At 39.7% G+C, this 520041-nt stretch overlaps 3 protein-coding genes, 3 long non-coding RNA genes and 2 other non-coding genes across 11 annotated transcripts; 6 read left to right on the forward strand and 2 right to left on the reverse strand.

Annotated features, from left to right (window-relative positions):
* The first annotated feature begins 55997 nt into the window (after positions 1-55997).
* Positions 55998-161586, forward strand: lrp4 (low density lipoprotein receptor-related protein 4). 3 transcript variants are annotated; one of them, XM_018683329.2, is made up of 39 exons: positions 55998-56325; positions 102928-103074; positions 123325-123441; positions 128664-128777; positions 128877-128993; positions 129769-129897; positions 133696-133815; positions 134050-134175; positions 134970-135095; positions 135385-135519; positions 136301-136426; positions 136917-137147; positions 137666-137822; positions 138406-138623; positions 143836-144012; positions 145988-146113; positions 146882-147090; positions 147772-147853; positions 147965-148070; positions 148151-148352; positions 148479-148668; positions 149735-149866; positions 150427-150567; positions 150664-150750; positions 150846-151017; positions 151202-151364; positions 151647-151872; positions 151981-152284; positions 152417-152635; positions 152847-152981; positions 153402-153510; positions 153807-153999; positions 154764-154877; positions 155032-155143; positions 155627-155688; positions 156650-156737; positions 156874-157015; positions 157266-157327; positions 158524-158667. In XM_018683329.2, exons 1-38 carry the CDS (start codon positions 56265-56267, stop codon positions 157305-157307), a joined length of 5457 nt encoding a protein of 1818 aa, XP_018538845.1. In that variant the 5' UTR covers positions 55998-56264; the 3' UTR covers positions 157308-157327; positions 158524-158667. The 3 variants fall into 3 exon arrangements, with proteins under 3 accessions (XP_018538845.1, XP_018538843.1, XP_018538844.1); XM_018683327.2 differs by lacking the exon at positions 157266-157327 and having other exon boundaries at positions 158524-161586; XM_018683328.2 differs by lacking the exon at positions 157266-157327 and having other exon boundaries at positions 153855-153999; positions 158524-161586.
* A 685-nt stretch (positions 161587-162271) lies between these two features.
* Positions 162272-167240, forward strand: LOC108887786 (uncharacterized). 2 transcript variants are annotated; one of them, XR_001961694.2, is made up of 6 exons: positions 162272-162432; positions 162797-162878; positions 163916-164022; positions 164893-165002; positions 166037-166299; positions 166575-167240. It is a non-coding gene; the product is annotated as an uncharacterized LOC108887786 (long non-coding RNA). The 2 variants fall into 2 exon arrangements; XR_001961695.2 differs by lacking the exon at positions 164893-165002 and having other exon boundaries at positions 166575-167239.
* On the forward strand, positions 162943-163056 carry LOC127143653 (small nucleolar RNA SNORD67). The gene has a single exon (XR_007815224.1). It is a non-coding gene; the product is annotated as a small nucleolar RNA SNORD67 (small nucleolar RNA).
* On the forward strand, positions 164674-164786 carry LOC127143664 (small nucleolar RNA SNORD67). The gene has a single exon (XR_007815228.1). It is a non-coding gene; the product is annotated as a small nucleolar RNA SNORD67 (small nucleolar RNA).
* A 15391-nt stretch (positions 167241-182631) lies between the features above and the next one.
* Positions 182632-220602, forward strand: LOC127143220 (uncharacterized). Its single transcript, XR_007814483.1, has 5 exons — positions 182632-182741; positions 184631-184715; positions 202957-203063; positions 212414-212475; positions 220103-220602. It is a non-coding gene; the product is annotated as an uncharacterized LOC127143220 (long non-coding RNA).
* On the reverse strand, positions 219872-223617 carry LOC127143221 (uncharacterized). The gene is made up of 4 exons (XR_007814484.1): positions 223542-223617; positions 222066-222336; positions 221196-221255; positions 219872-220130 (listed from the first exon to the last, which is right to left on the reverse strand). It is a non-coding gene; the product is annotated as an uncharacterized LOC127143221 (long non-coding RNA).
* A 5134-nt stretch (positions 223618-228751) lies between these two features.
* Positions 228752-444709, reverse strand: LOC108887784 (protein kinase C-binding protein NELL1). Its single transcript, XM_018683324.2, has 20 exons — positions 444590-444709; positions 443924-444052; positions 414371-414521; positions 401711-401881; positions 378354-378450; positions 372158-372230; positions 371490-371572; positions 366254-366388; positions 364700-364802; positions 363792-363865; positions 360089-360188; positions 357206-357334; positions 297269-297394; positions 281742-281864; positions 259297-259392; positions 248417-248557; positions 239950-240143; positions 236204-236380; positions 235584-235808; positions 228752-233322 (listed from the first exon to the last, which is right to left on the reverse strand). Exons 1-20 carry the CDS (start codon positions 444636-444638, stop codon positions 233272-233274), a joined length of 2427 nt encoding a protein of 808 aa, XP_018538840.1. The 5' UTR covers positions 444639-444709; the 3' UTR covers positions 228752-233271.
* On the forward strand, positions 332408-338268 carry LOC108887785 (piggyBac transposable element-derived protein 4-like). The gene is made up of 2 exons (XM_018683326.2): positions 332408-332627; positions 334162-338268. The coding sequence occupies exons 1-2, from the start codon at positions 332506-332508 to the stop codon at positions 336155-336157; spliced, it is 2118 nt and encodes a 705-aa protein (XP_018538842.1). The 5' UTR covers positions 332408-332505; the 3' UTR covers positions 336158-338268.
* Positions 444710-520041: the final 75332 nt, after the last annotated feature.

The raw sequence follows: 520041 nt of genomic DNA on the forward strand, positions 1-520041 counted from the left end.
TAGATTCAACTAGTTTCAAAGCGCATATTATTAATAGGTCAAACATTTTTTTTGGAAGTGTGGACGTTCAACTTCAGATGGTAGCCTGCAATAGTCGTGGAGGAAATTGAATCAATATAGCAAATATGTAGCATATATATTTAAATATATAGTATCTGGCTTATTAAGGGTTTTATGGTGTGTACATGGTCTGTAGACTGGCTGTAGCTTCACATACAGACATGAGAGACCCTCTCAAGTTATGGTTAACAGCTTCTCACTGGGCAAACCTAAAAGCTGACAGGTTTAGATGTTTTAGTCAGTATTTAATTTGTGTATCATTTAAATGACATTATGTTTCACAGCCTTCTTGTACTGCAGCAGACATAGCTAGCTAGTCAGTCATCAACACCTGTTTGTTGCTGTTGTTTGTCTTTTTTCTAATCAATGAAACTTACCAACACACTGAATGCTCCTGTGAGCTTCTTGTGTTCAAAAAGTATATTCATGCTGGTGTGTGACGGTGATTTGACTGCCACATCGATCAGTTTCTGCGGCCAATCAAAAGCTGCAAGTTCACATGCGATCATGAATTATATACTGTTTACTGGAACTGTAAAACAGAGAAGCTGAGCTCAATTAATATCTTCATTGTTGTAAGCTTTCTGTACTTATTAATTTCATGTGTTATTCCAATATGGTGAAATGTTTTGACATACTGATGAGTTGGCAGATACTCTGATGTGACTATTACACACATAAACTCTCTCTCTCTCTCTCTCTCTCTCTCTCTCTCACACACACACACACACACACACAGAGTTAAACACAGCAAGGAGAAATACAGTACAAACTCCACTGCTGCTCCCATTGTTACTGTCTGTTACAGTTACCACAGCAACCAATACACAAACACACACGTCTAGGCCTGTGTTTGCTCTCTTGCACACATGTCCGTACCACCTGCCCCCACCCCACCCCTCCACTCCACCTCATCACGCGCACGTACACACTCACACACACACAGAGAGAGAGAGAGTGGTGTTGAATGACAGCGCTCTCCTGACCTTGGCAGCACTTGGAGCTCATCCAAGCGAGAGGCTGCTGGAGGTGTTGAAGCCTGAGCGGAGCAGCAAGGTGAAGGACGGGCAGCACTGTCAGCGCCGGAGCTTCTCCGCTCTTCATTCTTCACCTCACATTCCCCCTCCTCCTCCTCCTCCTCATCAAATTATTCTGACTCTACATTCACCCACACATGCGCACACACCCCCTCACGCACTTCACTGCTTGTTACCGCTGCGACTCGCCGCAACGCCACTGTTCTGTTGACGCTGCCATTCTGACTCCTCAAACAAGACGTTCACAGTTTGTGGGAGAAAGTGCCAACCGCAGCTTTTCCACTAAATAACACTCTTTACTTCCTGAGTACCAATTAAAATGCCTGTCATACACTGTGCCCTCTTCTGTGATAATAGTGTCAAGATAGGAGGAGGGTCTCATTATTTGCCCGATAATAAAGAGAGTAGTGACATTGCAGCAATAATTCATGAAGATGATGTTATCTTATCTGCCTGGTAATCAGGGACATTTTTGCTCTTACACATGAACAACTTTTTGACACATTCAACCCCCAAAGTGACAGCAAAACATCGCAGTACTTTTCACTAGTATTGCATATATACTGTCAACCACTTTTATAAGGTATTGCACAGTAATTAAGAGTAATTGATATAAATATCCTGGATATAAATTGATATAAATTTGAGGTTCACTGTGTTGCTCAAGGGCAAGAGGAGCTGGGATGGAACCATCATCCACCTAGATCTAATTGTCAACCCTCTCTACCAAGTGAGCTACAGCCACCTGCTACATTGCTGCAACAAAGTCTGATGGGGCAAACAGTCAGACACGTTGTAATGAAGCCAATATCCCAATCTCCCTCCTGTTCATGAGTAATGGTGTTGAATAATGGCCAGAGAAATGTTTTTGCAGATCATTATAATGTTGCAGTGATGTTGACCTTTGACCTTTTGAATATAAAATGTCATCACTTCATCATTTCCTCTTATCATGGACATATGTGTGAATTCTGTCATAATTAGCATATGAGCATATGAATTCTTGAACTATGGCCAAAAACATGATTTGTGAGGTCAAAGAAACCTTGACCTTTGACCTTTGCCCACCAAATTCTAATCAGTTGAGTCCAAGTGAATATTTGCAGCAAATTTGATGAAATTCCTTCAAAACATTACTTGGAGATCAGGCTCACGAGAACAGGATGGATGGACCTGAGAACATAAAAACTTGGAAGCTGACTCAGAGTCAGTCCCTGCCTGTAAGTGCACCACAGCACTATGATGACATTCTGTTACTCAAAAAGCAAATGAATAAGCACTGTGACGACCAACCTCCAAGATGAGAGGAACTGAAATCAATGACTGGCTGAGTGCTCAGCTAAAGATGGATTTATTTTGCTCCCTGAATCATAGTTGCTTTTTCTTTTTGTATATGATTTATAGCACATATTGCTACTGTAAATAATACTGCCACTGTTTTTCTTAAGTGGTCTCTCGTCCTCTTTATTTAGATTTTTGAACAAAGAGAGCCAGAAAGGAGGCCAGAAAAGCCATCTTAACTTTGGAAAACAGCAGGCAGTAATTTCAAATATTCACATTTGGTATATAATGAGCTGAAACATGAAAACCATAGTTAGTTCGGCAGCAATTACACCAGAACACAAAGACAGATTTCCAAGTAATCAAGTGAGATGCTTGTTGGTTATATCCCAACATCAGTTTGGGATTCGACATCAGCAAAACACTGACACCGCTGGCTTCAAGCACATTGTAAAAGAATTTTGTTTCTCCTTTCCTACTGTCATCAAGTTTAAAGTGAACTTTTTTACGAGAGACTGACTTTGCTCTCTCCTTCTTGTGTTTTTGCCTTGTTGCTCTTTGTCAGCGTGTCAGAATAATGAGGGCAAGAGAAACGCAGCGTTTGGGCCGGAGCAGGGACAGCCAGCTCAGCGCCCGCATGAATATTCAGTCCTGCATATGGCGCTGTGCATAAGGTTCTGCATTCACTTAAAGGCACTAATTAGGACGCTTGATTTGAAAAGAAGTGGCTGCGGTTGCTGTCAAAGAGCCTCTTGAGCTTAGTTAGTAGTTTTTCTTGGCTCAAGAAGAACAGGGAGGGTGAGCGAGGGAGAAGGTGGATCTCCCCTGGAAGTGGGTTATTCAAGTGTGGACTGACCTGAAACAAAACACTGAGGAGCTTTTATTTGGGAGGGAGAGAGAATGTCATGTCACATCATACCATGGATCACTGAGCTTAAAGCACTGATTCTTTTTAAAGGGTAATACTGGTGTTTCTTAAGTTAGTGTCAACGGTTCAGGTTCACCTCCCTGGAGTCGACACACTGCGGTTACTGATATCTGGACTGTTCTTCCCTCCCTCAGAAGAAGCTGTGTTTTACTCTCAATCAGGATGAAAAACAACCATAGAGAGAGAGATAAATCAATCACAGTGAACATGACGAGTCTCTCTGTTCCATGCTTCTTTCATTACTGCTTTCATTTCAGTCCAATTACACAGTGAGGACAAAATAATTTGGAACATCTTACGATATAATGTAACCCAAACACAGCAACACACCAAATTACAGGCTCAGACAAGACTTAAATCAACACCTCTTAGATAACAAAAATAGAAGTCTAAAATCCTGGTGTTTATTTCTGAGACTGTGTTCCAGCTGTTTTGTCCATTGTATGATGATCGCTCAGCTTCTGTCAGTCATATGGAGGAATAAATGGAAATCTATTCCAGGAAATAAATCAAAGAATGTGTTACTATGCAGTTTTCATTGTCATGTTTGTTAGGTGTCTTTGTTAGAAGATACTTGAAAATCACAGTTAACACAAACACAAATATGTAAAGTATATATTGTGAAATCTGTCTTTCAAAGGACTTACAACAATGTCCCCCATGTAAGATTTTTTTTTCCTTGATTAAATTAAGAAAATTACAAGCCTGATTTGACTCTGTCAGGTACATAGGAATCAGAATTTTGGAGTGTGTCACTGAAGGAAAAGCCTAGATCCATACTGTGCACCCATACAACCCTGACTAAAGACACTGCCAACAGTATAACAAAAATTAGTATTGTTCACATAATGTCAAATAAATAAACATATATAACAATGTCACTAAGAAGACAATGAAAAAAGGAAGAAAATCTGCAAACAGGATACATATAAATCTTAAAGGGTTCAGGCTAGGATACGCTGTGTTAGACGTACAAGGCTGTGTCAGTGCGGGTGTGTTGTTTCAGGCCCATTTCACAAAAGCAATTTGTGATCCTTGTTTGCACAAAGACTGATAGCTGTGTCACCTTTCACAAATGATTGTCGCTTGTAAATAGCCAACAAATCCTCCAAATTAAACAACACTGTTGGTCCGTGCCCTCCAGAATGACTTGTGTAAATGTTTTCTGATCCGCTGCCACTATCAACAGGACGACATTGATCTTACTCCACTGTGGTGGAGGTTTGGTTAGGTGTAGGCACAAGAGCAACTTGGTTAAGTTTAGGGAAACGTTGTGGTTTGGGTTTAAATTGCTACGTTAAGGTTAAGGGACCTTTATCGTCATGGTTTCAATAATTTCTATTTGGTTACAGTTCGGGAATGACCACAGCCATGGTTTAAAAAAAGACAACACTGACTGCTGGTAGAAGAAAGGAAACTGACAGCGGTTTTCAAAGTTTAAGTCCAAAGTTTTGTTCCATCCATCCCGACCTCATCTCTGCAGACTTCATGGCTCTATAACAGCATTTCCACTTGTTATAATTAGAGTTTGTCACTTGAACATAAACTAATATCTTTTTGGGGCTTTTGCTGGAATAACGGATCCTATTATCTCAAGGAAATTTCAATCAAATGCAACTGGACTTAGTTATTGTCTAGGAAGACGTTTCACCTCTCATCCAAGAGGAAGCAATTTGTTGTTCATCAGTTCATGAACTGATGAAGCCTCTTGGAGGACAGTCTTCACAGAACAGAACGTTGTAACAGTGACATTTATTTTATCCTCTGTGTCAGTGTTTGCATGAAACAGAGGAATCTACCAGAAATGCTGCCTTCGATAATTGGCCATTGTAGAGTACAGAGAATTGGATATACAAAAGAAATGTTTGAGGAAAATTGGGAAAAGGGAAACAAGATGCAGACAGAAACAAATGTTGTATAATTCCAAACATCACTGGTATGCTCCTTTAACAGAAACCTTTCCCTGTATTCAGTTGTTTTACACAGTTATTTGACCCTTTCGCCTGTGTAGAGTTCAGTCTGTCCCACAAGTGCAATAAGTGTTCAGATCACGGACTGTAAATTCTTGACCACATCCTGACTCTGAGGTCGCCTCTTCGGCAGGAGCCAACCTGTCATGTCCAGCACTCAGGATGAGTTAAGGTTTTGTCCCGCTGTAAATATCTGGCAGCCCACTAAGTACCTATTTGGTGGTTTGAGGCCATCTCTTCCCGTGCGGACATATCTCTTTCCTGCTGATATATGGGTAGTATCTCCACAACATCTTTCATCAGAGTCACTGCTGGTGAGGACAGCATAGACAACCAAGGAGTTTTTTGAGTTGTGTAAGAAGCAGTCTCTGGGCAAGGAAGAGCTGGGCCAGAGTTGTTGCCTCTCCAATTTTCTTTTCTCCAATTATAACATAGCTTGCCGTGGAAGTTATGACCTCTCTGTTTTCAATCTTTGTAATTAGCATATGATGTGACATTAATTCTTCAGTTATACCACTACACTGCGAACAGATTGTGTAAACCTCTGTCCTTTAGCAGTCATCTGCGTGTTGCCAGAGGAGGAGCCTCAAAACGCTGGTTTTTAGCTCTTACCCTCAATATGGGCAGATGGCAAATGAGACACAGCCACATATTGTAAAACAAAACAACTCTGGGGGTTTCATTAATTTTAACCAAAAAAAACTATTTATGTTCCAACAAAAACAAACTTCATGCTGTTACTGTATATTCCTCTGCAAGAAATGACACTGATCACCACATGATAAATAAGCCCCTTTTGAGAAAAGAACAGCTCAGAAAATGCAAATGGGTTTATGCACCACTACACTGCTACTCTGCTTTATGTAGCTTCCAGGGTCCTATACCAGTGAACCAGCATCATTAATGTCATTAGTAACACCTGTGCTTTTTCCACTATGACAGGTCAAAATGGACGACAATTGCTTGCAAGTTTCCTTGCTACCCCCACAAACATTAAACACATACATAAAAAACACATCAAATGTGTTGTCTGGGCTCTTTTATGACTTTTGGATGTCCTGTGCCTTCACAAGATTTATGTATTTTGTTGACCAAGTGTTGCTCTATGGCATAATAAAAAATGGCATTGACGTGACCTGTCTTTTTCTATTTAAATACATCTTTTCAGAGGAAATTTGGAGAAAGGAGCTATAAATGGAGCTAACAAACCTGTCCAACAGACCTGTGCTGTAATGAGTCAGAGTGTTTATTTTTGATGTTTTATGTTGTGGACGGCAGCACAGGGGTATTTGGGAATGTCTTTGACAGGGGCAAGAAAAAATCAGTGCCAAAAGAAATACTGGTAGTCATTTGTACAAGCCAGAGCGTGTCAGACACTGACCAGGAAATTGAGAAATTGCTCAGAGACGCCAAGCTATAGCATGGAACATAAGCTGGCACTCAAGACTTAACCAAAACGAGCTGACGGTGCTAACCGGTAGAAACAAGTCACTATATGCTCGGAAAAATTTAACTGTAGACTGTTTATTTTTGTTTAAGTCTGTTATAGACGGCAGCTTGGAGGAATTTCTCAATGTGTGTGACAACTGAGCAGTGGCGGCTTAAATGGTGCCCTCAAAGGCAAACAGAAACAAGCGAGAAGTACCTAAGTCTTTATGTTAGCATGTTTTTATTAATGGGAATGTAATGTAATACTATGTTATTCTATGTACTTAAATGGTTGCTAAAATAGCTAAAGTCGCTTCGTTGCCAACTGCGGCTACTGTTGTGTATTGTGACTATAAATTAAGTAGAGTCTCTCTGCTCTCAGGTTGTATTCTCAGTATGTTCCAAACAATATTTTTACCAATAAATATGGCTAAATACACAACACAACAAACTGTTTGGCTTTGCCACATTGCACAGGCAAACTTTAAAAGCTAAGTGTACTAGCAGTATGCAGATGCTGTGAAATTAGCTTGTGCATTTTGGTTAAATAGTTTCTGTGTTTCACAGTTACTTAGCCAGCGCTGTTAGCTGCTTTTTGTTGCAGCAGTTAAGAAGGCAACCTTTAAAAGCTAACAACAAGAGCAGAGGTTCTGTGCTTACATGCTAACATTTTTTTTTTAATGAAATACTTTTAGTGTTTGCAACATATTGATCACAGATGGAGAATCACAGAGGCTGATTAAGCTGCAGGAGACTACTTCTGCTCTCCTGGGAATCTGTGTTTGTTGTCCATTGTTCTGCTGTGAATCTAAGCTACTGTCCACAACAATGAGAAAACTACAAACTTTTCAGTGCCACCTTTCAAATGCACAGCAGTTGAGTGCTCCATATCCAAAACTTAGGTCTTTGGAGAAGGATTCCTGTCATTAAGCGAACACCTCCCTGGAGCTCTGGGAAAAGCTAATCCTGTCGTCAGTATTTTAAATTTGTTGACCAAGCTCTTGTACATCCTGTAAATCATTGTTTAAACATGTTGGCTGTGTTTACACAGTGGCTATCCTACTGCAAAAATAAATAAATAAATAATAAAATAATAATAAAATAATAAAAACACAGAGTTTAAACAATCCTGAGAATCCAAATACCTATACAAACTTCATAATCCAGATAAACAAAGGTATGACTGTCCTACTTACAGGAACGAGGGGCCTGCTGAGAAACGCTAAACCATTTAATTGAGGCATTTGATTTAGGCTGATGATCAACACGTCCATATGGGGGCTTAATGGATTCACTTATAATCAAGCAAGCTTACGATTCAAAACAAAGAGCCTCTCAGTTGGAAAGCCTTCACCGTGCTTATGTAACGTGAGCACTGTTGATACAAAAACCTTCTCTGTGACTGGATACTAATGATATCTGAGCCTTGGGCTTAATCCAGTATGACTAGTCCTGCATGTAGAGCCTGAAGCATGATGAAGTGACTTTGTGCTCTCTCGCTCTCTCTCTAACACACACACACACAGATACACATGTACACACAAGGAGAGGCCTGTCTTTGCACTGGAATAGTACAGAACTGCTTTTAGGCTTTTTACACTGATCTTGGACTTACTATATAAATCCACTTTACCTACTGCTTGTACAGTTCCAGTAAATGTCCATTGTTTTTCTTCTGTAACTTGACATTTTAAGTTTTTGGCTACTTTTTAGCCCCAAAAGAATTAGCAAAAGTTTCAACTGGGAAATACGGTTGCTGATTTGACACAATCACAGCCCTGCCCAAAATAATCCAAATCAGAACCAGTATTACAAGTTGAAAATCAGCTTCGTCTTCAACAGGGCAGCAACTAACAATTATTTCCATTATCAGTTAATCTTTGATTGAATCTGCTGATTTACTGATGCTCTATAAATCATCAGAAAACATTTCCCAGACTCAGTCAGACATCTTCACCAGCCCCAAATCTTAAACTTTTCAATTATAATAACATAAACCATAGAATAACAGGGACTTTTGTATATAAGGAGCTAGAAGGAGAGGATGTTTGCTTGAAAAATTACTTCAACTGATTAGACTATGTATCACCTCTAACATCCAATAAATTTACCAACTCAATAACCTCATGCAAAGCTTGACCACAATTTTAGAAGATTATATTAATCTTTCCTTGTCATATTCATTGCAATTTTATCATTAGTATTATCGTAAATGTATAATTTCTCCCCAGTGACCTCTTTCACTATAAAATGACTGATGGCACCCTCAGCCTTTTGTGGAGGGAGGGTCTTTCTCTGAACTGTGATACTGGTTTATACAAAACAAACTTAACAGCCATGATGAAAGATACTTGTAAATGCTTATTTTACCAAGTGGATTCATGTATTTTGTGACTTACTACAAGCCCTTTCCTCACTCAGAGCTGCGAAACCACCAGCTGCACTTGAGCTGTAATTCTCATTGACGCACAGACAAGACTTTATAAGGCAGTGTTATCCTAAAAGTTAAATGTTTGGACTTAAAAGATCCTCACAGAAATCTGTTTATCAGTGGAGTGCTGCACTGACATTGTTTACTGAAAACCACTGCAGCACTAAGCAACTTATGGAGAACAGCCCCCCGAAGGTTGATAAGACAGTATGTTGTGGAGAGAACCAGGATAGAAGATGATGTGAATATTTTCAGCCCCCCCTTTGGCTTTTCCTCTCTCTACACACACTCAATCTAATTTTATTTCCTTTATTCCTTTGCCAAATCTCTGTATCAGTTTATCATTCTCCTCCTCCTCTGTCTTTGGATACCCTTCTCTCCCGCTTCATCTCCTCGAAGGCGGGGTCGGACCTCTGGTAAAGCCGGTTCAAGTCTGCATTGTTGACAGAATCGGGATGTCTCCTCCCAGAGGGGTACAGGAGTGTCAGGCTGGGACAGAGACTAAGGAGGGCTGCAGGTCTCGCATTAATAACCCTATACATGCACGCGCGTGCACATGCACACACATACACATTTGTTCCATATGCTCATCACTATTCATCACTACTCATCTCCATTCCCTCATAAGCTGACAGGAGGTGGAGACACACAGGAAGAAAGAGAGGAAGAAAGATGAGGTTAACAGAGAGAACAAGGAGGGATAAATAGAGTCTATCCTTCAAGTTTTAAAGTCTCTGGGATTTCGATAGTTTCTCTCTTCTGTGATTAATGTCTTTCTGATTGAATCAGCATGTTAAGCCGGGACATACTACAGTTAAGAGACTTAGTTGCAAAAATGTCTCCTTTGTATTCCTCAGCTGTCACAAATCTGGATTCTTCTTAATGAACAGATTCTAGGAGGAAAAGGCAATGTGATTTTGAAATAGAAGAAAATCACATGCAAATTTTGTTTTTGGAATTTGTTCGCCACAATTCTGGCTTAGCACTAAAGATGGCAATCTCAGTCTGTTGGACAGTCTATCACTTGGTCCAGAGTTAAAATATCTCCACAGTTATTGGATAAATTGCCATGAAGGTTTATACAGACACTGATGGTATCCAGAAGTTGGATCTTAACAATTTTGGTGATCTTCTGACTTTTTCGCCTTTTGCTGCACGAACAGGTCACAGTTTTGATATATCCTGTTAAATGTCTCAAATTTCTAAAGATAAATTGTCAGAAAATCTAGAGCAGATGTTCATGCTCCTGACAGGATGAAAACCACTACCATTTATACATTTACCTCACCACTAGCCATTTGTCTGTACAATGACTATTCCAGGCTCACACACAGCTAGCTAGCATGTCTGCAAGCCGTTTATTTTCTATGCGACAGGAGCAGTTTTCTTCAAAGTATTGTGCTCTACGTTAAATCCTGCACACCTTGCCGAGCGTCAGTGTCCTCAGTCACATCACATACACTCCCTGGATTGACAAATACATATCCGATGCATCCAATGTGTGCTACAGGCGTAGTTAAATTATGCAGCGCTACAAAACATTGTCAGAGGGGTTTCACTGCCAGGTACTTTCAAGTGTAGCAGAGAGGAGGAGGGAGGTGGTCAAGGAGCCGTCACCTTTTTTCACTTGAGTTTGCAGGTCTGGAAGGTCTGCAGGTTTACAGCGCTGTTGATTCAACGATTGGTTATTTTATTTTGGCAGCTGTAGTTTTTGATACTGTTGAGCTTTCTCATTTTATGCTGGGAGGTGTTTCTAATATGTAGCCTGCACTAATTGACAAAATATTTGCCAGGTGTGCCTTATAAAGAATTAACAAACATGGACAAGAATATTCTTATAAAATCAATGCCATCTCTTTTAGAAATTCATAGCACTCATATACATAATGTATATACCGACTCTTCCAAATAAACCATTGGAATTGTTAATGGATTTTCTGAGACATGTTTGACAGCTACGACTTAAGGAAACCATATTATGGTAAGAAAGTGAAGGTTGGACTACTGGTTATGTATTGATCTATCACAGTGTTCCCACGTAAAACTAAAGTTTCTCCCATAAAGAAAACAGTCTAGCCTTTGATCCTCTGTTCTTTCATTGACAGAGATTTATAAACTGGACTTAGAGACACTGCACCATTATGTTTTCTGTCAATATGAGCACTCTTTTTGGCTCTACAAAGAGATCAGTTCAAACAAGCTTCCCACGCATCCTTGAAGCCGGTGTCTCATTGATTATCAATGCCCCAGAAAACTCTCCTTTAGTAGATGCCCAGTTGTTTGGCTCCTGGTTTTGTAAAACAATTGTCAAAAATATTAATCCAATTAGTCTAATTCACTTTAATGGAGAAGGGAGAGCCAAAACAAAGATTAAAACCCAGCCCCTGCAAACCCAGAGGAAATATAGCTCACATGTTTATCTCAGCTCCAATCACTGGCCAAGCTAACTCAAACTGAGCAGGGAAGGAAAAGACCTGCATGTTGTTCTCCTGCCTTCAGTACTTTTTAGCTAAAAAGTAAGCAAATTCCAAGAACCGCACGGTACAGGCAGAAAATGGAAACAGCCCTCCTTGTTGGTTCAGCAGCACGATTTTGTGTGTTTGAGTTGAAACAGGGACAACTGTTGATTCCTTTATGCCGAGATAAATGTATTTTCTTAGCGAAAATGAGCTGAGGAAGAAATTACCTCCACATAATAAGTGGGTTTGTGATATAGCGATTCACACAAAATAATGAAACATTGTCCTGAGATAACCCAGCCCTCCCTTCCTCTAATGCCCTTCTCTTTTCCTTCAGCATGCCTTCGATCCGTCCCACTCCTCCCTCTGCTCCACTCACTGCCACTTTCATCCCTCGCTCACATGATTTCCTTTAATGTTGTAGCCTGCAGCAGTTGGTGTGCACAAGTGTGCTTATGCATGTGTTGGTATATGTTCTGTACATATGAACATATGCGTACCAAACTGTGTGTAATGTCAGACTTCTAGAGCCAAACAGGAAACATCTGCAAGGACTGGAGATTAATAATCCAACCAAACTGCACAAAACAAGCGCAGCAAAGGAAATAAAGGCGTATATTACATCCTTTCTGCCTGTTTAGGTTTAGTTAAATATAGATTGGCACACCAGCGCTGTTACTTGGTGTAACTGGCCCCACACAGAGGGAGGTATCTTTCACACCTTGTCACTTTTTTTCCCCCAATTTGTAGGTCCATCACTGTCTGGGATGATGGAAGCTAATGAAGTGTCGCTGTGCTGCGCTACTGGAGACGCAGCTGAGAATCTGTGGGAGTTAGGGGGAGGGAAAAAAACAGGTGAACAAGAATAAAAAGTCTAACAGGAAATGTAGGAGGTGGAAAGTTTGACAGAGATCGAGGCACTTCTCTGCCCTGTTGCTGTCGATGAGCATGTCAAGTGTCAAGTCCACAGGAGCCTACTCCAAGTTCAGTCCAAGTTGCGTCTGAAAAATAAACCCAAATGTGCTTTATAGGCAACAACCATTTCACTTATTTAATGAATTTTGTTTGTTTCGACAGGTCTTGAGGCTGTCTTGTAGCTGCTAGCTTAACTCGCAAGTTGCTAACTTTGTCAGTGTGTTAGGCATGTAGCATGGGTACATGGTGGGAGGGTTTATCAGAGATTTATGAACTGAAGACAGTTGCCTGTTGCTGCTGGAAATGGGAGTGCCACTGAACTAGTAAATGTCCTGTAAAACCAAAAGTGGCTAAGAAAAAAAAAAGTTGAGTAGCAGAGTTGGTGATCATGAGTTGGTGATCATTCTCTGTAGATTCTTTGAGACAAACCCCTTTCATACTTAAAAAAATTGATATGGTGTCACTATAAAAGAATTACTGGAACTCTGGTGTCACAGCCCAGCTGTGACCCCAGTATTTTTGCTGTGTCTGTCTGTGTGTGTGTGTGCATGGGCGTGGCTTATTCACCTGGTACCTGGCTGAATCTCCACACCTGCTTCCAATCAATCATCTACTCTCCTGCTCAAAAACCCCAGCGCACCTTCCACTCATTGCTCACTCACTCAGTGGTAGCTATGCTCTCAGCCAATCTTGTGTTTGAAGATTACCATTTTTTTCCAGCCATTCCCCCCTCATCACCATCTGCCTGTCCCCTGCCATCTCCAGCACCCTTCTCATTCAACTGTGCAATAAATCCATCTTGAAATCCCACCCTGCGTCTGCATTTTGATTCAGTTAGAAAACCAAACTTTTATATTTAGTAGATTATTAACAGCTAAAAACATTCTCAGGATGCAGCATCTTTATGATAACTCTGTCAGTCACTTTAATGTGTCTCACAGCTCATACTGATCAAGACACAGGCTGCATCTTAGAATGATCTGAAAAAGTTACCCAAGAAATAATGAGATATTAGAAGCGCTGTGGAGGTGCAGCCTCAAGGCCAAACGAAAAGTTAGTGAGGAGGAAATTGGTAAACAAGCAAACAAAGTGCATAAGAAAATAGGAAACATTTAAAGGAGTCACGATGCAGAAAATAAATCCATAGGAGGAGTTCAGTGATGATTAAGGAAGGTGTGTCTGTGAGGGAGAGAGAGAGAAGTTTGTTGTTTCATCACAGAGAACAAAACCTGTATTTGAAATTAAAGTGACCCATAGAAGTCAATTTTATTGGATTTCAGACTGAAGTTTTTCAAATGTGTTGTTCTGGACTCGCCTGCTGTTCCTAGTATAGCCATCATTAAAACAGTGAGAAGCTGACTTAATGTAAAATGTGCACAGTTCATCCATCCATCCATTATCTATACCGCTTATCTGTTAAGGGTCACAAGGGGGCTGGAGCCTATCCCAGCTGTCATTGGGTGAGAGGCGGGGTATACCCTGTACAGATTGCCAGTCCATCACAGAGTCAACATATATAGACAAACAACCATTCACATTCATATTCACACCTACAGGCAATTTTAGAGTTATCAATTAACCTAAGCTGCATGTCTTTGGACTGTGAGAGGAAGCCAGAGTACCTGGAGAGAACCCACCCAGGCACAGGGAGAAACTCCAGGACTTGAAGCCAGAACCCTCTTGCTGTGAGGCAACAGTGCTAACCACTGCACCACCTGTGCACAGTTTATATGTAACTTAATTTAATTTCACTTCACCTGAAAGTAAGAATTTCAGAGGACGAGTCTGGTTTCAGTTAATGGTTGGAGTTAATCTCTGATTACACCAACCTGAATCACAGATGTGACTAGTCACAGTGAAATGACAAATTATATTTTCAACTCGATAAATGTTACCAAAATTATAACATACATGCAAAATGCACAGATATTAGTAAGTAGTATTTGTATATAAAAGCGTGACAGTAGCTTTAGTCCAAACTGAAAAATCTTGAAAACTGTTGGATGGGACAGAGATTCGTGAATGTCAGAGCATGAATCTGGACTTCTCATCCGGTAGGTCAAGATGCATGCATGGTAGACATGTAAAATGTGCAAAGCTATTGGCATAGACATTAAAGTTCACAGCCAGATACCAAATAATGACCAAGCAATGACAACACTAAACTACTTTCAAAAAAAGGAAAGAAAAGACTGGATTTCATTTTTGGATATTAGTAACATATTGATTCTTAACTGGCTGTTCAGCAGAGAAACATTTAAAATCTAAAACACACACACATCAAAAAAATAAAATGAAATAAAATAAAATAAAGAATTCAAAAGGGGTTTTTGTTCATCTAAATGAAAATCAGTGGTTGGTCCATGCTCTGGCTTCTGGATTTGGTTCCTTTTGATTACTACAAGAGTGATTAGAGTGAACACTTTAGTCCAGTCAATCACTGATCAATTCACTGCACATGTGGGAGGCTGTGGGCGGCTTTACTGAAGAGCAGCAGCGCTGGTATGTAACCGCTGAAAATATTAATCCAACCTCTTTCCCCATGAAGTTATTATGACAAATTGCTGCATTTATGGGATTGAAATACATCAACACATTTCACCAAACATCGCCTTTGTTCCTCTGCCACACTCCCTCATTCCCTCTGTCAGTCACACCGCTCTGTGTCTTTACTCCACCCACCGTCATCATCATCATCACCATTCACCATCAGCAGTGTCTTCCCTGTTTCTTTCCTCCATCCCTCGGTCTGCTCACAGCAGCCTTTCTAAGCTAAAATCAATATGATATGGAGTGCGGCCACTTGCCTCTCAGCTGCTGTCTATCAAAGTGATTGTCACACACGCAAAAATGAAGACAGCCTCTATTATGTTTGATTTAGCCTCACATTGCCAGCACAGGATTTCTCCTCTCCCTTTCAAGCAGGCAGTGTGTCACTTATCTTGAGTGAAAATAAGACATTTATGTTGTTTTTAATACCTAGAAACAAAAAAAACATAAACCCTGCAAAAACATATGCTATTATACGGGCTTTATTAGATGCTATATATATCCACTGGAATCAGTTTGAATAAATCTGAAAGAATCTGAAAAAAACAGGCCTCCCACTCTCATACCTTTTATCTATAAAATCTAGTTTGCTGTAAAGGCACAGGAATTAAAGGAGTAGCCACTCCTTTTCACAATCCATATAGTCATTTGGTCCATTGTTAACACAAAAATACTGGTAAATGTAGCTTTAATGTCGGCCATGTCCAAGCTCAGGTGTAATATAACTGCAGTTGATCTTTGAAGGGACATTTCTTCCGTTGGGTAGACTTGTGAGTTCAGTTTGGTGAAAATACTTTCAAAGAACTTCTTTTCACCCAGGTGTACAGTTTTTGAACAGGCAGCATCTCGACTACCTGACAAAAACAACCAGCATGATATTCACAACCTGCTGTGTGTCTTGTCATTGCTTCGATTTGGTTTTGACGGGAGCTGAGGCTCGTTTCTGAGACTCAAATGTAATTGTAGATGTTTAAGTGACACATAATGACAGTGATTACATGAGAGGCACAAACTGGGGCTTTACCTGCCCCATGTGCTACTCATCTAAAGAGATGTGTAGCTGTAATTTTGATGCGCCATGTTTGCTGTTCTGGAAACATCTTTCCAGTTTTCTTTCTGAAAGCAGTGATAGTTACCATTATGAATGCGCCTGCTATTTTTTGCCTCTGCACTCAAACTGAAGAGATGTTTAATACAGAATCCTGGATATATAATCAAGTTTTCGTGCCATCATTGCCAACAAGACAAGCTAACAAAAACACAGAGAACCTGTATGACGAACTGAAAGGGTCCTCACAAATGTGTTTCTGATTGCAGGAGACAAGTATGTGTCTTTTTGCATAATTATGATTGCCATGCTTGCACAGAACCTTTGCATGTGTTAGAATATCTTTCTTTTATTACTAGTGCTATTATCTTCCCACAAGAGAAACAATCGAGTGATCTACAATGATCATCAAATACCAGTGTCATGTCATTACAGCCCATTGTATTAACATTTGCCCATTATTTTACAATACATATGAACAGATGATACCATACATACTCTCCAGAGCATCAAATGTATATGGATAAGCTGCTGATAGTCGACAACAAATACACTGTTTACTCTTCTTTCAGTAACATTTGCTTAAAACTACAGAGCCCAGCACTTTTAGGAAATTATTGAGCCAATAATAAAATGAATTTAAGGCCTGTTTTTAAAGATCCTTCAGGGAAGTTGGAAAGTATTGTACAGACAAAACACATTATTGCTTTTGGTCTTTTAATGGGATTTGTTGACAACAAGAAAGCCTCATCCTTTAAAGTATTATTTCTTAAACAGACTTCTTTCTCCTAATGCGAATGTCAGATGATTGAGGCGGAGCAGAACACAATGCAGCACTGATATGAAACACTCAACTTGGCACAATGTGAGGAAATTTTTGAATGTTGTTCATGTACAAACACAAATCTTACTCTGAGAGGTCATAAAACTTCAGACTTTTTGGGAAACAAAGGACAAAAACTATATGATTGCTGTCTGTGCATTCAGGTAAATCATCAAAGTCATGCTGTAATCCCAGATGAATCTCGAATCAGCACATATTTATGTGATGATGATGAGCTTTCTTCTTTCTCTCTGCCTCTCTCAGGGTCTGATTCAGTAACTCACTGGTTCACTGCTTCTCACCAAAACCGGTGACAGCGAAATTTTGCTCTGAATGGAATGCAGATTTTCCGAATAAAATCCAAACGGCGCTTGTTTATGATGAAGGTGCTGAAAATGAAAGAAGCAGGCCCATGGAGAATTTACAACTAGCAAGTTCTTATTTGTCCCAGAGTTATTTAATCTTCGAATTTTTTTGCCTTTAGTTCAGTTTGTCTGGCCAGGTTGCAGCAACAGCTAAAAGAATGGAGTAGTAAGGTATGTGCACACTATCTAGCTCAGGTCTTTCACAGGCAAAAAACCTCATAGTGCCTTCCTATTGTACTCTCCTTATGTAAATAAGGAGAAATATTTTGTAGATACAGGCATTAAAGTCATTAATGTCCCACTGTCCACACATCTCAAAAGTTAAGTTGGTACAATATTCTTATAAGATAGATGTTGACCTGTGGAAAACTGAGCTGAACAAAATGGAGTCGTTACCCCTGTTGCTAGAATCCGTTCAAGGTAAAAGGTCATCAAAACTGTATCCAATAAACACGCTACCTGCTAGTCAACGTGACTGCTGTTTACAAGTCCTGGCTGACTTGTAATTGAAGTTTATGAAATTAAATGGAGCATGTACAGTACAAAATTCAATAAAGCTAAACTTTTCCACTCCAGTTGGACCAAAATAAAGCCAACTCTACTTGTTCTCAGCTCTGTCCTTTTCTTACTTTTTTTTCCCATCTCCCAGCTTGTCTGTAAAATCTCTTGAACTGCTCTGCAAGTAATCTTTGTCGCTCTCCTATTTCTCTGTCCTTCTGTGCCCGCAAACACCCTCCACCCGAGGAGCTGTGGCTATAATGATGGTTGATGGAATTACAGTAAAAATATTGATCTGCGGCTGGCTGAAACACTGAACAGGTTCCTACCTCAGCTGCCAGCTTTGCTCAGGTTTCATGTTCTGTTTTTGTTCCTGGAGAGTATCAGAGGAGGTAAAAGACCACCTGGAATGAATATTACAATAACATGATTACAAAACATGGAAATTGGAGTGATTGTCTGTTTGTTAGCAAGATATCACAAAAATGAAATCAATTAAATTTAGCAGAAAGTCAGGCCATGAGCCAGGGAGAAAGTGATTAGTTTCTTGGTTTCGAAAGCCCAGCTTCCCATTTCTATGAGGGCATTTATTTATTTATTCAGGTTGCATTTTATGCCTACAAGATATAGCTGACAGCGTGTTTGTTTGTGTGTGTGTGGTGATTCATTGAAACTGACTTGCCCAAGAAAAGAGGAGGATGATTGAGTCATGGCTGCAGAGTGTTTACAGCTTTTTAATATAGCACTTTACTCTTTACTGTACCTATAAAATCCTTTTTAAAAAAAAAATCATTTTATAACTTATTTAAAAAGAACACACACAGAGAAACACAATTTTTTCTGCTGTTTTTATGTTGAATATTATCTGCACCTCAACCCAAAAATGCACAAAAACCTTTTATAGCATAATGAATATTATCCCCTGTAACTGCTCCAACTGTTTGTTTTCGGCCCAAACTGAGAACCACGTCAGAGTTGTAGTCAGTCAGCTGGATGCCTACTCCCCACTTGATGCAGAAGGAACTTGTTCAATTGTTGTTCCACTGGACTTATCTAATCTTTCAGTCATCTCTGAGATGATGAGTCTGAGGACAACGAAGCCACTTTCCCTCCTCTGGCTGAACTAATCGAATTATCCTGCACTTCCTGACTCTTTGCCTCTGTTTACAGTCCAACTTTCTAAGATGGAGGACTGAAGGGACCAAGTTGCAACTACGATGCACTTGAAAAAATTACAAAAAATAGTTTTTTGTTTGTTGTTTTACAACCTGCATCTTATTTTTGATCAGTTATGATAGTGCCTCTTCCTCTTTTCTCCCATACACTGTATATATACAGAAATTATAAATTGATCAGGATCAGGATTTCTTGAACAGCACAGAAGTCATAGTGAAGAGGTCAGTATGGATGGTTGGTAAACCATGTGACGTTTTGGCATGAAAACACTTATTTAGGTTCAGAGAAAGATCATGGTTTTGGTTCAGTATTCAGAGGACAAATTGTCATGTCTCAAGCCTTTCCTTCTTTGAAGTTTACCAAGATGTTATCAGCCATTTGTCATGCTTTAGTTTCCAGGAGTGGTTATTGGAGGGAAACTAATTAAATTTACGGTGGATGTTTTGCTAGTGTGTTCAGTAAGAACATTTTATGTGGTGTTGATAAAACTTTGGTGAATGAATCTAGTTTTTAGGAAAAAAATGTTGCCTCAGAGAGCTTGTGACTGCTCTCCACCCACCCTGCAGATCCAGCCCCACTCCATCCAGGCATCCATGACAACCAGCAAAAGTCACTAGAGCAGCAACAAAGACATGATCCCTCACCAACCGCCTGCCAGAGAACACTACCACTTCTGTCTTAGTGCAGAGCCAAGCTTTAAGCACCATTGAACACTGTCTGAATACTGCTCTCTGAGGCGATGAGTTAAGTTTTTTCTGTGTCTGCAAACCACTTTGTTTCGCTGTTGTCGTTGCCGTCCGCCTTCTGGTACAGTTTCAAGAATACTTTTGGTTGGTTGAAAACAGGACAGTAGCAGGACCACTGAACACATTATGTCCAGGCCTGCTGATGAGACCAAACTGTTGAAAAAAATAAAAAAGACAGACACAGGTGTGATCATAAAAACTATCTTTTGAGAACCACAGCCATATGATACAGATCTTTTTTTTCCCTGTGTGAGTGTGTCATGTGCACATTTTGGGTGCTGATGTGTCACTGATCTGCAACAGACGTTTCTCCCTTCACATTAGCAGTAGCCTGTTGTGATCAGAGTAACGACAGCTGTCTCTCATTGGCCCTTGCCTCACCTCTCAGCTCCCACATGGTGATAATATGGTTATACCCCCCACCCGTCTCATCAGAACCACCCAGTACGCCTAAGAGAAAACTGATCTGCTGTTGCTGCACCAGGGAAGAAATACAGGAGGTCCAGACACAAGTCTGCCATCCGACGGAGAGAAACATTGAGGAAAAGAGTCAAACAGAGAAAGCTTTATTGAATCTATAAACACACTGAGTGTTATTACACCTCACAATGACTGAAGAAATCAGAGTAACACTCCCCGCGGCACAAACAGGGCAGTAACCAATGAGGTCATTCTACAGATCAACTGTGTAAACCAAACAGAGGCTGGTTAGACTCGTGTTAGCACATGTATGTCATAAATTCCTTTCCACAACTACACTGATTTGGCCCAGGGCTTTGTTATTATCATTTTTGCATCTATATCTCACTTCCTGGTCCGGCTTAGCTGCTTGCACTGGAGTTACTGGAGGACATTGCACTTTCACAACTTTCTGGACTATAAAGATGGAAAAATCTTGGCAGGATTTCATACGAGGAGCCTCTTCTCGCTACTCGCTACTGAGTCATCGGATTGGAGAAAGCCAGCTTTAAATCACCACTGACAGGGAGGTAATCATCTTTACTGGAGTCTGTTGTTCTTCAAAGGCCCTTGTCCATTTTTAGCTACATGTCGTTTTGGGAGTTCATGATGTCATCCCAGCGTTGGCTTTCAGGCTGCTCTTTTTCCGGGTTCCGTTTTTAAAACCCTGCCATTAGCCAACCAGGGGGCAGGCAAAGTAAACCAGTGATTCAAACCCCCAACCCCCACACCCCCCGCGCATTCATTTACGTTCTGCCACTTGGAGCAAAACGATACTTCCTGGAGTTTGTGTGTGTGTGTGAGAGAGAGAGAGAGAGAGAGCAGATACCAACCAAAGGCACACTGAGCATCAGCAGAGGGGACAGAGAAAAACAAACAGAGCCAAGATGGATTTTCAGCCGAATACAGCAGAGAAGTTTTGTTAAAAGACTGAAGACGTGGAAGTGGCTGTGCTCATTCCGATTATATGTATGCAAGAAGTAGAAATGGGGGTTTAAGATTTCTCTCCTGCTCTCCAGAACTACTTGCTTCGGCCATAAAATGTTCAAACAGTTTTTGAGAAGAAAAAAAAAACTTGATTTGATATGAAAAGCAGAACAATACACGATTATTACATTTTACTTTATCTATAGCAATTGTAGATATTGTCAGCGTGTCATTTGTTCTGCCTTTGTTCATTTTTTCCATTGCTGTAGATGTTTCAAGAAGTAACAACAGGCAGAATTTTCAAACACAATCAACATCAGCGTTGTTATGTTTTGTGGCATTCAGCATATTCACTGCATGCGTTCACATCCCCTGCAGAGGCTTTGTAGAAGGAGGCTTCCTCAGCTTCAGGCTACACAACAGCTACCTCATCAACATGAATGACAACACCAATACAGTTATACAGCAAGAATACACTTCCTGCTGCATATTGCATCTTAAAAACATCTGTTTTTAGCTTGGACCAACCTGAGCCAGCTCCATTTGCTGATGAAGACTATGAAGTATAGTGGAAAGCTCAGGAAAAACCCAATAAGTCAACCTCATCCCTTTAAGCTGAGTTTTTTTTCTCTATGACAAGTACTAATCCTGTTCACAACACACTGAAATTGAACATTTTTGAACATCATTTTTCAGTGGTTTGAATATACCACCTAGTTGCACCGAGCCAAAGTTAATGTAGTCTACTACAACAACCCTGCAATGAATGGTACCTTAAAGAAGCACCTTCACCTTTTTGATTTTTAATCAATTTGAAAAAAAAAAAAAAGTAAAAACAGTAAAAACATGGATATCTGTCAACAACACAGTAAAGTGTGCAAAAAGTGAAGTGGTCTGATTTACCAGATATCATTAGAGATAAGCGGGAACATATTTTTTATGAACTGAATCTTTAATGTGCCTTTATTTATGCACCTATAACTCTCTCTGTCTGTGCCCTCTTCAAAGCCTCAGAGCCTGCTGTTGCTGGATTTCCATCTGTGTCTGCTCACATCTCCAACAAGCACGACGTTTTGATTGGTTAATGATGACTGATGGTTGCTGTGTGGGAGTCTTGAGAAGATTTCGGGTCAGAGTTGCTCCTCTTGTACGATGTGGAAATCCAGTATACAGTGTAACCCATCACTTTACTCTGGTCAGGCTTCAAATGCTCAAATCGTGTTTGCCAAGCTCCGGCCACAAGTTATAGAAAGACAATAAATCTCATTGTGTTCTAAAAAACATTCTTTCCTCGGGGCTGAAAGGAGAAGTGGAAATTTCTCTGATGCAGACTGAATGCTCTGCCTCCCTCACATGATCAGGTGAATGAAAAAGAGGAACACTCGTTTTGTATTTTTTCCACATTAAATTTCCCATCCATCACTAAGCAGGAGAGAAATACTGGAGCCGAACATCTGTTTCAGGTTTGACACCACTTGGAATGAGAGGAGTTAGATACTGGAGCATTTTACTCTGCCTGAAGAACAGGTTTCTGGCTGCCTGGAAGAGAGGTTATTTGGCACATATAGATTAATTAAAAACATGCCAGCTAAAGCTGCTCATGTCTGGCTCAGCACTGTCTCCTTAAAATTACGTTCATAGAACAAATTCACAATATCCAATGCTACTTTTTCCATGGGTGAGAATGAACTTTCAGTTTAACTTTTAAGCCAACAAAGCTGCTTAATCAGTGATGAGCTATATTAACAGTAGATCAAATAAGTATGTTTATTTCACTGACTCCAAGTGAGTGGCCAAAAACTGAACAACATTTGCTGAGGAAGATCATGTGATGCAACTAAAAACTCCAGAACAGCATGTGCATAAAATATCAGTGTGACATTTATTACATTTGCACTGGTTGCAACATTAATTTTCATTTCATTCTGTTCAACACTTCCTGTTGTCATCTCACCACCGGAATTATTTTTTTAAGCTATTGAATGATAATGATGAATAATAATGATAATAATAATAACAAAGTTGGCCTTTGTTTTTCTTTTCTCCCGTCATGAATTCTAATGCAGTTTTCCCCAGGTGTACTAAAAGAAGACAATAGACGACAGACCACAACTTGTACTGAAAGCCTCTGACAAGGTGCTGACTAGGACAAAAGACAGTGACTACATCACACCTGTCTTGGCCACCTCACACTGCCTTCTTGTTTTTTAAGCATTGATATTAACATCCTGGAACTTGTTTTTTAAAGGCCTAACATGGCTTGCTACCAACCAGCATATCAGATTGCTTGGAGGATCATAGTCCTTTTCACAGTTAAGAGATCAACAAACAAGGGTCCTCTTTGTTTTCCACCAGTAAATTTGATAAAATTAGTAGGGAAGCTTCCTGATCTGATTAACCCCATCAATTCATATGCAGCTTCCCTGCTGCTTAAAAACACACATTGGCTGCATAGGTTTTGATTAACTGATGCTGTTTTCTTTCTTTGCTTTTAAATTGTCTGTGCGTTTATTTTATTTCCTCCTATTTCCTGAAAGCTCTTACAATTCCCGTCTTGTTTTCATTGTTCATAGCTTTCTGGTATGTGACTGATTTATTGTGAAGCCTGTTGTGTTGCATGAAATAAAAGACTGAAAGATGCTAAAAGTTAAATTGATTGAAAACATAGAATGGGAGTGCATGCGTGGCTAAACACAGAAAGTCATTTATTAGTTTCAGAAATCTGGGAAAATGATCAGTAACTTGGTCAGCCTCTTCAGATACAGTATTATGATTATTTTGTGCCAGAAGTGCAAGAATTTCAGCTAATGCCTCTATTTATTGAGGAATGCTAGATAAATCAAGGCACTTTTTTTAAAAAGTCAAGATCATCTTGGTTCTCACAATTGTTGGCTTCAACTGAAAAATCCCATGAGCCTCTTGTTGCATCATTGTGGCTTTTGTTTTATTGCATGTATCCCAAAATGCTGCAATTATCTTCTCTTCTCTTTTCTTTAGTAAAATCTCATAGGGTACAGACCAACTGAGATATGTCACTTAAAACACGATGTCTGCAAGACAGTTGTTTTCCTGTCGTCCAACACACATGGTACACGCTCACCTCTTGCAACATGTTTTAAGGTTTCCTGGAGTTGTCTTAGGTTTACTTTTTAAACTCTTTTGGCACAAGGTGCAGAGTTGCAATACTCATTGATGTTTTCGGACACAGCCTGAGGCACATGGAGCCGTCTGCATTTTGGCCTTTTTTAAGACTACATCATAGGAGAAATGTCAGTTCTCAACAGCAGCAGCGCTTACATGACAAAGAACCTTTGTGTCATGTACAAGTTTACTGCTGCCTGTAATGTTCTTTAACTCTCACAGTGCTGAGATCACAAATGCAGTAATTATCACCCAGATCTACAGAGATTTGACCCTCTTTAACCTCATAAAACTGGCAAAAGCAGAATGAAATTTGGAGTATTTGGAGTATCTATCAGGTGGCTATAAACACAGCTCCAAATGCAGCTCCATGTCCATGTTGAAAGGCCAAAGAAGCTATATTTGCTTACTTTGATGTGTTGCACCATCAGGTTTTATTCAACCCTGCTCCACTAAAGAGGCAGGGTTTGCAAAACAGTTATGAGTCCAGAGTTGATGAAAGTTGAATAAATTGCATCTTATTGTCCCATTGGCAACCAAGCAAACAAGTTGGTCATTGGTCAAAAAGTGATTCACATAGCTCTGAAATAGTTAGTAACATTTTTTAACATTTTTCACACTAATATGTAAACATAGTTTGACATTCACTGTTGTGGATAAAAGATGCCTTTGGGAAACATCCACCGGAGCAGGCAGAGTGAGATGATGATGAGGGGAAACAGGCGGGTCAAACCTCAGTGGAGACCTGCTGCCTCTTGAGATCACTGCTCTGGACTCTCCTGCTCACCCTGTCAGTCAAGACACTTAGCCTCAGGCTAAACAGACACACTCATACAGCACACAATACACATATTCACCCAGTTGAAACAGCTGAAATGAAACAGCCAGTGGTGTCAGGACATTGTTAGTTATGGCTCATGTAAAAAATTCCAAAAGACTAATTTCCAATGCAAGAGGCTGATATCCAGCTGGACATCAAAGACGCTGACAGCCAAACCACAGTGCAGAGGTGACTGTATGGAAATGAATACACTCGTTTAAAATTCATGATGCGTTTACTTCATGTGACAGCACTGAGCCTTTGTTTCCAACTACTGTGATGCAGCTTTTTGCTGTTTTTATAAAAACGCAATAAACTGTGGAAAAACATGATCACAGTGACCTACTGAATTCATGGAGTTTGACTAAATATAAAGTAAGAAAAACATTGACTTTGATAACGCAAATTACTAGATAGCCTTGCTCAGCAGTATGTCGTGCATTTCATTCCGTTCAAAACAAGAGAAGCTAAATTAGCTTACTCATATTATTATTCTGTAAGTCTGTGCACGCTGATACAGATTCAGTTTCATACAGAAACCTGTTTTACCAAAGTGCATAAACCCTCGGCTTTGTGACTTATTCTTAGTAACTGTGTCACTGTATTTGAAAAGAGTGAGAGTGCATACAAGAGTCAGAATTTTGTGTTAATTTTTTACAGTCTTTTAATAATTAAATTGCTTGCCATGTTCCCTACAATGATGGTAGCAGACACAGAAAGAGAGAAAGCACATAATTAGTAGTGTATTTTTCCTTGCGAGCTGCATAAAGCCCCAGAAACCTCCATCAAGAAGGTAGGGTAGCTTGTATGATGCCTGAGACACAAAATGTGGGGCAGAACAGTCAGCACAGTCAGCAGATTACTTGCTACAGCTTGTGTAGCTTAATTGCATTAACTGAGGGTAACTCAGGTGAAAGTGTCAGCAATTTTATCAGCTCACTTCCTCTTTTGTCTGACATACAATGGCTGGACAGAAAGAGAACAATGTTTAGAGATACTGGTAAGAAAATTAACCCGAAACAATAAAAGTGTGTGGGAGAGCGTCCTCAGTAGAAACTAGACCCATGCCTGATGGGTGATGGGTAGCTTGTGATCAAGGTACAATGTTTTTTATTCGACAGCAGTAAATTTGTCGTTATGGCACTAGTTATGAAATATATGTTATGTTTCATGAGGTCATATGCTGTATATGGTACTCTGTGAATGGCTCATGTACAGCCAACCACAGCTGGCTGCTGGGCAGTGTGAGGGCAATCAGAAGCAGAGGGGTGAGAAGTGACAGGCAGAAAAAGGTGACAAGGGTGACGAGGTTGTGTAACCACAAGAGGAAACCCAGTCTGTTTACTTAAGTGATATTTTAATTTGAGCTGCAGGCTTCAACCTGGCTTTTTCCCTGGATCCTTTCAACGTGGATAGGCTTTTTTTCACCTCCTGAAATTGGGTCCGGGACGTTAAGACAACATTGACTTTGGCAGGGAAGCAGCAACTGGGGAAGTGACGGGACTCTTAAAGAAGTTTTCTCCCTCCACCTCTCGCTGCCTGCACCCTGATCAATGTCACATCACACTCAACATTCGCAAGAACCAGACACACCAGCTCGTGTCCCCCTGAAGTCCCTCCATGCCACACTGGTGAGGTCACAGACTCCTGCAGAGGTCAGATCTAATGCAGGAGTCCACACCTATGGAAATCAAATACAGAACAGAAAGATTTATATTAACACTGTTAACCACATACCTTTATATAATGATAATTTTAAGATGAAGGTGTCGTATTGAGTTTAAATTTAATGAATTTAGCTACAGTGCTGGGTTTTGCCATGCAAACACAAATGTGGTTTTTGTTGTTTTTTACTTTGTACCCCTTTAGAACTAACTGCAGGAAATGTGTAATGCCTGAGCCTGTTCTTTGTTGGCTCGTTTCACTAAAGAAATACCCAAATCCATGCAGTCAGGTCAGTTTTGCAGCACTGGATCTGGAGAACTTCTACTAAACATCTGCATTACAGCAGCTACTGTCAACAAATCAGGACCTTGGATAGTTTATATCTATACTTGCTGCTATGATGTAGATATGTACTTCGGGGTATGCACATACACCGTGACATCACAAGTCAGGGGTTGAAACATACTTGAAACCTTCAACCAGGGAAGTCAGTGACACACTTGCTTTTCAGCCTGGTAAGTCGTCGACTGGGGTGACGTCAGTCAGCAAAGGGAGAAAGAGGCTGGCATGTCCCTTTAATGGAACAAAGGAGATCCAAAGAGTATTCTCACTTGTCTAGAAATTGATTTCCGTTATCTCAGGATGTCTGACAATCTGCTCCATCACATTTGTATGTACATCAATCACTGCAGCACTGACATCAGCCCAGTGTCGCCATCTTACATTTTTATTTGATTAGATGATATCTTGTTGACATTTTGTCCTGAGAGTGCAACTACAAGAAAACCCAAAGTGTCCAGAATCAATATGATTCATCATCTGGGGAGCATGAATGTGCCCAGGCAATATCATAGCAGTCGTCTCCCCTCAGATGTTGATATTTCCTCTGAATGAGTGTCAACTTTGTACTGAGGGTGGCACTGGAGGTGAGACAGGTCATCAGAATTGTTAGGATTCAGCTGGTGGATACCATGAATATTTATGGTACATGTAAAAGCAGTCTGACAAGTAGTTGTCATGGCAAATGTCTAGCAACAAAATGCCTATTTACACATCCGGCACACACAATGTAATGTGTGTGAGTAATGTGTATGTCCACCTGATGGCTGTAAATTCAATATTCACTGTGCTTTTACCTCTGGTTTGGTCTCCAACAGCTCCTGAGAGAAACGTTTGGCTGTTAAGCTGGTACATGTTCTATTTTCTTCTTCAAAGTTGTCTGGTGTACCCTAGACAGGTAGTGTGGGGACTTTATCTGAGCTTTTCTGGTGAAAGCATCATTCTGAACAAGACATTTCATTTGAAAACAAATTGATTGGGAGTAAAAGGAGACCTGTGGTCAGTGTGATACTGTCATCCAGGCCAAACTACAGAGGACAAACTGATGAGTATCCGTCTGTGGTGGCTCCTCCCCCACTGAGAGCAAAGATTGAAGCTAAACCATGCCTTGAACACAGACTAATTGTCCCCTCTCTGTTTACAGCACCCAAGGGTGAGCTTTAATGAGGCTAACGGTGATATGACTAAACATCCAGCAGCCTTCATCCGTCAGGAGAGCAGCAGGCCTGAGGCTTTTGATGTCTGTCTGAGCAGCAGAAGACACACAGTCCCTCCTCCTGTCCTTTCAGTCGACTTTACCGTGTCTTTGTCGAAGTGGAAATATGAAATGTCAGAAAGTGTGCTGTGCATGCTTGAAAATGTCAGAGATACAGCATCTTGTCGTACAAGGATCTGCAAGAGGCTGGAGGGAGATTAAAGGAGAATCAAGAGCAATTTTGTTGAAAATAACCACAACAAGTCTGCAGAGGGTTTTTTTGTGATGCTGACATTTCTGGCTCTCAAAAGGTGCTTTCTGGCTGGAAATCCATGTTGGAATAAAAACTCTTCAAGTGGTGCAACATATTTTGTTCTCAAGCCAAAAATGCAAATGCCAAAGCAGTTCTGTTATTTCAGCGCCCAGCATGGTAATGTTTTACCTCTTTATTCTGTTTCTATTGGATCTCTGCTCTGATTAGACCGTCAAGTCCTCTCTGTTGTGAAATTTATCATGTTGTATCATTAACAGGCAAGCATGGAGTGTGCTTGTCACTGGTGCTGCAATTGTCCCCAATAAAGTTGCCAAAAGTCATCAGTAATGCTAAAAAGCCAATATTATACTGTAGACTCATCACTGGTGGAAAAGGCATTCAAATTCTATATTTAAGGCAACATAACAACACACCAATGAGAAATATTTAGAAGAAACAGGCCTGTAATCAAAATCTAAATTTAATTTAATTGAATTTAATTAAGCATCTAAATGCACCTAATCAAACTGCAATCTAATATGAAAATAAAATGTTATCAAAGCTGAAAGTCCCATAGTGAGAGTGGCAAGAGGACAATGACAAAAATAAGTTAATGGCACAAGCAAGCTGTTTTAATTTAAGCTAACAAATTAAATACTTGAACAGTATGATTTTGTAAATGAACAAAAAAATAAGTATCCAACCAGTCGAGGCAGATGGCCGCCCACCCTGAGTCTGGTTCTGCTCAAGGTTTCTGCCTCTTAAAAGGAAATTTTTCTTGCCAGTGTTGCCTAGTGCTTGCTTACAGTGGGAATTGCTGGGTGTCTCTTTGGTCTACACTTACTCTATATGAAAAGTGCCTAGAGGTAACTTTTGTGGTGATTTGGCGCTATATAAATAAAACTGACTTTTCTTATTAAACAAACAAATCAGCCATTTAGCCATAAAGAATTTTAGGGGATTTATTAAAAAAAATATGTACCCCAAACAGAAACATCCCTCCTTTTTCATCTGTGGAAACTGTGATGCACTAAAAACATCCATCAAGGTTAAGCTATTGAACCAGGCTGGTACTGCATTCTGATTAATGTCTGAACCACAGTAAAATACCTGCTGTGAAATGTCATTGTGGCCTAAAAGAGCTGTTAATCCTAAAATATTTTCATCAGTCTGGGTGTTGGTGAGGGTTTTAACTGTGAATATCAAAGAGCAATTTAACAGTTTTTTTGTAATTACTCACCCAAAACTTGGTCATATTTAAAGAAAAAAGAAACAGGAAAATTGTGCTGATAGTATCAGCTTTCAAGGTCCCAATACTGAACACTTTAATACATACAGTGCTCAGACTAGACTTGTGCTAGTGTGTGTTTGCTTTGAAAGTCAGTTTTCTGTCCTTGCTGTCTTCTGCTGTTTTGCAGTCAGTGTCACCAACTCAAGGCTAATGCATGCGCTGTGTAAGGGGGCGTTGCATTAAGGTGTGATGGCCCCCCTCCAAGGTGAGTCCACCTGAGTGAGGAGGACAAAGAGCAGACTGTTGTGAGGGTGGACACATCGGAAGCCGATGATGAATATGGATGCTGCGTGGCTACAGAAGCTGCTGCCTTACTATCAAAATTCCTCTTACTAAAACTGAGAAACAAAACTGACAGAAATGATGCAGTTTGAAGGTCTGCTGGAGCCCTGTCATAACAGAATTAAGAAGATTCAGTTACAAATATATCAGGTTCAGTGCCGTCATGTTAGGACCTTAAAATACATATTGTATTAATCCTTATGTAGTTTTTAGTGATGCTGCTTCTCTGTGAATTTGCTGGCACAAACCTTCTTTCATTGTATTCACATAGATTGTTTTTGCTAGACTGAAGTACATGTCCCCATTTTCCTTTCTTACAAAATGTGTTTTCTACCTCACAATTTTGTTTTGTTTTGTTTATTTGTTAAGCTTTTTACAATGCTGTAAAAACCTGCAACATTTACATCAGCTGGCAGTCCTTTTCATGGTCTTTTGATGCATTTCCAGATTTTTCACTGACTTACCACCAACAATCGTCGATATGTGTAACTGGGTGATGAGACATACAAATACACCCATGACATTCCTTTGAATTGGACAGATAAACACCAGTTTTATATCTGTACATCGACCAAGTTGCCATGCAGGCCTGACCAGTGTGGGTAGAAATACCCTGCTGAGACAGAAGATGTTAGCTTTGACATGGGTGCCTGTCATCAGCTAAAGTTTATTGTTTAGTGCATCTAAATGAATTCTTAACTTCTTACACTCTACTAGACCCACCCATGGCTCCGTCTTTACAACCTCAATGTTCTTCAGAGATTTGGCTCATCCCTTGGTGAGTGGTAATATTCCATATTGACCACATACAAAAACACTATTAAATCACCTTTAATAAAGAATCATCCTTATTCTCTGTGTCCCTGGGTTATTTTTGGACTTAATTTTAAAAAAAAAAGAATTGTCTTCCATAAACCCACTGAACCCTACTTATCTGAGATGTAGCTATATCACCAGTGTCAGGTGCATCTTTGTCACCAGGGTCATGCGGTTAAAACTGAGGTGTAGATCTGTATTACTATCATTGGATAATGGGGGAAGTGGTATATTGCAGGATTTTTTTTCCCCCCATCCACTCAGGCAGAGCAGGTCATAATGGCTTCATGGCTAAGCCACTGAGGCTCAGCAAAGGTAGAAGAAGCCTGTTTGAGCTGAAGTCTTCATCAAATTGAAGTTTCCATTTTCCCTCTCTCTGAAATCCCTAAAGCAGTGCCACAGTGGATCCATTTCACACCTGGAAATAGTTTCCCCAGCATGTGGGTTCACAACAGGCTTACAGGCAGGCGGAGGAGGCACGGGACGTTTAAGCCTCCATCAAATAATGGCTTTGTAATTTCACAGCAAACGGCCGCGTCGAGCCAATCTCAGTCACTGCCTTTCTCTAATTTTATCGCCTCAGCTAGCTCTCTCTCTCCCCTTGTCTTCCTGTCTGTCCCCCCCCCCCCACCTCCAGGTGTCACCCCCTATCTCGCTGTGTTTCTCAAGCCGTCTCTATCTCTGACAGCTACAGACTCTATTAGCTGTGATTGGTTACAGTTTACAGCCATGAAATGATCCTTGGAAGAAAAAAAAAAAATACCCAAATGAGAACAACTTACATTAACTGCAGTGCAAAACCTGCTGTATCTGTAAATGTGGTTTGTGACAGGTAAGTAATCTGATAGTGTCACTTCAAAGGCTTAAAGAAACATCTGTGCATTCTCAAACCTGGCTGCTCAACTGTGTGCAGCCTCTTTGTTCAGTTAGACTGGGGAGAAAATGGAGGGAAATCACACCCATCACAAGAAGAGGTTCATAGTGGAATTTTCTTGAAGGTGTTGCTGATGAAAAAGTAAACTTCTCTTGTGTGGTTTGTTTGAATTACTGTCAGGTTGTTTAGGATTTGATTCTTTTTTTCAGAGGAAAGTTGACAGTGGAGATTATATTGTCAGGTGGCAATGACTTGGACATGAATGGATATGAAGCCAAATACATGAGCCAGAAAAATCCTACACAGAAACCAGCTCTATACCATAGTCGTATTGTAGGTTTAGACTGAAAACAAATCAAATCAGAGGGAAAGAAAATGGAAAACTTCTTTTGAGAGGTGGCGTTGAAGTGATGCAAAAAGACTTGGATTCACGATCAGTGATACAGCATGACCTGAGGTGAAGACCTGTGATCACGAAGATGTTTACTGCTCTTCTTGGGCAGTAGGGGACTGGTAATTTCCATCTCTACAACATGCGTAGAGGTGGAAATTACCAGTCCCTTTGCTGATTCAAATTGATTTGTTCACTTCAAAGATTTGCAGTCACTGACTCATTCATTCAGTCAGCCACTTCTTTCCTAAGTTTAGCACGAACGCCCTTCAGTATGTTTAATAGCAAGTGACTGCACCACAATAAAAATGCTGTTCAGTACATATGTCAGTAAGTGAAGGCGTCACTGACTTTGGACATCTTCAGTCATCCACTAACCTACAGGACAGCAGCCTTTTATTTACATCAGAGTTATCAGATTATGATTCTTTCTGTTTTTTACTGCCTTTTTCTGAAATTTTGGTTAGAAAGTAATGTACTTTGAATCACAGCTGAACTGATCCCATCCTTCTCAGTCACCAGTGAATTGGCATTTATTCAAATGAACCACAAGAAGATTTGTTTTGCCCTCTGTCTGAGCACATAGTAACAGCTACAGCTAACTTCTGTACTGTCTAAACATTGCTTGTTTGGGAATAAAATGGACTACAAAAGTAGTCACAGCAGTCACAAACTGAAAATTTGTTTTGTCTATTTCCTCTGGAATTTTGAAAGCACACTTCTTCCCACATCAGTTTGTGGTACTGCTTAGTCTACTGTTATCTTGTAGACAGGTATGTGTTACTTCTTGACACACAGTATGTTGCTTGCGTTCTCCTTCAAGTGATGAGCTTCACCCGCAGGAGATACACTTAATCCCCCCAGTTTGATAACATTCCAGGAGCAGCGACCAATCAATTGTTAGTCTGGTGATCAGGATATGATCCTTCACTGGCTTCCCACCAGCAAATATGGCTGAGCTTCAAGTATTGCCTCTGGGAATTGCATTCTGTGATTTGAAATGTACCTTCATTTTAGATTATATGGCATCGAAAATGAGTTGAGAGTTACATGATGCACAACCAGTGACAGCTTTGTGTGTGTAAGGGGTTTAGGGTCGATTTTCCAAGTAAGCCCACATTCTGCTTTGACAGAAGATGCCAGAGATGTGAAAAGATTATTACCATAATTAAACACTTCATAGAGAATAAGTGTTGCAGCAAAGACATATTCTAGTTTTTACAGACCGGTTTGTTTGTGTGTGTGTGTGTGTGTGTGTGTGTGTGTGTGTGAGCGAGTGACTGAGTGAGTGTGAGAGCATACACTGTAACTCATGGACTTCTGAGGGTGGAGCACGTGGGAGATTTAGTGATGATTTAGTGTGAGCAGTCATAGCTGTGGAGAAGTGGAAATGTTTTCCTAAGGCACACAGCACTTAACAGCCGCAGCTTACATTCACAAGCACACACACTGTCTCTCCCTCACACACACACACACACACACACACACACACACATAACTCAAATAAACACACCTAATTTCCCTCCCACTGGAGTGCAGCAATAATGAAGTGCAGACTGAAAAGCATTTGATGTAGGAACCTGCCAATTATATGCATTCATTCACAGACAAACCTTCTGTACATTTACAATCGCATGTACTGTAACCATACTGTAGGCATTTTTGTTTTAGCTGTGGGATATCATAAACGGATCACAGCATGCCTGGACTGTACGTGACAGCACCGACAGTGATGACAAATATACTGGGAAGAGGGAGATGCTTAATTTTTCCACTGTCAACATCTTTTAGTGCCGTCTTCAATTCGTCCACCTACCTCTGGAACTCGGCTCCTGGGCACTTCCACCTGTAATCATCTTTCATTCCTCCAGCACAGTGCTAAAGGCCTCACCAGCCTCTTGAAGGGAAAATCTTCTGGAACACACTAACGTTGGGAGCTACAGCTAAGTCTGATGACAACAGATGTTAAGTGTTTTTGAATGTTTGTGGTAAATGTTAGGGTAAAGTGTCAGCTCATCTGAATGAGAGCTGTGACCTGGAGATGTCATTTTGCAATGACAGAGCAGAACTGGGACTGTGTTGCATCAGTGAGTTTCCTTTTTGTATTTTTTAACACAAACAGCATGAAAACAGATGGTAGAGGTGAAACACTGTGACAAGAAAAGTTAAGAAACAGCTTACAAAAAAGAGATGGCCAAAACTATTGATACAAAGGGAAATATTGCATATAAATTAGCTTGTTAGTTGAACAGCTTGTGAACAAGCATCTGAGCTAACTAGCTATCTAGAGGACTTGACCACTCAATGCCAGTGTCACTTTCTAGTCTGTGAGTAGTCTATAGAACTGGCTGGCAGTTATGTTAAAATAAAATCTGGTATTGACTCTGTTAAGTTGGTTCAGCTAAGACTGGTTTCACTTGCTACAAAAAAATGACACAAATAAAAGCATTTAAACTATTTATCTGGTATGATTAGGTTAGCAATGGTAGTAATTATGGTAAGCCATCTTGGAATGGTGCATGAATACAACTTGGAATAACAGGAGACTTAATTACTGTTCTTCCCATTTTACCAACATTGTGTGAATGCAACATAAAATGCAGGTCACCATCGGGTCACAGAGAACTTTTGGGATGACGACAGCTGTGTCCTCTGTGAATGAATGTTAGTCATTTTACTCTCTTTTGAGGTCCACTAATTCAACACGGAAAGTCCCATTTCAAATTATCTTCAGAGTGGCTTAGAAATTCAGATTTCTTTTCCCTGAATTTACATTTGGTAGTATCATCATGTTTCCATTTCATCACATTTTCCAGGTATTTCCATTCAGTCATTTGTAAATATATCACATGTAGTAGACAAAAGAAAAGCCATTAGAGGATGTAAATAATGGAAGCTGGCTGTTTGTTCAGCTTGGAGATATTGTTGGTTATATAGACTTACATCTAAATGGAAATTATAGTGGATGGATGGAACTATGTTTACCAATAATATAACCTAGAATTTTCTACTACTTACCACTGGTGTACTGGTGTGGTGTACCACTTTGTCAGCCGTATAGTGGAAACTGAAAGTAGGTTCACCAAAATGCTAATTTTCACTCTTAATCAGAAAAAACACTCTTGGAATGCAATGAACATCTCAGACTGATCAGATACAACTGTATGTATAAAAAATGATCTGAGGGTGAAATTGGCTTCCTCGGTGTGGATACCTATTTCCTAAATCCATATAGGTTTATACACCACTGGTTTGCCTGCTGTTGTGTAAAATTAACCTGAAAATGTTTTCCCCGCGTGAAATTTGTCTCTGTGTGTTATTTCTCAATCAAAATGCGCATTGAGCACAACCTCTCAGTGGCCAGAGGCAATTCCTGAATAATTTAGACTTTAAACAGCCTGATGCTGCTCTATCACCTCATCACAGATTCAGTCACGGAAGCAGGTCACCAACCCTCATCTATAATCCACAAAGAGGGTTTCCCCATCCATTAACACCCCTCACTGCTAAACATATTCAGGGCTTGAAAACCCATTCAAATGACATGAGGAGGGGCTGTGTATATGTTTGTATGTGGAGAGGTAGTCGATTATGTTGGAATACATTCAAAGACTTTTCATGTGAACCTGATTGTAAGAACTTTCCCATCATCCCAATCAGTTTTGGCCAAATTCTCATCAGCTGCTTCAAGCTATTTCAGTCTTGCTGGACTGGGTACATTTCAACACAACAAACCACTTCATACTGAAAAATTAGCCACCAAAACACTCCAAACATGAGCCCTAGCCCAGAATTACATAGCATCCACCAAAGAGAAACATTTTCATAATGGCTTATGAACTTATAAATAATGAATTCCATATCTTGTAATTATGACCTGGCATCTGGTAATTAAACTAAATGAAAAGAGTGATCTTGTAGATACAAAATAAAGGTTTCATGATTAATGAAGTAAATCTCGGAATTATATTTTTCTCACAATATGAGATTGGTCTCATAATTATACTTTATACGTGAGATTTAAAGATCATGCAATTATCAGATCCTAAGTCATAATTAGGAGACAGAGAAATCATAAATACAAGAATAGTTTCCAAATGTTTGCTTTTTCCTTTGATGAACATAACATTTCTGTTCTGAGTCTAAGACTGGGAAAACAACTCTGAATATCCCTTGCTAGTGGAAGAAAGGCATGTTCACTCAGTTGATTGATTAATTAGTTGACTGATCAAATGACCAGTGATGTATGGCAAAATTATGTAATTTTCTGATACAAAATTTGTGGGATTTGGAATTTTCCCTCAACTGCAGCAAATTTGTATCAGGAGAAAATAGCTTCCAATGTGTTGGCTCAACTTTGGTCAGACAATAGAAATTGAAATGAAATAGAAATTACTTTACTGCTCCATCAAACAGTGTGTATATAGTGTATTAGCAGCAGAGACAATGGTATTGCCAAATAGCAGCTGAGGAAGATCATGCGATTACTTTAGAGCCATTGAGATAAAGCACATCACAGTCTGGTCCCACATCACAGATTTGTTCAGAAATGCTTATATCTACAACAGAATAACAGAAGTACAGCAACTTTTAAATCAACATGACTCATAACTGTACCTAGCAACTACTGCCATAACTTGCACGATGACCAAAAGTGACACCAGTAGAACAGGTATGTTACTCACTACTGATTGTTAGGGCACAAACTAAACAAACAACATCCCTTCCCATCAAGAAATTTCAGGCTGATCAACTTCAGGCAGACAGAATCAGATGAAAAGAAATGGTAATTCAGTCTGACCACCAGGCTCACCGCTCCCCATCCATGGCAAAATAATGTACTGTCTTAGTGACTTCATGAAGTTGTGCATGTAAATGGGGAGAACCCACTACGGCTGAATGGCGCAGCCAATGCAAAAGTGCCTCCAGATGCAGTTCCTCTGATGGCGTCCAGGTCCTAGCCGGAGCGAAGTGAATGTAAAACATCCCACAAAGTGTCTGTAGAAATACAAAGTCAATATACTGTATTTTTCCCATGAGATAGCATCTCAGTAATTTCACTCACATTATTCTTGTTGACGTTTTTGAAAATGATTGTTCCATTAAAAGGATGCCATAAATTCTCGTGTAAAAGTCTCAGATGATTCACAGAGATGTGGCCTGTTTGGATCATTTAATACAAGTCAAATGAAGACAAACAAAAACGACAACAACAAGGATACAGATGTAGAACACCACACCATGACGGGAGCCTTCGTGGTATGTATGTGGTGTAGATGTTGGTTTGGGTGGAATATTGGGCTGGTTGAAGTTGAACATTTCTAGTTGAAGTAATGAAAGGCTTTCCTTGTTCAAACATGGAAGCTGTTCTGTTTTTAGCAGCAGCGTTGTACTGGATGTGGCTGCTGCTACGTTGCACATCTATAATAAGAATAAAGAAATTTGTTGAATATTTCTGTTTACATAATCACTGCCTTTCTCCTACTTGTGATATCAAGTGCCAACACTTTGATCTCTCTCTCACACACTTTCCCTCTCTCTCTTTTTCTCTCTCTTGCACACACACACTTACATAAACACAGAGCCTAAAGAAGATGTTGCTGCCTTAAAGCCACTGCATGTAGGGTTGTGAGGGTTTCAGAATTTGATGTCTCCCAGTTGAAGTGCCAAAACAAGACTAGACCTGCCAATGGTTCTAGATGTAAAAGACACTATCTGTAAATTTCATAGCAAGCCATCCTGTTAGTTATCGAGAAAGGGGCAGATTAGCTGACCAACCAACCAACCAACCAACCGTCATTGCCATCGTTAGAGCTACTCCTCTTTTGCAGTTATAAAGACAACTCCAGACAAGGCAGCGACTCAACACCTCACAGCAAACATACCTTCATTTCACTGATGATGAAAGCTAAGATCAAACCTGACAGGTAACAGCTTTTCCTGCTAAACATGAACGAGGTGATTTTACAGTTCTGAAGTCAGTTGAGTTTCATGATGTGCTTTGCTTCTGAACATCATCTTAGAATTCATCAATTAGCGTCAAAGCTGTTCCAGCAAGTTGGTGAGACAGTCGACCAATCAGAGGTTTGCATGCACGATCCTCCTATATAGCGAGCTTGCTACTTCCATGTGAAACACAAAAGTGAAACAAAATGACAACTCAGTCTGATTAATAGCCTAAAAATACACAGACCAAAGTAGAAAGGTGGGAATGTACTTGCAGAAATTTAGGATCCAGGTTTGAACATCTGTAGTAGAACTGATCTCTTTTAACTTCTAAATATTTTAGCATTTGTAACATTCATTATCTGATCAAGAAGCACAAAGCAGCCTTCAGAGATGTTTAGTGAGACACATTTCCATTGTCATTATAATAACCAATGCCATGATGTACTGTATCATACAAAGTCACATACAGCAGGCTGACATCCAGTAAAATGTTCTGTCTAAGATAATAGATCAAAGTCCATTTGATGTAATATATTAACCTTTAAAGTGTATAAAAAGTGCATAATTGAACAGATCAAGGGATGATTTCTTCTTGTTTCTTTGATGTGCCTCGCAGCTCCGCTCACAATGTAGATTTATGAAACCTGAATACTGGGAGGGAGAGCTTAAAATCTCTTTTTCTCTTTCTGTCTATTCCTCTTTTATAACAAATCGCTCCGTTGAGGCAGGTTCAGACTCAGGTCTAGTGAAGCTTCTAGCTGAGTTGTCCCCTGTGTGTGGGACAATCACTGACTATTAAAGAACTGCTGGCAAGAGACAGTGCATGATCATTTGTTTCTCTATGTGTGTGTGTGTGTGTGGGTGGGTAGGTGTGTGCACTGTGATAAAAGTTGCAATGTGAAATCTATCAGCAGTGGGAGAAAACTCGCCTGCAGGGCTTTTGAGGCTTTTGTGAGTTTCCACCTTCAGAAAAAAAAAAAGAAAAAAAAAAAACTGGCAGAGAAAACTTAATCCTGCTCCTACAGGGCAAGAGGAGGCCCCACCAACAAGAAAGAGAGACAGAAAGAGAGAGAGAAGAACAGAGCGAGGGAGGAAAGTGAGAATTCCTAATGTCAGGGCTTCTGTTTTCAGGAATACAGAGCTTAACAAATCAAGTATCACACATGATAAAAGTGCTCTCAGTTGTTTGTTTTTTTTTTTTTTTTTACTTTCACTCTCACTTTGTGTTCAGAATAAAGCAAATGTGGGCTTTTTAAACATTTTGTGACGCAAAAGTGCAAACTCACTTTCTGGCATTGTTTGCTATACATTTTTAGTAATACTAGCAGCATGGCTATAAGTATACGATTTCAGTTGGCTACCACTAAAATATCTCAATAACCATTTTGTATAAACATTCAGTGCCCAGGGGATGAATCATAATGATTTTGACCTTTTTTTTCCTCTACAACATTGACATTTTTGGTTGTCAAGGTTTTTTTTTTAGTGATATGTCTCAAAAGCTATTACGGGGGTGTCCAGATGATGAATTCTTGTTACTTTGGTAATTCCCTGTAGCGCTGCCATCAGGAAAAAAGTTAAGTTGTTTAATTTCTGACCAAATACTCTCAAATTTAATGACATTGTAATTAATGTACTGTGTGTTTTGCCAATGGCTAAATCCTAGCATGCTAATGTGTTAAACTAAGATGGTGAATGTGCTTATCATTATACCTGCTAAACATCAGCATGTTAGCAGTGTCATTGTGGGCAGGTTAGTATGCTTATGTTAACATTTAGTTCAAAGCACCAATGTGTCTAAGTACAGCCTCATGGAGTGTGGTTCTCCACTCTGTCTTGTTATTCTACATGCCCTGCAGGGATGCTCTCAGTCTCAGATTTCCTGTATGACATTGATATGACACCGATACGTATGAAGTGCAAATGAAATAGCTGTAACTCACCAGGTCTGCCAAAAGAGATGAGTGTTTGAACACATGTTTACAGTGACAGTGATCTGTATTCTGTTTATCTTTGGACCGATTCTGAAAACCAGTGTGTATCCAACTGCCATCTCAGATGTTACAATTGTATTTTAGGTGAGGACTGACAAGCAGGCAGATGCTTTATTTCATGTCATCGACTCATCATTCCTTTAACATGAGGCAACTAACTGTTCAAGTATTTCCAGCATCTGGAAATACATCACTCTCTCCTGTTCAAATCATTTGCACAAAATAACAAAAAAAAAAAAAAAAAAAGGTGCTCAGGGAACTACAAGTCCCTTAGGAACATTACAGTGAGAAGCGGTTTTGCCAATACAGAATTTTGAGATGTTGAGCTCTGTAGAACTCTTTTATTAATTTAAACAAATGAAACTAGGTCATTTTCTCATTTTGGATCAATAATTCCACAGTGTTTTGTTCCTGAATGGAACAACAAACTGTTCTGAATACTGTATGCTAGAATTATGGTTTTCATTTTCATTCCAAGTCCTAGCCAAAATTGCGGCACAATTAACAGACAATAAAAAAAAGAAGAAGAAAAACACAGCACAATAGAAAATACAGTACAGAGAATGGCAAAGACACAGTGTCATTTACCTAGATGTTGTGGATTAACACCCACTATGTGGCTAAAAGTATTGTATTGTTTAACCACTCATTCCAAAACCACAGAATGTGGACAGGACTTACTCTTGGCCATAGAGTATATCTTCCCTACCGCAGCGTCAAATGAGTCTCATGCCATATTGAATGTCATTCAACATACCAAACTGAAGGGGGAAAAAGTCTGATATGACAGGAAATAAAGCTGAAACATTTACAATCAGTGGTCGTAACATAGCCCTACAGAATTGCTAGACTAATGAGACTCCTGGGTGTCTGTGATGACTGCAATTGATGTTAGTTTTTTTTTTTTTTTTTTATATAATTATGAAACTGCAGCTTCTCTCACTTCTCTAGTCTATTTTTCTTTAAATAGGGGCTTCTCTGGCTAACAAATTTCAAGCAATCTATATATCATATCTTGTTAGAAGATAGAGAGACAGCACTGAAATACATTACTGCATCGCAACATGCCAACATTGCAGGAGGAGATACGATGAAAAGGGCACTCATGTAGGGGCAAGACATGATGCAAATGTTCTCAGCACTCAGATGAAACCACTTTGTAATCTACTGAGTGGTGGGGAGTAATGTGATCATCAGAATGCCTGTTTATCATTTACAAAAGTGAACAAAAGCACCTCAGGGTTCATTAAAACACTTCTGCTTCCAACTTTGAGAAAATTAATGCACATAAGACAGTACAGTCTGACGCACACACACAATCTGAGGCTGCTTAAGACATAAAATAGTTCACATTGAAGCCTTTCACGTGGTACTCCATTATTATTAACCACTAATAGGCACTCTTACATGGTCCAATATAAACACAAAGCCCAAAGACCATAATCAACTATAGATCCAAACAGGCTGCTTTCTGATGCTAATTTAATACAGGGGACAGAGACAGAGGAGCTGGGTGAGAGACCACAAGTTAGGTGGTTGGAAAGCAGAGCCGACGTGGTCTCAGAGTCGCCCTTGCCTCGCCACTGAGGCCAATTTGCAGACGTTCATTTCCTCCAATCTGTCAGGGTGGGTGGTGAGAGCTGGGGCAGCATGAGTGGATGGGACGGGGGGGTAGCAAGGAGAAATAAGGCTAAATGAGACTCTGGGGGATTGGAGACCGCAGAGCAGCTAGCTGTGTCCGTCTCTCTTCCAACACTGGGATCTATGAGGTTCTCCTCCTCTTCCTCCTTTCTCATGGCTCCGGTCTCCAGAAACAAAATGACCTCTTCACACTCCCACTGTCACCACGCTGACAGAGCAGGGATTAGCATTTAAATGCTGCTAACAGCATCCTTAAGATCTGCAGGATGAAATTTTGCTCCTGGAAACAAAACTTAGCTTGTGCTCTTCTTTCTCCTCACCTCAGATGCCACACACTCACCCAGGAGACTTCGTTAGGAGTACTGACCTGCTGGTACAAACACAGAGGGTGTTACTGTACATTTCACCGGATTAATGTTGAACGAATGTCTGCCCTACTACTGGAAAAAAAGGAAACTGCTAAAATATTTTTTGAAGCCGAAATCCAAAACATGTTTTAGTCATTACGACACACCAAAGTCATGAAACACTGAGGATGATACATTTACCTTGGTTGTCCTCCTTCCTACTCTGCTTCTGAGAAATGTGGTTTGGTTGGTTGGCAGTGTCAATGCTGACTAACTTCATGACCTCAGTAAATCATTTTCTTGCATATTTGGCACCTTGTGCCCTAGATTGATGACATTTTTAGTGCAAACCAGCAGCCTTTGTTTTGTTTTTGTTTTTTTTACAGATCAACAAACAAGATGACACGTGTTCATTGGTGAGTTTAAGAGGTGTTGGTAGGTAGATTTTGACTCCATTTATACTTAGAATTAAAATGTCCTTTGTATCAAGATTATATATAATATATGATTAAGATGCATCTCCAGTGTCCACATTGAGATCCAGTTGAGATCCCATTGGTCTGTCCAGCTCATGTCACAGGAAGGAAAAGTATAGGAGAAGATGGTAGCTAGCTTCATGTTTAACTTTTGTAGACATTGCAGCCAAGACCAATTGTGGCCCTCCACCATTTGTTTAGCCATTTTCTCATAAATCACTCAGTATACAATAGTTTCATAGGACCGAACTGAAACTTTTGTCTTCCACATTTACACCTGTATTTTGATGTGGTCAAGCACCATCACCCAAAGTCCATTTTAATTCCAGGTGCAAATGAGGTTATTTCTTACTCTGAACATGAGGCAAGGCTGATTTCTCTCCCTTAAATTGCTTTAGTTTGACTTACACAGAAATGCCTCTGACTATTATTTTCATCATTGGTTTATTTGATCTGTTCCCCAGTTATGATGTGTGACATGTGTTCTCATTTGTGTGATGGCTGGTTTTCTCCAGAGGAATATTGATAGTAGTCATGACAAGTTCTCATTCCCAAACATCTTCCTAATATCTCATAACTTAATAAGGAAAAGTCTACAGACATGTTAAGTGTTGTGGTTTATTTGTGGCATGTTTCACAAAGCTTTTACTGACGAATTTTTCATGTTTTAAACAGTGGCAGGGCTGATTTGTAGTTCACGGGATGTGTGTGCGGGGTTGTCTTGTGCTGACCTTGTGGTTACAGTAATGACATGTTTAGGAGGACGATGGCGCCAGACAGCTCAGTAGACCCCTACCACACTTATAATTCGAGAACAGAATTGTTTTGGTCAGAAGTGTTCAACACACAGCGGCTCGAATAGTACCATGTGAAAGCAAACAGTCCACACAAATGCTGCGGGCCAGAGTGTGTGTTTATGAATCTTTCAGGAATTTCGAGCACCAGGTCGCAGTATTAGACAGAACACTGTGTAATTACTTTAAATATTCCTCTGAGGGATTTCACAGAGCTAAGAGTCCACAGAGAAGCTGTAGTAGCAACTCTGAAGCAGGCAGAGCTTTGTGTCTCATTGAGCTGCTGCTCTCTACAACCCAGGAAGTGAGCACATTAGGGTTTCAGTGTCCTGCTCAAGGACACGTGGCCAGGGTGACCTTATATGACCTCTCTAACCTCCCCTGCAGCCATCACCTCCCCAAGTTCAAAGACATTTCAACACAGAGGAGAAAGTTAAACAGATTTATGTATGTGCATGGGTCTGTTTGTGTTGCTGTAATCAGCTGTAATCCTTCATTCACTGACTTGTGCGATAATAGCAGTATGTGGATATTTTTAGCCAGTTTACTTACAGTTTTAGAAAGAAGGGAGGAGAGATGACAATTTCCCCTCCAGTATGTTCACCTGTAAGACAAAAGATATAGATAAACTATCCCACTTTCATTCTCATTTTTTTCATGTGCAAATATTCTGATTTTTTTCTTACGCATGCTCATATTTTGACACCTATGGGAGGAGTCATTTACCTTTGTCACCTTTTCTTTTGTTGTTCCAGTTTTATTGTAAGCAGTTTGCTGTACATGCAGCTATGCAGCAACGAGGCTGTCGTGACCTTAACTGCTTGATTTCTGTGCCACATATTTTGAACTTGACTCAGCTGAACTTGTCTTTGGCTCAGTCAACTTGGGGTCAACTTGTGAGGTAGTTTCTAAATGTTTGATGATCAGGATGAATTGCCTGCAGTTCTGTATTCAGCCCAAGATGCCAAAATCACAGCTCAGCAGACGGTTGCTCATTAGGGATTGTTTCTTCAACTGTTGCCTGGGGACTGATTCCTCTTGATTTATTATTTACATGAAACAGCAAGCTAGTTTAAAAGACTCAGTTCAAAGGGTGAGCTGACACTTAAATTGATGTATTAGATAGATGGTGAAGAAAGGATTCACAAGTTGATTAATCATTGCCATCCATGTAGTGTGTTCTGGGTGAAATTCTGTTGGCGAACCCAAGCTCGTAACTTAAGTAGTAGAGTGGGTTGTCAGCAAAACACATGGGTAGTGGCTCAGTACTCATGTAATTTCCAAGCATCTTTGCGCAAGACACAGACCTTCCAAATGCTCCGAATGTGTGTATTTGATGCCAAATGGATACAGTGTGAAGACCACTGTCATTACATTTCACCCCGACATACAGCATGTCAAATAGTCGATGCTGATTAAAAGTCTCTCAGATCTTGTGTATGTGTCTGAGAGTGTTTGTGTGTAACTATATGGTCAACATGCTCACTCACCTCCCCCCTCTGGCCCCCTCCTTGTAAAAAATATGTTTTGTTCACGCTAGATTCAGCAGCACAATTATCACTGTGGCCTTTTCCGTCTCGGCTCTTTAGGCCAAGAGATGAAGCATGAAATGAATTCTGTGGCCAGCGGCCGGGCCAACTGGATTCAGACTGTGCCAACACAATGGCTGGGGCCAGTGCCAGGACATTTATTTGCTTTTGCTATTAAGTTGTTTCTCTTGGTGTTTAATGAGTACTGTCAGCATAAACTTTAGGTTATTATGTTTTTGGGACTTAACCCTCGATATGTCTGCATTTCAAGTTTCAAACATTATAGGTAGGCTCTGTTATGGCTGAGTTAATTGCTGTAATATTAATGCTTCCACCACCTTTCTAAAATAATTTTGGAGATACTGAGTTCAATGGGCATTCAAATGTTCTATCCCATGTTAGATGATGTTGAACTTAAAAAAAAAAAAAGAGTTTTAATTTAATGTTTATCAGTGTCTAACTTGAAGAGCTCATTTTCTTAACTAAAGACAATCATTGTGTATGAACAGAACATATGTATCACATCTTTATAAGAAATGTTGTTTGTGCAGTTATAAATAGTTCAAACTTGTCAATAAACCAAAGTGCAATTCTCATTTCTGATTTAATATTGAATTGCTAATAAGTCCTCTAACATGCACTTATTTACACTGATATAAGAGCATTTTAAAGTTTCAGATCCACCTGTCTTGCTTTTCTGCTGACACGGAAACTCCTTATTTTATATCAATTCATCAGTTCATCCACTTTCCAAAATCAAAGTTTCTTATATTGCAGCAGCTGTTTGCTTCTTCTCTTCCTCCATCGTTACTCCAACCGTTTACTAATTGTGCCAGAGGATTTGTCTAAGTTCAAGGGGTCCATTTACACAACAGGTGCTGCTCATCATTCAACAGGTACAAGCACACACCTTTACACTAAGCTGTACACGCCCGCCCCCACTCCCCCAAACACAGGTGTAAGACTTTTTATAAAGAGCAAAGTGTAAACAGGCCGTTCTTTTAGCCAGGAGGCCAACATAAAAGGTAGTCTGCATGGTTTTGAGGCCGCTTTAGGATTGTTCGGTAGCCTATTGACACAGCTGCAGGCCCCACCCTCTACCCATATCACCTAAAGAAAAGAAGCTTGCATGGAAGCCTGCATGTACCGCAATCTGTTATTTTGAAGGTTAAAAGAAAATCTGAGCAGGTAGAAGACATTCTGAAGAAGCCAGACAAAAACCCAACAAGCCTTTATAAGCCCCAGAGGATTCAAAGCTTTTGTAAGCAGAAAATTAGGATTCTCTGTGTACACATGCATGCCTGTACACATATATGCATACATATTGGTGTACACTGCATGTGTGTTTTTTAGATTTTATGTGTGTGATCTTTGTGTGGACCGTCATTCTCCAGCTGTTGCGGGGGAAAAGTGCTGTTGCCTCAAAAAGAAGCGGCACACAATTACAAGTTCCATTCTGAGGAGCACAAAGAGAAGGCAGCGGTGGACGGGCCGATAGAAAAGACATCTATATATAGTGAACTCCTGGGCATTTTCACAGCGGAGAGCCAGCTTTGTGTTTGTGATGGAACATGTGTATGAGGGAAATTGTCACGTAATTACACCCTGTTGAGCATCTGACCTGTCATTTTGTTGCAATGTGAAAGGGGCGATTCTGCGAGAGCTTTGTTATCAGTGATGGCAGAGAATTTCAAACAGGACAAAAAACGGGTTTGATTCAAATGCACATCAATCAGTGTGTGATTTGAAGGACACGCACACTCACACATACCCCAAAGTACATCTCTGTGTATAAGGCATTGATTTTTAAATGCAAAGGAAATCACTGAGGGTTCAGTGACCTTGACTTATCAACAGAGAGCAGAGAGCAGGCTATATGTCCACACTGATGTGGATGTATTTGAAAACCTGCAACATTTTTTCTATGTTGGACATCTATCCACAGTAAGCAGAATGAAAATTGAGTTTCTGGAAAAGAGATTAAATATTAAACGTGTCAGTCTAACACTTTCATGTGTTCAAGTGACAATATGTTACATGACAATATATTATCACCACCACTCTGAGTCCTCTTTTTGGGTGCTAGAGCTGCCTTGAACACAACCAAAAAAAATCCACTTAATCATTTTGTATGTCATTATACACTGATCAACCACAACTGTAAAACCACTTTAATATTGTGTGGATTTCCCTCATGCCACCAAAAAACATCCTGACCCTTCAATGCATGGACATGGGACCTTTGGGGGTGTACTGTGGCATCTGGCACAAGGACCTTTGTGCCAGCCTTCATGGATCTGGCTAGTTCTGGTGCATCCCACAAATATCTGATGGGGCTCTTTGTCGTGTTCCTTGAGCTGTCTCAGACCAGGAGTGTCATTGCCATGGATGGGGGGGTTGCTTGGCCTGCAACAATGTTTAGGTACGTGGCACGTGCCAAAGTAGCATTCAAGTAAAAGCCAGGACCCAAGGTTTCCCAGCATGACATGACATTGTTAGAAATGATCAGTGATATTCACTTCACCTGTCAGTGGTTTGAATGTTATGGTTGATTGGTGTATGTCACATAATCCATGTTGTGTCACTGAAATATTTTTTCATTTCTGTTGTCAGACGCTCACATGAGTGTATAATGGTGCGTTGATGGGATGGGTCACAATGTAGCACCCACATATCTTATACACACAAGTGCTATGTGTCGTTTTTCTGGTAATTAAAGCAGAAAGATATGTCAGTATCAAAACCAGGACTGTGTCATCAGCTACCCTGAAACACAACATACTCTAAGTTATCACAGAGTTGGAAGAGACAGACAGAGTAACAAGTCATATTTCTCTTAATAGTCCATCCATTCAATAGAAATGCCAACTTGAAGATAAAACATAAAGATTTAAAGCTGCACTGTGGAGTTTTCTTGTAAACAATGTTCCTCACCAGCACACATCCTTTTGTATCCTTGAGGTCTGACAAACATGTTTCCAATTTGAACATTTTGAACCCTGGTTTGTGTATGTCTGTGTTGGGAGCGGTCTTCTCCTTCGCCGTGTTTGTTAGCGCATTACTGCCACATGTAGATCAGTGTAACAGTGTGAAACTATGAGTAGGAATGTGGATCATGTCACCTGTGTGCGAGCACATGTTAATCATACACCTCACCCCTATAGTGATAAAAGCAGCTAAATCTTCACTTCTGCTGAAAGAATATTGAGATATTTTTCATGTGCAGTACCTTCAGAATCCCCTGAAAGCTCCAAAATCCCCTAAGTGCAATCAAAACCTTTGGAAAAAAGAACATTTGATATGCTTCAGAACACATTCCCATGTCCTTTGTGCTGTTTGGTAGTTTTTGTTTGAACTTTTGCTATCACGATCCACACCTAATATAATACCTAGCATTGCTGAGGCAGGTTAGGGGAACGTGGGTAAATTACAATACTACAAAATAACGTTTGGAATGTATTAAACATCACAGATGAAGACAAATATATTTACAGAGTGACGGGGGATTCTCCACAGATATACACATACTGTAACACTAACACCGTGGGCTCTGTTTAGTCAACATCCTTGTTGTGAAGTGGATCATTGGCAGCTTCAGATAACGCTGCATTACTGAGGGGGTGATACAGGCTGAGATGTAGCTGAGGCTGACGGGTAGGCCAACGCTAGCGACTCCCCTGGGTGGAGCCCAGTGGATGCAGGAACACTAAATCACCAGCGGTCCTACGGTAAACATGTGAGCTTTATAGCAGCTCTGGCTTTCAGAGCTGGATGTCAATATTTGGTCCCATTCCTTGTGGTCGGGGCTGTGACGCATTCAGCCAGTTGGATTTGTACTGCAGCCCTCCACAGGCCGTCCAGCCAGCAACGAACAAACAAGCTGCTCTACATTAACCAAATACCTCTTCCAATAGCAACACACAATGCTTTATTATATTATTGCCCCAAACCACAAGCCGTTATGAAAAACATTGTTGTACCGGAGCTGACTCTTTGTGATCTGAACAGAATTAATGCAAATTAAAAATTGTTTCAACACAAGAACTGAGCGAAAAGTCCATCTTTGAATTCTCGTCCACTGTTAAATCTCATCATACAGAGACCCAGAAGTAAACAAACAACAAACAATTGAAACAGTAAATTAACAAAGTGAGTTAAAAATTGCTCTTTATGGTCTCATTGAGCTCCACATCTGTGATCTGTGGATCAGAAGACAACCATGAGTCTTGGTTAAAACTGGTTTAATTTAGCTAAACCCCCTCCCCCCCTTTTTTTTTTACATGACTAGGTTACATATTTTGTTGTCTCAACAGTAGTTTTTTAACAGTATTCCAATGTGTACTGTAGTTAGGACCTATTTTATACTGATGTACACTGATTAGACACAACATTAAAACCAGTTACTGGTTTTAATGTTGTATCTGATTGAACTGTTGTCACATATAGCTGCTGAAACAAATGTTAACATAGCCATTTATTTTGAAAATTTGAACCCAACAACCAGTCTAATGAAGTTTTATGTAGACATTTTTCGATGTTTACTGTGTAACTCATGCTGGCAACTGAGATCACATATCATACAAATTATAAACGCCCCTGCATTTTAACTTAATTTCTGTTTGGAATCCATTTTCCCCACAGGACCTCAGAGGATTCATCATTTCAGATATAGCATAGTGTGTGTGTGCATGAGATCCATGTATGCGTGCAGTATGACACTTTGTGAAGGCACCGGATGATTAGCAACAATTTATCCTGCTTTAAAATCTTAATCTCGCCCTCAGAGATAATTCTGCCCACAAAGCCATATCAAAGCTCTTGGCCTCTGTTTCCATTTCAGCGGCTTTAACAGAAAGCCCCATCCAGATCTTCCAGAGCTGCACCAGCTTCACCTCTCCTCAACCCAGGCCTCAGTGCACTCCCTCTGGGTATGGAGCCTCAGAGCTGGGGCCTCTTTGGTAGCAGCGGCGCCCCCGGCTCTGTGAGTCATAGAAGATTTGATGGCTTTCTAATGAGGTTTTAAGACCTGATGCCAACAGGCCAGGTGTGTGAGCCTGTATAGGTGGGTTTTGTAGTGTGTGTACTTTGTGCTGGAGAGGAATGTGCGTATGTTTACCTGCGTGTGAACGCACAGATTCATTCACATTATGTACACCTGCAGGAACAAGTGTGTGTTTACTTGTGTAGATTATGTACATTCATGTCTAAATCTCTCTTGCGCCTGCTGCTGATGTTAATCACTAACACTGAAAGATGTCAACAGAAATCTGATTCCTGGAAAATGTACTCAAGGTTGTGTTTGCATAAAACTCAATTAAAATCCCAGTAAGAAAGACTGGATATTTTAACAGGTGAAAGTGGTGTTGTGTCTAAGTTTGAGTGAGCAGTCCAGGATTAACTTGCTTGTATCTGCACACAGTGTTTGCCCGTAAACTGTAACTCAGTCATCCACCCACCAGCCCCCAACCTTTTCTCCAAGGACTCAGTCTCTGTCAGGATTTGTGGTGGCAAAAATTCCAAACAAAATAATTTCATGTCACTGTGATCGCCACAATATGCAAATTTAGTTGTAGACACAAAGGAAATTTGTGCAGAGTTCAACTTGACATGCATGTGTTCCACTGACATCTGACCTTTGAGGAATGCAGGACAAATATATGGACTGTGAGCTCTGATTAACACCAGTATTCTCCTTTAAAACACTAAAAGGACAAGTAATTATTGGATCCATTTGAGAATAAAAGCCCTTTTGATTGCGACCGAGGACAAACCTGCGGTCAAAACCCAGTCTCCATGCTTTGAAAGGCCAACAACGAAGCGAGGCGAAAGCCTGAATCCATGTCAGCGTGTGTTTGATTTTGGCCACATGTAAACGAGTCCATTGTATGAAGAGAACATGGAGAGAGCAGAGCGTCCACGAAAATAAACCTCACACAGAAAAGCCCTGTAGTTAGACGGGCCACAGAACAGGCTGCTGGGCTCCGAACCACACCACAGCAGGGCGCTCTGTATGTGTGTGTGTGTGTGTGTGTGCATGTGTTTGTGTGCGTGTATGGTGGGTATGACTGTGGCACAGCAGCCAGCTCTGGCCATGTGGACTGTGGTGTGGTCGGGTTCCCCAGCTAATTTTAATAAGGGTGTCTCTGGTTACATCATGGCCAGGAGAAACAGAAAGAGAGAGAAGAGAGGGAGACAGGAAGTGGAAAAAAAACTACCGTCAGCATTATAATGTTTCAAGAACCATTCTGGTGGTTTAGCATGTCTAATTTAGCCAATTAGGCAAAAAAAACAAAAAAAAACACACACATTAAAGCTGCACTCATATTTTTTGGTCCCATGGGGCCAGAAGAACTACAACACTAGTCATGGCTATCATGTTAGCAATGGGCTATTTACACATCCAGCAGACACAGAGTAACATTAGCATCCATTTGAAGTGATCTTGTTCAAGTTGATGAATCCAATAGCCTCTCTCATTTTAGCTGTAATTTGGTAAGAATAAATGTACCATATGACTAAAAGCAACAAGCTACAAGAGGCTAAAAGGCTAAAATACAACTGCTGAGTTGGTGATAATTCTTTGTGGGTTTGTTACTGTGAGTGACTCCTTTCACATTGCACATGATCATTTGACACTGAAAAAAATAATAATTAATAATCCTAAATTATCACTTGCTAATTAAAGGTTTAATCGTTAAAAGATTAATTAATATCTCAGTTCTTATTCTCTATAATTGCCGTCTGGCACATTATCTTTTTTTTTTTTCCCCCACACTGCACCGGGGATCACCAAAGTTGGACTTTAAAAGGGACTTTAAAATTGTTGGGTAAATAGATTTAAAAAAAAAAAAAAACTTAAAAAGGAGACTGGGCTCTGGTGGAAAATGAACTCATAGGTCATTTATTATAATTCATATCTATGTTTTATTGTTATGCAACACCTAGCAACTACATAAACTATGATGAGAGATAAAAAGGAAGTTAGGTGGCATAGTATTAAAGAGCAACAAATTCAATGTTAGGAGGAGGTTGAGGTGGATAGATGGATCAACAAAACACAGGACTTTCTCACAAGATCAAATCACTCATTTCTTGTGTAAAACCAGCAGTCATTGTTGTTTCTCTTATCCATGACTGATCCACAGTCTTAACCATGTGTTTATTGCTGTAACCATGATGTCAAATGTCCTCTAACCTTAAGGTACTTATTTTAATCCAAACCACAACCTTTTCCTAAACCTGACCAATTAGATTTATGCCTGAACCTAACCAAACTGTGACCGTTCCACAACTTTAAACATGTGTTTATCATTGTTACTATGATGATGAAGGTCCGGTATGCCTGCCAATGGTACACTTCTATGGGTGGTATCTTAGGGCAGGAAAAAATGACCTACACAGTTATTTAGGTTGGAGGACTTGTTGAAAGATTCAGATTTAGATTTGAAAAACTAATTTAATCGTGATTCAAAAAATGCCATCAAGTTCCAACTCTAACGGCAAATAACAAGTCAAGCATTTTCTTAAGACAACCATAGTAATTTGTTGATTAAACTGCTCATTTTATTCAGTGAATATATATATATATATATATATATATATATATAATTTGCGATACTATATGTGTGATACATATGTGTGTGTTTCAAGTTACTGCAGTGCTATAAACGTCCATTAACTATATGTATGTATATGTGAGAGAGTATGTGTGAGAAAGAAAGATGCTCAGGAAATTAATCAGATCTTGTGTTAATCTTACAGAGGAATGCTCATACAAGCAACTGTTGGAGAGGGAAGGTCATATCTGTGTGATATATATACACACACACTCACATATGCACATGCAAAGATAACTACACATAAAGAAACAAAAAAATAAAAATAAACTTCCAGCACCTGCCTGATCTTCTATCTGTAGCAGCTTCCTCATCTCCTAGCGTACTTCTTTATTTATCAGCGGAAGCTAAAAGTGATAAGCCCACAGCTGTTCTCCTAGCACCACACACGCACACACACACACACACACACACATACACACTTCTGACAGCCATATGCTGCACTGACCAAAAGGTGTGAGATACCAGTGGTGTCTTAGAAGGAGACAGAGAATATAAAAGTGAAGAGAAATGGTGTGACTTTTTGGCACTTAAAGTGATAAGGCTTTTCAATAAGATTGTTGAGACAGTGTGCGCTGGAACATACAAAGTCATCCCCAGTGTATGTGTGTGTTTAAGTGTTTGTGTCTGTGTGTGTGTTAGACAAGTCTGAAACCTGAACGAAAGCCCTCGGTGCTGCGCAGACAGACTCCTGGCCCACTGCGGACACATTAATCACAGGTTATAATTAAATGTCTCCATCTCTTCACCCAGAGACGGGATGGGAGCTGAAAGGGGCCACAGCTGCTATCCGCTCTCACTGCAGGCAGGCCGGCTGCCCAGACTGCAACGGGTCCAGGTCCTGATCTTGGATCAACCCACTGCTCAGTCACAACCAGCAGTGGGAGCACACAGAGGGAAAATATGTAAAACTCATCTTGTCTTTAATTCCATATACTCTCAAAACCACAAGTTTGGGCTCTGTCAGCTCTGATGTGCATTTATTTAAGTATGTCACATTCAGTATTCTCATAGGAGGTTATGGTTACTTCATAGTGCATCTTAACGGTCTCTGTAACTTATGGTGCCAGTATAATATTCCTAAAGAGAATTACATCTGTAGTGATGATTGTATTAACACCTCAGCATACTGAAGAGGGACTGGTTCACACAACGTGTCATCCCACCACATGTAAAGGCAAAAGTGTTTATACACACTGTCAATGGCCACAATCAAAGGTGAAAATCCTGCTGTGGCTACATCACAGCGCCTCCCCGATCTCTGATTAAGAACCTTGTGTTTGCCTGTCTTTGTAGTGCCAAACTGTAGTCTCTCCTCAGACACATTCTTGGTGTTTTACTGGGTTACAAGGCAAAAAGCAAGTAAGTATTTGAGTAAAGAATCAAAAGGAAAGTTGGAAATTGTTGGATGCAGCCATTGCTGTGTGAAAAGTGGCTTTAGAGATGAGATGATCAACAGTGCACTTCATTTTGGGCATACTGAGGTCTTTAGGATTTAAATAAAAATCCTCAAGAATTTCATCAATTCATTTTTATACTATTCAGGGCTGGATTTTTTTTTCAGTAATAGCTGTTAAACGTCATTACACCCTATAATAGCTTTTTAGATGACACTGTTTTTTCATTAATACAATGTGATTTGATCAATACTCTCAGGCCACAGTTTGTGCTGTTGCCATCAGTAAGTGCAGCTGTCAAATAAAACAAACTTACAGCTCTGTATTTTTCCCTGATAATGTCCTATTCATAAAGTGTTCATAAAGTAATTGTGACTTAGGTGACTTAGATGGTGCCTATGGAACTTAATAATGAATAAACCATATCCTTGTTGATACTATCCTTAGACTTAATGTGTCATTGTACTGTATGTAATAGTATTTGTGTCTCTCATTTAGTCTCTCTGTAATGGAATCTTACATTAAGGAATAGAGTTTGAGGGCATAATGAATACAAACACTGACAATTGTTCTTTGTCTTTATGATTTTTCATGGGCTAATACAGTTCTTTGTTCAAAGCATTGTTCATTAAAATGCTCTGTATCAAACCATGAATAAGTGATGGCGCAGACCACTTTTATTGGGATGAAATGTAATAGTCTGATGGATGCTCAATAGGAGAGTGGAGGGGAGGCGTGTGCTGAATGATGATGCCCTGTTTAGAGACGAGGGAGCTCACATCCCAGCTAAAGCTGCCTCATAATTAGGAAGGGAGGCCTAAAACCTCCTTTACAGGGATAAACATGAATATGTAGACTGTGGAGCAGTGCACATGCTTGTCATTCAGTCATTTAGAAGGACTGAAAATTAGATGGTATGCTTAAGATAAGGTAACCGCATCAATTCACTATAACAGTCCTGTACTAAATTTTTACCATTATTGTTTTATTTATTCTGCTGGTATATGGTATTATGTTGTTTTATTTGAGCTGTTTGTTCACTATTTGTGACTATTCTATTTTGTGTCTAGCTTACTTACTTGAGTGTCTATCTATCTACTGATCTTCCACTGTGTCAAATGAACTTATCAGTGAAATCATGGTACTATAATATGACATAATGCTAATGCATAATGCTTTTAAACTCCTGATATCAGTATAATGCTCTTCTGGGCACTAGTCTGTAAGTAACTATCTGTAAATACCAGTCTCAGTAGCTGTTTTATGTCTGTCAAAATCACTGTCATATTCCTATAGGATCTCGCACCTTCTGTGTGTCATAGTTAATAATGAGCTTGCACTGACTTTTGAGTTAAACTCCACATATGAACTAGTATAATCCCTTTAGGAACTTCTCATAATTCCAAGAAAGGACAGCATGAGTCCACAGTGACCTTTTAAGATTTAATTACATTTTAATATAACCATATTACCCCTCTGGTAATTTTTTTGTGAAATCTTTGGTTCTGAATAATGACTGTATAATAAAATCACCTCATGGTCATTACACCCCACTGTGGAGACCACTACTCCGTTACTTGCCTCCATTGACATGAGTGACAAAGAGAAGCTTTCCCCGTCCTATTCCTCTCTTTAACCCACGTTGTGTAAGAGTGGCAGAGTGAGGGGGGTAAAAAAAAAAAAAAAAGTTATAAGAACTTTTTCCTGCTTTGAGAGGAAAGGCACAAAGAGCTTAGAAGCTGTCGGAATTTCTCCCTTGATTTGTTGACCACCAGCCCCGTTTAAAAGACATTGTAACTTAAGAAATGACACAACCAGAGCAGAGATTTTGGACGAGACAATTTCTTGAAGGATGGGGACGTATAGGTAGGGGTGGAAATAAAACGTATTAAAACAAGAAAATAAAGGATATTTGGAGTTTGTTTTGTATTTTCTATTATGTAACATCATAATAATTTGTCACGGTTGAAAATTTGAGACCACCTTTAGATGAAAAACACCGCGGTAAACAGAACCTGCTCCCCCATAGCGTGTATTTGGTACAACCCACAGCTCCTTTTGGTAGCTACAGCGTCGGTAACTAGAGCACAACATGTTGGAGACCGTGGCCGAGCTGTTCCCCTCAGAGTTAACTTTTTAATCCCGGTTTTGTCGCGTTATCACACACAAGAGGAGGAGGCGGAGGAGGCCGGGGAGAGAAAGGGGGCTAAAGAGTCAGTCATGGTATGAAGTTAGCGTTAAACCAGGAGCGTCTTCTCTTAACAGAAGCCCGTTGATATTTAACTGTGAGGAGAAGAAGAGGGAAAAGGGAGAAGGGAAGCCCGGAGAAAGCGAGAGAAAAGCGGGGTACAAGATGCAGCTGGCCGCATTGCTGTGGGGAGCCCTGATAACTTTACTGCTCAACCAGACTCCAGGTGAGAAAATGTCCGTTTAATGTTGTTAAGTGGACTCGAAACTGCATGTGAGGTGAATGGAGGTATTTTTTGCACCGCCGGTGTTTGGTAGTAGTAGGTTTTTTTTTTAATTCCCTCCTTATCAGCTCTGTGGTGGTTTGACTCGCACATTCAGACATCTAAACTCAGCAGCCAAGTTTCCCCCTTATTAGAGAGCGCAATTTAGGTGGTTAAAATAGAAACTCTAGTGGAAAATGTGTGTGAGTGTGCGCGTTCATTCTTTTTTTGAATCTTGTTTGACAACATGCTTGTGCAAGTGTTGAAGCCGATGTTCCGAGCTCTCAGATCTGCAGCTATTCATCGCATTTTATTGATTTAACTTGTGAAAATGTTGCTTTTATTTTCATATTTTCACTTGTGGCGCTTATTATTATTATTATCTTGAAGCTTTATTTGCACTATGTACCCCACTTATCTTGTATGTCAGCTGTACGTGCAGTTGGAATCGTATGGGTTTATACAGTGCGTTGTAATGCATTGAATTGTAATTATATGAGTTTATGGAAGATTTTGTAAGTGGCTTTTGGTGTTATGAGAAGGTTGGTCTGCGTGCATTACAGTATGATGGGTATGCCTGAGTGTATGCCTGATGTCCTGTCACATCTCTACATTGATGCAGTTTGCCATTCAGTCCTAGCTGATATGGGATTTAAAACCCCACATCTTTTATCAGTTAGAATTCTTTTCTAAGCCATGGCTTGTCTTAGATGTCTAGAAGCTGAGAATAAAACATGAAATGTGTGAAAGAGAATATGTGATGGATTGTGCGCCTTTGCGTGGTTTATAAGCTGCTAGAAAGTTCTGTGCAGTTTGTTAAAACAAATCACATTGTTGTCTCTGTTATGCAGATTATCCGCTGACTTTAAATAAAATAAAATTCTCCAGATATGACAGCTGTGTTGGTGGATGCAGCCCTTATCTTTCTGTTCAGTTTAAAATAACCAGGCACACTGCCCTGTGCTCTGATTGCAGGTGAATGGAGTTGTTTATCTATGATAACCTACATCCTGTGCCCCCCCCTCTACCAGCAGCCCTTGTAATAGAATGATTTCCACCACCCCCTTCCTATGTTTTCTCTAACACCTTGTATTTACAACATGTTAGAACAGCCGCTGGAATGCAGGGACCCTATTGAAGCTATTTCTAAACAGACACACATACTGGGGCTTAGCGTCACACACACAGTCTTACACACAGTCTCACACACACATGGGTGCCGTGCCCTATGACATGACATGAAAAGATTTACCTGACAGGATTGGAAAAATTACATCTGTAATTGGCTGGTTGGACCTCAAAAGGAGGTTGCTGTAATTGTGACATCTCCTAAATGTCACCAGGAGACTGTCTCCAAAATGTCAGCCAGATAAGATTCAATATCCCAGTTGAAAACAAAAGCCCCCCCAACCACAGATGATCCACATCCTATTTATAGTTGGGTCTCTCATCCTTTCAGATGTAGTTATCAACGTCCCGCCCCGCCCCAGATAAAGTGTGTGTGGGGGGGGGGGGCTGTGCTCTTTTGATTATGGACTTGTTCTGTCATAAAGCAATTAAGTCTGCCAGGCCTGTATCATGTCTTAAACACGTCGTTGTCTGTTGTGCATGGATGTGAGGTGCTGCTTTTGGCATTTTCCATTGTGTCACACAACATACAGCTCAGCTGACACTGGCTTTGCGATGTCAGTGACTTTTTGAGGTGCTGAACCTGGTGATGTATAGTGTTTCATTCCAAATTTCAATTCAAGATCTTTAAATTTGATCGTTTTCATGCCAGGAATTCTAAATACAACATTTTCCCCCCTCAGAGGTTCATTTTTGTCAGGATGGAAAAGCCTCTGAAATAGCATTTAAACCCTCATGTGACACTGACAGTCAGACATGCACTAATGATATTATTTTAGGGCTAGTGGCTCTCAAAGACAGGATCTCATACCACAGCTATCCAGTGGTTGGGAAATTCCAGGATACATAAAAAACCCAACATAGATAAATATATATTTAAACAATTAATTGACTAAATAAAATGTTTAAAGGAAAGATGAAATTCTAGTGGGCCAAGACTTGAAATGGCAGTATTGGTGACAAATATTGGCAAAGTGACATATTACATTTTAAAATATACATTATGGGATTTGTGGAAAGATGAAAAAGTGGTTAAGGTTATCATTTATTAAGCTGTGTACAGTATGGTACTATAAAGGCCAGCCGCCAGTCCCAGCTGACAGTAGATGACCCAGGGCTATGATTTATGAGTCTGACTGTGTGTGTGTGTGTGTGTCTCCAACATGTGTGTCAGGTCAATATGCCTTCTCAGTTAAGTCTGGTGGCCTTGCGGTAATGGGCTGAGTTGGACTAATGGCGTGTTGGAGAGTGTGTTACACACTTTAATGATGTGCTCTGGGACAGCTCTGCCCCTCACCCACTCAACTGAACCCTCCTCATTTACTAATCAACTATTGATTGGATTCACAGGTTGACTCTGAACCTCTGGTGTTGCATCAAAAGCATCCCTCCATAGTAGATCTCAATTGTGCTTATAGTAGAGCGTCATTCAGATAAATCCATAATCCAGTGTGGTTGGGATGAAATTTTCACTGTAAGTGATGATCCCTCTCCTGCAGAACTGAGCTGGACTAGACAGTGCTGCTGTGTGAATCTGACAGCTGGGCAATTGTCCAAAAATGTCCTTCTTTGAATTGGGTTGGTTGGCTTTATCTGCTGCAGCCAAACAGAGAAGAAGAAAAGAAAAGGGATGATGAGAAGTAAAACACTATGAAAAGAGGTGGGCTGTAACATGCGATTACTTATATCATAAAAAAGTCCATTGTAGTTTTGCAGAACTCAAGGCTATACCTTCAGATTGCTTGCTTTGTCCCACTGGAGGGTATTCAGTTTAAAATGATATAAAAAAGAAAAAGCAACACATTTTTCCTGCACCTGAGATAAAGAGCGCCTTTGCTAACATAAAAAAATGTAGTGCACTTTTAATACAAAACATTAACCTTCAGGGAAAAATAGCAGAGCAAATGCCATATTTTTATGAGTATGGTTATTGTCTAGGTGGACATCTACTAATAATGGCCCATTGATCACAATACAAGTACGGATGGATGTCGAACTGCAGTACTTTTTTGTTACTGAATATTGAAAACTGTCAAGTACAAAAAGGTTGCATCAAATGTCAGCCTCAGAAAAGAGACTGAAAGAAGAAACTTCGAGATGTAAGACCAGTGTACAGTACAAACTGTGAGAGAGAGGGAGGCAAGGGGGAAGTGGGGAGTTTGGCCTTGTGTTCGCTATACTGCCCTGCACTGTGGTTCAGGTTGCTGCCGGTCTCTGTGCCCTTCCCTGCTGCTTGTATCCCTTTGTTGGATTGATTAGTCCCCTGACGTTGCCCTCCTCATCCTGGACTAACACACACTCTCACTAGTGGCCTTTTCAGAGAACCCGCAGGCGTGGTCTTGCGTACCCAGCGAGCATTAGAATGTAAATTTATGGTTTTGTCTTGCAAAATAGCTCCAACACCACATTTGATTAAGTGTCCTCAGAGTAATTGTGTTGGTATTAATGGTGTCGCAATGTTGATATTTCCGAATAACTCAGCCTACAGACAGATTTATTGCTCGCCATGAGTTGTTTTTGGTACAGATTCCACTCTGCAGGCGACGATACTTTTCTCTGATAGGGTACGTGGTTTTGGAGGATGTGGCCATGGCTCATGTCTGTGAAATGGGACCCCATTGTCTTTCCTCGTGGCAAGGTTTGATTATTTTGGCATATATGCAGATTCACCTTTCACTCTGGTGACTTTTGTGTCAAAGCTGAAGCTTTTTGGGGACTTCAGGAGGAGGAGGAGGAGGAGGAGGAGGAGGAGGGCAAAAGTTTCATTAATGGATCTGAGACTGGAGCTGTTCTGCTGGATGAGTAGTGTATGTGATTTTCGTGTACCCTCCTCTGGTCTAGCTGGTTAGGTTGGTGTTGGCCAGGCTCTTGCTTGCACCAGGGGAAGGCAGAGTGGGCCACCTGATACCCCCACTGTGCTTTGTGTGTCTCTGCTGAGGGGATGGAATTGCACCTCCAAGGTAGCACTGGAGGTAACCTATGATTACTTGATTCCTAGCCCCCCACCCCCAACATTCACATATGGATAAATGTCAGACCTCATATCCCCCCACCCCCCACCTCTACTCATGTTCCCCCACCTCCCTATAAATCACCTGACTCTCTCCCTGCAAGGCCGGCCTCCTCTGCGAGAGACCCCCGGGCTCTCGTCTTTGGGGCCGTTTCTGATTTCAGAACATGATGCCACGGCCCCAGGGCCCATTTCAATTATGTTCACAGCACTAATATATGTCACAGATGTCAGCTCTGAGAGCACAGGAGCAAGCAAACAAAGTCAACCATTGGCAGCCCTCAGTGCGTTAAGCAATGGATGGTGGTGTAACAACAGAAAAGATCAGTGTCAATGGCTTTAGTCCTGTTACACTGCTTTTGCTGCTGCTTTTACACAGTAGTAGGAGTATGAGAGAAAGCCATGTGTGTTTGTTTATGTTAATGACCTGACGATTGAGGGAATTTAAAGTGCTGTTTAGCTTCTTGATCTTTGACCAAACAAAAGTCAAAATAATTAAGATGCATTTGATGAAAATGAACCTTTGGGTCCAACTCTGGCTGATATATATAGTTTTCTTGTTGATCATTCAGCATTGGGTCAGCAGGCAGCTGTGGATCAATTTGTAGAGGGGGTGGCAATTACTTGTTGGCTTGGTGGTTTAATTCCCACCTCCTCCAGTATACGTGACAAAGTGTCCTTGAGCAAGACACTAAACCCCAAATTGCTCCCAGTGGTAGAGCAATTTACCATGAATGTGTAAGTATGAGTGGGTGGATGAAAGACAATGTGCTGCATAACTGCAGTTCATTCTCCTCTGGAGCTGGTAGCACCAGCGAGATTTTACCTTAAAATGTGTATTATAAAAATCTTACTTTCAACGTAATGAAAACTTCTTGTTTGTTTTTAACAAAAATAGTCCCAAAGAAATATTCCTGTCACTTTTTGACAGTAAAGTTTCTCTGAATCTGAATCTAAATCTGAAACCTCAGGTAACACAACAGATATGCCTACAGGGTGCAAGTTGGTCTAATGACATCACTGTTACAACAAATGTACTGTGATACTGTTACTGTCTGCTGTCTTTTAAAGTTTTTATGACATGAATTCAGGCTACATCACCACAGAGGTTTGGTATTGAAAGGGACGTTTGTCATTTTTTAGGCCATGTAGTATGAAGTTCCTTGGGGGTTGCAGATTATTGGAGACTGTAATAAACTGTGGTTCTCAGTGGGGGTCTGCTGTAGAGGACAGAAAGATAAGCAGGACTGGAGACTCGCTGTCTGAGCACAACCAGTGGAGGGGGGCAGGGACACAAAGACATTTTGAAGGACACGCACATACAGATCCATAGTAACTTAATTCTTCAGTGGCTTCACTCCTCCTCTCTCACTCTGACTTGGGGGGGGGGGGTTTGGAAGAAGACATAAGTGTCAAATGATCGAGGCTTCAGGAGATTGCTGTGATGAAAGGCCCCCTTCCGTCCCTGAATGTGGTTTCAGCCATGCATTAAAAATAAGCCACTTATTCTTGTGTATTGTCTCGCCTCTTTGCAGACAAAAAGAAGACATTTGTCTGATGCTAGTGTCTGTATGGGTTCAGTCTTTACTGAGGGGCGAAAGGGAATTTGTGCTGCCATATTTTCAGCGTGTCTAATGGGTTAAACTGTGCAGTGGGCCACACACACAAACATATGGTTTGGAGATTACTTTTATCTCTGGGCAATAGAAACATCTGAACAATTTTTCAGTGTGGGACAGTTGTCCCCTTGTCATTTTTTGGGGAGGGGGTGTCCAATGAATCTTGGAAATGAATGGCCAGCTGAAAGCTTTATGCTTGAATAGGCAGCAGTTAATCATTAATATCCCTCTGTTGGATGATCTTTGCTTAACAACTGATGAAATTCCTCAGATAAACGTTTTTAAAAAAAAAACAAAAAAAAAAACATCATGAATTTAATTATCAAATGTCCCCATGATGTTTTTGATTTATCAAGGCTGTGAGTAACCACATTGTTAAGGAATACTAATTTTTGGTCTTGGTTTCTGTATGGAATTTATTGACAATTAGAAAAATGTAGAAAAGCTCCAGGCTTACCCCTTAAAGGTATCTTCATCCAAAAACCTAAAAAAAAAAAAAGCTCAACATGTGCTGGGTCTTCTAGCAGGGTTAACATCAACATGTTTACATCCTCGTTCCTCTCCCGCTGTGTAGACCATAGACAGAAAACAGATTGGGTGAGAGTTCAGGATATAAATGAGACAGAGACAGGCTTCTTTCCTAACTGGACATGGCCCCATTCACTATGCTGAGGTCATGGACTATGTGTGTGTGTGTGTGTGTGTGAGGTTCCATGCAGTGTAGTAGAAAACATGTACACATACACACACAAATGGCCTGTCCTCTACACAACCTTATAGACAGAGAGAGATGAGGCTTTTTCTGTTAATTGATGTCAGAGCTGTAAAAAAAAAAAAGCACCAAAATACTCTCAGAAACTCATGCAGCACAATTATTGAACTCCTCCTCTCTTGCCTCATAAGTTCCAAACAATTGTTGCTTCACCAGAAATATTAGTTACTTCAGGTGGAGCTTCTGTGTTATGAGGAGGGGAGAGCAGAGCATGGCAGGCAAGTAACATATGTGTGTGATATTTATTTTGTTTTTTCTTTGACTCTGGGTCATCATTGGAATCCACTGCAACTGCTTTGAATCCAAGCTACCTACAGGTGCCAGATTAAGCTGCAAACTTAAACAGAGCCACCTTTCAAACCTACAGGAGGTCAACAGATTTTCACTGGAAAATCTCAGCTCAGAGCTGCATGACCATTTCTGTCCTTTTGTTTCCCAGGTATGTTTAAGTTTTTGCCAAACAGCTGCCTCAATTCTCATGTGGGATCGTTTTCCTTTTCTTTCTGTTTTCCTGATCATATCTCTGCTTTTCTGCTCAGCACTTTCAACTCTACCACGTTGCTTATGGTCACCATCTTTAACTATCCTGCCCACCCCGCCTGTTCAACAGTGGGGGTCCTGCAGATGGGGGCCTGCAGCTGTCTCATAGAGTACCTCCAAAAGGAGCCTGGATGAAGGCTCCTCACCTCCCTCAACGTGCCTGTGTGCACAAACAACCTGTTCAGGCATATGTTTCAGAACACACACACACACACTCACAGCTTCAATCTCAAGCTTCAGATAAGATTAGACTGTGGTATGATTTGTCTGAGACCCCCCACACTTTCTCCCCAACACACACTGATGAGTGTTAAATCCTGTAACACGTCAACAAATCCTGTCTGTGCATTTATACTATGAGCTAACTAATGGACTTAAGGTGGAGCTTACAGGCCTGCTATATTGATGTGGTGAAAAATAAGTGAACCCCATAGTTTTCTTGTCTCATCTAAAATAGCCACATAATGGACATGGGTTATTATTTTCAGTTTTTGTTGCTCAAAAGTAAAAATTAAGAATTTAGCTTTATGTCATTTGATAACCAGTTTTGCACAAAAATAAATGAGCATTTATATGCTTACATATAATGAATGTAGTATAGTGTGTTTGAGTAAAGCAAAGCTTGGATCACCTCAGATGTTATCATCAATTCCAACATCATTCTAATAAATTCACAGAGAAATGGGAAGCTTTGAATAGTGATAATCAGCATCTCTAACATTTTGCACCTCAGTGGCAAACTGTGTTTATGAATAGAATCACAATTACTGCTGCAATAGGTGGCTAAATAACTCTGGTCAGTTGTTAATGGCTGATGACACAACCTGGTTAATTAATCTCCGGCATTTTCATCCACATGTCAGACTTAGCTGTTGTCCGCGTACCAGCTGACGTCAGCGTGTTGCTCAGCTCTGAAGGAAAAACAGCTGAACAGGCTTGGGTGACTTTTTGATCACATTGTGTACAGTATGAGCACATGGTGTATCAGTGTTGGTTTTCCCTCCCACACCTCCCTGACCCTCTACAACTGCAGGGAACCACCTGCTACATATCTGATGTCACTCTAGTTGTTAAAACCAGCAGGAGGCACGCTGTAGCACCTATGGAATTAAAAACATGTCCAAAGAAATCTTAGACACACAAAATCCTCCTTTAATGTAACACCAACTTCCAAAGGCTGTCAGATGTTTGGCAGTGAAGATAAAAGTGTAAGAGAGGACAGCTCTCAGCTTTTGGTTTGGTTTTAATCTGTCAAAAACAATTTAATACAAATATGCACTTCCAAAAACTCTTATTTTGTTTAGTGATTAATCTTCTGATTATTCTATTTCAATCAAGCGATAAGTTGCTTTTTCCATAAAATGTTTAAAAATTATTTTGTTTTATTTGATCAAGAGTCAAACCACAAAGAAACTCTATTTACGAGTTACTAAAACAGAGAAAGTAGCAGATTCTCACATTTGAGAAGCTGGAACCAGATAATATTTGGCATTTCTGATTTAAGAAATTACTTACATCATTTAATTACCTGATTTAATTATCAAAATGGTTGATTCCTCTTCTTTCCATAGACTATTTGGTGGATCATTTCAAAAAACACAAATACCTACAACAAACAAGAGGAATTCAATAGAATATGTGTCCACAGAGATAAGAATATATAGAATGACAAGGTGATTGATGATCCTATCAATGATTGAACAGACAACTTCCAGTGGCACATGCCCATGCTGTTTTTAACGTGATTGTTTATTGAGTAGTAAGGCGCTGTATATGTTTAAATTGCAATAACATCCTAATTGCTCTGCCTTGGTAATCCATTATTTATTAGCGAAATATATAATTGATATTTATATTTAAAACTAAAACATGATACAAAACTACCTGAACCCTGCTCCCTGCAGAGAATTTTCTATATATACCTTCTGACAAAGGGTATTCTCAAAGTCACACTTTTGAAATAGCACGAAACAAAACTAAGATCTTATGTAACACAATCAAGATCCTGTGCACACAACTGAAACATGCATGGGCAGAGACTGCTCTGTCTCTGGTACATTAAAGACTTAAATGGAAATTGGGACATACCATACCATAGGGAACTAACTGCCAGCTAACAGAAAACTGAGGTGTACAATTACGCCACTTTTACTTTCTTGCAGTAATTACCGTTCAGGTACACAACTTCATACACACTGTGGCAGCTGAGACTTCCTCAGGGCTTGTATGAGCTCAGAGTGCCTTTGCCCTTCTAGAGTGACATCGCTCAATGTGGTCCCCTCGATACTGACGCACAGTGATGTCACCTGAAAGTGTGAGAGCTGAAACCTGACTCTGGACACACATACACAATGCTTGACCTGAGAAAGTGCACTTGCCTCACAGGGAGTCACTGATGCAGGTGGATCACTGTACCTGTGTAATACATATGTCACGAAGTGGAAAAATTTGTGTTCCGTGGCTTTCTTCTCTGCCTTATGTCTTCTTGCTTATGCTTCGTCTTTACATCCATCCCCCTCTCTCTTTCTTCCTCTCCATTTTCTTTCAACGGACCCTTACCCTGCTGGCACTAACTCAGCCAGGCCTGTGATGAGGGAAATGGAGGTGGTAGCTGTGGCGGTGGTGAGGGTCTTTATTAAACAAACAGTGAAGGGCTTTGGAGGCCCCATTGAGGCCTGGAGCTGGAATGGGGACGCGACTGAAAGCACTGCACTCCCTAATGAACTCGAGTGGCCCATAGAAGCGGGGCCTTTTCACAGAAGCCAAGGAGGACAAAGTGTCAAAACAAGCCCAGCCCCTCTTCGTTCACAGGGGCTAAACGCCGCCTTTTGACTCTGTGGAGTGTGGGCATCTGAAGGGGAGGCCATGAGGAGAAAGCAGGGGGAGGCAGAATGTACTTGTTAAAACAATGGCCTCTTAAATCAAGCACCCCTCCTTGCCTCTCTTCTTCTCCTTAGCTTCTCTGCTCCAGCCTCCCTAACCCCCCCTTGTATCGCCTCGACTTCTAATTAGACCTACTCTTGCACAAACAGTTGAAAGCCCCATATATTGCGGGGGCCTCAAAGGAGAGGCTTTGGAGTTGCGTCTCTGTAGCAGTGTTGCCTCTGTGGAAGGTCTTAGTATTCAGAGGAGAGCCCTGTTAGGGCTCCTCAAAGCACTCAATCTGCCACTTGGGACTTGTGTACCATCATGTCCTCTCCGTTTGCTGCCGCTACTCTCTGTTTTTCCCTCTTTCTGAGCCACTCCACCCCCTCCATTCCTCGTCTCTCCCTCTCTATCCCACCCTCAGCCAAAACTCTGTCTTCTGTTTGTGACCCCTCCGTTGCTCCTCCATGCTTGGCTGCTTGCGGGGCTGAGGCAGGAGCCGTGCACGGCCGGGACTGAGCGCTTGCTGCTTCCCTCCCCTCTGTTGTTTAGCCATGGATGAAAAGCAGAGACAAATATGTCTGTGGTTCAAAGTCCATCCCGGCAATTACAGTGACTGATTAAAGAGTTGGCCTACACAGGCAGCTATGTATAATACTACAACTCCCACTCAGTGTTTCATAACACCACCTTCAGAATAGAACTTCAGAATAGTGCCTGATAACGGCCCATGGCTGGCTGCATCCACTGTTTATGGTGCAGTGATCGAGAGCTGCTGCCATAAAAGGGGCATTGTTTTATTGTTTGTTTTATGTTTTATGGCCACAGTTTATAATAGGCAGAGTAGACAGTGTTGTATTTCTGTGCATTAAATTGACAAACAATACAGAGAACTAAAAACCAAAAAGTGTGAAAGAACAGTAGAGCAGTCAATGACTACACTAGTGCTGCAGCAATCGATCAGTCACTTCTCAAATATGCCTGCTGTTTTTTCCATTTCATAACATTAAAAATTGCATATATATTTTTCTTGGCAAAGTAAGCAATTTTAATACATTACTAGGATGGGAATCTAGCATTATTTGTTACATTTATATACTAATTGAAGGGACAAATTAATCAATAGGAAGTCAATAGGAAAAATCATCTCTCTTAGCACGGGACTGGACTTACCAGTGTCTTCTACATGCAGCATCCTCATGCTTGTGTTTATTGCCTAAAGTGTGAAATGTATATCTGTCTTCTCTTGCCAAACAACCACATCAGCCTTGCAATGCTGGAGCTCAGTTACAAACAAAAGCTGTATTGTTTGGTGTTGTTTATGTGCACATTTACACTCAGATGTCTGATTTACCTTGGACTTCCCTGTCATCATCACATACATAAATGGCCTTAAAAGCAGCACTGTGATTACTGTAAGGGTCAATTTCAAATTATAATGTAAACTTAAGGAATGTCTGCAAAATCTGGACTCTTTTTAACTTGTGATCTCTTCAAAGGCATGCTGTAATCACTGTATAGCTGCAACTTCAAAAAGAATGCAACTGATTTATCTGATTTTTTGTTGGAAAGATAAGCCATGGTAGCAGAACTGATTAGATTTTGTGCTGTAACTTTAATATCAGTTGCTAAACAGTATTGTAGAATTGCTAATCTTCTTATACCTTCTACTTTTGAATGTATCTGGAAAAGTCCAATACTTGAATGTCAGCATATAAATGAGAGCATTCTTTAAAAGCCTTTAAAAATGATTAAGAAGTAGTGGATGTGCTTGAGGGAAGAAAAGAGAAAGGAAAGGAACGGAGTACTACAGTGACTTTGCCTGAGGATTGCAGTAGCCACTCTGAGATTTAGTCTATATGCCTTAAAGCAAAATTAGGGGAAGATAATAACAACAACAAGACTCTCCATCAGAATCAGGGGAACCATCTGCATGGACTGAAGTGAACTGAAGCGGGCCGCAACAATATTCTGCTGAGAGTCGGCATTAATTGGGTCAGCATGATTTTCCACTTTTGTTGCTAGGTGGTTGATCTATGGGGCTTCTATTCTGAGAAGCGCCTACTTAAGTTATTGTATCGGCCATCAAGAGACGAATCCAGCTATGTTGGGCAAAGTCCATCATTGCACATTGTCCTCATTTTCATTTAGCCCACATTTATTTCAGAGAGCTCGCTCCAAATCACAGGCTCCAGTCATGGCCCAAAATGGTCTCTCTCAAAGGCTTGTTCCACTTTTTTGTGATTTTGTTTGTGTATAAATGGTGTTTAATTCAGAGGCCTTGACCTTAAGTGTCCGCTTTCTATCATTGTTACAGATGGCAGGGACACAACAAGCTCACATGAGGATAATTGTTGTTTTTTTGGAGAACCAAGTTTGGGCTCTCTGGATTGTGGGTCAGTGGTAGCAGGCAGGGGGCTCTGTGGTTTTCCTAATGCTAATCTGTACAGTATATTTGCAAGTTAAATTTCTAGAAGTCATATGGAACATGTCAAACACTTCACTTTGGCATCAATAACAATTTTGTCACAGAAAATTGATGCTGTTTTATTTTTTCTCTCGCTCAGATTGGACTAAGGGGGCATCAGACCGCCCGGGGCTTTCACATAGCTTTGCATTGGTGGCAGATGCTGAGAGTGCTCATTGCTCCTAAGTTATGAGGTGACTGGGAATAGAGCGGGCAGGGATGTTTTTGTCCAGACCTGGAAGACTGGTGTTGCTTACAGATCCTGTCCAGGTGTTAGCCTGGGAGGGAAGAGGAAAACTGGGGCACAGTTAAATCAGAGCCAGGCCTGGACATAGCTCTGTAGGCTGGAGCGGTATGCTGGGTTTGGACTGGACTGTTGAAAAACTCTGGTCAATGTCCAGACTGGCCTGTTCATTTCCACTCTTTTGCTGTCCTGGTAGTTTGATGGCTTCAGTTTCATTCATATACACTCCAAAAGAACAAAATAGTTTTCAGCAGTAGAAATGAACCACTCATTTTCTAGTTGCAGACCCATTTGCTTTGTTTTAAAATGTAAGTCAAAACCCACTGAACATCTGATAATCCAAATATAGAAGCCATATAAAGGATTACATAAATTGATTTGGAGTTTCATTTATGAATTCAATCTGGAAAAGCAAATTGGACAGGAATAAGCATGTTAGATAACACTGATGGAGAGCCTAGCAAAGCACCTGTAAATTTTGATGGACGTTGATAATAGGAAAGGGAGTGATGTGTTTGACAGTGTGTGTTTTGCTGAGAGAAAAGGTATTTGAATGTCTGCTGCACAATTTGTATGATATTTTCAGGTGTTAATTAGGTTGAAGCCTAATGAGATATGTTGCCGTTTTAGTTGACTGGTACTGTTGACTGGTACCTGCCTGTTAGGATTGGCTGGGGTCTGTGGGCTCCTGTAAGCTTCAACCTTTCAGTTCTAAGAACAACATATACTGACTATCCTGTGGGACTCCTGACAATGTCAGTCAGTGGCCTCTCTGACTACCTGTCCTCCTGCAGGCTACTTTAGATGCTCAGTTGGTTGCTGTAACCTTGGCAGTCAGCAGGGAGCCAGGGACAAGGTTTAGAGCAGTGTTCATAAAACACAGTAGCTTCTGAAATTGCTCATCTAATAGGGTTGTTGTGTGGGCTTTTGCTCACTAAAGAGAGCGATGTACGAGGCTCTAAAAGCATATATCAAGGTTTTTTTTAACTCTTCCACCTGCCCAGACTCTTAAGTGGTGAGGCATTAATTTTATGTCTGTGCTTAGGACAGCCTTTAGGGTCATGGTTAGGCTCAGAAGCTTTTTTCTGGCTTAGTGAATATGTGGTTTGAGAGAACTAGTCTGCTTGCTATAATCTGGTTGGAGCTCAGTTGTCTGAAGCTGTCCTTCACCACTGCTGTCCAAATGAGATGAATGTGAAGTTTTATAGCAGGGAAGGAAAGGTCACGACTTGTGGCTTCAGGATATCAGAGCTGTCTCCCTCCTATACTTTGACGCAGTCACTCATGGTAACTCTGTGACAGGTGCTGCAGCTTAAATGTGAATCTCCTCCATGCTACATTTATTTGCCTCTGTTGTGTGCGTTTTCATTTTGTGGGTGTGTGTAGGTTTGTGAGACAGGTGCCAGGGTGCAGTCAAGTTGCCGGGCAGTTGCAGCAGCGGGCTGAAATAAAAAGGTTCAGCTGGCGCCTGGCGCCCATAGTGCTCTACTCAGATATGTGCCTCTGGCAGTGTGCCACAAAAAAACACACACACACTAGGAGCCACTCAACTAACCCTGTTGATTGTAACAAATACACACATGAACCTCAGAACAATCAGACACACATATTCCTCTGCTGATTTTCTTCCCCTCTGCTGCCACAGCTGAAGCTGGCACCCCCAGCTCTGCTGTCACCCCTAGGGCTTCAGGTAGACACTGTCATCAGGCTGAGTGGTGCCAGCCCATTTTATAATTGGATTTAGTGTTGGCACTCTTCTGCCCCCCCCTCCCCTCCCCTCAGCCAGATAGCATTGATTTATGAGGGAGGCCTGGGAGACTGTATGTGATTGAGTCCAACAAGCATTGCACTGTAAAGCTTTGTTCCCGCTGTTAGCTTCTCCTGAGCTGAGTGGTGCCGAGGATATCAGGAAATACATTTACTACTAATTTAGATTATTGTGCGTGATACCATTTTATTACTTCTTCTTAACTGATAAGCGGATTAAAAGTCTGTTGCAGTTGGTCTGCTTATTTTTTTTGACCTGTTGTAGATCAGGGATGGGAATTGCAGGATGACTCTGTGTTCATAGCTTGCGTGCTGCACATCAGCATGGCTAATAGCAAATCTGTATCAAACCCTCTTATCAAACCAGAATCTTTTCCAATCCCATATCAAATCTCTTTATATTTAATTTTCAACAACTTTAAAGAAACAAAAGTTTAAGAACTGAAACTCCAACTGAAACATCCAGATTTCTAATAGTTGTGCATTACTTTTAAACCAGCTATCAGAACCCAACATTCTTCACCATTCCAGTGTCTAGTAGAAGACCGGATGTCAGAGATGCTCTCCAGTTACTGTAACACCCCCCCACACACACACACACTCAGTCTTTTTCAAGTGTAGGGTGTCAGTGCCCGACCCCCTCCTCCTCCTCCTGCCTCGGGGGTTTTGGGTGCCGGCTATTCTTGGTAGAGGAGTGTGCTCGTTCGCTGCCGCCCATCCTCACCCCTTCCCCATGATAACCCTTTCACCACATGAGATGACCTGTTGCCCTTCAGAGGAGGACGCAGAGGTTATGTGCCTCCAGGACTCACAAACACTAACCATCTGACCACTAAAGCAGCATAGAAGCAGCCCTGGAATGCAAACAAACGCTCCCATTACCCTTGAACTGCTGCTGACCTCGGCTTGTGTTCAGGAGGGGAGTGACGGTCAAGATAATGGGTGGGTGCTGTACCTGTCATCCACCTCCTTGAGCCATTTTCTTGTAGAATAGCTGGTGTGTGAAATGTGGTCCAGTGTAGATTAAAATCAATTATCTATTCAATTTGCGTCACAGCAGTTAGTTGTGCATAAAAATACGTAGTATAAAGTTGTGGTCAGATGGGACCAGTCTGGAATTAGGGAGGGTGTGTAGAGCATGAGCAGACTCTCACTCGATGTGAATGTGAAATATCACGCGCTGGCTGGTATATCACGGACAATAGCCTCCAATGCACCACCTTGCTTGAAGGACCTCACTGAAAAAAATGTCTGGCTGACTACTTACTTCACATAATTAGTTCTTACATCTATGGCCCAGGAGGATGCAAGTCCCTGGGGGGGGGGAAACCTGACAGATTGCCAGCAGTGGGTCACATGATGACATTTACATAACTGTAGTTTTCCCTTTGCATTATTAGTTTTTATACTGGTGGCAGCCCTGAAAGGGAATACTGAGCCACCGCCAGTGGTAAGTCACATGGTGAGAAGAAGCTTTGAGATAAAACTGAGACAATGTCCAGGGATCGTCAAGTGCTGACCTCGTGTTCCTGATCAGTCAGACGGCTCAGGGCTTGCTCTTCTGCAACAGAGCCACCATTCACTGCAGCGACAAACTGGCTACCCCAGTCACTCCCAGACACAAGCACTGCTGACACAGCTCGAAGACAAACACACGATGCACTTCTGAACCATCCTAATTCATTCCTATCCACTTGAAATGTGCACTATCACACAAAGGACATGAACTCAGTTAATCCAAAAAGTACTTGAAATTAAATGACAACCGAGTATGCACTTAGAACTGCATTCACTCAGCTAACTGCGGTGTTGGCAAGTAAATGAAGAGAATATGTTTGCTGTGACGAATTAACTTACTCTCACGTGTTTCAAGGCTCTGCAAGGTAATTTTTCATGCTGTAGTCAAATGTTTGTTAAGCAGCCTAGAAGGTTTGAAAACTAAAAAAAAAAAATCATCGCGGCAATGTAAAGATGGCGAAATTCATAGTGAAGGGGTTAAAACTTACATTTAAACATTTTTGTGTCTCTGTTTGCTCTTGGGAAGGGTTAGAGAAAAAAATATCCATCCTCTGATATACTGCCCCAATTTCACAACTTGTTCAACTGCTTATTCTTTGACAAAGTATTGTAATTTATGGCTTTCTGTGTAGCCATTTCATCCCTCAATCTGCTTTATCTACTACTTAAGTTTATGGTTTTCTCAATTTCCCCGAAGCGCTGTTGAAAACTCCCCAAGAAGGAGCCTGAACATGTTGCATTCAGCAGTGCTTGTTATGTCTTCTCAGAGAGAACAATACCAGTAGTGATTGTGATGATAGCATACTAAGAACAAGACACTTGTTCCAGTCAAGAAAAACTCATGATCACACCCTTTATTCAAAATGCAGCATGTCTTGTTGGTGGGTTGCTCTCCAGTGGAGAAGCTGGTGAACAGTATTAAAAAGTACTCTACAAAGAAAGAAAATACACTCAGAAGGTTCCATTGTCAGTCATTATTTTTCAGAAGTGTTCAAGTGTGTTAGACTGGATTTTTACTTGAAGGCTAGGAATAAGGCCAAATAGATGGAGAAAAAAGTTCTGTAGACTGTAGAGAAACTGCAGTTTTCAGGCCTATCACACACATCAACACTCCTTTACTTCTCTCAATGCCTTACTGTTTTGCATGCTTTTGTTTGACCTTTTAAGCTATTTATTTTTCAGGAGAGGGCCTGAAATCAAACCATGCTGCAGAGAGGTGCCATGGATCAGCAGGAACAACAAAGAACAGTGACAAGTGTTAAAACTGTTCACTGTAGCTAAGGTTGAGTGGGCTTATTTTCACATGAAAGCTACTACATCACTGAATACGCTTCATATTCTGTATTGAAGTGTGCTGCTCCTGTTTAAAGCAGCAGCTCAGATCTCTGTGCCAGCGCTGAGTCATGGACGACTTAATGGTGTTGTGCCCTGTTTACTGTGTTTACAACGTCCTTGCAGATATTTCCATTCCGCTGGGAGAGAGAGGCACGTCTTATCAACGAAGTGATGGCACTAGAAAGGAGAGAGAAAGAGAGATGCGGGGGGGGACATCAAAAGACAGATGCTAAATATACTCATACCATTTTCAGCTCTACATGTGCATCTGTATCTCACTGTGTGGGTTTCACAAGAGGAAGCTGCTGAACCATCAACGTGTAACTGATTCACTCTGCTGAGAAGTTCTCAACATATAGATGTCCCCACTGTAAGATGTCTTTGGCATAGGAATTGATTTATTATTTGGTATCAGATTCAACCCGCTGATAACACCACTCTGACACAAGCTGGAGATGTACATTATTGTTGTGCTTTAGTTATATACTTCAAAGTAATTAATTCTTTATTTCACTTTGTAGTATAAAGCAATGTAGACACAAGTATATTGTTTTTGTACCATTTGAAATGTGTCTTCTTTTATGACCTGACTATTTTAGACCTTTACCATTTGAGAAGTGTTTTCAAATAAAACTGAAAAGGTAAAAGATTACTGAGGCCTCACTCAAATTGTCTGTTGAGACTTGTTTTCCTCGCTATCAATGATCTTAGAAACAGAAGCGGAATGTGCAGGAGAAGCTCAAAAAGCCAAGCTGACCAATCACCAATCTTCCACTTTCCACATATTATCTGAGTTAGCCTAGCGTGCAGTTGTGTAGCTTCAAAGGCTCAGTGTTCATTGCTACACCACCATCCTCAAACTCACAAGTCTTTCAGTGATGGCCAAACTCTCAAGCAGAGTAGTATAGTGACTGCTGTACAGATATGATAGATATCAAACTCCAAAAGGGGTGAGTATAATGAAGGGTGAAGGAAGAGTAATCCTTTCTCACCCCCTCTGTTTCTCTCCCCTTTGCCTGTCTCCAATCCAGCCACTTCATTACTTCCTTATCCATCACACACACCCATCTCTGTATCACACTGTTGACTTTGCCAAAGGCTTATCTGAACTATTGCCAAACACCAGTCCTTTGTGTATAACCCTTGCAGGGACACTGGGACAGTGCCATTGATAGAATAGTGTGAATGTTATCTGCCATGCTGGACTTTGGATTGAATGTGGCTCAGATTTTAGGAGCAGTTGGCGTTGGAAGGAAGAAGACTGGAGGTTTGCCAGACGTTTCTTTCCTCATGAGTCTGGGCGTCTGGTCCTTGATGTAACCTTGACTGCACTGGAGATCATTGCACAGAAGGACTTCAAGTTTCAGATTTGCTCCAAGCCAGGACCGGCATGCCAGACTGTCATGCCTAGACAAGAGCCTCTGTCTCCAGTCTGGCCTTACCTCATGGCCCCTGAGGCTGGATGCTGAGCTGTAAGGAGCGATAGCTGGGGCGTAGTGAGTTGAGGGCAGGGGGCAGGGAAACATCCCGCTGATGGTAGCTGAGGATCGAGACCTTGATATACATCCAACATGTTCTGTTTTTTGTGTTTGTTCAGGTCTGGACATCTGATACACCAGAATTATGGTACACACTTCTCACAGCAGCGCCTCATCCAATTTGGCTCCATTTTTTTCTTGTTAGAAAACCAAAGGCAGCCCCTGGCAGTTTCCTCCTTTGTTGTTTGTGAGCACAGCCAGCTGTTTATAGACTTTCTTTGCCTCTGCCTGTAGTCCTGTCAGAGGCCTGTTTTTTTCCTCAGCTGTGAAGGCTCTGTGTGCTGCTGGCTGTGGGGCTCTCAGATCTTTAGAGGTTGACCTCTCCAAAACACTGGGCTGGACTCGGACACAGTTGTGGTCATTGTTCTGGTAGTTAATGATTCTGCCCCTCCATTTTCACCCTCAGTCTCCTTCAGTTCCGCTGCCTCCTTTATAGAGTCAGGAAATGGCTGCCCCGAATGAACGTAACTTCCAGGTCAGTGGACGTAGGGTGAGGGGTCACGGTTGGGTTGAGACAATCATAAATTGGATGATGGGGCAACTTTTTGTGCTTTCATGTTCTGCTCACAGAAAAACAAATGCACAGATGTGCATGGCACGTGCATAAGAATATATGAACGTGGGTTTGTTAGCATGCAGTGATGGGAGAACACGTGCATCCAGCTCTCCACCTCTGTTCTTTGCTGGTCTCTTTCATGGTTTTCTTTCCTCTACTATCCTGTCTTCTCTCTTCCCACTGTTCTATCTTTTCTCCTGCTCACTTCTTTCTTCACTCTCTCTCCCTCTGTTCGCCTCATTGCTAAGCAACAATGACAGCCGTGACAGATCTGCGCTTTGGCTCACACAGTGTCACATCTGACTTTAGCCAACCCCCTCCCACATAAACACACAAACACACAAATGCTATACTGGCTGGTTTGTGGTTTATGATACTGAACCCACCCCCCCTTCAAAACAGCTCCCTGGTCAGCACCCCCTCACTGAGGTGACAGAAGGGAAGCGTCCAGCTGGATGGAACTGTTGTGTTCCTCTCCTGAGGGCTTTGATCCTTTGCCCTTCATCCCCCAAATCAACGCCTGCCCTGCCAGTCTGGAGAGGGGGCCGGATCATTCCTTGATTTAGCACTGTTTCCCCTGCCTGTGGGGACGGAGGCCCGAGTGTTGGAGAGGTACGATGCATGCTTGTGTGGGGCAGCCTGACAGCTGCGACAAGGTGGAGGCCCTTTTTCTAGATCTGCCGCCCCCAGCGCCCCACCTGCCTGCCTCCCTGCCTTAACTTCCCCCTAGCCAGTGCACACTCTTGGCTCCCCTTAGCTCCACAGCGCAGACTCATTGTCTCTAAGCTCCTGCTTGTCTCTGGGGAGCAGAGGGAGAAGGCTGAGGCTCCCTCTCTCTCCCCTCCCTCGGTACCCCCTGATCCCGGCCCCATTTTTTAAGGCTTTAAGACTGACCTGTCAGCCGCTCTCTCTTCCCCAGAGTCAATGCAGCCCGGCCCCCTCAAAGACCCGTCCACATCGGCCTTCTGTTTGAACAGGCCCCACCAAAAGACCCCTTGTGCTGCCCTTTGTGTGCTCATAAATAAGATCAGAGTTAAAGTCCCTGTGCTCTTGTGTCCAGAGACGGGCCCTGTGGGCCAGGAGGACTAATGCTGCTTGGCAGGCCTATGGATCGCAAAGCTCCTCCCAGAATGTTGACCAGCTCTGCAAATACCCTGATGCCTAGCCAGCTATATAGACCTTATATATGCACACAGTTGTAGCAGGTTGCCCAAACAAATAATCACGAAGGTTGGGTGATATGACAGCGTATACTGTGAAACAACAGGAATTTGTTGATGTCTTTTCTTCTACACCATTAATACCAAGGTAGCTCTTGACACTGAGTAATCCATGATGATATTGATATTTTTTTTCAGGTGATTAATTCACAAGATTGGATTTCTCACTGAATATTTATATTTATAGACAGTTTATTTATAAATGGTTTTACATAAATATTACATAGATCCAGACAGAAGATTTAAACCACATAGCCCATCCTGTATACATACATACATTATACCTCACATCAGCAGAATGCATAGACTGCAGCAGTGATGGTCTCTGGACTCTCACTTTCTTTTCTTATCCAACACCACTTTCAGCTAAACCCCAGCCAGACCATCAAGCCCATCAAATCTCAGTGTATCCCTGCAGCCTTAGCCCTGTCCAGGAAGCTGTCTTTACAGCCTAAATCAGCCCAGATTTATTGCAGGGCTTGGCTGGAGCTGTGCTCTGCTTAAACAATTGTCTGTCTTGTAACTTAAGAGGCAAATGAAAAAAGAGATAGTCTCCTATCCCGGCGTCTGGATGAGATGTCCCAGACCTGGAGGCCACCACATGTCTGTAGGATGAAGAAAAACATGGCCAAGGCTGTAAAACTCTGGTCTCTCCACTTTGAGGACAGGCAGAGGAAGGAGGAATAAGTGAGCGAGGGTCAGAGAAGAGGAACTTCAAGACTGAAGAGAATAACAAATAGTCTGAGGTTAAAGGTCCAGTGGATGCAGAGAGGAGGCGAAGGCAGAACAAGCCAACCAGAAGGCAGTAAAGGCCAAGAGGCTGCAGAGAGGAAGGAAACAGGTTATCAAGGCAAGCCATTATGAGTGGATTAGGTGAGGGGAAGCTGAGCTTTAGCAACAAACCGGATTACACAATATCACTGGCAGCTTGGTTAACTGTGCTTAAAGATGCCTGAGCCCCCAGCTTGATGAAGAGAAGCTTATAGTTAACAGGTTGAAGAACATGATGAGCCTCTGGATATTTACCCTGGGGCCGGATGATAAAGTCGGGAAGCATGTCGTTAGATATATTTGGAGTTTTTCTTTATGGAGTCCTTTTTGTTCTGTGCTTTGTCCTTAACTTTGGGGCTCAGCAATCCTTGCTGTAGTATTTTTGCACTTCCGAGAAATCACCTGTGATATATACTTCCTGTTGATGAAGTTTAACTTTCTAAAAGTGATTAACACAGATTTTTTTTTTTTTGATAATTATGCTGCCATGGATAAAAACATGGCCAAGACACTCTCTGTTTTTTCCAGACAAACCAGAAACATAACACTCATTGTTTCCTGTAAAACATATTTCAAAAATACTGTATATTTAACCATGTTTACAGAAACTAAATTGTTCCTGATCAAAGGTAAAAGTAAAAGTTAAAGATAAGTGAGACAGAAAACCAGCCATTTATGTACATATTGTACACACAGGGAGACAGTTGTCCAGCATGATGTCAGGAGGTATCATATGTCCTGGGGTGAGAAGCTGTTTGCTCCGGATCCAAATCCCTCTGTCATGATGATTACATGCATGTCCATGCGTCTGGAGCCATTGGCCCACCTGTTCCCATTCCTTCATCATCAAAAACAGACAGGGAGCCTGGCCTGGGGTAGATGGGGACAAGAGGTCACCACTGTTTTCAGGTTTTGCAGTCTTTCAGTCTTATGAAATTACACAGTTGTACATTTGGGCAACCGTTCCAGCTGATGTTGAAAATTAGAAATGGTATCATAGAAAGGCTTTGAGGCGAGGGATTCTACAGCTAAGGAACCCTGACCACAAAACCCTACACTTGGAGCTGAGCTAACGAAGAAGGAACAACCTGTAGGCTTTTATAATCTATTCTAATTTTTGCTAGCAACTAGTGTTACTGTGGGAAAATTGCGCTTTTTTTTGTTTTTTTTACCAGCTTCTCCTCATTCATTATGTTGCACCCGGTTGTGCACATGCAGAACAGTAGATGTAGTTGTATGTCCAATGTAAAAAGCTTGAGAGAGGAGTTCACACCTCTGCTCATCTTGCACATTGCTGCATAAAGTTTGCATGCTTGTCAGATAAGTTGTAAGTATAGTTGGACACAAATTCTGAGATCAGAAAGATGTGTCAGAGTGGTGTTGAAGGTGCTGTTCTTTGATTTGACAGCACCTAATTTGAGTATAATGCATACAGATGCCTTGAATGACTCAAGGTTTCTCCTGATAGCACAGACCAAGTATGAGGGGCCAAGTAAAAAATTTTTTTCAGGACATACTGGGACATGTTGTGTCATTTGCAGTAGTTCTGTATTACACATTGACACAGATGCTAAACTTGGTATCAAAGTCATAATCTATATTTAGTGCGCCTGCAAGTGGAAAGTCAGCCAAATTCAGCCTGTTTTTTTGTGGGGCTCGGAGAGATGTTTGGGTCTGTGGGTCTTTATAGAGGAAAACTGCTTTCATCCTGATAGAGTGCCTTTAAGAGCAGAGAAGTCAGTCTTTCTGTATAAGTGTGTGTGGGGAGGAAGCCTTTGGAAAGTGCTCTTTAATGAGCGTGAATAGAGTCATCTCTAGCTGCTTCTGTTTTTCATGTGAGACTCCACCATTTTTCCTCTCTGCCTCTAATCAATCACAGACCCCCTCTCCTTCTCTGCCCTCACAGTTTTTCTTCCTCCTCTCTTTTCTACAGGATAAGAGTCTCTTTTTTCCCCCTCTCTCTCCCTCTTATGAAGTGAGAAGAGGTAGGTGGCGGCGATGGGAGGGGGGGGTGAGTCAGAGAAAGAAAGCAAGAAAGAGGGAGAGGGAGTGAAATACAGAGAGGAGTATATAAAGAAGAGAAAGAGTTCCTCCAGTTTTTCTTTAACATGTGCAACTGTGGTCCAGGCTGCCCGGGGGCTTTTGTTTGGGACCCACGGAACCCCGCTGGGCACTGTGGGAGCAGCTCGGAACCGCAGGGGATTGTGGGAAAATCTGTGGAACCACTTCCATGGACCAACAAATTAAATGGAATATGGAACTGAGCTCCACCACCACCATCATCCAGTGCTCTTATCCTATGAAAACTTTTTTTTAACTTCAACAGAGAAGTTTTTATGATTTCATGCCGCTCTCTTTGTGAACAAAAATGCTCTAAAACCAATTTCAGAAGACATTTAAGGAAAATGTTTACACTGTTAGTCAGCCTCACTGCATTAACCAGTGACAGTTGACACATTAAGTGGAAGGTAAAGGTGGTGCTCCCAGCTACATAAGCGCTGCTTGTCCCACTTTGTGCTGCATGTACAAATCAACACTGCACCACTAAATTACAAAACCATTGAACACAGCATATATCTAAATGGTGTCTACTGCAAAGCCAGAGTGGAGCGTTCACGGTGAGCTGTTTTCTTTTGTGTAAGATATTGTGTAGGCTCAGGCTATCAGTGGATAAAACCCTACACTTGAGCTATATTTGTTTGACACCATGAATGTTGGAGAAGCACAAATATAAAGGCACTCATTTTGTGTGTTTAAACTGGCCAGCTTACTGCAGAGAGATCACAGGAACCACAGGAATTCATCTTTTTGGCCAGGCCTTGCTTGTATGTATGGATGACATGCCAGTGAGGGCTGATGTTGCACTGTGTTGCAGCAAAAGTTTTGCAGATAACCTTGCTGGAGCTTGTATATTGTGATCCCTGCTTTGCCAGTGTAGCTGTCTCATGAAATGAATGGAAGGGCTGCACCTTTTGGATGCTGCACAAATCTCAGTCTGAATGCAGCAGAACTTCTTATTTCTCCAAACACAGGTGTGTGTGTGCAGGTGATGTTGTAGTGTTGGTGCGTTGAGCTTGGATGTTGTTGGTTTAGTCCCAGTTCATTGCTTGGTGTTGGTCTCCTGTGAGGTTGGAATGCCTCAACAGGAGGAGGAGGGTGGCAGTGTTATGGGGGATGGGAGTTTGGTTAGTGATCTCTTTCTTCCTTCCTTGCTGTCTATCTCTCTCTCTCTCTCACTCACACACACAGACACACACACACACTCCGTGAGAGTGGCCGCGTGGTTAACTCTAGCTCAAGTTCATTGTGGCTAAGTTCCGGGAGGAGGTGGTGTTGGAGGGTGTTGGTGGGGCGAGGAGGAGCAGTAATTAAAGAGCTTTGAGAGAGGGGCCCCTGCGCTCTGTTAGATGCATTTCACCCCCCTCCCCCCTCTTCCCCCTCCCCATAATCCCCACAGGAATAAACAAATTGGGCTTTTCAGCCTGCAGGCTGGGCCTGGGGGCTCCTGTAATGGGATCGACATGAGGTGTATGTGTGTTTGTTGGACAGAGAGAGAGATTGTGTGTGTGAATACAAGATATGAGAGAGAGAGGGAGAGAGAGAGAACATGTGTTTCTTGGTCCGTGTGTGTGTGTGTGTGTGTGTGTGTGTGTGTGTGTGTGTGTGTGTGTGTGTGTGTGTCCCACCACAAGTGCACTAAGTGTCTAATTGCTCCCAGCTCAGTGGTGAAGTGTGCAGATGGACAAAGAGGCCTCAGCTTCATTTACTTAATCCACGGGGGTTGTATCTGCACCATATTATACTGGGATACCTCTTAAACACCTGAGCATCCTGTATGTGTGTGTGTGTGTATTTGGTTAGCCTAATGCTAGGTCCTTTTTTTAGCATTTGTAGTGAAAATCCCTGGCTGTATTTGAACCAGAGATGTTGTATGCATGTTAGACCACTTCTCCAACTGGACACCTTCTGGCTTTGTATTTTACCACCATTTTTGTAATTAAGGCCATCAGTCTTATTAGATATGTTGAAGTTTTACTCACCAAGCAAGAATGCTGGAGAACTTCTGGCTTAAAAGGTTGTACACAGACCTTATCTTTTGATCCCTTTCAGATGCCATTGCAGAAATGTCACTGCATCCCCAAATTCATCTGAGTCTGGTTTGTTACCTGATGCGAGGTCACCTCACACACACCAGCTTCCTTGACAAAACTAAACCTCTGTTGCCTTTCCTTGTAACACCTTTATTTTATACTCACAGCCCGATGTATATTTCCCAACTGGAATCCTCAGCTGTTACTAATCCAAATCTCATTGCGGCAACGTGGTGCACCTCCAAACATCCTAATCGGATCAGAAGAGCAGGAGCATGATGTCAGGCAAGCAAACGAAACGAAGGAGGGAGAGTGCATCTAAATCCTCATCTTAAAGCTGAAATGTGCAGCACATCACACAGTTTTGTTAAGCTAATGAGAGCTGTGTGTGTGTGTTGCCATCAGGTCCTAGATGGCCACAGCTGATCAGTTCTGAAGTGTGTGTGTGTGTGTGTGTGTTTCTTAGTGGAGAGGGGGAGGTTAAATGAATTCAGCCCCTCTCCTCTTAATGAGTCTCAAGCACATCTCATTTCACTGGCTGTTGCACTTAAAAAAAGAAAAATAGCCCCCCTCCCCTTCTCCTCCACAGTTACTCCACCTCCACTTCCAGTCTGTCAGGCAACTTCAGAGGGTTCTGCCATGCAAAGCAGCCAATGATTTACTAAATGGTCCTTTAATCATTACAGGTTTTATTCCCCCAGCCTGTCTGGAGGTCAGTAATCGTCTCCTCTTTTTTTTTTTTTTTTTTTTTTTACACAAAAGGAGCTCTGTTTGTCGTCAGGCTGTTGACAGCAGAGAGAGGAGGAGAGCCGAGGAGTTTCAGCTTGTCAGCCTGCTGGCCTTATGAGGATCAGCAGGTTGTTCATTAAGCATCCCTTCAAATCTCAGCAGCTTTATTTTCCAACAGAATGTAGAGACGCAGATGTTTTTCTGTCACAGAGGAAAGCGAGGAAAAAAGAAAGTGTATGAGATGCCAAAAAATAAAAAAAATAAAAACTCTGTTACAAAAACGTGTTGAAATTGGCATCCTGCTGAAGCTTGTTTCTCTCTGCCTCAAAGCCGCCTTGACAAAAATATCTCTGAAAAACCTCGTCAGAGAGGAAATAGCATTGGCTTTGAAAGAAAGAAAGCAAGTTTGTTTACGTCCCCGTCCTCCTCTCCACCCCTTCATCACCATCCTCCTCCTCCTCTGTTCAGCTCCCCCAGATGCTGTTACAGTGAAAGCATGATGCCTGCTTTCACCACACATCTGATCTCCCAGCTCATCTTTGAGTCGTGAAACGCTTTCTCTTTTGTATCTCACACAGGCCTGTATGAGATACACAAGCCTCTGCTTCATTCACGTCTTTTTCTCTACAAAATTATTTTTTTTAAAAACTGGGCTGTGGGAAGTGGAGGTGGGGAGCTGGTAGAACAGATGTAGAAGAAGAAGAGTAAGATGGCGGTTCTGCTCTGATTTGTCTTTAAATCAAAGTGGAGAATATTCCATCAGTGGTGTTGTGCTTCTGTGTTGCTGCCAGCGTTCCTCCTCCACACTCCTCTCTTCCAAAGCACGGTGGTTTGTAACTCTTTTTACACTTATCCTCTCATTCCCCCCCCCTTTCACTTTATCTGTTAAGTGGGTTGTATCTGTTCTGTGTGAAGGTAAAGATCTTCAGATGCTACAGAATGAAGGGGAAACACCATGGAAATATCTGTGACATTCAGTCAGGAAGATGGGGGAAGTGTGGTGAGGGAAAGAAAAGTTTAGAGAAAACTGAGAATAGTAAATTATCTTAGTCTGTTCACGCTCTGATTTCTCAGCTTGTGTTCGTCTCATGCTGTCCTTGTTTTATGTTGAATCTACTCTGGTCTGTGCAATCATAGATAGCCTGTGCTTCCATCCTAATTTCTTACTTCAGAGATGCTGGATTGATTTTATATATAAAAGTTTTGCTGTGAGGACGAATGAATATTTCTCTCTTTTTTTTGGTGAAAATCAAATCAAAAAGACTAATCAAATCCATTTCTCATCAAATCCTCGCAAATTGAAAATAAACTGCAAAAAAGTAATATAAATGTTGGTGGTTGACAAAATAGTCTCACCATGAAGTTTATTTAGTTCCTGTTCTGGAGTACTCAGCCATATGCTATGCTCTTCTTACTGCAAGACATGTAAATGTTAACATTTCAGTTTTCAGTCCTATTGAAAGGGTGTTTTACTCCATGTTTGGATCTGATGAACTAATGAAGATCACATTATAATCTAAAGCTGTAGAACAGCTGCTTAATGGAAGTTGAAGTGACAAGATTATATACAGCCTCATAAGCTTATGCATGAACTTTGAATGTGTTGTCCACTTTTTACTAGAGTTGGATGCATGAAATTACTATGGTTTGTTTACTGAGATCAAAATGGGACAAAATAGACATTTGCAGTCATTATTGTAAAAATAGTGGACTAAGTGGACTTGAGTTACAGTCAAATGATTGGAAGTCATCAGATTTATCATCTGATTCCACGCGGAGAGAAGGTCAGTACATCCAAACCTTTCCTTCAATAAGTGTTTATTTCTTCAGGAATCAATGGTTCATGATATTGGAACTGTTTTTACATGAGAACTCTTTCCCAACATCCAACACTAAATGAGAGAAGTAAACAAAAAATATGTGAAGTTGCAAAGTGTATCTAAATAACTGTGATTACCCTAATCACAGACAATCATTATAGTTTTATTAATCAAATGAGTGTTATGCCATGTTCTCGACTGATGGCAACAAGGAAGCAGTGTGTGTTTGTGAATGTGTGTGTTCTTAGTTGTCAGCCAGCAGCCTGCAGGCATCTGAGCCGGCAGGCAGGCCCAAGCAGGCCCAGCGCTAAGATCAGACCTCAGGCAGCACCTCTTCCCTCTTCTCCCAGTCTGGGCTGTATCACTCTGCCCACATGGTGTGTGTGTATGTGTGTGTGTGTGTCTGTCTGTCTGTCAAAGTGGCCCAGACAGGTCCATTCTTTTAATCAAGACTGGCTGAAAACAGACAGGAGAGATCTTAACATCACACTCGCCAGGGGAAGAGCTGTCAGTCAGCTTCAGGAGGGGATGGCAGAGAAAGAAAAGAGAAAGAAGAAGGAGGGAGGAAGGAAAAAGAAGAAAGGAAGGAGGGATCGGAGGCATAAAGAAAGAAAGATCAAGATTTGGGACGGCAAGATGGAGGTGTGGAGAGGACAGAGCAGAACAGATAATTAAGGCGTGCGTGTGTCAGGAGAGCGATTTACTCTGTCCTAACAGTAAAATATTACGCTGTCATTCTATTTGTCCGAAGGCAGATGGTCTCTCAGGCACCGTTTGTTATGTCTGAGCCCGAAACAAATTTATCTGAATGAAAGATGCGCTCACTGCAAGACGGACATGTCGTGCTTGCACTTTTGATGAATTGTCAACAATAATATGCTGAAGAATGACCTTCATCTTCCTTCCTGGATGAAAACGGGACAGAATGTTATTTTGCAGCTGATCATACGTATTGATCAACACGTATTGATAAACAAATCAGTACTGGTCAGGCTCTATGTTCGATGACAAATTAATGGTAAAGTTATTGAAGTTAGGGCTACCAGGATATGATCTTAAACCTTGTAGCTGTTGTAGGATAGGAGAAATGTATCATGCCTTTATGAAATAACACTATGCATGTAACTGAACAATTAACCGATTTCCTCCATTTTCCTTGAGGAAAATTTTACCACCAACTTAAGGGCAACAGAGAAGTGGGCTTTCAAGTAACAGTAACTGTAATTTATCATAATCAGGGTCATATTTTCATTCATTTTCAGACAACTGGAGAGTATTGGTGTTCCTTTTATTGTTTCCCCCTTTTTTTTCTCTTCCCAGGTCTCAGCACCTTGATGAGAACAATGTTATAATTACTGATGGCCAAAACTATGAAAAAAAGACTCAAAAGTCTAATTATCCTTGCAATGTCTTCTTTTCTATCATGCTCTCCTCCTTTTGCTCTCTCCTCCTTCTCTTTCATTATACTGGTGCTGTTTTGGGTAATGACTTGATCTGCTGAAGCTGCTGTCACAGGCTGCCGGGGGGGGGGGGGGCGCATTAAGATTGATGTCTTCATATTTCGAAATGCCTTGGGCCAAATTAGCGTTTATTGAGTTACATCCCGATTTTCCTTTTATGAGGGTCTAAAACAGGATACCAGTCACATCATCCCAGACAGATATTAAACAACAGACAAAGGCTAGGGACTGACACATACACACACACTTGATTGTTTCAGGTTTTATTGTTGATCAAGGTGGGAGAGCTTAACTCAAAGAATATGATTATTTTGTGATGCCATGATTGCAGCATCTACAAATGAAACTTTGATGAGCGTTGTGCTTTCACCTCCTTATCGCTGTCGATGATCCATTAACAGTTGTCATAACACTGGAGCGCAATTATTCTGCAGCCGGAGGGGATACATAACTGCATCTTCAGTTCAACGTGATCTGAAGGCTGTGGTGCAGTAAGCACCACAGACTGACAGAGCAAATATTTGTACCGTCTATTTAAACAGGAGGTTTATTAGGCCAGCAGTGGGCTGCTGTCATTTCTACTTGCAGACGCGTGAAAACCTTTCTGTCATGTTAAACTTCTCTCCTGGAGTCAACCCAAGCTGTCGTGTTATAGAACGCTGGCAGCAAGAATTAGGACAGACACTCACACTCAAGTGACTGCCTTGTTTTAGAGCCACATCAACCAAAAGCAAAAAACCTGTGTATTTGAATTAACAGATTTGTATTTTTTGTTAGCATATAGTCCATACACAGCAAATGTACTCTCAGCCAGCTTTATAATTTGACATCCTTGGTACGCAGATAATGGATTATGTGCACCATAGCAACAAAACCAGTTAGAGACGGCCTATAATTAGCCTAAGTGAAGCTGTACCTCTCCATCCTACACACACACAGCAGAAAATTGAAAAAGTATGTTTAGTGGGAGTTATGCATCGCCTCTTAAAATGAGTTAGAGAGCTGGAAATTTACAGAACAGTTGTCTCTAATTCAAACAGGAGGGAGATAAAAGCCCGTCATTAAATAAGGTGCAGAGTTGCACCTTTTGTCACCTAGCTGTCAAACACCAGTTATCAGACGTACGATATCTTTCTTTTCTCAGGATTTAAGTACTAGGGATGTAGTATGTGTATGTTACTATATGCATTAACTAAACTGCAACAGTACATATGTTTTGTATGAAACATAATTGTGTCTGGATATTGACGCAATGAGGACATGGTGTTTATTTACGTATTTTGCAAGTTGCAAATACGTATGTTGATACTAAACATCTCAGTAAAACTCCATTGAAATATCAAATCTTGCAGAACAATATCTAGTAGTAATATCTTGTAGCTTCAGCATTATTACACATTTCAATAGTGGTGAAAATTAGGAAAAGATCGTGATCTGGTTTAATACAGAAGAGGTTTACAGTGACTCCAGACACAACCTGTTCATTTACATTTAACTAAAATCACAATCTTTCACTAACTTTAACCAAAGCACTTTTGTTGCCTTAACCCAACCACAGAGGGGAACTGTCTCGCTGGTGTGACAGTCATGCACTTTGCAATCCTGCCATCCACTGCAACCACTTCTAGGCGACTCCACTGCTATATAAAACAAAATAAATGTAATGCTTTGTTTAATTCATTCAGTCAGTCAAAAAGAAAAGTTACCTCTGAACATAATCCAGACAGAGATTACATTTAATACAAAACTTTACCGTTGCAGAGTGGTTGTATAGAAATGTCATTTCCACGAGACAGGGTTGTCTGACCAAGAGGGTGCAATTAAATATCATCCCACTAACACTGTGGAAAAATGTCCTACTGCTGAAATCTGAAATCAGTTTTTGTGAAAATTTTTAGGTTGGATATACTATTTTTTTCACAAATTTTACTCCATTATTTTTTATTTTTCAGTGTAGTGCAAATAAATCAAACTTCTGTGCTATTTGCATTCTGCAACAAAACGAGAAACTAGGAGAACAAAGACACAGTTCCTGCCCGTTTCATGCCCAAGGATGGAAGATAAATAAGGAATTTTGAATAGTTACTGCTAGTTTTCATCCCAACATTCATAAAAATAGCATGAGTCGAACTGTGAGCTGACTGTATCATTACACCCCTTGTCTGCAGAGCTACAGTATGTTCCTCTGAATTCAGAATGAAGACTTGAGTAAATGATTGACCTGAGGAGTTGCTCTAACTCTCTCCGTCAGACCTCTGTGTAGCTATTCGAGACCCTGACATCTTTCTAGTTTACTCAAATGATCAATCAGCCGGACAAGGTTCTGACTCCGCAGACGCCTCTAATTTCCTTCAGCACAACAGATCTCCGGCACTGCCCTTTCTTTGCCTTTTCTGTTGTCTCCTTCCTCAAACAGACAATTGGTTTCTATTGATTTTCTGAGCATCATTCCCAGATGACTCATCCGCTCACTCTGGGAGTCTGGCTCTGCGAGGAAAGCTTTCTTCACGTTTCCTGCTCTACTTTAGGTTGATGCTTGTCGAGGTGGAAGGTCCTGTCTGGGCCTTGAGGCTCAGAATAGTTGCTCATGATAGTAGGTGGGAAAGATTTATAGTGTATTCTTTCTTTAAGAGGAATAACAACATCTTTAGTGGGGCCGAGGCTGGCAAGAGGTGTGCTGTGGCGCCCCTGAGGAGCATTTGGCCTTCCTCGACTGTTTTGTAAGCGTTTGACAGGTGAAATAGTGTGGGAACTGCAGGGAGTGTTGCTTTAAAATGCTTTTTGTTGCGCTTGTCGGGGATGTGGAGGTGCCGGGTGAATGCTCAATAGCTCTGTAGGAGCCGCTGGTGAATGGTTGAGCGCTGGGGGGAAAATGGCTTCCTGCAAGAGCTGTGCAGATTGTTGCTGAGGCTCCTTCTGTGGGCAAACTGTCCACATTTCTTTCTCCCAACTGCTGAGTCCCACAGAGAAGTGCGAAAACAGTGTTTTTTGTTATTAATTGATCAGACTGACATGTACTTTGCCTGTTTCTCAGCCTGAACCAGTTGGACAGCCGCCATACGAACTGGTGAGCCACATGTTCCGCTGAAGCCCAGTTCACTCTCTAACATCCTCCGCCTGGGGAAAGAGACATGCTATGGAGTTTATTGTAATGGCACAAAGCTGTCTCGCTGTCCACACTCATTTTCATTGTTTTCATTGTTGTGTTCCATGTGTTGTGGAAATCTCACATGTGGCACGGTAAATCAAAGTCAGTTGTAATTTTGTTCCTGACAAATATGCTATTAATCAGACCAATAATTGCTTTGTTCACCCGCTCTCTGAGTTTGGTCCAAGCCTCTTAAGGCAGTAAAGATCCAGCAGGGCTTTTTCAAAGACGGAAAGATGGTTGGGGTGAGACATGGTGATGGAGGGTGAGTCACCCACGTTTTGATGATTGGGGCAATGGGAGGGTCAAATGGGGTCCTGAGAACCCTAAAAAATGTGGGGCGCTTCATGCTCCCCTTTGCCTTGATTCAGATTGTTTATCTTAGTGTTTCCAAAAAGGAAGATGAGAAGAGTTGATGCAAAGAGAAATGGATAAGAAACCAAGCGAAGATTTTGAGGTAAGAGAGAAGGGAGAAGCAAAGAGGAACGGATGCGAGAAACTAGTTTATGTTGAAGGAAATGGCTGCTGATGGACGATATTGGTTGGATAAAGGAATGTGGGTTTTGCGGGAATAGCTTGTGGTTGCTTTTAGAGACGGAGAAAGTAAGGCAGAGAGCAAAGCAGAGAGAGGGATTGTTCAGAGCCAGCGCCTGGCGAGGGCCATTGTTCATCCTTCCCTTTTGAGCTTAAGGAGACAGGAGAGTTTCACACGCCACTCGCAGGCATCCTGCTGGGCAGCCCCGGAAGGGGGCTATTGCAGCCGGTAAAGAAGGCCTGGCCATAGGGATAAATTACTCTGAATGGAGGGGTCTGTGTTTGCCGTTTTCTCCTCTTTTTCTAAAAGGAGCCAGAGAGGGAAAGAATTCAACCCCAACCACAGGTTGTCCGCTTCGCTTCTGGAAAGGCTCTGCCTTCCAAGTCACCAATTTAACATCCCTCCACCCCCACCGCCCTCCAAACTCTCCACTCCCACCTCCTCTGGAATGCTCCAGGGTTTTGTTGTCCTGCAGGGATGAGGGTGTGTGTGTCTTATGAGGTTTCATAACTTGATGTGAGATGTGAATATATTCTTAGTGAGGAAAGGCATACAAAATGTTACTTTCAAAGAAATTAATTCACAGAAATGGTAATCATTCTTTTTATTTTACATTCCTATATTTATTTTGCTAATTGTTTCATCAAACACAACTGTTAAGTATTTGATGTTTGACATGACGTTTAAAGGGATTTTTTTCTGGTGAAGATTTAGATTTGTTTAGATTTGTTAATGGGAATAAGAAGCCGACTGTGTACAGACACTGATGTATTTGTAAAGGCATGAGTGTGTTTTTACTTTTTGCATGTGTGTGTGCATGTGTACACGATTGTTTGAGCCCTCCACGTAGTTAGCAGCTCATTTTAATGGCTGACTGTTGGACTGATGTAGAAAACAGAGAGGTCAATATACTGGAACTGGCAAACTCTCACTCGGAGATTTGAAATTTACAAGCCCAGTTTTTGCCCCAAATCCCAAATGTTAACATCATAGAACGTCTGGTGCCAACATGGAGGAGTTTAGAGCTGCGGAGCGGAGCCCTTCATGCTGCGTCAGTTTATAACTGGATATTACTGAGCTGGACCTCAGTGCCTGCTCTCCTCATCCAGTCAAAGCCCATAAAGTGCGTTACAGCTCGCCCGCATGGAATAATCTCCTCTTATTACACTTATCCCTTCACTGTGAGTTCACATTCACAGACATGGACCAAATGGAGCTGCTAATACTGATCTGGCATCCAGCACTGCCATGAGGCCTGCCCAGGACCACTGTATTGCTCATGTTCAGAATTTGACCATTCTGGTTTTGGTGTCTCACCAAGCTCGTTGAATGTTTGAACTGGTGAAAAAAATGTTGGGCACTGGTTGAATTTGTGATTGATTTGATTTTGATGATAAATACATTTTTGGACAAGATGCAAAACTTAAGTTTTGCCTCTGAGTTTCATGGTTTGCTGTACTTCCTCCTGTAGGCCGTCATGGTCTGAGTTTTATTTGTACATCGTATGGATTTCAGTCTGTCAGTGTGCAGCAGGTGATCAATAAATCCCAGGGAGAGGTACGGATCTCAGGGGGCGGGGTCCTGTTGCAGGCTGGAAGTTTTGGTGCAGACAGGCGGCTCGTGTAGCAGTGACTCCAGTGGACTGGACCTGATCCAGACACTAGTTACACACACACACACACACACATACACACACACTACAAAAATCTAAAACTTCACCAGCAGGCCATGTGTGCTGCAGAGACATCCTGCTGGAAATGGTGAAACTGTTTCACACAGAGTTTTCAGACTCCAGTGGTCAGCTGGTTCACCTTCCCTGTAGCTCTCTCACTTTCAGTTATTCTGTGTTTTTATTCTACCTGGACAAGCTCAACGATTTTAGCATTCCTGTTGGTTCAGCCACTTTAATTTGGGCTGAGTGAGTTCCACCGCTTTTACAACCCAGAGACATGGTTTTGATTTGCCTCCACAGAACAATAGATGTTTGCAGTTGCGACAGGTCACTTAGTTTGGGTTTACTGGACATTTTTGAGGTTTGCTTCCCACAGCGCAGATTAGGATTCTGTTATTTTACCACTTTCTGAAGCTCAGTATAAAATAGTAATGTATGAACCATGAACACTGCACTCATGGGTGTCCCTCTTTCTGTTTTAAATTTAATTCACAATGTCCTGATATTATATGGTTTCACTCTTAAAAATGAATTTAGTGTTATCTCAGTTAAATAGACAACTGTTCATAAAATATGACTTTAATTTTATAGATGTCTGGTTTAGGACCAACATTACTTACAGACCTAGTATATCAGCACGCTAATTTTCTGTAGTAGTTTAGCAGCTTGATTCTAGTCAGATGCCTTCTTTAAAGCTCCTAGAATCCAAGGTGTTTAGGCTCGGCAAGGTTCAGACTGCCTGTTTTGTCAGACCAAAGCTAAAGCTACTTAAACGGTGAAAGGCAGAAAAGACTCACTTTTGACAAGTTTCAACCAAAGCCAGTGGTTCCCATTCCCTTTGCCAATCAAGAGCGGGAAGGCACCAACTCTTGATTGACAGAAAAACCTCTACTTATCTAATCAGGTATAGGCAGAGCAGGGGAGATGGAAAATTGAACCTCTGATTTAAATAATCAATTATCAACAGTGTAATCCAGTTGAAAATTACTGGAAACTAACTGGAAAATCAACTCTTCCCAGAAAGGAGCACTGAGCTCTGGGTTCAGTCGAGGCTCTGACCCATGTGTCCCTGGTAGAGGCCCCTGTTTAGGATGGTGGTGAGTGTGTATGTGTATATGAGGGGAGAGGTTGGGGGGGTCAGCTGGCCAAAGAGACAATCTGTGGATTAGAGTGAGCTTGGACACCAAGTGCTCACTCAGCACATTACCCAGCAAGTCTAGTGTTCACAGCCAGAGGCAGAGCTCAGGCCTCTGCTGTGTTTACACTGCCAGGTCTGACACACACACACACACACACACACACATACTAAAACAAATCCTATTCATACTAAAGCCAGTACATTGCACTGAAACGCATTGAACGTATCACATTCTACTATAAATCTGCAGTGAGATGAGAATCTGTGTTGTGGACACATTTTGTTTAGTATGAAAAATTGTGTCAAGGTTTGATACTAGTTTGGAATTTCTTTCTTTTTCAGCAGCATCCCTTTCTTTTCAGTGGTGTGGCATTCACACTGCTGCTTCAGCAGCCGTTGAACAAATAGACGGAACTTTCACTCCCTCTGTCTCTCTTTGCCTTCCTCACCCCTCCTCTCTGACTCCACGCATAACACTTGCTTTCTCACCCACACTTCGTAAAAACACCACAGGAGTTCTCCCACACACGCTTATAACAGTCAGACCTGCAGATCTTCATCTGGCTTGTGCTCGTTCAGCTGTCCGTCCCATATGCAGCCTCCATCCTGTACGACGGCTTCATCTTCAGCATCCACGTCTTGTGTGTCTGTTTGTCCTTTTGTAACATGTGTGATCTTTGTGGAAAAGCAGTCATCCAGTTTCCCATTAGGTCATTAAATCCTTACAACTCATGTCCAATACACAAAACAGAGCAAATGGAAGTCGTGATGGATCTTTTATGTGTTTTCTCTTTGATCATAGTGCAGAGTCCTTCCCTCATTCACTTACTGTATACAGGGCACACACTCATGTTCACACACATACACGCACACACACACACACACACACACACACACACACACACACACATACACATACACACATACATATTGAGTCCCAAAGCCACATAAGTACAGTGTGGAGAGGCCAGAGTCATCACAAAGGGCTGACAGTAGTGGAAAATGAAACCTAGTATGACACACTCGCCCCTCTCCCTTCTTAACCCCTTCATGGCCCTGTGACCAGACAGACCACACAGCATAACACACACAGCAAGATCACTCTATAGCAGACTTCATCTGCAGACTTCATCTGCTATAGAGGTTTAAATTCCTTTCTTTTTCAAACAAGTAGTCTGTCAAACTGGAGAGAAAATGTTACTTTTCCCAGTGTAAATCAGTTCTCTTGTCAGCAAAGCTTATCACACAAAGCTATAAACAGGTTTGATTTAATTCTGTTGGATCAAGTGATTAGGATGTTATTTCAATTCAGGATTTTCATCACTGGACAATAATAATTTTTAGCTTTATTATTTATTTTAAAAAAGAAAAAGGAAAAAAGGAATTATTCAACACACAACAAAATGATAAACGCATAAACATTTTTGGCGGCTGCAGCTCCTCAAGTTGGATGGTTGCTCAGTGTTGGAGCTTCTCGCTCCACTCAGCGCATACTAGTTCTGTTTTATTTTGAGATCTTGACTCTTTGCCCAGAGAAAATGAGATTTGTGGGATTATGTTGGATTATCTCAGAATGTTGGCAGATTTTATTTTTACAATAACATGACAAATAGACTTTAACACTTTAAGAGTTACATTTTTCACCATACTGCTTTGTCGTCTTTCTTTCTTTAGTTTTTTTTTTCCTTATTCTTCCTCCTCTAACATGTATCCCCCCACCTAGTGCCAGCCCACATGCCCATCCAGCAGCCAACCCCTCATCCCTGGCCAAGTCAGTGTTATCTTTGAACTGACTTCAGAGAGACTGCTGGCTGACCACGGATGATGACACTGTGTGTGTGTGTGTGTGTGTGTGTATGTACTGTATACAGCTCCATACCAGCACTATCCTTTCATTGCCCCCTACCCCCCCGTTTGATCCCAGAGGCCTTTATTTTTACCCTCAGCAGCAGGACGATGATACATCACCGAGCGTGTAATTATGTTGTTTTCGCTCATTTCAAGGGAATAAAGGACAGCATCCTCCCACATGCTTCTTGGTCGCACTTAGTTAATAGGCAGTGACTTGGTTGAGTGTGTGTGTGTATGTTTGTGTGCGCATGTATGTAGACATCTGGTGTTATTTGCTTGCATGAACTACTGCACACGATGAACATGCAGCGCTGAGGGTCTGAAACGAGACCCCTGTTTCAGGTTGGTGGACCGTCAGCATGGTTAAGGCCAACAACACACACAGACATAAACACACACACGCTTAAACACGCACACCGCTCCACTAAGTTATGTTATAAGAAAGTGATTGAGTGCTGCAGTGTGATAAGACTGGAGTATTAATGAAAGTCTGAGATGAGCAGGCGTGAAAAGAACCCCGCTGCTGACCAACCGCTGAACATTTCAGAAACTCCTGTGTGTTTAGTGTGTGACTGAGCAAACCAGGAGGATGAGCTTGTGATGACGGGCCTGTCCGGGAAGATTTTTTAGCAATGCTTTGAAGATTTGGTGTCAACTCTGAACTTGTTTGTCTGGTGCTTTGTTTACATTCTTGGGCGCACTAACCAGATATTTTTAAGCATTTTAAGAATTTCCCTCTGGTTGAAAAGTGGCACATGTGTGCATCTGGTCACACATGCTGTTCCTCCTCACTTGTGTCTCTTTCCCAGCAGGGCTCAACATGTGCTGCTGTGGTTACCAGCTCGCCGCATCAGAACGGCCTGACCTATGGCAGGCAAATTAGTAGGTGGAGATGAGCCGACGGAGAGGGGGAATGGGCAGGGAGGATGAGCTGTTTGGCAACTTGAAGCCAAGTCCGCTTAAACCAGAGCCATCATAACCACAGGGAATTCAGTCAACGGGTTCTTCCTGTGCTGCAGCAGCTTTAGAGCTTCAATTTGTTGTAATGAGGATAAAATGGATATAAAAAAGGAGCAAGAGCCTGGGAAATGGTGCGTAAAATCATTACAGCTCCACCAGTCAGTATCTTTATATTACAATGAATGTGTGATGTAAAAGGTGAAGAACCCATTTAGAAGCATCATCAACTCTTTATGGAGCATTTTAGCCTCTTTAAGCTCATTGTTTTGGTTTTGTGGAACATTTACTGTGTGGTTCAGTTTCACTGCTCTCATCAACCTCATTTCTAGCAGCAGGCTGCTCTTTAAAAAAAAACAAAACTTTACACTGCCTGCCCAGGACAAAGCATTAGACAGCTAGTGACTAGCTGGTGAAGAAACTGGAGAACTAACAACTTGCCATGTTGAGACCAAAACAGGAGAGTGGATGTTAGATGTACATAACATGCTTATCAGACAGACAGAAACGCTTTGTCTGCTTGACATATAAATAGGATATTGTTTTTCAATCCAGCCACAGATACTGGCTTTCACATCTGATGCATATCCACCAGTTTTCAAACGATAAAAACAATATGCAATATACAAGTGACAATGAGCAGTTTGAATAATCAGTGCCTGTAAAGTGAGTTAGTATTGGAGTCCAGAGTTGTTAGCAGTGTGATCACGCCTTCTCTTCTTTACTTTCCCTCACACATCACACATTGCAATGTCAACCCAATTTAGACTAGATCGAAAATGGAAGTGACATGTTTGTTTTTCCATTGAAAATAACACTGGAAATCCAAAGATTTCCTGCTTTGTGTGTATAAAAAACCTTTTTAGTATTCAGTCTCACACATCCCAGTTTGTGTTGATTTCTCATTAATATTATGTACTCTATATGGTGTCAATCCAATTCAAAACTGTGATGCTTTTTTGATTTGTCTATTAAGTTTTACAGAAAGCAGACTGGTTTTGAAGTCTGTGGTGACCAAGGCAGTGTCCATCTCAATACAACTACTTGCAAACTTCATTTGGTGAAAATGTAGGAGATAAGAAGACAAAAATAGAGATTAGACTATTCTGCATTACAGAATCAGTTGCTTCTAGTTTGAATGTAGGTTTTTTTGTCCCTCTACAGTGTATCTGTAAGTGTTCAATAAGCCCAGTTTAAACAGCACTGGTTTCTTTTGCTTTTTTTTTCCTCGAGACAAAATAAATGTATTCTAACATTATTACTGCATAAATGAACTAGACAGAGCGATCTGTGAGATGTCCAACATGTACAGCTGTAAGCCTAAAAGTCAGTTTGGAAAATGTCTTATCTAAAATATCTTGTATTTTTCTAACAGAAAAAGAGAGAGAGACCAGTAAGTGACAGTTACCATGTTTAATCTTGTTCATTTACATGTAATTGACTCAGTTTATCATATAATTCATCCTGAGAAAGAGTAGAATTTAAAATAAAAGCAATGCAGCAGCCTCACAAGTTTTCTCCCTCCTGTCATTTGAAGTCTACCTTGGTGCTAGCTCCTCACCAGAATTGGTGTGTTGTTATATTCAGATTTTAATTACCTAAAAACAGGTAATATTTTCCTATTTTTGAGACAGTATTTTCACTATTCAGTATTACCTTTCTATCAAGACACTGTTGCAGTTCTCTCTGTTCAGTATGAATGGCGAATGACCGTTATACGGGATAGCTGTTCACCTGCACTATGTGATCAGTCAGGCTTCTCATTCTGTCAACAGTCACACGGTGAGAAGTGATGAAGGATGACCATTGTTGTCTGACAGCGAGGCGGGACACAAGTTGAGTCCATTTTCATTGTGCAGCACTGCGCAACGCTGTGCCATACAGCCGGTTTAGGACTGTCGGGGCCGAACAGTTGCTGACATGCTGAGATGCAGCTGTCTCTCTGAAGTGACACTTTTACAGCTCGACACCAGCAGCGGAAGGGTGGCAGGAAGGCAGAGGGCGGACAAAAGGTTTGACTCACTCCCTCCATGCTCCTGTCTTACCCTTCGCATTGTGAGATGGTTCATTCCCCCCCATCCCAATTTCCCGCTTATCACTTTTTATAGCAGTACACTCATGCATTGAAAGAAAGACGCAGCTCCGACCCTCCAGGTAGTCTCCAGGGAGGTCCACGCCTAATTAACTGGCAGCCTTTTGACATCGTTCAAAGCGTGTGGCCACCCGCTCTCCAGGCTGGGTTACCATTGTATGTTTTGGCCCCACTGCTCTCTCCTCAACTCTTCACACTCGTCATTTAACTATTTAACAACAGCAAATAGTGAAATGGTGGAATAAGAGTTTGAATACCACCTGGTTAGATCTGAGACTCCTACGACACGACCGCTTCCGGCTCGGTTTGGTTGGTGAACGCAGGCTTTTGGCGGCTGGCTTCTGCTGTAGGTGGGACAGGTTTAGGCGTGGTGGTGTCAGGGTGGGTTTGCGGGATCATCTGTGTTTACCTTTGGGGTGGGGGGACCACCTGTCTTGTTCCACACCAGGCCTGTTTAGACAGTTTCCGGCTGTAGTAACCAGAAGTGGAGGATCTTTGGTGGTCTTTGTTTTCTTTTTCTCTGCTGGAGGTTCCTGACTGACTCACAGCTCATGTACCAGCCTCTAGCAGCAGCAGGTGAAGGGTTTAGTTGTCTGTCTTTGTTGGCCCGAAGAGCAGGTTCAACACGTTGGCCTACATCACCTGCTATTGGATAGAAATGGGAGCTTAACTTCCTTTCTCAAGTGGTTAGAACTCTCTTCATCATGCGGCTTGTTTTTGGGGTTTGATGTGGTAGCATTTGTTGATTTATGTACAAAAATTAAAAGATCAAGTTTCAGCCTATCAAATCTACAAACAAACTAGGAAGTACTGCTGTTCAATAGCAAATGAGATGATTTGCTGTCCTTGAACAGGTTTTATTCCTAGCTGGTGCTCTGGCACCTACTGAACAGGTGCATGGAAAAGGAAAGCAACCCTTGATAGGAAAACTCTATCAACATTTAATGTCTTGGAACAAATTTCACAGGCAGAAAAGGAATTGTTTACCTTAATTATGTCTATTACAGTAAGCACCTCCAACTTTTATATATATATCAAACTGATCTACTGATAAAAATGTTGTTTTGTATGTATGAAAACATGTAGATTAAGACCAACATCAATCCTCAATTAACATTAACCCGTGCTAATCCTCTGCCACTGGCTGTTCCTGTGGCATCTTAACAGTACAAACACAATTTCCAAATTCTCTTTGCCGGAATGCTTTTGTTGTGAAAGTCATTTAGAAGAAACCTGGTAACATCAGAAAAGTTTAGAAAAGTTTACTCTTCCGTGACTACTCTTTGTCCCTGTAAAGCTTGTGTTCAGTGTTTTTTTTTTTTTTTCCCAACTCAGCTTTGCAAGCAGTTAAGTGATGTTGAGCAGGATTTCCTTTAACAGCTCAGGTGATTTCTACCCTACCTGCCCTACTTAAACTTCCTTTAATAGGTTGAATCATGTATTGTTTCTAAACTTGCACTTACAGCTCAAAGAGATCCACTGTCTCTACAAAACAATCCAGCATGTGATGTGCTATCTGTGTGATGGATCAGAGGCTTGTCATGCTGGCGCTCTTGAGAGTGCTGGGCTGCCATGACTGCCTGTTGCTGCATGGTGTGTATGTGTGCATGTGTGTTTGTCTGTGGCCTTACATAACAATCTAGTGAGTGGCGATGACTCTTTACTTCTTCAGTAGGTCATGCTCTTAGTACAAAAGAGATATTGATGCATCTGCCGGTTCTGACACACATCCATACTTGTTTCTTAAACTAATAATCTGTGTGTTGATCTTTCACTTGTCATTATCAGCTTCATCAGTGAACATCAGCATCTTTTGGCTTCCTTGATCCGGGTTTTGAAGTTGTGATTATTTTTCGTGGCAGGGTTACAAGAGTATGAGCTAATGTTTGCATCGTTTTTGGCACTCAGTGTTAGCTCAGAAAAAAGACAGTATTTTCTCTCTCAGAGCAGACTGAAAGAGTTAGCAAGTCTGTGCCCACCCATGTGGGAAAGTATTTACACCAATTCACATAATGCATATTTGACAATTTTATTTTCTCTGATTTGACAACTTTGGAAGTTTTCTGTATTTTTCAGTGTATTCGTAGCCTGATTCACTGTTACTTTGCGGCTGATTAACTTGTGTCAATTCTGTGTGTACCTGCCAGTGGTGATACAAATAACTTTGTGTGACATGGTGTTGGCAGCATGTCACACAAAAAACTAGCTCTAGTTTAGTTATCCTGTTAGTCCCACCTCTAGCTGGGAATCACCATAAATATTAAAAGGATTAACAATACCAGAAACAATAACTCAAAATATCTACCTGTTGTTAACAGTATATTGTCATATCACCTAAATATCTTCCCAGTTCTGGTATATACATATACATGTGTTTCTTTGCCTCTGGTTGGAGCAAATAGCTCCAGTATGTTTGTCAAATGTACGATCTGTGACGTGGCTTCATGTTGACATGACTTCTGCTCCAGCTAACAGACTTGAATTTAGCTCAGTGCAAACCCACATACACACACACACACACACAGATAAATAAAACACACATAATATGCTTAAAGTTACAAATCCAGCACTGCTCACAACACTGCAGTATAAGCTATCGATGTTGTACTATCAGGAATTAGTCTTAGTTGGGGATTTTCAGGCCTTAGTCTGGACCTGTCTGTGTGTAATTGTCCTGTCTGTCTCTCCGAGTGTAAATGGCACGCCCCCGGGGTCTAAGGACCGCAGGAACTACACACTGTGCAAGAAAATTAGAAAGACAACTTTAAAGACAGGAAGACTTGGATGACGCCATCCCTGTTTCCCTCCTGTTAATGAAGAGTTCTGGAAACGAGGGGAGGGAAGGGGAAAAAAGTGGGGAAGAGGAGAATAGAAGGGCCCGGCAGCTGAAGGGGAAGTGTGAAGAGGGGATGGTGGAAAGAGAAGAATGAGGAGAAAGAGAGGGAGAGAGGGAAATGAAAAGAAAGAGGCCATTAATTTAGTGCTGTGGGAGGGATCTGAAGGTTACTGAGCTCTCTCTGCCAGGCCCTCCTGGGTTGACTGATGCCTTTGTGAGGAGGCCAGGAACCACACACACACATACACACATACACACACACACACATCCATGCACACATACACACACGCGTTCCAAGAAACTCAGGGTTTGTTGCGGCAGGCCAGTTTCAGCAAAATAGACACACACACACACACCCAGATGGTCATTAATAGGCTTCAAAGTGAGAGCAAAATGGGAAACCTTTATTTATTTCCTCTCCGAAACGTGATGTGCTGTGATGCGTCTGAAGGTGTGGTGACTCCATGTTTTTCTCTGCTGTGGTGGAAAATCCAAGCAGAGTGAACGTATGGATCCTGCATGTGTTTGTGTGTGTTTGACTATGTATTTTGGGATTGTGTGTGTACATATGCACACAGTCTAAGCCAAACAGGCCATGTGTGGGCCAGTACCTGATGTGTTGGGCTACAGAAAAGAATGAGTATATATTTCTTGTTGATGTGATGTTATTTCCTCTTAATTAAAACAAGGTTGAGTTGCGGTATAGAGAGACTGAAGATGTTTCATGATTCATAATGGGATCTTTGGCTTAAGCTTCTGCTGTTAATAGAAGTACTTGTGTTACCCGTGAGTCTAAGCTGAAAAATATCTGTTAATGTTAAATCTTGGAGATGAATACAAATATTGGATGTTATTTTACTTAAATCACACATCTGTATTTGGAATGACACTTGAATTGTTTCCTGACAGACAGAAAATTGACAAAATTATCACTTCTTAGCTCACAAACCTCATTAATGACTTCATGAATCATTATTCAGATGGGTGTCAGTGCAGTCTAATAACAGTGTCATATCAACTGTTTTTTGAGGATGACAAAAGGGCCTTCAGGGGGAAATTTCACTAAATAAATCACTTGGTGTTGCTTTTAAAAGACATTGTCCTACTTATCACAGAAGATCTCAGCTAGAAACTCCACAGTACATGCTCACACATGTAAACATACAGATTTATAAAGGCTCCTCACTGTGAGAAGCTAAAACTACCTGAGGCTACACAGCTTTATACTCATGATCATAACACTCTCTGTCTCTGTTACTCATACAACACACATATTTATGTTCTGACAGAAGATATTCATTTAATAAAAGCCATTCATACTAAGATCAAGCATGTGAATTGTTCTCTTTAAATGGGACATTCTGGAGGAATCCATATTAAACTCACACACATACAGTGCAGTATGGCCACAGGCCAGATGGTTTATGAAGTCTCATTTCTACATGGTGACATAGTGTGTGGCTGTATGGAGCATATTAGGCTGTAGTTTACAGTACACAGCACATTGGAGCAGTGACAGAGAAGCTGCATGGCAGAAGGCAGCTCAGAAAAATGCTGGTAATATATTGAGTCCCTTAAAAGAAAGAAAAAGCAGCACATGAACATGAGCTGAGTAAAGCAGCCTAATATGCAGGCTGAGCTGTCATTTTGTTACCACTGCAATGTTTTAGTATTGGCTAATTAGGCATTAAACATTTGGCAGAGAGTGTTAGTTTGTCACTGCTCTGCTGTAGAACTGAAGACTCGACACTTGGACTGAGGTCAGATTTAAGACATTTTCTAGTTTTGACCTTGTAAAATCCCACAATTATAATTTAAAAAGAACAACACCAGGCAGGCCCTGCACAGCCACAAAGCTTCAGTATTTTAGTTAGGCCTGCATGTTGAAATGACACGGTCTCACCAATGTAAAAACACTATCACAGAGTTTGGAAGAAAAGATTCAAATGCCCCATGGTATTCGATACAGGGAGACCTGACTTGTAGTGGACTTTAAATTGGATTTGGGACCTGCTTCGACATGATTTGAGGTTTGACTTAGACTTGCCCAAAAAGATGTTGGAACAAAGCCAATATTTGAAGGACATCAGAATCATGCCTCTGTTGAAGCGATGCCTTCAGTGCCCTGTGGTGTTCTTACTGAAGAGTTACTTAGTCCATTTACAGCAGCTTTGTGGTTGAGTTGATTCCATTTGAGCATGTTTACATATTTACCAGATGAAGTTCCTAACCTGTACCAAAGCCCTGAAATGCTCCTGATGTTTCTCCAGCTGGGGAACAACTATTCAACATGAGCAGCACCACCTTTTAAATCAGTTGAGAAAAAATTTAGAATTTGGGAGCAATTCATAGAACTGAAACCAGGTTAGTTTTAATTTTTGCATAGAGTCCCAGCCAGATGGAGTTTACAGCTGCAGCATAAATCAAATAGAAAATCACATTTAAGTACACTAAACAGATGGGCTGTGGTTTTCTGAAACCTTTGTCACACAGTTGAGTAAGTAGGGAATAGTTGAGCAGGGTGAATGTATCATAATAGAAAAACAAAGAAGTCACATGGGCAAAAATCAGCGTCAGCTGGCTTTATGCAAAAAGACAAAACCACAGTCCTGTCATGTGTGTTGCAGTAAATGTCCTCCCTGTCTGACTCTTGTGCAGTTCTTCTGCCGAATGTTGTGTTGTCTGAGTCAGGGTTCAGAGGCAGGTTGGGGTTTTTTTTTTTTTTCAGCCTGCACATTTAATACTTTCACCTTCAGTCAGTGATGAGTGCATGATGGGAAAATGAAATTATTAAAGTGCAGGAATCAGTATTTGCCTGTTTGAATTCCAGTAAAAATATGTAAATTAACCTGAACATGTCTGGCCCTCTCTTCCTTTCCATGTGCAGGTGTTCAGGCCAGCGCTGAGTGTTCGTGTGGGAGGAATCACTTCACGTGTGCGGTCAGTGCGTTCGGGGAGTGTACCTGCATCCCGGCCCAGTGGCAGTGTGATGGAGACAATGACTGCGGGGACCACAGCGATGAGGACGGATGCAGTGAGTACACAATCCTCTTACTATGTTTTCTACCATCCTCCCCCTCTGCCTTTCCTTTTCTCTCCCTTATTATTGATCTACCATGAACAAAACATGTTAAAATCAAATAAAGACACTTGGTATAGATTTTATTATTAAAATCCCCATTGAATGTCTCAGAAACTAAAAAGCTTCATTTTTGATTCACTCTACTGACCAACTGCAGCTGTAGGCATCAAGTTGGCACTGAGGCCAAAGTACTCATGCAAGCCTCTTTATTAGATTTGATGTGATTTCTTGATCAGCTTAAGATAATTTCCCAGTTGGTGACAGATAAAGGTGGACTAACAGTTCTGCATTTCATAAGGACAAACATTTGTCTCTGATGTCAAATCTGATGTCAAACCTTGCCCAGTTTGTTGCCCTGACATTTCATCATCATGATATAATCATATATTATTATATAGTAACAATTACTGTTTTTGTTTTATCAACCACTTCAGACACATTCAGGCCAGTACAAAAACAGCATTAAGGTTTTACTCCCAGCCTTAGATGTTTGTTATTGGCATTGTATTTAACATTTTAATACTAATACAATTTCAGTTTTAAAGATTTTCTGAAATTTAAAAACTCTGACTTGAAGCTTTGGGTTCTACCAGCTTGACACATGTAAATCAGCAGCTCTCATCAGAATATTCTCATGGTCCTCTTGAACAAGGCATTAAACTCCCACTACTCAACAAAGACTTTGTTTGTACTTGGCAGCTCTCTGGTGCAAATTTGTGTAACTGCATGACTTCTGACTTTTGCTAGAAAGGTACAACTGAGCTCAGGCAGAGTTTTCCTGCATAAATAGTCCAGAATAGTAAGAAAAAAAATATAATTGGGCCCATATGGATCCCATCATCACCCAGTGAAACAGTGAATGGGTCACTGGTCCAGGCGGGGTAGTATTTCTGATGCAGAAACAGAGCGAGGCGCTCTGCGTGGTGTATGCCCCGTGCAGAAAAATGCTTGAGTGACTTTTGGCATCAGACAGCGTTTGGCTGGAGGGAAATCTTGGCAGCAGAGTCAGACAGGAGTATTTTCCTGCAGAGCATGTCAGTTTGTCAAGTGGAGGAGATCTTCACCGCCCCTCTTTTACACTTCTGTGTATTGATGTGAAATGTCAATGTGAGGGTCTTCTTTTTTTCTTTTTTCTGCTTGCTCACAGAGCAGATGAGCAGATCCTGCCCTTTTGTTTGACACTTTGTAAGCCTCTCTGAGAGATGTGTGGTTGTGTGTGTGTATGTGTGTGTGTTGATATTCTTTTTACATCAGTCTTCCTCTGTCACATTAAGCTAGTTAGGGGCTGGGAGAGAGGATGCTAAGTGTTATTGATCTCTGGTCAGTTGAATGTTCAGTGAGTCTGATCGCCACATATTGATCTGTGGGACGTCACTTTTTTTTTTTTTAAGGAGACACATGGAAGCAGCTGACAGATATCAGAGCATCTAGCTGGACCTTCGTAATCCATTAGTACTGTCTGATCGATCCTTCGCTCCAGTCGGGTACTTGTCCTCTTGGACTCACTCCAGTCAATCTTGTAATCGCGGAGCTCATAGTACAGAGATTCATGTTGCTGTAGTGAACAGCTTTTGAATACCACACCTATAACCCTTCAGTATTTATTCCCACACAAATGTTTTGTGCAGCTACTGCTTCTGCTCATTCAAACATTTTCTATTAGAAAATTCCATCTCACATCCTGTCATTCCTTTAGTTAGTTGTACAATAGACAAATCTTTGAGCAATGCATCTCAAATCGAGGCTTTTTCGGGTTCAGGTTTGTTAGTTTGGAACAACTAAAGAAACTGATTATGTCTCTCTGGATACTTCCTGTGCTGGAATTTTTTAATCTAAACTGGTTGTCGCATTGGAGAATGAACAAACTGGTAGTGAAGTAATAAATTGCCATCTTTTCTGGTACTTACTTAATAGTGAGGACATTTATCAAGAAGAAATGCCAAATATTCTCGTTCCACCTTCTCAAATATGACAGTTTGATGCTTTTCTCTGTTTTATATCAGCATGAATTAAAAAGTTTGGACTAGTTTGGACAAAACAAGCAATTTGAAGATGTCTCCTTGTGCTCTAGGATGTCGTAATGGGCAGTTTTTGTGAAATTATGGATATGTTTACCTCCTCAGGCCTCTGAAAATTTTTCAAATCAAGCAGTTTATGAAAGAAACATTACTCAGAACTTAAGTCCACTCAACACACTATGTTTTAGCAACCTGCTAAAGAGTTTCAAATAGACGTTGTTTTTTAAATGGGACACAAGTCAAAAAAATGTTGGGAACTACTAATATAGTCAAAATTCAATCACCTATTCTCTACAGCTATGAGGATCGGGCCAAAATACATTTGTCAGAGAGGTGCTAATACTCTGTTCATCAAATACCAAAAATATATTTGTAGTCATTAGTTCTTATGAATTGAAAAGTGTCCTCCAGGTATTAGATTTTAGTAGTTTCCAGCTAACTGAAGGATTGATTTCCTCAGGTAAAGAACTCTGTTAGTAGTCTGTGTTTGCTTGTAGACATTAAATAGAATTCTCTGTGTGTAGGCATAAATCCCTTTAATACTGATCGCATAGTCAGAGACGTGTATTTACATGTGTGTTTGTGAGGAGAGTTGAGGTCCAGCTTCTATTACACTGATTGAATTAAGCGAGTCAGATCGTAAAACCAAGGAGTGAAATTTTATGGTTTTTAACAAGGTTTTCTAAACGCAGCGAAGAATTGAATTTATGGAGGCACAGCTTCAACGCACGGTGGAGAGAGAGCAGTTTCTACAATTCAGCAGGAACAGCAGATGTGTGTGTGTGTGTATGTGAGAATATAGAAACACAATGAACACACACACATAAACGCAGAAGAATGCCTCTTTTCAGCAGAATTGTAGCAGTGTAGTTTGTGGCATGCAGACTTTGTTTGAACTTTAACGCATTTATCATTTCTACCAATTTAGCAATTTCTAGAGAAAGCACAATTGAATCAATCCTGAATCACCCTGGAGGAATGTGTGTGTCTGTGAGTATTGGAGCTCAGCAGGAGAATGAGAGCAGAGGCAAAGTGTCCGACTGTGTCTATGAAGCTATCCTTGTAAACTTCTGATCTAATTACGATGTGGGAATCATGTGGAAATGTGTAGTGCAGATGTGGCTGTTTTGTCAGTGTGTTTGTGTGTGTGTGCGTGCGTAAGTGAGTGTGTTTGCTTGTGTTCCCCCAGATAAAGTTTCATAGCTGTGTAGAGACCAAAGAGGGAGTGGAGAAGAGTTGATGAGGGAGTGGGGAAGAGCATGCATGGATTCCCTGTGCAGGCGTTAGTGGATGTGTATGTGTGTGTGTGGGTGGGTTGTGAATGTCGGTGTAGGAACTCTATCTTACTCGAAAGGACCCGCTGGCGGGTGAAGGTGAGGAAATTAACTTTACAGCCGTGAGTTCTCCTCTTCACCTCACATGTAACATCTGTATGTTTATAGTGGACCACACTGGGTGGATAGGGGGTCTTTGCCTAGCGATCATAAATCTGCCCTTCTAAGTTAAGATGTCCATACCAGTGTGTTTGCAAGGCTTAGCTTCTAAACTATAAATCAAAAGGTTTAGATATATGGACTTATCACTGGCCTCCATTCATTTCTTTTAAGTATAAAAATCAGTTAGTCAACTCTTGAACCTAGTGTTGTGTAACATTAAGTCTGCATTATTTTTTACATCATTTTATCACTTTGATGGTTACACAGTTTAAGAACAGGTTGATTTCAAATGTGCATTGGTTGAGGATTCTTTGGAATAAGCATGGCTGAATGGGTAAAGAGGAGAGAGCTCCACCTAAACTCAAACTCCTTCTATCAACACAGTGTTCTTCGCCCTCTCCAGATGTGGGTTGTGGTGACATAAACTATCAAAGAAACCCAGATATGTTTCTCCCCAACCAAATCCCCCCACTGTTCTTGGGAGATTCTGAGGCATTCCCAGCCCTGATATAATATATGGTCCTTCCGGTGTGTTCTGGGTCTACCTTATAGTCTCCTCCAATTTAAACATGAATAGAGAGAATATGTCCACAGGGAGGCATCCAGGACACCGATCAGATAAGGCACCACTTTATCTGGCTCCTTTCAGAATGAAGGAACAATGTTTCTAATTGGCCCCTTCCATTCTTACAATGTTAAAAGCCAAGTGACTATGTTGGTGGTCGCGTGTTGCTTCAGGTACCATTGAGACATGAAATATGATCCAGGAAGTCCAACTCGAGCTACAGATCTGTGAGTTTGAAGGCTTGTCAGATGCCAAAACACTGCACTGCAGTTCTAAAGTTGGTCTGAATGCAGCCTTACAGAAAACCCAGACACCGTTTTGGCTGTAGGTGTATACAGTCTCATTCTGTTCCTCTATCCATAATTCATTAAAGGGGTTGGACAATCAACTGGTAAATCAAGAGTTTGCCTTCAGGCTCAGTTCCTCTTCAACACTGACGAAATGGTACAAATACCCACATCACTGGAGATTCTACCCCAAATCTGTCTGTCGATCTCGTACTTCATTTTGCTCTCACTTTTGTAATCTGTAATTTACCTCATGTGGCCTCAACTCAGAATTAATTTAGGTCAAAGGTGTATCACTGGATACACAGATGAGTTTGTGAGCCACATTGCAGAAAAAAAGCACAAAAAATAGTGTTTGGAACAAAAAAATTCACAAAAAATTCTGGCACCCACACTCTGCTTAATTACATATTTGAAGTGTCTGACTGACGATGACACGGGTATACATGTATATAACAGTATGGTGATCACGAAAGCGTTTCTGTTTTCATGCCTCACTAGCAGAGGAAAAGGAAAAGCACATTACAGGGTCACACATCTCAAGGACAAGACACTAATTAGCCCTGATGAAATTTAATGAAGGCATAACTCACAGACGTTTCATCAAATTAATAACACCCCTTTTTTCATTGATACAGCTGCCTGAACTCAGGGGGTGTACACAGCTCCGGATTGCACATGGTCTGAACACACTGCACCATGTTTGATCTTAGGCCAAACGAATGAGCTGTTAAGACACTCTGACATGAAGCATGGCTACATTAGAGGAATATATGTTTATGTTCTTGGCAGTCAGCTCCACATCCATAAACCCTCATAAGGAGAAGGGAGGGGAGGTTAGATGCTGCCTTTGCGATTCTGGTTCCTATGGAAATGGCAGCGAGTGCTCATTGAATTGAAGGCTGTGCAGACAGCTTCAAGGTGAGGTGGAAAGCGAATGAAGAGGGAGAAGGACAGAGAGAACTGACGAAAAGACTGATGCTTGCTTCATATTGCGCACTTTAATGGCATGAATGAGTGTGGGTGTTGAGGCTTTGTGAAACTGTAGTAACTTTGTGAAAACAACACATTAATGTTGATACTGAATTTCTGTGATAAAGCAACATTTTACAACTAAAATGTAACTCGTCATGATCCTATTTGACACAGGGCCTGATGCTTTTTCTCCTTCTATTGGTAATTTCCTGATTTATTTATTTATTTATTTATTTTTTGTCAAAAAACATCAGAAAGTTAAAAATTGCCCTTTATAAACTTTATAATTCTTGGAGTGCAAGGTCCACACATCTTGTTTTGTCTGACCAAACCCATAGTTATTTTAAATCACTAGCTCTAAATTGAAATTTCCTCATTTAGTGAAGGTAAAGCTTTACAGTACATCATGTGTCAACATGAATGTATTGCAGACACTTTAATACTGGACAACAATACGTTTCAGTGGTGATGTTGTTCTTATACTGTAATATTGTGTGTGTAATTGCCAGACCTGTAGACTTCAGGTTCGGACTTGAGTCAGACTTGAGTAAACAACTGACTGTTGTGAGACTTGCTTTGACAGGAAAATGCTGTGACATTTTAATAACAGTCAGCATTTTGAAGCCTGAAAGACCTGAATCCCAAATTGCAGTGTCCTTACCAACACAGCTAGACTCATCCCAAAAGACACCTCTGGCAGTTATAACATTGTGTCATACTTGAACATTTATTGTCCTGATTTATAGTCTTGTAACTTTAATTGTGCCTTATTAGTCTTTTACATGGTTTTGTGTTCATGTTTGTATTGAATTCAGTTCCAAGTGTCATTAAAAGGTCATAAGAAGTCTAAAAGGAAAAGGAAATGTTTTCTTTCTCTCTTTTTATATCCTGGATGTTATTTTTGTAGATTTGGCTTTCATTCCTATAGTTACACTAACATTTATCACACTAGCTTCTTTGCTGTGCTTTAAGCATGTGATAAATCAGTGTCATCATGTTTGAACAGTCAGGTAAATTGTACACAAACAGCTTTTCCTCTCCCATTCTCCCCCCTATGTGCTAAGTGATCTTAAATGGAAAAAGAAGTCTCTTATGTGTCTATCCACTCTGCAACCAGAACAGTATTTTGCTATGAATGTGGCCCTCTGAACTTTGTAGATACCTTGAAAGTAGATAGGGCCAACAGTCTAATTGAGTCTGACTTATGTTTCCATCTTCTGTCATATCTTATCTGTCTCTCGGTTTTCCTGATCGCTTCTCCCAGTTCAAGGCAATTAAATTTGTTAACACGTGCTGATATAGATTGTTCATAACAACAGTAACCACAGCAGATAAGACAGGATAACCTTATACGTCTTCTGTTGTTTCACCATGCTTCTCCACAAATCTCCTCCACCCTCGCTTTTAGATCATCCCTCAAGTGATTTCTTTCTCTGCATTTCACTTACATCGAAGTAAGCAGGATGTGAGCACACACACACACACACACACCCAAGCAGATGCATAGGCACAATGTCGGAGACCTGCTGAGTTGAAAGCAGCTGAGGTTGTGAAAGAGAGTGAGGAGACAGGGGTGCAGGAGAGATAGATGTGAAGTGTGTGTGTGTGCGTATGTGTGTGTGTATGTATGTACATTGCGGGTGGATATGAGATGAAATGGAGGAGGAAAAATCTCTGTTGTGCGTGATTGAAAGCACTGCATGAGGTTTGGCTTCCTCTGCTGTTGGCTCACACAAGTCTGTGAGGTTTGGGAAATGGGTGTGTACTATATACTCAAATACACTCACTCACAGGTATATACACACACACTAATGCATTTGTTACACTGACTTGTGAGGACCCTCCATTGGATGCATTTCAGGATATCGGTCAGGACTTACAGTTCTCCCAGGTGCTATTATATTTACAGTTTTCATGAGAAGAATCCATTGGAATAACCCACTGTAAATGTTCTTAGACCTCATAAATTGTCACTTCTTCCAAAAATGTTGAAGTCAGTTGAAGACTCTTTTTACAGAAATATATGTCTATATTTTTGTAATGCAAGAATATATGTCTATATTTTTGTTGTGTACTAATTTGTTGTTCCTTAACATGATGTTTAAGTGCAAGAAACACTGAATCAATCACCATTTCTCAAAAGGGAAGAAGGCAACGTCTGTTTTTGTTGTCAGTTGCCTAGCAACAGTGTTCTCACAATTTACACTGAACACCAAGTACAGTGATTGAACAGTGTGTAGGATATGTCCAATTTGGAGAACACAACTGCTTTAAGTCATTTGAATTTAACCCCTCAGTATTTAAGTGTTTTGAATAAAGTCCTGTTTTTTCCTGACATGAATGTCCACGTTCATGTGAATACAGAACAGCTTTAATTGTACAGTCTACATCCTATTTGCATAGTTGGATCTCATTTCCAGTAACGTACTAACTTTCTAACTAACTAACTGCTTTAAACTTTTGATAATTCCATATTAACCTCGAGGTTAAAAGTTTTAGTTGTTAAATTGTCTTCATTTTCTTTTTTTCACATCAGTAGACTGTGCTTTCATTCAGTGAAACCACTGTTGCACCAAACTAAGGTGAATTAAAACTTTCATTAAGTCAAAATGACAAAATTTCAAAACTATTAACAGGTCTTCGAAGGTGTGACATGTCCTGACGTTCAGGATTCTAAGACACATTCTGTCTTTCTGACAGGAATCTGGACAGATCAGATCGTCTTTTTGAGCCCATCAGCAAAGTAACTTGAAATAATGATGACTCTAATCTCCAGGCATGGATCTTTGAGACTTCTAAGAGTAATCTAGGCCTCTGAAAGGCTTCTGAAGTCTAATCTTGACCCTTAACTTGTCAACTGAACAAAACAAGTGAGGAATGACCACAGTGTCCTTGCTCGAAATATCTAGAACTCACGCAGGTTCTCACAAGGGCATTGATATAAACTCACACACACACACACATAAACCACCAAAAAATAAGATATACCCCCCTGCATCCCCTAATCCACCACTCTCTGCAGTCTTAGCCAATCAGAGAGCAGCTGTGACCGCAGGAGCTCGGCTGATCCAAAAGCAGGAGCGGAGAAGATTAGGACCCCATTCCCTCCTTCTCTATGTGTCAATTTCTCTCTCTATCCCCTCATCTTTTCCTCCCTCCGCACCTCCCTCCATCCCTGCATCCCTCTTTTCTCTAACCACAGGAAACCTGCAAATCCAACTCACTTGTCTTTTAACCCAAGACTTCCTCTTTTATTTTGCACTGTGTGGTTGAATTTCTTCCTACATTCAGTTAGTCTGTCTTCCTGTCTCTTTCTTCTTAGGTTGTCGTATTTTCTGTCTCACTTTCCTTCTCAGGATTTGACCGTAGTTGTTTGGACACATTAGCATAATCCTCCCCTTCTCTTTCTTTTTCAACCTCTGCTTGCCTCCTAAACCCCCCCACCCCACCCCATGTCCTCTCTTCCGCCTCCTTCCTAAATATTTACTCCCTGCTCAGTAAACGAGGCGAGTGCGCTTGTTCACACAGAGGAGGAGATGATTAGAGACTGATTGAGGGCAGACAAAGAGACAGAAATAAGAAGAGAAAAAAAGAGCTTGTTCTGGTGCCTGGTGTTACCTTATTTGTAAATACAAGCTTGTTTGGGTGGGTTTATATGTTGTGTTGTGTTAAAGGTGATGGATTCAAGTTTTTTAAGTGGTCTATGGGACATTTATAAACATATAATTATTATTTTATAGGGATCAACAGTAAGGTTGAATTAAAGTTTTTTTTAACTATTTTTATTTTGTGTTATCTGTGTGTTTTTGTTTTTTGTTGATTTGTTTTTATCTTTATTTAAGAATCAAATTGACTTATAGGAACAGTTTCTTTAAGGATAATATTCTCTGACAGATGCATTTTTCAGTTTTTTCAGTGAGTGAGGAATAGCAGTTACAACATGATAAAACGCCTGACTCATATGTGCAAGTGTATGTTCAGTGTTCTACTACGAGGCAATAAGTCTAATTGATAGGTTTTTGACACACGATAAACTTCTTCAGTTATGGATCAATGTAGAGCTAAAAGCACCAGGTGAAAAAAAAATAATCTGAAACAATTCTGACAACATTTTTTTAACAAAAAGGCCAAAAAAAAAGCACACGTTTTAGATTTTTCAAGTGCAAATATCTGCTGCCTTTCTTAGTCGCCTTTGATAGCAAAGCTGTTACTATGACTGTTGGTTTGACAAAACAAACTGTTCTAATTTTTCAACTTTGGCTTTAGAAAATTTTAATTAATTTCTCTATTTTTGGTACAATTTTCTGACATTTACAGACTAAACAATTAATCAGTCAAAAAAATAATTCACTGACTAATCAATAATGTCAATAATTCAGTCAGTTGCTTGCCTAGTTGAAACAGAATTAAGATTGTCTTAGAATGAACATTTATGAAGTGCAGCCTAAACCTGCTGGCTTACTTCTTAATCTGACACAGTTGCAACATTGAGACAGCTTTAATCAGAGACAAAGAAAGATTGCAAATGTGAACGACTTGGCTGCTAAAAAGAATACATTCACTGCAGGTTGGCGGCATTCTGGATTTGTGCCAAATAACAAGGGAAGGGAGCAAATGTGGATGTGTGATTTACGCGAAGAAAGTATGAGCCAGAGGTGAAAATACTTCAGATTTATTTTCTCTCAAAGAATTAATCACCCACTGACTGCTGTGGAGATGAGTGTGTCAAGTACTTTTGCTTTTTCTCATTTCATATATCTGCTATATATAATTATGCAGCTACAATAATTCTTTTGGATTTTCTGACAGCCAGACAAAATAAACAATTTGCCGACATCACCCCAGGCTCTGAAAACTTGTGGTGCACTTGTTGTTGGGTTGACATTTTATATGGTGAATAATTCATGTACTAATTGGAAATAATGATTACTAACTTGTTAGTTGCAGCTACAGACACGATAGCTCCTCTTAAAAGGGCAAAAAAAAAGTTTATAGAGACAGTTTACTTGTTGCCAGGTGGAACTATCGATAGAAAAACAAATTTACATTGGCAGGTTAACAAGTAAGTTACCTAGATTTGATTTTGTGTTGATGTTATTTTAGCCAACGTGCTCACACATACAGGCTGTATCCCTTATTTTTCAGCTATTCAGCTTTGTAATGAAGTCATGAACTTCTAGGACATTTGCTGACTTGTGGTTAGTGTTACTCACAATGAGAAGGCACGTGTTGACATTGCTGCCATATGAAGCAGACAAACGCATTCATCTAATATCACATAATCAGACAGACAACCACAGCTGTGTTTGCTTTGGTTGAAGTCGTTTTGTGTGCCAGAATTCACGTGTGTGTGCATGTTTATTACCTGCCTGAGATCTTGCTATTATCTATAATCAAAGCCGCACTGACAGGCAGAGTCAATTTCTTTTTGTCCTGCAGGTGGCTGAAGGATTGTCTCTGACCCAGAGCAAGATATCTGTACAACTGCTGGACAGATTATCAGATTATTTGACATAAATGTCTCTGATCACCCATGACTGCTGATTTTGGTGATTCTGATCTTTAATTTAGCAACTCAGTTGGGCCATAAAGTCCTTTTGTACACAAAAGATATTGAAATGTCAAGGGTAGACAGCCTGTGTGTGCTTTACTGAGCACATTCATGTTCCAAAAGTGATTTTGATTTTAACGATTGCATGACCTTTTTCTCACAGCTATGGCTGGAGACATTATGTTTTTAATGTTTTTGTTGTACGTTCGTCCATCATCCCGTTTTCGTGAATGCGATATCTCAGGCACACCCCCAGAGAATTTCAGTTCACATAAACTGGTTAGAATTTGGTGCTTAAGGTGCAAAGGTCACTATGGGTAATGACGACAATATTTCACTCAAATGTCTAATGGGACAGAATGATGACGACTGCATGTCTCTCACTAGAAATTATTCACTGGGATCATTCTGCCAAAAAACAAAACAAAAAAAACACTCAGTATCTTTTATAGAAGTCCTTCAAAGTTTTAACTTCTCATATTATGTGAGTCTCGACAGAGATGGATGTAAACTGCAACTTGACAGGTTGGCAGAGGCTTACAACTGCGAGGCGATAATTCTAGTTTTGAAGTGTCCTTTTTTAGGCTGTTATCCTCTTATCCTGGTTTATACCTGCAAAACTAATTATCCTTAGTAGTCCTTAGTCCAGTAAACGGTCAAGTAGCTGACGTATAATATGCAAAGAGATGAATTACCTGCTGTAGGTGGATGTCTAAAGGACAGGCAAGGTAACATTAGAGAAATTATAAATTCATTCAGCTGGTGACAGATAATCATAATAGTCTTATAATGTCATTATTAGACCGCATTAGAGTATTTCCTGTCATTCAGCTGCTTAAGGAGATAATGTGTGGGTTGTCAATGATGGCACTGGAGTGTTACTCACTGGTGTCAAGCACAGAGATTTGTCATGGCAACAAGCAAATGTCTCTGCATTAATCTTCCATGATGGACAGTAAAATGTCTTATGATGACGGTGTCATTGCAAACCTTACACACACTTATGCATGTCTGCAGTTCATTCAGTACAAGTGCTGTACTTAAGTACAGTTTTGATGCATTTTACTTAAGTTTTCATTTTTATGTATCTCTAACCCCTCTACATTTCAGGGGAAAGTTTTTTACTTTTTACTGCACTACATCCATCAGACAACTATGGTCGGAGGTTCAAGATGTTACTCACAAATTATATGATAAGATTATAAAATATGGTGATGATAGATAAAAGTACCCAACTGTAAAGTAGGTAAAAACCTGCTCCACTTTAACCACCTACAGCTAAATCCTCTCTGCATAACAAGCACTTTTGGTTTTGATCCTCAGGTATATTTTGCTGCTGATTTTTTTTTTTTTTTTTTTTAGTAAAAATTTGCAGGGCTTTTACTTGTAATGGAGTATTTTTACATTGTGGTGTTGCCGTTCTGCTTAAGTATAGAATCCAAATCTTGTGTTTGGCTCTCTGGTTTTTCCAGAATAGACAGAGATAAATAGATAAATAAAAGTAAGAGTCTTTGAGTTTTTTATTGCTATGATAAACTATGCTATGATAAACACTTTGTAATGAGGTGATAAAGATTGATGTCAGCCTCAGAAAGCTAGTAAACCTAATCCTGCAGTGAGTTTTCGACGGGTTTATGAATGCAGAGCGGCGTTGTGGCTGAGGCGAGGCAGGAGGTCTGTTTACTGTAGAGGTGGAGGAGGACGGAGAAAGCCCATCACACAGGCCGCCGCCGGACTCACTGCCAAGAAAAACTCTGTTGGCAGCGCCACTCTCCTCTGACGGACTGAAATATGCGCTGGCTACTGACCAGAGCTGCCTAGAATCAGATAAGCCGCCTCTGTTGGGATCAGCTATGAGAGGAAAATGAAGAGCAAGTAAGGAAGGAAAGACTGAGACGAATGAGAGCGACAGAGGGGATTAATTTAAGTTTGACAGGCAAGACAAGGAAGATACTTTTAAATTCTGAAAATAATACATTTTAAAGCCTTACAAACTATAAAAATATCCTTCCCAGAGTCATTTTACAGTGTTAAGATGGTTTCAATGAGCTGTATGCCCTCTCTACCACTAGTAGAGGTACAAAATACTTTGTATCTGCTTTCCTTGAACTGGACCCGTCATAGACAGAGAATACCGTACTACACATTAGATTAGAAAATTAGTTGTCATTGCTACCTGCTGTTTTTAAAAATCTAATTAATAATTTATAAATGGCATTTTTGCCGCCTGCAAAAAAATTGTAATTTAGGTGCAGCATGTGTGTGAGAGTGAGGGCAGTGTGCTGCCTTTTGGCTCAGCTTTGCCACACACTGCCTTTAGGTCTATTTAAACACTGAGACATTTGTTAATTAAGTCAAATTAAGAATTTGTACTGTAATGATTTAGGTTATTTTGTTGTGGGCAAGTAAACTTGTTGAATCCATCTGAATCGACCGCATCACCTGACGAAATCCCTTGGTGAATGATGTTCATACACCTCTACTGTTATACCTGCCACACCTGTCTGTGCAGTAGCGGAGGAAAATGTTAAAGGGCCATGTCATCAATTTTCAATCTTATCTCTGTATATTCTTAATGGTATGACATTTCAACACCCATACACTTTAAGACTCTATATATATATATGCCCCTGGTTATGCAGTTACGATCTGAAAGGCAGCAAGAAAAGCTCAATGTGACATTTGAAACAATTAGAAACTTAACTTTGAATTTGAAATCAAAGACACTTGCATTTGACTTGGAGTTTGAAAAACACATCATGTTGAAATATGTGAAGGATTACTTTCAGTAAGAGTATTTTTTGCACGTAGGCTGCTGCAGTTCATTTTTCACATTCCCTATTTATTTGTGAGATTTGTTTTTCCGTCTCTAGCAGTACCATCAAGGCGCCATTTGCTCTCAGCTGCTGCGGTGGAGCTCAGTCATATAGGTGTGTGTTAGTCTGTGTGTAATGGCTGGACAGAGATCTCCAGATCACCACCGTGAATAAATATTTCCAGTGGAGACGACAGCAATCTGGAGGTGAACTGACCTGTCTTGGACTGAAAGAGAAAACCTTTATTAAAGCTTCTCAGATGAAATATTCTTGTCAGACTTGCAGACTCCTCTATCGCTCTCCGGAGTCCACATCTGTTTTTCAGTCAGACAGAGTGTCCTCTCCCTCTCTGCCTCTCTCTCTCTCTCATCTGTCCATCCTCCCATCCGTTGAGCCAGTGTGATAAGCGGTGTTTAGGCAGATATATTGGTCCCATTAGAGCTACTTGATTCAGCTGCTCCACAGTAAAGGGGAGGCCATTAACTCTGCTGCTCAAGGCCACTTAAAGACGTACACATACATCTCCCTAAAGACGTGGAACACACACACAAACACACCAGCATGTGCAAGTCAGACATGTACATTCATTCTTCTTGATGAAGTCAGGAAGCATGCAAAATCAATAGAGCTCATTATTTTCATTTAAAACAGAATCAATATCTATTTTAAGATAGGTATTAAAATCATAGATAGATAGAAGTTTATCAAACACATTTCTATTTAGTTGTGATGTGCATCTGTTTCTGAGAATTTTGCCTTCATCTTGTTACAATCAGAATCAGAATCAGACTTTATTGTCAAGTAAGTTTGCACATACAAGGAATTTGTCTCGGTATACTGGTGCTAAAAGACAGTTATAGTAAAAGAAAAGAGCGAAAAGCGAGAAGCAAGAACTATATTTACAAGGAACGTAAATATACATAATTAAAAAGTAAAGTGTAAAGTATAAAGTGTAGAGTGTTAGAAGGTGGCAGTGATTGTCCAGATATGCGTTAATGTAACGTTAATGTAACGCTGCAGTCTGCCTCTGTCCCTGGCAGTAGCAGTAGTGTACCAGATGGTGATGGAGGAGGTGAGGATGGACTCAATGATGGAGGTGTAGAAGTGCACCATCATTGTCCTTGGCAGGTTGAACTTTTTCAGCTGCCGCAGGAAGTACATCCTCTGCTGGGCTTTCTTGATTAGGGAGCTGATGTTTAGTTCCCACTTTAGGTCCTGGGTGATGATGGAATGAGCGTTAGCTTTGTGGTGCCCACAGCATTGAAAATTGCAGTAAATAAAATTACAACAGGAGTTTTTCTTATCAGAAAGAATGTTCCTGTATCTCTTGCCACAAATATTCCATTATGTTGAGGTCAAGGCAGAAATCTGTAGTGGAAATTTATTAACCAACAGACTTATACAGCATAAATTGAATAGTTAGACTATGTATCACACTTATCAAACATCTGTATAACTGAGGGAATTCATTTAATCACAAATCATAAAATTTATGAACTTTTATGGGATCATCACATCAGTGTATTTTTTTTACCTTGTGTAGGGTGAATAGTGTGTCTCGCCAGTTATGTGCTTTATCCTGCGTGTCTCATCGGTTACGAAAGGGAACTTTTTTTTAGGGAAGGAAAGTACTTCTGATCACAATGACACCCAATTCTAAGAAATGAAGGGAAAGTATCAAAGATACAAGTTGCTGAAGTTTGTGTTGATGTACTGCTTCCTGTGCTGCGTGTAATCAAATCAGCCTTGGACTCAGAAGTTTGGATTGGGACTTTTATTAAACTGAATTTCCACTACAAATCTCACAGCAGGACAGATGAGTCTGCCCATTTAAAGAGAATATTTCATCCAGGGAAGTTTAATAAAGGTTTTCTCTTTCAGTCCAGAACAGGTCGGTTCACCAAAGGATTACTGCCATCTCTACTGGAAACATCTAGTCACAGCAGTGATCAGCAGATCTCTGTTTCTTTTTCATTCTTTTGGCCCCACCTTCTATCACAGTATTAAAGGAACTTAAATAAGCAGTAAGTAAAGGAAAATACAAAGACGGTAAATGAAATTATGATCTCTGACACTTCCCCTTCACTTCTTAGAATTGGCTGTCATTGTGACCATAAGTACTTTCCTTCTCTAAAAATAAGTTCCCTTTCATAACTGATGAGACACATGGGATAAAGCACATGACTGGCGAGACACACTATTCACCCTACACAAGGTAAAGAAAATACATTGATGTGATGATCCCATAAAAGGTCCATACTTTGGACTGTGGGAGGAAGCCAGAGTACCCATACAGGCACAGGGAGAACATGTAAACTCCACACAGAAAAGCCCCAGGCTCAAACCCGGCACCTTCTTGCTGTGAGGTCTGCCTTGACCCCAACATAGTGGAATATCTGTGGTAAGTCTGCACTGTAAAGAGATGATCCTGTTGAGTGTCATTTAATGCAATTTTCAAAGTGGAGTGTGTCACAAAGCTAAAGCTCATTCACCTTCTTTGTAATGAGTTGAAGGCTAAATTCACAGAAACAGATGCACATCCAAACAAAATAAAAATGTGCTTGCTAAACTTTTGATTTCTATCTAATTTTGCCTTTTTTTAAAAATTTAATTTTCAATTTTAAAATAAACACTGGCCCCAAAACAAATGTTGTGGTATGTTCAAAATTATTTTCTGTTGATCGATTTAATTGATCACTCAAACAATCTCCTACACTCGTGAGCTCCCGCGGTAACTGTCTGGTGTATCAGAGAATGAGAAATAGAGAAGGAGAGAGACTTACTATGATGATGGGAATGGCAGGTGTGTGTGTGCATATCTGTGTGTGTGTGTGGGAATGACCCCTGGAATGCAAGTGGGAATTCTGTAGCTCGGATGAGAAAAGCCCATCGGTGAAGGTCAGGGTGTGCGTCTGTTTGTGTGTTTTAACACATGTTCAACCCCAACAGCACTCAGGAGGATAAATGGCGAACATCCATCGCCTTTCCGAATATTTTGGAAAGGCGATGGAGCGTGACTGAGACAAACATTGTGTGTATTTGTATTATTGTATCACCTGGAAGTGTCTGTCTGGGTTGTAAATGAGGGGTTGTGTCAGACAAGTTTTAAGCAAATTTCCACAAAGTTGTCAAAATGAGGTGCATGTATATCAACTACTACTCTTGTGGTAATCACCTCAAGAGGTGGTGACAATGGAGCACCACAGGAGCAGGAAATAGACCATAATGTAATGTGTTGTGTGTCTGTGGTCAGTAGCTTGTGAAATATAACACCATCTTTGATGTGGTTTTGGCTGTGGCATGATTCTGTCAGCGTTCTTACTTTTTCTTGACTCTGAAAATATCTTACATCATCAGTATTGTTGTCAACTTAAGCATATTCAGCAAACAGACCACACTTTTGTTTTGTTTTGTTTTTCTTTTAAGGTGGAAATACATTCTGGGTAATGTAGGAATGGGGTAGGTGTTACTGAAAAGTCAGTTACATTATAACATGATTCCTGGAATGCAACAGACAAAACAGCAGACAAAGTTATTGATAGGAAGGCTCAATAGTTTCTTAATTAATGTGTGTGTGTGTGTGTGTGTGTGTGTGTGTGTGCATTTGTGAGTCAGCCTCAGAGGAATGCAGTGATAGTGAGAAACCAGCGCTGAGCTGAGCAGAATCTGTGTGATCAGAGAGATCAAAGCACCCAGAGACCTCATCAACCTTCCCAGCATGCTCCCTGCTGATCCACCTGATATCAGGAGCGGGCCTCACCTACTGTGCATTTTTGTGTGTCTGTGTATGAGCGAGAGAGTGAGTGAGGGGTGGGGGGTGGGGTTGAGAAGTATGTTTATTTGCATACATTTTGTGGAGCTCCCAGTTTGTGTGTCTAAACAATTCTGCGCTGTGGGTGAGCGTGTTTTATTTCGCCCGTGCAGCAACGGTTTGCTTATGTCTGCATGTGTGTGTTTGTATGTGTGAGTGTGTGCTTGTTATCGCCACACTCTTTTCCTTTTCAGATAAATTGAATTATTTATTGAAATGTTGAGAGGTAGCATTTTTCTCTTCCTGTTGGTTGAGACCATGAATCTGCTGACACCCAGTCAGAGATGCATCCAAAGTGCATCAGACTGCTTTAGTTTGTAAATGCTGTGCAGGAGCCAGGACTCTACTGACCAGTGGATGTATGCATATTTTACTTACTGTTCAGTTCCAGCTTATTGCAGCAGTTCTGGCATATGTTGAACACAAACCGTATTTCATGTAGGCTTAGCTTTGTCTTCAAGTGAGTCATGTCAGTTGAGAAACATACTTGTGGTTTCCCATGTTTTACGCGGCTCTTTAATAATGGTACAATTTGGTTTTGGTCCAAATTTAATTAAAAATATCCTAAACTGTGAGGCTGCAACTGACAATAATTTTCATTATTTATTAGTCTGCTAAATGTTTTTGTGATTAATAAATTACTTGTCTGGTCTATGATATAACAAAATAATAATAATAATAATAATGAAAAATGCCAACTGCAATTTCCCTCAGCCCACATATTTACATTTGGTGGTTTTGTTTAGCCACTGGTCTTAAATCTGAAAAAAAAAAAAAAAAAAAAAAAAACAGATATAAGTTGTACAAGCTAAAACCAGATTTTTGTTAGATTTTTTGTTTAAAAAAAATATTGAAACTATTACTAAACCATAACTATTACTAAATTCCTTTCCTTTCATCATTCTGATGTTGACTTGATCAAGACCAGCAATGTTATTTTTCAGTTAAGAGATTTGGGATTTGGGAGCAGGGGTCATTCTCATAAATCTGCTCTAACATCCAAGAAAGTGATTGTTAGCCTTGAGGGAACAATAGAGGGAATTTTTGGACTCTCAAACCTCAAATGTCTTGAGCATCTTTGAATGCACCGCATGGGAAAGTTTTTTTTTAAACACAGTCTGCGCTCATAACTGTATTAAAATGTAACAATGACAAAAATATAAAGGTGATAGAGATTGACCTTGAGTTGAGCTGTGAGTTGATTTTCTCACCATACTGGAATGAACTGAATCCAAAGGATTCCTGGAGTGAAAGAAATAAACTGATGGTATGATTTGGATAATTGTTTGCAGAAATGCATTATATATGCAAATTGAGCACAACCACCACTATGGTCATGCAGAGAGAGGATTCATCAAATGGTGAAGAGAATAAGGGGCTGACAAAGGGAGAGACTGGGCAAGCGAGAGAGTTCTGTTTGCTAATGTCTCTCTCTACCTCCCTGTCTTTGTGTTTCTCTGAATAATGTAATATCCACGCAGGGGTATGTGGGTCAGTGGGGCTTTACTTCCCTTGGAGACCAGAGCCACACCCCACACACACACGCTTAGTTAATTCACTCACCGAGCCCTGACTCGTCTGCCTGTCTGCCTCGCTGGTTAACTCACTGCGTGACGTCATACATTTTTCATAAAGTCTGTGTTGCTCGGTCAATATTTCATATCTGGTATTGACAGGCGGGTGAGAGTCCACTGTAGGGAGTTACTGCTCCCTCTCCTCCTCTCTCCTCCTCTCGTTTCCCTCCCTCCTCCCTCCATCCCTCTCTGGCCTGTAATTAAATTAGCTCTGTCTGCGGATGACAAAGGGCCAGTCATTCGGACTCTGCTTAGATAGCGAGTAGCTGCACTTAGAGCGGATATGAAGTTAAGGAGGAATGCGCTGAACTGAGCTGAGTTCAGTGCTGCTCTCTGGGTCTCAGAGTAAGAAGGTGGGAGAGAGGAGGACCTGTGGGTCCAGATCAGGCTCTGGTTCCTGCTGAGCTGAGACCTGCCAGAGAATAAATCCTCCTGCATTTAAACTGTGTTTACCAGACTCTGACCTTTACTGCAGCCAGGGGCCATACAGGAGTGATGACTGTGAAATCAGTAAAAGCTTCATCACTGTGTCGGACTGACATTACATTTGATAGAGGTTATGTATGTTTTAGTTGACTTTTTTTCAGGGCTGCAACTAAACAATGTTTTGACTATTGAATAATCTGCTGATCTGTGGAATTTTTTGATTGACAGGAATAGTGAAAAATGCATGTCAAAACTTCCCAGAGCACAAGTTGACATATTTAAATTGCTTGTTTTGTCCAAACAGCAGTTCAGAACTCAAAGATATTCCATTTGCTGTCACAGATAACAAGGAAAACAAGCTAATAATCACATTTCAGGCTTTTAGACTCTATTCTATAGTGTACTTTAAAAGACCCGACTAAATAAGCCATATAATTAAAACCTAGTTTTGCAGAGCGTTTAATATCACAATTTCTGTTTGGTATCATGTGCATATTGTTGACTTTATGTTATTATTTCATGATGTGAATTTAAATTTAATAAGTGATATACATAAAGAATGGATGGATGTAAAATTTCTAGAGATTCTTATCATCGCCTTTGATAAAATCCTGGATGCTGAACATTGCCACTTGCTAGTAAAAACCTGTTTCCTGCCTCCTCTTTTCTCCTCTCAGCCTCATATTTTGTTTGTTTGTTTGTTCCTGCTGACACATTTGTTGTCTACCCTTGTTTGTTTGCAGTGCTCCCCACCTGTTCGCCGCTAGACTTCCACTGCGACAACGGCAAATGTATCCGTCGCTCCTGGGTGTGTGATGGAGACAACGACTGTGAGGATGACTCCGACGAACAGGACTGTCGTAAGTCGCACTTCCCTCTCTCTCTCTTGTCAAAAACAACAACAACAACAACAAAAAAAAAAACACAAACACACACAAACAATCAGTGGCAGTTGCATTGATACACACAGTCACACAAACACACACTCGACCTGTTCTGTCAGGCTCAGGGGGAATGAGTTATTAAAGTGGACAGATGTTTGAGGCAGTCATGTGCAACGAGGTGTTTGTTTTGAAAGGAGTTACCTGGCTTGTTACACTCACACACACACACACACACACACACACACACACACACACACACACACACACACACACACACACACACACACATACATACTTGTGAGAGGTCAGCACTCCCACGGTCGCAACACAAGACATTCTCTGACCTTTGTCCTCAGTTTATTTTGTTCCTATTTTCATTTGTGAAGGTGTCTGTGTGTGTGTGTGTGTGTGTGTGTGTGTGTGTGTGTGTGTGTGTGTGTGTGTATGTATGTGTGTGTGTGTGTGTGTGCGTGTGTTCATTCCAAAATACCCCTCAGCTGCCTGCCAGGCAGAATGTGGCCTGCAGTGGGTGAGGTAAGGAGTGGGTCTATTTCTGCAGTCGTATTTTTGTATCTCTGCATTGCTGCCTGGTGGGTAGGGGTGTGTGTGTGTGTGTGTGTGTGTGTGTGTGTGTATGTTTGTATATGCTTCTGTATTTCTGTCTTTGTAAGGACCATTTTAAGTTTGACAGTGCAGACATTTTTGGAAAGGGAGAGTCCACTCCTCGTTTCTTCAAAGGGCTGTTTAAGGAGTTACTGCTGCATTCGTGGAACGTTGGCAGATCAGGAAGAACAGGGACACCTCATGTCATTCTGGCCTGGGAGTGTTGGTGCATTATTCCAAGGTGATGAGGCTACATTCAGACCAACTCTAACCTTTTGTGAAAAACCTGGCTCTCTCGTTCATTTTAATAGTGCCAGGTTGCTGGTGCCAGTATAGGGGGCCCCAGCAAACAACAGAGGGATGTTCAGCAGTAAAATAGAACTTGTCTCAACTTTTGCTGCAGCTCAACACAGCGAGAAGTACTGAAAGTTGGCATCTAATGGGAGAATATCCCTTTAAGGCTAGAATTAGATTTAGGTTAAGTTTAGGTTCAGGATTGGGGTTATGAAGCTAGCGAGTACATCATGTCAATGGGAAGGTATTCTCAAGCGTAGGTGTGTATGTGTGTGTGTGTGTATGTGTGTGTGGGGCGCTCCATTAGTCAGGGTGGAGTTAGTGGTCAGATTCTGTGAACACATCGTCCACTTTTAGTCTCTGTATTTGCCCGTAATGACTCAGAAGGCTCCATGTGTGCAGTCTGATCCCTGTGGATGTACACTGCAGGCCAGTCATTCCATCACACTGTCAGTGACAGCTTGGTGATTCAGTTTAATCACACTTAAAACTCTGGCTCGGGACAGAATTAGCCACAGGGGGTGATGTGCTTCTAATGGAGACAACATGTGGCTGAGTCAGGCGGTGTCTTTTTAGGGACAAATTTTAGCTAAAGATAAAGTCTCTTCTTTCCCATGACACCTTGCAGTCACAGAGAAACTTGAGTGTTTTCAACCACCAACATGTTGTTTAACTCATTTCAGTGTTCTAACATCAATAATAGCCTGTTTGTCATTTGATATTGGTTATTTAATAGTGGTAGACTATTAACGACCATTAATTCATTGCAATGTATTGAGGATTTATTGAAATATTTGGACTGACAGACTGACTGATGTACACTGTGCCTGAAAATTAGAAGATGGCTGCTTTAAATGATCTGCATTGTTAAGTATTAATAGTGGCATCTGTAGTATATGAGAAGAGGCACCATGATGAGAGGCAGCTTCTTGCCTTAGCAGCACTCAAATAAAATCTTTAATAGCTCCCGAACTTGACAGTGATTGTTTTCCATAAAACCTCTTGTATTATATCTCATGTAGCTTGTGTGCACAGCAGTTACAGACAGGTTAACTCTTTCTCTTCTGAATTATTCCTCTTCTCTGTCTGTCATTCAGTGAATTCTTCTCCTCCTTTGTTGACCCACATACTGTATCAGCAGCCAGACACCGAATCACTTCCTGATGGGGAGGCCGGCTATGAATTTTTCATCTTCATGCCCAGTAAATTTCCCTCCTTCCCCCGTTCCCCAAACTACTTATTATTTCATGCTTCTTTCTTTCTCTTCATTTTTTCCCCCTGGTCTGTCTTTCACCTCCCAATATATTTTGTTTCTTGCCTCCATGCAGTGGTATTATTTCATTATTTAGAGACGGGGAGACAATCCTCCACGCTCGGCTGGAACTGAAGTAGTTGTCAAGATTCCAGACAAACATGGAGACTTAGGTGTGCCTGTGTTTGAACATGAGATATTCTGAATTTTTGAATTTTATAAGACATTTCGCAGAAAAAAAAACAACAACAACAAAAAAAAATCATTTCACCACACACACACACACACACACAAATGCAGGCAGCCTGGTAATGACTCTCCGTGCCCTTTGCCCTTTGACGTTTGGCTGCTGTGTGAATGATGAGCGTCTTGAGGGCTTGTTGACCTCCGACCTCCCTCTGTTTACCTCACTGGTGGGAGGGGAGCGGGAGCATGGGAGAGGCAGAGAAAGGGAGCAAATCAATAATTTTCTAACAAGTTGAATAATAGATTAAATGAGTGTGTTTGTCGATAGTGCAGGTTAAAATTAAATTTTCATTTGGACCTGCCGTTGAGCTTTTATGGTTTAAATCTTTTTCTGTTTTTTGCAGGGGGAAGGGTGTTCAGGCTGAGGGGAGGTCGGTGTGGTTGAGGTCAGCTGAGGTTTAACAGTTTAAAGTAGCATCTGACTGCTCATTCGTCCTGGCTGATATATTGCACAATATTTACTTGTCACTCATTCGTTGTATCAAATTTATACTGTATCTTGGCTGATTAGTAACAAAAAAATCATTTCTAAACAGTAATGCCATTATTTAATTCCATTACCATTATTTACTCGTTCAGAGACCACTGTTCTGCTCAGTACATAGCCTGGTCACAAATCTTTAATAACCAAATTTAAGGGATCCTTGTCAAAAATGTTTGGTTAAGCTATGGGTTTATTTATTTTTAACTGAATATTAGCCTATATGGTATCAACCTCAAAGTCCAGTGTTGGTCAAGTGGTAGTACAGGGGAAACAAGGACAACATTTTGGATGTTAGCTTTAAGGGTCAGTACAGAAAAACATTTTCTCTCTTACTCTTAGTGGCATTTAGCCATGTTTCTGTGGACTGGTTGTGCTTAGGTTTTGAGATATCCATCTTTGATATTTCTGCCTTCGGTCTAACACAGTGGAGGTAATGGAATTGTCTTAAAAGGCCTGAAAAATAACATTTTCGCATTTTTAACAGCAACATTTCTTCTTCTAATGATGATTCACAGACCTCACTAACAACTATTTTTTGATATGAAGTACAACAGCTCTTTGGAGAACTGTGGGCAGCTGCAGTGTTGTCTCTGAAAAGGCACATTTCTTTTGACTCAAATGTATCACCACCAAGATTCCATTCACCTCCACTGTTTCATACATCAATCACGTTGCTGTGCCTACATGATTTTATTTTGAACGAAGCCCTGAAAATAAGCTGCCAATGTGCAACCATGTGAATTAAAAAAGAAGAAAAGTAAAAATCATTTGCATACTGAGTGTTTGTGGATTATAGGTTTAATTTTCAGATTTCTATGTTTTCATCAACATTATATAAAATGTACTGCAACAGCAACATTTTTCTCAGGCACGCAGAAATATTCACTATCCACAGACGTTTAAAAAAGTTGTACACAAACACACAACCATATAAACACACAGGCCCTAGAGACTCATGTCATGTCACTTATCTCAAAAGTGAAGTGTGTCTGTGGCAGCCTTGACTCGTCCTGCTGTGCTGCAACACACCTGAGAAAAGATGAAAAATCTCACTGAAATAAAGAAAAGCTTCATCTCCCCCCCCGTCCCTCGTCCCTCTATTCTGTGGGCATCCTTCTGTCTCTGTCTGTCCTTATCAGTCTCCGTTTGTCTCAGCTGTCTAACACTCACACACAGCAGTGATAAATTATAGATTACCTCCTGCCAGGGGCCATCCATCATTGGTTCTCCTTGACGAAGCTGTTTACTCGGCCCCAGGCGAGCATGGCTAGGCTTTACCATCGATTGCGGTGGTAACAGTATATAAGGCAGTGTTTTGAAAATCCATTCAGTCTTTTTATCAATGGAGGTGTGATTAAAGAAGAAGGGTGGAAGAGTCGTTTGAATAAATGAAAGGGTTTGAAACTGAAACACTGTTAATGTCACAGCGCTCAAAGTTCACTGGAGGGAGTGACTTGTTTCTGTCGACAAATGTGTCTTTTATCTCATTTCTCAAGGTTAACTGTCTAGTGAAACAACATTTTGTAACCTACAGCAGACAGTACATTTGTTTAAGATATAGAACAAGATGCTGGATCTCAGGTTTGATTCATTAAATCAGTCCTGAATTTAAACTGGGTTTGAAATGTAAAGGATTCATTAAGAAATATGACAAAATATAAGCCCTATTCTTGCTAAAGTATTTGGAACATGAGCATGCAGATGGACAGTAGAGATGAGGATTATGCTTAAATTGTGGTTTAGGATATTTCTGTGGATGTTTTAAGTGTTTTGTCCATGTTCCAACATTAATTCAAACTGACCACAGGCTCTGTGCTCGCTGAGGGATGAATCACCGAATTTTTTACAGCCACTCGTTAAGGTGGTTTGGTTTTATGGGTTTTTTGTAAGACATTTGTTACATGTCTTGGGAAAGTGCTGTATAAATATAGTCATTACTGCAGCAAATGTTTTCCCTCTGATCAGTCAGGGACTGTGAAGATAGCCGCACATACACACTCAGCACGACTTTATTCAGCCTTCACTGTGTTACAGTAGCTGTCGATTGGACGTCTTTTGTGCAGTGATCGAACCACAGGACTCTTTTAGCTCTGGACCTGCAGACTCAGGAGGGTTCAACATGTTTATGAAGAGAAAAATCTCTGTTGCTTCTCCTCAGTTCTTTGTTCTGAACTGGACATTCAAGGTCCCTGTTTCCCTGATGTCAGTGCAGCTCAGAGACGGCCGCCTCTTATCACGTTCTTGTACAGTGTCTGCTCTTAGCTTTTGTAGTATCCTCATTATTTGTCCTCTGAAACCTTTCTTTTTTTCTCTCTGCAGCCCCCAGGGAGTGTGAGGAGGACGAGTTTCACTGCCAGAATGGCTATTGCATTCGCAGCCTGTGGCACTGTGATGGTGACAATGATTGTGGGGACAACAGCGATGAACAGTGTGGTGGGTACACATGCTGAGACACACAGGAACGCCAGCATGCAAGCACATCATTAGTCCGCAACTGTCTCATAAATGTGACTTGTGTGTTGTCCATGCCAGACATGCGTAAATGTTCAGACAAGGAGTTCCGCTGCACAGATGGCAGCTGTATCGCTGAGCACTGGTACTGTGACGGAGACACGGATTGTAAGGATGGATCAGATGAGGAAAACTGCCGTAAGTTATTCTGAGTGTGTATGTGTGTGTGTGTGTGTGTGTGTATGCTTAAAAAAAGGGACAATAAGAGACAGCCTGAATACTTCTCATTTTAAAGCATCAAGCATTTTAACCATTATAACCACATAAAAGACAAATCTAAGAAAGAAAATCCAGGTTAGAGATGGTGATTTTTTTTTTTTTTCTGAGTCTTGAACACGGTTTGGTTTTTATAAGGCAAGTGACAAGACAAGTGTTCCATAAACACTTCAAACAGGGAACTTATCTTTGGCAGCAGCGTGACAGGATAAAAAGAGAAGCCATTATTCATAGTAGGGGTTTGCTGTCATATCAAAAATAATAAAATCCAAAGGTCAGACTAAAATTCACAAGCTGAAATAAATGATTCTAACCAAGTAAGTTTCCATATCTGAACACCATGTTATTTATAAAACAGGACAAATTGTCTGCTTGCACATGAGAGTCTTCTCCATAGGCCGAAGTCCAGACTTAAAGATCAAAAACTCTGGAGTGTCATGATTTAAAATTGTGGCCAAGAGAAGTGGATAAACTGACCAGCTGCATGTAAGCTAAGATCACACAGTAACTAGTTTACCACAGAGCATGTAAACATGTGCGCAGTCTTAATAGAGAGCTGCTCTTCTCCTTCTTTTCATGTATAGTTTCTGACAATCAGCGCAGAGCAGCTGAAGCTTCAAAGAGCCTCAGACAGCCAACTGCTGCACCATCTTTTCCAGCATCAGCATCTGTTTAACATGTTTGTGCCTCTGTGCAGCCTCAGATGTGATGACAGCCACCTGCAGCGTGGAGGAGTTCCAGTGCGCATATGGACGCTGTATCCTGGACATTTACCACTGTGATGGAGACGACGACTGCGGAGACTGGTCGGATGAGTCGGACTGTTGTAAGTTTTCTGTCACTCACTCACACACACACACACACACACACACACACACACACACACACACACTTCCAACATTAAAGGAAAAATATTTCCCCTCCTCGCTAATGAGCTGTTATGGCTAATATATCAGTCAAGCTCTTAATTTTTTCTTTAACTTTACATGACTAAACCTTAAAACTAGTCAAGATTAATCCTTAATGCATGCACTGTCTTCAGACTTCTTCCGGACAGGAATGAAGATTTCACAGAGAGATATCTCTTTTTAAAAAAATGTCCTCACTTTGAAAATGCAAACTTGGTGGAAGTCCAAGAACAAAACAAAACAACACATAAGTAGAGTGGTTGATCCAGCCTGTCCTGCTGGTATAAAGCTCACAGTGAGCTGTTGTTATCTGCTTACACACACGCACATATAAACACACGCGCACACACACACACACACACTCTTTAGGATCCGTGGCAGCGCTCCAGGCTCTCACTAAACAGTGTCTTGCACAGTTAAGTTTCTTGTTCCTCTTTGGCATACATCTTTCCTCTCTCCATCCCTTCTTTTTCTCTTCTCCCAGTGGCAATGCTGCACATGTCGAAAAACAGCAACCCATTCTCATGTCCTACAGCTTCTATGTAGTTGAACTGCACAAGTTCAACTGGAGTTTAGAAGTACATTGTAGGCTTATCTGAACAGGAAGTCTAGGTTTAGGCATTAATCATTAATTAATTGCACCAACTGAATAAGTACCACTGTGGACACTTGTCAGTGTAAAACCTGAACCTTTGAACAAGATGTGGTGTGTGATAGACAGGGTTGCAACTGAAGATTATTTTCACTGTCAAGTGACGTGTTAATTGTTTTGTTTTTTTTTTGGTCAACTGCCCAGAAGCCCAGAGTTAGTCACAGAGGAAACCAGAGGAAAGAGGTAAATCTTCATATTTGCAAAGATGGATTCACTTCAAATCTGGTCAAATGACACCAACACAGCCTTATTTTAATACTTAACATATGAAGTTTAGGTGCTTTAAGAGATGCATCTGGTGTCTCAGGTCCGGCAACTTTACTTCGCCTCAACGTTAAGTTTCGACTTCATGTCTTAATGCTCCACGGCAGGTTGAGCTCAGGAGCAGCTGCTGCTTGCAGACCCCCGCTTACCAGCGTCTGTCAGAACTGGAAAATGCTCAGTCTTTTACATCTTTTCAGTCACTATATCACACACACACACACACACACACACACACACACAGTGAAGCCATGGTCCCGATTAGCGCAGACTATCATGTTTCTCTCTCCTCACTCCAGAGACGCAGCCTGCTGCTGACAAATCTCTCAGCATCTTCCTCCTCGTCCTCTCATCTCTGAGTTCTCACATGTTCGTTCCATTCGCTCATTGTCTATAACAGCCCACCAAATCTCTCTCTCTCTCTCTCACACACAAAGACACAGACCCACACACACATAAGCACTCATACATGGTGGTTTCCCCCCTTTGATGCTTTTATCTGCAGTGCGATAAGCACAGCTTCAAGGTTTTGTAACATCGTTTGATCATCTGTAAGGTCATGTTAGTCGACTGAGCTGCTCTCTCTGTTTCTCTCTCGTCTCCTCCCACATCCAGGTTTTTTAATTGCTGCCTCGCTTCTGAAGTGCTTAGTGTTTTTTTTTTTGAAAGTAGAACTGGCATGAAAGCTTATAAAAAGTAAAAAAAAAATGAAAAAAATAGAGAGAGAGACAGTAGATGGGCCCGAAAAATACTTAAAATAACTGTGTGGTAAAAACACTACAGCACATATCAGATCCAAATTAACAAGGTATTGCTGTTTGGATCTTTAGAAGTTTGCATTCATGTGTCATGACGTGAGGAGAAGCTCAAACACAAAAAATGCCCTAAAACCTGTTAGCAGTCTCACATCTTCACTCAGCAATGACAGGATTCTTTGCACTGCATGGTCAGGGTTAGTAGATCAGTCTACATCCTGTCTGATGTACAGAAAACAGCCGGACCTCGTGTCCACTAACTGTTCATTTCCTGCTGTCCTTTACTCTTAATTACTACTTACTCAAACTGACCATTATTTTTTGTTGAGTTGTAGCAAATTGCATCTCATGAGGCTTTGAAAAAAAAGACTTTGCTTTCTCAAATGTATGAATAGTTTGCGGACACACACACACGCGCACGCGCACACACACAGGAGGCATTCCTCAGAGGCATAAGACAGCCCATCCTCAGACAGCATTCCTTGGCATCGACTCTCCAGACACATGAAGGGTGCTTTGTTAGAGACCTCTCTCTCTCTCTCTCTTTCTCTCCCTCTCCCTGTCTGTCTCTCTGTCTCTCACTCTCTCTCTCTCTTAGTCTCTCCCCCTTTCCCCCTCCCTCCTTCATGTGAATGCACACACACATAAACACACACATCCAAAAAACACTCACACTTGCATGCCTTGTTGCAAACACTGATACTGCTTTCGGCTGCATGGCTGAGCAGATGAAAGAGCATAGTTGGTATGTTTGTGTGTGTGCAAGTGTGTGTGTGTGTGTGTGTGAGAGAGAGAGAGAGAGAGAGAGAGACAAGGAGTGAGATAAAGGGTGGATGAATCATTTGAGTGTGTGTGTGGGCGTCCGTGTATTCGTCTGAGTCCCACACTGATCCTTGCGCCCTATAAGTCTCTCTCTCTCTCTCTCTCTCTCTTTCTCTCCCTCCCTCTCTCCCTCTCCCTCTCTCTTTCTTCCCCTCTCCGTGGGTGAGCCACCTGCTGTTTTGATCATCTCTCTCTTCTCTCGCCCAGCTGATAAGTCAGCACGGGGAAGCTTGAAGCTCTACAACATCTCTTTTTTTTTCTCTTGCCTTTCTTCCCCTGCTTGTCATTTCGTTCCTCACTTATCTCACGCCCACCGTAGCGTCGATGGGAGCCGACTCGTGCTGTCAGGAGGAAACGTGTCAAAGAAGTGCACACATATACACACACACACACACATATGCTCAGGATTTAACATGCTTATGTTTGATTGAGCTGTAATCTTCTCATCCACCTCCGTCCTCATCTACTAGCCAGTTTGAGCTTCACTTTGATCTGATGATCACATGTAGAGATGTGGAGGGAGATTTTAAGGTGGGACAGCTATGATCTGTAGTCACAGATGGTAACAAGGCAGCCAAAATAAACCTAACCAATTAATGTATATGGGATATATTTTTCCCATGGACAGCAATCAGAGCAGATGTAGATGTGGTGGATAGCAAGCTAAGAAGCTTCATTGTACAGTTGCTGTGGCTTGTTCTTCTGTACATGTGACAGTAAAGCTTTGAATCTTATCCAGTATTACAAGGCTTCTTGGGTCCAGACTCATTTTTCTACTTAATCAATCAGTCACTTAGTCTTATAAAATTCCTGAAAATATTGAAAAACGCCTGTCAGAACTTCCTAAATTCCTTGCTTTTGACAACCAACAGCCCAAACCCAAAGATACTCAACTTACAATTTAAGAAGCTGGAACCAGATATATGACTGAAATAATGAATCTATACAAAACTTGATCAGTTGATTAACCAAAAATATCATCAGAGGAGAATAGGAGGAAAAGAACCTGAAATAATTTAGCATTTCACAAAGAAAACTGGGTCAACTCATGAAAGTTTGAAATGGTGGTAAACACCATCATGTTTTACCACACTATAAAAAGGGTCTGCACCCCATGTTGAGAAGCACTAATGAATTATATACTAGATATTTAAGTTGTGAAGATTTTGTTTAACATAAAAGTGTGTAATTACAGCTGTGATGTTGTTGCCTGTGTGTGTGCGCAGCCTCCCACCAGCCCTGCAGATCAGTTGAATTCATGTGCAGCAGTGGGATGTGCATCAATGCTGGCTGGAGGTGCGACGGCGAGTATGACTGTGACGACCAATCAGATGAGAAGAACTGCAGTGAGTAGCTGCGCTTATCAGACTCACTGAACGAATCTTGTTACAGAGCTTTGTATCTATAAATGTGTATGTTCACTTTTTCATTTCCTATTCATATGATTGTTTATTTTAATTTCAGTCTTTTATCTGACTTCATGCTAGTGATGGAAAGCAGGCAGTCGCTCAGAATATCCCAAATCACCTGATCTAAGAATGAAATAATACATCTTGTGTTTCTGCGCGTGTCCCCTGCAGCCACGTCCATGTGCACGGCTGACCAGTTCCGATGTGGAACTGGACGCTGTGTGCGGTTGTCATGGAGATGTGATGGCGAGGACGACTGCTCGGATCGCAGTGATGAAGAGGGCTGTGAGAAAACTGGTAAGACTGTGGTTGTTATCTTGTTTTCAGAAGCTAAATATAACACAAGCTTCAATCGTAGCCATGACAACAGCTCAGAACAGCCCTCCTCTACTGACAAATACACTTTTTTTATTGGTTGAGAAACACAGTTGCTTTCAAACAGTAGACTGATCGGTTTGGCAGTTCCTTCATTGATGAGAAGACTCCATCAACCCAGCAATTGAAACTTACCTGTATATTGGAATAGAGATGAAAAATGAAGAGGGAGCAGAGAAATTATGAAGATCATCAGCCTTTTTAACCCACGTGTTCCTAAATTTTCCCCTTAAAGTTATTTAAAAATGTCTTTCTTTACTTGCTTGTTGCAGCCCTTCATTCATATGTGATGAAATATTCAAAGCCATTATGTCATTTTTATGGCCGCACAGTTGCATCAAATCAAAATGTCTTTTACCTCATTTGTACATTCCCCTGTAGTTCAGCCTGACATGTTAGGAGTCTCTGGATACACTGCAGTCTATGAGACTTTCAAACAACCTCATAATCAACATTCACATGTATTTTTGGCCTCACTGGTGGGAGAGGTTAATGGAAAATCCAAAATAAAACACGTAAGCTCTCTTAATAACCATTGGCGGTGTACTTAAAGCTGAAACTGTTTTTTGTAACAAGGCAGAGTGGGAGATATACAGTTGTTTCTATTCTGTCTGTGTGTGGGACAGAAGTAAGAGTAGAAGAAACAGTTGGAAAAATCTGTGCAGGTTGGCAGATGTATGATGTCTCACAGGGTATATCATCATATCTCCCCACAGAAAGTCCTCCATGCGCTCCTGATCAGTTCCAGTGTGGGAATGGACGCTGTATTGGTCAGAGGAAGGTGTGTAATGAGGTCAACGACTGTGGAGACGGGACTGACGAACACCCACACCATGACTGCCGTGAGTTAATCTGTACTGCAGTATAAAGACTGAACATTAAGTCTTTAAGTTCATCAGCATGAAAATGCACAGAAAATATAAAACCGTGATGACCCACCCAAATGTTGGTCAAGGTGAGGCCTTAGATTTCTTAGCCAGGACCAGACCGACCAACATCACCATCCTCCTGCCTCGCCGCTTGTGGGCCAGAAATATTTCAAGGCTCAATACCAGATGAGTCAGATACTTTTTACAGTGTGTGGTTGTATTTATACTGAATCAGCATGCTGTGTTTATGTTCCCCGTGCAGGTCCGCGCTCCAGCGAGGGCAACTGTAACCAGAATAACGGAGGCTGCTCCCAGAAGTGTCAGATGGTCAGAGGACTGGTCCAATGCACCTGTCACACCGGATACCGACTGATGGATGACGGCAAAGCCTGCCAGGGTAACACTCAGTGTGTGTGTGTCTGTGTGTGTGTGTGTGTGTGTCTGTGTCTGTGTGTGTGTACGTGTGTACATACACATTACAATCAGACATCAAGTGTTCGTATTGAAAGGGAGTGAGCAGGCTGAGGGTGTTAATATTCATGACCTCTGCAGAGTTTGACAATTGGTCAGTTGCTAAGCAACCTACACAAAACTAAAGTTAAAATACTAAACTAAACTCCCTCCTGTTCCTGATCCAAGAATCAGGAATTTAAAAAGAATAGTGAACAGGGAGTACTGATAGGTAGCAAAATACTGCAAAGGAACTGCTATGTTACAGATACTATCTTTGACCTCTGAAATGTGGCCTGTCATCGATGTCCATTGCTACACTCACAGAGTTTATGTGTTCACTCTTGTTATTAAGTCAGTTTGTCTATGTCAGCAGAATTTTTCACAAAAGTATGAACAAATTTCCATGGAACTGTGGAAAGTTTAGCTATGGACTAAGAAGTTATTGATTAGAAATTGGTGTGGATCTGAATCTGGGAGGTCTGCCACAAGTCGAAAGTTTTATGGCCAGAATTTTGAAATTCATGAAGACAGTCAAATCTTTAGGATATTTGTTTCCAGATTCTAGGAGTGTGCTTGCAAGGTCAAGAAATTAACTCAAAGTTTAAGGGGTGTGACAAGAATGTGTTACTGAAGTGAATGAGCTTTACTCTTGTCTTGAATTAATTGTTAACCTTGTTCGAATTTGATGCCCCCCCCTTGTCCTCTGCCTCTGTGGTCCGTTCCAGATGTGGACGAGTGTGCTGAAGAAGGCTACTGCAGCCAGGGCTGTACCAACACGGAGGGGGGGTTCCAGTGCTGGTGCGTTCAGGGCTACGAGCTCCGGCCTGACAAGCGCAGCTGCAAAGCTTTGGGTAAAAACCACTGTACTATGTTTCAACCTTGACATGTGACCACAGAGAGTCACTGGGGTTTGACCTCCAATAAAAACACGGTTGCATAGTGTTTATACTTGCCTCAACAGTAACCGTATCCATTCCTCTGCTCCGGGGTATTGGACTGAGAATGAGGTTGACTTATTCGGAGGGTCTGGACTAGATTTAGATATGCAGTCGAGGTAGAGTGCAGCCTTGGTACAGCAGCCCATAAATCTACTGCAGACCAGAGTTAAACCCAGGTCAGGACTGTCTGTCAGGCAGCTGCCAGCACCCAGACCTTCACCTCTATTGAGATTGATGCTCACTGTTATTAAAAGTGACTGACAGTCTTAACTCAAGCTTTTTTTTGTCTCTGTCTTCTTTTGTTACTTTACAACTTTCACCTCATGTTTGGCGTCTCTCTGTTTTCCTTTCCACTTTAATTCACATCGTCTCCATCCCTGTCTGTCTTTCTGTCCTCCATTAGGTCCAGAGCCGGTTCTGCTGTTTGCCAACCGTATCGACATCCGTCAGGTTTTGCCACATCGTTCCGAGTACACCCTGCTGCTTAACAACCTAGAGAACGCCATCGCCCTGGACTTCCACCACAGTCGCGAGCTGGTTTTCTGGTCGGATGTGACACTGGACCGCATCATGAAAGCCAACCTCAATGGCTCCAACGTAGAGGAGGTCGTCTCCACTGGTCTGGAGAGCCCAGGTGGGTGTGGAGGCCAGTAGGACGCAGGTTCAAATTCAGGACTACAGGCTCATTTATCATTTTTCCAATTTATTCAACTCTGCTGCCTTGCTCTGCTCTCCTTCACTTCATCTATCACCATGTTCATATATATGTTCAGCAGTATGACATCAGTGCTGTTCAAACAAGTCTTTTTTGCTTTCTCTGTCTCACTTATTTTCAGTCTACTTGTTTTTTGTTCTGTCTTTTGCTTTTTGTTCTCTCTTTGATGCTTTCTCTCAGCTACAGTGTCTCTTGCTCTTTTGAACTCACTCTGTCTCTCTTTTTTCTCCTCAGTATATTTCACACTGAGTCCTTGTTCATTTTTTTTTTCTTTTTTATATTTTATGTTATGTTCTTTTTACTTACTATTCTTGTCTTGTTCTCTCTCCCTCAATTCAACCCCTCTCTGCTGTGATGCTCTGATCACATGTTGTGAAAGCATACTATGAAATGGGTTGATATGCAGACAGGTTTTAAATGTTTCTTCTCCCCTTTAGGTGGACTGGCCATAGACTGGATCCATGACAAGTTATACTGGACAGACTCTGGGACGTCCCGGATTGAGGTGGCCAACTTGGATGGGACGCATCGCAAGGTGCTGCTGTGGCAGAACATGGAGAAGCCCAGGGCCATTGCGCTGCACCCCATAGAGGGGTATGAGTCTAAACACACTCACATACGCACACACACACACACACACACACACACACACAATCTATGTAATCCACTACAGATGGTTTCAGATGTACACATATATATATCCCCTCTGGATGTGTCCCAGTTGTAGTGTAGCAGCAGAGCAGGGATTAAAGTTTGGCAGCACAGCAGTGCCCACAGGCGAGCATCTGTGTGGAACAAGGATTTCATGAAATGGGCAGCAGCTAAGAGTGTTTTCCTCCTTGGTTTCGTATGCTGCAGTGGCAGGAGAGAGTTTTGGATGAAGCCCCAGAGAAATTTAAAGCTAGAAAACTCATTCAGCTTATTAGGTAGCTCATTTGCATGGGATAATTAAAAAATAACAAAAAAGTAGTAACAGATGAGTGATGATGAGGGGGACATGAGTATTGAGGACAGAGGAGACTTTTTGTCACATCAGACATCTGCTGTGTCTTGAATCCTGACAACAATCTGTTTACCTCTTGTCTTTAGTGGACGCCACAAGGATCAGCTCATTCTGCTCAAACAGGCTCACTCTCGCAGATGTAAATAACCATGACTGTCCCATTTTCCTCCTCAGTAAGATCTACTGGACAGACTGGGGCAACACACCTCGAATCGAGTACGCCAACATGGATGGCTCCAACCGGCGGGTCATTGCAGACACACATCTGTTCTGGCCCAACGGCCTCACCATCGATTATGCCGGCCGCCGCATGTACTGGGTGGACGCCAAGCACCATGTCATCGAGAGGGCTGACCTGGATGGACGCAACCGCAAGGCTGTCATCAGCCAAGGTAAACTCCCACTTTATCTTTTCTGGATAGGGCTGGGTATCAAGGACCAGTTCAGTAGTGGAGTTTTGTTACAGATACTTTTGGGTTATTGTACATACATTTTAGTTCCACCTATTGGTTCTTGAAGAGCAAAGTATGGTTGCATTACTCTACTTTTTTATGGTTACATACACATTTAGTCTTTTTAAATTAGACTGGAGGAAGAGCCTAAAAAGTAGGTGTATAACAGATTTTTTTTGTACCCTCTGTTTGATCAGCACCTGACTGAATTATACTGCAGGGGATTTTCAGTTTTATTAATGACTTAAATATTTAAGGAGATCTTTGACCTTAATCCCTCATATATTTCATTTAACACAAAAGACCTGAAAGGGTTCTCTTTAAAATAAAAGTACAACTACCTCATAAACCTGAAAAATGTTCATCCAAGAAGCTCAGAAGTTGCTGAAGTTTTTTCATTAGAGATGTGGTGCACAGAGTTCTGGCTGGAGTTCAGGTTCTCATTAATTACCACACACACATAAAGAAACACATACACATACGTAAGGGTTTAGATATAGGATGTATCACGCTGGCGCTACTTCATTATATTGTGGAGTTAATCAATGCCATATTTCCATTTAAGAGCCTATGCATCGTGCCTACCACTAACATGCACAGACACACAAACACAGATGCCATAAATGACAACATAAAGCTTTGCGTGCCTCTGTTTATGTTGTTGGTTCCTATGGTGAAGCCTGAGCGTGTGTGTGTGCACTAAAATTGTGGATCAGGCATTTACAGATGTAAGCAGGCGGGGTACTGATGTGTCACCCACACACTCAGACCTGCCTCTGAGATTTAATGTGGCAGTACGATTTGTTTCTCTGGTTTTTGCTGATAGTTTTTGTTGTTCACTCATCATGTTTATCAGTCAGGTAAACATGAAAAGTACAGGATGCAAGCTAATCAGGGACAGAAACACTTTATGGCAGATTGACAGAAGTCACTTAGTCCAACTTTTCAAATGAACACAGTTGGCTTTCCAACTTCAGATCAATATATTGTAAAGAATCAGCATTTTTTTAAACTCCTACTGCAGGTTGTAGGTAAACCATTCAGCCATTCATGCCCCTGCATGATTCCTTAGCACAGACTAAATTGTAAATAATAAATTAATGTTTTTAAGAAATCAGTTTACAATGGCTGCAAAAAGGCAGTATGAATCATGAATTTTGCAGTAATAACATTAGAAATTGTGCAGTGTGAGCACAAGTTTCAGCTGACGAGTGGCTTTCAATTTGGGTTTTTTTTTTGATAAAGTGAAAAAAAAGAGGGCATGGAAGCACATCAGTGACGATCAAGAGTGTTGAAGAGTGTGAAAAGAGAGATGGGGAAACTGGTGAGGGTGTGTGTGTGTGTGTCTGTGTGCACCCATCAGCCCAGGGAGCTCTCCTTAATGATGTGTGCTTTCAGGATAAAAGGCTGTAATTGGCCCTGTCCTTCCTCCACAGCCTCTGTTTGCTCAGACAACACACAGGACAAAACGGGAAGTGTGTGTGTGTGTGTGTGTGTACATGGTTACATTCTGAGCTGCTGTGCCCAGGAATGTTAACAATTGTGTATCTTCCTACACCTATAGTTCTCTGAGTGTGTGAGAGAGAGTGAGACAGAGAGTGAGACAGAGAGTGAGACAGAGAGAGAGAGAAAGCGAGAGAGTGTGAGTGAGAGTGTGTGTGTGAGTGAGAGTGTGTGTGTGTGTGTGTGTGTGTGTGTTTGTGTGTGTGTGTGTGTGTGTGTGTGTGTGTGTGGTAGCTGGATATGTGCCAGCTCCCCCTGTCATTAGAGCTGGAGGGCAGGCGGGTGTCACGGATAACGCCGCTATCCAGTCTACACACCTGTGCTCCTTGAGGTGGGGGACAGGAAGAGAAGGGGCGGTGTAATGTGTGTGGGTGTGTATGGACATGATCACAGACTACATCTGCCTGAGGACAAATGCTGTGTACTGCAGTGATGCCTCACTGACCATGAGTCGTCTGCTGCATGACAGTTCTCTGGATGTCCAATCACTTCAGTAGGAAGCAATGACAATAGACCAACAAACAATGCCCCCTTGTGGACAATAACTCAGTCCACATGTATATTATTGTAACGTTTTAAAGGAACAAAAGTATTGGCAAATACAATAATAAATGTATTAGGTAGTGGGGTCATAAAAATATAAAATGTTAATTCTCTAGGGAGCAGCAATGTGCTCTGTAAAACTCATGGAAATAGGTCAGATAGATTGAGATACCACACATGCAGAGTTAACTTTATTCCCCAGCAATGCTAATAGAGGTAAACTCATGTCCAAACTGGAAAGGGCTCTTCCACTGGAGAGTATGAATGTGGCAGAAATTTCATGTCAGTTTCCTTGTGTGTTTTGGTATTTCTTGTACACAGAGACTACCACTATGAGTTGCTTAGTCAGAGCACTGAATTTCTAGTCATAGTGGTTTGAAAATGTGACTCAACTTCTTTTATCTGTTACAGTCTGAACTTTGCCTAGAGATTAAGCGTCGCCAAGTAGAGACATTTTTACATAAACCTTGAGTATACATTTTGTGTTTTTTTTTCTAATTATTCCTTCAATACTTAAATCTCCAACTTTTTTATCTTTTTAACAAATCTTATGAACTCTATCCTATACCTAAAGCTGTACTTTTTGGATATGGCTGACTGATCCATTTACATCTGGTCAGAAGATCAGTCCCCTCATCTACTGAAATCATACACAGGGCTGACCAGGTTACCTTTGGGTCTGAAAGTTTAGTTTCATTTTGCTTATTTGTCTGTTTCATTGACATTTATGTCATGACGTCAACCTCTCTGCTTTAACGCTGTGTTAAGAGTATGAGTATTCTTTGGATAGTTTGGATAATGTAAGCTGTGACATTGTTTTGCTGCAAGGACAAAATCCATGACAAACCTGAAATTAGCTTTGTCATTTCATAAACAACATTGAACACTGCTTAGCTCAAAGAGGAACGCAATTAAGGGAGGAAAGTTTGCCTGTGTTGCAGTCTGAGTAGTGTGCGGTCCAGCTGGAAGTGACCTTGTGTTGCTGATGACATGCAGATAGAGAGTGCGACGGATCCAATTGAGGCATGAGAGGACCAGGAGGTGCCACATGTAGGTTAAAGGGGACATTACTGTGAAGGCTGGTTGGGATGTTTGATGCCTCGTCAGCCCTGCAGCTGCTCCTCCAGCTGTCCCGGAAAAGAAAAGAGCGGGAGGGTTTGATAGGGGTCCAGAGACGACAGGGAAGAAGGTGACCATATCAAAACCAGGTGCCTTTGTAGGTGTCAGTGACTCAGTGGAAGGGAAAGGGGTGTACTTTTGTATCCCTCATGTTAGGATAAGATCAGAAAACACACACAGTCAGCCAGTATCACCTCACACACACCTGGACTTGTGTGAAGAGGAGAGAGAATTCTTCATGTATCTTTTGTCTAGGCAGTTCCTGAGCTCAGTAATAATTTTGCCAATTGAAGACTATTTAATTAAGTTGATTAAGTTTTTATATGGCTGCTTGTATCCAGACAATATTTAAATTTGAGAACTTTGGCTTCCTTTGTTAAATAAAATCACAAGATTAAAATGATAAAACTTTAGTCTCATTGAGCTTACACTTGAGCACACACACAATTACTCTGATCCTCGTGGCTCATTATCATTCTGGTCTCTCTCCAGTTTTAGCCATTTACCACTTGACATTTACACTGTGCTGTAAAACACTGTCATTAAATGAGTAGCGCTGTTTTTAAAAGCCCTGTGCCAGCATGCTCGCCACACCACCACCACCACCAGGGCTCAATGTAGCAGCAGAAATCACTTTTTCCATCCATTCAGCACTCTGATCCAACTGGCTGTACAGCTACTTCACTGGAGGAGGATTAAGCTGGAGAGAGAACGAGAATTTCGATTTGGATGAGTGTAGAGGAGTCACCCTAAGCAGATGTTCCCACTGGAGACAAATCTGCAAGGAGTTCCCTGTTACACATGTTACTATTTCAGCCAGGGTTCCACTGACATGGGTTGTGAACACTGAGACTGACAATTTTCAGCACAAGTCAACAATTTATACAAAGATAAACGCAGTCAGAGACTCAAAGCCTCAGTGCAAATTTCTAATGTAGCCAACTTTTTTAAGTCCCTGAAACTTATTATTTACTATAAGTGATGGGGTTTTACATCAGCACATTATTATCTGCTAAAGTTAGAACAACACATGGTTATTTGACATGAATTGAATCTTGTAGTTCTGTTTTCTCTGTGTTCCTCTTGCTTGTTTGAGGTGGGTGGGGGCTCTGTCGCACAAAGTGACATCATTTTTGTATTTTTAACTTGCTTATTGCTCCTTTTGTCCATCCTGTAAAAAAAAGTTTCTCAAGACAAGTGGGGAAATATAAATAAAAAAATCCAAGCTTTTCTCCTATTAAGCTCAAAAAAGCTTTTAAAGGATGTTTAGACCATCAGACCTAAACTTATGAGATTGCTTTTAGATTAAAACACACATACTATATACACACCTTGTAAGTGGCAGGGAGAATCTGGGCTATATTACTGTCCTCCATATTTAAATCTCCCCATTAAAATGATCTCCAAAGGAAATCAAATTTCGTTGTAGACTAAGACAAGAACTGGATGTTATCTGTCCAGAATCAGCCTCTTGTGTCAATTTGACCTCGTTTAAGGACGACTCTCAATCTTGCGTTCAGATTCTGGAAGGAAAAGTCACATTACTTAAGGAAACTGATGGAGTGGCTCTGCTTTTGGACACTCTGGCCACAACTAAACCAGCTACAGGCCGATGAGAGGCAGGGTAATTGAAAGCAGCTCTAAATGGGGACGATATGACATCAGCCAAGCCCACAGCACTGAATGGGAGGATGTTTGGAGAGTGTTGGTGGAACAAGCCAAATGCGGCGTTTGTTCTTTCCATTTTTTATGTTTGGAAAGAGGCTTCAAATCTCCACATTAACTTTGCAAAATCAATATTTTTTGCTCATTATAAGGGCGTCAAACTTAAGACTCGCTTTAGTTCACTTTGATGATGGGCTTCCCTCAAAAAACAGCTTGTTCTTTCATTAAAAAATGTCTTTGGCCTGTTGCTGGTTTAATCCTATGCTTCAGTTAGCATCTCCTCTCTCGTCTTTCTGAACTCTGTTTCTCCTTCTCTCTTTAGGCCTGCCCCACCCGTTTGCCATCACAGTGTTTGAGGACAGCCTCTACTGGACCGACTGGCACACTAAGAGCATCAACAGCGCCAACAAATTCACTGGCAAGAACCAGGAGATTATTCGCAACAAGCTGCACTTCCCCATGGACATCCACACCCTACACCCTCAGAGGCAGCCTGCAGGTCGGTACACAGCCTGGTCAGAAGCTAAATGCTGTGTTTAAAGTTTGTTAAATATCATTGTAATGTCCCACACTTTTTATGCTATTACTATAAAAAGAATACTCTGTTATATGTCTTTTAATAGGATTTATTGTTGATATTAGAGTATTTTTTTGCTGTCATTGCAATTTCAAAAAGCAACAACTTCAATCACGGCAATCAATAGCATCACAATGGAGAAATTCAGTAGATTGTAAATAATGGCAAGAAATGGCTGAATTTCATACCGATAATTTAACATTTTGTTTTTGTGTCTAGGTTTTGCAATCGCAGGCAAAAACACAAAACTATTGGTAATTTGGCCAGTTATTTATGTGCAATAGTAAATGTCAGGCTAGGAAAAAGCTCATTGACGTCACAATAACTGACGTAGTTATGCTTCTCGTTCCAGTGGTTTTGGGTTCAGTGATTTTAATACATTAGTTTTTCAGTTACAGAGAAGCACTGACAATCACATGTCATACAGTCTGTGGACAAAGGGCAGTGCAGAGATATTAAACCATACATAATTTCAGCTTGAGTTGAAGGTGAAAGAAAACTGGTATTCTTCATTCATGAGGCTTGTTTATCCCAAATCCATTCAAATCAAATCTGTCTGTAATTGGATGTTTTTTTAAGTGAACTCTGGGTGAGAACAATGAACCTATTTTTGAAAAAACTCCCAAGTTAACCGCCTGAAGCAGAAGAAAATGTTGTCATGCAGCAAGCAGGAGACTAAAATGCTGAACAACAAAACATCAAACAAAAACTCAACATAAGAGGGTGGAAGATGAGCTGGTTGAGGACAGACAGGGAAAATATGAACCTTCTTTAAGGGTATCATTGCACACAGAAGTGAGAACTTTTCTCACACGGTTGGCGAATCCTGACACGATAGAATGATTTGTTGTGCTAGTGTCAGACCCTGTGGTGAAATGGCCAATTGAGGTGTTTTATCAGCATGATAGCAAGGACTTTGCTAACAAACCCTGTTGAACTTGAGCTCAGGCCAAGAGAAAGTTTTGGTTATCATGCTGATCAAATTCTGTAAACAATCTGACACGAATATGAACTGTGAGCTGCCTCTGTGTTGGCAGAGGGAGGTCAGCCACTTTTCTTTTTGTTTTGGTTGAGACTCAGTGAGTCATGTTAGTTCATATCATGAACGTATTTGAACTCTTCATCAAAGCAAAGAGGCTTCTGAACTCAAGTGAAATCCAGATGCATGCTGTGACATTTAGAAGAACCTAAGACTGAACTACTCTGCAGTTATATTTTATAATAGAAAAATAGAAACATCTTAATTATAGAAATGTGTTTTCTTCATGAAATACATGGAGTTTATACTGTATTGCTTCCTAGTTCTGACATTTTGGCAAATAGGCTCCTTTGCTTTTTTGCCAAGAATTAGATGAGAAGATCAATACCACTCTCAAGTCTGTTTCCTAAACATGAAGCTACCATCAGAAGAAGATTTGCTTAGTTTAGCATTAGGACTGGAAGGAGGAAACAGACTCACTCTGTCCAAAGGTAAAAAGAGCAACTCTGAATTGTGGAGAGTGAATAAGCATAGTCCCTAAAGTGCTAAACTATGCCATTTAATACATTTACCAGAAAAGAGACAAAATGCCTCTTTATTCAGTTTCAGTGAAAATAGAAAGCTTTTCATAACCCACATAATTTTTTGTTGTTTTGCTGATAACATCAGTTAAGCTCAATTTCACACAAATTTAACTGGCGACAGTGGCCATGTATGAAATGGGTATGTGAACAAGACTTATTTATGGCATTTTGCTTTAATTTGGCAGCAGACCGTAGAGAAGCAGACAGTAAATAAAGAGAGAGAAGACGTGCATTCGAGGTCCCTGGCTGGATGCAAAAAAAGTATAAAAGATAGCCTCTTTCTAACCACATAAATTATCATGTGCTTAGCTGTGTGTGCCTGTCTCTCCTCTAGGTGGCAGGAACCGCTGTGGCACCAACAATGGAGGCTGTAGCCACCTGTGTCTCCCTAGCAACAAGACATACACCTGTGCCTGCCCCACAGGCTTCAAGAAGGTGGACCACTACAACTGTGCCAACAGTGAGTCCTCACCACCTTGAATTTTGATATGTTTCACAGATAAATGAATTTTATATTTTTTCTTTATTTATGTAACAATAAATGCCATCCTCAATAATTTTAGTAAGCTACTTCTGTATACATAAAAATACAATTAAAAAATTTTATGTAGTGGATATTGCAAGAAAACGACAAATAAGTTAATGGCCTGGTGATTAAATTAATAAAATATAATCTGGAATAAGAGGATTGAGATTATGAAGAAAACATAAAAATGTAAAAATTTGTGGGCAGGTAATTTAAGAGATGACTGTGAGATTTTACCAATTTGAGAAAAGATCTCATAACATGCAGTTAATCTTCCTGATTAAATGGCAGGCAAGTTGATTGTCATAGGAAACAAAATTTTAGTGAAGAAAGACATTAAAAGTAAAACCTCAACTAATGGGAACATGAAATAAAAATGAATTATATGTTCTGGTCCAGTGCATTTATAGTGGTAAACTAAAATGGACTTTTTATTTATATTAAGTTTTTAATGAATACAATTTAAAAACATTTTGACAGTTGCACTGCTTAAAGTAGAATGTGTTTATTATGTAACATTTTGTTATCGTCATTGTAGATAATTATGTTAAGGGAAGAGTTATGATGGTATTAATCAGTTTGGTTGAATTTGCCTTTTAAGGACTGCTTGTTGTCTGTGTGGTAGTGCTGTTGTGCTGTGTTCACTGTTGACCCCACTGTTAAACCTAGAAGACTGACAGAAGACCTTTGGTCTTTAATCAGGTCTTGACAAGTTCCTGCTTTTTGCCCGAAGGACGGACATCCGACGAATCAGCTTTGATACAGAGGACATGTCCGATGATGTCATCCCTCTGGCCGATGTGCGCAATGCCGTGGCACTGGACTGGGACGCCAAAGACGGCTACATCTACTGGACAGATGTCACCACCGACTCTATCAACAGAGCACTGTGGAACGGCACTGAACAAGAGGTCAGTGAGATACATACTGTGACTGAACTCAACACTGATCCCATCATTTCTCATCTGTCCATGACTTAACAGAGGAGAGCAGCAGCTGCAGAGTACAAGATTTAGGTTTATGCAATACTGCCATCTACTGGGGTTGATGTGAAAATGCAACAGCAATCAGTGCTCAATAGAAAATATAGAGGGTGACGCGTTAGGTTGATCTGTTTGCAATTCAGTTCAGTCTGTTGACCACTGCACAGTTTCACACAGGAAAAAAAAACACAACATACACACAAATGTCCCATTAAGATTTAAAAGTATAAATGCTGACAGACAATATTGTTTACAAGAAAGGGATTCATTGAGTTACACAAATCACAAAATAGAAGGATAAACTTGAAGCCAACAACAATTTCAACAACATTAAACTCTAGAACTAATATAGTAAAGAGGATATGACTATCGGATCTAGGGAAGATTGGGGAATTGTAGCTGTGAAATGGTGGCTTTCATTATCAGTGGCAGATCTTTTTGTTGTTGTTGTTATTGTTGTCTATCTCTGCTACAAATGATCATCTACCTATCTTTATTTGTGACCATGTATCTCTCACATCTAAGGACTCAAAGGTTAAAGATGTACCTTGAGACTGCATGGAAACTAGAGTGGGAGAACTCAGATCGTTGTTGTCCCTGTTTTTCCAGGTGGTGGTGGACACCAGTCTGGAGAGCCCAGCTGGTTTGGCGATTGACTGGGTGACCAGCAAGCTCTACTGGACTGATGCTGGTAAACAGCCTTATTTCACATATTCTGAGATAAAATCATATTACTGATGCTTCATGTACAATCATGACATGTGCTCTCAGATTCCAACAAGTCACGTCTTCTAACTCTTAGGTACAGATCGTATTGAAGTTTCTAATGCCGATGGGACCATGCGGACTGTCTTGATATGGGAGAACCTGGACCGACCCAGGGACATTGTTGTTGACCCAATCGGAGGGTGAGATATGAAAAGATTTAAAGAGTGACATATGAACCTGACCTTAACATGTCACTCATTATTTCTCTTTTACTCTGTAGTTTCATGTACTGGACTGACTGGGGTGCTAATCCTAAAATCGAGCGTGCAGGAATGGATGCCTCCAATCGTATTGTCATTATCTCATCCAATCTGACTTGGCCCAATGGGCTTGCCATTGACTATGAGACCAAACGCCTTTACTGGGCTGATGCTGGCATGAAGACTATAGAATATGGCAACTTTGATGGTTCTGACCGACAGGTAAAAGTCATCCTTGGCTAAGATTTGCTTTTTAGTTTCTCTGTTCATTTGGAATCAGCACTGTAAACAGATGTTTAGGAAGGTGAACTGATCTCACCAGACCTCCACTACTGGTTTTGTGTCCAGGTTTTGATTGGCAGCCAGCTGCCTCACCCCTTTGGCCTCACTGTACACGAGGACAAGCTGTACTGGACAGACTGGCAGTCCAAGAGCATCCAGAGCGCTGACAAGCTCACAGGCTTGGGACGGCACACACTGGCCGAAAACCTGGAGAACCTCATGGACATTCACATGTTCCACAGACACCGCGAGACAGGTCTGTGTGAGTCCACATGCTAGATTGTGACTTAGCTGTACATGTACACTGCAGTCAGCAAGTAGAAGGACAGTGACACATTTTTTTCATTTTTATTGTTTTGTCTTGACACTTTGGATCTGAAATTAAGGAAACTGGACTTGAAATGGACTCACAGCTATAATTTGAGGATGTTTACATCACAGCCATTTTTAGTAGCTAATTATTTGCCCCAAGCATGGCAAATGGGCCTTCAGCTTTCTAAGTTATGGAGCAGCTTGTCCTGTCAGCATTAGCTTAAGCGCCCTGAGTGCAAAGCAGATTTCAAAACGTCATCAGATTTTTCACATGTAGAAATAACTTTATGATTATGCATAACACAGACATATCATGTTTGATATCACCAATGCAGACCTGGAGTTGAACCTGCAGAAAATAGTCACAATGTTTGATTGCACTGTTTTTAAGATATATATGTTTAGAATCATTGTCCTGCTGCATTGTGGGACTTTGCATAAAACAGACTTTGAATCATGCACTCTTCATCCATAATGGGTCTGAACACCTTCAAAAGCACTTCAGTTCACTTTACACACTCTTAAAACTCATAGTCATCATTAAATTTCAAACCCAATGTGCTGAAGCGCAGAGATATGACATATACAAACAAAAAATGTGTTATGTCCTTATACCTATGGACTTCTGTCCTGGGTTTATGTATTATGTAGTGTCTCTCGTTACAAAGATAAAAATCACTTTCTACTCTTCTTATTTTTGCTGCTTTTTCTCAGCTCAGATCCAGTGTCTTTGCTGACACTGGGAGGATTACAGGTAAACTGAACCCACATCATTGGCTGAGCAGGGTGCCTCGGGGGCTCATACCAAACTGAAACCTCACTGATCTCACTGATGTGTGGGGGCTTTCCTGTATTCTTTGGAGGGTTTCACTGCCTATATCTGCAATGTTGTGTGCTTCTTTTTTGTCTGCCCCAATTTCTCCCATTCCCATCCCATTCCATGCCTCTAAGCTGACCTAGAAAGTAGGATAGTGGATGAGCTAAGTCTGTTTGTATGTCTCCATCTGTAGTGCGTAACCCTTGTGCGGTGAATAATGGAGGCTGCAGCCACCTCTGTCTCCTGGCTCCTGCTCCCAAAGCCTCCAGCTGTGCTTGTCCCACTGGGATCAACCTGCAGACAGATGGGAAGACCTGCACGCCTGGTACGAAACAACCTTTGTATTTCAGAAAAATTTGACCCAAAAATTAAAATAGAGGCGTCATCACACAGCATTTTCCACAATGTCCATTAAGGATAAACTTTTGAAAATATGTCGAGAAACCCTGTTAAGAAGATGCTCCTTTTAACCTAAGATGTTTCTTCATAATCAAATTTAATCTCTTTCTTCAGGGTCAATAATAACCTAGTTAATTGTTGTTTTTAAGCCCATATTTACATATTTACTGAGTCTACTTTGTTGACTTTCAAAGCAACATTATACTCACTGTCTTCATCAACAAAGGTAGGATGGAAATAGTAGTACAATAGTAGTGACAGAATCCTTGAATATATCTTTTCAAGTCTGCAGAGAAAAGGAGAGAAAACTGCTCAAAAACAGCATAGAGTTCAAAGGGTTAATGTCAAAGGGATAAAAGATAAAAGCATGTCAGCTTACTTTGTATACTGACAGAAAGGTGCTGTGATGTGTGCTGATGTGTTGTGTTGCGTGTGTGTCTGTGTGTGTGTATGTATGTATGCGCGTGTGCATGCGCGTGTGCGCAGGAATGAGCAGTTTCCTGATCTTTGCACGGAGGACAGACATCAGGATGGTTTCTCTGGATATCCCCTACTTTGCTGATGTGGTTCTGGCTGTCAATAGCACCATGAAAAACACTATCGCCATCGGTGTCGACCCCAAAGAAGGTTGGCATGTGCTCTCAAAGTTTTAAACTGGCACTTCCAAAAAGACAGGTGATGTTCAAATTGTGTTCTTACATTTGTATGTGTCACCTCCTGCAGGAAAAGTTTATTGGTCTGACAGCACGCTTAAGAAAATCAGCAGAGCAAACATGAATGGAACAGCACATGAAGACATCATATCTACAGGTGAGGAAGGTGGCTTGTATGCATGAAAAAATTTAACTCCCCCAGTCATGGTGTCAAAAGTCAATCTTTGTCTCTCTCTGTCTTGTTCTCTTTAGGATTGGTGACAACTGATGGTCTAGCAGTGGACGCTCGTGGCAGGAAAATCTACTGGACCGACACAGGAACCAACCGCATTGAGGTTGCCAACCTGGATGGCTCCATGAGGAAAGTTCTCGTATGGCAAAACCTGGACAGCCCTCGAGCCATCGCTCTTTACCATGAGATGGGGTGAGGCTGTTCTCAGAGCGTTAAACAGATCTTACATTGTGAATTTTTCTTCAGCTTTCACTGAGAAATAGCAGACTACTTAATGTTGGTCTTGTGTTCCAACACGTCATATCTTTGTCCCAATTTCAGTCCTCTCTCACTGCTTGACCTTTGACATCTGTGTTTCTCTCTCTCCATTTTCCAGTTACATGTATTGGACGGACTGGGGAGAGCATGCTAAGCTGGAGCGTTCAGCGATGGATGGATCAGACCGGGTAGTCCTCATCAGTAACAACTTGGGTTGGCCCAATGGCCTCGCCATCGACATGGCTGGGTCACAGTTACTGTGGGCCGACGCTCACACTGAGGTCTGTAGCGACTCCTCATAATGCTCACATCAATTTTAACCTCAGAAATTATAAATTGTAACACAACAAAAGCCCTGGTGTTTTTGTTTTTAAGGACATTTATTGTTGATTGACCACAAATTTACGTTTATTCTGCTGATACACACATTCTAAGTCACTCCAGATCAGAGGAACTATTAAAAATAATAATAATAATAATAATAATAAAGGCATCAAGACAAACGGCATCAGACATTATGGAGTCACGGTGATAATCACTCTCATCTCCCTGGTCCTCTCCAGCGGATCGAGGCATCCGACCTGAATGGGCAGAATCGCCATACCCTTGTGACTCCAGTCCAGCACCCATATGGTTTAACACTGCTGGGGTCCCACATCTACTGGACTGACTGGCAGAGCCGCAGCATCCAGCGAGCTGACAAGAACACAGGAGCCAATACCATCACAGTGCGAGCCAACCTGCCAGGCCTGATGGACATCCAGGCTGTGGACAGGGAGAAGCCACTGGGTGAGTCTGAGGACAGGAAGTCGAACTCCAGTATTGTTGAAGCTTCTGTTTTATTTTAAGGGCACCTCTGTCACTTTGCATCAATCCCTCTGTCTCCGGTCTCTGCAGGTTTTAATAAGTGTGGCAGGAGAAACGGGGGGTGCACCCACCTGTGCCTGCCTCGTCCCAATGGCACATCGTGTGCCTGTCCCACCGGCATCCTGCTCAAGGGAGACGGCAGGTCGTGCGATGACTCCCCAGAGACGTACCTGCTCTTCTCCAACCGGGTCAGCGTGCGCAGAATCTCCCTGGACACCAACGACCACACTGACGTACACGTACATGTCCCAGAGCTGCACAATGTGATCTCACTAGACTATGATAGCGTGGACGGAAAACTTTACTACACAGATGTCACCCTAGATGTTATAAGGTGTGAACACAAACATCTGCATGTGAGATTGAAAATTCACTTGTCAATACTACTTTGAGAAGTCCTTTCCCCCAAAAAAGTGTTCAATTAAAAAAGTGTGTCATAGTTAAATAATCTCTACGCTTTACTTAGGCGTGCAAACCTAGATGGCAGTGACATGGAGACAGTGATCAGCCAGGGACTGAAGACCACAGATGGGCTGGCTGTAGACTGGGTGGCCAGGAACATGTACTGGACCGACACTGGGCGCAACACCATCGAGGTGGCCCGGCTGGATGGAACAAGCCGCAAAGTCCTGGTCAACAACAGTTTGGATGAACCCAGAGCCATTGCAGTGTTCCCGAGCAAAGGGTAAGACGGGAGAGTGAAGGCTTTACCCTCCAATGAAAAATTGGGTTTTGACTCACAAGTTAATAGAAATTTTGTGTTTTTATCTGAAATTGGTTGGTTAAAAGATGTCTTGGGGCCAGATAATGAACTAAAGAAAAAGCAGGAAGAGGGAACTTGGTTTCAGATATTTTTAGAAGGAAGTGTCCTCACCAGTTCAGCCTTGTCTCTGCAGGTTCCTGTTCTGGACTGACTGGGGTCACATTGCAAAGATTGAGCGATCTCACTTGGACGGCTCGGACCGAAAGGTCCTGATCAATACAGATCTGGGCTGGCCCAACGGTCTCACGCTGGACTACGACACACGAAGGTCAGAGAGAGAAGCTTATCTGTGGAGGGGATGCTATCTGTATTACTACTTAACATACTGAGATTGATGCACCTTATGAAAGGATTTTACATATTTGACAAACTGCCATGCTCTAAGAAAAGGTGTAACTGCACATTGTTACATGCCACTCAGTCATCATGTCAACAAGCTAAAATTAGCTTAGCTCAGCTGTACCTGGAGGTTAAAGCTAACATAGGACTACAATTCTAACATGCTAACTGTAAGTATGCTAACATGCCTTGAGAGCAAGTACATCATGTATCATGTGGTGTGTGTATTTAGCATTGCAGCCTCACAGGGCTTGTTTTTCACACTTGTGTTTTTACAGTGCAGTCAGAGGGCAAGTAAAGTGTAGTTACAGACAGGAGTGTGTTTATGAATCTGTGATGTTTTCTGCAGGATCTTCTGGGTGGACGCCCACTTGGACAGAATTGAGAGTTCAGACTTAAACGGGAAATTGCGTCAGGTCCTTGTCAGCCCGGTGTCCCACCCGTTCGCTCTCACACAGGTACCCCTCACCCCTTCTCACCCTGAGCTGTCACTTACTGGGCTGACCCTCCTTCTGCCACTCACCTGCTCTCTTTCACTCATCGGCTCACTGTGTGACTCCCACTGGTCGTCTCTCCATCCTCCAACTCATACTGAACCTATTCGACTTAACCATTTCTTCTACTTCCCTTCCACTCTGACCCTCATTTTTCTTCCTCCTCTCTCCCTCCCCTTTCCCTTCCCTTTCTTCCTCCCATCCCCCTGCTCCTTGTCTGTGTTTTTCCTCTCCTCTCTTCTTCTCCCTCGTTTCCCCAGTTGAAGCCGGTGTCCTCCCCTCTAACTCCTTTCTCCCGACTCTCGCAGCAAGACCGCTGGATCTACTGGACGGACTGGCAGACTAAGTCCATCCAGCGGGTGGACAAACACACCGGCCGTAACAAGGAAACCGTACTGGCCAATGTGGAAGGCCTCATGGACATTATAGTGGTATCGCCTCACAGACAGACAGGTAAGGAAACTTTTCTTCTGACACCTGCACACAACAAAGAACTCACCAACTTTTTTCATTTTAGTTGTTTTGTTTTGTCTTTTTCTTTCTAAAATATTCAAATATCAGCCTCTCTGTGCTATGCAGGTATCTGATTGGTCTGTCAAATGACCAGACTGACTGGTTAAAAAGATGCTCTCCTTTCTCCATGATAACATTGTAAGGCTGCATATTAATGTGATCATGCACAAGCTTTGAAATCCATTGGATTCATGAATATCTGTGACTCCTGTGTACATTAGATTGAATGATTTTTGTCAGTTCCTGTGATTAAAAAAAAAAAAAAAAAAAAAAAAAAAAGTTGTGTGATGGTTAACAGGATATTTTTATAACCACACCACAATCTACATAATCAGAAAATAATTTGCCTAATCAAATTTGTTTCTTTGTCTCCCCAACACTTAATTAAAGGTGACATGGATTTACAAGAAGCTTGTTAATTGGACAGAGGCTTTATTTAATTAATGAAAAAAAGTATTTAACTTGAGGTAGCCTTTGGTAATTCATTTGAATTGCATTTCAAACTGCATCACAGTACTCTCTAAGATGATCGGGACCTTATTTTCCGGTGTCACAGTGCTGTTATTTGATGCAAGCAGAATTCACATCTCATCATTCCCAGCTGATGAAATTCACCAAAGTAAAGGAGGAAACATGTCTTGATTTCAGATGCACCACTCAGAGGTCTGGTTCCACTTGTTAATGTTCCCTTTCCTGTCATTTAGGTACCAATCTCTGTGGGGTAAACAATGGTGGCTGCACCCACCTCTGCTTCGCAAAGACCAACAGTTTTGTGTGTGCCTGCCCTGATGAGCCAGATGGGCGTCCCTGCTCCACTAGTGAGTGACTGCTGTGATTGTGCAGTGTGACTGAGCTTTTTGATGTTTGAAAATCTGTACATAGCATGAATGTTAAAAACAAACGGACAAACAAAAAATGAAACCACCAGTTTGTTCAAGCACACTGAAGTTCTGGTCTGCTTGTGTTAATCAGTTTCAGGTTACATCCCTACCTCTCCTGCCAGAGGAACCAGCAGCACTCCTGTCCCCAATAAGATCCCCAAAGCCCCAACAGACACTCCAGACAGAGGACCCACACTGGTCAAGTACGTATGTTTGGCCATTCGAAAAGTTTTTAACAGGAAAGCTCCTTTTTGAAGTGATTTGGTAATTTACTTGATCCAAAATGTAATAGAACTAACCATAAGTAATAATTGAATGTATCTCTGTAGACTTTCATATTATCCCATTGAGAAACACATTGTTCTTCTGCCAGGCTGCTAGATTTTCTTGTTGTCATCATTAAGTAATTTGAAGAATTACATAAGAAATAGCAATACTTTTTAAAAAGTGAAGTTGCGTCTTGCTCAGAAAATATTTCCTTTTTCAAGCCTAAGAGTTTGGAGAATTTTCTCATTCCATTTAAGACTATTGTGTATTTGTTCATCAAGAGTTATCTTCAGGAAGAAATATACAGGCCTAATGGTTTTGCGTTAATAAGGTCTTTCCAACTAATATTAAGATTAGACTTACGTTATATTGTATTTATTACATTATATTCAACCTGGGTTCCTGTCTTATTTTTACAGCTGCACAGACAAGAACGTAAGTGTAGAAGGCTGCTCGAGCAACGTGGTGACAGCTCCTCATGGTCAGTATACAAACCACTCCTCTCATGAGTTTCACAGGCAAAGTTAGTTAGGCAAAGTTAGGCAAAGTTGGTTGTAGCTGTTTGTTACCAGATTGCTAGCTAATATAATAACAGCTTTGAAGTTGTTAGAGTTAGAGGGTGGTGTATTTTCTACTTACAGTGGAACTAGTTTCCACTGCATCCAGTTTAGCTTTGCTAATGCTACAGTTATGTTGTGTAGGAGGTACAGTAATAACTAGTTTCCAACTTGTAAACATCATTCACATCAACCACGAGGCAATTGTGACTGAGAAACAAGTTGTTTTTTAACCTCTGAATGTCTGATACATCTGACTTGGCAATACTAATACAGAAATACCTCAAAAAGCAAACAAATATGGATGCTAAAGTCAGCCAAAGTCCATCATCAGTGTGTATAATTTAATTTATATATAGCTAAAGTTGAAACAACATAAAAACTCAACAGAAAACAAATCAAGAAGAAAATATATTATGAAATGATGAGTTTTTTATAGTGCTACATATCCAAAGTATTTTTAATCCTGACAAAACCATTTGGCATTTTTAACTTTGTTGTACATGTGACAATGACAATAAAGATATTCTAAAGATTCTGCAGTCATACAAATGTTTCTCAAATGTTTGTCTGAGGATATTGTTCATTCAGTGTTAAGTTGTTAGGAGAAACACAATGAGGCCTGCAGCCCCCATCTTTAGTTTCTGATGATGTGAACACTGATTGGTTGCTTAAATGGGTGAGTTTCCCAGTGCTACCTTCCATCCCACAGCACATTAATGTAATAAAGTTTAGACCAAAGGCTTTCAGTACTGAGATGAAACTGGGTAAAAGCGGGTAAGACAGCAAACGTCTGTACTTTCCAAAATTGTCTGTAACGGTCTTTTAGGCAAAGCAAAGCTCTGTAGACACAGCAATTTTTAATATCTCTGCCATCTGTTGTAGGAGAAGGCCTTCATATCAGCTATGTGATCGGTGGAGTTCTGACCATCCTGGCTATTCTGATCCTCATCGCTGCTTTGATCATTTACAGGTCAGTCCCCTGCTTGACACTTCTTCACTTTCTTACTCCTTGGTCTTAAACAGAGGGTACAATTACCTTCATTCAACCTACAAGCAAATAGATCAATATGTAAACCATGTGCTGTCCCCACTCGTTTTTTGAACAGACATAAAAAGTCAAAGTTTGCCGACCCGGGAGTGAGCAACCTGACCTACAGTAACCCCTCGTACCGGACGTCCACGCAAGAGGTCAAGATTGAGGCATCGCAGAAGCCTCCAATATACAACCAGCTTCGATATAAGAAAGAGGTAACAAACTGTTTAGACACTGAAGTGAAAGCGACAGACTTTTCTTTGTTTAATAGATGAATGGATTTAAGGTGAATCCATGATATTTTATTAGGATGATCACAAACTGTAAAGGTGTATGGTGGATAACCACAGAGACAAATGACTCCACTGTTTGTCTCTGGTCACATTGATTGTGTTGAAATATTATAGCGTGTGATGTCGACACCAGTGCTCATCTTTTCCTCCCCCTCTATCTCCCTCACTGCAGCTCTCTCATCCCTACAACTCCCTCTCTCCCTTTATCTTTTGACCCACTTGTACCGTGGAGAGGTAGTTACACAGCATGGAGGAGTCGTGGCCTTTCCAGTTGTGTTTTCTCTGACTTGTTTTCCCTTGTTTCTTCTGTCTTCCTCTGCATGCAAGCTGCTTTCCAGAATGAATAATTTCTCTCTTTGGTGCAGTCTCTGAGATCTGTGATCAGCAGCATGTCAGTGTTTATACTACTATATTTAATTTTTTTTTGTGTGAAACTGGTATTTCAACAGGCAAGAAATAGAAATGTATGGATAGATTTTGTTAAAGGTGCTACATTTATCATCAACATTGTTGTATAATTATCAAATCAATAGTGAAGCCTTAAAATAACCTTGAGCAACTAAGACCACATTGCAGACAATGGCAGGCTCAATTTCAGAACAGTGATGTAAGGATATCTGTCCAATCCATTTCCTCTAGTTACTGTAACCCATTGCACCAGCTGTCAATATAACTCTTGGTCTCCTTGTTTAAAAAAAAAAAAAAAAGGCAGCAGTTTCAGGTCAGCACACTGACATTGAGTGATGTGAGCTGAACTGCCTTTTTCAGATGAAGAGACACTGTCCAAATAATTCCTGCAACAGCAGACTGAATCATTTTTATGTGTATTATATGCAGCACTGAAGCCTAGCTCCATTTGCTCTGGAAAAATAACCCCATCTCCCCGTTTTTGTGCCATAAAACAATCCTGGCTGACAGCCTGGTGTTTTTTTTGTTTATGGTTATTATACACCTGTAGCACCCTAATCTGAAAATGAAAAACTAACTCCAGAAGAAAGCACAGCATTACTAAAATCAACCAACTTGCTGTGCATGGGTTGTGTTTGAAGGTGATATTTTGTTCTGGAGTGTTGTGAAGTTTGTTGCTGATAAATCCTTAAAGGCAAATCCACCTTAACAGGTTGAACTTTATAATTATGGTGATGTTTTTCTCACTGATGTTAACATCAATAAACTGTAAGGGTTAAGAAAGAAAGAATGAAATGGGCATGTAACAAAGAAATCAAAGGGAGGCCGGCAATGTGTCACACCTTGGCAGCTCATCCAAAATGAGTACACTGAAAACAAAATAACACTTAATTACAAATTGACTCCTAAGAATTGTTTAGTTCAACAGATTGAACCTGAGGGTGGATTTTCTCTTTAAACTGCTGACATACAGTACATAGAGGCCATCACTCTGACTGAACTAATCACGTCTCATTGTCCAGGGGGGAGTGGACGGAGGCTACACCAAGGAAAAGATCCGCATTGTGGAGGGCGTGTGTCTCCTGTCCAATGAGGAGCTTTACTGGGATGACCTAAAACAGATCAAGCCGTCCCGAGGCGGCCTGCATACCTGCATGCGCACAGACACCGTGTCCCTGCAGGCCAGCAGTGCCTCACTAGACGACGGTGAGACGGAGCAGCTCCTCCAGGAGGAGGCGTCCGAGTGCTCCTCCATAACCACCCTGACTCCCTCAGCCATCACCCCACAGCGTCATGCCCAGCACAGCCTGCCCGACACCGGCTGGACCTCCACGCGCAAACCTTCCACTGAGAGTGAAGTGTGAGGGAGGCCCCCCCCCGCCCTCTGTGCTTTATCTCAGCCTCCATTACCTAATACACACATACACACACACACACCTGTATTTATAGCTGGCACAAACACACACAGGTTAATAGGTACAAACACAGTTGCATATGTAGAGTAACGGTACATATGAACCTGGTTAGACACGACTAAGCTCCCATAAACATAACTCCTGTCCCTGAAAATGGGGCTCCGTCCTACTTGTGCACACACACACACACATACACGCAGTACAGTCCTCCAACAGTACCCTCAGTGCTACTGCCTTTAGGCAACGAACTAATGAGCATGCTGGAATAAGAAAGCAAATAACTCTGGGGAGGAAGTGAACAGAGAGACACAAGCGTTATGTGGAGCCTTTTTAAAGGATGCAGACTCTGAATGCGACGAACGCTTCTCTGTGTACAACTTCACCTTTATTTTTTGTGAACTTTTTTTTTGGGACAAAGCTAAACATACTCCCTGGAAGATGTAACCATGATGCTCTCTCTAATACCACTCATGTCTTTATGAACTCTATTTATGAACATTTTTGTACTTGTAGAGTGGGTTTGCTGACTTTCAGAGAACAGTGGGAGTGTTGTGTTAGAACTTTGTGCTGCAGGACCTGGGTTTTCAAGAGTATTTATGACAGTGCCAAAGGGTGGGGCTTCACAGAGTCTCCATGCTTCTTTCTGCATTTACACTTCAGTAGAAATGTATCTTAATTACAGATTGTTTGTTTCCTTTGACTTTACTGACTTGCCCTCACTGGTGCAAGACCTCAGTGATGACATCTGCTTCTGATTTCTTACTTTACAGCCTACAGCCTCCAACGGGTCAAGCCAGAACTTACTGTAGCTGGTACTCTAAGCTGGCTGCAGAAGTCTACTCATCCTCTGCAAAAGTAAACTGAAAGGAGCCTTTTGTGTGTATGTATTTTTTTTTTTTTAAGTTGTGATTCAACCATTGTTGATCCTCGGGCATAGCAGAGGAAGCCGCGATGAAGTAACAGCCTAAGTGCCAAACATTTCGTTCTTTTTCCTCCTTCAACTGTATATTTATTTTTCTCAGAGGTTTTAAAATGTACATGACATTCTTTTTACTGGGATTTGGTCACCCAAATCACAGAAAAAAACATTTCTTCTCACTTGCCACTACTCCTATTCAGCCATGCAGATAGTTGTGGTTTTATTTACCCAGATGTTAGATATATGTCTCTGGAATTTCCTCTGCCCAAAAACACTGGGGTTTACTATGGAACGTCCTTCTAAGTGTAATCTCCCATTGAATTTTTCTTGATCTTTCCAAAAATGGATGGAACAGGTTCCTGGGTTTTGCTATCCAGATAAATGATTATCTATGAGCACTTACTATTACAATTTGAAGCTCTTTGATTTAGATTTTAAGAATTTCAACAAGAATTCATTCTTTTAATAACTTTTTTTTATACAAACATTAGATATTATCCCTGTTTTAACATCTCAACTAAACTTAAGGTAATGTTGAGAAAGGTTATGTTGTGGGACTATATTTTTTAAAATATTTATGTAACTACAAAATGTCAGTGTTGTTGCTGATTTTGAATCAAGTTTCCTTTCCTCTGGAACAATAATCACAAAAGTTCTTGTTTCACTTTAGCTCTGTTGTATTGGGTTAGCAGAAAGTTTCAGAGGCGAATATATCAAAAACTTGGCACGTACAACCAAAAGTATCTGCGTGACCAAACACTATGAGAGGTAAATGAGAACATTTGTTCTTTTTATTATTTGAGTTTTGATCCATCAACTAAATCTGTAATGCAAAGGTGCACTCGCAGTATCTACCACAATACAGAATAACAAATGGGTAACTTAGGAACACTGTGCATGTCTGACCCCATTCAGACAGTGAGGGTTATAGTTTAGAAATATATCACTGACAACTTACTGAAAAATGAATTTAATACAAGTATATTATGCATTGCTTTAACTTTAGAGTACAGTTCTGTCTGTTGTTGAAATATGGTACAAGGAAATACTATATTGTTATATTGACAAATATATCAGTTAGACTTATAGAACCATGTATTTTGAAGTATCTGCTACAAGCTCAGCAACTTGCTGATTTGCTGCTAGATGAAGCACTGAGGCCAATGAAAGAGGGTCTTGGCAGCTACATAACTACGGTCTCTGACGGTTGGTTGACAGTAGGCCTACAGAGCATCACAGCGACCCAGTAACCAATCATCCCGGCTCACAGTCCCTCCAACTCTGCTGCAGGAATGCTAAAACTGTACAGATTTTATCATGCCGATATAAGCAAACATTTCTGTTGAAGATATTGCGTTGATTAAGTTGTATAGTCTTTTGTACAAAGGGATTTCATGACCGTTTTTAGACTTGTATTAATTTTACTCACTGGAGAAGAATTTTTTTTTTGTTTTGTTTTGTTTTTGATGGATTATTTTAACCACTGTGTTTTCCAAGCCTTGTAAATGATAGGGAAGATGCCAGTTATTTAATAGTGCTCTTTTATCTTATGAAATACTGGTCGCGTATAGCTGTTGTAAAGTTAACAAAAAGAGGTATTTATGATTTCTGTTTGGTTGTCACTTGATGTGTAAATATGAAAAGACTGTATATGTATTTCCATGGCAGTACTAACAAGCTGTGTTGTGTGATATAGTGAATTATCCCTTTGCTATCTTTTAATATAAAATTGCATTTGCATTTGAATGAAACTTTTGACTCACTCATCTATGCACTTACGGCTCTTAGACAGACGTCCTCCCCCTGCTCCTCTTTCCTCACAAAATAGCACCATAATTACATTATAAAATGGCAAAATAAGTTTTTGTAATAATAAGTAAATGTTAAGTGTAGAAAGTTTTTAGCAGTGTTACAATGTCTTGAGATAACATCAGTAACTTAAAATCTATTGGTATCTTGGGTTCACACCTTGTAATGAAAGATATACAAATACAGCAAAGCCCCTGTTGAGATGCTATATTGTGAAATCATTAGAATTTGACATTTAAGTGCTTAAATGGCGTAGTGAAGAAATATAAACCGACCATATTAAACCTATAGCACTGTGACAGTGCCCACTATGATGTGGTACTTGTGATGAGTAGAGAGCACCAGTAAGGCCTGGTAACCAGCCAGACTTCTACATCCATACAATGACAGTGAGTGAGAAAAAAAAAAAAATTATATATATATATATTTAAAATTGGTTACGAAAAACTTTTTAAATCAACTTAATTAGAATTTCCCTCGGCTAAAGAACGTGTAAAGAAATGTAAGGCTTGTGTCACTTTCTCTGCTCTTTTAAAATGGGTGTGTTTGTGACAGGTATACAACTTGTCATTGGTGGAAAAAGTGTCCAATAAGCGTCCATCATCCGGGCGTTACAGCCAATCAGCGATCATCTTTACCGGACACGCTTGTTCAAAACCAGAAAAGAGTACTTGTAGGGGTCTTTGCATACAAACTGTGATTGGGACCGCCGAGAGGTTTGATACGACGAGGGAGAAACACAAGTGAAAATCGTTATTTAAGATAACCTAGATGCCTAATCGTCTTTTGTAAGTTTGTGTTTTTGGTTAACTGTTTTGTTTGAGGAAAAACAGTCTGATACTTATGAGAAACTGAAGCGAACGTAACATGCTAGCGTGGCTAACCAGCTAACAGTTAGTTGATATTAGCATTTGGCTTTAGCCAGTGTTACAGTTGGTATGACTATCTAACTATTACTAGTAGCCAGTCACGCCGATCTCTTTCAGTGTCACGTAGGGCCAGTGTAGTATTTTAAGGTTAACTTCTTTACGATAAGTTGGAAAACCGAGATTGGCCACGTTTTGTGCACGTGGCCGTGGCTAACCTGCTTGCTTCGAATGGTTGGTGGTGTACGTAGGTGTTGCTAACTGTCACCAACGTCTCACATTGCAGTAAGATAAGATACCCGGTTTGGCGATCGTGGCAGATGATACAGACTGGATGAAGCTATACGTGGACCGCATGTGAACTCAAGGTAAATACAAATCGAGCTCTGACACACCTGGAGAGCCTGCATGTTATAGTCGGAGGGGGGAGGGGATGAGAGTGATGAGTTGCACTAATCAGTTGGGGTGTCTGCTGCAGTGGCATCAGCACCCCAATCCGACCCAACCTGAGGACACACAGTGTGCACAGGGGCCATCTGACTCAACCCATCCCCCACTTTTATAAGTTGGTGTTTAAATGTACACTCATTTAGTAGTTAACTAAGTACACTTGGCTTAAACTAATGCATTTTAATACAACAGCTCTACAACAAATCCCCCCCCCCTTCATGACTTTGATGTTCAGTTTGTGCTGAAGATGTTTTTCTGTTTTGTCCTCCCCACTTATAGTAGTAATGCATTAAAGTTTAACAGCTGCACAAATTGCATCTCCCAAAAGGATCATGAAGTCAAATCATCTCTTACGCAATTGAAATAAAAAGGAAACACTTAACCCTGCATGAAGGGAGCATTTTTTGCAAGTGTGTTTTATTGAAATGCATCAGTTTTACCTAGGTGTACCTAATAAACTGACAACTTGGTGTATGTGCACACCACAGCATGAGAGGAGTTTGTTCAGGTAACATGAGATTAAATTGCTCAATTTGTCAAAATTGTAGTGTTTACTTTATATGCACGGTTAATAGACAGGATACAGTTATAAGTTTGTACTAAGCTGCTATGTGCACATGGCTATATGCTGATGCTGATATTTCTTCTAGGGCTGGGTGATGTTGATTAAATCAATAGTATAAATTAGAATATTGGTCATCCACTGCATTTCAAATAAAAAAAAACCTGTACATACAAATAATTCTTCTATAATAAACTCGTTTTGTGTTCAGTCCTGTTATTTTGAATGAATTACGTAAAATGAAGTGAACATCACAGCATGATTCCATTGAAAAAAATAATACAGAATTATCAGTCAGTTCTCATTTATGTTCAAAAACATGTTTTATTTTTCAAAATCTGTATTAATACTGCCTATTTTATTTCTCTCCCTGTTTTTGATACCATGGTCAAGCATCTACAGGTGGAAGGATGCTGTGCTGTGAAGTCTCTCAAGCTCCTGTCCACCCTCACTCAAGCAGAGCTTCAGTTTACTGGAGGCCAGCCCTTTCATTTCTCAAGGTCTGTTTCTTAGATGTGCCACCGTCTCCCTAACTGTAGAAGAATTATTTCCTTTTACCAAGTGTGTGTTTTGTTTTTTTTTTTTTGTTTTTTTTAAGCTTTGTTTTCGATCAGTCACCCACAGTGCTTTTGATGACTGTCCCTGAAACAGTCTTGTTTTCCATGTAAGATAACATCTGCTACAGGGAGTTCAAAAAAATCCATCATGTGTCCTAATCACTGTGTTATTAGTTTCAGCCCACCCATTTATTTCGGATCCATTTGGTTTGACAAACAGCATGTGTATAACCACACTTGTCATCAGTTAACATATTGTTTCATTCAATATTGTGACTTGTTATGGAAATTGGACAGATGAGTATATTCGTTACGGCAGTCAGTACTGTTGCTTGTCTTTTTAAGATGAATCAGTTAAACCTAATCACCTTTTTTTTGTTCCTGGATGTTTTATTATGACACTCCTCTACATTGGAAGTAATGACAGATAATCCTCTTCTTCCACAGAGTGAACCTTTTTAGGAAATCAGGGATTAGACCTGTATTTCAGCTGGGGTAAACTCAGGTTACGCAGGGCTGCACAAATTGAAACACCTTGACTTTCTAAAACCTAGTACCACCATACCTTTATAGTGTTTAAGAGAGCCACTGGGGTGTGACAATGATGAGTTGCACTATTAGTCGGGCTGCTGATTGCAGTGGCACAGCAGACCTGTCCTGACAACCTATGGTGACACCCATTGTGCACAGGGGCCATCTGAGTCACCCCCCAACCATCTGACAGAAAAAAGTGGGCCACTGCTTAAAGGTTTCCTTTTGTCGTTTCCTGACCCTACAATTATGTGTTTTTGTTCCGCTCTCTTCTCTTACCAGCCCGACGATGTCAGGAGTTCAAGGACGTAGCTGGGCAGGATGTTCGAGGCATTTTGAACACGGTGTACAAAAATGTTTCCTGCCAGCAAAACTTGTCCCTTCCATAATGGGTAGAACAAACTCAAACCTGTTGAAAAATTGTCTAATTCAATTAAGTGCAAATCTTTTCTCTTCCCAATTTGTCCTCTTTTGTGGATTGTCATATATAAAAAAAAAAGTCACAGCTCAAAGCAGCTTATCATTGCCAGAACTCAGCACGATATGTACAGTGTAATATTATCCTCAAATAGGGTTAGGAGCATGCTAGAGTATTCAACCAAGAGTATGACTACAGACCTTCTAAATGGAGGGGAAAATGGCCTTCACAATGTGATCCTGGACAAACCATGATATGCAGTCTATCAAGAGCATTGAGAGTTAGAGTTCTAAGGTTGTGTTTCATTTATTCCAAAAAAAAAAAAAAAAAGTGGATGACTGAGGGTATACACCAAAAAAAGTTGAGGCCTATGCATTGTGCACACAGATATAAGCACTCAGATACCTCAGATACAAACATGAATTTGAGAAACGAGCAGTGGTTTAAACCAGTTATTTTAGATGAAGTAACAATCCATGTGGAGTTTGAAATGGTGAATTTATTAGTGCATATAACAGATTGTTGCAGTCACTGGCTGTGTAATCTGGCCAAATAACATCAGAATGAATCATAGGTTTTATTCAAAACAATCATGTTTAGTGTGCTTGATGGCAGAGATGCTCTGTGACCTCATGGCAATGGTAATATACAGTGAGCAAGCGTTTTCACTGAGGCAGCACAGGCTATGCTGTTTGTCCAGCACATTCATTTGTGTCTTACTGTGTTAATAACAGTGCATTTCTATTTATCATTAAACAGCTTCCATGAGCAGGCAGTTGCTCTGTTGGTCATTAATGACCCACTTAAAACTTTGGCCAGCTGTGATCAGTGGCCCACTTGATAGTTGGACTCTTGGGTTTTTTTTTGGAAAACAAAAACTGCCCACGATAGCATTTTTCATGCTATGTTTCCCTTTTTCTTTTGTCCTGATTACTTCCTTAAGTTAATCATTGACTGCTTTTAAATTTCCTCTGTCCTCTTTCTGTCTTCCCCCCTTTGTCCCTGCAGGCAGCATCATGCCCAGAAAACCCTGCCAACCCTGCAGCAGCAGCCGCTGGTACAGTCGCAGGTCACAACCAAAGTTCAGCCTGGTCCTCCACCTGCTGCACATATCCCATTCTTGATACCTGAGCTGCTGCAGTACGACCTGAACTAACGATGATGAGCTTCCCACTGCTCATCATCATGACCCAAATCCTGCCTCTGGTATGCCGGTCATATCCCAGCTTCTGTCAGGGGACCTGAAAACCTGCATGCAGGTTCTTTTGCAGGTGAGGGCATAGTTTTTTTTTAATCAACTTGATACTTTTTTTTTATTTAGGGTGAAAAATGGAGAGTACTTCCTTAATAATATAGAATGAAGTTGAAACAAACTAAGAAGAAAAAATACAAACTGAATGTTGAGCTGTGCTTGTTTTGTTTGCAGAAATATTTTTTGACTAAACAACAGTAGAAACAATTTTCAGTACTGAGAAATTTTTCCGTTTGGGCTCAATCTCAACAGTATGGTAAGGCCTGTTTTTCTTTTCTCTCTTTCATTGTACAGATGTATGATGGTTAACAGTACTGCAGCTGCACGTCATCCACAGCATGAACACTGATGACCATTGTGGACTTTGGGAAGACATCTTGAAGCTCTACAGCTGTATTTAGGGCAAATTGCTGGTGAGCAACACAGGGGGAAGGCCTGTTGTGCTACATTTATCTTCAAATAAATTTTGGCTTTACTGTCATTACTACAAAAAAGGGGGGGGGCATGATCCAAACACATCCTGTAGTAAATATGAACAAGCTCTGTTGTATGTGTCTACCATCCTTTTCATAGCATTTAGCTGCTCAGTAATCCTTTGAGTCAAGCAGCTTGCAGTGGCAGAATGGGTTGACAGTGTCTGTGGATTCCTCTGAAGGGATTGCAGTTTTTGTGATTTCCTTGCATCATCAGAGGCCATAGCTCATCATAAATATCTGCATGCTCTCTGTGGTTGTAGCCAGCAGTGGGTCTCAGACCTGATAATGTGTGTATTTGGTTAAAGCTTAGGCCGGGCAATAATAAGTAATATTAAAAGCAAGAATATCTTGGGGGGGGGGGTGTTGGTGTTGGTGTGAACTGCGGTATTGACGCCGATTCTGACCTTATGACCTTTACAGAATCGGTATTAACAGGACATGAGTGGATCATAATGAATCGATAAACTTTTTTTTTTTTTTTTTTTTTAAACCACTGTTTTGTTCTCTTGTCCTTTCAGTGAATAAAATGTTCATTCTTTTAAAAGTTTCATTTCATTTATTTTAAATTTTCTGTAATAGAAGTGGCCACATCTGTCAAATACTGCTAACTTTTTATGTTTTTTCCAACCTCCCCACTTTGTGAGTTCTAGAGGCAAAGAGTTGCTGATTATAAGCATTTATGCACATGTTGTTACTATGATGCTGTGGGGGTGGCTCTGGCTCAGGAGCTAGAGCGGGCTGTCCACCAGTGGCAAGGTCTGTGGTTCAGTCCCCAGGTCACCTGTACGAAGTATCCCCTGAACCCCAGATCATGTGTGTATTTATGTGTTAGAGAAGTGTATGAATGTGTGAGTGGGTGAACGAGGTTTGTAGTGTAAAGCGATTTGAGTGGTCTTTAAGACCAGAAAAGCAAATCCATTTATAATGCCTCACTCAAAACCACATCCCGTTGCACCATTGTGTTGGCATCATAGCTGAATTTTCAAAGACTCATAGTCTTAATATTTTGACTTTATGGAACTATAAATATGACTAGCTGTTTGTGATAGAGCTGCTTTGTAATATAATGACAGAGACTTATTAGAAAGTGTCACAAAAACAATTGTGCAGCTCTTAGAATAGCCTGAAGTTTACTTAAGAGCAATAGCAAACATGTTTAGTTTGCAAAGTGTTTGAAAAGTAGTAACATCTTTTAGGAGTTTATTACAGATCTCTTCAGCAGACTTCTGAAAGCAGCTTCAAAATTTGGTTTGGGCTTAATTTGGGTCGCAATTGGCAGATCCAGTTGGCAGTCTGGTTATTCTGGATCAACTTCTGCCTCCAGTAGAGGACAGCTCTCAAACCACTGTAAAGAACATCTGTGTCAAATGACACCTATAGTTGCCCACCTCTGCTGTACAACATATTTTGAGCCACCAGATGGCAGTTGAACATTGGTGTTCCTCCAGTCTGTGAACAGATACATGTGGTCTAATGGTGTCTCGGTCTCTTGTGTAATATGGCAACATATTTCACTAGATTTGCTCCACACAAACATTTATAGCTCCTGCAGGGATAAAACTTGGTGGATAAAGCTACAACTTCGACGAAAACCTATGTTGGAGGCAGGTTAATACAGAAATCTGGATTCTGAAGTCCCTTACCCAACTCAAAAATCCCCACTTTGAATATTCATATCTTGTCACACAATAGCAAATTAAAGAGGTTCTCCGACCCAAGTCTGTTTGCCAAGAAAAGTCTTTCAAATTAACTAATTTCTACTTGAATATCTTTTGTTACTCGGGATATTTTGGATTCTAGATGGAAACAAAGGTCCATTCCGTTCAGGGACGTTTTACACACATGCAGTCATACAAACGAGCTATGACACATTGTTTTGCTCTTGCAGTTTGAGAATATACTGCAGCTATGTTAGAACACATTGTCAGATCAGACTTCAGTATAACCGTATAAACAACTTTAAGCTATCAAACAACGAGCTGATATAAAGAATATTGTGTACAATTCACTTGTCATCCTTTATAAATGTTCATGTTGTGAACTTTTCAAAGAACTTTAAATGTACTTGAGGCTTTCTCTATACCTATCGGTAATTTAGATAATTAGAGTCAGTCTCAAATTATATGTAAATGTTTTGAGTATGAGAACATAATAGTACATGTCATCCATTCTTTATGCCAGTGCCACACATTCACAGCTATTCAGGTGGTGTACAACTCTATCGTCTTAGTTTATTTTAAACGTGATGATGGGTCAAAAATGCAGTTTTGGTATTCTGCTGTCAAATATTAAAATGCCTGCACTAGTGTAAATGATTTCATTATTCACAGTAATTTTAATCTTTTTAACTGCTGGGAACACTGATTAATACTTTTCCATGTGCAGTTTTACCACATCCTGCAAAGATTATTTTGTATTCAAGTGAAAGTCTGCAGTGAAGGGCACTCAGTGACTTCATTTGATGTAGAACAAGAGACAAATCAATTATTCATCTCGTTAATTGTGAACTGACACCAGATTTCTCTTCAGAGCGGCGCCTCAAAGGTTGCACAGTCTTGTTTATGGCAGACCACTGTCATTAACTTTAAAGATCTTGCGGCACCATGGGAGTCATTTTTAGTACCAGCTAACACGTCAATCCAGCCGTCGTCTTTTTTTTTTTTTTTTCCTTTCACCCGAACCTGTCAACATCAGCCAAGCTGTCTGTCAGGCTGTGTCACAGAGCTGAACAATGCTCTCTGTCTGGACACTTTTCCTGTCAGACTGAACCCGACTGTACTAGACTGTGGGCTGACACCACTGCTATAGCAACCAGAGAGTAGCAGGCTGCACAGGTGTGTACACTGACAGGAGGAGGTGGTTATGTCGGCCATGGTGAAATGTTTTGTTCAAAGATGTTTTCAGTCTCTTGTACTGAGTGAAATTTGGGCTGTGATGTATAGTCTGTTCACTGAGGTGTTCTCTTTCAGTCCTGTTTTCCCCCTGGCTCTCTGAGCATTGCCATCCTACTCTCTTCCCTCCCTCTGCTCTTTACCTTTTCTTCTTCTTTCTTTCTGCTGCAGTTGAGACAGATGTTCCCATTCACTTTGCTGTGTTTCATTCTCTGGGAGCAACAAACTAATTATATTCAGTTTTCATCATTTTGTTTTCAGATCTGCCATGTTCCAGGATGAGACAATATGATCCTATGCTAACTAAAGGGACTGTAGTGTGTGTAAGTTCTGAAAGTATTTAGAATTATGGTAAAAATATTCAATTTGTGTTCCCACAATTTGTGTTAAAGTCCCACATTCAAAATGTCTAAGATGTTCTTTAGAAACAAATCAAAGATGACTGAAACTACTGATAATTTTACTTGTTGACTAATGGCATGAAAAATCTCAGCGCTGTAGGCGAGATATTCATGTTACTTATGTTGTTTAAAACACAAATGTATTCAATTTACAATGTATGTTGGATGTATATACAACAGAAAAAGCAGCAATGCAGATTTTCAAAGCTGAAACCAGAGATTTTTCAGACCTTTTGTCTGAAAAATGGTAAATTATCAAACTTTGACCATTTTCTGCCAATCACCTAACTGATCTACTAACTACTTGATTCAGTGCTAGTAGTGTTTGGTTTCTGCTTCAGGTGGACATATTGTGTGTTCAGAGGTGTGGAAGGACTGCAGTGTTGGCATTCATGAATGGAGTACAGTGAAGAAAGTTTTAAGCAGTCAGGTGGTTAAATCATCAATAAAGCATTACTAATCTTTCTTAGTAATCAGTAGTTCTTTCAAATACCTTTTTGCCACTAAAATGAGATGATGTCATTGAAAATATTTTTTTTTGTCCTTAGACCCAGCGAATCTGACGTTTTAGCAACTGAAAAGGCTCTGCAGGTCTTCAAAACACTGAGACTTGTTTTATATGTGGCTTTGTATTATTTATATTGGTTGTACGTGGCATTGCTCATCTCACTGTATATGTCCATTTCGTGTCATTTAATAAGTAGAAAAACATTCATGGTTTCACACACGCCCACGAGGGATTTAATATAGGGATTTTTTCTGATGTCTCATGTCTCATTTCACTCAGAAAACTGCGACTCTGGGCTGTGATTGACAGGAGCGCAGAGAGCGATCATAAGAGAACTGATGGGCTAGACTTTGTGACCAGAGGCAGCTCTTGTTTTGCTTTTAACTGAACTCACTGGGGAGTCGAGGAACATCCAGCTGTGTGCAGATGTTTCCTGAGTATTGGGGAGGGAAGATATGTCCTACAGTGTAAATCTGAGATGGGGCATCTCTTAAAAGAGATAAATATGTTTGTGCAGCCTGAGGAGGCCGTCTTGTGAGTGTCGAGGTCCAGGGGGAGTTTCACCTTTCACGGTGCTCTGAACACACACGTTCAGGTTGCTGTGCAGATGGCGATCAAAGGAAGGTTTCATATCAACAGCTAAAAAAGCTTTTCTGCTAACCAGGTCATGTTGATTTGTTCGGCTCCCGAAAATGACTGATCAGGGAAGTAACCCCGGCCCCCAGTGTGTTGTGCACATGAATAAGTAGACATAGTGGCCACGTGTTTCACCAACACGTTAATGGTAGGAGGCAACTCGGTGTCAGTTAATAAAGAGCAATGCATAAAAATAATTAGTCCCAGCTGGTCCTAGACCAGACACTTTGTTTGTGTAGTATTTTGCCTTAAAGGGCCTTATTAATCCGTGATGAACTTGGCATGTTAGTAGCTCCATTTCAGATCTGCTGGATGGTAAGACTGGAACCTTGTTTCAGTTTGCCTCAGGCAGATCAAATTCATGTCAACTTGTGTCTCTGCATTAATCTTGAAGGTGATCACACCTCTACAATTGGTTGTCTGGTACATAACCTTTTTTCCGAAATTCCAAATTTTCCACAGACAATTTAACAATACTCTAAGTTAACATTATGGGCACCACTAGTTCTAATAAATTTAAAAAAACGTGTGTTTTCCCCATCACACTGAAATGGCTGATGGCTCTTAATATCATAAATCCCATGAGCCTAAGCTGGTACTGCTATGGAGAAAAAGCCAATGAGAGACATGAATCAGAGCAGCAGCAAATTTGGTTGGTTTTTTTGGTTGTTGTTCATTTAACGCTTCTAAATGTTTTATCAGCCTTCTACAAAGCCTAAACGTTAGTGTCAGCAGTTATTCGTGCATGAGATATTGAGCGGCATTTGAGCTGAGTGACTGGACGTTTATATTTTTAGGCACATAGACTTTTACCCTTTGAATTTTATCAAAGAACCAAATATTTTCTAACACAGTTGCTTGTCTTTTGCTTCAATGATACAACCAAAAGTTTTAAGTGTCAGTCACCTAACATTGTTTGTGCAGACAGTGCATGCGACTTTTTCTCCTGGAACTCTAGACACCCGAAAATAGCTTCTTCCACTTCACACCATTTGCGAATATGTTCAGAATTCAATTTGTAGCTGACTCTTATTTTAAAGCCACTGCATCTTGGTGTGTAACACTGCGGATTTCGATAAGGTGCAGTTTCAAACTTTTCATTGTCACTGAAAGTGTCTCTCCCCACATCTCCTTCCCAGTTTCACTTTGTATCTGATTTAATACCTCTGTGGTTGTGCAAATACCTGGGAGGCTCCTACAAGAGTACATACCCACCAACATTTCTCCATATACATGTAAATGTCTAAAAAAGATAGACAAGAACAGATTGAAATGCTAATGCACCTAACAGTTCCTCACTGTTGCACTCGTGTGGCATAAACTTTCCTGTGTGCTTTATTTGTATTTGCTCAGGAGTGATGCCTGAGAGTCATAAATGCAGCTACATAAAAAGTCACTGACAAATTTAATTGAAAACCTGTTTTGTAGCTTTGGAAGAGTGTGACTGATGCAAATGAATCATTCCTGTACTTTTTTTTTTTTCCTCACTGAAGTCGATAGTTTCTTCTCTTAAAAAAAAAGGGAGGATTCTTATGTTGAGACACATTAACACAGGGCCAGACCAGAGGCCTCTCTGACTGCTGTTTATCTTAATATGAGTCATCATAAGGTTAAGTGGAAAACAGTTAAAACTGGAAACAGTTTATAATAATTAGGAACAGCTAATGCCTTTGGCTTAAGTTCTGCTTGCCTAATAAAAGCAGTGTGCAGTCCTATATAGCTCCATGCTGGTGTAGGTGTTCAGAAAACCACAAGGGAACACACAAATGAATAGCGTGCATTTGTTTATTTCACCCGAGGAAAATGCAACTAAAATAGGCTGCCGTTCAATAGACTTCGTTCTGCTGTGATTTCTGTTCAAAGACACGCCGTTTATTTTCATAAAGCTTATGTCTTTGGGCAAATCAAAGCAATGAGTGCATATTCTGATATCACAGAGGAGGCTTTCAGAAATATTGCAACACCTCTCTGCTCTGAAATCATGTCATGCTGGTTGCATTTTTTGTGGTGAGATCTGTCAAAGAATGTTTTCTCAGATTTTCATATTCATGTGGAGCTCATGAATACATCATGACTTCTCTGTGTCCTGTGCACCAGTGGAGGCAGACAGGTGATGGAAGCATTGGGAGGTGTGAAGTTACATATTTGCTGTCGGAATAGTATAGCATTTTAAAACATAGATGATTATTCTCTCTGCAGTACTCATAACTCTCATTTTTACTCTTTTACTCTTAGCAGTCAGTCGCACTTATCCAAGCCAGAATGGGGAGGTGAACTTCTTCTCATAAGCCATTAGGAAGAGAGCAGGAACTTGTCAGATTAAATATGCAACAGGCTGCACATGTACAAGACATGCAGCTTCCAAAATATTTCAAAGGAAATTCCAATCACTTCAAAATTTTTCCTTCAATAAGAAATTTCTGCATGTGTGCGAGTGAGCCTCAAATGTTTCCCATGGGTGTAAGTGGGGCTTATAGGCCAACTTGGAGCTTGAGATTCAGGAGTTTAGAGGAGGGTAGAGGGTTGTTGAGATGGTCTTGGAAATGAAACTACGTTATGGGTAGTTCAGTGGGCTTGGGAAATCAGAGCATTCCTTAAAATACACTGAAAGTGGGTAGTTGAGGTAGCCTACGTGATTTGAGCATGCCCAGAAAATACACAGAATCTGAGGGCATTTTAGGGGATCTGAAAGAATCAAACCTTCCCAGAAAATACACAGAGCCAGTGGGTAGGTCAGAGGCTTGTGAGTTTGTAGCAGTTGCACTGAATCAGTGGATAGCTGAGTGGGCCAGGTATATTGGAGCACTCCCAGTAATTACACAGAGCCAGGTCAGCTCTGTCTGTTTAGAACCCCTGGAAAATCAGTAATGATTGACAAAACAAAAGCAACATTGATCAGCAACACTATAATAATGATAATGATATGATTACTTTGTGCAAATGGACAATAAAATATTATAGATTTCACCATTTAAATGATTCCTGTAGCAGATGAAGTTGATTTGGACGGTGGAACTGTCTCATCCAAATGTTAGAATGGTAGGATCTTTTTGGTTTTAGTTGGGACTAGATGATTTTTAGCCTGACTGTGGTGTGTGGCTGTGTGACTCAAAGGTGATGATATTGTTGTGCTGTGCATCGGGTGTTTGACCCGTGCTTATCTGGCATATGTATCACAGATGTAGACAAGAGCAGAAGAAGAAAGCAGCTAAATTGCTCAGCGTTGTCACTGGAGATTTGGACGCTGAATAGATGGGAGCTTCAGTCAGATCCAGGCTGACATTAACCTTCCCTGCTGTCCCCTCGCCTCCTCAGAGGTCCGTCCATGATGGATGACCTCTCCTTTGCACGCACAATACACACAGCTCTCACTGCTCATGCCCATTAAGAACATATCCTTATAAACGGATTAGGAGGCTGATAATGGAAACTTGGGGAACTTGGTCCCATAATCTCCTGCCTGATACCTTTTTCTCTGATCAATCTTTGTTTGGGTGCCTTGGAGGTAGTTGTTGAAATGTCATTGGCCGCAGTTTGAGAGGTGAGGGCTTGTGCATGTGTGTGGTTGAGGATATTCAATGTCAGATGTTAGATTCATTTGTCTAACTTGTTGGGTGCAGATTCATATTGTGGCACTGGCTTGGGGTGTCGAGAGGACCCATTAGTTATTATCTGTGAAGGGTGTTGCATTTATGATTTATTCGGTGCTGCAGCAGAGATTGTGCTGGTACATTATACCATCATTATGGCTTCAAGCGTGACCCAAATTTCCTCTGCCCCTCTAAACTCACCCCCCTCTCCTCCTTGTCGTCCTCCTCCTTCCACTGCGGCGTCTGAATCCAGATGGAGAGTAGACTGCACGGTGTGACCGTGGCTTATTATCAGCCTCAGCTGCACTGTGAGAAGAGGCCAGAGGGAGATGGAGAAAAAGCAGAGACAAAAAAGGGGGAAGTTGCGAGAAAGGAAAGATGATTTGCACCACACAGCAAATACACAGTGTGTCAGCAGACATCACATTTAAATGTAACACAGCTAAAGAGAGAATACAAAATTCTGACTGATCATGCTGGAAGGTTTCAACACACCTAATATATCCCGATATTATGAGGACTTTTCTAAATGGCTGCTGCCAATCAATAAAAACTGTGGCTATCGTGCTTATACCTGTAGTATATGCATACATGTTGAGGACCATTATGTTCACCCTCAGCTATAATATGTTTGAAAGTCATAAATAGTCACTCATAGACAACTTTAAGACACATAAAGATGGGTGACAAATTAAAAACCAACAAAAAGTGATCCACTGCAAGTCTCCAGAATACCTTCAGTGCTTCTTCTCATAGATTCTCTTAGTCTGTGGATGAAATGAGTTCCTCTAAAAGATATTCTCTCATTTGGTGTTTTGATCATGAGGATGAGGATGGGGGTGGCAGTGGAGCTCGCTGTCTGACATGACACTTCAAAATCTCCTGTGAGTGTTCAACTGGGTTGAGATGTGGTGACTATGAAGGTCACAGCAAATGATTCACATGATTTTCATATAGATCAGACCGTTCAGTGACCCCTGTAAGGACATGTCTTTGTTTTGCTGTGTTTGTCCACTCATTTATTCAGGTTTTTCATTTAATTTGTCTCCCATTTGTATCTCTGACTATCACCCATGATGAGGAACTGCATACTGACATGGGCTTCGAAGAATGGTGTCCTTGGATTTTAGTCAGTCAGTAGCTCTATTGGATTCAATGGAAGCATATGTGGGAAGCCATTTGAGAATTGAAGGGCATGAAAGGATATTCAAGGGAAAGTATTGGTATTGTCTAGTCTTCTCTGACTATTACAGACTTCTTCAACCCTCCTGCCCTTCCTTCTCCTCATCCCACTATCACTGCTCTGGTCACACCTCTATTTTGTACTCTACTGTAACCTATTCTGTTCTATTTTGACACACACCAGGATGCCATGCAGGGACACGCTGTGTCATACTGTCAAATCCCCTCACAGTCCTGTTGTGATGCTTATCTGACATTCCAACATGGTGTCTCGGTTTATTTCGTGCCGTTTTCCATTCTCAACCAATTTTTTTTGTCCTTGTTGTCTCAAGGTGATTTCTGACACAAACAGCAGCAGTGGGAGTCTTCATCTCAGTTTGCTCACCGTCTCACAGTCCTCTCATGCCAGAATGGTGACCTGGGAAACATCCAAGCTGATAAGTCAAATTCAGCAAAGAAGGATGTGGTCAGGATCAAAGCTCAGCTTGCTGTAAAAGTTTATTGTACAGATTGGCAATTCATGCGAATTTCATTTTTAAATTCTGTCACTTATTTTTGGTGGGAAGCATTTGTCTCCCTCATGTCACCTGAATAATGAAATTAGCATTGTCTGTCAATTAAGGATAACTGACAGAAGTAACTGTTGCTGAATAGCAGCCACACTGGGTAATTGTGAGACAGTGGCAGGTTGGATTTCCCAGTATCACCTTGAGACATTTTACCACAAATGTATTAAGACAACCTGATACAGTGTTTTCAGAGTGCCATCTGTTTCAATAAATGCGGCTCATCCTGAACATATGCCATTACATCATCTATCTCTTTGTAACTGTTTCTGGTAATATGCACAGGCCAAGTGATGTCCCATTCCACAGCTGAGTTGTTTTAATATGATGCATATCTTTTATTTTGAGGAATCACTGAAGACTGATGGTGGCTTGTACTGTAAGGGAGGGCTTAAGGGGAAGAGTTGGGACAAAGAACAACAGTTTAGAACAGCAGTGTAATATTGACTTTCAATCATGGATTCATTACATCAGCTGACAGTATGATGACTGCACTCCTCTAACTAGGTTAATCTGTTCTCTGTAGGAATTAATATTAAAAATGTTTTCCTTTGAGCTAAACATAAAAATGTGTCTCATTTGTTGTATATATATATCTCTACATCTTATGTTTGGGGATTTCCTGTATCCTCTAGCTTGGGAATTCACACGATGTGGGTGGATTACTTTGATGTAGCCATCAATTAGTGGAAGACTCTATTATTATATCAGCATAAAGTATGGATTAAAATGAACAGATGCGCCAGTCTGCTCTCATATCTTCCCATATCTTGAGCTATGATTAAAACTGCAGCCATAGGGTCTGTCTGTCTGTAACAACAGATGACCGTCAAGCCAACTAAATGACACGAAAATGACAGATTCAGCAATACATTTTTAATCTTTGCCAGGGAATACTTATCAGAATTATATAAAAATGTAATAGGATAACACAATATGGTAAGGGATAAATCAGATTTAGATCTCCATACTTTACTGCACTTGATCAAAGATTTATTTAGCCTGATGAGAGCTTTTCTCCTATAATCATCTCTATAAACTTTTGCATATTGAAAATTGCATTAACAGAACTCCATTTTGCATGTAGCAAAAGAAGTTGTAAAACAGCACTGACATATTATTTGTCACCTACGTTGATACACTAGATTAGGTATTAGTGAATTTGTTAAAGAAAAGCCATGGACCAGTGTAATTGAAATAGATTTGCCTTCATGAGACATATCAAAAAGGTCACTGCATAAACGTGGAATGCTGTCAGAGCAAGAGTGTCTCTCTATCTTCAAGAATCTCCTCTCTTCTGATTGTACTTTATCTTCTAACACCCTATCATACCTAACTTGTGCATTTCTTTACTTAATCTCCTTGCACTTTGTGTTTCTGAACAGATTTAGTACTTAGTCATTGCTCCCAGGTCTCTTGTTGTACTGAAGCTTGTAAATGTAAGTTTATCAGGCAGGTTGAAACTGTTTGGCCAAAGTACACAATCAACTACAAAGCATAATCTATACTTTTCCCCTTTTATGTTGACACAGAACGACTGGTTGGAGGTAAGGACACCTTTTAGCCGAGGACATAGGTGGAAGTACTGTTAGATGAGATAGGGTAACAGGAACGTATGAGACTCGGTGTGAATTTCCGCCAAGATGGGATATTAATATTCCCCATATGTGTGAGCGTGAAACAGATATTATTCAAAGGATTTCATTTTAGATTCAGTCTCTTGGTTCAACTGTTGAAGTTTGTGGGTGCACACAGTGAGTGATTAGAGAGAAACAAAGTTAAATTGCTGGTGTGATTGGTTTCTCTTCTTACATCTTGTTTAAAATCCTTCAGGGACCCTGCAGCCCTCTCTCTCTTCTTTAAGCTGCCACATCGAGATGAATCATCACTTCATAGTGAGGATTATCTTTGTGAGTCACCCATGTTGTTAATACCACACCTTCATAGGGCACCTATACCTCACACAAAGCATTGTAAGAAAGTGTGTACCATACTTTTCCTAGACAAAAAGAGTGGACATTCAAGGACAAAAGTCAAGATTGAGATAATTTATCCATTTTTCTGAAGTGGTGACGATGTGATAGTTTTTTCATGCGAGCAGAAATCTCCCAAGACTGCATAATAAGAGATGGAATAAGCACTGTGTTTGGACAAAAGAAAAAGTCTGGAGGATTTTTCTCTGAAAATAGCCATTGTGAGACTCTAAAAAGGGGCATGACAGCTCTTGGTGAGTACATTGTTATTTCTGCTGACCATATAGTGTGCTGATAACTTACTGAATTGCCTAGTATAAAGTCTACTGTCCTTTGTTCAATTTGGAGGTGAGAAGGGAGCATTCCTGTCCTTCACCCCAGGTCGAGAATACAGAGCAGGTTGTTGTGAGTCAGCAGGGGGACACAGGTAACTTTTTAGTGTCCAGAAAAAGGCCGAAAGAGGGAGAGCTGCAGCATTCCCTCGGCCAGGCAGCTGCAACATTAAAGTGAATGATGACTTTAAGCAGTATATTTGATGCCATCTGTGCTGCATTGCTGATTCTGGCGGTGAGATGTGCTCACACACAGCTGCCCTGACTGTCAATGAGAAGCTCGTTGGGCTCTCCAGCTCAAGTTGCCAGGCCTCCGAAGAAGATATGAAGTGCACTAAGACAGATAAGGAAAGCAAAGACAGATATTTGCAATTTACTCAGCTGTAGTACAGAGAATTATATACTCAACAATAAGACATGGTATAGGACAATACTGTAGAATTCAGACATGAGGGAAGTTTAATAACTGACCATAAACTGTTCTATCATTAGAGGGACACCCATACATTGTACCCATATGTGACTGCTGAACGTTTCATTTTAAAGCCTTGGGCATCTCCCCTCCTCTTTGAAGGCTTTCCACAATATTTTTTAAACCTTGCTCCCTTTCAGCAATAGGAGCATTAATGAGGTCCAGCACTGATGACCATAGGCTTAGCTTAACGTCTGCATGTATCCATCCCAAAGGTGTTGGATGGGGTTGAAGTCTTTGTGTAGGTTGCTCAAATTTGTCTACACCAAACTGATTGCACAATTTCTTTATGACTTTGTCATAGAAAAGAGCCTTCCTCAGGTTGTTGTCACAAAATTGGAAGAAAACTATTGACCCAGAAATGCATACATTTATTACAAAACAGTTATGTGCTGCCATATAGTGTGTATTGAAGAAAGTAAATTGTGAGCAAACACAATTCTGTGTGTTTCTCACCAAAATACATTGTGTATATTCTTGAGGCCTATTGAGTATGTTGATTGCATTTTAGTTCCCCATGAAACACCTGCAAAGCCAGTTTTTTATGTTTTGAAACATACATCCATGTTTTTTATTGTATTTATATCCCAGTAATGACAAATTAGAGTACTATGTCATATGGAAAATTATTTTACGATAAAAAAAACTCTTTGACACTTTCGAACACCTCTTTTAGAGTGACTTGTTAAACAGTTTGACTCCACAGGATGTCACAAGTGAACATCTGGCTTTATTCTGATTGGTTAGAAAAATCAACGACAAAATCGAGCAGTGGAAAAAAAAAGCATCAGGACAATACCAGAGTTATCACTGTGGAGGGATGGTGAGACAAACATGTTAAACTTGTTAATGAATTGTAAAATGGGTAAAAACAGTTAAAGCTGCTTTGCACAAACTAAAAATCGCGGATTTAACATTTCCCACACATTTTACCTGAGGTGTCGTGAATAAGTGAACTCATTTTCATGAAGCGAGTGAGTGTTCAAAGAAAAATTAACCCTGGCTTCTGCTTTGTCGCTCTGTGAAAAGAGACAGGGGAATGTCATTTCTCCTCTGTGCGTCTCCAGTCCAATTTCTCAATTCAGCTTCACAGGGGAATAAATTATGAGAGAGAGAGAGTGAACTGAAAGTGAACCCTCTGTGTTAACCTGTGAAAGCAATCTGAAAAGAAAAGTAACATTTGAAGTAAATTTTGAATGCTTTATTTAAATAATAGAAGTTGTCCTTTTTTGAGTCTCCATGTGAAATGCTAAATGCACCAAATAAAATATATCCTCTCCTTTTGCAGTTGTTGCTTGTTAGTTTTGTTAATAATTACAATCAGATTTGTGCAGGTTCCTTAGCCAGGCCCTTTCAAATGTTCCCTCCAGTAGCTTCAAAACTGCCATATTTCCACTTTGTACAATAGGCATGGGTGTTTGACTCATGGTGTATGCTGCTGCTGCATGGTGCCCTTTAAAGTTTCAAGAGGCAATACAGTTCACAAGCAATGTAATTATAACAGAAACAGGTGTCACTATAATCATCATCAACACAAACATAAGTGCATGAAGGAGCAGTGTGCTTGTGCTTGCACAGTTGACTGTACAGAAGAAATTAACGGTTGGAGATTAGCAATGTGCCTATTGCACTTTTTCTTTTTTTTTTTCTTTCTTGCCTGGTACATTCAGATAAATACATTGTGGATAGGCTCTACTGTAGATTAGCAAATTGTCTTGCTTGCTGTTGGAATAATCCACTGATGTCTGAACAAACAGCAGGTTCATTAACAGTAATATAATGATTGCTCTGGTGACATTTTGGGTGTTCAAGTTTGAGTGCAAAACTGCAAATGCAAAAAGTTTATACTCTAATACATAACTTTGTAGACAGGTGTCTAGATGAATGAAATTGTATAAAAAGGTGGTAGACTTGGACCATTTTCAGTATGGACTTTATCTTCAGAGGGAGCAATGTGTCTGGCATAAACAACTCATTATAACACCACCTGATTTTTGGGCAACCATGGCTATGGTGTGAAGGTAATATTTATTGTACTGTGTGCTTTATGTTGTATGGTCTATGACCAAAACTTCCTTAACTAAACTTAATGCTGACAGTGTGTGAGTGTCCACTACCTTCTTTGCATAATTCAAATTAAAACGTATAAATTCTCCCTCTCTGTTATTTCTCCATGTTTTGAGAAAATTGGCTCTGTGGTATCTGAAATATTAATGAATGTCACATTTATTTAGTGCAACTTTTAGCACCTCCTTAAGCATATTCACTGTAAGATAATCATTGCTAATTCCCAGATGGATCTAATGCACTCTGGCTATATTTTCCACAGAATAGTAAAGTAAATGCTGGACTTTGGCTCCCTGTGGTGACCTCCTGCAGTGATACACAGCTAGGTACACTCACGTGTCAGGCTAATGCATTTAAATGGACTCTTAACTACAGCCCCTGTAACATGATTTAGTGAAGTCTGCTGTCTATGAGATAAAATCAGGCACTGTAACATACAATGTTGTGCATGCATTGAAAGCAATAAAAAACATGTAAAAGAATTATGCATATAGTAAGACACACACAAGAAAACTGCACATCGCACATAATTTGAAGTGAACTTTTCCATTTTTATGTGGTGATGAGGAATTGCAGGTTTTCTGGTGAAAAGTATTATCATCTACAGGCTGCCCCCTGTCTTGTAGATCCGTAATGACTGTTCTAGCAAATGTCCAGCCACATGAGACTGTGAAACGTGACATGTTGACACTCGTTTCCATCTTTTTCTCTGTCTGGTAGTAGTTGCCTTCACCCTAATGTCATGTCTCTGGGTTCTGTCCAGTCATATGTTTTATTCATCCCATCCTGTCTGTCTCAGTGCTGAATACAGCAGTGGGTATGGGAGCCATTGTTGGTTTCAGTTAAACTGTCTAAGGACTTTGCCAGAATTGTTAGATTTAATTTCAGTCAGCAAATAATGTAAGATCATGAAGTAGAGGTCCACAGTCTCCAGAAATGTTATGCTCTAATAGAAACATTTTGATCTGTTTGTGGCTGCATCTTCCCCTTAGTTTTTCCTGCAAATCTGCATCTGTTTGTGTCCATTTCCACTTGTTGGCTTTGTAAGTAGTTGGCCGGAAAAATGTTTTTGTACTACTTTATCGCCCAACGCGATAAAAAACATCGGGGTGATCGTGAAGGCTGATAATCGACCAATCGATAATCTTGAGGACTGACTTACAGAAAAGTTGTCTAGCTTGCCCACATACAGTCCTGTATTGATTTGTGCTGAACTGCCACAAGGGGGAGCTGCAACATTCCTGTTATTCTAAAATACTAAGTCTGTCAACATGGCTGAAGGCTCGGTTTGCCCATTGTATCCCCCGCTAAACAAAGTTAAATCGGATGTGTGAAAATACTATGGATTCCAAAGCAAAGGACTCAAGGTGAAATTAACTAACGTTACTGTCAGTTACTTAACGTAGCAAGTGTTGGTTCAGTTTTACCAACGTCCACGGTCATCTAAATGTTTGTTAACGTTATGCTGCTGTTTTGGTCACCGGTGAATTAAGCTACCGATAGGCAGGTAACGTTAGCATAACAGAACACAACTAACGTTAGCCAGGTAACGTTAGCTATGTAATTAAACAGCAAATAGCCTCGATGTCTCAGACTGCAGCTGCTGCTCCGGAGCTTTTTGCTGTTTAACTACATAGCTAACGTCACATGGCTAATGGTACATGGCTAACGTTAGCCATGTACTTGAACCGCACATAGCTCTGGTGTCCGACAAATTGACTGCAGTTTATCACAGTTTTTCCTTTCAACGTTAACCGTAAGATTAATTTGACTGCAGTCCATTAGGAGCATTTCAAATCAATTAGAATTAATTTATTTAATAATCATCATATTATTTAACGTAGCCTGTTGTATTTATTTTCCCCTACTTTCGAAGGGAGACCTTATGATTTATAATTACCTAAAGATTGTTTGATTGTTTTTCACTAAAAATGATGTTCACTAAAATGACGTGTCCTATCTGTGATGCAGTAAAAATGTTTGTTTCTTACCGAGATATGATGCGAAGTGATTTCAGTGTGTTTTGGAGCCATTTTAAGAGTTTAAAGCATATTTTCATGAATATCGTGATAATATTGTTAATCGCAATTATTTTGGCCAGAATAATCGTGACATAAAATTTTCATATTGTCCCATGTTACATTTAACATTTATGGATTGACTACATATATTTGATCATATAAATACTGAAAGCTTTTTTTGTTGTTTTGTTTTTTTGGTTATCGTTTGTCATTCCTTCAGGCTCTTCATTATCAGAAGCCACAAAACTGATGTGCTCATTTCAGTTTATCCTCCAGCAGAGTGATTCATGAACATTGCTCTGAACATTGAGTGTACATTTAGTCACCGGTGCAAATGAAAATGTGCTTATTGTAAGAGAGAACTGGAAGTTCTGAGCTCATTTGAACCTTAGCAGTTGTGGTGAAGTAAATATAAAACTGGGAGCACATGGAGCAGGTGGAAATGATCTTAGTTTTGAGTAATGGCATCTTAACCTTCAAGTATGTTTGAGTTTATATAGAAGGAGTTTTAATAAGGTTTGAGAAGTGTGGATGAATTTAGACTAGAATTACAGAAGGACTTGACTTCTGATTGATGTAATAACTACTTTAATGGCCTTTTACACTGATGGTGACAAATAGCTGTAGCATTGGTATTCATAGATTATGGCAGTTTGAATAGTAATACTTGAGCATTACAATACATGTGGGTCTTGAGAAAAAAGAACTTGCTTTTAACAGTTAACAGCAGCATTGAGCTGCCAGCTGGGCTCACCAGATTCTGTGATCACACAGAAACACTTTCACACTTGTATGTTAAATTAATGTGTAGGTTTGAGCAAAACTGTGGGACACTGTGAACTGTCTCATGTTGCTACGAAAACACATATCGAAGTGCTGATTGTCATACCTATTATCACTGAAAAATGCTGCAAAAGAACATTCTGTATAATATAACCTACCTTTGTCTCAAGGCTACACTGTTGAAAAAGAAACAAGAATACAACTTTATTATCTTAATAATATGTCTTTTTATCAAAATTGCCACTTTATATTCTGTGAAACAATTTGAAATTGTTTCACAGAATATTGTACCTTCATTTCAAAGTTCAAGTCCTTACAGATGTAATCTGTAGAATGTAATATAGTACTGTTTTTAACAAAAACATGACCAACAGTGACAGTGAAGAAGTAGATTTTGCTGTAGTAGTGGTTTAAGAATTTTCAGTTAACATTTTGATACTTTTATTTTGCAGTAAATTGGGTCATTGAATCCACACTAAAGGCAATTGCTGTCCCCTGCAAAGATGCAAGCTACAAATATTCACAGAACTACAAAAGGTGAGTGTTTGATACTCAAACATCTATTCTTTTAGTGAGGTATTGCTTTAAGACTCTTTTAAATTTAGACTTGCTGAGACACCAAGGGAGTAAGGGTGGTTGGGGATTGAGGAATGGGGGAAACCAGGTCACCCCCAAAACAGTTGGGCTGGTCCCAGCTTGTCTCTTGATACTGAGTACGGTTGTCACAAAGATAATCTTGTATCATCTTATGGCAATCAGTTCAAGGCCTCTGTGATAATCATGACAGCTGACATCTGTGAGAGCTTTGACAGTTAACTTGAAGATAGCACTTTTCCCTCTTGAGCTCTCTGAGCGACTGAACCCTTCTTTCATCTGGATCTCAGACAGGAGAGCCTCACCTTCATCTATGAAAACAGTCAGGTTTTGGCTGCGGGCCATGGCTCCGTTTCTCCCTACATCATCCTCCTCTCTCACCAAACTTAAGTCCTGAGATTTCTCTTGTCTTTGAATGTAGTTGGACAATTCATTGGTCTGGAATTTCACCACAGTCTGAGCTCACCCAATCAACCCATGCAATATGAACCTGTACTGTAATACCAAAACAGTGAGCTTAAAGATGTGGAAACACACTGAAGATAACTTTGCAGTCTCTGTGGATTCATTACGAGTGACACCTCTCACATTATGTGTAATTCTTTCACATTTTCTATTAAAATATTGATTGTTAGCACTTTAAGAGAGCCAATTAAAAAAGTTTTAGTATTTGTATTCCATTATCATATTATTTATTATTGTTATATTTGTTATTCTATAACAAACTTTTCATCTCAAATTGCGTTTTTCCAGTGTAGCTCATCTTTGATTGAGGTCATCATGATCCTTTTATAACAATCCAATTATAAGATTTTGTATCAGTTCATCAACGTGGCAGAATGTTTTATTTGTCTTCAGAGAAACGGGACCTTTTGAGACAGGTGACTTTTGAGACTTTATTTTTACATTAAAGCTTTTATAAAGCCCTGTCCAGTGGTGAGAATGGCATTTTCTAAATAAATTGAGGAATGAATACTCCAAATAATTTGAACACTGCAGACACCTTGCAGCCCCAGCTTAATTAAAATCTACATTTTACTTGCCCCTCTGAGGCCCCAGAAGCTTAATTAATCAGCGTGGAATTACAGTAAAGCATGAAAAGTATTGTTTATCTTGGACGCCTCCGAGAGAATAAGCATACTGTAACAAAGCAGCAGTGAGTAGCCCACAGTGTCTCATCCATCATCCCTTCCATGTCTGCCAGAGACAAAACCTGTGAATTATTTTCACCTGCTGTCAGATATGCACTGTCTCTTCCACTGCCACACTGATGTGTAGTTCACTTCTCATACTCCCCTTCATCTCATCTAACTTCCACTCCCTAGGGACTGAGAGATAGAATCTGTGCATATGTGTTGAACATGATTACCTGTACGTCTTGCTTCCTCGCCATACGCCTCACTAAGGTTGAATTAATGTCGAACTGACATTAATCCTTCTCGCAGCTGGAACAGAGAAGAGAGCTAGCTGTACTGTAAATTATCAAATAATGGCAGTTTTTTTTTTTAGAAAAAAAACTTTTAATATATTGAAATATAATCAAAGTTGTTGTAACGTTTGTTCAGTGTGACTTTTGACTCAAAATAAAATATGCATTTTAAGCAAGATGGACCTACTGAGCTGTAGCTTTATCTGAAATTATTTTGCGCTCTTGTTTTGAGAGACGTCATATTTTGAGTATACACACACAGCGAGGTGCAGACTAGTACAAGTTTCAAAATAAGTCCTTAAAAATTAAAAGAGATAGTTTCTCTTTAATATGCATCTTGAATCTATACATCTTGACTTCATCGTGGTATTGTCTGAGGTTGTTTCCAGTTTCCTTATGCAAAACAATTTTCCCTTATGGAAAATGTGTTCTGAGTCAAAAAAAAACAAAAAACACAACAAATGTAATGGCTTGCATGGTAAATTTATCATAATGTACATTTTTGCAACATAAATTTCTGCCTTTTTTTTATCTGAAGGTGTTTTCAAGCTGAATCTGAAGCAAATTGTAGAGAAGGTATGAATACATTCAAGCAGAGGGACACGTCAGCAGGATTTAAATAAACTGAAAATTTTACAGCTGAGGATACTGGTCCAGACTTTGGTCATTTCAAGAAAATTCAAAAGCCTTCAAACTTCATTTTGACTTTAATTGAACCTGAAACATATGACTTACAAGCAAGGCTTTCCAAAACTCAAAGAGGAAGAATATTGTCAGGACCAGCAGTTAGGTCAGAGATGGAACTCACCAGTGTCCAAACTGAAGACCCACTGGAGGCTCAGCAGCTCTTGTTCTGGTGTGCTTTTGAATAAATTACTCTCACAAAACAATTGGTACACTGTCTGCAGTGATGGATGTGTTGTACCAGATTGTGTTCGTCAATTGAGAGCTCTATCTCAATTTACCAGTCTACAGTCCTGTCCTCATCTGGGGCCACGAGCTCTGGGTAACAACAAAGAGAGTGAAATTGAAAACGCAAGAGGCCAAAATTAGTTTCCTTCGCAAGCTGTGTGGGCTCACCCTTAGGGATAAGATATGGAGCCTGGAGTGAACCTGCTGCTCTTTTGCACTGAATGGAACTGATGCAGGTGGCTTGGGCATCTGATCATGTCTCCTGGACATCTCCCTGAGGTATACCAGGCACTAGTCGGAAACCCTGGGGCAGAACCAAAACACACTGGGATTTTGTATAACCATCTGGCCTGGGAAAGCCTCCAGATCCCCCAGGAGAATTGTGAAGGTTGTGACTTAAATAAAGAACATCTGGGCTACTTTGCTGAACCTGCTGCCACTTCTTTCTGGAAGTGGATATGCAGAGAAAAGTCAACAGATGGGTAGACTGTAACTCAATTGCAAGGATCTCTTTTCTGCATCCATGGTCTGTCATTAGAGAGAGGGTGGGATTTAGATGAAAGAAAGGGATGTGCTTCAGTGACATTTAAAGACACTTAAAGAAAAATACATTTTTGATTATAGTTGTACTACTTAATTTTTTTAAGTGGGACTTATTTTGCTTTTTAATTTTTCGTGATTTAATCTGGATAGTAGACTTCAAAGAGCAATCTGAAAATGCAGGGATCAGAAGCTAAAATACAGGGTTTTCACATGTATCCACACAGCCTTAGTGAGCTGTGCTGGAGAGATTTTCAGAGAATAAAAGTTTCTAATTCAAATGATTTGAACTCAGACAGGACCGCTGTTTGAAAGCACCTAACAGGATCTTGTATTATCTCACCTCACCCATTATAGTGCCTGATCTGTTGGCTGTGCCCATGGTTTTGCCTAAGAGTGTAGCAGATTGAAGCAGATGAATTCAGACCCTCAGGGGCCACAGAGCTTACAGAGTTGTCTTCTACCTCCAGATTCATTTAGCAGAAAATAGTGACAAGCGTCAGTGCTGTGACCTTCTGTGACCAGCAAGATAATATACCAGCGTATTATTGGTAAGGGACTTATGTAGATATTTGACATCAGCACAGTCTGAGACACGGTAGATCACGATTTCCTCTGAGAGTCTGCAAACTCCTAGAAAGGCTTTATTAAAAGGAGTGATTTATCTAATCTGGAGCGAGGAGCGATGATGTGTGAAACCATGAGAGATGATTAAACCTTTCTAGTGTCAGGGAGATGGTCCCTGTCACATCCTGCGCCTCGTCAGAATTTAAGACCCTACTGCTGTGACATGTTGTCCTCTAAACTCTGCACCGTTCACTCGTTTCCTTTTATTCCTCCCTTTGTTCTTTAATCTCCAGTTGATGTGGCAGAAACACAGATTCATGAATTTAATTGCTGTAACTATTCACCTCGCCGTGGGTTGAAGTGTCAGTTTAGTAACTTTTCACAAAACTTTATTATAACCGGTGGCACTGTATACAGATTTTTTTTATTATTATTATAAAAGAAAACAAGTTAATTGATCAGGTATTAACAAACTGAACTGATTTCCCTTAAAGGGTCAGTTCACTTAAATAACAAATACTTGTAGTTGTATCTGTTTAAATACAGATAGTTTGGGCTTTATTTGAGTTTTTTCCTTCCTCTTGAGATATCTGCCTTCGTCCAAACACAATAGATTTGAGTGGAATTTCATCTGAGGTATTCACATGATGAAAGTGTATGCTTTAAAAAATTCAATAAAGCAACATGTCTGCAGAGACAGTGTCCTAGTTACTCTGGATAATCTGCAGACCTCACTATCAGTTTTCATTGAAACTACTCTCTATTGAAAAGCCTCTATGGGAACTGTTAACCGTGACATCTTTCATCATTCATCCAGAGTACCTTCATTGTATTTGAATCCAGAAATCTTGGGCAGACATCTCAAAACCCGTACAAATAAAACTTAAGCTATCCTATCTGCTTTGTAGATTGTACTAAAGATGAAGTAAGAAAATGTATTATTTACTATGTTGAGATTGTTACAGGTTACTGCATCATACCAGAGAAATTCATATACAGTAATTTTCTCAGTTTTTAGTTTTTAGCTTTCAGTTGGATACTATTGTCATTAAATACAGAGGGAATTAAATGTAGTGGGACTTCATTAGCGCACTCAGGGTATACTCTCTTAGCTGCCATGCTCTCTCTGTAAATCTTGGCAAAACAAAAACCTGCTCATTAAAATACCACCTTGACATTTTACCTAATCCAAACAAACAAGATTCATTTGAACAATCCCCTCCCTCCAAATAATAGACTCCATAAACCATTTAAAAGCCCACTGGATTATCTAAAAAATGTATTGTCACAAAGCTCAAAACAGGGCTGTAGCTCATGACAAGGTGATATGTCAGAGATGGTTTTCACATGATAGCGACACACATAACATGGATATACTATAATAGAGGTATGGTAGAATATCCTGTCTGCTATATATCTAATAGCATGTGAATATGAAATAGTATGACTTTGTCTTAGTGTGCTTGTGTGTGTTTTTGTGTGTGCATAATGAGGGCAGAGTGCTGATCGCAGCGTGAAGAAAGCAGGGTCTGTGTATAAATAATACAGCCCAGTGAGATTTTCATTTTCTCCCTGATTAACTCTGAATTGGAAAAGCATCCTTTGGACACTGATGGTGAGGATGACATCACACTGAAAGGCACGGAGTACAGTGAGACGATATATCAAAGACATCAATCCATACAGTTTTTTAAACAGCTTAAACTGTAATGTACAGTGTTGTGGGAGGCTGGAGTCTCTCTGTCCCAGAATGCATTGGATGAAAGGCAGGATTCTGTCTGGGCAAGTCAACAGTAGTAGAAGTAGACATATTTACACTCACCTTCACACCTATGGACATGGAGAGGATATGGAAATTCTGCCTATGTGGGTCAGAGTTTTGTCACAGTGAGAAAAACTAGTGGAAGAAACAGGGTGATCTCCTCAACAGTGTTAGTATCAAGCAGTCAGGCCCCTGATCAATCAGCTCAAAGCCTGCAGTCAATAGGTGACCTTTCAGATGGCTTACAAGATCACTGCCACTATATCCAATCATTTTCAATCAAGTGTTTTTTTTTTCCTTTTGACTTTTTCTTCAGTTGTTGGAAATGTTGCCATTCTGCAGTGAAGTACAAACCAGACAGTCTATCCGGTCACCTTGTCTATGGTATCCTTACTACTCTCATGCAGCTGTAGTTGATGTTCTTCTGTTTCAGTTCTTGCCCAGACAGGTGCAGTCAACACCATGTGGCTAAACAGGCCCTTAAACAAATAATTCACAAACTTACAAATACAGACAGCTGACAACTTATTTTCTTTTTAAATAGTTAGTATACGTGCATGATTATGGTCTGCCCTTTGGCTGTTGTACAAGTTTTACTCTCAGAATTTTGACACAGATTAAACACAGATTAAATAGCACACATTTTGTATCAGGTCACAAATATTGACTGTTTACTGCAGCAATAATAATAATAATAATGATAATAAACAATAGCCATTTTTGAAATGTTTCATGCCAGATACAGTATATCTAAAAGATATGAGATATCTCACATTTAAAAAATCACTCTTGTGAATTAGATTTTTTAGTAACACTTTGGTATAATTATTACCAAAACCAATTACAGTTGTCTGCTGAAAGGCTGTGAATATCTTAGTCCTCCCATGAGATGCCACACAACCTAAAAACAAATCTCCCTCTACCTCAGATTTTATCACTGTGAATTTAATTATAGAACAAGACACTGTAATTGACAAGGATACTCTGTGCTTTTGCATAATGGCATATGAGGTAAATCTGAGGTTGTGCAGGCCCTTGACCTCACGGGAAAATGCAGTGCCTCCCATCCATCCTAGAATCTTATTCATCACGCTGTGGGCTGTTTGTGGCAGAGCTCTTTGCGTGTTATTAAAAGCTGTGCAGCCTCTCTTTGTCAGAACATAGTGGGCTGGGGAGAGAGTAAGTGGAGTGAAACCAGCAAGAACACAGCCTCTGGTTTTTACGAACAACAAACTACACTTATTGACTGTGTTTTCTTAGTAGGAGAACTTACATTTTGAGCTCATTTAATTCAACAGCAGCAGCTTTATTGCAGTACACTACCAGAGTCTGACATTTTGGCTGTAAGTCTGGTTTCATTTGAGTCCCCTGCAATTTGACACTGTTGGAGCTCCAAGGTTTTGCACACAAAGACACACACACACAAAATGTATTTCTTACATAACACACAACACTGTTCTGATGAACTTCTACCTAAAGACAAGGCAGTGGGGCTTGTCTATGACAGTTCTCTTATTTTCTCTATAGAATATATTTATAACTTGAAGTGAAAAATAACAAAACGCTACAATCCTCAGTGTTGTGTGAAAATTATCTACCTGTGAAAAAACACCAAAAAATATGAGACTAATACTTAAAATAATACATAGGATGGATTATATTAAAAACTTAATAAACGAAAAGTGAAATAATTGAATATCTACACCCATGAGAAATGAGACAAATTGAACAGTAAATGAATAAGTAGATAATCAAAATAATAAAATGAAAAGATCATTATCGACTAAAATATATTAATTAATGAATCACATTTAAAACTCTATTCCAGCTTTGGTTACATATCTAATTTAACTATTTCATTAATTCATAGGGGTTGCTTCTAATTTTTTCAAATATATTTTTATATATAAGTATTTCTGTGTAGCAATCTGTAGACTAGCTTTTCTTAATGTTGTGTGTAGGCAGTAGTCACTTGTAAGTGGTTCAGTTGGAGGGGCGGCCCGGTAGTGCAGTGGTTCTGGTTTGTGCCTGAGACTTTTCTGTGTGGAGTTTGCATGTTCCTCTCTGGGTACTCCGGCTTCCTCCCACAGTCCAAAGACATGCAAGTTAGGATAATTGGTGACTCTTAATTGTCCTGCAACGGACTGGCGATCTGTCCAGGGTGTACTCTGCCTCTCACCCAATGTCAGCTGAGATAAGCTCCAGCCCCCACCATGACCATGACAGGATAAGCGGTATAGATAATGGATGAATGAATGGATGGTTCAGGAGTGAATGATGTGTAAAATGTCAACTGGAGTTGACAAAAGACACATTTTAAGCTAAAAACTAACATAGATGATAACTGGCTATGTTAACCACCTTGAGTCACAGCAATCCCATGATCTGTTACTTAAACTATTAGTCTATGTGGATCTGCTACACTTTATGGAACTGTTATGACTTTGTATGGTTAGCTGACTCTGGCTATCTTGTAGCAGATCTAGAGATCGCATATAAGAGGAACAGAGGAATGAAAAAGGAAAATGAAAAAGGAATGAAAAGAGGAGAGGAACAGAATGAAAAAGACTCTGCAGACTGATCTGAGCTCTCGGTTTGTGATTGTTGAGGAGATATTGTCTCTAGCTATGAGATGTGAAGCAGTGGTAGTTGAGTGAACAGTGTGTAGATTCAATTTTATTCAGTCTGTCCCTGCCAGGGAGCTTAGTTGAAACATCTGCTACGGTCCATGTGTAACTGTTTGGTGTAGCATGTATTTTTTAAAATATGCATATATGCAAAACATGCCCCTCTAAGCTGTGCAGGTTTGTTGTTATTCTTGCCCAAGTATATTGCGCATGCAGGCCTGAAAAATACAAACGTGTCATGTTTTAGTTGTTTTACATTTGCCCAAGAAAACAAATCCTTGATCCAGAGTTTTATAACCAAGAAATATTTATGATTTAACCTGTAATATGTAAAAATGCAAGGCACAGTGTAACTCACTTGTTTATTGTAGAATAAATCTAAGTTTCAAGGGTAAATTCTGAAAATCCTTTCACAAAACATTGGTATTTATCAAATGTAATAACTGAACTGTCAAGTATTGAACCTAATTTCATTGATTCTGAACTGAATTTCTACCCACTTGCAGGCTTTTAACTGCTATTTTCTCAGTTTTCGTAGAGATGTGATATGCAGAGATTTTATAGTGTTGAATGATTTGTGTTAAGTGCACAGACTCTTCAAAGAATTGCACTTTAAAAGCCAGATGTTCCAGTAGTCCACCCATGTATTCCCACTGGGGTGCCTCTGGATGTTCCAGAGGAGTCAGAAGTGTCCATCCTGGTCCAACACAACACGCTACGTTGTGGCAATGCAACACAATAGTGGCATATTATCACTGTACAAAGCTGCAAATGTGCTAGCACATAGTTGCCTATTTACACATCCAGCAGGCACAGAACAACATAGGCATTCATTTGGAGGCATGTTTCAGATGGCCTGAGGACTGTGAATCCAATTTTCACTTTCCTCTCAGCACTGTTTTGGTTTTCATCAACTCTTGGGGGAAATTTGTGTTCTTTATCTGCTAAATGCTCCACCAACTTCACCCACTAGTTGCTAGTTTTGTGCCATTTGGTGGTGGGCAGGTAGTGGAAAGCCTTTTCTTTGAAATCAGCTGCCTGTTGTGTGTGTAAATGTCCCTAATGAGAGCAGTATGAATGAACCAAAACAGTAAATTTTCAGATTATAAAACCAATGCAATGAGTTCAGAAATTAAAAACACTCCACTGAGCTGAGGTGAGCTGCAGAATTCCCTGTGGGTTCAGAACTAAGGGCAACCCCTTTCACTTTACTTTGTCATTTGATTTTTTGTTAATGTACATACATTACATGCTGCACCACCCTCTTTCTATTATCCTCTTCATTAACAGGCATTCTGTTCTGTGTAGGAGGGTCCTTAGTACTGATGTTTTGTGTTGTAAATGTTGAGTGAAACCTGAGATATTGTTCTGTGTGAATGGGTTTCCTGGTCACAGTGGTCTTTATGCTTGTGTCAGCTTTCATGCAAACATGGGTGTTTAAGAACAATAGTTTGCAATCATTTTCCTCTTTGCTTGTCAACTGGAGCTTGATGTTATTGAAATATTATGTATGAAACTGTCTAGACTGGAGCAGCACAGTTTGATTAAAGTGTTTTCTACATTCTGGTACCAGATGTTAGGTGGGCACATTTTTGTTTTTGACAGTGTACAAAACATATCTGCTCTCAGCTAACTTAATCAATGAAGTCATTTCTGTCTCCGGTGGAGCTCTGCCATGACAAAATGTTGTGGAACAAAAATTTTAATTTGCTCACAGGTTACATCAGGCTTCTACCTGATTTCCTGAATAGAATATTCCTGCACGACTTTCTCCAAATACTCACTGTTTTTGCTTTACTGGTTTCATATTTCATTTTATATACAACACGCTGCTGCCCATTCCTAGTTACAAATATCAGCTGCAGCAAATGGGCTCCCATAAATATAAAACAGCCTGTACACCAAGCTTGGCCATATTTTTCATTGGTGAATTGGCAGTCTCATTGTTTTTAGTCGCCGGTAACGTATGCACCTCTCACTTTCTGGTTGGTAATGCTCTTGAACTTTGCAGCAAAATTGCATCATTAAATGGTGAGATATTTATCAAGAGGAGAGTGCCTCCGTGGAGAGGAGAGAACCTTACAGTGGGAGGCAGTTATTAAAATGTTGGTTGCCAACTCGCATTTGTCCATTTCAGGATTTGGGGGTCTCAGATGTTCATCAAACAGTGTTGAGGAAACGAGTAGGTCAGAGATTAAGAGTAGGGGGGGCTGAAGAAAAGGTGTGAGAGGTTGGGAGATCATTAATGCGTGCATGTGTCCTGGATTAGAAAGCATTGATCTCAGATGAAGATGTTGGCTTTTGCTGTCTCTATTACTCTTCTCTTCCTGCGAAAGACATTTCACCTTCAATTTCCTATTAGACACCCAGCAGATGAATTACTCTTTCTCCTGCTTTTATAGCTTCTTATCTTTTGATCGACATCAACAATTAGATCTATTTTGTGTTTGGCTGCGTCTCTTTGCTTCTTTTCTCTTTCTCTCAGCAGCACAGCAGGGCAGTCTGTTATTCCAGTCCAGTTATTTGTCATCTCTTTCAGTCTGCTGTGCATGCAAAATCTGTATTCTTGTCTTTGAACAGGCAGGGCATATTGCAGCGGCATACAGAAGCCGCTGTTGACCTGGGTGAGCTTCATTTCTTGCAGGCTAAGCAGGCTAAACTTTTAACTTCTAAACCAAATCCATTTCTGACTGTGAGAATTGTACTGTCAGCACTCTTTTAGTACTGAAATCTGGGCTGAAATCTGTCTGTAGCATCAAGCATAAAAATGGGTCAAGTATCCAATAATGGGATCAAACATCATCATATTTCTGATCTCGTTCACTTATTCTTTGATCAGATATTTCCTGATCTAAAAGAGAATTTTGCTAACACACAGTGTCGTTTTTAGAGAAAGTTCTTGTGCACCTGCTCGCAGTAACACAGCATTCAACACTGATGTATTCAGAAGTTTGGCATTTTTAGTGGGGGTTTGGCCAGTGTAAAAATTTTCAAACTGGTTTGATATCAAGCCAAACACTAGAGACTAGGCCAGTATACTGAATTTTACCATTAGGTGCTGCACCTTGCTCAGCAGATGCTTTCTAGTGGAACATAATGACATTGAGAGTCCATTAATGAGGGTGCAGCAACTCCAGTCCACCTGGTGGCAGTAATGCATCTCTAAGCTGGTTTGCCAACCACCAATAAACACTAAATCATAGACTGTCTATAAAGAGCCCTAAATATAAGAGGAAGCAGAGATTGAAGCAGCACCACAGTCGATGGTTGTGTTGAAGTAGAAAGCCCCGAGGACTGTCACCTTTCCCCTTTGTGTAGTAATAGAGGTGTGATATTTTCACAGGTGGGCATCCAAATTAGATGTATAATTACCTTTTGCCATGACATTTTTCCTGCAGTGTTTACATTGCCTGCCTTGTCTACGTTTTTCAGCTTCCTTCTCAAATCTGGAATGTTGCCAAATTGGTACAGTTTTAGTTTTCTTTGGGATCAAGTCTGCCATGTCTCTTCTCTTTATCACCCAAAAAATACACACAAACAGACACAATGTTTCCCCTTCCACGGCTGGAATTTGATCTCCTTCATGTTGTCTCCTCAGCTGTGCAGTAAAGTGCACACAGCAATGAAGGCAGCAGGACTTAAATTTGATTAAGAAGAACATTTTGTGGAAAAATGCTTATGTTTAAATTAATGTACCATAAAAACAAAAAACAAACAAAAAAAAAAACGAACAAAAAGAATCACTCCATTATGTGTGCAGACATAGTACAGCACAAGTTGTATTGTGGGCGTTTTCAACTTGTTTTTCAACTTGTACGCTCTGCCATTTCTGCCTTGTCTTTCTTCTTGTGTTCCTTTGGGACGATAGCAGCAGTGTGGGAAAAGAGAGAACAAAAAAGTTTCACAGCAACCCACAAATGAGTATCCACGTATTCACCCACACACAAACACGCAGTGGCAAAAACACAAAAGTACACCAAACTGTAGGTCCACACTCTGCCAGTGAGGGCCACACAAGTACACTTGCCATTTAAACATATGAAGTCAGCTCTTCCTCCCTCAGAGCAGAGAGTGTTCTCAGCCAGCAAACATTAAGAAATGTGATAATACCTCCCCTACAGGAAAGTACATGCTCTTTCCCTCGAGTCATGCAGCCTCCCTCCAACGCTTTCAGACAGAGAGATGCACACTTGTTGTTCTGTAATTATGCAAAGCTCTGCACTCAAGCAGAAAGCTGTGATACCGTTCGGGGCATTGCTGCCTTCTCTCCACCAGTATCCTCCCTCCTGGTGATGACCGAAATGTCACCATTGTATTAGGAGGTGAGTCATATTGCATGTCCTGAGCACATAGTCACACGCAGTCAAGCGTCGTTTTTTTCTACACCATCATGAATATGGATATTCTCCAGCTTTCCCACAAATGGGGTGGATTTGCTTTCTGCTCTCACCCTCAGGCAGGTTTAGCAATGACTTGTCGGTGTACGGGCCGAACTCAGTTTTTCATAAGATTGTTTCTTTCCCGCTTCATTTCCCACTCTCTCTGTTCTTGTTTTTACCATCTGCAGTCATGACGGTCACCAATCACAGAGATGCAACTTTTCTCTTTAAGTGCTTTCTTTCTCCACTTCTGCTCCTCCTGTTATACATCATTAGTGATTTACATCTTTATTTATGTTTGGCTTTTGGCTTTTCTGGCTTTTTAAACTCCTGATACAGCCATTTCTCTTGGTATGTAAACATCCCTACAATTTAATTTTAGATTTTAGTTATTTTTTCTCTTATTGCACATTAGAAAAGATTCCAAGTTGCTATTCATTAGGAAAAAAGGCTGAGGTAGATGTAGACATGATGAGGTTTGGGATTTGAGTCTTCTGGGACTTTTCTTTTGTCCATGTTTACCCATGGTGCCTGGGTCCTTTCTAAGGACAGCAGGCAGAGATTAGAGAAATATATCAAAAGTTTTTTAAAGAAGCTTTATCCTCACACCAGGAAGCTCCTTTGAGCAGTTTACTATAAAATCAAATATAGTGTTCTGAGTCATGGTCTTTTAGAGACAGATTTTCTACTGATGTGGTTTCTTCTTGTGTAAACTGGAAAGCTGTTGGACCTTGTGTAGAAATGACTGTAAAGACAGTTTGTAAAGATTACATTTTGAAAATTGTAAAGATCAGTCTGAACAGTAGGGTGTCCTGACATACGTATGTGCTTCAGCTGTGTGTGTTGTTCTTTAAAAGGCCCAATCTTCTATTGAAGTATGAGCAAAACTGTTTGCCCACCATCATTATTCAAAACAAGTCTGGAGACTGACATCTCCACAAGAGTGATTGACAGGTTCTTAAACATAGGAATTATCACTAAACAACTCAACAGATCTGAGATATTCATATATTCTGATGTGCTGATGCTTTGTTTGCATTGCTATTTTTCGTAAATACTGCATCTAAATAGAGGCCAAATGTCCAGTTATCGTCAGTGGAGAAAACCTAAAAAAAAAGCAAATTTTTCAACCCTGTGAAGAGTGTTAAATTATACAGAGTCGTTAAGTGATTCAAAACTGTGTCATCTCACAATGTAGATAGATAAAGCCCTTATTGTCACTGTACATGATGTACAACAAAATTTGTTGAGCCAGACTGTTCAGTGCAACACTTCCATAAACATTCCCTCATGCATTACACTCCCACATCTTAACACTCAGTCACACCAAATTTTAATTGAATGAATATGGTACATGGATAGAAGAACAATACTAGTTATTAGAGGTTATTGCACTGCAGCAGTTCTTTCATATCTGCCAGGGAGCAGATGTAGCATACCAGCACACAGGACACTGGGCCTTTTTTTTTTTTTACCACCGCTGTTGTGTTGGCACTCCAGGAGAGATCCCCCGTAACGTGGGTGCCCAGGAATTTAAAGTGTGACACCCTCTCTACGTGGTCCCCATTGATGTAAAGTGGCGCCTGGTTCCTCCCTTGCCTCTTGTAATCGAGGACCATCTCCTTGGTTTTGCTTGTGTTCAGTGCTAAGTTGTTATCTGAGCACCACACAGACAGCCTCTGGACCTCGTCTCTGTACACTGACTCGTCTCCACCCGTTATCAGTCCAGCCACAGTGGTGTCATCTGCAAATCCGATGAAGGTTTTGGTGCAGTGGGTCAGTTCACAGTCATATGTGTGCAGAGTGTGCAGGAGAGGACTCAGCACACAGCCCTGAGGTGAACACCACAGCTTTCTTCTGGGTTGTGTCTATGCTCCACATGATAAGAAGTCACCTAAACAAATAAGAAACCAGATTATGAGACTTCATAAAGATGGAAACACAGTTGCAACAACAAGTGAGGAGGTACAGGAACAGCTGTACGGATGTCCTTGTGCGACACCACGGACATTTTACTATTTCTGCAACTTTGCATTGAAAAACAGACAAGTAAATGCGTCTGACTTTATCCAAGAACAGTGGCGTTTTTGAGTGACTGATCAGACAGTGTGAAGGACTTTGTATGAAGTCAGCCTCCATGGCCTGCCTCTCAGAAGTAAAAAATAGCTTGCAAAATGGCACAGAACTGCAAGATAAAACTTGCCAAAGAACACTAAAAGAGGCCTGATGAATATTGGCAGCACATTCTTTGGTCAGATGAAAAAAAAAAAGTTTGGATAAGATGTGGTTCAGCATGTTTAGCACCGACTTTGCCAGGACGAGTGAGTGAGTGGAGGTGGAGGGGAGATGACATTTATAGATGGTATTTGTATACCCAAATACAGAATGAAACGATAAACCCCCAGTCCCAGGAAGCTTGGAAGGAGAGGAATTTTCAAACATGACAATGATCCACACTGCAAAAATCACACAGTTTATAAAGGAGAAAAAAAAGTGACACGATGACCTGGCCAAGTTTGTCCGCTCACTTGAATCCAACAGAGCACCTTTTGAGTATTTTAAAATGGGAGGTAGAGCAACGAGAACCCTCCTACAAGGAGCAGCAGAAAGTCACACACAGTTTTTAATTAGTCACACATTTATATTATTCAAATTAATTGGCTTAATTTTTCTTGGGTTGTAGCTAAAAACATATAAATGGACAGGACTTGTAATAACTTTTTAGTGATATTGGCCCATGGTGTACTCAATGTGAATATAGATGTAATGTGTGTTGTGTGGGTGGCACAGTGGTGCAGTGGTTAGTATTGTCGCCTCACAGCAAGAAGGTTCTAGGTTTTCCTGTAAGAAGTATGTTCTCTCAGTGTCTGTGTGGGTTCTCTCTAGGTACTCCGGCTTCCTCCCACAGTCCAAAGACATGCAGGTTAGATTAATTGGTTACTCTAAATTACCCATAGGTGTGAATGTGAGTGTGACTGGTTGTTTGTCTATATGCATTGGCTGTATTGTTGGTTTGATTTATTTGGAACTCTTTTTCTCTACAACCTGTTTCTCTACAACCTTTTTAAACAAAAAGTAGAAGCAGAAGCAGTCTCTTGTTTGGTCGGTTACTGTTGACTCGGGATAAACAGATCTTATATTAATCCCAGAATAGTTTCCATTCAACAGCCTCCTCTGTTTCATCTTGTTTGGCTTTTATCTTGATTTAGTGTGAGAAAAAGTATCCTAATTGCTATTGATTTTTGTAACTTTCCATCTTACAACCTTCCACTTTTGGCTTTACTCTGACTTCCTTTTAAATCATGGTGTGGAATTCTTAAAATGTCATTTATTTAGTTAAAAGATATGACAGTGAGAATGGATTACAGAACAAACACCAGAAGTGTAATGGGAAAATGTGTGTGCGTTTTTTAGAGCATGTTGAATATGTGTGGTGATTGATGATGTGTTCACTAACACCACAGAGAGGTGTTTGTGTTGAAGCTGACCAGAAAAGTCTGGCTGTCCAAGATAAAGACTGCTCACTACAAATGCTGTTGGAAATATTGAACGTATAAGTTGAACTGCACAGGAAAGAAAAGTGGAAGTTTTGGTTAAACCTCAGAACCAAGACATGACCTTGTGCAGCTGTATTACATGTTCATGTTAGGAAAGAATCATATCCAATCAGTTGTTTATTTTATTGTTTTGTGGATGTAAAAACATTTGCTTTAAGTGTTGATTTTAGCGATGAAGAATTTTCCTGTCATAATGTGTTTTTCTACGAGCAAGGCAAATGTCTATCACATTGTGTTTTTGTCCGTTCTTGCTAGTGCTCAGCTGTGGCACAGTGCAGCTACATGATACATTTAACCTCTTCATATCAGAAAAGACCTTACTGTAACTGTGAACCATGGTTCTGAGCAGCAGGTACTGACATTTCCTGGGGGGAAAAGGTCATTTATGTTATATCAATGTAGCTTAAACTAGAAACAAAACATATAGATAGATGTTTTTCATTACTTGGTTTTATTACTATTTTGGTTTTACCAAAAGTAATTTCCACAACTTCACAGCAGTCTATAATAAAACAGGCTGCTGATTAATATTATTGACATAATTACAGAATTTTTTGTGACCCATCACTCCTATTGGCTGACAGCAGTGCTAAATATAAGTTTCAGTCATTGTATTGTAATTCATTCATTAATGTATATGTTACCTCTATCCACAAATACTGTGTGGTGTTACTGTTACTGCAGCCATTTTTGTTGGAGCAGAACCCTTTCAGAGAACACAGATGCTGCATCTACAGTGCCAGAAATTAAATGAGAACATTGTGAACTGGCAGCAACGTTTAAAGTATTTGTTTTCTGTTGTTTCTGTTGTATCATCCCATTATCCATGCACCAAGATTCTTCCACCTCTGACACCTCTTTCATTTTAACTAAAAATAAACATTAAAAGCCGAGAATTTAAAAGGTATTATTAGGCTTGTTTGTTTCATTAATTTTGTAGTATAATGCTTTGTGCAGAGGTTTTGTAACAGGCACTCTACTGCACTGACAAGGTTTGTTTTGCCTTGATAATATTGGCTCATAGACCGCATGTCCACGTCTTTAAGTGAAACTGTTAGTACATCAAAGCCTATCATTTAAATGAGTAATGCTGGTGAGCCTTGTTGATTTATCCAGCACAACTTTCATCATTGTCCCAGATGTTAATTTCAGACCTCGTGTGTTGTGTGGATTACTTCTACTGGGAAAAAAAATAAAAGACAAGATAAATACGGAGTCCTTTGTCTACTCTCTGTAGTTAAAAGACAAGGATGTAACACTCATCTTGTAGTGGCCAGGCCTCACTCTGTCTCCAAATTCTTTGTAAATATGACCAACATAATCTGTGGCTGCTCTGGCACGCCATGAAGCATCATCCCTTCAAAATAGAGGGTCAATCTTCTGTTCATGCCTCTCTGTCCAGTGCTGTTAAGGATTGCAGGGTATTAAGAGGGATTCTTCCCGCTGAAGGGGTCATGGTATTTACTGAGTGAGTGCTGAGGGCAGAGATGGAAATGGCTCAAATCTGAACCACATGCTGACAGAGAAGCAAAACCAGAGAACAAGAAGCCCCCCGACTCTGTGGGGTGACATGTAGCAGCGCTGTAGGGAGGGAAAGATTGTGTGGCTTTGTGTGATACAGAAAAAAATAAGATAATTTATTGTTTTAAGTCATAATTCGACTTATAGGAAGTAGCTGAACACTGAAGCACACTGGAGGCTTCAGCATCAGAGTACATGCAAATAACATTAAAACAAGGCAAAACCAGCTGACACATGTATGGACATTATTACTGTCATGCCAGCTGATATTGAGTATTGACTTCTTGAGTTGAAAGTAGACGGAGGGCAGTAAAAGCATTTCACCCTTTAGCCGTTGCACAGGAGTCATCCACCACAAACCCTGTTTGCTTAACTACGCCGTACATTGCCTTACACTCACATGGATATGCATCAACTGTCATTTTAAACGTAATGTGAGTGGTTGGAAATTGCCAAAAACATCTGTGATTTTATATCATTGCAGCTATTTAAGAGGGCTTGATGCAATTGTTGCATGTATCTTTTTATGATATTTATATCATTGATCTTTCTATGTAAATTATCTCTCTTTACAAAGAGTAACTGTTACTTATACTGTTATGTGCTTTACTTGATTGTTTGATTAACTGATACTCAGTTGTTGATATTTAATCTCTCAAGACAAACAGATGAAAATACAATACAATCACTTCCCATTTGATTCTTTATGGTGGAAAATATAACGTGGAAAAATGTTCTTTGTCCACCACATGTTGAGCTTCACCTCAAGTGTGGACTTCCTGCATGTTCTGTCTTCAGTTGACTCTCCTGCAGAGTCTCTGATAATACAGCCAAAGGCCAGTAAATGTCAAATGCTGTGGTCTGACTCCCTCTCCTCCTCCTTCACTCAGATCCTCCTCCCCTGCAGCAACCTCTGAAGGTTTCACACTGACTGAAGTCATGCAACGTTCACACCATGTCCAACCAGCACCCGTACGGTGGGAGTGTAAGACATACTGTGAGTAAACATACTTATTCACACACACACACTTACTCAGTGGGATGAAACAGTAAGCAGCAACAGTGCCTCTGTCTGCTGTACTTTGTTGTAGTGATTAATGCTTATACATACAGTACCTGTTTAAACCCCCACCCACCCAAGTTCATCTTTATCTCTCAGATTACACTTGTCTGCCTGTGGTTACTAAATCAAGCTTCAACATGCCTCATTCATTTGATGACACAGATGCTACATCTTGTTTTTAGCTACATTACAGGTGTACGGCTCAAACTGCGGTCACTGTTGTGTTGGTTTAGGGCTCGATGAAGTATCTGAACAACTATCCGATAGATGACCATTAAATTTGGTACAGACTCTTATCACCCAACTTAAAAGTTTGTATGTGTGCAGTAAGTTGCACAAGAGGAAAGGTCAGAAGCTCATCAAAACCATGATAATTCATCCTCTGGGGACCATGACTATTGGAAATCTGGCCATTAGATGTTGGATCGTCTTGATCTAGTTGAGAGTGTTAAGGGTTAGCCAGACTACCTGACTTGATAATAGTTTTTCATATAACTGACAAACTGCTTGTCAACCTTCTTTTCACTGATGCAAAATAGCTTAGAAAATTAGGATGTCCTGGCCCACTTTTTGTAACTATGAGAGCAGAATTCAGCCTGAAATCTACAGAGAGTTTGTTCCCTTTAGGTCAACCTCCTAGGGACTCTGCAGCGCTCTTCACACCGCCTCCCGCTCTTCTCCCGCTGGGTAGCAGATTGTCTGTAAACCAGGCCACAGCATTTGGCACCGGGATGGAGGGGAAGCAGCCCCAGATTGTTGAGGGTGTGTGCGGGTAGATGCCAGGAATACCCGTACAGATGGGTTGTTTAACAGTATGGGACAGCTTGAAGAGTTACAGTGTCGACCTACATGTCTCATTAAGAAGAGAGGAGAGCTGAGAAACAGGATGAATAACATGACACAACTATGCTTCCTCTGCAGTTTGTGACTGACTGTACTCGGGCATGAAACAGCATGTCTGGGTTATGGTAGAAGAATCTCTTTAAAATTGAGCAGGTTGTTTGTCAGGTTACAGCATACACAGTGCCACAGCGAGCACAAATAAGCTCAAATGTATCATCTACTTTCTCTACTTTCCCCCCGCTACAATTTTTATTCTTAACTCCACCGTATCCAAGACACATTTTAAATTGGAAAATTCCTTGCTTATTTCATATAATTGAAATTATCTCAGGGAAATGGATGCCAGCCTTTTCATAAAGACGACAGAGAGCCGACATTCTTCCTCAGGCTTTCTTTGCACAAGATCCAAAATTCAAGACCGGCGTCTGGAAGCAAGTGCATTGCAACCTCCATCTATCCAGGGTTAATTGACTCTTAGAATCCATTTCCAGTACTCATATTTCTCTGTTGCCTGAGCCGTATCAATATCACTTCATTATTCCAGCAAACAAAACAGCCGTTCCACACATAACAAACCACATATTAATTTCTGAACCTTCACTGCTGGTGAGAACTCTGTCTAGACTACACTGTACACCGAGGTGCCATCAGTTTCCAGGGGGTGTTCTCCATCTGCTCACCCAGATAAAACATTCAATTTCATTTGTGTTGCAAGTCGAGCTGCACTAGCATTCTGCTCTGCCTGTGTGAGAGCTACAAGAAGCAAAGACGCGAGCAGGACATTGGAAACAAAAGCCTACAGGGAGTTTTACCAGTCTGCCTTGGCTAACCCACTCATCAAATAATTAACTACCTGCATCAAATAGACTTCCAGAGCACCAGTAAAGTACAGGAACTGCAGTGAATATTGTGAAGACACTGTGCTAATCTTTTGGCAAACAAAAACTGAGAGAAATCATTCAGCCATCTAAGCAGTGCTGCAACAAGAAAATTTCTACGCTTCCATAACATTTTTTCTGGAAGGCTTCCAAATTTAACAGTTTCCACTGAGGTCCCCCGGCTCTCCTCTTATGAAAATGTGTCTTTTAATTAAAGTAGTTGGTGGGATACATTGGGCTCAGGGGTCAACACCAGTGATGATCAGTGTTGGCCGAGAAGCAGAGCTGGCACAATGAGGACGATGCATTGTTTCCAGACCTCTTTTCCTCTTCAGCTCCACTTTAAGGAAGATCCATCCATCTCTGTGTGTATGTGAGTGTGTGGGGAACGATGATGGTAGAGTTTGGTGCGCAGACAGTGTGGTTCTATTTCTACGGCCCATTGTCCTCCATCAGGCACAACAGGATGTTATCAGCCTCAGCCAGGCTCAACCTCCTACAATGCTTCATTACCTGTATGTGCGTGCATGCGTGCGTGTGTGTATGTGTGTGTGTGTGTGTGTGTGTGTGTGTGTGTGTGTGTGTGTGTGTGTGTGTGTGTGTGTGTGTGTGTGTGTGTTGTCTCATCCTGCAAACAATGCTTCATTACATGTCTCTCCCAGGGCTCCCTTAACATTTCTTCCTGTCTCATTACCCAGTGAGAGCCGTGTTATCTGTTGCAGTCATATTTACCGAGCAGACCTTTGCCTTCTCAGAGACACGCACTTACGCACACAGCTGTCATGTTTGTTAGCGGCATAATCCTGATATCAATGCTTGTAATGAATAATCACTCAGTGTTTAATCAGTATGTGTATGCTCACATGAGACCACACAGCACGCACTATATGTAAATACCATAATATCAGCAAAGTGCTGTATCAATGTCAATCAATCTCTGGACCAATGGTTGAGATTTTTTCTCATATCTATAATTTTAATGATAAATATGCTAATAATGTCTAATTACTGTAACTTCATTCACACTGCATAATCACAGGTGTCTTAAACACTTTAATAAATTAGAGTATAACACATGTGAGACAAAACACTTCAAAATCAAGTTTATTTTTTTACATTTTTGGCATCTTAAATGTTGCAATATTAGATGATGCAAATTTCAAAACATAGTCAAAGAGAGAAAGAAAAAAAACAGGCCTAGTCTGTTTGTGCTTTTCTGTAAGATAAATTAAAGAAACCCTCTATACAGAAATGCAATGTGGAGGAGAGGCTTGTGGGAAAACAAGCTGGTGCTAAAGAAGGGTTAGACCGTTTTATGTGGATTTCATGACAGATGGTGACAAAAGCTGCAAGTTCAGGGTGGGTTAATGTTGAGTCATCTAGTTGCATGGAGGCGTTATATTTGTGACTGTTTTCTGGCAGTGTTGATTAAGCAAACAAGATGCTGTATGATGTATTAATTATGGAACTTTTGAGATGCTGGTAGGTGGATTTTGTCACCGTTGGACAGAGCCATGCTTTTTCACTGTGTTTCTAGTCGTAATTTTAAGCAGAGCTTATCAGCTGTGGGTGCATAAACATATTTCCCAAAATATCAAACTGTTTCTTTAAGGGCTAAAGTGCTGAGTTATCTGTCTCTGAAAGTTCTACTGTCATCCCAGTACAATGGAGGTGAATGAAATTTCATGGACGATTTTCATGTGGTATTTCTAGTGCCATTGATAGTGAGGTCTGGGCATAATACTGATTAACCAGAACATTGTACTGAGGTAGAGGCTAAAGTCTCAGTGAAGATGTTGTTGTGATTCAAGTGATCCTCTAAATCTTTGTCTGTAAAGTTGTCCTCTGCCCTTAACATGTTTCTTTTTTCACCTGTAGATCTTAAGCCTCTTTGCATTTAATAGAAATTACTCTATATCTCCTCTTTCTATTGCCGACACATGCTAGAGAACTTCAGCAGTCAGGTGGTTCAGGCTGGATGCTGTCACAGTCTGCTTTGCTCACATCCAAATATTCAAAGTCAGTCAGTGTGAGCACAGATGAATATGATGGCAGGGCTGGAGGCTACAGCCCGTCACGTCAAATAACAAGCTGTCAGGTTATCATAGAAAGCCTATTGATCATCCACATCTGGCCCAGTTTCTCTCCTTGGCCCAGATTAAGAATTTCACAGCACCTTCAATGGAAAATGAATCACAAAAACACAGAGACATAGTGGGACACAGGGAGTTGGGGGAATGTATAATTAGATGTAATTATTCAGTGTTATGCAATCTTTTTTTAAAAGTTATTTCAAGGAGCTGTGTGTCATACTGGTGTAACATAAGCTTAATGTTTAAATGAGAAGCAGCATCCATTTAAGTCTGAATTTACATAATACTGCATATTTTAATTTAAGCTTTCTATCTAATCTAAACTTCAACTCAGCAACTAGAAATGTAAAGACCTCTATACTTTATATTTCTGGTAGAAGATGTTCAATGTGTTGTTTTCAAAAGAAACTACTTCTGTTTTGCATGTGATGAATTGGGAAATGAAAAACATATTCAGAGGGATTTCTCTGTTAGAACCTGTGTTTTTTCATAACCAGCCTCTGAGGGGATAATGGAGCCTCAAGCTGTTGAACAGCTGATTGTGAATGCATGTTTTTTTAATAAAGGCCAGCTGCCTGCTCAACTTATTATCCACAGTCTCTATACGCAGTGATAAACAAGCACATTAGAGACCAGCGCATCTGCTGACACCTCCTGATATACAAGGTCTTTTCAAGAATTCATTTATGTCTAGTATTTTTTCTAAATGGGCCTGGCACTTGTGGATGGCTGTGCCTCTGGGCTGCGTGCCCTCTCCAATTAAAATCTGTTTGCCTAATTGATAAATGTTATCACTTAATAAGTTGTGACAGAAAATTAATGGCGCTGGTCAGAGCAAGTGTGTGAAGGTCGTGGTGGAGGCTGACGGCTGATGGTTTAATTGGTTTTTACTCTGCTCTCAAGTTGTTTCTAGCCAGGCACAGCATCCTAAAACCACCCTGATGGCCAATTCCGGCACGCTTACTGCCACTTTAATCAGGATCCAGTCCACCCAATAACCCAAGACTGGCCTGCTGCCTTTTGATTTACTATATTCAAGAGAAAAGTCTTCCCTGGATGCTCTTATAGTATTATGTGGTATCAATTCAAGGATTCCAAGGGTTACATTGTGATGAAGTGCTGCAATTCAGTCAATTTTATCGATTTCCCACATTAACCTGAACGCCTTTTAGCCAAGTCTGGAGAAGGGCAGCAAACTTGTGTTTAGGTGTGTGTTTTTCAGACAAAGTTAGCAAAGAGTGTAAGAGGAGTTACTGAGCAGTTACTGTGTTTTAGCGAAGATAATTAGGGAGACTTTTTAGTGTTTAAGTGTTTTTTTTGGTAACACTGTCATTTCTGTCAGTTAATCATGTAGCTACAGCCAGGAGACAGTTAGCTTAGCTTACCACAAAGAACTGGGGCAAACAGCTTGCCTGGATCTGTCCAAGCAAAATCCACCTTCAAATACCTCTAAAGTAGAGGTCTTCACAGGTCCAAAGAGTCCTAAAAAGCCCCATAAATGTACATTTATTACATTTAAATGTTACCGAACCAGACCAGTCTGTTACTTGAAAACTGGGATCTGGACCCCTGCAGAACTGGGAAATGCCAGACCTGCACCCAAACTGGACTAGAATGATGGATCTGAACTGGGCCAGGAGACACAGACCTAATTGGCACTGATTTCACAGCTAATTGCTATTACCAATTTAACTATAATTTCTCAGTTGTCAAAACACAACTTTGTGTTGTACCTAACAAAATTAGTAGCCTTCTCCCATTTGCCTGGCCGTGATGCATAATGATGGCTAATCCACACATTATTTAGCTTAATAGTCCACTTTCTGTTATGGTGACCGATGTCAAATGCAGCTCATTTAAAATCAGCTTGGTTGCATCCAGCATATTTAACATAACTTTGACTGTTTGCCCTTTTGAACTTAAATAACGATTGCTCATTCTTAGCTACAGCTGCTAACGTTAGCATTGCTGATCTGCTATCATTCCGGGGTCTCTGTGACCTCTGCTCTCTGACTCTTCACCTCCTGAGCAGGGGCACTCGCTCAAGGTGCCACTATGCGTCTGATGTCACTTAACTCGTTGTGGTTCTTGGTTGGATTTCTCCCATGGGTCCTGGGGTTCAGGTGGACCCGATAAGACCTCTTAAGGTTCACTTATTAACATGTTATACCAGCCAAGGTGTTAAGATGACTAGTTGTGGTTTTACAGGGAGTTACGTACTTTTATTAATGCTCTTTTTTTTTTTTTACAGTTTTAAGATGGCCTCTAAAGCATTTTGTCAGCAGTTTTAGAAAAGTACTACATATAGCACAGTGTGGTTATTATTACAATCAGCCATCGAGCAGGAAATATCTCGACATGACACCATGACATAGTTTGTCACCACATAGTTTGTCAGTTTAACCACCAGAGAAATTAAGGAACATAGCAAACAATAGTGATTCTAGGCAGACTCTCAGACATTCTCACTGTTAATTCACACACTGCTTTACATTTCTCTATGTATCTTTATTAGATCTCCCGCAGCTCTGTCTCATCTCTCTCCACCTTATTCATCCTTTCAGGGAGCTCTATGAAAAATTCATACTAGGGGATGGTGAACTGCCCACTCTTATTTAAAAGAAATCATTTTCACATCTATTGGTATATTCAGACTACCTCTTAAGAACTGAATCTGCACTTTACAGAGAGGAGAGGAAAGTTCTATAAGTGGTGGACTTAAAGGTTCAAGTAGGTAATTCATTTGCATGCTGGTGCAGGCTTCTGCAACAGCAGACTGGGGACATCAATGAATTAAACACCTTTAGCTATGCTAAATAGCCTTTTCTGTTAGCAGAAAACAATATTCCTGTTTCTGTTATTCTCTCCACATAGTTTCCAGATTTCACAGTTACTTGGACGTGAAATAAGTCATTTGTATATGTAATTATTATCACTGACTCTTCTTGTGTTAGATATGGTGAAAAAATAGTGAATGAATTTTATTCAGATCTAACCTAAAATCTGCTAAATCGACAAGCAGGAAGGATCCCCAGGTCATACAAATACATTATATATACATACACATATGCTTACACACAACCACAACCACACACACACACACACTGTGACGCTGGGTTAAATAAACACTTAGCTGCTCCATCTGACCACAGGTCAATAGTGGCGTTGTAGCTCGCCTTGTCACTGGTTCAGCTGCACTCTTTAATTATGCACCCATTGATTGGTCAGGATGTCGATAAAGCATTTAAGCAGCTTAATCCTTGCTGTATTAACATGAGCAACACGCGCATAGTTTATGTATTAATTCTCAGCCTGTGGTGGAGCACTTGTATTTTTGTTGCCTCTTGCATTTCAATCTGGCTGCCCTGGGTTTTCATGAATTGTCAATAGAAAGAGGAGGAGAGAGAGGAGGAGGAGGGGGCTGCTGAAGTTACTTTCTGTTTTGCTGAACTGATGCCAAACTGCTGTCTCTGTTCTAAACCAACAAATCTATCGAAGAGCAAGATATCTCTTAAAGTTAAATTAGAGCTGATTGAAAAAGCAATTTCCAATTGTGTGCTGTTAAGTCAGTCCATTCATGCATAGACGCTAGCTGTATCCACCCTCTCCTCCTCCCTCTTCTCCCTGTCTGCATCTATACAGTAGATGTGAGTTGTTGCTGAGGGAGTCACTCCATCACCTCTGTGGCAACCTGTATGGTTTCAGCCCATGAATGGTAAGCACCTTTGGGTGGAGCTGCCCCTGACTGAGAGGAATGGAGGCCAAGTCGGACAGGGAGCACAGGGCCTCGACTCACTATGACCGCGACAGACAGAGTGAAGAGAAAAAAAAAATTTGCTTTACAGCTAACTGACAGCAGGTTAATTGACTGAACTTTCCACTGTGATGTTCACTAGGACTGCCCCCCTCCCCAGATGCAACTAAATTCACCATTTAAGATAAAGATGTTCATACTGATTTGTGGTGCGCAGATGCTCATGGACTGATTACATAACACTATACTATACTAATACTATACTATACTAATATTAAAACTCACCCCCTCTTGCCCCTGCATAGAGGACAACATTCATTTACTTATACATTTATTTGTAATTTTGTGTTTCATTTCAGCAGTTAAGCAACTCATTGAGATTGTTTTGCATCTTTTAAGTTTTTGTCGTTTTTGTCTTTGTAGATTTGTGGCAGTAATCTGTCCATAGCTATCTATTGACCCACAGTTGTATATATTAGTGATGAGAAATTTGTTTGTGGCGTCTTAATACTTGATTGAGCTCAGTTATATGCTTAATTCAAGCTTGAAAACAAAATTTTAACTCTGTGTTCCTCCACAAGTTTGAGCCTAAACATTTAAGTTACTTTGTTGTGGGTTCTCAAGGATGTGATGCAGATGTGACAGTAAACAGCTGATTTTCTGAAACACTTCTCTAACGTTTGGAAAATGTTCTGGTCCAGCTATAATTATTAATATCTATTAAGGGTGTGATGATACACTCAGCTCACGAGACAATACACGATATTGAGTTCAAAAGAACGAGACTAAACAAGATTTTAACACTATTTTTAAAAAAAACTTCAAGATCTAGATCGAAAGATAGTCTTTTATTTGACTGAAAGTCACAAAATACAAAACAATGCAGGTGCATTTGGAATGTCTCTGTATGAGTTTCTGACTTCTAACTGAAGCTGTGTGTGACCTTCTAACTGAACTCCTTTCCACAAATAGAACATGAAAAATAAAAACAGTATAAATAACAAAAATAAATAGATCTACATTTGTCTTAGTCATTTATCTCAGTTCAGTAATCAATCAAGTACCACTCAATACTCTGCAAACCGAGACTGATCAAAGTTTTCTTCAGTCGGATACAGAGCTAAGAGATGGTTACAGTTACACGGCCCGGCCAAAGATATGATCTTGGAACTGAGAGTGATGTCACCTACGAGTTGACAGCCTTTTTGATTCTTTTATCAGGGTTGGTGGGTTGTCTCCGACTTTACTGGTTGGAAAACTGACTTCATTGGGCATTCCAGTTGACTAGTAACTCAGAAATTCCGACTTCTAAATACAACTGGAATGCACCATAATTTTGATGGTTATGCCAGTTGCATACTGTCTCACGAAAAACATCTTTTCACCAGATCAGAAAAATCATCATATTTAAATATCGCTTGAAAACTACATTTTGACTCTGTGCTCCTCTACAATGTATGAGCTGAGATTACAATTAGAAATCATTGCACCAAAATTTAAACATTTAAAGTCAAAATTATGCTTTCAGATTTTTTTTTTTTACATTGGTCTTCTCTTTTAGGTCAGTCAAGTTGTATTTGTAATTTTCAAGGCTTTAGTGTTTAGTTTTCACTGTCGTGTTCTCCTACACTGTGTGTGTTTTAGTGGTAAAAAGTTTCCATTACTATTTTGTATTAGATTAATTAGTGTTTCAAGTGTTGTCCTTGTGTTTTCCAGGTGTACTTGTTCAGCTGCTGCAGCCTGGACAGAGACACCAACATCACCTTGCAGACCAACAGGTATGTGTCTGAAAAATTTACCTAGCCTGAATTATTAATGTCAGCAGTTGCTTTTGTTTTTTTCCTTTAGTGTCACTGGGTCAATCCCAGCTCAGACCTTGGTATTTAATGAGTTTAGTACTAAATACAAGAATTGATTAATCGTGTATATTAAATCAGAAAAAAGTACTAACTAGAATTGCTCAGAGTTTTAAGGTGAGATTTTTAGATGTCTTGTTTTGCTTAATCAACAGGATTTACTTTTTATCCAATGACAGAGAAAAATATTCTTAAATACTCACCTCTCAAGCCTCTGCCATGAAGCAAATATTTGGCATTCTTAGTTAAAAAAAAATATGTTTGAGAATAGTTGCCAATGTTTTGTCTGTGGACAAATTGACTGTAGATTGTAAATTGACTGTCCTCACCTTCTCACCAAACAATATCAGATACGTCAGAACAACTGCTAAATTTTCTGTCTTACATTGTTATTGTTAAGGATCAGTCAAAATGGGATTGAAAACTACACTTATTTACTTAAAATTATTCACAAAAGCTGCTGTTAAAACCTTTGTAAATTTGGTTGTTATTCATTAACTGAAAACAACACAAAACAAAGACATTTTAAATATGTTAATAAGGAGGAGGTTGAAATTTGAAATGCCATAGAATAGTAATGCATAGAAAAATGTCAAAAATAATGTATTTGTGGAACAAACAAATACTTACAACTTTTTACTGAAGAAATAGACAACACAAGTTAAAATCCTGCATTCAAAAATGATGTACTTAACTGATAGTGTTTATTATTGTTGTGCAATTCACAGTAACATAGATTGCTTCAGTGATTAGTTGATAGACACACAATTAACAATCATTTTACTTTCCTCCAAATACTAAGAAAAGTAACATGTAGTGGTTAAAGGAATTTAATATAACAGTGAAAATAACATAATAATATATAATAGTAATGTAAAAGCAATGCAGAAGTAATAGTAATCCAAAATAGAAGTAAAATATGTCACAATACAGTAAGGCATCAAAAATGTCATAGTATAGTATGAGGTCAAAAATATCAAAAAACTGCCACAGTATAGCAAAACATCAAACAGTGTTTAAAAAAAAAAGTGTCAAAAAATGTCATGGTAATGTAAGGCATCGATAGAAAGGGGTCAAAAACCATCAAACAATGTAAAAAAAAAAAAAAAAAAAAAAGAAAAGAAAAAGAAAAGCCATAGCATAGTCAAGTGTCGAAAGTCAATAGTAAGGTGTCAAAAACCGTCAAAAAATGCAAGGAAAAAAAGCCATAGTATAGTCAAGCATCAAAAAATGTCATAGTAATGTAAGGCATCGATAGAAAGGGGTCAAAAACCATCAAACAATGTAAAAAAAAAAAAAAAAAAAAAAAGAAAAAGAAAAGCCATAGCATAGTCAAGTGTCGAAAGTCAATAGTAAGGTGTCAAAAACCGTCAAAAAATGCAAGGAAAAAAAGCCATAGTATAGGCAAGCATCAAAAAATGTCATACTAATGTAAGGCATCAATAGAAAGGGGTCAAAAACCATCAAACAATGTAAAAAAAAAAAAAAAGAAGAAAAGCCATAGTATAGTCAAGCATCAAAAAATGTCATAGTAACGTAAGGCATCGATAGAAAGGGGTCAAAAACCATCAAACAATGTTAAAAAAAAAAAAAAAAGAAAAAGAAAAGCCATAGCATAGTCAAGTGTCGAAAGTCAATAGTAAGGTGTCAAAAACCGTCAAAAAATGCAAGGAAAAAAAGCCATAGTATAGTCAAGCATCAAAAAATGTCATAGTAACGTAAGGCATCGATAGAAAGGGGTCAAAAACCATCAAACAATGTAAAAAAAAAAAAAAAAAAAAAAAAAAGAAAAAGAAAAGCCATAGCATAGTCAAGTGTCGAAAGTCAATAGTAAGGTGTCAAAAACCGTCAAAAAATGCAAGGAAAAAAAGCCATAGTATAGTCAAGCATCAAAAAATGTCATAGTAATGTAAGGCATCGATAGAAAGGGGTCAAGAACCATCAAACAATGTAAAAAAAAAAAAAAGAAGAAAAGCCATAGTATAGTCAAGCATCAAAAAATGTTACAGTAATGTAAGGCATCGATAGAAAGGGGTCAAAAACCATCAAACAATGTAAAAAAAAAAAAAAAAAAAAGAAAAGAAAAAGAAAAGCCATAGCATAGTCAAGTGTCGAAAGTCAATAGTAAGGTGTCAAAAACCGTCAAAAAATGCAAGGGAAAAAAGCCATAGTATAGTCAAGCATCAAAAAATGTCATAGTAACGTAAGGCATCGATAGAAAGGGGTCAAAAACCATCAAACAATGTAAAAAAAAAAAAAAGAAAGAAAAAGAAAAGCCATAGCATAGTCAAGTGTCGAAAGTCAATAGTAAGGTGTCAAAAACCGTCAAAAAATGCAAGGAAAAAAAGCCATAGTATAGTCAAGCATCAAAAAATGTCATAGTAATGTAAGGCATCGATAGAAAGGGGTCAAAAACCATCAAACAATGTAAAAAAAAAAGAAAAGAAGAAAAGCCATAGTATAGTCAAGCATCAAAAAATGTCATAGTAATGTAAGGCATCGATAGAAAGGGGTCAAAAACCATCAAACAATGTAAAAAAAAAAAAGAAGAAGAAAAGCCATAGTATAGTCAAGCATCAAAAAATGTCATAGTAATGTAAGGCATCGATAGAAAGGGGTCAAAAACCATCAAACAATGTAAAAAAAAAAAAAAAAAAGAAAAGAAAAAGAAAAGCCATAGCATAGTCAAGTGTCGAAAGTCAATAGTAAGGTGTCAAAAACCGTCAAAAAATGCAAGGAAAAAAAGCCATAGTATAGTCAAGCATCAAAAAATGTCATAGTAACGTAAGGCATCGATAGAAAGGGGTCAAAAACCATCAAACAATGTAAAAAAAAAAAAAAAGAAAGAAAAAGAAAAGCCATAGCATAGTCAAGTGTCGAAAGTCAATAGTAAGGTGTCAAAAACCGTCAAAAAATGCAAGGAAAAAAAGCCATAGTATAGTCAAGCATCAAAAAATGTCATAGTAATGTAAGGCATCGATAGAAAGGGGTCAAAAACCATCAAACAATGTAAAAAAAAAAAAAAAAAAAGAAAAGAAAAAGAAAAGCCATAGCATAGTCAAGTGTCGAAAGTCAATAGTAAGGTGTCAAAAACCGTCAAAAAATGCAAGGAAAAAAAGCCATAGTATAGTCAAGCATCAAAAAATGTCATAGTAATGTAAGGCATCGATAGAAAGGGGTCAAAAACCATCAAACAATGTAAAAAAAAAAAAAAGAAAAAAAGAAAAGCCATAGCATAGTCAAGTGTCGAAAGTCAATAGTAAGGTGTCAAAAACCGTCAAAAAATGCAAGGAAAAAAAGCCATAGTATAGTCAAGCATCAAAAAATGTCATAGTAATGTAAGGCATCGATAGAAAGGGGTCAAAAACCATCAAACAATGTAAAAAAAAAAAAAAGAAAAAAAGAAAAGCCATAGCATAGTCAAGCATCAAAAAATGTCATAGTAATGTAAGGCATCGATAGAAAGGGGTCAAAAACCATCAAACAATGTAAAAAAAAAAAAGAAGAAGAAAAGCCATAGTATAGTCAAGCATCAAAAAATGTCATAGTAATGTAAGGCATCGATAGAAAGGGGTCAAAAACCATCAAACAATGTAAAAAAAAAAAAAAAAAAGAAAAGAAAAAGAAAAGCCATAGCATAGTCAAGTGTCGAAAGTCAATAGTAAGGTGTCAAAAACCGTCAAAAAATGCAAGGAAAAAAAGCCATAGTATAGTCAAGCATCAAAAAATGTCATAGTAACGTAAGGCATCGATAGAAAGGGGTCAAAAACCATCAAACAATGTAAAAAAAAAAAAAAGAAAAAAAGAAAAGCCATAGCATAGTCAAGTGTCGAAAGTCAATAGTAAGGTGTCAAAAACCGTCAAAAAATGCAAGGAAAAAAAGCCATAGTATAGTCAAGCATCAAAAAATGTCATAGTAATGTAAGGCATCGATAGAAAGGGGTCAAAAACCATCAAACAATGTAAAAAAAAAAAAAAGAAGAAAAGCCATAGTATAGTCAAGCATCAAAAAATGTCATAGTAATGTAAGGCATCGATAGAAAGGGGTCAAAAACCATCAAACAATGTAAAAAAAAAAAAGAAGAAGAAAAGCCATAGTATAGTCAAGCATCAAAAAATGTCATAGTAATGTAAGGCATCGATAGAAAGGGGTCAAAAACCATCAAACAATGTAAAAAAAAAAAAAAAAAAAGAAAAGAAAAAGAAAAGCCATAGCATAGTCAAGTGTCGAAAGTCAATAGTAAGGTGTCAAAAACCATCAAAAAATGCAAGGAAAAAAAGCCATAGTATAGTCAAGCATCAAAAAATGTCATAGTAACGTAAGGCATCGATAGAAAGGGGTCAAAAACCATCAAACAATGTAAAAAAAAAAAAAAAAGAAAGAAAAAGAAAAGCCATAGCATAGTCAAGTGTCGAAAGTCAATAGTAAGGTGTCAAAAACCGTCAAAAAATGCAAGGAAAAAAAGCCATAGTATAGTCAAGCATCAAAAAATGTCATAGTAATGTAAGGCATCGATAGAAAGGGGTCAAAAACCATCAAACAATGTAAAAAAAAAGAAAAGAAAAAGAAAAGCCATAGCATAGTCAAGTGTCGAAAGTCAATAGTAAGGTGTCAAAAACCGTCAAAAAATGCAAGGAAAAAAAGCCATAGTATAGTCAAGCATCAAAAAATGTCATAGTAACGTAAGGCATCGATAGAAAGGGGTCAAAAACCATCAAACAATGTAAAAAAAAAAAAAGAAGAAAAGTCATAGTATAGTCAAGCATCAAAAAATGTCATAGTAATGTAAGGCATCGATAGAAAGGGGTCAAAAACCATCAAACAATGTAAAAAAAAAAAAAAAAAAAGAAAAGAAAAAGAAAAGCCATAGCATAGTCAAGTGTCGAAAGTCAATAGTAAGGTGTCAAAAACCGTCAAAAAATGCAAGGAAAAAAAGCCATAGTATAGTCAAGCATCAAAAAATGTCATAGTAATGTAAGGCATCGATAGAAAGGGGTCAAAAACCATCAAACAATGTAAAAAAAAAAAAAAAGAAGAAAAGCCATAGTATAGTCAAGCATCAAAAAATGTCATAGTAATGTAAGGCATCGATAGAAAGGGGTCAAAAACCATCAAACAATGTAAAAAAAAAAAAAAAAAGAAAAGAAAAAGAAAAGCCATAGCATAGTCAAGTGTCGAAAGTCAATAGTAAGGTGTCAAAAACCGTCAAAAAATGCAAGGAAAAAAAGCCATAGTATAGTCAAGCATCAAAAAATGTCATAGTAACGTAAGGCATCGATAGAAAGGGGTCAAAAACCATCAAACAATGTAAAAAAAAAAAAAAAGAAAGAAAAGAAAAGCCATAGCATAGTCAAGTGTCGAAAGTCAATAGTAAGGTGTCAAAAACCGTCAAAAAATGCAAGGAAAAAAAGCCATAGTATAGTCAAGCATCAAAAAATGTCATAGTAATGTAAGGCATCGATAGAAAGGGGTCAAAAACCATCAAACAATGTAAAAAAAAAAGAAAAGAAAAAGAAAAGCCATAGCATAGTCAAGTGTCGAAAGTCAATAGTAAGGTGTCAAAAACCGTCAAAAAATGCAAGGAAAAAAAGCCATAGTATAGTCAAGCATCAAAAAATGTCATAGTAACGTAAGGCATCGATAGAAAGGGGTCAAAAACCATCAAACAATGTAAAAAAAAAAAAAAGAAGAAAAGCCATAGTATAGTCAAGCATCAAAAAATGTCATAGTAATGTAAGGCATCGATAGAAAGGGGTCAAAAAACATCAAACAATGTAAAAAAAAAAAAAAGAAAAAAAAGAAAAGAAAAGCCATAGCATAGTCAAGTGTCGAAAGTCAATAGTAAGGTGTCAAAAACCGTCAAAAAATGCAAGGAAAAAAAGCCATAGTATAGTCAAGCATCAAAAAATGTCATAGTAACGTAAGGCATCGATAGAAAGGGGTCAAAAACCATCAAACAATGTAAAAAAAAAAAAAAAAAAAAAAAAAGAAAAAGAAAAGCCATAGCATAGTCAAGTGTCGAAAGTCAATAGTAAGGTGTCAAAAACCGTCAAAAAATGCAAGGAAAAAAAGCCATAGTATAGTCAAGCATCAAAAAATGTCATAGTAATGTAAGGCATCGATAGAAAGGGGTCAAAAACCATCAAACAATGTAAAAAAAAAAAAAAAGAAGAAAAGCCATAGTATAGTCAAGCATCAAAAAATGTTACAGTAATGTAAGGCATCGATAGAAAGGGGTCAAAAACCATCAAACAATGTAAAAAAAAAAAAAAAAAAAGAAAAGAAAAAGAAAAGCCATAGCATAGTCAAGTGTCGAAAGTCAATAGTAAGGTGTCAAAAACCGTCAAAAAATGCAAGGAAAAAAAGCCATAGTATAGTCAAGCATCAAAAAATGTCATAGTAACGTAAGGCATCGATAGAAAGGGGTCAAAAACCATCAAACAATGTAAAAAAAAAAAAAAGAAAGAAAAAGAAAAGCCATAGCATAGTCAAGTGTCGAAAGTCAATAGTAAGGTGTCAAAAACCGTCAAAAAATGCAAGGAAAAAAAGCCATAGTATAGTCAAGCATCAAAAAATGTCATAGTAATGTAAGGCATCGATAGAAAGGGGTCAAAAACCATCAAACAATGTAAAAAAAAAAAAAAGAAGAAAAGCCATAGTATAGTCAAGCATCAAAAAATGTCATAGTAATGTAAGGCATCGATAGAAAGGGGTCAAAAACCATCAAACAATGTAAAAAAAAAAAAAAGAAGAAAAGCCATAGTATAGTCAAGCATCAAAAAATGTCATAGTAATGTAAGGCATCGATAGAAAGGGGTCAAAAACCATCAAACAATGTAAAAAAGAAAAGAAAAAGAAAAGCCATAGCATAGTCAAGTGTCGAAAGTCAATAGTAAGGTGTCAAAAACCGTCAAAAAATGCAAGGAAAAAAAGCCATAGTATAGTCAAGCATCAAAAAATGTCATAGTAACGTAAGGCATCGATAGAAAGGGGTCAAAAACCATCAAACAATGTTAAAAAAAAAAAAAAAAGAAAAGCCATAGCATAGTCAAGTGTCGAAAGTCAATAGTAAGGTGTCAAAAACCGTCAAAAAATGCAAGGAAAAAAAGCCATAGTATAGTCAAGCATCAAAAAATGTCATAGTAACGTAAGGCATCGATAGAAAGGGGTCAAAAACCATCAAACAATGTTAAAAAAAAAAAAAAAAAAAAAAAAAAAGAAAAAGAAAAGCCATAGCATAGTCAAGTGTCGAAAGTCGATAGTAAGGTGTCAAAAACCATCAAAAAATGCAAGGAAAAAAAGCCATAGCATAGTTTGGTGTCAAAAACTGTCAAAAAATGCCATAGCATAGTAAGGAGTTTCAGAACAATTTCTAGTCATCACTGTGACTCTAATTAGAAAATACAGTAAAATATGTGATACTGACTGAATTGTAAAAAGTTTAGTTTTAGTCATTGTAATTAGGTATCAAAAATGAATAAGGACAGTAAGGAAAAGAAAAATAGATTGACCAGTGTCTGTGATTAACAGGTGTTCTTGTCTCTGCAGGAGGAGAAGAAGGCAGCAGCTGAAGACCCTGAAGTGGATGACAGAAAACAAGTGTTACTAAGCTGTTAATTAGATAAAAGACCACCACCATCTAACTGCTGTAAACAGTGTTGGTTTCCTGTTGTTTAAGTGAAAATACTTTGTGTTTCTCTACTATCTGTAATGTAGTCATGGACACATTTTCCAAGGACTAACATGTCTCACCTGTGAGAACATTCAACTGCTTATGATTCAACTATTTAATAAATAATTGTATCACAGGCAGTTACATGATCACAAAGATGCTTAGTAGACATGTTCATCTTTGGAAAATGTGCTCATAGCTACATTAACCCTAACACTAACAAGCTCTAACAAGTGTTTCCTTATGGTCAAATGTCTGTCATTATCTTTGCTGTGATTTGTTGTCTAGAATAAAATCATTAAAAGTGTATTTTGAAACTGATGCTACAGAAATCATTTTATTTCAAGAAATATGCTTTATACTTATCTTTTAAAATGGTTTACACTCATTGTTTAGACATTATTTTTAAGTGATTTTAATTAACTTTTAAATTTTTATACTTGCATTTTAGTTTATACTATTTCTTAAAGGTTTTTAATCATTTTTTCTTTATACTTGTTTTTTTTTTTTTAGACATACTGTTTAAGGTTTTGTACTTTTTATGGTTTTGGTACGTATTATATAGACATTTTTTAAAGTTCTAAATGTATTTTATCATTATTATATTAGTGCATAATTTTTAGACATTTTTAAAGGTTTTAAATATATATATTTTAAAGGTTGAAAATTTAAAGGTTTTACCCTTATTTTTTAGATCTATTCCTTTAAGGTTTTAAAATGTATTTTTAAATGATTTTATGCTTACTTTTTAAACCTATTTATTTAAGGTTTTAAATGTATTTTTATTGTTTTAAATGTATTTATTAAATATAAACACATATTTTTTAAACCTATTTATTAAAAGGGTTTCTTACTCTATTCTAAACTAAGGTTTTATATCTTTTGTAGCAAAAATATTAATTAATAGCAATTAAAACTGATCCATTTGATTGATTTTAAAGAGTCAGGCTGAACAGAATAAACACTGACCTTCTGGAAATGTCTTCACGTCTGTCTCTCCTCTGTGATTTAATGGTTGGAGTTTGAATCCTGTGTAGAAAAACACAACAAATACTTGTATAAAAATGTGATTTTTAACACATCAAAATAAGCACAGAAAGTTTCTGGGTACTGAAGTTCAAGAAGTTCCAAGTTCAAAACTGTCAAAAGGTAGAGAAGTAAAAGATACTGAACCTACAAAGAAACCAGAATGTGGACTAACTGGTTCTGGACTAATCAGCACTAGTCCAAGAGTAAAATTTTTCTTATACACAAAGACAGAGGAAGCTGACTCCACCAGCTCCTGATACTCACACAACAGCAGTGGATAGAAATGTTTTTTCTCCAAAGTCAGTTAAAATTTTTAACTAAATTTGGTTGATAGAAGCCAAAATGATAGTGTTTATAGTGTGACACTGAACTGAATAAGTTCATTTTTATGATTTACTGTACTAATGAGAAAGACAGAGCAGGAGAGACAGGAAGAAAGAGAGGGGAAAGAGAGAGATAAAGAAAGAGGGAGGGAGGGACGGAGAGAAAGGGAGAGGAAGTGTGTGTGGAGGGGGTGAGGGGGACAGAGATATAGAGAAAGCATGACATTAAGTGAGAGAGCAAAGAAGAGAGAGAGATGGGGAAGGAGGCAGACAGAATTGGAGAAAAAGAGTAAAGTGGGGTACACACCAAAAGATTATTGATTATTATTGGCTGGTTCTAACAATTATCTTGCCGGATTTTCCTGTTGTGTGAGGTATGTTTTTAGTGTTTTTAGTTTGAGTGATTTTACCCTCCCTGATCTGCTCAAAAGACGATCAGATTGATAAATATTAAACAATATTTAATATTTAATTGTTCAATACTTACATACAATTGTCACGTGGAACGGGGCATTGGCCAATCAGGAAGCCAGCTGACTGAAGACAGAGGCACAAGAGACAAGAGACATCGTCTTCCGCCATGTTTGTTTACTCTAAAGTTGCGTTTGACCATAGAAGATTTTGTGAGTCCAGACTGGTTGTTGGTGGTGAATCTGTTGGTGTGTGGTCTTCTCATCTCCTGGAGGCCTCAGTCCTGCTTTCAAAGAACTTCTTCATTGTACAAAGACTCTCTGTGATCATGGAGAAAGTGGTGACACCTGGAGGATATAAAAAGAAAAATACACAAAATGATCAATACATTATGACCTATTCCTCATCAACAGTTTAACGCCAAAACATACATAAATATTATAACATTATAATATTCAACATTACAACAGAACCAGAACATTTTCCAAACGTTTCAGGAGTGTCTCAGAAAATGGGCTGTTTACTGTCACATATAACACAGTGTAGAAGAATACAACACTGACAACACTAGAACCTTGACAATCACACTTTCAGCTTTGGGGTGAGTAAATTATGTTACTAGGATATGACCTTAATGATTTTTAAAATAGCATTTTGTAATATATTGATACAGTAATCTCAGTTCATACATTGTGACCTACTCTTGAGGCTTAAAATTTGTGGAGGAGCACAGAGTTACAATTTTCAAGCCTGTATTTAACTCAAAACTGACTTCACTAAAGTCTCTAGTCACCACAAACAAATTTCTAATGAATAACACAACAGGGGAACAATGGATGGAATGCTATGGACAGATTACTACCACAAAGCTACAAAAACACACAGACAACAAAGAAGCAAGAAACTGAGTGGCAAAATGATCACAATGAGATGCTTAACTTCCATACTGAGACACAAAATGGCCAAGAATAGACACAAAATTTCAGAGACACAATATGATGCAAAACAACCACAAAGAAGCTGACCATAAATAGAGATAAAACAGCCAACTAGAGACGCAAAACGATCAAATACCACCACAGACAGACACAAAATGATCACATCGACATGATAATCCGCCATAAACTGACTTAAAATGACCAAGCTGGGGCACAAAATTTCAAAGAAGTAGTAAAATGTCTGCAAAGTAATTGTAAAGAGATGCAAACGGAGTTATAAACAAACTGATTACTTAACAGCTACCACCCCCCGCAACTCATGTCAGGGACGGTTTGGTCACAGAAACACAAACACACTTTAACCCACGCAAATAAAAACGACAACAAAAAGAAGAAAAAAAGTCCCAAAGCCTAAATTTAAAGATAAGGCTAATGCTAACGCTCAATGCTTATGCTAACCCTCGCCACTAATGCTAATGCTAGCACCCAGGTGTAATTCAGCGTCCTCTCACTCGTGCTTGACAAAAAAGCAGCCCCAGAGTTTGTTTTAGCATCCAGACCTCTTCGGTAGGGGTAAGGTTTGGCTTTGAGTCAAGCCATTTATTAAGTTTTACCTTTAATTTTACACATCACACAGCGTCTGCTGTCCGCTAGCAAGGATCGTCGTTCCCCAGACACGTGACCGCGCAGAGTGCCCGCACACAGCCGTAACGTCACTCAGAGAAACATGACATGAGTCATGAGTTTTACAGAGATTAAAAGTCAATGGTTTAAAATATATATATATATATATATATATATATATATATATATATATATATATATAAACAAAGAATAATAATTGACTTTGTTTATAGCTGTAGGCGTTAACACCGTTTCTAATTCTTATGATACGTCTCTGCCGTCACTATGCAAATGAGCCAATGACGTAGCTTGACACTGGAGTCAGATTTCAGTGAGCAGGAGGCACAGTTAACAGTAAAGTTAAACGATAAGACCTGGGGGAAGCGGCGAAGCACTGTCAAATTCATCGTGGCGAGATAATTAACAATGACTAACAGCAAAAAATCAAAAGTAAATATAACATATATCTATGTTATGGTTTGCCTGCCTCAGTAACCCTAGGAGCTATTTCAGCAGAAGCTTGGTCTTCAGGTGGGACACCCAAGCTGGACAGGTCGTAGGGTACAGGCCTGACAAAGTGCAATCCACGTCTCCGGGTTGGGGTTGGATACATAGTTAATCACTCAATTCCATGGAGAAAACACTGTCATAGGCAAAAATGCCCTCCACAAAAAGTGCGTAAAATACTACCCCAGAAAATTGCTGCTGTGGCATGTGTACCAACAATGCTCCCTTCACATTTCTGACTGCCCCCTAATATATGTTTGTCTAGAACCAGCCTTGTGTACAAGTGTTTTTTCTCCAAGATTAATTCTAGATAATCAGTCGTTTATCTCACTGACAACAAACCTCTATTAGATATCAGACTCCTCCACCTTTAGAGGTTAATGAAACCTAACAAAAGACACATTTATACTGTATCTTGCATACGATTTATATATAGTATGAACATATTTTGGAGACATTTAGGAAATTAATTTGCTGGAGACCAGGGTTTGCATCTTGCATCCCATGCAAAACACTAAAAACTGAATAAAATAGATGCACATTTTAGCCTCACTTGTTCATGGTTCTAGAGATGGCAGTGTCAGTCTTTCTGTCCACAACTTTGGTCCACATTGAAATATCTCAACAAATATTCCTAAGATTTCGTAGTGACACTCATGATGCACAGAGGATGAAGCTGGCTGACTTTGGTGATTACTTTTTATCTGGCATCAACAGCAGATTGATTTTTTTGTTATTATTTAAGTGACACGTTCTTTAACTAGTGGTCAGACTGATATCCATGGTCCCCAGAAAATGAATCCTACTGACTTTTCATCAAGTGTTACAGAGAGGATGAAATTTGTGGTTTTGAGTGAAATGTCTCACCAACTATTTGCTGTTTTTGCTGCTGCAATCATGAGATCAAACATTTGTCAAATACTCATGACATGCTCATCAGCCTCAGCTGTACTTGTTTTTAGTGCTAATTAACTCTAACTTTAGTATCTTAGCATGCTTAATAAGGCTACACTGAGGAAGGTGATGTATATTTAAGTCTGTTGCACAGTATGCATAGGCAGCAAAGTACCTACTTAAAGAAAAGGAATTAATATTTAGTTTGGACATAAAGGCCAGTGGTGTGGCTCATATGACTTTGCAAAATAGAGTAGAACAAGTAGAGAAGGTCACCGGCCAGAAAATCAGTGATCTGACATAACATAAACATAAACATAAACATAAACATAAAGTATTGACCATGAACTATTGACCTATTGACTGAGTTGGCAAGTGTAGGTTTAACTACTTAAGAATTCAGCTTTTTGTAAGAGGAAGACAGAGCTTTTTTCTTTTTTAAAGTTACATAAGTAGGATGTGAGTGACTTGAAAAAACAAAGTGCTTACTACCTGATAAAAATAAACCTCTGGCTGAGTTATCGCTGTGGGAAAATCATAGTTGTATGAAGATAAGAGTAAGTTCCTAGAATTTTGCATTTCAGTAAATTCATGTATTTTGTTTAATTTCAAGCGCTCTGTGTATGTGTGTGTGTGTGTGTTACTGATTGTGGTGCTGCAGGAAAATCTAAAACATTAGGTTCCACATTTCACTTCTTTCCACACAATGTAGCCTCAAAAGCATTGCTGTACCTGCTCCTGTTAGCGGCACAGCAGCACTCCATTAAAGCATCAAAAGGATGTACTTATCTTTACTGCAATGCAGCCTTTCATACATTTCCTGAGGGAAATGGAAAACAGCAGTATTGATAAAAAAGAAGAAACATGAAAGACTTGTGATGGGATTGGCTTTTCATTTCTCAGGCTCCTTCCATCACACCACCACTTTGGGTGGTGTGCGAGCAGCTTTGGCATGTTTCATGATTGTGTCATATGCACTGGAAAGATAAATGATGTTAACCCTGTTGAATTACCTGGTTTTCTGCATTTATCTGTCATAAAATATTAATATAAGTCACAATAAGATAATAATGGACAAATAAATATACTCTTTCATGTCTTGAGCTGAATTGACAGAGAGCTCATGTGCTAATATTAGCTAGATATCTTAGCTAAACTACTAATTTTGGTTCAATGGTCCCTGTGCTTGCAAAATTGAATTGTGTCAGTTGATTCAGAAAGTATTTTTCAGAGAAAAACGACGATCCAGAGTGCTCAGAAGTTCACTCAAAGTATGGTGAAGGTGCTCATTGGTAGGGAACACAAAAGTTCAAAAAAGAAAAAATCCAAGGTACTCCTCTGGCAAAGAAGTTAAAAGGCTTTTCATAATGAAATTCATAAAATCGGGGCCACATACATGTTAAAAAGGTGAGTAACAACCCATGTGTAGTGGCACAGCCTTCTTCGTGGTGGCCTTTTATTTTTTCACATGTATGTGTCCATGTTTTTACGAATTTCATCATGAAATAGCCATTTGAAGAAAGGCATTTAAACTTTTTGCCAGAAGAGTGCCTTGGATTTTTTTTTTTCTTTTTTTGAAATTCAAAAAGTATTGTTAATATGACAATGTTATTGTTCTGCTGTAGCTGCCCTGTGCTCTAATGTTATTTTGCCCAGCACAGAATGTTCATAATAGTTTTAGCTGGAGGGAGCATCTAAAGCCTGCCCTGGTAGTACCACTTCTGATTTTCTTTCATGCCTTAGGACTATTCACTTTGAAATTGTAAGCATGTTTCCATGTCACATCTGTGGACATTAGTCTAGTATTACAGTGGCCTATGTGAAACACATGAGAATTCACAGTAATTCTCCTTAGTCCTTACATGATGCATCCCCAACTACAACAGGGGAAATTTCACATCATTACAGACATCACAATGAGCGCCTGATGGAGCCTAGATTATCCATGCTCTGTAGTAAACCTAACATGCCACACTGACTTTGTTCTATTTCCCAACATGAAGTGAACAAAGTGTTGTGTGAACTTTACCTGGTTATGGAGCCCATCATGGAGTTGAGTTCCCACTGATGCAGTCCTCTCTCCAGGTCCTAACCCTGAGCAGTCAGTCTGCATCATCCAACATCTGATGGCTCGCTTGCTTTGACTCTGGAAGGGTTGATGCTTTCTGCAAAAGTAAGTTATTTTTTCAGTTTTTTCTGTATTAAATCATTTTATAATTTACAGTATATAACAAATTCTCATCCATTCAAACCAGTCCACGATCAATATAATATCAAAAATATATTTCTTATGCTAAAAGATTGGGCTCATCTGTGAATGGGTGAAAGATTTCAGTTTCCCCAGCACTGCATCATTTGCAGTGTGGCAATGGCATTGTCAATCCTGAAATGGGTTTTTCTTTGTCAAGTTTAAGGTGAAACATCCGGAAGCTGTGTTTGGTATTGGATGATAAGCATTAAGGGTCACATCATTTGGGAGGGCACCCAGTCAGCTTTTCTGCCTGGGATTGCTGCTGTCTTTCCTACCTACTACACCTTCAATCCACAGTAACAAGTTGATGCTGCATGCACACTGGGATTCATGAAAAGGTTAGATGCTTAGGTCCTTCAGCTGGTGCTGTGTTCACAGCAGCTTTGAGTATTTTGAGGACTTTGTGTTTCTTGAGTTTCATTTCACAGATCACATACAATCACAAATGATCACAAACATCTTACTACAGGAGCATGTTCAGGAAGCTTTTCTGACAACAATAAAGGCGAAATATACTGTTACTTTCCCTGCTCCATGTTGTTGAGGAAATGATCATTGAATTTATATACTGTATAGATTTACAGGTGGCAATGTGTGACGTCACCTACAGTTAAGGTAGTAAAGGACAGGACTGTACAAGAAAATATATGCTACATAAAATATTTATATTATTATTATCTCAATAAGAAAACTTTTCTTCCACACCAACTCTGAACACGCGTTCTTGTTTTTTAGGTGATTCATCAAAATAAATAAAAAACTGGATGGGGTGAAGTTGGAAAGAAAAAGATTGCATCAATCAACCCTGGTGGTTCCAGTTAAGTCAGCCTGTTTATTTGTCCTAAAGGTTCTTCAAGTATATTTGAAGCTGTGTTATTTGTCTAAAATTTTGAAGTTTCAATTTCAAAGACTGTTGTTATTCAGTGTTTTAAATAATGGTGTTTTATAGCAGAGCTGTCAAAGAGTAATTTATAAGAAGGTTTAGCAAAGAAATATTTGTCTAGTCCTTTTTGTATGCAGTTAAATACCTTAGTAGCTTGTAATATATATGTACTGCAGTTCACAGTAAACAAATAACTTTTTGCTGTTTTTACAAAATCAATAGCAAACAGAATTTCAGCAACAGCAAGATACCATTAATTTTACAGTGACATGATGGCAATTCTACTGCCAGATGCCACTGTTTGACAGGTAAATATTTAATAGTGTGAGATTTATTTTTTGCAAGGCATGGCATTCACACACTGTTTCCAATCTAAATTGTGAATGATGTATCCAGTTTGGACAGGAACAATGCAATGATTTGCGTGTTATTAGTTTGAATAGATTGTGTTTATTCATAAATGTAACTAAGATGATGATCTGACCATATTTTAAGATAGATTTACACTTACATGGAACTAATTCCAAGGGTTTCACTTACTTTTTCTTGCCACTGTGGCTGTCCTCTGTTTGTGCCATCATCCTGAAAAAAATCACCTGTCTACCAGCAAACCTAAAACTTCAAATGACAGTCGTTGCATTTTGAAGTCAAATACACACAGCAAATAAAGTAAACAACTAAAATATTTATTAACTGAAGTTTTTTTTTTTTTACAGCAAACTCTTATCACGACACAGTCTTCAAGTCAAATGACACTTAACCCTTTGAGTACAATTAAGTCGGCCACTCTGATCTGGAGAAGTAACAATGAACAGACCTGGGGGATTCCTCCGTCGCGGTCTTCTATCAAAAACATGAACAAGCACATCAGGATCTAGAAGGTCCAAAACTGCTGCTTTTTGAAAAGTCAGACATTAAAGGAGAAACACAATGGCTTGCTATTTTTAGTAGGAACTGAATCAAGAACAACATTGTCATTTTCAACATTAGATTTTTTTTCTTTTTTTTCTTCTTTTTTTTTTTTTACATGTGTACATAGTTCTATTTTGTCTGGTTCTTGTGAAGAGATTTTTCAGTTCATACAGACGTGTGTTGGAGAAAAAAAATGGCTTGTCAGTGTGGTGAACAGTCTGTCCAAGCTCCTCGTCTGTTTACAAAGATGCTTAGACTACGCTTGTTCCGATTTCCAAAATCCGCTTCTGTTTGACGTTTTTAGTGAGAGACACTGATCAGAGATCTGTACATACACACAGGCTAGTCAAATCCATAATGTTGTCCTAAAACAGTGAAAAGACATTAAACTATGACAGATACTAAAAGGGTTAAGGCAAGAATAGAAAAATAAAGAAATAGTAGAAACAATAGAAATGTTGCTTCTCTCTCATACTTGACTTACAACGCTCATATACTAAGAAGCTGTGGTAGTGAGAATTATTCACATAGTCTTACTCTCTTTACAGAACCTCTCACTTTACACAGTATTTACAGCAAAACAGAACCTATCCCACTAAAAGAAAAGTAGTCCACTAAAATTAACACATTATTCATGAACACAATGATAATTAAAAAACTGTATAATTTTATCATATCGTCAGTATGTAAAAACATTTACACACAGACTTGCAAATAGTGTTTTACAGTAATCATTATATTTCATATCAAATCAATCAACAGAGCAATCTGAAAACCTTGTTTTCAGTGATCTTCTGTACAAATGTCTGCTTTCGATTGCTGTGTTTAAACTTCGATGGGTACAGATACCATTTTTTTCCCCTTTTTTGTGTGTGTGTTTTGTGCACAGTTGACAGTGTTAGTTTTACAAGGGGCGTGGTGACAATGGAGGAGCGTACACAGACAAGACACAAACAGTGTGGTGGCCAAAAACCAAAAACGAAACAAGGACATTGTGGCTGAGAGGTCAGAGCGGCAGCACACATTGCTGCTTGCCACTGTCTTCTCTGGGGCCCAAACAACCAGCATCACCTTTCCCAAAAGTTTCTGAAATGACCACCTTGCTTTGGAATCTAAATGATGTGCTCTGTGCACAAAAGGCTAGAAAAATATCTTCCTGTACTGTTCTGTGACAGAGCGGAAACATGACCAGAAACGAGCTAGGTCGAGATTAGACAAAGGAAGGTCAGCAGAAGGGAATGACAGAGATATTTACTTTCAATTCAAAAGGCCGATGAGATATGCCCAAGGTTTTCCAGTATACCTCATGCAGGCTACAACACTTTCAAAATCTCAGGACTGCTGTATTGCTCTCAATACAAGAATTTTTATAGACTGCTGTCATATTGTAACACACATAACATTAAGACACATGAGAAGTGACTCTGTAGACATCCTGCTTTCCTAATTTCCTGCCTTCAGATACCTGTTGTGTTGTCACTGGATACTGTTAACCTCCTGCATCAGACTTTTATCCAAGGTGCTCTACAAGCACATCTTGCTTTGGGCTATGATAGATCTACAGTGTTGTAGCGAGTGGAATTAAATTGCATGTATGTTGGACTAGTGTCAGCCCTGATCTTGTTGGGGAATACCAGTATCTTTTAGAGATCTGACTGATTTACTGATTAACTTTGACAAAACCATATGATGGTTTTATTTCCACTGTGAAGGATTATCTCAATATCTGGAAGGTGTTTATCAGTCTGAAGCAGAAAATGGATTCTTATGAAGGAAAAGGACGAGTCCTAATATCTGCTATCTATGCTAATGGTGAAGAAAAACATGCAGAGGAACGTGTAGAGAGGACCTTAACTGTTGGAATCATCATAAAAAAAAACCTGCCAAAAAAACAAATTCTTCCACCGAAATTATTTTACTTACTTCAAATTAACGGACTGTTGAGTGGTTTTACAACAAAAGTTTACTGAATATCTTTTTGACCTGACCAGAAGGTGAACACCCACTTCACTTTTCAAAATCTGTGCTCATTCCAGAAAATTTTGAGGCCTTGTTAGAGATTTCCTCTGGTTTCGTGTGAAGAAAAACAATGGTGATGGACACACAGGGTGTTAACAACAACATTTGAGGGAAACGTTAGCGCTCTCGAGACGAGCTAAAGGATAATGGAGAGAGGTGTGGAGGATAGGACAGGGCAGGAGGGCAGACCAGCGTCAGAGCTGTGAACGAGTGAACTGTCACAGGAAAAGCACCAGACTCTCCTGCCTTAATAAGCCTGGCCGTCTGTAAACAGATTCGACACTTGGTGACCTCCTGGCATACTCAAATCCAGGCCCGTGTGACATGGCTTTAATTATCCACACACTCTCGCTTTCTCTTTTTTCATGCATCTCTGCCCACACTCTGTGTGCGCCATATAGTTCAGAGCTGAGGAGCCCTGGGAGACGCCACAGGACTCCAAGCCACCACAAGCTCTGCCGATTTAATCACCAGCTACGACTGGTGCTTGTTCTGGCCTGCAGGATTCTGCTGTCACATGTTTTTCATATCATGGCTGTTGTTGTCATACATAACTATCTGGCAGTCAACCGCATCAGAGAGTAGATGCTGAGGTTAATGGAAAGTGTTGGAGACAGAAGTGTTAATGGCTCAGCAGGGCAGAGAACAGCTATGTCCCAAATCAGAGCCTGAATCCCTGAGGGATGTGGCAAATGAATGTGGGTAATTTAAAAGCACCTGAAAACTGCAGTGTGTTTGAAATGAACTATTCCACAGAAAGTGTCATCCAGCTGTATCTAAAGGCAGTAATTGTTCCGAATCACACTCACAAGTGGGAATAAGCACACACTTTGGACAATCAAGCTTGAGAGAGAAGTTCAAGTCCTACATGCTTTCTCATCTCTGCACACCAATCACTGCTTGAAGTGGGTGTGTTAGTCCAATTGTTTGACTTGGAAGATTTTCTGAAATGGTTTGATGCAGCCCCCCCCAATCCCCAAACCATTTTCAAGCGATTTTAGTTGCTGTTGCTGTTCGATGGTCTGACAAGTTATTCGTTCAGAATAGTCTGATATGTCAAGGTTACACCACCTTTTCGAAATGATACAGTCTAGCCTCGCAGAGACCAAAACTACTGGTGCATTCAGGTGTTACTGATCAATAAAGTTTCAGCAACACTTGTAGTATTGAGAACAACTTAATTATTAAACATTAATACATTTCAGCCTATGGCCTTGACTTTGGTAAGGACCGCAGGCAAAAATGCATCAGTCAGAAACCTTATTTCTATGTCATTAGTTTCTGAGTTCACCACCAAGATGCTGCCCAAGTTAAAACACTACTAAAACTTGACCTAAACTGACCAGCTCACAAGGAACAATAGTATACGGTGGGCTGCAGTGGAATAATTTGGCTTTCTTTTAGTAGAAAGGAGGCTGCATTTCATGGCCATGTTGTAAGATACTCTAAGATAGGAGAAGCCTTGTTATTATGACAGACATATTTAGAAACATGTACTTTAAAGGATGCAGTCTCTGAATGGGGATCAATGATATGTTGTCATAAGACATTTAAACAGTATATAAAGAGAAGCTATGCACTGTGGATTTGTTTTAACCCTTTGAATGTTTGGCTAGAAAACCATACATTTGTAGATACACAATAATAGATTTAGATTTTTCACCTGTTTCCCACAGACTTGATTGAACGTTAAACTACCTCCTGTTTCAGTAACAGAAAATCACACTAAAAGAGGATGCATTACTTTCAATAACCACAACAGTAAAAGTTTTGTGACAACTTCTTGTAGGTGACCAAGCCATGAATCCCTTTCCTTCTTTCTTTCGGTTTGACTCGTAACGCTGAACTGGTTTCCCCAAGACATGTAATGAAATAGAAACAATGCAAAGACACATACACAACACAGTGTCTGTTGTGACAGCAACTATGGCCTCAGTCTCATCCTGAGCCCCACACGCGCACACACCACACACACACACACACACACACACACACACACACACACACACACACACACACACATACACACACACACACAGTTTGTTGACAGAATTACAGCATAGAAGCACAGCCTCGGCACCCCAGTCTGTCCAGTGTGTGTTTGTATTTTCTGTGCACACACTGGCATGCACGTGTGTGTGCGTGAGTCTGTCTTATGAATCCAAGGGGAGTGTTGTCAGATGGAGGAGAGGGGAGTGGCAGTCCCGAAGTGAGAGGGGAGGATGGTAGGAGGAGGAGAAGGAGAAGGAGAGCCTTAGTTGTTCTGAAGGCAGTCAAGATCCACCGAGCAGCAAACATTCCCGTTCTGAGCAGCGTAGCATGAAAAGACAGGAAAGAAGAGATAGTAGTATATATAATATGCTGGATGTGTTGAATGTAACAACATGATTCAGAGGTTGGCCATAATCAATCAAAATCTAGAGCCTCAATGCAGAGGGAACTTGCTATGTCACCATGACCTCTGCAATTACAAAAAAGCATTATTTTTACCACTAGTGGTGGCCAGTCATTCATTTTCAGGATTATCTACTTTGCTTTTGAGATAGCCATCTCTGAGATTTATGCTGCCACTCCAGTACATTAGGAGTGGAAAGAATTTAGGATGTGTGTCTCCGAGTAGTGACAAATTTTAGAAAATGAACAGCAATATGTCTTTCTACAGACAAGGTCCCAGTTACTCTGGACAGTTACTAGACCTCGCTGTCACTTTGGCACACTTTCCACTGAAACTACTGTCTCCTGAAAAACAGTCCCTATGAAGAGGGTTTCAGAGGCAAATACTTCAAAAGCTTAGCATATTTACACATTATTGATGAAGGTAATGGGGTCTGTACCCTCTGGCACTGGACAGGCCCCACTGTGACTGTTGATATTCTGTAGTTTTCTTGTTTGTTTGTAAGTTTTCCTTATTTGTTATTCCCCTGTGTTGAAATGATTGTCCAAAAACTATGAAAAACACTGAATGAAAGTCTGTTGAACACATACATTGTTAATTTCTGCTTGAGCAATATTTGCAAAAACCACAGGGCCCTACAGAAAATAGTGAGCTTTTTTATAAATAAATGAAACTATATATCTGTGACCTGTTTTTAAAGCTTTATATCTTCAGTAGGAATGAATTAATGAATGACCTTCAGGCTGAGTTCCACACACATGCTGTGGAAGTCAGAAAGTACTGAGAGACACACTGCTGATTTTGGTCCTTTCATGGGATTTGTTGTTTAGAATAAAAGTTTAGAATATAAGTCAAAGTTTTTGAAATGTGAGAAAGCATGTGAGTATACCTTGTTGTTTTGTTGAGCTAAAAAATGCTGCAAATGCATACGAGGTCTACTGATGAAGTTTACGTAAATGCTATACAAAATAATCAAATGCAACGTAGATTATGTTATGTCATGATTTATGTTTTGCTTCTTCTGGCAGATTTAAATTTTGATTGCTAAGAGAAAAGGAACAGAAGTGTGAGGACAACAACAACAGATTATTTACTAAGCGTGTGGAGATGATCTGAGTTATAGTGACATGTTCCTGACACAGTGATCTGCATATTTTGTTCTTTTAAGATTAAATGTCTTTTACATCATCTGTGACAGTCAGATTTTCCAATTTTTTTGGTTCATCTTGGAAGACAGACAAGCAGACGTTACATATCCTCCGGCACACATTAGCTAAACTCACTATACCCCAGTTTCCACCTCCAAGAATTTTCTGCCGTAACAATAGCATGTAATGCCTACAATTACCAGTGGCACTGTGAAGGTATGGAGGAAGATAAAAACTGACGTAAATATGAACTGAATCAAGCCTCTGTAAACACGTTTTCACTCCCGACTTGTCACATGTGGACACCTGATCAGGATTACTTTAGCTTCTTTTTTCATTGTGCAGGTCACACTACAGCAAGAATGAGAAACCAGACTATGATCTTCCTCTTACCTTAAGAAAATGTGGCCAGAAACCATTAGAAACTTTAATAATTCTGTAATAAATATTACACTGCATGATCTGGTATTCTGGTTGAAAAGAAATGCATAAACATTTTATGAACTGAACTGTGTTCAGAATCAACATATTTGCCAAATACATAAATATTATATTCTTATTATATGAATAAAAAACAGAATTACATTTCATGCAAAGCTGTTGCAGTTTATTTGCAATGAAACATATTTTTAGGAGACACCTCTCCTATTAGAGCAACCCTGCACATTGAAAAATGATGCTTTAAAAAGTGATGCTAAGATGACTTTGGTGTGAGTGTGTGTGTGTGTGTGTGTGTGTGTGTGTGTGTTTGTGTTCTCTGTAACTGCATGATTTTCCTATCCCAAAACTACATGTACAATGGTGTAGTTGCAGGAATGAACAAACAATAGATGAGATAAAAGCACTACTGCACCTCAGAAACAGCTTAGCGTGACTCATTTCTCATAACATCGAGCACAAAAACAAATTCTTAATTTTGTGAAGTTGTGGTTTAGTGCTTAATTAGCCACATTAGTGTTAAATAAACATAGATGCCGTACAGAAAAGCAAACCTTCATTATGGCTGTTGTTGCTCTGGCCTACCTTACACTTGCAGGTGGTGCAGGGTGAGCTGGGCATATGCCATGTGTCTCCACTGAAGCGGGCGACGCCTGCAGGGTCCTGGCATGTCTGCCGGATGTCATACGACAGGTTGTCAGCCAGGCAGGGGTCTGTGACGCAGCGTGGGCAACACTCACCCTCCGCCACTGCTGTGTACTCGCACATCAGCACAGGGCAAACCAGAGGCCAGCAATCTACCTCCCCCTCCTGTGGAAGCACAGAGAGAGGTAAAAAAAAAAAAAAAGAAAGAAAGGTGGCAGAAATGTTACTAGGTGTGTTGGTTTTGTGTGAATCAGCGGATCTGCCAACTGCAGCTACAGTTCACACGCAGATGTGTTGCCACATCTCTAATTAGAGAGGTGGTAATTATCTGAGCCCTCCACACACGCAGCAGAGAAGTACATCAGGGACCGGTATTAAAAAAAGCCCAGCTCTGAGCTTCATGTTGATGAGGAGATTTTGCTTGTTTTCCTTTATGTCATCCATTTTTCCTAACAAACCTGTTTCACAATACTCAGGGATTTAAAATGATGGTCAGCTTTCATTTCTACTAGCTGAACACATGTAGCTTTGTGTGAATGTAAATGTTTCTGTGTACAGACCATGCAGCGACACTGCTGGCAGCCATACAGCCAGGACGCTCCGCTGCGGTAGAGCGTGCGTCCACTCTGGTCCAGACACTGGCTGCTGGGCCTGTTGTCACAACCGGGACAGCAGAAGAGATCCTCGTCTGCATCTGCGCAATCACAGGGTCTCCTCCTGCAGTATGTCTGCCCGTCCTGCACAGCAGAGGTCAGGGAGCAAACAGACTTAGGTCAAGATAGTGGCCCTGACATTCATAGCTGACTCAAAAAAAGACTTCAACTTCACATTGTTACATGCATTCCCATAGCTCCTGTGAAGATGCAGGACCCCATGCTGTCAACTAAAGGCCTCTGACCCACCACGATTTATATAAAAATGAAATAACAAGCTTTCATATGAGCAAATATCTTTCCTGAGTGAAATCTTCCTTGTGTTGCCTACATTTTGTCTCATTGTCGTGAACAAACCGGCAGAAATTCAAATCAGTGCCATTTGGCAACTAAAACACAGCCAACATTAAGGATAGAGAACCAAGATGATGCTAGAGGGGTGCTAAACTTTTTAAAATAACAGTACTGGTTGTAATGAAAATTCCTGTCAGATGTGAATCAGTCCAGTGTAAATGACACGTCTTATGTTAGAAGTTGCACTTGAGCATGCAGCAGACTTCAGCCAATGGCCAGCTGGCCACTGATGTACATGTGCATTCTACACCTGCAAAAGAGGAAATACTCAACACTATTTCTCACTTGTTTCACTGTATGCTCAGAATATGAATGGGATGTATGTATTTACACTGGTGTTGTTAGCCTGTGGTTTTTGCCTGTGAAAAAGGGAAAACAAAAGTAAAAAATAAATTTAAAAAAAATTCTGTGTTTCAGATTTTCCTCATCATTGCAAAGGGGGAACCCTGTGCTCAACAGCTGCAAAAACCGAACATTTTCATCAGTTTGGTTACAGTGAGGAGTTTCAAGGATTTCCTGAATATTGTTTCTGAGCCTTTTCATTTTTGAAAACTATACAAACCCTTGAGAAAACACTGAATGCTTGATATTTTTTTGCTAGGAATGTGGTGCAATTGCAAAATTATTGAAACCCAATTTTAAAAATCAGTTTCAAGATTTAAAGTTCCCTAGCAAGTGTGTATCTACAATCTCTCTCAGACACTGTTAGGGAGACACACACTGGATCATTCATGCATATTATTTGAGGCCCGTACACTTACAGAGGATTTTAATGTGTTGCAGCAACTCTAAAATCTCCATTTTCTGACAGCAGTTTATGAGAGCCATGAATGAAGCAAGAATGTGTTAAAAGTTTTTTGTCTATGCTAGAATTCAAAGTCAAATGCAGAGGAATCTGCCGAATCTGTGAGACTCTCCAGCCACTGTGTCCCTGGCTCTCCGTCTCTTCCCTGGAGAAAACTTTATGGCCCATTTTACTCAGCACAGCCAGCACTGTCTGGCCTGGGGACGACAGTGTAATGGAGATGTAAAAATGTTACATAAAATGGCTGTTAGAAAATGTATGGGGGCCATAAAATCATTCCGCATACCATTAAAGGGGCAATACGAGCCAATGTTTTATCGATGCATATTGTCCTGCTACAGTAACCACTGAGTCCCAAGGTGCCAGTATCGATGGCCTTGGTCTTTACAGTTACGGCTCTGGACTTGCTGGCAAATTACTGCCAATTGTACCGTGCTGGCAGGATATATGAAGACAGACTGTTCATTTTAATGCCAGAAATAAGACCGGAGATGCATGCCAATGCTGCACTGTTGTGCTATCCAAAACGACATAATTACTGCTTTTTTATGGCAACAACTTTATGATGAATTTGATGACTGTGAATTATTTATTTATTTATCTATCATTAGGTGTGACTTGTTTTCAGCTTAGTCCAAGGAAGAGGTATTCCTTTTCACAGTATTTTTATTTTTATTTTTTTCAGAAAGTGATTTGATTCAGGAGCCCTTTGGTCCTTGTGAGGTCACTTTTATAGAATTCTAAAATCTAATTCTCCTATTTAACTCAATTTTCTGTTTTCTGTTTCCTTTATATACTGTAAATCTTTGGTGAAAGTTGAATAAGATGTTTACTCTCTAGCTTCCAGCTTTTATTTCATCTGCTACAGTTTCTACAATCTGTTTACTTCACTGCCCACCTCTGTCTTTCTCACTCGCCTCTTACAAATTTCAGACATATCAAACCAATTAACCTCCCTGTCATATTCAACAAACTAATTGACAACCTGAGTATAGTTTGTGAATGATGAGAGATATTTTTATCTTCAGTCTGTAATTTTTGATCTGGATTTAATTTCTCTCTCCCTCTTCACAAACTACAGTAATTTTTAGGCTGCCTCACAGCTACCAGGCCAGTGGTTTTCAGTGTTGGTTCCCAGAACCCACGTTACTGCCTATTTACATTCAGCGAGCATCTCATGTCTGAGTCAACTCATGTTTTGACAGCTAGAATGAAAACCAGCGAGGTCGTGGATTCTATATCCTGAGCACTGAGCCCCAATGTAAGCAGAGTATCTCACTTGCTTCCCAAGCTCAGCTATCTTTACATGCCGAGTCTATTTTTGCTGGAACAGCTTTCGTCTCTGAATTATGAAATTCCCTTGTGAACATATGTAAATGCCTATATTTACTGGCAATTGACATGAAATGCTGCATTTTATTTATTTACGTGTAGCAAAGCTAGTTTTTTCTTGTTTGTTTATGTCACTTCTCCGACAAAGTCTGTGAAGCATGAGAAGGAATACTACAGATATGAAATGACTATTCAGAAGATAAGATAGCACTCTACATAAACTGATTGAAACGAGTTCAGTCACAAAGAATCTGTTAAGACATCATAAAGGAGCTGCAGACATGTCACACAAAATGGACCAAAGTTCAGTTTGTGTGACATATGAACTTCTTGCAGTGGAAGCCTGTGCAGGATGTAAATAATAGAGGTCACTGAACCAGCAACGCCTTAGTTGGTACCCTTGGTATTTACTAGTGTAGTGCATGTGAAACGTCCTGGTGGTAAACTCTGTCATTTTATTCCAAATAACCCTCTGTGTCTATTTCGTATTTATCTCACTCACCAAGGCTCACCTTCACAAAGACAAATCTGATCAATATCTCACTTTCCTGCAGCAATAATACTCCACTTCATTCTGACTCCTGGGCACAGATATGAGTTGTTTAACTGCCACAAATATTTAATGTTTAATATTAATAAGAGTATTAATATTAATACTTAATGCAAGACACAGATGGGAGCTGGTATTTTTTTGTCAACCCTGTATAATACTTTGCTCTCCTGAGGTCAGGGTGATCAGTAAAGTCACATTTCTGTTTCATATCTATTCAGGTAGTGTTGTAACAGTGACTTATACAGCGGCAGTGACTATTCTATACAGGTGAAATGAACACCCTTCATACATATTCTTTACAATATACTTGATAGTCTATTCCATTGGTCTGCAACAATGTTTAGGTGGGTCGTATGTGTCAAGAAAAATTCAGATGAATGCCAAGGTCTCCCAGCAGAACATTACATTATAACAAGGTGTTTTTCACTGTCTGTCAGAGGTTTTAATATTGTCACTGATCAGTGTATATAAGCAGGTTAGTTACAGGAAGTAATGGAAGAGAGACAGAGTTTTAGAAGAAGTTAGGAGAAGTTAAAATCCACCACCCGGTTGTGAACACCAGTGCGACTAAGTGTACTGATAGAATATGTGGATGTTCCTCCTCTGTACCTTGCAGGAGCATATAGCACAGCGGTCAAAACTGGGTTTCCAGTCTTCGCCATTGCGTCTGATTCCCTCCTCCTGTGGGCAGTCGCCACTGCAGCCCGGACCAGATGTGCATACGCAGTCGTAGCCTCCCGGGAGGTTCACACACACACTGTCATTCCAGCAGGTGTGTGTCTGCAAAGTGCACTCATCGATGTCTGGAAGACAAAGAGTTAAACCATAGTAAATGACTACTTTAGTGACATTGTTGTTCAAACTAGAAATGTAATTTTGTGTTGCATGCAAGCGTCTTGTTGTGGATACAACATACAAAACGGGGCCAGATTCATTTTTCTGAGGAAAATTAAGATGTGAAAAATGTGAGGTTCAACATAACAGCATCAGAAAATCAGCAAATAGAGACTTTTTTGACATACAACCCTGGCTCCTATAATATACTATTTATTTGCTTGTCAAATACACTTTGAATGAATCATAATTAATTTCTTAATTAATGTCTCTACATGTTCTTTGTGTGGCTGACAGGTCATTGTATTTATGTGGAGTATTTACAGGTCCACACACAGTTTACCTTTATATGAAATGTGCCATACAAATAAACCGACCTGACCACTGTTTGTTACCTGGCAATTGATTTTTTTTCCAAGGACATTCTTCATTCAGAGCTGCAGTGCCGTACAAAGCATATGTATAACAGTACAAGGTGAAGTGTACTGTAGACATTTACTAACTCTGTTTCAGATACAGCCTACATTTATTTTTAAATGTATTTTTAATCAAATCAATCAAAAATTTATTTATTTATTTATTTATTGTCATATTATTATGCAACCCAGCAGGTATCAAGTGCACAAATATGAACCCCACCCACACATACAAATTAATTTAATTGTCTCCTCAAATTAATAGCTTTAAGTTAATTTAGTAGTAGAAACTGAAAATACTGATTGTTGTGGTTGGCTAGGAAGTAGAGTGTTTGCAGCAGGCTTGCAGCTGTGTGTGTGTATACAATTTACAACATCAAATTAATAGTGTGGCTCTTTGCACAGCATTACACACATGCTACTGTGTAATGGAGGGCAAAATAAGCACTGAACATAATATGAGAGATGAGGATATATTGTATGTTTCAGGTTTTGACTGTTAATCAATACAGTGTGTTGCCTTTCTCCTCCCTTGGTTTGTCACAATTAACTCAATTCAAACAAATTACTTGAATTATAATTTATATATTACACCTCTTCCCTGTATATACAAAGGGTATAACCTTGCATACATACTGGGATCACAGCTTCAGTCACATCAATCATAGCCTTAGTGGATTCAGAGAAATCAGCAAAGGAATGAGGCATCTGCTCAGTCTGCTTCTTTCTCACTTTTCCTCTCTATAAACCAAAAGGACCAACATGAACGGAGCAGATGGACTGCATTTTCATCTTCTTTTCTTTATCAGCATAGCGCAGGAAACGGGGTTGCTGAAGGTCTGCCTCTGCCTTTCTATCAAGTCATGACATTTAACTCTCTTTATCCTCACTAAATGTGAGCTGTTCAGAGAGAAAAAGACCAAAGTCCCTTCGACAGTAGCTCCGCTCTCCCACCAGCACCTACTGCCTGCAGACATTGATCACACCCACACAACACTGACAGCATGCTACTACTTGCATCAACAACGCCATGGAGGAAAAAAGAAGTAAAACTAGATAACAAAAAAAACTGAATTCATGCTTTTGTTTAACTCTAACTGGACTCCCACACTACGAGCAATGCAGACAACTAGTCCATTTACTTTATACACAGCTGACTGAGATGGGAAACTGTGGGGACTGTCAACAGGTCTTAAAAGCTTGATTTCCACACTTCCCTGCTGATGCAGTACATTTGACTTTTAAAGAACAATAATCACACTCAGACCCAGCTCTACATGATCAGACTTGGCTCAGTTGTACTTTGTCACTTTCAGGTGTACTTAATGCTAACACAGCAAGTTAAATTGCTCAAAGATAAAACACCAATGGCCATTTGGCCTATTGTTTTCTATGTAAGCCCACTCATAAGTGGTGGCGCTTCACAGCATCAGACATACTAGCCTCCTACCAACACAGCATTGATAGCAGCAATTTTATCACAGTTTGAACCTTGTTCATTGTCACATAGCTAGTGTAGTGCACATCCAGTGTGTGCTACAGGTGTCAAGTTACATGTGTCATATTATGCTACGAAAAGCCAAAGTGAAACCTGAACTTCACATTTCTAAAAATTCTGGCTTTGAACAGAGCTGTTCTAAAAAAAAAGCAGGTGAGTCCATAGACAAGCTGAGGTGACGTGGTTATTTCAGACTTATCTGTAATAACATTAAGACAGAGAGGAGTAAGTTTTTCATCAGCAGAGATTACAGCTAAGAAGCTGACAAATGAGAATGGTGGTGAATTTTACAGAAATGGGTGAAACCAAGTTACGATGATGTAGGTGCCCATGCTACCGGGCTGGTAAATTTGCATAGGAGTTGTAGTTTTTTCTGTGCTCACAAAGTAACCGTTGTTTAACATTAACATGAAATCATGAAGGTCTTATTTACTAATAGCAAGTGTTGTAGATGATGCCAGTTTGTCTAACAGAATGGAGAGTAACCACAGGAACAGCAGCAAATTCAAAATACTGTCTTTGAATCTGTGAAGAAAACACAGCAGCACTCGTGCTAAATTCACCTGAAACTAACTCCAAATACAAGTTGATTTATTGCTACCTAATTAGCACTTACAAGCTAGTAATATCACCTTGTTAAAATAATGCAATGCTATAAATGAAAAGACCAAAGCAGCAAAAATGCTTGACTTGTATGTCGAGACAAGACAAGGTTACATCAAAATTGTTTAAAGCCTAAACTGCTCACACTGTGAATAACACTCAATACACATTTTTTTATTTCTCCAGCAGAGAATGATTAGTAGTATCCGGCAGGCAGACCTATGCTGGGTGGACATAAGATTTTGGTTGGTGCTGAGCCACACCAGGCACAGCAATACACTGTGACAGTGGTGAATGCACACTCTAATTGGTTGCAGTATCAAGTTTGCTTTATACAGAGAGAGGAAAAAAGCTCAGCCGAGAATTTATTGTGCCCGCGATGGATTATTTGCATACACTAAATGAAATCCCCATCAGCCCGTCAGACATACTGTACCTCCGCTGGTGAAGGATTAATGCTCTTCATGCTACATTCACCACAGCCACAAGCTGCTGCTCACAGATGAAGCGTATTCTTACATGTAGGCTGTGAAAGACTTTCTTACAACCAAATACAAAAGCCTCAAGAGAACCCAGCTGAGCACAGCCAACCATATGAACAACTTACAACACAACTCACAACTACATGAAAGCACAAATCCTGCAGTGTACGTACATGACAACTCACATTCACACAGGCACAGACACCTACATATGGACACACAAAACAAATAAATCCCCCTGACAGGTGTTGGTAATTAGAAGGCATCAGAAATCTCAGTATTTGAGTATTTAAATTATATTTCTTTGGTATGTCTCCAGGCAGCCCATATGGAAAGGTCATGTACATCAGAGAGAAAGAAAAAATGATGCACATACACACACTGTCGTGCAGGGAGACAGTGGGAGTTTATGGTGTATTATCCTCATCCTCATCTTTATGCACAATCTGTTTATTATAGCCACCTGTCTCTCCCTAAAGCATTAGGCATAATAAACATGTTTTGAGATGCAGTTCATGCAGCTCTTAGTCAACGCAATAAAGAAAAAGGATTGCAGCTTGCAGCTGCTTGGGTCTTCACCACAACAATATGCGGCAACAGAATGCAGCATAATACAGTGTAACAAAATGTATTGCATCGCAGCATAACTAACTGAACACACTGTACTGCAACAAGGCTCAGAATACAATAAAATCTAACACAAGAAAACACCAAAGTGACCTAAAACAGCACAGCATATTGTGGCAACAGAACACAACCCGCTGTAAGCTATTGTAACACTTAAATGTTACAATATATCATACTGAAATATTATGACACGCTGTATTATAACACAAGGTAATATAAGAATCCTAATGTGTTCCATTAATGCACAGCATTATTCTAACACAGCATTATGTTGACATACTGCAACAATGCATAGTAATGCAGAAATAAACAACAAACCAAAATTCAGTGCACCACATACACACACTGCACTGCACAACAGAAAACACAAGAAAAGAACAAGAGGAGAACAAATCATAGAAAAATGCAGTCTAAAATCTTTATACTCTACAATTACAAGGATTTTTAATCAAGTGTCTAGTCCATTATTGTTTGGTTTTTCAGCCACATGTGGAAGATAAGCAGTGTAGTCAGCAAGCATGGGATACAAATTACACTAAGCAGTAGAAACTCAGGTAAATATGCCTTAAGCTTAATCTAAATTGTACTCCATGTCTGCTGACTACACTGCTTATCTGGACATAATGGACTGTATGGACATGGTGTGAAGTGTCCGTATGACCAGACACATTAAAAATAGCCCTCTCATGTCCAAATTGGGGGAGTGCGCTTAGATAAAAGACTCATAGAAAAGAGTCACGTGTCAAACAGCAGGATGCTCTGAGTCAGTTGGTTCATGTGCCAAACATGAATTAGCACCAACAGTACAACAAAGCTCCTTTTACTGGAAAGCCCTTTGCACAAGGCACTCATCCACCAACACTGAATAATTCCCCAATTTGTTGGCAAAACACAGGGAATTAACACTTAATTTTAAAGTTAGATTGTTCTCAACACATTACCACACCCTTAGGATTTTTGAATCAATTCTTAGTAAAGTACTACGTGAAGGTGATGCCTTAGGGCTGTTGATTTGTATCTGAAACTTTAACTGATATCTGTTATCCTTGTAACAGAAAAGCCAAAACAAACACACACACAAAAAACAACCACCTAACCTTTTTGCCAGATGCGATTATATGAGCAGTTACTGATGTACATGTACACAGACGTTCTGCTTTTTCAAAAACATTATCCTCTTCTGTCTCACTAATTCTCATCGCTAGTGTGCTCTACTATCATCTGCCAGGCCATCACATGCTCTTGGCCAACACGCAGCTATTGGTGTGTTTCACTGACTAGTGCTGCATCTCTCTGCTTTGAGCTGGCTCTTCTATTACAAAATACTACTTTCTGTTTGGTTGACTCATGAGAGGCTGTTGGAGGGATATTGTGGAGGGGGAAAAAATTCTGTTAAATTGTCATTCGTACTTATTTCCCCTGCTGGCTTCCAGCCTAATACTTCATAGTAGGAGGAGAAAAAGTAGCAGGTGGACTGTCAGGGCTACATGCACTTGTCTGGCTAAGGAGTGGCACACACAAGGCACATTTGTACACATTATGACGTGTGTTTTTATGCTGTAGACAAGCAATGTCATAAATGGCATCTCTTAATGACATACAAATAAATGCTTTCACTAATCACATAGTATAAATCATATTACTAGTCAGAATATGTTTGTTGAAAGCCTATAATCACAGAGCACAAATAAGTGAGTTAATGTCCAATTAGACTTGACTGATATAACGTCTGTCATTTGCTGCAAATGTGAGTTATGTGTTGATTTTTTTTTTTTTTTTTTACAAATGTGATTATACCATCTTTTAAATCATTCTGATGGAATACATTTTTGTTCGTAGAAAAATGAGACCACTCAAGTGAAAACTGATGCAGTCTCTGTGGCGTCTGTCGCTCTCAATTAGCACGTGGAAATAATAAAAAAAAAAGCAGTAATACTGCTTACAGGTTTTTACACTTGTTTGAGGTGTAAAGGTTGGTATATATCGACAAAAGCTAAATATGTCAAAGTGCAATGGAAACATACTTAGCAAAGTCTTATCCCGATGAGCATGAAGCATGAGACTTAATCATCACTCATGACTGAAAAGACAAATGATGGCAGCAGAGGAAAAGATCAGACCTAGAATTGTCCATAGACATATCAAACGTCTTCTGTAGCCTCTCTGCCTTCGATTCTGCCATGATTTGCATATTTAGTATGTTCCAAGCATTAGACGCTTCCTCAGTAATTTGCTAAATATACTACTTGTGGTGGAGCTTATGATCTATAATATGACAGAGGTGTATTTATCGCTGTTGTGGAGAAACTATGAATGTTAAAAAGATACTGAACATGTGGACCACAGCAGAGAATTGGATTATGCTGCAGGAATGGTTTTCTATGGAAGTTTTGATATTGCATTTTACCATGACTCTGGAGACCAGTTGAGTCCATTTTAAGTGCTGTGAATCCAAGCTTACCATAGTGTCCACCATCTACACAGGACAAGATACAAGCCTTCTATGGCCATATTTGCAAGCCTTCAGTGGGTGAGTGATACCCAGCAAAGTTTATGGGTATAATAGTCCTGTAATATTACCATTAAGGAAAATATTCACTTTAACTGTCATACTACAGTATATCTGTGATGCTGAATACTTTCCACGTTCATTTAGACTGAACCCACTTTCTTTCAAAGTGCATTGTTTCTCTAAATACTTTTGACAACCTCATGAGGATGAAAACTTTGATGTCTAGTTTTACATGTAGGTATTAAAACAACCAGTGTTGATATTTGTTAATAATTTTACATCTGGTTCATTATCAGCCCTTGGTGATGTGATAATTGCTGTCTCTGTTTTCTCTTTCCTGTCCATGGATTTGGGCTGGAGATATGAGTGAACCATTACAGCTGAGGTCATCTCCACTAAGTCACACGCAGAGGAGGTTTATTGTAGAAAAATGTTAATTATATTTTGCAAGAAAAGTTGTGATGACCTATTAGTGACTCTTAAATAAAAGACTTAAATGTCTATTGATTTCCTTTAGAATTGGGTTTGAGTGAAATCACTTTCTGGAGGAAGGTACTGAAATCACACCTCTCCCCTCAAAGTAAATGAATCAGACCAGATAGCTGATGTTGCATTTCGATTTAAAGGTTAAATGAAAGCTCTCAGCCAAGTGGTTCTGTTTGCTGCATTCATTACAACTTTCACACTTCAGGCAAAAATTACAGCAGTGTCTTGGATTGGTTGAGGGATATTTAGATATTCTGAGCTCCTGTTCTCATGCAGGCAGAATGTCATGTGGAATCTGCTGAACTACTGAAAATTGTGATATTCAGGTAATGACAATGGCAGGAGTCAGTAAGAGGCTGTACTTTATGTGTTTATTGCTATTAGTGAATGTTAGCATGCTGACCATACTGAGCTAAGAGCTAGCATTAAGCTTAAAGCACCACTGCATATTGGTACAGCCTATGGCTACAGGCTCCTAATTTTGCTTTTAGATGCCATGTAGATGAAATGTAATTATTATTTTAACAATATTTGTTATAGTATAGCCATTTAAATGCCGCTGAAATGTCTTTTGGACCTACTTTGATCCACAAATCACCAACTCTGTATTTACTCAGGACTTAAGCCTCAATAAGAGATTCACAACCACTTTGATCCAATAGTCGGTTTCTTTCTTTCTGTTCCCTAACCATATCCCTTCACATTATGACCAAAACAATGAAGTCAGAGAACTTAGTTTCTAAGCTTATATAAGGTGCTCCTCTCTTATATTGGATTTTTTATTTTTAAATCAGTGACTTCTCTTTTGAAAGGACACTTCTAACAATCAGAAATCAGCAGCAGAACAGTTACATCAGTAAGGACAAAAGTGGAGCATAATCAAGAGTAACAAAGTGCCTCAATCAGATCAAATAGGCCTATCAAACTATTCTAAAAAAGGTCCTCTCGGTAAGTGCAAGAAGTGCTTGAAGTTGATTTCAGCTCCTCACAGTCTTCTCAAACTTTAAGCTGTAGCAGAATAAATCTGGATGTGAAGCAGTGTGACAGGACTGACACTGTGTTGTGACCCTATGGTTTTGACACGGGAAACACACAAGCTAGGTGTTGCTGTGTTTTCATCTTCCACTCTGCCTCTCTGCCTTTGTGGGCTAACACATGGAAGAGGTCACACGACACAAACGTCTAATAGCGCAGCAAGACTGATGTGTGTTCCTCATGAATATCTCATTAGAGGGTTGCGCATGGGTTTCACTCCATGTGCTCAGATCTCGAGCTGTGAAGGTGAGAAGACCTCTGATTAGCATCCTTGTAAGCCTGCTGGAAGGCGTGTCAAGAGCAAATACACACACATTACGGTCTATGCCTATGTCTACACACTAGATTTTCAAAGACAATAAATGAGGTAAATAATGACAATAAAGCGATCATGTAGGAGACAAAAGATAAAAGAGACTTGAAGAGGAAGCTGGGCAGTGGCAGTATTCAGACTTCCTAGGTAATTGGACATAGAAAGAGAAAGAGAGGGGAAAAAGTCTATAGTAGGTGGTGGGTATGCAGAGGCTGAGGAGATGGTATTTCAAGCAGTGATAGGGATGTTTTCAATTCAGTGTATGCTCACCAATGCAGGAGCTCCCATCGAGCAGGTAGGAGCCATTGTCATGGAAACCACTTCTGCATTCACAGTGGTACCAGCCGGGCAGGTTGACACAGCGGGAGTGGTTGTGGCACTCAATCAGGGCCTCTGCACACTCATCAATATCTGAGGACACAAGCACAAAAGTAGCATCAGCATCAGACTGAATTCTTTTTCCTGGCAACAAACACAAACCTGAAACTTCAGCTAAGTTGTGCCATTTGTTTTTTTTTTTCTTCTGCTCTTTGATCTGTGCAAGTTGCAACAGTGGAGGTTGAACCAATCAGAGCAAACCACCGCCACAGCAGCATAGCTGGGTCAGCAGCTGCCCACATTAGACAGCCGACATCTCTGCAGCCTGTCTGCCACAGCAGGGATCAAAGTCTTTCAGAAATCACACCATTTGGCAGCGGAGTTATTTCCTTCGTGCACTTCTCTATTTCTTCTGCTCGCTTGTTCTGCCATTTCTACTCAGCTGGCTTTGTCGTGCGGCATGCATACACATGCCCAGCACAGAGGCATTAGGTCTTTGCTCTCTCAAATCTCTCTCATCCATTATGTATGGTGTGAGCCCTGCTCCTCATCTGCAGCTGTCTCGCTTCTGGCTCTAAGACCTGACCTGCACACACACCATGATGGTTAAAGCGTGACCTTCAGTCACACCTTCAATCACCCACAGTAAATGCAAACCATAGCAAACAGGGAAAGGTAGCGAGGGACTGCTCATTAACAGTCATTTCTGTGTATATATGAAGGAGGAAAATCCCACATCTAAAGCAAATCAACAAGAGAAAGTGCAGTGGTTTGCAGCTTGACCAGCAGGCATTTTTTACATTATGTAATGGACTGTAAGAGGGTTTTTATAAGTGAGCAAGGGTTGTGGAGTCTTACCAGTTTATAGAGTAACCATGTAGTCTGTCAAGTTCACTTAACACATGAACATGAATAGAAACAAAACATCTCTGTTTTATTTTTTTTCTGCCACTGACAAAACTCCACCCTGACTGTAAGTGGTTTAAATCTGAACACTTATGATGAAAGCATTATAAACAATGATGCAAATGACCTGACATCTTCCTTAAGTGCATCAAAAGCTGCTGATTCCTTAGCCTGATATACTGCAGCTGTATAATTACAACAGTAGCATTTTTTAAAACCTGGAATATCAACATCAGTTTCATCTTTAGTTACTTATGTGCCCTCAACTTGAATGCACTATGATTAGCTTGCTAGCTAACGACAACAGAAAAATTTGACTTTTTTTTATTTATGAGAAAATTATTCTGGAAAATTCCATTATAATGTTGTATTCCATTATAATGTTGTATTCCATTATAATGTTGTATTCTATGCCTAGCTTTTACATTATGATTATGATTTACAGTATATTTATTGTATTGTTATTGTAAAGTTACATGAGTTTACAAATAAACTGAGATCTTTTAGGGAATAAAGTATGGTATCCTTGAGAATTGCATATTTATGTCTGATATATAGCACTTTTAATTGCCTTGTTGTTTAAAGGTGCTATAGCAATAAACTTGCCTTGCCTTAGAAAAGAGTTGTCTGACTTCTTTTGATCCACTTACATTAAAGCTAAAACCCACTGCACTTGTCCTCATCACATACCATATCTCTGTATACAGAGCAGACACTGTGAGAGCAATTCTATTTGGCATCAATACGCAGCTGCAGTTTATCCATAAAAATATAACAAAACAGGCCCTCTGATCTTGTGTTATGAACATATTTGTGTTGTTTCAGTCCTGTTGTGAAAGCCACAAGTGATACCTTTGGCCTGCATGGTCAAACACACACACACTCACACACACACATATTTATCTGTGTACAGATAAAAGGGAGGCTTAGGGTGAGCTGTTTAACAGTGTGTGTTGTGGTTGTGCCACTGAGCTGGTGCGCTGTAGGTAATAAGACGTGACAGCTGCCATGAGGGCTGCCCTCTGTCAGCCTCTCAGGTCAGAGATCTGGTCAGAGCTACACCAAAAGATTCCCTTACTGACATCCCACTGAAAGATAGCAAGATTAAAGGTGACTGGTGGTTGAGAGCAGCTAACCCTTCAACAAAAGAGCAGTGCTGTGCGGGTGCATGAGAGGGCATAAGTCCACGTGCTTGGACTGTCTATAGAGCATGCTAAAGGTGCAGCATGAAATAACAGTTTAATCCGGTAGTCATTAGAGCAGCAGGGATTCAGTGCACCATTAAGTATCAAATATGACACTGATTTGGTTTAACAGGGTTCATTTTTATACTTCCAATTTGTCAAATTGTAAAAACTAATCAGAGCAGTAAGGAAAGAGAATGTCAAGAATAAAAGTTGAATAAAAGCTGTTGTCCTCTAACCCTCAGGTTGATACACTGCAAAGAATGTATTTTTTGTCTGTGTAGGTGCCCATACCAGCAACAAGGACATGATCCCTCAACAGGCTCCCACCCACAAACAAGGCCAAATCTGTCCATCACAACCCAAACCCGAATCTGAGGTACCCCTGTTGGTAACTGAAGCCCTGATCTTTACATTAGTGGAACAGGGTTTTACTTCTGTGCTACTGAGAAAGCATTGTTTTTTGTCAAAACTAGTATGCCATTGAGAAACTATGGCAATGTGTGCTATCTGCCCAGATTTGTTCTTTTTTGCATGATAGCTATCTATTTTCTAAGTGGTGAAGAAATATTTGCATAGCACTGAACAGAAATTATTGCAATGGCAAAATAAAAATTGTGTCTTTGCCCTTATATATTCATTTAGCAGTTTATGATTGCAAGGCCTCCGAGGTTGTGTGAAAACAGCGAGAGATAGTCGTGTGTCTTTATTTAACCCTGCAACAGAACGCAGCAGTCATCAGTCACTGTGGCTGCACAAAGGAGGCTAACAGCTGCCAGCAGCTTGAATATACAGCACAGGCAGACCACATATCACTTTTTATAGCATACAGTGTGACTAATGAACCTACAGCACACTGTATGTCTGCTGTAACTGTTCATATTAACTCTTTGTCACCGTGGCAGATAAAGTATAATGGTTAGAGCAAATAAGGATTGTGGCACTATGATTTAATCAGAATGAAGCCAATTTTGTTTTTCATTCATCCATTAATTTTTACACTTACATATATGTTTTGAGCCTCCCTATCCTGTACTTTCAGTGGGCTCATGCAAAATACTTCCCCGTTTTGCATAAACAAATAAACATGTTTATGTTCCTTGTGGGGAAAGATCTGTAAAGAACAACAATAATGCCCAGTCTGAACATCTACAGTACACAAACAAGAGGCGACGGCGCTGCCAGCCTTCCTAATAACAGTAATCCTGCCCTGCTCTCCAGCATCTGTCCATAATTTATGAAAAGTGACTCATTCTATGATGTTTTTCACTGCCACTACAAAACATTACCACTTTAATTATGTGGTACATGAGGTGTTGCAGTTTTTCTTTCATCTTCCCATTTTCTTGTCTCTGAGAATTTCAGTCCACATCACTTATTTTTCTGCCTCTCCCTGTTTTACAGTTTTAATTATGTGAACATAACAGAGGCATCACTGAATCTGGAACAATGACTATGAAATTAAACCACCTACTTTCAGCTTCAAGAGTATGTGAGGGTGCTTAATATATTGGGCGAACAGTGCTGGAACACTGAATTTTAGTACAGTAGATCAGAACAATGAGTCTAACAAGTTTTTTTCAGGGCCCAACAGTGAATTGGTCTTGGGTAGTGAACTGAAATTGGGCAACTATGTAAAGCTGAAAGTTAACATTAGTCATGAATAATAGTATGAACATAATAATATTGGCTGTTGAAAAGTTGTCAGACCTCTCCTTATACACTGTATTGGTAATATAATTCATGGTTACAATGCCTCTTTTGTCAATTAAAATGAAATTAAAGAAGAAAAGTGATGGTAATATGACTTTGTCATTTTTCATGTTGCATCCATTACTAAAATTGAGACAAATTTTTGTTTAAAGGTAGAACACCTTTCCACCTGTATTCGACCTCTTTTTCATCATCTTCCTATTACTCAGCGCACTTCACTCTGTACAACTCACAGACCTTGTCTGGATCTCTTTGTTCTTCTTGACACCCACACAAACATACACACACACCTCTATTGTGTACAGTTCTCATTTTCATCAACTACAGTAAACTCATTAGTACTTTTGACATACTTAGTAACTTTATGTGGCATAAACTCTCTCTAAATGAAGGTGTTGGAATGAGAGGAACAAAGAGGGAACAAAAACAATGCACCTGTAGATTATGCACTTTTGTTCCTGTGTAGACAATTAAATTAAATGTCACCAGACATTATTCTATTTGTCAGTTCTTTAGTCTTGACTAAAACTTGATAAAACTGAGATTTTAGTGTGACACTGGCACTAGAGGTCATTGCATCATCGAAAGCATCCCAAGAAAGAAAGTCCAGTTCAAATTTTATGGCAATATAATCAGTCATTGTTACCAGAAGTGCTGGCCGTAAAAGCCAACAATGGCACGCCATCTGTCTGATCTGAGAACTGTGATAATTCACAGCTGCAGTTGTAAGCACAGAAATACTTAATTCCACCAGGACTCTGAATCTCCTTTTACTGAGGAGCACATTATTTAAAATGCCATCCATCACTGGCCTAGTAAGACCTTTTATTTAGACGTAATAAAAGCTCATGTCACTCACACACAGTCAATAATTCCTGTTTGCTCAGTAGTCTTATGAAGCTGTTTGTTAACTGGTGTGTGTTTACAAGTGAGTGCTAGTGTGTGTGTGAGAAGCCATTTGTTTTCTTTGTCTGTGGTAGTGATGTGGACAGGTGACCTTCCTGTGGTATGACGTACAATATGCTACACACACATACACACACACACCATCAATCTTTGTTACAGCCACAGGAAGGAAAGACACCAGACAGCATTTCACATTTCCCTCTGTTTCCTTCAGTTACAATGCAAACGAGAGCACTTAGTACTTTTCTGCAGGGCTTCACTTCTGCCCCGTCTGTGGATTTTCCCAACGGGGATACGTGAAGACTTTGTGACAGCCCAGACTGTGAAGAGCTGTGAGTTTTAGCTCAGGGAGGAAATGGGAATTAATCCACACATAGTTAAAATAATCCCCAAGCTCTCCGGAGAATCCTCTGACTACTGAGCTTTACATAATTACTCTTATCTCAGCCCCACTAACCTACTGAAACAACATCACAGAAAATGTCACATGGTGCATTTACAGTAATGTGTCCTCAGATGGAAACCACAACCAGGGTTCCTGTTTGTTGCTACCTGACAGTCTGTGACCAGTAAATGTGCATAAAATTAACAGCCCGGATTAAAAGAGCAGTTAGAGTGACCACAGCCAAGCACTAATGACGGGATGCAGCACTGCTCTATACAACTAACTGATATCAATACTCATTTTCATTTACCTCTGTAATTGCATTTGACAAAATGTCCACTTGCTACAGTAACTTGTTATTAACATGATACAGTATTTAAAGGTTTAATGTGTATACAGTTTTTTCTTTTCTTTTTTTTGACATTTAGGTCACATATAAATGGTGGTGCTGTTTCACCAGCATCTAAATGACTATATTTATTTGCAGCACATCCTAAATACAAATTCAAATATAATCTCTAAATTACTGTCAACACAACAGTTATATGTAACCTGAATGTCTAAATGTAATTTTCAACCATGTTTTAACTCAGATGCCAATGTCTTTTGACCTGCTAATCACCAAGGGCCATATTTTATTGCTAAATGATGTTGGACCAACATGAAGCAATATTCAGAAAATTAAGTGAAAATACAGCTGCGAAGTTGTTTCAGAATGAACAACCTTTAATTTCAGTCTGAATGGATAGCTTTGTAAAAACAAGCATAAAAAACCTCATGTAGTCACATTCTCAGAGTCACACACCTCAGTCCTACAACCTAACAATCATATACTGAAGGTGTCTTGTTCCTACCCTCAGATAACGACCAATAGAAACATACCCAGCAGGTGTACTGGAGCTTTGTTGTCATGGTAACGATAAGAAATATGGTTGATGTTGTGGAAAAGTCATGGCTAAAAGAAAAAAAAAAGATAACTACTGGGTTCAAACAGAAACACCAATCTCCTGTATGAAAGTCCTGTGCTTTGTTGACTCATCCATCCACCTAACCCCCTCCTAACATGGACTTTGTTGCTCTTAATACCAACATTGTCATCTGCTTTGTTCCCCTCATAATTACTACAGCAGCTAGATGTCGCTTAACAACAAAATGTAACATTGGGTACTAAGCAACCTATAGACTTCTTTTTTTTACACAAAGACAGTATTTAGTGTAATCTAAGGAGCCCTGCAGATGTTTTTTTTTTCTTAAAATGACCTAAAAAGCTGAAGTAGCCCAACCGTCATGGTTTTAAAGTGCTGCTAATGAAGGAGAGGTGATTGTAAGTAATGGGGGTTTTAAAAAAAGCGATCCTTGTTCAGTGTAAAAATGCTTTCTAAAGTTAATGTGATGCTGTTTTGAGACTTCAGCAGTCTGAGTGGGTATTTCCCAGAGTTACAGTTACTTGAGTGCACTGCAGGTCAGCAAGTAGATAAAGGTCCAAGACACATAAAGCAGAAATGTCAAACTAAAGAGACTGTAAATTTGTTGCCTAATTGGCTAAGACTTCTGAAGCCTCCTTAGATTTGACTTTACTTTGAAAAACATGTATGTAAAGAATTAGGAGTGTAGATTTTGCTCCCTCTGTCTGAGTATTGATTTAGAAAAGACTTTAAATAATTTGAACATATTCTTTAATGTCTGGAGATTTTTAACATTGTGTTTGTCAGGTTTACACTTTGAGCTCAGCAGTGAAGAGCTTCAGATGTTTTCTGAAGTTTGGCTGAACCTCAGAACTCACTGACATATCCTCGACTGTCAACTTGTAGCACTATTTTTTATTTTATTTTATTTTTTGGGGGGTCACCTGTAACTCAAACACAAACTCTGCAGTACAGTACCTGCATTACCTTACACTGGCTGTTTTGGCAAAGAAGTAGTATATATTTCACAATGTGTGAACTGGGAGTTCATCGTTAGGTGAGCTGTTCAGCTTTTGATCCTTTGGAGTAAAGCCTTTCAGAAAATAAATCACAAGGATCCAACAGAGGATCTGTGGCAGCTATATGAACCCACATGAGAAACAGAGGCAACCCTGGTGAATGGATCAACGTGGGAGAAGATGAAAAGATCAATGAAAAGATCAACTCTATTCCCATGTGCTTCATATTTAGATGCTCCTAACTTCCCACTGAGCAACAGTACACACTGCACAGGGGAGAAGTCAGTGGAGCAGTGATGTGTTTTATTACATTGGTGGGAAGGGCAGCAGAGAGGGAGATGGAAGTGGAGGCAGAAGATAGAGACAGATATACATGAGAAACATACAGACTGACAGTAAAAGAGTTTGATACATACTCTCAGGTAGAAGATGGGTAGAGAGTGAAACACAGAGACAGACACAGAGTTAAAACATGAACCTTCTGTACAGCTTGTACAAGTCGCCTATGGCAAGTTTTCAAGGGGAACTCTACCATCCTGACAGCATGTTAAGGACATGGAAGTATTTTACCTCCAGAACACTATTACAAAATACTGGATGTGCTACATGTTGGTTTTCTTGTTAAAGCGGTATTTGCTTAAAATGTATAAGACAGTTGTAGATGTCGCAACTCTTAAGGGAAAAAATTATTTCGAATATATGTTCTATTAAATCACTCTAGATCTTACTTTTATCTTAATAGAAACATACAGAGAGTATGTGTGTATTTATGGTATTGTTAATGTGTTATACATCAATATATTGGACAATTTAATAACACTAATAAAGGTAAAGGTGAACACTTATACTTTTACACTGACTTATACACTTAATCCTAAGTGTGACATTTCAACTCATACTTCAATTCCTTTCATTTCAAATGCCATATCAAGTTCTCTCACTGATTCAACATCAGCCACAGCTTCAATTTGAAACATTATGCTCATAAAAATACATTTCAGACACTCAACCTTTTATATAATAAGACATCTGTGCTGCTTTCAATATTTCAGCTGCAATTTTTCAACAGAATCGAGCACATGTACATTTCCTTTAAAATGTACCTGTGTCTAGTTTGATATAAAGATTTGATCTCAAATGTTCAGGATTTTGTCCATGTGTTGTTCATTATCACTTATCCCCTTTGGCAAACTTTAAAATCTAAACATTTTGTTGGAAGTTAACTGTAGAGTCGCTGCTGGCTCACAGTGAGCAGAAATCAAACCATGTTCTCCTGTAGTTTCCGCCAATGAGATATGCATTTAGAGAAAAACAGTTTGACAACCTGAGACAGACACAGATTTTGACATAGACAGACAGATAGAGTGATTTTCCCCTGCATCACACCAGTAACACCCCTCAGGCAGCAGCCAGAGGGCCATGGGGAGGAGTCCTATTAGTGGGATGATAAGTTAGTCCATATTTTGATGTCTATGATGAGATGAGAGGGGAGGGCTGCTTTCTGCATCTCATCTACTCCTCGCTTTAACACTTTATTTTTTTTCATTGCATAATCTTTTTTCCTTTCCTCACCCCTTCTCAAGCCGTTCAAAGAGAAGCAACAGAATCTCTTTGCAGATGCAGTATAGTGTTTTTTTCAAGCCAAGCTTGCATTTTGTTAGTCATCAAAATTCAATTTACACGCACAAAGGTAAAGTCTGTGCCAAAGTTGCAACAGTGAAGAATTACCATGTGGATATAAAATTTCATTTTCAGAGAAAAGGTCTGAGGACTTAGCTTGCCATGTTAATTAACTGATAGATATTTGATGTTGTTTATTGGGAAGTTAATTAGCCCTTGGTTGCTTGCCATCTTTTATAAAATGTGTTGTACACTGATTGCCACTGATTACCTCTCAGAGGTTCAAATACTTGAGAGTATTCTGAATCAGCTTTATTGTCAAACTTGGTGTGAAAGTGTGAAAGAGAAAAGAATGTGCTTTCATTTCACTACAGAGCTACATAAACTATAACAATATTTTAGGATTCCTAAAATTTGAGGGATGAAAATGCAGTTTCCCAAAAATTAACTGACAACTTTCATCGTATGACTACTGGTCATTTGATAACTGAAGGTAACAAGAATTTGCGTATCCTGAATATGCTAACAGAGGCTTTGGGAACATGCACACACACACACACACACACACACATGCACAGTTCTGAAATTTTTTGACACAAATTGTCTACACTTCACCAACTTGAAGAATTTAGGCTCAAATCAATGAGAAACTCAAACCAACTGAATGTAAAAAAATCTAATTTCAGAAAGAACTTTATCATTACTTCTGTAAAAAAAACGCCAGCAGTGGTGAGTGTGACAATATTTTAAACTTTTTTCGTAAATTTTACTATTCCTATACATTCATACTGTATGTTTCTTTTTATTCAAGACGTGCAATGTAACGTAAACTGGGCCACTGGCTAGTTTGTAAGACACAATCTGTAATCCTGTGGCAGAAATTGGGAGGGGGACACTGTTTTTTATTGTTTTTTTGTGAAATCAATGAAGAATTAATCACACACACACACATGCATACACACACACACACACACACACACACAATAAAAGAGCATTTGAGTAATTTTTAGACTTGATATCATCTGCTCCCTACTGACTGCTGTTTTCTGCAGAGTGTTATCCACAGACAACACAGACTTGTGATGAAAAAAGTAAATGTTTCCCTGAGGGACTACAGCAAACAGACATGTACACTCTTCCTCTGCTTTTCACATGAATAGAGGCTATTACAACTGACAGCAGAACCTGGGGTATAAGTGTTTGGGGCAATATGTAGAGATTATGTCATTAATAATGTGCACAGCTATGTGTAATCTGGTATCTAAAGGGAAACCACGACAACATGCTGCTGACAACAGCTGACCTGTAAATGCAGGAACCCCGTGAGAGCTGGCTGATCACTTCTGTAAAATAAAACTGCAGAGACAGAAGGTTTAATAACAAGAGGAGAGAAATGAGGGAGGAAAAGAGATGATGAATGAGCAGGAAAAGATGAGAAGAGGAGTAGTAGGAAAGGTAGAAGGAGTGGAAGTGGTGAGGGAAAGGAATGAGAAAAGGAAAGGAGAGTAGAAAAAAAGGAAAGGAGAAGAGATGAGTGAAGGAGGAGAGAAGAATAAGAGATAGGAGGAAGAGGGGAGGGCAGAGGAGAGCAGACAGGGAAAAAAGAGAAGGGAGAAGGAAAAAGGCTGAGAAGAGAACAGAAGGCAAAGGTAGGAAAGAAGAGGAAGATGTGAAGAAGAAAAGCATAATAGAGTAAGGAGGGGAGGAAACAGAACGGGGAGAGAAAGGAGGGGGGAAGAGAAAGGGGGATAAGAGGGAAAATGGAGGAGGAGATGAGAGGACGGGAGGAGGGAGAGGGGAGGAGGCGAGTAGAGAGGAATTAGCTGCTCTTCTCTACAGCTCTCCTGGGATCCTCAATCTCTGCAGTGTCCAATTTAAACACAGGGCTTTTTAGAGATGGGGTGTGAAAACGTGTGTGTGTGTGTGTGTGTGTGTGTGTGTGTGAGAGAGTGCGTGCAAGCATGTGTGCTTCTGTGAGCAAGAGATGGAGTGAGTGGGAGGAAGGGAGAACAGAAACAGAGAGAGAGGAACAAAGGGCAACGGCCGAGCCCTCAGACCGACCTGATGACCATTTCTCTGATGTCACTTCTAAAACTCGATAAAAACAATACGATGTTTCAGCTGGGCTATAATTAGGAGGCACAGCTGAACAAAGTGGACATGTGAGAGGTCAGGTGGGGTCCTCAGGTCTTACCTGTCTCACAGTGGCGTCCTGTAAATCCCGAGGGACAGACACACGTGTTGGGAGACACACAGGTCCCTCCGCTCCTACATCCCTCTTCACAGAAGGCTACAAAAGATAGAGAGAGAGACATTTGTAAGTTCAGTTTGTCTTCATGTACTAAACATCACAGCAGCAGCAGCACAAAAAAGGCTTTGAATTTGTGTAGTTGAAGGCATTACGAGGTGCAGAGTGGTTCCCCTAACTATTTTTAAAAGCAGTCTAACAGTTCTGGGAGGAAGCACTGACACTTTTTTGTCATTCACATGGGTTTATAAATGCTTTTTTGTGTTTGGAGGTGTGGATGTGTGTGTGTGTACTCAGTGTCATGGAGCAACCTGACAAAATATGATCACAAGATATGAAATGGCAACATTGCGCATCTGAAAGAGGCACTTTTGCTATGGTTTTATTACCCGACATCACCTCATATACAGCTCAAAACTGTAACCTCTCCACCTTTAAATGTATTTTGGTTTATTGAAAGTGTCTGATGTGAAATCTGTCTTTCAAGTGTTATCGTCTAGATGACAGCTACTTCATATGGCTGTAAAAGTTAAATGATGGAGATAATAAGTCAAAATGGGTGAGTATGTCTTATGGGGGCACTGGAGATTGTGTTGCCTTTATTAAAGTTGCACTAACAAATATCTTTAAATTTAAAAAACAATGGATCAAAAAACTATGTGTAATGTGAAATGTGTCACTCATGATGACAAACCCTATTTTAGTTCATTGTTTTGGCTCTATGACACAGGTGGAGAAAGTGGAGTATTTACCAGCTGGAGAGCCACAGATTTCCCTTAGACGAAATGAGAACTCCACAAAGACTGAATATTTGACTTGCAGTAATCACACAGACAGAAAAAAACAAAAACAAACGAATGATAATGTTGTTTTGTGTCTGCCAGATGTGTGTGTATACAACTGTTTACTAACCTTTTTGTCACAAAAAACTCATAAAGAATCAGTCATGTTAAAAGACGTGGCTTGAAGAATTCTAATGTTCTGTTCAATGTACTGAAATGTCCTTTGAATCACTAGAACTACACCAGAAGCAGGACAGAATGCACATCTGTTGTGTGTAAGCAATGTCATTTTACAGCATAAACACAACACTGTTATACTGTAATATATTTTTAATTTATATGTAAGTAAAACTGTGTTAAATCAGCTGTTTGAAAAGTGAGACTTGAGGTTTTGTTGTGTCCAACACATGTTGGAAACATTCCTTTGACATGCTTTGCCTACTAAAGTGAACTGAATCTTATTTCTGTTTTTCAGTGGGTTTCTTATAAAAGCTTGGTTGTACAAGCTGAAAAGCACAAGGATGTCATTTTATACTGGATACACAGGCTCAGCTCCAAGGTAAGTGGACTGGTTTCACAGAACACATTTATCCGGAGAACAGTGCAGGCACTTTACAAAGCCTCTCGTTTGCCCACGCACACACATTCACAGGCTGATTGTGGCCAAGCTGCCACACAAGGAGCTAACCTGCACATCAGGAGCAGAACTGAGAGTCAGTGTCAAGGACGACCTGCTCTGCCACCTGAGCTAATGTTGTGCTGTGCTTGAAAGAAATGCGATAAAATCCTAGTGTGCAAAGATTTTACACTTTCTACACTCAGGAATCACAGTAAGTGCCTGGTCATACAAGAGGGTTTCACTGAGAAATTAATCAATTTTGGTCAAAACCTTTGCTGTTAAAAATGCCAGTGTCTGATGTCATACAAACTCACTGAGCACTTTATCAGGAACACCCTGCTAATACTGGTTGGGGCCTCTCTTTGCTCTCAAATCAGCCTCAGTTCTTCATGGCAAGGCTTCCACGAGATGTTGGAAACATTCCTTTGACATTTTGGTAATTTATGCAGATTTGTCAGCTGCACATTCATGCTGCCAAGCTCCACTTCACATCCCAAAGGTATTTGATTCAGATCTGGTGATTGAAATAAACTGAACTCACTGTCATGTTCATGAAACCTGTTTGAGATAACTTTTGCTTTGCGATGTGGTGTATTATCATATAGAAGTAGGCATTAGAAGATGGTAAATTGTGACGGTGTTGAATTGTGATGGTAAATGAAGGTCAAACCTGGCCTAATGTGGAAAAAGGGAAGTAATCTAATGTCAAAACTTGGAAGTCTGACAGACCTTACTTTCACCTGTGTTTTGCAGTTATTTGAAAATCATACCACTGTGTGTGTAGGCATGTGTGCGAGCATGCATGTACTGTCTCAAAGCCTTTTGCTGGAAGCAGGCTGGCAGTGCCATTGACTGTCATTTGTTCTGTGAGCAGTGCACAGGGTGTGATGCATCAAAATGGCTGAGACAAACACACAAAGGAGAAGGGGCAGGTTGAGGAGAGCTGGCAGAGAAATGTGCTCCATGACACAAAAGCAAGAGCAAGTGTGGGGAGAGTCAGAGAGAACGTGCAGTTAGTTGGTGCTTAAAGCGAGGAGGATTAAACCAAAAAGAGGGCAGACTTAATTGAGCAAGTTCATTAAAGAGAAATTACTTTAGTATTTCTAAGCTTAATTAATGACATGATTTGAAAGATGAGCCTTAATGGCCTGAAAAATCTATTTATAGTCACATACATAGGGTGTGTGAGTGTAAAATGTATGTGCAGCAGTTTGTCTCCCTTTGCTTTATGAATCCAAAGAGACATAATTTATCAGAGTAAATTATCACACTAGTGTTTGGGAAAAAAAGTGCTAAATATACAAACGAATGCATAAATGCAATAAATAAAAGCACAGTCCCATGCCAGAAGCTATTAGAGCTATTAATTTGACTGGTTTCACTATTTAAGAAGTTCTATCAGGCCCTCATTAGGAGCCTGATTGCCTCTGTACTAATAAACCTCACACTTAAAAATTAATTACACTTATATTGACTCAATCTATCTCCAGCTCTAATTATCATTTCACCACCATCAGCATAATGCCGTCTGCCTGTCGAACTAATGACTTCCAGAGATGAGGGGGCTTCACTGGAGCTGGGAGTGGTGTTTTATAAGACCCGCATTTCTCATTCAAAGCTGCTGGCAACCATTTTCTTGCCCAAAGACAACCCACAATTTCCAGTTCGACAGCAGAAATTTAGACCATTGGTAAACTGCAACTCTGCACTGAAACTCAGGTTTATCATAGTAATTCCTGTAATAATAATGTTGCTGCCAATTATACAGCATATTAATGTGACGTTTCAGAAGTTTTACATAGATAAATGCCGAGTTATTATTTATTACAGATATTACTTACTGTCCTGGCAGCCCTGTGATTAACCTGTTAGCTGTTGTAAAGAATTTGTGGTGCAAGCTATGAGTTAAAAGCATCAATTGACACTGACTCCCACTGGAAGAAAAAAAAAAAAACCATTATAAAATAAACATCACACTTGTTATCTTAACAAAAGTTGCCTGCAGCTGATTGGACCAACCAATCATGGCCAGCCCTACAAAAAATTGTTGCTTTTGAAGTTCAAGTGAAATCCTGTTACGTTTTACTTGCATTGTTCTTCAGCCACAAATATATGCAGACATGGTAGGTTATTCCACCTGTGATTATCTTTGTGTTCACATTCTTTTATTCCACTTACGATGAAGAGTGGCAAATGGTCAGAAGAGCGGTTGCGCTTGAAATCACTTTGCTAGATGCTTGGTGGATGTACATACATTGTGTGCTCTCTGAGGACTTTCCACAGTATGTTTTCAAAATTGTCTTTCACAGAGTAGACCGGGTTATTTTCAGCTGTAGGGTTTTTTTCTATGTAGACTATACATAGAAAGTATTAGAGTGAAGGTTTTTCATTCCCGAATGGTGCTGCTGTTCAACAACCAGGGCTGAGAACATCCCAGAGCGCTGAGGAAAGAGTGATATTTCACATCCTATACAGTAGAAGACAAACTCAAAAAGATGAGATGAGCTGCATTGTGTTCTGTGGCATTGGCTTCTCCTGTAGTTGTAAAAATTGATCTTTATGTTATTCCCTTCTGACACCAAACCCTGATGTTTACCATTGATGCTACAGATTGCTATCAAGCTCTATTGTTGCTGGAAATATCTCAAGGCTCCACAAACTCCACTGTAATCTCACCACCGACTTATACAAAGCATTATGACAACACTTCAACTCCTTCCTTCACCCCCCCACCCCTCTTTCTGTGCCTAGTATCAACTCTTACTCACAACATTTTTTCCATTTCTCCTCTAGGACTCCTCCCTTCCACTCCCCCTCCACATCACATTACCAGGACCCCCACTACTACGACAAATAGCCTGTGCTGGGGCTGTGAAAAGGAGCCGTCCCTCATTGTAGTCCCTGTGACCTCCAGCTAAACTATCTCACTGCTTAACTGAGCCTGTTGCTGACTCGTGACTTCTCGAGACATGCTTATACCCATAGATTTGCTATTTGAGTTTCCCATTACGAGCCTAGATTGCTTTCCAGTGGGTGGTAAGAATGGAATCATTCCACTCTGTGCCGTGGCTAACAGCCACATTCACGGTCGTTGGGTGTCCAAGGATCCATCTCAGAATTAATAGCAGGAATATCACAGTGAAAGACAATGGATATTCAACAAATTCAAGTAGGTGTGAAAGGAGAAAAAAAACAGCTTTGTAATTCTATGGTAGAATAGAACTGAGCTAATAATTAGCATCCCATTGAGTATAGCACTGCTCAGTAATGTTCTGCATTAAGACACTGTTAGCCTCCTGATAATTATCTCATCTCTGCCTGAAAGTTCAAATCTCTGGAGTGTGAAGCTGCATTTTTCAATATTTTTAATCTTGACCCTAGCATTACATCAATTGTCTACTCATAATGTGAAAATGGTCACTCCTATCCCCACTTAATGTCTCAGATGTAACATTACTAGCATTAAAGTCACAGTGGTAAGCATCCACAACACTGAAATAGAGCAATAATGAACTACTGGGTTTTTCAAACACTGACAGGTATTTATCTTCCAGAAAAACAGATGCTTACCACTGTGAGTCAAAAATGACGCTAATAGAAGAGCGGCACAAACTGGGACTAGGTCACTCATAGTGACAAACCTGTAGAGAATTACCAACCAACACAGGTACATTTGGTCAGTGGATCAGTCTCACAGGAATTCAAGCCAGCAGTACTTCTAAAAAAAATATGGATTGGATTCTGGAGAATTCTTTGGATGTCTCACTTGTCCATCTCAAATAAAAGATGTATTGCTGCTTCTGCAACTCATCAATCCACTCAGAATTCTTGAGATTCATGAGACAGCTGTGATCTCTTCATGCTTTGAGTCTTACTTGATTTAGTCTTGTATGCCTATCAAACATGATGTCCACAAGAAGTCAATAATATCACAAAAATCTCATACCTCCCATATGTTGTCAAAAGAAGTGTATCTACAGTGTTCAGTCGAGACCTCTGATGTCAATGATGCATGAACACAAAGAGTAAATAAACCAATAATTTTGGTTGTATTTCTCAGTGTGGTAAAGACTGTGTGGCTGGTTATTGTCTGTGCTGCTGGAAAGACAGCTGATTCTGAGGATAATGACAACTGTAACGGAGCTCAGAGTGAGGTTGGGCTATATGGCTGTGCGTCTCATTAGCACTGAAGCACTGCTGACATCTGTCTCTCAGATCATCCACAAGCTCTGATATGCTCACTTCACACTCCTTGCCCATTACCAAACAGCAGACAAAGTTTGAGACCAGCTGGTGAAGAAATTTTGACATTAAGCAGCTAAAGAGCCAGGAGTCAGTGACCACACCAGAGCAAAAAAGACATTTACATTCATCAGATTGTCAAAGACATCATTTTGAATGAATGCTAATGTTACTTTGTGTCCACTGGATATGCAAATAAGTAAATGCTTGCTAAAAAGTTAACCATAACAATGTTCAACTGTGATAATATGTCAGGGTTGGGTTTCTGTCTTTTTTTCCTGCCCCTTAGTCGCCAAAAATCAAATAATGCAGCTTTTAAATATAAACATGTCTTCCATCAGACACTGATATCAGGAGGAGGGAGAGAATGTACAATAAAACACATCAGAGTGCCTCTGAATGCACCATCAGTAGTTCTGACAGAGGAACCAAGGGGAATCTAGATAATGAACTTTAACTTCCCTCTTCCACTTCATCTCTCTCTCCTATAAACCTGATCTCGGAGGAAGAAGATGCCTCCTCTCTCCTTCTTTCTCTGCAGCATACAGTATCTGTATAATATCTGCATAGCTTGAGTGATAATGAATGCAAAACAGCAGGCTTTAATGCAGAGGTAGAAGTCCGTTGTCAGCTTGCATGTAAGAGCTGAGAGGTCCAGAAACTCAGTGAAGAGAGAATTAATGCCAACCCATTTTCTCATACAAATCGGCCTCACTTTGTAATGCATCATGGTAGAAGCAGTTCACCCTTGGCTGTACTTTCTGTTCGGCATTTACTGAACATCACAGATAATGACTGCACTTACAAGACAATAAGGACTCAGGCCAGGCGGTCGGCATGGATTAAAGACGCATTAAGGAAGATTTTTACTGCCATAATGTATCTGCAGAGGGTTGAAAGGGTGGTTGATCAATATCCCTGACACGACAATTAATTCAAGCAGGTGCTTTCTGAGATTTCTTGCTCTGGAATGCAGCTCCACACATTTCACCCTGCTCAAGAATGGAGGGTGGGAGTGCTCCAAGTGAGCAACCAGCATAGAGACTCATTGGGATTTTAAAGTAAAACCAAAAAAGCAATTCCAGGAATACACAGTGGTGACATACTGAGACCTCTTTGTCATTCTCCTAAATATATTTATACATAAATATTTTTATGCCTATTACAGGCCATTCTTATCTGTTCCATAACTGTTGCTACTGCTAGGTTACACATGCAGTGTATTTCATTAAACACAGAAAGGCCTACAATTACTCTTAAATCACTTTGCTACATGGGAAGTGCCACCATAGATGAAAAGAAAAACTGAAAACTCAGTAACACTTGAGTGAAGTAATTTTGCAGCATTTGTTTTCAACAAGGGCCATAGAGGACATAGCAAGTGTGATCTACTCATGAGTGGGGTTGGGCTCAGGGCAAATAACCCAGTCTCATAAACAGAGGAAATTAATATTGCTGCGTGGGAGGCAGGAGTGGCAATCCTTTGTTGTAGCCCTACATGCCACCACACGTAACGGTGAGCAGTAAGTCCCTATCCTCTGATACGACCTATACAGGCGTCTCCTGAAACAGTGTCCTACAGCGGCACTATTTGCTCCAACTATTTGCTTCAAATGAGAAAGGAACAGCAGTCTGCCGTATCAAGGTCCTCTGTTTTGTGGGCCCATCCATCTACCCACCCCAACCCTCCGCCTAACCCTGGAGCGGACTTTGCTGCTTGTTATACTATCACCTGACTTCCTCCTTTCCTCCTGTTGTATGGCCGCTAGAGGTCACCTATCAATAAAACAGAACTATGGGTTGTAATAAGCTGCTTGCACAGGCGACCTCTGAGATTACTGTTTTATAGGAGGACAGTCCCTCAGTTTGGGTGTCGTGATACCTGTCAGTCCTCAGCCAAGTGTTCTTTAAAACTAAGCCTGCCAGTGAACTACTGTCACCATAATTCATTGCCCCAGTGTATGCAGAGAGACAGTTTGAAATGTTGCCTCCATGACCAGATGGCAGCAAAAGACTGAGCTAACACTGAGGTGCCATTAGTTTGTGTTAGACAGGAGGACTGAAAAACATGCATAAACTGACAACCAGATTTTTTTCTGTGCCACATTTCCTAGATGTAAAACAGCTGTCAATGTTTAAATGGCCCTCTGAGATTCTCACTCTCACTTTAAAAGCATTCTGCACTTTTTTCCTCCAACCATTACCTTTTAGGTAGCAAAATACAAATACATTTTCTTGTGTTCATAGTTATCTGTTACCACACAGCCCTGCTTAATGCTACTTTAAAATCCGAAGACCGCTGTCTCGAGAGTTTGACTGATCTCTTAAAAGCATGATCTATAATCCTCCACACTTTTAGAAACATCCACAAGTAAGAGGCCGCCTTAAAATACTTGCTAATGCTTTATCTTATGCTCCTGCTTGACGTCATATACACGATGATCTGCTGGGTTATGTACTCAGACTGATTAAATTTAAGAAGCAAGTTATGAACTTTGACCTGCTTCAAGTGGTGGAGATGACAGATTATAGTACTACTAACTGAGAGGACATGATTAGAAATGGTACAAGCAAAGGAAGAAATCTGTTAAAAGATGTGAATTAATCTTCATACTGTGCCGGAGTATGATTGCCCCCCCACCCCCTTGCAGATCTACACAGTCTGATAAAGCAGGTGGTGGCATTCATGTAGTTGGTTTTCTATCCGCCAATAAACATCAAGAAGAAAACTACACTACACTATGCACTCTAAATAACACTCCACCTCCGTGTGTTGGTACAGTTGCTTCACACTTGATGTGGACCATACCTGAGTGCACCAGCTTTTCAAGTGAACCTAGGCCCAGATGCAGTATGAAGTTTTCACACTAATCAAACAAATTGGACTTTGGGGTCAAGTCACTGATGTGAAAACCCCCATAATCCCACAATGAACTAGCAACAAGGACATTTTTTTCCATCTGAACAACACCTGTGCTCTTGCGACTCTGGTATACGGAGTGAATGGCAGGTAGTTTTACTGTATGTCCTCAAATCCACAAGATGAGACTGTCCTGAGCAGCAAGAGTGACAGCACTGGTCTCTTTTATAAAGGACACCTGAGTAAAGCGGAAAAATAAGAACATAGATAAGATCCACAACAAAGCGCAGCAAGCCACACACAATCACATACAACAAAAGGCAGTCTTCCCAAGTTCAGGTGGCAGATCAGAAAACTCTGAAAACTGAAATGGTTATCTGTGACAATTTTAGAAGGCACTATGGGAAAAAAAGCTCTCCTGGAGATTATGGTGCCAGATCAGAAAACATTCATTCATGTAGTTTAGGAAAGTATTGACAAGCAACCTAGTTTGTTGTTTGGGTTTTAGAGATTTATTGGATGAGACTACTTTTGACTGACCATTTATCAAATTATCTTTGTAATCAATTGCAGTCCTCACAGAGAGTTCAGCATTTCAGTCTCTTTCAAATAATCGTTTTGGTTTTAGGACCTGCAACTTTACTCTACTTTCTGGTTTACTCTCAAGTCTCTTGTCCTGGCAGACAGCCACAGGTAGCAACTATCTGCAGAACATAGTGAGGCACTTGGCAATTTAAGAGCAAGATATTCCCCTCAAGAGCAAAAAAGGTGGATACGAAAAGAAATCTGTATAAAGAAGCAACGGTTTGCCATCAATTTTGCTGTAATAACTTATGACAGTGTTGTGTTTATAAGTTGTTCTCACATCCTCAATTTTGCCAGAAAAATAATTGATGCTTAAAGGTTTTAAGTTTTATTCTATATGGTTTACGGTGTCAATAAAACTTACTGGCTCAAATTCACACTTGTGTAATAGCTGACAATAAAATTTGCAGTTATATAAAGAATATATTTCTGCTTAAATGTGTCTGCTTAGTCTGGGTATGTTTATAGATTCACTTGTGTGCTTGAAAACTTGCACAGTTGAAGTTAAAGTATGTATAAAAAAGAGCGAGAGGAGAATTTACAGAAAGTATATCTTGCAGGACACTGTGAATAAATACAAATAAAATAACCTCAAGCCAAAACAGTGCTCTTTGTGGCAGGGGGGCTTTGTGAGTGGTTATTTTTTATGTAAAAAAAAATAAAAAATCAACTGCTGAATAACAACTGAATAAAAAATATATATAATATATATATAATCATCTCATTGCGAATCTCATCTCATTGAATCAGTGTGCGGCAAACATTAACTGTCTGTTCACGCCACGTCTGGATGATTTTATCTATTTTCATCTGTGGTAGAGTCGTGGGGGCACGACCCTATCAGAGCAGCGAGGGGGCGGGAGCAGGGACGCCCTTGGCAGCTGGATGTGAGGAGCTTTCATAACAGAGGGCGGTGCAGGACGAACGACTCCCTCTATCTGAATCCATTACTGAGACACAAACAGGTAGGCAAGCTGACAGCACTGTTTTCTCCAACCTATGCTGTTTCGCTGATAAGATGAGGTTTACTGCTGAGAAGCGAGATGTAGTGGTGGAATTACCTATGACCCATGCGGCTGGAATCTGGAGGAGGGATATGCATCACATCAAGCCATGATGTGAATTTTGTTTTTTTGAAGATTGTGTTGGAAAGATGTCACTTGTTGGTCCACAGTGGTATTTTTTCTCCTTCAGTTTTCCATTACATTCAGGTTTGCAACTCATACCAAAGACGGAAAATTCAATATTTTTTTATTTACATCTTCTAAAGTATCACTATAATGAAAAGAGTCAGTTCCCCAAACACATACAAACAAAAATACTATCTAGCCATTCAGTTTAAGATATGAGATTTCTACTCCCACCCTGGAATCTAGTTTGTAGTGGTCACAGCACTAGATGACACAGAAGTGTATGAACTTGGATGATCATCATCACTGTAATGGTGCATGTAAAAAATATATTTCATTTTTAGTGGTCATCATTCCAGCTGGTTCAGCTGTGCAAGTGCCAGGACAAAGTGATTCTGTTAGATCCAGATTTAAAAATAACTTAATTGCATGATCATTTAGTTTGCAAGGAAAAACAAGGAAAGCATTAATCATTGTAACTAAACAGCAAAGCAAAAATGTATGACTCTGAATACTAGACCTGTCACTGTCACCCTGACAGACAGCACTTGGAAGAGACGGAGGACGGATGAGAGGTGGGAAACAGATGGATGATAAGATAAGAAAGAAGAGAGGAAAGATGATGGGAGTGACAGCTTAAAAATCTGCATTAAAAAAGGCTGCGGATGAGATGAGGATGTAAGGTGGATTTGGATATGCATTCGTGTGTGTGAGTGTGTGTCATGCAGGTGGAAGCCCCATCAGGTGAAGCAGCAGCTGGTATTAAAGGCAGGTGAAGAGAACAGAACCGTCATATCATCCTCTCAGGAGTTTGCTGCTGCTTCATTGCTCTCACTTTGTCAACACACTGATGTCTCCGCACATTAACCCATGTTTCTGCCTCTGTGACCTCCAGTTTAAACTTTTTATTTACACTACTGGCAGGGCTCTAGGGTGGTGGACCTGTTCCGCTTTGGTCCAGACTGAAATATATCAACAAATATTTGGTGGTTTGCTGTGTCATTTTGTACTCACAACTTTTCATCAACACCAGTCTGTCAAGGTGAAATATCTCAACATCCACTATGAATTGGCACAATTATTTTTTAACAGACATCCAAATAAATGTAGTGGAGTGTAAATTACAATATTTTCTCCTGAAATACCTGTGGAGATCAGGTATAAAGAAGCATAAACTTAAAACACTCTACCATTGTAATAAGCAAAATGTAATAGTTGTTTTAATGTAACCCTCTTATGTCTCTGGCTTTTCCTCAGATGAGTGTTTTCTTTCTTTCTCTCTCTCTCTCGCTCTCTCTCTCTCTCTGTGTGTGTGTGTGTGTGTGTGTGTCCGCCTCCAAATTTCCTGTTTGGCAGAAACATTGTACTAATTAGCTGAAGAACCCAGTATCAGAGTCTAATAAGCACGCACAAGCAAAAACATGCACACAAAAAACACCTTGCCAGATCACAGACACACACACATCACAAAAGATCAATAACTATTAATAGACCAATTTTAAAAAAGAGACATGATCCATATTCTCCTGTCTGTGTCCATCAGCACATTAGTGGAAGGCTGGAATCATCAATTGACTGATAGTAATCCTGTTACCATTCACAGTAATACAGTAATATAACTCATATTTTTTTTTGTTCACCACAGTAATAAAATACAGAAAGGCAGAAGAGGCTGAATGCTTTGAATAAAACTGGAAAGTACTTCTGTCATATAAACATGAGAATATCACCATGATATATAACTAGTGTTCAGGACAGAATGAGCAGTCCATGGCATTAAGATCCAAAAATAGTCAACAATGGCTGTGAGTAAACATTACTGGACTACAGCAGCTTAAGTTGCAGGGCGTTTTCCTAGTCAAGTATTTCCTTTACCTGTCTATCCGTTATTTTTTGTGTGTGTGTGCAGCCTGCAGCCTGCCATAAATCAGTCAGGGGCCACAGATCTGAACTAAAGTGTTTTGGAGCCTGGAGCCTCTGGGCTTTGTGCTTTTCAGTCTCAGTCGAAATGCCGTCTGTGTTTGAAAACAGGCTTTTTTACACCGCCACTATGAATTTCTTTATGCTATTAGTGCAGGTTGCAAATTAAATTCACTATAAGGCAGAGAACGACAAGGGTAGCACATTTGCTTCTGAGCAAAATTTATTTTCTTTGATTTTCAGTTGATTGGACGAGGGAGAAGGCATCTAGAGAAATTAAACAGAGATGATAAGCACAACTTTATCAACAGACAAACTAATGCATTATTTATCATGTAAACATATATCCAGTATTGTACACTTGTTCCTATTAAGGCAAATAAAATACATCAGGTAAAAGTTATTGCTTCACTTTATTCACTTTTACAGTATATAAAGATTTTATAAGTCAAAAGAGTCTACTTTGAAGTTATCAAATAACTTGAAAATGGGGAGTAGATTGGTGCGTAAAACTGAAAATGATGAAGTGTCAAGTAGGGACGATTTCATTTTCCAGTTTGTGATATGTGCATTAGTATTTACTAGGGAGGAATATGTTTACACAAACTGTTTTTCCGTAGTGTTAAATTCTGTGGTGTCAGCTAATGTTTTCTTTTATATGTGTTTGTCAAACACATTTTGTGTGTTACAATGCACTGCTTGTCTCTGGATTTTTAATGCCAATTTTTAACTCTTATTATTTTATCTATTTATTTATTTATTTTTTGGCTTTTTCTGAAGCCATGACTTTGCGTGTTTCAAATCCTCCTCTAACTCTGTGGAAAAGCCCACTGCTGATAATGAGTTCCCACACAACAGTTATCACAGGATTAGTGGTAAAATCAACATGAAAGTGCTTTAATTGTCAGCTTGTCTAATGGTCACTAACTGCAAGCTTCAAGCCATGTTGAAGTGAATTGAAAGCTCAGGGCTGAATTTATTTATTTAAAATTTCTTTTCTATGTACACTTCTTTGTGTCTTTTCTACACTTCATATCTCTGAGAATCTTTCAAAAGAGACGATCTGAGAGAGTAAAATCACTCTTTGGTTGAAATACTCGACACATGTCTGCACTAAAACCATAATTTGTGATGAGTAATTACAATTTAACTCTTGGGATCACCAGCCAAAAAGATTGGTAACCTCTAGCACATATCGCTGCTTTATCTGTGTTTTTCTGTTGTATACATCAGTTCTGTTGTTGCTGCTGGGGCAGTATCTACTTTACTGCACTCAGGGAACTGTGCCCACACACCTCCTCCTGTCTCACATTCACCTTCATGCTCCGGGAAAAATCATGAGAGGATACAAAAAAGGGCAATAAAACCATAAAACACACAAAAGATGCATCTGCAGAACCAAACCAGACATAATGTGGACGATAAGAGTTCATTTTAACTTTGCCAGAACGTCTTAAAACATATTCCTCAGTAGACTCTGTTGGTCCCTCCTGTCAAGCTGTCAAGCCATATAACTCAGATGTAGGCATGGACTCACTGTTTCTTCACGTTTTTTCTAAACATTCAGAAAACATACCTTTACATTAGCAGTAGTTACAGCTGCACAAGAGCTGGCTTTAGGCCTTCTGAGGCAAGTGTAAATTTCAAATCCAAGTCAAATGTCAAGTCTGTCAGGTTAGGTCTTCAGAAGCAGCCAACATGCTTGCATGCTCTAAATGTTGACAAATACAATTTCACAGCTTTTGACGTGTGAGTTTTTACATACTGTTGCTAAGACCATGTCCTATCAAAGCACAGGCCTGATAATTCTTTAAAGAATAATTCCAGTTTTGATTTTGCAAACTGGATCTCATTTTAGAGTTTTGGCCATAAATTCTACCAGTTATAATAACATTGTACTAACCAAGTCAGTGGCTGAGATTCAAAAAGATAGCACTTAAAAGAAGTCAAACAAGGCAAAAGGCAAAGAGTCAGAAAATCAGACAGGTTTGAATATAAGACCTACCTTGTGTATTCATTTTCTCTCTTTTATCAGGTGAAATTTTGAAACTTGAATGTTTTGTTTTCAAGTCTCAAGTCAAGCTCAGTCTTTAAGGAGTCAAGAGTCAATTAAGTCAGTTCTCATGTCCTTGTTTGTGACTGAAGTATCATATCTCAAGTCTACATCTCACAACAGCACTAATATTGATTATCACTACAAATACACTCAATAAATGTATGAATTACCTTCTACAATTTGTGTACTAGTTTAGCTGTCCTCTCTTTGTCACACTACATTACTGACAAGCATCTCCTTATAAAACAAAGAGTATTATTTTCATAGATTTAACACTGAAGAGTGTCATCGACACAAGGCTGATTGAAGACAAAAAACCACAACAGAGTAGATAGAATGAGGACAGCATGCTAGATCTTCGCCTGCTGCACTAAATTACATTACAAGAAAGAATCTGATAGAGCTGAACACAAGAGAGGATTTTTCTCTTTGCTGCACAGCAGCTAAATCTAACAGTGGGGCATAGACTAAAAATAATTGCCTAAAATGATAATTGCAACAAAGCTTCAAAAACAAGTAGTGTTTTTTTTCTTGCTACATTTTTCCCCCCACATTTGCAATTAATCATAGCTTCAGATACTGTGGTTTTCACCCAATTAAATGTTGTAAAACATTATGCCCTCTAGCGCAGAACTACACAGGAGAGAAACCGCTAAATGTGTTTCTCCTATCAAAAAGGGATGAAGGGGAGCAATAATTATGTAAACAGAAAATTAAATGCTTCAGACATGTAGGAGAAATGAAGGCTGAATCCAACAACCCCCCTCTCTCATTTCTCTTTTCCCCTCCCTGCAGCAAACACCCCCTTCTCTCCATCTCTCAGAATACATTAGGCTGGGTTTCACAGCTTCCTGTTAGCTGGTTGCAACATGGTTCCCTCTGTGATTAGCTCCGATAGCAAGATGAGAAAAGCACAAGTCAATGCCTTTGTCCTCTGTGCTGCTGTTTAGACTCGCTTCTCAAATCCCCTCTATTTAAAACCCCTTTGTCTATACAAACCAGTCCTAGGGAATGAAACGGACCATTAACAAGATTAGCTCACTCATTCTGCTGCCGACAAAGGCTCTGCAATAGGCTGCTGATCATTAGGCTGCAAGCAGGAACAATGCTGATCTATAATCTTACGCTGTGCTCCGATTGAACTATTGTGGACCATTTATTGTGTTCTGAGGCAGATGACATAATGGTGGCCTTTTTCTCCCCAAGAGAATTGCAATACAAAAGGAGGGAAAGTGAGATGAAGGGGGAGGAAGAAAGAGTAAGTAAAGGTAGAGGGAGTCTTAACCCCTCATTTATTCTCACTTCCAGTCAGCCCAGACAATCAATAGCGGCGAAATGGGCTCTTGAGATGAAGGCCTTTCTTTATGTACCCCTGCAATCATCCCAGTCACAGCGGGAGGGTAGGATGGGGCATCTGCAGGCCGTCCAGGAGATGCATACTTGGCAGATATGGAGTTAAATTCAAAGCTTTGGAAATGATTACCAAGTGCACTTCCCAGCTGGGTTTTGCCATTTCGAAATTTTGGATTGGGAAATCTCTCATGCCGATATGAATACAATCATTTTAAACTCAATTTCTTAAATTGTCCTCTTAAATTGTGTTTTTAAACCAAAGCTGCAGTAAGACTGAACAGTGTGAGCCTCTACAATAGCAGCACTTCTCCATCTATTGTCTGTTTGCATAATATCAGCGGCAGGCAAATCTATTGTGTCGTTAACAGTCACCGAAGGGGCATGGCATTGCTGTAGCAACAATATCAGCCATAATTACTCTCCTTTAATAGAAATGAGATGTGAGGTGTAATCACCACTCACTCTGTGAGAGAGAAGAAGTGGGCGGGCCATAGCAGACTGTCTGACTGTGGCGAATGTATATGGCTTCGCTGAGCTCCACCCCAGAGATCACTGAGGCAGAGATCCAACTGAGAGGGGAGGAATCACCCCACTGAGAGCCACACTGAAGCCACATTACACATCTGTTACAGGAGCCTATCAGGGGAAATTTAATAGATTCTCCCAGGTAGTAATCCTCTGGTGTCCAACAAATCCTTACAGGTGAGTATGGGGTATCACAATACAGAAAATGAAAAGGTAGAGAGGGTATGATTACTGGATACATATCATGGCCATCAAGTAATTTACTGCTATTATTTATAATGTCATACAGAATACTAATGTCTGTATACTGTTGGTTTCCACATCATTGTTTGGTCAGATATTCCAGTAATTCCAGTTAAGGTTAATAGAAAAAACCTCAATGGCACATGTCACCGAAGTTGTCATAACTAAACAACAAAAACAAGCTGATGACCCACATGGATCAATTGTGTGGTCTGCAAACCTTTATGGTTGACTGTGTGTGCTCATGTACACACACCCCTGATCAAACAATCAGAATACACAACTAGCAGTGCCTTCACCTACTTTAAGAAGATCTCCACAGTTCAGTATTCAGATTTCAGTCCGCTGCCTAAGTATTTCACCAGCAGATAGATAGATAGATGGATAGACACTTTATTAATCCCAAAGGAAATTTAAGAGCAGGCAGCTGTTTTCAGAGAAATGTTCAAATAAACCCACTGTACAATACTACAACAGACAGACAGAAGTTAGCAACTAGCTGGTGAACATAATGGAGCTTTTAGCTGTTGAGCTGAATCAGACTTTTCCCTGAAGTGATGGTGGCGATTAAGACAAAGCTAAAAGGATGGCGGGTACTAGTGTTACATTAGTGGCGTGGCCAGACACATGACTCTAAATGACACTTGCCATAACAACTTTATATGGTGATATGGGTTGCTCTGCTGCCCCATGTGGCAGAAGAAGCTGACTCAAGTGGCATCATCTCAGGCAATTTATCAGATTTCACAGTTCCCTCTGGAGACACAAATGGCTTTATATAACTCCCCAAGACCTGCAAACAGACTTTGCTGTGTAAAATTGGTGAAGATTCCTTTTAACAGGCATGTGAACTCCCAAACAGACTGCATACCGTTATTATTGATCCTGAGTCATTAACTGCCCCAGTGTGTGTATGGGATGTCCAGCCATCTGCACTGACCTTCTCTTTCAGACTTTTTTTGTCATGGTACAACAACATCACACCATATCTGAGAGAGGGCAGTCATTATTCATAAAATCATACAAGGTTGCTTATGAGGAAAACAAAGGAGGAGCTGTTATTTTGTACCTACAATGTACAACCACAGACCCCAGTGTAATGCTAGTAGACCTGATGTCTTTTCAGCAACAGTGAGTAGGAAACTCTTGATCAAGTGCTGTATGTTCCTCCATTTTAAACTGTAGCTGAATACCAAAAGTCCATTCTAAGACACTTCATCAGAAAATAACACCTGATTCCTGAAACATCACATAATGAGATCTAACAGAGGACAAGGATCTGAAAGAAGGTTTTCCTTTAAGGTAAAACAAAATGAGAGATTTAGAGTTTTAAAGTCATTGAGTATGCAAAGCCACGTCTATAGCTGTCCTTGTCATCCTCCTAGTCGTAGCAAACACAAGTTACATCTTTGCAAATAAAATGCTCTCTCTTTGAAAACAAATTAAGTGCAGCAGTGGAATTTGAAAATGTTTACTTTTACAGGAAATAAACCACTGTCACTCAAGGGTGCTCATCACCTGTTCAGCTTTTAACACATCAAGTTAATCACACACTTTTGGCTGAGAAACCAGATTTAGCTCCGTCTGCTATGGACTCATTGCTCAAGGCTGGCTAAACACACTTTTTTGCTTTATTAACATTAGCGGGGACAGGCTGAAGAGCTGCAGTCACACTCAGACTAATTCCCTTATTCCTGAGAGGGCTGCGGTGATGTATGAGGGGAACGAGATGGGAGGCACAGGTCGATTGGCCAACACTGTCGCCATCACACAATAATGAGATCTCTGGGGGAGGGGAATAGAGAGGCCGATTCCTCCAACTACCCACTCCAGTAATACTAATTGGCCAGAATAGGGTAGGTAAGATGTGGGAAGTTTTAATGACATTATTAAAAAAGTACAGAATTTCCTCACCTGCTTCTGAGAAATATCATCATTGAATAGGATTGACACTGTCATGAATGGTCCCTGTAAAATGGCTGATTACACAATATGGCTAAAAGCAGGTGGGCATGCCTTTCCATTTACATGTGGTTTTAGTCTGGGACAGATTTTCATGGTTTGGGCTACACCTCAGACAATAGTGTGCTTCAACAGTTTGGGGAAAGCCCACTTTGTGCAACATAAAATCCCCCCATGCACAAGGTAAGATAATGAGTTTCCTTGATTGGTGTGGAAGAACGAGGCTGGCATGCACAGAGCCTTTCCAACAACTTTGGGATCAATTAAAATCTTACTGGCTGACATCAGTGTCTGACCTCACTAATGCTCTTGTGGCTGAGTGACTTTGGGAGACCCGGGAACAGGGTATTACAGTAGTCCGGTCAGCTAAAACCAAAAGCATGAATCAGCTTTTCAAGGTCATGTCTGAATAACAGGTCTCTGATTCTAGTAATATGTCTTAAGTAATAAAAGGCTGATTTCACAATTGACTTGATGTGACTACTTACACTAAAGTCCTCAGGTGATCAATTATAGTCACTCACTTTATGGGGGGTTTTGGTCCAAAAATAATGACTTTTGTTTTTTTAAGTCCAAAAAAAACTTTGGTGCATCCAGACATTGATGTAAGATAAACTGGGGCAAGTGATTTAGTGGTCTGTGGTCACTGGCAGAGCTACAGTCAGGTTATATATTGTGTGTGTGCATGTAGCATGAGCCTGGAGACAATCCAGAGGCAGAAACTGTGTGCAAGGCACTTTGCAAATTGCATTGATCCCTCCTTAGACCTGCCTCCCACCTGCCGCCCATCCTAATGCCTGTGCTACAGAGGGCCACAATCTGCCTTTCTCCCTTGCACCCACTCTATCACTCACAAGCACAGACATATAAACAGCCACCTGCAGCAGCATATGACACGCTTTCCCTTGCTAATCATTGGTATGACTGACATGCTTTCCTCTGTCCTGTCCTTCCAATTACAACATTATTAGCTGTCACGGTAATGAGCAGCAGTGCAGATACAGAACATGACTTAATGAGTGAGAAATCACACTGGAACATGGCAGGAGGGTCAAATTTTTACCATGTTTTAATTTGATTTTTGTTAAATAAGTTGAAAGATGATCAAATTATTTCAGAGGTCACTGAGTGGTCATCAGTGTGCTAGATTTTGGTTTTGAACTTACATTTGGAATTTCAAAGACTTTTAACCCAATCATTAATGGAACTACTGTTTACGTATCATGTTTTGAGAAAATCACAAAAATGCACTGCTGCACTGAGATTGCCTTTACAGACAAGTCTCATCTGCTGATGTTGGCTCTTTCACAGAGACTGATATCCCATGATGCACCATATTTTTCTGGGATTTTATTGAGATCATGTTTAAGTCGTTTGGAAAATCAAAGCCTAATTAAGCTTAATGATACTCTCATCTCTTGGACAGCAGCCAAGCATAAGCACACAGTCATGAAAATTACATGAAAGGGCTTCTTGAGAGCTCATGGGACCTCTTTATTTACAAATTAAGTACTAGACACAAGTAGAGTGGAATATCAAACGTCTACTTTTTGAATTGTGGTAGTAATTGCTTGATGTGTTTCTTAGTCTTGCTGATTTATTATCTTTTGGAGCGAAAATCTGAAAAAAGCAGAATTTTTATTTCAGTATCAAAGCTCAGTATGAGAAATATTACCATCACATATAAACAACTGTTGTGCATTGGTCTGTCAGGGTTGGTTATCGGTAGCATTTTATCAATATCCAGTATCAAATCTGCCAAAGTTGAATCTTGTGCAATCTTTTATCGAATTTAAATCTTTTTTTTTTTTTAACATTCAACAATTTTGAGCAACAAAAGCCAGAGATTACAAATGCTAACGATAAAAAATACAGTTCAATATGCTATAATACATATGTTCTTCCACATATATTGCATATATGCTCTTTAGTTCAATGGCAAAATGAATGTTGTATTAATTATTCTCTGCTAATAAAAAAAGGGAGATGACAAAAAAATCAATAACACACTTGGAGGTATTTTATCAGCCTGGAGCAGTATCCAACTACAACTACGCTGCCATTTTGGCAAAGTATCTCTTGTAAAAGAGATTGTATCTCAAGAGACTTCCTGGTTACTTAGTCAAAGACTGAGCTTGACATAGAGTGTACTTCCTCTCTCTCTATACCCTGCCAACCCTCTAATGAGTGTCTTCAAACCCCATAAGGGTCCTACACGGACTGTTATCGAGTGTCCTGCTTCATCTGACATGAACCTGCAGCAACTGTCCCTGTGGGACAGCCTTCAGTGCAAATATACAGTTAAATATAGTTCATACAGTACAAGGCTGAGTGGACACAGAATGTCAGAGGGCATGTAAACAGCTACACAGGCCCTCCACAAATATTCACTCACATTAACACTAACACTGGGTCACAGAACAACAATACAGAAACAAATGCCACTGCCAGATCCCAATTTGTTTTTCATGTAACTGGAAAACGACCAGAAAAGTAATTTAATGTTTTGCTTGTTTTATTTTTCACTTTACTGTTCAGTTCGATACAGGAGTTGTTAAACACAGTGCAGCTTCCCCCGAATGGGAAATCGTTCTGATATAATAAAAAGAAATAATTCAGTCTTATGAAGAGCACTGACTGCTGTTGTACTCACAGAGTTTATCAAAAATGCCATGTCTGTATTGGCTGGCCAGTGAAAATGGCCAGTTCTTACCAAAAACCAGTGGCAAGATGTCTACATGGATTGTAACAAGCTATTGAAACCAAGTAACAAACATCAAGGTTGCACAGTTATAGCAGGATGCTAAGCTGATACAGGTACAGACAAAGCCAGCAAAGCAGAAACCTTGAAATTCATACAGTTATACAAAGCTCAGTTAGTTTAAAGTTGAGCAGATGTCAAAATGCACCAATACCATCTTTTAAAATACTGTACTTCTACTCTATGCGTGCACAGCTCTTGAGGTTACGAAAGTGAGAGATTTCACAGGTGCATGACATCTCTTGTGTGCCACCGTTGGTCTGAAACAGCAGGACTGATATTATACAATACTGAAATTGAATTGAATTGAATTGAATTGAATACTGTAAGAAAATATTCAAAGCAAGATGGAAAAATATGTAAATAACTTTAACCTGCCATTTTAACATTCAACAACATTATACAGCTGTACAACAATAGTCACAATTCCACTTTAAGTCAACAAATGACAAAAGTGGAGCCCTAGTTGTATGTATGTATTGTGCAGTATTTTGTAGGAAATTTATGAAAATGGTACTGGTATACTTGTATAAAAGATGGCATATGTTACGAAAAGGATTATTTTGATACAGAAGTTATATATAATTATTGTTTTAATGGCATTTAAAATACTAAAATTACTATAACTTACATGTACTCAAATATAGTTGTTAATATTCTCTTTAAACAGAGGATGCGTTACCTAGAAACCTAAAAGGTTTTTGTAAAATGAATGCCTACTTCACTATGTTAAGTGTCACTTTAAGCATTTATTAATGTGCTTTTATTGAGGTACTTTCTCCACTTGATTTACTCATAGACTGTCCCTGTTTTAATTTTCTGAAGATGACAGCATACAAACCACAAGTGCTTTAGCTATTAGGCTGGAGTGTACTAAGCACACTCCAAAGGTCTATGCAGCAGGATGAATGGAGGCTTTTATTAAGATATTGTGTTTTTTTCTAAGTATATTGTCACAACTGTTAGTGATGTTAATACAACACACACACAAGCACACACACTGTGCATAAATATTTTCTCATTTCCTCTCTCCTTCCTCCCTCCATTTGTATAATACTGTAGGGCCAATCGGGTGAGGCGATTGGGCGGGGCGACAGGTCAACAGGGAGCAGGGTGAGCAGTGAGGGAAAAGGGGTACACATGTGGAAAAACAGGTTGAAACGGGACCAGAATTAATTTTCATCATTTCTGTGGCAGCTGCTGCCTGGTTAGGTGATGTGAAGGAGGACTGAACCATGGTGTTATGGGGCAGAGAGTCAGCCACCATCAGAGGATGTGGATGAAGGTTTGAGTCTGTTATCTCCATGTCTTTTTTTTTTGTGTCTGGAGGGCTGTTCCAGGGCAGGAACTTACCTCTGCAGATGGTGCCGTTGCCCACGTAGCCCGGCTTGCAGGTACACAGGTGTCCTCTGATGGTGTTGGTGCAGATGGCGTTCTCATCACACAAATTTTGGCCACTGGCACACTCGTCATGCTCTGAGGGAGGGAGAGGGAGAGGGAGAGAGGGAGAGGGAGAGAGAGAGAGAGAGAGAGAGAGAGAGAGTTTAGAATAGCTGTGTGTTTGCTGCGTGAAATATGGAGAGGTCACTGGGAAAAATTTTCTTTTTGAGCATAGCAGCCATTTAAACTCCGTTGATGAGAGGACAGTTAACAAGCTGGTTGGCTGAGAATATGAGGCCACAGCTGAACTTTTCATCTGTCAGCAGCCAGCTTTCTGAACATTTGTGGTTCAAAACACCAGTTCTGCTTGGCACATTCAAAATGGATGTGAGGTGGATTTTGGATCAAGAAGGCTACTTCAAACAACAAAGGCATAGCCACTTTTTCTACCCCAGTTTTACTTTAAAACCACCACCTGCACCACCAGCTGATACATGCCAGGTGTGCTGACTGATTGCTCAGTATCAGCATCAATTAGCGTAATGATGTTGGCTTAAATACTAGTGACTAGTGAGACACTACATCAAGAAATACATCAACACTTAACATTCACAGAACCATGTGAACAACTTGAGCTTTCAAGAAGCTTACAGACCACTAATTCCACAGAGTTTACATGTCTAATGGAAAATAATAATTGCTTAAATTAAAATATTTCCAAGTGTTCCGCTATAATACAAATAAATGGTTAAATATGGACTCCAAGACAATGCATACAAGGATCACACAAACTATGACTGGTCAGCATGCGCTTCTTCTGTGTTCTCCTACAAGTTTATAATGCCACTAGAGTTTTTTGACAGTGGAGACAACATGAGGCAAGTTGAAAAACTCAGTTATCTTCTCCCTGTCAATAACACACCGAGCAAGGATATCCATCCGTCCGTCCATCTGTCCATCCATTATCTTTTCTTTCCCAGCTGACCGTGATTGCGGATGCAAGACAAGGTGAACATTTCTATTGTCGCCTATAGCACAGTGTGGATTAAAGAATCTATACGTAGATAAAGTGGGGAACATTACATTCCAAAGCACAATTTGATCAGAACATATACTGTATAATAGATCTGTCTAGTGTTACGTTCACAGAGTGAAATCCCACACCTAACTGTGAATCAAAACCTATGTTGTAGGTATCTATGGCACGACTCCCCCTGTAAAATACTCTTCTTTATTACTTAGGGGATACCAGAGAGGGGGGAAAGTGTAATACTGTATCACATTTCTATGAATATAATGTGACTAGGACCTGAAAATGACATTAAAATATCAGATTTCATGTTTTGTTTTGTTTTTCTTTTGTGCTTTTACATATCCACGCATTTATGACCTGTAACTATTCAATTCAAACTGATATATTCTTCTCATTCAGTTATTATAGCTCATTCAAATGATGTAATATTAAGAACATCAGAGCAGTTAACCATGCATGAATTATCTGTTAAAAGGCTTTGGTGACAGGTGGCTGCAGAGATGCAAACTGAACCAGCGGTACCATAGAAAAGAGCATCACATCAACCTAATTCTCTACAGCTGATGAAAAAACTGTAGGACTGCTGGTATGTCAAAACCTTGCAAGTGCAATTTTGGCATTTTTCTCCTCATCCATGGATTGAAAGCTGCATGGTTCTTCATGGGCTGTATAAATTCTATGACCATAAAACTGAGAGACTATTCAATTATAAAAAAAACACAAAGCACAAGGTCAACAGTCTGAAAATATGGCCAGTTTTGTTTCATTCATGAAATGCTGACTCACTAATATCATGGGGGTACACAGTGCTGTATTCATGTACATGCTCAGGGTCAGCATTTTATAGTCTGCTAGGTACCATGAACTGCTCTCTTGACTTTTATAGTTTGCTGTTAGCTAGAGGCCAGAGGGAATATGGAGTTTAGTACTGCAGGGAATCTATGATTAACCACCACTTGGAGACCTTCCAGTAAACAGTAATTCCCTCTCACTGCTCTAATAGTGTGAGTCAGGAATGTTTACCATGTAGCTACACAGGTAAACTTTAACTTTACTCCCGAGATATTTACTCAGTATCTTTGACTTTTTGATGGCTAGCTGCATCAGCCAAGGACCTTGAGAAGGATTAAGGAGCATTCCAGTGAAAACCTTCATTCTGAGTATCAAATATTCACCACTTAAAAGCCTAAAAAAGTGGCGTTGAGTTTATTTCATTTACAATGCACTGCAACAGTAACTCAAGTTTCATAGTGAAAAAAAGTAAATGCCCATTAAAACAAATACTCTTGTGTTGGAATATCTTCTGGTTTGCTATATGTCAGTTAGATTTCACTGTGTGGGACAATATTAACTGAGATAATAAAAGACATTTTAAAATCTTGGACTTTGAGTAGAAGATTTTGAGTAATCCATCCTTGTCATAAACCTTCTATAAATGAGACCCCATAGTTCTCCTAACTGCTGCAAACATCAGGTGAATTAACCTATATATATGCAAATAGTTAACGAGGGATTATTGAGTGGGAGGTTCCCACTATTTCCCCTCTTCCCACTTTGAAGACACCTCTACCAACCTGACATGATCCCTCACTGACTTCCCACCTGAGAACAGGACCCTGAAAGTGAAGCAGCGTGTACTTTATCTCTGGTCTGGGGATGAATACATTTCCTCACTTTGGATTGTGATTGATAGGTGTCCCATTGAGGGTGTATCATGCCATCAGTAGTGAATGAGAGACTGATTTATATCAGCTCTCTCTGGTCCACTGTTCAACACTGCATCAGCCAGCTGCAGCATGTTAATGACACCACGATCAACATGTTACACTTGACATACTTCATGTTCCACTAATGAGCCCCACAGTGAAAGGTCCTAATGAGGCTGTTCTGGAGTTGACCTGAGGCCAACCACCGCCCGGCTAAAGTGGTAATGCACTATTAGAGAAAAAGGGAAATTTGATTCATAAATTCTTAAAAAGAGCATAATTATAACAACATGAAATAATAATTATGGATCTCTCTGTTGCTTATGAATATGGGATTAACTGATTCCTGGCAACATGTTTATTGATTCAAGTCTTGCTGCTGAGCTTATCAAACTGGTTAAGCTGCAGTTAATGCATCTTCAATTAGAATCTAATATGATTTTGGATGATTATAAACAATACATTAAAAAGCAAGCTTTGATGATGCAGCTGTGAGGTTTTACAACAGAGCTGCACTGCTGAAGCATCTTTTTATGTCAAACTATGAACTGCGTCTTTAAGTACCAGTCAGGACCTGGCCTTAGGCTGCCTCAACTCACAAGGTACACACTCACTAAAACACACTCCTCATTAATATGCAAAAGCTTCGGTTGGAGTCATGACTAATACATTCCCCTTAATTAATGAGTGGTGCTCATGAAGCCCCGAAGCAACTAGGAGAAATTATTTAGCTTTTCTCTTCCCAAGGATTTCCTCCCCATGTTGAACTGTAAAGTGGAGGTGAGTGTCAACAGTGCTGGTGGGATATATAAGAGTTTATGAGAAGGGATATGAAAAGTAGGCTACATTAATGGCAGAGTAATAGAGGAAGAGTTACATGATTAAAAATTCAGCATGCTAATGGGGGTGAGCTGATGGAGGAGAGAGCAACACAATCAAAACACTGACATCCACGGCTGCTAGTTAATGCTGTTTAATGTCTGCTGGCCAATTTGAAATTATAGAAAAGCATAAACAGACAGATGCGACGGCTGAATTGATGGATAATAAATAATGTGAAAAACCACGGCGCAGAATAAGCAATAAAGCCTCCTAAAAATACTTAGGGCAACGAACAGTGCAATCAGCACTCCCACAGGTTTAAATCTGCAATCTGGCCACAGATTTGTGGGACTGCATGTTCAGGTCATGTCACTCTGCACCAACCAGACAACAATATGATTTCCAGAGAAGTGTCTTTACACTTCTTGAGGTATGTGTCACAGTGGTCACAGCCATTTCAGAGCTATGACAACACTGATATGACTGTTTGAGAGTGCATTTATTAATCACCACACCCTTGAAACTTAATCTAGACGTTTTGCACTTGTGCAATCAAAAGAACAGCTACCCTTAGAAACAACCACAGTCCATCCACCCAAGATTTACCTCTTTGCGCTTATAAATAGGGTCTTACTGTTATAAAAGCAGCTATATTGTTATTATACCTTGAACATCCAGATCCAGATGATATATTTCCAGAAAAAAACAGACAATTGCTCACTAGCAGTTACCTGTTCCCAGCTCGCTGTGAACCAAAAAAAGCATATATTTTTTTTAGCAATAAAAGACAAAATCTGACCATGAAAGAGGAACCCCATGAGGCAAAATTCATCATGAAATTTATCAGGAGTCTAAGGATTGACACATCATTGTTAGGGTGAGTGCAAGCGACAGCATGCTGGATTTAAAACAAAAAAACATCTTGTTTTGTATGTTGTTGTCTTAACAGCTTGTGATTCAGACATGGTTTAAACATCTGTCTATTTTCTCAGGACTCCCGCATGTATCTACATGGACTGGATATTGAGCTGTGCCAAAACTTGCCTTAATGCAAAGCAGTATTGTGGCTGAACATACTGTATCCACTGTGACACTGATGGTGGAGTGAAAGGACTGCTGCCGCTGATGTTGTCTTCACTATGCAGCTGGTGTGGTGGTCTCAGAGTCATTGTACTTTGGCAAATGTAACAATAGTTGCATCAGCTTTAACTTCATTCATCAATAATTTAATGCACCACCAAAAGAGGATGCTGTGTGACCCAAAACCAATATTGCAAAAGCTAAAAGCTGCCTCATCACAGATTTTTCTTCTGCACTTCAGTACAATTACAAGGCTCATGCCAGAAGACTTGACTAGCCTTCCTGGCTCATACATTAAAAGCCCTCTGGACGAGTAGGTACAATCAACATGAAAACAACACCACTTGTGTTTGAGAGCCACACTGTTCTCTATCCTGCTATTGATTTTATAAAAAGTATAATGATGATGCATTTATGTTTTAATGCTGTAGTTGCTCTATAGGTTAAATCTACTATTATCTGGAATGGGTGAAGGGCTGTTTGATATTGTGAGTTATTGGATTTAAAGTTAGTTTCACTTTTTAATGTTTCTCTACTTCCTCTGGCCTCAAAAATCAGCAGTGGCAGCTGTTGTTTGATGGGTGGACTGAAAAATAAATTACAGCTTTGGCAGAATAATTAATGCCATGTATTAACCATCAGAGACTGATAAATCCACAAGCTAGAGTATCCAAAGGGGATTCTTTTTTCTACCAATACAATAACCTAATCCAGTGATGAATGATTGTGTGACTGAAGAGTTATTACATTGACAGGAGTGATCTTGGTGATTCTCCTGGAGATAACGGCCGTGTCTGAGTATGCTGTCCTGGTTTGGTTTAATTAGTGATAAATTACTGAGTGATGTGGTGTCAGGCCTGGACATGTTGAGGTGATCACCCCCTCCCAACGTGCTGGAAGATAATGACTGATAATCAGAATCACAGACAGTGTACGCTCAGCGTGACGCACTGTCAACACACTGGAAAATGCAGGGTAATGGGAGGATCACAGGGATCACTGAGGTTATTCTCTCATTTAACAGAATTTGAGTAACGATACATTTCTCACCAATGAAGACAGGTCAGACCAAGAACTTAGTCTCAATTCACTTGTCTTGTTCATTCATTTACTGTTCACTGAAGGGTTAGTATTTAAATGAGCGGGCAATTAAGATTTGGGACACGTACGAATCATAACTGGCAGAAGTGGCTTCACAACAGTAATTTAAACAACGACCAAAGGTAAAGCATTTTTAACAAAAACAGTGTACATATAGTGCAGAAAGTGTCTTATTTGCGGTCAGTAAAAACTCACCAGGAACTAGTTCTTTCTATTTTTTGTTTCATTGCCACCTCCTCTCCTTTTGCCTTATTTTCTCTAGGTGAAATGGTATAATGCCTCAGGATACTAATTTTTTTGCTCAAGTTGAAATATTATTAATACATGGACAACTGTTTGCACTGCCTAGAACTAATAATTTGTGTCCACTTGTACCTTCACATTGAGTTTGTATGTAATCACGGCTCCTGTAAAATGTGCTTCGTGTTCAGTCTGAATTAAAAACCAAGATAAAATGCGGAAGCAGTGCTACTTGCTTTTACTCAAGTACTGAATTTAAGTTACCCCACTACATTTCCTTCCTTTGCAGATGAAGATTTTACCAGAGACAGCATGGGGACTTATGAAATATAAGATTAAAGCAGTGGTCTCATTTATCTTGTGACCCATGCTGGCAACCACTGGACTGAACTTGTTTGACTGTATGTAAAGTAGTTAAAACTAGTTCCACCTCAAACAGCTACAACAGTAAAATGCTGCTGATACATTGGTGTATTAGTACAAATTTAGTCAGAATTTGGCCAAATGAGAAAATGCTCTGCTAAATTGTTTTTGAGGATGATGATGACCTGTTTTGCAGTTTTCAACTTTGATATATTTTATATCTTTCTCTGTTTCACATTTGTTTCCACTGCTGTCTGTGATTTATGGCTCTTCACTTCTACTTGCTCGTCATGCTAACAATAATTTAAGATTTCTGGACTGCTGTTCTTGTCGTAATTTGTTCTGGATCAGACAAGCAGCTAAATGCCTCAAATATTTATTCAAATGTAAACGTATTGATGGTGCAGTTTAAGTAGCTCTGACCCGGTGTGAAATGCAATATAATCTGTGTTGACGTGTGGAGAATGAAACTAATAATTTATGACATTTTGTAGAGTACATTATAATATGTTTGAGCATGTGTCATAAGAGATAATCATTACATTCAAAAAAGAAAAGACAGGATTGGGATTTTAATTAGTATAACACAACCAAATTCCCTTTATTCACATCTCACTAAGGCTATTACTAATGTCTATTATTAGACACAGCAGGGGTTTTCTGTTGTGACTATTGAGAAACCTCATTCATTCAAAAAATTGCAGGACCACTGAGTGATTTTTTTGCTAATGAATATGAAAGACACTATTATCAGCTACTTTACAGACAGAAATGATTGGAGATTCAGAATCAGTTAGACAAAGAAAGACAAATCATCTTTCATAGATGTTTTTGAATATTTGGTGGTTTTCTTAGTCTTCAGTGATAGTACATTGAATGCCACTGGGTTTGGACTTCAGTTCAGACAAAACAAGACACAACACAGACTTTATACTGCACCTTAATAACAGAGATCATTTTGAAGAGGCAGATTTGATTCTGAGCAGAGATTTTTTGCGAGCTATGTGAGCAACACCACTGTTGTAAAGATGGCCGGAAATGGTTCTGACAGTGACGTAAGAGAACAGATCTTTCTCCATGCCAAGGACAAAAGGATGACAAGACAGCTCAAGCACAAATTGTTGTAAGCCTGCATAATATTTGATCTTCAATGCCCTATCACCATAGAACTTTTCCATATGATACCTTTAATTACTTCTGTAGTAAGTCTCAGTTAAGTCTTTTCAGCATTGCAGTATATTCCGAGATTCAAACTCACTAATGTCTATACTGGATGTACAATTTAATGATTAAATCTCCTTTGTGCTCATCAACTAACTAATTAGTGTGCTGCTGTGACATAGTCAGCTGATTGAGTAGCATCTGTCCAGAGATTTTAAAAACTTTTTTCACCACACCACAACTAAATACAGCAGCAGCAATGTCTCCATCTAACATCTTTTTTTTTAAAGCCGTTCTGTGCCTATTTTTATATATCTTTTGGTTTCTTGTTACTTACTATGATTACACGTTTATTCCAGCTGCATTGGTGACATGTCACGGGATTGTTTGTCTCACAGAAATAACTTCTGCTGATGTTTTATTTTCTGATTTCATCTGTCTTCTGTTCCTTTTTCAGCACTTAGAGAGACCTTTTTTCTAAATGGTTTCTAAAACAGAGAGACAGACTCCGTGTGTATTAGAGGATCTATGAGTAAAACCAACACCTCATGATTCACTTTTACTTTGCATAATAAATATCTAAAACATGTCCTCATCTTTTAAGCGCCTACTGTGGTCTCATCCAATAATGTCAAGCAGAACACTTCACTAATGTGAAATTTAATGACCAGTGACAAGCCCATAAAAAAGAACAGAGCACGGCAGGATTTTCAAGGGTTTTTTCCATCACTTTTTTTTTTTTTTTTATCAATGCAAAGTCGTCATGCTCACTTTCTGCCTTGCTGCTCACCTTGACGTGATGTGAGCTCAACAGAGATCTGTACTATGTCACAGGGGGAAAAAAATATTTACTGCCTGTTATAGCATTTAGCCTGAAGGACAAGGAGTTACGTAAAATTAGATGGAGAAAATTTCTGATTTTCCTGCAGTAATCCACCTGGGGTTCAAAAGGCAGTTTTCTTTTGACCCAAAGGTCAATTAATTCCATTTTACAGAGTTGCTTCTCAATACTACTGCATGCAAACCATGTGTGTTGTGAGAAAAAAGAATTTATTATTAAGATTTTACAAGACAAAACAGAGCTCCTTGAACAGGGCAGTCTAGAATTCAGAACCTTTAAGTCTTCTGGTGACTTTTTAAGACTGTTACTTTCTCTGCACTTTTACGAGGCAGATGTACTTCTACTTCCTATTGTCTCTTGCTGTTTACATGATAATTTATGTCATCATTGAATTTAAGCAATAAGATAAGGAGCGTATGCATAATACATATCTTATGTAATCTTAAAGAACAAATGCTAATTAATATGTATTTCCATTTTCTACTGTTACATTACTAGTCTAAAGAGGGCAGATCAAGTATGGAGAGTGTCTGACTTTGACATTGGAGACCAGAGGTTCACATCCTGTTTCGAACCAACAGTAGATGTGATTTCCGTTAAAGATGAACTTCTTACTGTTAACACATTATTCCCACATAAAGATGTTAACAAAAACCTGTTAGCAAACAGTTGCAACCTATCTAAATATCCAGCAGATGTGAAATAATGTGGAAGTAGGTCCTGCTTACTCTCCTTTTACAACCCTGTCTCCTAGAGTTTTCCCCATTTAAGTTGTCTTGTCATGTTCAGAGGCAACAAATGAATGGAATCACTGAACTTTTTCTGTATTAAACCAAACCAAAATATTTTCCTTACCTTAACCCAGTGCTGCAAGTGCCAAAACATAAACATAAAAAGTGAAATGCTATAGTCACTACAAGTAAATATTGTACTTATTTCTAAATACTGTAACATATTTGTGACATGGTAATTATGTAAATTAACAACATTTCCTAAGTGTGTCGATAGAAATCGAAATCTGATCATACTTATGCTGTTGCAAATTAGCTGTGTATAAACATAATTTCTAGGAGACATGGTTGCCTTTTAGCCGTGTATTGATCTGTACTAGCTCCAAAATGTTCCACTGAGTTTATCAGCTAATTGCTGACTATCGGTTTGGTGTTTGCTGCTGCTGCATAGGCTTTTTTTTTGGGGGGGGGGCTGTTTTCATATAAACATATTAATTATACCTGCTTCAGCCATAAAGGTACACTATATATGGGTTATTTTTGTAGGGGCCACAGCGCACTGCTTATTTTAAAAGGCAGCTATAAAAGGCAGTTATAGGTATGGGTATTTGTACAACAAGCTAATACTTTTTCATTTCGATTTTTTAAAATGGTAAATAGACGACATGAACCACTTATATACCAAGGTGCTTTACAATATATCTCTCATTCACTGATGCATCAAAACACACATTCACAGGTAATGGGTAAGGATTTGAGTTTCTTGCTCTGACATCTAAACCAGCACTGATAGTATAGACTTTACTGTTTCTTTCTGTCCTATCACTTTTATTACTTTTAACGATAAAAACAACCACATTTTGCATCAAACGAAGCAGAGGAAGCAGAGGAAGTGGCATCAAAAGAGAAATGCACAACTGCGCATATTACTAATAACACAAAGCACTAAAGTGCTTCTCATTACGTGATAAATATGTACATTTACACCATAAATTAAAGCTGCTTCCTTAGAAGCATTAAGATTCACTTTGCTTTATAGCATTTTCACCACCCAGTTCATATCCTTTGTATGCAGCAGCACAGAACCAGCAAGATAATGCAATTTATTTTCTACCCTATGAAATATACAGCTCAGGGCAATAAAGATGCTTAGGCTGCAATTCACATTAATGAAAGCATGTTCCATTAATGTGCTCTGTCAGAAAACATCCATCCCACAACCACAGAGCATTATTATTCCACATGTTTCCATGTGTATTCAGCCAAGAGAAGTGGAAGACATTGCATCAAAGAGGGAGAGACAAAGCTTTAAAAGACCAGCATAACATGAGGAAACACAGCCCTCCAGATGGCTGTACAGTCTGCTGACAAGCAGAAGTAAACGCTCCTTACATCACACCTTTTAGGGGAAGCTAAATATAAACACCAGCGTCTCAGAGTCAATTACAACTGGATGAAAGTGAGGACTAAGGAAAACTTATCTGACTCCTTCGCAAACTGTGTTTGATGGGCTTATTAAATTGGCTGGTGCTGAGCCAGCCTGACAGCATGACCTCCATTTTTGAAGAGTTAATGTATACAGGGAGGGTTGCCAAGGTTTCCGGGCTCGTCACACCTGAGCTCCACATTCATTACATGCATAATTGGAATTGGATTTGATTAAATTTTCATTAAACATATAATGTGTCTTGGGGGGGTGGATGTGGCCTTTCCCAATGCTAGAATTTTGGAGAATATAGGTAGCAACTGATGCATGAAATTAATGGCAGCTTCTTTTGGTCAGCCATACAGCAGAGCTTGAGCATATTGTCTATGAACAGCACATTGATAAGAAAAATAACAAAGTCAAATATTGATCAGTGGAGCACAGATGAGGATAGAAGAGAAACACATTAGAGGATCAAAGGCAACAGCATGTGAATGAGGGAAAGCAAACACTTAAATCTGTTCAATCCAATCAATACACTTAAAATACCACCATGTGAAACAATAAAGGAGTTGCAGGTATACAGACTGAGATTCTTAAATCAATATATTCAAAAGTTTAAAAAGCTAAATCCAATTATTTATCGATTGCTTTTTCTTTTTTACACAGACACATTGAATTAAAGACCACCTTCAGGCATGTTTGAAGCTATATAAAAGTGCTCTGCTTTGAGTTTGATGTAGGTTTTCCATGAAGTGTTTAATTACCTGGTTAGAAGTTCTTAAAATGACAACTATACCTACTCCCTCATTTTTCATGTCAAAACTTACTGGATACAAAATGTCCCCCGTGTCAAACCAATATATTCTCAATACGTGTACAATGCAAGTTTCCATATCTCAGTTGTGTAAATTGCCTGTTAGACCAAGACTGGCTCCCAAACCAGCTGTGGTGTCACAAATCATGCTGGCAGGTATTCTGTGCTGACCAAAAATCTTAAACTGAGATTTTAGGTTAGCAACAGATGAATTTAAAACCAGCCTCTGAAGATATGTCATTTAGCACAGTGAAGGTCAAACATTCAAGAAAAGTAACAATGACCAACATGCATTTCTGAGTGGAGGGTAACTTTAAAAATGTATGATCCCTCAAAAGAGTTCTAGACCCCATATAAAATACATATGGCTGCTGGATATTTTACAGTTGAACATTAACAGAGTTCTAAATATAGGACTGTTTAGACTCTATAGTAGTATAAGCACTAAGAGGAGTATAAAAGCTGCAGCTTGGCCATCACAGAGCTTTAGAGCTTTAAAGATTAAATATACTGTAAGTTTCAATGTCTCCCAGTCATACAGTGTGCAAAGCTACAGCTTCTAATAGATGAGGCATTTATTTTAAAATACCTATACTATACTTTATCTCTAGGCCTGAGCTGAACCTGCTGCTAGAGTTTATTTACAGGGTGGAGCCAGGAGGAAGGCAAGGACATTAAACCTCCATCCTGCAGTTTAATCTGTAAGTCTTATCAGTCTGCTTAAGGCAGGAAACAATTTCTCCAAAAACCAGAGATCATAAGATAAGCAAACAGCAGAAGTCTATTTTCACAATTGCGTGTGGCAGACAGCTATTAACCACCAACATATGAAGTCAGACCTTCCACAGGGTAAGGGGCTTCTGCTTGCACTGCACCATAAAGACTTAAGATTCTGATACCACTTCTTTAGCAGTGTGCAACACCGTGATCTAACATTATTCACGTTTTGAAAAAAATGTGTGTTAGTGAGTTAATAGTGGTCCAGCAGCTATTTTCTGCCCTGGACTCCACTAAGTGGTTAATCTGGCCGTGAAAAAGTCCAAAGGGAGAGACATCATAGCCCTTGTCACATTGTTTGATTGGCAGGTGATCTAAGCACCAAAGATCGTATCAGACATCAACACATAATCAGTTTCAGACTGATTTGGACTGCATAAACACTCTGTGGTATTTTGAGAAGGTGAGGTACAGAATCTCCTACTTTCTGTCCCCCTCTTTTCTTCTCTTAATCCATCCCCTGTTTTAGCTGAGCTGCTTGCCTGCTTCCATAGAGGTTAAATCAAGTGGAACCACAATAATTGCAGCCTCCCATTGTTTACAGGGCACGGTCTTCACAGAGGACAGGCACCTCCACCAGGCAAGAAGGAGAGAGAGAGGTGGAGCTGAGAGTGTCCAAAGAAAACACTTGATACACAATGAGTAATGTAAACGTGCCATGAGTGACATTTCATTCCTCTGAGGAAGGACCTGCTCACATTGTAATACTGAGAGTAAATTTGTAGACCATGTGGTGCCTGCAGTGATGTAAGGTAAGTTTGTGGCTGGATGAAAGTACCAAGAGCTGCCTGATGTCCATACAGATGTACATACAGTACACATGCACACTAGCCTGAGGTGAAAAGCCAGGAACAAACACATTAGTGCCACTAGTTACTGACATCAAACACATTTCTCCTGCAGTCCTCTGGTTTTATCTCTTTTCTGCTTGATTGTCACAATTCAGGTAACTTCGTTACATCTAACAGAGGACAGGTATTGATGTCATGGTATCATAACATATTCTTCCTTATATACAGCATATATTTGTCAGGAAACTCAATATTTGACCATATTCAACATCCACACACCACTAAATGTGTGGATGCTTTGTATGACATTCATTTTTTTTCAAGATATTACTTTGTGTCCCTCCTGATATTGTAGCTGTACCAATTTCGTGAAACTAATTTCTCTCACCATAAGCAATCAAAACAGCTACTGAAGTTCCTGAATGAATGTTCTCCTTGCTGTTCGGCTTGATAAAGTGCTCCAAGATCTTCCAAATTTCTTTTTTCAATCACAGAATGGTTTCCACTGTGACTGCGTGTGTCCTGCTTAATGCAGTGACAACAACATAATTACCAAAAACCTTTCTAGATCCACAGACACAATGAAGAAAAACAATACAGATTTGAGCACAACGCACCAATTACAGGAGCTAATGGGCAATCGTGTTAGCTGTTGTGAAATATGAGCAGTCACCTCCGTGCACCACAAACGCTAACTCTGTTTTATATTCATGCAGAGGATCTGAAACCCTCGAGAAGAAGCCAAAGGAGAAGCAGCAAGAGGGAAAAGGAGACGGAGGGAGGATTTATCTTTCCCAGCAGATGCAGAGAGTGCTCCTTGGGCTCCCAGTCAGCAGCCAGGACAGTTTACAAGCTGCAAAATAGATTGATTGTCCATGGATCCCTGTCCCTGCCAGGCTGCCAACTCTGAGCTAATTAAAGAACACTTCTCCAGAGAAACACTGAGCAGCAACCAAGCACATCCTATTCATTCTCAAGAAAACATGCTGCTCTAAACCCCTGTAAAAAAAAAACAAAAAAAAAAACATTGTAAGCCAGCTATGCCTGAACAGGCATCACCGAGTTGTGTGTTGAGAAATAGCTTGACATCCACAGAGATAAACTTAGGCAGATAGTTTGCATTGTGTTGTTGAACGTAGGTAAATATGTTGACGAAATTCTTTCCATACTTTGCCCTGACATTCAGCTCTGAGAAGGTCAGGCATATAGAGGAAACAGGATCCTTTTAATCAGAATACTTGGTAGACACTGTGTTGGCTGCAATCACCTTCTCTTGTTTCGATCGCACGCTGATTCTCCCAACCTTTAAAAAGACAGACGCTAGGGTTTTCACCAATCAGTTTGCATTCACTTCTCTGCACACTTTCATTTTAGGTGACAAAAAGATACAGCATCACAGTCACAGAGCCAGGCGGCCAGCAGTAGATGGAAGTTAACATTTTCCAACACATTTAGGAATGAGTGTTACTACATTGTAGTGTTCCTATTGTCTATTTTTTTACATGAACCATTGTGCCATGAAAAGGAGTATGAATTTGATAAAACCTGAAAGATGAAGCGTGCTGGCGCTGTGTCCTGATGAACTTATCCTGATAGGTGCAAAGTTGCAAATGCCATAAAAGTGATAACATGTGTGATAACAAGTGTTTCATTCCCTCTCTGCACAGTGACTAAGGAGTCACAGTCTCTATCTTTTAGCATATTAGCATGTTAACATTTCCTAATTAGAACAAAATACAGCTAAAGCCACACAGAATGTAATTTGTTTAGAAGGCATTTAGTCATACATGAAAGAACTGCACAAACTGACATTTTGATCTGATGATAAGGCAATGAAGTCAGGGGATCATCAAAGTTAGCAGAATTCATGAATGAAATAATGATCCCCAAAGGATGAGTTTAATTGAAATCCATCCATTAGTTATTGTTGTATTCTGCTGTGAATAAACTGAGACTGACCAGCAAGGTTAAATAGTCTTGGAGAACAACATAAATGTGAAGAGGGAGGCCTATAACCAACTGTAAACGCATTCACTACAGGTCAAGAGACATTTTCCAGCTCACTAGCCTCTGGGAAACTGCCCAACAGGCTCCAGTACCATCACAGATTACACTGGATCACCCCTCTTTCAGTTCAGCAGATTTATTTTATTTACTTTTTTAACAACCTCTGCAGAAAAGTTCTATATGAGCTCATTGCAGATTTCGACCACAGGTTTGCTGTCAAAGTTGCCCAAAGGCGGAAACCAAAACCCACGAGTACAATTTTGAAGTGAACCCTTGGAGGCAAAACCAGTTTTAAAAACTGATTTCACAATGTTGTTCTAAGTTCAACATCATAAAACATACTTTTGCTTTTCAGTTCTCCGAAAAATAAACACATCAAACATTCAATGGGTCAGTGATGGCTCAAAGATTGCCTGATACTTCCTAATATAAACAATCACAAACAACACCTATAGTAAGTTGGTATCTTTTAATTTCTTCCCTCTAAATTAAAAAAGTTGAAAGGTTGTGATGATGATCTTTTTACTGACTGGTGTCTGTCTGTGTGCCATTATATGATAAGATCTGATGAGTCAGTCATGTGTTTTCATGCATGCAGACGTACCAGTGCAGGAGTATTCATCCACTCTGATGAAGCCTGGCAGACAGTCACAGCGATGGCTGCCGGGCAGGTTGACACACACCGTGTTGGACTGGCAGTAATGCATCTGGGTTGCACACTCATCAATATCTGAGGACAAACAGAGCAGATACAACGGATTAATAACTCTCTGACAGTTCTCTAAAGACACACTCAGGACACACAGAGCAACTCCTCAGGCAACTGATGAAGCAGGTGGATTAAGCTCATTGAACTGATTTAACACTGTTGTTTTAATCACATTATAAAAGTCTAAGTGAGTCTCACAGCATTACCTTGTTGCTTACAGTTATTAATTGTGAGTGTTGCCCATCCAAAAATAATCCCCAAAATTGCCATCATTCATAAATCACATAGGCAAACAAGAAAACTTTTGCAAAGAAAAGTATGGCAAGAAAAGACAAGAAAGATGAGAAGGGAAAAAAACCAAAGGAAAGAAAAAAACAAAGGAATCTGATGAGATAGGGGCATACAAACTGAAGAGGACAGAGGAGAAGGGAAAGCAGCATTTTCCCTGACATCCACAATGCTCCACTAATATCATGATATATTACAGCCTCTCTTCATACGCAGATTCACTCTCCTCCTAATGTAGCTTGAAAGACATTGTATGAGCATTAAAACACAGAGCTCAGGGAGGCATTAGCAGAGCAGGATGACTGCTGATGAAATGGGATCGCAAACACACAGGGGAGGTGTTGTGCAGAAGGGCCTAAATTTGCGTGTGTGTGTGTGTGTGTATGCATGTATTTGTACAGTGCAGCGTGTTCATGTGGATGTGAGCAGCAGAGAACCATTTTCCTGAGGCTAACAGGCCTTTCTCACACTTAAGGGACTCAGTACACTACACTTAAGGGGAAAGAGAGAGTGAGTAGAGTATTTTCCATATCCTATCCTTGGATAAATACATTCCAGCTTTGAGGTTTTCAGCTCACACTTTCCCCTTACAACAGAGCGAATTTGTATGAAGTATGTAATTGACTTACATGCAACACCCAGAGGTTTTTTCTCTGCAAATTTCATCCTTGGAGAGTGTACAGTAGGAGTGTTGAATTACACAATCAAAGAGAGGCGGATCATGTATTCAGGCGTACAAAGCTTCGTCGGCCTTCAGCATAAAAAGCATTGATCTGCTACATCAAAAACATGGAACTTATTTGAGTGCTTTGAAACAGTACCTGAATCCAATTTTCATCTTGTCCTGAAGCACTACTCCGCCCTGAAAGCTGCTCATTTGATTATGCTTTATTGGCAAAAAGCACCGAGGCGTTGTTCAAGTCTGATGATGGCCGGCCTGTGATGTCGCCGACACACGGCCTCAATAGTTCAAAGTCAAGAGCTTGCTGCTTTTGTCAGCTTTCATTTAAAGTCGGAAAAGCATCTAATGTCAAGTCTGAGGCATGATGAGGCTTTCTGATCTCTGTTCCAAGGTCCTGCAACCCTTATGTTTGTAACTGTGCGTCCGTGTGTGTGTGTGTGTGTGTTTGTGTCCTGAAGTGTGTGCGAGTGTGTGTTTGCCCTCTGCAGCCTCCTCTGGGAGAGTTGTAGCAGGTGAGGTCTGCTGACAGAACTGGAACTGTCATTTCACACAGGGGAGAATTCATTTTTCTGGATTTGCTGGTGTCTCTCTCTCTCTCTCTCTGTCTCTCCCCCCATCCCTCCTCCCCCAGACCTCATCCTCCCCCCTTTCCCTCCACCCCTCTGAGCTCACTTTCTTCATCTCTCTGCTGCTTTATTCATGCTGTGATGTAGGTCAGGGCTGGTGGCGGGGGGGCGGGGGGGGCAGCTAAAAATAAGACAGGATAGGACTCTCTCTGTGCATGTGCTAGCGCATGTGTTTGTGTGAATGTGTATTTGTACCAGCTCATCCCTCTGTGTGTATTTGTGTGTTTGGGGAAGAGAAAGGGAGAGACTATGTGTTTGGATATTGAGTGCTTGGATGCTGTGAGGCAGAAAGAGAGGAGTTTTCATATTATTTTTGTGTCTGTCTCTCTGTCTGCCTGCCTGCCTGTGTCTGTGTGTGTGTGTGTGTGTGTGTGTGTGTGTGTGTGTGTGTGTGTGTGTGTGGGACTGCATGTGTATATGTGCACACTAGTAAGTGCATCACCCCTTACTGTACAGAGGTTAATGGAAACAGCTTTTTATCCAACAGCAATATTGTCTCCAGCTGACTGGCACCCCTGCATTTTCTTTACTCTAATCAACCCAGATTGTGTGTGTTATCTGTGCATGTCGTTCAGGACCTCAGCCACTGCAGCTCCTGTTTTGGTCTGTCTGAAGCTGCTGCCTCAGTCTGAGAGAGAGAGAACTCCGCCTGGACTTCAAAACTATTCATCAAATTCTTTTGTCTATTCAAAATGACAAAACTTTGCGGCTTGGTGAAGACAAAGAGACCAGTGTGTTTGTGTGCGTGCATACACTCCTGCACATGTCTCTCTAAGGTGTTACACTTAACAAATTCTAAACTGTTATTTTCTTTCACAGCTTTTCAGACTGTCACTCAGCAGGTCAATTTCAAAAAAGTTCCGTGAAATTTGTTTGACAGATCGAACGGTGTTTGGAAATGAAACAACTGATTTGATTTTGGTGGTGACTCAGATCTCAGATATCCACCATTTAACACAGATCGCTGCCTGGATAAGAGGAAAATAAGAAACATTTGCACAGAAACTCTTCATTCCAATTATTAAGTTAAGAAACTCAATTTATTTTAGTAATTAAAAGTGTGGGTGTAAAAAGTTGTGGTAGTGGAGTGTAGTTTCTGAACTGAATTGAACTTTTGTACCACTGCAGGTATTATTTTACCTGTGTTTACTTTATATTCTCCATTTTGCTGTCTATGATGAGCTTGTATGGTAAATTTGATGTACAGGTTTGTCTGTAGTTGACGGAAGGCTGTGGCAATATTGCTTCTGGTGCATCCAGGCTAACAGACTCATGTCCAGCAGTTAAAAAAAAAAAAACATCTCTGGAGGGGTTCTTAAGGAGATGAAAGATAACACAACATGCAGTGTATAAACACATCTCTGTCCAAAATAAACCAAAAGTGTATTAAACCCAGACGGCTCTTTTAGATTAACTGTCCATGACCTGACAACTTTCACTGCTTATTTTCCACAGCATTAAGTTAAACAGTGGTAGCACCTGAGGGAAAGCAGCCAAAGCCAACCAGTACTGCAGAAACAATCTCTAATATCATCATCCAGCATCACAACTGCACTGTACATAAAAATTGTCCAGGGAACAAGTACTAAATGTGGGCAATATTAATATGAAGGAATGAATTCAGCATTTGTAGGCATCTCAGCACTAAAACAAAGCTACTGTATCGCTCCCTGCTCCTCCCCAACTGACTGACCAGCCGGAGTAACAACACCCTGTAACTTCAGTTGACACTAATGTAAAAGCATGAATTACTAATTCATGTGCATAAGTTTAAAAAATAAAATAAAATAAATGAACACTCCAAAGCATTTATCTTTTTAGAGAGGACTTAACCAGAGCTACTACATCAAAACGTCATCACCTCACCAGATAAGAATCTCATCACTGTCTCAGCAGATGTCTCCTTCACACACAAACACACAGCAATCAGCATTCCCCTCATCTTTGACCTCTCTTGCTCTCTCTATCTATCTCTATTTTCATGTACCCAAAAGTTAATCTCACCCAGCAATTACACACCATGATAATTGAGGTTTGCACAGAGCAATGCTTTCAGCATATGGGCACTGACATACATACACACACACACATACAGGCTGTGTTGAAAGAGAATTGGGATATTTCATTTATTTTCTCTAATGCACTTGGTGCAAACAACTAATCAGTTTTTTTTCCTCATTTGACTTCACTGAGACACAATAAACAACTGAAACAGTGTCAGCAAGAAAAATATATCCAGTAATAGACAGTTTTCCACAAGTCTCAATCACTGTACACCGAGTCTTTGCAATGAAATCAAAACATATGAAATTACAACATTAAAGAGTACAGCAACACTTTGACATAACGTAATGATAATCAGTTTTGTCTCTGTACATTGAATATGTTATCCAAGTACAGGCGTACAGTAATAATATGTATTGTTGGACTTTTGGGTTTCTGTGTGTGCTCAACGTGTAGGGGAACTTTAACAGAGCTGGACTGACTAATTTTCAGAGGGTAACAGGTTAACTAAGTACTTTCTTCCAACACAGTTTTTTAATAATGTACCTTAGGCCTTAAGCAAAAACCCTCATGATTACCAATTATTCTGCAACACACACCACAGTAATTAGAGCCTACCATTTACTATTTCATTGGTTTTAAAGTATAATCTTAGTGGTGTCAGTGGCTCCTACTTAAAATAAAAAGAAATAACACCTCCTCAGTTTTGTGAGGCAGAAATGTGACCAGCCAATCACAACTCGCCTTAAAACAAAACAGCATGTTCTTTTTTAAATTCAAGTGAAATTCGGGGATGGTAAGATGCTTTGATTTGCTGTTTGCTGTGAGTTTCAGGCACAAATGTTTGCACATTGAATAGGTTGATATCAGCTGCTGTTTGAGTCTGATGTTTCCTTGATGAGGACATACGAGTGCTGACTCTCATCTAATTCCATCTTCATAAGAATCCAAACAAACATACTTCACTTCAATGGGTTTTGCTCTGTCATCAGCTGATCTCACATTTATCCAAATATCTCTGTCCCCACAGGAATCCTGACTCTCTGGTGCAAATACAGCAAAATCTAAACTCTTATCACCATTATGATGCTATTACAATGCATGAACACCTCTTTGATTTAGTAATACCCAGCTTGCCTGTTTACCTGCATAGAAAATATGATCATCAATCTAAATTTTAGAACCTCACTTGTCACCTCACTATTCTGCTTTAGTAGCTATTGGTTTAGAAACTTCAGTTTCTTTGGCAGCATGTTTCTGAGGATTTTTTCTTTGAAACTGGGGACACTTATTTCTTTTTGTGCATGTACGATGATTGACAGCCACAGAGCACAGTGTAATGCAGAAAACTGCACAGCTAAATGAGGATAAAAGAAAAAGTTTCTTCTTATTCCTGTGACAGGCTTTTATCCCTGTGTGGACAATGTTTTTCATACTATATAGGAATGAGGAAAAATGGCTTCCTCTGAAGCTGGGAAATTAATCTCAGCCAGCAATTACACAGCATGATAATTGAGTCTCATACAAAGCACTATTTTCAACAACTTCAACTGGTGAAGTGGGAAAGTTAAGCTTGGATATCTCCAACTATGCTCCTTTCTAAAATGTGGCAGCAGTAACTTACACAACAGGCACAAACTTGAAAAGAACTGGTGATGATGAGGGTTTCATCTCTATGAGGAGGGCATGCACAGGTCCTTCTGCTGTGATACAAAAACCAATAATCAACATGCAGCGCAGGACTACACTTCTCTCAAATGCTGCGTGTTCCCTCTTGGAGCAAGAGGAGAAAAAGAACTACTGATGCATTTAATTAGAGGGCCTTTAGAGAGCAGGAGCACTTATCGCCATTCTTGTCCTTCTAGAAGATGCATAAAGAGCAGGAAGTGCTCTGGTTGAGAAGATTAGAGCCTACTAAGGAACATGCTGCATGCATTGTCTGGCAGGGAATGGCTCGTGAGCAGAAGAACTGAATGATGGCGCAGTTCCCTATCAGGAGAAAGAGACAGTGCAAGCAAGGGGGTGTAATCTATCCGTCACCCTGTAGCTTGAACGAGGAGCTGCCATTCACTGAGCTGCACACTGACAGACTTTCAGACAGACACTCTGAAGACTGAAACTGTGACAGATTCCTTATGTCATACAGAATGGAACAGTTTACCTAGATGACAGGTGCTCTGTGTGTATGTGTATGTGTGTATATGTGTGTGTGTGTGTGTGTGTGTGTGTGTGTGTGTGTGCACGCTGGATGTTAACACAGGTACACTTATTGCAAAGCTTAGAAAAGTACACCTGGATGCCCACTAACTGAAATAAATCCATATATCAGGCAGAGAAAGGCAGCACAGTGTGCGTTTTCCACACAGTTTAACGGATTACTGCACAACTGAGGTCTTATTAAAATCCTAAAAGAAAACTGAATCTGCTTCATCGGAGCAGTGAGATGTATATCACAGAGGAAACACACCGTCTACTGTTGCAGTTTCTGATGTTTTATGAAAAATATCATCAGTACAGAGAAGGAATCTGCACAGCAATCAAACACGCCTCATCCAGACAGAATTACAAAGCGACATACTGTGCAACGTTTTTCATGCAATTTATCTGAGGTTTACCTTCCTCCATCACAAAATAAATGACCACTTTCACCTGTTCTACACATTGCATGCTTAAATAATAGCAAACATGTATAGTATATGCTCCTGAGATGACCAGCTGGTCAATGCACACTGTCACCTCTGCTCTTTGGTACTTGACCACTGGCTCTGTTGTCCATAGCATTTTGAAATATGTTACAATTCCTTCTAGAAGACAAAATTTTGTGCATTTGTAACATGTGTCCCTTGATGCTTATACTTTCTCTGTTGTATGTGTTTTGTCCTTAGGGGCCACTATATCTTTGTACTCCCAAAACAATTCAATAAAAAAGAATATTTAAGAAATTCTAAAACAAATGAATGAATTGATTAAATATCTGCCTGCTTACTTACTTAACCATCAGAATACCTAGAAGAATACTGATGTTACTGTTAGTTGTACCTAACTTGCACCTACGTGCACAATTTTCCTGAAGCTTGTTAGTAAACTCACAAGCACATAAACACTTGCAGGCTCTTACAAACATACAGTACAAACTAGTCACAGGCTGGGATGCACATATGGAGATCCTTGAGCAGCCACACGCCTGTACACACAGACACACACACAAAGTTGATCCAGTGACAAGCTGATAATCAGGAAGTAGTGCAGATGCTGTTGTGAGTGGAGGCAGGGTAAGAAGCAGAGAGGTAAACACAGATGCTGACAGAAGAAAAGAGTGACAAAATCAGCAGTAGGGCTGAGCTGGTTACTCGTGATTTATTTGTACATTTTCCTCTGTTTTCAGGACACGAGTACCATTTGAGTCCTGTGTACCATTGCTCCCAGTCAGAAATACACAGCATGTGTGATTAGCTCTAAGAAATCGATGTTGTTCTGCTCTTGGACTACAGGGGAGGCTTCTTCCATGAGAGAGGCCTTAAACTTTGATCCAAGCCTGATCTGTTTTCATTCAGGTTCAACAGCTTAAAACTCAGCTCATTTTAAACCCAACTCATGTTTTAAGTTTTAATGTAAAAACTCTCTCTTTCACTCTCCTTTATACACACAGACACACAACCAGCTAGTCCTCCAGCCTAAATAACAAAATAGTTGTTTCCAATACAGTCCATGTTACCATTCAAAAATTATTCATATGTGCATTTTTTGATCTTTAACCTAAATACAAACCAACTTTAACTGTTGTGATGTAATACTACTTTCAGTGTTGCTTCTGAGAGATGAATTGAAGTCATTATTCACAAAATAACAAGAGGTTGCTTGCCAAGTAATTTAGTTAATGTTATGCACTTATACAAAGTGAACTGATGCTGTTGTTTTTCTGCTGGGGTGCTGTCTTGAACACAGGGACTGAATATACATATACATATGGTGTCTAAAACAAACCACAAAACACAAAAACTATCAATTATCATCAAGATTGACTGGGTTTCACCTCAGACACACACAGACATATTGCATCACATATAAACATCTACACACACTGGTATGTAAAAACCAATTTAAACAAAGGAATGCAATTAACCATAAAGCAGATCTGATCCAGACACTAATGGAGCTACCATTATGGGCTCACCCACCACTTTGCAAAGGCCTGCTTGAAAATTATTGTGCATTTGTTTAATGTGTGTTCCCCCGAGCCAACAGCAGCTGATTAAAAAGATGTTGCAAAATGACACACTTTGTATCTTTGTATTAAAACAGTGAGGAGTAAAAAACCTACTGGACACTTGGATATAGAAATAAACACATTTTAGGTCACAGTTAAACCTCAGTGTTTTGACACTGTGCCCAATCCGCTATATAGCTTCACTTGACAACATTAGCATTCCTCTGAAAAGTATGATTTCCCTGTGGTTGCTCACAATTGCACCTCTAGTCTTAAAGGATAACTCTAGGATTTTTGAACCTGGGCCTTATTTTCCCATGTATTTTGAGTGCAACTGATTGATTGGGACAAAAATCTTTGTGGTCCACTATTGAGCAAGAACAGTAGCTATACTTGGCAAGTGCTGTAATGTAAACCTACTGGGCATTTGTTCACGTACATGCAAGTACATCCACTAAAAGTGCTTGTTTTTGCCACTGACAGGCTCAGAACAGTCTGACACCATTATGGATAGGATTCCTATAGACTCCCCATAGCCTTTTTGATTAAAAAAGTAAGATCTTTTGTGTCTTAGCATAAGTACTGGTTAAACAGGTTAAAGTTCAAGACAGCAGTGTAAGAAAGACATGGTCCAGTCAGCTTGAGTGACAGCTTGTCCACTATGATGAAGTAGTAAACTGACATTAAGGCCCAGCATTAGCTAGCCAACATAAAACATTAAATCAAAACAGTGTGTCAGCAGTTTGCCTTGATGTTGAGAGTTTAAGATGACAAGTAGCAAGTGAACAATTGCTTGAAACTTCACCAACTGAAGAAATACTAAAAGAAGGGCAGAATTTCATCCAAAACACACTGAACACATTTTGATCTGTTGACATCAGTTTGGTATATGTGGGGTTTTTTTGTGTGCATTTTGGGTGTTTTATTTCAGTCAACCTGTGTTTTGACTAGATCTACTGATCCCCACCCCAGGCATAGCCAGGGTGCATTTTTATGCTATAAGCTGTATCAGTCCCACGCGCACACAAACACAAACACAAACACACACACTCTTGATTGTCCCTGTGCTCAAGACTGTCAGTAGGACAGCAGCAGCAGATGGTTGAATTTAGCTCTCATAGTGTCAGGTTGCTGCAACAGACACACACATACACACACACACACACACATACTAAATCTGTCAGGAAGGTCATCTACATACGATTATGCAAGTCCAGATAAGAACTTGTTTCAGATTATTGGCCAGATTCAACCATTAGTGAACAGTTGCTAGGTAACGGCAATGCCTTCCGGCTAAAGACCTGCATGATCTAATTGACATCCCATCAGTCACCATTCACCTTGCAGCTGACATGAAAAAGAAAGCAACAGAAAGCTAGGCAAGGAGGTGTGGAGCTGTTATTATTCTGATAGTTTTGACCATGTTTTTGGTTACTATGGTAAATTGACAAAAAGTTCTATCTCTCTGACTCATGTCATGGAAAGCGACAGAGGAAGATAGAGAGAGACAGACCAACATATTCAAACAGGGACATGAACAGAAACAGGGATTGAATCACAAAGACGAGAGGAAACTGAGGGAAAATAAAGATAGAAACAGACAAAGAACAAAAGCTATGACGGAAAAAGATGCAGACACAGAAAGAACCTAAAAAAGACAGAAAATCTGAGAGGAGACAGAGAGAACCTGTGAGGAATCAAAGAAGCAACATTGCACTTGTGACTTCACCGATGACAGGCAGTAATCATTTGACAGCAGAACTGATATTGGGGTATAAATATTTGACAACACATGGTGGGAGCGCTTAATTAGCTTCATTGTTATTCCCATCTAGAGGCAGCTGCTACCTGGAGTGTACACCGACAAAATGCCTGTGTGTCTGAGTGCATGCATATATGTAGATATTACATTAGGCTTATTTTGATATTGCATTTAATTTAAGTTTAATTTGGAGGTGGAGGTGGTGGTACTGGTGGGTGTTAGGAGATTAGTTAAGAGAACAGTTAATGTTACTCATAAATCAGTCTGAGTTTATGTGGGAGGCAAGAAGATAAAAAAAAGGATTCAACATTTTAAAGGTGAAAAGAAACTTCATGAATAATAAGTTTGGGATCCTGAGTGTAAAGAACTGTAGTAAAGTTCTGATAGTAGAAATGAACATTTCACGGCATACTTCAGCTGTATTATGTGGACGTAAACTATTTTTGATACATGTGAGGCATCTATTTCAGATCAGTGGCAATGAATACACTGTAAATATCGGTAGGTAAGTTAATTAATTGTACGCAAAAACTGTATGTTGCTGCATGTTGCTGCATGTTGCTGATTGTATGCTGGCAAGTAATCAAAGTGAGGTTTAAACTACAACATCCAGAGCTGAACTTACAGCTTAACTTGGTGGCATCAAGATTATTTTATCATAACTATACTCTATTATATATCTTATTATTTTCATTTATCATTTTATTTGCAAAAGGAATTGGAGTCTAATCTAATCACTTATGGATTAAACAAAAAAAAAAAATTACATCATGATGTCATGTCAGCTTACAATTAGGTAATGCTATACAATAGTTTAATTATGTTTTATATTACTAAGCAATTACAGAATGTGTGTCAACATTGTCAACATCACAGTTTTGCACACTTATGTGAGCAGATATTGTAATGGAAAGAACTTGTAATATTATGTGTAATTTGACTGATATTATCCACCTTATTAACAACTTACTTCAGGTCAAAAATGCCAGTATGTTTTGGTTTTGAGTAAAACTAAAAATACATTTTGTTAATTGAGACTTCAGGGTCTTTTTTCTCCTCAGGATTTTTCACAGGCTCCTACATTTTTAATCGAGTTTGTAAATGTTTTTACATGCCCCACTGCTGCTGTGTCCCATTTTCCTGAAAGGTAGACGTGTCAGCATGGGGCCCAGCGGGAGAAACAACAAAGTGACAGCAGAGTAGCTGAGGAGAAGGCTGGAAGAAGCAGCATTCACACACACAGAGTTATTTGTCCTCGTGACCGGGACTGTTGGGAGGGCAGCGGCAGCAGATGGTCTGCAATAGCTCTCATTGTCTCAGGATGCGGCAACAGGGAGCGAGGCGTGCCCTGTTCGGCCCCAGCCTGGCGACGCCATCACCACGTCTTGCGTCAGTGTCACAGTCAACCTCTTCCCCATAATTAAGGCCAGCCCCTCTGGTTCCACTTGACAGCAGAGAGCAGCTGGAGGTCAGAGGAAGAGGAGGAGAGGTGGAATCGTCCAGACGAACGGCAGCTGAGCATCTCTCGTGTTCCAGTATGTGCGTAACACACACATACATGTTCTCAGGTCACATGAACACATGTTTCTATTACTATACTTCTGAGAAACTACGTTCAGTGCCTAACCCTCAACTCTGACTCAACACAACACGTGTAACCAACACCATGTGAAATCAGTCCAACAAACAATGGAAAACTCTAAATGGAGGAAGTGAAAAATCTTATCAGCAAAACCTCTTTGTGTTTACAAGCCAATTTAGTAATGCAACTACAAAATTGGAATACTTCACACTCTACAAACATATTCACTGCATTAAGGTTAGATTATTGGCATGCATGTAAATTTAGCCAGAATACTTATCGTCAAATTGCTTGTGTTCCATTGTGTCACTGACACAGGACTGTTGCTCTTTAGCTAACGTTTGTGTCTTTTCATATTTTGATTAGCCTAGGTGTGTTTTTTTCTGCAGCTTATCAGTCTGAGTGCAGAAGTGTACAAATACTGGCACCAATTTCACTAACACTTCCTAACTAGCACTTCTGGTCATTTGTGTTTAGATGTAAAACTTGGCTAAATTTGGTTAAGTGAAAATACAAGTTTAAATATGATGTTGTTGAGACAATAGGTATACAGAATGCAATCTCAACTTTCTAAAAACTTTCTAAAAACAGTGTTGACCAAAACATCTAGGTTTTTTGACCTTCAAATTACTATATCTGTGCCTATTCGGTAACACATTTAGAGTCACACAGATTGACAATGGCAGTCCTTGAAAACATGATATATAGAAAAAGTGAATACCAAATTAAAAGTATGATTCCTGGCCAAAATCGTGTAAACTCCACACTCAGTAAGGAAGGAATTACCGGTATCTTGATTTTTTTTCTGTCAGTATGGTGGATAACGAAAAAAAGGTGGGTGCAAAACCAGCCAGAGTTATCCCTAAACTTTCATCCTAACTTAATCCTAAATCTAATCTTAATCCTAATCCCTAAAATTATTCCTTCAGGAAAAAGTGATGACAAACCAAACTGAGCTGCTTGGGAGGATTTTCCTCATTCAATGCTCAATTGCATCTCACACACAGACTTACACTGACCTTAGGCCTTTTCTACACACACATTCCTTCTTAAACCACCTTCCTGAAGCTGTTCAAATTCTAAATTCTAAACTTGCGTTGAGGTACGTGACTGGATCAAAAACGCCAACTGTAACAGACGATCTGGACAATATGACAAATAAGAGCAGCTCCTGTCCTTGTGGCAACTGCATCAAACACATTCACTCCTGTTTTTCTACATCATCTTCCTTTAAGACAAGATGTTGACAACTAAGTTTAGTAATACATCAGCCATGCAGGAGGTGCCACATCTGTTTGTGACAACATGCACACTTGTCATCTGCTCTGCCAGCTGCAAGACAGCCCACTTCCATATCTACAGAGTGAAGGATGCATCATAATCAGGCCTGGGAAGTAAGTGCATCTGAACCTGCTGGTGACCCGCATATATGAACAGCATGTTGTTTAACAGATGCAAACAGTCGCATCAAAGTGCTCAGTCCATCATAACTGCTCATTATTTTGGATACAGATTTACATTTATTTATTTTTCTTTACAATTCTACCTCTCTGTCACAGCACAAATTCTATATGACAGCAGTTTATTTTAATTTCTATAGATCTGACTGTTACATCTCCAGTTTCAGTAGATTTCACTTTTCCTTGGAGACCTGATGGAGCAAACAGCAAACAGCAAATAAACTGCATTATATTAAACAGAAATGTATCAAGATGCAAATTGATATGCAAGGTCCCTTAGTATATTTTATCTGATAAAAACATTTCTTGGATTGTTCCTTAATAAATGCATTTCATTTTGTAAAATGCCCTTGTTGCATTAATTTTTCAAAATAAAAAGTAAGCATAAGCTTCACAGCTACACCTTGTCTTAAAAATCACATTCATATGGTTTTGCCAAATGAATTTGGGAGGAAACATAATTACTGCCTGGATTATGTTCCCTGGCATCATTTTTCCACAGTACTACATTCTTGTAACACACAGAGGTGGATTTACAAGGTGCAGGACATGGACGCTGGAGAACATGGCCCCCGCACGTGGTTAGGTTTAGCTAACAGAAACACAATAGTAAAGGTCTGGTAAAGACCATGGTTTGGGTAAGTATTTAAATTAGTCATATACTGTTTGTTTGACTTTTTAGTATTTAACCAAGATGATGATCTTCCCTTAACCTGCAAACCACAAGTACAATAATTTAATTTTAGGAGGCAGGGTTGCACAGATCCTAATCAAATGCTGGGGAGATAGTGAGAAATACAGAAATACAAGAAGAAATCACAGATCCTTTTACCTAGAAAATTAACATCATTCTGCTAGAGCTTAACACAATGAAATCACTTACAATATACAGATTTATGAATCCAAATCACAATATTAAGTATCAAATTATAATGGACAAATATCAGTATGAAGATTGCTCATAAATACAGAGTTGCACTAACAGAAATACCTACTATGTTGATTATTTTTGAGGATCTGTTGCTTCTGTTGCCTGTAAGATTTTTTTTTTTTTTTACCATAATTACGTTTCTTCTTCAATTTAAATGTAAAGACTCTCTCACTAGTCTGAAATGTATATTGTATTGCTCTACTCTGCCTCAGTCAATGCTCACTTGTCTCAGTAGAACCACATTTCTTTTAAAACCATCATTCACTCTAACATTCACTGCATTTTACTTTAGTCTCCCCTTATGATCCATCACGGTGTAGCTGTCTCATCTTTGGCTCCCTGAAGAGAGCTAAAAAGTTACAACCTTCCATCCTGAGGGTGATCCAACTGTCTTTTCACACACATTAACTCTGAAAAAGCAAGCTGTAATGTTTTTGTAAGGTCTTTCATTAACTGTCAAGGTCCTGTTTTTTTCCACCAGATGTAAAAGTTAAAATTTAATTCAACAATCTCATTTAAAATATCACCTTCAGAAATTTGCTCTACATTAAAACTTTCATCTCGCTCTCACAATTTCTCTTTTTTATTCCAATCTAAATCCTTTTCAGCTTCCTTCTTGAAGTTTTTCTACTTATTAATACATAAAATGATGTTGTCATTGATTGACTTCAGTCTACCTCAAATTCTTTTATACGTGGAAGAATCTTCACAATATTCTCTCCAGTGAATGTGAGTGGTGACAGAAGAGCAGGTATTCAGGAAACTCTTCAAATTGTGTACACATTAAATTACATGGCTTCTGTTTTTCAAAGCTCACAGTGGGTTTTTCCAGGCATTGATTTCCATTCATTCAGTATTGTATTAAAGTCAACTTGCCGAGTTAGGTGATCCATCATCAAGACCTTTTCTGTATGCAAGCAGACAGGACTTTCCCACCAACAGTGCAAGTTTGGCATTATGCACAGCAAATTATTCTCAAAGAAGAGAAGGGTTGTGATCTCTCAGGCAGTAGTTTGAGTCATTGAGGTGCACATTACACAGATTTCCTGCCAGGTTTTGGTTTAACTGTATCAAATTTGTCAATGTAATCAATGTAATTCTGGCATCAATGGAAGAAGGAAGTAGTAGCGACTACAATTTCACTGTACAGGATAATGGAGGAAGGAGAGGAAGGAAAACTTTGTGGATCTCTGAACTCCCATGGTTATACTCCATTCCTACTGGGATTTGAAATGGCAAGCATAGCAGAATATGAGTTATCGCTATTAAAAAACAAGACTAATGCTGTTATACAATTTGATTGAACATAAAAATTTTTCAGTGTTTTTCTACTTCAATATACCTCATATTACAAACAGGTTCTAGCAGCGAGAAAAAGTCAGAAGCGAGAGACCACAATTGTGGAAAAATGGTTTAATTCTTTATCAAGACAATGTGCCAGCTCACACTGCGCTCCTGGTAAAGCAGTTTCTGGCCCAAAAACAAATCACAGTGCTTGATCACCCTCCCTATTCACCAGATCTAACACCGTGTGACTTTTTCTTTTTTCCTAAGTCTGTGCTCAAAAGAACACGTTTTGAGTCTGTGTAAGAAGTTAAGAAAAGAACGTCAGATGTTCTGAGAAAACAGTCCGAAGAGGACCTACTGCACTGCTTTGATCAGTGGAAGACCTGAATGCAGCGGTGTGTTGATGCAGAAGACAGGTATGTTGAAGGGGAATAATGTATTTTTCCTGTCTGACTTGATGATGGAGCATCCTTTAACACACCACCAAGAAGTGTTTTCAAAATTACCTCTGCCTCCTTGACTGAACAGACACTAGCAGTCACCAGAGTTTTTTTTTAAACTGTATTAAAATGAATCTAATGTCTGCCTGAAGGACAGAATGGCAATTTAAAAACATATCACATTTTAGAAAAGTGTTAACAATGATGTCGGCTAAGCATCACAGATACCTAACAGGCTAAAGCACCATTATGGTCTTTTAATAAAATAATAATTGGTTCTACATATAGAGCAAGTAGAAATGAATTCAAACATTTCAACTAACTTCAGTGCATCAGTAACAATCCTGTGTACATTCTGCGTCAAATTTCTCATTACCTTTTCTCTCTAAATCTCCAATATCTCCTCTAGTTTATCCTGAGGTGACTTGCAGTCTGTTTTGGCTCATCTACCTGTGTCCTTCCACTGGCCACGGCTATATCTACCTGGGCTGAGCTCGCCCTCCTTTACTTCCCCGTCTGCACTGATGCTATCAGCGCCTGATTCACTGTAGCCGTCTCAACTCTTATAATTGATACAGAATCCCGATGCCCCGAGCAGCTGACATTCAATGCTGTCTGAAGGACAGCTAGGGAAATGAGCAGCATATAATGGAATATGCCGCCAGCACAAACAGGAGGAAGAGCCACTTGTAATGTGATCTGCTCCAGCGCTTAAATATCAAGTGCAATTAAATGCCAGCAATGGCAGGACAGAGATGAGTTGCATGTGTGTCTGGAAACAAATTTGCTCTCAGTCGGCTGCAACATCCTTTGTATAGTCAGCTATCATTTACTGCATGTGAGTGAAACAGCAGGTCTGCTGTTTCTGCCCCAGCAGGAAGAAAACAGTCTCACTTGATATTGTAAAATGAGGACAAACAGAGAAATAGATTACATTTTGTGGACACAAAACACTGTTCTGGTTGTTGCTCTACCAGGAGAGGTGGTATTAACAGACATTGGATGTCTTTCAAATTGTCTGACCTTGGGTTGTCTTTACCTGTGCTTCAGTATAAACTTCCAGAGTCAACATCTATGATTATTTCTGCATTCTCTGGCTCTCTGCATCAGTTCAGTCCCCCTTTTCATAGGTCACCAGTAATCTATCCCAGGTTCTCTGCCTCAGCAGTGCCTAACCATCAACCAGAAGCACCAAAGCAATAGTATTAACACAAACTAAGAGGATTATTTTGTCCAATCAGAAAATCTGAACTAAATACCTCATCGAGCACTGGCTCAATCCTGAACTTTTTGCGTTTTTCCAGGTTTTTCCTTCTGGCTAAAAACTACAGTGTTGTGGTACCTCAATTCATTTATTAGTTAATATGAAGATAAATTTAAAGATATGATGGATCCTAAACAAAAGACTAGGGGATTAAGATACAGTGCTCATATCATAAAATGTATTTTTTTAAGATATTGTGAATTGCTTTATTCAGTGTTGTCCCTGATTTTGTTCTGTAGCTCTTGTTTCTGACTCACTGGCTATGAACTCTGTTCTTTTAGCTGCTCCAGTCCTTTCCTGTCCTCTGTCCTCAGCCCCAGTGGCGAACTCTTGTCACCTCCTATGGGAGGGACTGTCTCTGGGCAGGGGCAGGGTGACGTGGGGAGGGTGCACTCAGCCATGCGCCAGGTCAGCCATTTCGCTCATCTTTTTTTCATGTTCCACAAGTTGTACACTGTCGGACAAAGACAGTGGCGGGGAAGTGTATGAAGTACTGCATACATGTGCGTGTGTGTGCGCACAAGAGTGTGTGCTTGCATGTGTGAGACCTTTCTACAAGGGCACAGAGCTCAGGGGGCCTGACAGAGATTAATGACAGGAGGTGACAACTCTATTTCAATATTAAGGGAATGAAGTTCTGTCATTGTATAGACAGCTGGGGGAGGGGGAGAAGAGAGAAAGAGAGATCATGCAGAAGATTTATCCTTTCCAGTAGGTTTTTACTCCCCAAGATGCAGTGCTTAATTAAAGTACAATTCTACTCTAATTACCAACTTATTACCTACAAGATTAACATGGAATTGCTGAAATTTTTTATTTTCCACTATTGATCCTCTTTTAGCTTTAAAAGTCACAAAGGACAGGAGTCACTCTGTCTTTGTAATGGAGAGACTATGTTCTGATGGCACATCTGGGCTTCTGTAACTCAATGTGTTCTCTCATTGAGGGCTTCTTTCATTAACCTTTATGAAAAAAGTGACATTTACCATTCATTTTCGATATAAATGACTAACAAATGGGCACTTGATTTCAACAAAGTTAAACAATGATTCATTTGTTGAAAAAATTACAGTTCTCATTTAGAGTGCATTAAAATCTGCTCATCAGTGATGTTCCTAATTAACCAACTATTTTAATTTCAGTTTTAAAATTCAGATTGTGTGATTACAAAATCATTGGAGATATTAGCTATCACCCAGCAGTAGCCTTTTACTACAAGTACACTGACTCAAGTTTCTAGTGTCCTCTCAGTAACTTGTGTTATGTTGTAACATATTCCATTGTTGTTTAAGGTGTTTTTGTATTTGGAGCATGTTTCTTTATGTTACATATGTGTTGCTAAAATGGTACTTTTGTTTTTTTTTTACTTGATATGTTGCTGTTATTTTCTAATGTCATCTTTCCATTTTGTTAGCCTCAGACTCTGCCATCTAAAAAACATCTACATCATTTGGTCCTTACTGAGCATTTACATAAGTCACACCTCAACTGGCCTCAGTCCAACCTGCCAATCACAGCCAGTGTTACTTGTCAGAACACAGACTTTCAGTTTAAATGACTAAAGACTCTGGTTTCCCCCAAAGTAACTTCTTTCCTCACACACCTTTTATCATCCTTGGGTTTCAACCACTGCTACCAGGACACATTTACTGATGACTCTTAAATCAAATAAATACACACATACAATTTATAGTATACTGTAATACTGATGAAATTGCTATGGAAAAGAAAGAGTACACTAATGAAAAGAAAGGGTACACTAATGAGTGAGGTGGTCTGAGATAAATTCCACTTGAACCAATCTATGTTCTATATGTAGTCAATTAGAACAGTAATCTGTAATTTGTACCACCACTGGAAATGCAAATAATAATAATTAGAAGTATTCTTGCACTGTTCAAAACACAGCAGGTGATAAAATCCTTGCAGGATTATAAGTAGTTAAAGCAAACAAACAGGGCAATGGAAGAGGGGCACTTTCATTATTTACAGCCCATATGGGTGGTCAAGCTCCCTTCAACTGGAATCACGTGGGTCCGCCTGGCTATAGACTGTCCTGTTTTTCCTGCATACATTAATCTGGATGCCAATCTCATTTCCTAGCAACAGGGTTAAATAGCTGCATACACTGACAAAAGGATCTGGTAGACCATGGATCAGAACAATAGTAAGGAACTACTGAAGCAGAGGTCAGATGGCGAGGTGGGGGGCAGTCAAAAAACCCTAGTGTGAAAACGGATGAAAAGAAAAGAGACCCTAAATGAAAACTTCACGGCAGTGCAGTCATTGGCTACTTTGTTTGTGAGATGTTATGTATATGAGGAAATTTTGTGTATGCAATTTTGGTCTGATGTTAGTTCATGGGGAAAGGCTGGGGTGTAAAAACAACAAATTGGGATTTATTCTCTATATGGTATATCCTCCTGAGACCCGGCCCATTCATTTATGTCCTTTATAATGGACATTTTGTTTACCTTTATCTTTCTTAAGTATTTGGAGTTACCCTTCCAAGCCAAAGATATAATCTGCTCCTTTTTTCTTGTTTTCTAAATTTAGTTCTATTTTCACACAGATATTGTCCTGTTGTCCTCTACAATGGACATGCTGTGAAATTAAAATAAAAAATATATTTAAAAAAATTTAAATTGTAAGGTGTTTTTTTTGGCCCAAATAGATAGGAAATCACAGGAAGATATAATTATTAATTGTAAATTTCTTCTGCAACCTGTATTAGTTTTTGTGATAATATCTTAAATCTTTAAAAATCATCCTTCATGAATATTTACACCAAATTCCATTATTATCTGAGCAGTACAGTTGAGATCAAGATATCTTGGACAAATATGTTGGACAGACTGATCACTGAAGTCCTTCACCCTCCACCTAGCAGGGCAAAAATGACTTTCATACAGGTACTGTAAATTTACATGAGTGGGTACTCCTGGCTTTGCCCTTGCTCCTGTCTTTGTCCACTAAATAATTCCTTGCTGGCTTATTTCAATCCTCAGGAGTTCAGAGCCAGCTCTTATCCATGCAGGCCGACACACCGGGTTGCTGCTCAACACTCCAGAGTGACATCACCCTCTTCACTTCAAGGTCACCTACGGGTGGGATACAGTATCAGGCAGATTTCAGCACAGAACTTCAACTGCTTTCCCCTGGATGATTTCAGTTCAGCAGGCTGTTTCCACTTCATCTACTCTCTCTCTCTGCGTGTGCGCGTGTGTTCTCTATCACTGTGATGTCATGATGAATGGGTGACCAACAAAGCGGAGGAGAGGCGGAGAGAGAGAAGGGGAGAGGAAAAGCGATCTCTCCTCTGCCTTTTTATCGCTCTATTTCATCATGGAAATCACCTCATTTACTCTGAGCACTTCTCCATTCATCTCTTATTGTCACTGGCAAAACCCATTTTCTATCTGCACCAGCACTGCATGAGTGTGTGTGTGTATGTATGTATGTGGGTGTGAGAGAGCCAAAGGAACAGGGGAAAAGCACCAAACTCACTATGTGCAGTTATGGTTGCACATCAGCAGTTGCATTAATGAACTCCTGCTGCACAATCAAGTGTTAACATCAGCAAACAAACTAGGAATCTACTGTTGTTTTGTTATTTATCACTTAACAGACTGCTAGCTCACATTCAATCATCATTCAATCAGTCAAGATTCACAGTGCCCAGAGGAAAAATCCTACTGATTTTGTTAATACTGTTACAATTTTATGGTATTACATGGTAAAATGAACCAGCTAAACACTGGCATGTAAACATTGCCACTATGAACATGTCATCATGCTAATGTTAGCATTCAGTTCATAGTACTGCTGTGCTGTGCGCTGCTGCTGTGTCCACGTACACCCTCACAGGGCCGCAATTGTGGCTGTAGACTTCAAGTTATGACTGAAGCTTTGCTGTATCTGTTCCAGTCCAGGCCTGTTGGTGCTGGCAGCCAAGAAAGTAACTATACTATGTGTGGTATTGAATCATACTTAATGTGCACCCTCTGATCAAGCCCCTGCTTGCTCCCCTCACTGAGATAATTTTAGATATGTTTAGTCTTTACACCTGAAATTGGGATCATAACCATCATAAACGTGTATGAGTACAAAATCTAACTGCAAATAGACAGTAAAAAGGGCGCAATGAGTGAGAATTATTATATATTTCTTTTCACAGTCGACACTGTCCTAATTTCTCTCTCAACCATCTCATCAAACTGTAGTTTTTCCCCTCGTCTTTTGCCTGTTCCATGCACATTACAAGTTAATTATGTCAGTTAATGATGGATGTGACTTTATGTTTTGGGATAGGAACATGCTGATGTTACTCTACTCCCTGTCTACATATTACACAGTGTGTTGTCCTCAGTGGTTGAGTAAGTAGCCTTCCACAAAGACATCTGCCAAATGAATAAATATAGAAAATGTTAGTGTAGTGAAGGACATTACTACTATTGCACAACTGCCACAATATAGACTTGGGATGCTATAGCTGCTCAAGTTACTATGGTTACAGATGTGTAACCAGCATTTAGCAAAGTACAGCTACAGTTCTGCTGTACAACTGGCCATAGATGCTATCTACACATGTTCCTATGAATGGAATCTTTTAGGCGGAGGAAGTCATATCAGTGATGATAATCCCAAAAAAGACCCTCTTAATATGTTGTTTAATTAATTAATTTATTTACTTATTACAGCACAGCAGAGGGTTTGAGCTACATCTGCTGAGAATCTAATCAGTGCCTTGCTGTTTCCATTTCATGTCAAGCTAGGGGTCCTCGGCTGAGGAGGCTATGCGAGCTGGAAAAATGACATGACTACGATTAATAATTCAGAACGAACCCTATGTGGGTCTAAACAGAAACGTGCCAGTGTCGCGGTGCCTTCAGTGGATAGCAGGAGAACAGCAGCATGCTCTTGGAGTAATCCGACATGACAGCGTTCACCTCGGATGATAGAGAGTGGAAGAAAACTATCAAAATGCTTATAAATATCTTATAGAGCCACAGAGGAGCAGCAGAGCAGGAAGGAGGGGGCAGGACGGGTGAGAAGTCCTCCAACTCCTGCTGCAGAGGCAAATATCACACTACTCACAGGGTAGATGATGATGATGTTGTGTGTTTATCAGTGTGTTTGTGTGTGTGTGTGTGTGTGTGTGACTGCATGTGTGTGTATGTAGCACAGTATACAGTTACAGTAGGTGATAATAACAGTGGCAGATTCAGGCAAGCAGGTGTGGGAGGGAAGGTGGCTGTACCTTGGCAGCAAGGCAGTCACACAAATGGGATTATGGGATTTCAAGGTATCTATGAGTGTTTGTTTGCATGTGTGTGAGTGACCAGACCAAAATAACAGCTGCAGACAAAAAGAAAATGATGAAAATAAAAAATAAGGGCACAGTTCCTGAGCTAAATTCCTCTGCCTCCTGCCATGGGAAAATAACACAGCTGCAACTCTTTTTCAGCAGGTTGCAACATGCTCTCCTACAAAGAAAGCCCCAGGTCAGATATTATGAGAATACACAGGACTATACAGATACGAACACTTCACCCTCGAGTGTTGTACAGCAAAAACCTGGAGCAAAAAACCTGTTTCAGCCTCTGGTGATGGGAGGTGGGAGAAAGGAGGTAATAAGGGTGAAGGGTAAAGCATCAGAGAATGGACCCCCCCCCCAACACACACACACACACACACACACACACACACACACACACACACACCCCACCCACCTTCTCCATCTCAGTGTGTATAGTGAAAAAAAAACAAGTTTGTTCAGGCCAGCGCAACACATTTTTACCTCTTTTACAGCATTGTAGCTGTAGGTGCCTGGGTTAGGTTATGTCCAATGAAATGAAGTGCCCTGTTCCACATTTTAAAAAGATTACAAGATTACAAGATTACATTGGTGACAATACAATGCTGATTGTGACTGTTTCTTGTAATATCACATGTCAGCAGCAACAATGCAATGTAAAAGGGAGCAAGGGATAACAGATAAAGAGCAAAAGAAGAGAGCTGCTAGCTGAAGTATGCAAGGCTTTGCAAATGTTTTATGGAGGTAGGAAATTATTCAACGCATCTGCTATGTTGCTGCTGCCTGATATGTCATTGGATAACATGCAAATGTTGCCTGATGATACATCCATCCATCATTCATTCATATCCATCCGACATTCACTCTTGTTTCAGCTCTGGTTTGGTCTCCGCTGCCACTTCTGAATATCTGGCTGCCTGTGCCACTCTCTTTCCAAGTTAGTTGCTAAATTGTCTGCTGTCCTGTGATGAACAGGTAGAGTGAAGGAGATGCTGGACACAGACAATGACAGTGACCAAAACAATGAGCTAAAAGTGGATGCAAAGCTCCACAGAACATCAAAGTTACTATAGTTCAAGTTATGAAAAAATACTATTTAGTGGAGCTTTAAAGATACATGGTGTGTTTCAATGAGAAAAAAACTTTCAATGTATATCAAAACCATGTTATGTCTGCCCCAAAGACAAAATGAGAAGGACAAGAAAAAAGAAGATCCTGTCCAATCAGATCACTGTGTTCCCTCCTCAGCACTAATCCTGGTGTCTTTCAGGTCTTTTCTTGAACCAGGTTAGGCCTCTACATTCTCTGTGTGTGTCTTGTACCTTAATAAAATGGTCTTTGGGACTTTGATGCTACATCTCAGGGGATTAAACACCTCCCAGCAGAGTTGGAGCGCTCTGCTCTCTTTAAATCTCTCCCCGACCAGACCCAGACCGACCAGACACATTATTGATCACAGGAGGTCCCCCCTCCCTCAGCCTGCAGCCTCATTTAGACCAGCTTCATTGTTTCCAGATGAAACACCAGACAACAGCCTCCCACTGCTGGAATTTAATGCATGCTGCTGCCTTTAAAGCCCTCGACTCTCGCTCCATTTCTCTCATCTGTATACGTGATCTCATCAACCCTCGCTCTTTAAAGCCTTTCTTCTTCTCTCACCTGTCACCAAAGCATCTTGTAAAACAGGTTTCCTCTCTTTCTGCTGACCTCAATAGAGGGTATTAGAAATCCAAAACTACATCCTAACTGTAGGAATCCCATGAAAATTGTTAGAACACAATTGTGGCCAGAAATCACACCCTCTCTTGAAAAGCTGAGACATTATGCACATAATGCTAGAATGAGGTAAATGTACTCCATCCGTCCCATAAATTTGACACTCCTTGTACCATTAGATCCTGCCTGACAATCATCAAATTTTGGTTCCTTCTTGAGTATCAAAAATATTCCACTTGTTATACTGAATACAAAATACAAAAAATGACAAAAAAAAAAACATTTACACATTACACAAAATAAATGAGACTGAAGTGTAGCTCATAGCTAACTCACTGACTCTGTTGCAACATTACATTTCTTGTTTGCATTAGCCAAAGCATATTGAGAACAGAGGTGGACATGTTTATCCTGAAAGGAAATCAAATAGGAAAACAGGATGACAAAATCCATGAAAAATTGCTTGATATCATCAGTAATATTTTTGACAGTACTAAAATGGTTACATGGTTCTTATATCTCTGGAACACTGTCATTCTCATCTAGCCATTCATACACAAATGAGTTAAACCCTTAGTGGAACACGTAAAGTACCACTGACACACCAAATTATAGCAAAATACAGTAGTCTCACTTCTCATGAAAGTAGCCTTATATTGTGTTCAATTACCGTTTTATAAGTTAAATAAACCATTTTGATATTATCTGCATTTTCTACAGTAACTGCATGTTGCAATGATATGGTTACTGTTAGTGAAAGATGAAAGATAGTTTTAACAAATTAATTATGGTTAAAGTCACTAAGACTAGGGAGACAAAAAGGGAAACATTAATTGCAGGTTTGAGATGGTATGCGGACTCCACTCGCCACCATCAAAAGCACTACATCAGATGAACTACACTCCCAGCTGCCACCCTGAGTTCCACTAGCTTCCTGCTGTACTACATAAAATGCACAGCACTTCCTGCATTTCATGAGGTCCAAAATCCAGTCCAGTTTTAAAATAATTCTTTAGGATATTATAGTGAACGGTGCCATAAGCCTTTTAATAAAGGGCGTGAAAACCAAGAAAGCATGGACAGCCTAGGGTTTAAGATTTGATACACACCAAAGGTGTGGATGAAAAACCGAAGCTACCATTTCCATTGTAACTGGGGCAATATATCTCCATTATCAAATGTCCTCTTGGATTCTAAAGAGATAATAGACTCTTTAACTTTTCAGTCCCAACAGTTCCTTATTAGAATTATTAATAAATGTGTCAATTACATACTTGCATGCAAATTCTCATGCACATTTATATTTTGTATACAAGGGTAACGCCACTATTTTTAACTTCACTATTTTAAGTAGGTTACTACCTAAAATAGCGGAGTTACCCATTCCCCCCAAGTTGAACACGGTCTGTTCCTCACTTTACCATCCGTATCCTTCCCACAGATGATTCCACATGCCATTACTAGGTCATGAAACTAGCATCTATCCCCTGTCGACCCCTCTGAGTGAGTCAGAGCACCAGAACATCACAGGATCAAAGAGGAACCCATTTCAAACACATCACCGCAAAATTTTCTCAAGCCTTCTGCTTAGCTAAAAGAAAAAGGAAAAGAAAAAAACCCCAAAAACATCACAGCATCCTTTCTTCTGTGAACCAATGTAATTTCATATTGTCACTGTCTTCAAATCACAGAGTGCGTCTTCATGTCACATTCTCATTACTCAGTGATGAAAATGACACAGTGGAGGTAACACAGAAGCATGAACTCTTTAGGGGAACAACAGAGCAGATCTAAAACAAAAGACAGAAGGAACACAAACACAGGCAAACGCAGCAATATATGATGCATAAATAACAAGCCCAGACTACTTACATCTGTTCTTTTTTTAAATGAAGACAAAGCCAGCAAATTGAGGGAAATTATGAAAATTACTATGTGCGTTGCAGAAACAGAAACATGCATATATGAAGGGGAACAAAGCTAAATGCATGCTATTTCTGAAAACTAAAGGACCATTTCACTGATTTGCCTGGGGCAATGTGAATTACAAACTGCAATGTGCCTTTCACATTACTCGAAATGTACATGTCTGCACTGGGTGATTGTTAGGTGCTATAGCAACTGACAAATCCATTTAGCATTGTTGGATAATGAGGACCAAATGGAGCGATTACCTCTGCTGCTCTCTAGGACTGCAGAATGTCTGGAGCAGCAGCAGGAACAATTTACAGCCAGTGAACAGTGGCTTCCTTCCTCTCATGTAGCTTTCAGAAGTTCGGGTAGCTAACACCCCCCCCCCCAAAAAAAAAAAAAAAAAAAGTGGAAACGCTTCCAAAAAACATTTGAGATAACACACATTCTAGCCAGGTACAAATGCATCTGTCTTTCCTTGATAGAATTACCCCTAGTGAATTACAATTCACTAAAGTTACAGTGAAAACAGCTACTGTTATCTCGATAAAGCAAACAGAAAAAGTTAGTTTATGGATAGTGTTAGCTAGTTAGCTAGCTAGATAACCTTCACCAACTGGACTGGAATAGAAAACCAAAACAGATTGCAATCAGATGATTTGTGGTCTAGCAAATGGAGATGCATATTTGTAGCTGAATGTAAACAAACTGAATAAAATGTCTAGTTTTTATCTGAATACAAGATATTCCAAAAACATAGATTGTTTAGAAGGATTTGAAAAAGCAACCAATGCTGAAATTTTTCTGGTGAGAACTTTCTGGGTGGGATAATTAACTCTTTATCGTACATGACTGTTGAATTGTCCACAGTGCTCTGGTGATACCCTGAGGCTAAAGGCCCAGCCATTAAAAGAGCATTCATTCACTGCTTTTGTATTGAATGAATCCTTTGTTCAACGCTGTCTTTTTGTACCTGCTACAGAACTTGATATGCCAGATGCTCTGACTGCTTGAGATATTGCACACTTTTGAGGAAGAAAAGTATGCATTTAGCAAGACCAGTAGAGAAAAAGAACTGGACCGCCTATAGGAGGTCTTTTGAGATTTTAAGTCAAGTATTTTTACATGCAACAACAAATAAATACAAGAATATAGGAAAAATAACCACAGAAGCTACAGCACAGGGGTTGGAGATAGTCTTTTAAATTCTCAAAGGCTAATAATTTCTAATGCACAGTGCAAATATATGGGAGGGAAGCAGATTTAATGTAACATCCAGTTAGAGTTCCATTAAAAAAGTCACTGAATGTTTTAGCATTTCTGTGGCAGGGTTCAATGTGTGCAAATGTCATGATTATCCTGGAGAAGTCTTCATCTCTATTATAATTTTTGTTCTTGCTGCGGTTTCTGTTGTCTTACAGTTATCTTGTTTGATCTAATTTTAAGTTTTGGTAAATGAGCCAGTGCTTATACTTTTAAACTCCTAGTTAACTTATTTTCATTTCCACCCCCCCACCCCCCCACACACACACTACGAGGAGGTTTTTTTAACTTCTACTTTTTAAGACCAGAGAGATCCATCATGTTGTTGCATTAATTCAATTGAGAACTCATGAAGAGATAGCTAAATATAACATGCTGTTATCAGGGCTGGTTGTCTCTTTACAGCCACAGGCATCTGTGTTTTGGTTCAGTTTAAATTCTCCATCCTAATGAACCTCCCTGAGTTCTCGTCACAGAGACAGGCTCACTTTTTTGTAGGGGATTTGTTGAAACCTGAGCTGGAATAGCTTTGTTGTCATCTGCTCAAATAAAGTGGGCTGAAAAAGAAAGCATTTCAGAGTTCAAGTGAACTTCTAAAAATGTGCTTGGTGTGAAGGTGACCAGTTTACAGCTTGAATTGAATCTCTATTTGGGCCTGAAGGTTTTGCTCAGAGGACAGAACTGATCAGAAAAGTGGCCAGCCTGAACATTTAATGAGCTCCATGGCTGTCAGTGGTCAGAGGAGGCTGTTATCTCTGGAAGAGGCATCTTCTATCGCTTTCTCTCACTGCGATGTGACATTTTTCCAAAGTGCTCTATTCACACCGAGTCAAACGCTGCTTCATTTTGCGGGTGAGGTAGCAGCAAACTCACTGCACTTTCATGCTCATAAAAAAAATATTGCAGCCAGTAATCAGGTTAAGGCAAGAAATTGAATGTTGTGTTTACATTATGTTGTTTTACTACAATGATTCTGATAAACCCCTGTTGGCTAAATGTCATTGAATTACGGTTATTAAAGTTGCCAGAATCTTGTCTAACATACTTTAGGTCTGGTATTTGTTTTAAATGAAGCCCAAATGTCATATTCTCAGTTAATTAAAAAACACATTTAGGTGACTTTGTGCTGTTTTCACAGTCAGTGTGTGAACAGTCAAACACAAATGACTGTATATAAGGATGAAGGATATGACAGTTTCTCAAAAGTGAAGCCAAAACACCTAGATTGCCCCCACAGGGCTGGCTACCTAAACCTCGCCCCCACCATGTTAGCAGATGATCCAAACAAAAAAATGTAAGTTAATGCCAAATATATTTTTCCCAGGTTTCTGTCATTTCAGATTGTTCTTATCATGCTGGTGTATGTTCAAGTGTTGAATTTTCAGATAAGTTTGGTTTTAATTAGTTATTTGATGCTATAAAACCAGTTGTGACATAATGATTGACAGATGTGATTGACTTGCAATTGGTTGACAGTTGTATGGGCAGGACTTCAATACCACAGCTACACTCCCCGATCAGAACTTTACAGACTCTGACTCCAAATGATGTCACAAACGCAATATGACAGAGTTCGTACGCAAGATATTTTGGCTTAATTTTTTTTTTACAGTGGGAGGAAGTGGAGACACATTGTCGATCCTACAGTCATTAGAAAACATTCAGTCTCACCACCAGTTTTTTTTTATTATTATTATTATTATTTTTTTTTTAATAATAATTATTGCAATGCACAAAACTGACCAAAGGTTGCACTCTCTTGTTAGCTATTGTGTTACCAACAGAGCAGTTTAGGTGGAAAGTCAGGAATCTAACATTTTATATGACATATCAGATGTTATGTTTGTCAGGGGTGATACACAACTACCTAAAAGCTGCCTAAGTAGACTTTAAGGTTTAAGGGTTAAGGTATTTGTAAACAACACTGATGTCAAATGGCGACAGTAAAATTCACACACATTCCTCTGGTTCCAAAAACATATAAGCTTTCTGAGCAATCTGAGATAATACAGGAATTGGTGATTTTTTTTCTTCTTTTTTTGTCAAGTCCTGAAGGGGCTGAAAACAACCTTGAGTGTTTGGCAATAACTTACATGGACCACAATGGATGTACAATTTCCTAAATGCTGTCCAATGAGAATGAATGTGGTTTAGTCACAGAAACGTCTGAGTGCAGCAGCTTGGTGGTTTGGTCTATAATAAGATTTGCCTCCTACCTCTCCCAAAAAGGATCTGACACTTATCAGCCATTTGCACACCACAGAACAAAGGTTGAAGGATTTTTTTTTTCAATGTATGTACACATAACCTCTAAGAAGCCAAAGGTACACATGGCCACATTATCAAATTTCTTCATCCTTGTTAGTTTCCAGTAATTAATTGTGGGAACTAAGTAAGCCAACCCTGGGAAAGTTTTGCATTAATAGCTGTATGTCTGAAATCAGATCAGTACCGGAAGAGGAGAATAATCTTATCTCTACAGTGCGTGGAAACAAATGATCCAAACAAATCTCAGAGAAGCACCCCCCCCCACCACACACACACACACACACACACACACACACAGCAGACACCTACACCCACAGGAAAAGTTAAATTAGTTAACTTGTTAAACAGATCTGGGGGTGGTAGGTATCAGAAGAAGACGGGAGTGTGCTGCATGAAAGGAGTGTGTGAGCAGCGAGCAGAGTGGGCTGAGAGTAAGAGGTGTAAGGATTTGCTTGGTTAGAGGGAGAGCAAATGGAAAAAGAGAGTAGAATAAAATAAAGATGGAGGTGTAGATGAGCAGAAGGCGAGGCGGCAGTGAGAACAGAAATCCTTGGGAGCCCAGAGGGTAGCAGATGCTGCAGACTTTGCTGCAGTGGCCTGAATCATTCATTCTCCTTTAGTTTTTATGGCGATCTCAGTAAACATCAGCCCTGTGCTGTGTCAGAGGAGCTGTTTTTCCCCCAACAGCATGTGAATGCTGCTGAAAGATGATGGATGTTAAAGAATAACACTATGCTCGGTCTTTCCTCATCTCTCTACGTTTCTTTTAACCCTATACCTATTTCTCTCTCTCTCATACACACACAAGTCCTAAGCGAGGGTCATGAAAGTTTTAGAGGCTAGGCATGAAGTGCTTACCGTGATCTGAAACTCAGTCAAGGCTGACTGTTTCCTGTCTGGTGTTTACACAGCAGTTGAAAACAACAGGGTAGGGCATCCAAATTGAAGCAATATGCATTATGTCCTATATATATTTCATCTGGGGAAAGACTTATAAAAGCTGCATGCATATAGAGGACAGCACACGCTGCTGTTGTTCTACAGGGTTCTGGGATACATCACTAGGACGTCATAATGACTCTGGTCTCTTCCTCTACTCTTTTTCTCTGTTTGCTTTGTTGATTTATCTAAAAGTGCTTCCTGACTACAATACCAGTTTTACAACACCTCAATTTTGCCAGTTGTTACTGAAAATTAGAGTACTTTGAAATGAAAGCCTGAAACAAATAAATAATAAAGAATTTAAAAAAAAAATCTTTGCTTTCATCATTTCTCCTGTTCATCCCAATAGGGTTTAAGTCTGGAGACTGTGCTGGTTTTCCACCATGTGAAGCAGTCTAGATCTTTTCTTCTATCTTTTTATCTGATAGCAATATACAGTACTACTCCTGCAGTATAGTCTCAGACAGAGGGTTCATAAGTAGCTGAGGCACCTGCTGAAATTATTTGCATTCTTCAAGGCTTACTTCCATTGCTGCAGGAACACTGCAAATCCCTGAAAAAGGTTATATAATCATTATAAATATATATTATAATTTGTATGATTTTTTGTACTATTAAAGGTTGTTCACGGTACTTGAACTGTTGTTCTAAGACTTTTGATCAGCAGTGTTTCTCAAGGTCCACACCCCTCGCAGAACAGTGAAAGCCCAACAAACTACCTTTACCTATATAGTTGTTATATAGTTAGTTATATAGTTGAACTTCTCTCCTAATGGTGTGATACACACAGGCTTGTACCTTTGACCTTGATATTTTTTTTTCTCACACAAATGTCAGTCTACCATTGTCTAGAAAATTAACAATATTTTTTTACTTCCAGAGCCTGAAAAGCCATTACAACTACCCTCACTTCACTACTGTATTAAACATGAACTGAGATTACATCCACAGTTCTGACCAGCAACAGACTCCCACAGAGGACATGTGACAAGTGTCATCACCATCAGCATCAGCACCTCCCCCCCCCCCTTCGCAGACACACACACACACACACACACACACACACACACACACAAAATAACCACCCTGTCAACAGGCCTGAAAGAGCAGTGTGCAGATGAGACATCCGTAACATGTATCATTCAGAGGCAGCCACTTAGATGATTTACTCTGCAGTGGGTCAATTACTGGGAGCAATTTCAGTAAAGAACGAAACATACATTTACACATTAGCAAATAAATGCTCAATTTGGCTGTCTGAGATATGTATTCACTTCGTCCTCCCACTGCTGGAGACTGGCAGGCAGCAATACATATGGCTATCAGTCGCCAACCTGTCTACCGTCTACCACAGATTGTATCAGTTAGTACATTTATATGCACTGAAATAACACTCTATCGCTCTGAAAAATGAGATTTAGGATACACCCACTAATTTTGTTTTAACACCAAATATTGGCACTAAATCCTCATTTCCTCCTAAGTATCATGCACAGTTGCACATTTTGGTGATTAACCTTTTTCATAAAGATTGCTGTTTCTAGGAACATTGTCTTCTAACTAAACCATAATTGTAAGATAAGACAGAAAAGTAATTCCACTAACTGTCTGAGAGCTTCTGGAGAGGATTTATTTGGGATTTTGGTTCATTAACTCAAAAAAAAAAAAAAAAAAAAAAAAAAAAAAAACACTTCATAACTTACTTACGATTATCTTATCTATCTTATCTAACTTGTGTATAATGTAAATGTGATCATGGACTATACCTGTAATGACAATCATGCCAAAATCAAGAATGATTTGGTTTAAGCAGGTGTTACATAAATCTAATTTAATCCAAGTTAATTGGCCTGTGGTTCAGATTACCTCATGGGACTGTGTGTTTGCACCTGGTATGAACTGCACCTTCTGTAAACCCTGTGCACAGCAGAATTTCCATCAATTTGGAAAATATTAATAAATAATGAGGCACACTTACAGTATCTTGGGATATGGTGCAATGAAAAACAAATTCACAAAAGGCTGAAATGCGAGTAAAATGGGACCTTTAAACTTTTCAGAATTTAAAATCACAGCTATGACAGGCTGAATAATTCATGACCTGTTCATGACTCTGGCTGTAAACAGAGAGACTGAGTAGTTCTTGCAAGTGTTTACTGCTTGCACATTTTGTTGTACTGTGAAATGATGATGTTGAGGAAATATTTACCACAGAGGGCACTTAAGTCATATATCCTTACCTTAAAATACATTTTTAAAAAACTTGTGCCATAAAATTTCACATAAACTGAAATTTACTTAACATATCATGGACTACTTCTGTCAAAAGTAGTCTTAATTGTTGATAGTGAGGTCTGTGGATTTTTTTAAGGGAGGATGATGAACTGACCCTTTACCTGCTTCGAATACTTGGTGGCAAAAGGGATGCAAAGGAGGCACTTTGACTCTGACTTCCTTAACTGAAGCTCTTTACAGGGTCCACATGATGAATAAGTAACATGATTTTGGCTTCTTCATTCAGCTCTTCCACACTGTGGAGAACAAAGGTTATAAAAGTGAGTGGGAGTTTATTCAGCCTCTTCACTGAGGCTAACACCACTGTCTCTGATTTTTTAATGGGGAAGGGGAAGCAAGGTCACTAAGACTCACTTCGAATAACACTGCTGATTATGAGATCCCTGCGCGTTCAAACACATATTAGTGTAACATGTCATGCCCACACAGCTGACAAATACACTGCCTTAGATAACAATGCTTCTAGCACTCACGTATCAAAGATTCACCCACCACACTTTGCCCTTAATGAGGCAATAAAAACTACTCACTAGTACGAGAAGGAAATTAAAAATGATAGATGATGATTGTATCACAAAAGATCCAAGCAATATAATCTTCTGAATGCAGATAGTCCTATTTTTTTCTGTGACAGTGCACTGACGGATATAACGTGCCCTCAGCATGACCCAGTGAGGCTCCCTTAAAACAACCACGTTTCTCTCAACTTAAAACATGGTGGACTTCCTCACTAGATTGCCATTCTATATCTGTTCACTGGTTCATAGCCAATGCTGTACACAACTGTGTCCACAGCATCCATTAAAACAGCATGTTTCACTGTAATGGTAAACAAGTGAACAGGAATAATCATCATATTTTCATTTTAAGTTGGATGATAATGATTGAATGATCAACATATTAACAGGAATAAGCAGCATTTCATTTATTATTTCATTTAGCTAATGAGAAAAATATACTGCCAGAGAGTATAACATTCTTACTGGCATGCAGAGCTAATAAAACCCTTTTATTCTGTGGCTACAGCACTGACAAACTCTTTTACTGACTGGCTTCATCTGTGGTCTGGCAAAACAAGGTTTGTGTGGTTTGCTACTGACTTAACATCAGCATTTAAATCACCATGCAACCCATCTCCTCCTGTGACTGTGGCTCATGGGTTGTCTGCACAAGCAGCTTATTAGGAACCATATAGTTATATTTTATTGGTAGGCGACCTTTAGCAGCCGTGGTAATTATGACGGGTGTAAAGAAGGAAGTAAGGTGATAAAGTCCATGTTAGGAGAAGGTTGGGGTGGATGAATGGGTTTACAAAAAACAGCACTTTCAGAGTGGAAAGGACTGTTTGTTGCCTGTGTATATTGCCATTTCATCATTTTTATATTAGCCATGCTGTTGGTACTCTCCTATGGGTCATATCCGAGGGTAGGGACAAGCAACCTATATGTTCATTTAAGTTGGAGGAGTTGTTGCTTTTTGCTATCTATACATGTGTTATTGCAAGTTACATTTGTAACACTTGCCTTAGATAAAATTTTTTAGTGACTGAAAAATTATAATTATAATAAAACCTTCAAACAGAAAATAGCGTAGCTGATCGGCCAAGTAAACATCACAACAAGGTACTCAGGATAAATCTAGACTAAATAATTAAATAACAAAAGAAGTGGAGTGTGCAGTTTTCTTTGTTTCGTGAACAATCTAAACTACATTATCTTCAAATTGACTGCTTTTCTTGCTAGAAAATGTGTCTTTGCTGAAAAGATATGGATGTGACAGTAACATTTTTAAAACCAAAGGTTGCATACTTCAGATGTTATACACACAATGGCAACCACAGGATCAGTCACATTCACGACTACAAAACAGTCGATTAAAATGAAGGACACCTCTATGCAGGTTTTTTCTTCTTTAAGTATTTTGCTTATCAAACTCCTCTTCCTTCCTATTCTGCATTTGTAGTAGAGTAAAATGTTCTATTTAAAAAACTATATTTTGCTATCTGTTATCTGGATGGGTGAGATTAAAAAAATGATATCAAGACAAAAATGTTTTTATTTGGCTATTTTTTGCAAAGGGCAAAAATCATAAGAGATTCAGTCATGCATCTCCCACGCCATCTTTTGGACAAATGACTGAGGGGAGTTGAAGTTACTGACCAGCCCTGATGGAAATGCTATTTTAATAACTTTGAAGGGAAAGGTGTTACAAAAAATCTTAACATGAATACTCATTAGTTAGTGCTGAAGAGTATTAACATTTAATATTTTATGGTTAGCCTGCATAGATAAGCTAAGCACTAGTTATATTATTTATTTATTTATTTTACTATATCAATTAAAACATTAAGACCTTTCAGGATGCAGTTTGCACACTGAAAATACAGGCTAAAGTTTTTGCATAAACACCTTTCTCAAACAAATAAATAACTTAAAGAGTGTCATCAATACTAAAAAAAAAAAAAAAAGATCTATTTGTTCATCAGTAAGTCGTCAATAATAGGAAGAGATTTGACCAATTATATTCACCAGAACTGAAATTAGCAGAGGCCTCGATAAAAAAAAAAAACAAACAAATCAATCCAAATGAACTAAACTGGCGGGGGTAATTTGATTTCCCAAACCAATCGGAGGAGTGCATCTTTATATGCTTGGCATTAATTGGCTGCATTGTAAAAAACACTACAGTTGTAGCCTGTGACTTACCATATACGGTAAGTGGCAGACGGGACATCCTGTCACACCAGAGAAACTCGGATAAAGAGAATTTTTTTCAATAGTGTTGAGAGGAGCATGTGGAGAGAGTGGGAGGACCCACGAGTACAGATTACGCACCGTTAAAACTTTCTGCAGAGGAAAAGTCTTACAACTCGTCAGACTTTAAAAAAATGCTTCTGTCAGAGTCTGAGGATGAATTAGAACAGCTCCACTCGGATTTAGACTCTGAGAGCAGCAATTGCAGTTTGGAGGACGACTACATTCCGGGGAGGTTGTCCCGAGGTTCAGACCAGTGAGTAACCTTCAGATCCACCCTCAGTTTGGCTTCAGTCCAACATACCCGCGCCTAAATTTGATGTGATGTGTCGGGTCTCATTTATAAAAGGAACATGGGAATCTGAAAATAATCAGCAGAGCCATTAGAATAGGTTATGATAGTGAACCAGATAAACCCGCGGCGTCTGTTCTGCAGTTCTCATCGTTTAGTACTGTTTAACAAAGTACACTGCATAAGTTCTTTATTTTGCGCACACTACCACCTGTATTTTCCGACACCAAGCTCGTGCGCGCATGGGCAGGTACACCGCGCGGTCTGCTGTTGCTCTTTACCCAGTTTTGCAGCAACTATGAGATCGCATGTTAATATTTCTTTATGCGTTTCACCGGTCCTCTCTCACTGCACCGAAGTGGTATAAGATCCGGTGTATGACAGTGGCGCCTCCAGATTTACAAAGGGACGGCTAATGAGGGCAACCCATGGTGGGCTTGTGCATAACGCGCAAATGTTTAACTACGTGTTTTAATTTTATTGCATCTTTTGACCATAAGCTTGGTATTAACTCTGGATAAAACATCTCATTACTGCATGGTAATCTCATTATGTTATTGTTAGCGTGAGGAAGTCACTCTGAAAGCCTGCATTGCATTACAAAGTGTGGAGTTTGAAAGAAAGGGCTGTTTACCAGGCCTGGCTAGGATGGTCTGACGAGAAGATGTCGCTGAGTTGCGTTAAGGGATCCAGGTTGAGTCATACTGGGAAATAAAAGTCATGATATCGCAGCTTCTACTGCTAAGATTTTGACTATTCTGTCTTTCTCTCGGGTGGATCGAGGCTTTTCTGTGTGGAGTTTGTATGTTCTCCCTGTGCATGCGTGGGTTCTCTCCGGGTACTGTGACTTCTTGCCACAGTCCAAAGACATGTATTAGGTTAATTGGTGAGTTTAAATTATCCCTAAGTGTGAGTATGAGTGTGAATAGGTGTTTGTCTATATATGTTGGCCCTGCGATGGACTGGCGATCCGTACAGGGTGTACCCTGCCTCTCGCCCAATGTCAGTTGGGATAGGCTCCAGCCCCCCCGATAATGAATGAATGAATGAATTAAGGGTTTTTTCTCTCTCTCTCTATCTCCCCAACCTTTGCAGTGGGCTGCATTAGTCTTAGCCATGTTACTAAACACAGTATAAGCAATTTTATATAATAAAATAATAATAATAGTAATACAATCAATTGTATCAGTTGAGGGACAGTATGACAAAACATTGTTTCACTGTATATATTGACATATTATGTAACCCTAGTGTTTGCAATACAATAACCTTATGCCTTATATCTTATTCATTCTTTATGGTTTATGGTGCCAGCAATACAATTTTATTTATGATAAACTAAGACCATTTAATATTACTGACATCATTCATGTGATAATTTAGAATTACTTTATTCACTGTGAGTTATGTATTGATAGAGTAAAGCATGATTTGGAAAAAGCTACAATTAACAATTTTATTCAGCAACAAGGCATTTACCTATCTATTTTATTTACAGGGAAGACTCCACTGATGAGGACAGTTCAGATGAGGAGTGGGATAACACGCCCCAAAAGAGAAGAGCTTCCAGAAAGCGTTGCCGCTCTGTTTCTGCTTCTCCAGCATCGTCATCCTTAAAATCCCCATCTAAGAAGAGTCCCCACAGAAAGAAGATCCACTTTGAATCTACACCCAAAAAAGGCACCTCCTCCCCCAGAACTGGCAAGACATCCTCCACTCCACACAGAAAGAATGAAAGTGGAAAGAAGCGAGCAGAAAGACGGCTTGTGACAGAGGAAGAGGATGACGATGGAGACCGGTGGCGCAACATCGATGAGGACGATGTTGAGCCTCCTCAACCACGATTCAGACCTGAGAGGGACGTAGGGCCACAGCTGAATAGAACTGCCAATTACACACCACTTGAACTGTTCCAGCTGTTCTTCTCTACAACAGTAATCGATACATTGGTAAGAAATACCAATGCCTATGGGAGGAAGAAATACCAAGGCCAGAAGGAAAGCTGGGTGCCTGTCACAACAGCAGACATGTACTCCTTCATCTGCCTTGTCCTCTACATGGGTATTGTTCCACTAAAAACTCTGAAAGAGTTCTGGAGAGGATCTAAGCTGTTCAGCCTGCCATTTCCTGCCTCAGTTATGCCCTGCAGACGCTTCCTGGCCATTTCCCGCAATCTACACATGAATGATCCTGCAGTCGAAGCAGCAAATGATCAGAAGAAAGGGACATTAGAGTATGACAGACTTTGCAAGATAAAGCCACTATATAAGCAGATTGTGGAGGCCTGCCACACATTCTTTCATCCCCACCAGCATATCTCCATAGATGAACGGATGGTGGCGAGTAAAGCAAGGGTCGGGATCAAGCAGTACATTAAAAACAAGCCAACTAAATGGGGCTTTAAACTTTTTGTTTTAGCAGATTCAGTGTGTGGCTACACCCTGAACTTTTTTGTGTATGGGGGAAGAGATAGTGTACCCACTGGAAAAGGGCTAAGCTATGATGCTGTCATGAGGCTGCTGAACATCCCCTTTCTGGGTAAAGGATACAAACTCTATGTGGACAACTTTTACACCAGTCCAACACTATTCCTTGACCTCCTTCAGAGAAAAATCTGGGCATGTGGCACTATTCGTTGCAATGTTGCTGGTTATCCCAGAATGAAAAAGAATGACATGACCAAGAAAACAACAAGGGGAACTATCCGTTGGATCAGACAAGGGGAGCTGTTGTTTGTTAAGTGGTTAGACACCCGCGAGGTAACAATGTGCTCCACCATACACAAAGCATACAGCAATGACACGGCGAAGCGTAAAATAAAAAACGCAGATGGACAGTGGACAGTGAAGCAGGTGCCTATTCCAGGCTGCATCAAAGATTACAACCGACACATGGGCGGTGTTGACTTGTCTGATGCACTTATTGGTTACTACAATGTCCTCCACAAGACTCAGAGGTGGTACAAAACTCTGTTTTATCATTTTGTGGACATAGCCACTGTCAATGCCTTCATCCTCCACAAAGAAATGTGTAAACTGCAGAATCGGCCCACAGTTAGACAGAAAAATTTCAGGGAACAACTGATTTTGTCCCTGGCTGAGATTGGGTCCACTCCACGCCGGTCAGCTCCACAAAACTTTATGCTGCCTGCCTCTCCTATCAAAGTGCCTCTTGCTTCTCCAAAGAAAGTGGCGCCTGCCTCCCTGTCCAATGTGTCGTCAGCTTCCCCATCTGTGTTACCCCCTGGCTCTCCTTCCACAGTACCACCTGCTAAAGCCTCTGCTGCTCCAGGTTTAGGTCACCTGCCATCTTACTTCGTAGAACAAATGAGCAATGTGGCCCCCAGGGATCGGGCCACTGCTGGCAGAAGGGCATGTGTGGTCTGCAAAAGAAAGTCGCCAGTCTATTGCAGCACTTGCCAGAAAACACTTTGTTTTACTACTTTAAGGAACTGCTATAGTGAGTGGCACAGAAGCAACAGTATCTGTATCTAAGTTAAAGACTTACTTGTATACTGTCTCTCCTAGATACCCATTTTTTTTACCATGATTACACTGAGTACTTAAAAAGCCTGTTCAGTTGATCTCCAAGTAGTATGAGATTAACACAACTGACTGGCTTTAAGCCATGAAGCCACGGACAATACTGAACTACAAAATAAGTTTTAAATCACATTACTCAAACAGGCCACAGATATACGCCCATCAGCCACAATGTTAAAACCAGTTACCTGTTTTTATGCTGTGGCTGATCGGTGTAGAATAGATAATGACTTTAAAAATCTGTGTTTAGGGAACTACATACAAGGAGGAATCTACCCATTATCTTGATTGACTGAATTAACTGTTATATATTCCCTAGACTTCAGTATCTCTTCTGGTCATTATCCATTCAGATACCTCAAAGCGTCTCTAAAACCCTTATTAAAAACATTAGAGAATTTATATGGACTTGTAAAGTGTCTTACAAACCAGTGCTGCCTGGATTAATTTCAGTGAGAGCACAGCAGCAGCTTTGGTCTAGCAACTATGGAGGGGAACTGCAGTTTTGCCGTTCATGGGGGTAAAATTTTTTACTGGCAGACCGACGTCACTTCCCACTTTGTGAATGTTTTTGTTAGGTTGTCTTCGACTAACCAGCTGAAATTATTATGTAGCGGAGTGAATGTGAGCAAAACAACATACATGCTCCTAAGAAGAAGGTGTCAGGCAATTTTATTTACAAATCTTATTCTACAACCATTTCTACTAAGAATGAATATGTTGCTTTAATACATTTAATCAAACAAAATATGAGGCCCACAGAAATTGTGAACTGAAAACTGAACTATTATCTAAACGATCCTTGAGAAGTGATCTCAACCCCAGTGACTCAGAGATTCAGCATCATAAGTGGAGACATACTGTATCTACCTACCTCTGTCTGGAAGACTGCTATGAAAATAGATACCTTGTGTCGTCCTCTTTTTTTATCCACAGCTAAGATCCTGTCTTACAACAATCCTGGAACTTGAACTTACGTTACTGGTGCTCACTGATGAGGTGATGTTGTCTCATGCATACATATAGATTTATGTCAAGAATGTAGCCTTCATTAATTACTGTGGATTGTACTGTATACTGTAACTTGAATGTAATAACTGATGCGGAGGACAGCTTTTTAAACTACCACTGAGTATTATTACATGTGCACTATGTTCTTTTTTCCCTGGTTTTGATATTTACAATATGGTGTTTACATGAAACTTAAGAGTAACTGGTTATTCAGGCTTTTGTTTCTGTCATTATACAGGTTTTGGATTGTGTGGATGGTGTTGGACTTTTCAGTATCTCGGTATCAGCTAATCTTTGACATTTCTATTATCTTAGCACCTGAGAAATGTTTCTGTTAGATTTGGCCTCTTCAGCTTGACTTCCGGTAACCACAATAATGTGAAGTTTAGCGTGCACCAGCATAGATTACAGACAGTGATTAAGGTGTTTTTAATTCCACAGTAACCCAGCACTCCTTACCAGTAGAGGTACTTTTACAAAGATTTCTGAAATGAGGAGGGTTACGCACAAATATAATACAAAATACAGGATCATTGTGCATATACTGTACATATACAACTTTATACGGATAAACCATCTCATTTTCAAGGGGTTCCCTTCCACAAATATACAGATAATGCAATATAGAACTCACTGATTCACTGCTGTTTACTTAATCAACTCTACCTCACTCCACAATCAATTCAAACTTGAAAGATCAGTAGTATCTGTGACACCAACCAATATCACAGGGACCATTTTCCCACTGGATACAAATGCTTTGTTTGTGCTCATTTAAGAAACTCTCCATGTTTATTGAAATACATTATTATAGCTTTATGTTTTGCCAAATGAAAAGTGGTGACCTCAAAGTCTTACTCTCCTGTACTCATTGATATGTGGATTTTGGACATATAAACTTGATAGAGCAATTATCAGACCTGTAATGTCTCTCTCACTATGTTTATGTATCTGCACGTTGGTTGGGGCAGGGACATGAAGTTGTATTCTTTTGTGTGTACTGTACAAATAGAATAAAAATGTAAAAAGGGATCTGTATGTATTAATGCTTTATGTTATTCCGGTGATGAGGTGAAGGGCTATTTTTTCTGGTTAAATAAAGGGGCATTATTTGAAATAATATTTTATTATTTTTTACATACAGTATAGTGCAGATTTCCAGTTATTGGCTGAATTTGTAGAAACTAAAAGCACAGAGCACTAAGAACAAAGATAATTATATTCACTAAACAATTTAGTTTTAAAGGAATGAACTGAGATCATCTCATCATCATCTCATTGGAGGAGATGTTCTGTAGACATGATTCAGTGATGCTAAATATGTAAAATAATGATGTGGCACATTGAGAGTGTTACAAACATTTTTCATGATCATAAAAGTGATTCATCATCATTTGGTAACTGAGAGACTTTTAGAAATCTTTGGCACAGCACTCGTTGAAATAATTATATGTTGATGCTATGTCTGTCTTTAAATTTTAGATATATATTATAAATACATTTTCAGGGACCCCTGTGATTTTAAGTAATAACATGACTGATTAAGTCTAATGAAATGAAACTTGTTTCTCTTTATTCCATCAATAATTCAATTGAGAAATTTCAACACTTGTTAGACTATAATGTCATGCACATTCATCAGGTCTTTATTGTCTTCTAAGTAGTTAAAAATGGCAGGGAAAGGCAGAACTGCACAAAAGCTTTAATGATCTGTAAGAAGTTCAAGACAAGAGTACTGGAAGGTTGTTCTACACACTGCAGCAGTTCTGTGACTGCTCTGTATACATCTATGTGAGTTCACGCGTAAAAGTGTGAAACTCTGAGCTGCTTTCAACATCTCTAATTAGACCTGTAAAGATGAAGTGATGTGAAAACATAAAGTTAACTCGCAGCAGTTCAGGTTCATCATCATCTATGTCAAGAAACACTTTGATAACACAGCTGGTGTCTGTCAAGTAATGGGCCACAATGTCAGTCTCAATGTTACATGAACCTGAGAGCAAGTACACACCAAGACAGTCCCTCTTACCCACATGCCTTTAAACTTAAGTCAAGCATTGTTTTCCTCTGACTGTCATCTCCACTGCAGTCATTCTCTATCCTGCTGCTGAGGATTGCTCTTCTAGAAATTGTTAATATGATGCATCACATTTACTTTCACTAAGTGTAAAGATCTTTAATTGGGACACTTAGCACAAACATCACTGACTTCAGGAGGTGATATCTATCTTTTTTTCTCTTTTTTTTGATACATTTACTATTTATTTTTCAAGTAGGTTACTGTAACCCACTGAGTGCATACTGTTCCTTATATAAATTATAAAGATGGCCTGTTTACGTATATTGCAAACCTAAATTCAAACATTTATTCATTCATTAAAAAAAAAAAAAAACTATATTGTAGAGCCCTGCATGCAGCAAACTTTATCCACATGTTGCAGCAGTGTTTAGTATAGGAGAGCCATACTAGCTGTGATGCCACATATGATTTGCTATTTACAGAACCTTGCATTGAAAAACAGGGAAGGCACAGGGGTTATCTATGAAAAATCTGCGGTGTCTGTTTCAGTGACTGTTCAGACAGTGTGAAGGACTGCATGAAGTCATCCTCTATGGACGGAGTCCAAGAAGAAAACCACTGCTCACAAAATGGAACAAAACTGACACCCAATAAATATTCACAGCACATTCTATGGGCAGATGAAACCAGTGTTATGCAGTGTTATGGTATGAAGCGTTTGCATGAATGTAAAAGGATAAGAGAGTTAATATAAATGGCACTATGAGTGCAAGTTTGTATACCTAAATACTGAATGAAAAGAATGACGTCCAGTTTCAAGACGTTTGGCAGGGGAGGAATTTTAGAACAAGACAATGTTCCCAAACACAATGCAAAAACCACACAGGAGTTAAAACTATCACCTGGCCAAGTGTGTCCCCTGACATCCAGTAGAACACCTTTGGAGTGTTTTAAAACAGAGGGTGAAGCAACAAAACCCCTACAGCAAAAAGTGGCTGGAAAAATATGAAGAATTTAACTGTGAAGAACAGCAGAACATCTCTGCACAGATTTGTTCAAGATTAGTATCATCCACTGTCAGGAGGATTAAATCTGTCATCAAGAATAAGGGCAGATATACAAAATCGAAATAAACAAAAGAATGGAATCTTATTATTAAGCAGTATGCTGACTTTGGTTGCAGTTGCTTCTTCAATATGGACGCTTCATTGTGGCTTAATTAGTCAGACATTTCAAATTAATTGGTTTAATTCTTGTTGGGCTTTGACTAAAAATGAAATGGACAGGAATTAAAATGTCTAAAATGTTTTAGTGTTATTGACTGGGGATGTAATCAGTTTTGTTGTATACTGTAAATGCGCTGAATCAAAACCAAATTACTGTAGCAAAAGAATGGTCTAAGTATGTAAGTGTTGCCCCTGACATTTTGTCCAGAAAGGAGATGAAGTGTGCATGTTCCCTCAGTAATAAAAAGTAAAATAGAGAGACTAAGAGAGATGGTGGAAGACAGATTAGACGATGCCAAGCAGGGAGAGATGATGTATAAACTAGAGGCTGAGTGAACCTTGAGCTGATCCAACTCTGGTGTGATGGAAGCCGTACGTGAACACAGGCATTAGCAGCCAGGTGCAGCTACGGTGCTGTTCTGCCTGTGATTAATAGCCTGATATCTCCCTTTGCATAGGCTTTGCAGACAGAGCGGCCTCTCAGGTGGGACGATGTGATGTGAGCATCCCTGTGCGATTATATATCCTGTGTCTGTAGATAAGAGACTGTTTAACCTTCTGCCAATCACAACCACAGACGTTATTTGGTTTTCCTCTGAACATTAAATTGGAGAGCAATTCTGCAGGTGCTGCAATGAATCTCATATCTCAGTCCATAAAGCAGAAGCTTCGGGAAGGCAAACTTTTGTTTCCATTTCACAGGAGATTAATAATTTTCAGCAAGGTAGAGCGAGCGCTGTCTCCGACAAAATTTAATGACTACAGACAAAATAGATCCTGTTTGAGTGTTAATATAACATTGCTTATTCAATCTTTTCACTGCATTTTGAATTATTAGCTTACTTTTCTGTATCACAGAGGATTTTCAGTGCTGGCACTGAAGACAAGTAGTAAATGGTTCGTAGAATTTGGTCTCTTTCTTTTGCCTAATGCATGTTGGGATAGGCTTTGGACTCTCAACCCTTCTGAATAACAGTAGGCAGGCAAAGACAATGAATGACTGCATATGAATGACTTACATCTTAAAGCCAGACCTAGTGATGTAAGGTAATGTGACTCACACTGGAGTAGGTATGACAATTGTACCTCATTAAAATAAATGACAATTGTGCCTCATTAAAATAAATGGGTGGCACTGACACCTCACAGGAAAAGGGTCTTAAGCTCAAACCTAATCAGACATGCTGGGTTCTCTTATGGATGGAATTTGCATGCTCTCCCTGTGTGTGTCTGTGTGGGGGTGGTTTCCTCCAGCTGGTTCAGTTTCCTCTAGCAGCTCAAGGACATGCATTAGACTGATAACTGGTCAAAAAGCAGTGGCACACAGGTTTTTCAACAAGAGAATAACACAGGGCCATTCATTCATTGTTCTGTGACTGTGGTGTTTAAAAGGAAGAGAAAAATGCAGAGGTGGATAAGGAGACTTAAAAAGGCAAAAACACCTGTCAGTGAAATTTCAATATCCGGTCCTCTTACTAATACTTACTAGTGCTCTGTTTAACCAGTCTTAATGCAAGCTGTTCATATGTTATCGCAGTCGTAAGGTTTATATTTGGCCATTTAGTGACAGGTGCTACAGCAAATTCAGCACCTGGGGTATAATAGTGCTTTCCCGTGAAGCATTCTTCTGGAGCACCAACTATTACCCTCAGATAAATTAAACCCTAGTTCTTCTGGGAAAAACTAAGTTCCTAAATGTTCTGTATTTCTGGAAAAGTTCCTGGGGTCAAAAAGGTCCCTGTAATAAAGTACTGACCTTTTCCCAGTGGGTAGTGGGATATAGGCTTCATCCCCCTATGAACTTGTAATGACAGAATTACAAAATTTACAATGTTGAACTTTTTACAAAACAGCATGTCTGTTACAACATTTCAAGTTAAGTTGTGAAGTAGATTATCGGCTTTGTGTGACAGTATTTTTCATAAAGAGAAAAGAGTGGCACAAACCTCTCAACACATTATTCATTGTGTCAACCTCATCACTGACCCCAAGCTCAGCCAATCAGACGGACAGCATATGCCCCAACAACGCGATGTGCCCTATCATTATGGTAATGGTGTTGGGTGTCAACACCCTGCTGCTGCACTCTGACAGGCTAAAGCCTTATCACATCATTACACACCATTACTGCTCTTAATGAAGTCAACAGCTCCCAAGCAGAGGATACCCTCTCTGCTGTCTGACTCATTAAATGATCTAACATGTGAATAACCCAGGGCTCAATTATCAAGTCACTCAGCTGTCCTCATGCCTGCTCACCTCCTCCTCATACAGCCACGTTGACACTTAGTCACAACTTCGGCTTGTTTTGTTACTGTGCAATTTGAAGAGGTCCTGATTAAGGTTACAGCAATTTATCTTGACGCCAATATTGACTTTTTATTAGATATTCAGTCATGCTGCCAACTGCCAATGTGATTGAGGTTCTCTGGGGTAAAAACTCGTTATTTTATAGTTTGATTTAGCATGAAAACTCTTACATTTGAAGATACTGGGTAAAGACATGTAACTTGATGTAGCTGAGCTTTGTGAGAGATCACTAAAACTTGCTAGTTAATGACGGACAGGGGATGTGTGCTGCCTTTTACTGTCTGATAAGAAAGTCAGTGGCGTAGTTTGCTCATGCACAGGCAGCTCAGACCCAGCACATTATAAAAGATCAAGGGGTTATTGTAAAATAAAAAGCTAACAATGTACAAATGAGGTACAGACAGAGCCAAGTCTTTGAGAAAAAGCGCCAAGATACTCCGTTCCACTTTTCACCCAGCTTGAAGGTGGATGAAGTAGCACTAAGTTTTTTTTTTTTTCTTTTATCGGAGAAAGAGCTACAGTACAATCAAGAAATAAGGAGAGAGAGAAAGGGCATATTAGGTGAGTAATCAGGTAGTGATTTCTGAGGTCTGAAAGGCATTATGGTATATAACCAGTTTAGCACTGTAAAATGCATTAGCGCTGCTTGTTATTCTATGTAGTAGCATTTCAATAAGCGAAAACACATTTCATTGGTTAGATTTGTGTGGAGCACCAAGCTCAACCACATACCTCAGGCACACATCTCATTAACTGTCAAAGTTACAGCTACCGGTGGCATTCACCTACAAAGACAGGGTATCTGTGAGTCACTAAATCTACACTACTGGGTATATGCCAAAACTGAACTAAAGTGTTCACAATGAGTTTATATACTAAGTGGAAAAACCAAAGAATTCAGTGTTTTACAATGTCATTGAAACAATACAGAAAATGTCTAATGCCTGTATGTGTGCCTGTACAGTTGTTGGGTGTGTACTTCATCCATCAGAGGAGTTACACACTTGTCACTGGGGAGTTCCTCTCCCCTCACTGCAGGACGTTCATCACATGAAGGTCAACCCAAAATCCACCAGCTGCTCTTTATTAACACTCAACCTTTCAATTCAGCCATCTGCCAGCCAGAGGAATGAATGTTTAAAGCCTTTCGGGAGGCAGCATGTAGATAAACACAAGAAACAGATTTGTGATTCTTCAGGACCTTCCACTGACAACATTCACACAGTAAAGCTCAACACCTGCCATTACATCCTTAACCTCTTTTTTTTACACCATGTTCTGTCATTTTGGATTTATCTGAAAAACAAGCCAAGGGCTGGATAGAAAGTCCATTCATTAATTAGCCCCCTGGTGGTGAATATAAGAAAGGCTAGTAAGAGTACATGATGGTGATATTTCTCACACGGCAGCCAGGAATTGAACAAATTGCTGAACACAGGTGTCCGAGGTTTTCAGCTAAATTCACTAAATACATCATCTCTACCTGCAAAATGCTGAATGTAATGCATGATGTGATTTGTAACATGATTTGTAAAGGAGGAGGCCTCACTCCTATAACACTGTTTAGAGCAGTAGTAAACCATAAGTACGACTAAGGCTATGTCTTATCAGAAAGTGGTGCTCATTCATATACCTATAGACAGATGGTCACACACAGAGACAGAGCTCTGCCTTAGTCCAAAAGATGCTATTGAGCTCTCAGTTTTAAGCCTATAGGTTAACAGGTGATTCCTTGGACAAACAGGTAAACCAACTAAGACTGAAAATTTTCCTCTGAACTAGCAAATAGCAGATAATTATCTCAACTTCCCTATACCTGTTTCTACTGGACTCCATTAGAGGGCGAGACTTGCACTATGCAATGAGGGAAACAGAGATTTCCCTGAATTATAGATGATAACAGTGCTTCACGCACAGCTTTGATCATGTACACCTAGAATAAATCGATGAGCTCTTCCCTCACTGTGCTGGCAGCCTGAACTACTGCACCTGGGCTAAAATACACTCCTCAAAGACAGCCACAGTTGACATGCTTTGGGCAACAGGTGCAGAGAGCTGAAGCCCTTTGTACTTTGAGCATCTGTATTATAGCTAGGAGCGCTTGGCAGATATTTTTGGGGAAGCACTAGATGAAGCTCCCGCTGTTGCTATGAGACTTTAGAAAACCCCTTTGAAGCATGGCACATTTGAGTTCGAAGTTGAAATATTTTTAACTTTCTGCAACTTGGTGCTGTTGACACCAAAACATGCCAGGTATTTAGAGCAGAAATCATATAGCTGTATATCTATACAGCATCAACAATGAGAATGGGACAAGAATGCTACAAAGGGGATGAGGATATGCAGCACTTAGAATAGGCAGGAAAGAGCACACTCCGACCCCAACTTCAGCTCCTGACAGAGAAGAACACAATATCGAAAAGGTCAATACAGCCAGGGGATGGAAAGATTGAAGGATGTTAGCCTTAGACCATTTACTTGGGCAAAAGGAGTGTTTATGCTTGTCTAGAAATGTGGAATACTTGTCTATATCTTATATACTTAAGGAGTTAATCAAAACAATAAAAAGTATATGAAAACAAAGCATTATCTTGAGGATTTGTGGCTTATAGATTAAAAGACATCTAAACACCACTCTAAAACTGGCCTAAGTTTGGTTGGAAGGTTTTTCAGTCATCTTGGTAACATTAAACATTAAACTGTTTCTTTAGCATTTCTATTATTCCCACTTATAGCTGCACATTGAAATATAAACTTTGAATGCCATGGAAAGTCAATGCAGAGGTGTCACAAAGCTGCTCTTTCTCTTACGGCTGCAGGCTGCTGGCTTCACAAAAATCTAATACCCCAAAAGATCCATTAAAAAGGTCCAGACTCATAAAAATATGAAATCAATCAAAGTCATTTCACAAGAAATTATAGCCCCTGTTCTTGTGATGTGTGAATTTTCAGAATAAAATTTTCATAATGGAGATATTAAGGCTGAAAGAGAATTATATTGGGGCTATGTTTACTTGATTGACAGATACTGTATCTCAGGCTACGACAGTCAGTCATGCTTCAGTTATCTCAGATCCCCCCAGGCAATCCCACCCTAAAAAAAATAAAATGCTGTAGCTCCAGTTAACGCCAGGATAGCTGCAAACTGTAAACTCAAACTGAAGCTTTAAAAAGGTCCATGGATGACATGACAGTTTTTTTTTTATCTGCAGTGTGTTCTTCAAGAGTGAAGCATTTACCAAGGGAAAACACTCAATACTCATTGCACTAAAATTCAGTTAGATCAACCGACCTTCACTCCTGTGCATGTACTTTCTTTATAGACATGATGTGAACGTGGCATCATCCCTACTTCCTTATAAAGTCACAGCTCATCTTGGTTGCGCTGGAGCATTAAATTAGTGCTGTGACGGATACGACAAAAGGTTGTTGGCTGGTTTAATTGCCAGTGGTTAAATATTGTGTGAATGTGAGGCGGCCTGGCAGAACGTTTGGGTCATAAACCACTCTGAGCTGTCGTGCTTTGTGGAGCTGAGCAGAAAATCACTACTCCAAGGGAAAATCCTTGACATGTACTCTGACGGCTAAAATCAATCCCTGAACAAAGCTAAACTTCAGGATAAATTCGGAGTCTTGGCATACAGACGATCTTATTCCATCAAAAAAAGGGACAGCTGAGGCAAAATATATCCCTTCATCTATCACTTGATAAAATGTACTGTATATTTAGGCAGAACAGAATGATTTGTACTGTACACTGTTGATACATAGTTTTTCTCGCAGCCTGGTGTATTCACTCTGGATGGGATTGGGTACTAATCTTGTCTTTCAAAAAGCCCTGTCAGGTCAGTAACTTTGTGCAAGAGAGTAATTTAGTTCAATGACACTCAGTCATCTGAGTTTTAGTCTTATTCACTAGTCTGTGTGTGTGTGTGTGTGTGTGTGTGTGTGTGTATGCATGTGTGCCTAAAAGGCCAAGGACACTGTCTGAGCTAAGTGGAGATGACTGATGGCCTCGTAGTCATAATTGTGTCATTACCACCCTGTGGAACATGATCATTAGTCCCTACGGTCTCTGCTGTAATTAACGGATTGGGGATGACTGAAGGGAAGACTGAGGAGGAGCGTTTGTCCGTATCCAGACTTGACCGCAGCCTTATCTCCACCTTCCAGCCAAAACACACAGGAAATGACCATGAGTGATCACTTAGTATCCCAAAATCCACTGCACCCCAGTCACATATTAAATGGTATTTTCAGGCATGTCGTCAACTCAGAAAGTCAGGAAGTTTGTCAGACAGCCAAATAGTTTGGTCTAATAAGTGTTACGGGCAGTAATCTGTCAGTGCTTAGTATATCACATAAACTGGACCAATTTAAACACCACTGCAAAGTTTATTTAATGGAAATCAAATGTACACTTTGCTCCTGTTGTTAATCACTCTAACACCTTTTAATATCAGGTTATTGGAATTAATACGTTTTTATGATTAACCTGGTACACAGCCAATTGAAGTGTCACTCATGTATCGGGGATGTGTCTGATTTTGCCACCAAAGCTTACACTTTGGTTTCTGTTCAAGTAGAACCTCCTGCTAAGAAACTGAAATTTTCATTTTTATCAGTTGAGGAGGATCCCAAAAATGCACCATGAGTTTAGGTCTTGGCGAGGCTAGACTGTCACAATTAGGAAGGAATTGGAGAACCAGTCAGTCAGGTTAAGTAAGTACACGTCTGAGTCCTCATCTTTACACAAACAATCTCACCGCTTAAACTAGATGAAATTTAATTTAAATGTTGCTCCTCTAAAACAGATTACAGTAGTGATATGTTCTTTGCTGATCTTAATTAACGAAGACTGTTTTCTCAACAGTAAGATAAAAAAATATAAAGAGTGGGAAGATAACGTGCTTTATTATGTGACAGAGAGAAAAACTATCTTGTCCTCCTTTGTCTGACAGATGAGTAATTATCCGTTATTGAAAATCACTTTGGCAATCTGATGACATATCACAATCTAGCTAATATGAAACCAGGGAATAGTAAATTATCCTAACACTTGGGGCGAAACACTGATCCATGGTAATGAAATAAAACAGGCCTGTAGGTAATCTGCAGTCACTCCCATTAGGCTACTTAGAGCAAATAACTTTTTCAGGCTTGCATGGGAGCTTCCAGGCCCAATTCCATTGGAAATTTGAACACTTTAGCCCATAGACCATGCAGAGCAGCAAGCCAGCAAGCCCTCTGGCTCGAGGATTACCAGCCCAATCCCCTGCAGCTCAGAAATGGTCAGGAAATTGAACGGGAATAAGCAGGGATAAATAACTGTATGAGGAATGAGGCGAGGGAACAGAGCGATGCCAAGGACAGCGTTGGCAGTGTTGGAACACATGCAGTCAGTGTAGTGCAGATGGCAGAGATGGATGCCACCCAGAAGAGAGTTTGAGAAGTGGGATAGGGAGGGAGAAGAGGGACTCAGAGGAGCAGCAGTACACACACACACACTATCTTTCAGCAAAATGACGGTAATTCATTACAGGTCTTTCACTGACCTTTTACCAGAGTGCTCGCCCACTGTGACTCCAGCAGACCTCGGCAAGAGTTACACAGTAGGCCGAGTCAATCCACCCGCTGCTCACAGAGAAGCTCTCCTCACGCCCTCAGACTTTTAGCACCATGGACAGAGCTTGGCTAGCAGCACTACTTCTCTTTCCAACACTGTCCTCTCTTTCATTATCTCTGTCTGAGCAGTGGAAAAGGGTTTTATTGTTATTTTTACTCTTGCCTGTCTGTCTACTTGTTTGTTAGCAGGCAAAATGGTTTTCTGTAATCTTTATTTAAAGGATAAATCCAATTTACTTTAACTAGGATCTTTATTTGTAGTTTTGGTCATTTTCTGTAACAGTTATGAAAACACTATCAACACTGGTGATTACAGAGAGACAAATTTGAAGTTGAAACTTTAAAGGAATAACGCAACATTTTGGGAACTCATTCATTAACTTCCTAGCAGACATTTAAATTAGAAGATTGGTGCCACTCACAATACTGAATGGTTAACATTTAATTTTATGGGCTCACTGTTATTTGGCTTTCTACATATAACTCATGTAGCCTGAACAGACTCAAATTCTCAAAGAAGCTTCAGGATTCATTGGTATAATGTATTCATTACATTCAAACTTTCTCCACATGACTTTCTGTATAAGACCAACTGAATGTCCCAGAGCCCCAAGATAAAAAAGCTTAAGGGCATTGTCACTTGAACTAATGGTAATGATCCCATCTTCCAGTACACTGGTGGTGTATAAGACTTCTGGTTGATTGCTAAACATGTGCTTTCTCAGTGAGGATAAACAATAAACACATCTTACAGTGTTGGCAGAGGCTTGCCTCTTAGCTTGTCCTTGTCTTTATCTACCTTACTTACTGCCTGTCTGTCACTATCTTCTTATTTCCCCCTGCTGCTAACCCCACCTCTACCCCCTCTTTCTACATTGTATGGAGCTGGGGAGGAGCAGACACAGTTCCCTGTCATTACATCTTTGTTTTAACACAGTAGAGGCAGAGTTCCCACAGAGAACCTGATTGATTCGCAGAAGTACAAACACAGCCAATTACTCTTTAATGCCACTGAGTGAAAGCCAATTCAGCCAACGGCACTCACCAGTGCCACAAGAGACAAGACGCGCACCACTGCTCCCATCATCGTAGACTGAATAAGGACAAATGAGGATTACCTAAACTGCTCCCAATCAATAAGTCACTTTCTTTTGCATTAGGCCTTTCAGCACACATCACGTTAACTCTCATCAGCGCTGCACAGAGAACATTAATAGCAATGACTTGACACTGGAGTGGTCTGTGATATAGAATTAGTGAAACCTTCTCAACACATTATAGGTGTATATTTCCATGTTTCTCTGGCTCCTGGTGTTATTATGTGTGACCAGACTCGGTGGGGAAAAGTAAGCAGAAGCTGTCATTTTCAGCGGATTAGCTGCAGCGTAAGGGCAGGTGCTGCACTCTGGGTGGAGACACATCATGTTTTCCTCAGCTTATCTGAAAACCCAGGACAGCTACACACACACGCCACATATACACAAACGCATTTACACACCTTCATCTCTACTGTGGAAACTCTGCAGGCAGGCACTGCCCCTGATTAGCTCATTTCCAACCTCTGTGGATCGGATTCCAGCAGGTTTGCACTCACAGGGATCTGTCTGTATTTCTGTCTGTTTGTAACTGCAGCCTCCCACCACTATAAATCTCTGTCTGTCTGTCTATGTGACTATATGTCAGTCAGTGTATTAGTGTGCCCCACCCAGGAACCAAATGTCCAGCTCATCTCAGTTTGTTTGCACACATACAATAAAAGCACCTCAACACTGAAGGACAAGAAAAATCCAGCACACAAAACTTCCTAAATCCTAAGTCAGTTGGTCCCCGGTGTATGGGATATTGATACAACATTATCTCGATGTGACCATCTCAGCAAACAGGGTTCACAACATGAAAACACAGTATATGAAAAGCACTTAGTGACACACCTACCAAAGCTTCAGATGAGAGAGTTCAGAATAACTGGAGGGACAACCAAAACAAAGACACTTAAGGGGTCAGTTCTCCCAAATTATGAAACACATTTTCACCTACCCCTTGCAATATCCGGCAATGAACATAGTTTTTTACTTGCCAAGGTTTTTAGATCACTGTCTGAGATTTCTGCCACCATGCAAACACAAAGGAGGTGAGTGGAATTTAAACTGTGGTGCTTGTGCTTTGAAAAATGAGCGCTAAACATTGCTATCAATAGTTTTCACTTGAACTCCTTCTTTTCGAGGAAATAATCTCTATGAAAACTGTCCAGAGTGAGGTCTGTGTATGATCACGAGTGACTGTGACACCATGTCTGGAAATAAGTTTCTATTGAACTTTTCAGTGCTTTTCAGTATCCCAAACAAAAGTCTCAAAGTGTTTGAACTGTGATAAAAAGATCTACAAGTTGAAAGTGTAAAAAATAAATAAATAAATAAAAAAGTAATAAAATCAGATTTTCTAGGGTGATTTCTCATCCAAGATACGGAATCTTATCAAGCACAATGTCAATTAGGTTGTTAAAACTTCCACAAGATAACTGATCTTGGTTGCTCAATCAATCAGTTAAAGATGTTCAATCTTTTTGTTTCAGCTGCTGTAGATTGACAAGGGTTTCTTTCAAGGGTTTAACAACAGCATGACTCTTACAGCAATAAAAGCATTAGTAAATCACTGACAGGCTTGTGCCAATACTCTTCATGAAATCATATTTATCAAATCACAAGTGCAATAACATGTTTCCACACAGGTATCATCAGGTTTGCTTTGTAAAGCAGACTGCTTATTTTATGAATCAGATAAGTCTTAAAAGCAAAATAAAATCAACACTGCAAAAATCTTATATTTAGATTTTAAATCTAGTTGAGCTTAAAGCATATTGCTGCACTGGTATTAGGGAAAATGACTTTTGATTCTGCAAAATTGCTCCAACAAGTCCAGTTAGTCTTATTCTAAGAGGTTCCTGTTTGCATATAATGGGATGTTTTCAGGTTTACTGTTAGAATTGCATGTTTGTGCTGCTGCTCCTCATGATGGTGTAAAAGGAAAGTTATCAGCATGCTTTTTTAATTTGATTTCTATGAGAAATCTGCTATTATTTTACAATTATTTCTCTTTTTTGTAAAGTGTGGCATTACTCGTATCCATTCAGTTTTTGTGTTGAGAGAAACTGATATGTGGAAAAAACAGTCACTGTTGTCACTTTTCCCGTTTGCACGTCATCAAAAGCCAAGGTGATTTTTGTACTTTCTCGTTTGTCTTTTGTGACTAGTGAGTGCAAAGTGGACAAGATATTGATTACAGCCACTTAAAAACCTACACCCACACTATAGATTTTATGTAAAAGACTGCATGGACTTAGATTGATGTGGCTGCATCCATTGGTGGCATTGATAGTTGGCACCAAAGAGATTTTATTTAGCTTCTTTTCAATTAATGTAACTCAGTGTGATGAGGCTGCTCTATCTAGAGTATTTAAGATGATGCATACAGGCAGAATTATTTTATCAAAGCAATTCTATCACCATAAGGGAAATATAACTTTTGTTTACAAAATGCTGCAACTGCTTTGTCAAAATACTATTTTTCAGTAAAATTTGTCATCATGCAGGAAATGATCTATATACAGACTTTCAATGACTGCTTCTTGCCTCACCCAAAATATGGCAACGCATCAACCACAATGTCTGAAGTGTCTTCAAGCAGCTCCAGTTGCAGTAACTGTGATGCTATTAGCACCAAAGTCATGGCATATTACCAGTGAGTGGTAAAAGCTAAAGAGAGAGAGAGCAAAGAAGAGAAGAAGAGCTGAAATCTGCTGTGGTGTCAGCGGAGATTGACTGGAGATCAGGGACATCATAAAGTGCCTCCCCAGAGCCTGTTAGCTAAGGGGACACATCAGAGAGTCAGTCCCTGAACCCAGGGAGTTCAGCTGCTCCGGAGCTAAATGAAAGTGAGCTGAACAAACAGAAATAGTCCCGTTAGGTTTGATGTGTCGCACTCACACTGGGCTCTAATCTTATTACCCATAGCAGAAAAAAATACTGTGGTCTGTAGGCCAAATAAAACTGCAGAAGAATGCAGCCTTAGCTGGTGATTGACAGAAATGTGAAGAGAAAGAGAGAGAGAGAGAGAGAGAGAGAGGAGAGTGTGAGTGTGTGTGTGTGTGTGTGTCTGTTTTTTTTTGGGGGGGGGGGGGATAAAACAATGGAGAATCAGTAAAACAATGGAGAATCAGTGCATGATTTCCATGTAAGAGCTACTGAAGAGTTACAGGGTACAGCAGGACTAATGCTGCCATTAATGTGGGTAGAGTGACCCATGAGGGTTCTTAACAGCAGGAGACTTCTCCACAACAACCTCCTGAGACCATTTCTATGGAAATAAGCTTCAACTCTGCATACGTTAAAATACTTGACTCAACTCGAGCATCTTACTAACTGCTCTGACTTTTCCCTAATGTGCTCACCCATAAACATTTCCAAGAACGCGTTGCAGTGATGGAGCCTTTAACTTGAAACATGGAGGAAGAAGGAAGTGAGCAGAAGAGCCACTTGAGAGGCTGTTAAAATAAGCTTCCTGCAGAGTGGAAGATGATTTGGTTATATTGAGGAAAAAGGTCCATATAAAGCTGAGAACATATGCAATGAAAGAAAGATATGCACTACCTAGGCGCACTTTGGTACAACATTAGACCCATGCTGGGATTTCACCCACCATGGAAAAAGATATACAGAGCAGCTACTGTGGTAACAACTGGCCATTTGGGAGGAGGTTCCCTGTAGCACTCAGCTAGGAAACAGGGAATTATGTTGTTTGTCCATAGCTGATGCAACTATTTTTCAACATCAGTAGGTCTAGCTTCTGTCTTTATTTTGAGCCTTATTGTGATTGGGTTCATCCCTTTGTGTTTCAGCAAAACAGGACATTTTTTAGGCTAAAATGAACAAGTTGTCAGCAAAACAACAAGAGTGTTAATGTCTGTTTAGTCTGGAGCCGAGAGACAATACAGTAGATCTGCTGGGACTCTAAGAATTTCACTGATAGCATAAACAAAAGCTGATGACGATAATAAGGCCATGATAAGCCCATTAGCACAAATGTTAAAAACTATAATAATACTGAGTGGAGCAGCATCAGGTGGCGTGACACTGAGCTGGGAAGAGAACCCAACCCATGAGATATAGTCATTGCTTTTTTTCATCAATGGTAATTAGTACTTTAACACCAGTGTTCGAGTGCTCACAGTACTCCTGTTTCACAGGATTTATCTGATTGGACAGATAACATCTGTGATCCCAGGCTACTGATAGCTCTGATACATACAGTATGTGCAGTAAGTAGGTAGTGGGGAGTCTTAATGATCTGTAACTAATAATAATAATAAGCTGCTTGGCCCATTACATGACCACTTAACAATAAAATCAGTTCACATGTTTTTTTTAGCTTTTCAATTAGTGAACATTATGACCATTTTACAATGGTAACTACTCATTTCATATATTAAAATGTTTCAAAACTACTGTGGTTCCAGGTAACAGTTTAACCAGTGTCCTTCAGGTAACCATGCCAACATTACCAGTGCATCCTGCCGCTTAACTAGTTAACGTTCACTACTGAGACAATCCTAAGCATAAGCTCACATATATATAAAAACCTTTAAATATGTATCAACTTATATGCAGTCTTTGTTGAGGTGGTAAGTGGCAAAGGTAGTAATAGACTGGCAATCTATTGGCAATCCATCTCACCTCCTACTTGTTTTTAATTTATTTATTTTCATGGCAAGATATCTTGTTGTGTATTATCACTTATATAATGGATGAGACATCTCGTTTTGCAGGATGGTGAATCATGCATGATTAAGTGTAGAGTACACCAGGAAATCTCCCACCATTGGTAGAATATATAATCAGTTTCCTATATGAACAGAAAACTAATAAATTACAATACAGTGAAAGGATGTGAGAAAAACAGCTTTGAGCAACTGAGGTGTTATTGTAGGATACTTCAGCTGAAGCTTGAACACTGCAATCACCACCACTGCTTTAACAAGCTTTAGATTTAGTTTGTGTATCTAATGTCTAATATGTTCACGCTGCTCATCAAGTTCAATGGATGTGAAAGAAGGTAATGGATGCAAAGTTAAAGGTCTTTCAGGTAACTGTAGGGAGAACATGACCTTTAGCACAAACAGTCATTTCATGCAGAGTCCAGCATGACTGAAGCCTTGCCTACTGCGCTTCATGTGTCCATGCTGTTGCCGAGGCAGAGCCAGCAAACCAGCAGTTAGTCCTGTTGGAGCCTTTGAGTTGTTGAGTGTTGACAAGACCAATCAATAGCAACCACTGCCTTCTCCCAGGCGTCTTCCAGAATTAGAAAGTATTTCCCAAGCTAGAGAGAGACAGAGCAGCTGTCTTAACATCCAGTATGCAGAGCAATGCCTCCGACTGGACTCATCTCTTAAATCTGGAAAGATGTCAGCCCATATGCAGCAATACATCTTTAATCAAGAAAATAAACACACAGGCCTTGGTGGGCAGGCTAGTGAGGCACAAACCATCATTAGCATGTGCCTATGTTTGTGTTTCTACATGAGTGCATGGCTGTTCTGCATATGCATGCACATTTATGGATTCTCTGAGAAACAGGCAGATGGCATTGAATATTAACATATTCAACACATTCTCTTGCTGGGTGTAGAAATCAGGCCTGCATCATACATGCAGCAGCACACTGACAATATGCTGCAGATTCATTGACTTCTGGCATGCAAGAAGTTTATTTTTCATCAAAAAATCAAACCCCTTCTCCTTGACGTCATAAATCAGTCATATTGGAACACATAGACACATAGGGTGATCCTTCAAATGATAATATAATAATTATCAGACTTTGTTCAGTATAAAGTAATCCAGTTGATTGTTGTCTGTATATCACTCATTGCAGTGCAATCAATAACTACTGGTAACTATTTCTGCATGGCTTTCTATTGTGCAGATTCAGCAAAATGTAAACAATTTAAGGCAAAAAATAGTGGGTTCAGCTGGAGCCTACCTCAAAATTAGCTTGGAAGAATTATGTATTAATCCAAGGCTAAGATATTTGTGACAAACACTCAAAACACAAGTTTTGACACACTAGAGGCCAATATCCCATTGTAATTAGGTATTCACCTTAAAGGGAGGTAGAGAATAATTATGGCAACACAAGGTGACTGAATGTGAGACAGAAGACACAGGCTGGGCTGTGTTTAAATTCTCAGGTCCCTCCTCAAACAGCCTTCTGATTACAAGTAAATAATCTCATATTCAATCATTCAGCTGCACATTAAAACATTTATGAGGATATTATGGTCACGTTTAATGACAGCTTAGAGGCAAAGCCAGACACAATCTCCTGTTTATAAAATACAACAGGAGAAATTAATTTGCTCTGTAAAACATCTATTAGGATATCAGCGACACCCCATCAGATTGCTGAGCTTTGTTTATAACTCAAATAAATCAACAAAAAAAAGATACGATTACCCCAGTCTGCTGCATGAGACATGTTATCCTAAGCCAATTTAAGTTGGAGGTGAGAGTGAAGCCATGTCAAATATCACCATACTGTACAGCAGGATTCCAGCTAATCCATTTACAATAGACATTTGAGCTGCCTTAAGGGAGCAACCCCCAAACATGGATAATGCTGCTATAACCAATATAGCCGTGGCTCCATGATTTAGAAAGTTGATCTAACAATCAGCGTTTCCCAGCCCTCACTCATATGATGTGGGACTGTTGTGGATTGGAGTGGGTAAACCTCTTTACCATGCAGATCAAACAGAGGCAAACAGACTGGAGGGCTTGTGGCTATCCAGCTTTCAGTGTGCTAAGTGTATCCAGTCTGCTGTGGCTCCAACCCAAAGACAACTACAACGAGCATCGAGCAAATCCTTCAATCCGCTGACTGCCGATCCCAAGCCTCTTAATCAAATAAGGCAGTTAGCTCTATCACAAGTACCCTGGGTCTCAAGCACACACAGACTGGAGCTTTTATTCTGCCAAGTCCAACAGTCAGCATACCGGAAGCACACGGAGGCTCCCAGTGATGTCTGACTTTTCAAAAAAGGCTGCGATCCCGATCAGATTATCTTTCCTAAAACTCAGATTATAGGTTTTCAAGGGAAAGTGAAGACCACTGCACAGACATACAAGTTAGGTTTGCGGTTAGCAAAAGTTTTACCTAAGCAGAAACACTACAAAACAAACAAACTGATGACTGCATTACTATTGTATTATATTGTAACTGACACACTGAAACAAATGGCTGTCAAGGGTTAGAGAGTCAATTCTAAACTCTATGCAATCCTCTTGCAAAATAGCCAGCAGTAAAAAAAAATATCAAAATATGCTTAAAGGACTAAATATACAAATGTCATTTAATCACTGGTCCTAAAGTCCTTTAACAAAATGAACATTTTTTACATAACAGACAAATCAACACAGCTCTTGCTCTTCTCTCAAAATTCACTCAATCCCATGTTTGTAAAACCACTGATGCCATAAAAGAGGTTCAGGTTGTGTTTCACAACTGACTGCAGTGCTTGCTCAGAAGAACTCTTATGCCCCTTATAGCCAGTCATCATCAAATCATACACTCAGTTTATACCAGCTCATTACAATTCTCCAGCTCACAGCCTATATAAATGCCCTCCGAAAAAAAGAACAATGAATTAACGCTGATGCACTGCCACCTGTACTGCTTTTAACTTCCTGAGCTAATAGATATAATGAGTCAGTCACATGTGCTCCGACTCAGCCCGAGTTGGGAATACAGACCTACCTTCACAGTAAGTAGAATCCCCGTGGATGGAGGCATAGCCGCTCTTGCATTCACACTCTGCTTTAGTATTCCGGTTTTTGCACTCAGAGTTTTCTCCACAAATGAGTCCCTCTGCGCAGAAGTCATAACCTGAAAGAGAGGGACAAAGGAAGCCTTGATTTAGTTTGGTCTTAAAATTTGCTCACTCAAGGCAGTGAAAAATTCTGTGCAGATCCGCACCAACACACACACACACACACACACACACACACACACACATAACTGTACACAGAGATAAAAGCAGACAAATGCACAAATGAGTAACCTTGTTCCTGTCACCCATAATACTGTGGACCCCAAGAAGCCTGATGCATAAAGTTTACGATTGCAGTACATTTGGTGCAATAATAAAGTTTTATCCTTCATGAAAGCATGCAAAACAATACCAAAAACAAAAAGCAAAAACACACACATACACACACAAAGCATGCTGCTTATGTATCAACCTCTCAGAGGATCCATCCATACAGCCAATAAAGTGAAAGAGTCACTAGTGTGTTCCTCTGGTATTTTGTGTTGATGTTTCAGTAAAGAGTGTTGATGTGGTGATTCTAAAGGAGTGTTGCAAAAACAAGGTGTTCAAATAGCAAAAGAAGCAAGTGTGAAAAATGACTGCAACACTAACTGTCTTACTAGAGGAGTTTTCACCTTAGTCAGCTGACATCTTTCAACACTAAACCATCATCATGGTGTGTTAGAGAACAGGTGAAAGCACTGGTTTTATATACAGCCCCAAATGGATACCTTATACACACGTGTCAGGATGCAATCCCGACTCAGTTGTCAAACTCCAGCACTTCATATTACACAGCAATAGGGGTGAAATGATTCTCCAAATTCATGGCTCAGTGTATATCTTGTTTTTCCTTTTTTCAGGGTTATTATCCATCTTGAGCTAATTAAACCAGCCTAACTTTTACTTTTTCATTCATGATTGGACCAAAATAGTCACGTGATACATGCAATTGGAAGTTCTGTGTTTCAGTTATCACGACACAAGAATTTTGAATGTCTGTACTGCAGCTCCAGTCTCTGGCTCAGAATTATTACACCCCAGGTGCTACTACCAGGAATCAAACCAGCAAATCCAACTCTGTGGTGTTAGACAGGAACTTCACCTCTGCACTACCCATGTCCCACACTACCAATCTTTTTCAAATCAGAACCAAACCAGACTGAGATCATGTGTGTGCACAAAAATGTGACATGACACGCAGACAGATGGGCTGAGAATCAGTCTGACAGATAAGGAGACAGACAGTGGGACAGAGAGATGATTGTCCCCTGCTCAGTAGGTATGAGCTGATGTAGCCTATCATGTCCTGTAATGAGTGACAGACTGACTGCACATAAAAGCCCTGAAAGACAGGGAGCCTGGGGAGCCATTACTGAGGACAGAGCTCTGTCTGCATTATTCTTCCTCTCACTCTACACCACATAGAACGGTGTGTGCATGTCACAAGGACTGATTACACAAGGAATAAAATAAGTGAGTGTGTGCATGTATGTGCATACAGTAAGTACAGCACAAAAGTCCTTTGCAGTTGTTCACTTGTGATTTGTTGGATTTTTGATTTGCAAAACACAGAAATCAGTCCCTCCATGTAGATTTTTTTTTTCTGTTTCAGTAAAACAGAGGGGTAATACTATGACAATTTTGTAATTACCAATTTAACAGAGCCAGCATGACTCTGAGGACACAGTGGCACAAGTAAATTTCAAAGTGATGGCAAAGTACTGAGTCACACAGTGGAGAAGAGGTCTGGAGATGATTTGGAAATAATGAGCGGCTCAGAGTTTTAGCGCCTGTGGGTGTGTGTGTAAGAAAGATAGAGAGAAAGAAACAGGGTTGTAGGGAAGAGCCACTGTGACTCTAATCTTTAATTGTTAGTTCTTACAGTCTAAATTCTTCTCTCACCTACTCTCCTTTCTCTGCTGTCCTTTCCTTTCAACTCTGCACCTTTCGTCTCCTCCCTTCTCTCACCTCCATTTTGTTTTTTCCTCCAGTCCTATTTCAACACCAGTTTCATTCTTCTTTAATTCTCATCATCTTCACCTCGCTTTTCTTTACCGTTCCTATCTTAATCTCTCTCCTCCCTTTCTTTGCTGTTCACATATCCACATATCAAGCTTTATCCTCTCTTCCTCTCCTTTCATGTGCTTTATATTCTTTACAGTCATTCTCCCTTCCCTGCTTTCTTTTTCCTTTCTTTTCAACATAGCAAGTCCAAGACTTTCTATTTCCTCGCCTTCCCCCTCCTTCTCTTTTCGTTGCTGTCTTCTCTATACTTTTAACCTTTTCTCTCTCATTTTCCTTCTCACCCTCCCCTTCCCCTACTATAAACCTGTCTTTTCCTTCTATTTTACCTCCTTTTCATCTTTCTCTCCTCTGAATATGGCGAATCTAAGGCATGCTGCTTATCTTCCCTAAACGAGAGTGCAATTTCCTCCGCTCAGAACCTGCCCTGGGTTTCTTTCATTATGGCTCTATAGCTGACAGCCTCCTACAGTTTGTTTATTCAATGTATTTACTGAATTACCGGTGGCTATTTACCCTGTAGTACCTCCCTGCCAAAGCAGTGGGGTTCAGGCAAATTGGCATAGCAGGTGCTTTATAGCAGACAGACCAATCTGCTCTGATAGGTGTCCCAGCCAAGAAGCATTCATACTGGGTGGAAAGGGAGAGAAACATAGTTATTGCAGAGGCACAGCCAGAATCAGCATCCGGCAGAATCTGGCTGTGTTTACCTCTCACAGCTGCATGTGGTTTTGGTGCACGCACGTCCAAAGAAAGAGCAATTCATGCAACTAAGTAAAGAGTAAGAAGTAAGAAGGAAGACATACCTCTGCAAACATTGCAGCACCTGCCATCTGGTAAGATCTGTTCACTGACGGTGCAGTTGATCTCTGGACAAGTTTCCATGACTTTCACCATCAGGCCGTTCTGTAAGGACAGGACAGAGGCAACACATTACAATATCAGTGCTGAGACTGGACATATGTATGGTCGTCCTTTGAACTATTAAAATATGAAAAAAATACATATGTGATGTTCAATAAAGCGCATAAGACATTCCATACAGAGAATAGGAGAAATGTGTATCCATTTATCTAGTGCGATTTCTACATATTGAAACACATGCAGCCCCGGGTTTTCTCTGAAAGCTGGCTCTGTTGTCTTGAGACAATTCAGTCAATCATTATTTGAAGGTCTTCAGTTACATTCAGAAAATGTTTGAAATATCAGATTTTCATGTTTCACAGCCCTGCAAATTGAGCCAAATATAACCCTTTTTTTAGGTTTAGTAAATATTTTCAAAGCTCTCTTACCTCAGATAAAAGCGTGTGTGTGGAGCTACATTTTATCACTCTGAACCTTATAATTTGAACATCACAAGGTGAGGATGACACTGCTTTTCAAATGTATTAAACCATACCGACAGTTAAAAGGATGTTTTCAGATATTAAAAAACAGGACATTTTAAAATATTCCTGACTGAATGAGGCTGCCATGACAACAGAGAAGGCAGAATGTAAAGGCTGCTCACATTCATAAGGATGCCATGAATACAGATAGCAAGTGTGGTGCAGATAAGTGCCACCAAAGAAGGGAAACAAAGGGTAGATAAAACTCTGTGTCATCTTCCCTTGGGCCTGTAAAACAAATAGCAGACACATAGCAACAACAGCTGTAGCCTGGCTGGTATGTCAGAGCTCCAGTGGTCTCCACAATGCCTCTCAAGGTCTGATGTATCAACTCAAATCCCCAAGAATGTTTTTTTCCTTCACCTCCAATGTTGTGCTTTTCTAGGAACTACATTAACTGCTTCCCTGTGTCATTTTTTTAACTACAGTTGCTCTGCACTGTAAGCCTTTTATCAGTCACATCATTTTCTCATTAACTAATGAGTATTTTCACCATAAATTAATCAGTCTTCCACTTAATTGATTGAAGCTGCACTAATCAGGATTGTTTACAATAGCAGTGGTTCAAATGACTATGTCTGACATGAAAGATGCTGATTGTGGGGATGAATCCACAGAGAATTATCGCTTAATTTGCAGTGCTACAGAATGTGTTACACATATTATTTTGGCTGTTAAATCCAGTTTACAAAATGTCAAAAAAATAAAGTAAAAATACTTAAGTCATTCGCTTTCCAATCACCATCTTGGATTCTTATCATTACCACCAAGTTAAAATAATGACTCTGATTTCTCAAAGAAACAACTGACAAAAGATTCACCTCAGCTCTTTAGTCAGTCAGAGTATCTGAGAGTCAACAACAGCAGAGGTCGAGGGGGAATCAACTGCCTACAACACGGAGAAAGACCTGTGGTAGTCTGCAATTCCCAGCAACTCCAACTTCACTTTACCCAGCAGTAGTGTTTGGGGCATGTTTATTTTTGACATTATTTTTACACCAGCTATTACACTGAAAGCACCTTCCAGCAGAGAAAAACACCATAGCCTTGATGAGATGCTATTCCACATCTGTACACAAGAGAAGGATTCATTCTGTGAAGAAAGAGACCCAGCAAGTATCCCATCTTCCCCCAGCAAGCTGATATGTGCCCAGCAGCCAGCCAGCCACTTAACTGCTGTTACTTGATGAAATTAGCTCATTAATGCAGGCTACAGAATGAGGCATTCAGGTGACTCGAAGAGTCTCAAAAGCAAGTCTTACTACAGTTTCAATTTCAAATTCAATTTCAAACAGGGTCTTAGTTCCATTACATTCCTATCAGTTATGTCAACATTTTATTGTTTTGTTTCATTTTTTAGGTGTGGGGATGCAGCAACTCTGCCAGACACCTGGAGTCCATTAGTATAAAGAGCATAAGAGGTTGCATGGGTTTTTAATCAAGTGCAATTTTTTTTTTTCCATATTATCTAAACCATTTAGGTGGAGCAAATGTAAAAAGTAAAAAAAAAAAAGAAAAAGAAAAGAAGAATCATAACTTAACCTCTTAAAGCTTTGTAAATTATGTTTACATACAACTTTGTCTGTAATACTGCAGGTCAACATTGAGCCCTGAAGTAGCTATGCAATATTATTTTCACTTGTCTTATCATATATTACCAACCCTGTCCAGGAATTATATTAATTATGTTTAATATTGGGGGATTTTACGGCACACAAATTACTTGCAGTAACAATGTGCTGTGCCTATGTAGGAAGTAGTGTATAAAGATATGAAGGCTGGAGTAGTGGCTAGTTGTGTAATGCATCTGACTTTCATGCTGGACACTGAAGTTTGGATGTTTTGAAGCTGTCAAGCTACATAGCTGCATCCTAGTGTCTCTATCTCTCTATATATAAATGTTATCATAGCAAATAAAAATCACAATTAGAGGAATTTAGAAAAGGCTGAAAAGAAAAAGGCTGTATGAAGAAATAAAAACTTGTTGAATGTCTGTTCTCCATGTTAATGTCTACCTTATGGGGGGAAAACTTTGTTTGATGTGTCTTGTTATTTGTCCATAGAGGGCACCTGGCTCTGAACTGAAACCAATGGCCTAGAAGGTAGCTAACAAGCTACCTAAAAACTGATAATTTGCTTTGGAAATTGTAAATGAAACTATCAAGTACACAGGATTTATAGTCAGTGGCCTAAAAGACACAAAAAACACTAATACGGACCTTTTAATCAAGTCAAATGGTTTTAGCAGACTGGTTTGATTCATCTCAAAGACCACCTAAAAATAGCTCTCTCAGTGCATATATTTATTGTTGCTTTTCTCACTTCCCACGTCTCCCGCTATGAGAGTGAGAGGACACAGACATAGGAGGAGAAAGAAGGTTACATCAAATCACAAATGCAGAAACCCACCCAAGAATATACATACACAGTCATGTTCACATACTTACACACACACTCATACTGAAATATACAGCTGAGATTTATGGGCTGTCATGGACCCAAACACTGACACTGGAGACCTCAAAACATGTTTGGGTCCGTTCTAAAAATAATTTGTTCACAAATTAGCAGTGTTCACATCCAGGAGTAAAGGATGGCTGTAATTGCTTGCAAAGCTTACAAACAATATAATGATGTTTTGGGGTCTCTGGGGGCTAATAATGAGTCCCGAAATCCACTATGTGGCTCTTTGTAAGCAATTACATGCATAAAACGCTTTCTTTTCTCCTTAAAAGATATTTCCTCCCTTTAAAGATAAATGGCCTCTGAGTAAAGAAAGCTCACCTCTGTTATATGCTGAACTGGAATAATGACTTTAATTATAATCCATGCGGTGATGAAGCTCCAATTCAAATCAAGCCTTTGTGTTGCTGTGTTCATAAATTATTCTAATTACCTGGCTATCTCGACATTAGAGAGGAGAAAAAAAAAAAGGCAGATTGAACAGATTGGGGGAAGGAGGGAAAACTAATAAGGCCTGCTGGCTAATTGAATAACACACCAAGCAGTCCACCATATACAATCATTACACATTTACACTGAGAGAGAAGTGCTGCGTGATAATCTGATTGCAGATCAGAGGTTAAATGCTGGAGAGCAAAATGTACATAAAAAGGATTACCTTGCATTCCCTGCAGCTCCTGGATAAAAAGCGTTGGCCTTCAGAAAAGGTCTGGCCCATGTAGGTGCATTTTGCTGTGGGAAAATAGAACATAACTGCCTCAATACAACACTATTAAGGTGAGTACAGTAAGTTTGAAATACCAGAAATGGAATATTTCTTGGGCTGATATCAGCTCCTGTGGTGCTTTCAACAACAGTGAAAAATGCTTTTGAGATTGCCTGTGAAAAAAAAAAGTTTTCAGCCTTAAGTTTTGCATACTTAATTCTGTTAGAAACAAAGTTGTTCTTGGCTTGTGAGCATAAGCGGAGAGGAAATGTATCAGCACATTAAGAATACAACAGAGGAGACCCTTCTACATATTCCTCTGGCAATAAAGCAGAAATAGAAAATGAAGCATATGATATGAAGTCCTGCTTTTCTAGTCTCCATGGTGCAAGACCGCTGAGCGCTCAGTCGCAGCTCTGGAGCACTGCTCCCTCGTTCGTCTGTGCCAGAGCTCTGATGTTCACAGGGGAGGAAGAGGAGGAAGAAGGAGCGAGCACAGGGATGGAGGGAGGCAGAGGAGGGCTGGAATTATTCAAAGACGGACTATACCTCAGGGATTTACTGTTTTTGCAGTATAGCATGAAAGACACAGTTGTTCGTGGGTCTGTGAGCAGTTACCGGACCAGTGTGCTTTATACTAGAAATGGTGCTTCCATTTCAGCCTGCATGAAAATCAGCTGGCTGTGATCTTTGCACTCGCAGATACTTTGCACTTTTTTCATTGTGCCAGCAGTACATCAGCCCCTAAACAAAAGGTATGTTGTTTGCATCTACAGTGGTAATAATGTACTATTATTATGTACTAGCACCTTCAAAACTACTGTATTACTTTGTTCTAAATATGCGCTGCTGATACTTACGTCTGCACTTCTTGCAGCACGTCCCATCAACATGTACAGGCAGCAAGTCCTCTGAGCAGTTTGCCGGAGGGCAGAAAATCCTGCGACACTCCACCACACCATTCTGCAAGAAAATGATTTTCTTTATTTCTTTTTTTTTCTGCCAAAAACATGCAAATATCAAAAGAAAAAATCACACTCAGTGTGCACATACAACTTTTGCCTGTGGCACAGCTGAAAAATCCACACTGAACACATCTTTTGCTTCCCACTATGTGTAAATTTACATTTACACAAGCATTCATTGAATTTTATATCTTTATCTGGAAACAAACACTTTTTTTTTCTCCAACCCAACAGTAAACATATATAACACATCCAGGGTGATGTTTCATCCAGTGAGGCTTAAAGTATAGCCCAGCCCTAAATGATTAATGCTGCAGCAGTGTTAGCACCATGCAAACCAACCAAAAACTGTTCAGACTACCACCTTTAGTACTGCAATCAGAAACTGAAAGCTATCATATTTAAAAAAAAAAAAAAAAAAAAACTGTAATGTGATACAGGCACATAACAGATTCATCATGGAGCGCTGGATGGCCGATACTGAAATCGAGCAGCCTGCTGATAGCAGGTAGTTATTCAGGCCCTGAAGGACTGCCTTCATTTTTGAGGCTGATATCTCTCTCTCTCTGCGTGCGCCTCTTCATTTCATGAGTCATCGGAAATGGTTCCCCCAGGATGCCGCGGTTATCAGTTAATGGTATGTCCACAGGAGGAAATCAGACTGACTAAACTCCACCCTGTGCTTGATGTGCAGTGATGCAGCAAGTCTAATTCCCCAGGGCCCGGGATGGCCTGATTCAACACATTTCAAAGTCTGGCTCCTATATATGAGTACAGGCAGGTAGGCTTATTAGGGGGTGCTTATTAGGGGGCGGGAAGGAGGTAGAGAGAGATAATGCAGGGGCTGGGAAAGAGGGAGGTGTGATGGGAAGGCAGGTTAGGGTCACTAAATGTTGAGAGTGGGTGACTGTAGTGAATTTTGATTAAAGCTGAAATCCACCCTCAGATCCACTTACTGTAATGTATCATCAATCTGTAATGCTGAAACTGTTCAAGAATTTATTTTGTCAAAAATGTTGACATTTGCCATTTTGATGTTGATTCCCTTAATTACTATTGTTTTCTTCCTCTAATAACCAGTCAAACTACAGTTCCTTCTGTTCCTGAGTTATAACATCATCATTTTATCCAATTAGACATTTGTATGAAACCTTTTGTAAGGTCACAATGATCTTAAACTTTGGCCACTAAAATCTAATCAGTTCATCCTTGAGTCAAAGAGAACATTTGTGCCAAATTTGAAGAAAATTCTTTCACGGTGTTCCTGAGATTTTGGTTTCAAAAGAATGGGATGGATAGACAGACATAAACTTCCTGCTGTGGTAGATATTTTTCAGTAGTTTGAAGCAAATATTTTCAAGGCTCAATAATAGATTAGTACTTTACATACTAGATATTTATCATGGTGTGATCGAAGCAAGTGCCTCATTCTTGTATTTTAACACTCACCTTACATGCACAGTTCCTACAGTTCTCAGGCTCCACCCACAGCTCCTTATCCCGGTACACCAGGCCATTGGCACTGCAGGTCCTTTCACAGTGACAGCCCTCCAACTGGGTAAGCCTGGACTCAGCATAGTTTAACTGAGGATGAACACAGAATCACTAGTCACCAAACTAAATCAAAAGTCAGTGTGCATGCACAGGTTAACCCCTTCAGCCCACCCCCAACCCCTACCCCTTCACCCTCTGGCATGCCCTGGACGGTTTTCACAGAGAATTGCTCCACTGGGAGACACTCATTAGAGGAGCACACAGAATAATAAGAGATATTCATTCAGCTCATGTTTCAGACCTCAGGCTATAATCTACTGAGAAATGACAGACAGGAGTCACAGCCCCGATCCTGCCTCACCCCTGTTTTATTCCAACACACTGATAAGTCCTTCATCTTTATCTTATTTCACGATCAGCACTGTCCACAGCTGCCTCAACACAAGTGATGCATCTCTGACTGACAATGTCCCATGGGTTTTACAGGATTTAACAACCCTGTCTGTTTACTTATGTTGTGTTTGTTAATTTGTTATACTAAAAATGTTCCGAAACATTATTGCTACCATTATTGCAACCTGAATTATGTTCATAGCCAATGTTTTTTTTCCAGTGAAGGAAGTATTTTGTTTGTATACCACACAGAAGTCACAGGGAGAGGGTCAGGGTCGATAGGAGGCAAACAAAGTGCAGGACTTTGACACCGGACTCTGGGGTTGGTTTAAAGTTAGGAAAAGTTCTGGGGAAAAGTCCTGTCCTGTCTCGTACTTGAAGTTGATATTGGCCTTTTCAATTTCAAACCAAGACAATGATCTTTCCCTGACCTTTAACTAAGTTCTGTGTGTGTTCAAACATCACAATAAGTAACATTAATCATACTTTGGTGGCTAAAAACAGATATTGTGTTGCAAGAGTGGATGTTGTAGAAAAAATAAATTAAATGTGTTGTCTGTCAAGATTTTGGGGATATAACTAGAATGAACATTTTGAGACTTTGCAGAGTATACAGTATACAGTAAATGTAATTTCTGGGAGACAGGGTTGGAATAAAACTTGATCTCATGAAATCTGTGTATGTGACCATATACTGATGAGTGAGGTGAGATTAAAATAAATTTAAAAAAACTTTAAAATGGCAGTATTTTGCCTTTTTAAAAGGGGCAAAATAAGTTAGTCATTCAATCTGGAGAAAACTAAAGAAATGACTCAACCAATCAAGTTTGATAATGTTTTTAATTTAATCTAAGAGTCAAATAGTCTGCCATGAAACTCAGCAGAAAATGACTTGCTAGTAAATAAATGAAATGTAACTTCTGGGTGGACATATTAGTGATCTCCTACTTATGGGCTTATCTAGGACCCATTCATCCCAGCCTGTACTGTAGTTTACAGGGAATTTCAGATAATTTTCAGCATTGTTTTAAATGATTGAACTGACCTGGGTTTACATTTTCCAGTTAGTTTGTATCTATCTATACTCTACTCACTCACTTGTGTCCAAGCTGTTTTTTTTCTGTGCCCAATAGCCCACTATATCCATCAGTGCTCACTTACAGCCCTGAGTAGGAGCTGGCTGGTTGCACACAAACAGCGTTTCACGTATAAACTCATATATCTGTCTAAACTACAAGTGCTGTCTGACCCACATATAAACAATCAGAGTTCTGATTTAAAGGTGCAAAGGTGGAAGAATTCTAAAATGTCCAATTGATCTGAGTAGCGTAGGTCAACTCGGAAATTGTAGGTCCACTTAAGACACTCAAGGCTGCTCTGCCGCTCTGCCTCCACCCCCTCTGCTCCTCTGAGACCTGCACAGGCCACGGTGTCAGAAAGAGAGGATTCACCACAGAATGATAGAGGCTTCTCAGGAAAAAAGAAAAATGCTGGATGTCACTGAGGCTTTTTACTTCATTTAGAGGAGTCCCGGCTGGCTGCTGGAGAGCTATGTGAGCTGTGAGCGGTGGAGATGTGTCCTGTCAAAGCTCCAAACAAAATGTTTGAAATGTAATTTCAAAGGCTGGGAGGCTGCCTTGAGGCACCACAGAGGAATACCTTTCCTGTACATCGTGAGCATCAAATGGCATAGTGATAGCGCACAAAGGAGTCAGAGGCTAATAGGCATGTATCTCCTATGGTTGATACATGAGGCTGAGAGACATGAGTGAAATAATAAAACAATGGCTGAAAACAACAAAAGAGGGCAAGAGAGCCTTACCTTTAATTTCTTTTATTTCTCTGTGTGTCTGAAGCATATGTCAAAGCTGGGGACCAATTAGTCTTGGGCCAACAAGCAATTAATTAGATTTTGTTTGTAATCCACATCTGGGATGTCTGCCACAAAGTAATTATCATATTGTAGCTGTAACAGTGAAACAAACACACTCTGAGACTCCTAGACCTGACCGGAGCATCTTAAATTGTAAGTCATGCGTCCAAATATGTGTCCAAACTCAGCCTAAACTTTGTAATACAAATAAAGTGAAGGAAAGTGAGATGCTTGATGTTGACCAGCCCAGTTTCCATGGATTTAATGTTTGATTTGAGCATCATGCCCTGGCACTGAGCACTGCCAAAAAAAATGTAAAAAATGGTTGTGTGTTGTGTATTTAGTGAATTAACAAGATATTCTTGTATTTATTAATATTTGCACAGTTTTTCATAAATCACTTAAAAGCTCATCTTGGAGATCAGAGAATGTTCATCTCTAAATGTCCCAAATGGAAGATCTGGGGTGCCTAGAGATGAAAAGGGAGTCTGGAACATGACAGGAAAATTTGCAGTCTCGGAGCCCCAAGAGAGTCATTTTCCTGAGGCTCAGACTACGTAGCAGCTCCCCTGCATAAAGGAGGAGTTTATTTTGAAATCTGAGGATGCTTTTCACCAGACAGTGACTATATATTAATGGGTCAATTCACTCATAAGCAGCATCTAGCTGTGCAGACAATTTGAGTATCTGTCTCTGACCTTGCTGTCAGCTGTTCTTATAGGACTATTTCTTGGGTAGAAGCTAGTTAAAAAAAACTGATGCTGTACTGATACTCCACATTGAAGTATCAGTAAAAAGTGGTATTGAGGTATTTCTACAATATGCTTACACACATCCTCTCACAAACACACAGATATAGTAAATGCTAATGCAACCATGCTAATCCACACACAGCAAGGCTTACTGTCATTTCACCTCACCTTGACACTCCACATCACACATTCAGGACCAAGCGATTATTCACCTCATGCTGAATTTTTCTACTCTCACACAGCATAAGGGCAGAGAGCCATTTAGAGCTGAAGATGACTGCATCATCCCTGCTGCAACTTGTATGAGCAATGAGGTCAGGTGGCAATAGGTCGAGGTGTATTCACGTGAAAGAGGAGGCGTTGACACAGCGGTAGGGTAATGTTTTTCATTTTACCCTTATTTAAACCAGAAATTATTCTATTATTGCACACCCTCCTGCTGAGATGCCCTTGCTTCATTCACTCCCACCTGATAGCACCCACTCATGCACATAGAAGCACACACACACGCCACACACACGTCAATCACGCACATTCACACACAAAGTTATGCAGATGTTTAGTCTTCATAGTGGTTCAAGCTCTCCCCCATTGCTCCAGGGCATAGTGCACATTGCCTGTTAGTCTCCTGTTGTGCCAATGAAGTCAACTGACACCTTTCTGAACCCTGTATGTACCTGCCCTCTATGTGTGTGTGTGTGTGTCTGTGTGTGCTACCCAAAATCATCATCTCTAGCATTCAAAATGACAGTAGCAGCAGGGTGCGAAAATAAACATTATAATTTTTAAAAAATATATGCAGCAGTTATATTGCTAATTGTCCTAGCCCTGCATATGCTAATAAAGATGTAGCTGCCACTGAGGATTGGTCAATAATATTTATATTGTGATAAATTGTCACATTTACCTTGATGTCAATAAGTGAAGGTCAGTATTTAGGTATAGGATAATTATGAATATCTCTTGCGGATCTCAGTTTAATCATCGCAGTTCTATAGATATAAAAGGTCTTCATTTCAAGTACTGTAATAGCAGCCAATCACATGTAACCAGAAGTTCAACCGAGCAAATCCACCATCAGACTTGAATTAATCAGGACAAACATATGAGAAGTGAGGAAAACTAAGAGAGGAAATAATCATGCACATTTTTTTCCTCCTATCATATTTCAGAGGGAAATTTTGTCCTTTTTTTTCTAAACTAAATTTATCTTACGCCTGGAGCCACCACAGTAGTCAAATAATATGACATAAGCTCATAAAATATACCATCTTTGATCCTTCCCTGCTTTTTCTCTTCCCTCCTTTTGACATGAAAGCACAAAAATACCCAAACTTGAGGTTAAGCTTGTCACCCAACAGCAAAACTCTGCTGATGAGGACCGTGTAATACGGTCAAAAGCTCTAGAACAAGCGTGTGAGTGAACATTGAGCCAAGATTCTTTTGCCCAGTGTTATTTAGCTTTACTTCCTCAGTATGTTTACTCGAAGGCATAGTGCGTGCATTCATATTTCCTTCTATTGTTGTAATTCAAGTGCATATTTGAAGTGAAAACTGTTCCATTGTTTCCTTCTGGGATCTAGTAATTGTCTGTTTGCTGTTCCCTCTCTCATGCACATTAATATTTTTTTTTGTTTTGTTTTGCTTTTTGTGTGAGTCATAAAACCACTTCAATCCACCCTCACTATAATAACTGACAGAGTAATCAGATTTTCTACAGACAGATTAAGGTGCGTGTTCATTTTGTTTTGTTTCCTAACAATACCGGCTATCTTTTTTTTGGGCACCGTCTTGTTGAAATTAAACAAAAATGAGATACTGCCTTTGGAGGAGAAAGAACAATGTGCTTCAGTGAAGGCAACAACAAAATCAAAGGACTCGGCTGTGCCTGGCTACAGTGGAGAAGGATGAAATTTATTCATTTCCATTTATGTATTTATTTGTTTGTCAGGCTACAACTGGGGAAATCATAAGTGGATCTTTTAAGTGGATACTTTTATTTCTTTTGCCGACATGGTTGCCAACATTTTGCTTATTCAGTGTTTTTCTTTTATCTATTAAGTCTCTCTAAATTCTAGTTCTGCAGTATATTACATATTCGCCGAAGTTGTTACACAACTTGGTGAGCTGGTGATGGTATTTTTCTGTGTGGGAAGCTGTTCCTTGTTCTTACCTTCAGAGTCATCTTGGCCAGGAGCTCCTGAAGGTCCATGATGCCTTGCACCAGGCTCAAGAAATCGCTGCAGGTCGGACAAGCTCAACGGAGGAAAAAGAAGCACCAAAACAGAGAAGAGAGGGAGAGAAAGAGCAAGAGGGAAGTGTTTAGATAGTAGATAAACAGAGTAAGAAAAAAAAATCATTAGTCTGACTGTATTTATTGGGACACAGCTCATGGTTGCCAACAGCAAACAAAAGGAAAGCCTCACACAACTGTTGACTTTTTTCCTTAAGCTCATGGCTGGTGTTAATATCAATAATAAAGCGACAAGGTGTGATTACATGCCTTATTGATTAGTGACAGAGACAGTGGCACAGCAGTGACCTTGTATCTTAATCTGTTTGACATTAAACAGATGGAGAAACAAGGCGGGCAGGGAGAGGAGACTGCACTGAGTTTGAATTACAGCAAAATGAAGATTACTGGAGTAGAGGAAGAAGAAAGAACGGAGAGAGGCTTTGTCTGTGATCAGCAGAGAGAGGTCACTACTAGATAACACATAGCTCATTACAATCCAATTTTATAATGGTACACTGTAATGGAGAGGGTTCTCTTTTCTCTCGACCATTGCTCTGAGTACGTTTGTGGAACACTATGTGGGACTGTGTCATCATGATACTTACTGCGGTTCAGGTTAGGACACTGTGTGATGTAGCCATTGGGGGCAAAAATCAGCTTCACATCCTGGATAATGCCCTGGTAACACAGAGGGGAGGGTGCAGGGAAAAGGCAGAAAGAGACAGTGATATGTATCTGCATTGATAGTCCATGTTGTGTCATCTGTGAAGGTGATTTGAGTTAAATGCTAACAATACAGATGTTGAGCAGGTACAATGTTCATCATGTTCAGTATCTAAGTCTCATCAATATCAGGAATGTCGGCAAAAAAATGTACAAAATTCGGGGCAATCCATCCAGTGGTTGTTGAGATATTTCCACCTGACAGACAGACGTCATTGCCATAAGTAAAGCTATGCCCTCATGCCACTATCATGGCTAAAAATATTAAATGAAAACATTATTGTTTTATTGATTTTTCCTGTGTTTTGTTATGTTAAGAAGAAGCTATTTGCTACAGTCTTTGTTGAAAAAACAAAAAGGAAGATATTTATCACTAAAAACAAGGTAAAGATTCTTCTGTTTTATCATTATGTAACTGTGACCAGGTTGAGTGTTTTCAGATCAAAGCTGAACTAAAAAGCACTCAGTGTCTACCCCTGTCAAGGCTGCACAATCAAAAATCTATTTCAATAAATGAAAAGATTTATAAATGTTTTATCTACATGGACCCAGATCTGCAGTACACACAGTGAACTGAAGCCCCTTAAAAAATAACTATCTGCATCAGAATCTAAACCTCTACAAACTAATATCATGGAAATGCTGAATTCTGGGAAACAGAATCAGGTAACTAATTATGAAACAACCTTTAACAACATGGCATCTAAAAATTTAATCATCACATCTGTCCCTTTATCCAAGGCTTCTCTCTTGACTACGCTGGCAAGTCATTTTACAGTAGGTCTAAAAGTGCTTGCATTTCAGAAATGGTAAAAATATACCATTATCGCACTATGCAAACAGCATCCAGTCCTATCTGAACTGAAGCAAGTGTACTTCACATATAAGCAGAAGTAAACAGTGTACAACAGATAGAGTTCTCTCCTTAAACAGACTGTCTGTCAATCACTCTGAATGGCAGGCTATCTCCAGAGGTGCAAGGCTGGTAAATAGGCAACTTCATGACGACCACAGGGAACAACCTTGGAAAGAAAGGCACCTCTCTAATGGAAAACGGAACTTGTAAAACACTGGGGTGCCCACACACATGCACGCACATGGGGGTAATATAATTTCACCATTCTTTCAAAGTGGCTACTGAAAACATGCTGGAAGGACATTAGAAATCACTACTTCAAGCACAGTTGGCATCAACTCATCTCTGCTTTATGTGTATGTGAAATTCATTTATAGTGCATTTGGCTGGCCTGGATGCAAGCAACACCTGCCTCTATTTCACAAAGAGAGAGAGAGCCTTGAGGCGAACAGGCCTGCAGCACAGATTGAGAACAAACACATTCTTCGTCGCTCTCTCTCTCACACACACTCACACACACATAAGCTGTGTGAGGCAATGGGTGGTGAAGAAGAGATTGTCAATGTCACTCAGAATGAAAATGAAGGTGTATATCACCGATGTCTGTCCCAGTGGTGTTACATAGGAACCCTGACCACACATCACTGTCAGTGATCAATAGGTAATTTGAAGTGAAGTCATAGAATCTATCCTCTCGCTCTCTCACACAGAAAGGAAGAAACGTGCACACACGTTTCATTCCTCTGCCAAAGCCTATGGCAGACACAGTATATTTAAATGGTACAATTAAGGAATAACGTCTATCCCTGCCCATGGTTAAGATGACTGCAATTACACAACTTCATTTTACAGTGCTGTATTCAAGTGTTAGAACAGCAGCATGTTCTCCATTGTTTTGTCTCCATACAGCTGAATAATGGATTTGAAATGAATGGAGCAGAAGTGTTTCTTGTGACTTTAAGTTTTAAAGCTGAACTAATCAATAGTTTTATATCAACAGTGAATTTAATGACCTCATGTGATTTGAAATGGGTCAACACAGAACACAGAGAGAATCATTAGCAACTAGTGTGACTAAGCTAGCCGCTAAAAAGACTCATGAGTTGGAGGAGACCAAAACATAGCTATGACTGAATATTACATTCATTAGGGTGGACACAAACACATAGCTATTAGGAAATAGTTTTGTTAGGGGTGAGTGGCTTAAAAAACTAGTGTAGCTTTAAGGATGTTTAAAGGTATTTACATCTATTTAGTGTCTGTAATTCCTCAGCCTTTTTGTATGTTGTCCCCTCCTAAATTAGGATGATCCTTAACATACACACAAGGAACAGTGACTTATTTTTATGGTGAGTCCAGCAGATCATGTCTTTCTTCAAAATATTGACATATCTTCCCCTAAAATTGGGGGACTATGCATTAAAACCGTGGGCAGGCCCACATTCTGAATTCCCAGTGGCTCGGCCGGCTGACCAGCTTGTCAGATCTGTGTGAAGACTGCTTAATGAAATGGGCAAATGGCAGTGGTAACAGTTACAGTCACTCAGAGCAGCAGAATGTGTTTTCATGTATTTGTATGGAAAACAGATGTCTTTATATTGTTGAATAGCTGAAAAAAGTTCCTCAAAGTGATGGGATTTTGGCTCCCAGGACTAATTTAAAGCCTGAATTTGGGTAGATTAGAATTAGGATTGGTTTAATGTTTGGTTATGCTTTATGCTGATGAAAGGGACTGTACATAGAAAATGAAGGTCCTCACAAGGACTGCAAATCTGTGTATGTTTATGTGCTGTTTATGCATCATTTGTTTCTTTGTGTCCCCAAACATTCACAAGTTCACTCACCGTTATTGCTGATGAAATTACCTTCACTCTGCTTGTCTGCACACTCATACAGTCATAATTCCCAGTTAGCTTGTTTATTAAAGCAATAATAGCCCAGGCATGTTTGGCCAGAGTTTTGCCTTTGGGCAACATTGACAAAGGTCTATTAACCTGGGTAAGGCTTAATGCTGTGATTCTTTTTTTTTCTCACTTTGTTCATGCACAACATGATGTTTCCTTTTTCCAGCAAGGTGTGAAGACTTAACTTCCACCTGCAGTTCATCTCCTGGGACAATCATCAGCATCAACAACACTAATTAACAAGTGTGAGAGGGGAGGGGGTGTGAAAAGGCAGATGAACAGGGAGAGGGACAGAGGATGATCTCCAAAGAGAATTAACTTATTTATATGTCCATGCTCCAGTTTGACATACTCCACTACACTGGTCCATAGTAATGATTTAGTTCTGTCTCTGGTCATCATACTTTTTAAACCTCTGTGCTCTTAAGGGATTGTCAAATAGCCAGTGAGTAACAAAAAGGAGGGTAAAATGCACAAACAACTAAGATGATCACTGTACTGTATTACTGTTGAAACACGGTTGAACAGAGTGAACACATCGGCTTTGGAGGTGAAAGCTATGTTGTGGATGGTATAACAGTGAAATAAAAAAATAGGACAAGTGTGAAGTATAAACAAACCACTTTAAATAACCAAGAAACAGAGGAGACTGTAAGACAGACACAAGGGAAGTAAAAAAACAGACTGAATGAGAGATCTAAGCTCTGAATCAATCATGTCATCATGCTACCTTATGTAACATGTTCAAGCTTTCCATCATTGTCTGCGTTAGATTCATTACTGTCCTATAGTGCATGAAACTCTGAGAATTTCACAAAGGCACCAGTTCCAAACGAGCCTGTAGTGTCCCTGAGGAGTCAGCATCCTTGGCACAATGGATTCTAGATAAAGATAATTTATTACAGTTGCTTCTTCAGATGGAGAGGCCCCTGAGAGGAGGTGGCGTGAGGACATGGAGTGTCTCAAGACACTGCGAGGGCTCAGTGTGTTTTATTTAAAGGCCTAGTTAGCTCATCTTATCATTATCCCACTCCTGAGTGCTGAATGCAATAGATTACAGCTGCTGCTTTATTTCACCTATCTTCATTCGCAGTGTTATTTCTATAGCTCTTGGCCATTTTTCCCTTTCCTTTGCCTTTTGCCTCTTTATTCTTTTCGCTCGTTTCTCAACAAGCTCTTCACTCTTCTCTGCTTTTGACATGAGAAGACATAAGTAGGGTCTGTTTATCCCCTCGTCTTTAGCAGGTTAAAGAAGGGAGCAGGTGAGAAAGCGTGAAGGGAATTGAAAAAAGGAGCAATGTAAGGCAAGACAAAATGTTTTGTCTCTGTCTCTCAGCCCTTCTCTTGTTTCTCTGTGCATCTCTCTTAAGGCCCCTACACAATATGCCTGGCTGCTGTTTGCCAAGAAATAGTTATAGCACATAAGTCCCGGTAAAACTACAACTTGTCAACAAATTTAGCTTTAGAGTACAGGTACAGGTATTTTTTAACTTTAGAGAGAGAAAGGCTAGCTGTGTCCCCCTGCTACAAGTCTTTAAACTACAAGCTAATTTAAAGACAAACAAAAGACAACAACAGGATTTTATAGTTTGTGTCTAAGTTCCCCAAGCTCCATTCCTCCATAGGTTCTTCTACTTCCAACCTCCCATAGATGTTCAGTTAGGTTGAGCTCTGGTGATTGTGAAGGCCATAGCAGTTTATTCACATCATTTTCATACTCATACACTCACCATTCAATGACCCCTCGTGCCCTATGGATGGGAGCATTAAAATCCAGCTTCTCCTCTTATTTTTCTGGCTTTGCCTTTAATTTGTCCCCATCTGTAGTGTTAAGCACCAGTATGTGTCACTGATGCTTGCCTATGGATTGACTTCTGGGTCTGCACCCATCCACTAGAACTCAATAATACAGGCTCATGCTCCTCCTCGGTCACTGCATTCCTCTAAGGAACATTGTCTGGCATCTGGCATCCATCTCAAGAATCTCTTGAAGACTTATCTCTTTCAAGAGTACCTCCTCTCCTAACACCTCCAACACCCTAATAGGCCTAACGCACATTTATTTTGCACTTTCGGTGCACTTCTTAACCTCCTTGCACTCTGTCTTATTGGACAGATTTAATACTTAGTACATCAAGGTCTCCTACTGTACTAAAGCTTGAGAGTTGTCCCTCAGTTGTAAGCTGCTTTGGCTAAAGGAATCTGCCAGATTAGTAAATGTCAATGTAAATGTTATTTTTCTGTGGCCCCACTACAATCACAAGGTTTATCCTAACCTCTGTCTTGGGTTAGGGTTAGGGTTCTCAGTATGTGGTGCTATTCAGCTGCTGTACCTTATATTGTCTCTCTGTAGTGAGACTTACCTAAAGAGAAAAGCTTCTAAATTTGTGCAACAAGAGATACATTTTTTGCTCATTAATATGCATGAGTGGAAAGATATAATTAGGTTACTGTTAAAAAAAAGTGTCACACTAAATGGCCCTTCTGATACACTGAGCAACAGGTCCTTGATTCCAGGTGTTACAAGTGCACCTGTCAGCCAACATGCAAACTCATCCCAGTGTAAACCTGAAGGGAAAATCTCCTCATTCCCTCTGTCACTTCACACAAGCCTGTGCACTGCCATACCATCTGTCTCTGCTGCTGACAAACACTTTTGAGCACTCCCTGCACACGAAGGGTAGACAGACTCTGAGCACTGAGCCAACTGTGGGTAGGGAACTGGATGATGGAGCTGGGTCTATTAAGACCGGAGCGTTCTTTCACAAGAAGGAGCTCCTTGAAGCCTTGATGCGAGAGGGGATGAAGGAGGCGGTGGTAGAGGGAGGAGGTATGGTGGGCTGATGTGCAGCAGCGATAGTGTCAAAGCGTGGGGAGGAGAAATAATTTACACCACAGTAGGGTCTGGTGGCTAATCAATATGTTACATTGAAAAAAATAAAGGGCCCATTGATTGCATGGCAGGTGGGCAGCAGAGGTGGGAATATCAAGAGCATGTGTATGCCTCGGTGATACCCTGCTACGTCCCGTGCCTGCTGTGTGCACATGCAGAAGTTTGACAAAATGAGCAGTGATTAAAAATCGACAACATTGTAATGGGCTTGGGAATAAGTGTTTCAAAGCACATGCTGAGCTTTTTGTGATTCCTCTGTGAGCCCTCAGTACTTCTTTCTTGTATCTTCCACTTGGCTCTCTTCCCCACACAGCCTACTGCAAATCTGGCCAATTATCCCAGGCGATCTTGAATGTGAAGCACGTTCAGGTACGTGAAGGAAGTGTGTGTGTATGTGTGTGAGTGCATCATCTGAGGATTCTTACCTTGAACAGGCCATGCTTGTGGCTGTGCTGACCTAGCCACACTCCACTGCCTGGGGTGAGCTCCATCTGAGGAGGGTCTATCACCCGCTCATAAATCCTGCCAACAACAATTCAGAAGAGAATGTTTGGTTATGGTAATGACACACACAAACATGTTTCTCTTTTTGTCCTGGTCTGGCAGGAACACTGATCCAATACAGCTGAATACCAGAGTAAATCCAACAGACTGTGCATATCCGCTCCCTCCCACCCTCCCTCTCCCTTCATGAGAAGCAGAGTGTAGAGCAGAGGCTGCTCTCCTCAAGCATGACAGCCAGTCTCGCCCCACGGCTCTCTAACACGGTATTGATATCTGGACCTGGGATGTAGGCTGGATTAAACGTCCAACTCCTGACACAGACACAAACAGGCTTTGGCATTATCAAGGCAAACATCCTCAGCGTCATTCAGCACCATTTTTTCCTGCACTGAGGTGGGCTTAACGATTCCAGTGAGCTCCGATGGGTCTCTGTGAGGATGTCAGAGAACAATTTGTCAGGTTTTGCCCTCCTCCTCACACTATGAGCCCATGCAGAGACATACACTCAGAGCGGCAAGCTGATCTCTCTCTTTGTTTCGTTTCATTTAAAGGACATTACAGTTTAGTGCTTGTTTTGATCTCTGTGAGAGAGGGACTGCAACTATAACTTCAACAATATGGTTGGCATCACTCCAAAAAATAGTTGTCACTATGTTCATCAAGTCATCAAAGAGAAGGGGAGAAGTTGTCGTGCAATTTAAAACGTCCTCTAGAACAGAGTACTGGACAGGAGGTGAGATTTGTGAGCCAGAAAGGTCAGCAGCTGGGCAGGTGATTGGTTTTGATATATGACCAGGCCAATTCCCTGCACATAAATCATGGTCCTTTTTATGCTTCTGGCTTATACTTATAGCTCCATTAAACATATTTTTGTTATCAACAGTGAGTAAAGTCAAAGATTCCTAGTGTTAATCCCTGCAGCTCCAAAGCTTTCAAAGCTTTCTGTCAGCTTTTGATTCTGATTTGCCTGTACATATGGTTGACTACTAAGGGCTCTTACCAACCCCCCATGGGCAGCTTAAACAAGCTACTTGACCTGCACGAAAGGAGAGGTGAGACAATTAGCAAGGAAACAACACAGCTGTATTTTTCACAGAAGCCAGGCAATCATGGCTATATTGGCTGTCAATATTCAATTAACATTTCACATTAACACACACACACAGTGTTAGGCTTGTTTCACTACATTCATGGAGTCAGAAATCTGGGAGCTTACTATCAGGCTTGGTTTTAGTTTTAGGGGTAGAATTAGGGTTAATTTAGGGTAAGGGTTACAGTTAGGTATTCAGTTGTGATAGTTAAGGTTAGGGTAAGGGGATAGGGAATGCATTATGGCAGTCCCGGGACCCCAGTAAGATGGGGGTGTACAAAGGTACAAAGGAGTGTATGTTTGTAGTTTGGAAAATCTAAATATCAAACTACAGACATGCAGAAAATGCACAAGGTGCATCCTTTTAACACCATGAACAAAAAGCCTCCAGTGAGAGAATTAATAAATTACAAAACAGAGGTAGAATTTGTCTTCTAAACATCTGAGTCACAGTCAGAGTCTCTTTTATATGTCAGTAAATGCTTACAAAGGAGAAAAATGATGCCACACCTTACTAATTATAGAACGTTTATTTATATGCATGCAACTTAAATAATGCTCTTTTAATTTAAATGGCTTTTTTTCATTAAAAAAAATAGGTGCATATGTTACGCTATGCACACATTTAGTGCTTGTTCATTCTGATGTGTAAGTGCTGCAGTGCCTCAATGCTGTTTATGCTGTATCTTTCTGATTTCCCACCTGCTGGGCGAGCTGTCACTGCGGTACAGAATGTAGAGGTCATGCGATTATACTCTATTTTGTTTCCCCCAACCTTTCTGTCTTCACCTCTTGTCACCTTCCCCTCTTGTCAGCAGCTCAGCAGCGGTGAAGAGTGGGAGTTTCACAGAGGGAACACTAGAGAGCGGCTGTGACGATGATACCAATTAAGAGTAGTGATGTGCTCACGGGCATATTTGCATGGTCCTGACACCACAGGCTGCAGCCATCAACAGCTAATTATAGAGGACATATACCAGTCAACATACTGTATAGTGTAATTAAGAGTGCTCCTCTATCACCGTGGCACAGGAATCAATGAGTAATAGCTACAGCTACAGCTTGTGCTGTAGCTACAATACATGCCATAAAAAAGAAGAGAATGTGAATAAATGCAGTAAATGTGTTGGCAACATTTTACATTCATTAACAAAAAAATAAATAAATAAAATAAAATAAAATAAAATAAAATAAAATAAAAAAAAAAAACAGTTTTTTTGGTAAGTGGTAACCCATGCATGAGGGGTTCACAGAAAATGATGCAGCGTGTAATCTATCATTACTGATGTAATGTAGTTTTAACTCATTAATATCAGCACCTTCGTTAAGTGTTCATTTCTCACAGCCATATTAGAGGTGTTTCTTGCCTGTATAGACCGAATATAACCTACTGCTGTTACAGTTAACATTAAAAGTATTTAACTGTGGAAACATGGGGTTGCTTTTATTGTGAAGTAGTGACTAGAAACGCGAAACTAAGGTTAGCACTGACAGCAGGTTGTTCTCAAAAATATGAAGAATAAAGGAAAAAGAGCAGCGACAGTAAATGGACTGTAAATGGACTGTACTTATATAGCGCTTTTCTAGTCTTTTCGACCACTCAAAGCGCTTTACACTACAGATCACATTCACCCCATTCACACACATTCATACAGCACATATTCTATATTTAATGTGCTTTCTAAACACATTCACACACATTCACACACCGATGTGAAACACACACATCGGAGGCAATTTGGGGTTCAGTATCTTGCCCAAGGATACTTCGGCATGCAGACTGGAGGAGCCGGGAATCGAACCACCGATTGGTGGACGACTGCTCTACCTCCTAAGCCACAGCCGCCCCCGTGAGCTGTAAGATGAAAAGCTGCAAGAAATTCCTCAGCAAGGTAATCCAGCTCCACCACGCCCTACTGCAGATTTCAGTTTCACATGGTATGATGGAAAAAGGTCAATTATTGATTGTCTTCATTAACATAACATTTTATGTGTTGAGTTTGTGGTTGGTTGTTTGGGACCTGTTCAACCAGGACTGAAATCTCAAAGGGACTATTTGTAAGTTTTCTCTGCTGCTGAACATGATTTCTTACCAGGAGCAGGTGGTGGTGATGATCACTTGTAAAGAGTTTCAATCATCAGTGTGTTAACAACACAACAGGTTAGAGTCCACCCTCTGAGCAGCACTACTTCTTCAGGGCAGTCTGGACGCTACAGTAAGTCACTACTGGGAAGTAACATCACGGGCCAGCTGTGTCAGGGCTAGCTGGTTAGCATGCTAACATCAGTAGAAGAACATAAGTGATAGAAGTGAAGGCAAAACATTGTCATTGCTTCCCATCACTGGAGACCACTCTGGAGAGTAAAGGAACGAAGGTTGATTCCAAACTCACAATGTTTCTTCTAAACTGGTGGGTAAGCAGCTGTTGTTAATGCTGATGTTGGCTATGCAGCAATAGCAAAACTTACAATTAGCTCCTTTAAGCATTATAACTTTAATATGGGATTAGCAGCAGTAAAGTGCTTTGCCAAATTCCTGCCAAATTCTACTGCACATTGGAAAGGGAATGCTTATCAATAAAAGCTTGTTGGATGTGGAGTGGCTTGCAGAGAATACATGATACAGTAGAGCCAGATGAATCAGACCCATCACATCCATAACCAGTAAAATAGGGCAGCACTGCTCCACTTTTACACTGTTCCTCTTAACCTTTATCAGCGACTGTGTCTACGTGGATGTGTGAGAAGGAGAGAGACCCACATCTCGATACAGAAGAAAACGTCAGGCAGGTGTGGAGCGACTCATCATTATTCATGTGAATGGTGAAGCTGAAGCAAAGAGAAAACCCTGGGATTTGGAAACTGCCGCATTATGGCTAGGTAGAGCTATGGAAGCACCATATGGTGGAGACTGTATAAATCCACATCTTACTACATAACACATACTTTGTTGACAGTCCACTTCAATAAGCTGCCAAGCTGCCTCATTTCCACCGATTTACCAACTGAAATGAATAAACTACACTTAATCTCAGGCAGTCAGGATTTCAGCTATATTGGCTGGCTGTTTGCCAAGTTTGTCTTTAAGCCATTGATAAGAGCAAATAAAAAGATTAAATAAACACTAAATAAAGCCACAAACACTATCAAAAGCCATGTCCGTCTAACTTAAGGATTACATGTCAGGAAATTTGAAAACTAACAGCTTTCATCCTCAAACGTGAGACACAATATTTAGGTCTCTGGCAGCCTTCATGGCTCCCCTTCAAAAAAACAATCTCAATCACAGCCTTCATTATTTGCTCTGCCAATATCCGTCGGTCACACTAAACTCCAGACCACTTCCAATTTTCCACTAGTTGAGCTTGAGACATTTTCTGTCATGTTTTGTGTCTTTCCTCTGCCAGAGATATGAAGTCAGAAATCAGGAGTCAAAGTCCCTTTTGAATCACTTGCCTCACTGTGGGACAAAATTCTCAAAGCTCTCCATTAATCCTCTGCCAGAAGCAAGCCGGGATATGTCACGTCACTAAAGTCGGGTGGGAGATCACTGGTTACTGTGGTATTTTGGGCAGGAAGCTAAAAAAAGAGTGTCCCACATGCTGCAAAATGCTCCCATGGTGTGTGTAACTGGGGTTGGTGTTTGATGACCCTTTGTCAAATCCGAATCCAGTGAAGAACCTGCTTACGGTATCTGATTTAGATTTAGTGGTTTAACAAAATGTAAAGCCAAGAATATAATATTAAGAATATACTATATATTAATATATAAGAATGTATATTTAAGAACTAAAACTCCAAAGCCTGACATTCAAGAATAAACCGCAAGTTTGATTGAGAACACATTTCCTCCGTGACTAAATGACTGGCTGAAAGTTTTGTAGTCAGCATTATACTTTCATGCTTTGCACCGGAAAGATAAAAGATTTCCTTAAAGATTCAGAAGTCTTCATACCAAAAATAGCCTATTAAAATGTTTTGATGCTTTACTTCGATAGCCAGTAGTTTTGTTTATGTTCTGATCTGAGGCTTAACTAGTCTGTTGTATTTTATCCACTTTAAAATGGATCCAAAATGGTGAAGCTATTGGAACCTGACTTTTTGTGAAACACCATCACAAGCTTACTGATCTTCAACAGACAAAATAATCACACATAAAAATCTTCAGTGGAACCATTTCTACGTCTTATAATAGTGGGATTTAGTATTGGACCTAAGATAATGTCACTGTTTGATTAGGATCTATTTATAGTTTGAATTGTTGCAGGTTTTTTAAAGATTCTTTTGAGCCTTCGTAAAAGTCATCATGACATTGTTTATATCCTGTATTAAATGTTCTGAATTTTAATTATTTAATAATAAGAAAATAAAGTTAAAAAGGTAAATTAATGAGTTCTATAAATTAAGTGACTTAACTTGATTAATGTCTCACTGTTGAAATTACTATTCTCCCACCTTCAGCCCTTACTATACCCTGTCTGTTCACGGCGCTGAGATCTTTCACCAACTTTGTGCTGAATAAATTATGTTTCTATAAAACTAGTATGTAATAGTAAATATAATTTGAAAGAATTTTTTGACATATCTCTAAAGTCATTAAACAACTATAATTAACCAACAATATTTAATTTGTTTTCAAAACAGTAACTGTGTATGGCAGCCATTTAATGATCAAGTCAAGGCAATTAGTTAAGGTTAGGGAAAGATCAGTGTCTTAATTAAATATTGAAAAAGTATAAAGCATAAAATATAACAGAAAAATATAACTGAAACCATTGTCTTTTCCCCAAGGTGTTTTGTAGCACAAAATGAATCACCCACAGGATGTAGGTCCTGCGTTCTGTACACTATCCACAGCACTCCACTTCTACTCCTGTGCTGCACAAGAACATAGCTTTTTTTTTTTTTTTGGTCTTCTTTAATGAGTTAGGGCTAAGTCAGAAACTGTAAAGTCCACTGAGACACTCCCTGTGATTTCACACTCTAAGTCAGAAACTGTAAAGTCCACTGAGACACTCCCTGAGATTTCAAGCTGTAAACATTGACTTGATTTCTGTTTCAATAGATGACCACAGTAAATGGCTACATCATGCAGTCTCATCTGAGCCAGTTAAGCCTAAACATTCATTATGATAGCACTCCAGACTACAGGCATTAGTACACAATCTAAAACACACACTGGATACAAATGTGGACAGAAATAAAGTGGAGATGTATTGTGAACAAAATGTACAGAAATTACCAGGAGAAAACCTTTCCTTTGTGAAAACAAATTATGCCCTACTAATTCTAATGTGCTCGTAATAATTGGGATGATTCTCAGTTACAGTCCATTTACTGAGATTGGTATGAATTCCAGCTCATTTACATGCGAATATCTACTCTGCTGTAGAGAGAAAGCTACCAATCAGCAATTTGCTTATGCTGATACACTGTATATTCTGTTATTCTAACTGGAGTTTCTACCAATAGTTAAAATGACTGTGACAAAGCTGAATCATTTACACTACACTGGGCACAAACTAGCTCAGTGAAATTTGTAGCGAAGGGACTGGTACTTTATCAGTTTAACAGAAAAAGCTTCCTCAGTACACAAGACAAAAACACAACTCTCTTCCACTTTTATCTTCAGTGTTGTTACTGAACAAATCATGAGAGTTAGTAAATGAGCTTTGGACATCACAGGAAAATGTCTGCGAATAATTACATCTCTTCGTAACACCTTTCTTGCAACGGTGGGAAAAAGAACACAACAGAGTTATGTCATGCAGTGTTGAGGCCTTTATAAGCTTTATAGCTATTCGAGTGTAGAGAACAATCAGAGTGCATCAGACAATGTGTATGACAGTTTTCAGTGTATCTCACATACACGCATGTAAATATCAGATACTGCTGTACAGACAACATGTGAATGTACCAAACAGGAACATACAAACTGGACCTAGAGTGTAGTTTGTGCATGGTGCTTTAAAGCATTAGATATCCTCTGAAATAAAGTTACATTCTGTTTTTTTTCCCTATGTAACGTTTGGTCTGTCCTTGCATGTAGTGCATATGTAGTTTTCTCCTGTCTGTAGTTTCTATTTGTTTATGTTTGTAAAAATTCCCAAAGACAAAAAGAAATTCCAAAGGAGAGGTGGAAATACATGGAAGGTTCATTCAAAAGGGGCAACACAAAGTAAATTATACTGATACAGCAGGCAAAACTTTTCACTGAAACTCTATTAGGTTGACATCTACGCAGAATATTTTTAGTATTATTTAACATAAATAAATCAGGCTGGAGCCACAGCAAAGCTCCTCGGTAGAGCTGAGACAACTAGCTAATTAATGTATTGGTCAAACAACAGAAAATTAATCTGCAAATATTTGGATGACTGATAATCATTCAATTCATTTTTCAAGCTAAAATGCCCTATAACTCTACCTAGTTTTTGACTGAGAGGATTTACTGCTTTTCTTTGTCTTATGATAGTAGACTGAATACCTTCATGATGTCAACTTTGACCTCAAGAAATTTCAATCAGCAATTTTCACTTTTCTCTCACACTTTATCTTGCATACAAGCAACAAGAATCACATCTGTTTTTACTTGAAAAGTTGACTGACCACATGTTTAATTCCTTTTCTTGTGAGTCCATAGTTCCTTAAGTTTAAAGAAAGCATATTTTTTTTCATTTCTTTGCCTGACGATGGTCTGAGCACCAAAACAACGTCAATAATTTAGGATACATGAAGAAGATGTACAGGATTTTTCAGATATACTTTCCATATTATATTATTATTATATAATATCATTACTTGATTAATAAAATTCTAAAACTAATTGTTAGTTGCAGCTCTAATCTTCAGCAGTATAAAGATGGTATGAATTGTGTTGTGGAAGCAGAAAAATGCTGTGCTGGTGCTCTTTCTTTCTTTCATCTTTTCTTGACTTTAGTGGAAGCACTAGTGTATATTCAGGCAGCTGTCATTGCAGTTTGGCGGCACCTACTTCTAAAAGGGCATCTGTCAGTCTCTCTCATACTTCTTAAGTGCTGCAGAAGAATCAAACTGTACCAGCTCCACTCAAACTGGAGCTCTGCCACCCACAGTGGCTGAAAGACATCGGCATTATGCTCTGAGATGGCAGGCCTGCACTGAGAGTCAATACTCCCATTCAGTGTTAAAACTAGTCTGAGTCGCCTTCCAGTAGAAATGAAAGACCTGGAATCTCTAATGGATGAAATATGGGCAAGATGGGATTTTTTCAACATGTGTTTTTTAAACATTTTGGAAACACAGTACATGATGGGAAAGATCCCAAAGGCAGAAAAAGTAAAACTAGCTAAAAAGAACTGGAGCATAGTACCAATGAAAAAGGCAAGGAAACTACTGCCTAAAACTAGAGCATATCCTAATAAGATGACAGATGTATCATGTTTAATGGATAAAATGACCCAAATTCCTTTACACCCAGCTTGGCACAAGGGATAAGACTGGTTTACCTACAGTATGTAGATGAAGTCTGGCTTTGTCACCCAATTCCCAAAGGAAGTGTACGCCTGATTCCTCTCTGTCTCTGATATCTGTAATTACTTCACCTTAGCTATGACCTTATCTGTTGATAGAAGCTCCTGTCCTTTTCTGATAAGACACAACTACTGTAGCTGCAGATACATTCCAGGAAAAAAAATAGGAGATGGAGAGGCTGGTAAGATGTGTAAGTATGCTTGTATGTGTATGTGTATCCGTGTGTGTGTGTGTGTGTGCGTGTGTCCCCTGGGTCTCCTTGGCGCAGGGAGCTCCTCCTATCCTCCTCTTCCTCACTGCCACCAGGGGCCCGAGCTGGGGCGTCTGCCTGCAGGAGGTGGGTTGGACCCTGCTGAGTTTGATGCGGGGAGGCTACAGTAATGACACACTCCATTACACCTGACACAAGACAACAGTGAACCCCAGACACAAGAAGGCTACTGTGGAGAACTAACGGCTTCAAATATGCTCCTTAAAACAAAGTCAAAGACTTGAGCAGCAGGATGATGGAGGCTTGGGGAGGGCTAATGATGACAGAAGGCTGACACAGTATTTGTCTCATAGATCATGACCCTGGCATGCAGTTACGTTCATCACACAACAAGATGTTTAGGCAACTGTCTCCAACCACCAAGTGTGACAGTAATAACTAGCTAATGCAGAGCAGGAATGTAATGAAACATAAGATAATTGGAGAAAACATTGGATATCCTGGTGCTCTAATAAACCACTACACCCCCAGTTGGAATCTAGTTGGGGACCTTTATGTCGCCCAGTTAATTATCCATATTCTGATTCCCAAGATTTATATCAGATGGCAGTGTTTAGTGTCAAAGCAGGAAGCTTTTTATTGAGTAGCGACAATTGCATTTAATCACCCAACCTAAACAGTAATATAATAATATGTTATCTGTCACTGCGGACTTGACTGTATATTGCTAAGAACAAAGCCAATTACTTGAATGTTCCCAGCTCTACTTTGGTGGCATTTTCTTTAACCCCTTAATTGATTCAGTACAATGTCAGGTTCCTGTTAGAAGTCAAAGACAATGTGAGTTTTCTCCTCAGTTTTTAAAATATTACAGCAATTGAAATATCCATCTTTGAGTTTTCTATGTAATGTTATTAACTGGAAGATTAACTTAACACTCACTGATCTTGTTTTTGCTGGTTTACCCTCTGAACTTGCTGCAGTGATGTAGAAGTGAAGTTCAGGGTGCATGAGTATACACTGGGACATCACTGTTGGATATGAGCAATGGTGCAATAGAGCACAACCAACCACACCTACTGGTGTTGCTGGGTGCTGGTAAAAGTGAAATAGACTTGTCATTTACAACTAGATAGGGCAGTGAAACATTTTAGTCTGGTGTTAAGGTACTCTTTGATTCAACTGTCTTTTCTGCTTACTACCAATGCAAAGAGCCACAACAAATTAATAATAATCAAACTAAGGAAGAAAATGTCACTGATGTATAAAGGAGAGAGAAACAAAACCAAGCCGATTAGCACAAGATTTGTTCACATTGTGATTAACAGTCTATTAGTTCATGCTTTAAGTAAATTCCAGGTGATAAATGCAGCTTGATAGAAAACAGTGGGACCTAACAGCTGCATGAGTGGAATGAGAGGCTCAAAACACTGATTGAAAATCCCCATCAGATGGTAGAGGTTTGTCTGTGCAGCCTAACTCATATGAGGAACACATTACAGGAAATCAATTGGGGAAAAAAGACTCTACCACTACCATTCATTGACATTTAAAATTTTCCTTCATTAGGCTGCCTAGGGCAGGCAGAGTAATTACTCAGAGAGGCCTGTACGAGCTACTGCACTGGAACTACAGCCACCCATTGATCTAAATGTGGGTTATTCTGCTGGAGCTGCCCCATCGATTAGAGACCCAAGGGCCTCATATAATTTCCTCTGTGCTTTCACTGTGCTCTGTTCCTGTGCAGCTGTGACAATACAACCACCCAGTCAAACAAAAGAGCTTTCTGGTCAGAGATACAAACTGTATCTTGCTTGCCAAGAACCACAGCAAAGGTTTCAAGGTTACAGACAGCGTCATGTGACATTATTAACCTGATTTCAGCTCATTATCATTCTTTGCGCAGCACCCTCCTCTTTGCTGGGGCGTCAATGATCAGGTAATGAAGTAATGAATGCTTGCTGCTCTGCTGAGCAGAGTTGGCACTGCCCTTCAGAGGAAATTAAAATGTTACACCTGAATTGCTCATTCAGAGTAACATTTTTAGTTCTTCATGCATGGTTCAACTATGACTTAAATCTGCCCATGCATATCACTCCTACTACTAATCTTATGACATATACTTTTTAACACTGAGATACATTATCGAAGAGCTGTGCTCAAAAAAGGTATGTGGAGAACAATAAAACTTAGAGAGAACAATGAACAGAAAGAAAAAATAGACGAATTTAGCTTTATTGCAACTCTATCATTAATCTAATGTTCCATTCCACTCTAACAGCCTTGTTCCTGTCCTAATGATAGTTTTGGTCAGGCTGATGAGATGCTTAGCAGGTGAGAAAAAAAATAGAACATACCTTCCAGCTCACTGGCCTCTTTAATGAGCAAAGCAGAATGTCATTTTCTGCCTGCTGGTCACAAAAGCTGTACGAGTCATATCATTATGAGATCTTTAAGGTGGAGAGCTCCCAATGTCTCTCCTCCTTCATTAGCTAAGAGTGAGCCATCAGTCCACTTCCTGACATAGATCCACACAGTAACAACACTGTGTGAAGAACAATGGACAAAAGAAAAGAAATAATGTGCAACGCAGACAAAATTAGTCTGACACTGAAATATCATGGTCGACAGTAACAATAACTAAAACCTTATTCTTCATGTAACCTTTCTTTTTTAAAGGATAAGTGGGGTATTTTTGAACCTGACTGCTTGGTAAAATTACTGTTTTTGTCACTAGATTCTGGTAGTTATATAAAGCAGTGTTTTTTGTTACTTGTTACATTTGTTACTTATCTTACTCTTTAATAAAAGAACAACATCCATAATGTTGTGAGACACATATAATACCACTCTGAGCGTGTCAGTGGCAAAAACAATTGCAGTAGCAGTTTGTGGTTGTCTTTGCTCAATACTGTACTGATTCCAAAGATTTTTGTCCCTATCAATCAGGTTGATTGGTTCAGGTTCAAAGATACCAGAGTTAAGCTTTAAAGCCAATCCCAACCTTAACCTCAATGTTTAACTAACTGCTTTCTTGGTTCACATGGCTGGTTTAGGGCTGCAGCTGAAGATTATTTTCATTAATAATCAATTAATATCTCAGTCATTTAAATGTCAGAAAGCAGCGAAAACTTCCAATCACAAATTTCCAGACCCCAATTTGCTCGTTTTCTGCGACCAACAGTCCCATACCTAAGATACTCAGTTTACTATGATACAAAACAGAAAAAGGCTGAAAATATTAGAGAACCTGGAACCAGAGACTGGTTGAAAATGACTTGAACAATTTATTGATTATTACAATTGTAGTAATTTTATTTTTCACATAATCTGGAACTTAATCTTCTCACAATCATCATCAAACAGAGAGAGAGAGAGAGAGAGAGAGAGAGAGAGAGAGAGAGAGATCAAAGAGGCAACAGGGAGAGCTAAAGCATTTAAAAGAGACTTTTAAAGTAAGTCTTCACTAACTGAAACACAGACAACTGCAGTGTGATTTGTGAAAATGTGTGCGGTAGTGGTGAGTTGGAGGATTCTAAAAAAAAAAAAAAAAATTAAAAACTGGCCGGCGGCAGTTTATTCCTAAAGAAACCGATAAGACCTTTCTCTTTCAGCCACAACAGCAGCCCGTTTAGACCATAACTACATCTTAAACATTTATGTCCTTGGATGATTTATGGGCCAAATGAGATGAATAATGTAGATCAGACTACATTGTTAGCCAAGCATCTGGTTAATTCAGGCCACGTAAACGCCTCTTCATTATCATGTCCTCATGCTGTTCAAGCATCTGCTTCTCTAACTGTGGTCGAACCAGGCATCCACTGGCCCCCATCAGTCATTGTACAACAGGTATGTTTAAACAAGCAGTCTGATTGGATGCAAACACTCTTAACCAATGCTAATAATTCCAAACACGTGATTTAGAGGGAGCCTCAGAGGGATGATGTAACTTGGCATCATTTTCTGGTGCTAATTGGTCTAATTAGGCATTACATTTCAAATTGCCAAAGGAAATATCACTTCTGGTTTAGATCAAATTTAGTATCTTATTACTGTTTGGCCAAAAGTGTGCACGTTTCACTTATTTTTCCTGTAATGACTCTGGGGAGGGAACCAGAGCAGAGGAAATATCCAACAGGTTTTCAAAAATTCAAAAAAAGATTTCCTCTCATGATATTTATATTTTACTCTCACACTGTATTAGACGGCTGCTTCACTCCAGACGACAGGCTAAATGAAGACTTTCCATAACCATCAATGCAGTGATTTAGACACCTCAGCACAGCTAATGGGGCTTTATCAATAAATCTGTGTCTTCAAATCCTTGACCTTGAATAATAAGGAAATAACAAATCCTGTCAGAAGTCACCTGTGTAAAGTGAGGCAACACAAAGCCTCTCCTCTGAGCCTCTGACTAGACACAAACCAGCACAAAATTGTAAATGAGGTGCAATTGTTATTCAGTTATTCAGCTTATCCATAAGTAAAGCTTGTCACTGATGAGTGTACAAAGCCTGTTGCTATGACACCCACGATCTCCCAAACAAAACCCCCAGCCGTAAGAATACAATAGCAAACACACAAAATAATGTACTCATAATGTAATCACTTAAATAAAAAAAAAAAGCTGTAGCGTCAGACACACCAGACAGGAGGAAAAAAAAAGGCTTAGTCTTTGACAAAACCTTCTGCGAACATTCAATACATCAAAGTTTAAAAGGCTTTAACCTACCATACTTGCTGTAGTTTGTTGGCTGATTCATAACCAGTCTGATTGTCTGCTTGTATTTCTTGCCCTCGTATTTGACTTTTTGTAGGGATGTGATTCCCTGATCTTAACAATTATTTCGATGAGTAAAATGTTGCTGCCATAAATCTAATAAAAATTATGGCTAAAGCTATGAAAATAAGATCCAAGTTTTAATTTTAGCATTTAGCTTAGCATCATAGCATTTTGTTCTCTTTAAGAAGTTGCATTAAAAAAACACTTCTCTAAATGTCAAATCAGTTTTGTTGACATGCTCTTAATTTAGAACAATATTGACGAGGTACAATATTGACAAAATTGATTGTATGTCTATCATGTAAGCAAAACCATCTAGACTTAACAAAAACTTAGGTATGTATATAACATATTGGAAAGGAAGCAAATCACTGAATTACTCTCACTTTTACATAATAACACATTCAGAGCAATCTCCTGGTTGTCATTTTTGCCACATTACCAGAACTAAGCAGAGTTTATTTTCCTTCACTAGTTTCTCAGATCTTTATTCCAATATCCCTTGTTTTTCTTCTTGCCCAGGACTGTCTTCACCAATAACTACAAAAGACAGTGACAGACAACACACTGAGCAACTGGGACACAAAGACAAAAGACAAGGAAGTCTAGCTGTTTTAATAACCCCTCCTGTATCCCTACACTATACACTATATTGTGTGTTTATGAACATGCCTGTTGGATGTTTTTGTCTGAGAGAATGTGGCTCTGCGCTAATTAGGTCAAAGGCATGACCTATGGATGAGCTAAATAACTGGATGCCATTTTTGTCCAAAGCTGTCTCCATGACGACAGAGGAACTCTAGTCTCTAAAATGTAAAAATGTAACATTGGTTTATGTAGGTCCCCCCCACCACCAACCATTTCTATCTGGTTAGCAGTGAGGTGAATCGATGATTTATCAGTCAGTTAGCCTGTCCAACACCTACTTTTTTCCCAGAGATATGGCATAACAAATTCACATGCTCCACAGAAGATGAACCTTTCCATTTTGAATGTTTTATGGACTTTCCTAAGTCAGTGCCAGTGCCATTGTCAGGCCAAAATGTCATCTTTATACACTAGATATCCAATTAGCAGAATACAAAGTTTGCCAAGCACATTAAAAGTACCTGAGGTGGTGAATGGTTTGATTTGAATGACCCTGTGACCTTTCCACTGGCACTAGCTTCAGAGCAAAATGTATATTTTAGCTATAGTGCTATCTATAGTGCTATCAAGGCTCTGAGTAAAGCAACAATTTCAGTATGTTGTTCAATCTGTTGAGCATTTTGGTGCTGAGGGTGCTAGTGGGGCTTTAGACGTTTAGTCTTTGTGAAAAACATATCCCTGTATCCAGTCCACTGTGAGAGAAAGAGCTAGCAGGCAGAGAGCAGAAAAAGCAAATAGGGCGGTCAAGCAGATCTTGAGAGGGGGTTGCTTTTGTTTGGAGCCCATTGCTCTGCTGTATCCCAAAAGAAGGGGCCAATGAGGAGAAGCCAGCTACTTTCAACTCAACCCTGCTTGAAGGTTGGCTTTCATATCACATCTAAAGATTACAAATGCAGCAGGGCCCTGGCTAAACTGGGTGCCAAGTAAGAGACAGCACAGGAAAGGCAAAGAAGCTGGCAGCAAGAAGTGAACAGTGCTGAGAGCGGCAAAGGCCCCCTGAGAAACACCAGCCAGTCTGCACGTGAAATGACCTTCTGTGAGTAGGGGACAACCATGTGGTTGCAAGTGACAGGCACAGCCAATGTCATTACTGCGATTAGCTATTCAGGTCCAAAACAAAGAGCTGACTCTGAGTCTGTGACAAGGGCATATGTACTGGGTGTCTGCCACTAATTCAATTAGGGAAAATTTAGAGATTGCAATTACATACTACACTTATGTAAGCATCTGACCTTGTCTAAACTCCACAGTGGCACTGCTGCAGGTAATATCACACAAATGTGTGTGGGAGAGAAATGACCTGCAGTAACTGAATATGTTTCAATGAAATACATTTGAAAATGATGGGTGGAGGAGGTAGTGCACTGAAAAAGTCATCGACACTGCATTAGGGAACACTCTGCAGCCATCTTCTCACTCCCCACATCTAAATGCAAAAAATGTTGTATTTCAATATGTATCATTATTTCTCAGTGTCTGAGCTGTTCAATGAAATGGTCCTAAAATGCTGCTGAAGCAAAACAGAAAATTCATTTTTCATCTGGACAGGTGAGTCATAACATTTTTCCTAAAGAGGTGCAGGCAGACAGAGCAGCAGTTTTTGGTCTGGATGTCAGTGACTTTGACTGTTAGTCAGAATTTATTTATGTTAGAAGGATGCAAGTGGGGGGCAAAAGCACTGTGACCCCAAACATAGGGCACAGTCACACCAGCATTTAAAACAGCATAATTAGAATCCCTGTGATTGGTGTGTTTGCTTGGCTGGATTAAACACATCTGTCCTTAGCTTTTGCATAGTGTAGAGTAGAGTTCAACTTAGCTTACCAAATTTATGTAGATCTTGATCTTTTAGGTTTACTGTAACACCTTAATCTGACTTGTTACAGCAAGAATGATCAATTCATGTTATTTTGAGTTTACATGTTCATACATTTAAAAAAAAATAACTGGTGACCTTTTCAAGGTCTTTTCAAGGAATAACAACTAGGAGCTCAGCGTCGCCAGACTTTTGATCACATAAATTTGGGGACAGACATTTATTTAACACAACTATGTAAGTGATTGTGATCATTTATTAGGCTGACAGCAAATAGAGATATCATGCCTGTGAATAAGCTGAGCTGTGCTGATGAGCTCTGAGGCAAACCACAATAATCAATGAGCAGAAGAAACATAATTACTGACAGAGACAGAATATTGTCAGATGAGAGACCACAGCCATCCAGGAGACCAGGCAAGTCTCTGTCAAATTAGGAAACTATGATTAGTTGCGTCTGTGCTGAAGCACTGAGGTCAAGCAGACTCAACACTGACTCCTCCCTGAGCAATCTGGATTCATTAGTTAAACATTTACTTTCAGGTTACTGCTGAACAACTGTAAGATGGTGTTCCGAGCTAAACAGCAGAGGAACTGATACTGGAATAACTTACTGTGGTTGATGGTTTGAAACTTCAACTTTCAGTCAGCCAGAACGGTCTTTTAGGGCAGGTCAGAGTCAAGTCTCAAGTCAGTCAAAACAAGTTAAAGTCAAGTCTCAAGTCCCTTAGGGCAAGTCCAAGTCAAGTCACAAGACTTCATAATAAATTGCAAGTCTTTCAGGTCTCTAAGTAACTAGTGTCTTGTCTTGTCTTGTCAATACAAAGAATTACTATTTTACTAGTGAAGTCTCATTTGTTACTTAAGTCCTACTTGAGTTACAGTGTCACATCTACAACTCTGAAACAAATATTTTGTGATTGATTGTAGATTTTACTTTTATGCATTACTTTACAAACTTTTATTCAAGCTAGATTTAGAGCTGGAACAACTCCAACTGCAGACATTTCAGAAAACTGTACTCCAATAAATCATGGGGGTTTCCTTAAGAGTAAGCTCCATTTTAACTTTCGGGACAGCAGCCCAGCCAGTACGCACAAAGTGGAAAATCATGTACATGATGGAATGGAGGTCCCAGAGGATTTATTTTGTTGTTAAAAGGACGAAGTGGAGGCTTGTGTTGCATAACGTCAAGGACAGGACCAGCAAGATGTTTAGTAGAGACTCTATCTAGGATAACTGATGGGAATAACAGTCAAATCTACAACAATAAGTCTCAGGATGAAAAATCTTTTGATGTAACTTCAGCCCCAGTACAACTCCAAACTTGGAATTGTAAGTGCTGCAGTATTGTATAAAACTACAAATACATTTTGTAGGAAATGTAATTATAACCGGATTACTTTCATATATATGCTGTATTGCTTTAAAACGGCAATTTGATTGATATTTTATATTATTATATTGATCATTATTACCCCCCCATATGACCCTTAAGGACAGGCAGTATAGATAATGGATGGATGGATGGATGCCATATTATAATGCATACATAAGATGTTGGTATTTCCATTATTTTTTATCTGGAATACTTTTCCTCTTTACAGAGATACCATGTTCACTGACAGGCCTCATCCCAGCTGAAGGCAATACTGCCTCTCCGTGCTACTCCAGCATGTTGCCCACCTGTCTTTACTGTGATGTTTTCTTCCCATCGATCTCAGACAGGAACAGATGAGGGCACAGACACAGGGGAAATTTCCATGAACTCTCCAGTTTCTGATCCACCATCAGATTAAGTCCAAATCCTAACCCAAGGTAAAAGTCCTTCAGTTGGACACAGTGACTTGTGCGGGTAGACACAATGGCAGGTACAAATTGAAGCTGTTGCCCTGCAGAAAGCTGGAGGATTTGCCTCTTGTAACCCACAGCGTCAAGACACAGACAGGTGTGGCAGGGATATCCAAACAGATCGAGTCAGTCAAATAGAGGATGATGTTGCAGTTTCTCATTCGTTCACAACAACGAATCTGAACCCCTTTGTTACTGTAACAATGACAGTTTATCTGATTAGAAATAATAATTAGTATTATTCTAATGCATGCATAGAATAATTAATGACATTTCCTCCAAAGCACAGCCGAACTAAAAGTAATCATTTACTTTAAATTAATGTGTCCTATTTTTTATATAGATGAAAAATATACTTGGAAAAAGTACATGAAAAACTGTAGCCTCTAAATGTCTGTCAGATTTAATAAATGAAGAGTTGTCTGTAAAGAATAGAGCACTGATGAGTAATTGCATTTGTGTGACGGCTGAAATGTGTCGACTGTAGATGGGGGATAAAGAGAACGTTTGATTCTTTTAAAAATGATAATGGTGATGAGCAACGTGGGTCAAAGACATTTAAACAGTTAGTGCCTGAATTAGTTAGTGCCAGTCTATTTGTGGGTGCAAAAGCAGGAGAATGAAATGTGACATTGGGAAGTGATGTAGTCATTTCCCAGAGTGCCCTTTGGTAACCTCCAGCAAAGGAATGCGTGTGGCTGGGAAAGTGAAGTGTATGGGCAGAAGTTTTTCCAGTTGAGAAAAAGTGAGTCATGTCTTGGTGTTAACCAAACCTCTCTCATAGCTGTATCGTATCCTGGTCTGTGTTCTTGTTTTGTTTTGCAGGTTTCTTTGAAAACATGCCTTTTTCATTCTGCAAAACTTACACCAAACACTTGACATTTTCTCACTATGTTTTCGATTGCTCAAACATTCTCCTCCATCAGGCTACATTGTAGCTGCTGGAAAGACCAGACATAATTGGCCTAAATAAGCCCACACATAAAAAAAGCTGAATATGCACATAAAATATTTTACTTATTTCTGAGATGTACACTTTTGCTCTCTGCTGTTGGTTTGTCAAAGCTGCATTTATGAGACACTATGGAGCAGAGTAATTCCACAAGCTAACAGACATGCGGCATTTCATCAGTTATAATGCTGTGCCCTGCAATAGACTGACAATCTGTCCGGGGTGTGCCCTTCCTCTCCCCCGGTGTCAACTGAGATTGGCTTCAGCCTCCCTGGGACCCTTAGGGATAAGCGGTATAGATAATGGATGGATGGATCATAAGGTTGTTATGGCTAAATGTGTTTGCAAACAGTTGCCGGTTCACAGAGCCAGCTAGCCTGGTTTCACACCACCACTCGCTAATTATCACAGTATAGCTTGTTTGTTTAGTCTGCACAAAGCATAACATCAACAAGTTGTCATCCTAGCAACTGAAACAGGCAGACTGTTTCTTCTAGTTGTGAATTGGTATGCAAAGCTAAGAGACTCCTGGCTCCAGCTTCTTATTAAGCAGGCTGCTGAGTGATGTTGATCTTCTCATTTAACTGGTGGCAAGAAAGAAAATAAACATATTTCCCAATATGTCAAACTATTCCTTTAATACAGTAATATTGAGTAGTGGAGTATTGTCGAACCTGTCATGTTGTATGACTGATCTTGTTTACCCTGCTTTTAAATATGGGCTCAGACGGCCCAACACCTTTTTCTGTATGTTACCGTTTTTGTGTGAAACAGACATCAATACAGCAAGAGCTGCCAAGGTAAAAGAAACCATGTGGTAAAAGTTCACCAGAAGACATGCAGATTAAATGCTCTCTCTAACATTTATGGATGCTTAAAACCATTTAATGAGCCTTGAAATCAATAAAGTGCTGTTTAGTGCACAAATCAAATTGCTCTAAATTTCAAGGCTAATGGTTCTGTCAATTTGCTTTGAATGGAAAAATCATTCCCGACACTCAAGAGGAGTGAGATGATCATGCTCACAGGGATATGATTTTCAATTTCTTATATTCTGCTTTTATGTTGGGTTTTTTTTCCTTGTGCAAAGTTGTCATAAAAGCCAGGCTTACTTTGTTGCTGTCAAAGTAGTGTCAGAGAATTAAAAGGGGAAAAGTACAACTGGATTTCTGATTCAAATTTTTTGTGTGGGATGATTTCATCAGCATTAGTCCTCTGCAAAAATCTTAAAAAGGAAGGCTTTTGTGAATAAATATGTAGACAGTTACACCAAAAATCCTGTGCATAATCAAAATGCAAATAAAAAAAATAATCTGGCAGCTGCCTTTATTTGCAACTACCCTACATCCAGTCCTCATATAAACTATCCTCATTAGTGCCCTCTGGGAAAGAGTGATTGGTAATTCTGGACACATTCTCCTCACTGCTGCTATACAAAAGCATCTAATTACAAGCTTTATCTCCGTAGAATTAAGGATGAAAAACATGCACACTACTCTTCTACTGAAAAGTCAGCATCAAATAATAGCAAATATAGTTTGGTCTAATAGGTTTTCATTTCAGCACTTCAGGCAATCAAACCAAGAATATCTGAGAGAGTTTTTGTATCAACTGTGCATAAACTTCCTGGGTTTCTGTACATACCCGCCACTCATGATGTTAAAGAATTACGTAGTGAAAAGAGAAAAGCTGGGTGAGCACTGCCAAACTGAATAAACACTGTGGGTAAGGCACATCAGGCTAAAGTGCTGTGTTGTTTCTCAGGTGACAGGTATCGCAAGCTGCGATTTCTACTTTGAAGACAATGTGAAAGCTGTTTTGCACGCAGGTGGTGTCGGCTGGTGCTGCTGCGGGTCATGGTGAAACGCAGACGGGTAAACATGTGATCAGAGCGGAGAGTGGCTGCAGATGAAGTGGCTGACCTTTCTGTCCGACCCAGTACATCAATGGTGAGAGGGGCTTGGTAATCATGATGGAGTTCATACTCTCACCTGCTTCACTTTAATCTTCCAAGAAAAAACTTCACTGAATACCTTTGCATAAACATCTTCAGATCTTCTCTGTGTATTGTTAATTTAGAGTGAGCAAACGAAATGCACATCCAAAATGAGCAGTTAACAACACCAACAATTGGTTAATTTCAGCAAGTTTTTTCAGGTGTAACACACCTCCGAAGTCCTACTGTTTGTGCTGGTGCTCAAGAGACACCGTCCAAACTTTCCTGCCACAACAGCCCCACACTGAGCCTCGTTTCTTTACTCATCCAAACCTCTAACAGAAGCCATACTAAATATTTTAAGATACAATAGAAGGAAAGTTCTTGTTTTTTGTGATGTCTTTCCTGATGTATGCATGCACTACTAATTAAACAATGTGTGGCTGAGTTTATTTTAACTTTTACCGAAATACTTGTCAACCAGGTGTTAACAAAACAACAATGGACAGACACCAGGCAGATGAGTTTGGTGTTGTTTAGCTGTATAAAACAGTTGTGTAGCTGCATTATACAGGAGAAAATGAAATATTATGAAATTAAATACATCACACAATAGTATCAGGAGATAATAAATATTAAAAGAGAGACTGCACAGCAGGGCACAGATAGTATCTATTAGTGTTACTTACAGATTTCACTATTCTAATAACTAATAATAATATTTTTACTACATAGCATGTTACTGCTACAGAGTACAGTCTTTTACAGTGAAAGCTAAGATGAAGTGCCAAAGTAGATATAGGGTCCTATTAGAACAACAGGCTGGGTAATTATGTATATCTCTGTAGATAATATAAAGATAGTATAATTTTGTCCCAAAGTCATATTTTCCTTTGTAGACAGCATTCCACATTCACACACCAAAGAATGCAAAGAAGATACCCAGCTGTGGATGTTGTTTGTGAAGCTTTGGTGATTTTTGCAACATATGAAATTCTGGAGAGTGTTTATGCTTTTTGTCATTTGTTCTTAGCACATCAAGGCAAATTGATGAGTCAAGTTTCAATTTGTTTAGCAGCTACTTGTTTTTTTTCCCCTCAATCATTCTATATGTTAAAAGCAGCACCTTATTAGTGAAGAGAGGTTTAATGACTGTCAGGCTGCAGGTTGGGGGAATGCTTTAATGGAATTTATTAAGAAGATGCTGGTGTTTTTAGTCTGTGAGTGTGTGATGTTGGTGAACTGCTGTCTGGTACAAGCTGTGCTTAATACACTCATTACTGAACCCTGATCCACAGTACTACTATCATGAATAAAGGCTGGAGTGGCTGCAGTCCAATACAGCTGTCTTTGTTATGTGCAGTAACAGTATGAAATGAATTAAAAAAGCAATCATTTATTAACAAAGAATGAAAATAATACATAAGAGGATAAAGGGAATAATAAAAATAGTAGCATTGTGTCTGGAAGTAGCATGGTAGAGCTGTATAATGGAAGCAACAAGATACAATATTGGTCAGACAAGGGAGTGACTCAATAAAGGCAGAATTTCAACAGAGTCAGTGCAAACTCCCCTTCAAACAGTCTAGTTTAGAATCACCCTTACGTTTCATACAACTCACAGACACCAACAGATGATAAATGGCATTAAACCAACACATTCAATGTAACTCTCCCTTAATTAAGTCTGCTCTGACAAAGAACTGTAAGTACGGAAAAAAAGTTTTGATTCCAATTTTATCCAATTATGTTTTGATCTTTTCTCCCTAATAACACTCTGATGCTCTCCTTTATCTTCACTACAGCCCCATCTGACAGACGGCCACTGCAGCGATAATTAATCGACAAACCACCAGCCTGATGGGAATAATAGGTGTCTGGGAAGAATCAATACTACAACGCAATCCCCCCATGCATCATACAGCTTTTCATCCACAAGAGGTGACAGAGCATTACCTCTACTCAAATTTACACTGCTTGTTCACAGTGTCCCTGTCTAGCAACTACATTAAGAAGAGGACAAGTGATGCCTTCCTGGTTCTCAGGAGGGAGTGTGAGGGTTGAGAAGGACTGTCACAGCTGAGGTGCATGTTTATAGATCAGCTCTGACTGAACGGCCCTTCAGTTTGGCCTTCATTGCCCAATTGATGAGGCGATTATATCATTGTTACCTTCTAGTTCATTATGGAACAGTCCGAGTTGAACACACATCCCCTAGGCTACATAAAGATACAGACTTACTCTTACAATATATGTGTGTATGTGTATGTGTGTGTGTCAATTTGTCCTTGAACATTTCATTGTCAGTTAACAGCTTGTCATCCACACTGAGACAGTAGAAAACAAATATTTGCCTTGATAAACACAGACAGCTCATTAGACATGTCACTTCAAAGGAGCGTGGTAAAAATAAATTGGCACAGCCACTTGTGACAGACACATCAAGGTGTTTCATGTGCACATTTGTGTGTGTTACCTGTTACAGTCGACGTGCAGCAGTAGGTGGGAGGCGCTGATGGTGAGGGCAATCTTGTGCCACTGTCCGTCAGCGAGGCGATAGGGGAAGGACTCGGAGCGTGGCTTGCCTTTGAAGCGGTAGTGGTAGCGGATCTCCTCTCTCACCCCACTGCTCTCCAGCTCAAAGTAACTGCAGAGAAGGAGAGGAGGTCAGAAGTGAGAGACTCGCTTGTCTCCTGGACAAGATCTCAGTTCAGGGTAAAGAAATATATATATATATATATATATATATATATATATAGCCTGAATATTTTCTGAAGTTTCCAAAGTGGCTTTTAAAACTTCACTGAACTACTGCGGAACCAGTTAGTCAATTAACTGATTTGTCAATCAAAGCAATATGACTATGTAAATAATCAATCAATCAGAATCAATGGTTTAAGTCTTTTATGAAGCAAAAATGCTATCTTTTGAGCCCTTATGTCATTGAAATCAAAAGAGTTTTTATTATCTGGTTAATGAATATGCTAAGCAAAGTTCAAAGAGTATTCAAGGTAGAAATGGTTCATTCGCTGTGGGACAGGATTAGTATATACAGCGTGAATCTGCCAATTAGAATTGAACATTTCTTGTGCAGAAGTGGTAGAGAAGAGACGAGGAGATCACTACAATTCATAAAGTGTATTCACAATCTATCAGTTTGTTTTCGAGACACTTAACCAGGCAGTTGGTAAAGGGCAAATGGGACAAAATCTCAGTAGAATTATAATCTGGGGATCATGTATATTGATACAAAATTTCATGTAAATCTGGGCCATGTTTTTGGACAGACTAACCATCCAAATATCTAACATCATATTGGGATTTTGCTGCAGTTTCTGTTTCACACAATATTATTTTTACAATAAAAGTTAGTTATTAAACTATGAAAATTAAATGTCATTCAGTCTAACATACAGTTTCTTTGTAGCTGTGATCTGGTAAAAACTACAGTCAAATAAGCAGACTACAACAATTTGCTAATTTGCAGTATTTATTAAAAAGGCCATCATCCCAACCTCTGAATACGATAATTTAATTACCCAGCTGACAAACATAAGAGCAAAATATATAAAGATGAACGACAGTGAGGTGATGCTTTAACAAACAACTACTGAGATGATTGTGCAGTGCAAGCTTTGTGTAAAAAGATTCCTGTCAGTTTGTCTAACCAAACAGAAAACAGAACGATATCTCTGCCTGAGTTCCACTCACTATCCTCACTTTGTGATGTGACTGCAGGCGTTCGACCTGCATCTCGTCTCGGCACCATGTGCACTCTACTACCCACCCTCATCAGCCACGCTGAAGTAAGACTCAGCCAGCCACAGCCGGAGAGCCACAGGCAACCAGTCATGACATTTCAGCTTCCCTGCAGCTGCAAATGACCCCAGCACTAGAACCCCTGGCCCCTCAGCACACACACATTCACACACACAAAATATACTGTATGTTGGCAAACAAAGCTCTCTAATACATAACCCCGAACCCAGCTAGAACTTTGTCTATCCCAATATATTCAAGCACACACACACACACACACAGAGGGATCAAGCCCATTCAATACCAAAGCTCAACAGCTCTCATGCATATTTATGGAAAGGGAGAGTGGACCCACTCCACAGAATATCAATCAAGGCTGTGGGGCAGCAGATGTATCCATCTTCCTGTTTGGAAAATGAATGAAACTGAGAAGAACTCATAAGAACTCAACACAAAATGCAAAACACATCACACCGTAGGATAAAATATTGAGATTTTCACACTGACCAGGTATACATTACAAATGATGCCACTTCAGGACATGATGCGATATTGTGAGCACCACAGTATATGACATCTGCATATGACATATGAAGACAAGAGAAGGGGATGTCTATCAGTTGTAACACTGTAATCAACGTGAATGCAGCGATATTGCTACAAAAAAAAAGTGCAATGGGGCGAGAAAAATCAGGTGCAAGTGTGTGCATATCTACAGTCAGCACACTTGGTTTTGTCTTCCATATACTATAAGTTTGTCTGATATGGAGATCTGTTTGTCTTTTATATGGTTTTGTGTTCCCAGATCGAAGCAGTTTTGGTACCTTGGTGACTAAAGTGATACGGGCCATTTCTGTGGTCACACTGTCACCGCACAGCATGTATTACAGTATTATGTCAGCAGTGGTCTGTGAAGTCACATCTTACTGCATTGAGGACACGTCACTGCAGACTTTACATGTTCACTAAAATTACAAAAAAAGCCATTAAGATGTTGAAAAAACAGCTTTAATGCATAAAAGACAGCTGGATCTAGTTAAAATAGGAGGTGTAGGAGAGGACGAGAGGGTTGACTCTTTCATACTGGAATATGTACTCTCACCAAGCACTTTATTAAGAACTCCTGTACACCTGCTTATCTTTTCAATTATACAATCAGCCAATCATGTGGCTGCAGTGCAAACCATACAATCAAATTGCTGCAAATTGATTGCTGCAACCAGAAAACAAAAGTGAAGACAAAGGAAAATGACAGGAAGGGGTGTTGATCAGTACGTGCCATCTTGTAGGGGCTGAGAGCAAGGAGCTCAAACCTTTCCACAGAGCTAATGACAACCCATCAGCCTCCCACATAGCAGGCTGGGTTAATACAAAAACAATTATCACACAGTAAATTAACAAGCAACACAGGGAAGTGTTTTTCTACAAAAATAAATTGTATTTGCACGCCGTGAACAATGGCTGCCGACTTACTAACATGTATGTGTGTAAGAGAGAGAGGTAGAGTCAGTATAGGCATGGAGGGCTCGTTCAGCTGTCTTTGTACAGCATGTCATCACTCTGAAATTAAATGAATACATCACTCCGTGGCTGCGCTGGGCACAGACCTGACAGCTCGTCTCCATCATGCTGCAGGAGGCGAAGCTGCTGATACTTGTCAGCTGGAGAAGAATCATTTGCATCGAACGGGGAGTAAAAACGTGAATGAGAGCTCTCCAGCTTTGCCTCCTCCACCGATGGAAGCCTCCTCAGGGCTACGAGAGGCCTGGAATTACTGAACGGGCAGACACACCGTTATCCTGATTTGACTCATGAAATAATCATCAAAAGGCATTAACTCCCCTTCACAGCAAGCATTTATTTTATGAAGCATTTAGTGGTAGCTATTGTATCCCTGCATTACAGCCTATTTAATGAAGGGGAATAATCTATTGGCAGACAGTGCATTTGTCTTGAATAGTACAGCCCGACAGACACTAAAACTGATATATCTGTTTTACTGCTTCTTTGCACAAAATATAAACAATAAGCCTTATCGCCATTTAAAGGCAGTGTTTCCATTGCTGATCCTTTCATAACCAACATTTACAAAACCGCTTTTTCACTGATGGCAACTGCATGGATCTAACAGATCCCTAATGTAAGCATCCACCGCTTTCAAAAAAATAAAAAAAGGGGAGAAAAATCATGTTTGCATATCAAAGAAAACAGACATTTTTGGCTAGCACTGGTAGAGGGAGGCTGGGCTGTGATTAGAATGTGTTTAAATTTGATATGATAGCTAAACTGCTGTGTACGCCTATATTTTCTGAACAAGAATATACTTGAAAAGAAGTTGTTCATGTATAAGCTCAAAGCAAAACATAAATAAATATATAAATAAAATTAAATTTAAAAAGTACCAAAATTTAACCCAATAGTTGCTGGTTAACATTTTTCTTAGGTTTTTATGTCTTTGCTCTGAACCAAGTTGCGAAACTTTGTTTTATATTTAGGTTCCATACAAATTTATCATGATCACCTCAACACAATTAAATGGCCAGTACCCAATGGTTAATGGGATATGGAGGGCTACACTGTGCTTGTGTCCTCAAAATGTGGGCAGAACTAGCTGAACTAGCCAATTATGATGCACTCAGTGTATGAATGTGGACTTCAGAGGACAAAGCCCCTGAACTGGGCCACATCACAGATTTCTAGGAAAGAAAAGTGCTGGAAAAACTTTCCTTGCATTTCTAGGGGTCAATGGAGTGACATTTTTTGCGAGAATTTAACTCTATGGCTATATGCTAAACATAACTAAGATATTCTGTGTTCTGGTTCCATAGTATTAGAATGAGCTTCCCACTCTCATCTCTGCATCTACACCTCAGCAATACCTCACAAGCACTTTCTTATGTCTCATTTCTAAAAAGAAAAAGATGTAAATCTCATCCCTACACACTTGTATTTCACCACTGAACATACTTTTAGCCATTTACTTAAAATTTGCATGATATCTAATTTCAGGTGATATATAGTTCTTGCGTGGTTTGAACACACCTATTGTAAGTCCCTTTGGGCAAATGCGTCTGCCAAATGAATGCAATATAATACTTCACTGTGAAGGGAAGTGTGGAGAGTAGAAAAAGAGGTACATGAGGTTTAAATTAATCACGATCATAATATCTTAAACCTAGCACATCATATGAATTCTGTATCTTAAGGCATTTCTGATTTCTTTTTGTTGTTGTTGTTTGTTTATTCATATTAAAATATATGCAGCACAGTGTTCTAAAATGGAAACAATCACTAGAGGACCCATGGTAGGCGTGAATCATATTTGTACTGATGTTGAGTTACTGTGAACACATAAATGCCACCATGACAGTGTAATGCTCTCACAACATTTACCACTCTGTCAACAGCTTTAAGAGACTATTTCTTCGCAGAAATTAGTTTCACCACTCACAGGTGGTGTCTGTCTGATAATCAAGACTGATGGGAACTTTATTTCTTGAATGTGATGTAGCTGTTTTTTTAGCATACATCTTAGAGACAGATACAGTACTGTATCTGCACAGATGTTAGTTTCTTCTATCACACAATACCATCCAGTAAGCATATGATCACTCCTAAATTCATTCTGCAGCATGAGACAACGACTCAAAACATCCAGCCAGAGTTATGAAGAACTATCTTCAGAGACAAGGAGAACAAACACATTGTCCAAGATGCTTAGAACCTAATTGTTCTGTTTTGTGCTGTTTTTAATGCAAAGGGTGGTTACAACAAGCATTCATTTGACTTCATTTTTCTATTTACTGCATTGAAATATGAATACTGTATGTTTAATCACGGTGCTAGTGCCACTACCTCTCCCCATTTTCTTCACAGTATCATAAATGTGCTGAGACCAGGAGAGATGGTGATTCAAACTGCTGAGTAATAATAAACAAACAGCCACAATGGCGGGGTTGCAGGCTGCATCTCATGAGATGGAGACTGTGGGCTGTGGAGGGGTCTCAAGAGTGCGGTGACAGCTCCGGGAAGAAGCTGTTGAGTTGACAAGTGGTCTTCATCAAAATGCACTGGCGTCATCTGTAAGAGAAAAGTTTTGGAAATGAATGGCTGCCTGAGAATGCTGGGTTGGCTGTATATCATCCTGTCCTTTTTCTTCACCCCTGGTGTCATGCAGCTATTTTATGGAGGGCAGCTGACAGCCAATTATCTGCTCAGTAGGGAGGTCAACACTCTGGAGCTTGTCCGTAGAATGAGGGGAGAAGGAGGCAAGCCAGATAATACAATGGAAAAATGCACCAATGTCTTCAGTCACTGACCTAGAAAATGTGACCAGGATTGATTGAGAGGCATCGTGCTTCAGTTGTCACAGGAAGACCATTCTTGATGGGTGTTTCTGGATTTTGCAGATGTTCTCATCATGGAGGGCGATTGCAGATAGGTGTAACTTTCAGAACTGACCCTAGCTTGAGGTATACAGGTCAACAGAATGAGATAAGCAGGAGGAAACCAATTCACATCTTCACAGTTTGGAGTGTGACATTATTAGCAGCAAAGCATGGTGTGAAGCAGACCACCTGGTTTTTGGTGATGATGGGATTATCAGGGATGCGAGTGATGCAGTCCAAATAGTTGATCGACAGGCCAGGGAAGGAGGAATCATTGGTTTACATGGTGCAAAGGAGTAAATAAAGCAAATCCACATGGGTGTTTCTCCCAAAAATCCAAGACACCGTTCAAGAATAGTTTTCCATGCATCTGTGACCCTAGCACAGCTGATTCTGTAGGGCCAGTAAGCTTACAAACTCACTTAATTAGGAAATTATTAGGTTGTGAATTAGTAATCACCATGGCCCAAGATGCACTTACCTTTAATGACCCTGAGAGTAATGCCTCCCAAAAGAGACAGGGGAAAAAAACAATCTTCTTGAAAACCCCAGTACAGTTAGCTAGTCTCTGAACTGCTGAAAAATTCTACATTACTGCACGTTTACTGCATTGTACTGATTAACAGATGATCAACTGAATGTTGAAAAACTGAATCAGAGCAAATACTGTAATTGTTAGTGACTCATTCCATTTTCCTTCCCAATCACACACAGTCACACAGAGAAACTGCCTTAAACTGCCAGAAAACAATGCACAAAATTATTTTTGTTGTTTTTGTTTTTGTTTCACAATTCACAATTTACTGGTATTTTTTATTTTACTTATTTCTATGTAGCTCATTGCTATAATGTGAAATGGGTGTGGGTATAGAAGTGTCTGTCAGGTTTGATACCAAGGTAGTCCTGCCATTATTCAGTATCAAACTGAAAGAAATTAGTCAGAGGTATTTGCTACCCCAATGGTGAAAAACATTTCTGTGTCTTTAGATGTTTTTCTGCCCGAAAGCTATTTTATACTTTTTTCCTTTCTGAGGAAGAGGAGGGCAGATGAGAGGCCCGTGAAGGTCTCTGGGGTCTGAAGACTGTTGGACAGGTGGAGGAGGTCTGGCTGTCTCTGGGGTGTCAGGGGGATCCTGTCATTCAAACTAACAATGAACACAGAGGAGGTTTTAGGGAAGTGTGGGTAAAGGGTGAAGCAAACATTGCCTTTTTGTTGCTAGGGAGCAAGCTGAGCCTTTGTCATGCTGTGTGAGTAACTCAAGTTTTTCCTGTGGGCTTGATGTTCTTCAGGGTTCCTTCTGTGTAGGCCTCTTCAGCAGAGGTAGAGCTGCACTGCCCAATGACGTGTTATGTTTTTTAAGGCCACCCCACAGAAATGGAGACAGCGATTGACCCAATAAAATGCTGGCATCGAATCTATCTTCAACATATAAGAGCTTCTGATGTGTGGCTCACTTTCGGTGCCTTCACAATCTGTCTGTAAATTGCATCGCCTGAATAAACCAGATTGGCCTGTCAAGCCTAATCTACAGATTTTTCCCCAAAGTGTGTTTCTTATATGAGGCACTGCTAACCTGTTATTGACATTTAGCTCCCTTCTTAAAGCTCTGGTAATGGTAAAGCTCTAATCAATATATTTTTTCATAAGCTGCTTCACACATGCACTGCAACCCTTAACTTATCTAGCTATTACCCAGAGGAACTGATGTTAGAACATAAATGGCCAAATCAGTTGGACCGGATATTAAATTGACTTTACCCTGCCAGCTCTCTGGTACAAAGTCCATGTAGTGCCCAATGTGTGAAGATAGCATCCACCTTTGGCAAAATGGCATTTACACACCAGCAAGAATGATTGAGGACAAGCTAGAACATAACTTGCAGAAAAAAGTAATTCTGGGCAAGAAGTGCAAATTTCTGCATTTGGTCAGCCTGCATCTGTTCACAGATATTCTGAAGAGGACTGAAGAAAAGAGGGAATCATTCTTGGGCAGCATTTGAACTGTACTGCATCCTTTTTCACAGAGTAAATACTGCAAAGCAATAGTCCAGGTTGTGCAGTGTGGATACTAGTCTGTGTCTGAGGTGAAAGGGCTGGGCTCATCCCTCAACCCTACTCCACAGGGGAGATCAGAAGTTCAGGATAGAAGCCAGCAGGTTTCCTTTCTCTAACATTCACTCACAAATCCCATCTGATGGCAAAACAAATTTTGAAAAATTCTGCAGATCAAGTTTAAGCACAAAATAAACAGACACAAACAGAGAGAGAGCAGCAAATCACCACGACAGCCCGGCACAGTACCAAACACTTCTTTTTTTTCATTTTAAGAATTTTCAGATCAGCTGCCAAGAGCTGATAAACAAACCAAAAACTGCCAATTACAATTTTGGCATATAATGATCATATTACTTTTTAGTGGTATGTCACCCCACCTGTTTTTCAAGGCTATTACATAGAGTATATGTTAGATGTCATATGGTCAGATGACGTGTGTTAATCTGTCAGATGAAAAAGATTTCTTTTAACAGAGACTAAAGGAATCCAAAACTAACAAGAGATCGGTCCATAAAAAAGATTATAGAGTGAAATATTTAAGTTCCATCTCATAGCTGTCCATGACTGTGATGTTCACAGTACCCTAGCCAGCGTAGATATCACTGTAAGTTAGGAATTTTACAGTATTATATGTAGCGACATCGGGCATCAGCCTGACGTCAGCCTGGCACCTATTATCAAACTATCACACAATTCATGGAAAAGACATGGATGTATTCCCAGAACTGCACCGAGGTAAAAGAACGGTCCCTGGGAATTACGACGTGTGTCAATGCATTGCCTTTCTTTAAGTATTAGCACCACCAAGTTATATCTCGTCCTGTACAATGTCTTAATTGATCATGGTGGAAGGCGAATATGTGATATGCATCCCCATATTCCAGATTAATAATTTAGAGTTTATTAGGAGATCATATTTCATTCTAACAAAGAAACAAACAAAGAAAGTGAGGACAACAAATCCTGATTGGCTGAGACCACCTCACTCCGCCTGTAAACCTGACACTATCCTCAAGAGAATAAAAACTCACACAAAAAACAAGGCCTTTGGTTGAAATCAACCCCAAGCTACACAGCCACTCTTCTTTCATCTATACACACAAGTGACTTCCTCTATTTCTTTAAGCCAAGCAACATCAAGGTAAGCTAAAGGAACAAAAGTATCTGAATACTAAGAACTTATTTTTGATAATCCTGCGTAATTTTAAGTGACAATTTCAAATGAGGGTTGTTCTTGTGCTCCCGTTCAACTGAAAATAATTTTGCACTGGGGCAAATATTGACTGTACCAAACTCCTTACTCACTAATGTTCCCAAACTTTTACCACAAAGTTTAACAAGTACCCCTTTTCTATCACTGTGTGTTTTTTCAACTCCCACCATCACGTTGACTTCAGCTCAGCATGTTTCCCTAAAAGAGGGGAACCTGTAAGCACTTATGAACTGAGGCATGGGGGGAGAGACAGACCTGTAGAGTGACAAAGGGCGGGCAGATGAACAGAGCAGCTGGAGTAGCTGGCTGAGCATCTTTGGTGTTTGAGTACTCAGTTGGGAAGAGCAGTGGAGACACTGGGCTTTGAGTTAGTTCATCACAGAGCTATTGCCACTTGCTGACAATGAGAGCGTTACTGGGACCCAGGAAAATGCTGGCTAGGCAGAAATAGGCTCCTTTTGTTCTATTCAGCCTAGTGGAGCAGCAATAAACCTTCCCTCCCATTCCCCAGTGCCGGCACAAGAAGAAGGGGGAAAAAAAAGCTTCTCCTGCTTTTTGCAGCGGGAACAGAGAAATGCTTGCATTGAAAAGACGTTTTCACTTTGAGGATGAGGAGAGCGGAGGATGAGAGTAGGGAGGAGAGAAGGATATTATCATATTGGGAAAGTGGAGCTGGCAGAAGAGGTGGGAGGGAAAAGAGGAAGGTTTGATTGTGCTAGTAGAAAAATGAAGAAGTAAAGAAGGGACAGAAAGGGAATGTATGATTGGATTTGGCCGAGTGGTAGAGCCAGTTGTCAGTTAGCTGGCTGAATGGGAGGCCTGTGTTATAATGGGAAAGAATGGGCATCAGCAGAGGGCTCTAATAGGGCCTTCAGAGAGGATTCAGAGGTTCAAAACAAATCCTCAGTCACAATGGAGCACAGGTCTGCACTGAGCCGGTCGAGGTTCTGTCCATCTTGCCAAATTTAATTACACTCACAGTGTGGTAGTCTGAAACACACAACACCTTGTCACAAAATAACTTCAGCCTGCTGTGACTTGGCTGATCTAAATTTGCATCCAAATATCTGCTTTATGATTCTCAGAAAAAATGGAAGGTCATAAATGACTGGAGCTTTAATCTGTTATACATAAGAAATACTTGTCAAAATATTTAGTATGTATTTCAGCTGTAAATGTTACATTGGTTCACCCAAATTACAAGAAAGAAAGTTCATTTTCTCTTTTACCCCGAGTGGTGTCTGACAAGTTTTAGTTTTATGTGCTGAGATTTTGAGATACACGCATTTGAACAGCAATATTTCTTTCAAGAAACAGTACTGCGTTACTCTGAATGAAACACAAATCTCACCAAAGATCCACAAATCCTCTTAGGCAGAAGGTTATAGTGGATCGATTGGAAGACACTTATACACATATAGCTATACCAAAGGTAAACACTGATTCATTTTAACCAGGACCACAAATGTTCTTGAAAATTATCCAAGTAGTTTATGTGCCTAAATCTAACTAAACGCTAACTATAGTGGTGGAAGATCAGATCAAAGCCAATGACAAATTATGTATTTTGCTGTTTCAGTCGGAGGACTTGTTGCTCAGAATTTAAGCAAATGAAACCAGTACCTGTATGGTGTCGTACCACAGGACCTAAAGGACAGAGTGTACCATATTACTGTTGCAATATGGGGAAACAGACCCTTTCAAAGTCAACAACCCAAACCCAGCCACTTATTTTCTAACAATATAAATATCAGTATACCTGACAACTGGGTATGGTTGAGCACGACTGAGTGCCTTTAATGCAACATTTGCTTAGTCCGAGCACTCCTCCGAGCTACATATGCTGCATGGTGCATGTCATTGTGCCTCAAGGAGGAGGACAGTACAGTCAGCTAACTCCATTTAGCCTCACTGTTATTTGGCCAGCCCGCTGTGTGACAATTACGCCTGCAGGTAATGTGGGAGAGAAAGAGAGACAGAGAGACAGAAAGACAGAGAGAGAGAAAAGGGGACTAAAAGGCAACTCTCAAGGTCACATTAAAAGCACAGCAGGGGCCAACACATTTCTCTTCAAACGCAGATCATACAGTAAGCACTCTAAGAAAAATTGAACTTTTGGAGCTGAAATGCTTTAATTATCATTCTTCACCAAGTAGCTTCAGTGTTTCAGCTACTTTTCTGACAGGCTATAGCTTTTACTTAGCATGACCTATAGCTTTTGTCTTAGTGATAAAAAGCTGAAGTACATTAACCCTGTCTCCTAAAAATTATATTTATGTATTACATTTATGTAGAACTAAACACCAGCAGCAAATATGTTTTGTAGGATTATGTTTTCTATCGACATACTGAGGATATGTTCTTAATTTTAAGCTGCTATTAATAAATGTCGTGCTTTTTTCATTCATAAGATATGTTGCCTCTGAGCATAATCCAGCCATCTGCTTATCTGTTAAGGCTCGGGGGGGTGGGGGGCTTGAGCCTATCACAACTGACATTGCGCAAGTGGTGGTGTACACGCGGGCAATTTAGAGTCACCAATTAACCCAGCCTGCATGTCTCTGGACTGTGGGAGGAAGCAGGAGTACCTGGAGAGAACCCACACAGACACGGGGAGAACATGCAAACTCCACACAGAAAAGTCCCAGGCGAACCAGGTCTCGGACCCAGAACCTTCTTGCTGTGAGGCGACGGTGCTAACTACTGCACCACCCCTGAACATAAACCAGCTGGAAATTATGTTTCCTGTATAACATATTTGCTTTCCCAAATATGTTGTATAGAAACATAATTTCTAGGACCACTGGGTTGAATACTTCTGTCAAACCTATTTTTCAGGGTCAGGGGAGTAACTGGTTGCTTTGTTTGCTCCATGAGTTCTCAGTTGAGGGACCCTCCACTTCACTCTCCTATTGTATATGATTTTGCCTTTGTCTTGATTCCCAGCAAACACATAGACACACTCCCGCGCACGCTCACTTTGACTGTGTGTTTTACAGAACTGAAAGCTTTTACCTTCAGAGGAGTGGAGGAAAATCAATGTTGCCTGCCCTTTAAAAACAATTCACAGTTGTACAGTTTCTCGGGGGGCTGATGGGGGCTTGGTGGGGGGGCGGGGGGGAGCTAGCCACCGCCACTTGCTCAAAGTCCTACAGCCAGCACATTGTGCAAGAACAAATTCAATAAGACACCTCAAAACAGCCAACAAGAGATTACCATTGTTCAAATTATTACTCAGAGAAAAGAGATGTGCACCCGTTTCTATTCTCTGGCAGCCTCATGTCAGCTCAGTTACAAGGCCATATGTACCAGTTATCTGTGCAACATCCACAGTGAGAGATGCTGTATGCCTGTTTATGCAACATTCTGTGATTGAATGTAACATTTCAGTTTGCTTGTGATTGCTGAGTACTTCACACTCATCTTGAAGACACAATACATGGAAGGTTATCTTTCTGCCCTGAGCATACAGGAGGAAACGCTGCATTATTCCACCCTTCCACTTGCCTTCCTATCACCCGCTGACTTACGCTGGCAGTGGAGTAATCTCACACTGATCTTCACTTTACTACACCTCATCAACAGCCATCTGCAAACAGCTATGAGTAAGATGACAATTCATCTCTGGGTTTAATTTAAAACGAGAGCACTCAGTAATCCGTGGAAGTTGTGCTGAGAAGGAGCTGCAGGCCAAAATGAAGAGGATTATAGATGGATTACCTGTGTTCTGACTCGTGGATGGAGAATATGACTCCTGATGTAGAGGACTTCTGCTGGATGGAGGCCAAGAAGGTAAACTCACTTTTACTTCTGAACAGCTGCACCACTTTCTCTGTAATGTGTGCCGGGGCGTGAACTGCTCTCCCAACATCTGAGGGAACAAAGTAAAATGGAAAGAAATCATGAGCTTGTGTAAACTGACTGCCTCCTCGGTGTACACTTGGCAAAAGTGCGAGACACATATTAAGCCAGTTACGCACACATATTGAAACACAAAGTAACACCTTTACACTTTGAAAATATATCTAATCTTTTGCCAGTTCTGTCTGGTAGTCTGTGTTTGACAGAAAAAAATCTGTTGATGCCAACAGGCTTCACACACCAAACTAGTGCATGTAAACCGATGTTTAGACAGTAAATGTAAATGTGTGCTTGTGTACACCAAAGAGAATATTGTATCTTCTTGAGGAAAGAAACCTAGAGGAAAATTTTCCAAAATGAATATTCCCCCCTTGATAAATCCAGCTACTTCTGCCCACTGTTTTGTTTGGTTTTAAAGGATCATTCCAAAGTATTACCATTTCAATCTTTGTAGTTTTGGTCATCATTTCTAACAGTTATGACAACTTGGTACACACCAAAGTAATTGCTGAGATATGGAAAACTACAATGTTGCCACAACATGTCTGACAAGTTCAGAAAAAAACATACACACAAGAAACAAATAAATAGTTTAGCCAGCACCAATAAAAAAAATCCTTACTGGAGCTTTTGTCCACCATATGCAGTATTGGGCCTTGTTTGTTTTACCACTAAAAGTTTCTGTTGTTTTGAACTGCAGCCAGCACAAGATGAGTTTTAATATCAATTTCTTGTTGTTCACAGAGAGAGAAAGAGAGTGTTGTCCATTTATATCAACATGCAATGGGGATTAAAAAAAAAAAAAAAAAAAAAAAAAAACACACATAGGCTTAAAAGACAGTTATTGTCCAATGACGGTAGAAGAATAGCACTATGTTCAAGGGCACCTCAACACATGATAACGGACTTGCAGAACATCAGAGAGGATGACTTCTTTAGATAACATTGCTTGTAAAAGCAGTCCTCTTTATTCTTTGTAAAACAGCATCAACTTTCACAAAGAGTGAAGGCAATTTAAGAAATACTGTAGACAGATGTTGTTTTCATGATGTATGAACATTACTGAAACCAATGGCTACCTGGAAGGTAAGAATAGAGAGTTATGCTATGATTAACTGTCTACATCAATTAGATACACTATTACATACAGCTGTAGATACAGCTGTTTTATTATTAGCAACACTAGTGGCATTCCGATGGGTTGGTGGGTTCACAATGTTGATCAGACTGAAATCTCAGATAGATTATATATTATATGGGGACAGATTGCAGTGAAGTTCTGTACAAGCATTCATGGTCTCTAGAAGATTAATCCCACCGACTTTGAGTGAAATGGTTTGCAAATTATTGCTAGCATGGCTCTAAACTGTTTTGCATAAAACATAACACAAAAAAGTAAAAAGTAGTCATATAAGCTGAAGGGCAAGTATGTTTTAAGTAAGCATTGTTTTGGCTTCATGAGACAGTAACCTCAACTCTGCTGCCTCTAGGATTTGGTGATGAATATAGTCCTCACAAGTCCAGAAATATAAGCATTTTGTGTGTATACAAACACAAATGCAGGGGAGGAAACCTGAGAAACAAGTGTGTGAGCCACCAGAACTGAGCACAGGTCTAAACAAGAGACTCCTGTGGTTCCACACTCGCAGTTGTACATGACAGACAGTCCAACGGAGAGGAGCCTGTGGCTGTCTCAGCACAGGGCTTTTAAATCTCCCCAGGGTGACAGTGGCCTCTCCTGCCCTCACACTCAGCCTCCCAGTTGTCATAGCCCAGTCGATGGAGCGCCATTTCCCCCAGCTTCCCCCGGTTCTCCGACATGCTGGCTCCCTGACCAGAGTCTGTCATTAGATCACTCCTTCAAACCTGCAGAGACACTGGCCCTGTTTTTATGATGTGAAGATACTGTCAAGTTGTTTTTGTTTTTGTTTTTTTACACCTTCACCAGACCAACAAGTAAAAAAAGGAGCTATGTGTTGCACTTCAAGGTCAACAAACTGTTTCCACATTTATTCAATCCCATTTTGACTGACCTCGTCTAAGTGCTTAATACAGTCAAGTTCACACTCTTCACAACTATCATTGATACCAACAAATTGCAGTAATGAGTCCCACTCAAAACAGACACAAAACAAACCAAAGTAGACTCTTATTCCTGTGCATATGAGCTTGGTTGCGAATGAGAATGGTGTTTTATCTGCAGTGATTAACTGTACCACTCACCAGCCTTCAAAGTGGTGCCAAGGCTGGAAGATCCATGACTCAACTGGATTAGATGCTGAGACTAAATACCAGATTGTCTTTTATTTCAAGCTCATGTGCTAACAACATTAGAATGTAACAAGTCCTCACATATAAACAACTAAAAAGGTTGTTTTTCATTGCCTTGAACAGTGACTGATAGGAGTATTTTCTGATCTAGTCTTTTCGCAGGACAACATGCCATGTAAGTCCTAAATGACAAAATACTGTAGGTTGTTTGTCACTGTCAGTTGACCAATTTATGTGTGTTTCCTGATCTGCCACCTCCATGCTTGAGCCCTGAACAACTGCAGATAACTGAAACAACTGGCCGAAACTTAAGGAAAGTGTTAGAGTCAGAGTTAGCACCCCTCCCGTAAAAAAACAACACAAAACGTACTATATGTAGGTGATGGGATACAAAAACCAGCCACCTATGCCATTGTTGAACTATGAACACTTTGAAATTCATTGTGGTGACCTCCTCCTCCTGAATTATATTATTTATAATACATCACAGCAGCATGTCCTGTTACTTCTTCATAGTGTGCATGAAAGAATTTCTACTGTGCTCTCTGATTCCTGAAATAAGCCAACCCTATCTCATAAATATTACATAAATATTACATTTCCATAGAACTAAACTGCAACCCTCGTAAATATGTTTTGTGTAAAACCTCATTAAATATCTATTATGTTTTCAATTAATAAGGATATGTTGTTCATTTACATATTTGCCAACATATCAGTAGAATTACAGACAATGAATTTGTTTTCTGCCAAAATATCCAAACTTAAAGTACAACTTAAAATATAACAATGTTTTTATGGTAATAATTGTTGGCGCTCACAGCATTTGGTTAAGTTTAGGGAAAAATCATAGTCTGCTTTAATACAGTAAAAAGTCCAGTGTCTTCAAACACTGTGTGTGTACATTTAACCTAAACTAAATTCTTTCCCTAATCTTTAGCTAAGCACTTTCATTGCCTAAACCACAGATGGGACAATGGATGCAAACCCCAATTGTGCACAACAAGATGTCTTTCCTGCTGCAGTTTAGGTTTACAGAAATATAATTTCTATGAAACAGGGTTGAATTAGCAAAGCCATGCAACAACCATTGTTTCTTCTCAACTCTGGTGGAAGAAATATTAATATCTTGTGATTGTATATCTAAGAAAAGAAAAGACTGGTTACTTCAAAACAATTTTGATTAATCTAATACAAATGGAGTTTGATAAGATTATGTTCATTGGACAACAGGATTTAACTATCCTAGATGAGATATTATTACTTTCTTCACTTTTTCTTTGTAGTGTAGAAGGTGAGTTCATCCGAGTGGGCTGGTGTCACAAATTACTGTCTCAGTCTTCATTATCACCATAAATGCTCCTGACTTTCTCACTTTATTTCTTCCACTTGTGTGAAAGAAAGCACACAGTTCATGTCAATTAAAAGATTGTTATCACCAGGTTTATTGAATCTGTTTTGGGTTGATACTGAACTTTTTTTGCAATAAATACTTTCACTTTGAAAATATGGTGTATTCTTTTTAACATAATTTAGTTGAATTGTTACCTGCATTCACATAGATGTCTGTAACAGGAGAGATGAAATGCGAACAGATGTTGTTTGACAAAGAGCTTATAGACACAAACTTTTGTTACGCACACACATACTTCTCTATGCCAAAATGATAGTTTATCAAAAGTCTGTCTACTCACAAATTTTGCTGCATTTAAAATGTAATTGGCCAGTGAAACTAAATTTACTAAATTTACAAAAACTGCTCAAACAAAAGAAAACAAACTATGTGTGATGACACCCCGACAGTCCACTAATAATGATGGATCGAAAGTATGATGGGAGCAGAACCAGAGCAGTGCAAACAGTCTCCACTGTAGGGGCAATCTCATGCTTGTGGACATAAACAAACCCATTTACAGTGACAGGAGGAAACAGGTAGAGTGGGAAGGTTTGTCTCACAGTAGACAAGATGAAGCTCAGTGTAGCAGGCAGCAACCGTCTGTCGCCCCACACTCCCCACCCCCTCTCGATTTTACAGCTCATCACTTTAATCAGGAGCCTGGCGGGTCCTCCCCCAGCTCAGCTAAGTCTTTTAGATGGCTTCTTTAACTGGCAGTGAGGAAGAGGAGCTCAGCCGTGGTCCGGAGAGACTTCGTTCACCAAAGGCACAGCCAGTAAAGTCTGTATGGACTTCTGTCTGGCCTGATATGGAAAACCCATGCCACAGTGTCACACCCAGATAAGCACATTACTGTACTACACTCAAGTTTTTGCCAAGGGCACAAAGTAAATCAGGGCAGAGTTTTCTAGGAGGCCAGTGTCCAGCGGGCCAGAAACTAGCAAGAAAATGTCAAAGAGCTCCGGCCCACTAGGAGGAACATTACTGTACATTGCCTCCTGCAGGTTTGTTTGTTTTTGTGTACTGTGTTTAAATCTGTACTGAGTGCTATATTAGCTGGCTCTTATAGGGTTGAGTAATATGACATCACAATAATCTTAATTATGGTATAATCTTGGCTTCACTGTTTTCATAACTTCAATTACAAGCATGAATCATGATTTACAGGGCTCTAAACTTGCCACCTTCCATAGAAATTTGTGTTTAATGACAAATATTTCACCCTTGTCGTGTGTCTATTGGATTTTTGTTGATGGGCGGCAAATCACAGATGCACCTGCACTTGATGTGGGACTATGTTTGATTACATGTTTCAAATGCTAACTGAGAAAAGCTCCTTTGTTTTCAGTTGCTGTTAGTTCAAATGTGGATGTTTAACTGAGCAACAGTATTTACCTTGTGCAAAAAGAGCCAACTTTAGCTCTGTAAGTAGTGCACTGTGAAACACCACCTTCTGTGAGGTGCAAGGTATTTGCTTCTCAAGGCACTGTAGACCTTGGTGTGTGTCCAAACATCCAAGCCTATTGTTTTCTATGTAAAATCCCAAACCCACATGGTATCTTGAGTCAAGTTAATCCCCCAGAAAGCAGCATATTTATCATACTCGCATTCGTCTGGATCTACACATTTCAGCTACTGTCCCAGAACAACTGCTTCTGTCCATATACAATGATGTCCTCTGACAAGCGTCTTTAGGAGGACAAGAAAGTGTAAAGAAAATGGCTTGTGGTTAAGCTCAAATGTTGGACTATACAGAGTAGGGACAACAAGCATTTGAGATCTTACAGGCACAGGTGTAGAGACAGGGAAGATGATTAGGGCTGCAACTACAACATTTTTTATTGATTTAGCCCTTCCAGTTTGCCAGAGCCCAAGATTACGTCCAACCAAAACCCAAAAATATTTAATTTACAATTATACAATACAGAGAAAAGCAACAAATCTTGGGAATGGTGCAGACATAGTATATTTTTCATACCACTTGAGTTTGCAGGCCTGGAACTGATGACCAAGGTTTAACCATGAATATCAATGACCTCTGAATCAGAACACGTACAGAATACAGAAAAACTCAACCTGGACAAAGGAAATAGTACATGTACATGCAAGTATACACAAACACACTCTATACACATCAGATCAAAGAGTATCACTATGCACTGTACAGCTAAGTCTGGCTGTCTCTGTTGGACATAAGTCCCAACAGCAACAGACGCACCATCACTGGCAGCTGTTCAGAGGCTGCTGGGCTCCAGTTACAGCAAGGAACAACATTAAAGGTACAAGAAGGGAAGAATAACACATCAAAGTTTCCCGGCATCCACTGCAGCCAATTAAATAAACCCACAAAGAGTGTAGAGATAACTAGCTGGCAGGTGACACACAAGATAAAAGCTGCTTTTCACTGACCATCACAGCTCTGTGATTTCCTCCTCAGGAAAGATGCTGCCTGACAGAACTCAGATTTTCCATCATCTCCCCATCCATCCATCAAACCGCCCAACCTATCCAGCAGGTGGGATATTTCCTTTGGCTCATCTTAATCTAAATAATAAAGCAGATAATGTAGATATAGAGTAGTTGTGTCCTCACATTTTAAGGCATGGACTGACAGTATGCTGATTGAATAGCCCTACTTTGAATTTGATATATAGACACTACTACTAAAACTTTAAACTTAACTTCACAACAGACTGACAAGGCACTGCACATATAAAGACTAAAATCAGGTAATCAGACATAGTAAGACATATTAGAAATGAAGAAATAAAGAGAGAAATTTAAAAACTGTTACTAAACCAGCACGCCACAGCACAAAAGCAAAGATAAAGTCAGAGGAACTCTGCCTAAGGAATTGATCTAAGGATCCCGAATCCTTAGTTCTAAATTTTAACTATTATTATTTTACTTATTTATTTATCTATTTACTTTACACGTAGCTGAGACGGGTCATTTGCAGTTGAATGTCAGCACACTTGGAGGTGTTCTGGCACACACTGATCAGCCACAATGTTAAAACCAGCTTAATGTTATGGCTGAGTGATGTAGATACACTGAATGTGCAGTTAATTTCCATTGCATATTGGCAAACAATCCCTAAATGTGTATTTATCACTACTAAACCTGGTACAGGAACTGTCAGAACACTTAGTTGCCTGTTAGTGTTTTTTTTTATTTTTGTTTGTTCTGTTATTGTTGCTTCAGCATTCCTGTATTAGTCAGCATTTAAGCTGATAAATGTAAAAGTACTAAAAAGTCCTAGTGGCTCAGCCAGCTAAAGTCAGTACCATGGAACCGTGGCATTTATGAAAGAAAAAATATATAGCACAAGAGTTGTTTTGTAATAATGGAAAATCTAATTCAATCAAATCAGCTTTGGTGACTCATGCTGCGCAGTAAGTAGTTGCACTCATGCATGATTACTCTTATCTCATCAAGAAAATACATATGAACAAAACTGTATGTATTCCAGCTCCCTTTTAATTTCCGTATCATGTTACAACCTTTGATGGTCATTTTTCTTTCTTTCTAATGCTGCAAGAAGCTAGTCATCTTTATTGCCATGCTTCCAGCCCTCCAGTCATCTGTACATCCACACATGAAGCTAGCCAGCCAGTCATCCATCCAGTACACAGCAGACTGTCCCTGAGGAGCTAGCCTGCTTTCGGCTGTGCAAGGCGGGTCTGCAGTAGAGAGTAAAAAGCAGAGAGACTGGACTGCAGAACAGGGTCTGGGCTGGAACTGAAGGTAAAGGATTGACTGGAAATGGAACACAAACACACAAACTCTCAAGGACTCAATGTAATGTTTATAACAAAAAACTATATGTCAGCAGCAACCACTGACAGCACTTCACCTTGACTACAGCTGACGCAGAGATGTTGCAAATTCACTGTACAGTTTTCCATCAGAGACAAATACAAGGAGCAACAAACTAAGAAATGCAGGAGCACCGATGCTACCAGAAGTCACCAAACAAATAACTGAACAAGGCAGTTCATGGCAGGTGATACAGTCACAGCAAAATGGTAAGGAATGTCAAATAAGGTTTGGAAGCTGGCAAAAGCCACAGAAAGCGAACAGTGTTGGTACAAAAAAACAAAGGAGAAAGACAGTTTGATGCACGTGAAGGAGACTGAGTGCATGTCAAGCAGCCTACAAACACAGCCAAGCTCTCAGCAAGCCTCTCTTAAGTTGCCTTGGCTTGCATTTGAAGAACTCCTCGGCTGCTGAAAAATTCATAACTCTGAATTGATAAAACATTGATGATTCAGTTCAAGTTTCCCTTCCCCTTGCAAGTAGATAACCTGACTGTAAACATTAAAAATCCTGTTAAGTTCTATCTGGTAGGTTATTGGCATGATGGGCTCTTTATCACCAGCCATCAGACTGAGTGTAGTTTGATTACAGTAAATAAGGATGAAACTCAGAGCAATAAAACCCATCAATCTGTGGGAGAATCGTCACCTGTCACTTAAAGAACAATGCAGAGCCCTGATGCGAAATCCAGCGGGAGGAATATTAGAGATTGGTTAGAGTAATGAACTTCTCTTTTGATGTCTTCCAGAGGCTCCAACATTTGCATGTTGTATTCTAACACACACCAAACACATGCACAGTAAGGCTCTAAACCCAGTGTTGAAGTGTATGCAGAGTTAAAGTATGTGTGTGTGTGCATATGGGGTGTGTGGTATGAAATGAGATTAGCACCACAGAAGATGGTACTTGAACTGAATGAATTTGAATTTGTCATGCTTATATTGAGCTGCTGAATTAAATAAAAATGAAATTAAAGTAAACATTGGAAAAATACAAAGTCAAAATTACTATTGTATTTAAATGGAACATTTCAACATTTTGGGAAATATGTCCATTTTCTTTCTTTCTGACCATAATTCATGAGAAGATTTATTGTGGAGTTGAGACTGGAAGTAGGAGGGAAAACAGCTATCGGGGCTCTCTCTAAAGTGAGAGAATATGCCTATCAAGAACTCTAAGGTTGCCTTAATAACATGATATCTGTTGTTTGTTAAAAGTATATGTGAAAGAAAAGGTAAAAATGGCAATTTGTCTTGGGTGGATAAAAGCCAGATGCAGTGACTGTGTGCAGCACCCCAGGGTCTTGACATCACAGAGAGGTTGCTGGGAGTTGTATTATACAGAGACTGAAACCTGAGCACCTACTATAACTGGCAACCCACACAGGGTTTCCGCCAGTGAACTGCAAGGCCTAAGTTGGCACCCCCTGGGAGCATAGGCATCGGGGAATTTGGGGCTGCTTGGTTGGAAACATAGATATACCAGTTGGACAGCTCACCCTGTTAGTTAAACATGGATACACCACAGGAAAACAGCAGGTCTGAGATCAGTTTTCTTTACCCTCACTGTGCATAGAGTGACATTCAACACTTGGCACAACTACAAGCTAACATTACCTAGCAACCTTAACTAGCCTTTGTGACATTTAGGGATAATGTCAAGGAGGAAAGGTAAAAACCAAAAAATAAAAGATCACAGTGGGCCGCACTGCTGCATCTGTCAGCAAGTGGGGATCAAAAATTTCATTACGTTTTTATCGGCCCTGTCTGTCTCTTTATAAGCCTTCGCTGTGTGCTTATTGTTCGTGGTGCACATGAGAGCGATCTGCGTGCCGGACTGGGCTAACTGGCCACTCATATATATATATATATATATATATATATATATATATATATATATATATATATATATATATATATATATATATATATATATATATGAATGAATGCCAGAGTTCAGATGAGAGAAGATCTGAGTTGAAATTTTCATGCATTCATCCGAGTCGCCTTTGAAGATTAATTATTGTTTGCTAAAAGCAACAAGCTTAACGAGGAGTGGTGGGTGTTTGGCAGACTTTTTTTGGCTCTGACTTTCCCCTCTGAGGCAACATAAAGGCTGCCCTACCTTACTGGTGAAGGTTGTTGGGGCTGTATGTAGCCTGGGAGAACACCTCCAGACATTACTCAGGAATGAATAACAGATACGGCTAACTTTGTTTTTCAGTCAATTTTTTATTTTAGAGTTAATATTCTCCCAAAAAGAAACTGGAACTAAACAGCTGTCAAAGACAAGACTGCAAAGCAGAGTTCCGTTTGTAGAAAAGACGCAATATACAACATTACAATTACAATACAACATTATACAGAGTCAAGTATCTATAAAGGAAACTAAAATTGTTTAGGATTAGTGCTTCAACAATGCAGGGGAGAATTCCATGAATTCTTTGTTGCACTGCCAACCATAATATTCAACCTTATCCTTATTTATCACGTGATTCAGTGTTGTCAAAAGTAGCACTAAATGGAGTTTAACCATTGCAGCTGTATTTATCTCCAAGGTGTTTCTCTCAAAAATACTCTTTTCCTTCCCAATGTTAACTAGGCAGAAATTATGATCCTTTTCTCCCCTCTTGGAAGAAGCTGTTGTTGACTGTTACCATGGAAACACAGCTCATAGTTCTGGTATAGCCTAGTGTAAAATTAGTCTTTCCTGACTGAAAGACAGCTACTAAAATGCATAAAGGAAACAAGTCTTTAAAAATGCACACTCTTCTCTCTGTTGTATTAACTAAATCTTGGTTCATCACTTTTTTTATCAAGTAAAGTTGAAAACAGCAAAAAGTAATATTCAGTAATCTCATTAAATTCTTACAAATATATTCTAAATTCAAAAAAAGTGTTTAAAAATTTAGAGATTTAATGCAAGCTCAAGATTCAAATTTATGCTGCTCAACTACAGTCCCCGTGGGTACTAATCTCTTTCCATATTGTGAGGATTTGTGTGTCTGTGTGTGTGTGCGTGCATGTGTTTTGTTAACAACTCTCTAGGCTGAGATCCTATCCATAATCTGCTCCACCCCCCCACAGCTCTACACAATCCTCATCAGCTGTGGGCAGGTTTTAACACCACAGCTGGCACTCCGTGCTTCAAACCACTCACACTGTACACATACAGAATGAATCCATCTACACACACACACATATATATATATATATCTATAAAGAACACAAACCTGCACTGGGGAAATAGGTGGAATTGAGATGTGAGCTAATTTAGTGGAGCGCTGAGTGCTTTGAGGTGCTGTATCAGTAACTGTCAGGCCTCCAGTAGGCCCACTGCTGGGAGTCTCACTCACTCTGAGGGACCACGCAACTGCACAGCCGGGGCCTGTGTAGAAATCCAGGAGAGCTTGAACAGAAAGCTCCCCCCCATCACAACTCAGCCAAGCTTAATTACCTCCTCACTTTCCTCATGCCGCTCCGCCTGACAAACAGCCGATCACTGGAATCCGAGAGTGGGACAGCACCAGCCAGCAGGCTCACCAGGCAGCCTCCATACTGTCATCAGCACTGCTTACACAGCTATTTATCTCAATTAGCCATGCTCTGCATGCTTGAAAAATATGATGTCAGGATAAGGCTGGGATAACAGCATCCCTTAGTACTGTCCCCCTTATATTTGTGATAAATCATCCCCCGAGAGCGCTCAACTACCATGTCGTTAAATGTCGAATAAAGCAACAAATCGGCAAATAACCTCATCATCACGCAGTCATGTTTATGGCAGGCTCCTTAATCATTCTCTCACAGCCACAAGTTGACAGCCACAGCCACATTGTTTACCTCTGCATGAGCACTGCTGCATTTCTTTATCCTTTAAAAGAGAGAGCGAAGTGAGAAAAAAAAACAGTGGTGGAGCAAACAAGTGGTGCAGCGTGGGCAGCATGCAGAGCAGATCTGGGAGATACGATCAAGACAGGACATACAGGGAGGAGAGATAATATAGCCAAAGGTCACCCAAGGGCGCCTTGCTTCTCTCCCAGAGAACATCACACAGTCGCAGTCCAGTGGAACCAGCAAACACCTGCAACAATCATATATACAATGTTGCACATGCATGTTTGCATGTTTGACATTATGGATTCATTATCCATAACCCTTTTTTGTACTTCAAAGCTGTAAACACTATAAATTCCAGTAGCTTCTTCACAGTAAAGAAAAGAAATCTGGTGTGAAAAGACATGAAGCAATGGGGGTTCTGCTGGAAGGCTTTGACTGTGGAGCAGCTGCAGTCACAGGATGTACTGCAGTTAGAAGTGTTAGAGCAACTCTTAATGTGACCCTGTTGCTTGATAGGAGGACCCACATACTCTGGTTTACAGCATTCAAATCACTGCTGAACCTGTAGTTTTCAAATTGCATAAAACTCTTCTCATGAAAAGTCTCTAAGAACATTTATGGCACCAGATTCTAATGACAAGTCCAGTCATTTTACAGGGCAGAACATGGGAGGAATACCACTGCCTCAATCGGATAGTTTGCTTCTGTTATTGTGTATTACTTTTACTTATAATTGGATCCAAATATATCTTCCACCACTGAAGTTTACAAAGTAACACAAACTAACTAATAGAGGCAGCCATATTCCAGCAACTCCTGTGTTCTGCTCTGTAAAATTGCTGTTTCTGTTAATGTTAGCGATATATAACGATGTTTCACACTCCTCTAACAATCTGAGTCTGTCAGCGGCAAAAACAAGTACTTTAGTGGACATACTTTGATGTGGACAATTGCCCATTGGATTACATTGCAACAACTGTTTCTTGTGGCATCATTCTTGCTCAATACTGCACTATTCCAAAGATTTGAGTCCATATCAATCATTTACACCCAAAAAACATGGGAAAATAAGGGTCAGGTTCAAAATACTAGCATTATCTTAACACTGTTACACTGGTTTATGTTGAATTATTGGGTTGTTTATCAGTGGTTCATTGCACTATTTTTATGCAGTTGCCATGCTAGAGGGTCCAATTTACAGCATGCACAAGAATTCAACACAGTGAAACTAAATTCTAAACTCTTCTTTTATTAACCTCATATTGCCATGAGAGTATCCAGGAAATGTTGTCACATGTTGCAAATTGTCTCCCTATCATGCAGCCCCACCAGCAGCTGTGTCAGTATCTGAAAACAATACAGCCCGGCTGGTGAACAAACACACTAATACTTCTCCCAAAAAGGAAAGACATGGCAAGACAAACAACACTAACAGTTCCCTCCCTCTCTTATCAGAGCAAATGGAGCATCCATTCACACAGACGAAAAGCAGAAGGGAGGCAACTCATCAAATACAGACAACTGAAAATGCAAACTAGCTGCTGCTTGTGGAGCAATATCTCTATGTGTACTCTCAACACGTGTCAGCAACAGATTATTCACACGGGACTCCATTTGGAGAGGAAGCTACCGAGTTTAGTGACTTTGACTGTGTTGGGGTTGATTATGAAGTCAGAAACTATGAATTATTAAAACAAATGGCACTCCAGATGTTTCCCCTGTCTTCATGACAAACGCTATCCTCTCTCATGCATGGAGATGCGAACTGAGCATAACACGAGCTTGAAAAATCTCTGTGGCCTTCCTCCAGCTTGTGTATGGGTGAGAGTGAGGGAGTGTTTGGTGCAGTTTCCATTCTCTGGAGGCACTGTCACTGTGATACATGAACAGCCCTCAGTCATTTGGCATAGTAAAGTTAAAGCTTTAGTGTTAATAAACTGCTGGTATGAGGCTGGCAGGTACTACATATCCTGTTCATGGTAAAGTTATGTCACTGTATTTTATGGGCTCCATTCATGTGGGTTTAATATTCCAGGGAGTGTTGTAAAACCTACACGCTCTAGTGCTGAAAGAATTTATCAATTAATTAATTAGGTGATCGACAGAAATCAATGATCCTCAACTGATCATCATTTAAGTCACTTACTGAACAAAAATGCCAGAATTTGTAGGTTCCAACTCCTACAATGTCACGTGTTGCTGCTTGTCTGCTTTTATTTTACTTGATTTCATTTTACAAAGTTGTCTACCTCTTCATCTTGTTTTTTTTTAACTTGCAACTCATCTGGTATCACTGAAAATGAACTAACTTTGGCCGTTGGACTGTAGTTTAGATAAAAAAAAGATTTTCACTATTTTCTGACATTTCATAATTCCTTGCAGTTCTACCCTGCTCCTCAGTAGCTGAGTGGCTGGGTCACTACCGTGGGAAAAAAAAACTTGCTTATATTTAGAAGTGAGCATCAACATGTGTTCCATGTCAACAGGTATGCAGACAACCTGTTTTTAGTTCTAGATCTTGACTGCAGAAGCTTTCTGACTACTTGCATGTGAGATGTTTTTTTATTGACTCACAACCATGGTTACATGGTTGGTTACTACAGAGATGTGCTCATAACAGCTCTTAACCATTTCTTTATTTCTACCATAATTATTATTGTTATTCTTTATTGTATTTATTTAACCTAAATTATTCAGAAAGATGGTTGCAAATAGTCAAATGGCTCTTATAGAATAGGAAGAGGACCCCAACACGTACTGTTAATTACATGTTGGGGTGTTTACACACTAGTATCCATCAGATGCCAAAAGCTCTTTTGATTCATCTGTTGCCCCACAGAAGTCAGAGTGCACACTGAGCTGATGAAACCAAGAGAAAATGCAGCTCACAACAGACAAATGAGTGCACAGAAAAAGAGTAGGAATGGCATAGATGGAGAAGAAACACTCACATGTCTTAACACTGAATGGTATTTTACACTGAAAAGAGACACATGCAATTGTGATTAGAACCTATGTTGCCCTTTTGGCTGGGAAGAAACCAGAGCTTTTGGAGGAGTCTCCTGTTAAAATGAGAAAATACAAACACCACTGAGCAAGGACCCTGTCAAACCTTCTTTCAAGCCTGTAAATTGCTAATATTTTACATTTACATTGACATTTACTCATTTGTCAGACACTTTTATCCAAAGTGACTTAAAAATGAGGCACAACACTCAAGCTTCAGTAGAGTGGGAGAACTTGGAGTAAGCACTAAGGACTAAAACAGGTCAATAAAATAAAGTGCAAGAAGATCAAGTAAATGAGTGTAAGTACGAGTTAGGCATGCTTGTTTGTTGGGAGGGCTTTTCAAATGCACTGTGCCACCCAAGAATCTAAAGAATGCTATAGAATAAAACAAATTCCCCTCTCACAGAAATCATGGACCTTGTGTTTTTATGTTGTTAGATAAAAATGAGCACTCTTACATGTTCATTCTTTTTGGTGTGAAGGCTGCATGAAAAGCAAACAACAAGCTAAATTCATTTAGTAACGGGGCTGAATAATCCTCCATTGTTCCCATCAAAGCACCTATCACTTTTCAGCTCCCTGTCTTTCCTCAGAGACAGAACTACAAGACATGAAAAGCTTGCACTCAAGAAGAGCAGCAGCATCTCTAACTGTGTTTTGCTACGCCTTTTACTCCTAAAACAAAATGACGGCTTGCCTTGTGATGCAGTCAGCACTCACATTTCTTATTTTTAAATCCAGGGTCCTTTGATCCTTCACTGGAGAGTTTTGCATTTGCTCTTACTGACTGCTGAGGCATTAAACACTCTGGAAGGTACAGTACAGTATCCATGTCGTTATGAACAATCAGATTATGCTCATTCTGACCAGCCAATAGGGTCTCAGATCATGAAGTTACCGTGCCAAAATGTCCATTAAGGTCACACCAGTCATGTCTGAGATTCTTTGAGTTACAAATTTGAAATCCCTATCAGACCAAGTTTCTGTATGTCTGAAATACTGGAAAACTTTTTCGTTTACATCAAGTCAAATTAAATCTGCAGCATGATTCAGTTTTCATCATCTCAAATATGCTGTGTCTAAGAATGAAAGCAAAGTTTTTACTGATGTTTTGCAAATGAATAGAGTTCAGGTCAAAGAGAATATGTTGAATGCATATGAATGAATTGAATGGAATCAGGCTAAAACCAGTTTCTTTCTTGGAAATTAAGAGTTGACTTAGCTGAACATCAGAAAACACTGCTGTTTTCAACATGTGCAGAGGCACTTCCACATTCATATATAGCCACACGGAACATTATAACAAACATATGTTAATCAAATCAGCTTGACCTGTAGGAGATTCAGATTTGTTCAGCATTTGTCTTAAAAATGACTCATCCATGGATAAAGATACAATTAATGCCATTTTAGATGGAACTGACTGTCATTGTCATCACGTAAAATTCTACACATCATTAATGGTAGGTCAGATCAGCTATCGTGATTAATGTTAATTCTGCTCTCTGCTGTGTCGGTACTTATCAAAGATTGTTTCAGAGTGTAGAGGCTCCACTCTGTAACACCACTGCATAATCATAAGTGGACTATTTTATGAGTTTAGACAACTCCAACTAAGTCATATTATGTTAAGCTTTCATTTATATCTGTTTGTTTTGATTTTATTCTAATTTTATACACTTAATCATTTTGAACCAGGACCTTCAGTATTTGGATCAAGTAGCTCATGCAAAATCAGGTGTATCCGATTTAGTAGGCTACAGCTGTTTTTTCAGTACTTTATCAACATTTAAATAAATATAAATATTGGATCAGGCTTGTTATTGGCAGATACTGAGTATTAAAGGACTTGAATCTAGATCAGGGCCAAAAAAAACCTGACATCCTAATGAATGACAAAGATCTGCAAAATTGGAGGTAGCTTGTATTTTAAAAATTGAGGAGTTCCTGACAGAAATATTTCCACATTTTAACTTTTTATGCATAAGATTTGAAATTGAAGCAGTGTATTGATCTATATTCATCTAGCAAATCTATGGCAGCTTGGAACATACAGTAGAAAAGTGGATTATGTGGCAGAAGTGGTCTGAGAAATTCTTATGGGTATTCTTTCCTCTTTTCTTGTCTGCTGTGAAAATTGGTCACTGTTGGAATCCATTGTGACTGTCCTGAAGGACTAAACTCCAAGACCTCATTAAATAGGGACCTGAACTTCATGGAAAAGTATTGCGTCTTAGAAAACAGTACATCTCATGCTGCACTGGCAGCATAATTCAAACTAAATAAAGCCATCACATCACAAAAATTAAACCATGTTTCTCTATTCCACTCCTTTCTGTGTGATGTACTAAAACGTCATCCTATAAATCCTAAAAATGTAAAGCAATCGATTTAAAACCAAAGTAGTTCTTTTAGTACAACTTCTGTCTTCACCTTAGTTCATCTCCAGTCGACATGTCTACAATGAATCAAAATTGCTGGTGTATTGCACTGTTTTTACCAGCCTAGTTAAGATTAGATGAGGACATTGTGTATGTGCTTTTAATGTTGCCTTGCTGCTCGCGAGCATTCAAATCCATCAGCTGCCCCAAGATATCAACCCTGCCTTCATCTGAATGGCATCATGGATCATAGTATCAATAAGTTACAACAGAATCTGTCATCTCAGATATCTCAGTGTACGAGGAGCTGCTGATATGAGGGCGTTAAAAGGAGAAGAGGAAAGCAACGAGAAAAAACAGCGATAACACTATATGCATGTATAAAACTAGAAATAGTCTATCTTGTTATTATTTTAAACAGCATCTGGCAAAATGCAGGGTCAGATAGCTATTGAATTTCAATATAGTTAGCACATTAATTTGAGAAAAAAAATCATTTTACTAAAACTGATTTTATGATGTTAATGATATCACAAGAAATTCTGACTTTTTTTTAAACAAAGTCAGCATTTTTCCCTCATATAATCAAGGCTGAAGAATGGCACAATTGGCAATTTGTTTGAGACATGACATGATATTGGTCTCAGAAATCCAACATAGGTCAGGCTCTAATCACATTAGCTGCACACATTTATGCTCCTCAGAGGCTAAACCCTATCTAGCATCACCATCAGGATAAAATTCCAACTTGTTACACAATGATGCAGGGGATTTCATAGTCTGACAATATGCCCCAAGACAACCATGCCCACTGTGACTTTTATTCTTGTTGATGTTTTGATGCACAATAGTCTCCAAGGTCTTATTTTGATGGCACCCCATCCATTTTGATGATACCCACCACCAGCCACATATGCATACGCACGCATGCACATGATATCACATGCTAAGAAGCTAAGCTAAGCTAAGAATGACTTTGCAAATATCATGTGCACTAGGGTGCAGAAAAAGACGCTGCATTAGTCTGACGTTGGCTAACGTGTCACAATACATGTCAGCCTTATTGTAATGGAAACAGGGAGAACTGCAAGCAGTGAGCACCTCCCACCTATTTTAAACAGTTTAAATTTTCTCAGCCCCCAAAGGCATGTGATGTTTCATTTGCACTTTAAACACGAAAATCAGCCAAAGTGGACTGGCAAAGTTTGTTCACATGGCAAAAGCAATATGCTCAGTGTTTTCTCCCACGTTACAGGGCTTCAGCTGGTGTTTAAAGGTTGTCAGTGACACCTTTTGCCTTGAAGCTGCCACGGCCACATCTTGTGGTGCAGTAAATTACCAGCAACATGCAACCATAATGGTGTCAGTGTTGTCCTGGTAACCAGCTTGTAGGTGTTGACAGTTAATCCATGAAGTACCATAACCACATTGTAGGAGAGGAGCCCAGTGCTGCTAAATCCCAGCATACTTACCCTCTGTACCTTTACTAGATATTACAGTTTTTTCAGGTTTACACAGGTGAAGACATATTGTTGACTTATGATTATATAGCTTTGTCATCAAAGACTTATTAACTGTTCCCTAAATATGAATCAGATACTATAATTATAACATTTTAGGACAGAATATTCCCTGTTACCCAACTGTCCTACTTCTAAATGGTAATTATTTGCTTTAAATATTTTTGTCTTAACTCTAACTGTATTTTAAGAGTCTGACAGTTGCAGAAAAAAAGCTGCGTGTTGTTGGCTGGAGTTCTTACATTATCTCAAAGACAGCGGTCTCTTTCATTGTTGGATATTATTTATTTAGAAGAAAGCGTGGCCAGAAAACATGGAGTGAAAGCAGAAAATGTTGACGTTTGATCTGAAGCAGAGTAAAAAAAGATGTAAAGCATAATATCCTGTTACATCATATGTATTTATACGTATGCTATGTCCATGTGTATGTACAGTGGCAATAAGAAGAACAAGGAGTCTTCCAACAGATGCTTTAACCCCCACAGAGCTCTGATCTCATCTTGGAGTCAGTCAGGGATCACATGAAGAGACAGAAGAACTGTGGGAAACTACTATAAGAGACTTGGAACAAGCTACCTGATAAGTACCTTGAACTGTGTGCAAATGTAATACTATAACATAATAATTAAATAATTTACACTGTACCGTACATGATGTGCATTTCATAAACTGATGTATGTTTCTTTATGATAAGATTTATGAGCAAATCTATTGGTGGCAGCAAACTCAAACGGCTTGCTGGATGCTAAAAAGCTAACGGAAAACATTCAAAATTCCTTCTACACTGTTTCTTTTTGTTGGTAATAAAGTTTTGGCTGCTGATAAAGAATGCATCCTCTTCATGTCCAGGTGGTACTAAAATGTCATTAGCTGTAATTAGTCATAGCAGAATAAATTCCAATTCCAATCTATGATGGGTTATAAAGCCACCAGAGTGAAAGTGAATGCAATTACAGAGTGACTGTGATACCATCAAAACAAAGACAATGGCTCCAGGCAGGACAAAGCAGGGCTAATTATATCAGGCTTCTGATGGAGATAGGAAGGTGCTGAAGGCTCATTCTTGCACCTTCCACGAACAGTTTGAGGCAACGATAAATAGACAGAGTTTAATTGCTCCGTGCTGAGGTTACCGTGCCAGTTTCCAGTCATGCAGCCCAGGATTTAAAGATGAGCATGTCGTATTATAGATGACATTTCTCTGTGTGTGATAATGAGCCACGCTTTAGAGGGAGTTTTGAGTGTATGACAATGCACCATATTTTCCAGACAGTCAATTTTAAACATGTATTGTTCATAAGAGAAAAATCTGAGGGCGCTGCAAAAATATAAACAAAACAGCACAGTTCGCTGCTGTCTAACTCGTAAAAAAAAGAATAGATGAATCGTTAAAGGAGCCAGCAATCCAGCCGCCTTCTGTGCAGTGAACTCTGTAGGGAGCAGCAATATGTGGTGTTATTATTAAAGCTGTAACTATTTACTGTGTATGTGTATATATGAGTGCGTGTGCTGCACACTGGGATAAGCTGGATGAGTCAGACATGCAGTTTCACACAACCTTGTCTCATAGTGATTAGAGAAAACTTTAGAAGGGGTTTAATCTTAAAAACAATGTTCAGTGATTGTCCTTATCTGGATGTCTGGAAATACAGATATATACAATACAGTATGTGTTGAATCACAACACACACATATAATAAAAAATTATAATAATACACTTTATTCGCACCTTTCAACATGAAATGCAGCTATTAAGGATAACTGTAAAGAAAATCACACTCTTACAAATATTAAAATTGAGCCCAGATTGCAAAGTGCTTTGATGACAGCATTTCACATCCTTGTATCTCTGAATAGCTCCTAAAAAAAATACCTCTCTCTAACTCAAAGTACAATCCTTAGTTTTAGCAGTGAATCCTATATTCGCCCATTTTTTTTTTTTTTTGTTTTTTTAAGCCTAACGATGGCACCCTTTACTTGCATCAACACTTCTTTGAACCACATTTTGGCCCTCAAACAAACAAATGACAGAAAACTGGGTATACAGTCATCTCCACACAAAGATCGGCATTTATCAGTTTGGATGTGAGCACAGGCTACGATCAAAACACATGTCAAGTCTCAATTGGTGTACTTAAGTTGAGTCAGTGTGGAGTAAATCTGGCTGGCTGACTGTCACCATGAACAGCTACCAAATGAAAATTCAACAGTTGCGATCAATGCCACGTCTGTTTTAATTGTTATGAAACAAGAGGCCGCACCGTGATTAATTCAATATCTTATCTTGTTAAACCCCTTAAATTAAAGCTGAAAGTCTATTCTTCAGTCACATCTTAATGCCTTCATTTCTAATCCAGAGACAAAAATACAATTGTGCCAATGATTGACTATACAGAAACTGAAAATCTCTGACTTTGGTGACTCCTAGTGGTTGTATCAAAAAAAGATATTTGGGACACTGAGATAAGTGAGCTGAAACGAAAACATAGATGGCACCAGATATCACCAGAGCTGGTTAATTTTTCTACAAACGAAAACCTACGCCATTGTAAGTTAAAAGATGCCACAATCACACAAAAATTCAACACCTATGGGCTTTAAAAACCTCAGCAGATGGTGAGAGATAGAAAGAAGACACAGTCTATGTCCAAAACTGCAGCTTCACTGTAGGTCTTCAATGCCAGAAATTGATCCTATACAGTAAACCCTTGCTATTGATCGCGGTCCCCGGGGATGGTGGTGCTCCGGACCAATTATATGGATTTTTAGGTCTGGGTGTGCCAGATGAGATCATGTTTCCCACATCCAACTGAAGGCACTTGTGTCTGGCCCTTGTTCCTCTGTGCTGCCTTTAATTTGACAGCAGGGGGGCAATAGAGACACGTCTGTCCCTTTAAAAGATATCGCCCTCATGTACAATGAATAATTCAGATGGAATAATTCCACAGAGGTTCCTGTGAGGTGGGACCAGTGTCTCGCCTCCTCCAGCAGTAGGACAGCCAGGAAGCTCATACATAAAAGATGAAAGGTTTGATAGCCTCCATTGGATTCAGTGGCTGGGATTGTGCGCCATAGACTTTAGAGTTGCAGCCTGGCTTAGCCACTCCTGTGAAGTGCCCACAGCCTCTCGGGCTTGGCTGCATGGGGCTTTCTCTGTAATATCTGTGCCATATGCAACACGGCTCCGCTCCACTCTGCAGTCAGAAGGGGGGGTGGGGGGTGGGGGTATAAATAGCAACAACATGGATGCAGGAGAGAATGAGACCTCACTGAAACCTATAAATTTCTAGCCAGTTCACTCCAAAACTGCAGGAATGGTGTAGAAACTGTCTGCAACAAAAACAGAATAACTGTTTATTATAATAACTGCATTTATGCTGCTGCTTTATTTGGGTTTATCAAGATTTCTAAAATATGTCATCACCTATTTCTCTACATACCATTTAATTTCATTGCAGCATCTTGTTATTGTGAGCTAAATTCAGCTCTTTAATTTGCCATATCACTTTTCCATTTTCTTACATGCAGCTTAGTCTCATCTTCACCGTGAGAGAACAGACAGATCCGTTCGAGTGGAGCCAAACCTTATGCCTGCCCAATCGCCTGACACAAACATGATAACATTTCACTGGAGCACATCAAAGATTGGCATATTTTGACTTTCTAAAATAGGAGTAACATGTACAGCGCTGATATGCTCAGAAGAAAGGAAACCTGTGGTGAGATGTGGATTTATCAGCCCGTCGCGTTAACCTTCTACCTTCCTTGGTTACCCCAAGGGTAAATCTGCAGAACTAAAAAGACACAAAGGCCAAACATTTTGGTTCAAGGCATTTGTCTTTTGATTAAGTGACAAGAAACTATCTGTGCAGAGACAGATATAACTATCCATCAATTCAATCATGAACTCCATCACTACTGCAGAGTCAATGGATTAAATCCCTGTTGGTACTAAAATGGGCCAGTGAGTGCTCATATTGATTTATATACAGTAGCTCTGGGTTGACAAGGAACAGAAGATTTGATGGAGGTTAAAACACAACTTAATCTAATAAGAGAAAACTGGCAGCGAAATGGAACTTTGAGTCAACAGCATAGAGGATGCAAACAAATCATTAAGAGCTTCAAAGCTCTTAGCTCCAGCCTCTGTAACAATCTATGTGTTAATTATTTGTCTTTCAGGTTTGATTTTCCAGCAAAACTGCATTGAAATTCAATGTTTAGCAGATTAAGTCTTAGATGGGGGATCTTTTCATAGAGTAGAACTGTTACACATGGCCAGCTTGAGCCTTTTAGAGGCCTGCCTTTACTCCTCTACGGGGGAATGTCTGCTCTTTCCTTCCTTCCTTTTTTTTTTCTTCTTATCTCATATCTGACCGTCCAGTGGCCAACTATGGTGTTATACAGGAACTGCCTAATTGTATGTCTCTGAGTCCTACCTCACCACAGCTATATAACAAAAGGAACTTTGAGGCCAGAGTGAGATTTCAGTTTTCAGTCAAGTCTGTAATTTCTTAACACATCTAGCTGACAGGTACCAAGGCGGACAGTGGAGACAGCAACTGTTTTTCCTTTTATTAATCAGTAACCTGTTGATTAATTGCTTACATGTTGAATTTACAAGCTAATTAGTGCCAAATTAATAGATTAAAACTGTGATAAAATCTCCCTGTAACACATGAAAGCCAGGCACGGTGAGCTGTTCCACACACACACAGCATCTGGTGAGGTATCAGATCAGAGTTGTAACTACACACTCTCTGATGGTTTGCGAGATGACAGAGACGAAAACATACATCACTACAGATAATTAGGAGCCCCTCTATTCAATGTATTCAGGGACAGTAATCACTGTAATCAGCAGTTATCGCAATGCCCTGCCTCTATTCAGGCTTAAAAACTTCAGGGAATCATTTTTCCCATCTGCAATTAGAGGCCATCATTATTCCAATTCTGAGCACTTCTGTAGCCTAGACAGATTTATTGTTACAAGAAACTTTTATCTGCAAGTATCATCTGTATTTCTTTTTGTCAAAAAGGCATCAACAGAGTTCTTCCTTCCTGTTCTGCTGTCATGTGATTCACAGTTTTGATGTACACACTTTAGCTCAACCTGCTTCATCTATTCATATTTCATGTTGAGATTTCCTCCTGTACCGTTCCCTCATTGCCTTTTGACAACTGCAGAGGAAAAACAGTGGTAAAAACCTGTTGCACTCACTTCTGGGTTTTATGTGCAAGTGCAGAGAGAGCAATCTCACTGTTGCCTGAGAAAAAGTGACAATTGCCTCTCACTCAAAACCCAAGCCACTGGCACAAAATGAAGTACTGACAACAAAACCTGATGTTTACTGGTTTAGATAAAAACTGAAACATTTTTTCCTGTTAGGCTCTATAGTAGCTACAGTACAAATACATTATGTTATTCAAGTGTTAAAATGTTTGAAATGGATTTTCCTTTACAATTAGCTAAGGAATTGGTGTGCAGAGTACTATTAAACATGCCCAAACCAACAGTACTATCTGTGTTACCAAAGCATGATAAAACATAGTCCTCTATTACAATCCATAAACACAAAAATCAACATCACTGCACTGGGTGACACATTCCTTCATTACCCTAAAAAAGGCCACTGCAGTTTATTTTGAGTCAGTCCCACATACATCACCCTGCTGCTGTAAATGCAGCCAAATTTTTAAGTACTTCCTTTCAAATTATTTTTTGACCAAATCAGCAATTAGACCATCAAATCTGTATTCATCCTCAGCTGAAAATAGTCCTGCAGGAAACACAATGTCCTCCATTCCAATCCTAACACATTGTGGGTCTTGATCTTTTCATGGGATTTGTTGACAATAAGATAAGGAAAATAACAAAAGCTTGATCCTTCACCCTGCATTAGCACACACTGCCTTGTTTTTTCCCTTTAACATATGAAATAATTCTTCAGTTAGTTTGACCAATTCTCCTGCAGTCTGGGCTTTGTGTGCTATTGGTAATTGAAATTTGTTGTGTTGAACGTTTACAATATTCTGTCTACTTCCTGTAGCTCTGGTCAGGGTTTTGGTTGGGAAGAGTGGTAAGACAGCAGCTGTTTACTGTCTGTTTTCTGCTGTTCATAAAGTGGTGGCTGCACTGTAGCCACCTTGTTTCAGAGACATTAAATTTTTTCTTTTCAACTGGGAGCAACTGTAGAAATTGAGTGATTTTAGAGTTGCCAATATTGCTGTTGATAACACACCTATTTCAGCTTTCACAAAACATATTTTCCCTTTCAACAAGTAGTGTTCTACAACAGCCCAAGAGAGGAGGCAGCTGCAGCAGTGATCAAGAAAAGATGGTGGATAGGAGACATCTGTGATGACCGCTGTTATTGCCACTCAGCTCTGCGTGGTGTAGTGGACAGCCTGAAATGCTCCACAAGTTCCAGTCTTAGATTGCTGACTAAAATTTAGAGTGTAACTGTACAAACACCAGGGTCAGCTTAGGAGAATTAAAGCAAAAGTGTTCACTGTTCAACGCTGACTTTTCTCATCTTCATCCACATCATAGTTTCATAGCCCTGTGGATTCACAGTTCAGGAGGCAGGTCTTAGACTTTGAGAAGGATGTTGCAGCAGGAGCACTTTCACCAGAACCAGAACCAGACTGTATTTTGATTCAGGGAAGTTTTAGCAAGTGCCAATCAGACAGAGAAAGCATTGTTACTGTTACTTTCAGTCAGCTTAACTGTGGGTCAGTTTACATTTTGTGAAGGAGGAATGCTGAAAGAGCTTATAACACACACCATCGAGGTACAGTATGCAGTACTTTGCAGTAGTAACACTGATGCAGAAAACAGAAAGTTGTGCTCACAGTAGGACACACTTAGGGTAAATCACCCACTTGGAAAAACATCATCATACACCGAGAGAATGGTTATGTATGGAAACAGCTAGACAAAGTCAGCTAGATTATGATTGTCAACAACAAAGTATACACTCCAGGCTTTACATGAGTGAGGGACTTGTTTCTCATTGTGAAAAATATGCTCATTTCCCTTTCATGCTGAGAGTAAGACGAGAGGCATCATGCATCTGGCCGTTCAATATGAGGCTGGGGCTAGGAGATGTGGGGGGAGGGGAAACAAACTCAAATGTTCAAATGTTAAATCTCACTAATCAACATGTTAAATGTGAAAACAACACATGGTGATTCACACATAAGTCCCAGTAAAAGAGCAACTTAATTTTAACACTTGAAAACTAAGACGTAATGTTATCTGTTAATCAGTGAGCATTTCCTGGCTGTAGTTTCATATTGTGGACAAGTGACAGATAAATGAACACTTTCCCTAAAACTGCCTCAGCAGCTTCTACTTTTGTGAATGGTTTCAAACATTTCCTTGAACTACTTTTGACAGTATGAAGCTGTTACTGCCAAATGATTTTTGGTTGTTAAAACATCCATTCAGTGTCAGAACAAGAAAAAAAGCCTTCACTCTGATTCTGAAGTACTGACATCAAAATCTGACAACTGTGGCTGATGTTTTAGATAGCTGAAACTTTTTTTGCAATTAAACTCCATTGCTGGACATATCTTGATGTAAACTTTATACTCAATTTGTCCACTTATTCACAGGATGTGGAGTTGTCATCTGTTAAGGCTAATTGGTCTACAAGGCTGATAGGAGGCATGTTTATAGATCTCAGGCATATCGGAATCAAGGGTGGATTTGTTGTTACCATTTAACTATTTAACATTAATGATTTTGAGTAAGAGAGTCAATGAAGAAGAGAGGGATCTATATTGACTAAATAGATTACAGCTAGCTGGGTCTCCTACGCGTTGTGTAAGTTTAGCCACCTGTTCAACTTAACAAGCCGTTAGGTCTTTTTCAGCTCTAAAAATAAGATATGAAACAAATTAGGGAGCATTACTTAAAAGCTGATTATCATAACTTGACTTTGGCCATGTGCCAGTAAGACAAATCAAATTTCATAGAGATTACAATGTCAAGTCAGGCCAGTACAGGACAACAATTATCAAAATTGTGCACAGACATTTCAGTAAAATTCCACAATACAATAGCTTGATATTCAAATATTCCATCTCCAAAATATATTCCATAATCCGAAAAGGGTTCCAAGGACAGTCAGACTCTGTCTTAACAGACCAGAGGATAATAAGACCAAATCCAGGTCCAGTTTTTACCCAATCCAAAATTCTGTCAAATCAAATAGAGGAATGAACACCAACACTGCAGCAGCATGGTGTGGCACCAAGTAAGGAGCAATCACAGTCTAAATGAGTACAAAGTCATATGCCCTACAATTCCCAGCTCACACTTTTTTTTTCTTGTGATGATTACAAACTACCTCATGATCAGAGCTGATCATGAGTCACTGGTCTGCTTGGACCCTCTCAGGTATTGTACAAGTTGACATTGGACTCAAAACCAGCTGCAATATGGTGACCTGACCCAATCAGACTGAATAGAATTTGCATACATACCAATTCCTGAGCCCCAGATGACCTCTAATTTAATCTTTACTGGGATGTACTGTACATAAACTCTTAGGCAAAATGCTTTGAGCTGACCATAACCAGCTGAGCTGGGAACCAAGAATGTTTGCATCAGATTTCATGGTAATATCTCCAACAGTTGTTCAGGTATTTCATAAATGGTCATATTTCCAAGAACTGAGAGCCCTTTTAGGAGTCTGATGAGGAAAGCTTTGTATGATTGAGACGGCAGCTGTTTGAAGTTGAGATATTTCACTAAGGACCAACAGACCCAACATCTGCCCACAGGGGGATACCAAAATACCAACTGATAATCAACATTAGAGGAATGTTAAATCTAAATCAACACTCGGACAGGGGGTGGTCTGAGTAATGAGGATGACAATCTGGGTTCCAATGTAGGATGAGAAACTGGGTCAGCCCTCATCTGGACAAACTAACTATATTCAATACGCCACACAAGTTCCCACAAAGTGAGTAGTCCAGTTGATAAAACAGTACAAACTATAACAAATATGCAAATATCTTAGCAATTAGCTGAGCTTTGTTCCCTGCTATCAGCGCACAGTTGGGGATTATTAGCATTTTTCTTTCTTTTCATCGCAAGGTCGGATTACACAGGACCTTTTAGTGGAGGCTACACTTGTCTGCCTTTCCTAAACTGACTTTCATTAAGTGTGCTGGTGCATTATTCTGCTGAGAACTTCAGAGAGGGAATGCTGAAATCTATTTTCTGATGCAAGCCATCTGTTGTTTGTACATCAGTGGCTAACTGGGAGACTGGAGAGACTGGTCCCAGTGTCCGGCCAAAGACACTGCCAGAACCCTCTCTCTTCTCTATCAGTGCTATCGACACTAATTGGAACACCACATTGCCCTTTTTTTCCAGCCATTTCACCAGTATTACAATCTGTTCCTCCACAATTTATGCAATCAAACAGATGAAATATGATATTGAGCTCAGTGCACAACATGATTGCATACAGCATACATAAATCAACTTGAATAATCACTGACCCAATCAGCCACAGCGGCTCCATCAAAGCTTATACTAGGCAGTTAATCATGGACTGTTTGTTGCTGTAAACTACTACAACATCAACTTCTCCACTTTTTAAAGAGAACCTGGTAGTCGCTACAACTTTGGCTGCAGTCGCTCTTTGGAGCCATCTAGGTTACAGGGCCATGAAAGCAGCACAAGGGTGGGCAAAGTGTTAAATAGGTCATAACACAAGCATCCTCTTCAGCACTCACAGGTCTGGTTTTCCCCACTAGATTAGCCTCCTTTTCCCACACTATCTAGCTGCTGCACCCCGACCCTGGGAGTCTGGAAACCATATAGGAAGAGTAAGAGAGAGAGAGAGAGAGAGTGAGAGTGTGTGTGAAGTAAAAAGCGAGGTTGTGCATCCCGTATGGCCTCCAGCCCTGAATCTTGGACAGCTCCACTTCAGCAGAGTTGGCCAAGCTGCCCTGCCTTCATTCATACAGAGCCAGTGGCACACCAAGCCAAACACTCTAGAAAATAAGACCACATGCATGCGAACGCACGCAAACACACACACACAATAGAGTTCCACTGCGTTAATATGAGTTTCAACACCCCTTGCTGCTTATTTTGGATTCAAGCTGCTGCTGTTTGTGCCAGTATCTTTGAATTTGAATATCTTCACAACAGAGTTTTTTAAAAAAAGAAAAGAAAGATTCAGTGCCCCACGACCCCCCAACATTGCAGTTTCGTTGTGTTGAAACAGCCTTTGAATATCTTATTGTATTAGAAATGACATTAAACACCTAAATCGATAAAACAAAGTTTCAAATATTATGTAATAATCAATGCCGGTTTTCCTGGCACTTTTTCTGTAACGGCAGCCAAGCAGGAAACAAAGCACACAGAAACAGCGAGCAACAAATCACTCAAAAAAATCCCAAACTTTCTCTTACAGTCACACAGATATCTTTATCTTTCTCCCAATCCTGTGTAATCCCACTCTTTCCTCATTCTACTTCAACTCTCTAACAATTCAGCCTGTGTTGAAAGCTGAGAGCACTACATGAAAGAACAAGAAGTTGCACAAAATATTGTGAGTCACTTTCAGAGTATAAAGAAGCGAGTGAGTGAAGTTATCCTCCGACACTGTCACGCCATCCTCAACAGGGTAAAAATGTCAGTTTATCATGTTATCTTCCTATTAGGACTTTGACATTTATTTGTAATAAGCTGATATTTTTCTTTTTCTTTGAGGCTCTTAACATCCCAGCCACATGCTGTGTGTGTGCCCTTCAGGGTCCTGACACTGTAACACACCTTATACCCATTAGCCACTGGTGGTTCAGATTACGTAACAGTGAATGTCGCTGGAAATAGTCAAAGTCTTGTAAAAATCCTACACAGAGAGCGCGCTCAAGTGTGTCCAGAGAGCCGGAGCATCTGCTGCCTGGGACAAATTAAATGTGGAGTAATTATGAGAAGAGACTCCCCGGAGTGCTCTATCTCAGAATCCTCGCTAATACTGTGACACCAAAAGGTGTGGCGCTGTGTGGCTTTGCTCACACTAACTAATGAAACAAAGAGCGTGCGTGTGTGCGCGCTGCCTTGACACAGGAGACAAAGACGTTTCTGAACTTAAGTACCGCGAGTGATGAGGACGAAATTGTCAGCGTGCGTGCATTACCTCGAAAAAGGAAGGCTTTGCTGCTGTTGTGAAGCCCCGCCACTTGGGTAATTCCATAGGTGGCATTTGCCAGGTCAAGTTCATTGATGATATCAATCTGGTAGTCTTGATCTGATCCGAAAGCCAAAGCTGGTGAAAAGAAATGAAGGTTAGAGGGATGTGAAGTAGTGTGTTCAAAGCCTGCTGACAGGATTAAACCTGACAGGGTTTTAACTAAAATCCTAATTCATTTTACAAACAGACACGGTCATTGCTTATGTGCATTGCACTGTTTAAAAATGGCTGGTTGTGGAAGAAGTCACGCAGTTTTAATTTACACGCAGGGTATTGCTGCCCACTAAAATGCACAGTCTCTGCCCGCAGCCATCACCTGTGTTCTCCACAGACCGTAGGTGCACTGTGCGCACACGTTAAGGTAAAAGGTGTCATCTCTTTCACCTTAACTGCATCCTGCTTATTCTCAAATATTAACTCTACAAAGTACAGGTGGTAAAGATAATAATAATAATGCGCTGCAGTCCAGAGACACTACCAAAAAAATCTAACATGCTTGCGCGCAAGGTGCAAACTGAGGAGCGTAGGGGGGAAAAAAACGTCAAGAAGCAGGTGTCAATCGTAACAAAATTCCTTATTGCGAATACAGACTGCCACGCGGCTTGTACTTACCTGGTTTGGTAAAAAAGAAAAGGGATAACAAAGTCACGTAAATATCCATTTGTGTTGGAGTTGCGCTGTGAGTCCTCAGCCGTGCGCTACGCTGCGTATCCACACTAACCCGCTCTGGTCCGTCTGGCGCTGTGCACCGCTCTCACTTCGCCTGGATGTGGAGGAACGGAGGAACGATCCACCACACATGAGCAGGGGTTCCCTCAGAGCCAAATCAGATCAGTTTATAATGTCTGAATGCGTCCATGCGGTCACAGCGTGTCATCAACAGTGACGGATGTCCACGTTTATTCAGGACAGCAATTAAACTAGACTGCCATCGGAGAATGTGTGGATATTCTCAACCGTGAATCTGTAAAGTTCCCCCCGTTCAGACCACTGAAACTTCCAATTTTGGAGGTGAGAAAAAGGCCTTTCAAAGGAAAAGTCTGTGAGTAAAGGATATGGGAATTCTCTGTACTAGAAAGGTAGGCTGTTCTTACTTGTCATAGCGGAGATTATTTCAAAGATTTCGCAGTCTCAGGAGACAAATTAACAACACCACAGCTGACTAAGTACAACATATTCTATTAACTGTACGAAGATACTGTAGCCTGCAGAATATAGGTTTGCTCTGTATGAGGATTTTATATAATAGCACAGTCATAAAAGGAGTCATGCGTTTCCTCTTTGCTTCACACACATCCCCCATCACTTCATCCAGCTCCTAAATCGTTCTCTCTTCCTCCCACCTCCTCCTCACCTCAGAGAATCCCTGGGATTTATAAGCACTGCTGCTACAGTCCTCTTTCCTCTGGGGCCTGTCCTTATTGAGAACCATTAATCATACCCTTCTCCTGCCTGCCTCTAATTTGTGTACATTGTCAGGTTGTCTGGGTTACCTGTGCCAACACAAACTGGTGAGGGAGAGAACAGCAGCGTCTGCTCAGTGATTATGGCAGTTACACAGTGTGCGTAGCCTGCTCCGCCTGTGCAAGTTTGTTCCTACACAAGGGAAGGTGTAATGTCTGCTTTGGGATGCAGGTCACTGTTCCACCCTCTCAAATTAGACTGTAAACAATAGCAGCATTCGGCAAGCCTGTCCCCTGATCCAGAACTGAAAAATCTTTAGGGTGGGGGGAAAAAAACACATTATTTGAAATTACAGGTTGCAGAGCAGTGAGTAAAAAAGGGAGCGAAGGCGAATTTAGATTGTTTATGGAAGATCGTGAGGATTTACAGGCAACATCATTCCTGGCTTTCACACTTTTAATGAGTACAAAGAAATCAATTTAAGCTTCTCTCTCTTCTTAAGCTTTGAAAACTCTGTGCTAGCAGTACCAATGATGCTGACTGGGTCATGTATAGGTCAAAAGGCATCTGGATGTCTGTTCACTTTGCAATAAAAAGAAATCAGCAGTTGTGATCCAAATGTGAAGATCTAGTACACTAACAAAGCTCAGCTTGAGTCAGTTAATCTCCTTTTCTTTTTCTCCCTATTTATGCATTTTCTTTCCTGCCTCTCACTTATTCAGATATCTGAGGGTGTTTTCTATATATTTACCTGAACCTATCTGATTTTGCCATGACCTCTGCACAGTTGTCATATCAATTGATGGGGCCCACCACCACCCATCCACCTCCAGTTTGAGACTACTCTCAAGCATGACTTTTTTTTCTAGGTATGAAAACCAGTTCTCATCAGAACCTGAGTGTTTCACAGTGTTGTGTCCACCCAGTGAGCACAGGAAACCTGCTCTATCTATCGAAACTAAACAGCTGAATGTTTCACCAATGTCTAGACTCCATCAAGAGATACTCCTGTGTGGCTCATGACATGACAACAAAATTAAATAATAATGAGTTTACAATGACTCTATCCATCAGAGACTCTTTAACTTAAACCTAAAGGAAAAACCTGAATAATTGAGAGAGGAAACGTGACAGTTGCAGATGGCTCCACACTGGGTACGTGGTACAACCCAATGGTTTGATGAGTATATGTGAATTATATGTTACAGCCTTCACAGTCACTTGATCTCAACCATGCTGAACACTGATGGGAGCTTTTGGAGCGACATGTTAACACAGCACTCTCGGCCACCATCAACAAATCACCAAATGATGGAATATCTTTTGGAAAAAAGGTGCCATCTCTCCATTAGAGTTTCAGAGAATTGGAGAGGCTATGTCAGAGAGTACTGAAGCTTTTCTGGAGACTCATGATGAAAAACCAAATTCACAAAACAAAACCACCTTGCTGTGTATTTTGTCACCCATCTATATGTAACCTAGATGTCTGAAAATACTTTTCAAACAAATTAAAGATGTCTTTTCTTCCTATAACAAATCAGTGCTTGCTGAACTACTGCACTGATTAGACATTTGTTCGACACATGCTCTCTGCATCAGTGATGTACCAAACCTAAAGAGAAAAAACAGTGACAAAGAGAGACAGAGCGAGACAGAGAAAGCATGACTGGCAGCAGCAGAGATACGAATGTCAACGGGATTAGCTCTATAATTTAGTCCCATTCTCCAGATTGCACGATTGCAGTGTGGCCCAGCTGTTTTCAATCTATACTTGTCAACACAGTGCCTGCCATCGTGCGGCAGACACACACAGTGAGGTCACCAGGGGAGATACAGCCAGTGGACCCTTTCTTATCAGGGAACAGGCAAGAGAGACACCCAATTGTGCAAAAACATAAATGACCACAAAAACAGCACTTGGAAAGCTCATTTGCTGTTGGTCTGAGCTGCCTGGCAGAGATGGAAGTCAAAGTTTAGCATTTTGTCTGAGCAGAGCAGCCGTCATATTGCAGCTGTAAACCCACACAAGGTGAGATGGTGCTCAGAAGCTGATGAGATAAATTACATTCAGCATTGTGCTTCTATTTTATATAATGGATCTGATATACAAACCTACCTTGTTTTGTACTTCTGTGACATTTCAGTCTGATATCATGTTTGTTATTATAGAAATAATACAAGTAATGAGGCCTTATGTGCTCTGATATTTCTAGGAATCAAGATCAGCAACAAGCAGCATCAAAATTATGTACATTTCTTACTGCCTGATATCATGTTTATTTTTCCCCCATTTCACCATGTCTAAAAAGTTATGTATCAGTTCAGGCTGTGAGTAGGTGTAGTGTGAGCTGTGTAAACTGTATTTTGAGAACACACTAGATACTCTGTAATCATCCAGTGTAATAATGCAATCCTTTCTCTTGTATCTCAAATTACTCAGAATTGCACAGTGTTCTCTGCAGAAACAGACAGGTGATCCTGTATCCTGTATCCTGCTGACTGTTTTTTCACATACCTTCTGTGTCTTAGAGGCTGCAATTTATAGTCCAGAGCTGTTCTCTTCTGCTTTTGAACAACTATTTTGACTTGAGCACTTATGTCGTGCTTTAAAATAAAATAAACACACACACACACACACAGAACTATTTTTTGACTGTATGACAGTACCACATACACAGTATATCAGATTGTTATAGCACTGAATTGAAAATTGTGTGTGTGGCAACAAGTCAACTAATAGGTAGCTAGATAGGTGCTTCACATGAAGAAGTACCATGTCAAAAAACACCTGTTGTTGCTCCTCTATAAAGCCATAATTGGTAACATACTCACATCATCTATCACTGTGTGGTATGGCAGCTTAAGACAGTCGCACCAAAAGGAAACTGGAATAGAGTGTCACTAAAGCATCCAACACAATTGACTATGACCTATACACAGTCATCTCACTGTATATAAAGCACACCTTTAGAATAACCAGTGACCCCTCCGATCCAGCCCACCACCTCCTCCAGGTTCTCCCCTCTGGAAGGTGCTACAGGTTCATCCATCCATTATCTGTACTGCTTATCTGTTAAGGCTCGTGGGGGGGCTGGAGCCGATCCCAGTTGACATTGGGCGAGAGGCAGGATACACCATGGACAGATCACCAGTCCATCACAGGGCCAACATATGTAGACAAACAACCATTCACACTCACATTCACACCCACGGGCAATTTAGAGTCACCAGTTAATCTAACTTGCATGCGAGGAAGCCATAGTACCCAGAGAGAACCCATGCAGGCAGGTAGAACATGCAAATTCCATACACGGCTCGAACTGGGGCTCACTTGTTGTGAGGCGACATTGGTAACCACTGCACCACTGTGCCGCCCTCCCTACGGGTTCATATTAACAGAAACCACTTAATTTAAAAACAGCTTCTTTCCTACAGCAGTAGGAACACTTACCACCCCTTGCTGGTCCTGCCTGCCACAAGACCACATATGACCCATGAGCACTGTATGCACTGGACTGAAATCAGACTGGAAGTCTCTGCATGAGTACATCTGTCTGTCTGTCTGTACATCCATCCCTCCATCCATCCATCCATCCATGACTGACACATTGTTGTGTCATGGAGGAACTGTAATTAAAAAGCTCAATTTCGGCTGCTGGAACTGGAAACTAACTGACTCTAGTTACAGAGTTTGCACTGTTGCAGCTTAAACTGATAAAAAAAAATAATAATAAAAAAAAAACCCCTCTGGGTCTCATGTTCTGATTGTGTCCACTGTCATGAGATCAAATCTCCTTTCATACCATAACCCAGGCAGACATGAAAGAGATGTATACTCTGTATAAGGAAGAACTAAGCTTTTAATGAGCAGTGGTTGGGCTGAGTATTACAGCCCAAGGAACAGAGGCATGCAACAGAGTCCTGCTGGGTCTCCTGAAAGCCCATCATTACCCATTAATCACAGTGTTAAAGGAGCTCACCACCGTAATGCCCAAATTTGTAGTTCTCAAGCAGCCTGGTGGATGTGGTGTCATGTGTGCCACTGCTCTGTATGCCACCTCTTTATTACTCTCTGCCATTGTATATCACTGCCTTCATCTAGCAAGAAGTGGGGTTGAATGAATTAGGGCGTTCTGCTAGAGGGGGCTGTATACAACTTGATGGTCACCCTGACCCCTTGATAAAAAGTTGGGCAGAAAATATGCAAAGAGAGAAAAATTAAGATGAGTCATGGTCGAGAAGGAGATGTCCTTGATGTTTGTTCTCTTTTCAACATTACATACCAAGATCAAGTGGCATAGTGGAAGCCACGGAAGCTGGGGGGAGTTATCTGAGCACAGAAAGCACAAGCTAATTCAATCAACACCTTGGTACTGCTAAAACCAGGGTCTTCTTACTGTGAGCATCAGTGCTGACTGCTCTTTCATGCACTGAAGAATTTAGGGAAAACTCAGTCTCTAGTGGGCTTTTCAAAAAATTGGTCTGAATTTAAGGCAAAAAGAGAGGAGAGAAAATTCAAATTAGTATGGAACTGGCCTACTCTGTATCATGGTTTAGGTGTGACTTACTGCACCGATGAAGAACCAAGAAATGGGTTTGGCAGTTCGCAGCCCAGCTTTGAATGCTTTCCCTCTGAAGTGGTTAAAACTGCAGGGTGAAGGTGAAGCTTCAGTAAACAGTGTGTGTTGTTCCATTCAGCTGCACCAGAGAGTTTTAGGTCTGGTCTGGCTTTAATAGGTCGAGAGGAGGGGGTGGAAACTGTGAGAGGGTTATGAGCCTGCACTATCAGAGACTTATAAAGCCTGGGGCAGCTCCAGAGGGACACCTTAATGGCAGTCAGGGGAATCAATGTTTTAACTTTATTTTGTCAGCCATAGTTGAAGTCTCATTGACTGTCACTTTTTCAGGAGCATGATTAATGTGTTCCTCAGAGGTACTCACATTATTAAAAAAAAGAAGAAAAAGAAAGAAAATCTGCACCACAGGTGAGGAAATGGTGAGATGGAGTATTTTCCCTTTCACTCTAACCTGCTGTGAGAACACAATAAGTTATGGATTAAATGGGCATCACCAGTGTAGACTGTTGCATTGTTCTCAAACACTGTGGCCAAGAGGCAATTATTGGGTCACACAGAAAATCTCTTACCTCTGGACATGATGGGCATGAATTGTCCCCGCAAATTTGGTGGTTTGATTCCTTTGACAAATATAGCAGCACTTATCCCAAGCATGACCCAGTTTTGCTCCAAACTTTCGTCAGGGAGAGGTAAACATGCTTGCTAGAGTGAAAGAAGCAGCATCTCTCCTGCAGAAGGCAGCGGTGTGATTGGAATGACAACTTACTGCGGTATCACTGAGATCAGATCTCTCAAGTTGCAGACAAAAGCTCTCTGAGTAAGACATTTACTCAAAGGACTTCAACAAATAGCTGAGAGAACAATAATGTTCTTCTGATATTGGTGACTTCAAGTGATTAAGGCACACATTACCCTAAACCTGCATAATTATGAGTTTTCAAATGTGAAAGTCTTAAAAGGACCATGCCAATGTTTTTTGCAAGTTTTAGCTCCCTAATTTATACATGTAGAGGTACTCTGTTTCTATTTTTGTTAACAAATCCTGTCATGTTGTAATAGAGACCCTTCAAATAAAAGTGTCTTACCATACAATGATAATGTAATGGACAAAAACGAATGCAGACTTGATGAACTGTGATGGATTATACAGTTCATGCAATTTTAAACTGTCTACTACTGCAAAACCACTGTTATGATCCCTTAAAGCAAGACAATGAGGGTCAATTACTCAATTTTGCTATGAAGTTGTCATTTCTTTTTTAGCGTTAAGCTTGGGATCACCTATGAATTCTCAAAAATCAGACCAAAACATCAAAATGATGTATGAATGATAAAGAGAGGACTGTAATGGAAGCAAACAGGGAGTTCTTCCACATTTCACAAGCAAAAGTTTCCCTGAATCTAAACATTGCCAGTACATTGTATTCTATTTCTTGTTGCTCCTGTAGCCAGAAATTGTTCGCTGTGCTTCTTCTGTGATAGATTTCTCCCTGCATGAGTGTAAACCTCAGTGAAAAGCAGTGGTCCTCAAAAAAACAAAACAAACAAACAAAAAAAAACATGTAGTCATCACAGAACTGGCACCAAAACATGATAATTTACCAGTGATGTGTAAGACTGACACAACATTTTCTATTTTGTGCTGAAAATATTTGACTTAGTAGCACAAAAAAAAAATAGAATAAAAAAATTTAATTAATTGGCATTTAGTATGGCAAAGTTTGGGATTTGTTCTAACATTTTTTTTTTCTTTTTTGTTGCACCTCAGCTCACTGTGTCATTTTATTATAGAGGTAAAACATAAAAAATAAAGTTGCATGAGAAACATTTTAGTTATGTTTTTCTTACTGTGCAAAATCATAGAGAGAGACAGTCACTTTATTGTTCCATCCCTGAACTGTTGTTTTGATCACAGATTTCTGGTTTGTACATATATATGTTTACTCGACTCCTCTGAAGGTTTTGTCTGTTTTCAGGCAGTGAATAAGTTGAAAGCTTTTGATTTACTCTTGGAGCAACATGATGAAATATGTGTTTTTTCAGCATACTGTAAATTCTTTCATAAACAGTTGTGTACAATCTGTACAAAAAAGGCTAGTCTCAATAATAGCCAAGAGAAAAGAGATGTACCTTAACTGGGCAGATTAAATTTTGCCAGACAGCCAGGCTAGCTGTTTCCCCCCATTCCCTGTCTTGTACTAAGATAAGCTAACCACCTGCTGACTGTTGCTCATATTTACTTCACAAGCATGAAAATGCTATCAAACCTCTCATCTCATCATGGCTAAGACAGCAAATAAGCACATTTCCTAAAATGTCAAACGATTTCTTTAAGGTTTAAAAGATTTAAATCGGGGTGTAACCACCTGAGGAGTTGGTACAAAAAAAAAGTACCAACTAAAAACAACTATAGACTTAAAAACATAGCACAGCTAAGTCATATAACTACAATGTAACCTTTAAGACCCACATGTTACATCAAGGGAAGAAGGTTTGAATACTGTACCTAAGACTCCACTTCATTTAGTAGAATAGATAGAGATAGTCTGAAGCCCAATAGTGCTTGACATCATCTTGACATCCTTTTATAGAAATACTCAGCCAAAAAAATTTGTTTTGATACCCACTGGGGTTGAAAGGTAGCTTTGAAAAATGTGTACCTTGCTTCTTCATGAAGGACAGCAGCTGTACTTGGATTCAGATTCAGCCAGCATAACCTATTACTTCTCTGTCCATTTATGTGCTTGTCCTAGACTTAGATTAGATTTCAGCTTCCACACATTACAGTTATATCAGTCGCTCACAAGAAATAAATGCAAACATAGTTCATACCCTTTGTACTTTTCACTATACCTCATAGAGGTTGATATCCAAAACACAGGTTTTTGGTGGAGTCAAAGTCTTACAGGACGAGAGCTCTGACTTTGAGCATGTGTATTTATTTTTTTCTGCTGCTTATCATCATGTTGAACTTTTAGGATTATGCTAGCACTTAGGTACATAGATTTCTGTATTGTTAGCAACACCAGGCTCTGATGGGCTACGATGGGCTCTTCCACATTAATAGATAGACATCTGATATTGACTGTTCAATAACACCTAATCTGGAAACAAAAGAAACAAAACTAAGACAGTTTTTAACACTGATTTTTGCATTAAAGTTGCAGTTTGAAAGACTATGAGGACTAAAAAGCTTTGAAAAAGCAATACTCATAAAACCGGAGCACAATGTATTAATAAACCATTAACTGCATAACAGTGCTTTGATCCATTACATTGCCTCCTAAATTTGCCCACTTAATCAGCTGCTAATAATGACATCTGCAATGTGAAGACTCATCCTCACACATTATAGCTGATACCAGTTTTGCCGAGGATATACAGTATTCAGTGTGTGGTATGTGTCATCTCTGGCATCATGGCCCATTGAGTCACCTCATTATACTTGTCTCATATTATAGAACCGTTTTTCTAAGCTAAGGAATACCACAATAACACAATAACATGCAATTTACATAAATGGAGTTCTGATTATTAGCCATTGAGAGCAGTGCTATTAAAGCTGATTGAGCCTTGATAGTGTTCTCCTGGTCAGTGCCTTACAGTAAATACAGAGTGTAGACATTTAATTTCCATGAACCCAAATTAGCTACTTAGAGGGAGCAGGGTGCTGTATGCTAAAATAACACTTCTCAAATCATGTGGGCTGCACTGAGGACCATATGGGCTCCCCAACCCACCAAATTAGAGAGTTCACACCGTGCTGCTGAGGTGGGAAAGAAGTAAGACACATACAGATAATAGAACGCTTAAGACTTGAGCTTAATGTGCAAATTCACACACTGTCAATAATCACAGTGAGGCACACATCTAATTTTAACATGTTCCTTTGATGTGATCTTTCGTTCAATTGACAGGGTCAAGTTACAAAAAACAATAAGAATACAGCATTCAGAATATAAAAAGTGTTTTTTTTGTGTGTGCTGTATGTTGGATGAGGAATCCAAATTATTTTAAATCAAAACTGTTCCCTGAGCATAATTCATTAACATATTTACCCCCTCTCTTCTGAGTGAGGCTCTGCCTGGCCAACTGCTCTAATACAAGAATGAAATCAAAATGATATCTTGATAGGACACTTGACAGACCTAATGATTTAAAAAAAAAAAGACTCAAAGAATCAAAAAGAATATGTGACAAAAAAGTGTGACAAATATTTTCTACATAGTTTGTTTCATATCTCTTTTTTTAATGGTCATGTATTGCAAAAAAAAAAAAAAAAAAGTATTGCAGAATACTAGCTAGCACTGGATCTTGCAAGTATTGTGGTTGGTGCCTTGGATGAAGCAAGCACCCACAGCAACTATGTCAGGAAGCAGTGAGACATGAAAGAACAGCAATGCTAAATGCACAATGCACAAAAATTGGTGAACGTCACAGTTCAACCTTTACTTCCTCATTGCCAGTGGTGGCTTCAACAATACTTCAGCCAAAGGCTTAATGCTATTTTATGGTTAAAAGCTCCCCAGGAGGTGTGGCAAGTGTTAAAACTGGATTTTGACCAGCTCGGGGAAGGACTAACAACATACCTAACTGCCTGAAGGCAAAACATTTGTGCTGTATCGTCAAGCTTCAAGGAGAACAATATTTTGTATACATCACCTAATTTCTTTAAGGTTTTCATTATATTAGTTCTAAGAGGAACGGTAGCAAAATAATAAAGTAGATAAATTGGCATGACTACCCTAGAATAGTGTGGTATGACTCTCCTGAAACATCAAAGCTAGTAACAATATAAACACTCAACAGGAGTCCAAGTTCATTTAACCAACTCTGGCCCTTTCATAGCAAGGCCACACTGCAGCAGCCACATATCAAAAAAATTACAAATGTGTAAATGCAGCCACAAAGCGCATCTAAACAATATACCTAAAACAATATGATTAAGAAATATATAATCTATTTGCATATTTACTTATTTCTGGCTAGCTGTAGTGTCTTAAATGTTTTTTATGGAGCTGTACATTTCAAACAAAGATTCAGTCCTGGTGGAACAAAGATATTTGTTTCTCTACCACAAGAAAGGATCAGAGGGAAGATACATGACTAAAAACAGACAGTAGTTGGGCAATGAAAGACAGTGGCCCCAGGAGCAGAGTCAAGAATCGGCACACTTTCTAAAAAATAAAACAACCAAGGATATGCTTTATGTACTGTACCTGAAGCTGTCATCATTTCATGAAAATTAGTGAAAATGGGTAGATAAAACAGCCCTCACTAGAGAATTAGAACCTTGAAGTTGGTCAGATAATGGCTATTCACATTGCACAACAAGTGGAAGTGGCATGCTGTTGTTAATACTGCTGGCTTGGGATGAAAATAAGCTGGATGAGTGAGTAAAGTGTGCTACTTTGAAAGCACAGAGAAAGAAACCTAGTAGTATGAATAATGGCTGTCTTCTGAGGAAAAACACCAGCATTCATCATATGTTCAAACAGCTTAAATAAGTCTAATTTCTACTATGTCCAATAGTAAAGCATTAAGTAGTGTGATGGCATTATACTGCAGTTTCTAACTTTGACACTGGAGATGGGTGCCTGTCTCCTTCTTTGGTCCTAATCCTATCAATGGGCACTCCAGGTTGTAAAGATGCTCACTGGAATCTTGTAGGAAATCACTGACAAACAAAGTATTTGATCATTTCTGTGAGAGGACTGAATAAGGAAAGAAACCCCGAAAAATCAGTCAAATCTGATACACACCTGCGCACAAAATAAATCTATTCTGAGGTAACCTGACGTCTTGTTTACTCTGTCTGAGCCATGTCACTCTATCATCTAACATCAAGGCCTGTCATTTACAGAAAGGACTGCATTAAATCCTGTCCATAGTTATATCCATATATCTGTTTTCCACAACTTATTCACACTGGCAATATCCATCTATCTGTCCATCCATTTTATGCAGATCCAGGCTGCTGTGGCCACAGGCAAAGGAAGGTAGTACCAGAGGTCCTTCTCCCTAGCCGCATCTTTCATCTTGTCCTGTGGGATCCCAAGGCGTTTCCCTCAGCCAGATGGGATATATAATCCCTCCAGCATATTCTAGACCTAAAGTCTCATCCCAGTTTGAAGTATCCAGAATACCCCTACAGGGAGGCGTCCACAACATTGATCTGATGCCCAAACCGCCTCAACTGACTCTTGTCAATATGAAGTTCAAATTACATAAAAGTACATCACCTACTGTACAATACATGGCTACCTTGACATCCTTTTTAAAACCACATTTTTCAGATGTTCTGAGGATTGCCACACATTCATTGTCGACACATCTTTTTTTTTCTCCTAGCCTAGCTTCTGGCAGTATGAGTGGTCTTGACTACTAATGTGCACATAAATGACACTGACAGAATTTCCTGAATCCTTGTGTCTCAGATCAAATTCTCTCCTTAAAGAAGTTCAGCTGCGAAGCAATGGATACGCTGTAAGCTCCACTTCTATTTGATATACATCATCTGTAAACTTGATACCTCTTACTTAAAATCACCATTACCCAAACCTTTCAACAACAAAAACAAATTATAGCTTCACAGTGAGTGACAATGAACACACAGATAATACAGCAATTACAGACCAAGCAGTAAGTGCTTCTTTCCGATAGAATGACATGCTTTTATATTACTCTGACAATAGGGCGCTTGCATAACCATCCAGTAGTAGAAACCTCTGTTAGAGCAGAAGATTAATGGATGATTCAGGTAGATGGTCCCAGGGGCCAGAGAGCTACTCTGAAACTAAATGACCTCAGATGGCACAATGAAGCCAGACCGCTTTTTCATATAAGCAAGCCATACTGAGATAAATTGCCTTTTCCTCTTTTCATCTTATTATAAGTTCTTTTGGAATTAGTGCAAGTTCTGGATTTTGGAAGGAAAAAAAACATCCAAGGGAAAGAAAAAAATAGGAAGCTATGATTACAACTTTGCAGAAAGCTATTATTACTTCAGCAGATTGAATATAAGCTCTATCTTTGCAATGGAGGATAGACTTCCACTAATCTGTTTTCTTAAATGGATTTTCTTTGCTGACATGTGATTTTGCAAGTGCCACAACGCAGCACTCATAGTTAAACAGCTGTAGTGTGATAACAGATGAAGGGTAGTGAATCTCAAACAACTGGCAGGAAGAAATTGGAATGACACATCACAAATGCAGCAATTGTGTCATCAGCTGAGAATGTCAGGGGTTGTCTTGAAAACAGTCATCCTTGCTCCAGCTCACACTTAGTTCTATACATGGTAGCAGCCTAGCTACACTGTAAGATGAAGCCAGGACAGGGAGTTCTTATAAGCTACAGAATAAATGAGCAGAACATCACATTGACTCTTTCCACATGTCCTCAAGCAGGAAAAGAATGCTCAGGAAACCTCATTTAATGTCATGAGGAAAATAACGCCACCCGTCCATCAGTTTGTAATGCATTTAGCTGAGGGAGGCTTGATTATTTTTAAAGGCAATTATTGTTTGGTGGCAATGCTAATTATAAAAGAAATTGTTCACTGCTGGTCTGACTGCACTTGCTATTATTACAGTAATTGCCTTGATTTTATTTCTGACTAAATGAAGACAGGCTTAGCGTTTCACTGCCCAAAACCTGTTTCTAATAATTCTGTTGTTCATTTTGTTTTCCTTGTTTAATAAAACTGAAAATAATGAGCTCCTTCAGTAGCCTTGCTCATGCAGCGTAGCAAATGTCAGTCCGTCACACAATCAGTGTTTTGCTTGCTGAACGAGGACTCCCAGTACTTTACCAGCACCCCCTAGCTGTATGAGCAGTATTTCACTACACTGTATTAAATATCTTTCCCCTTCAGCTGCATTACTACATGTTCAATTATACATCTTCAACCAGCTCATTTTAGAGATTAGATTTGTTCACAGATAGCCAATTAAAAACAGTGATGCACCATGTTTGTGAATAAAAATATTATTTTAGTGTGAGCAATCATCTTGTTTAGTACATAATTACACTACCAGTCCAGCTACAGTACAAAGTAGAGATTTTCCAACCTCTGACTTAAAAAAGAACAGTGAAACAGAAAAACTGTTTTCAGACAATTGTGAGACAGGAGATGGTGGCACAAGTATATATATATATATATATAAGTTCACACAGTTTATATATATATATATATATATATATATATATATATATATATATATATATATATATATAAACTGTGTGAACTTATTGTGCCTTTAGCGACCTAATAGGAGCTTTTTCCCCTCAATAATGGAAATGTTCAACTGTGGGAACAAATTTCCAGAGGGAAGTACAGAGCACAGTTCAGAATAAATAGAGAGCAGCAGAAGAAGAGTTATTGCGACTGACTAATGTTAACATTTACAAGGCTTGTACATTATTTCATTGCAGAGCTGACTGATTGCCTTGAATTGAACCTTTTATCATATTCTGTATTTCAAAAATGTGAAATTCTAAACCATTCCATTGTCTGTCATACAGACATCAGTAAGAGGGCTACAGGGTCACAGTGGCTAATGCTAACTTTTACATTTTTTCAAAACAAAGTCAAAATTATCTTGTAAACTTTCAAGCCATCTTCTTCATTCAATGCATGGACTTCTAAATATTAAATGAGTAATTACCTTAGCTGGTGATATGCATTTCTCAAAATCTTTTAAATACTGTGTGCTGTAACCGGGTGATACAGTGCAGCTTTGTGTCTGCATTAGTTAATATAATCAGAAAATAATGTAAAATTGTATTACATAGCCGTTAGGAACTGCTACAAGAGTGATTTTCTATGTGAAGAGTGGATGCTTATAGTATAGTACACCATTTACCCTAGGGATTGTACTCTTTGCTTATTAATGTATACAGCCACTGGGCCATAATCACCCAAGTTAACTGGGGAGAGATCATTGCAATAATAATGTTATTTCACTAATGTAGTTGCTCTGTCATTGAATTACCACTGAGGACCATGCATTATATTGAAAACAAAAGGTATAGAGCTAGCCATTACTTAAAAATGATGTTAGATTTGTACTTTTAATGTTTCAATTGCCTAAATAAACATTACATCCTTTACCTACAGTAAATAACACACATGATTACAAAAACAGCTACAATAATATGAGTTTTTCATCATCTGCCAAATTAAAAAGCACTTCATAAAGATTAGAGAAAGATGGTGGTCATGGTTACAAGAAACTAGTGCTGGCTGCTGGTAGATGGGACTTGAGCAGAGGCCTTAAGTAATGCATCACAGTACTTACATTTTTGCCTCTAAGTGGGGACAGTTATTATTCACAAGTCCACAGAAATTCACTATTCTGCTCTGAATGTTTCAAGTGTTCAACAAAAGGCCATGCTGTTGCCTTCCTGGTGAGGACATACTCTAGTATAAACATTCAAGTTTCTGTTCTTTGGAGCAGTTTGCTGCTAGTCATGGAAAAAAAAATAAGTACATTTATTCAATTAATGTCCTTGGTGATGGCCACATATCCTCTCTCCCTTCCCCTGTAGCTGTCCATAAAATTAGTGATTTGGAAAGTCCTGTCTTGCAGGGCTGGACTGGGACAAAAAGTCAGACCGAGAGTCATACACTCACCCAGGCCACACCTACTCATATGCTCACACGCACAAGTGCAGATGCACACACACACACATACATATGGGCTAAGTAATCATCAAAGCTCATTATTCTATATAGACTGACATTCACACAAAACTATAATCCACCAGTGCTCTTCTCTTCCCTGCCCTCATCAAAATGTACCCCTCAATACAACAGCCACAACAGGACTAATGATATGGTATTATGTTGAGCTAAACAACATGATTGTATTATTTTGTCAGCAAATCATTTGGATGACACTTTACCATAGTAAATATAATATGCCAACACAAATATTCAATGCAACAGTAAAAACAAGAAGTGGTCAACAGCAACTTCACCTTATGTGATTTAAGTAACATTAGACAATGGAAAAGTCAACTCAAATAGATAAGAGACTGTCTAACCATAAGAGGGGTTCCTAAACTTTTTCAGGCAACACTGTAGCATTCCTTTTTTCAGTCTTCAAATATACGGTGTAATGATCAAATGAGACATCATATACAGCACAACCAGATAAGCACAAACTGACAAACTGACAGCAAGTAGTGCCATGGTCATTATTACAGAAGGGCCATGGAGAATCTCAACTAGTAATCATCATGTTAAGCTAAAAGTATGCAGCTTGTAACACACTAGCGGTCACACCTATATCACTCATTAATCTTGTCTCTCAAGAACTGGAGGTCGGTCCCCGGCCCCGACACCATGCTGAGAAGAACCAGTGAACTCACTTTTTCGAGGAGTCCATCTAAACACGACGTCTGCCTCTGCCACGCCACCTCCATGTGCTCTGCTCATCTTGATTATTCTATTTAAAAAAAAAAAAAAAAAAAACTTGACAACTGACATTTTGACCAATCGCCATTATTAGTGACAACTGTCAAGCACATGTCATTTTGTCTGTGGGCGGGTGCCACTGCCAAGCAAGCCTATCAGCCAGACATTGGTGCAAAGTGATTTCCCGTGGGTCAGTCTGGGCCTGCAGTCTTTCCCTACATAAACTCAAATGAAATGCGCATTTCTCACTTAGAAGTATTTTTTGCTCTATCAACCACTAAATAGTCTGGTGCAGGAATGAGGAAATAAGTTAGCATTTTAGCACTACTCATTCTCTCATCTCAAAGTCAATGGGTGTTTTTTGAATGGGCTTTTTGGTTAAATGCCTGAAATAAGGTCTGTGGTTAAAACAGGCTCAAGACACATTCTCATTTTATTCTAACACATAAAATACATCAGAGAATGCACTACTTGTGATTTCTTAAACTACAGAGGTTGTGGACGTCATAACACTGCACACGGAAACCAATCTACTCACCAGTCCACCTTTACAGCCTCATCATGTTTATATTCATACTCTTACAAACTATAACGTTATAAGAACTTAATAAGAAGAAAGGCTTTTATAGAGGCTAACCAAATCAAATATAGAGGCTAAATCAAATTACAAGTTAGAAGCTTGGTGATGGTGACATTGACATCATGCGATCATGGTGTAGTTTGTTTATTTATGTTACTTCTGGTGATTGTAATTAGGCTTCAAAAAACAACAAAATGGTGTTCATCTGTTAAGATTATCTTGCTGAACAAAACATTTAAGTATCATACACTTTTGTTGATCACAGAACTTATTTTTTGTAATAATCCAAAAACCAATGGAAAAATCCCATGGGCTTTTTGTTGAGGGAACCAAAGGAATGCTAACTTCCGGGTTGGCTGATAAAAATATGTCATCCCTGCACCATTCCATATTACTTTGCAATTTCTATGTTTGGATAAATACTGCACATCTTCTAAGAAAGATTTAGAGAAGATATCTGCTGGTTGATGTTAAGTTTGAATTTTTTAATGTAACTACATAGAAGAGGTTTTAAATTGAATCTACTCTATCAGTTCAAGCCTGGTGTTGCCAGGTCAGCCTATACCAAAATCTGAAGAGGAGCTTTAACAGCGACTTAACCACAGAAGTCATGTGCAGTGGTGGGGCAGTGCAAAAAATTCATCATGTTTTGCATTTGATAGTTTTTTACAGTTGTAGACATGATATAGGTCACAATTTGTTCACAATGTGTTCAGCCACTTTTTATTTTATTTCTGTAAAAACACAATGTACTGACACAAAAAAATATTTTTCAGTAAACAACACCTTTTAAGTCAGCAGATGACTCATCCAGCTCCTTATATTTGTACCTTTTGATTTAGTGAACAACAGACTGTGAAAAGTTAGTGCTTTTCCACTTGTCATAATGTTCTTCTCAGTACTCAGCATTACTCAGAACCACTACATACTGTGGCTGGGTGTCTCTGATTCTGCTGTTTTAATTTACACATCTGAGATCAACATATTTTCTCAGCCTCTGCAGAACAAACAGAGCACTTGCAGTGGTGTTTTGTTCTTTGACTCGAATGTGGTTTTTCATTATACAGACAAGTTGTGCCTCTGTTGGCCTACTGCTGATTGGAATGTTAAAAAAAAAAAAAAACATTGTGAACGCTTCTCTGCATGGCTGAGCCAAACATTATCTAATATCACACTGCCAACTGCATAATATTCTCTCATGTTCAAAGTCAGAAATTAACACCCACCAGGTCCCTACAGCTGTTAAGAGGGTGATGCAATGCTGTCATGAGCAATAGGGGCTGTCTGAGTTGTTGATTTTTGACATGGTCTCATCAGCACCCTGCTGTAAGAAGGTTGATGCCTGTACCTATACATTCATCTTGAAAGTGTCCTGCATTGACCAGCTATGTTTAATATTTGTGAAGTCCTACATACATAATGTCAGATCCAAAATGTGATTTTTAGCCATGCCAGAGATGTATTTATTTCTGACACACTGATTTAATTTTTTTGACAATTAATGAATGGATTTTTGGGAAATTTCCTATGGACATTCATCAACCCCGGAGGTAGACTCCAGATGACTTTGCTGGTCTTCTGACTTTTCATCAACTACCACAGGTCAAATTTTCCCCTTGTTAACCACTTCAGTTAACTTAAACCAATACATATGCAATGGATTATTATGTAGAGTATGTATAGCAATGATGTTTGGTATCAAGGGTCTGTAGGTCACTCCCTACAAGGAAGCACCACATCCAGCACAGCAGGGGAGTAGGGAGTGACAATTAATAAATCCCCCCACCCCTACCCCCCTGGAGGGCATAGACTTAGAGCCTACAGGTGGATGCTTAGGTGAAGACAGGGTTTTTGAAATACAGTATGAACAGCAGCAACAGCTCTGATGGGTTAAATGTTACAATAAGAAGAGTATGCCCACATACTATCCTAACATTCTTATAATGACATGCAAAGTGTAAGAATTTTATACTAACACCAGCATGTTAGCTAACTAACCAAAGCCAGCTAACAAGCTAACATTATATACCAAACTACTGCATGACAGGTTTCATGCTTAACATTACTATCTTAACATCCTGCATACTGACTCAAAGAGTCAGATAAAATATTTCACAATTATGAGTGAAGGTAAAAACAGGAGACGGCTGTTTGACATAGTCTCATAATTAAAAAAGGAGCATATTTTGACGGAACAACAATCTATCATGCACAACAAAATTACTGCTGACTTCTTTGATCGTTGACACAATGCAATCTAAATGTTTTGTTTCACTGCTCAGTTAATCTGTAAATGAACAAAGGAAGCACCTCCCAGAGATCACCTAAAGGGGACACAACCATGTTATTTTCTTTGCTGTCTCCCCCTGCAAAGATCTACGATGATTAAAATCTATAAAAACACACTGGAAGTAATAAACCAAACCGAAACCTCTTAAAATACTGAATTGCTCGATATGTCCTCCTCTCTGTGCTGTATATTTGCTTTACTGCACACATAAGATGATCTCTGCTGCTCTGTCTGCCATACCAGAAAAATGGAGGATGGCCTACATTTTATAGCTAATCCTAATGACATTCTCATGGCTGCCAGTCATGCACCTCTCTCTCCTCTGTCTTTCTCTTCCTCTCTCTCTTACTGAAAGTGCCCCTCAGCCCATATATTGAGAGCAACACATCAATGGGAATACAGTTACTAACCCAAGGTCTCTGCAGTACATTCCCTCAAGCCTTGAAAATCCTTGAAAGTTTGTGGGTCTGAATAAAATAAAAGTGGGCTGTTTTGCTTTGTTTTGTTCTTGATTTTTTATTTAACATCTGGCATACTGTCCAGCCTGAAATATCTCAATAAGTGGATGGATTTCCAAGAAATTCTGTACAGACACTGATGGCCACCAGAGGACTGCCTTGTTTGTCTCCTCACAACCATTCTTTCTTAGCCTTTTCATAGGCTACCCTGAGTACATTGTTCAGTTGTTGGAATTTTAATGGTAGATTTAAGGTCAAAAGTCATAGTTACTTCCTCTATCAACTGATCAACAGGGTCAGGACAGATATGACAGCTATATGATAGAAACAATGGGCTAATCCAGACAGATGAGCCAAGTCAAGTCAAGTCCACAGGGGTTGAGTGATTTATGCTCAATTGATTTTGAGATCACATTAAGAACATATATAGACACAATATGATGCTTCATTCCTGTGCTGGTACTTAATACAAGATAAAAAGCTGCTTTGGATGGATAAAAGAAATTAAATTAAAAACAGATCTGTTCTCATGCATCGGTAACTGCTTGCAGACCTCAGAGATCTTTGGTTTGTAGTGGATTTTGTGCTGAAATGCAGCTGATAAAGCACATTAATTATTTGAAACCTCATGAGTGTGTTAAAAAAAATCTCAACCCTGAGCTTCATAAAACAATTTCAAAATCCTGAGAGTGATATTAATTATGTATTGTGACATTCACTAATTTTGATTCAAACTTTTGAGATATCAGTATCTCATTCTGTTAGATGAATGCAGTGGGTAACAAGATGTAATAAGATGTCTCTACATGTGTTACAACACATTTGCAGACAACACTAAGGAAACCAAAAAAGTTTTCTAATCAACAGTTCTGCCACTCTTTCTTCTTTCAATTTGTACACCAGGTTAAAAGACACAGTGCTCTTCCCCTCTCAGGCAGACAATCTATCCTGCAGTTTCTCACCCCGAGAATCTCAATCTTACTGAGCTCTATCAGTTACAGCTTGCACTATTGCAGAGGGCTGGGTTAAGAAAAGCGTTGGAGTTCCAACTGGATTTTTTTATTTCTCTGGTCCATATATATGAAGTCATTCTTGCCTTTTTTTCTCATGTAGCTAAACAGAACCGGGCTATTCAATCTGACAAACTCTCTGCCTTTTCTGAAAAGTGACACCCACCCAGACAGAGAGCTTTTACTGCAGACGTTCCGTGGTTTCTGATTCACGGTTACTATTTGCGGGATTCATTTTCTCTCCAGTTTCACACAGCTGTGGTAGAAATGGACTTTCTCATGTTAGTGTATGCCCAACTTGACTTTTTATTGTTTCATTTTTAAATTACAGACCCTTTCAAGTGGTATCCTGGAAAGTTTTTGTGAGCTAGCTCTATTATTAATGTGCTAACACTCACCATACCTACCCCAGTTCACTGATTGTCTTTCAACTTTTTAAATAACTACCCCTTGTCACCCTTTACACATAACTGCATTCTGCACTTACAAAGTGACACTTCAAATCAACTGTTCTCTGAGCTTACAGTTCAACTGACATTTCAGCTCAATTTTCTGCCTACATAAAAACTGATTCAACTTTGTACTATGCTTACACTTCAACAATTATTCTGCTATCAGAACTTAAAAGTGCTTGCCTCTTCAGGCAGTCTCTCTGAAAGGACATTCATGGTGTTGCACTTGATTGTTCACATAAGAAATTGTTGAGTAACAAATGGAAAAAAGATAGAGTTCAAGACCAGCATACTTTCTCACCTCCACACAACTGCCCATTCACAGCATGAAGTGGGTGTGAAAGTCAGATTGGCCGTTTTGGAAAGTTACAGAAATGGGCAGACACAGATCGCCTAAATCTGACATTGGAAAGGTGTGTAGTAGGGATTTTTCAAAGCAATTTTACCATCCAACAAACACTTCTGATAGAGTGTAGCAGCACTTTCACTGACATTTGCAAGGTGTTCAGTACATGTCAACTCAGATTAAAACTGTCTGTCAACAAATATCCAGCTCTGCCAATTATCTAAATGAACCACTTTATGTGGAAACAAAGGTGGATAAAACTACTGTCTGTTGTAAAGGTCTATTGAATTCTACAAACAACCTCCTGTGTCAGTGTAGCCCTGATAGAGTGTTCCCTTTATGTACAAATACATATTCAAATGTAAGAAAATGCAAGAAAAAAACAAATTTAATTGCATGAAGTAAACTATTCCCAAACCGTGCAGACGAGAGCTGTGACAGTGAAAGAAAGATGGAGAGAAGATGAAAAATAAATGAGATCTGGTGAAGGCAGTCACTAGTGGGAGGCTTCTGTATGTGTTTAGATGCTGTTTGCTGATCACGGTTCAGAGTATGAGAGAACTAAACTAGGCCAGCTGTGGAAGAGCCATTGATTGTGCCGAGCACATCAGACTTATTTTAGAGTCCTTCTGTAGCCTCTGTCCCTGGAGATCTGTGAGGCAAAGATCCAGCCACAGACTGGCGAGGGGAGGCCCGAATGGTTCTACCCTTGACCTGGAAATATCTGAGGACAAAGTTTTTCAGGTATCAGGCTGAGGACTTTGGTGCTACATCTACCAAAAAAATGTCTTTTGAGAATTTTTTGCATTGTTTAAGATTAATCATCCCAAGATATTTAAAATACATAAAATTTCAGGGAAAACAAGAAACAGAATGGATTCCATTTGCCCCTTTAACTACTGTCAGACACCATCTCTCTTCGAGATGTTCAAATGTGTCTGGCACTCAAATCAATAATAATCTTAGAAGTCATGTCAGTCATGTCCTATTTGTTAATCAAATGACTCCATTGTGGTTTTCCTGACCCAAGGTTAACAAAGTCAGATGTGGTATTTTTGTTGTCTTGGAGCATAATATTACCAGAAAATATCATGTCATTTATTTAATCACAACAATTGACTTGGCTTATATTCTAACAACTACTGTATGTAACTGTGTTGTTGAAATTACCTTTAGCGCAGCTTTACTGCACAGTTGTTGCAGATTAATAAAGTATCTATCTATCCATTAATAAAGTTTAATAAAGTATCATCTATCTATCTATCTTTATAGAATACTGTACTGAATACTGTAATGACTGGGGTTGTGACAAAATCCTTTCAAAATGTTTCCCTGCAGAGATTGATGAAGTATTTTTGTAGAGCTATTGATGGAGGGTATTGCAGGCTGTACAGATTATACATTACCAGCAGATTGTAATTCCTCTGGGACAAGCTTGTGATTTTGCTTAATATAAATAAACTTGAATAGATAATATGTGTCTGTTTGTCTTCAGGATGAGATACTTTGTGCAAGCAAAGTAGAGCTGTGGGAAATACACCTAAGAGCAATAACTAGATTAATTTATAGCCAAAGAAGTTGTAAAATCAATAGAGACTTGTGGTTTGAGATAACAATATCACAAAGCTATCCAAAATGATTTAGTCTCTTCTTAGGCATGAATTTGAGGTAAAAACTCACCACCAGGGGAAAAAAAAAAAAAAAAAAACATTTTCATGGGAAACAATGATTATTAATGCAACATAAGCCCCAGGCTTAATGTACTTTATCCTTTCAAATCTGCAGGCTTTTCTCTATTAAGTGTCACAAAGTACAATTGGATGGGGGTGCTGCACCAGAAATGGTTGTAGATCATTCCTTGTGCTTTCTGACAGTTGAAGAGAGGACAAAGTTAGATTTTAAAAGGATTTACTCTTTGGGGCAAAGCAGGAGTGGTGCAATAATTTACAGTGGAAAAAGTGTGATAGTATCAAGCCTGCTGTACCAGAATGTCCTGATACTTGCCCTGCTTGCCTTCAACGTTACAACCTGTATTTGCTGCTGTATACCTGCCTGGCAGACACGAGATGCAGATCACACAGCTTCATCTGCTTTCTCTCTGTTAGCCCGTGTCATCACTGACAGTCAGGGTAAAACGCCATAGAGTTTTGCTGAAGTTAAGTTGAGTCATGACTTTTATTCTTCGCTGTGTACCTCCCGCTCCCTACACCTGGAGACAATCCAACACTGAAATTGTGTGGAAGGCACTTTGCAAATTGCATTGATCTTTCCCTGGACCTGCCTCCCACCTGCCACCCATCCTAATGCCTGGCTCATTCTCCAGCGGTGTGCCCTGAGATAGTTAATGACAGCTTGAGACGGTGGTCCTCACACATAAAAAACTGGTCAAACGGTTCATGCATACAAAACATGTGCACTTACCTCACACAAATGTTTAGGAATATTCCTGCATCTAATTGAAATACTGTGTTTTTTTTTCTAGCATTATTAATTTCAAGCCATTATTGCAATCTATTGAAAAACTGGTGTTTTGTATGTTTAGTTCAAGAAACAACACACTCTTTATATTTCTGCTCAACATCTATCAAGCAATAGTTTGGTGTCTGCTGAAGGTGTTTTACTGCTGTTTTTTCCATTCTTTTCAATACACTATAAAAAAAAAATAATAATAAAAAAAAAACAGGCCTGAGGCTGTTTTTACACAAAGTTTTTTGTTTTCCAGTTTTCTGCCTTATGTTTTAAAAATTTTGTAACCATGACATAATAACCCCCAGTGCAATTTTTGTAATCGGAACATGACTAAAACTGCTTTTTGTAATCAGTAGATTTTAAAAAAAGTACAATTCTGACGGCCTTTTCACCATATTGTGAACTAATTGCTGATGACTGAGAGATCCCAGTCCAATTAAAGGAACATCGCAGGAATTTTTCATCCTGTTAGAGCTCCAGCAGCTTATAATATCTGTTACTTTCTGTTAGATGTAAGCAGAGACACAATCAGCAGAGGTTCTACCATATCTGGTGATTGCATTTATCAGAATTTGACTTGGAAAATGGCTTCATGGCTTCATCAAAGTGTCACAGTAAGACATTTAGCGACTGTTTTTGGCCCTCCACTCAGGCATGTGCACATGGCCGGCAATTTTCATGCAATGAAACGGCAAGCAGAGCAGAAAACAGAAGGCAGGTTGTTTGTCTGTCACACTGCTTGTGTTCAGCAAGATTCTGCATGTTGTCTGGTTTACTGTTATCTATCACATAATCATGGTTGTTCTGGTCACTCAGGCATGTGGAGAGTGCCTCACTGCACTCTTTCAGGGTCCCAGTAAAGCAAAACCGGCTTTGTGGAGTTAATTGCCGAGGGAACCACACTATCACTCAGTGTACCTGGCTCCTAATGAGTCTCCTCAGGCTCCATGAGGCCCCTAACATGGAGCCTCGGCGGCAGTCATTGAGTGTTATTGACTGTCCTGGTTCCTTCATCTTGAACCAGCAATGACTGTCCCACTGCAGCAGTACTCAGCGCTGTCACCCTTCTCCATCACCCTCCTCTCGTTCTAATATACAGAGCCTCAAGCCTGAATGAACAATCACACCACATGTCCCGATGCCTCATGCCCTGCTGCACATGCAATACAATCAACGCTGCTATCAGTGTATTTTCTCTACTACCTATCATTTACAATAACACCAACCTGTCTCCTTGACACATAAAGAAAAAATAAAGGTGCTGTGCTGAAGCAGCGGGAAGCATCTGTGAGGAAAGGCAGAGGAGTTTGGGAGAAAAGGAAGAGGGGTGGTGAGGTGCTGAGGGGTGGTGGAGGCCTCAATAAAATCAATTACCATCATTGCCATGTGCCAGGCGGTGATAAATAAGCAGGGCATGGTGTGGACAGCTGCCAGGGTGGATCTGATGGTGTGAGTACAGATGGCATTCTCACACCAGCACTGCCCATTGGCATACTGCAGAGTGTGTGTATGTGTGTGACAGGACAGTGTGTGTGGCTCGGAGACAAAGAGAGCGCACAGATGGACTGAACAGCTGAGATGGATGCTAACATGCTTTTCGGGTACTCCATGCAGGCTGAAAATTCATTGTTTGTTTGTTCCGAATAAAAGGATGATTATGCAGGTTTTTCAGAAGAAGAAAACCTCACACTCCTACACGCTCCTGCATGACACATCATCAGTATTCAAGCTTCATATTAATCAGCACTAATGCATTTCCCTCCTAATGAGATGAGTTTATTGAGTCCTAAAGCAATCTTAGCACTAATAAGCTGTTTACAAGCGAATCAATTATAGAAGAAAAGGACATGCATAGGCAATGTGCAAAGACACTATCAAATCAAAGCAGATGATTGTGAACATTTGAATAATCACTGGACTCACCGGTGATTTTTCAAGGGCAGATTTGTTGCCATAATTAACATGGTCAAGCTCAATGAGCACAAGGTTAGAGGCTTTATAAGATAAATTAATGAAAAGTTTTAATTCCTATTTGAAATACTGACTATTTTTTCTGCAGGGGAAAGTGTGTGGTAATGGAGACAAGAGCACCTAATGGAGGATAAATCAATTAACTTTTTTTAAGCAGCTCCAGAAAAGGAGATTCTACTCTACTGCGTATACTGAAGGTATCCTCATTGACAGGGCAATTAAGTCAAATAAAGTTGGGAGATTCTTCAAAAGAAAAACTTCTTCCTCCAGGGGCAGTAATAGACTGAACAGTCTAAAAGGGTTGGTAAGTTTGTGCTGCTTGTTCGCTGCTGCAGCTCTGATGCAGATCCAGCTGCACAGATCAATCACAGCTCTGAAGAGATCCACTTTTGTGGTAGGGAGAAACTGTTGCTGAACGCTATTGACTGAATGTCATTGCACTTAGCTCAGAGAATATGGATTTCCTTCAGATCAGTAGAAGAATATTTGTTATCACTGCAAAATAACCTATCAAAAGCTCAAGAGACAGGTTCCTAGTAGTGCATAGGTCCATTGATTTCTTAGGATGTGTGCGTGTGTGTTTGCATGTTTTAAAAGGAGGGGAAGGGTCAGGTTGAGCTTGTGCATAAGATGAGGCACTGGTTGTATTAATGCATGTACATGACAAAATTCAAGATTGAAGTAAATTCAAATATAAGAAAAGTACTTTATTTTGATGAATTTGTAAGGGAGGACAGAGCATAAAACCACGTCAGAACAAGCTGTCAGGTGAATTCAATTGTTGGTTTGAAATGAAATAGACTAATATTGTGCTTCTAGTTCTATCACTTTTTTCTTTCTTTTTCCTGAAATTAGCATGATAACCAGCTGGCCCTAGCCTGTCTTGTCACTTTCTATTAGCAACTCACTGTAGCATCCAGGCTACCCTGAAGAAGTAGCGCTGCTTAAAGGGTGCATTCTAACCTGTTGTACTGTAAATGCAAGACTGGCTGAAGCTCTTGGCAAGCGCCCATCACCACCACTCATTCCTGGAAAACAACAGCATTCGGTGGCAGAGAAAACTTACAAATTGGTCCACTAAATGTCATGTTGTGAAATTGCAGAGCAGAAATTGGCAAAACACAAGACCCTAAACAACATGCTCATGAGAAGTGAAAAGAGCAACTGATGGTCATGACTGTCTAAAATGGAAAATGTCTATGGTTAAAGGTTAAAGCTCAGGGTGCCAAGAGACTGCACAGGTGCACAACAGCAGGGGAAAATAAATGAAAGAAAATAATACTATAAATAAACAATAATGGAGTGATACATGCAGATTTCAGATACAGAACAACCCTCCATTTTTTTCAATATGTCCACCTGCCTGCACCAACAGAGGTGCAGGCTCAAACCTCTCAAAAATCATACGTACAGTATTTTATACACAGCTGCCACAGAGGACTAAGGACTAATAATTTGCATATAAACTAGTTTATGATCATTGGACTTTAAAGACAGGAGGTGTTTCAAATATAGAGTTGAGGCACAGAACAAAAATACAGTTCAAATATTCATTTTCCAGAGACCATAAATATTCAGATAATTCCTTCTTTGTTTTTTTTTTTTTTAATTCAATGTAATGAGCCACACTTATTAATTATGCAATTCATCCATCCATTAACTATACCATTTAGAGGATCGTGAGGGGAGGGTTGGCGGGGTACACCCTTGACAAGTCATCGGTCTATCACAGAGCCAACATAGAGAGACAAACAACTATTCGCACCTAAAGGCAAGTTAGAGTCACCAACGAACCTAACCTTCATGTCTCTGAACTGTGGGAGGAAGCCAAGGGAGGAAACCCACACAGGCACACAGAGAAAATGCAAAAAATAAGTCAATATTTATTCTTCCATAGAATCATAAAATACAAAAAGTGACTTATTTCAGCCCCCTCGCTTAGCTCTACCCATTATATTGCAAGACCATGCTGTTTTGTGTGCTTCACTACTGCATATGATCGAGACTGAAAATGTGAAGATTAGCAGCAGGCATTTTCTCTGGAATAGAGGAGCCGCAAAGAGACATTTTTGTGAAAAAGTAATTTCAAGATTTAAAAAGTTCCCAAAAATATGTCTCCCTTAATCTCCAAAGTGCAGTGAAGTTTCCTTCCTTGATCAATGAATGTCACTTAAGATGTGGATAGAGAATGTACAAAATGACTTCTTTAAAATGTTCACATGTAGAAAATGAATTAAAATCACGTAGAAATGAAACAAACTGTATGTGTTTTTTTAAATATTTTAACTTAAACTATCAAGCATTTGACAAATGGCTTGGTTGGTTTTCCAAACTGAAAACAAACTGATGCCAATCTTTGATTCATAAAATGTTATACAGATGAAAGAGTTAAGCAGTGTGTGTATTCCTGCACAAAAGAACACAAAGTAAATACACAAATTAATAAATTAGTTTAGCAGAAGGAAGATCAAATCCATAAGAGGTACAGATGACAAGATAAGAATCCAGTTCTTAAAGATCACAAGCCTCATGTCTTTGATTGTGGTCTGAGGCACTACAGTGAAAGGGATGATGGGACAAGTCTGCTCTAAGTTGCCTCAACAAAAGTTGCTGTACAAGATAAGATGGTGACTTGCATTTTGACAGAGCAGCCAGGATGTGTTGAAAAGAGAAAAATGGATCAGTTGTCCACAGACAACCCTGCTCTACTGCCAGCTCTCAAGCTAATTAAAAAAAATCTTTTCCAGAGCAACAAAAACCGGACACATCAACCTAGCTCCAAGTATCTCTGAATATTCTGTGCAGGACCGAAACCATGGTGTGCTCACCAGAGGTGTTTCCTGTGGTGACTAACTGTGCACTTCCCTTCAGTAATTCCAAAAACCAGCCTTGATATTTCCTTGGCTGAGCTGAGAGGTCGAACCTTGCAATTACCTCCTGCCTTGTAAACAAATTGTCCTCCAAGACTGTCTCCTGCCAGGAGCTGTGGAGCAGAGGAGAATTAACTACTGCATGCTCATTAGATAAAACAAGTCTGTCTTTATAGCCACAGAAACCAGCACTGCTTCAGAATAGAAATGAGAAGATCTGCATTTCAACTTGATTTCAAGCTGAGGCTGCTCTTTTTCGGGAAGCCTACCCCTAATGCACACAGTTACAGTAATATTCCTCTCTAATAGACCATTAGAGTAAAATCTCTAGTATCAAGACATAGAGATATATCTGAGATGTTTTTGATTATGAGTGGGATTAAACAAGGACAAGAAAGAGAAATAAAGAAGAGTAATAAAAATGCAAACCACTTATGTGTACATTCAGAGTGCTTTTACTGCAGCAGACTGACTGTTTGTTTAATGCAGCACTTGGATGGATGCATGAAATTAGCAGAAGGCATGAGAGGAAAACATTTTCCTAACAGTTATTGCATTAATGGTGACACATGTTCTTTAGGTAAACTGCTCATTACAATGTGAAAGTAGCTTTGTACCCCTTAGGTGACGCTGTGTCGTCATTTAATTAAGGAATAGACTTCTGCAGAGATTTTGTTTCAAGAAACTGTAAAATAAAAAAGAAAGGGGGGGTGACACGATTGTGCAGTGGTTAGCACTGTAGCCTCACAGCAAGAGCCTGGGGCTGCAGTTGAATAGTCCCTTTTGCTTAGGAAGGTTCCTAAATGAGCGAAATGACCCGGAAGTATCTATCTCATCTCCTTCAGCATAAGATATATAGCCTACAGCACTGAGCTGAGTTGGTCACTTTGTCTTCCATGTGTTATAAATAAAGTTGGTTTAAAAAAATATGCAGTGTAAGCACAGTCAGATTCTCTTGTGTCTTTCCTTGACCTCATGATGTTTTCCATTGAGGTCAAGGAAAGACACAAAGTAAAATTGATAAGGAGATTTTTTTTGACCATTCAACCACAAAATAATTGGCTTCAAGAACAGTATTTCCCCACAAGCAGTGAACCAGACCACTGAACTGTTAATCACTCAATTACTGGATTTAAAATTACACTGGAAGCTCAGCTACATGGCATGCATGTGCTCTTACTTTACTGTACTGCTCTGGTTACTTCATCATTTGCCATTTTTCATTATACTGCTCTTCAGCACTTCATCACACATTATACTCCATCATTATTGTTAATCATTATGCCTTTTAAGTATATTGTTGCTTCATTATCACATTTTCTGTTATTGCCATCTTAGTGTTGCTATTTACTATGCTATTACCACTGTACTGCACTTGGTCATTGATAAGTCTGTGGCCTAAGGCAGAAGAGTGATTATTAGCACCATCAGCCTTCGTACAGTAATACACAGAGTGTGGATTTGAACTCATCCAACACCCGCCCTGTTCACCTGATTTGCCATTTTGACTGTGATGATGACATCATGGACAATTTTCAATCATCTGAAACAGAAATACTGCAAAACCTATTAACCTATTGAACATGTGCAAATAAATTACAGTGACATCTCTTGGCTAAGAGGAGAGAAGAGACCCAATAAAAGCGGTGCATCATGAATGTCACATGACTGTACTATACATGCCATCACCGACCAAATCACTGGACAAGGGGTAGATAGAAAGAGGCTCAGAGGCTAAGAGTCAAAATAAGAGCCACAATGATCAGACACACAGCTAAGACATTATTCACATTTCATTATCCACTTCTACCTGAGAAACACTCACCCTTCCTTTGTCTGCTGAAGTGTACAAAATGCAGATGCTCCTCCTTGGAGAGCAACACGATTTCCTGTCACATTTCCCTGGTTATGAATATATGGATGCAATTGTATAGCCTGTGTCTATGTATGAATATGTTCAACATGGAAGGTTTTAGTATGACAAAATGACACACCATCAATAAATGAACCTGTGCTGCCTCAGCTGAGGACTGAACACATGTAGAATCACTGTCTGACTTCAAATGTTTACAGACGGGTAGTCTCTGGTGATTTTAGAAAATGATGTTGTCTTTCAAAAATGAACAACATTTCAATTTCCTTTTTTTAAACCTACAATTTCCATGTTATTTTCCTTTTGGCTATGCCTTCTATTCATAATGTGTGGTGCATGTGTGTGTGTGTGTGTCTATGTGTGTGTGAGAGAGAGTTATTGTGGTAGACTGGTGACAGAGCTGGAACTGTCAATTCACAGCAGGCTAATTCATTTCTCTGGATCACTGCGTCCTCCCTCTGTCCACCTCCCCTCTCTTTCTCCCTATCTATCTATGTCTTTGTACCTCCTTCGCTCCATTCCCTCTCTTCCTTTCCTGCCCTCTCCCTCTTTTATCGTTACTTCCACCTCTCTTTTATCTTCCTCCTTGCCTCCTCACTTACCCCCACCCTTCTAATCTCCTACCCCAAAACAGCAAAATAGAGAAAAAAAAAATTTCTATCACAGTCATTGTTAGACTAGTCAATTGGCTGTTGGCAAAGCTCTGTGCCCCTTATAGTTATTTTTGCTACACCTCTGCAATGATGACAGCAGATTTACCTCTTCTTAGTACTGTTTTGATCATTGGGTTCTCGATTCCAGTCAGACAAAGGTAGACATAAGGAGTTTTTTCATTTCCAGATTCTGATTATGCCAGCTGAAATGACAACTGCCGCCAGCAGATTTTATCAGCTGTAGCTAGATGGCTAATTCAACTAACATTAGCTCAGTGGTTGAAAGCATTGCTGGACTGATTCATTTTACAAGTAGAACCCTGTAACCCTGTTTTTTACACACACATACACACGCACATACATACACACACTACATTATAAATATAATTTAATACTATAATACTAATATTGGCATAAGTCAGCTCATGTGGGCAGCAAATGAGGTAACTTACATGAGTCTTAGTGCAGATCATCAGGCCATTTATAGATCTGTTGCAGCCTGTGTGAGCATATCTAGAAGTCTTGCTGTTACGGGTGAAGGCACACTGGGAACAGCTACCACATCTATTTTTCCAGCTGGGAGAGTGGTTATATCAGAGGATAGGGATGGAGATATGTGCTGTTACTAGAAGACTAGCAAACTGTTTAAAGACCACTTGTGGGGAATCTTTAAAGATATGCTTTAAATTGGGATCTGTTTCAAGGATTTGTCAGTGTTTGTGAATGACTTAGACTCTTGCAGAAGTGAGGAAGCAATTATTTGCAAAAAAAAAATGTTTTCAATATGGATGTCGAAAACTTAAAAGCAGAACATACACACACATACACACACCGGTGTTGAACTGCATCAAACTGCATACATGATTCTGGCCATTGACTGTTAACAGATCAAAGTCTTTCCACTGCCAGAGCAGACAAGGTGATATAGCCCATCAGCCAAGCCAAAACTAGCAGGCAGATGCAGCGACACAACATGGAAGTTAAAGTGGTGAGTGTTTGGAAGGTGGGCAGGTCACACACAATACTCTGTCTGTGTTGCCATGACATCCAGAGACAGAAGAGCAAAGCCCCTCTTGTCTTACTGTGTGATGAAGGCATTCATCACTACAGTGACATCTGTCAAGGTGCTGATTTACCACCACCCAAATGCAGACATCAGCAGACGTTGTTGTTGTCGTTTCAGGATGAAAAAGATATTTTATAAATAAATCCCAGGAAGAATCTGCATGAAATGTGACTATTTTTTGATACAGGGTGGAACAACTGAAATTGAGTGTCAAGGTTTAAATCAGACTTAGTTTTCTTGGCTAAAGGCTGTAGAAACTGAGATGTAGAGCCTTCCAAAGTACTGTGCATAATTCATACAGCACAATCTTTTTGCTACAAGGCAAGAGCTCGGCAAATACAGGTCAAGCCTAACTTTGAGCAAAGTAACTGAGTGTATACTCTTGGATAAAAACAGCTCCCTGTTTCACATGGCAAGCAAACTATGACTTGGGAATCATCTGACAGCATGAAATACAACCTGCACTACATGACAGCACTGAAATGAATTCATCCCACAGCTGATTGATTTGTTTGTTTGCTTCCTTGCTCATTTAAATGTGTGTATGCCAAGGTTTATCCTACAGTATATGCATTTTACAAAGGCAGCTATGGTGACATTGCTACCAGTCATTACTAAAAACATTTTTGCAAATGTAATTTCTACTCTGTAAAGTGTCTTTGAATGAAGAGACGACAGCATCTGCACTGTGTGCACTTTTCCATCAACTCCACAAACTCACCTCAGTTATTCAGTCAGTCTCAGCATCAGAGAAGTAATGACACCAGAGGTCAAGTAAAGTTGATGTAATGAAGACCTGGTCCACTCTTTTATTATTTAAGTAATGATGAATAATGTGAGGGTTTAAGTGCAGAAAATGTATGGTTTGAGCTCTCTAGAAGTCATTTTGATTTGATTTTTGACACGATAACATCAGTGTTTCAGTTAAATGTCTCACGAGGAGATGAAATTTTCAGCCTTGTTTCCTTGCTTATGAGTTCCACATCTGAAACACTTACAATTAATTAAATGTGGCTGAATGTTAGGCCATGGGCCAACACAACCTGAATTTAAATGTATAGGTTTGATCATCCATAATGATGATTTGTTTGTGAACATTGTACTTATAAAGTTAACTGCTGAGATCTGGCGATGCAAAAGAAGTCCTAAATCCCCTCATAAAAACACACAAGAAGTGGCAAGATGTGATGCAATACCATACACAAGACAGGATTTTTTTTTCTCTTCCAAAAGTCTGTGAGTACTTATTTTAGATTCCACAACAGGTCAAGCCTCCTAAATATCTTTTGGGTGTTAATTTTTAGCCATATACCTGCCCCTTTTGCTTCATTCACCTGGTCTGATGTTTTGCTCACCTGTTGCCAACCTCCACCAGCCTGCAGGCACACTATTCCGTCTTTTGTCTGCTTTCACCTGCATTATTGTGACATTACAACCTGTCGAATTGCCTGCTCATGATTTTACAAAAATAAAACCTATATAACCCCCTGACCAGATTTATCCTTTAACGTTGCAAGAAGCCTCTACCTACCTCTGTCATTGTTTGACTTCAAAGATCATTTTGTACATTTTTTTTCTTTTCATAATTACAAAAGTTTCATAGCACTGAGTTACGTGACCTTTCTACCATTAACCACTCAGTGGTATATCTCATTCCTGCAAATGTGCCTAAACCCCATTGAAAGATAAATTTGCCTTTCCTCTCTCTGTCTTTCTACCCAAGTCTCTGAAAATGTGTTCTTGTCCCTCTCCATCCACATTGAATCAAACTCTGGTGAACAGGTTGACAGCTGAGTGGTTTGAAAAGAAACAGACTTTTGGATTCCAACAATAGCACTGTCTGACAACTGTCCCAATGCATTTCCTGTTGAAAGGACAACCATGGTTAGTTGCCCAGTGTGATGTGTGATATGACTGGCTACATTTTCCCTGAGTTAAGCGTAATTAAATGGAGCGCTGCTTCCTCATTGGGAATGGCAGTTTCCTGATAATACCCTGCCATCCCAGAGATCACCCCAGAAAATCAACCACCTATCCTACAGGCTTACTTATGGGATGTTTTTCTTTTGAATATTATACAAAAGAAAAAGAGACTAAAAGAAAAGGTCAAATTTATATTATGGTATACCTTGAGTATGTTTCCTGTCAAGGGAAGGACAGAGAATAAGCTACTCACCCACAGCTGAAAAAGCCATTGTCAGAAGCCTCTCTTTTCTCTGGGGAACTGCAGGTGAACAGTCTCTTTAACTGTGGAGAGATTAAACACCCAGAGCTGCTGTGATTAACAACTCATTATCTGTTAGATTAATTTTCAGCCGCAGAATATTTCAAAATGCTAGTGCGCAGCTTTTTTTAGAGAACCTATAGAGGAATTTAGATTCATCCTCATTATAGCCCTTCTTCAGTGATGTGTGAAAGGTATCCAGAGGATGGTGAGAACATAATACCTGCACATCAAGTTCAGCAGTTTCTGCTAAAGATCTTAACTAACTGAATACAAAGTACTCTACAAATGTCCCTGTCGCATCTGGTCTGTCAAATAATGCTATTTTTAAATCATATTTTCGTTGGCAGGGGAATTTTTATGAACACAAGAACTTTTCCTGCATTTCAACTTCAAGAGCATAGGAGTTTTGGTTCCTGGGCCATAGTTCCTGACCTTAATGTTCCTGCAACTAAAGCAGTGCTTTCTAAGGGTCAAATAATAGCATCAGCATCTACATTATCATCTGCAGAGCTGCGAGGGTGCACTTGATTTAAGAAACCACATTCAGCAGCAGACAAAACTGAGCCTTCAGCATGTAGGCAACATGTTGGAATACAGTAATGTTTAGCATGTTGTCAAAAACAGGTAGTGAAACCTAACAAAAAATTACTGCCTTTGGTGGGCATCTGTATAGAGGACAGATGTAGTCTGCCAGTGATGTCACACATCACAAATAGTTGTGACAGGTGCTAAGACTATCTTTGCACAGTTACACAAGTAGAGTGAAATCCATATCTTTTTGTAGATGATCTTGTGTTGTGATGCATTCTTGGTTTGTCACAAAAATGTCATGAAGAGCCAAGACATCTGACTGCTTATTTAGGCTTACTGAAGGGTGGTTAAGTTAGACAGCATTGGTATTATCAACTGGGCACATGACCTGAGTAACCTTGGCAAAATTCTGCTAAATAGAGACAAATGTTAAATGTAAGTTAAGTAAAAAAATTTTTAAAAATTAAAAATTAAAAAAAAAAAAAAAAACAGCATCAGATATTTGCTTTGGGCTGTACCCGTCATACCCAGCCTGCATGAATTACAGTATTTACTGAACTAATTTCCACTGCCATTTATCCCATAAGCTCTTTAGCAGCAAGTACTACATTTGATGCTTCAAGCAAATGTACAAAACACCTTTGAGACTGGGGGCAAAGTCTATCAAATTTTGCAGCTGTCTAACTTTTGCAACTGGACAGCTGAATCATGGGCACCAAAAACATATCTGGAAGGAGACCTAGCTAGAAATGAAAGTGAAAAAAGAGAGGCTGAGAGCTTTGAAAGAAAAAGGAATAACAGAGAGAGATAAGGGTTGTAATGACAGGTGCCCAGTTTGGCATTACTACTCTGTCCTGGCTTGCCTGAACCTCAGAGTCAGTTTGGCTTAGTGTTGCCCTGAGAGAGCGCAGGGAGAGAGTGGCTGCCAGTGAGACTCGAGGGGCTGGACTGTACCAAACTCTTCTGCCTCTGCTATGGACAGTAGATTACACAAATGCACTAAAGTTGAATAAGAATAGCATTCTTCTACACTTCTGTTTCATTGCTTTATGTGTTATGTTCCTATCCAAAACTCCAGCGTGCAGTATCCACACATGATCTATATTAGATTCCATCTTGGTAAGACCTACAACTCTTAAGGACCTTATATTGTATATTATGAATTTCATTCAAGATGTAACACTTACAAAAATTAACTGAGCCTGGGAAAAGAAACTGGAAAAATTACTGCAGGCTGCTTTAGAGAGAATTATTGGTAGTTCTTTTGTGTGCCTATATCTCAGCCTAATGAAATTCCAGGGTTCATTCATTGTACCTATTACCCAACATAAAGACTTGTAAAAATGTCAAAAATTTAGCAGATCACACAGTAGTTGCAGGCTTGTCATATGTCATGTGTACATGGTAATTGCTCACAGAAGCACAACGTAGAATGATGCAGTATAAAAGTATGTGGACAGACAAATACTGCATCATATATGCGGTGTGTATACTGAGATATGTGCTGTTATAACAGTATCCACTCCGGGTCCGCTTATATCGGGTGATAAGACCAAGTTGGTGCTCTGTGTTTCAGTTCATCAGGTGTTTAGGTTAGAGCTATGTGCAGGTCAGGCAAGTTCTTCAACACAAAACTAGGAATAACACTTCTTCACGGACCTTGCTTTGTCATGCAGAAACAGGAAAAAAACATTTTCCAAACTGTTGCACTAGCTGGAAGTACAATTTTATTGAAAGTAGCCATGCTAGCAGTATGAAAAATGTCTTTAAGGGTGCTATAAGTACATTTTTACTATCGCTACATGGCCAGTGTTGGCATTAACAGTTGTTTATTTACCAAGAGTTTACAAGACAAACAGTTTGAATACGCTCTCTGGGCAGCACTGCTTCTTCATCCTCTCATGTTGGACTGGGGGCAGACTGGAAGCTAGCAAATGACTCACTACCACAAAATGGTATTACAACACAGGCTGAGTCAGGGCTAGCTGGTTAGCATGCTAATTTCAGCTGAAGAAAAGAAGTGATAGAAATAGAAGCAAAGCAAGAGTTAACACTGGTGTTGCTTTCTACCGCTGGAGATAGTTCTTGGCAAGTTATTTTTGGCATTGTTACTGCCTTGCATGTCACTTATAGATTAAGATTTCTTCAGTTTTCATCATTCAGGAGATTTTTACACATAGGTCTCCTTTCCAAAACAAACAAACCAAGTAATTAAAGGAGTAGTGGGTAGGATTTAATGGTATCTAGCAGTGAGAACACTAACTGCAGCCAAATGAATATCTGTCCCCTGAACTCTCCCTCTCCCAGCATGTCAGAGAGTCTGTGGTGGCGGTCAAGTGATAAAATGGCATCAGCTACCGCATTGACTAGGATACTCTGTCAAGAAAACTAAATATCTGATGCAGTTTCATGTCACAAATCAGTGTTTCTCTGTGATGCCAAGAGTCAAGAGATGTCAAGAGGACCTGCAAGAGTGGCTTTTTGCTCAGCTTGTTTCCCTGATTACTTAAGATCCAGAGATCAGATGACATTTAAGATAAGTGTTAAAAAAGTGACATGATGTGACAGTAAGAAAGTAGTTGGCTGAAAATGTTTAAATGTCTAGCCATCTGGCCAACAGCCAGCGCTTATGTAAAACCCTGACACTAGTCCATGTACTTGTTTTTAATCAGCCAAAGCAGTTTATGTCTTAGGCCAACCAAGTTACTCTACTCTACTAACCGTCAGTGACAGTGACGGCACTAACTCAACTGCAATGCAAACTAAAAGGTCATTATAGTATTATTTAATGGCCTTTTGACTTTGATAGTGCATCTCAGAGGATAAAACACCTCCCAGCAGAGGCGTAGCACTCCTTTGTCTTTAAATCTCTCCCCAGACCAACCAGACATTATTGATCACAAGAGCCCCCGCCCACACCTGAATTTTGCAGCCTCATTTAGACCTCTTTCATTGTTCATTGTTCTCATTGTTCCAGATGAAACACAAAACTGTCTCCTGTGGACTGAACTTAAAGCAAACTGCTTCTGTCACAGGCCCATGTTTCAAAGACTTTGCAGTGGAATTCTCTGAGTTAAAACATGGGCATCAGCAAAACACAAAATATAATAATAAAGATCATTTGTCTCCATAGGCCTGGGATGACCTTAAGGAAATAACATTTGTGTCAACATTTTTGAGGGGATGGGTTTATCAGATTGCTCCTACTGAGGACAATAAAAAGAAAAGATAAAAAGGTAACAGATACAATCGCTGCCATTATTGATGGTATAGTCTTCTCTTGTCAGCATTTTGTGGGAAGTAGCTATATTGGATTTAGACCGTTTACAAAAATGCAAAGGACGCTGACTATGAACAAATTTTCATCATTATAAAACTAACATGGGGCAAAAATCATAAGTCTTTGGAATGACATTTCAGTACTCTGGATCAAGAATCTAAAATGCAGGAGTTGGGGCTGATTATAGCTCAATAGCAGGTTACATGATTTTTATTGGCTACACTAGCTGCAGGGCTACCACCCCTTTGGTTCAGACTGAAATATTTCAACAACTATTCAATAAAACACTGTACATATTCATGCTCACCAGAGGACGAATCTTGGTGACTGGTGACCCACTGATTTTTCAAGTCAAACTTATCCTCTAAAACATATCAGCATCTAATTTAAGGATAAGCACAAAACCAGAGATATTTATGCTTCCTAGATAACATCCTAATAATTTGTGGTTTTGACTGAAATGACTCAGCTTGATGGATTGCAGGGATCCAATCTGCGATCAGTTTTTTCAGCATTTTGCGACCATGTTTGAAATCAGTGTGACTAAATCTTACAAGGAACACCAGTGTGACTTGCAAATATGCCCCCAACCCCATCCTATACATTGCTGTATTTGTGGCGGCCCATTGATGACTACATATTGATTTTCTAATTTATCATGTTTGCGCTGCTTCTCTGTCCTCTCTGTCTGGGGTGGGGCTGCATTCTCAGTGGATGCGCTACACACACACACACACGCGCATACACTTACACATGGAGTGGCTGCAGTGAATTCATGTGAAAGATAATTCGAGTTGACGACAACTACGCTCAGTAGTTTAAGTGCAATAAAAAGTCAAGGCGAGCCAGTCCTTTTTCAGACCACTCATTCAACAAGCACTTAGAAAAGCTATATTTTCTATAGATGTCTGCAGTCTCTGGACATTTTTAACACAACCACAGTGTGCTGATTAACAAGCTAACAGGAAAGCTGTCTGTATACAGTTTAACCCTCCCATTGCCCTTCGTATTGCCCTTCGTATTCCGTATACTTCTTTCTTCTTACTATTATTCAAAAACAAAAGATAACCGCTTCAGAATCACGAATGTCATGCATAACAACAAATCCTACTACACACACACACACACACACACACACACACACAAAGGCACATTGTCAGCCACCGGGTCACTTTGACCCAGAGGACAACACAAGGGTTAAATGATGATCTTGCCATGATTGTTAACATTCCTGAAAACTTTACTCGCTAAGACAAACTGGCCATTTGGTTAAGACACTCATGCCCTCAGGATGAATTGTAATAGCTCTGGTGACCCCTTTAAATCACCTAGTGTGAGAATAAGGTCAAAAAAAGGTCATTTTATTCTGTCAAATTAGCAAATGTCAACACACTAAGACAATAAGAATTAAATTGTGAGGTAAAATGGAAGAGGTCACTCACAGTACCACACCCACAGAGAATGATCACAGTCTGCAGCTCTATGGAGCTTTTTAGCCTCTTTTGGACCTCAGTTTTAGTTTTACAGCAAAACAGTTTCCACTTTAGCGCTCTTGCTGACCATGTTTCCTAGAGAAAGCAACTGTTTTTCCATATAGTACTTGCCCAACACCAAACCCCGGTGCAGTTTCAAAAATAGTTTTCTAAGTTGTGTGAGTTAGAAGTGCGAACCATCTGTCAACTGAATTCATTCAATACCGCATGCAAGTAAATCTGACACTAATAAAATATGTATTTCTCCACATACCCTAATATCCTTTGTTATATTCAGGTGCAACAACATTATGTCAGAGAACTTTTCCATAATAAGCAGCACTCAACAACACCCTACCATGCTTTGATAAGAATTTCCCTTACAGCATACTGAGATGAATAATTCACAGAAGTGTGCTCTGTGTGTGTCTGCCACTGTAAGTAGGTAGGTTTAACATTCAGGGTGGAAATTATCAACCATGGTAAAAGAAAATCTCAAATTTTATACTGTTACTCTTAACCTTAAAAATGCCCTTGGACACTATTGCACTAGTAGATGTCAATTTATTATGACTAGAATGCATTCAAGCATTCACTTTGTGATTCAGCTCTGTGATTTGTAATTCTGGTGTATACTCAATCTTAATCAGCCTGCATCGAATCCCCTTGCTTCTTCTTCAGTTTTAGCGGGTGAAAAATGTGCTGAAAATGAAACTCATTTCATTTCATTCTGTGTGTGCCCATGCGCTCTCTGGTCATAGACATTAGTCTGTCTACATAGTATGTTTTCACTGTCATGGTGATCTTCTGAGGATTGAGAACTTTTTTTTTTCTGTACGCACGATCTGGCACTGTCCTCCAGTCAGTAAGTCAAAGCATTCCAGTCAGAAAGGAAAACAAAGCTCTGCCTTAGAGGAAGCAAGCTTTGATTCACTGTGACTGATCAAAAAACCCTTTCAACTCCTGCTGATGTATTGTGGTCATTTTGTGGTATAGGGCAATAAAAAAGGTCCTTATTGCCAAGGGTTACTTTGGGATTAGTGATTTGGGGGAGCCCTGATTCACAGAGGCTGGGAGATGGGCAGATGCAGCAGTGGTATGGCTGGAAACTGAAGAAATGTTTTATGTCAATACCTGATAAGCCAGAGTGGATTTCTGTGTTTCAGCATAAAGTACCTGCACTCTGAAAGGGGCTCAATGTTTTTAAGGCCAAATAACTGACTTCTGACAAGCATTTGAAAGCTGGGATTTGAAGTCAATAAGTCTGGAACCATCACATATAAAAAATAAAAAAAATAAGATTGATAAGAAATCTACAGCTAAGATGACTCATTTAATAGGAACTAGTTGTATTCTAAGATTGGTACATGTAAGTGAGCGCTGAAGTGCTGAACCATGATGTTGGTGAGCAGTACATGACAATGTGTACACTTTGTGTCTGTTGTTCCAGCTCAGTACAACCTCTGCTTGAGATGAACCATGACACTCCCAATACACAAGAGGCTTGATGTATTTGTTGTGTAGCTAAATGTTTGCTCTCTGTTTTATTTCATCTGGCTGTGTGATTGAGGCTTGAAGCATAACAAGCAGAGGGGATAATTACCCATACTGGGAGAAGTTGGGTTTCAAACCCACCACCCCCAAGGGTGCCCACTGAGCACAGCCAAAATAGAGGCTGTCTGCAGTAATGATGAACAAAAAACAAGAGGCTGCAACAAACTTACAAGCAAAAAGTATGTGTATTACACTGTAATATTTTTGTAAAAACAAATGATTGTAATCAGATTACTGTTGCTGTAATGACTACTTTTAAATTTTCAGCCTTACATTCGAGTGAAAACAGATTAGTGTTAATAATTTTCTGTGGTTTAATCACTATAGCTAACCACTGCAACACAGATTACACATAGTATTTCAATCCATTCTTAATGTAAACATATCTTTTAAATCATCTATAATATTCAATATCTTCTCCCTCACTCCTCTAATTTAGAGAAATCTACAGAAACTCAGAATTCATCAGAAGAAAATCCAAGAGAAAAGATGTTGCAGTCGTCTGCAGCCGACATTGTTTGATTGACAGTTTTATGCAGAGACACCACAGCAAAGACGACCTCACACCAAGCAATGAAGACATACTAAATTAAACAAGAACATTTTGCTTTACATCCCTAAATAGGCAACTAAATTAGTATTGACAAACTGACTAGTGTGATTTAATCAAAAATTGTTAAATTAAACAACACGTATTTATGTCCATATTATACTGTGCCAATACAAACCTCAATGTTTGTGCAAGTGTTGTAAGTAATGAGAGCATGAGTTTATTACAGATGCAAAAAGTCAAGTCGGCAGACTCTTGAGATGCTGACATTTTACAGCCTGGAGCAGCACTCAGAGACAGTGCTACCATGTAGAAATCAATACAAGTCATTACCATTACTCTAATGAGAGCTTGAAATGATGCAGTGCGTTGGCATTTTAATACCAACAAACTGTGATAGTACATGTGCTATCTCATTTGTAGAAGTATATAACTTGGTAATTCATAGGTGTGTGTGTGGGGGGGGGGGGCGACGACACATTATTTGATATCTGATATAATATTTGTAATCTGATTACACTACATCTATTATGTATTATAAAAATGTCATGGATTTAAACTGCTGTAGCTTGTGTAGTTGGTGTCATTATAATATATACATTATCCCTTGCTAGTAGTGAAAAAATTCAAATATAAAATTGTATTAGACTTTTCTTTGAAAGTGCAAACTGCAGCTGTGCTGAGGAGTTAATACGACAGCAGCAAATACTGCACACCCATCAGGAGGTTTCAAAGAGATTACCTTTCTCACATAACTGGGGGACATTTTACACACCAAACTCTTTCTTGCAATTGTACAGCTTCCTCTGGTTAAAAAAAACCAAAAAAAAAAAAAACAGTGTCTTTAAGCATTCCCAATCCCACGCCACATGGTTGACAATTTCCAGTGCTGTGCACAAGGCATGTTCTCCTTGTTCAAGTGGAAAAGAAAAATGGCAGCGTTCTGGCTTAACAGGCAAACTGCAGATGTTAGACAGGCAGTCCATCTCACCAATGGGATCAGCACTATTCCATTTAGCACTTGCTCCGTTAGGACACCAGAAACCTGTAGTTCACTGATTAACCCTTCAAGTGACCTTCAAAAGTCAGAGAGAGAAGGCAGGGACAGAGTTTAAAGAATGTCATTTCTCATTTGGAGACACAAAAAAAAAAAGAAAACAAGAACAGAGCGAGGACAGCCAGTAATGGCTTATAAGACCAGCCAGTTCCTCCAAATGGACCTAGAAGGACATCTTTACACTTGAAAACTCCCCACTGAAAAAGGCCACGGTGATTACCATTTCCTATTTTAGCCATCAGCAAGGCTCTTACAGATAAGCAGTGGGGATCTGATTTGGCCAGGTCGGATCTTGAGGCAGAATTCAATCAAATCTCAGTAGTAAACACCTTGGTACAACCCTACAGCTGGATATTAGCATTTGTATTGTGCAGCTCCGTTGTTGACCAAAGCTGCTCTGCCTTATCTGTCAATGCAGGCTTGTCAGGTCTGCACCTCGCAGTGAGTGGCTGCCGGTGCTTCCCATTCAGGGCTGCAGCGCTGGGAGCTCACATTGGCCTGGTTGGGAGCTCCAATCTCAGAGCAAAGGGAAGAACAGCACCCGCTCCACTCTTCTATTGCAGCCCACACACAAACACACAGATTCACCTCCAACTGCTGCCAGAAATACACAAAGAAACACATTTCCCTCCAAGCTAGTCAACCCGAGCACTAAGCGAACATTTCTTCACCCTTTGGCTAAGAGGAATCTCAGTGCCAACACTACACAGTCCTGTACAGTGCTTGGTTGCTCCTTGACTTCAGTTCTACTTCCCATGTGTGTTCAATAGACTGGATGTGCTAATGCTCGAAAGTTTTAGTATGCAATAATGTAAAACACTTTGAAACTCTAATGGGAAACATACTTTCTCTAATTATTATTTGCTGTAGTTCTAGAGGTGGTGCTGTTTGTAAAGCCCCTAATGTATTATATAATATTCAGAAGGCATACGTTTTTGTTTGCAGAAAAATAGACAATCGTGGTGGTCTTAATGTACTCCCACATACAGGAGTACATTAAGACCAATATGTAAGTACCTCATGATACAGTTCTAATAATTTGTCACAGTACAGCCAGACTTTCAGGCTCTGCTGACGCTTCTCAAAATTGGTCACTTGGAGGTGTATCATTGTCATAGCAATCCAGTTGCAGTGATGGCTGCCTGTTATTATCGCCAACATTCATCCATCCATTATCTATACTGCTTGTCTGTTAAGGGTTGCGGAGGGGCTGGAGCCTATCCCAGCTGACAATGGGCGAGAGGCAGGATACAACCTGTTCAGATTGCCAGTTCATCGCAGAGCCAACATATATAGACAAACAACCACTCACACCTACAGGTTATTTAGAGTCACCAATTAGAGTGCAGCAGGAACCTCGCTTCCATGATCTCCGTCTGAAAGGCTGCTGCAAGAAGAAAGCTCATAAATACCGGACAGGCAAATCAGTTATCTTCAGGGAAATCAAACCCAAATACTGCAAGAGATTTTTAACTGGAAACTCTTACCAATAAAATCAAAGTTGTCAAAATAATACTGACTCCAAGATCTGATTAAAACTCTACAGAACATGTCTCCTTAAAGAATACATGTAACAGCGTTCACTATCAAACATAAAGATGGATATCACAGCATAATCTTCACCCAAGTTATTGTTTCAGTTTCTGTCCACTGGAGGGCAATTTCATAAAGCATGCTAAAGGCCATGATTCAGCTTGAAAGTACTTGAAATATCAACAGAACCTGTGTAATGATGGTACAAATCAGGTTCAGTGTAACCTTGAGTGATAGCAGTATAAAACAAGCCATTGAGCACGGCCGGCTGAATAGGTAATAGCCTCATACAACCTGGCAGCTGGGGCTTCTAATTAAAAGCGACATCCACAGATGATCTGCTACAGTTTATGATAGTGATGTGAGTGAAACTCTGCCTCTATGAATTTTTTCCAGTTAAAAGTTCAACATAAAAGCTGCAGTCAAAAAAACAACTTAGAGGGTGAATGCAAGGAGTAACTGGCATTTCAGATCAGAGGCTGCATGGTAATTCAAACTGTGAGAACTTTTCATTTGATGCAATTGTATCAAATTTACTTTAACCAGGTTTATACAACTTTTCAGAACACCACTAATTAATAATCAGTGTAAAAGTATGAAAACAAAGTATTCAATATCAGGACAAGAAAATGCACACTCAAGATTAAAAGAAAACAATAGCACATTGTTACTGTTCATGAACTTCCCGTGGTGCACTGCTGCACACTGCAGAAATTATAGGAAGAATGATTACAAATTACAGTAATCAACATTCTTAATTAATAGTCAGATCCTCAATCACTTAGAAGCCAAATGAACACAACAAAAACTTAAGGGTTCCCAGACTGCGGTTGAATGGGTATGATTGTGGCTCCCGACATGTATGAGTCATGGCAGGTAATTCCACGGCGCCATTGTTTGTTTGACAGCAGCACACTCCCTCCAACTGCTCCTCTGATAATGGTGTTTATGTACTTTGGCTCCACAAGGAAAAGCAAAATGGCCACACTAACAATAGAGGCAATGGACAGAGGCAGCCAGCAAAATGGCATGGATTCATCCCCCGAGGATCGAAAAAAATCAGCAGCATTCACCACAATGTTAATCATACAAACAATGACTCGCTTATCTTAATTATGAGCTACCTAAAGAAGACAGCCAAGCCACATCATTGTTTGTAAGGATGCCCAGCCATGTATACAACTCATCCCAGGAACTCAGGTTCCATACAGTGTTCATAATATCATTTCCCATGGTAATGCATACCAGGTTTCATGTGCACAGGGATGATTGTGGGTGAAATCAGTCCATTAAACTGATAACAAGTAATCACTATGTTTTCTGATTATGATAGATGTCATCTTATTTGTAGGACTAATTAGATGGTAAACCTGTTTGTATCACAAATGAGTACAAGCTTTAATTAAGTACAAAGTACAAAAAAGTACAAAATTACATCAATATTTAGAGCAACGATATTAGCAATTACTAATGACTGAGCTGAAGTTTATTTAAAGAGCACAGAGATGGACAGAAAATATGTGACTGAAAAACAGGACTCCAATATTTTAAACCCCATTTGAGGGCAGCAACACACTCAAATAACACCAATCTTTGGACTCAGTGTTATGAGATTGTGGTATTAAAGTGAGCATTTCCTGCACATGAAGACTCAAATAACACTGAGTTGCACTGATTCCCTGCAGACATAAAAACATTTTTCATCACAAATCAGAGGTCAGAAAGTTTTTTCTGTTAGTCAAAAGTTAGGTTTTTGTTTGTTGGTTGTTTGCGCCAGACAAACCGGTCTGATGTAGATTCATATTGTTCCAAAGCAGAGAGACCTTAACTCTACTCACTCATTTAAACCCTGGATATGCAACCACAGAGGAGTTTTCACTCATTTTTTCTGATTGGAATTCAGCTAAATTGGATTGAGCTAATCTAGGAGTTACTTGATATCACCAAGATATTCTAACAAGGATAATAGAAGTATAAATTGTGTAAGAAGAAAATGAGGGAGAAGTCAATTAGTCTTTAAACACCTACCAAGTTTGGTGAAGGGGTACAGTCAGGCACAAGAACTGAATTAGTATGGTAGGACCAGAACTGGGTGTGCCAAGTGCAACTTAATCTTCCTGATTTGGGGGCATATACTATAATATATATAAAGGAGTAAAAATCAGTTGTTGCATCATTGGCCTAAATTATCTCACAATTTGCCTGAAAACACTGAAGTGTATGATAAGTGATGTTGAAACAATATCAATTTAACTGAATGAGTCTATTAGCAGGGTGAATGGGGTTTGACATGGATTCAGGTTTTCTTGTTAATGTTCATGTAACTCCATTAATCAGCAACCAAGTTTAACCTTGTAGGGCCTTTCTCTGTATGAGAGGAGCCACTGATGTTGCAAAGTAATCTAAACTTCTTGGACTAATGCATCTTCTGCATCTAAAATACAGACAGATTTCTATTAAACTTGCCATACATGAAGGTTTCTAAAATACTGTTGAAGCAATTTATGTAAACTGGTCACATTCAGGCCTCTGAAAAATCTTCACGTTTCAACTTCGACTTTTTAACCAAATCTGTCTCTGTTCCAGGCCTCTGAACTACCTGCTGTGGTGGCTAAGAGATTTGCAACACAGCTGTGATGCTGTAGCCCTGTCTCCTGGATATTAGGGGTTTCTATACAAGTGAACTGCAACAGCAAATACACTTTGTAGGAAAAGTAGTCGCTGGCTAGATTAAGATCAAAGACAACATTTTGGCTGGGGTGACTGGCAGCAATACAAAGAGCACAACTGTCACAGCAGGGTTTAGACGACAAAAACAACTTGGTCAAGATAACTGAAAGAACACAGTTTGGGTTAAATGTAATTAAATCTGCTGTACTGAAATCACTGTGGACATTTCAGCATTAAGTCAGATTACATTATTTCTCTTACCTTAACCAAGTGCTGTGAGTGCCAAAGCTGCCATAGCTGTCAAAATGTTTAGAAAAGCTATAGTCACTACAAATGGATTGAGAGTCAGTATAACTGTATTTGTGAAAGTTTTGTGACAGCTGCATGATTTTGGGAAAATATCTAATTGTAATTTTTCTGACAGATATTGGGATCAGTATTTGATTTGCAATATAAGTTTTGAAAGCCAAGCTTCAGTCCAGGATTCACTATATACATATAAAACATGATGGAGTGTTATCATTTAGAAGATTGAAAGATTGAAATATTAACTGCTCTATGTACAAATGTGTCTGTGCTTTCATCAATGGCTAATTAAAAAACCAGATAACTGCGCGCTTCTTCAGCCACATTTTCCACTAGTTCTGTCTCTCTGTCTCCTCTGTCTGCGATAGTGTTTCTCGACAAGCTAACATTGTTAACAGCCTTTCTCCAGACAGGGCACACCTGCTCACATACCTTCAGCATACACTGCTTTAAAAATGCACCTTCTGAAAAACACTTTGAAGCTTGGGCATTTTTTTCAGCCACAACAAAGCTGGCTTTTACTGCTGCATCATTTTTTGCTGTAACTTTTGCAAACATATTCTGCTGAGAATGCAGGTTTTTATTTTTATTTTTTTTTTATTCTTGGACCTTCTGTTGCTTTTCTTGGCTGGCTAAGGTTAGCATACTTAGCTCTGTGCTTGGTGTCTAAATGGTGTCCATTGTAAACTGTATTCCTTGAACACTGCCACTTCTTCGAAGCGAAGAAGACATACCTTGTCTCGATTAAGCAAAAACATGTATTTGCTTTCCCATTTCTCATGAAACTACCTTCTCACTGCATCAACTTTTTTTCTTTTGGATATTTTGGGACTATTTACTTTTTTCCCAACCCCATCACTAACTACAAAAAATAAATAAATAAAAAATCGCTGGAGGAAATGGCTCCTATTGAGACACTGCCATCCAGTGGCTAGAGGCTTTCATTGCACAGATAACAAAATCGAGACACAGCATGGGATTATATTTTACAATAATCATAGTCTCTGAAAGCTCTCGTGGGCCACATAAAAACGAAGTGGTCCGCAGGCCTTGAGCTTGATGCGTCTGGTGTAGAACATACACATAATGAACCATAGTGCAATTCTCACAAAACAAACTTGCCTTCTTTGCAGTAACTTTACATCGGTCGTACTGCTGCCGTGGTGATTTTTCAAATGCTGGAACAATGAGGGGGAATGACAGGAGATTGACAGGCACACAGGGAGCTGGTAGAAACACAGACACAACCAATAAAAACTCTATGGGATTTGCCTCAGTAAGAAATACAAAATACAAATATCAATCTAACTTAATGTTAGGTAGTTCATTCTAATATTTTATCCTTTTTTCTCTTCTCTCTCTCTCCCTCCGTCTTGGCTCAACGTGGTATTTTGCAACTTTATAATATTGCAGCAGCGGCAATAACTTGGGCTGCTGCATCAAAATGTATATAGGAGAAACACTGCAGATATAGAGTTGCTGTCTTGGTCATGGCTCAGTTATCTCTCTTGCTGGCCTGCTGACACTCAGTCAGTCAAGTTTAACTCGTCCCAACACCAGTAGTTTCTGCTTTTGATGTGTCCATTCTCGCGACTAGCATGCAGCTCAACTGGTAGAACTCACCTGACACTGGAGCAGAGAGAATCAGAGCGACTCACACTGCCTGCATCACGCGGTCACTCTGCCCTCCGTTTTCATCAAATACCTAACTCCACAGTTAGTTTTGTGGTTTGGTCATTTTAAGACAAGATTTGGGTGTAAAATTTATAGCCTGTCACAGCTAAAAAAAGAAAAAAGTAACGATTCATCCACTGACATTCTCTTGTAAAAAATAATCACAATCTTTGCAGTTTGCAAATTGCACTAGTTCAAATCGCGATTTCTGTTAAAATTTGATAAATCATTCAGCCCTATTTGTAACTTCCCAAATACTTAACTTAATAACTTATCCTCATTACATGAATTGAAAATGTAATCCCTGCTATGGTAGCTTTAAGAAAATACTGTCTGACATCAGAGGTGCTACTCTAATCATTGCATACAGTAACTTCACACAAGCAGGGCTGCAGTTGTGCTTCATGTGTCCAGGCTGGTGCTGAGGCTGAGTCAGCAGGCTGACAGTAACCCTCGTCAGAAGCCTTTGAGTTGCTGAGTGTCGACAGGACAAGAACAATCGATACCAACCACTGCCTTCTCCCAAACCTCTTTCAACTTTAGTGAGTGTCTCCAAGCCAAGCCTTCTCATCATCACATGCCTGAAAAGATACAGAGCACTCAGGGAGATAGTGTCTAATTCTAGATTCACAATCTGTGATGTAAATGTGAACAGAAAGGGTAGCTAACTGACTGGCAGTATACCAAAGTTTTGGTCCTGAAACCTATTCTTGTAAATGGTTATTGTACAGGTACTGGTATGACAAATTTTAACAGTGTCACACAAAACAACTGCATTTGGCTTATTTGCTGTAGCAAGACAGCAGACACATTAACCATGGTGTACATCAAAGAGGGCACAGGAGGAGGAGCTTCAACAGCCTGAACACCCTGGAAGACCCAGTTCAACAAATGGAAAGTTTATTTACTGAAGTGTTCTGAATTCTTATGGAGCTAGAAATGAAGGCAATTGCACCAAACTGATTCACCAAGTACCCAGTGGCCTGTATTTCATTGTCTTTGTGTTTATTGATGCCTGCATGCTGTTTAACAGCACACATCTACACAAAGCTATGGATATGACAATAAAGTATTAGGTGTTTGAGTTGTTCAGCCTCTTTAACTGAAAAATATATTAGCTGAACTGCGAGTTCACATTTCATTTAGAGAAACTCATTTGCTCCTGAGCTCTATGCAGTGCCAACAGTGGATCTACCATGTCATCTAAAGAACTCATTCTTGTTTAGGATGCAGAATTGGTTTTGTATTGAGTCCTGACTAAAATACATGATGCATATAAATAATCTTTTTCTTTGTCAGTTGAAATTAGTTTATTGGATTCTTTTTATAGTGAGAAATTCATCTAAATTAAATACTTTTCTTAACTCTCTGGAGATTGGAAAGTCGTCACTCTCAAATCTGTCATTCGCACATCAAAGGTAATGCATAGGAGCAGTAGTAAGTCATATTTGGAAACTGACAATTAACAGTTTTAAATAAAATATTATACTAAAACAACAGTGGGAAAACACTGAGGAGATGCTCTTAACAGCACAGCAGCACCTAAAAAATACCTACTTTTACGTTCTAACAAATACTGCTTCTGTTCAGAATTTGTAATATATTAAAGACTATTATCTGTGAGAGTGCCCTATGGTCAAGCTGTACAAGGTCTGGGTGATGCAATGAGAACATGACTAACAGACTGCCTGAAAGTTTCAAATAAACCTTCATGTGAGGGTTGAATTAGTAGGATTATCTCCTGAGCTGTGGGGGCACAGTCTTCTCATCCATCTCCTCCATATGAATAAGACTGAAATGCTTCTGCACTTCAGTATTCTCTGTGACAGCCCAACTTTCAGAACATGCACTTAGAATAAAAGGTGCTCTTAACATTCATGAATGTGCACTCGCAGTGGACAATCCATCATAATCATGGGTGCATACTGTACATAGCTCAGTGGGCACAGCAGTCTCTTTCTATCTCAGCTGCTGACATTCAAACAAAGCACTGGCTCCTCCACTCCTCTGCAGGATCCCAATGAAAAACAACAACAAATGAATCACAGGCAACAGCAGCCCACTTTGCTCCCTTCACAGCATATAAAATGTCAATGCGCACAACAATCCCTTACAGTGATGGATGGGTTAGACTCACTGCTCTGTTCAGAACACAAAGCTTTGACTCCACCTCGCACTCCCTACACATTTCACACTTCTTTGTAAATGTCACACACAGGTTTCATAAACAGATGTCATTTCACTTTTTAAAAGATGACCCACACTAAAGGTAACTGCAGTGAAGCTTCACCAACACCCAAACAGAAAGCCCCTCTCTGAGTGACACAGAAATTTCTGTTGTATATTTTTCTCAGACACAGCTTTGAAATTCTCAGTATTCATATCTTGTACTATATGTGCTACTTTTATGAAAGCAGTTTAGGCAGTGAAGAGATGACAAAAAGAGGAAAGGAAGGAAAGCAACAAAGAAAATTTTTAAAAAATAGATGAAAGACTTTCATGCCCAAATGTTTAATGAGAAATAAACTCAAGTCAATAACAACTTGATTGTAATCTTTGCTTTAACATACTCTTTGTACAAATGACTATAACTCACACGAGTCCACTTAATCCTATTTATAGACCTGAGTGCACAATGACACACATGGTTTGGGCAGCCAAGCAGCTATGGAAAACATATAACCACACATCTCCTTTCTGCTTTGTTTAGTCATAATTATTTTGTAGACAAACAATTGCAAGATGGTTCCCATATTCTAATATTTGCCTTGTTGTTTCATGCAGTTCCATGCTTTACTTTACACTGTGCCAACTCACTGTGCAGCCTCTCTATAAATTGGAGTTCTCTGACAGAATGTTGTACTGAGTTGTCAACTTAAATGCTAACAACACCAAGACACAAAGTTTGTACATTCATAATCTACATCTATATGATTTAATATAATTTATGATACTCTGTAATGCTTTACTTTGAGTCACAGCAGTTGTAAATCGCTTTGAACAGGCTTTGATGCCTCATGTGGCAGGATTCAGTTGTAATACCCTTTAAGAAATCGGCATGAAAGTTTGCTAGAATTTCTTGAAGTTGTGTGTGAAGTGTGTCATGAATTTTGAAGAAATTGGAAATTAGGCCTTAAATAGAAAGACCTGCTTTCCTCTTTACAAGATGCATGAATGTAGAGATTGTAATCATGGATTTGGCAGGCTGCTCTCTCCTCCTGTTTCAGGGATGTGATGTTCACTGGGGAGGAAGAATGAGGGGTAGAGGGACATAAAAAATTCACTGAGCAATGTTTGTTTCTGGTCCCTGAGATTCTATGTTGAGTATAGAAACAATCTGAATCCTCTGGCTCAATTGCAAATACTGTGGTGATGGTGTATTCACTGACCTGGAGGGCTCTGGCTCTGCTCTTTCCCATGTTTTTACTGTAAGTAATGAATGAGTGTATCTTCAGATTTATCTTGATTTCAATAATTAAGTTAACCCTCTTTTTTTCAAGGCTTGCCCAGTGAGTACAGGAATACCAGTAGATTTTAGTTTCTGGTTTTTATGTGATGTAATTGGGCTAATAATGCTCACAACCCAGGTTTTATGGCAATTTTATTGACTCATATGTCGTCTGAATTGATGCCCCTATCAGATGGACAATACTGTTGTCAGTACCAATGTTTCAAAAACTGTCACAAAAGATTGGCATGACTGTTTTCTCATTTGACACCACTATGGTTAAGGTTTGGTGGAGGCACCACCCAGAAGCCCACAAGACCCAGTGGATCTGCTCAACTGACAGCCACCACAGGACACTAAAAGGGGTCCAATCTTTTGCAATTGGACTAATCTCAGTATCATCTCCAGTTAACAGTCAGTTTATGCCCATTTTAGGCCACACTATTTTGACTACCTGGGTCCTAACCTGTAAATGGTCAGCTGATGAATGAATGAAAGATTACAATCTGAAATTTTGTAGTGATGTTTTTTATCAGCAGGAAATTAGGAAATGTAGTAGGGCAATAGGGCATCACCCACCGTTCTGACGGAAATTAAAAAAGAAAGAAAAAAACACAAGCCTTTGAAAGTCTGTAAAACTCATTTGCACAAAACAAGCACTGTCTGCAGGCATGTCACTGCAAAAAAATGGAGGGTGTTGTATCGGCCACAGCTCTTGTAGTCTGGAATGAATGGTGACCTGAGGTTACTCTCTCACATTGATAGTCTCAGCAGCGATACTTAGCTTCACAAGATGCTGTTGGACTTCCACAAGTTAAAAAATACATGCACACACACAAATGCACATAAACATTCAGGGCTACCTATTACGTTTAAGATGTAGTGGACCTGAATAGCACAGAAAAGATAAGAGTTGGAGGCAACACCACCACACTCTCAACAACTTGTGTGCAAATGTGTGATGAATTAAAATGAGTAAAGCCAGAGGTGGCCCTGACCTTTAAGAAATGTATGGACATGCTACTGAGGAATTTATCATTTTCTAATTAAGTTATGTGGCAAAAGCATATCTTGCGTGCCCAAAGTCTGTGGTGAAATGGGTCTCTATCAGTATGAAATTATTACAAAGCCATGTTTAATTAATGAAAATATGACCCAGATGTCAGAGCTAATATATCAAAAGGAACATGCTATAGTTTCAGACTGTTCTGTGGCAAAGGATGAGGGGAAATGTAATGCATTAGCTTAAAACTAGAGCTCTGCCCTGTCTGAATTCCACTAACTGAATTTTAAGCAAGTGTAATAGATTTTACCATTTAAAAACTCGAGAGATTTTCTGTTTTATAAAAACAAATGTAGAAAACTGTTTAAAAAAAATAAAGATCAAGAGCAAATAGGAAAAGCAAAGTGTATTGACTGTTTAAGGGAATTCTACTCATCTGGAGAGTGTTTATTGTTGTCAGTTCATTTTTATGTACACTGGCTGGATAAATGTGAACAAGTTTTAATGAAGAATGTGTACAAAATAAATGAATAAATGTTATTGACCGAAGTAAAGGATATTCTTGTTAAAACAAATCAATAACTAATGATTTTTGGTTTTGTTTTAGCTTTAAGCATTCCTCTGCATTCTCTGCCAGACTTGTTTGGAGGATGGTGAATATTGCAGCTGGATGTATCAGAATTAATGATGACATTTATTTGTATGCTGTTGTTGAAGGTGTCTGGTCAGCTGTGTTGTACGCATAATCTTTTCATTTCAAATCCCCTACTGCAGTACCTGCATGTAAATAACATCCGCATCATGTACTATATGCCCACTCCTGTCAGAGACTCTGGCTGCCATTCTTCCCAAATCTGAGCAATAAATCTGTCCTCTTTGAGGATTCAGAGACACAGTGCTGTTGTTTTGCAAACAACAAATCAACCTCCATGATTTGGCCACAAACATTCAAATACTTCTCCATTTAATGTCACTTGTGTTTGAAAACAGATTCAGTATTCCTTTTATATGTGTTTCTGATGAGTGAAAATTCAGAGACCCTGACAAATATCACTTTACATCTTCCACAACATAGTTAGTTTTCAATTAGGTTGTTTTGTTTCTGTGACTGTGGCTTCTATTTTTGTGTTCAATTGTGTCGATCTGCAGTGCTGATTCCATTTTTAGCTTGTTAAGAAACCTTTGCAGGCCTTATTGGCAGCACACACTGGCAGCTGATGACATACATAAAATCACCTGTGCCTATTGTTTTCTACATAAAGAGACTTAGACTTAGAAAATAAACAGTAAACTCCTAATAGGATAAAAACATGCACTGTAAACTCTTAACTAATTATACAAACTATAAATAGAATAAAATAAGAATGAGATAGGATAAATAAATATATATATTTACCAATTTTAATCTGTATGTCTTTGGACGGTGGGAGGAAGCCATTTTGTTTGTGTTATGTCAAATCCCATGGTTGAATATTTGGAACATTTTGTATAGTGCTAAAACAGTGTACTGTAACAATAAGTATATATAGAGAGAAGACTCCAACCAGTATATAAGCTGATGACTGATAAAATACTGGTCTGTGGCTTTAGTGGGTTTGAAACTAGCTGAACGAACCAAGAGCTGTGATTTCAAACCTCTGATGATGACACCAAACTAATAATTAACCCCAATCAGATGAGTGAGGGACCGGGGAGGTGGGGTGGGGGTGGGGCTGGGGGGTGCAGAGCAGAGAACAAGCTGGTGATTCTGTTAATACAAAAGGTCAGAGACTATGACCTCTTCTCCGAACGGACAGCACAAACCCACAACACAAGTGGCAGTTAATGGAGAGTACAAAGTGCACTAGAATCACCTAATTTTCCCTGCAGCAGTCTTTAATCACTGTAACATCATCTCTAGCACACAGAGAATTATTTAACCATTATAAATGATAGGTTATACAAGAAGAGAAGGAACAAAAGAAAAGGAAAGGAGACAAAACATGGGGAATAAAAAATATCTATTCATCTAAAAGGGTGTAATGAGGATGATAAAAAGCAGGCAAGAAGCAAAAATGAAATTTAACAATCAGCATGTCAAGGTGCAGACAATTTCTGTCCCTTATGTTCTTAGTTTTACATGGAGTTCTGGTTTTGCATTGGTGTGTCATCTGTTCCCAGACTGTGCAGCGTTAACCACTAATAAACACAAGAGTAACATGCAATGGTAGTTAATAAAAACTTTATAGTAGGGACACAATATGTACGATTTTGTTCAGTACACAGTACTGGGGTCACAGTTTAATATCATCATAATATTCACAAAGTAAATGAAAGCGTTTTGGGGCCTCTCTACTGCTGAAGCTAAAACAAGCATAAAAAAAAAAAACTAGTCAAAGACACACATACTGTACAAGGAAAAAAGTAGCAAAATAATGAGATACCAGGAGCCTCATGAGCAGCTTAAATGCTCCTTGACATTGATTCTCCAAGTCTATTGAAACTTCACTGGAGGGATGACTGCTTTTCTACCAAAAGATATTACCATATTTAGTGTTTTGATGATGGTGGTGGATAGTCAAAGCATTCATACCATTTTCATATCAAACAATTCAGTGACCTCTTTTGCCCAATATGAAAGCATCTGTATTTGTCACGTTTCCATCCATCCATCCATCCATTATCTATACTGCTTAATCGTTAAGGGTTGCAGGGGGGCTGGAGCCTATCCCAGCTGACATTGGGCAAGAGGCAGGGTACACCCTGTTTGGATCGCCAATTGGAAATATAATGTGAAGTAAAGCCTGTAGTACTTCCATCTGCATCATGGCCTTCCATGGGCAAAATCTCTGGATTAATAGTTTGCAGCCTCACATTAGCTCTGTCTGTGTGTTTACTTCCCGACTGAATGGCATTATTAAGGTAATTTCCCTAACAATTAAATATTTCTGATTACACTCTAACGAACAGACCAATGGAAATTAACAGTTTGTTGAGTCTAAACAGCCATCACTGGCTGCTATAGTGGATTGAACAAGACACAGAAACTTCTGAATGTGTGTAGAGTATGTAGGTATGTAGAATTCTAACTATGAAAAAACACACCACACTGGGGCTGCACAATATTAGGAAAACATGCAATATGTGATATTACTGTTGAATATTGTGATAACGATATGATAATTATTTACACTTTCTTTTTGCCCACTATTGTCACCAGACAGTCTGTTTGGTAAACTGTTAGCAAGCCCAGCATTGTGATTGTGCTACCATAGCTACAATACTCTAGCAGATCTCCTGATTGATGTACACATCAGAAAAGATAACATGCCATTCCTACACTGTGTGAGCATTTAGGGGTGGGGGACAAAATGTAATTTAACAGTGTTTGAACAGTGTATGTGTTTTACTGAATTTTCTTTCAGGTAGGTGTTATAGGTAACTATAAACTTGAATGTTTGAATGTCAACTTTCTGCCTGGTCCACAGAGTTTCCTTTCCTCTATTTCCTCCTATTTTCACTTTTTAAATGTTATTTTCATTTCATGAAATTCCAGGAGACCAAGCATGCAGATCAGGCCTTACCTATCAGGGTGTGTGCCCAGTTGAATGTGAATTTCTGTGTGTGTTTTTGTCTGCCATTTTTTATGCATGCATGTGCATGCTAGCGGTGTGCATCTGCATGTGGAGAATATGAGACTGAGAAGCGAGAGGGAGATTCCCCCTCCTCACTGCTCTGCTCAGTTTAGACGTTGGTTCTGTGAATCTGTACTGTCCTCACTGCTGCACCTCAGCTCTCAATTTAGCTCTTGGCTTTAGAAAGCAGGGCTAACGCCGTGCCAATTAGGATGGTAATCTAGCTGACATTTGTGTTCACTGCTTTGGGGCTCGCATGGCTTTGAGAGCTCAATTTGGTGGGTTTTGACGCGATAATAATACTTTCAGACTATCTCTGTCTGGACCAAGCATAGTAGCTGGCCAGTAATCCTCTCTCTTTTCTTTGTGTGATTTGCATTGATGACTCAAGAGAAGAAAACAGCTACACAACAGAGGACTGATTTCTTGTTTTCCCCACTTGTCATCTGTTCAATCACTGCACAGAGGATTTGATTTTGAGAAATATTTTGGAGGAGTTCTGCAAAATGAGACAGAGACAATGACAGGAAGCAGTTAGAAACAACTAGCCCCCACCTTGTTCAGAGTTATGCAGGTGTGCAAATATAGCATCTTCATGAACAGGACAGGACTTATTCGTAATTTGTAGTCATTGAGCCCAGCTGTTGTTGTTCATGCTAATGGTTAATATTCTGTTTCTATTTAACATGCAAATAAGACCGCTTTGGAGCTCTTGTAAGGTATCTTTAAAGAAGCTAGGCTAGTTGTCAGGAGACTCTTGACACTCTTGACAACCCGCAAGACAAGGGTCACATGGGGGACAGAGGCAGCATAGATGGATTACAAAACTGGATACGACCTTCTAAGATGCCACCTTGTTTTGTCTTTTGAAACTCACAAGCTTATTTCCCAAAATATTCACATTAAGAACTGCTTAAAGGTTAATATTGCAGAAGGAGACACTTCAAATCATTCTAACATTTGGTTAAATAATTCCTGGATAAATGAGGCCTTTGAACATATGACAACTGCAGATGCAGCAGATGGACCATTTTCCAAAATTAACTTCTCTAAATGAGGCAAACCTATTTAAGCTTGGCAAAAGTTAAAGTTTGAAAACCTGAAATTCAGCTCATTCAGCTCATGTTGTTTTTGACACAAATATGAATTTAACTGGTGGGTAGAACTAAAATGTTTGTTGATATCAACTGTCATTTGTTTTTAATTAAACAATATTTATTAAATAACAAACCCATATGGGCACAGAGCAAGTATTTAATGTTTTCAGTTGATAACAAAAGGAGAGAAATGTCCTCCAGAAATATAATCAGTGAGTGTACTATCTTGGGAAATGCATGCATCTGGATTTATGTCTTGCCATTGCACACTCAAAGAGCAATTTCAGGAACACCGATGATTTTCCCTGTGCTCTGAGTTTTGCTTTTAGTTCTGCTAACAAAGGATGAAGCTCTAAGTAAACCCACCCAAACTCACAGTCTAGAAAATGTTAGAAAGTATTTCTAGTAATTTCTAAAGTATTTCCATATTCTATGTTCTTCCTGGCTGGTCAACATTTCCACCAAGTACTGTAGACTGTGAGATGAAGATGTATTTAAAACATGAATCAACGTACATCTAATGCATTCTATAAATTAAGAGTTGTTTTTCATTAAATGCAGTGTCTTGTGATGTATGCCATAATTATGCATGGGCTCTTATTAAGAGTAACAGTGATGAAAATCTCAATTAGCGAAGGGGAAAAATAAGCAGCAGCAGCACAGGAAATGCTTCTTAGTCAGGTCTCAAAACCAAAAGAGGAAACAAAAGGAGACGAAGAGAAGTACAAAGTGATGAATATTCCAGACCCAGGAAGCAAGAAGTCATCAAACAAGAGACAAGCATCAGAAACAAGTGACACAAGCGAAAAAGGAAATGAAAAGGTCCGCTGAAGCAAAGCCACGACAGGCAGTTTGAAACATGACAATAGCCCACAGTGCGCAATGGCACTGATCAACTTCCAGCAGAGGAAAAGACACCAAATGGATTCACGTGTCTCCATCCGAGCCTGATAATGTATCAGCAGATCTCATGAATAAAATAATAAAGTCCTAGAATGGGATTCAGAGGATTATCCACAAGGATATCAAAATAAAGGGTCTTGCCCCGCACACTGCAAGTTCAAATAAACACAACCCAGACGATGTTGATCATACTGATTATTAATTACTTCATCTGACAGATTAATCTACTGAACATAGGGGAAAGATTGGGATTTTTGTGTGATGACAAAGCTTCCTGCATTCATAAGTAAATTAATTTTAGGTCACAACATGTTCTCCCCTCCTAAGGTGGCAGAATCCCCCCCTCAGTATTTTGCTAAATTTAATCATGTACACAATATGACATTGATGAAATTGCTTTCCATCTTACAACATTGTATAATTAGAATAATATACAAGTGTATCAGCTGCTCTCTCTTGCCTGAAGATGTGCATCAGTCTCAGACGGAGGAGTTGGAGCGTCTCTGTCCTGAGGAGCTCCTCTAGGCTTCCTCCTGTTACCATCAAGCTGGGGCTACATTGCCACTGGTGGGCTGAACACATCTGAATACAGTGCTGGGCCTGGAAGGCTACAGCAGCAACCCACTCCACAACAATTCAGCGCAGTAGGAGCTCTAGTCTGTGAGCTGTATCACAAAAAATGCTGAAATACCACACCCAGCATACACAGTAAGCATAAAATATGCCTAAAAGCAATGCAAAGTTCATTATTTTTCCATGTGCTGGGAATATTAACCAATACTTATCAGGGCACCAATACTAGAGATATAGCTACACTGACACACTACCACAAATTCAAATCACGTTGTGTGAAATTTGTCAGAAACTGATACAGCTTCAATTAAACAATCTTTTCACCTAGCTCTCTCTGCCCCAATTCCTTTGACATTTATCTCTAATGTTTCCCATTGTTGGTGCAACCTCGAACTTACTTTTATATACAACTAATTTCCACCCATCCATTATCTATACCGTTTATCCTTAAGGGACATGAGGGGGCTGGAGCCACTCCTAGCGGTCACAGGGTGAGAGGCGGGGTACACCCTGGACGGATCGCCAGTCCATCGCAGGGCCAACATACATAGACAAACAACCACTCACACTCACATTCACACCTATGGAATAAAAAACACCTTAACCTGCATATATTTGGACTGCGGGTAAGCCAGAGTATCTGGAGCCAGCACAGGCTCCGGATACATGCAACACGCAAACTCTACACAGAAAAGCCCTGAGTGAACCGTGGTTCAAAACCACTGTACCAACGTGCTGCCCTATACAACTAATTTGAAAAAGTAAATACATTGTATATTATTGTATACAATACTTCCATAAAAGGTAAAAAAGTCCAATATTCCATTGGTGTATAATCACTACTGGGGTAGAACTATAATCTAACATTAAATTAAAAAACCCTCATGTAAAGTGCAACTACCAAATAAATTGTACTGAAGACCAGTATTTGAGTAAAGGTACTCAGATACAGCCAACCACTGATGCTTGCAGTCATGTACGAGAACAAATATCAAATCCTATTCAATCTAACCTGAACAAACAGTAATCCCAGATGTTACAAATTTATCATATGGATCACGTATCTAGATATATGTCAAATAATCTGGGATGGAGGGTAAACATGCTGTGGTTTCTTTTAGGTTCAGAATATTTACAACATATCCAATTTACTTAAATACTTTAAATTCAGCTACAAAAATAATTTTGCTCCATAAATAATAATTGTTTAAAAATAACTAGAACAACTCAGTATCTATCAATAATCAGCCTGCAATTTAGTACTTCTCTGTAATCCCTCAGCATACACTCTCATGTTTCATGTTTTGACATTTAAAGTTTTCCTTCACCAGGGTTCATAGGACAGGAGGGACAGTCTACTGCTGCAGTGATGCTGAAGCCACAGATGCCTATTCATCTGGCCTTTTGTTTGTCCTAGTGAAAGTCCCTGTCATTGGATCACAGCCTGAGTCATTTGTTACTGTAGCGTTTGCTGTGTGAAACCACGAAGCGTGATGGCCCATCTGGACCGGGCACAAATCAAAGAGCCCATAATACAGCAGACAGATGTTCTCCTCTGTTCGCCCACACGCTTTTCTGTGCTGATGCAGACAAATATTTGATTCCATTCACACATTCAGTCTGTGATGGCAAGAAATAATGTTCCCAGACAAGGTTACAAATTACAATGTAATTAGCACATTTCACACAGTACACTCAGAACCTATAATGTTGATTCCTACAATTTCCCTTCAAGGGATACAGCAATCAAATTTTACTTTATGGATAATCCAAATTCTATAGAGGGCTTCGAGGTGAAAACAAACTATCTGGCAGTCGAATCAGTGGGCATCTGTTCTTTGTAAACTTTGTGAGCAGCTGATTCTTCTCCTAAAAGTACATCTTGGATAAGAAAATATGGCTAACATCTGTATATTTTTTGACAGAACCTATTATGTTTCAGTAAGTTGTGCTTCTCAAACTGTGTGCTGGAGCAAATACAAGGAAGGAAGACAAGGTACTTTTCTTAAACCGGTTGTCTTAAATCATCACAGTTTTCCATTCATAATAGTGTTAAAACAGACAAACATGTCTGTTAAAGGTATTTCTTAGCAAATCATAAAAGTTGGTTGTTCTAATTAGTTTTCTTTAAGTCATGTTTTTAAAGGAGAATCAGCATCTAGGCTGGTTATTGGACAAAATGTTTACCAAAATATTCAATTATACTCTTCAAGAAGAAACACTGACTGGATTTTGAATATAAGTTCAGTTGACAACAATTAGACTTTATATGGCTACTTTCTACGATTTAGAACACCGATGAACTGTACATTCACATGACAGTCTTATTAAGATAAGTGCCATCAGCAATTTAAATTCTTACATCAATCTGCAAGACATGCTCTACAGCGTTTTATGTTAAATGATTTTTGTCTTTTTTATTGCTTTTTTAGTACTGTATGGATCCCTATTTTGATGGTGATGATTATTGTTTGTTCTTAAATGTGTTACATGTCGCCAGTTAACTTAGCTTAGCACAAAGACTGGAAATAGCTAGTCCAAATTTAATAAAATCCACCAACCAGCACTTTTCTTTTAACCCCTAAAGGAAAAGTTTGAACTGGGCTCTATCTGATCACCTTTTTCTCTAACTCTGATAATATCAATAAAAATCCCTTTATGTGACCACAGAGTTTATGTGTGTAGGGCAGAGGCTACAACGGTCAACTTCCTTTAAACTAAAAGACACAGTAAACTTCCTTAAGCACAGGCCCCACAGGTACTTGGTGGCATCTTCTTCAAACTGAATTGATTTACTTGTGTTTCTTCACTCTATGTCAATTTAAAGCCCCTTTGGAACCCAGGAAACTGAGACTGAATAAGCTGAAAGCAGAACATTACCAGGATCATCTCATTTTTCTACAAATAAAACTTGTGCTAGTTATTGAAAATATGGAATAACCATTTGCAATTCCTACACACAGGCGCAGGACAGAGTAGAGTTTATAAGCAAAGGGGTTGTGTGTGTCCAAGTTAATTAACAAAAAAAAAAAAAAAAAACTGCAAATGGCCTCTGTCAAAATTCACATGTAGTAATTCCATTACCTGACCTCTTCCTGCGTGCTGTCTGAGCTGGTCATTAGTGTGAGACAAAATGATAACAAAGACCATGTGACCCTGGGTTCAAAGGTCTGCTACACCCTGACCACGTGTCCGAGAAAACCACCAGGTTTGGAGCCTCAGCTGTAATTCCACTTGAGCCACCTCTGTGATCTGATGAATGCCCTCACTCACCCACCTCTTTCACAAGGGCAAGGTCATTGATTTCTCCTGCTCTGTTGTTGCTGCTGAGTGCCTGACCATATTACACAGGTGCTAATTCTAAGGAAAGGCACACACACTTCAGTAAAGCCCCAGGCCTGAGGAAATTGGATATTGGATGTTATCTCCCTCAGTCCAGGACCCCACTGTGACAGAGGGAGACTTTCACTCTGCTGTAACTATAAAATAAAGAACTACACATTTCCAATCAAGACGTGTGTACATGTGTGTTGCCTCCAAATGATTCTGTAACTATTTCCCCAATAATCAACAGGAGTAAAAATAGTCTCTCTAATTATTTCTTAATCCAATGGAGCATCAGTTTTATAGGTGAGACAATGTTTTTTCTTGCTGAGACACATGAGGTTGCTTGGAAATTAATGAAAGGTCTAACAACAAAAGAAGAAAAGCTGATACAAACAGAAAACAACTTTGTTTTCAAGTGATTTTCTACCATGGGTTTAATGGTGTGTAGCACAAAGTAAAGTAATGATCTCGTCTAGGATAATTAGTTTCCTACATGCCTTTCTAACACTTATTCAGCTCATCTGTCATTGAATCCTTTCATTGCCTACTGTCGAGACACTAAGCATACAATCGCATGCACACACATATGGTCTCAACTTGACTGTACATCCGTCCATATGTATATGTGCTTACTTTTCTCACCTTCAGGTCATTATTGAACTGTACATAAACACATTGTTTAAACACACACCTTGTTTATGGTATCGCTACAGCCTTTCTTATGTTTCCCTTTCAACTTTAGAAAAGAGAGAACATTGCAAATTCTGAAATACCATAAAATGTAAAGAGTAAATTAGGGATGCCCCTTAAAAGTCAATCCATCTCTTGGAAAGACCCCGATTCAATTCACAAAATGTGATTCGACAACTCATTACAGTAGTTTTTAAACCACCTCACAGTACACACAAACACAGAGCAATGCAGGACCAACTTTAAACTTAAACTTTACAACTGAGTCTTGTCTTAAAATGACCACACCACAAAACTAACTGTGCTGGAAGTAAAGGCATGATGGAAATAAGACAGCACAAGACATGGTATTTCACAGATTCTCTCAGCTCCAGTGATGCTTTACAGTGCGGTAGGATTTCATAATTGTGCTATGACCAAGATGCCAACTTTATGTCTGCATGAAAAACAAGACAGAATCATCAAGTCGATGTACTGAAGAGCCAAATCCGATTTGACTGACAAAACTCTGAGTCCTCTAGGTACTGTCCTAGAGTTGCATGAAAAAAGAACACTTGATTAACCCATCTGACAACTGCAGATGTAGTAGACAGAAGATGAAAACTCAAGTCAGCTTCACTGAAAAAAGTATACTAGATATAAATGTGAATTTGATAAGTAGATAGCGGTAAAGGGGATACTAATAATTATTTTTTCAAATATCATAGCTATGAGGTATATCACAAGAATTTCATTTTTTCAGTAAATGGCAAAGGAAGGAAATTGTTTCACAAAATCTAATCAGCAAGCATAGTATCTGGGGATATCACTGGATTTATTGACATTGCAAAATCTTTACAGCATACAGTATATTGTACCAGTGGGCAACTCCAGTCCAGTTTGTTGGAATAGATGGCCAAGCTGTATGTCTCTGCAGTAGTGAGCAAGAAATTAACCTCTCCACCCTATATCTGTGCACCAAAACAAATATTTTGCTAAATTTAAGTAAGAATTTACTTTCAGTCACATTTACTTTCTGTTTAAAATAAACAATAAAACAGTTGAATCATATGAAACCGTAGTAAACAAACAATTCAAACATCTTAAAGTATATAGACTGATTTGCCTGCTTGTAGTGGCACCATAGCACTAAAGGTTTCTCTTGAATGCAACATTAATTAAATGTCAAGTTGACACTTGTTCATGGATGGAAAATTTAATCTATTTTTGATACAACTCTCAGTTCTACTACTCTTGCCATTATGTTTATTTCCCAGTATTCTCATCAGACTCTAGGGGTGTATTCACAGCCAATAAAGAACACTACAAATCTGATTTTCCACAACTGTATTAGTTGACTTTTGAACTGCAGTATTAAAGAGTTTAAATTGTTTGTTGGCATCAACCCTTAACTCCTTCTGCAGGTTAAAAATAGTCAAGGCACCGTCATTGGAGAGTCATTTCTTACCAACGATTCAGACCATTGTGTATTAATTAACTGTTGTTTACTTTCAAATACAAGCACTCACCAGTGCACTGCCAAAGCTTTTCAAGTACTGACAAAATTGCCAGTTCCAGAGAGGGAACGTTCTTGTTTTGCCAAGGCAATTTATTTTGAAAGACTCATTAAAAGAAAACATTGTTATTTTCCCTGGCATATTTTTACCAAACACCCCTGGCACAGCTGTACAACTATAAATCATCATTCCATTGGAACGAGCGCATGAATTTACAGGATAAAACCTGCAATTTATCTGACCAGAAAATTTCCAAGTACCCATTGCCATGTTGTGTTTCTTTAAATTTCGTTCTCATATAGAATAAAGGCTTTTGTAAATGTGTCACGACATCAAATTAATTTTTGAGCTGTTTACAATATGGAAAAAAAAAAACTCAAAACTTCAAAACAGTGAATAAGTAAAGCTCCTTGTTAGTGACAGTGTGCTGCAAGTCACTGTATCAAGCACTCAGACTATTATTATTGTAATTACTTGATTTTCCTGCAAAGGAAAAAGCCTTAGGTGGCACAGTGTTTTTATTTTAAGTGGCTTGTACTGTTTTACCGACAATACTGCTTTATGATTAACACACATAAGATTAAATGTCTCCTGCTGTCAGCAGCCATAGGAAAAGTTCAAATTTCCTCTGAAACAGAACAGCACTGTGTAAATATTGAGGTAGATTACTATTGTAGTGGAGTCCTCCTTTAAATGTAATGATGTGCAATTGTCCTCAGCCCACAGCCCTCAGATATGTTGTTTAACACCATGACTGACTGGTATTAAGGGACCCAAAGTATGCCAAAAAGACATTCCCCACACCATTACACCACCAGCAGCAGCCAGGACTGTTGACACAAGGCAGGTTGGGTCCCTGGATTCATGCCGTTTCATGTCAGATTTTGACCCTACCATCGGTGTGCCTCAGTAGCAAACCAGATTCACCAGCTATGTTTTTCCAGCCAGTTTTGGGGAGCCTGTGCCCACTGCAGCCTCAGATTTCTGTACTTGGTTGACAGGAGTGGAATTTAACATGGTCTTTAACATAGCCCATCCAAGGTTCAATATATGGTGCATTCTGAGATGCGTTTCTGCTCACCACAATTGTTATCTCAATTAGCATAGCCTTTCTGTTTGTTCTCCTCTAAGCACATTCATCACCAAGGTATTTCCATCTGCAGAACTGCCTCTCATTGGATGTTTTTTGTTTTTGGCAACATTCTGACTAAATTCTGTAGCTGCTCTGTGTGAAAATCCCAGGAGATCAGCAGTTTCAGAAATACTCAGACCAGCTTGTCTGGCACCAACAATCATGCCTTTTCAGAGTCACTGAGACCACTTTTTCTTCCCCATTCTGATGTTTGTTTTGAACATTAACTGAAGCTCCTGACCTGTGTCTGCATGGTTTTAAGCACTACACAGCTGCAACATGACTGATTGACTGCATAACTGCATGAAAAAGCAGGTGTACAAGTGTTCCTAATAAAGTGCCTGGGGAAATATATGTGTAAAACTAGAAAGTGACAACTGTTGAATTTGGTTTTGTCTTTCTCTTCAGTTATATGATATTGTTATTGCTAATTGTATCTCTAAAAATTTAAATTTTTCTGTGATTCAGATAGTTCTGGTGTTGCACTCACTGATGGCTGTTTCCCTGGTTTTGTAGTTTTGTAGGTAGGATTAAGGAGGAAGACACCATCTTCATATGCCAGAGCCAGAGATGTGCTGACAAAGAAATCCCATGAAAATTAGCTGTACACGGAGTAAGTCATTGCAGAAAAATGATAACACTTAAATCAACCTATTTTTTTGAGTGGCATGAATAAGTGTTAACTGCTCCAACAACTACGACCACCCTCTTTGTCAACTGACAATGACGGGAATGTGACGTATATATAATATCTACCTACCTAGTAATTGGCTAGGGCAAAACAGTACTTCAGTGTGATCGTCAGTATACACTTTGCTATCATGTCACACTGGGATAAAGAACTTCTTGTCCAACTTCATGTTGATGTAATCAAGTATGTAATTTTAATGCAATTAGGACATTCTGTCGTATTGTGCTTTCACAGTTGTGTAGTTTTTCAGACATGATTCTGTGGTGTTGATATTCTGTCTCTTTTCTATTCTTTGTGATGACACTGAACATCATTTAAGCATTTTAACACCAAAACATCTCAAATGTTCACCATTTTCCCTCTAGGCTTTATTCCTGTTATGATGCTTGTCAAAAGCATTACTGGGACAAATCTGAACTACTTCCATCCATCCATTATCTATGCCTCTTATCCTTAAGCATCACAGGGGGGCTGGAACCTATCCCAGCTGACACTGGGCGAGAGGTAAGGTACACCCTTAACAGACCTGGACTACTTCAGAAGTATAGATTATATAGATTTATAAGAATCCTATGATTAAAAAAAAAAAAACTTGGACTAAATTTTTAGCTCATCGTTCACTGTCACTGCCAATGATCTGAGCTTTGCCAGTCAATTTCAGGGTGGAAGGACACCTCAGATTGTATAATTTGGTTTTGCCTGGTGGAGCAATCTTTTAATTTGCATTTGGTTTAAAGATACCTTCTTCAATTTACAAGATATTGCTGGTGGTCTAGTCTGACATTTCTGTAGCTGCCTCACATTAAGACAGAGGAGAATGTCTTTATCTTTGCACACAGTTCTGAAAATAACAACAGCTTGAAGACAGCACTGACCTCCATAACTGCTCGAACATGGTATGCCAAGACGGGCACATCTGCACCCTCTCTTTCTAAAAAGGATACCCTATTTGAGATTTAACATTCTCTTGTCAGCAGAGCAGGTGCAGTCTGTTGAAGGGCTGCATTACGCACAGAGGCAGACCTCAGATGTCTGTCTCTGTATAGTTGGATCAGTGGTAACATTTTTAGATATCCGAGGTGCTCTGCTCTTTCTAGGTCTCTTTAAGCAGCTCACAAGTGCAACAAAATATGGATGATGGAAGTCAGGCCTTAGGGTATTTTGTAATGTTGAACTGGTTCCCTGCACTAGTCGTCACACTATTTTCAATCAAACAGAACACAGCATAATGCAGTTTTAATAATCATTTTAGTCTTCATACCTCACTGTCTGCACAATTCTCCACTTCCACAACTTGTCACATTGAGTGGTCTTGTCAATAACAAACGCAGAAATGAATTATCATCTCATGAATTTCATCAGACTCTTAAAATACATATTACAGTTGAAAGAGGAAGGCTAATGCTGGAGTAATCGAGTGCACAGCTACTAAGTGTACTGCAAAAAAAATGAAAGATTAAAAACTGAAAATGTGAATATCAAACTAAATCATGGCCAATATACTACAAAAATGCATTACAGTATATACACTAGAGTATTTCTTTACCCAGTACAATATTTCTGGGGGACTAAGGTATATAATTAAATACTGGCATATTATTGGAATTTCGTATATACCCAAGATGTTATGACTTTCACTGCTGCATTACTGGTCAATGATCACTTGTCTCTATAGATCATAGACATTAAGGCCTGTGTGCTGTTGAGTTTATCCCAAGATGATTTAGATACATTTCTAAAATATAGAATAAGGATATAAATATATGAATATCAAATATGTAACAACACCTCAATTTTAGGACCTAAACAGAGACAAAATTGTATGGAGGAGTATGGGCAGAAAAATGTATCACTACGAACTGAATTTGAATTATTTAAATTTGAAGCTGAAATTAATAATTGAATTTAGGAAATCAATTTGAATCACATAATTTGAATTTGTATTTTTTAACTTGAATGATTACATTGAAAAACTGAATCTGAATAGCATAACTTGAAATTGTATTTATTTGTTTGGAACTGAATTCCAATAAACTTGAAACTTAGTGTATTATTATGAAATTTGATAAATTTGCTCTGAAAATGTATTTGATCCTCTTTGGAAATTCAACTCTCTATTCACTTCCACATTAGGTTCTCACCATCAAAATTCTGTTCTAATTTAAATTCAGTTCTCGTAATTCAACGTCAGCTTACAGAGACATACATCTGGTCTGGTCAAATATACTGTAAATGGTTGTGACACATATTTGGAGGAGCCCTACCAACTCAACCAACAGACATCATTGCCTTCAGAGCTATATGCACACTACCAAAAACCTGCAGGGGGGGTTATTTGGGAATTATATGATATTTTCCTTCATAAAATTAGTGAGTGAAACTGACACTAGGAGGCTGATTAACTATTTATTGAGTGAGTCTTCACTCTGCAATTTGAGAGTGAGTCCTGCCACTCTGATAATTATTAATCTAAACTCTCACACTCAGAGACTCATAAGGGTCTTAAGGCCCTTTCAGACGTGGAAGTAAAAAAGTGGCAAATCAAAATCCTGATCCTGCACAGATCTTACTAGGAATACACAGTGGCAGGCTAAAATCCTCTACATCTAGCATCAAGGGCTCGACATGGTTAAACCTCAGCACCATAAAATGGAAAAATCTGTGCTTGTTCACATGGCAGGCAACCGTATCCCCCCTCCTGTGCTACTGCTGTCAGGATGGGCAGCAAATCTAAAGCCAGGCTCTCAGTTATGTGAAATGAATAGAGGCCAATTTGCTATGGGTAAGAAAACATTCAAAGTCATGCTGACATTTTGCAATAATGCAAATTACAAAAAATCCGTTCCCGTTTACGTTCGCGTCTCCCTCCCCACGCAAAGGAAACAGGTTGACAACTCGTCACGTTAAGTGCAAGAAAACTCCGGCAAGCAGTGAAAGACGTTGAATATCATAGATGGACAGACGTCGACCCCAAACGTCTCCCCAAAGTCAGACGAAACTATCAGCGTTTTAATCTGCCAAGTGTGGCTTTGCTAGCAGGGAAGCTAACCCTAGTCTGCTCCACCCCCGTCTGACAACCTGCCCCATGACAGTCATTCTTCAGTTCATTTCTAATAGGTTTAACCAATTCTAAGCTTCGTACACCTTCTGCAACCTCATAGAAACTTTAGAAACACATAAACAGTTTAAAGTTTACATTACCTCTGAATGGTGGAGCTGATAGCAGGTCTGACACAAGGAGATGAAAACATAGTTGAGACTTGGGCTTGTTGACCTGCAAAGATGTGTAGAATGAGTGTACTCTCACAGCTTCACCAATAAAATAACAAAAACTCCAAACATGAAACATAACTTGACAACACTAACTGAATTACTGGAAGAGTCTGCACTTGGGTTAAGCAACACATTTTCAGCCTAAGGCCTCTATCAGGATGTTTTTTTCAGAATGGGTGAAAGCACATCCTTAGCATACACCACAAGATACCACCTAATTAGTTATCCAACTAGAGTTGATCTGTCTCGAAAGAATGCTCCTTTTGAAAGACTGCACTGAGTTACAGTAGCAAGTAGAACGGCAGCTAACTTAGAAGTAGAGTCAACTATGGCTCTTTATTCTCTCATTTAAATTTAATGCTTGGATATTTTTTTGACCAGAATTTTCTCAGGTGAACAATTCTTTGGGGTTCAAAGTATGGCAGAGGTCATAATACAGCTGTGCTTGAAGGGATTAGATGTGAAGTTGCTGTGTTATGGTAGCATAACACTTTCACACTAGGTGAAGTTAGCCTGATAGCTACTAGGGTAGCTTCTACTTTCTCTACAGTTACACGATTCAGCTAACTACTGACAGATTTGGTGAACCTTCTTTAACCTCACACAAACTTTATCAGTTAACAGTTTAACTTTTGCATTACCTCTGGGTGGTGGAGGTGATATCAGGTCTGACACAAAGAGAGGAAAACATTTTTGAGACTTGGTATCCAGGTACTTGTAAAAGCATGTAGCAAGACTGTACTCTCACAACTTCACTGGTAAAGTAGCAAAAACAATAAAGATAGCAATACTAACTGAATTACTGGAGAAGTCTGCACTTAGGTCAGGCAACACATTCCAGCCCAAAGCCCCTGTCCCTTACAGAACAGGTGAAAGCACAGCCTCTAAATACACCACAAGATGGCTGCTCTTCTAATCAATTACACAACCAACCCACCTCCAAAGAATGCTCCTCCCCTACCACAGTTGTTAAAAAAAAAGCTCACAACAAAATGTTACAACCTACCAACAAACACATCCACGTGGTCACATAATTTTGGCACAGAGAGAGGGGAAATATTTTAAATGTAACTAACTGATTAAATAGAAACAAATTGTGTAGCTGTGTAAGAAACAAATGAAAGGGACCTTAGAGAGGAGAGAAGTTGTTTTTACAGAACACTTAATACAAAAACAAAACACCTATAATGTGAAAGCAGTTCCTCTGATTAACTTCTTTGATTGTTTATGCAAGTTTAAACAATGTCACAGTTTGTTTCCAAACATTTTGTGGATATACTAACATGATCTTTTTACATTCAAAACCAACAAAAATAGGTGGTGACCAAGCTTATCTTTTTCTAAGTAAATATCATATACTGATTTCCATTTGTATTATATGTGTGTATTCCTTCATGATAAGCCTTGTATTTGAACTTGAAATATCCCCTCTGTCAGCTTACAGATATTGGAAGAAAAATCACCTGTCAGATGCTCTTGCACTGTTCAGTTTGTGGCGTTAAATGGATTCTAGGAGTTGTTTTGTAATTTTCGGAGTGTTCCTATTTATTGCTCTTATACCCACTTTCCCTCAATGTACCCTATCTACTTCTACTTCAGTTGGTGTTTTTGCACATGTTGCCTCAAGAAACCCCAAGAAAGGGGCATATTGAATTCAAGCTTGTTCCTTACTTCAGTGCAGCTTTTGTGTAGGTTTGTTCTGATGCCTTTTATCTTGGTTTATGCTAGAATCCTTATTTTTAATTAAGGAAAATCTTAGAATATAGTTTACAATTTAGACAATAATCTAGACAAAACATGTTTCAAACCTTGTGACAACCATTTGGGGAAAGTTCTTTCCTGAGGAAATGGTTTTCAGAGTTTGGTGTGGAAGAGCTTGACTGGCCTGCACAGAATCCCAACCTCAACCTCACTGAACACCTTTAGGAAGAGGTGAAACTGCAAGCCAGGCCTTATCATTCACATCAGTGCCCGACCTCAAGACTTGTGGCTAAAATTACTGCAGAGTGGAGGCTGTTCCAGCAGCATATTTTTTTTTTTTACAGACACTTCTGGTAGTGTAAAATATCTGACATTTATGTGGGTGGTGGAGACAAAAAAAGGGTGAGCATTCAAACAGGTGGGCATTTTAGAGTGGAGCCTCCATGAAATTCAGTAGTTACTTTGGCATCGATAACTGTCAGCTCTTTGCTTCAGTTTTGCCTTTGGCTTCAAAAGTTAGAACGACAACATTTTCATTGTAACCAAAATATCAGAAAAAGCCTTTTAGCCCTGAGCAGGATAAACACACACCATAAACACACCATAGGTTATCACTGATGCAAGGCTACACATTAAATAATTTGATACATACAATAGATTAGATGGTGGCTGAAGTAAAATGTTAAAGTGGAATCATTGTTTTATTATGTGTAATCTGAAAATGGTCACACATAATGATAAACCTAAAGAGAACTATCACCAGCTGTAGTTGCACTCAGCTTTACAGAGCAGTTTTTCATCTTTCACCTTGGTTTTCTGACCTGCAACGTAACTGTTGGTTCAGTCTCACTGCTCTCATCATTGCCCTTTTCAGTTGCAACAAGCAACTGTTTTCAGTTTAAAAACTCTAAAAACACACTGCATGCTACCTGCCCAGTACCAAACATCAAGCAGATAAAGTTATTGACTATCTAGTGAACATGAACATTTATATTTTCCTCAGGAGTTGGTGAATTTGCAACAGTTCATTTGAACTTCAAACAAATGCCAACACAAGTTCAAATGAATGTTGCTGAGTGTCTGTACAATGTCTAAATAAACCACTATTTTCAACTTCACAAGGTGATAATATGTCAGTGCTGTGTTTACACCTTTTTTTCCTTTACCCCTGTTTCCAAGTGGCCACAAACAATCCATGTATACCAACATCAAGCTAAAGGTTGCACAACACAAGCAGTCGCTCAAACCAAAGAAATGGGTGGAAATGTTTGCCTGTCGCTGAATCTGCCCGTGGTGTAAATTAAAACAATGTTTTCAGAGTGTCTTTTATGAGTGATGCCCTCAGGTCAAGGAGAAACAATTAGTACAACACTGCAACACAGCATTTTCTAACTCAGTGCTACTTAATTACTAAACTCATATATTTTAGGAGCAGAGAGTCGAATAAAAACATGGGAGAGCATGGATAAACATTATCCACAACAGTGGTAGAGGATGGATAAGAGGCCCTCAATAATCAAAATTTCTCTTTGTTATTGTTATCATATTGTGTTTTGACAATAAGCCTAAATTAAATACCTTTTCAGCAGTAATGAAAGCATTTTAGCAGAGTTCACAATACACAATGAGAGGCACAATGACATACCCTTTAATCATGTCATTATGTGTGTGTCAACAGCATTCATGTTTGTAAATGTAACATTGAATGGGTAATTTAAGAAACATATAATTGTGTTTAAATATTGCAGCTGTGAAGTTTTTTTGCTTTTCAAGGTTAGCTCACTTCCTGCCTTATCTCATCAGCTTTCATCAGCTGATGAGATAAATCATGAAGGATTTTCTTGTCAGCTGAATATAGGCAGGAAACTGCAAACTGGGTGCTGTGTCTTCAAGCCGAGGGCCAGGCAACTTTTAACTGATGGTGAAGTAAACAAACAGGCTGTCGGGCAGAGAGCAGGTGAGACTGCCGCGGTCAGAATGATAAATGTCTGAATGTCACCACCTGCAAAAAGGAGACAAAGTGTTCTCACGCACATCAAACTTTATTTTTCCCTCCTGCAGAGATTTTTTATCGTACATTAGTAGGTTGAGAAGGGAAGGACGGAGTTGACAGTACAGATGGCGGCTCTTGTCTTCAACAAAACTTTCAGGTCTAAGTGCTTTCAACAGACAGTAAATGACGCCATCTTAAAATAAACAAAGGCAATTTCCCCTCTGGTATGTGGTAAATGGACAAGTCTTTCGTTTTCTGAGCCTCTCCTTGGAAAGTAAAGTAAAATTTTCACTGCATTTGATGATTTTAGTCCCATGTTAATTTGGGCAAGTTGTGTCGCTTAGGTAAATGAGAGAAATTTGTGTAAATTGGATTTGTAGCTTTTTTTTATCTTTCAGCAAACTTCTGGGATTTAACAGTTCATCCTCTGGGTAGATTGTCATACAGCTGATAATAATTGCAGCTAAAGTGGTAGGAGCTTGAGGCATTTGGGATGTATATTCAGAGGGTTCATCTAACTGCCCAGAATCTATATCCCCTTTTGAGTACAATAGTTCAAGTCAATCTAAAGGCACAAATTATCAACAGATAATGATACAGACACTCATGCAACCACATCAAAGTGCAAAACACATGCACTGTAGCTGCAGAAGTCTAACATTTACCTCTTTAATTGAGAGGGTTTTCTTCTCCTACGATGCTCTGGTCACCCCACAGTGTTCTGAGGAGGAATCTTCCTGCTCCTGCAGAGTGACAGTTGGCAGTTTCTGAAACAAAGGGCCATCAGGGAGGAGAATAATGAGGTAAACGCTGAAGTTTTTCTGCCTGATGTTGGTTAAAGTTCAGTATCAAATATAAATTTAATGGATTTGTCATGCTGATTATGAGCTGAAAAGAAAAGAACAGTCACCCTGTAATAGCCAAAGTAGAACTATGCCTGTGCCCTCTCAGTGTGCTCTGAGTTTTGACTGACATGGCTGTGAGATGTGATTGTAAGTGTTGAGAGGGTTAATGTATGTCACTACAGATTACAGAATACATACCCTGACATGTAATTTGTAATGTATGCCATTAGATTAGTCAAAGTGAGTAACACATTTTAAGTAGTCTGGATTACTTCAACATTTTCTCATGTAACATTGTGAAAAAATAAAAATAGCAATGGCAGGTTTTTTTTTTTCTCATCTGTTTTTCCACATCCTGAAATGCAATGCTGCACAGAGTGATGTTGTTTAAAGGTTCCCAGGCAGGTATATATATGTTATTGGATAGAAATAACTGGCCAAACATATAACACATCATGCTTGTTGTAAAGTGGCTGGTCCCCCCTCTGTGGTTAAATTTCAGGGTGAATAATGCAGAGTTTAAAAAGTAATCATTTTAGATAATATATAGATTTAAAGAATGTATCTCTAGTCTGATTACCACCTATTTAGATGGTTACTGTAACAAATGCAGTTACCAGTATTTTGTATTATAAAAGAATAACTCAGTATTCATGTATTCCATTTCTCCCCATCACTGATGATTATTCTCTTTTTGCTGTAGACTATTACTTTACATGGGGAGATGTGCCACAGTGTGTTACCTCTGTACCTAAGCTACAGCTTCACAGAGCTGCTATCATGGCTGTAGACATGCATTTTAAAATCCCTTTTTGCTTCTAAATTCTCAGTATCTGTGCCAATATCTGTGTTGGCAATATTGAATTATATTATTTAATTATATGGAGAATTAATATTATAAATTATAATTACAAAGTATTTCAGAAATCAGTTGCTCTCACTCAATAGTTTCCTGCCTTTTCATAACAAATCAATAAGCCTT

Source organism: Lates calcarifer, linkage group LG2, assembly GCF_001640805.2.
Source record: "Lates calcarifer isolate ASB-BC8 linkage group LG2, TLL_Latcal_v3, whole genome shotgun sequence".
Lineage (NCBI taxonomy): Eukaryota > Metazoa > Chordata > Actinopteri > Centropomidae > Lates > Lates calcarifer.

Coding starts and splice junctions, on each gene's coding strand:
- lrp4 (XM_018683327.2), top strand. CDS start 56,265: ATGCAGCTGGCCGCATTGCTGTGGGGAGCCCTGATAACTTTACTGCTC. Junction 138,624..143,835: donor CAAGGCTGTCATCAGCCAAG/GTAAACTCCCAC, acceptor TTCTCTCTTTAG/GCCTGCCCCACCCGTTTGCC. Junction 148,669..149,734: donor CCACAGACACCGCGAGACAG/GTCTGTGTGAGT, acceptor CTCCATCTGTAG/TGCGTAACCCTTGTGCGGTG.
- LOC108887785 (XM_018683326.2), top strand. CDS start 332,506: ATGCTTCTGTCAGAGTCTGAGGATGAATTAGAACAGCTCCACTCGGAT. Junction 332,628..334,161: donor TTGTCCCGAGGTTCAGACCA/GTGAGTAACCTT, acceptor TTTTATTTACAG/GGAAGACTCCACTGATGAGG.
- LOC108887784 (XM_018683324.2), bottom strand. CDS start 444,638: ATGGATATTTACGTGACTTTGTTATCCCTTTTCTTTTTTACCAAACCA. Junction 371,573..372,157: donor GTGTCCTAACCTGAACCGCA/GTAAGTATCATG, acceptor TCCTCCGTTGAG/CTTGTCCGACCTGCAGCGAT. Junction 236,381..239,949: donor GTGCTATATGCTCCTGCAAG/GTACAGAGGAGG, acceptor TCTGCTGTGCAG/GACGGGCAGACATACTGCAG.